The 576,716-nt window shown below is 42.1% G+C and overlaps 2 protein-coding genes across 4 annotated transcripts in view; both read left to right on the plus strand.

The window, feature by feature from the left end:
- The first annotated feature begins 143,720 nt into the window (after positions 1–143,720).
- LOC124555077 (talin-1) lies at positions 143,721–424,014 on the plus strand. Of its 3 annotated transcripts, none has more exons than XM_047128867.1 (45): positions 143,721–143,753; positions 231,019–231,067; positions 297,225–297,384; positions 297,546–297,643; positions 297,747–297,876; positions 297,983–298,147; positions 299,024–299,294; positions 299,454–299,622; positions 301,387–301,644; positions 302,469–302,545; positions 302,624–302,715; positions 313,700–313,788; positions 318,534–318,677; positions 320,933–321,041; positions 324,169–324,374; positions 324,619–324,888; positions 329,491–329,684; positions 332,929–333,094; positions 333,334–333,564; positions 335,195–335,422; positions 336,064–336,318; positions 336,770–336,969; positions 337,940–338,072; positions 338,884–339,008; positions 340,331–340,499; positions 341,588–341,727; positions 343,620–343,810; positions 347,063–347,322; positions 351,615–351,777; positions 357,652–357,973; positions 358,054–358,288; positions 360,610–360,780; positions 361,164–361,421; positions 361,690–361,959; positions 366,883–367,111; positions 368,981–369,105; positions 369,290–369,415; positions 374,488–374,604; positions 374,837–375,022; positions 376,648–376,870; positions 383,021–383,145; positions 384,771–384,896; positions 392,437–392,682; positions 414,542–414,816; positions 420,454–424,014. In XM_047128867.1, the coding sequence occupies exons 3-45, from the start codon at positions 297,249–297,251 to the stop codon at positions 421,052–421,054; spliced, it is 8,304 nt and encodes a 2,767-aa protein (XP_046984823.1). In that variant the 5' UTR covers positions 143,721–143,753; positions 231,019–231,067; positions 297,225–297,248; the 3' UTR covers positions 421,055–424,014. The 3 variants fall into 3 exon arrangements, with proteins under 3 accessions (XP_046984823.1, XP_046984825.1, XP_046984824.1); XM_047128868.1 differs by lacking the exon at positions 143,721–143,753 and adding an exon at positions 221,830–221,907; XM_047128869.1 differs by lacking the exons at positions 374,488–374,604; positions 374,837–375,022; positions 376,648–376,870; ... (3 more) ...; positions 414,542–414,816; positions 420,454–424,014 and adding an exon at positions 371,793–373,829.
- Positions 424,015–464,282: 40,268 nt separating this feature from the next.
- The window catches only part of LOC124556487, a 237,195-nt gene continuing 124,761 nt past the window's right edge, over positions 464,283–576,716 (plus strand). The window contains exons 1-3 of the mRNA XM_047130442.1: positions 464,283–464,347; positions 474,108–474,230; positions 562,110–562,203. Of these exons, the coding sequence (XP_046986398.1) occupies positions 464,286–464,347; positions 474,108–474,230; positions 562,110–562,203 (279 nt within the window). The 5' untranslated portion in view covers positions 464,283–464,285. The remainder of the gene's footprint in view (positions 464,348–474,107; positions 474,231–562,109; positions 562,204–576,716) is intronic.

Consider the following 576,716-nt stretch of genomic DNA (forward strand, 5'->3'; position numbering starts at 1 on the left):
TGAGCATCTACGGAAGGAGATAGAAGGGCAGTGAAACTACCATAAGGTGCTAAAGGGTTGGACGTTGACGTCTCTTCACAAAACCTGGGTTTCGGAGATTTGTCTGCTCTGTAAAGTAGGACAGGTGGTGGTCTCTGCCGAAAGAGCACGACGATGGTGCACTCACAAGTGTTTCGACTCACATGTTGACCCAACGACACTGCCAGTTACAATTGCAATGGACACGGGACCATCGGGATTCGACCTTCGATCAATGGAAACGTGTCTGTTCTTAGGGTGACTCACATGTTTGCTACACTAGGTCGATGCTCGTCTCCACAAACACCGTCTACGAGGTGAACGGCGCCTCGAAAAACGTAATTCTTGAAAAGGAAAGTGTTTTCAACATTTATAAACGGCCGCTTTCCTTTTATTTCCAGTTAATAATTTATGCACTATTAGTAACTTATGAGCAGAAAATAAATTCCTATTTATTGTACATCACATTAAAATTAGTATGCAGTTGCCGACAAAAAAAAAAAGACGTAGATTTTGTGATACTTTCAATTTATTAGGAAAGTTTATTCAATTCGTAATTCTTTTACAACGCGCATAACTATCGCAACCTACATCCATTTGCAAATGCTTACTGTATTCAAATCTTAGGCACCCTCTACAGTCTTTAACCCTTCCCCCCCCCCCCCCCCCCATCACGCATACATACGCGCACACACACACACACACACACACACACACACACACACACACGCACACAATCACTTTCTTCAGTTACCAAACTGACATGACAGTTTCTTTATGCCTGTGGGTGTGTCCTACCAACCGATCCCTTCTTTTAGTCAAGTTATACCTAAATTTCTTTTTTTTTCGATTGATACACTAACTCCTTATTTGTTATTTGATTTATCCATCTAATATCCAGCATTCTCCTATACCGCCACATACCATATCATAGCTTCTTCTTGACTGAACTGCCTATCGTCCAAGTTTCACTTTCATAACAAGCTACACTCCGGCCAAATACCTTCAGAAAAGACTTCCATAATACTTAGGTTTCCATTAGAAATTGACGAATTCCTCCTTTTCAGAAACGATTTTCTTGCTATTGCCAGTCCACACTATTTTTTTCTTTCGTACTTCGGCCATCATCTCTTACTTTGCCGCTCAAATAACAAAATTCGTGTACTTCTTTCAGTGTCTCATTTCCTAATCTAATTCCCTCAGTATTATTACCATTGTTTAACCGTCATCGATGACCTTCTTATAATCTCTTTAAATGACACTCTCGAATCCTTTCAAATGTTCTTCCACGTCCTTAGCCGTCGGATATAATTAAAGTGTCTTCAGTGAACCACAAAGTTTCTTATTCTCCCTGACACTTAATCCCCTTCACAAATTTCTACTTGATTGTCTTCGCAGCTTGCTCACTGTTCATTCTGAATAATATCGGAGAAAGGAGGCTAAAAGCCTGTCTCACTTCTTTCTTAGCTATTGCTTCCCTTTCATTTCCTTCGGCTCTTATAACTGTGGTATGGTTTATATACAAATTGCAAATAACCATTCGGGACCAGTATTTTACTCTTGCTACCTTTACAGTTTCAATGCGTGGAGATCACTCAAAATAGTCGAAACGTTTCTTTTTCTGTAAATAGTTCATGTCAATAATCTGGAGCCATGACTTATGGTCCGATAGTAGTATTCACACCTGTCACCACCTGCCTTCTGTCGAATTGGAATTACTATATTTTCAATTTTTGAGAACATTTCTCGTAGAGAAAAGCGTTTTCTCTTAGTACTTTAAAATGAACAGTAACAGTCTCGACCGCAAGAAACGGTTATTTTTGTGGTTACCTGTATAGATCAGTTACGGACCATCTTCAGACCTCATGCCATGTTGGTTGGCGGTAGCGATGAACAAAGGAGGCATTACGAACTCCGCGTTCGTGGAGTTCGTAAAGCCTGCTCCGTTCAGCGCCACCGCCTGCATATTGAGCAGTTGAAGTTGATGGAGTTCGAAACGCCTGTTCCGTTCACCACCATCGCCTAACAACATGGTATGGAGTCTGAAGATGGTCAGTAACTGATAAAAAACCGATAACCACAAAAATGAAGGTTTCTTGCGGTCGAGACTGTTTATGCTCATTTTGAAATATTATATTTTTTGTGAAATCTGGGCGTATTTCGCCTCTGTATATATTTTGCACACCAGGTGGTATAATTTTGTCATTGCTGGCTCTCCCAAGAATCTCAGTAATTCTGAGGGAGTGTCATCTACTCCATGGGCCTTGTTTCCAATTAGGTCTTTAGCGTTCTGTCAAATTCATCTCACAATATCGTATCTCCCTTCTCATCTTCAGCTAGTTCTTCTTCCCTTTGTGTAATATTGTCATGAAATTCACGTCTCTTGTAGAGGTACTACAAATATTCCTTCAACCTTTCAGCTTTCCCTGGCTTGGTGTGTGGGCTCTTGATGCTCATAAAGTTGCTTCTCTTTTCTCCAAAGGTGTCTCTAATTTTCCTATAGGCACCCCATATTTCCCTACGTATGTATGTTTCTACAGCCTTGCATTTTATCTCCATCCCCTGCTTAATATTTATGCATTTTCTGTCGGTTTCAGTTTTTAGACGCCTGTATTCTCTTTCACCTGTTTTATTTGGTGAATTTTCATATTTTCTCCTTCCATCAGTTAAAGTCAAAATCTCCTGAATCATCCAAGGATTCCAATTCCAGTGGCCCCAGGTGGTTTCCACGTATACAGCCTTTTTACATAATTCTCATTCCAAGTATTGGTGATGATTAAATTATGTTGTGTGCATAATTCTGCTAGGAGACTTTCTCTTTCATTTGTTTCCCCTAGTCCACGTTCTACTATTTTCCTACTCTTCCGTTTTCTATTAATTGCAGTCACGCATCACAATTAAATTGCCACCTACTTTAACTATCTGAATCATTTCTGTTATCTCGTCATACGCTGTATTACCCTATCCAATTTTGTTTTGATGACTTTTTACTGATCTGACCAGAGGTGCTGCAGTTCACTAACTACCATTATTTCTATCTTCACACTAACCATTTCCCTTTTTAAGTTCTCTAACCTAGCTACTAGATTAAGGGATAGAGCATTCCATGCTCCGATCAATAGAATGCCAGTTTTGTTTTTACTCAACATCACATACTCCAGATGATGGCAGGTTAAAAGATGCAAGAGTTCTACTAAGAGGCCACCTATATTACGAGAAGTGTGAGAAAAGTAATACGGCTGATTTTTTATGTAACAAAGTTTTTATTTTTTCAAAGAACAGTACTGTCTCCTTCAAAGTAGTTCCCCTCAGCAGCTATAAACCGGAGGAGCCGTTGTTCCCAGTCTTGGTATCAGCGCTGAAAGGCTTCAACTGATAGGGCCTTTAACATGCCAGTCACATTCTTTTGAATATTCTCCACAGTCCCAAACTGACGTGTTTTTACAAATTTTTCAATTTCTGAAGAAGAAAAACTTCACAAGGACTCAGATCAGGTGAACAGTGGGGATGTGGAACAACAAGAATTCCTTTCGAGGTAAAAAATTCCGTGATGGAAGTGGCCATGTGACATGGGACGTTTTCATGGTGCAGCATCCACTTCTCTGCAATGTCCAGTCTCATTTATCCTGAGCCTTTCAAGGACATCTTTGCAAGTTCAACAGGTCACCCATCATCCTTATTGTTGCACATCGGTTTGATCGCACAAGAACACGCGCATGTTTAACGTTTTCGTTGGTTTTTGAAGTTGGATGTCTCTCTGAGCGAGGTTCATCTTCAACGTGTTCTCGGCCTCCCAAAAATGGTTTGTGCCAGCGAGAAACTGATGCTCTTGACAAGAAATGTTTCTCATACGCCTGTTTCAACTCGCGGATTCCCAAGGTTTAACACAAAATCTGGTGGCATAGCGTTGCCTTAAATTCCGCAGTTCGATTTTGGTAACACACAATAAAAACATAACTTCACTGATTACGCTTACAAAAATCACATGATGCCTGTACGGAGTCCAAACACTGACTGAGCATCTGGAAGAGACGAACACACCGATCCACACAAGTAGAACAACACAGCGTTGCCAGATTGCTCGCCGTGTTGTCAGTCTCATTACTTTTCTTACATACCTCGTATGTCTTGTAGGTAATCTTCTGGAGTACAGCCGCGACGTATGGAACCCGAATCGGATAGAACTGACGGAGGACATCGAAAAAGTTCAAAGAAGGGCAGCTCGTTTTTTGTTATGGCAAAAGAGGGGAGAGAGTATTACGGATATGTGACGCGACTTCGGGTGGCAGTCATTAAAATTATGACGTTTTTCTTTGCGGTAAGATCTTTTCACGAAATTTCTATCAGCAACTTGCTCGTCCGAATGCGAAAATATTTTGTTGGTGCCAACTTACATAGGATGAAATGAACATGTCAAGAAAATAAGAGAAATCAGAGTTCGCACGGAAAGATTTTAGTCTTCGTTTTTCTAGCGTACTGTTCCAGCACGGAACGGTCACGAAATGGCTTGAATGTGGTTCAGTCACATAGATTAGATTGGATTGTTTGGGGGAGGAGACCAGACAGCGAGGTCATCGGTCTCATCGGATTAGGGAAGGACGGGGAAGGAAGTCGGCCGTGCCCTTTCAAAGGAACCATCCCGGCATTTGCCTGGAGTGATTTAGGGAAATCACGGAAAACCTAAGTCGGGATGGCCGGACGCGGGATTGAACCGTCGTCCTCCCGAATGCGAGTCCAGTCATATAGAGTGATCCTGTAGATGTAGATGTATATGTACGAATAGAGTAGTCCCTGTCCAGAGATCCGAAAAGGGTGCTGTTTTAACTATGGAATAATTTACCCGAGAGGATTTCACCATCCATTAACCATACGCTAGAGCAGCAAGATGTCGGACGAAAAAGTCACGGCTGCAGTTTCCCCTTGCTTCCAGCCATTCGCAGTATCAGCACAGCAAATTCGTTTTGGCTAATGTTACAAGGTCAGATCAGTCAATCGTGTAGACTGTTGCTCCTGCAATTACTGACTCCCCTCTTCAATGTCAAAAATTTATCTGCTACGGCACACTTCACTTTTTTTTATGATAAAATTTACGGAATTTGTAGCATGTCAGGAGGCTGGAGACATGTATACCTCTGCCGCAGTTCTCTTGCATTTTTTTTTTCAATTTATTGGCTTTCGGCTATTCAGCCAGCTCAACAGTGGAATGTCAGTTATGACGATACGAACGTGTGGACAACACAACACACACTCCCGGACATGAGAAAACCTCTGAGCGAAAAAAAGCGCTATCCTGGCCGGGAATCGAACTCGGGCACCTTCGGACAGCAATTCGCTTCGTTGACAGAGCGGGTCCCGAGGCGAACGTGCCGTAAGTGTAGCAGACAGCGCATGCGGTATAGGGCGGGCACATGTACCTGACTGACGGCACAGTATTAAACAGATAACGCGGCACAACGCTATCGTAATTTCTATAGACAATTTCAGTTCCTGTTTATAATTTCTCTTAGAAAATTGTACACAGTTACTACTCGCTTGAATTTGCAACTCATATCTATACTAATTAGCAGTTGGCTTTGTAGTATCGCTAAGTAAGATGAAACTGAATTAATTTTCTTTGTGATTTCTCGACATATACAGGGTTGTACATTAATAGTGACCGGGCCAAATATCTCACGAAATAAGCGTCAAACGAAAAAACTACAAAGAACGAAACTCGTATAGCTTCAAGGCGGAAACCAGATGGCGCTATGGTTGGCCCGCTAGATGGCGCTGCCACAGGTCAAACGGATATCACCTGCATTTTTTAAAAATAGGAATCCCCATTGTTATTGCATATTCGTGTAGTACGTAAAGAAATATGAATGTTTTAGTTGGACCACTTTTTTCGCTTTGTGATAGATGGCGCTGTAGTAGTCATAAACGTATAAGTACGTGGTATCAAGTAACATTCCACCAGTGCGGACGGTATTTGCTTCGTTATACATTACCCATATTAAAATGGACCGTTTACCAATATGCGGAAAAGGTCGATATCGTGTTGATGTATGGCTATTGTGATCAAAATGCCCAACGGGCATGTGCTGTGTATGATACTCGTTATCCTGGACGACATCATCCAAATGTCCGGACTATTCACCGGATAGTTACGTTATTTAAGGAAACAGGAAGTGTTCAGACACATGTGAAACGTCAGCCATGACCTGCAACAAATGATGATGCCCAAGTAGGTGTTACAGCTGCTGTCGCGGCTAATCCGCACATCAGTAGCAGACTAATTGCGCGAGAATCGGGAATCTCAAAAACGTCGGTGTTGGGAATGCTACATCAACATTGATTTCACTCGAACCATATTTCTATGCCCCAGGAACTGCATGGCGACAACTTTGAACGTCGTGTACAGTTCTGCCGCTGGGCAGAAGAGAAATTACGGGACGATGACAGATTTTTTGCACGCTTTCTATTTAGCGACGAAGCGTCATTCACCAACAGCGGTAACGTAAACCGGCATAATATGCACTATTGGGCAACGGATAATCCACGATGGTAGCGACAACTGGAACATCAGCGACTTTGGCGGGTTACTGTATGGTGCAGCATTATGGGAGGAAGGATAATTGGACCCCATTTTATCGATGGCAATCTAAATAGTGCAATGTATGCTGATTTCCTACGTAATGTTCTACCGATGTTACTACAAGATGTTTCACCGCATGACAGAATGGCGATGTACTTCCAACATGATGGATGTCCGGCACATAGCTCGAGTGCGATTGAAGCGGTATTGAATAGCATATTTCATGACAGGTGGATTGGTCGTCGAAGCACCATACCATGGCCCGCACGTTCACCGGATCTGACGTCCCCGGATTTCTTTCTGTGGGGAAAATTGAAGGATATTTGCTATCGTGATACACCGGCAACGCCTGATAACATGCGTCAGCGCAATGTCAAAAATGGTTCAGATGGCTCTGAGCACTATAGGACTTATCTGCTGTGGTCATCAGTCCCCTAGAACTTAGAACTACTTAAACCTAACTAACCTAAGGACATCACACACATCCACGCCCGAGGCAGGATTCGAACCTGCGACCGTAGCAGTCGCGCGGTTCCAGACTGTAGCGCCTAGAACCGCTCGGCTACTCCGGCCGGCAGCGCATTGTCAATGCATGTGCTAACACTACAGAAGGCGAACTATTCGCTGTTGAGAGGAATGTCGTTACACGTATTGCCAAATGCATTGAGGTTGACGGACATAGTTTTGAGCATTTATTGCATTAATGTGGCATTTACAGGTAATCACGCTGTAACAGCATGCGTTCTCAAAAATTATAAGTTCACAAAGGTACATGTATCACATTGGAACAACCGAAATAAAACATTCAAACGTACCTACGTGCTGTATTTTAATTTAAAAAACCTACCTGTTACCAACTGTTCGTCTAAAATTGTGAGCCGTATGTTTGTGACTATTACAGGGCCATCTATCACAAAGCGAAAAAAGTGGTCCAACTAAAACATTCATATTTCTTTACGTACTACAGGAATATGTAATAAAAATGGGGGTATTTAAAAAAAAACGCATTTGATATCCGTTTGACCTATGGCAGTGCCATCTAGCGGGCCAACCATAGCGTCATCTGGTTTCCCCCTTCAAGCTAGACAAGTTTCGTCTTTGTAGTTTTTTCGTTTGACGCTTATTTCGTGAGATAATTGGCCCGGTCACGATCAATGGACCACCCTGTATTTGCTAATAGTATCTGTCTTTATGCAACTTCAAAAATTTTGCAGTAATGTGGAATCCAATAAACGTTTCATGAAATATGAAGAACGTGGTGCCGGCATGGAAGCAAAATCACTTCCTTCCGCTGAAGACCTATATATGTCTTTTTATTATTATACATTCGACATCTCCGGCGGTACTCCGCAAGGTTACCGCCCTTCGATTGTGCCATTCCAACACTAATCGAAATGCTACGTTTTTCAGGTGCCAGCCAGCCAGCCAGCGCGTCAGCCCGGCCCAGCTCAGCCCAGCCCAGCCAATCCCGGCCCAGCAGCGGCAGCAGCAGCAGCAGCAGCAACGGTCCCGGTCCCGGCCAGCAGCAGCGGTCCCGGCCAGCAGCAGCGGTACAGCCGGCAGCAGCCAGCCAGTCCTCCTGCAGCAGCAGCGTTCCAGCCAGCCCAGCAGCAGCAGCAGCAGCAGCAGCCGCGGCCCCGTCCGCGGCAGCAGCAGCAGCAGCTGCGGCGTTCCTGCCACCCGCCGTCGCCGTCGCCGTCGCCGTCGCCGTCGCCGTCGCCGCCGCCGTCGCCAGCAGCGTGGGACTCTGGTCTTCGTCCGTCTTCGTCTTCCTCCGTCTCCGTCTTCGTCTGTCCCCAGTTTTCGTCCTTTCTTTTTCGTCCTTTCTTTTTCGTCCCGTGCGTTTTTGTCTCTCCCTGTCGTCATGTCAGCCCCCACCACCACTACCACCACAGCCGTCGTTTATACTTCACCCTCCACCGCCGCCACCACCATAAAATGGTGTGCCCAGTCACACCCCCCTCTTTCCATCCCGCCTTTTCTCACTCTCCCTTCGCCCTCGCTCTTTGTCGCCCCCTTTCCAGCTTCTTCCTCCCGCTCCTCTCCCTCTGATCCTTTCCCCCCACTCCCCCGGCCTGTCACTGCCGCTCCAGCTAGGGTGGTGGCCCGTCGGGCCACTGCCCATGCCCAACTCTCCCCATCGCCTTCACCGTCACCGCCACCGCCGTCGCCGTCGCCATCACCTTCACCGTCACCATCTCCGGCGCCGACTGCTGTGTCCACGCCAGGACCTGCCCCTTCCTGTCACCTCCCTATAGCTCCCGTCCCTCATATCACCACCCACCCTTCTGCCGCCATTAAACGCCCTAGTGGCACCACCTCCTCCTCCGCTCCCAAAAAGGCCCCGTCCCGTCCACCCTCCCCCCCCCAGAATGCCATGGATGTCTCCCCGCCTGGCCCTGCTCCCTCTGCCTCCTCCTCTGCCTCCTCCTCCCCCCCTCTTTATACAAATACCTCCTCCCCCGTCCCGATCCTTCCCTTCTCGAGGCCCGGAATCTCTCCCTCCTCCTCCGCCAACACTGCCCTGGTGCCCCCATCTCTCTCCTCACTCCCAGACGGGATTCCGTTCTCATCTCCTCCCCTAGCCCAACCCTCCATACTGACATCCTCTCCCGCCTCCCCATTACCCGATTTGGCCCCAACGCCTCCCTCACCTCTGCTCCTTCTCCATCCCCTACCTGCCAACCCCAACCCCCGCGTCGCCCGCCAACCCTCACCGCCGTGATCACTCGGCTTAGTTCGACGATCATGGAGGAGAAGGTGTTGGTGGAGTTCAAGGTGTGTCCCACGCTGGAGGTGCGGGCTGTCCGCCGCATTTTCAACTTGGCCGGCCCCACCCGCCTTATGCGGGTTTTCTCCGAGGACGCCCCCTCCATTGACCGTCTCCTGAAGGAGGGTGCCCTCCTCATCAACCAGCGCTACAAGGTCGACCCCTCCCATTCCCCTCCTCAATCCCTGCGCTGCCAGAGGTGTCTGCGCTATAACACACACCCAACAGCCGAATGCCGCGAGGCCCCCACCTGCCCTCATTGTAGGCAAGCGCACTTCCTCCGGCAGTGCCCTAACCTTCAATCCCCTCCCTCCTGCAATACCTGCAATCTCCCCCATCCCACCTACTCCCAAAAGTGTAAAACCCGACCCCCTCCGTCCACTCCTGAACTCACCGTCCCTGTCCGTCCTCTAGACGCCCCCACCCCTCCCGGCAATTCCCTTCGCCCACCCCCTACTGCTGAGGACATCATCTGATTCCTCACCATCGTCCTTCAGAATGTTCATCCTTTTCAGCGCCCCCACACTCTCCAACAGATATCCCTTGCCGCCCGTTCCATTTTCCAACTCAAAATGTACGCCACCTACTCCAACAACCAGGCCCATTTCACCTTCTCCCATCTTGACACCCTTGTCTAAATCCCTGACATGGCGCGACAGCACCGTATCCTTTTCAACAATATCCGCTCCCTTTCCTCTTCCTGCACACCCTCACCACCCACCGCGTGGATGCCTTCCTCCTCAATGAAACCTTCCTCCAACCCCACCACACTGTCCACACTTCGCCCTATCTCCTCCACCGCTCCGATCATCTCCTCCCAATTGCGCGTGGCGGAGTTGCCATTGGTCACCACCGTCAGATCCCCGTTCGGCTCCAACCTCTCCTTCCCGACCCCACCGAACACCTGATCCTTAGTCTCTTCTTCCCCGGCCTTACCGTTACCTGCACCACCATCTATGTCCGCCCTAAAGCCCCTATTCCCTTCGACTTCCTCTCCCACATTGACCGTACCTTCTCCTCCTACGTGATCGCCGCCGACCTCAACATCCATAGTCGTTCTGCCGCCCAGTTACAGCGGTGGCATCAGTTCCTCTCCTCCCTTCAAGGCGACCTCATCCCCATCCCCCATCACACCCATCCCAAATCCAACTCCACTCCCGATGTTATCCTTTCCTCCCCCAACCTCCTTGGCCGCATAACGGTGGATGTCCTGGAGCCTATTGGTAGCAACCATCTCCCTGTCCTTCTCACCATTTCAGACGGTCGTCGCCCCCGCCCCGACCCTCGTACTGACCCTCCCCCTAAGTACGTCCATGACTATTCCCGTGCCAACTGGGATGCCTACCGGGATGCCCTCTCCACCCAGGTCGATAGCCACCCCTTTACCTACCATCACCCTGACGATGTAACCCATGCTGCCTCCTTTCTCCAGCAGACGTTGTCTGAGGCCATGGAGGCCCACGTCCCTACTGTCACCATCCACCCCCACCGTCCTACCTTGCCCCCACAGGCTGTCCTCCTCCTCCGTGAATCCCGCCATCTCTACCGTGCCTTCCTCCGCACGCATGACCCGGACACACTACGACGCCACCGGCAACTCCAGCGACACATTCGTAATTTGCTCACGGCTAAGAAACGCCGGGACTGGCGACAGACATGCACCCGTTTAAATGCTACCCTACCTATCAACTCGTCCAAGTTCTGGTCAGCCTCCTGTCGCCTTACCGGAACTAAACCCTCCCCCTACTATCCTCTTCTCCATGACGATCACCCCTTCCCTGACACCCTTAGTAAGGCCAATCACTTTGCCTCCTACCTCTCTGATGTGTTTTCCATCCCCGACGATCCCCAGTTCGATTACTCCCTCTTCCTGGATGTCCGCGATCGAACTGACACCTCTATCCCTCCCCTCGCACCTGGTTTCCAGTACTTGGACAACATTGCACACACAGAACTCAATGCCCCTATCACTACACAGGATCTCATTGCTACACTCCGCACAAAACGCAACACCGCTCCTGGTCACGATCGTGTCACCTACCATCACCTTCGTGAAGCTCCTGTCTCTTTCCTCTCCACTCTGGCCAGGCTCTACAATGTCGTCCTGTCAACCGGTTACTACCCCAACCTGTGGAAAACCTCCCGTATCCTGATGTTCCTTAAACCTGGCAAACCGCCGTCTGCCATCTCCTCCTACCGTCCCATCAGCCTTACCTCAGTCTTCAGCAAGGTTCTGGAATCTATCCTCACCCGACGCATGCACCAGCATCTACACCAGCACCGCCTCCTTCCCGTTTCCCAGTGTGGCTTTCGACTGTCCTTCTCTTTCGATGACCTTCTCCTTCACCTCACTCATCTCCTTTCTGAACAGCTTAATTCCCATCGCTCCGCAATCTTCCTCTCCCTGGACCTCGAACGTGCTTATGACTGCGTATGGCATTCCGGTCTCCTCTTCAAGCTCCAAACCTTCGTCCTTCCCATCAACTACGTCCGTCTGATCGGTTCCTTTCTGTCCCACCGTCCTTCCTATGTCACCATCCATAACACGGATTCCTACACCTTTCTCCCCTCCGCCAGTGTGCCCCAAGGCTCCATCCTCTCCCCCCTTCTGTACCTTTTGTACACAGCGGACATGCCGCCGCCGTCACCCCCCGTCCACTTTCTCCAGTTTGCCGATGACACCGCCTTCCTTGCCATTGTCCCCACCCTGCAGCGCTCCCAACACCTTCTCCAATCCCATCTTGACCGGTTCACCACTTGATGCAACCAGTGGTTGCTCAAGGTCAATCCCTCCAAAACCCAGGCGATCATTGTAGGCAAAACCACCCCTTCCTTCCGCCTCCTTGATTTCTATCTCACCATCTATGGCCGTCCTATCGCCCTCACTCCCACCCTTAAGTACCTTGGCGTCACCCTCGACCGTTGCCTCTCCTGGACTCCCCCTCTCCAGACATTCCAAGCCAAGGCACGCTCCCGACTCTGTCTCCTCAAGCTCCTTTCCGGCCGTACGTGGGGTCTGGACCCCTCCACCATCCTCCACACCTATAAATCCCTCATCTGCCCTATCCTTTGTTACACCCATCCGGCCTGGGTCTCCGCCCCCCTACCTTTTATAAATCCCTCCAAATCCTTGAACACCATGCTCTCCGCCTCGCCTATCGCATCTGTCTCCCCTCCCCCATGTGGATCCTGTATGATCTCATCCCCTTTCCCCACCTCCTCTTTTTCCTTGAGAGGATACGGATCCTGTACACCTCCCAAAAACTTGATCCTCCTCATCCGCTTGTCTCACCCATCCTCTCCCACCACCGCCCGCTGCCGCGCCTGTATTCCCACGTCCCACCCAGTCTCCATCTCTCCACCGTCCTTACCCTCTCCCAAGGTGGCTTCCGCCAGCTACCCCTCCCTGATGATGTCCTCCTCCCCTCCATCTACCCCTCCTACCAACTTTGATCCTCCCTCCCTCTTCCTGTGTCTGTTCCTTTGGGCACTCTCCGTCCCTCCTCCCCTTCTCCCCACTCCTCCCCCGGGCCTCCCCTCCCCTGTCCCTCTCCTCCTCCTCCCGTCTCCTCAGCCATTGGCATCTTTGTTATCCCCTCTCCACCCTCTCCCCCTCCCTCACCCTTCTTCCCCTCTTGGCAGGTCCCCGGACTCGCACATGCTACGTGGACTTTCGCGCGCCGGAGATCATCGCCATCTGTGTCTCGTGTGTGTGACGTCGTTTTGTGTTTTTAGTGTCCGCCGTCACGCTTCTACGTTCACTTGTGCCGTCGGATTCATCAGTGTTATGTGCGCCATGTCACCGTGTTTTCAGTGTCGTTATCGTCGAGTGTGAACGGCTCCGTGTTTTTTGTGTATCTGTGACCACTATTTTTTGCCCGTCACTGTGTTCATTTTAACTCTCCATTATTGCACTGTTATTGTCAACACTATGGCTGAAGAGCGGCGTAGCATGCCGCTGCCAGCCTACCAGATTGTTCAGGTGTTAAAATAACAATAAAGAAAAAAAAATTGTACGTTCGAATGATGTCGACATTTCGTTAGAAATTGTGGAAACATGAGAAGAAACAGAAAATAGCTCGGAAGATTCCGTGAATTGTGGTGCGAACGATGACTGTTGTGCTAATTAAAGTAAAAAAAAAAAAAAAAAAGCGTAGAAGCTTCAAAACTCAAATAATACATGCACAGTAATAGCTTTCAGTGAGAAATAAAAGGCTGTAAATAGTTTCACCAACATCTACATCATATTCTGCAAGCTACATAAAGGTGTGTGGCGGAGAGTACTTCTGGTACCACTAACTGATCCACCTTACCTTGTTTCTCTCACGAATGGTGCGTGGAAAGAATTATTGTCGGTATGCCACTGTCTTGGCTCTGATTTCTAGAATTTCCTCGTCGTGGTCAGTAGGCAAGATGTATGAGGGGGAAAGTAATATGTTGTCCAACACTTCCCAGAAAATGCTCTTTCGTAATTTCAATAGCAAATCTCTCCGTGGTGCACAACGTCTCTCTTGTAACATCTGCTAGTGGAATTTGTTGGGCATCTAGATAACACTCTCGCGCCGACTACACGATTCCGTGTCGAAACGCGCCGCTCTCCGATCTTCTCTATCTCTTCTATCATTCCTACCTGGTAAGTATCCCATATTGATAAACAATACGCCAGAGTCGGTCGAACAAGCGCCTTATAAGCCACTTTCTTCGTGGATGAGTCACGCTTACTTAAGATTTTTCCTATGAATCACATTCTGGCATCCGCTTTTCCTACTATTTGTTTTATGTGGTCATTCCAGACAATTACTCCAAGACGTTTTATCGTAGATACTTTTTCCAGCAGTTTATCATCAGTAGTGTAGTTGTACAGTAGTGGTTTTCTTTTCCTATGCACGCGCAATATTTACGTTTATTAAAGTTCAGGGACAACTGCCGTAGCCTGCACCATTCATCAATCCTCTGCAGATCATTCTGTAAATCGATACTGTCTTTTAGCATTTCTACTTTTTTATAGACAACTGCCGGCCGCGGTGGTCTAGCGGTTCTAGGCGCTTAGTCCGGAGCCGCGCGACTGCTACGGTCGCAGGTTCGAATCCTGCCTCGGGCATGGATGTGTGTGATGTCCTTAGGTTAGTTAGGTTTAAGTAGTTCTAAGTTCTAGGGGACTGATGACCATAGATGTTAAGTCCCATAGTGCTCAGAGCCATTGGAACCATTATAGACAACCGCATCATTTGCGAACAGTCTTAAAGAGCGTCTGACGCTTAGTACTAGATCATTTATATACATTGTAAACAATAACGGTCCTATTACACTTCTTTGGGGTACTCCGGAAATTACCTTTACATCTGTCGGTTTTGTTCCATTAAGAGTGAAGTGTTGATTTCTGTCTGCTAGGAAATCTTGAATCCATTCAGAAATATGTTCCGGTACTCGATAAGGTCGTATTTTTTCTCTAAACGGCAGTGTGGAACAGTGTCAAAGATCTTCCTGAAGTCAAGAAACGCTGCATTAACCTGAGTGCTGGATTTCAAGGAGGAACAGAGCGAGCTGAGTTTGCAAGATCTCTGTTTGTGGAATCCATGTTGATTTTTGTAGGGCAGATTTTCTTTCTCCAGAAACGTCATAATTCTTGAGCATAAAACATGCTCCATAATTCTACAACAGACTGACGAAGACGATATAGGTCTATCATTTTGTTCATCTGTCCTGAGGTCGTTCTCGAAAACGGGAATGACCTGCGCTTTTTTCCAGTCACTAGGTACCCTTCGTTGCTCCGGCGATCTATGATAAATTGCTGCTAGAAGGGGCGCAAGCTCTTTCGCATAATTTCTATACAATCTTATAGGTATCTCATCTGGTCCTGATGCCTTTCTACTACTAAGCGATTATAGATTCTTTTGCATTCCGCGACCAATTATCTAAATATCTGACATTTCAATGTTGGTACGATGATTGAAAGGAGGGACTGTGTTACGATCTTCCGTGGTGAAACATTTTCGGAAGACCGAATTTAGTATTTCGGCCTTCTCTTATCTTCCGTTTCGACGCCAGTATGGTCTCTGAGTGAATGAATAGATGATTTCGAACCGCGTACTGATTTTACGTAAGACCAAAACCTCTTAGGGCTTTTGGTCAGATCTGTTGTCAAAATTGTACTTCCAAAGTCACTGAACTTTCATTGCTCTCCTTACGCTCATTTTCGCATTGTTCAGCTAGGTTTTGACTCTTTTTGAATCTAAAATGAAGCTCTCTTTGTTTACGAAGCAGTTTTCTAACACGGCTATTAAATCACGGTGGGTCTTTCCCATCCCTTAAGACCTTGTTCGGAACATACTTGTCTACCTTTCTTAACATACCTTGTAAAACTCGTTGTCACAGTTTCTATCACAATCTGATGATGACTAATACCTTCCTCTACGTTAACTCATTCGATAAGCTCAGGCTAACGATATTCTGTTATCGCTCTCTGAAGCACTCTACCTCTACAGCTCCTGGCCCTGGCGGTCTATAAATGCATCCGATTACCGTTTTTAACAGTCCTTTGACGCTTAGTTTCAGCCAGATTAATTCACATTCGGCTTCCGTGATACCCTTGTTACACATTATAGAGTTCTTTAGTGCAATAAATACCCCGCCATCATTGGCGACTAACATGTCGTTACGATAAATATTCCAATCTGAACTTAGAATTTGGTTAAACAAAGGAGAGGAAAAACAGTCAAACTTAAACAGTGTGCAAAGCCGCTTTCGTTTCGTAAACTCTGAAGACGAACTGTAGAAGTGGAAGAAAGATGTACACGAAATACAAATATGCTCCAAAACGAAACTCGCAAAAGCGTAAAAGGAAAAATATTCGAAAGATTTAGAATTGCTCGTGAGAGTCAATCCTGCCACAAAACGCTGCGTTTAAAGCCAGTAGGTCAGATGTGCAAACCGCACTTTATCATTTCGGGCGAAAAATAGACAGAGCCGCCTTTGCAGTCGCTGAGTGTTATGACTCAAAATGGTTCAAATGGCTCTGAGCACTATGGGACTTAACATCTATGGTCATCAGTCCCCTAGAACTTAGAACTACTTAAACCTAACTAACCTAAGGACATCACACAACATCCAGTCATCGCGTGTTATGACTCATTCGTATATAACACTGCCACTAATTAGTGTTAGTGGGTTACTGTTTCCGCAGCTTTATCTCTGTCTTCAGGAACGTCGGTGAAAATTAGGACGAAAAATTAATAAAAAGGACTATTTTCTTGCAAAAGTCTTGTAACTGACGTAGTAAAATCTTGAAAAATGGGAGAGAATAATTTTAAATCTTACATTCGAAACGTCTTCTTACCGGTAGCAGAAAATAATTCATTGCTTTTGTTGGAGTCTTGGCCTGGACGTAACGACGAAATATAATTCAGGTTACACCCATAGCTGATAGTGTGATTTAGCCTCTCGACGAAAAGAATTTCTCAACAGTATATAGCATTTTTCAGAAAATTCTCGGACAATATAGCTTCCGACATCTCTTTGTCATTTTAGGTTTATCAGTGAAACAGTAATGTTAAACTTCAGTCATTTCTGCATAGTCAGTTCGCATCACCACGTTTTACTAGCATGATAAGCTATGCCTGGTAACGCAGCACAACCTGCAGAACAATGGCCACGACCATTTCTTATTCGATTCCATTTTTTCCCAAATAAATCACTTGTAGTCACTGTGAAGTGCCTTAATGCATTCATTTTTCTTTTATTATGTGTGAGTGGTGTAGGTAAGAAGATCGTTTTTGTCGTCCAACGGACACTTCACATTTCTGTGACGACTATAGGGAATAAACAAGGAATTGTTTCATTTTTAGAAAAATATACAATATTTATAAATTATCATAAGAACTGTGCGACAGTAATTGTTCTAAAATACACAATTTAAAAAAATTAATGGCCTGATTAATAGAAGTCGTCTGAAATGTAACATCATACACTGCCTAGATTTTCTTTTCTCTGGTTCTCACTTGTTAACAGTTTAGCTGTCTACATGAACATCAGTTTATTAAAAAAATTTATGATCTCAGACCTTTATGGTATGATTTAAGTGCTTAAAATTCACGAGTGTGCACTTTGGACTGCGCTACGCTTCCCTACGTCCTCTTGTCACGGCAGCCGATTCATGGACATGTCCGAAAGAACAAACACCATATCCATATAAGTATATAATTCTGGCAATACCTGCCATAGCCTTCCTCTTCTGTGCGGATGCACACATATTACCGGAACTCTTACGGGACATGGTAAGAATGTCTTCCACGAGTAATGAGTGTGTTGGGTAGGGACACTACGAATGTAGTGTGTCGACATATAAGGTGAGAATGTGGGTCTCGCGGGAGGCGTGCGCGTGATAGTCCCTGCAGTCGCACTATCCTGTGTACCCTGGGTGGCTCAGACGGTTGCCGGCACGGTAGCTCAGCGTGTTTGGTCAGAGGGCTGCGTGCTCTCTCTAATAAAAAAACTGAGTCGAGGACAACGATCAACTTGAACAGATGTTCTGTGACGTCCGCTGAGACCAAATGCAACGAACTATATCGAACAAAACGAATTGATAAAAAAAATTAAAAAGATAGATAGAGAATCTGCCATGTAAGCAGGAGGTCCCGGGTTCGAGTCCCAGTAGGGGCACACATTTTCACCTGTCCCCGTTGATATATATCAACGCCCGTCAGCAGCTGATGGTATTAATATATAATTCTAATTTCGTTCTAGACGGCTGCAGGTCATCAATGGATATGGTGTGTGTTCTTTCGGACATGTCCATGTAAGTATACTGTTACAGGCGATTATTCTTGCGGTAAAAAAGAGTAACTTTGACGTTTTTTTAAGTATTTGCAGTGCGCCTTAGCAGCTAAAGTTTTGACAGTGCATTTCTTTCGTTGCATACTTCAGGCGTGAAAAATTTCATGGTAGGTTTCGGCATTTCGGACTGAACTATTCCCTTGGCAGTGGTGCTAAAAACAGAGAAACGGAGGGTTCAAAAGAATAGTAAAGGGATGTAGTATGTTTCCTGACACTGAAAGGAGTCCGCGGAATAGCAGAATTGTATATAGAGCACTGACTGTCCCTTACAAGACGATGTTCAGTGCGACTTCCGAGGCAGTGGCTGCCACCGTAACTCGCCGTCCTTCAATAAAGTGGGCATCCACCTGCTGGACACTGATATCGGCAATTCAGTGGGGTGTTCAGGTCGTGTGTCATCGGTCAAGCGATCCGCTCTACCCTGAACCGCTTATGGCACGCCTTGAAAATGGTTCAAATGGCTCTGAGCACTATGGGACTCAACTGCTGTGGTCATCAGTCCCCTAGAACTTAGAACTACTTAAACCTAACTAACCTAAGGACATCACACACATCCATGCCCGAGGCAGGATTCGAACCTGCGACCGTAGCAGTCGCACGGTTCCGGACTGCGCGCCTAGAACCGCGAGACCACCGCGGCCGGCGGCACGCCTTGACACTTGAAACGGACACGCAGTGCACTTCGCACGCTTGTTCAATTCTCCCATGAATTTCCGTTCGCCGCACTGCTTTCGCTGTAAAGAAACCGACTACTCCCCTTTACTCTTCTTCTGATGCCTTCATTTCTCTGTTTTCAGCACTAATGAGTGTACTGGACAGTCTACGAGTGCACTTGCTAGCTCTGACGGCACGTGGGTGAGAGCCCGTGTCCCTACAACGGCGAGTCTGGAGTCTCAGCGCTCTGATAGGTACAACAGGTTCTTCCAGGGCCGGCGCAAGCCCAAGTGCTGCCCCTTGCGAGCTGCTAAATTGCCGCCCCCCCCCCCCCCCCCGTGTTTTTTTTTTTTACAAAACGTTTGTGGAATTTTATTTAAACGAATCTGTAGAAATAGTCAGCAATCGATCGCAATTTTTGTTTTTACTTTTCAGATCTACCTAGGTTTCCGCTACTGAGTGGCCAGTCCCAAGGCTTTTAATATGTGCTTACATCTAAACCGTCATGTTGACAGTTACGTTCAGCATGACAGCATAGATGTAAATATAACTCAAAACATTGAGAATAACCGCACTGTGCTCGAAATCTATGTAAATCTGGAAAATTAAAACAAAAAATGCGACTGATTGGTTACATTCTCTACAGATTTGTACAAAACAGTCGCTGGGCGCCAGCTCACAAATGGAGTCAAACCTGATTGAAGAAATCTAGCTAATTTTAATAAGCATTGCGAATTTACAAAAATGTTTAAATGAGTGTGACATCTTATGGGACTTAACTGCTAAGGTCATCAGTCCCTAAGCTTACACACTACTTAACCTAAATTATGCTAAGGACAAACACACACGCCCATGACCGAGGGAGGACTCGAACCTCCGCCGGGACCAGCCGCACAGTCCATGCCTGCAACCCTTAGACCGCTTGGCTAATTCCACGCGGCATGAACTTACAGTTAACGTTAATAAACATTTTTCAATGGTTGTGAACAGATAATGTATTCAACGGAAAACAAAATATATTTACAATTTAACGATAATTTGGTTTGAACAATAATATTTACAATAACTATTCAATGTTGAACAAAATAAGAAACAACATAGTAAATAACCAAGACACTGATCATAATATAAAAATTTTAAAAAATACTACAGAAATCGAACCTTCCTGGCTTTTGCTTGTGCAAACTCTTTCACACAATCTGTGTAATTTAGTCCTCTGCAAGCTCGTGCTCAATCGATATTGTTGCAAGATCATTCAAACGAGTTTGGCTCATCGTTGATGAGAGGCAGGTCTTTATCAGTTTCAGTTTTGAGAAACTCTTCTCTCCACTCGAAACTGTCACTGGGAGTGTTAGGAGAATTCTCAGAGCAATGTTAACATTAGGACAAAAATATTGTCTTCCTATAAACTTCAGAGTCTCTTTTGGCCCTATTCCAGGTTTCAACAATGTTGAAAGCACTTTTAGTTCTTCCCTAAACTCCAGTGCATCAATGTCGCTTGACTCATGATCTCGCAAAATCGCTGCGAGGTTTCTACACTTTGTGTCCAGGCTGTCAGGAGGTGCATTCTTCAGCTCGCCGATGTCGTAGAGAAAATCAAAATAATCACAATGATATTTCAGTTGGTTTAATCTTTCATCCAAAGCTATGCTTACTATATCTAAAAGATAACAGTAGAATTCAATTTTGTAACGTTTTGTTGGGGCATCTATCGTCTCATCCCTTCCTTCATAGGTAAAGTGTATTGGCTTCTTACTTCGACGCCGGGAAACACTTATCCGTGGTAACGTTAGATCTTCTAGCTCTAATTCTGTAGCCAATTCTTTGGAATCCGTCAAGAAATACACAAACTTTTCTTCTGTTCTGCAGGTCTCAAAATATTCTTTCGTTTTTTCAAGCATTTCCACAGCCTCAGAAACATTTATGTCAATGATCTGGAGGGTCTTACTGACTCCACTGATGTGAAACAGAACGTCGTACCAGTTTACCAGAGAAGTGAGAAAGCTGTAATTTTTTATTTGATTCGCAAGTGACGTTGCTTCGTGAGCGGTCATGCCATCGAATTCTTCTGATATCTGAACCAGTGCCTCATAAACGCCTCCAATTTGAAACCTCAGGGGAGTAGGTGCATCGATGAGACTTTCCCACCTAGTATCGCTCAGTGGTTTCAGCGACAGGCTAGGCAGATACTTCTTCAAGACATCCCAACGTCGAACGGAGGACGAGAAGAAGTCATACAAGCTTTTCACTGTCGATAACATGGAAACAACATATTTAGCATCGTTTACAACAAGATTCAATGAGTGACTGCAACATGGTACATAAAATGCTCTCTTGTTCATATCTGAAATTCTTTTCTGGAGACCAGACTTCTATCTTTTCATGTTTACTCCATTGTCGTATCCTTGCCCTCTCATATTACACAATAGGATTTTTTTATCTTCCAAGAACTTAAGTACAACCTGCGTCAAAGTGGAACTTGAAGAATCGGGCACTGGGAGAAATCCCAGGAAATGCTGCCGAATTCGGACATCGTATACCCCGTCGAGTCTTGTCTCCTGGACGAAACAATAAGTATGGTTCAAATGGCTCTGAGCACTATGGGACTTAACATCTGTGGTCATCAGTCCCCTAGAACTTAGAACTACTTAAACCTAACTAACCTAAGGAAATCACACACATCCATGCCCGAGGCAGGATTCGAACCTGCGACCGTAGCAGTCCCGTGGTTCCGAACTGAGCGGCTGAACCGCTAGACCACCGCGGCCGGCAAACAATAAGTATGTGACCGATGATATGGACAAATGTATTATCAGGCAGCAATTTCTATGGCACTGCGAACGATAGAAAGAAATGCGAACTTTGCGAAAACTGCACAACTTTTGGCAAACAGAAATGAGCTTCAAAGCTAGCAAGGAAACGCTTACAAGGGAACCTCCCCATCGCACCCCCCTCAGATTTAGTTATGTACAGCGTGTGCAGGCACTATCAGCAGCTGATTGGCCTCCACGGGTACACTTCTGCGAATGGTTCATCCAACAATGTGTCAATCCTCATTTCAGTGCAAATGTTCTCTTTACGGATGAGGCTTCATTCCAGCGTGATCAAATTGTAAATTTTCACAATCAACATGTGTGGGCTGACGAGAATCCGCACGCAATTGTGCAATCACGTCATCAACACAGATTTTCTGTGAACGTTTGGGCAGGCATTGTTGGTGATGTCTTGATTGGGCCCCATGTTATTCCACTTACGCTCAATGGAGCAGGTTATCATGATTTCGTACGGGATACTCTACCTGTGCTGCTAGAACATGTGCCTTTACAAGTACGACACAACGTGTGGTTCATGCACGATGGAGCTCCTGAACATTTCAGTCAAAGTGTTCGTACGCTTCTCAACAACAGATTCGGTGACAGATGGATTGGTAGATGCGGACCAATTCCATGGCCTCCACGCTCTCCTGACCTCAACCCTCTTCACTTTCATTTATGGGGGCATTTGAAAGCTCTTGTCTACGCAAACCCGGTACCAAATGTAGAGACTCTTTGTGCTCGTATTGTGGACGGCTGTGATACAATACGCCATTCTCCAGGGCTGCATCAGCGCATCAGGGATTCCATGCGACGGAGGGTGGATGCATGTATCCTCGCCAACGGAGGACATTTTGAACATTTCCTGTAACAAAGTGCTTGAAGTCACGCTGGTACGTTCTGTTCCTGTGTGTTTCCATTCCATGATTAATGTGATTTGAAGAGAAGTAATAAAATGAGCTCTAACATGGAAAGTAAGAGTTTCCGGACACATGTCCACATAACATATTTTCTTTCTTTGTGTGTGAGGAATGTTTCCTGAAAGTTTGGACGTACCTTTTTGTAACACCCTGTATATCCAAATAACCACATATTGCTACTAAAGTCTTAACCTGATGACGACTGCCGCAGACTACATGCCTGTTCGACACTGCTGAACCAGCTCTAACATTACAGCCGAACCACTTCGCTCGCAATCCAAGTCAGGCGCGATCCGAAAATCACCGAAGTGGTTGGTTTGCCTTTTCGTTTACCGGTTGTTTATTATTCTGCTGGTTATTAATACTTGTGAAATAACAGAATGACAGCACATCATTGAGACATGCTTTAGTCTGAAATGCAAGTAAATACGTTGTTTAGTTTGTCTAATAGTAATAGCAGAAGATTATCATTTTGGCGCGAAACTTCCGAATGCAGCAGCCATTCGCGGAGAAGGACCACAATTTAGGCGGTCTTTCTCACGATGCCCGTACCGAGCAAATCATCTGTCATCGGTACCTCACATTACATTACGTCATCTTGCCACTGCTGCCTTCTCAACTACTCCAAGAAGAGCTTTTTCTACCTCAATGTGATGGCTGCAAAGCCAGAAATAGTACAGGGCAGTGGGAAGGGGGGGGGGGGCAGCCTTGGCAGTTCTTCCAAGGACGCACGAACCCCCCGGTACGGCTCTGCCAACGAGTTGGCCGTTGGTTTCACCGACTGCAGCTTGTTGTCCCACAGGCTGACCACTCCTCTTCCCGCAACGTGTACTGCGGTAAGAACGAAAGAAACACGGAGCATACGGCGCTGTGCCGCATTGTCCAGTAACAAACGACAGCCGTCCGGTGTGGCCGTGCGGTTCTGGGCGCTACAGTCTGGAACCGAGCGACCGCTACGGTCGCAGGTTCGAATCCTGCCTCGGACATGGATGTGTGTGATGTCCTTAGGTTAGTTAGGTTTAATTAGTTATAAGTTCTAGGCGACTGATGACCTCAGAAGTTAAGTCGCATAGTGCTCAGAGCCATTTGAACCATTTGAACAAACGATATAAGATTATACAAAGTGCATCCACAGATATGCGATTGGCTCGAATTGGTTCTAATGGCTCTGAGCACTATGGGACTTAACATCTGAGGTCATCAGTCCCCTAGACTTACAGCTACCTAAACCTAACTAACCTATGGACATCACACACATCCATACCCGAGGCAGGATTCGAACCTGCGACCGTAGTAGCAGTGCGGTTCCGGACTGAAGCGCCTAGAACCGCTCGGCCACAACGGCCGTCTGGCTCGAATTAGTTTTGACTAATGGAACTCAGATCGTTCAAGCACAGAAGGATCACTAATGTTCTCAGTACAAATAAACGATTAATTAGATAGGGCAACTGCACGGCTAGATGCTGTTGTCTAAAGGGAAGTATCATAATTGAACGATAGTAATGACATGCAGAAAGACATTGTAAAAGCTTTCTAAATTGTGTAATAAATGATAGCTCTCTTTAAATACATTGACAGAAAACAAATCGAAACGCCAAGAAGGAGTTGTGCGACGTAAAGAAAGCTTTTAGTCGTGTTTCTATATGTGAAAGATGATGTCTATTTAAATTGCGCGCCATTAGCGTAATACTATTAGAATGAAGACTACGAGGATTCAAATGCGGTTTCTAAAATACGCAGTGGTTTATCTCGCGCTTACATTACCCTGTGATCTTGCTACGTTATCACTTAAATATGTTACCTAGACAAATATATTCCAGAAATTTAATTACTCTACTTTAATTATTTTCTTGTTGCTGTGATTTCTTTCCGTGAGTGTATATTCACTGACATGCGATTGGATCGAATTAGTTTTAACTAATGGAACTCAGAACTACTGAACGGGGAAGTTCACGAGAAACGAAAGTAGCATCTGGTGTGTTCCAAGGGAGTGTGACAGGGCCACTAATGTTCTGAGTACAAATAAACGATTAATCAGACAGGGCGGCCGCACTGTCAGATGCTGTTGACTACATGGAAGTATCATAACTGAACGATCGTAATGACAAGCAGAAAGACATTGTAAAAACTTTCTAAATCATGTGACAAACGGCAGCTCTCTTCAAACATATGTGTAATCAAGAAAAGGTTCATATCAAGGAGAACGAAGCCGATTATATCCGATTACTAGATTTAGTAGTTACCGTCAGAAGCACGTCACATGGGTTAGACATTGAGAGGTAATACAAAGAAGTAATGTGAAGTGGGACGAACACACAACCCCAGTAGTAGGGACAAATGGTTCAAATGGCTCTGAGCACTATGGGACTTAACTTCTGAGGTCATCAGTCCCCTAGAACTTAGAACTACTTAAACCTAACTAACCTAAGGACATCAGACACGTCCATGCCCGAGGCAGGATTCTAACCTGCGATCGCAGCGGTCGCGCGGTTCCAGACTGTAGCGCCTAGAACCGCTCGGCCACTCCGGCCGGCAATATTTCTGGTAATAAATAGTGCATCTGTTAAGGGAATCATTTTCAAGATGTTAGTGGGATCAATTCTAGTGTTCTGCTACCACGTTTCGAGTCCTTACCAATTATCGGGAATGATAGCAGGCATCGAACGAATTCAGTTATGCTGATACGAATGTAGTAGGTCGGTGTGGCTCGTAGTTAAGTATAAAAAAATGTGTTCTGCGAACTTCAAAACTCACTGAGTGCAACTTATTGTCTTCAACAGTAGTACCTTTCAATATGTCACTCTATGAGCCAGCATGTGAAATTATGACCTGTGAAACTTTGTCTTACTATAAGCAAATGCCTGTTTTTTAGTGTTTAATGGTTCCTTCTTGAGACTTATGAAGAAGTGGATACATATTATGTTACCTTAAAACACACAAAAGAACTGCATATCTTGGAACTGAAATAAAATATTATCAGTTCGGTGGAAGATCTGCTCCGCTCTGCAACAGTACCTGAAATACACTCCTGGAAATGGAAAAAAGAACACATTGACACCGGTGTGTCAGACCCACCATATTTGCTCCGGACACTGCGAGAGGGCTGTACAAGCAATGATCACACGCACGGCACAGCGGACACACCAGGAACCGCGGTGTTGGCCGTCGAATGGCGCTAGCTGCGCAGCATTTGTGCACCGCCGCCGTCAGTGTCAGCCAGTTTGCCGTGGCATACGGAGCTCCATCGCAGTCTTTAACACTGGTAGCATGCCGCGACAGCGTGGACGTGAACCGTATGTGCAGTTGACGGACTTTGAGCGAGGGCGTATAGTGGGCATGCGGGAGGCCGGGTGGACGTACCGCCGAATTGCTCAACACGTGGGGCGTGAGGTCTCCACAGTACATCGATGTTGTCGCCAGTGGTCGGCGGAAGGTGCACGTGCCCGTCGACCTGGGACCGGACCGCAGCGACGCACGGATGCACGCCAAGACCGTAGGATCCTACGCAGTGCCGTAGGGGACCGCACCGCCACTTCCCAGCAAATTAGGGACGCTGTTGCTCCTGGGGTATCGGCGAGGACCATTCGCAACCGTCTCCATGAAGCTGGGCTACGGTCCCGCACACCGTTAGGCCGTCTTCCGCTCACGCCCCAACATCGTGCAGCCCGCCTCCAGTGGTGTCGCAACAGGCGTGAATGGAGGGACGAATGGAGACGTGTCGTCTTCAGCGATGAGAGTCGCTTCTGCCTTGGTGCCACTGATGGTCGTATGCGTGTTTGGCGCCGTGCAGGTGAGCGCCACAATCAGGACTGCATACGACCGAGGCACACAGGGCCAACACCCGGCATCATGGTGTGGGGAGTGATCTCCTACACTAGCCGTACACCACTGGTGATCGTCGAGGGGACACTGAATAGTGCACGGTACATCCAAACCGTCATCGAACCCATCGTTCTACCATTCCTAGACCGGCAAGGGAACTTGCTGTTCCAACAGGACAATGCACGTCCGCATGTATCCCGTGCCACCCAACGTGCTCTAGAAGGTGTAAGTCAACTACCCTGGCCAGCAAGATCTCCGGATCTGTCCCCCATTGCGCATGTTTGGGACTGGATGAAGCGTCGTCTCACGCGGTCTGCACGTCCAGCACGAACGCTGGTCCAAATGAGGCGCCAGGTGGAAATGGCATGGCAAGCCGTTCCACAGGACTACATCCAGCATCTCTACGATCGTCTCCATGGGAGAATAGCAGCCTGCATTGCTGCGAAAGGTGGATATACACTGTACTAGTGCCGACATTGTGCATGCTCTGTTGCCTGTGTCTATGTGCCTGTGGTTCTGTCAGTGTGATCATGTGATGTATCTGACCCCAGGAATGTGTCAATAAAGTTTCCCCTTCCTGGGACAATGAATTCACGGTGTTCTTATTTCAATTTCCAGGAGTGTATTTGGTTGGTGCATACGTTCGTAAGGCTTTTCCACAAGTTTAATGAACACAGCAGATACACATAACAGAGACTGTAATCATCAATGACATGTTCACCCTCACTATTTACAACAGTTTGCCAGCGTTGGGGTAACTTTTCGACTACGCGACTGTAGAAATCACGTGGTTTTGAGGCGAAGAACTCGTCGAGCCATATTCGGAGTGCATTTGCGTCCGGAAGGGAAGTTCCTTGAAGGTTGTTCGATAGAGAACGGAAAAGTTGAGAATATAAGGTCGCAAGATCAGCTGAATAAGGTGGGTGCGGAATGACTTCCCAACCCAACTTCTGTACAGCGTTTCTTGTCACTCTCGCAGAATTCGGACGTTATCGTGCGGAAGCATCACTTCACGCAGTCTTCCTCGGATTGCATCTGAAAGACGTCGTCATTCGTTGACAATAAATGTCAGCAGTGATGGTTATACCTCGGAGAAGTAATTCGTAGTAGGCTACACCACACCGTCGCTATTCCACTAGATGCACAACATTATACAGTATTTTGTGAGAGCGCACAGGTCCTTGCACGGGCAGTTTCCGCTTTGTTTGGGCTGAACCATATCTTTCTTTTCGTTATGTTAGCATACACACACCATTTCTCGTCACCAGTGACGATACGGGATAGGAATGGTCCGTACCGTTCACGAGCCAATTTATAACGAGCAAGCAGAGACACACATATGGCCACCCGCTGAATTCTGTGATTTTAGCTCAGAGCATGCGGTCCCACACAACCGATTTTTGAACATTCGCCTTTGCATAAAAGTGTCGCACTGTGGTGAAATGATCATACACTACTGGCCATTAAAATTGCTACGACGAATATATCCGTTGGGACAGTGCTGCGAAATTTAGCGTTAATGGGCTAAGGCAGCAGACGACCGACGCGAGTGGCTTTGGTAACAGCACGAACATCGTCTGCAGCACCTCTCCTGGGATTGTGATTGAATCGGTTGGATCCTAGACGACTGAAAAATCGTGGGCAGGTCAGATGAGTCCCGATTTTTGTTGGTAAGTGCTGATGGCAAGGTTCGAGTGTGGCGCAGACTCCAGGAAGTCATGGACCCAACTTGTTAACAAGGCTCTGTGCAAGCTGATCGTGGCTCCGTGATGATGTGGGCTGTGTTAACATGGAATACACTGGGTCCTCTGGTCCAGCTGAGCCGATAGTTGACTTCAAATACACTACTGGCCATTAAAATTGCTACACCAAGAAGAAATGCAGATGATAAACGGGTATTCATTGGACAAATATATTATACTAGAACTGACATGTGATTACATTGTCACGCAATTTGGGTGCATAGATCCTGAGAAATCAGTACCCAGAACAACCACCTCTGGCCGTAATAACGGCCTTGATACGCCTGGGCAATGAGTCAAACAGAACTTGGATGGCGTGTACAGGTACAGCTGCCCATGCAGCGTCAACACGATACCGCAGTTCATCAACAGTAGTGACTGGCGTATTGTGACGAGCCAGTTGCTCGGCCACCATTGACCAGACGTTTTCAATTAGTGAAAGATCTGGAGAATGTGCTGGCCAGGGCAGCAGACGAACATTTTCTGTATCCAGAAAGGCCCGTACAGGACCTGCAACATGCGGTCGTGAATTATCCTGCTGAAATGTATGGTTTCGCAGGGATCGAATGAAGGGTAGAGCCACGGGTCGTAACACATTTGAAATGTAACGTCCACTGTTCACAGTGCCGTCAGTGCAAAGAAGAGGTGACCGAGACGTGTAAGCAATGGCACCCCATTCCATCACTCCGGGTGATACGCCAGTATGGTGATGACGAATACACGCTTCCAATGTGCGTTCACCGCGATGTCGCCAAACACAGATGCGACCATCACGATGCTGTAAACAGAACCTGGATTCATCCGAAACAATGACGTTTTGCCATTTGTGCACCCAGGTTCGTCGTTGAGTACACTATAAAGAAAAAAAAAAGAAAGAAAATATTCAAATGTGTGTGAAATCTTATGGGATTTAACGGCTATGGTCATCAGTCCCTAAGCATACACACTACTTAACCTAAATTATCCTAAGGACAAACACACACACCCATGCCCGAGGGAGGACCTTTTTGCTAAACTCATTTTGTTCGCTTTCGTTCGTTGCATCTGCTCGGGGCGGACATCGTAAGACATCCGTTCAAGTTCTTTGTTGATCGATTAACTCAGTATTTTTATTACAGAGGGCAGCTAACCCTCTGACCGAACACGCTGAGCTACCGTCCCGGCGCCTCGAACCTCCGCCGGGACCAGCAGCACAGTCCATGACTGCAGCGCCCTAGACCACTCTGCTTATCCCGCGCTGCCGAGTACACCATCGCAGGCGCTCCTGTTTGTGATGCAGCGTCAACGGTAACCGCAGCCATGGTCTCCGAGCTGATAGTCCATGCTGCTGCAAAGGTCGTCGAACTGTTCGTGCAGATGGTTGTTTTCTTGCAAACGTCCCCATCTGTTGACTCAGGGATCGAGACGTGGCTGCACGATCCGTTACAGCCATGCGGATAAGATGCCTGTCACATCGACTGCTAGTGATACGAGGCCGTTGGGATCCAGCACGGAGTTCCGTATTAGCCTCCTGAACCCACCGACTCTATGTTCTGCTAACAGTCATTGGATCTCGACCAACGCGAGCAGCGCCCGCATCTCGTGGTCGTGCGGTAGCGTTCTCGCTTCCCACGCCCGGGTTCCCGCGTTCGATTCCCGGCGGGGTCAGGGATTTTCTCTGACTCGTGATGGCTGGGTGTTGTGTGCTGTCCTTAGGTTAGTTAGGTTTAAGTAGTTCTAAGTTCTAGGGGACTTATGACCACAGCAGTTGAGTCCCATAGTGCTCAGAGCCATTTGAGCCAACGCGAGCAGCAATGTCGCGATACGATAAACCGCAATCGCGATAGGCTACAATCCGACCTTTTAAAAGTCGGAAACGTGATGGTACGCATTTCTCCTCCTTACACGAGGCATCTCAACAACGTTTCACCAGGCAACAGCGGTCAACTGCTGTTTGTGTATGAGAAATCGGTTGGAAACTTTCCTCATGCCAGCACGTTGTAGGTGTCGCCACCGGCGCCAACGTTGTGTGAATGGTCTGAAAACTTAATCATTTGCATATAAAGCATCTCCTTCCTGTCGGTGAAATTTCGCGTCTGTAGCACGTCATCTTCGTGGTGTAGCAATTTTAATGGCCAGTAGTGTAGTTCATCACCTTTGCCAGTTCTCGAGTGCACTAACTTGGAACGCTGTGGATTAATGCGTTTAAACGACCATCATCGAACCCCGAAGATTTTCCTGAACGTGGAGAGCCACTAATGCGAAAACGATCCTCCTTAAAAGGAAAAAACCATTTTCTTGCTGTTTTCTGTCCAGCGACACTGTCCCCAGGTACAGCAAAAACGTTCCTGGCTGCCTCCGCTGCTGTCACCCCTCTATTAAGCTCAAAGAGAAGAATACGTCTGAAATGTTCCGATTTATCCACTTGGCACTCCATTTTCTAGTGTCCACGGTTCCAGTCACTATCTATAAATGAAAAAATGAAAGCATGTAAACTCAAATAGCGACAATGAACTACAAATAAAAAATGACAATAGGTAAATAAGCCCTTAACAGTTGGAATATCAACATGCAAAACGTATGCATCAACCTAATATAACCACGTCTGAACATGAAATGAATGGCGCTGTGCCGGCCGAAGTGGCCGTGCGGTTAAAGGCGCTGCAGTCTGGAACCGCAAGACCGCTACGGTCGCAGGTTCGAATCCTGCCTCGGGCATGGATGTTTGTGATGTCATTAGGTTAGTTAGGTTTAACTAGTTCTAAGTTCTAGGGGACTAATGACCTCAGCAGTTGAGTCCCATAGTGCTCAGAGCCATTTGAACCATTTTTGAATGGCGCTGTAGGGCAATGCGAATACGCTTCTTCGTGCAAGGTTGTAAACAGGAAGGGTAGGGTCGTGAGATAAAGCGAGTCAGAAATCTTTTTCACATAAGTATTTCATTAAACTAAGAAACCAAGTACGTAGTTAAAGGCCTCCATCTTTGAAATAAATTTGTCTATTACGACGAAGTGGGGGCGGGCTGGAATACAGAATCCATATTAATACAAAATCAGACTTAGTCGTCGGAAATTTTTACATGATATTTGTTTAAAATTCTCAGAAGAGGAAGTGATACGACGACTACTTGTAGAAAGGCGGCGCCAGAAATCACGGCCCGTCCGTTAGCTCTGATCATAATAAGTTCACCGCACCTAACCACCATTTGAATACACAAATCAAATCAGTGGATGCTTAGGATGAAAGCCTGACTCCAAGTAATAAAAATCATGTCAGCCTTTAGTATGAAATCGAGTTAGAGGGCAAAAATAGCCTGTGTAGCTAGGCGTTAAGACTACGTTGGTGCTGTGAAGCGGGCACTGAACTAAAGATTTGGTATGGTTCAAATGGCTCTGAGCACTATGGGACTTAACATCTGAGGTCATCAGTCCCCTAGAACTTAGAACTACTTAAACCTAACTAACCTAAGGACATCACACACATCCATGCCCGAGGCAGGATTCGAACCTGCGACTGTAGCAGTCGCCCTGTTCCGGACTGAAGCGCCTAGAACCGCTCGGCCACCGCAGCCGGCAAGATCAGGAATCTGAAAGAAAAATTTCCTGTTAGTGTTTAGAACACTGAGCTGACAAAAGGCATGGTCTACCTCCTGATATCGCGTCGGACCTCTTTTTATCCGGCATAGTACAGCGTCACGGCATGGCATGAACTAAACAAGTTTTTGGAAATCCCCTGCAGAAATACAGAGCCATACTGCTGCTATAGCGGTCCATAACTGCGAAGGAATTGACGGTGCAGGATTTTGTCCACGAACTGAGCTCTTCATTACGTCCCATAAACGTTCGATGCTATTGTTGTCGGGCGAACTGGATGGCCAAATCATTAGTCTGAACTGTCCAGAGTGTTCTTCAAACCAGTCGCGAACAGTTGTGGCCTCGTAGCATGGCGTATTATCATCCATAAGAATTCCATCGTTGTTTGGGGACATGAAGTTCATGAGTAGCAGCAGATGGTCACCAAGTAGCCGAACATAACTACACTACTGGCCATTAAAATTGCTACATCACGAAGATGACGTGCCACAGACGCGAAATTTCAACGACAGGAAGAAGATGCTTTATATGCAAATGATTAGCTTCTCTGAGCATTCACACAACGTTGGCGCCGGTGGCGACACCTACAGCGTGCTGACATGAGGAAAGTTTCCAACCAATTTCTCATTCACAAACAGCAGTTGACCGGGGATGCCAGGTGAAACGTTGTTGTGATGCCTCGTGTAAGGAGGAGAAATGCTTACCATCACGTTTCCGACTTCGATAAAGGTCGGATTGTAGCCTATCGCGATTGCGGTTTATCGTATCGCGACATTGCTGCTCGCGTTGGTCGAGATCCAATGACTGTTAGCAGAATATGGAATCAGTGGGTTCAGGAGGGTAATACGGTACGCCGTGCTGGATCCCAAAGGCCTCGTATCACTAGCGGTCCAGATGACAGGCATCTTATCTGCATGGCTGTAACGGATCGTGCAGCCACGTCTCGATCCCTGAGTCAACAGATAGGGACGTTTGGCAGACAACAACCATCTGCACGAACAGTTCGACGACGTTTGCAGCAGCATGGACCATCAGCATGGCTGCGGTTACCCTTGACGCTGCATCACAGACAGGAGCGCCTAGGATGGTGTACTCAACGACGAACCTGGGTGCACGAATGGCAAAACGTCATTTTTTCGAATGAATCCAAGTTCTGTTTACAGCATCATGATGGTCACATCCGTGTTTGGCGACATCGCGGTGAACGCACATTGGAAGAGTGTATTCGTCATCGCCATACTGGCGTATCACCCGGCGTGATGATATGGGCTGCCATTGGTTACACGTCTCGGTCACCTCTCATTCGCATTGACGGCACCTTGAACAGTGGACGTTACATTTCAGATGTGTTACGACCCGTGGCTCTACCCTTCATTCGATCCCTGCGAAACCCTACATTTCAGCAGGATAATGCATGACCGCATGTTGCAGGTCCTGTACGGGCCTTTCTGGATGCAGAAAATTTTCGACTGCTGCCCCGGCCAGCACATTCTCCAGATCTGTCACCAATTCAAAATGTCTGGTAAATGGTGGCCGAGCAACTGGCTTGTCACAATACGCCAGTCACTACTCTTGATGAACTGTGGTATCATGTTGAAGCTGCATGAGCAGCTGTACAAGTATACGCCATCCAAGCTCTGTTTGACTCAGTGCCCAAGTGTATGAAGGCCGTTATTACGGCCAGAGTTGGTTGTTCTGTGTACTGATTTCTCAGGATCTATGCACCCAAATTGCGTGACAATGTAATCACATGTCAGTTCTAGTATAATATATTTGTCCAATGAATACCCGTTTATCATCTGCATTTCTTCTTGGTGTAGCAATTTTAATGGCCAGTAGTGTATTTGAAGTCAACTATCGGCTCAGTTGAACCAGGGGATCCAGTGTATTCCATGTTAACACAGCCCACATCATCACGGAGCCACGATCAGCTTGCACAGAGCCTTGTTAACAACTTGGGTCCATGACTTCCTGGAGTCTGCGCCACATTCGAACCCTGCCATCAGCACTTATCAACAAAAATCGGGACTCATCTGACCTGCCCACGATTTTTCAGTCGTCTAGGATCCAACCGATTCAATCACAATCCCAGGAGAGGTGCTGCAGACGATGTTCGTGCTGTTAGCAAAGCCACTCGCGTCGTTCGTCTGCTGCCTTAGCCCGTTAACGCTAAATTTCGCAGCACTGTCCCAATGGATATATTCGTCGTACGTCCCACGCTGATTTCTGCGATTTTTCATACAGTGGTGCTTGTGTCCTATCACTGACAACTCTACGCAAACGCCGCTGCTCTCGGTCTTTGATTGAACACCATTGGACACCGCGTGCTTCGTGGTGAGCGGTAATGCTGTGGATGTAGGAATATTGAATTCCCGAGCGATTTCCGAAATGGAATGTCCCATTGACCTATGCTTCTAGCTCCAACTATCATTCCGCGTTAAAAGTCAGTTTAATTCCCGTCGTGCAGCCATAATCAAGTCAGCCCAACCTAAATAGGTAGGAATGATCATCAAAATAAAATAAGAGAAATCAGAGCTCGAACAGAAAGGTTTAGGTGTTCGTTTTCCCCGCGCGCTGTTCGGGAGTGGAATGGTAAGGAGATAGTATGATTGTGGTTCGATGAACCCTCTGCCAAGCACTTAAATGTGAATTGCAGTGTGATCATGTAGATGCAGATGTAGATGTGGAAACCTTTTCACATTAATCACCTGAACGCAAATGACAGTTCCTCAAATGCACGGTCCTATTAAACCTTTTGTACGCGATACTACCGCCATCTGTATATGTGCATGTCGCTATCACATGACTTTTTGTCACCTCAGTGTATATAAAAACAATAACATTGCCTTTTTCTGTTTGTTCAAAAACATAGTCTTCGAAGTTTTTTTATAATGTAGCTCACCCTTTACGGTTTCATGTCCCTCGATTTGTAGCCGTTTTTAACAAACACACTTACTCCACTACATCTGTAGGTTTGCCTACAGAAGCAGCTTATCATTTCAAAATCTTTAATTGTAGCAGAACATGTTTGTTTCCCTCAACTAATGCTCAATGATCCAAATTACTGAGAAGCTCTAATATGATCATTTTGAAACGCTTCTTATTAACCCTATTTGCTACTTAAATATTGTTTGTTTTGGTATAATATTGTTAAAGAATCTGTACATTCTATACTTCCTCCAATTATTTTACAGAAATTAATTTTGCTCAAATAAAATTCGATTTATAGCCTTCTACTCAGTTTTCTAGACAAAGTTTCACCTTTAATGGCGTTTAAACGGTGTTTTGCAATATTTTAAGCAAGTTAGATGTAAACTATTTCGGTATTACCTTAAAATACAAATAACATTTACTTTATAGAAAACATTAATGGTTTGATTATGCATATAAAAATTAAAAATGGACATTTCCCAATTCAGTTAAAAAACTACTCGGCAAGTAAGCTGTTACAGATTAAGTTTAGAAAATTACGAAGTAATTAATATGTATGATCTGAAGTTTTCCCGGTGTACAGAAATCTTGAAAATTTCTCGGGTATTCAGCCGGGTAGCGTCTACGACGACGACGCTACCCGGCTAAATACCCGAGAAATTTTTAAAATTAATATGTACATTTCATATGACTGTTAATTTAATGCTTAACTGTATCTTGTTTTTACTGTTCTTCTTTTTTGTAATTACATGTTCAAGTTCCAACTTCAAACACACTCTTATAATAATATTTTAAAATAAGTAAAGTACAGTTGCTCCAACTCTACTTGTGCGGGTCGCGAAACTCTAATCTTTGTCCCTCACTTTGTAATTAGGGCTATGTGATACAGTTGTTGTTAATTAGTTCACAGTTAATCACGCTGTCTACTTCAGTGGCTATATTTAAGTAGGTGTTTGATGCCTAAAGATAAATTATGCCACTGTAACAGTATTCATAAGCCTGGCACAAGATGAAGCTAATAATATATCTGATCGGCCTGACACTTTCAGAGCTAATTAACTATTTTTATTTTGGAATTATTTTGTTCAGGCGTTTAGTGCGACTGTTTCCTAGGTACTGAAATTTATTTGAAATTTTTGTACTTAATTTGTATATATTTCGAAAACAAATCGATTATATTTCAATATGGCTCCGGCCAAGTGGACTGTCAGCTGCAGAAGATTTTGACAGCCATCTGAATTTAATCGATATTCCTGAATTTATATCGGCTCTGTGCTTTTAGAAATCACTGATAACATTAAAAGCTTAGCTTATATCAAGAATTGATACCGTGTACACACCGTAGTTCTGTCTAAGGGCAACAAGCTTAAGTTAAAAACTAAACTAAACTAAACCTCTGCCGAACAGGCCATGAAGGCCCAACGGCACCGACCGGCCGCCGTGCCATTCTCAGCCGTCACTGAATGCGGATATGGTGGCGCATGTGGTCAGCACACCGCTCTCCCGGCCGTATGTCAGTTTACTAGACTGGAGCCGCAACTTCCCAATCAAACAGCTCCTCAGTTTGCCTCACAAGGGCAGAGTGCACCCCGCTTGCCAACAGCGCTCAGGAGACTGGATGGTCACCCAGCAAAGTGCTAGCCCAGAACGACAGCGCTTAACTTCGGTAATCTGACGGGAACCGGTGTTACCATTGCGGCAAGGTCGTAGGCTAACAAGCTTCTCCTACCCCGAGGAAATTGTATATAGTTTATTCAGTTTTCTTACTGACACTGCAAGATCCTGTCCCGCAGCTAGTGCTAGCCTTTTCCTCGCAGCAACTAATCTCCAGCTTTCCTTTTTTCTATTGCAGTTCATCAGTTTACTAAAGGTCTCCTCCGTCTACTCGCACGCGCAGAGCTATTGCAAAAGACCAAATGCCTCTGATGAATGTGCTCCGTTAAAGGAGACAAACGCTCTTAATTGGAAACTTTTATTTTGTATGAGATTGCTCTCGCCTTTGCTCTCTCTGTGCTGCATTCACTAACCTGCGAATTTGCGCTGTGTATACTTCGTTACGGATCTACTACGGAAAACTGTGAGTTGGCCTTCATTCACAAATTATTGTTCCTTAGTACTCATCACTTGAGTCTCACAGTACCTTGAGACCCTCTCCTCGATTATCAGTCTAAGTTTATTCATCTTCAGCCCATTCTCAGGATTACTGCACTCCTCATACGGAACACTTAGTATTAAAATTATACTAATAAACGTAGACTAAATGTGTTTGTCTGAACTTCACGTATCTGAGCTTTAATCACCATGCCAGTCATTCATGCGTCCTCGGCAGAAATCAGGAGACAGTAGAACAGCATGGTTTGAATATGGAGGTCTTTTCTTTACGTAAAAAAGATATTGGTTTAAGTAGGTCGGTCACATATTTTGCTTAATTGTGTGGAGAGACGTAATGAGATAGAACAATGTGTTACTCTCACTGCAAACACTTCAGGCCACTGGACGCACATACAATGCATACTACTGCAGACAAATATTTCACGAGGGAATTATTAACCACAAACAGTGGAGGTTAAGCTGTCACTCTAGTGGGATGAAAAAGAAAACATCTCAGAGCACATGTCGCGAAGAACCAACATCATTTGAGCTTAGTGCTCAGACGCATTAAACAAATATCTTTGACCCCCAATGAAATGGACATCCTGAATTACTCATCATGACAGCTGCCGTCAAACAAATTGCAGTGGATTCCGACAACTATTAATTGTAATTCCTTTTTTGCCATTTTTCAAGATCCATATTTCTATGAACTACTTAAAAAAGAAGGGAGAGAGTGGGTACCTTGATTAACAAAATTTCATGTTTGCATCTCATCTCTTTCCTGGAGCAATTAATAACTAACTGTGTCGACGTTCAGAATTAGTGTTACGCTGAAGTTAATTCCAGCTCCTACGCAGAAAATGAAATCTGAGATTCCAGCAACAGTGGATTTATTCCGTCCACAGACATAGAAGCATTAATTACATCGGTTACAAGTTCGCAGAACGTGGTTTTGCGGGGAAGCAAGCGTGCTCCCAGATGTAAACGAATTTCCTGCGCTACAGCAGTCTAATGGGACACGGGCAGGCGGCCTGGGCGCAGCTATCGATTGGCCGTCGCCACGTGCGGCCGCCGCCACCGCTGCCGCTGCCTCAGCACCGCTGTTTTCGCCAGTCAAGTGCAGGCCTCACCCCGCCACATCGAGTGCTCCATTAATGTGATCATATTTCTCCGAAATCTGCACGCGTAACAGGCCTGTCATTCGTATTCACGATATCCAGCAGTGGCAGATAGGTCGTTAAGAGGTACATACGATGATAAGAGAGACCTTAGCTCTTTATGATCAGGTTTCGACGCCACTGTGGGGGCAGCCCGGGGTCGTATTTACACAGGAGTAACGTACTCCTGTGTTAGATTAACGACGGCGTGTTGCTAATAACAGTTTTTTTAGTAGCAAACAATTCTACGGAAAGAGCCATACTTGATATGGAAAGAATCAATCGTTAACCTATGTTTACTTCACGCATTAATTAGAAATAGTGACATTAATTAAAGCGACGAGACGTCCCGGTTTGGTAGGGACAGTTTCGATTTTTTAGTCCAATCCCATTTTGCCCATCGGGTTCGGCCGCGGGGTTTAAATGTTTCGCTCTTTAGAAATCAAATCAGATTCTCGGTCATGGGATGTATATTTTTATCGTTGTAGAAGTATCTTTACTTTATTTCAATAACGCATCCGTAATCTACCATACTGTATTATGAAATGCGTTTACACGACCTGCTAGATGGTATTACTGAGCTGCATTTGCCTAGCGGTAACCTTAATTCTTTCATGAGGATTTCGTTGCGGTGAGTTTGTAAGACGTGTAACACAGCTAATACGTTCTTCACTCACTTTGTTTAGGCTGTAATCAACGTCGGCATGCCCAAATGGCACTGTATTTTCAATTCGCAACTTCAGGAGATATAAGTAACGTATTCATAACCCCATGTCATAAACAATATAACTCTGTTTTAATTTAATCAAATTTAAGCAAACAAACTCTCATATACTTTCATTTTCTTTCATACACTTTTAAAGCAGATGTCCATACATAGCAAAGAGAGGTCGAACAGACTACGATGCACGTTGCACGAAATGTGGGGTGAGTTTTCTGTTGCCTATGGCGGCAATTACAGCATAGGGTGTCATTTGAAAACGACCAAATACATGTAGTCGGATACCAGCGTCACGTTTTCGAGAAATTTAACGGCCTTCATGAAATGTGTTCGCAGTTACGAATACGAACCACCGTTAGCTATTTAAGGGAATAAGGACAACGAAAATTTGTGCCGGATCGGGACTCCAACCTGGATTTCCAGTTACATGCAAGCCGTCACCTTAAGCACTTTGGCTATCTACATCTGCATCTACATCCACACTCCGCAAGCCACCTGACGGTGTGTGGCGGAGGGTACCTTGAGTTCCTCTATCGGTTCTCGCTTCTATTCCAGTCTCGTATTGTTCGTGGAAAGAAGGATTGTCGGTATGCCTCTGTGTGGGCTCTAATCTCTCTGATTTTATCCTCATGGTCTCTTCGCGAGATATACGTAGGAGGGAGCAATATACTGCTTGACTCCTCGGTGAAGGTATGTTCTCGAAACTTCAACAAAAGCCCGTACCGAGCTACTAAGCGTCTCTCCTGCAGAGTCTTCCACTGGAGTTTATCTATCATCTCCGTAACGCTTTCGCGATTACTAAAGATCCTGTAACGAAGCGCGCTGCTCTCCGTTGGATCTTCTCTATCTCTTCGATCAACCCTGTCTGGTACGGATCCCACATTGCTGAGCAGTATTCAAGCAGTGGGCGAACAAGCGTACTGTAACCTACTTCGCCGGCCGGTGTGATCGAGCGGTTCTAGGCGCTACAGTCTGGAAATGCGCGATCGCTACGGTCGCATGTTCGAATACTGCCTCTGGCATGGATGTGTGTGATGTTCTTAGGTTAGTTAGGTTTAAGTAGTTCTAAGTTCTGGGGGACTGATGACCTTAGAAGTTAAGTCCCATAGTGCTCAGAGCCATTTGAACCATTTTTTTGTAACCTACTTCCTTTGTTTTCGGATTGCATCTCCTTAGGATTCTTCCAATGAATCTCAGTCTGGCATCTGCTTTACCGACGAGCAACTTTATATGATCATTCCATTTTAAATCACTCCTAATACGTACTCCCAGATAATTTATGGAATTAACTGCTTCCAGTTTCTGACCTGCTATATTGTATAACTCTTCAGGCTTTCCCGGCGGTCTAATGACATCTTGCGTTGTCGGGTGTTCTGCCGGATATCAGCGTCGTACTTGCACGATATTTCTGTTACGTAGCTCGTAACCTTCATCAGGTGCGACCTGAGACTGTCTCAGGTCGCACCTGATGAAGGTTACGAGCTACGTTGAAAGGGTACAGTACCGCCCGACATTGAAAATAGGTACAACATACTTCATTACTTTTGTCAGAACAACACATTTTTTTTTTGTAAAATAACTCAATTTCAATTAATACAGCGAAGCCGGATACCAGTGTGGGAAAGAATGACAACTTATTTATTTAATTGATCACATGTGCACTCCCACAAAGTAAATCCCTACATCCAGTTTGGTGAGATCTGTGAAATGAATGAATGTATGGTCGTCTGCTAACCGCAGATAATGATTGTGAATATATGATCATCTTTGAGACGATCCTTTGGCTACCTTTGGTGGGACCAAAGAGATGAAATTTACCTGAGCTTTGAGCGCCTGAAATGTGGCTGACCAATACGGTAGCAAGGTGCTCCCCCACTTCGACAGAGGTGTGAGAGAACCTGGAGAACGGCCATGCTTCAGCACTCTGCCGCTGGATCTTGTGCTGTTAAGACCTGTTTTAGTTGTGCTCCGTAATGACAAAAGAGTGGAGACATGGTATGCATGTGGAATATTTAAGAGTAGTTTGAAATAATAATTTCTCTATTTCAGGAACTTTTGTGGGGAGAATTAAATGTCAGGCAGGTAATATTAATGGGATTGTAGTAATCTTCAGAAGTGACCAACGGTCACAACGAAACCACGTGTAGCAATAAGTTGAAATACTTCCGTGAGCTTAAGTTAAGCTGAATTACTAGCATGTGTACAATAAGTTGAAATATTTAAGAAATAGCGTGTGTACCATAAGTTGAAATATTTAAGAAATGGCGTGTGCAGGACTTGAAATTAGAGACGAGTACTTCCACGTGGTGAGTACTGTGTGAGTCTCAAACTGTGTATGAGACAAAAGATAAAGAGAAGTACTCGTCCATGGTATCAGTTGAGGACTCGCGTGTGTGATGAATACGTTCTTAATATTACTTTGCGTGATATGATTCCGTGTGACGCTAGATTCAAACTCTGAGAGAGAAGCAAGGTGAGTCGGCCGTCTATCCAGCAACGCCACTTGGCTTGCATTGCACAGGAAGACGTGCATATATCTCCAGAGTTCATAGTAGGAAAGTAGAATTACGAAGTGGGGTAGTGTCGTGTGAAACTGGGATAAATATTAATTGAAGTGGGAAAGCTGAAAGTGATAGTGTTGTGACTATTTAGTGTTTTGTATTTCATATTGTAGTGTGATGTATGTCATGTAATTTTGGTATGTGTGGTTTGCATGGGAGAGTAGCAAGGTAGTTTCAAAAGATTAGTGGGTTATGCTTGTTCCTTCTGTACCGCTCGATCTGGAGGAAAGTTTCGTGATGATGATTGTGAGAGTCGAAGTGTGAGATATAATAAAAGATCCACCATCCTATCCAGAAAGTGCACTGTAGCGTTAAATAATTACGAGACCATAATATAGAGATTCACCAATGTAAAGCCATGCCCACTGGGCGGAATTTCTCATGTGTTATTGTTGTAGGTTATAGAATTTGTGTGTTTAGGTTAGAGAATTTATCGGAATAAATAACATAGTGAAAAGAAAAAGATTGGTGGACTTTTCCTTCGAATTGTATGTTGTCATAATGTCCCGAATTTATAATGTGTGCGCCTTTCATATTCAGTGCGGTGGCCACGTGTTGACAAGAGCCGTTAAATAAAAGACAAAAAGAAAATGTGGTATTGCCAGTGCGTAGTGTACAGTCAGAGTTTTATAAATTACTGATAGTCAGATGCGTGTTTCCGTTGCGTATTAATCATATAGGAGGATAACTTGTAACTTAAGTGTGAGTACTAGAGTTCATGTTACTCGATAAATAAGAATGAATCCACTCGCTTGGCAGACCACTCATCTTGCAGGCCTGACTGCTTGATGCCACAGTGTGAGCACGCATGTGGGTGCCTCTCAACGTAACCGAAATATCGTGCAAGTACGACGCTGATATCCGGCACAACACCCGACAACCCAAGATGTTGCTATATTGTAGCTAAATGATAAGGGATGTATCTTTCTATGTATTCGCAGCACATTACACATGTCTACATTGAGATTCAATTGCCATTCCCTGCACCATGCGTCAATTCGCTGCAGATCCTCCTGCATTTCAGTACAATTTTCCATTGTTACAACCTCTCGATACACCACAGCATCATCCGCAAAAAGCCTCAGAGAACTTCCGATGTCATCCACAAGGTCATTTATATATATTGTGAATAGCAACGGTCCTACGACACTCCCCTGCGGTACACCTGAAATCACTCTTAGTTCGGAAGACTTCTTTCCATTGAGAATGACATGCTGCGTTCTGTTATCTAGGAACTCTTCAATCCAATCACACAATTGGTCTGATAGTCCATACGCTCTTACTTTGTTCATTAAACGACTGTGAGGAACTGTATCGAACGCCTTGCGGAAGTCAAGAAACACGGCATCTACCTGTGAACCCGTGTCTATGGCCCTCTGTGTCTCGTGGACGAATAGCGCGAGCTGGGTTTCACACGACCGTCTTTTTCGAAACCCGTGCTGATTCCTACAGAGTAGATTTCTAGTCTCCAGAAAAGTCATTATACTCGAACATAATACGTGTTCCAAAATTCTACAACTGATCGACGTTAGAGATATAGGTCTATAGTTCTGCACATCTGTTCGACGTCCCTTCTTGAAAACGGGGATGACCTGTGCCCTTTACCAATCCTTTGGAACGCTACGCTCTTCTAGAGACCTACGGTACACCGCTGCAAGAAGGGGGGCAAGCTCCTTCGCGTACTCTGTGTAAAATCGAACTGGTATCCCATCAGGTCCAGCGGCCTGTCCTCTTTTGAGCGATTTTAATTGTTTCTCTATCCCTCTGTCGTCTATTTCGATATCTACCACTTTGTCATCTGTGCGACATTCTAGAGAAGGAACTACAGTGCACAACTCACGGCCAGATCAAAACTTCCAACTGTCATCGTTTCTGCGTCACAACCTGTACTCGTACACACATTATTTAATTCCTGTACAGGGTAGGACAATTTAAATGATAGTCGCTGCCCGGTATCGACGGATAAATACGATATTGCAGAGCCCGTGTTGTTAAGAAGTACAATGCAATGTTCTTTCGGATACGGGGACTACATGAAATACGTGAAATGTATTCGCACTTGCAAATACGAACAACCATCAGCTGTATAAGGCAATAACGAAACGAAAATATGTGTCGGACCGGGACGCGAACCCCAATTTCCCGCTTTAAGCGAACGGTCGCCGTAAGCGCTTTGGCTATCTGTGCACGACTCACGGCCAAATCCAAACTTCCAGTTCCTACAACTGAAAGTCGCTGATCGGAAATGGCAGATAGATCTTCCATGCATGCATGTCCATGTATGCATGAAAGGAACATGTCCGAAGGAACATGCATCGTTCTTCTTAACAACACAGGCTCTGCAATATCATTTTAACGGACGTCTTGTTGCAAGTGAGCGTGAACTTAACGCTTTCCATTTGGTACGAGAGAATGGCAGCTTTCGTTCAAGCGAATGCACGTCTAAATACGTATAAACATATTCAGAAGTGTTTCGAATATAAATACACTTGTGGCCGTACAAAGTGCGAAGCCAACGTGCTTGTTCCACGTTCTGTTGGCAAAATGCAACGGGAAGCTAGTTACTATTTTTCCTGATGCATCTAATCATGTTGTTGTTGTTGTTGTTGTTGTTGTGGTCTTCAGTCTGAAACTGGTTTGATGCAGCTCTCCACGCTACTCTATCCTGTGCAAGCTTCTTCATCTCCCAGTATTTACTGCAACCTACATCCTTCTGAATCTGCTTAGTGTATTCATCTCTTGGTCTCCCTCTACGATTTTTACCCTCCACGCTGCCCTCCAGTGCTAAATTTGTGATCCCTTTATGCCTCAGAACATGTCCTACCAACCGGTCCCTTCTTCTTGTCAAGTTGTGCCACAAACTCCTCTTCTCCCCAATTCTATTCAATACCTCCTCATTAGTTATGTGATATACCCATCTAATCTTCAGCATTGTTCTGTAGCACCACATTTCGAAAGCTTCTATTCTCTTCTTGTCCAAACTAGTTATCGTCCATGTTTCACTTCCATACATGGCTACACTCCATACAAATACTTTCAGAAACGACTTCCTGACACTTAAATCTATACTCGATGTTAACAAATTTCTCTTCTTCAACAACGCTTTCCTTGCCATTGCCAGTCTACATTTTATATCCTCTCTACTTTGACCATCATCAGTTATTTTGCTCCCCAAATAGCAAAACTCATTTACTACTTTAAGTGTCTCATTTCCTAATCTAATTCCCTCAGCATCACCTGATTTAATTCGACTACATTCCATTATCCTCGTTTTGCTTTTGTTGATGTTCACCTTATATCCTCCTTTCAAGACGCTGTCCATTCCGTTCAACTGCTCTTCCAAGTCCTTTGCTGTCTCTGACAGAATTACAATGTCATCGGCGAACCTCAAAGCTTTTATTTCTTCTCCATGGATTTTAATTCCTACTCCAAATTTTTCTTTTGTTTCCTTTACTGCTTGCTCAATATACAGATTGAATAACATCGGGGAGAGGCTACAACCCTGTCTCACTCCCTTCCCAACCACTGCTTCCCTTTCATGCCCCTCGACTCTCATAACTGCCATCTGGTTTCTGTACAAATTGTAAATAGCCTTTCGCTCCCTGTATTTTACCCCTTCAACCTTTAGAATTTGAATGAGAGTATTCCAGTCAACATCGTCAAAAGCTTTCTCTAAGTCTACAAATGCTAGGAACGTAGGTTTGCCTTTCCTTAATCTTTCTTCTAAGGTGAGTCGTAAGATCAGTATTGCCTCACGTGTTCCAATATTTGTACTGAATCCAAACTGATCTTCCCTGAGGTCCGCTTCTACAAGTTTTTCCATTCGTCTGTAAAGAATTCGTGTTAGTATTTTGCAGCAGTGACTTGTTAAACTGATAGTTCGGTAATTTTCACATCTGTCAACACCTGCTTTCTTTGGGATTGGAATTATTATATTCTTCTTGAAGTCTGAAGGTATTTCGCCTGTCTCATACATCTTGCTCGCCAGATGGTAGAGTTTTGTCAGGACTGGCTCTCCCAAGGCCGTCAGTAGTTCTAATGGAATGTTGTCTACTCCCGGGGCCTTGTTTCGACTCAGGTCTTTCAGTTCTCTGTTAAACTCTTCACGCAGTATAGTATCTCCCATTTCGTCTTCATCGACAGTCTCTTCCATTTCCAGAATATTGTCCTCGACTACGTCGCCCTTGTATAGACCCTCTATATACTCCTTCCACCTTTCTGCTTTCTTTGCTTAGAACTGGGTTTCCATCTGAGCTCTTGATATTCATACAAGTGGTTCTCTTTTCTCCAAAGATCTCTTTAATTTTCCTGTAGGCAGTATCTATCTTACCCCTAGTGAGATGAGCCTCTACATCCTTACATTTGTCCTCTAGCCATCCCTGCTTAGCCATTTTGCACTTCCTGTTGATCTCATTTTTGAGACGTTTGTATTACTTTTTGCCTGCTTCATTTACTGCATTTTTATAATTTCTCCTTTCATCCATTAAATTCAATATTTCTTCTGTTGCCCAAGGATTTCTACTAGCCCTCGTCTTTTTACCTACTTCATTCTCTGCTGCCTTCGCTACTTCATCCCTCAGAGCTACCCATTCTTCTTCTACTGTATTTCTTTCCCCCATTTGTGACAATTGTTCCCTTATGCTCTCCCTGAAACTCTGTACAACCTCTGGTTTAATCAGTTTGGCCAGGTCCCATCTCCTTAAATTCCCACCTTTTTGCAGTTTCTTCAGTTTTAATCTACAGTTCATAACCAATAGATTGTGGTCAGAGTCCACGTCCGCCCCTGGAAATGTCTTACAATTTAATACCTGGTTCCTAAATCTCTGTCTTACCATTATATAATCTATCTGATACTTTCTAGTATTTCCAGGATTCTTCCATGTGTACAACCTTCTTTTATGATTCTTGAACCAAGTGTTAGCTATGCTCTGTGCAAAATTCTACCAGACGGCTTCCTCTTTCATTTCTTTCCCCCAATCCATATTCACCTACCATGTTTCCTTCTCTCCCTTTTCCTACTCTCGAATTCCAGTCACCCATGACTATTAAATTTTCGTCTCCCTTCACTATCTGAATAATTTCTTTTATTTCATCATACATTTCTTCAATTTCTTCGTCATCTGCAGAGCTAGTTGGCATATAAACTTGTACGACTGTGGTTGGCGTGGGCTACGTATCTATCTTGGCCACAATAATGCGTTCACTATGCTGTTTGTAGTAGCTTACCCGCATTCCTATTTTCCTATTCGTTATTAAACCTACTCCTGCATTACCCTTATTTGATTTTGTGTTTATAACCCTGTAGTCACCTGGCCAGAAGTCTTGTTCCTCCTGCCACCGAACTTCACTAATTCCCACTATATCTAAGTTTAACCTATCCATTTCCCTTTTTAAATTTTCTAACCTACCTGCCCGATTAAGGGATCTGACATTCCATACTCCGATCCGCAGAATGCCAGTTTTCTTTCTCCTGATAACGACATCCTCTTGAGTAGTCCCCGCCCGGAGATCCGAATGGGGGACTATTTTACCTCCGGAATATTTTACCCAAGAGGACGCCATCATCATTTAACCATACAATAAAGCTGCATGCCCTCGGGAAAAATTACGGCTGTAGTTTCCCCTTGCTTTCAGCCGTTCGCAGTACCAGCACAGCAAGGCCGTTTTGGTTACTGTTGCAAGGCCAGATCAGTCAATCATCCAGACTGTTGCCCCTGCAACTACTGAAAAGGCTGCTGCCCCTCTTCAGGAACCACACGTTTGTCTGGCCTCTCAACAGATACCCCTCCGTTGTGGTTGCACCTACGTACGAAACACATAAATCTTCCCTGTTATTGTCCGATATTCATTGCTTCTTGAAGACATATGCGTGAAAATTCTCCAGTTTAAAGAGCAGGTTCGTAGAACTGCACATTTTATTGGAAATTATCTATGTGATACCGACGCAGAAAATAATTTGAATGAAAAGGCTGTAGCATTCTCCCGGGATAATGCCAACATAAATATAGGTAGATGGTCTCGAAGAGGGACACACAATGTTTTCCACAAATTAAAGGGCTGGATTGGTCAACACCTCACTGGTGCAGGATGAGCAGCGCAAATAGTGCATAATGCTATAATACTGTGGTGACTAAAGTCATGGAATAGCGATATGCAAGTATACAGATGGAATCTGTATGTTTCATTGGGAACAGATCTGGGGCTCTTGTTGACCTCAGCATCACGCAGACAGTTCAGGCAGACATGTTCCGAGTGTCCTCTGTTGAGAAATGCGATCAGTACTGTCAAATGTGAGGTCACAAACGAGGATGCAGGACGTCCGCGACGCACTGTTGTGCCATTAGCGTTCTCTCAATCACTAGCATCCGTGACATGAAGTCATGCCCGATGTCCCCGCACAATGGATACAGAAGTAACAACACTTTGGCTCTCCAAAACATTGGAAGAAAAGGACCTCTCCCTAAGTTGCCGCCATATCCGCTGACTATGGTCATCCGGGGCAGTCCAGAACCGTGATTCATCGCTAAACACCATCTGACGCCAGTCATCAGCAGTCCACGTTCCCCAGTCAAGGCACCAATCCAAACTCAGCCGTGCATGTTGTACTACACTCCTGGAAATTGAAATAAGAACACCGTGAATTCATTGTCCCAGGAAGGGGAAACTTTATTGACACATTCCTGGGGTCAGATACATCACATGATCACACTGACAGAACCACAGGCACATAGACACAGGCAACAGAGCATGCACAATGTCGGCACTAGTACAGTGTATATCCACCTTTCGCAGCAATGCAGGCTGCTATTCTCCCATGGAGACGATCGTAGAGATGCTGGATGTAGTCCTGTGGAACGGCTTGCCATGCCATTTCCACCTGGCGCCTCAGTTGGACCAGCGTTCGTGCTGGACGTGCAGACCGCGTGAGACGACGCTTCATCCAGTCCCAAACATGCTCAATGGGGGACAGATCCGGAGATCTAGCTGGCCAGGATAGTTGACTTACACCTTCTAGAGCACGTTGGGTGGCACGGGATACATCCGGACGTGCATTGTCCTGTTGGAACAGCAAGCTCCCTTGCCGGTCTAGGAATGGTAGAACGATGGGTTCGATGACGGTTTGGATGTACCGTGCACTATTCAGTGTCCCCTCGACGATCACCAGTGGTGTACGGCCAGTGTAGGAGATCGCTCCCCACACCATGATCCCGGGTGTTGGCCCTGTGTGCCTCGGTCGTATGCAGTCCTGATTGTGGCGCTCACCTGCACGGCGCCAAACACGCATACGACCATCATTGGCACCAAGGCAGAAGCGACTCTCATCGCTGAAGACGACACGTCTCCATTCGTCCCTCCATTCACGCCTGTCGCGACACCACTGGAGGCGGGCTGCACGATGTTGGGGCGTGAGCGGAAGACGGCCTAACGGTGTGCGGGACCGTAGCCCAGCTTCATGGAGACGGTTGCGAATGGTCCTCGCCGATACCCCAGGAGCAACAGTGTCCGTAATTTGCTGGGAAGTGGCGGTGCGGTCCCCTACGGCACTGCGTAGGATCCTACGGTCTTGGCGTGCATCCGTGCGTCGCTGCGGTCCGGTCCCAGGTCGACGGGCACGTGCACCTTCCGCAGACCACTGGCGACAACATCGATGTACTGTGGAGACCTCACGCCCCACGTGTTGAGCAATTCGGCGGTACGTCCACCCGGCCTCCCGCATGCCCACTATACGCCCTCGCTCAAAGTCCGTCAACTGCACATACGGTTCACGTCCACGCTGTCGCGGCATGCTACCAGTGTTAAAGACTGCGATGGAGCTCCGTATGCCACGGCAAACTGGCTGACACTGACGGCGGCGGTGCACAAATGCTGCGCAGCTAGCGCCATTCGACGGCCAACACCGCGGTTCCTGGTGTGTCCGCTGTGCCGTGCGTGTGATCATTGCTTGTACAGCCCTCTTGCAGTGTCCGGAGCAAGTATGGTGGGTCTGACACACCGGTGTCAATGTGTTCTTTTTTCCATTTCCAGGAGTGTATTAACGGCAGCCTGCGCTTGGGACTGTAATGCCCTAATCCAATTCCCGTGAAGAAACGCGCCGCTGTTCGTTGGATCTTTTCTGTCTCCTCTATTAGCCCCACTGCTAAGAATCCCATGTTGATTAACAGTACTCAAGACTCGGCGAACAAGCGCTTTTTAAGCCATTTCCTTAATGGATCAGTTACATTTCATTAACATTCTTCCTGTCAATCTCAGTCTGGCGTCTGATTTTCCTACCATTTGTTGTATGTAGTCATACCGATTAAGGTCGCTCTGTATAGTTATTGCTAGACATTGTAGGGTAGATTTTGTTTCCAGCAATTTGTCATCAATAGAGCAGTTATACAGTAGGATTTCTTTTCCTATATATGCGCAACACGTTGCATTTATTTACGTTCAGCGTCAACTGCCATAGACTGCACCATTCTTCAACCCTCTGCGGGTCATTCTGCAAACTGACGCTGTCTTCTGGCGTTGAAACTCTTTTACAGACAACTGTGTTATCTGCGAACAGTATTAAAGAGCGTCCATCGCTTTCTCCTATATCATTTATATGCACTGTAAACAGTAACACTCTCCTGGGATACACCTGAAATTACCTTTACATCTGCCGATTTTGTTCCGTTAAAAACGACGTGTTGAGTTCTATCTGCCAGGAAGTCTTGAATCGAGTCGCAAATGTGGTCTGATACTCGTTAAGCTCGTATTTTTTCACTAAACTGAGCAGAGGTGAGAATTAATCTGGGTCCCCCAACAAATGTTTCCAAGTAAGCTAAGTCCGAAGGACAGTACGTCGCGTAATTTGTCTGGAGTCCTGCACATAGCCAAGTGCACGCGGATTCCGCTCGCGGCCGCAAGTGAGATTTCGTGTGACGCCACTGAGCTTCGAGGATGGTCGAAAGAAACATTTCAACATCTTGGGGTGAGTCTGGTGGCCAACAGAAGGACCCTTTCAAATAACTTCCGGCAATTCAACCAGGTAACACTTTCAGCGACCGCCAATATTTCGGCGGGAGAACACGCCGCCATTTTCTAGGCAAACTGCAACGGACAGGCAACGTACATGCAAATTTAAAACCTCGGTTCTCGGACTGATGCAGGAAAGATAACACACACACTGAGCACTAGTGCCACCAAAGATGACCAAAGTCAGAGCTATCGATAGTGAGACTACTACCTCGCAGGTGAGGTAGTATTGACTCTTTCCCTCTGTTTTTTGCGTAAGGCGGGTGTACATCGCATATATTTCCTGCATCAGTCCGAGAACCGAGGTTTTAAATTTGCATGTACGTCGCCTGTCCGTTGCAGTTTGCCTTGAAAATGGCGGCGTGTTCTCCCGCCGAAATATCGGCGCTCGCTGAAAGTGTTATCTGGCTGAATTCTCGGAAGTTATTTGAAAGTTGTTTACCCCATGACAAACTCAGGTCTCACAGAAGGACCCTGTTATAAGTTTTTACCCACTCATGCTACTGAGTCTTGTCTAAACGACCTCGCATGCAACTTCAATTTCTATTTCGGAAAATCTGAGGTTCGTGTCTTCTATGACGAATATACTACCTCAGTTTCCGATTAGTTTATCCTTTCAATATACATATGTATTCATCTCAAACATCTCACTACTGTCACTTTCGATTTTTTGACAATCTTATGAGCTCAAATGCGTTTTAACAGTGACGTAATCAAATGATTCGGAAGACAGTACACATACTTCCAGCTCCAGTAAATCCACCATTAAAGCAGGATGGTACCTTTAATTATACACTGCTCAAAAAATTAGGGTAACCTGACTTTGGGCGCCTGCCATGCTCCATTAAACAATAACTGAGAACTGGGTACGTTGCCAAATTATATCTTTATCTTTCACAATTTAACTACACAACAAAACATCATTTCATCCTCGTTCGTTTACGTAACAAGAACTGAAATGTCCAACAAGAGTCGAAAACAAAGTGGAATCATAATGTAGCCCGACGTCCTGGGAGCTTTTCATTTGACTCTGAGAGCTTCAGCTACATGTGTGGCCCCCGTGAGCTTTTATTATTGCCTGACACCTACGTGGCATTTTCCGTATGTCTATGGAGGTCACCCTGTGGTGTCTGTTCCCATTCTTCGGTATGAGCCCTCGAGAATTCTTGGAGAGTTTGTGGTGGAACAGGACGACTACGAACACGCCTGTGAAGCATGTCCCGATGCGGTTTAGATCGGTACTCACCCCTGGCCATTCCATTACTTCAATGTCCAGGCTTCGCAAGACGTCCCTGGTGACGCTCGCCACATGGGCTTTGGCATTAACGTGCATAATAAGGAACTCAGGACCACCACCATATACAGCAGCTACCATATGGTCCAACAGGGTCTGTTCAATGTACTGCCTAGCTGTCAGGCGACCGTGGACAACAACAAGGTCCGCACAGCTGTCAACATTGATGCCTCCCCACAGCATCACAGAACCTTGGCCGAATCTGTCGATTCCCTGGATAGCTTTTGGCAGCTATCCCTGGATAGCTTTTGGCAGGTGCTTCTCACCACGGTATCCCCCCAAACGAACTCGACCATCACCTTGCATCAGAGGAAATCTGGTGTCGTTTGTGAATAACACATTGTAAGACGTGTATATTTCTGTTGTCTATTGTCAAACCACAATTTATGAGAGATGTTTATATTTTATTAACAAATAGTTCAAATGGCTCTGAGCACTATGCGACTCAACTTCTGAGGTCATCAGTCGCCTAGAACTTAGAACTAATTAAACCTAAGTAACCTAAGGACATCACACACATCCATGCCCGAGGCAGGATTCGAACCTGCGACCGTAGCGGTCGCTCGGTTCCAGACTGTAGCGCCTAGAACCGCACGGCCACTCCGGCCGGCTTTTATTAACAGGATTAAGTAGGAATAATTAACATTTGTCATGTTGGAAATAATTGTGGTAGCAGGGAATGTCTGCACCAAAGTACTGTTGGCAGGAGAGACCGTACATTGATATAATTTAAAAAAGGGCGGGAGAGACCGCGTATGGACACATTTTAAGAAAAGAGCGGGAAAGACCGCGCATTGATACATTTTGTAATGGTAGCAGGGATTGTCTGCACCAGAAAGCATTGTTGGCGGGAGAGACCGCACTTTAGCGTTCGTAGGAAGTCAGTAGGAAGCGAGAAGTGAAGCGAGTCTGTAGCACGTCTGAAGCGAGAGGTTGAGAGGAGCGGTGTGCCTGCCAGCCACCAGCTATGATTTACAAGAGATTACAAACGGATGTACAGAGACATCAGCTAACTATTATCATAAGAGGAACTAATATTATTGAGTTATTTTTTTGAGAAACTCAAGACTACTGAAGGTATGTTTGCGCAACGCTAGTTGTAAGATTATTGTAAAAAATAAGTCCCATTTGAACGTTTGTAAAATCATTTCATTCAGAATATAATTAATTTTTTCCTTCAATATTGCATTACTGATTATGATCCATCCCAAAAACCATCAACGTAAAACTTCGCAAAATGTCATTGTTGTCAAGGAAAAGTTTAACTATGAATTACGTAACTTCAGTCAAATTAATTAAACAATAACGTCAGCTTTGCTATTGAAGAATAACGTCAGCTTTGGTAATAAATACAGCCACTTATTATGAGAGCCCACCAGCAGCTAATAGTGTATAGTAAAACAGAGTAAGTATATTCATGTCGCAGTTCGATGTAGCAGTCAGATGGCGATCCAGAAACAGTAAAAAAGGTAAGGAACAGTTTTGGGTTATTGCAAGTAACGACTGAGGGCCACGACGACGACACATTCTATGTTTCGTCGAAATAATCAGAAAATCACTTTTAATAAGCAGCATTTAAATTTGTATGCGAAGATTGAGAAAGAGAATTAATTTCAAAGGGAAGATTTCATTTGTTATTATTAAGCAATTGATAGAAATCCTAATGGAAGGTTTCATAGGTTATTGTAGAAGGGAAGGTTGCGTAACAAAAGAGATATAGAGGAGACGGGATGGTTTCAACGTTTCGCCAATGAAGAAGTTGTCAGTAGATATGGGATCGACAGAACTGAAGGCGAGCTGCGAGATATTGTCATGTCAAGCGGGATACTCGAACAGGATGACTGGATCAAACGGCTCCAGTAGCCCTTCTAAGATCGTCTTGCAGTGCTATGGCGGTAGCCATCCGACACGGCACAGCAGCGATGGACAGATGTCGGTCTCCACGTGGGTTTGTAGTGCACCACTGACCTTATCCAGCTCGCCTTGTGCACTGTTATGTCTCCCCGTGGCTTGTCCTCAACCTAAGGATGACAGGTGGAGAGACATTGTTATCTATAGCAACGCAGCGGAAAGTCCATCCTTCTACGTTCAAACAGACTGCCCCTGCTACTTGCATTGCATTAAGATTTAAGATGTTAAATTGCATGTGCTTGGCTGAATACAACGTTCACAAATGACTACTGCCGCCTGTGTAGCTCACTAGAAACACTGAGACAGCAGTATTCACTTTTTGTGAGGGGTCACGTCATACTGTAATGCATAATACAGTCGATAGATGGCAAATGACTTCAGTTGTTGCATATACTGAAACCAAAGATCTCAAGCTACGCAGTGAGACCATAGGTATCGACTGTAGCAAAACAGATTTAACATATTGGACGTTGATACACGTGTTTCCCTAATTCTTTTGAGTAGCGTATATAAAAGTACCTAAATCAAGCCAAGTTTCTGCACGGAGGGGCTACTGTTCAAAATGGTTCAAATGCTCTGAGCACTATGGGACTTAACATCTGAGGTCATCAGTCCCCTAGAACTCAGAACTACTTAAACCTAACTAACCTAAGGACATCACACACATCCATGCCCAAGGCAGGATTCGACCTTGCGACCGTAGCGGCCGCGCGGTTCCAGACTGAAGCGCCTAGAACCGCTCGGCCACACCGGCCGGCAGGGGCTACTGTGAGTTTAATAACTCTAACAGGTATGGCATGCAAACAGCGTGTCTGCTCTTTATTATCTCGATTTTTTCTTTGGCGAGAAAAATAAAACAAACTTGACAGTGTTCTATTTATTATTCCACTTTCTCTTTGTATACGAACATCTCAAGTCTGGCCTCCGAACTCAAGACGACACACATTTCGACTAGCCGTGCTATAAACGGCACATTCGTGGAGCGGATACAAAACAAGACAGTCCCTGCGGTGTCTGGTGACCCGACTGTAAACCGGTATCTGGTTCACCGCCACGGCGCTGCTATTGCTGGAAATCTTAATCTGGAGACACGGCACACACCGAAGAAGACACGCCCTCGCCCGCACCGTTATCGTATCCCAGACCAAGCCCGGGCAGCACAGCTCCACGGAGATACACCTACTTTCGATGTATGAAAACAGTCTGCGTGTACATGAACACAATTTCTCTTGCAGCTAGAACTACCAGTCATTTTAAACTGACGAAAAAGATCGCAACACCAAATATTAATTAATGTGAAGTAATGAAATGTAGGGAATACATTTATCTAGGTAACATATTTCAGTGATTCACATTGCAGGATCACAGGTTCATGTAAGTGCGAGATAAGCCATTGCGAATGTGAAACGCCGGTACATTAACAACTGGTGTAACCGCCAGAACGCAAATACGCATGCGTTACGTTGTACACATGCCGGATGTCAATTTGTGGTGTGGAGTTTGTAACACCTCGGTTCAGTTTACAGTGATAAAAGCTATAGAAAGAATAATTTAAAATTAAGAATAGAATTTTTAGAGGGGAAAATAGTGTAGAATCAGAGTTCGGTAATTGCAGATCAAAATTGTAGTATATCAGCAAGTAGTGTAACGTCTAAGTACAGCAAAGCCACGGAAGCTCCGTTATGGAGAAGGCAGTGACGTTAAACTCTTGTGATGAAAAACCTATAAAAAGGCCTTATCATCATTATTGCCGCCTTTTTTCCTTGATTGTTTCGATAAAGGGCGGGGAACCCGTGTCAGTCAGCGAGACAATAGTTAGATTGGACTTTATCGTGTTTAGATTCACGATAAACTGTTAGAATATTACGGAGATTAAAAGTGATGTAGTGTACGATCTCTGACTGTTCGTAGCAACGGAGTATTAAGGGGATTTTACGACTTCAGTGCTAGATTGGAACTTTACGGACGTATAGACGACAGAAACTCAAATTATCTGCTGATACAAGTGAATTCAGGAGTACCGGTATTCAGATACTAACGTGTCGACTTTTGAAAGTGTCGTGTGCCGTTAGTTGCGAATCTGGACGTAGAGCGCGTGCATACAGGCATTTGCGGACTATTTAGAGTCCTCCACGCTAGGAACCTTTTAAATAGACCATCATCCATCACCATCTTAATCCCTGAATATAGAGTGAAAGTGAAATACAAGAGTGTTGTACTTATTTCATTTACCTAGTACTAATCAGTGATGGTTTTACAGAACCAAAGCTATTCAGCAGTAAGTCAGCACCATCTAGCGGAAAGCGTAGGCATTAACTAATACGCTAACTGAAGTGAACGGTTACGTGTTTTACGGACTGCTTAATATGAACTTTTGTGACTCTTTGACGTCCCCCTCCCTCCGAAAGGTGGCGCAGGCTGTCTTAACCACAAAAGGGGAGAGTTTTAGCCGGGCAAATTACTAAATAAAAGCGATATTTAAAAGACTCGCAGTAATAGCAAAACACAGGGCCCGCGCCTCATCGGAGAGTCGTTGCTGTCACGTCGGGAAGTAAAGTCGGAAAACCTACCGACGATACGTATCTACGAGCAGACGTCGACGTGGAGTACCTGAAAAGGGAACCACATGAGAGTTGGGGATGCTTTATTTATTTATTTTATTTATTTATTTATTTATTTATTTATTTATTTATTTATTTATTTATTTATTTATTTATTATTCCGTGGGACCACATTAAGGAGAAGTCTCCATGGTCATGGAACGAGTCAATACATGAAATTATAACACGATTGTAGAAACAGATAAAATGACATATAAGAAACTTATTTAGTTGTAAATTGTATAAACAGATAAAATGAAATATAAGAAACATATTCAGGCGACAAGTCGTTAGTTTAAATAAAGAAAATCAAGACTGTAACACTGGAATTTGCTTAATTTTTTAGCTCTTCCAGGAGCTCCTCGACAGAATAGAAGGAGTGAGCCATGAGGAAACTCTTCAGTTTAGACTTAAAAGTGTTTGAGCTACTGCTAAGATTTTTTAGTTCTTGTGGTAGCTTATTGAAAATGGATGCAGCAGAATACTGCACTCCTTTTTGCACAAGAGTCAAGGAAGTGCATTCTACATGCAGATTTGATTTCTGCCTAGTATTAACTGAGTGAAAGCTGCTAACTCTTGGGAATAAGCTAATATTGCTAACAACAAACGACATTAAAGAAAATATATACTGTGAGGGCAATGTCAAAATTCCCAGACTATTGAATAGGGGTCGACAAGAGGTTTTCGAACTTACACCACACATAGCTCGAACAGCCCGTTTTTGAGCCAAAAATACCCTTTTTGAGTCAGAAGAATTACCCCAAAAAATAATACCATATGACATAAGCGTATGAAAATATGCGAAGTAGACTACTTTTCGTGTTGAAATGTCACTTATTTCAGATACTGTTCTAATGGTAAATAAAGCGGCATTTAGTTTCTGAACAAGATCCTGAACATGGGCTTTCCACAACAGCTTACTATCTATCCGAACGCCTAGGAACTTGAACTGTTCCGTCTCGCTTATAATATGCCCATTCTGTCTGATTAAAATATCAGTTCTTGTTGAACTGTGAGTTAGGAACTGTAAAAACTGAGTCTTACTGTGATTTAGCATCAAATTATTTTCCACAAGCCACGAACTTATTTCATGAACTACATTATTTGATAATGTTTCAATATTACACACAAGATCCTTCACTACCAAGCTGGTGTCATCAGCAAACAGAAATATTTTTGAATCACCTGTAATACTAGAAGGCATATCATTTATATAAATAAGAAACAGCAGTGGCCCCAGCACCGACCCTTGGGGTACGCCCCATTTAACAGTGCCCCATTGGGACTGAACATCACTACCACTCTCAATATTGCGGAGAATTACCTTCTGCTTTCTGTTCTTAAAGTAAGAGGCGAACCAATTGTAAGCTACTCCCCTTACTCCATAATGGTCCAACATCTGCAGTAATATTTTGTGATCAACACAGTCAAAAGCGTTCGTTAAATCAAAGAAAACACCTAACGTTCGCAACCTTTTATTTAATCCGTCCAAAACCTCACAGAGAAAAGAGACTATAGCATTTTCAGTTGTTAAGCCATTTCTAAAACCAAACTGTACATTTGACAGCAAATTATGTGAATTAAAATGCTCCAGTAACCTTGTATATACAACCCTCTGGATAACTTTAGCAAACACCGATGGCACAGAAATAGGTCTATAATTGTCAAGATTATCCCTGTCTCCTTTTTTATAAAGTGGCTTCACTACCGAGTACTTTAATCGGTCAGGAAACCGACCACTCCTAAAGGAAAAGTTACAGATATGGCTAAGTACTGGGCTAACATACATGGAACAATACTTCAGTATTCTGCTAGATACCCCGTCATATCCATGAGAGTTCTTGGTCTTTAGTAATTTAATTATTAACTCAATCTCCCTCTTGTCAGTATCATGGAGGAGCATTTCAGGTAACAGTCTCGGAACACTTTTTTCTACGAGCGCTATATGATTCCCTGTTGGGACTAGGTTTCTATTTAGTTCACCTGCTATATTCATAAAGTGATTATTAAACACTGTACATATATGCGACTTATCAGTAAAACGGACATTCCTACTACGTACTGATTCTATATCCTCGACCTGTCTCCGCAGACCAGCCACTTCCTTTACGACTGACCATATGGTTTTAATTTTATCCTGAGACTTAGCTATTCTATCTGCATACCACATACTTTTTGCCTTCCTAATAACTTTTTTAAGCACCTTACAATACTGTTTGTAATGGGCTGCTGCATTTAGATTGTGACTGTTTCTAACGTGTTGATATAATTGCCACTTTGTTCTACAAGATATTCTTATCCCTTTAGTCAGCCACCCAGGCTGCCTGTTTGTGCTAGTACCCTGTTTTGAACGTTCTAACGGAAAGTAACTTTCAAAGAGCACGAGAAAAGTCTTGAGGAAAGCATTATATTTATCGTCTACTGTATCAGCACTATAAACATCTTGCCACTCTTGTTCCTTGATAAGGTTTACAATAGTCTGTACAGCAACTGGATCAGCTTTCCTAAAAAGTTGGTAACTATATTTAACATGTGTTGCAGCACAAAAATCTTTTAGACTTAAAATTTGTGCATCATGATCTGAAAGGCCATTCACCTTTTTGCTAACAGAATGCCCTTCTAGTAATGAGGAATGAACAAAAATATTGTCTATGGTTGTTCTACTGTTCCCTTGCACTCTCATTAGAAAGAATACGGTTTGCATAATATTATATGAATTAAGGAGGTCTACCAGCATCCTTTTCCTTGCACAATCACTTATACAATTAATATTGAAGTCACCACATATAACTAACTTTTTGTATTTCCTATAAAGTGAACCAAAAACCTCCTCTAGCTTTAGCAAAAATGTTGTGAAATCGGACTCTGGGGATCTATAAATAACAACAGTAAGAAGTTTAGCTCCACTAAATTTAACCACACCTGCACAACATTCAAACACCTTTTCAGTGCAGTACTTTGAAACATCAATTGACTCAAATGGGATACCGTTTTTCACATACATGGCTACTCCCCCACACCGCAAAGAGCTCCTAGAAAAGCTGCCAGCCAACCTGTATCTTGGTAAAGGAAGCCTCTGAATTATCTCCTTATTTAAGAAGTGTTCAGTTATACCAACTTCGATGCTTGGTCGGTCAGTACAGGAGCAGTCTATGCTGTCTGTGATTGACGCTGGAGCTCTCATCCATTATGTCCCATATGTGCTCGATCGTAGGCAGATCTGGTGACCGCACAGGCCAAAGCAACATGTCGATACTGTGTAGAGCACGTTGGACCCACGGTAATACTGTTCACGAATGGCAGAACAACAGGTCCAATCACCGGACTGACGCACAATCTTGCAATCATAGTGCGTGAGATAACTACGAGAGTGCTCCAGCTGCCATACGAAATCGCACCCCAGGTATCTCCAGGTGGACGTCCAGTGTGCCTAGCTCTCAGACAGGTTGGTTGCACGCCCTCCGCTAGCCTCCTTCTGATCACTGGCAGCTTTCATCAATAAACACAACAGACTTCCATCCTGCTCTCCAGTGAGCTCTCGTTGGGCACCACTGAAGTCGCAACTGGCTGTTGTTTGGTGTCAGTAGAATACACGCTACAGCCGACTGGTTCGGAGCTGTCCTCGAAGTAACCGATTTGCAACAGTTCGTTGTGTCCCTGTGGTGCCAACCGCTGCTCAGATTCCTACTGCAGATGCAGTACGATGCACCAGAGTCTGACGCCGAACACGATGGTCTTCCCTCTCAGTAGTGCCACCAGGCCTTTGGAGCCCGGTCTTCTTGTAGCCGTACATTCTCGTGACCACCACTGTCAGCAGTCATGTACAGTGGCTACATTCCTGCCAAGACTTTCTATGATATCACAGAAGGAACATCCAGCATCTCGTAGCCCTAACAAGTCCTCTTTCAAATTCAGTGAGATGTTGATAATGTCGTCTGTCGCCTTAAAGGCATTCTTGACTATCCTCAACTCACCGTGTCCAGTCTCAAAGGTAACTAAGGCTGGTATTACACTATCAAATTTCTTTGTCAAATATCTTTGTCAAAGAAATTTGATGGTATAATAGGGAACTTTGTCAAATCTCGTCTGTCGTCAAATAAATTTGGTCAAATTTAGGGCCTCACTGTAGATTTGATCAAAGTAGTCGCTTGTCTTCTGTTCACTGCAATGTGACATGTTACCACGTGGAGTGCTAGCATCGCTGCGGCGTTCTCTCATCTGCAATGTTTTGATAAACATTGCCGGTAAATACAATTGGTGTGTACCGACAGCTACAAAATTAATAGATATGTATGAAGCTGATGAGGCGCTTTACAACGTGAGGCACCCTGACTACAAAAATAGATTAAGAATATTGGAGACCTGACCTAACCTAACCTAACTCTCTCCTGTAGCAAGGAATCGGAGTGTTGCAGTGAGCCTGTCTTCTGCAGATATAGCAGTTCTTAAGTGTTGTGCTTTGTGAAATGAGGATACACGTCACTGAGCACATACTGAAGTGTATGCTCGTCCATTCTTAAGTAATTGCTGCACGACTTGACGTCCTCCACTAATAAGATCACGTAACAAATTTTGTCGAATGATTTTATCGTGTCGCCGTTAAACCCACGGCTTCACCCAGGTACGTTTCCTTCCACCCCCTCCCCCTCCTCCCCCGCTTCTCTTTTGCATGTGCACACAGTGCAGTTGTGGTACATGAAACTGCTGCGGCTAATAGCAAGTTGTTGTTGTCAGCCATCTTGAACTTTGACGAAAAATATGATGACAGTGCAGTACCCCTTTTTAGTGCCACCTCAAAGATCTTTGCCAAATATATTTGACGAATATTTGATCAAATCTTTGGCAAAGAAATTTGATAGTGTGATACCGGCCTAACGCTTACGACCGTTACAGCGTGTATTTAAAGCGAATCTGATTTTCATCGTCATAGATGATTTACTAGTGCCACTCTTATTCAACTGGCGCGAAATTTGAGACATCATCTTTCAGATGTAGAAACACGTCTACCAGCTTTACTAGTATCGCACAACTCTTCCTTGGTCTGGCGATTTTTTTCCGTCAGTGTATTTCACAGCTCACAATCGTAAGTTCTTGAGAAGTTGTATTCAAACCTTAAATTTCTGAAACAGTATCCACGAAATTATCACGCACAGTTCATCCTATGATGCAGTGGAGATTGTAGTCAAAACTAAAAATTTTCTATGCTTTAAGTGCACTGTTCCGAATCGACAACCTCGACGGGCACGATTTTTGCATAAAACTGTCTTTTGTAATTCGCTGACGTGACTGGAGTTTAGTTTCTTACTGTTTTAGAGACTTTTTAATATTCATCCCACTGCATTCGTAAGATTTTCATGATTAGGAAATAAATAATCATATTATGACAGGATGAATATGTTTTTAAAACGTTGCATTTATCTGTATGAACAGTTGAAACATGTGCAGCAGTCAACACAGCTTTCCATGCTCAGTGTAACTCCTCATTAACAGTTAAAGACTTCGTCACCACACACATATACTGGTAAATCGTAATGACACACACGCACACACACACACACACACACACACACACACACACACACACACACATTACTGTACAATGTTCTTGTTTTACCTTTACTCCTTCCACATACAGGCTGATTCAGTTGCCATAGAGCGAGGCAGCGCAGTGGTTACCTCACTTGACTCGTAGTCGGGAGCATGACGGTTCAAATTGCGTCCGCCCATCCAGATCTAGGTTTTCCATGATTTCCCTAAATCCTTTAAGGCTAATGCCGAAATGGTTCCTTTGAGAGGACGCGGCCGATTTCCTTCCCCATCCTTCCCTAATCCGAGCTTGTGCTCCGTCTCTAATGGCCTCGTTGTCGACGGGACTTCATACACTAATCACCCTCCCTCTTCAGCTGTCCCTAGCCAAGGGTTTTATGCAACCAGCAACGCCACCAATGCAAGATTTCCATATTCTCTGGCTAGCTACGCACAAACTATTTGTCCTACAGAAAAATGAACGGGGCATTTTGGTAGGAAAACTAATGTAGTTAAATTTCGTTCTAGGATATGTCTTCGCTAGAGGGCGTAGTTTTCGAATTATTCAAGGAAAACGTACCCCAGTGACCTTCAAACACGTGTTTGTTCACCAACTTGAAAACCGTGACCTCCAGCGAAATTTTGTACTGGAATACGTGTTCGCTGGAGGTCAAGGTTTTCGAATTATTCAAGAAAAACGTGTTTGAAGGTCATTTAGATACGTTTTTCGTGAATAATTAAAGAACTACGGTCTCTAGCGAAAAGGTATCCCAGAACGAAATTTAACCAGGTTAAATTTCTTACGAAAAGGTCTTGATACTTAGGAATGATAGATTGCGCGTAGCGAGCGAGAGAATATGAAAATCTCGCAGGTGGTTTTTGCAGGCACTGTGGTTTGCATGGAACCTATCAGCAGGGGTCGCTGAATCATCCTGCACTTGCTGTCATCATGTTACATTTAAAGCATCAGATTTACTTTAATTGTCTTATAATTTACTCGAATGGCAAGAAATTTAGGCATAGCTTGTGCGACCCTATGAATGTTGCAGAGTACTATGGATGGCAGGAACAAATGATTTGGAAGAAGCCTTGGCTAAACTAAATTCGACTGACAGCAGCTAGTGTCAAAATTTCACGATAAAATAAGCTTCAAAAGGAAAATTTCTGAAGTTAGGTATGTGAGATGAACTAAAGTAGACTGCTGTAGAAACACTAAGATCAACAAAAAGATTGAAAAAGAAGCTGAAGGAACGATATCAGTAATGGCGGAGAATAAGAGAAACGCGATGTGATCGCTGTGTATGTGAATTGTCAACATAAAAAAATCAGTGCTGAGGGCGAAGATAAGTAATTAAAGATAATTGAGGGTCACTGTAGACCATTTTGATAGTTTTCTCTTTTGTGAAACTTAATTTAAACCTAGATTATTGATGTGATATGGCATAGGTCATCCTTCGATCCATTGTAGAACTTGGAAACCCATTCAGGGAATATTCGTTCACATTTTTGTTGAACGCAGTCGGTTTTTACCATCCTGTATTAAAACATTTCCTTTTATCAATATTGCAATTTATAAACAACGTTTTGTGAGTAGAATAAAATTTCCAGTGGTAAACTTAACTGCTTTTTCGACGTTATTTTACCAGCTAACTAAAAATAGGAAAGCCTTGAACCCCTTCCACTAAATTTAGTTAGTATTAAGATTCTCTTACAGGGAGTGCAGTGGAGCTGACGCTGAAATCATTAAGTATTTGGTTATATCATCGCTAGCCTCACTGAACTCTTCTGTATTCTACATGTCATGTGTGGTCTGGCGTCTCCTTACCAGCAACAGGTCCCAGGTTCAAACTAGTCAATTCCCTAAGAAACACGCTCAGAGCGTCGTTGTGCGAAAGTGGTAGGGAGACACGATATAGAACAAACAGACACCACGCAGAATGTTTAGAACTGTGGTTTAATATCCGTCTTAGAAACTTGCTACGTAAAGAAACAGAGCTTCATCACAGATTTAAGAGAAGTTAAAACCTAGGTCACAAACAAAAGCTAAACAAAGCGAAAATGAGCAGAATGAGAGCAATGGGAGAAGGTTCAGTGACTTTGAAAGTAAAATTTTACCAAATGATTTGACAAAAACCTTTGAAATTTTCTTGTCTTATGTAAAATCCGTAAGCAGACTGAGATCATGTATTCAGTCACTCACTGACCGGCACCGAGGCGGAAGATGACAGAGAGAAGGCGAAAATGCTAAATTCAGTCTTCCCAAACTGTTTCATCGGGGAAGATCGTAGTACGGTTCCTCCTTTCAATCGTCTCATGAACGCCGATATGACAGATACTGAGGTAACCCATCGCGAAACAGAAAAGCAACTACAATCGCTTAGTAGTGGAAAGGCACCTGAACCACATGAGACAGCCTTACTGTAAGATTCTACGGAGATTATGTGAAAGAACTTGCTCCTCTTATAACAGCAGTCGCTGGAGCAACGAAGGGTACTTAGCGACTGGAAAAATTCGCAGGGTATTCCCGTCTTCAAGAAGGATCATAAGACAAATGAACATAATAATAGGTCTTTTGCGTGGCCATCGTCCGCAGTAAGCTCAGAAATATTTGTTTTGTAAATAAAAAACGCCTTCTCTTGCTGCACTGTATTTTATTTCTCCCAGACTCGTTTCGACTTTTTTTTCACTTTAAGGCATTATCAATGGGATCTAGAATTATACAGTTTTGTTTTGATACGTGTTATTTTAGATTGTAAAACAATCAACGGCCGGCCGGGGTGGCCGAGTGGTTCTAGGCGCTACAGTCTGGAACCGCGCGACTGCTACGGTCGCAGGTTCGAATCCTGCCTCGGGCATGGGTGTGTGTGATGTCCTTAGGTTAGTTAGGTTTAAGTAGTTCTAAGTTCTAGGGGACTGATGACCTCAGAAGTTAAGTCCCATAGTGCTCAGAGCTATTTGAACCATTTGAATGCAGTTCACGTCTCGTTTTCTATGTAAATAAGTGATTATTTACAGTTCTTCCCGTTTTTAGTTGGCGTCAGCGTTTCCTCTCATCTGGTCACATACTAGAGGTTGCGTTACAGCTCTATTTACGAAACGTAAGCATGTTTTTTTTATGTTCCTAACTCTATTCTTCCAAATTTTCTACTTGTTTGCCCTTGTTATTGTGATGCACTATCAGTCTTCTGTCACTAATTATATGTACCGGTATTTGATCGAAAACTGTAATTTCAAGACGTAACTACTTTGAGTTCACCATGTGTCTCACCCTGTTTGGTTTGTTTACGTATATGTTGCCAGTCTAACGAAGTAGATGCTGGAAACTAACGTCTCTTAATTTCTGTTATGTTTACACGTTTGTGTGCAAGTGAGGTTGTGTGTGTGTGTGTGTGTGTGTGTGTGAGAGAGAGAGAGAGAGAGAGAGAGAGAGAGAGAGAGAGAGAGCGCGTGCGAAAGAGAGAGAGAGAGAGAGAGAAAGTATACACGCATAGTTTTTTTTTTGAGTTGTCAGTGCGAGTTGTAGAATGCTGAATATTAATTTAATAGCTGTCAGAGAATGGTTGTAAGTTATTTTGATGTTCAGCTGATTTGAGTTTTGGTTTAAATGTTCTGTGGAGAGGTCCATGGACAAGTGAGTAGTAAGAGAGTTGGGTGGTTTTATTATTCTGATAATAGTTCTCAATTGTAGAAAAAATGGTTCAAATGGCTCTGAGTACTATGGGACTCAACTGCTGAGGTCATTAGTCCCCTAGAACTTAGAACTAGTTAAACCTAAGCAACCTAAGGACATCACACACATCCATGCCCAAGGCAGGATTCGAACCTGCGACCGTAGCGGTCTCGCGGTTCCAGACTGCAGCGCCTAGAACCGTACGGCCTCAAATGTAGAGTTACTCTATTATTTTAGCTGTTAGCGTAAGCAATGAGCTGTTTCGCATGTGTACTTGATCATTCAACGGGATTTTATTTCCTGCTTTGCTTTTCTATATGTGATAATTTTCTTGCAGGGTTAGAGGGTGTTTTCTTATTGTTAATTCTAATTATTTTCATGTATTCTTGTATAGTGGTTGGTTTGTGATTGTGTTGTCTTAGGTATTCTGCAAACGTTGAGTGGTTTGTCCCATACTGCACGGCTCTCGTGCGTTCTTTGTATCTGACATCAAATGTTCCGCCTGTTTGTCCTATGTATCTGCCATCACAAGTGTTGCATTGTAATTGATATACACCTGCTTTCTGGTTTTTTTGGCAGTTTTGTGGTGTATTTTTGGATAGAATTGTCTGTTGTGTATGCTATGTTTATTCCCTGTATTTTGAAAATGTTGGTGATTTTATATGTGAGTTTCTGTTTGTATGTCACTGTGTACCATCTTATATTTTCCTGATTATTCTGAATAGTTGTTACGGCACTTAGTGTTTCTGATTATATTTGGTTCTGTTGTGATGTTGTCAATGGTTTTGTGCTTTCTGCTTTTATTTTACTTTTAATTTTGTTGTTTATCTTTGTGCTGTGGAAACGCGTGATGCACAATGATTTCTTCACCAGGAGGAAGGGGAAGAATACATTGGGGATGACATGTTAGGAGATGGATAGGCGTGAGGCAAGAGTTGATAGCCCAAAAAACAGCAAGTGTGACTGTCCTCTGTGTGAAATGAGTTGGAGCATTGTCGTGTGCATCAAAAACACACCCTCCGACTGATTACAGCGACGTTTCGTTTTCACAGCCTCCCGTAACCTCATCAGGAGAATTCGGTAGTACCCTGTATACGAGCATAACCTGTTAAAACAACATTGTGGCAGTTTCAAAAAAAAGAAAAAAGAAAAAAAAAACAGTCAGCGTCACCTATCCCGATAACGGTTTGGTCTGCGCCCCACTTGTTTCCATTCCGTGCTTTGCTCCTTTGCTTTTAAATCTTAGGGGTATATTTAGCACTCAGGCGTGGTAACTGGGAGACTAAAGAAGTCGCCTGGTTGGAAAGTCCTCCTCTGCAAGACCCTCATAAAATGACAAAAGCTCCAAGTGGATCGTGTGACCAAGTAACTGATAATAAGTCCGGACTGACTCTGATCAGCTACTATGGCAATAGTACTGTTATCATCGCCTCAAACAGAACTGGAATTTAATCGACTGTAAAATTCAAAGATACAGTAGAAGTGAGAGAAAGTTTATTTATGTAATTATTACTGCTACAGTTGTCAGATAGAACCTTTACGTGGGAGAAGTGGAAAGACTTGATGAAAATATTGGAAAGTACAGGATTAATTTCAGAACAAAGAAATGATACTACTAATTTGTTGCTTGGTTGCTGTACAGACAAACAATACAATATAAAGTCAATCCACTGGATGTACTTGTCTTCACAATGTATGTGATAAACTGCTATTTTCGGAAGTACGGCTCACGGCAGTCACCTGCCCATCCAGTGCGAAATCCGAAAGCGTTGCACAAAAAGGAGCTATGTTGAGCAAGGTCATTTGATTGTACCATTAGGCAGACAGCTAAGACGTCACCATTGCAAGAACACTACAACAAAACAAAATAAAAAGTATAAAATATCTTTGCATGCAAATTTTTTGCGCAGTTTCATACAAACTAGAGTTGAGACTGAGCTCACTAGCACATTATAAGCTTGTTTATTCCTAATTTGGTTATATACGAGGTGCGGCTAGAAAAAAACCGGACTGATGCTGGAAAAAACATTTATTTACAATTATTTACAATTTCATGTTATCTCCTTCAATGTACTCTCCTCCTCGGTCTCTACACCGCTCCATACGAATTTTCCACTGTTCGTAGCAATGCTGCAGATCATTTTCGGTAAGTCCATACATTACTTCCGTCGCTTTTTCTTTTACTGCTTCAACAGTCTCAAATCTAGTTCCTTTCAAAGCTGACTTGACTTTAGGGGAAAAGAAAAAAGTCACAGGGGGCCAAATCAGGTGAGTAGGGTGGATGATCTAAGATGGGAATGTTGTGTTTTGCCAAAAACGTCTTCACTGACAACGCACTGTGAGCTGGGGCATTGTCTTGGTGAAGGATCCATGACTTTTTTCTCAACAAATCGTTCCGTTTTCTCCGTACTCGCTCACGTAGGGTAGCCAGGACGCTAACGTAGTAATGCTGATTCACTGTTTGTCCCTCTGGTACCCAATCAATGTGCACAATCCCTTTGATGTCAAAAAAAAACAATCATCATTGCCTTGAATTTCGATTTTGACATTCGTGTTTTTTTTGTCGTGGAGAACCAGGAGTTTTCCAATGCATCGATTGGCGTTTAGTTTCGGGATCGTAAGTAAAAAACCACGATTCATCGCAAGTAATAACATTTTGTAAGAAAGTGGGATCACTTTCAATGTTTTCCAGGATGTCAGAACAAATCATTCTTCGGCGTTCCTTCTGTTCATTTGTGAGACACTTTGGAACCATTTTTGAACACACTTTGTTCATGTTGAAACTTTCATGAAGAATCTGCCTAACACTTTCCTTGTCAACTCCTGTTAACTCAGACACTGCTCTGATTGTTAAACGGCGATCTTGTCGAACAAGTTTACCGATTTTTTCAATGTTTGCATCAGTTTTTGCTGACAATGGTCTGCCAGTGCGAGTGTCATCACTGGTGTCTTCGCGGCCATCTTTAAATCGTTTAAACCACTCAAACACTTGTGTTCGCGATAAACAATCATCGCCGTACACTTGTTGTAACATTACAAACGTTTCACTTGCAGATTTTCCTAGTTTGAAACAAAATCTGATGTTAACACGCTGTTCTTTCTGTACACTCAACATTTTCCGACGCACAGACAAAACGTCAACTACTTAAAACAGACGCCACGGGCAGACTGAGTGCAGGAGGCAGATGAAACTCGAGCAGTAGGCGGAGCGAGAGTCACGTGACAGGCCACGCGACTTTCAGCCTTATTGCATTCGTTTTATTGTTTCACCAGTACTAGTCCGGTTTTTTTCTAGCCACACCTCAAATCCATTTCTCACAGTATTAAAGGTAAGGTACCTGTACCCTCTCGTTCCCACTGTTTCAGTCTGGGAGTGTCTTCCCCGATAGTGCAGTGGTGCCGGCACGGTAGCTCGGCGTGTTCGGTCAGAGGGTTAGCTGCCCTCTGTAATAAAAGAAACTGAGTTAATCGATCAACAACGAACTTAAACGGATGTTTAAAAAAAAAGAGGGCTGGCTGCCCTCTGTAATAAAAAAAACTGAGTGAATGGATCAATAATGAACTTCAATTGGCGTCAAGGGACGTCCGCCACGAACAATTGCAACCAACTATAATGAACAAAATGAGATTTTTTAAAAAAGTGGTCAGCGTGACGGATTGCCATCCTATAGGCCCGGGTTCGATTCCTGGCTGGGTCGGGAATTTTCTCCGCTCAGGGACTGGGTGTCGTGCTGTCTTCATCATCATTGCATCCCCATCTGGCGCGCAGGTCGCCCAATGTGGCGTCGACTGTAATAAGACCTGCACCAAGGCGGCCGGACCTGCCCCGCAAGGGGCCTCCCGGCCAATGACGCCAAACCCTCATTTCCATTTTGGGAACGTCCATTTTTTTGTACTAAATAACCCTGGGGAACATTCACATCGGCATCCAACGATCCAGTGGAGCTCGTGCAAGACAGCATTACGGCCAGGGAGTATCGTACACTGGTTGCAGACCACGTACATCACATTATGACGATCATGTTGCTCGATAGCAGTGGCATTTTTCAGCACGACGATGCGCCATGTCACAAGGCCTGGAATGTGATTCAGTGGTTCGAGGAACACAATGGCGAGTTCCACTTGATGTGCTGCCCCCTCAGCTCACCAGATTTGAACTCAATCGAACACATCTGGGAAGTGACTGAACGTGGCGTCAGAGTTAATCGGCCCGCTCCCGGAATTTACTGGAATTAGGTGACTTGTGTGTGAAGATGTGGTGCCAACTCCATCCAGAGACCTGCCAAGGCCTTATTACTTCAATGCCACGACGCGTCGCCGCTGTTATCTGTGCCAAAGGTGGATATACCGGCTACTAGGTAGGTGGTCATAATGTCCTGGCTATTCAATGTATTTGTCTCTGAGTTGTATTTCACACCTGAATTTTGCACCATGTGCAAATAAGCATCGATCTGAATTTTTGGCACACGAGAAGCGTGTTATGTTCACCAGTTCAGCTACTTGCTGCTGAAGAGAGAAACCTTGGGGCTAGTGCGAGAGAGAGAGAGAGTGAGGGAGAGAGAGAGAGACGTATCTCAAGAGTGGACATCTCTGATAACATTCCCAGCCGCAAGAGAGACGACGCATATCGTCTCTGCTGTTATGTCAAAATCTCACATAAATTTCAATAAAAATTAGTTCACCTTCAATGTTTCTGCTCTCTATCTCCTCATTCTGACCAACTTCTACATCATCAGTCGTAACTGTAAAGGAAATAAAATTTGATAATGCATTTTCCTACAGATAAGAAGAGAACAGAAGCTTTTGAATTGCGGTATTCCAGAAGAATAGTGATTTGTTAGCAAGACTGGGTAACTAATCTAAGGGAACAGCATCGACTTAGGATAAAGAAGCATTGTGTCATAATGTCACTACATGATGGGATAGGTTGATAGAACACATCGTGAGGTGTCAGGGAATAGTAATTTGGGTAATTGAATGCAGTGCAGAGGGTAAAAAACTGCACATAGAGACCAAGGATTGAATATGGTAAACAGGTAAAAATGGATAAAGGTTTCAGTAAACATACAGAGGTATGTGTTGCGCACTGAATACATAACGTGGAAAGCTGCATCAAATACACTCCTGGAAATGGAAAAAAGAACACATTGACACCGGTGTGTCAGACCCACCATACTTGCTCCGGACACTGCGAGAGGGCTGTACAAGCAATGATCACACGCACGGCACAGCGGACACACCAGGAACCGCGGTCTTGGCCGTCGAATGGCGCTAGCTGCGCAGCATTTGTGCACCGCCGCCGTCAGTGTCAGCCAGTTTGCCGTGGCATACGGAGCTCCATCGCAGTCTTTAACACTGGTAGCATGCCGCGACAGCGTGGACGTGAACCGTATGTGCAGTTGACGGACTTTGAGCGAGGGCGTATAGTGGGCATGCGGGAGGCCGGGTGGACGTACCGCCGAATTGCTCAACACGTGGGGCGTGAGGTCTCCACAGTACATCGATGTTGTCGCCAGTGGTCGGCGGAAGGTGCACGTGCCCGTCGACCTGGGACCGGACCGCAGCGACGCACGGATGCACGCCAAGACCGTAGGATCCTACGCAGTGCCGTAGGGGACCGCACCGCCACTTCCCAGCAAATTAGGGACACTGTTGCTCCTGGGGTATCGGCGAGGACCATTCGCAACCGTCTCCATGAAGCTGGGCTACGGTCCCGCACACCGTTAGGCCGTCTTCCGCTCACGCCCCAACATCGTGCAGCCCGCCTCCAGTGGTGTCGCGACAGGCGTGAATGGAGGGACGAATGGAGACGTGTCGTCTTCAGCGATGAGAGTCGCTTCTGCCTTGGTGCCAATGATGGTCGTATGCGTGTTTGGCGCCGTGCAGGTGAGCGCCACAATCAGGACTGCATACGACCGAGGCACACAGGGCCAACACCTGGCATCATTGTGTGGGGAGCGATCTCCTACACTGGCCGTACACCACTGGTGATCGTCGAGGGGACACTGAATAGTGCACGGTACATCCAAACCGTCATCGAACCCATCGTTCTACCATTCCTAGACCGGCAAGGGAACTTGCTGTTCCAACAGAACAATGCACGTCCGCATGTATCCCGTGCCACCCAACGTGCTCTAGAAGGTGTAAGTCAACTACCCTGGCCAGCAAGATCTCCGGATCTGTCCCCCATTGAGCATGTTTGGGACTGGATGAAGCGTCGTCTCACGCGGTCTGCACGTCCAGCACGAACTCTGGTCCAACTGAGGCGCCAGGTGGAAATGGCATGGCAAGCCGTTCCACAGAACTACATCCAGCATCTCTACGATCGTCTCCATGGGAGAATAGCAGCCTGCATTGCTGCGAAAGGTGGATATACACTGTACTAGTGCCGACATTGTGCATGCTCTGTTGCCTGTGTCTATGTGCCTGTGGTTCTGTCAGTGTGATCATGTGATGTATCTGACCCCAGGAATGTGTCAATAAAGTTTCCCCTTCCTGGGACAATGAATTCACGGTGTTCTTATTTCAATTTCCAGGAGTGTATATCCCCGGAATGAAGACCGAAATAACAGCAGCAACAGCAGCACCTGTAAACAGTTACAGTGCATGAAGTAAAGTAGCATCAATTATTGCTAATCATGGAAACTAAGAAGAAATGCTTAAACGATTATCAGCATCACTATAGTGGCTTAATAGAAGCTATCTTTTAAATTTTCTATGTGCTTACACTGTTATGGGAAAAGTAGTTTGTGTTAAGGTGGTTGCATCTCCATGCACCTTTCTGTCAGACAGTGCATTTCCTCCTCATCCAGGAAGAGATGAATACGTAAAATCGCTATAGAGATTTTGTTACCAACTGCCATAATACACTAATCCATTAAAATACCTACTGCGGTTGTCGCAAGGTTGAGCTAGATCTAGTAATCTACATTTACATTTCTCATTTCACGGTCAAGGTAATAAAGGAAAACCACCTTCAATAAAAATGACTTTTGCAGTGTTACTGCAAAGCTAGTAATTAAAATTCTCCTAGCACTGGGCATCCAAAATAAGCCCTCAGAGGCCAAGGTACTGTAAATTTGGCAATAGAATGAAGTGTGGAGATTAAAGAATTACACATGCGGATCAAGGCTTGAATACAGTAAGCAGGTACAAATTGACGAAAGTTCCAGTAATCATAGACTAGCGTGGAAACTTCCATCAAACCTATCATTGACTGAAGACTGGAATACCAACAACAACATTAGCGCCTGTAAAAATCCACAGCACTTGACATAAACTAACTTCTTCTCTTACTAATAGTGGAACATACTTAAACAGTTATAAAAATCGCTATAACGACTTACTCGTAGTGATCTCCTTACACGAGTATGGGAAAAGTAGTTCTCATTAGTGTCGTTACGTCTGTACACTAATTTCAGTCACAGCAGTGCATTTGCTCCTCATCTAGGGATAGCCAGTATTTAAAGTGTAAAGTCGCTCGAAAAATTCTATTATCAGCTGTTGTAATATACAGGGTGTTTCAAAAATGACCGGTATATTTGAAACGGCAATAAAAACCAAACGAGCAGCGATAGAAATACACCGTTTGTTGCAATATGCTTGGGACAACAGTACATTTTCAGGCGGACAAACTTTCGAAATTACAGTAGTTACAATTTTCAACAACAGATGGCGCTGCAAGTGATGTGAAAGATATAGAAGACAACGCAGTCTGTGGGTGCGCCATTCTGTACGTCGTCTTTCTGCTGTAAGCGTGTGCTGTTCACAACGTGCAAGTGTGCTGTGGACAACATGGTTTATTCCTTAGAACAGAGGATTTTTCTGGTGTTGGAATTCCACCGCTTAGAACACAGTGTTGTTGCAACAAGACGAAGTTTTCAACGGAGGTTTAATGTAACCAAAGGACCGAAAAGCGATACAATAAAGGATCTGTTTGAAAAATTTCAACGGACTGGGAACGTGATGGATGAACGTGCTGGAAAGGTAGGGCGACCGCGTACGGCAACCACAGAGGGCAACGCGCAGCTAGTGCAGCAGGTGATCCAACAGCGGCCTCGGGTTTCCGTTCGCCGTGTTGCAGCTGCGGTCCAAATGACGCCAACATCCACGTATCATCTCATGCGCCAGAGTTTACACCTCTATCCATACAAAATTCAAACGCGGCAACCCCTCAGCGCCGCTACCATTGCTGCACGAGAGACATTCGCTAACGATATAGTGCACAGGATTGATGACGGCGATATGCATGTGGGCAGCATTTGGTTTACTGACGAAGCTTATTTTTACCTGGACGGCTTCGTCAATAAACAGAACTGGCGCATATGGGGAACCGAAAAGCCCCATGTTGCAGTCCCATCGTCCCTGCATCCTCAAAAAGTACTGGTCTGGGCCGCCATTTCTTCCAAAGGAATCATTAGCCCATTTTTCAGAACCGAAACGATTACTGCACACGCTATCTGGACATTCTTCGTGAATTTGTGGCGGTACAAACTACCTTAGACGACACTGCGAACACCTCGTGGTTTATGCAAGATGGTGCCCGGCCACATCGCACGGCCGACGTCTTTAATTTCCTGAATGAATATTTCGATGATTGTGTGATTGCTTTGGGCTATCCGAAACATACAGGAGGCGGCGTGGATTGGCCTCCCTATTCGCCAGACATGTACCCCTGTGACTTCTTTCTGTGGGGACACTTGAAAGACCAGGTGTACCGCCAGAATCCAGAAACAATTGAACAGCTGAAGCAGTACATCTCATCTGCATGTGAAGCCATTCCGCCAGACACGTTGTCAAAGGTTTCGGGTAATTTCATTCAGAGACTACGCCATATTATTGCTACGCATGGTGGATATGTGGAAAATATCGTACTATAGAGTTTCCCAGACCGTAGCGCCATCTGTTGTTGACAATTGTAACTACTGTAATTTCGAAAGTTTGTCTGCCTGAAAATGTACTGTTGTCCCAAGCATATTGCAACAAACGGTGTATTTCCATCGCTGCTCGTTTAGTTTGTATTGCCGTTTCAAATATACCGGTCATTTTTGAAACACCCTGTATTAATGCCTGCCTGGCTAGCCGCTCGGTCTAACGCGCTGCTTCCCGAGCGGGAAGTGAATCGAGGTCCGATGTGCTGAGGCGGATTAGTGTCGAAGTCCGGTGTGCCGGCCAGCCTGTGTATAGTTTTTAAGACGATTTTCCATCTTCCTCGGCGAATGCGGGCTGGTTCCCCTTATTCCGCCTCAGTTACACTGTGTCGGCGACTGCTGTGCAAACACCGTTTCCACGTGCGCGTACACCATAATTACTCTACCTCGCAAACATTTGGGGTTACACTCGTCTGGCATAAGAGGTTCCCCGGGGAGTCCGCTGGGGGCCGACCGGCACAATAACCCTGGGTTCTGTGTGGGGCGGCGGTTGGGTGGGTTGACTGCTGTGGCCTGTTGTGGAGTTGTAAACCACTGAGGGCTACGGCGGGACGAAGCCTCTCCATTGTTTCTAGGTCCCCGGTTTAATGCAATACAATACAGTATACTAGTCCATTGCATTACTCACTGCAGTGGCCATAAGGTTGAGTCAGCATTTGTAATTCTCATTTTCATTGACTAGTTGGTGGAGAACATAGTAAAAAGAAACACTTTCCATAAAAATAGCTACTGCAATGTTATTGCAAGGCTAGTAATGAAAACAGAGTAGCGTGCTGTGGAGAGCTGTATCAAACTCGTCTTGACCTTGCACACAATAACAATTGTAGCTAATTGTGAGTAGAAGGGAAACGAGTATTATGGCACTGCCTTCATTATTACCAGATCTTCGATGACGTCATTGATGACATCTTGCAAAGTTGCCAGATTTCTTGCTCCTTTGTACTCCCACCCCTCTGTCATTACAACAGACCTTGGCCAATGGCTCATTGTAGGCAAGAGTGGGAAATTTCAAAGTTGGCAGGAAATTCAAAAATTCAATATGGCCACTTGTGCTTGGGTATAAAACCCAAGATGATCACTTGTCATGCTTGATTTTCACCTGTCCTGTGTTGTCAGAATCCAAGATGGCGGAATCACAGAATGAAAGAGGGCAGACTTGGGGATACTGGTAAAGTCTGCTGGTCGCCAGGTCAATTGTGCTGAGTACAGAATCCAAGATGATGGGCTGGGGATAGTGGCGCAGCCTGCATCGTTGCCAGGTCACTTGTTGTAACTTCCGAATGCAAGATGGTTCTCGTGAAAATCAATGTTGCCATGTGCTGCTGAATTTTCCCCACTCCTCTGACATCACAGCTCACTGGCACGGTGTGTATGGTTGCTTGGTTACTTGTGCTAAGCATAAAATCCAAGGTGGCCACTTGTCCTCTGTGTAAAATCGCAGGACATTCAAAAATCCACCTGTCGTAATTTTAAATCCACTTGTGCTATAAAATATTTTCCAAACCACTGTTTCCAGCTCACTTGTGCTGTTTAAACAACTACCGCCACCGCTGAGATAGGATATAAACTGTTTTATTCATTTAAACATATGGTGCTCGTGTTGTGAGGGGCTCCCTCTGTGCTCAGGTAACACCGTCTCTCCTGACGGCAGAGCTCACCCCCGGACAGGGTCAAATGTACCAACTGGATTGTCTCCGCCGCCTACCTCGCTGCCAGGTGCAGAGCTCGCACCACACCAACTTTACCATCTGACACATAGCGTGGACAGTGCTTGGCAAAATCCACAACTCTGCAGGAATATAATACTGTTGTGACGTTCCATGACTGACACAAACTACATTGTTACCACATACCGTCAGGTGGCTTGTAGTGTATTGTTATAGATATAATGATTGTAAGTCTTCGACCACTTGGCATAGTGTTCCAGGTCACTTGCGCTAAGGATAAAACAACCAAACAACACTGTTAATGATGTATAAATGCGTTCCGTCTTGTAGAAGAAAGTGCAATGCAGATGTGTCTGTAGATTGTATGGTCTAGCAATCTCTGTTCACGTGTTGTAGAGTGCAAAGTCTTCAGCTATTATCACTCCTATGTGCATCTAATAGTTTTGAATGCTACAAACAGTTATGTGGGAGGATTGATGTAGAAAGTCAAATAAACATCATTCGTGAAGGTAATGAAGGCAAAATTTTTCAATAAGAACTGTCCACATTACACATCTACATCCACATACAAAATCCACAAGGCGCCGTATTGAGTGTGGCGGAGGGTACTTTGTACTACTAGTAGTCATTTCCTTTCCTGTTCACTCGTAAACGCGACGAAAAAACGACTGTCTGTATGACTCTATGTGATCCCTAATTTCTCTTATCTCACCCTCATGAGCCTGACGTGAAATATACGCTGGCGGCCGTAGACCTGTTCTGTAGTCACCTTCAAGTGACGGTTACCTAAATTTTCTCAGTAGCGTTCCTCGAAAAGAACGTCGTCTTACCTCCAGGGATTCTCATTTCAGCTCCCAAAGCATCTCCGTAATACTTGCGTTTTGTTCACTTTGTTCAAACCTACTGATAACAACCCTAGCTGCCTGCCTCTGAATTGCTTGGATGTCTTCCTCCAGTCCGATCTGGTGCGGATTCCAAACGCTCACCAGGACTCAAGGATGGGTCGAACAAGTGTCCTATATGTTGTCTCCTTCACAGATGAAGCACACTTCCCTAAAATCATACCAATAAACGAAAGTCGACCATTCACTTTCCCTGCTACAATCCTTAAATGCTCGTTCCATTTGATACCGCTCTGCTACGTTACGCCTAGATACTTGATCGACGTGACTGTGTCAGTCAGCACATTTCTAATGTTATACCCAAATATTAAGGGATTGATTTTCATATGGATCTACATTAACTTCCATTTTTCTACGTTTAGACCTAGATGCCATTAATCACACAAACTAGAAATTTTGTCTAGATCATCTCGTATCTGCGTACAGTCACTCAGCGACACCACCTTCCTTTACACCACAACATCAGCAGCAGCAGCAGCAGATTTTTGCTCACGCTGTCCATCATATCACTTATGTATATAGGGAATAATAGCAGTCCTGTCACACTTCCCTGGCTCACTCCTAAAGATACTCTTGTCTCTGTTGAACACTACGTCTTCGAGGACAACGTACTGAGTTCTATTAATTAAGAAGTCTTCGAACCGCTCACATATCTGGGAACTTATCCCATATGCTTGTGCCTTCATTAATAGTCTGTCGTGAGGCACTACGTCAAACGCTTTACGGAAATCTAGGAATATGGACTCTGCCCGTTGCCCTTCATCAACTGTTCGCAGCATATGATGTGAGAAAAGGGCAAGTTCAGTTTGGACAAGCGAAGCTTTCTAAAACTTTGCTGAGACGTGAACAGAAGCTTTATTGTCTCAAGGAAATTTATTATATTGGAACTGAAAATATGTTCCAGAATTCTGGAGCAAAACTATGATAGGGACATTGGTTTGTAATTTTGCTGGTCCGTTCTTTTGGCCTTTTTACACACAGGAGTCATCTGCGCTTTTTTTAGTCTCTTGGAACTTCGCGAGAGATGCAAGCTAAGTAAGGAGCCAATGCCGTAGAGTACTGTTTGTAAAATCGAATTGGAATTCCATACGGACCTGGGGACGTATCTGTTTTGAACTCTTTCAGTTATTTCTCTACTCCAGGGATCCCTATTACTGTGTGCTCCATATGGGAGGAAGCGAAATTTAAAACTTCGACTTTCCTGTTGGTATCTCGTACTGCCACACCAGACTGGTCGACGAGTGACTGGATAGAAGCCTTAGACATGTTTAGCGATTTGTCATAGGACCGGAATTTTCTCTGGTTCTCGGCGAGATCTTTTGCTAAGGGCCTAGTGCTGTTCACCACTGAAGTTGTGACCTTGTTCATTTTCCCATTGCTCCGAGCCTCACTATATTCCTCCAGAGGACAAATGATGGTATGCATCCGCATCGAAATAGGTGTATACACGTCGAGGCATATCTATACAATTACATGTGTGGTGTCTGTTCTATCATTGCCTTACGCAGCCTTGTATTATTAACTTAAAGGAACTTTTATGACGTAGCTGCTTTGGGCACTGAAATAATTCAACAGCTGTACTTGAAAATTGGTGGCCAAACCGGGACTCGAAGCTAGCTGCTCTTCTTCACTACATCTGTTGCCTTAACTGCCTTGGTCACTCTGACATGATTCCAGACTTACTCAAATTCCCAAGAGCTTTTCACCACTGATGTTGTGACGCCGTTCATTTTGCCCATTGCTTGCATCCTCACTGTATTCCAGCAAGGAGGGATATGATGGTATGCATCTGCATTGAAAGAGTCATAGGCCCGTCAAGGCATATCTACACTATTGGCCATTAAAATTGCTACACCACGAAGATGACGTGCTACAGACGCGAAATTTAACCAACAGGAAGAAGATTCTGTGATATGCAAATGATTAGCTTTTCAGAGCATTCACACAACATGCTGACATGAGGAAAGTTACCCAACGATTTATCATACACAAACAGCAGTTGACCGGCGTTGCCTGGTGAAACGTTGTTGTGATGCCTCGTGTAAGGAGGAGAAATGAGTACCATCACGTTTCCGACTTTGATAAAGGTCGGATTGTAGCCTACCGCGATTGCGGTTTATTGTATCGCGACATTGCTGCTTGCGTTGGTCGAGATCCAATGACTGTTAGCAGAATATGGAATCGGTGGGTTCAGGAGGGTAATACGGAACGCCGTGCTGGATCCCAACGGCCTCGTATCACTAGCAGTCGAGATGAGAGGCATCTTATCCGCATGGCTGTAACGGATCGTGCAGCCACGTCTCGATCCCTGAGTCAACAGATGGGGACGTTTGCGAGACAACAACCATCTGCACGAACAGGTCGACGACGTTCGCAGCAGCATGGACTATCAGCTCGGAGACCATGGCTGCGGTTACCCTTGACACCGCATCCCAGACAGGAACGCCTGCGATGGTGTACTCAACGACGAACCTGGGTGCACGAATGGCAAAACGTCATTTTTTCGGATGAATCCAGGTTCTGTTTACAGCATCATGATGGTCGCATCCGTGTTTGAAGACATCGCGGTGAACGCACATTGGAAGAGTGTATTCGTCATCGCCATACTGGCGTACCACCCGGCGTGTTGTTATGGCGTGTCACTGCTTACACGTCTCGGTCACCTCTTGTTCGCACTAACGGCAGTTTGAACAGTGGACGTTACATTTCAGATGTGTTACGACCCGTGGCTCTACCCTTCATTCGATCCCTGTAAAACCCTACATTTCAGTAGGATAATGCACGACCGCATGTTGCAGGTCCTGTACGGGCCTTTCTGGATACAGAAAATGTTCGACTGCTGCCCTGGCCAGCACATTCTCCAGATCTCTCACCAATTGAAAACGTCTGGTGGATGGTGGCCGAGCAACTGGGTCGTCACAATACGCCAGTCACTGCTCTTGATGAACTGTGGTATCGTGTTGAAGGTTGAAGCTGCATGGGCAGCTGTACCTGTACACGCCATCCAGGCTCTGTTTGACTCAATGCCCAGGCGTGTCAAGGCCGTTATTACGGCCAGAGGTAGTTTTTCTGGGTACTGATTTCTCAGGATCTATGCACTCAAATTGCGTGAAAATGTAATCACATGTCAGTTCTAGTATAATATATTTGTCCAATGAATACCCGTTTATCATCTGCATTTCTTCTTGGTGTAGCAGTTTTAATGGCCAGTAGTGTATTTCTTTCCAGAGACGAACAGACAAGCTATTAAGCAGCTAATCATAATGTTTTGGCTCATCATTGCATACACCGGCTAAGTCGTCTTCGCAGTCTTGGTAGCAGCGCTGAAGGGCTGTCACATTCCCTTGAATTTTTCGAGAGCCCCAAAATGACGTCACTTTAAGACATTTCTCCCTTTCAGGAAAAGAAAATAGGCACGAGGACTCAGATCAGGTGAATATGGGGAGGGGGGACTGTGGAATAACAGGAATGCTTTGACGTCGAAAATTCCGTGATCAAAGGGACTGTGTGACATGGAGCGTTGTCATGATGCAGCATTCACTTTTCTGCAATGCTAGTCTCACTCGATTCACCCCTTTCCCGAGCCTTTCAAGGACTTCTTTGTGAAGCACTTGATTAATGGTTTATCCTGGAGGAACAATCACACAAGAGATCGCACTTTTTTCAGTTGAAGGTCTCCCTGAGCTTGGTTCATTTCAACGGTTCTCGGCCTTCCAAAAATCATTTGTGCCACCTAAAAACTTGTACCAGGTGATCAAAAAGTCAGTATAAATTTGAAAACTTAATAAACCACGGAATAGTGTATATAGAGAGGTAAAAATTGACACACATGCTTAGAATGACATGGGGTTTTATTAGAACCACCCCATATTGCTAGATGCGTGACAGATCTCTTGCGCGCGTCGTTTGGTGATGATCGTGCGCTCAGCCGCCACTTTCGTCATGCTTGGCCTCCCAGGTCTCCAGACCTCAGTCCGTGCGATTATTGGCTTTCGGGTACCTGAAGTCGCAAGTGTATCGTGATCGACCGACATCTCTAGGTATGCTGAAGGACGACATCCGACGCCAATGCCTCACCATAACTTCGGACATGCTTTACAGTGCTGTCCACAACATTATTCCTCGAGTACAGCTGTTGTTGAGGAATGATGGTGGACATATTCAGCATTTCCTGTAAAGAACATCATCTTTGCCTTGTCTTACTTTGTTATGCTAATTATTGCTGTTATGATCAGATGAAGCGCCATCTGTCGGACATTTTTTGAACGTTTGTATTTTTGTGGTTGTAATAAAACCCCATGTCATTCCAAGCATGTGTGTCAATTTGACCCTCTCTATCTACATTATTCCGAGATTTATTCAGTTTTAAAATTTATACTGACTTTTTGATCACCCGGTACTCTTGATAAGGAATGTTCCCCATACGCCTGTTTCAATTTTTCAAAGGTCTCACTCGTGGATTCCCCAAATCGACCACAAAAGTTGATGGCATAGTGTCGCTCTAAATTCCACTATTCCACTTTCTAACACGCAAAAAAAAAAAAAAAAGACAGCTTCACTGATGGCACTCGCAAACATCACGTGATGGCTGCAAGGAACTGTAACTGGGACTGAGCATCTATAAGGGATGAGCACACCGACCTACACAACCAGAACAACGCAGCACTGTCAGATCGCTCATAGTGCTGTCAGTCGCATTACTTTTCTCACGCACCTCATATATCAAGTGACTGAGTTGACTTGGAGTTGGATCCTTCTGCAAAATCTGTTCCTTTAAGAAACATAATAGCAAGGCTATTTAATTTTCCCATGGAAAATCCATTACCTCCTTGGTCATTCTTATTTCCTTCTTGCTCATAATGATGTTCGTACCGTCCGCAGCTAGTGGTCGTGCGGTAGCGTTCTCCCTTCCCACACCCGGGTTCCGGGGTTCGATTCCCGGCGGGGTCAGGGATTTTCTCTGCCTCGTGATGACCGGGGGTTGTGTGCTGTCCTTAGGTTAGTTAGGTTTAAGTAGTTCTAAGTTCTAGGGGACTTATGACCATGGATGTTGAGTCCCATAGTGCTCAGAGCCATGCTGTAATATTAGGATTACTGTTGTATGTTTCTAATCCTGTCAATCTAGTACTCCCATCACCTTTGGTTAATTCAGCTGGCAGAAAGTAATTAACACATAACACCGATGATTGCTCTTTTAAAATCAGACTTTATGATATCATCCTCGAGGCTCAACTGCCAGACAAAGATGTCCACACAGGTATGTACTGAAGTTCTGGTAACGTCGAAAATCGTAGAATATATGATTCTTGTTGCTGGTAAAATAAAGGCGTAATTCTTCTGGTAACTGTAAGTCGCCGAATGACTCAGTGTAGTAGACATTATTGTGGTTTCTTCTTTCAACACATGCCACCCAGTGAATTTCAGGTCCTCCCTCAACATCTAAATTTACAGTTCCACATTCAGTAGATTTCCACGTAGTCTTAGGTAGTGTATTCCACGTAAACATTCCACAAAACCTTAAAATGAAGAATTTTTAATGAATTAAAGCAGATCGAGATTTGTAAGCAGTTAATCAAGTGCTACTCCTAAGCTCTTTTTAGCTTTTTTATGAGCAATCCAAGCCCTTTCCTCTGTAGTTTTAAATACAGTACTTTCCCAATAGCTACAGATTCCATAAACATATTTTATCTTCTCACTTTGTCAACCTGATCTTGTGAATTTTCTTTATTTTTCACTGTTCTGGCGACAGCTACAATACCATCCACTAAAGAGCTTCAGACTCTTTTTATCTGCCATCAATGATAACTGAATGAATTTTTAACAGGTTTTCTCGCTCTTCTTCTTCTTCTTGTTCTTCATCTTCAGTCGATGACGAGCAGCGTTCATAACTCGGCTGAAATTTAACCCCCCACACACACATTGTTTATCAACTACAAATGTGACGATATGCTGACCTATACCGATATCCCTTCTTGAGCGTATTTACTTAGGTCGCTCAGCTAAAGATCGATGTGAAATATATCGACCTAGGATATCTTTATTTGCCAGGTATGCAACACTCTGCTGCCAGCAGGCTTCATCTAGTAGAATGATTCCCTTGTCACCCCATCTAGTCATTGTTCCAGCTTCGTTCATGGTCCGCAATAATTATATGTGTGGCAAGCGCATTTATACAGGTAAACCGTCTAGATTAACACTACTTCTTCTGACGCACTTGCTATCATGCATTTTATGCTACTGTACATTTTGAGGGATAGGCACCTCGTTATGTACCAAATCATTGGTTTCAACCCAGCTGTTGCGTGACGAAGGGAACCCAAGCTAATGAACAAGGACCTTGTTCCCCCAATGCCTTATGACACACTCTGTGAGAAATATGTCTGGTTCAATGCTTCTCCGTAATTCTTCAGTGTAAAAACTGCCAGCTGTTTAACTATTGCTGTTATCCTTTATGGTTCAAGTTCTAAATATAAAATGTCGTGTTACTAGGGCCTCCCATTGGCTAGACCGTTCGCCGGGTGCAAGTCTTTCGAGTTGACGCCACTTCGGCGACTTGGATGTCGATTGGGGTGAAATAACAATGATAAGGACAACACAACACGCAGTCCCTGAGCGGAGAAAATCTCCGACCCAGCCGGGAATCGAACCCGGGCCGTTAGGTATGACATGCCGTCGCGCTGACCACTCAGCTGGCAGGGGCGGACGTTTAAATTCTAGGGTTTGATCACTGCACTTTGGAGTCTGTAAATATCTCTTTGACCAGTTTCGTAGGTATGATTTCTCGAATACAGTCTTGTATTTTGAAATATGCACTAAATCTCCTACATTAAATTTCTACTTGCACAGATCTACTATTTTAATACTACTGTGTACAATATTTAGAAACTCATAATCCCAAATGTTGATTGGTTTCATTATCATTGTTCGGTGTTTGGTTCAGTTATACCGATCAATGATTTGCTGTAGGATATCAGTCCATTTATAACATTCACATAGAATAAAACGCATCCACATTTGTGTTTCTGTCAATCTTTTCAAACGTTCCGCGATAATTGCTAACTCATCCTGTGCCTGAAAAGAGCATACACAGTGGGGTTGCAGTGTGCCTGGTGCAATATTCCGCAATGCAGTAAGCAAATAGCTTTAAACTAAGTTTACTGATTCCCTTTTAATTTATGGGTCTGATACAGAACAAGAATTATCGACAGTCTTTTAGAACTGAAGCGATTTACAGCCAAAACAGGATATCCACTACAACAGAAAAACTTGCTATGAGTTTTACTGCTTCTCTGAAACGTTTTTAAGTTTATGGTCGCTAACAAATTAGACAATGGCATTAATTTACGATGAATATGGCCATTATACATTATAGCTAAAAGACAAAACCAATGTGGCCCAGTGCGTTAGTTATTTACAATAACTGTAAACCGCAAACGCCAATTTACTACAAAATAGATAAATAGATTATGTACAACACTTGTAACTTACCGGAGATTCTAGAAAATACATGTTTGCAAGAGTTCGAAAACAATACTCGAAAGCTAAGAAATTTTTCAGAAATGTACATTTAGTCACGTTATTGTACACTGAAATTCGACGTGAACGACTCTTTAAATGATGGTATTACTGCTAAAATTGTTTAATGCACAGATGTTGATTACAATTAGAGGTGTACATGTTCCGCTTTTAATCCGCCCATGCTTGCCCGGTGGCCAGGTGGGCAGGCCGCCGCGCGTTGTCAACAGAACGGGCAGGCTGCTTCACTCCCAGCCAAGCCAAGCAGAACCCAACCCGGGCAGGCTGCGGGAAACTTGCTTGCCTGCCCATATTACTGCTGAGCTGCGCTACGCAGCCGTTTAGTCTGCGCGCTTCATTGTCGTACTATGAACGTTAATTAAAAGTTTTTATTTTACCTGAGCACCAAAAGACAAACCCTAACATTATATATATATTAATTTCAGGTCAAAAAATATTCGGTTTTATTTGTACATTCTTCCTTTACGCGTATATTTCGGGCTTATTATCTATATAAATAAAAATGAATTGCCAAATGCGTTGATAAGCGTAAAACTCGAGAACGGCTGGACCAATTCGGCAATTTTTTTTTTGCTGTGTTCGTAATTCTCAGGACAAGGTTTTTATGGAATAAAATTTTTCGAAAATCGACCGAAAATTTGGAAAATTTCAGAAAAACTGAAAGTGTGTTTTCATTGCGTCCGTGTGTTTGTATTGCATACAATCTTGATGAAATTTTGTACACTATACCTTGAAACCAAGAGGAAGGTCACAGTCTACTTAAAATTTCGTAGGGTGCATGGCAGAGGTTACTTTACCAGCGGAATTCGACAAATTGTACGTTTTTATTCCGATCTTGATGAAATTTGGCATACTTGATATTCAAAGCAGGATGAAGGGCGCTGTCTGCTTAAAATTCTGAATGGTACATGGCGGAGGGTACTTTACTTACACACTTCTACACCAACCTACAGTTTTATTCCGATCTTGAAGAAATTTTGCACACTTGACCATCAAGAGGAACATTACTGTCTACATAATATTTCGGACAGTGCATGGAAAAGAGTACCTTACAAAAGATTTTGACATCGTTTGCGGGTTACCATGAAATCCTTCTCCCTCTATACTGCTAAATGGTCTCAGGTCCTTAGCACACATTTCGACGCCATTTTCGGCCACTAAATCTTTGTCCTCTTTCAAGAAATTTCCGGAGTGAGGGAACTGCTTGTCAAATTTGCACACATGTCGTAACATACTTGAGACTCTAGTCACGGTAGCTTGACAGCGCAACCTGTTGTCAGGCGCAGCAAGCTGAGCGGGTCCCGCGAAGCTTGGCAGGCCTGCGGGAACCCAGGTAGCCCGGGCTTGCGGGAGCCCAAGTCGGTCGCATTACCCACTATGCCTCAGTACATGCGTACTCTTGTGTTTACGTCGCGGCAGGCTGACCTGCATGAATGGTTGCAGAGGAGCTAGGGGCAAGCAGGCTGCAATGGGAATTTGTACACCTCTGATTACAACTAATTTAGGAAGACAAATTACGTTTGTCGAGACACTGTGTATGAGAATACAATATACAGTGAAGAGCCAAAAAACTGGTACACCGGCCTAATATCGTGTAGAGTCCCTGCAAGCACGCAGAAGTGCCGCAGTACGAAATTGCATGGACTCGACTAATTTCTGAAGTAGTGCTGGAGGGAACTGACACTATGAATGCTGCAGGGTTGTCCATAAATCCGTAAGGGTACGGGGGGGGGGGGGGGTGGAGATTTCTACTGAACAGCACGGTGCTAGGCACTCCAGACATGCTCAATAATGTTCATGTCTGGGGATTTTGGTAGCCAGAGGAAGTGTTTAAACTCAGAGTAGTGTTCCTGGAGCCACTCTGACGTGTAGGGTGTCGCATTGTCCTGCTGGAATTGCCCAAGTCCGTCGGAATGCATAGTGGACAGTGGACATGAATGGACGCAGATGATCAGACAGGATGCATACGTACGTGTCATCTGTCAGAGTCGTATCTAAACGTATCAGAGGTCCCATATCACTCCAAGTGCACACGCCCTACACCATTACAGAGCCTCCACCTGCTAGAACAGCTCCCTGTTGACATGCAGGGTCCATGGATTCATAAGGTTGTCTCCATAGCCGTACACGTCCATCCGCTCGATACAATTTGGATCGGCGTATGAATTAAAAAACGCCTTCAGTCACAATTTTTCGTGTTTTATTCAGTACACGATGCATTTCGGACCCTGTGGGTCCACATTCAGGTGTAACTCGTCTTAATACATTCTTTATTTGTTCTCTGGAATTAAATGAAATGCATATTCCTGTCACGAAAAGGCTTGATGTTAGGTTACGAATTTCGTAAGTCAGACGCGGAAAATATGCGTGAGATAGTGGAAAAGATGAATAGTGTAAACTTATGAAATAACCCAAGAACGGCGTTTTTAATGTTTTAGCAACAACATAAGTTTCTTCCTTCATCGTTTTCAAACATATCCCTTTAGTGCTCTTGAATGAAGTGCATATATGCATAGTGCATGTCGTGTTACCCTGGTGGGAAAAAATTTCGCAATACCACTCGAAACTAGCGACAAACACACTCAAACTTACCCTACACCTACAAGCTGGCGGGAAAAAGGCAGGGGTGTAAGGTACTGTCTTTATTCTTTTTGGTGGGTGTTGTGAACATAGTTCCGGGTAGTGAGCGCGTACACAACTTTCCCACTAGAGCGCGCCCCGCGAAGCACAACAGCGCAGGCGCAGCGCTCGTCCATCTCCGCACTACGAGATGGCGCTGTCTTAGAGTCGGACCAAATTCTGCATCCTTTTTTTTTTTTTCATTTATTGAATTTCAATTCCCCCCGAAGGGGGCGGGCTGGCAGCAGCTTAGTATGCCGCTCTTCAGCCGACAGATTTTGTGACAAAGATCAAGAGAACAAATAATAAAAAAACAGGCGATAAAATCGGAGACTTAGAGAGTAACAAGGCGAAAAGAAATCGTGGAACTTAAAACAACAACACAGGGATGATGACGCTAATAAAAATACATACGAAGCAGACAGGGAAAACAATAGACAAAAAAAAAAAAAAAAAAAAAAAACACGGCGACAGTCTGGATTCTGTTCGCAAAGGACATAAAATTCACACCTAGCGACAGCATGGTTTCTGTTCGCAACACGAGAAAGACAAACAACACTGAATAGTCACTGGAACACTGCACTAAAAAGTTGCCAAATGTGACACCACAGTCGAGAGCAGGTGGGGGGAAACTGGACAGAAGATGGGAAAACAAAAAAGGGGGGAAAGGAGAGTAAAAGCGAAGGGGGGAGCCGGGAAAGGAGCTGAAGGAGGATGAGGACCCATAAGAGGGGTGGGGGGCAGACGCGACAGGGAGTGGGGTAGGCAGAGGAGGGGAATACAAAAGGACTGGGGGGGAGAAGGGAGGTAGGGAGAGGTTTAGTGGGGAGAAAACAGGACGGAAGGGGGGGGGGGGGGAAGAGGGAGCCAGGGAAAGGACAGAGGAAAGGAGGGGGATTGAGGATCAGAGTTGATAGGAAGGATAAATGGAAGGAGAGAGGGCATCATTCGGGAGGGGGAGTTGACGGAAGCCACCTTGGGAAAGGAGATGGAGGGTGTAGAGATGGAGGGTAGGGGGGACACAACGGTGAAGACGTGGCAGGGGGCGGGGATGGGAGAGGAGAGGAGCAACCAGGGGGTGAGGGGGTTCAAGACGGCGGGAGTTGTAGAGGATGCGGATATGTTCGAGGAATAGGAGCAAATGGGGGAAAGGAATGAGATCATAGAGGATCCGCGTGGGGGACGGGAGGCGGATACGGAAGGCGAGGCGGAGTGCATGACGCTCAAGGATCTGGAGGGACTGATAGAATTTGGGGGGGCGGATATCCAGGCAGGACTGGCATAACAGAGGATGGGACGGATGAAGGATTTGTAGGTGTGGAGGATGGTAGAGGGGTGCAACCCCCATGTCCGGCCAGAGAGGAGTTTGAGGAGTCGGAGGCGGTTGTGGGCTTTGGATTGGATGGAGCGGAGATGAGGTATCCAGGTGAGGTGACGGTCAATGGTGAGGCCAAGGTAGGTGAGGGTGGGGGTGAGGCGGACAGGATGTGCGCAGACAGTAAGGGAGAAATCCAGGAGCCGGAAGGAGCGAGTGGTACGACCTACGATGATTGCCTGGGTCTTGGAAGGATTGAGTTTCAGGAGCCATTGGTTACACCATGCAGCAAAAAGGTCAAGGTGATTCTGGAGAAGGCGTTGGGACCGTTGGAGGGTAGGAGCGAGGGCGAGGAATGCGGTGTCATCAGCATATTGCAAGAGGTGTACTGGAGGGGGGGGGGGGGGGGGTTGGGGCATATCTGCCGTGTACAGGAGGTAGAGGAGAGGGGAGAGGACAGAGCCCTGGGGCACACCGGCAGAGGGGTAGAAGGTGTGGGAATTGGCATGATGGATGGAATTCTGCACCCGCCGATCCACGTATTAATATGGAACGCAGCCAATGAGATTGCTGCTAACGTAGATCCTTTTCTCTTCGCGGATCACACTCGCGCAGTGATACCTGAACGCGCGAGGTATTATAACGAGTGTACAGACCTCCGATTAGTCAGTCTGCATTAGTCTGTACCAGTCTATAGTGAAGTTTCAGTCTTCGCCTAATAAGATTATCATATTCCTGTACATAGCCATGAAGATAAATGACTAGACACTTTGTCAAGTATCAGAGATATGTGAAAATAAGATTAACGTACCAAGACCAAAGGAACTTCAGATTGTCAATTGTAAACAGCATCCAGAATCAAGTTAAGTAATTTCTATGCTTTTTATTATTTTAATAAATGTGTGTGAAAATTAATCAAGTTCTGTTTAAAGTTGGCCACCGTCAATCTGCTACTCTAAGCGTGCAAGTGGCATTTCTATCGTCTGACCTAACGGCAGAAGATAAACACGCCACGATAAGACCACGTGACATATTGCTGACACTCGCCTACATCGTTAGAGCGACAAGTCAAATAATCTGATGGTGTGTGTACCGAAGGTCTTACAGTACTCACACCACAGTGGGGAATATATTCAACTGACAAGATGCTGGATTTGGACAGGGAGGAGTTTAAAAAGTGTATTACGTGTAAGCATACAGTATCTGTCGCTGTTTGACGTCAGAGTTCACTACAGATGCCTGTTCAAAAACCATCCTGCAGCCCAGATAATCGAAGCCAATACACACTACCACAACTGATGAAAAAAAATGCGTCACAGTTCTAATTACACTTCGAAATAGCCATGGAAAAAACCGGCACTCGTATTGAATGGGTCATAATGCACCACATGTACCGGGGAAAATCGTCGTCCTAAAAGACTGCAAACCGAGTGGTAGTTGAACGTGCATTGTTCTCGATGTACAATCACAAACTGCCAGAAACCAAGGCCTTCTCACTTCCCCTGACACGTCCTCCTCTCCCCCACCCTCTACGATGCTCCACCGAGCGTCTCGCACACCCGCTACCACCCTCTCTAAAGCCGCTGCCCGCACTCGGCTTTCCACCAACTGGCCGCCGCCTTAAGGCGACGCTCCTGGGCCTGCACAATAACGTGTATAATAAACTAAACAATAGGAGATAAAAGGACAGCTGCCTCAAATGCAACTTGTTCGTTTATAATATAGCGACAAGGTCCCCGACGTCCTGCAAAGTGTACCACAGACCGATCACAAATGACCAGCAGAAACATGCCCATCCTGCGTAAAACCAGGAAAAAAAAACTTCGACTATTTTGAAGCGACAACTACCGATCACCGCAGAATGTCCTCGTTATTTTTAAACTGTCTTCAGATAAAGAAAAGGCGAGAGTGTAAACTCTAAAGAAAAAAAATCCATAATAAGCAATTTCTTCCAGCTTGTTGAACAAATTACATGACCTGAGAGCGTCTCTCGCGTTGAGTGTCTGCAAATAAGCTCTCATGCACGTGCGTATTACAAACATTTCAGACCATCTTTCACGCCATTGGCACACATGCCGGAAAAAACCGCATTAATTTAACGTCTGACAACAAGAAGCTATAATTCAAGAGAACGTAGCTGTTTTATACACTATGGCAGGTCCCCTTTTACCAATGCAATGCTATGTCATACTAGCGTTTACGAAACAAATCGTGAGAGCATATCTCGCCCTGTGTAGGTGGGAGACTGAAATTTCGTTAAAAGATATTGCCACAACGAAAAAAAAAAAAAAAAAAGAAGAAACGCTTGTCACGAATCATTCTGTGCTGCCCTAGCCATCTGTTTCACCCGCCAGGCGGCACGTCATTGATATCAGTTTAATAGGCTAATTAATTAAATTGATCATGAGAGTCACTTTGTATGGCGAGTAATTTTTTTTCAGCAGTCGGATTACACTCGCCAAGTAGGACAACTGGGAATCCATGGAGGGAGCACAATGTTCTTTTCGAGGAACACTATTGAAAATTGACATCTGAAGCTGACCACAGAGGGATTCTACAACCCACAACATACATTTCGCATAAGGACCGCGCTATTAAAAAACACGATCATAACGCCTATATTACCATCACACTGCATAAAAAGCGGTATTGAGTCTACAGGCACACACGGTCACTGATAGTATTACGCTTTCTGGCAGAAATGTTGTCCGAAATGCTGTGCACAATTTTGAATCATGTCTATCCATTCAACCACATATATGCAATGGATCCTGTAGAGACGTCTTTTAATGATTACAGCCACTGGTGAATCATATTTGCGCCAGTCTTGTATCTCGAAATGAGTCACCTTTTTTTCCCAAACCTATCTGCTAAGGATCCCATACACCAAGAACTCCAGCGCTGTTTTTAGACAGTCCCTCTACATCTTGTAACTGTTCCTAAGTCTGTGCCCCACCCTCCCTTCAGCTTAGTCCATGTGATCGTCCCAGTTTAAGTCTCGCCTGTACAAAATTCGGAGAGCGCTATCTCTAAGACCTACTGCATCCTGTGGGGAAACAGGAGGAGCTGAGTTAATGCGACAGAAGCATGTTTTGACCACTCGGTTGAAATGGGAACATGGTGTCATAGCTCCACCAACTATGTACAGTGTGTAAGGCCAGCGCCAAACGAAACTTTCCCCTGCAACACGAGGTAGTGGAAGAGGTAGTATGAGCAGTTACGGTGGTGTTTCTTGTTGGGAAAATTAGGAAGACTACACATTATACATGACATGGTGGAAGGACAAAGATTTTGTGACATATCTTCAAACCACACGCAGGTAGTCCAAAGGAGATCTGAGTCTCTCAGGGTGCATTCATGTCTATCACCAAAACATATGTGGCGATCCTATTAAATATACAGATATTGGTTCATTGGAGCAGGTGGTTCATGATCAAAGTCGCTTCCACAGGCCAGTGTACATGTTTCATCACCTGTACTGTAGGATGACCATATCCAACAGACTATCAATCACAGGAGAGGCTTCCTGTGTTACTCCTTCATAAGCAGTTTAATACATTGGATGTTTCGGTTGTAACACACCCAATCAGTGTACACCGCCATACATTTTGTTTTTTCTACCATGACTTACAGACTAATGTCAGCTGCTGCTAAACCGACATTAACACGTTTCGATCCTATGGCTCTCACAGAAAACTGAATGTCGCATGGCATTACACAGCTACCACACCACAGGCTGGTAGAAATAAAACACAGACGCGATGTTCCTCACTGACAAAAATGTGGACGACATCACATCATATGGAAACTGGAAGAGTTTGTGGTCTTGTAGAGCCCTTCCAACAACTATTCGAAGGCTCCCAGAATGAGATTTTCGCTCTGCAGCGGAGTGTGCACTGATATGAAACTTCCCGGACCGGGACTCCAAATCGGGACCTTTGCCTTTCGCGGGCAAGCGCTCTACCATCCTTTTTTTTTCGATATAGTTCGTTGCGTTGGCCTGGACGGACGTCACAAGACATCCTTTCAAGTTGATCGTTGATTCCGTGACTCATTACAGAGAGCATACAGCCTTCTGACCGAACACGCTGAGCTACCGTGCCGGCAAATGGTGATGATTAGGACAGCGCGACACCCAGTCCCTGAGCGGAGAAAATCTCCGATCCAGCCGGGAATCGAACCCGGGCCCTTCGGATTGACAAAAATGGTTCAAATGGCTCTGAGCACTATGGGACTTAACAGCTGTGGTCATCAGTCCCCTAGAACTTAGAACTACTTAAACCTAACTAACCTAAGGACATCACACACATCCATGACCGAGGCAGGATTCGAACCTGCGACCGTAGCAGTCGCACGGTTCCGGACTGCGCGCCTAGAACCGCGAGACCATCGCGGCCGGCTTCGGATTGACATTCTGCCGCGGTGAGCACTCAGCTACCGGGGGCGGACATACCATCTGAGCTACCCAAGCACGACTCACGCTGGAAATTGAAGTGAGTGACTGTCTGCAATAAGTTTGGCTGAAGAGTGGAGGGTGGAGGGTGAGGGACAGGGGGCAGGATACATCGCACAACTGTGCTATTTCCACCTTCTTGCATTTTTATATTTCCCACCACCGCCATCCTGCATTTTTCAAATTTACCACCATCGCCATCTTGTACACTTCAAATGTTCTGCCAGCGCCAACTTGCATTGTTGAATTTCCTGCCACCATCATCTGAGATCTTATGGCGACTGCAGCACTGACTAGCAGTGGAAACTTGAACTGTGACCTGGAGTTCTTATGGATATACTGTTTCTTGTCGTTCGTGCTCCTCCACTTACTAGAGTTGTGCGATCAATGTATGACAAGTAGCCTTCATAAAACTTCCTCTAATTATCATTCACTGTAGATTACTTAATTTCATTGCCTTCCGAGGTCATTCTAAGCTTTCTTAGATAGTGCGTCTGCTATGCTTTGAAGCAGTTGCTGATTATTGCTTTAGTACTCATCTAAAATGCAGAATACAACAAGAAGGTCAGACGGTTTTTAATTAATAGCAGCTAACGAATTAAACAGCTTTTTCGTTGTTGAATAGCGACACATTGTTGCTTATGCGAGGCCATTTCGGTAGCTGTGAATCTGTAGTTATGTAATCACAGTGCCTTTATGGTGGAAATATTTTTTTTTCCAAATGACTGTTATTGTCCTGAAAGTCAGCATCAATTCGGCCTGCACTTCAACATGTCGGGGAGGACGCGTACGTGATCCATCACGTAACAAACTTTTGTCATGACTGAAATACTTCAGAGGGGCAGGTTCAGCTCAAAAAGTAAAGTCAACAGGTCGCCCATGCTCAGATGATAATAATGAGGAAGTATGACGCGTTCTGGTGACTAGTCCATAACGACCTGTTCATAAGCACGCTTCTGCTATGCATCTGTCCGATAACAGCGCAAGGCGAATATTTCATTGTAATTTACTCTCTCACCCTTAAAAAACGACCGTTGTTCACCAGCTAAAGACTCAAGATTGCGGAAAATACCTAACATTCTCTGGACTAATGTTTGAAGTGCTGACTGGTGACTGTGTTCTCATGGCGAGGGACGAAACACATTTCCATTTACCTGGTAACGTTAACAATCGTAACATTCGCCGTTGCTCAGATAAAAGCCCTAGACACATGCATGAACGTTCCCATCGCGGTGACAACATGACAGTGTGATGTGGAGCTATGAATAAACATAATTAAGCCAACTAATTTGAGAGGAACGGTGCACAAACAGTTGCAGTGTTTTCAGATCTTACCTGTCAATGCTTGAAAATTTCTTAGCACCTAGACAACGAAGAATACGTCTAATCGCAACCGAATTTTGCTCCAGCAAGATGGGGCAACTTCCCCCACAGATAACATTGTGATGAATTCGTTGAAAGATAAATTCCCGTTTCTCATAAGGCGGTTTTTTTAAGGGGGGGGGGGAGGAGGTTAGGAGAGAAACCTTAAATCGAGGGTGTACTTTAGCAGACTACGTACACGGTACGAAATGGACAAACTGCAAAACGATTTAGAAAAGATATCTGAATGGTGCGAAAAGTGGCAGTTGACCTTAACTAACGAAAAATGTGAGGTCATCCACATGAGTGCTAAAAGGAACTGGTTAAACTTCGGTGTCTGGACCGCGCGACCGCTACGGTCGCAGGTTCGAATTCTGCCTCCGACATGGGTGTGTGTGATGTCCTTAAGTTAGTTAGGTTTAAGTAGTTCTAAGTTCTAGGGGACTGATGACCTCAGATGTTAAGTCCCATAGTGCTCAGAACCATTTTATAAACTTCGGTTACACGATAAATCAGTCTAATCTAATAGCCGTAAATTCACTAAATATCTAGGTATTACAATTACGAATAACTTAAATTGGAAGGAACACATAGAAAATGTTGTGAGGAAGGCTAACCAAAGACTGCGTTTTATTGGCAGGACACTTAGAAAACGTAACAGACCTACTAAGGAGACTGCCTACACTACGCATGTCCGTCCTCCTTCAGAATACTGCTGCGCGGTGTGGGATCCTTACCAGATAGGACTGACGGAGTACATCGAAAAAGTTCAAAGAAAGGCAGCATGTTTCGTATTATCGCGAAATATGGTAGAGAGTGTCACAGAAATGATAGAGCATTTGGGCTGGACATCATTAAAAGAAAGGCGTTTTTCGTTGCTACGGAATCTTCTCACGAAATTCCAATCACCAACTTTCTCCTCCGAATACGAAAATATTTTGTTGACACCGACCTGCATAGGAAGGAACGATCTCCAAGATAAAGTAAGGGAAATCAGAGCTCTTACGGAAAGATAAATGTGTTCACTTTCCGCGCGCTGTGCGAGATTGGAATAATAGAGAATTGTGAAGGTGGTTCGATGAACCCTCTGCCAGGCACTTAAATGTGATTTGCAGAGTATCCATGTAGATGTAGATGTAGATGTAATTCGCCAGGGGATCTATCCCAGTATGTCATATAAGTTAACATGATAAAATCTTTATAGGCAAAGTATTATTAATTACAAGCCGTCAAATCTTCTTGCCACACGCTGAACTCGTGTGTCAGTGGGTGACTGAGTTTAATAATGACGATGAGAGAAATAGCGGAAGTTGCTAGTGTTCCGAAGCGACAACGCACGAAAGAAGACATCAGAGAAACGTGGAACGATCGGCCAAGTTGAGGCTCCCAACGACTCTGCCGTTACCAGCGCCCCTGCAGGATGCTGCCTGGAATTTATAGCAGCGACAAGGGACCAATCCGTGCCTGCCGCGGGCATCGGGAGCTAACTTCTGCTTCATCTGTAGACGACTGCGGTGCCAGGACGCGACTCATGTTTTTCAGATTTCGGCCACCCAGGCTTGCCTTATTAGTTCAGCAAACGGTCGCGAGTCGGAAGAAAGTCGTTGCCCGGGATATCAAGTTTTGTTGTTACGAGCCATCGAGGTGGAAGTGGCACCCTCTCGTAGAAATGGAACCCGGGGCGAGGATTATCCTCCTGTTACCGTTACAGCTTTAAAGGTGTGTGTGTGATGTGTGGTGGTGGTGGTGGTGGTGGTGGTGGTGTGTGTGTGTGTGTGTGTGTGTGTGTTTTAAATGTATACACTGCTCCAAAAAATAGTGATAATCGAGCCATGATACTCAAAGAATACCCTAGAGAGAGAATTCAGAAATGCGTTCTGATTCTTAAGTTGAATAGGACATAATCATACATTTCAAACACTTTCATAAATTTAGCGAAACGAAAGGCAATAGGTCTACATTTCTAATATTTCTATATTGTCCAATGAGCGTATTGATTCGTAAGGGTTGTGGATTACATTGAAGGTGTGTTCTCGTTTTGCTTATAGCGTTTCAGCCGTGCACTGAGGCTGTCTCTTCACTTCTATAAACACAAGTTTGGTATACAGACAAAGTAGCTAATCATTAGAGTGAACCTTTAATTCCTGATTCTTCTTCCTACATAACATCGTAATAGTGAGATTATGTAGCACGATATCTTAAAAACATCAAAGCGCTCAGCAGCATACATCGACCTATATTTATCAACACCTGACACCTAGCAGCGTGCAGAGAAGAATTATTTATTAAAAATATTGCTTAATGGCAGCTCAGCAGATGATTGCCTATCAATCAGACAGCATGTGAGTCGTGTAGTTAGCTACCGCAAAGAAAAATATGGTGCCCACGCAACGTGACACATTCGAGTGGCTGAAAACAAAGAATAATAAAATTCCTGATAAAATGAAACCGAGAGAAATGAATTAACAATCAGTGTCTTGTCACCGAAACAAAAAATAACTTTACAGCCCCACAGCGGTCTCAACCTAAAACTTTAAGATTTATACTTACAAACAGAAGCAGCATCTTACTCTTAATTCTTACTGAGTGAAAAATTAGTCTTTACACTTCAGGAGAGTGTAACATATTGGAACTGAAAGTATCACGAACTGAAATAATATAATGTACTGAGTTTTTGACAACAGATATAAGTCGCACTTAGTATTTTTTATTTAGTGGTTTTGTTCTTGGAAAGTAAGCCACCGTACTGGAAACAGAATATGTCCTTTACGTAGTGTAGTGAAATAAAAAATACTAAATGCGACTTGTGGCTGTTTTCAAATACACTACTGGCCACTAAAATTGCTACACCACGGGGATGACGTGCTACAGACGGGAAATTTAACCGACACGAAGAAGATGCTGTGATATGCAAATGATTAGCTTTTCAGAGCATTCACACAACGTTGGCGCCGGTGGCGACACCTACAACCTGCTGACATGAGGAAAGTTTCCAACCGATTTCTCATACACGAACAGCAGTTGACCGGCGTTGCCTGGTGAAACGTTGTTGTGATGTCTCGTGTAAGGAGGAGAAATGCGTACCATCACGTTTCCGACTTTGATAAAGGTCGGATTGTAACCTATCGCGATTGCGGTTTATCGTATCGCGACATTGCTGCTCGCGTTGGTCGAGATCCAATGACTGTTAGCAGAATATGGAATCAGTGGATTCAGGAGGGTAATACGGAACACCGTGCTGGATCCCAACGGCCTCGTATCACTGGCAGTCGAGATGACAAGCATCTTATCCGCATGGCTGTAACGGATCGTGCAGCCACGTCTCGATCCCTGAGTTAACAGATGGGGACGTTTGCAAGACAACAACCATCTGCACGAACAGCTCGACGACGTTTTCTGCAGCATGGACTATCAGCTCGGAGACCATGGCTGCGGTTACCCTTGACGCTGCATCACAGACAGGAGCGCCTGAGATGGTGTACTCAACGACGAACCTGGGTGCACGAATGGCAAAACGTCATTTTTTCGGATGAATCCAGGTTCTGTTTAAAGCATCATGATAGTCGCATCCGTGTTTGGTGACATCGCGGTTAACGCACATTGGAAGCGTGTATTCGTCATCCCCATACTGGCGTATCACCCGGCGTGATGGTATGGGGTGCCATTGGTTACACGTCTCGGTCACCTCTTGTTCGCATTGACGGCACTTTGAACAGTGGACGTTTCATTTCAGATGTGTTACGACCAGTGGCTCTACCCTTCAATCGATCCCTGCGAAACCCTACATTTCAACAGGATAATGCACGACCGCATGTTGCAAGTCCTGTACGGGCCTTTCTGGATACAGAAAATGTTCGACTGTTGCCCTGGCCAGCACATTCTCCAGATCTCTCACCAACTGAAAACGTCTGGTCAATGGTGGCCGAAGAACTGGGTCGTCACAATACGCCAGTCACTACTCTTGATGAACTGTGGTATCGTGGTGAAGCTGCATAGGTAGCTATACCTGTACACGCCATCCAAGCTCTGTTTGACTCAGTTCCCAGGCGTATCAAGGCCGTTATTACGGCGAGAGATGGTTGTTCTGGGTACTGATTTCTGAGGATCTATGCACCCAAGTTGCGTGAGAATGTAATCACATGTCAGTTCTAGTATAATATATTTGTACAATGAATAGTCGTTTATCATCTGCATTTCTTCCTGGTGTAGCAATTTTAATGGCCAGTAGTGTATAATATAATATACGATTCTACATCCAGCTTCCAATCAGTTACCTACACTGTCTAGTACATTAATGTGGCCATCTCCGAAGTTCGACGCCAAGGTACAATAACCACTCACAGACGACAGGTGGCAGCACCAGCAGTGGAGGGTATACAAAGCGCGTTGGGGTACGCGGGAAACAGTGCAGTCGTTGCCGTAATGCGGAAACGGAGCGGTTTATCTGACGTCCAAAAGGACATTATCATTGGCTTTCGGGCCAAGAGTGGAAGCATTTCCGAAACGGCTACATTTGTAAACTGTTCACGTGTCGCCATGGTTAAGGTATGCCGTGCAAGGCTGAATGGCGCTGTGGTAACTGCTGAGCAACGGAGCCGCGCGGGTTAGCCTCGCGGTCGTGGGCGTCTTGTCAGGGTGGGCGTGGCTCACCTGTTCGGAGGTTCGAGTCCTCCCTCGGGCATGGGTGTGCGTGTCGTCGTTAGCGTAAGTTAGATTAAGCACTGTGTAAGCTTAGCGACCGATGACCTCAGCAGTTTAGCCGGCCCGATGGTGGCCGAGCGGTTCTAGACGCTTCAGTCTGGAACCGCGCGACCACTACGGTCGCAGGTTCGAATCCTGCCTCGGGCATGGATGTGTGTGATGTCCTTAGGTTAGTTAGATTTAAGTGGTTCTAAGTTCTAGGTGACTGATGACCACAGATGTTAAGACCCATAGTGCTCAGAGCCATTTGAACCATTTTAATGATGTCCAGCCCAAATCTTCCATCATTTCTGTGACTCTCTCCTATATTTTGCGATAATACAAAACGTGCGGCCCTTCTTTGAATTAGGATTAGTCTGGAGTTCTGAAAAGCCCAGGTAGTACCGTCCCTGCGTGAGGGAAAGCCTAATATTGTCAGAGTTGCTGACATTGGGTGCAGTGAGAAAACATTCGTCCGAACTTCTGTCGGTGTCACGCCTCCTCCGCAATTGTTGTTATAGAAGTTGAAGCTGCATGTGAGATTGTTTGGGCAAGATTCAGTGCCAAGGGTGGGCAAAAAATTGTTACTGGGTCCTTCTATCGACCACCAGATTCTCCTCCTGATGTAACCGACAACTTATGATAAAACCTTGTTTCGCTTGTTCGTGCCGGCCTGTGTGGCCGAGCAGTTCTAGGCGCTTCATTCTGGAACCGCGCGACCGCTACGGTCGCAGGTTCGAATCCTGCCTCGGGCGTGGGTGTGTGTGATGTCCTTAGGTTAGTTAGGTTTAAGTGGTTCTAAGTTCTAGGGGACTGATGACCCCAGATATTAATTCCCATAGTGCTCAGAGCCATTTTTTAACCTCAGCAGTTTGGTCCCATAAGGCCTTACCACACATTTCCAATTTGAGCAACGGACCGCCCAGAAGAACCATCGGACTACCAACAGTGTCTCCTCAACGATCGTTCAGTGAACGTTGCTGCGTATGGGGCTCCTCAGCGAGTTCATGGCTCGTGCACCCACGCTGTCAGCTGTTCAGCGGCGACGAAGGACGGAATTTTCAAGCCAGTACTACAACTTGACATGCACTGATTGGCGGCAGGTGGCCATTTAGATGAATCACGTTTTATGCTCCATCGGACAGATGACCGTCGGCGTGTACGGCGTGAAACGTCTGAAAGCAAATACCCACGCCAGAGAAGGGAGCGTTATGGTCTGGGGAATGCTTTCATGGCACTCCCTGGATGATCTCGTCATTCTGGAAGACACAGTGGATCAACACAAGTATGCGTCTATCCTTGGGGAACATGTCCGTCCCTACATGCAGTCTGTTTTTCCTCGGCAGGATGGCGTCTACCAGCAAGACAATGCGACAGGTCACATATCTAGCAGTGTACGTACATGGTTCGAATAGCACCAATCGGAATGTGTGGGACCACCTCTAGCGGTCTGTTTGCGCCGTGAATCAACTGAGAAACCCAGCGCAGCTGACCACGACACTGGAGTCGGTATGAGCCCACATCGCTGATGGTACCTTCCAGAACCTCACTGACTCTTTTACTGCACGTCTCACAGCGGTCTGTGCTACAAAATGTGGTTATCCAGGCTTTTAACAGGTGGTCATATAAATACGACTGGACGGTATAAGCAACCTACAGGGTGTTTCAAAAATGACCGGTCTATTTGAAACGGCAATAAAAACTAAACGAGCAGCGATAGAAATACACCGTTTGTTGCAATATGCTTGGGACAACAGTACATTTTCAGGCAGACAAACTTTCGAAATTACAGTAGTTACAATTTTCAACAACAGATGGCGCTGCGGTCTGGGAAACTCTATAGTACGATATTTTCCACATATCCACCATGCGTAGCAATAATATGGCGTAGTCTCTGAATGGAATTACCCGAAACCTTTGACAACGTGTCTGGCGGAATGGCTTCACATGCAAATGAGATGTACTGCTTCAGCTGTTCAATTGTTTCTGGATTCTGGCGGTACACCTGGTCTTTCAAGTGTCCCCACAGAAAGAAGTCACAGGGGTTCATGTCTGGCGAATAGGGAGGCCAATCCACGCCGCCTCCTGTATGTTTCGGATAGCCCAAAGCAATCACACGGTCATCGAAATATTCATTCAGGAAATTAAAGACGTCGGCCGTGCGATGTGGCCGGGCACCATCTTGCATAAACCACGAGGTGTTCGCAGTGTCGTCTAAGGCAGTTTGTACCGCCACAAATTCATGAAGAATGTCCAGATAGCGTGATGCAGTAATCGTTTCGGATCTGAAAAATGGGCCAATGATTCCTTTGGAAGAAAGGGCGGCCCAGACCAGTACTTTTTGAGGATGCAGGGACGATGGGACTGCAACATGGGGCTTTTCGGTTCCCCATATGCGCCAGTTCTGTTTATTGACGAAGCCGTCCAGGTAAAAATAAGCTTCGTCAGTAAACCAAATGCTGCCCACATGCATATCGCCGTCATCAACCCTGTGCACTATATCGTTAGCGAATGTCTCTCGTGCAGCAATGGTAGCGGCGCTGAGGGGTTGCCGCGTTTGAATTTTGTATGGATAGAGGTGTAAACTCTGGCGCATGAGACGATACGTGGACGTTGGCGTCATTTGGACCGCAGCTGCAACACGGCGAACGGAAACTCGAGGCCGCTGTTGGATCACCTGCTGCACTAGCTGCGCGTTGCCCTCTGTGGTTGCCGTACGCGGTCGCCCTACCTTTCCAGCACGTTCATCCGTCACGTTCCCAGTCCGTTGAAATTTTTCAAATGGCTCTGAGCACTATGCGACTCAACTGCTGAGGTCATTAGTCGCCTAGAACTTAGAACTAATTAAACCGAACTAACCTAAGGACAGCACACAACACCCAGCCATCACGAGGCAGAGAAAATCCCTGACCCCGCCGGGAATCGAACCCGGGAACCCGGGCGTGGGAAGCGAGAACGCTACCGCACGACCACGAGATGCGGGCTGAAATTTTTCAAACAGGTCCTTTATTGTATCGCTTTTCGGTCCTTTGGTTACATTAAACCTCCGTTGGAAACTTCGTCTTGTTGCAACAACACTGTGTTCTAGGCGGTGGAATTCCAACACCAGAAAAATCCTCTGTTCTAAGGAATAAACCATGTTGTCTACAGCACACTTGCACGTTGTGAACAGCACACGCTTACAGCAGAAAGACGACGTACAGAATGGCGCACCCACAGACTGCGTTGTCTTCTATATCTTTCACATCACTTGCAGCGCCATCTGTTGTTGAAAATTGTAACTACTGTAATTTCGAAAGTTTGTCCGCCTGAAAATGTACTGTTGTCCCAAGCATATTGCAACAAACGGTGTATTTCTATCGCCGCTCGTTTAGTTTTTATTGCCGTTTCAAATATACCGGTCATTTTTGAAACACCCTGTATGAGTACCTACTCGCGGAATCATCTTAACTCAGCAGCGCCAAACTAAACTCGCCAAGAAATCTGATCTTCGTCACAGCAAATAAACTGAAATGGTTTCACATTCCTCAGTGACGAGCGCGTCGACGGACTGCGTGACAGCGGGAGCTCAACGACATGTGTCCCGAACGCAGCGAGCTTCCTGCACGATCACGGGGCGCCGTGTATTCTGCGAACGCTACGAAGGGAAATCGAAAACGAACGGAGAGCGCCAAACTTCCATACGTGTCGGTGGGGAGTTCGCGTTAAGCTCGAACCACGCAGTCCGCGACCTGCAGTCACAAATTCTGGAAAAACGCGTCTTTACTGTGGCTCAGCTCACACTGACTTTGCGTTTTGCTTACCGGCACCCGGGCACGCCATACGTTGCCGGGGTTTGTCATATCGGTAACTATAGGCACCGACAGATATCTGACGCAGCTAACTTGGACCGGCTACGAGCAGCTCTGGTCCTTTTCACATTTCTCCGGCACGGCTGCCATACAGATCCCTCTCGGAGAACGGAGCTCGAAGCAGCGACAAAGTGCAGCCGTCCAGCCTGTGGCTGGCCTGTGTGACAGATGTTTGCGTTTCGTGTGCTTCGTTTTGACGTCAGCGCGAGCGCGATGGCGGCGGGCCGGTTAGCTGTGATCGGGCGGAAATGCTAGAATTATCAGCCGTAATATCCTAACACCCTAGCGCTCCAGATCACGTGATCTTAGTCCATGTAACTTATCTGAATTTTGTTGTGCTCAGTTCTCCAATTACGCACGTAGCTGAATTGAAGGCACGTATTGCATAACACATTCTGAACGTGAGCCCCGAGACCATCTAATCTGTTGTGGAACATGCTGCTTCTCGATTTCAACTCTCGGCAGAAAACGGCGGGCAGCACACTGAACATGCCTTGCACCAGTCCCACAACAATTAGAAATCAATGTCATTTTGCTTTTGATGCGGTTTTTGACCCCCCATGACAATTAAAAAGGCCCCATGACAATTAAAACCAATGCCATTTTGCTTTTTATGGGGTTTTTGGCCTCAGGACAGTTAAAAACCAATTCTTTTCCGTCGGATGTGGTTCGACCCTGCCGTGGTGGATGGGCTTACCTAACTAACAAATGGTTCAAATGGCTCTGAGCACTATGGGACTTAACAGCTATGGTCATCAGTCCCCTAGAACTTAGAACTACTTAAACCTAACTAACGTAAGGACTTCACACAACACCCAGTCATCACGAGGCAGAGAAAATCCCTGACCCCGCCGGGAATCGAACCCGGGAACCCGGGCGCGGGAAGCGAGAACTCTACCGCACGACCACGAACTGCGGACACCTAACTACCAGTACCACAACTTTGGCTGCCGAACTTGTGCAGTCATGCTCACTGAATAGTACTGATAATGTAACGGGCAGCTCAAGCCGTAGCTAAGGTGTTGCGATTCATCCGGCATTCGTAATCGATCCCATTTACGTTAAGACGCTTTGTAATATTTCTGGGTTTACAGCCACGATATACAGCTGCAGGATGCTCTTCTTAGAGCAGTTTAGAAGGGAACAATGGGAAGATGACGTAATGTGGTGACAGTTTATTCGGCACATGTATCGTTAGAAAGACTGCCTAAACTGTGGCCCTCCTCCGCGATTGGCTACTGCGTTCGGAAGCACCACGCCAAAATGATTAACTTCTGTTACTAATGTTAGAAAAAATAAACACTGCATTTACTTTCATTTCACACAAAATGATCTCTGAGTAGCAGGCTATCATTTGTAATATTTCTGGCTTATTCAGCCATCATATTAGGCTCCAGGAAGCTATTCCCAGGGCAGTGGAGATGCAAGAAGCGTAGAGATGACGCAATGTGGGATGAGGTACCGGTGACAGATGTTAGATTCGGTACCATTCCCGAGAGAAAGACCGCCTGCATGATGCTGCTGCTCTGTGATTGGCAGCTGTGTTCGGCGGTAGGGCGCCAAAACGTTAAACTTTAGTTGCCATTATTAATTAAACCTGTCATCCAAATTAGTTAATTTTTTTTAAATAAACATCGCTCAACAGCCAGCTATCAATCAGTCATTTCAAAATTATTGAAATCAAAGTATTACTAAAACAAAAGACCGACGATATTACTGCCGATGCACTTCGGTGGCGTTCGGGTCACGCCTTGCGGGCTTGGCACGCGAAGTGTCTCGGGCAGTCCGGCTCTCCAGTTCTGACCGTTCCAGTAGACAGACATGTTGTCTGTTATAGCAATATTTGTTTCATGCAATTTTATTTACTACAGTTCCGACCGTCGCTAGGTACAGACATGTTGTCTGTAATAGTAGTATTTGATTCATGTAATCTTATTCTCCAGTTCTGAGGTTCCAGTAGACAGGCTCAAATGGTTCAAATGGCTCTGAGCACTGTGGGACTTAACATCTATGGTCATCAGTCCTCCAGTAGACAGACATGTTGTCTGTGGCAGGATGTATTTCATGTTATTTTAGCCAGATATAATGACTGTGGAAAGATATGTTCAATACGTTGTGACCAAGAATAGTTTCTCGTGTCTATATCAATAAAAACGCGAGTGGCATCCCAAATGAGTTATAGTTTATTCGTAGCAGCAGTTCCTTGCGAAGTTAATTTCAGCCTCACGAAAAAGAATCCACGAACTGCGTGCTGTTTTCTGCGCTGGGGACATCATCATCATGAAGACAGCAGGTTAGTGAAGTGTACAAGAACTTATGTATTCCACACAGGGCAGTGGAAACAAATAGGCACCTCACGTGTACTGCATGCACAGTACAAATGTGCTCAGTGATACGTCATCTGCAGCAATGCAGAGGAGGTAAAGAAGGATGAAAGTATTAACACTATCTCACTTTTATTCCTTTTTTCTTGCCGTACATTCCATTATTTCAAAAATGTTAATTACCAGCAGAATAATAAACAATTGCTAAACGAAAAGGCCTTACTTGGATGACGAATGAGGTGGTTCGGCTCCCAGATCAGAGCTCGATCGGCAGTCTCGGAGGACAGACATGTTGTCTACCGCGGTCGATATCAGTTAAGACTTAATTAGCAATCTGTGGTTTGTAAATGCAAGAGCTCGACTGGCAGTCTCGGAGGACAGACATGCTGTTTGCGGCGGTCGGTGTCGGTAAAGACTTAATTAGCAATCTGTGCTTCGGAAATATGAGAGCTCGATTAGTAGATAAGGAGGAGAGACGCGTCGTCTGACGCGGTCGATATCGGTTAAGAACTTGATTAGCAATTTCTGGTTTATTGTGCATGTAATTGAGAACTAGTTTGAGAATAATTACGCCAACACGCAGTTCATTATATTGTTTATTCTCTCTGAAAGTGTAAAGAACGGAAATTATTTGTGATTGATAAAGTGGACTATAACTCTGCAGTTTCTCGTTTTCTGTTTATAAAAAGCGAGTGGCATCCCATTAAAACAAATTAATTCAAAATATAATTACACTGCTGGCCATTAAAATTGCTACACGAAGAAGAAATGCAGATGATAAACGGGTATTCATTGGACAAATATATTATACCAGAACTGACATGTGATTACATTTTCACGCAATTTGGGTGCATAGATCCGGAGAATACAGTACCCAGAACAACCACCTCTGGCCGTAATAACAGCCTTGATAGGCCTGGGCATTGAGTCAAACAGAGCTTAGATGGCGTGTACAGGTACAGCTGCCCATGCAGCTTCAACACGATACCACAGTTCATCACGAGTAGTGACTGGCGTATTGTGACGAGCCAGTTGCTCGGCCACCATTGACCAGACGTTTTCAATTGGTGAGAGATCTGGAGAATGTGCTGGCTAGGGCAGCAGTCGAACATTTTCTGTATCCAGAAAGGCCCGTACAGGACCTGCAACATGCGGTCGTGCATTATCCTGCTGAAATGTAGGGTTTCGCAGGCGAGCAAATGAAGGGTAGAGCCACGGGTCGTAACACATCTGAAACGTAACGTCCACTGTTCAAAGAGCCGTCAATGCGAACAAGAGGTGACCGAGACTTGTAACCAATGGTTGTTGCTGATGCTGTTAGCAGTCGCAATTGTTCACCTATTTCGTTGGGGTCACCGTAGAAGGTATGTCGTTGGTATGCGTTGTTAATTTTCTTATTCTGAATGTCACTAATGGCACCGTCGGGTACACCCTGTAATGCCTGCTTAATAATATTTTTTAATTTAGAACTACTGGGGCTTTTTGTTCCTATTCCAATGGATTTCTTATATATTTCCGTCACACTCTAATATTTGACCATGCATTTCTGTATCTTTCAATGAATACTTGTCGATTTTCTTGGGTTCACTAAATCGCACGTTCTATGACGTCTGGTCTCGTATGGTAGGGAAAACGTTTAAACAAAGACAAATTGTTCCCAGTCTATCAGTCTATCCTAGCGTAAATGTTTAATAAACAGTACACAGTTTTAAACTTTGGGTACGAGAGGCCTAAACTTGGGGTGGACAATGTTGAAAGAGCCCAAATTGGTTGACAACCGATGGAAGGAAGGAAGGAAGATTGGGTTTAACGTACCGTCGACATCGAGGTCATTAGAGACGGAGCACAAGCTCGGATTGTGGCGAAGATGGGGAAGAAAATCAACCATGCCCTTTCACTGGTGTGGAGCGATTTAGGGAAATCATAGAAAACCTAAATCTGGATGGCCAGACGCGGGTTTCAACCATCGTCCTCCCGAATGTGAGTTCAGTGTGCTAACCACTGCGCCAACTCGTTCAGTCACAACTGAGATGGGGGAAATTGTTTAGACTTAGGACAGCTGTGCTACCATCATTTCCTTAAACAGAGCTCTTGGATTGTGTGCTTATCACATGTGGTCTGTGACATCAGAATGCTGAGCTGAAGTTTCTGTACTTAGCACAAATGACCTTACGGTAATGCTGTCCTTGACAGTATTCACAATATCCGCGATCTCTAATTCGTATCTCATAGGGCTGGGGAAAACCCTCACAATCTGCTGACAGTACTAGAGTCCTCCATCTTGGATTGTAACTTCATAAGCTTGTGCTAGGGTAAGCCATATTGTAATTTATACTTAGAACAATCTGGCTAGAGCCACCATCTTGGATATTTTGAATTTCTCGCCAGTTTTTGAAATTCCACAATTTCATAGATAGAGCAGTCGGCTTATGACATCATAGGAAATGTGGCAACAATGTAACCTGTCCTGAAAACATTCTGTGACATCCTGCACCAGCTAGACTGGGGAGTTACTATGCCATTCTTAGGCTGCTGTTAACAACGCACACAAATGACTGTGTTCAGAGTTTTGCCATGACCTGGAACCAAGGACTGCTGATGAGTGGTGTCGCAGTGTGTCCAGCGATAAGTCATGGTTCTGCACTATACCAGATACATTGTTGGCGAATATGGTGGCGACCAGGGGAGAGGTTCCCTTCTTCTAATGTTTTGAAGGCACAGCGGGGTTACTTCACAGTTCCAGTCTCCAAAATATGTTTGATATAAAATATGCACCTTAATGATTACTCTGCCATGTGATCCACTGCACTCAACAGGTAATTAGTTATGCAGTGTATGTTCCACCAGTTTCTTACCTCAACATCACTGATAAGGGCGTCTGGTGTCAGGTTACCCCTAAGGCAATTCGGCTAGATATGTTCGTTATCCAAGGAACTCCTGTCCTACCTATGCTCCTATGCTTTTATAGGTGGTACATTCAAGGTTATCCCACTCCCCTCCTACCCCAGGCCTGCCCTGAGCCACTGCCAGTTCTGGCCCCAAGTTGGTTCAATCCACTAATAAGACTTCTGGGAACCCTTCCCACTCATTTGTATTTGGTACATTCGAGGACATCCACTCCCCCCCCCCCCCCCCCCAGGTGCCAAAATGTATAAGAGTACATCCTATACCACACATGGTATTTCTATGTATGTTGTCGCACCTGTTGAACTGAATGCTATACAGGCCGAATGTAAAGCATACAGAAGATGCAAAATATTTGACTGAAAAATGTATATATGTAAATAAAACAAAGTATTTCCTACAAAAAGATGCTGCCGCCACTGCTGACACAACTGCCACCATCACCACCTCCTGCTCTGACGCTGCCTCTATGCTGGCTGTAACAAGTTTGCAACAGTGTCCAACCACCATAGAGAGAGCGAGAGAGAGAGAGAGAGAGAGAGAGATAGGGAGATACATGCACTTATGGCGAGCCCAGCCGCCGCTTTGAGCTCCTCACATTTGCATACCTTTGTAATGGTCAACATTCACACAGTTGCAGAGCTTCGGCCTCCTTCTCTGACAACAGTAGTCAGTATTCAAGTATGCATTAAGAGTTTATGAGAAGACACAGTCACCAGCTTAGTGAGTAGCGTGTTTGAATTCATAAACAGATTCTCATTACCATAATCCAACATCCTTGCTAAGCTGCAGCGTCTACACATAATAAAGAAAAAAGGTGCATTGAGAAGAAAATCATTTATTTATTTCATCACCATGTTTATAGTCTACATTTATATTAACGGGGGATCACTTCTGTCGGCTGAACGATACATTAAGAGGAATATATTACAAAACCATATAATGTATTTTTACAAGCAACACAATGAAGTTTAATAGGAGGATGTCCATCAGTCTGAAATCGTGCATGCACATCATAATGTTTATAGAAGGCTCATACTTCGAAAGAAGGGCATCATCCTTAAATACTTGAGTTACACAGTTCAATGTATGTGTGAAATATCACATAACATCGTTATAAGCTGTGTAAGAAACAAATAATAATGTATAGCATTCAAACTACAATGCCTTTCAGTAAGTTTCCTATAAATGTTCAAAGGCACTTTACACATGTTTCTTCCTTTGAGTCACTCGTATGCGTAACAACCAGTGACAATTCCCTCTCATTGAAACCATGGACCTCGAGCTGAAGCGACGCAACGTATTTGGGGATAATCAGTTCCAGAATAACTAGAACGTCTGGGTTAAGCAGATTTCTTGAATACACCAAAGTTGTGCAGTCAGTGTTATCCCCTATGAGCGAGTGAATCGCTGTATTCAACGTACAGGTAGATGCATCAGTGGCCAGAACGTGCAATATAGACTCACTGCCCTCACACAAGTTAGCAACTAGTACTGTAGCTCTGCATTTAGCGTGAAGGATCATAACCTTGTTCATTTTGATAATGAACTGACTGTAGTGCCCAGTATATTCGTCTTTTATACCGAAACCAAAGATAACATATAAACTGAAACTTACCGGCAGATTAAAACTGTGTGCCGGAACGAGACTCGAACTTGGGACCTTTGCCTTTCAAAGACAAGTTTTGCAGAAGAGCTTCTGTGAAGTTTGAAAGGTAGGAGATGAGGTACTGTTGCAAGTAAAACTGCGAGGAAAGGTCGTGAGTCGTACTTTGGTGGAGCACTTGCCCGTGAAAGGCAAAAGTCCTAAGTTCAAGTCCTGGTCTGGCACACAGTTTCAATCTGCCACTAAGGTCCATATAAGTGACACTCCACTACAGAATGAAAATTTCAATCTGGAAACAAATAACATTTTTTTAAAGTTAAATACACTGCTGCAAATCTATACAACTATATAAACACAAGTCGTTGTTAACTTTTTTACCAAAAGTCTCAGTAAGTATTTGCTCAGTTTACTTCAAATTTTTACGCAATATTCTAATAAACATTGCGACGCACATAGGCAATATGTTTTTAAATATATATAATACATAAATACATACATACAATATAAATGAATGTTAGGAGGGGCATAGGCTATACCTTTTAATATATATTATATAATGTATATAATATAAATATGATATATAAATATTATATGTAATATGTAAAGGAAAAACATTGTGACCAAAGAAAACTCGAAAAGCTCTTGCTAATTTCCTTCCAGTTCCTTCATGATACTCCAATGAACGTTCAGACCTGCATAGGCTATATATTTTACATATGAATACGTATTAATATATGAAGGTGAAATGTTGTTACCAAAAATCTCAAAAAATTCTTGATCGATTTATTTCAAATTTTTCCACGATAGTCAAATAAACGTTTTGACATCCGTGGCTCATATATTTTTAAAGACATATAATACATAAATTTATATGTAGTACATAAATAGAAACATTGTTACTAAAAATCTCAAAAAGTTCTATGTCAGTTTACTTAAAATTTTTACATGACACTTGAATGAACATTAGGATGGGTATAGGCTGTATATTTTTTAATACATGTAATACATAAAAATATGTATCATATACGAAGGGGAAACGTTCTTATCGAAAATCTCGAAAAACACTTCACCAACTAACTTCAAATTTTTACACAGTACACTAATAAACATTCAGATGGATGTAGGATACACATTTTTTATTTAACTACAATGTACAAATTTTCAGTTAAACTCACCTGTGAGACAGAAAATGCTGTGCTGTGGTGTTAAAAAGTGTAGTGGACTATACACTAATACTAGTGCAATAACAGCTACCACTGATGGACAAATTATGTTGTTTATCTTTATTTACAGTTTAAACACCAGTGGCTTTAAATGTATCAGTGTGGGTATGATTTCAGATCGGAAGTTCTATCGAGTGCTTGTATTTGAAAATCCATGATTTAATGATGGCAAAGTAATATTATCAGCAGATGAATGCGTTTGACTATTTATTACGTCAGTGCAGATTACTGCTTTGTTCCATAGAAACATTCACTGTCCATTAGTGTTACTGAAAGATCATACATTCATAGTAGTGGAATTCCCTGGAACACTTAAAATATGTAACAGGGAGTGCACACATCTGCAGGAGCTGACGTTTAAGAATCTAATGTATACCAGTTATGCAATACAGCATGCCCTAGACATAAACTAGGTGGCAACTGCATGTCCACAGCGTCTACGAGACGTGGAGTAAGCTCGCCAAAGTCCTTGCCCATGAGAAAAAACTGTCGCACCAACTCTACAATTCAGGCTGTGCATCTACAGAAGTAGAAATATATGAGCTAACTGTGCCAGATGCAGGCACGGAACTGTGATCTTATTTAAGTATGTTCATATATCCTGCTGTGCAAATAAAGAGGTTTAAGAGCTACATGTGCGTGCGCGCGCGCGCGCGCGTGTGTGTGTGTGTGTGTGTGTGTGTGTGTGTGTGTGTGTGGGTGTTCTCTTTAAAACCGCTGCATACTAATGTGAATGCGTGAGTCATAGCCACGCCCAATTGCATGGAACATCTCAATCACAAGAGCCCGTGTGGTAATCGACTAGTCCCGCAACGATACTGGAAACTCGAACAAGAAAAAGAATGGATCATTACTTCCCGATAATATACATGCTTTAATTGTTAGTCCCTCAGACTGCGAGAAGACTAATCTTGTCCTATCACTGTTAACACATCCTAAGGAGATCCACTCTGAGCACGTATATATTCTTTCAGAAACATTATTTCAACCTAAATATCAACCACTGCAGGAGAGTTTGCATGGTGTCGATGGTGTAACCTACCAGACATTCAGCAAAATTAGCGATATTCCACCATCTGAAAAAGTAAAGGCAAACAGCGCGTTCATATTTGATGATATCACAGATATGAAAATATTTTTGTCTTGGCCATCATATGAAAGTTGAGGATGCAAGTTATACTTCAGGATTCGGAAGCAGTTGGTTGGTTGGTTGGTTTGGGGAAGGAGACCAGACAGCGTGGTCATCGGTCTCATCGGATTAGGGAAGGATGGGGAAGGAAGTCGGCCGTGCCCTTTCAGAGGAACCATCCCGGCATTTGCCTGGAGTGATTTAGGGAAATCACGGAAAACCTAAATCAGGATGGCCGGACGCGGGATTGAACCGTCGTCCTTCCGAATGCGAGTCCAGTGTCTAACCACTGCGCCACCTCGCTCGAGAAGCAGTTGGTCAATGATACTCTAATTCGAACCTTTTTATCACTTTCAAATAGGACAGTATGAATTTAAAGCATATTTACCAATCGCGTGTAGGAACAAACATGCCGCTCATTAAATTTGTTCCCATACTCGCGGACTGCAAGAATAACACGCAGTACGGCTTTCTGATTACTGATAAAACGAGAAAATTGAATGACAGTCGATATAATCTAAACTTCCGGGAGATTTTGCTTAAAGTGCAGTGTGCCAATACTTAACAGTGTCGGTATATTGTAAGCTAGAGACAAATTCACACGTATGCAATGTACTAATTCCTTCGTGATGAAGCACAAGCCAAATGTATGTTTATACATCGACAATAAAATCGAGGATATAGATGCACGTCTTATAATCTCTACTGAAAATACCAACTATACCGTGTAACATCATATTACTGAAATGTAGACGTTGGGGAATAATATGATAAAAGCTCTTTAAACTGAGAAAAAACTAGAAGATATTAAAAAAACCTTCCTGTAAATATCGTGAATAGAAAAGCATAGGAAGAAGGAATTGAAACCCCTCTAAGGTTAATCAACATAGTAAATGCAAAGACTGGTAAGACTGAAAAAGTTTTAAACACATGAGGAGAAAGCCCTGCATAAGAGAACACAATATATCTACCACCTCCAAGTCAGTTTAGTATGCAGCAGCGTGTTGACAAAACGTAAAGTCGTCAAGATGTAGAAAGCTGTTTATCGGAAATTACGATTGTTAAAACTGGGACAGTTGGAGTGGGAACATTCTCTCTCTGAAACGATTAAGACACTAACAGAAACAGCTCTCGCACATGGCAGATGAAGGCAGCAGAGGAAGAAGTTAAAGAAGGAGAAGGAGGATATACTATCTCTGGTTTCACTACTGTATTTTACGGACTATAAGATACGCTCTTTGCTTTGAATATTTGCCTCCAAAATTCAGGTGCGTCTTATATTCGAAATTAATGTAAAATGTCCAGTGCTTGGCTTAAAATTCCAGCCAGTCTTAAAAATGACCGTATATTCGATGCCACGGGAAATGTATCTCTATCTGGCAACACTGGATTCAACTGGTAGCAGCAGGGTTTCGATGCACTGTCTAGCCTATGATGGTGTCATTGCAGTCTATGGTACCAGTGAATTTGAATTGAAAGTAATTTGTGTTATCGGTAACAGTACAATATCTTTGTCAATAGCTAGTTTCACAATGGAAAAAAATAAAAGCTATTCATAAGCTGCAGACCATAAGTTGAAAGTAACAGCATACGCAATAGAACATGAAAACCGAGCAGTTGAGCGGCATTTCGACCCTTAGCCAACAGATAAAAACCATTCGCGATTGGCGGGCTAGTAAACAAGAACTGGAAAAATTAGCAAGACTAAATGTGCAAATAGAGGACTGAATGCACAATGGCCAAAACTAGAAGATGACTGTTGAAATGGATTCAATGCCACCGTCAAAATGGCACTGGGATTAATACATAAATGATTCAAATAGACGCTCGTAGGCTAGAGCTATAGTGAAACTTACCAGATTTTAAGGGTGGTGTTGATTGGTGCTATATGTTTATGAAGCGCCATGGACTTAGCATGCGAACCAAAACCAAAACGTCTCAGAAAATTCCGCAAGAGTATGAAGAGAAACCTTTATTTTTTCATCGCTTTATCATCCAACAACGAAAGAAAACCAGTGTCGAACTAAGCCAACTAGCGAATATGGACGAAATTCCTCTGACATTTGATGTGCCGAGTAAAAGAAGTGTTTCATAAAAGATGCTAAAACTGTAACTATAAAAAATGATATGAAGAAGTTCACTGCACTGTTGTCCTTCCATATTGTGATACCGGTACTAAACACAATCCAATGATCACTTTCAAGCGCAAAACAATGTCAAAACCTTCTGAAATGCCGCCTGGTGTTGTTGTTCACATACATGAGAAGGGTTGGATGGATGAGGCTGGTATGAAATTATGGATTAACAGAGTGTGGGAAAGAAGTAAAGGCGCTTGATTGAAGAAGAGTTCTCTTCTTGTGCTATATCAGTTTAGTAGTCATTTGAAAAATTTTGTGGAAGAGGAATTGAGACAGGAAAGCACAGAGCTTGCTGTCACCCCAGGAGGACTTACTTGACAACTACAACCTCTTGATGTCTCGATAAATAAACCATTTAAAGTGTGTATGAGAGAGGAATGGAGCAAATGGGTGATGGATGAAACCGAACATGAATTCAGGCCGAAGGGAGCTTTAAAACGACCTTCAATCAATCTTGTCAGGGGATGAAACAGTCGTGATCCAGAGTCAGAGAAGACATTATTGTTAAATCTTTCAAGAAGTACATCATAAGTAACGCTCTCGATGGCAGTACAGACCATCTTATGTGTGAACAAGACAACGATAACGATCAAATGGAAGCAGGAAGTTCAGGTAGAGATTTTCAGGGATTTTAAGGTCAGTTCGGTTTTATAAACTAAGAATATTTTTAGTCTAGCTTTGCAATCTAATAACAAAAATGGTAAAAATGTTATTATTTTAAAAAATTGCTTAAAAATAAAGGGCATCTTATAGTTTGAAGTTTCTTGTACACCGCAAAATATGATAATCAACACAGTACTAGAGAATTAGGTGTGACGCAAAATTTGGGGCCAGCTGGGAACAACCATATGTGCGTCTTATATGCTTAATGAAGCATGCAGTACACATTCGAGACAAGGAGTCTGAGTGAAGACCTCGGGTTGCGGAACTAATATTCTTAAATGCTTTGAACCCTAAAAAGTATTTACCAAAAGAGATAAGATCGTATGCAGAAACATTATGCATGAATAACGCACATAGACGATACAAAACCCCAAATGGGCGTTTAAAAGCACAAACAGTAGGAAATATATTAACAATAATGGATCAGCGTTGACCAGTATACACAGAAAAGGTGAAGGCATTGATATTCAGCATCACCTCTGTAGTACATATACTAAAATGACCTGAAAGAAATCATAGAAGGATAACAACTACACACAGCGTCAGCTACCAGAGGGAACACAGCTCATATTATTGAAATAATGTCAGTGATTTCAGAGCTTCAAGGAAAGGAAGACGCATTGTTGAATAATTATCGAGACGGTGGTATGTGAACTCCACAGGCCTGCACACAAAACTTTCCCTCATAGACGTGTCATAATATAGGGCTTGGATAATATAAGGCAGGTTGATCTCATAGATATGGGAGACTGTTCATGATCAAATATAAGTTTCAAATATGTTTTAATGGTCATAGATAGTTATTTCAAATTCATCTGGCAGCTTCCTGTGAAGGCAAAGAGTGGGAAGGGCGTTGCACAGGTGTTTGAACCACTGCTGCAGACTGGTGTCCTGACAACCTACAAACCTACCGAGACTCCAGTTTTGCAATAGGTGTTTGAAGTTAGCAAAGGAACGATGCAGAATAAACCACTTCTCGATATTCTCCAGATGAAAGTGAGAGTTGTGGAATGTGTGAACAGAACAATATAAAATCTTATGTGGATGCATTTTAATCATACAAATGACTAGTCGTTCTCCCACAAATTATTGGAGTGTATGGTCGAACAAAATATCATACAGTTAAAATGAAATCTATTGATGTTCATTAGAATAGGTTTTTAAATATAGTATACAATCCATTAAGGTGGTGGACCTACACAAGCAGAAATTCAGTGTAGGTTATTTAGTGTGTATTACGAAATATAAAACTGTGTTTGAGAAGTCTTAACTGCTGAACTGGTTAGCAGAGATATTTACAATTCCAAAAGTGAAATGGGCAAACCTGAGAACTTACATCTTAAAGGACACCTAACGTAAAGAAATTTCCAGTAGTTTTTAGACAGTAGAATTACAGAAAAGTTCATAACCCGGCATGTTTCTTGTAGAGCGTGGAATAATAAGTTAAGGAAACAATGCTACGGTGAAATGGCTCGAATATCCCTTATCATGAAACAGTTGGATGAATGCTTGCAATTTGGTATATAACAGGGTACACAAGCCTCAGACGTGCAGCAGCATAACTTGTGTGCCAGGATTTAAGTTAAAGGTTGAACTGCATATCTCTGGACCTGGAACGAAGCTGAAAAAGTGTGGTGATGAGGCGAAATCTGCAAGGTGCATGATTTAGCAGACATTGCCAATCAAGGTTTTACGGAACGTCACGCTGTTGCTCGAATGTTAGACAATCAAGCCAAGGAAATATGTTGGAGAAGGGACACAGGTATAGAACAACATAGTGAAGCATTCACAGTATAAAAAGCAATGCATACCAAACTTAAATAGGGTGCTGGAATAAATGTCAAACAAATTATAAGCACAGATCATTATACACTAAATAAGCAGGAGAAAAACCGTGTGGGATGTTTAAAAATTGCATCCAACCAGCCGCGGCAGCTGCAAAAATTGACTTGAAGCAGAAAGAATTAAGGAAAAGACGTGTTAAAACGCCCAAGGTTCGGCCAATACCTAAGACATCTGGTAAATATCACGTTTCTATTTCCAGTGCCTGTGGGACTGTCAGAAAGTGGGTCGTTACCAGGAGAAATAGCTGCCATAGCCCAAGAAATAAAGAATAGATAAAACGCAGAGAAGTAACTAGACGAATCTAAAAGACATAACAGGATGGTGAACACCATCGCTAGGCCGGCCGGTGTGGCCGAGCGGTGCTAGGCGCTTCAGTCTGGAACCGCGCGACCGCTACGGTCGTAGGTTCGAATCCTGCTTCGGGCATGGATGTGTCTGATGTTAGGCTTAAGTAGTTCTAAGTTCTAGGGGACTGATGACCTCAGATGTTAAGTCCCATAGTGCTCAGAGCCGTTTGAACCCTTTTTGGAACATAATCGCTATTGGTAAATGACTATATTTAAAACCACACAAGAAAGGACTAGGACTCTATTATTTTAAAAAAGGGGTCCCTGAACTATACTACCGGATACACCACATAAAAATATATATCTACTTACATTCGTCAAAAAACTGCCAACCGACCTCTGCCCACATGACTAGAGATAAGCATACTCGATACCTATTGGCTGAAATAAACAAAGAAATGTAGTTCTCACCTACAAATAACGAGCATTTCGGTGTGGAATCTCATTACAATCTGCATGCTGACAGGAGTCACTGTCCTTGGTTTTACTACCGTCTACATTGACTTGGGCTGCTCCCTGGTGCTTTTCAGCAGCAGTTATCCTATCGGAGTTCCTAACCAGGAGCGAAGTTTATAATATCATCTGTGTGCTTTAATAGTTTAGTTTCTTGTGTTTCCGCGTGTTTATTTAATTTCTAATAGCCAAAGTTCTCGCGTTTTTTGTTTGCGTCGGAAAGTAAATCGATTTTGTGACGTATTACCAGTCCCTAGTCAGGGGCGAATCAATCAGTTTCACCTGAGTGCTTCGGTAGTAAAGTTTTAGAATCTCTGTGTGTTAATCTAATTTATTAGACACAGTTCTTGCGTTTTCGTCAGGGTCTACAGTAGAGTTCCGTAGCACGTGCCGATAGTCCGTTATCTGCATAGTTTAGTTTTTCACGGTCTTTAGTATGGACAGGGACTGCGGTTGTTGTGTGCAGATGCGAGCCTAGTTAGTGACACTTCGCTCTCAGCTTCAGGCTATGATGGCTTCGGTTACACAGCTTGAGGCTGCAGTGGATGGGCACCACTGCTGTGGGCTGGCCGTGGGGATCCAACGGACGTCCAGCACGGCGTAGTCCTCCGATCGGTCCTCACCGGTGGACAGCCTAGTTACTGCTCGCACTGAGGTTGACCCCTCATCTGTGGTCGAGTGGGAGGTCGCCCCGGGGCATAGCCGGCGGCGAAAGACTTCCCAGGCGGCCGCACGTAAGGCCTCCCCGATTTGTCTGACAAACAGGGTCCAGGCGCTGTCTGTGGCTGACGCTGTCGCTGAGCCAGATGATGTCATCTGTCCTGTTTCAGAGGAAACTTCTCAGCCTGCAAGATCCAGACAATCACAGAGGGTGGGATTATTGATAGTTGGGAGCTACAACATTAGGCGCGTTATGGGGCCCCTTAGGGACATGGCTGACAAGAAGGGAAAGAAAACCAATGTGCACTCCGTGTGCATACCGGGTGGAGTCATTCGAGATGTGGAACGGGTCCTTCCGGATGGCATGAAGAACAAAGGGTGCAGCCAACTGCAGGTGGTTGCTCACGTCGGTACCAATGATGTGTGTCACTTTGGATCAGAAGTTTCGAGCGGCTAACAGGAGTGGTAAAGGCTGCCAGTCTTGCTTGCAAGATGAAAGCAGAGCTGACCATTTGCAGCATAGTCGACAGAACCGATTGCAGACCTCTGGTACAGAGCCAAGTGGAGGGTCTGAATCAGAGGTTCCGACGGTTCTGCGACCGTATAGGCTGCAGATTCCTCGACTTGAGCCAAAGGGTGGTTGGGTTTCGGGTTCTGCTGAATAGATCAGGTGTTCAATGTATGCAAGAGGCAATTACACGGGTAGCAGGGGCTGTGTGCGTGGCCTGGGCGGTTTTTTAGGTTAGAGGGTCTCGGGAAAACAGAAGAAGGGCTTTAGCCACAAAGGGTGCAGGCTGAACACAGGAAGAACGCAGATACAGGAACCATCGGTATAACAGTTGTAAATTGTCGTAGCTGTGTTGGGAAAGTACCAGATCTCCAAGCGCTATAGAAAGCACTGATGCTCAAATCGTTATAGGCACTGATAGCTGGCTAAAGCCGGATTTAAGATCAGCCGAAATTTTTGCGAAGAACCTAACGGTGTTCCGAAAGAATAGGCTAAACACGGTTGGCGGTAAAGTGTTTGTTGCTGTTAGAAATTGAAGTAGATAGCTCCTGTGAGTTAGTATGGGCAGGGATGATTGCTGGCAACCGGAATAAAATAATAATTGGATCCTTTTACCGACCTTCCAATTCAGATGATACCGTTGCTGAAAGGTTCAAATAAAACTTGACTTTTGATTTCAAACACGTACATGACTCATACGATTATAGTTGGTGGTGTCTTTAATTTACCCTCGATATGTTGGCGAAAATACATGTTTAATTCCGGAGGTACGCATAGAACATCATCCGAAATTGTGCTAAACGCATTCTCTGAAAATTATTTCGAGCAGTTAGTTCATGAGCCCACGCGAATAGTTAGCGGTTTTGAAACACACTTGACCTCTTAGCAACAAATTATTCTGACTTAATAACGAGCATCAAAACGGATACAGGGATTAGTGAACACAGGTTTGTCGTAGCTAGATTTAATATTGTAGCCCCCAAATCCTCTAAAAATAAACAAAAAATATACCTACTAAAAAATCAAATAAATATTCACTTGACGCCTTCCTGAGACACAATCTCCACTCCTTCCAAATTAATGATATAAGTGTAGACCAGATGTGGTTTGAATTCAGAGAAATATTATCGGCAGCAATTGAGAGATTTATTCCAAATAAATTAACAAACGACGGAGCTGATCCTCCCTGGAACACAAAACGGGTCAGAACGCTGTTGCAGAAACAAACATGCCAAATTTAAACAGACTCAAAATCCCCAAGATTGGCGATCTTTTACAGAAGTTCGAAATTTAGCGCGGAATTCAATGCGAGATGCTTATAATAGTGTCCACAACGAAACTTTGTCTCGAAATCTGGCAGAAAATTCAAAGAGATTCTGGTCTTACGTGAAGTATGCTACCGGCAAGACAAAATCAATGCATTCTTTGCGCGATAGCAATGAAGGTACTATTGAAGACAGTGCTGCCAAAGCAAAGTTGCTAAACACGGCCTTACGAAATGCCTTCACAAAATAAGACGAAGTAAATTTTCCACAATTCCAATCAAGAACAGTTGCCAACATGAGTAACGTAGAAGTAAATATCCTCAGAATAGTTTAGTAACTTAAATCGCTTAATAAAATCAAGTCTTCTGGTCCTGACTATTACCAATTAGGTTCCTTTCAGAGTATGATGATCCAATAGCTATATACTTAACAATCGTATACAACCGTTCGCTCGACGGAAGATCCGTACCCAAAGACTGGAAGGTTGCGCACGTCACACCAATATTCAAGAAAGGTAGTAGGAGTAATCCACTTAATTACAGGCCCACATCATTAACGTCGATATGCAGCAGGATTCTGGAACATACACTCCTGGAAATGGAAAAAAGAACACATTGACACCGGTGTGTCAGACCCATCATACTTGCTCCGGACACTGCGAGAGGGCTGTACAAGCAATGATCACACGCACGGCACAGCGGACACACCAGGAACCGCGGTGTTGGCCGTCGAATGGCGCTAGCTGCGCAGCATTTGTGCACCGCCGCCGTCAGTGTCAACCAGTTTGCCGTGGCATACGGAGCTCCATCCCAGTCTTTAACACTGGTAGCATGCCGCGACAGCGTGGACGTGAACCGTATGTGCAGTTGACGGACTTTGAGCGAGGGCGTATAGTGGGCATGCGGGAGGCCGGGTGGACGTACCGCCGAATTGCTCAACACGTGGGGCGTGAGGTCTCCACAGTACATCGATGTTGTCGCCAGTGGTCGGCGGAAGGTGCACGTGCCCGTCGACCTGGGACCGGACCGCAGCGACGCACGGATGCACGCCAAGATCGTAGGATCCTACGCAGTGCCGTAGGGGACCGCACCGCCACTTCCCAGCAAATTAGGGACACTGTTGCTCCTGGGGTATCGGCGAGGACCATTCGCAACCGTCTCCATGAAGCTGGGCTACGGTCCCGCACACCGTTAGGCCGTCTTCCGCTCACGCCCCAACATCGTGCAGCCCGCCTCCAGTGGTGTCGCGACAGGCGTGAATGGAGGGACGAATGGAGACGTGTCGTCTTCAGCGATGAGAGTCGCTTCTGCCTTGGTGCCAATGATGGTCGTATGCGTGTTTGGCGCCGTGCAGGTGAGCGCCACAATCAGGACTGCATACGACCGAGGCACACAGGGCCAACACCCGGCATCATGGTGTGGGGAGCGATCTTCTACACTGGCCGTACACTACTGGTGATCGTCGAGGGGACACTGAATAGTGCACGGTACATCCAAACCGTCATCGAACCCATCGTTCTACCATTCCTAGACCGGCAAGGGAACTTGCTGTTCCAACAGGACAATGCACGTTCGCATGTATCTCGTGCCACCCAACGTGCTCTAGAAGGTGTAAGTCAACTACCCTGGCCAGCAAGATCTCCGGATCTGTCCCCCATTGAGCATGTTTGGGACTGGATGAAGCGTCGTCTCACGCGGTCTGCACGTCCAGCACGAACGCTGGTCCAACTGAGGCGCCAGGTGGAAATGGCATGGCAAGCCGTTCCACAGGAGTACATCCAGCATCTCTACGATCGTCTCCATGGGAGAATAGTAGCCTGCATTGCTGCGAAAGGTGGATATACACTGTACTAGTGCCGACATTGTGCATGCTCTGTTGCCTGTGTCTATGTGCCTGTGGTTCTGTCAGTGTGATCATGTGATGTATCTGACCCCAGGAATGTGTCAATAAAGTTTCCCCTTCCTGGGACAATGAATTCACGGTGTTCTTATTTCAATTTCCAGGAGTGTATATTTTGTTCGAACATCATGAATTACCTCGAAGAAAACGGTCTATTGACACACAGTCAACGTGGGTTTAGAAAACATCGTTCTTGTGAAACACAACTAGCTCTTTATTCGCATGAAGTGTTGAGAGCTGTTGACAAGGTATTTCAAATCGATTCCGTATTTCTGGATTTCCGGAAGACTTTTGACGCTGTACCACACAAGCGGCTTATAGTGAAATTGCGTGCTTATGGAATATCGTCTCAGTTATGTGAACGGATTTGTGACTTGCTGTCAGAGAGGTCACAGGTCGTAGTAACTGACGGAAAGTCATCGAGTGAAAACAGAAGTGATTTCTGGCGTTTCCAAAGGTAGTGTTATAGGCCCTTTGCTTTTCCTTATGTATATAAACGATTTAGGAGACATTCTGAGCAGCCGTCTTGGATTGTTTGTTTATCGACTAATAAAGTCATCAGAAGATCAAAACAAATTGCAAAACGATTTAGAAAAAGATATGTGAATGGTGCGACAATTGGCAGTTGACCTAAATAACGAAAAGTGTGAGGTCATCCACATGAGTGTTAAAAGGAATCCATTAAACTTCGCTTATACGATAAATCAGTCAAATATAAAGGCCGTAATTTCAACTAAATACCTAGGAATTACAATTACGAACAACCTAAATTGGAAGGAACACATAGAAAATTTTGTAGGTAAGGCAAACCAAAGACTGCGTTTTATTGGCAGGACACTTAGAAAATGTAACAGATCTACTAAGGAGACAGCCTACACTACGCTTGAACATCGAAAAACTTCAAAGAAGGCAGCACCTTTTGTATTATCGCGAAATATGGGAGAGAGTGTCGCAGAAATGGCACAGTATTTGGGCTGGACATCATTAAAATGGTTCAAATGGCTTTGAGCACTATGGGATTAACATCTAAGGTCATCAGTCCCATAGACCTTAGAACCACTTAAACCCAAGGACATCACACACATCCATGCCCGAGGCAGGATTCGAACCTACGACCGTAGGGGTCGCGCGGTTCCAGACTGAAGCGCCTAGAACCGCTCGGCCATGGACGTCATTAAAAGAAAGACTTTTTCGTTGCGACAGAACCTTCTCACGAAATTCCAATCACCAACTTTCTCCCCCGAATGCGAAAATATTTTATTGACACCGACCTACATAGTGAGAAACGATCACCACGATAAAATTAGGGAAATCAGAGCTCGTACGGAAAGATATAGGTATTCGTTCTTTCCGTGCGCTATACGAGATTGGAATAATAGAGAACTGTGAAGATGGTTCGATGAATCCTCTACCAGGCACTTAAATGTGATTTGCAGAGTATCCATGTAGATGAAGATGTAGATTTAGATCCTAGTGGCTGCTGAGTAGACTGGTCAGGGCGCTCCCTGGTGCTATCCCTTAACAGCAGCTACCCTAGATCCTAGAGTGTATTGTCTAGACCAGACAGGACACTCCCTGGTACTTGATCAGTAGTAGCTACACTAGATGGTAGCACCAGCTACTGAGTAGACTGCCCAGTGCAGTCTCCAGTGTTACATCAGTAGCAGTTGCTATCCTCCCATCTCCTGTTTTTGCGGCTAGTACCTTGTTAGCGTTCTCAAGACTGCTTCTGTGTGTTAAATATGAAGCGCCAAAGTGGAAGTGATGATGCTTCATCAGGGGTTAAAGAACATCGCTGGTTGGACTCTAGTCATTGTATGGGAATGTATGTTTTAAGATGATTTCTTCCCATGTTGTATGCATATTTCAGCTGCAAATATGCTGATGAATTTCTTTTCTTGTAGATGGGTCTGTGCCATCGTCCTTGATGCATGATAGCACACTGGAGGATCTGATGGACCTTATTGGCGCAACAGAAGATGGCGCAAGGCTAACAGCCCAATTATGTGAATGTAAGTACTCGTTTTCCCTCTCTCTCACTCTATGTGTGTGTTTCTGTGAAGAATGCAGTTATGTAAAGTAATGCTTTCTTTTTTTCTGTTTGTTGTAGAATTTTTCAGTGGCTTTGCGGCGAAGGGCATGGATGAGATGCAGCCAAGCTCAGTAGCTATTAACTCCATGCCACGGTCTGTGGCTGAAATTGATTTACCTATGTCAGAGAAGGTTCAAGTAATAGAGCCAAATTCAAATCCATCTGCATCAGTGATCCAAGTATTTGAGCCGATGCCTTTCTCCAGCTTGAGCTTGTGAGGATGACACCAGTCACTGGGGAGCAAATATATAAGTAGTACCTGTAGTAAAGTAGTAGTAATTCGTACTACAGTGATACGTTTCTTACACACACACTTGTTTGTCTCTAGGTGCACCCAGTGGTGACAATAATAGGGTTGAATGGGCTGATGCAGCAGCTGTGGATATTCAGTTGAACAAGTAAACCGAGGTAATGACACTATTTTCCATTATTAACTCGTGGGGAATGACACCAATCATCAGGGGACAGACACGTAAGCAGTAGAACTTCAGTTTTACTTCCCTTCTACAGTAATTTTATTACCCACAAACTTGCAAACATTTCTTTGTTTCTAGGGGAATTTTGTGATAGTATTGCAACGAGTCAGATGAATACTGATCTGCAAGATGAACTTGATAGAATATTATAAAACATCATAACAAATAATGATGTGATGAGTGTCCTGTGGACTGATAAGAATGTCAATAATTTTGATTGTAAGTACAAAAATCTGAAAATTATTATTTTACACATACATGATACTTATCACATCTTAGTAGCTGTGATGGATACATGCGAATGCAGGCTTGCACCTACAACAACTTCACCATCTGACCAGACAATGATGTGTTGTTATGAGCAGGTCCCTCGACACTAAGGTTGGTTGCATCGCAGCCCAATCCATCAAACTCATGGCACAGACTTCCAACTCCCACTCGTCTGCCATCACAGCCACACTCTCCTTTCCCTCGACCATCTCGCAATTATCCCGGACTTTCAGGGCGTTTGGCATCACCTCAACACCACACTGGGCCTAGCATCAGCAGCCTAGCAGCCTACTCTGTTATGGATCACCCGATCACCAGGTGCAACCTGCAGCCGCATTGGAATACTCTGTGTTTGCTGGCGTTTTTGGGGACGGGATCTCACAAGTTCACATTGACAACAATAATGTGTGGTACTGAGACCCTGTCGCTTTCCTTTATGCTTGTTAATCTGTTTTGGCTAGACAATGCTCTTTTCCTCCGCATTACTACCTTCTTTCAGAGGGTATGTGAATTCACAGCACAAGAACTGCCCTGCACTTAATGACGGCATACTGCGGACCCTTGACTGGCTCAGTGGCTTTGCTTAACTGCATGGACTACCCTAGCATGCCTCCCTCCACAATTCAAATATCCTTTCACGCCTCAGCCCACTTGGTATTCTTCGTAAACTCGAACAGTCAGGGTGGTATAACGGTCAGGGCATCAGTATTGATGCAAGGGAGATTCTGAGCCACTCTGCATTGTTGCCAGATGTATCCAAGATGGCGGCGATGACGTCATCCAAGATTGCGGGAAGACAGGTCACTTGGTCTACCTCCAGTAACCTAAGTTACCCGACCACCACTTCTTCCTATGAACTGGTGCCAAATTTGAATTTTGGCAGTGAAGAAAGGTCAATTTGCGTATCACTACCAAGCTAAGAAAACTGGCGCGAAAGGAAGGACACTTGGACTACCTCCACTAATCTAAGTCACCCGACCGCCACCTCCTCCTCAGGATTTGTGGGAAAAGGACTCAGCCTGCACTGGGATGCTAGAGAGAGGAAGGAGTGTACTTTATTTTGGAACAATTTATTTAGGGATGGGGTATATTTATCACAGTGATACAGAACACACGATCTGACATGCCACACAGCATACAGACCTGCAAACTACTCCTAAATAACTCGTGTATAATGCTCTACACACACACTTGCTAATTGTAAACTGTCAAAATAACACATTGCACAGCCAACAGTCATGCAAACCACTCGTAAATAATGCAATAAATTTACGTCCAGAGAGCCAAAGAACTAGTAAATTGTCAAAATAATAATCCATCTAAAAGACTCTGCAAACATGCTCACTAATCGTCAGCTGTCTAAATCATGCACCAGTCTTTATTTCAACAATTAGAGACAGGACCACCATGCAGTGTGCTCGCCAGGAGGTCCGCACTCCAATTGACCTAGTTAGTACACAGTACCACCATCACAAGGCACTGTTGTCCATTCCGTGACTTAATCCAAGATGGCAGCCATGATGTCAGCTGATGACGCAAGTACCATTATCCAAGATGGCGGCAAACAGTATGTTCACAACGAGGCCTGGACCTAGTACACAGTACCACCACCAGAGAGCTCTGTCGTCCATTTCGTGATGTAATCCAAGATGGTGGGGGGGAAATGGTGGGAAAACGACTCTGCCTGTGCTGGACAAAAGTTTTTATTTTGCAGAAAATGCCTCCACCACGAGATCTAGACTCCAACTGACCTAGTACACAATACTGCCACCAGAGTGTGCTGTCATCCCTCCTGTGATGTAATCCAAGATGGTTGTCTGGAGGGGGAAAATGGCGCGAAAGTGACTCAGCCTGCGCTAGGCTGCTGGATAGAGTAAGGAAGGAGGGTACTTTATTCATTTTGGAACAATTTATTTAGGGATGGAGTATATTTATCACACTGATACAAAACACATGCTTGGGATCACGCCACACATCCCACAGACCTGTAAACTACGCCTAAATAACGGTCTGCAGACACACAAACAACTCCTAATTTACCAAAATTATTTCAGTACAGACATGCAGACTCCTCCTAAATATTGCAGTACACAGATGTGCAGACACGAAATCAACTTGTAAACTGCCAAAATAACGCATAGCGCAGCCTACAGATCTGCTCGCAAAATAATGCAACAAACACACAAACAACATATATGCAGACACTGCCCCCGCCCCCTGTAGACCCCACAGGAGGCTACCCACAGCCTTGCAAAGTGACGCGGCCATCAGCTGTCAAATCACGCACAGATGCCTGCATGCATGAGGTGGCGACATCCCTTTCATACTTGATACCTAAGAAATTTCTCTCAAAATACGTGTTCACCTAGGCACCATTGCTGACGTGACCGAGCAGGAGCGCAGACACTCAAGGGGCACACTCTGTCACAGCCACAAGCCACTGCTGGACGCAGGTGAAAGTTGTCGCTATTTTTGGGTATACAGCCAGTGTTCTACTGACGTCGCAGAACTCCAAGGCATGCTGACGCTGGACTCATACGCGAGACACCTCCAGGAAGCTCGTGTTTTTACCATTGATGACAAATTAGCACAGGGTGCATTGTTCCTAGTGCAGCATGAGAGATGCATCGAACCACACTTGCCTGCAAATAGCGCAGAATAACATCGAATGCTCTCTTCCCAGCAGTCCTAATGCGATACCCCAGTCCATCCGGTGTCACCCTTCCTGCTTTCAACCCACACAAACGTTTGCCACCACTATGTAGAGGCACCTATATCCCAGGACAAAGGATGTGAATGAATTGAGCATTATGGTTGGCTCTTATCGAATTTACCCACCGAATTACTGATGCCGTCAGTATCGAAGCATAATCCACCTATTCTTTCTTTCTGCAGATGGGGCTTTCAGTCATAAAATTATTTTGCACAGATCGCTAAATTACATTGACAGTTAAACCCGCAAATTTTTCTTGTGATGATCTGTAGTAAAATACATACGGAACTCACAAGAGTATTGGAAGCCAGGAACATATTTACCCGTGTAACTACAATTAAATAGTACGATTGCTGCTACAGTCTGACACCGATTGATGTGCTGTGGTTCTGGAATCAATCTCAGTATCTATAGTGCACATAATTTTCCACATAAAAAATCTCTCTCATACCATCGCAGTTATCAATGTGCTGAATCTATACGTCCCTCACAATAGGACACATAATCATCCTCTGTAGTCATGCCACAACATAAAAATGGTTCAAATCGCTCTGAGCACTATGGGACTCAACTTCTGAGGTCATTAGTCCCCTAGAACTTAGAACTAGTTAAACCTAACTAACCTAAAGACATCACAAACATCCATGCACGAGGCAGGATTCGAACCTGCGACCGTAGTGGTCTTGCGGTTCCAGACTGCAGCGCCTTTAACCGCACGGCCACTTCGGCCGGCACAACAACATAAAACCACAGTAACTTTACAATGCAATATATACACATTTTACACAAACAGTGCAGTTATCTTTTATATCTGTACAGCACCCAAAAAAATTATGGTATGCTTACACTCACATTGGCTACATGTCACAATGCTCCTCAGTCCTAGGGAAGCACCATCCACCTGTTCTTTCTTTCTGCAGACGTGACATTCAGTGGCAGTAAATATTGCACTGACAACTAAACCTCGCAAAGTGCTACACATATCATCAAATATGGAAAGACTCTTACTCAGTTACACTGCTCTCCCACTGAGGACAGGAGCTTGAATATTAGAGCGTGAAACAGATCTCCAATCAAGCAATATATTACTGTGTACCGTGTCGATGTAGTAAACATACAATTCATATCCTCCACCATACAAAATCATCCCTTTTGCATCAGGAAGCCGTTTGTGAACTGAAGTCACTCTCAGAACCGTTGTGCAAAGACTGGCTCGTTCCCCCCCTCAGTACAAACGCGCTACTGTTTCTGGCCTGGACCTGCCTGCCTGCTCGGATTTCTACACCCATCTCCAGACTCTGGGATTACAAGAACATATCTAATCTGGCATAGTTTGCACACAGCTGTATCCTACCGATGGCTCATGCAACATAATTCCGAATATATAGACTGGGAATTATTTCTACACAAACCCAAAACTTTAGCTAGGTGGAACATGCTTTAGACCACTGAGTAACTAGAAACAAACAGACGAAAAATGATATTTCCACCCATGAACACCGATCTTGGTGATGTATCAGATTCGAAATCATCCCTATAATTTACAAGGTCAACTAAGGTGTTTCTCATGTCTCGAGAACTGGCAAATGTGTCTTCCACATGCTAGATGCACACCCCACAATTGATCTTCTCTCAACTAAATAAAGGCACAAAATGTGCAGAAGCAGTCAACTGAACAATTTACATATCATTCATCCTAAGAAATCGGCCAAATATATATTTCATTCCTGTACTTACAACTAAATATTACGATCACGGTATCAGTTGAATGACATTTGACAATAAGCAAAGTATCGGAAATACACCCTGTTGATGACTATGGCTCTGGAAATAGAAATATCAGTATCATTCTTATGACTTGACATACTCTTCTCTTAGCTATCATAGTACAAGAGGTAAAATCCACATCTTCCTTATGAATGGACATAGTTATTTCCTTTTCATATGTCAGAACACAAACTCATACTTTATAAGCCTGATGCTATCCACGGCCTTTCTCAGGAAACTAGAGATTGCACAGTGTTCAGTTTCTCAAGGCCTATCCACTGTGCTAACTTATAACTAAATGTGAGGGGGGTGCGATGGGGAGGTTCCCTTGTAAGCGTAATACTTCATAAATAACTGATCACCTGTGATAGGGAAAATCGGTGATGGGTGGACATGTCTCATAAGTTTTCTTGTGAGTGATACCACAGTGTCTTAGAAAGAGAGCTGTAATAGTCTCATACGTTAAAAAACCCGATCACAACAACTGCTGTATGTTACTGTCACAGGCGGTCTTGGTTCTGCAGGTGCACACAAGAATCCATGTTAAATGCTACACTTGCTTTATATATCCACATATAGCATTACCTATGAATCATGTGTGTTTTCCAGACAAATACTGAGACGGTGATCGTCTTACAAACTGCCAGATGTTAAAAAACCCGATCTCAACAACTACTGTATGTTACTGTCACAAGCGGTCTTGGTTCTATAGATGCATACAAGTATCAATGTTAAAAGCTATATCCACTTTACAAATCGAGGTACGACATTACCTCTGAATGATGTGCTTTTATGCCCAGACGAATACAGTGATGGCAATCGCAGGAGTATGTAGTATCAGACCAACACGTCACCGAGGCTGCAACCTCGTAATAAAATTACTCAATTTAGAAAGTGATTCGGATAAGGAACGTGGTATGAAACCGGTATTTGCGAATCCCTCAGGCCACCACAGCTAGATATTTCTACAGTATTTGTAGCGCATTCTGTCTTGATCCCTTGTCAGAGGTTTGGTGATATATCCACTGAGCTATAGGCGATGGTAGATTGAGAAGTACCACAAACAGTAGTAGATGATGTGCTTATTGAGGTCGTAAGAAAATGTACACTAGCTTCTCAGATCTCTAGTGTTACGCTATCCACTAGAAATGACGCCCATGATTTGGAATCAGGTCTTTCCATTCAAGCACATGCCTGCATTGGATCCTATTGACAATTCCTTTAATGATTACAACCACTACTCATTCATATTTCTGGCGCTCCCATATCTCGAAACGAGTCACCTTTCCCGAACCTAGCTGCTACAGTAAAATTCCAACATGGTTGTAGTCAGCCCCTGCGCATCTTGCAACTCCTCCCATTTCTACAACTTAGCGCATGTGATCGTTCCAATTTAAGTCGGAACTGAGCAGACGTCGGAGAAAGACATATCCACCACCTTCTGCAACCCATGTAGAAACAGAACGACCTGAGTTAGCGCAACAGGACCGTGTTTTGGCCATTCGGTGAAAATGCGTGCAATGTGGTACGTCTCCGAACTACATACAGATACTACAGTCCGAAGCAAATCTGCGTCCATTCAAATCTATCAGCCCAACATTCTATCATCGCTATTCTCTACCACCAAGTAGAGAAGAATTAAGAACTATAGAAGCTCCACTAACTTCATCCAATATAGAACTCATCTACGCACCATTGCTCGCGCGAAGACGCAAAGTTACGGTGCGGCTCCAGCGCAGAGAGGGAGACTTTGCAATGTTCCCCAGAGTAGTGCAGTGTGCAGCCCTCCAAGCATTCCCAACGTTATACCCCGTCCTCACCGAATTTACACTTCAAACTGCTGGTACTACTGCTGCCTGTGTGGCACGATCCTATTAAATATACAGGCACTGCAGAGGCCGCTTTAAAGTTTGATCACCTATACTCTAGGCGAATGATCGTATCACACAGACTATACTAAGTCGCGAAAGACGCTCCCTCTGGTCCTGTTTAGTTGGTTGTAACCATGTTTTCTAAAAATCTTTTGTACAATGCCAAACATTTCGTTTTTCTGCCACGACTTTGAGGCCTGTGCCAGGTTCTAAACTGACATTAAGAAGTTCTCATCCACGGCCTTTCTCAGGAAACTAGAGATTGCACAGTTTAATTCATGTTCCTACGGCGGATACCGTAACACGCCACACATTGGCTGATTTTAAATAAAAGGCAGTTACAACACAAGGAAACCAGAATAGTTTGCTCGCATTGTGTAGAGTCTCCAAACTACATCTACATCTACATTTACATCTATACTCCGCGAGCCACCTTACGGTGTGTGGCGGAGGGTACTTATTGTACCACTATCTGATCCCCCCTTCCCTGTTCCATTCACGAATTGTGCGTGGAAAGAACGACTGCTTGTAAGTCTCCGTATTTGCTCTAATTTCTCGGATCTTTTCGTTGTGATCATTACGCGAGATATATGTGGGCGGTAGTAATATGTTGCCCATCTCTTCCCGGAATGTGCTCTCTCGTAATTTCGATAATAAACCTCTCCGTATTGCGTAACGCCTTTCTTGAAGTGTCCGCCACTGGAGCTTGTTCAGCATCTCCGTAACGCTCTCGCGCTGACTAAATGTCCCCATGACGAATCGCGCTGCTTTTCGCTGGATCATGTCTATCTCTTCTATTAATCCAACCTGGTAAGGGTCCCATACTGATGAGCAATACTCAAGAATCGGACGAACAAGCGTTTTGTAAGCTACTTCTTTCGTCGATGAGTCACATTTTCTTAGAATTCTTCCTATGAATCTCAACCTGGCGCCTGCTTTTCCCACTATTTGTTTTATGTGATCATTCCACTTCAGATCGCTCCGGATAGTAACTCCTAAGTATTTTACGGTCGTTACCGCTTCCAATGATTTACCACCTATGGCATAATCGTACTGGAATGGATTTCTGCCCCTATGTATGCGCATTATATTACATTTATCTACGTTTAGGGAAAGCTGCCAGCTGTCGCACCATGCATTAATCCTCTGCAGGTCCTCCTGGAGTACGTACGAGTCTTCTGATGTTGCTACTTTCTTGTAGACAACCGTGTCATCTGCAAATAGCCTCACGGAGCTACCGATGTTGTCAACTAAGTCATTTATGTATATTGTAAACAATAAAGGTCCTATCACGCTTCCCTGCGGTACTCCCGAAATTACCTCTACATCTGCAGATTTTGAACCGTTAAGAATGACATGTTGTGTTCTTTCTTCTAGGAAATCCTGAATCCAATCACAAACCTGGTCCGATATTCCGTAAGCTCGTATTTTTTTCACTAAACGTAAGTGCGGAACCGTATCAAATGCCTTCCTGAAGTCCAGGAATACGGCATCAATCTGCTCGCCAGTGTCTACGGCACTGTGAATTTCTTGGGCAAATAGGGCGAGCTGAGTTTCACATGATCTCTGTTTGCGGAATCCATGTTGGTTATGATGAAGGAGATTTGTATTATCTAAGAACGTCATAATACGAGAACACAAAACATGTTCCATTATTCTACAACAGATTGACGTAAGCGAAATAGGCCTATAATTATTCGCATCTGATTTATGACCCTTCTTGAAAATGGGAACGACCTGCGCTTTCTTCCAGTCGCTAGGTACTTTACGTTCTTCCAGCGATCTACGATAAATTGCTGATAGAAAGGGGGCAAGTTCTTTAGCATAATCACTGTAGAATCTTAAGGGTATCTCGTCTGGTCCGGATGCTTTTCCGCTACTAAGTGATAGCAGTTGTTTTTCAATTCCGATATCGTTTATTTCAATATTTTCCATTTTGGCGTCCGTGCGACGGCTGAAGTCAGGGACCGTGTTACGATTTTCCGCAGTGAAACAGTTTCGGAACACTGAATTCAGTATTTCTGCCTTTCTTCGGTCGTCCTCTGTTTCGGTTCCATCGTGGTCAACGAGTGACTGAATAGGGGATTTAGATCCGCTTACCGATTTTACATATGACCAAAACTTTTTAGGGTTCTTGTTTAGATTGTTTGCCAATGTTTTATGTTCGAATTCGTTGAATGCTTCTCTCATTGCTCTCTTTACGCTCTTTTTCGCTTCGTTCAGCTTTTCCTTATCAGCTATGATTCGACTACTCTTAAACCTATGATGAAGCTTTCTTTGTTTCCGTAGTACCTTTCGTACTACAGTCTGAAGGTGATTCACGAGCTCTACATTTAGACTCGTCTCTCACACTGACGGAGTAGCTGATAACTCTACATTCCATTTCGACTGATTCCTCATATTGCAGTCATGTACGCGATCACTGTTCCGGTGCTATCCACCCCATAAAGTATAGCCCAGCCGCCAAAACTCTATCTCCACCTCAAACAAGCGATGTCAGTCAATCATTGTGTGGTAACCAATAGCGTACCAGTGGACGGATGGGATGGAAAAGACAACATCGATGTACTCTAATAATAAATATAACAGTTGATAGTGATAACAATTTTTGCAATTTTACACTAATTTTAACACCAACCAATGATGTGGCAGCATGTTTCCCAGCTTCAGTATCATAGCTAAAGCACCCCTTCTTCACCTTACGAGTATCGTTCAGAATGTAGATAGATGACTGTGCAGTACGTCCATTCAATGTTAATTCTCGAGCACAAACATCATCAAAGTATGTCAGACAACGCTCTACGTATGTGTAACACCCTGAGCATAGTGCGTAATTTATGCTGATGAGAGTCACAGAGCATTCTCGCTGTCTTAGGGTAAAATTAGACGGTGAAAGACCCTCTCGCACTGTCACTGACCAGCCCATCCTGCAGCACCGCTACCGATTTAATCTGCATCCGACCAGAAATGGGTCACTACATTCCACGTCTCATGAATGAATGGAGCTTACCGAGTCCTCGCCCATCCAAGTGCACAAGATTTCTCGAGATGCGCCCATGTCGAGGAACTTAGCACTCCTTATCGATGTGTAGTAACAGATTTCAAAGTGTCGTGATGTAATAGCAGACGGTTAAGAAGAACAAGAAACGAATTATTTTTATGCGCGACAGAGCCCCAGATAGATGGAGTTCGACGTATTTTTACGTAAATCAACCAAGCTATCAACTCTATTGTAGAACATCGCTCTTGATGATACATGCTTCATATAATAAATATCAATTGAATACGGCGCCTTGCTAGGTCGTAGCAAATGACGTAGCTGAAGGCTACGCTAACTATCGTCTCGGCAAATGAGAGCGTATTTGTCAGTGTAGCGTCGCTAGCAAAGTCGGCTGTACAACTGGGGCGAGTGCTAGGACGTCTCTCTAGACCTGCCGTGTGGTGGTGCTCGGTCTGCAATCACTGACAGTGGCGACACGCGGGTCCGACGTATACTAACGGACCGCGGCCGATTTAAAGGCTACCACCTAGCAAGTGTGGTGTCTGGCGGTGACACCACATGGAATGTAGCGCTGTTAATATTCCAATGTAAGAAATATATTTCAAGCGCATGACATACATCCTTCTCCCCGGGTTTCCCTACGATAAACTACGGTATCGATCCGTAAAAGACCGGCCGGAATAGCCGAGCGGTTCTAGGCGCTACAGTCTGGAACCGCACGACCGCTACGGTCGCAGGTTCGAATTCCGCCTCGGGCATGGATGTGTGTGATGTCTTCAGGCTAGTTAGGTTTAAGTAGTTCTAAGTTCTAGGGGACTGATGACTTCATAAGTTAAGTCCCATAGTGCTCAGAGCCATTTGAACCATTTTGATCCGTAAAACGAGAAAACTACTTCCTTAAAACACTGGGTATGAGTGATACATGCACAATATAACTTTCCAGAGATGTATAGCGTCCACTGTTCATATCCGATCACGGTTCAGAAATTATACGATGCCTGAATCAGGTCTATATAAAACGATCGTTAGTAGCGGGGGATACATCCTACAAGGAAACAGATAAATGCATAGCAGCAGTGTCCGACATGTAAAAATTACAAGTCATTCCGTCACTAACTCTGTAAACGGCACATCTGCCAGGCAAATGTGTAAACGGGGATTGCAGCGTCTCACAAGTACCTATCGCTAACTTAGTTATGACGCTGAAATCTCGATTTTACACCCAAGATGCGACAGGGAGAATGGAGTACATCACATAAATCAAAGTTCGTTTAGAGGAATGTGTCAAGCTTCATCACACATGAGATGGAAGTCCTCTGATGACCGACAGGTTTACCGATAACGATCGCAGGTAGAGGCATATATCACTAGAGGTAAGTTAGATACTGCCTACAGGAAAATTAAAGAGACCTTTGGAGAAAAGAGAACCACTTGTATGAATATCAAGAGTTCGGATGGAAGCCCAGTTCTAAGCAAAGAAGGGAAAGCAGAAAGATGGAAGGAGTATATAGAGGGTCTATACGAGGGCGATGTTTTGAGGGCAATATTATGGAAATGGAAAAGGATGTAGATGAAGATAAAATGGGAGATATGATACTGCGTGAAGAGTTTGACAGAGCACTGAAAGACCTAAGTCGAAACAAGGCCCCGGGAGTAGACAACATTCCCTTAGAACAACTGATAGCCTTGGGAGAGCCAGCTCTGACAAAACTCTACCGTCTGGTGAGCAGGATGTATGAGACAAGCGAAATACCCTCAGACTTCAAGAAGAATATAATAATTCCAGTCCCAAAGAAAGCAGTTGTTGACAGATGTGAAAATTACCGAACTATTAGTTTAATAAGCCACGGCTGCAAAATACTAACACGAATTCTTTACACACGGATGGAAAAACTGGTAGAAGCCAATCTCTGAGAAGATCAGTTTGGATTCCGTGGAAATGTTGGAACACGTGAGGCAGTTCTGACCCTACGACTCATCTTAGAAGATAGATTAAGGAAAGGCCAACCTACGTTTCTAGAATTTGCAGACTTAGAGAAAGCTTTTGACAATGTTGACTGGAATACTCTCTTTCAAATTCTGAAGGTGGCAGTGGTAAAATACAGGGAGTGAAAGGCTATTTACAATTTGTACAGAAAGCAAACGGCAGTTATAAGAGTTGAGGGGCATGAAAGGGAAGCAGTGGTTGGGAAGGGAGTGAGACGAGGTTGTAGCCTATCCCCGAAGTTATTCAGTCTGTATATTGAGCAAGCACTAAAGGAAACAAAAGAAAAATTCGTAGTAGGAATTAAAATCCATGTAGAAAAAAAAAAACCTTGAGGTTCGCCGATTACATTCTAATTCTGTCAAAGATAGCAAAGGACCTGGAAGAGCAGCTGAACGGAATGGACAGGGTCTTGAATGGAGGTTATAAGATGAACATCAACAAAAGCAAAACGATGATAACTGAATTTAGTCGAATTAAATCGGGTGATGCTGCGGGAATTGGATTAGAAAATGAGACACTTAGAAGTGATGATGGTCGAAGTAGAGAGGATATAAAATGTAGACTGGCAATGGCAAGGAAAGCGTTTCTGAAGAAAAGAAATTAGAAACATCGAGTACAGATTGATGCGTCAGGAAGTCGTTCTTAAAGTATTTGTTGGAGTGTAGCCATATATGGAAGTGAAACGTGGACGGTAAATAGTTTAGACAAGAAGAGAACAGAAGCTTTCGAAATGTCGTGCTACAGAAGAATGCTGAGGATTGGATGGGTAGATCACATAACTAATGAGGAGGTACTGAATAGAATTGGGTAAAAGAGAAATTTGTAGCACGACTTGACTAGAAGAAGGGATGGGTTGGCAGGACATGTTCTGAGGCACCAAGGGATCACTAGCTTAGTACTGGAGGGTAGGGTGGAGGGTAAAAATCGTAGAGGGAGACCAAGAGATGAATACACTAAGCAGATTCAGAAGGATGTAGGTAGCAGTAGGTACTGGGAGGTGAAGAAGCTTGCACAGGATAGAGTAGCATGGAGAGCTGCATGAAAGCAGTCTCTGGACTGAAGACTACAACAACAACATACCATTAAGTACTACATTTGAATATAAACTTTCCTATTCTGCGCTTTCACGAAACCTTACAACTGTCGCCTGTCATTCCTGCCCCAACACTGAGCGGGTCGGAGTAGTGCTTAAAGTGCCTAGACTCGCGCATTCGGGAGAGCCGGGTTCACCTCCAGAGCCGGCCTTCCAATCTTGGGTTGTCCGTGGTTTCCCAGTTCACTTTAGGCGAATACCCGGACGGTTCCTTGAAAAGACACGGATTCTTCCTTCCCTTCCCCTGCATTAATAAAAAAAATCGGAGCAAAGCTCTGTCACTAATGACCTTAGCTGTCGACGAGACATAAAACACTAAACTTACTTCCTTAATCCTACCATAGAAGATGATCGATGGACCTACGATGTGGAAATCGTGCGTGAGTTGTCAGCACTGTCCAGGATGTAAATTCTTTTCCAAGTACTTCTTCTCTCTTCACGACGGTCATTGTGCTGTTACCCCTACTCACTAATTCGCTTTTATTTGAAATGATATCGCTCGTTGGAAAGGCATGAATTGCCGGATTGCCGGATTGCCGATATGTATGCGCAGATCTTCACTGTCACCTCTAAACAACGTTTTCTGTCATACAAAAACACATCTTCGTGCAGATACCATCCACAAAAGAATTTTTTGCTTGATTTCTGATTGATGATGAATGTTATATTTACTAGCAAAATGATACACAATAACTTCAGTTTTATATATAAATAGGTATACCATTTCGCAGATGTGCGGATACACACCAGGCTCGAACTCTTACGGGAGTAGGGGAAATGCGGCGAGTGATGAGAATAATGGGCAAGGGGCACTACCCTACTAGTGGTAGTCTGTGCAGGAGCGCTGACCATTGTATACGGATGGCACGGTGGTCAGTGCATCTGCCTAGTGAGCGAGGGAAGCAGGGTCAACGTGAATAAAACAAAGATTATGCACATCGGACGAGGGCTGGACGCTCTGCACAGTCCGTTTACGACGGTGGACATCTTGCGATGCTTAGAGTATTGTTCACCCGATCGCTACGGCAATCAGTGGCGGCGAGCTACCGACGTCTGCTCCAGCACGTCCGACGGCACATAAGCAACAATTCACTCCGAACCCACGACCTGCTCCAAAGGGTGGAATACTCTAACGTTCATCTGGACTCGCGACTGCCACACCTGGCACAGGTATTGCCAATGTCACGTGGTAATGCTGGCAGTTTAATGGGAGCCTTTGGATACTATGTCAGCCAAGGGATGTTGTTTAAGGTCAAATACGAGACTTTAACACTCCGATTCTGGAGGACTTAATCTCACGAATGTGCCGAACAAGGCTCTAGCTCTATACCTGCGACTTAAGTGGTGACAAGTAAGACCTCACTGTAGGGCAGCGTGGAGGTCTATTTTGTTTTCCAGTGAAAGCTGGTTCCGCCTCTGTTCCATTGATGGTCATTTGTAGGTTAGAAGGAGGCCAGCTGAGGCCCGGAGTTATGCTCTGGGGTGCAATTTCGTATGACAGCAGGAGCACATTTGTGGCTATCCCACGCACCCTGACTGCAAATTTGTAAATCAGTCTGGTGATTCGACCGGATGCGCTGCCATTCACGAACAACATTCCAGGGTGTGTGTTCCAACAGGACAACGCTTGTCCACATAACCGTTTTTGTAGCCCAACACGCTATACAGAGTGTCGATGTCTTGTCTTGGTCTGCTCGATCACCAGTTCTGTCTCCAATTGAAGCCGTGTGGGACATGTCGGAGAACTCCAGCGTCCTCCACAAACAGCATTAACCGTCCCTAGACTGATAGACCAAATGCACGTTTGCATGCTTGCATTTAACATTCTGGCGGTTACACTGGCTATTAATGTACCACCATTTGCAATGACTTATCTCGCTCTTACGTTAACCTGTTATCTTGCAATGTTAATCACTTAAATATTACCTAGGACAAATGTATTCCCGAAATTTCATTGCTCAACATTATATATATATATATATATATATATATGTGTGTGTGTGTGTGTGTGTGTGTGTGTGTGTGTGTGTTATTATTAGTCTCGCGAAGACTTGGGACATGTTCACTCTTTTGATATATGCCCCTACCTCCAGAAAAAAATTATGTATCCGCCGCTAAAGTAAAGTGCTGCATTATTAAACAGTGTGTATATGGTGTGTGCGGTAACTGGGAGTGGAAGATTTTCAACAGTGCAGCACTAGCCTTTTGCATTATTAAATAAGTTCTTTGCAAAACAACGTTGTACATTAGGGGTAAACCGAATGAGGTAGCACTGTTTTGAAGCGACTTGCCTTTTATTCGGAAGATTGGAGGCTCCAGACTTCATCCGGCCGTCCTAATTTAGGTTTTACGTGGTTTCCCTAAATTACTTCAGATAAATGCTCGGATGGTTCCCACTAGAACTATAAGGCCACGGCCGATTACCCGTCCTACCCTTGCCGAACTAGACCTGGAAGAATGTGAATGCATGTACATTTAAATTACATTATTTTTGTTGTTCTTAAATTGTAATAAAAGACGTATCCAATACCATCTACAGATGAATAAAACTACTACTAGTACTACCACCGCTGTTTGTTCTTCGGACAGATAATGTCCTGCAACCAAGGGCTGGTCACCAGGGACTCTGTTACTCAGGGAACTTTAGCTCCGTACCGGAGTTCGCCTCTGTTGCCTGCAACATCCATCTACCGAATGTGGTAACTACTGCATATTTCGGGACTGCATCGCATTTTTGTAAAGGTCTTGATCTCTTTCTGTTCTGTGACACATTCTTCACCCTTCATCAAATCCATATTCAAGTCTCTTATTTTTCTTCATGCTATCCAGTCTTGTCTTACAGTCTCCTTTTATTCCTTTTTACAGAATAAAAATTATTACTTTTTCAGTTCTTTCCGTTTATTCGTTGCGTAGTAGCATCTTCGACGTTTTACGTTATGGTTTCTTTTATTATTTCCTATATTCCTTTCGTTTAATGATAACAACCATAGCTAAATAATATGCATTTCATTTTATATCTTCATAAGTTCTTTCATCAATGACTGGGCGGGGATAGTGAGCACTCGTATTTTATTCAGCTTCCTCTGAGAAGAGAATATGTTTCATATTCCAAGGAATATGACTCGTTTCAAACTTTCACACAATCTTTCAGCATTTTCACAAAAATCCTTCCATTATTTTTCCACTGACATCCAACAGATAACAGAATTCGTATTGCGAATGGGTTTTAAACCGTCAGTCAATTACACACATTATAATGAAGAGCTACGTTATTTTTTGCCACTACTAACACTGCAAGGTAAGTGACAGATCAGTCAAGAAGGTACTAACGTTAGAAAAGTAGGCTTTCTCTCACTCTCCTGAATAATCAAGAATAATTTAGTACGTTGAGAAGACAGCATTCTGTCAGAGTAATCTGTACCGGTACGTCTCGCAAATCTTAGCCGGGTCTCTCTCAGTTTTGCACATTTGGAAAAAGTACTCCATGATAAATCTCTCCGCCTTGAACCATTTTTTTTTAATTTCTTTCATTTTATACTAACTGAGTATTCCCTTTACCAGACACTACAGTTATCAGACTACACATAACTATCTTCTCAACAAATTGGGGCAGTAGACCATCTATAATACTGTATCACACAAAGGTAAATTAATTCCGACTGTTCGAAGAAAAATTATTAAATTGAGGGCTGCGGCAAATACTGTCACATCTCCGCAGTTTCACTTGATAATTTTCACGTCTGCAGTTTGCTAGTTGTTTGCTAGACGGGTCAAGTAGTCAGTTCGTTAAGTTCAAAACTCTTCCGGCTGCCTTTCTGTAGCAGATTTCTACTCTCTGGGCGAGCGATGTAGTCAACAGAATATCTCGAACGCAACACAGCAAACAGTTTCTTCCGTAACGATGGAGGGAACTGTGAGCTCATCTCTCGAATGCAATGCCATCTATAGAGCGGTTGTGGCATCACGGCCCTTTAGAGCAGCCGTGCACTGCGCTGCACGTGCTGCCTGCGTTTGTTGGTCGTATCGAACGGATGAGGAAATCGCTTCTGTGGTCGAATCCAAGCCGACTGTTGTTTTTAAGCCGCATTTCAAGCGGAGCGATTATCCAGGAGAATGGTAGTTTATAGAGAGCTATGAATATGTCGTTTAATGCCGTGATACGGCTTTTCATTTGCGTCAATGCACATTCGCGGTACCACCACTGCTTTGAAGATCACACACAAACCTATAAAAAAAAGCGCCGCCTACAGCGTGGCTGTTATTATTATACCCGATCCGATTCTCGCAGACCTACACATTAAACGTGCTTTCCTGAGTATTTTGTAGATTAACTGCACTGAGAAGGAGTCTGCCAACACAGGTATCATGTTATATCGTAACAAGATTTTACACAGTTCTCACGCTTTACGCTTCCATCTCTCACTGTGGTGACTTATAATGATACGATGAGCGTCGAATTTTCTTTCTGGAGTTTCTGTATTTGTGAGATCATCTTCATGTGCTACAGAGCAATGAATTTTATGCTACAGAGCATGAATTTTATAGTTAAATTGTGTCTTTCGAAACATTTTGAAATTTCTCTTGGCGTTGCTGTGCGATGATGATTTTGTTAGTTTTTATTACTGTTTAAATTCACGTTATCAACATGCTAATGTTCGTAGCTGCATCTGATTATACAACTTCTGGGAAGTATTAGTAATTTTAAACTATAAAATGTAGGAAATAGTACCACAGTCTAATACATAGAGTTGTCTTAAACTGTGATAGTACTTTGGTTGGATTGATGTCTCTTGTACGCAGTTTTAGATTTTCAGTATCCAAGTCCTCAGATGATTAATATATAACAATCACGTTGTAGGATGTATATCAGCGCACTCTGTCCACGATAATCTCACAGACGGAATTTGGAAACTATTAGATATAGTACACGAATCGACTGAGACTTTAACACTGAGACTCAAGAATATATCTCATTTGCTATTTGTGCATGAATGGAGCGCCTGCCATTGGTCCTTTATGCGTAACAAGATAAAAGTCATATGACAAGCTAAGTGTGGTGTATTACTGACACAACGGTGTTACCGAGCTGTTACGCGGGAAAACATCACAGTCTGTGTAAGAAGCGTATAGTCTGCCGCAAGCTTTTTCAAACATGGTTTGCGCTCTCGTATAGAAGAACTCGGTGAAAACAAGAAGGAGAAAGAAAGAAGGTTCTTGTTTTCTATGGTAGAGAGGCATGAAATTGACATCTTTAGGATTTCTAATGTTACACAAAGCTGAGAAAATTTCGACAATGATCACTGATAATTTTTGTTTAAAAAAACTACACAACTCAAAAATTTAGTGTTGAATAAGTCATATAAGCACATTGACGAGACCTACTGCACAAACCAATGGTATGCATGCAGCGGCCAGGTTTCTACTATCTTTTTTTTTTTCTTTTTAAGATTAGTTTCATTACTTCAAGTGAAAACGTTTGATGCCTCCTTCGACAAGAGCATAACCCATTTGATCCGCGATTTGTCTCGAAATGATTAGCAAACACTTGGCCTTATATGGCAGCGGGACTTTAAATACTAAGGAGTAAACACACACACATACACACAGAGAGAGAGAGAGAGAGAGAGAGAATCGGGTTATAATTATGGAAACATTGTATGTCATTCTCAAGCTTGCATGCTTTTATTTGTATGTTCTATCGAGTGGTATGTGAAGTCTGCCCTTTCCTCTTACCGCACAATCCTGGGAAGAATTAAGTGAACGTATTGCCAAGAACCATACGAAACGCCTGGGGTCCGTTAGAAATGTGAGAGATGTGCCAAATTAAAACAAGTTTACGTAAATTGATTTCAGATTTCGCCGGTGCGAGATTTACAGCGTGACAAATATTTGATATGCTGCCTTTATTTGCGTTGCTTCGCACAGAGCTCAAGCGGCATGTACTCACTTCGAAAAACACAAGCCCTCCGCCGTTCGCGATTACTTGTTGACAAGTGCAAGGGAAGAAATCGATTATGGGTTTGAGAGAACTGTCTGCCGTTCTGCTGGAAATTTGATCAGCAGAGCTAGCGTAAATAACACCCACTATTCCTGGAGTTCCTCTCTATAGTCTAAAATAGAGCAACCAAGCCAAAGGACGTTTCATACTGTAAAGCGTCGGCGGTGAAAAATGTAACGTTAGAGACTAGTTGTTCCATTGCGTAGCCTGTGTCCTGTGACTACATGCGTACGAATATGTTGTGTTTGTGTGTGTGTGTGTGTGTGTGTGTGTGTGTGTGTGTGTGTGTGTGCCGGAAAGGGAGGAAGGGAGAGACAAAGAGAGAGAGGCCTTAAAGTAGTGCAAGGTTATACATCCTCCGCCTCTTCTGAACTCTTCACTCTCTGCGAAAGATCAGTCCAGCAACAGCGTAACAGCAGAGTGAGCATACCGCAGTTTTATTTGTATATTATTGCTGTACAGTGAACCACTAACATGTAGTGAGCTGTAAAGATTTCCATATTTACAATTACTAGAAGCAAGATTACCAGGAACACATCTACGCCTGGTAACAATAAGTGGTGACAATCGAAGCTGGAGTTTGTCGCAATTGATTTTCGACATTTAAAAAAATCGTTTAGGAACACGCATTTCTCGAGGCGTGACTAAGTAATTCACTACCTTAACTTCTGTGTCAAGTTGTGTTTATAAGTAATTTCATTTAGAAAAATGGAATTTATTGATAATTACTGCGCGAAATCGTAACGCCTACCAAGCCATATACGGTAACAGTTGCATGATGCTTTGCAGTATCAACGTACATTTAATTTAGTTATTATCGGTACGAAAGTTATACATTTAGCCACTATTTGTAATTATGAATAAAAATCATGTTGTTGCTTTTCGTTATACTAATGTTCAGAAAGTTTTTCCGATGTAGAAACAATTGCCCCTTTTTTTTCGTAAGTCACTCGTCGTCAACCAATGAGAGGAGAGCAGGAGAGCTTGCGCTGTGTGAGAGACGTATCGCAGGGCGTGTGCGTCGGTGAGTAGAATTTTGCGAATATTGAGGGTAAATTCCATAATAGTTGGTATTATAACCGGCATCTCAGATATTTCAGTTGCTAACCTTATCATGTGCTGATAATGAACTTTTTGTGACAACGCCCGTTGGATAGAGAGGGGTTTCTGTCGCAGATGTGCCTCCTCTCGGTGATTCGCCATTACTACATTGCTCACGCAAATGTTTGAAGAAATATTGTATTTTGTCTTCGTGGAGTTATTGCACTTAATGTGTAAACTCTAATTTTTTGTCACGCCCCCGAAACTGCTTGAATGAAAATTCAGAAGCGGTGAAAATTGTGAAAATGGCTTCTCTAGTAATGAACGATTTTGGCTGTTGTTGACATTTGAATAAAACTTGGCTCTCGGTTGTAACCCTCATGATGTCAGGTTTGAAAATATTTCATCGTGAACTGTAAACTTTTCATTCCTCTCATATGTATAGGTTAAGTAATAACTACGTTTACAAAGCATTTTTATATAATTTTAGAGGAGTGACAAACTTTTATCACTACATCTTCCGCTTCTTACATGTCAGCAGTGAATGTACACAAATAAGACATTTCTAATTTTATCGCAGTTGTGTTCGTGTAATAGGAAAACTGTGCAGAGGATTTAATAGTAGTGGGGAAAGTGTTGTCTATTAATGTAATTTTTATTTAAGTTTTATTATTAGTCCAGACTGCCTAATTTGAAATCTATACGGCGTACGTAAATGTGTATTTTGTAAAGTTTGTGTTTGACATAAACTGTGTTGTATTTTCTGGGGTGAATGAGTTTCTAACGCTAACTGTTTAATAATATTCTCGTAGCATTCTTATGTCTCATTATAACTGGTTAAGCTGTCGTAATACGTACGTCATGTTCATTGGGGAACGCCTTCTTTCATTCACAGTAAAAGGATGGATAAATATCAGCAGCAAGACGTGTATTAACATGCTACCTCCTCCATTTAAGCAAGAAATAAGAGTAACATAATGCATTCAACTAACTACATAGCCATCATGACACACAGTTCAGTCATATTACGCCCTAAAATACTGCACTGCTGTGAAGTGGCCCAGATATCTGCTTGTAGACTGGAGATACTACAGGTAACAGTCAGGTGCAATCATATTTGTAGTGATAGATAACGGGAAATTGTGACTTGGGTCCCGAAATTTTAATGTGTGATTTATTCAAGTTTCAATGAAGTAGTATACAGAAATTTTCCTGTGATAGGGGTCCTCAGTTGGGTCTAAACATTATACAAATAGTGCCAGTTTTGCCTTAAGTACTTGAGACAGTGGAAATAGTGCTTTGTTTATGTAAATTAGCTGCATGCCCTGTATCCGGTGACTGGTTACCTAGTTTGCTACAGGCACTTGGAGCATGAAGTTATTACAATATAGTATTTTAACAGTTTTGCACATGGGTAATAATAGCCTACAGTGCAATCACAGTAAAGGTTTCCTGACAGTTTAATTATTTAGGTATGTTGTGTATGTTACCTATTGAGAATAATAAAATTGTTTGAGCATGGTGTCCTCTTCTATATACTTGGTGGTGGGCAGATTTTCATTCAGTATGCACCACCTAAAGAAGTAAGCTTAGGCGTAACTTATTCTGTTTTTCATTTATTCCACAAGTCATCTGTTAATACAAGCATTTAAAAGTAATTAACAATAGTTACTGACAGTTAATGACAGAGTATTAGTACTGTTAGGTCCCTGGTCATCAAACTGTGGCTTCAACTTTGCATTTACCATCCAAAGGCCGGTTTCTTTTGTGTCCAGAGCCAATCATAATAAATGCTAAAGATTGATCTTAGGGAATTAACATGATCATCCTCAAATTGAATGAGTGTTTGACATAGCATTGAAGAACCAGGAAAGCAAAATTTTAGAGCTCTGCGACATGCTATTGTAGTTTTTGCAGTGAGCTTCTTGAATAAATGCTTCAAGAAGTTTTTCTGTCACATAACTTATATGCAGGTATGGACAATGGTTTTTATCTGTCATTTGTGAAGTATGGTTGTTCTTTTTAGTGTTTGCATTCTTATGTATTTGTGGATGTTGAACACTATCTCATGTATTGTACAGTTCAGAAACAGCTACACTATGAAAATTAGATTATAGGCTAGTTGGAACTTAAAAATAGATGTGTGTGGTCTTTGTTCTGCAATTACTTTTGTTAGCTTACTGTGGTCATTGAACAGTTGGCAAAATTCATTTTTCTTCCACATTTTTGATAGTCACTACTCGCATTAAATTAATTATTTTATTTCCTTTTATTGGTTAATAGAGTGAATTTCAGTAAGCTATATTGGTCAGCAACACCATTAAGGTTATAGTATTTATTGCTTTCATTATTACCCAAAGAAATGGAAAGAGTTCTGTTTCTTCTTCCTGGTACAAAAACTCATCACGAGCATGAGAAAATTAAGGAAATACTCAACTAATTCCAGTAGGTAACTGCAAGGAAGGTATTGTGCATGAGGTAAAATGTAGCTCTTATTCCCCTGAGACTAAATACCAATCCTTGCAGTTACACCCTCTGCCCCAACCCCCCTCCTTTCCTTTGATGGGTGGATGCATGGTGAATAGCCCCTCAGCCCACACAGCTCTCTCTCTCTCTCTCTATCTCTCTCTCTCAGGATCAGTGATCAGTGACTTGAATGCCAAGAATGTGGCTGGGGGATATTACGATAACTGAGAACCTTCTACTTTAATCATAAAAAGGCTGTGGACTATAAATGCAGATCTGTGAGATGAATAAAGTGTTTTTATTTTGAAGTAACATGGAACCCAAGGTTGTGGAATCCTTTCTGCAAATACTGTTAAGCTTTTTGCAAGTGTTGAGGAGCATATAATGAATGTTAGACATTTGCAGAAGTTTCTGGGTGCCACTTTCTTGCACATGGTCTGTGGTGGAAGTAAGAGAGAATGGGGTGGTGGGGCAACAGCAACTTTTTTAGTTCTAGTACTGGTTGGTTCTAAATATTACACGCCAAGTCCAGTTGTAACTATGTCTTAGGACATTTTCATACCAGTTTATTTTAAACATAATAAAATTTCAATATGAGCAGCAACTCTTTTCTTTAAAAATTTACTTTATGTTAAACATAGTCTACTAAACTTTGACAGGTAAGAGAGAGCATACACAGTTAATGTGATTTTCTGCTTTAAAAAAAAAAAAAAAAAAAAAAAAAAAAGTGTTTTGGTACTTTGAAAAACTTTCATGATGGAGAAACAAATATTTGTAGTGTACACTAAATAATGAATACCAAAATGTGTGTTATGCTTAGAGGTATGCATAAAAATTGTTGTTAATGAAGAATTTCCTTGAATATAACAGGGATTACTTCAGATTGATCAAGGTAAAAGTTACATAGTGTAAACCCCCCCCCCCTTAGATTTCCTAAAATGTTTTGTATGACTATTCTGACCCAGACCTCGGGCTACACTATGGACCAGTCTGTTACCAGAACCAAGTTGTCTTTTTTCTGGGGGGGGGGGGGGGGATCTTCAATACCACACTCTAGCCTAAGCTATATCACTAAGGAAAACATTAGCCTTAATTGAGCTGTTGAAAATGTGTCAGTTGTTTGCTATGGATATGATACTCCTATTTTTGCTTTCCAACCATAAATAAGTACAATAATCTTATCCTGTGTTCTGTCATAGCAAGTCACATCTATGATTAGACAACACATTCTGATACTACTACACATAGGCTGCTTCCAGTACACAAAAAAGTGGATCCGTATTTGAAACTTAAGACAGGTCAAATCTAACACCAGTGTGTTTTTTTTTTCAGTAAGTAATATGCTGATTCATGATAGGCGGTTCATGATAAAGCACTATAAAATACTGGTGATGAGTTGAAGAATTTTCATCTTTGTAACATAAACAATGTGATTCACATATTCTTGTAAATTTTAGTCTGGTTTATATTCCAATGATTATTTAGTTTCACCTGTTGATGGTAAGTATCTTACACAGACAGACCACTCCCGCCGTTTCCAAGACACTTATTTGTGTCTTAAAACATTGCTACCTGTAATTGCACTATTAGCAACTGCCTGATTTTAATGTTTGTTTAGGTATGCCTTAGTGCTCCATCTGGCAGTGGCTTGGGGGCAATGTTGTTAAGTGTCAAGAGTATAGCTCCAGGGATCTAGGCTTCAGTCCTAAGTTGACCTGTCAGTATCTCCTAATGTTGCGTGGGCCTGAAAAGGAAATCTGCTTGCAGTATGCTTCATATTCCACATTACATTATAGGTACACAAGGACTATCTCTATGATGCATCATACTGTCAAAGTGCTTTTATCTCTCTCTCTCTCTCTCTCTCTCTCTCTCTCTCTCTCTCTCTCTCTCTCTCTCTCTCTCTCTCTCTAATTTTATTTTACAATTCCCTTTTTTCACAAAGTTCCTTCAAAGAAATGCTTTTGTGGTCCCTGTTGCAAAATAACATGTATTTCCCATATAAGCCTAATGCAGTAATGGATAATGTGCATGCTGTGTGGTGTATTGGCTTGGCCGTAAGCTGGTGGTGTAAATAATTTGGAATGAAGTTTTAGGAAGATAGGAATGGTAAGCTGTTTGCGATAGTAAATTTATTAACAAACATCAGTTAATGTCCACACTTCTCTATAAGGGCCTGGTTCTATGATTAAAGTAGTCAAGCAGAAGCCCATATTGCTATGTAATTGAGTGATTATAATAATAATCAAGATGTGGGAATTATGACATCACTGAGGAGAATTTAAAATGTAGTTGCACACATGGTGTAAATTGTTTGTATGGCGAACTTTTGGAAGCAAAACCTAATAGTTATGTATTGAACATTTGTTGTAATGTAAAATAGTGTACCACACTATGACACAAATCTGAATTAGTACATTTTGTGGGCAGTGTGAACTAATTCCACTATGTAAGTATGCATTACATTCTGACTCAAAGCCCCAGTTTTCTTCTAGTTCCTGTCCACATCTCCCAAACTCCCCAAAGGTTCTCCTTAAATGGAGCATATATTCATCACAGTATATACATCAATAAAATGCAGAAACAGATTTTTGTATCTGCGTATTTCGTAACACCATAATGCCATGTCAGCATGTTGCTTCAGATCATTAGTATACATAATTGTTTTGGGAAATAAACTACTCTACACAAATATATAATCCAGTGTATCATCCATTACTGCCATTGTTTCATGTAATAGATTTTATATCGGAATGACAAAACAAACAAAAAAAAACTGTTACTGTAAAGTGGAGTTTCTCGCCCGTCAACTTTTAACAGCCCAACTATACTGTCCGTATGAATTAAGTTTTTTTCCATTCAAGTTATCTTTGATGCTTTTTCTGCATAACTGCTTCTATTGTTAAAACACTTATTGTAATGGTGTTACCAATTTTTATACAAGGTGTATTTTAATTAACTAACTCACACAGGTGAAAGTATGTACTAATAGAAGCAAAAATTCTGTCGAAACATTGGTCTGCAAACAAGCCATTTATGAAATACCCTGCAAATATGTGGTTACAAGCAACCAGTGACTCCATAGCCAATATTGTTCTATGTATTTGCATGTATGGACTCTAATTTCCCCTGTGGCCTACCTTAACCAGAAATAATACACTGTATCATATTACGCATTACAATTTACTTTACACTCACACATTTTAAGGAACATTTTCTACGTGTGTTGCTTGCATTTGTATACAGTACTGCAGTTGTCGCTGAAGTGTATTCTGGATTCTTTCAAAATAACCTACATCAACTTGTAAATCTTCAACTTAGCAACAGGAGTGTAGTACACTTTATTTATGAGATGACCACAGACAGACAAATCCAGAGGATTGAGTCAGGTGATCTTGGAGGCCAAGGGACAGACCCAGTGTGATTGTCCATATATGACAACATTGGCACGGTGTCTTCTTACATCAGCAGAAAAATACCAGTATGTCATCATTCATGTATCGTATTCCCCAGCAGTGGGTCATAGTTGAATTTTGAGTTTGAGCCCAATTAGGTGGAGACTTCATTGAAAAGTTTACATTTCAAATACAGTTGGTCTACGTACGACAGATTCCTTACTGAGGTTAGTGGCAGATTGTAACCACTCATTCTCAGTTACCTTGCAAGTGACTCATTTGCAAATACATGGTTGTGTGTACATTTTTGCTTCTATCATATATTTTCATCCATGTCAGTTTTTGCTATTAATTACGTGGGCCTACAAGAAAGAGTTTTTTGTGCCTAGGTTTGTAAAACTCACGTGGAATATGAAACAAAATTTCTCTTATCTGCTCTATATTTTAGATGAGTGTTTCTGAATGTGCAACTCTACATGAAAAGTGCAGTTCTAAATCACATACGCAGGTATTAGTTCCTGTATATTTGCTTTGTTACCAATCTGCCATCCAGTTAATTCCAAGAAAATTCAGCAGACGGAGTAAGCATCAGAGTACCTAAGTGATCTTCAGTGCTAGAGTTGAGATTAATTTGTGACTTCTTGCCATATGGCATTGAGTGTAGTTGACCCTGCATGATATTTGTTTTTGTCAAAGAGTTGCTGTAAAGTTCACCTAAAATGTATTGTGTTGTTGAAAAGAAACACAATGAGTTGAATTAGAAGAAATTGTGTAATCATCCTGATGTGTTTTGCTATGTATGTGGAGAATACAGATTGAAAGAGAATGGAAATACTATTACTGACTTTGTAAAAAAAGCTTATCTTTGATAATTTGGTATTATGTTTGGTGATCAGGATAAAACCTGGGCACAACTTCACGTCTGTAAATCTTGTACTGGACATTTACCACAGTGGGATAAGAAAGTCTGAAACTTGATGGTTAGGAAAGAATCCTAAAACCACTTCGGTAGCTGCTAGTTCTGTGGAATAAATATAACTGGAATCAATCAAAACAAGTTTACTTATCCTGATTTAGTCTCTGCAAAACGCTTGTTGTCTTACTCGGAGGAAGTGCTTTGTGATGTCAAGTGTTGGCCCTCTGATGCTAATGAAAGTGTATGTGAAGGTAGTATCTGTTCCCGAAAGAACAGTTACCGTTGATGACCATGCAGCTTTCGCTAGAATGAAATGATAATTAAATGGACACTCTAGCTGCAAACAGGCGTTGAGATACTTCATTGGAGACATGTTGAAAATGTGTGCCCTGACCGGGAGCGTGCAAGGGATAAGTCGCTGCAGGCACACTATCCTCTGTGCCCTCGGTTGCTCAGATGGTTAGAGCGTCTGCCATGTAAGCAGGAGATCCCGGGTTTGAGTCCCGGTTGGGGGCACACATTTTCAACATGTCTCCAATGAAGTATATCAACGCCTGTTTGCAGCTAGGGTGTCCATTTAATTATCATTTCATTCTAGCTAAAGCTGCGTGGTCATCGACGGTAACTGTTCTTTCGGGAACAGATACTACCTTCATATATAGTTAATAATATGGCTTCCCAGCCATCGACCTTCTTGTGCGAACGCACACGCTATGCCCAAACTCTTACGGGGCCTGGTAGATTAATCTGCCATGAGTAATGTGTATGATGGGCAAACATCTATTAGGTGCACTACGAATGTAGTGGTGTGGACATGTTGGGAATGTGGGTCTCACGGGGAGCGTGCAAGGGATAAGTCCATGCAGGCGCACTATCCTCTGTGTCCTTGGTGGCTCAGATAGATAGGGTGTCTGCCATGTAAGCAGGAGATCCCGGGTTTGAGTCCCGGTTGGGGGCACACATTTTCAACATGTCTCCAATGAAGTATATCAACGCCTGTTTGCAGCTAGGGTGTCCATTTGATTATCATTTCTAATGAAAGTGACAGTAATTATTAGGGGACATTATCAATTCCTCAACGTTTCAACTAGGATGAGTAAACATGTTGACTGCTACACGTATAGTGATGGATGTTTCATCGACAGGCCAGACCGTGGTGTCAGGCTTGAGGCTCTGCCGTGGCTGCCGGTGACCTCATGACAGTCAGTGTGTTAAATGCCCTCAGCAGAGATCTCTACCTATCTTAAGAAGCTTATGAATTTCTGAATGACACAAATTTACTGGAACAAGAAACCAAAATTAACTTTTACTATGCAAGAGAAATGGGTCTGCTGTCCATCTCTTGTCACGGTGATGATCTTTCATTTTATCATTGAAATTTAGAAGTTTCCTGGAAAAATGGATCTTCCTGAATATTTTCCAGATGACTGGTGCCTATTTGTTGCAGTTCAAAGTGAAAATTGAAATGTGTTGTTCTATACAGTGAGAACAAATATAGTTCAATTCCAGTTGCTAACTCAGTGTAACACCATAGCTTTGTCTTGGAGAAGATAAAGTATCATGAACATCAGTGGGTGATTTTTGTGAACTTAAGCAATATGGTAAAGTTTCTCCTTGGACAGCAAAGTGGCCACACCAAACATTCTTGCTTCTTGTTGCTCTGGAACAGCACAGACAAAACGTGACTGGGTTAGAAAAGAGTGGCCTAAGATAGAAAACATGGATGTTGGGGAAAAGAATGACATTAATGGCCCCTTAGTTGAATGAGAGAAAATAGTCTTTCCTCCACTACATATCAAACTGGGCCTTATGAAACAGTTTTTAAATGCTCTTGATAAGAATGGCTCATGCTTTGCATATATATGTAGGGGGAAATGCTTCACTTATGTGTGGAAAAAATTACGGCACAAATATTTGACAGCCCACAAAAAAAACAACTCCTTTAGCATCCTCCATTCATAAATTCAATGAATTAGGTGTAACGAAAAGTCTGACCTTCATTTGCTGTAGCTGTCAGAAGTTTTCTGGGAAAATGCAGAGCTGAAAACTAAGTTGAACTGGCAGATGTGATACTTAAGTTTCAAATCCCTTTGGTGTAACATGAGTATTAAGGTGCGCTATTTACACAGCCACTTACTGTTTTCCTGAAAATTTAAGAGAGAACAGTAAGAAACAAAATGAAAGATTTCACCAGAATGTTAAAACCATGGAGAGCCATTGCCACAGGATTTGGGATAATCGTGTTGTGAGAGTTACTGCTGGGGTTTAAAAATGGGTTGTTTCAAAATATGTTCAAAAATATAATGAAAAAGATTCTGAAGTTTGATGACTTTTCATTATATTTTGTATATAATAATATTTTTTATGATATCGTAATAAATAATCTCTATTTTGTATTTGATCCATGGGTTAACTTAAAATAGTGTAACATATATTTTAGTAAAATGTTGTATCTCAGAAATTTGAGTTCATGGGCTGATACTAATGCCATGTTTGAATTCAGGGCATCGAATTCATATTAAATTCGCTTCCAAAAACCCTGGCACCAAAACATCTGTTGGCCTATGTTATGATACTCCTTGTATATTTTTATAGAAATTTCCCTCTTACGATCACAATTTGGTATCAGGTTTCCACAGTGTCATCATTGTGGAAATGGTGTCCAGTAAAAAATAATTTTGAATAAGCTGAAGGGGATGAAAATATCTAGTAGCCTGAGAACAATTACAGGAAAATCAAGGAACTAGCTTCCAACCAAACCCTTATGACCACTGTATTCAGCTGGAGATTATTACGATTTGTAAAAGTGCAGGTGATGTTTTTGCAGCATGTTTATGATAAACATTTACATTGATGATGATACCTTCCCCCCATGAACAGGCCTTTTGGGCAGGGTTGAATGCTACATATGCATCTTCTTGGTGAGGTTATAGCTCAGGAAATAATCATAATCAGCATCAAAGATCAAGAAATCCAATGTAACACTGACACTTCTGATGATGATCTTCTGTCAACATTGTTGGCATTAGTTGATCCGACATTTTACGCTCTTCTGCTTCACATCCAAAATTTTGTGAAAGTTCAGGAAACTGTCATTTTTACAGAATCATCTGTCCTCTTTAATTTCTACATAGAGACTTGCCACTAATTTCTCAGCCACTGTTGAATTACTGGTCACTCTCTTTATCAGATACATATTTAGGTCCTAAATTGAATATTTGCACATAGCTAGAAATTATTAATTTACTCATTACCTTGTTTTTGTAATCCAGAGATACTTGATAACAGAAGATGTAATTCCTCATATAGTTTGTACAATTTGAATATATACCTTTCTACATTGTTATTTTGAGTGAGGGTGTAAAACCACCTGGGTTGTGATCTGTCTATCAGATGGGACTGATAAGTTGGGAATATGTCAGTGTACTTTATGAGAGGAGTAAGATGTGTTTGGTATTGACTTTTGTATTTAGCTTGCTTTCCATTTTATGCTTTATGGTAAGAATAGTATTATCGCATACCACTCTACAAGCACTTCATGTAATTACATGTGTCCGGAACCGCACGACTGCTACGGTCGCAGGTTCGAATCCTACCTCGGGTATGGATGTGTGTGATGTCCTTAGGTTAGTTAGGTTTAAGTAGTTCTAAGTTCTAGGGGACTGATGACCACAAATGTTAAGTCCCATAGTGCTCAGAGCCATTTGAAACGTCTTCTCTTAGGACTGTGTTCAGGTTAGTGTTGTGCTTCTTAATTAGTAAAGGATTTAAATCACAGTAGTTGTAATTACACACTTGATGAACATGCCGTTGCTATTTTCACTAATTCACAGTTAAGTTTAGCTACTTCTACCCAGTTCATTAGTGACCTAGAAAGGTAATGGTACTGGTTGACATCAAAATATGTGGCATTAAGAGGAAATGTAGCAATACTTGTATATCAGTTGAGACTGGCCTTACAAAGGTTTGTTCAGTGTGATTCATACTCTTGATGTTGGTTACTGAGTAGTGTCAGGAGATAAATCTCTGATCAGTCATTATTTCAGTTTTGTTGTCCTCAGTTGGAAGTATTTGACTTCAAAAATTCTGTGAGTTGCAATTTCATTTGGTTTCATTGGCTATTGTTGATATTCTGTATTTTGTTATATTAGGTATAGTTTTTTAGTATCCTGAGGTACCGTGTAGACCGTTCTCAGAAATTATTTTCCGACTTGCTTCTTCCTCAAAATGTTTCAATTTTGGTGTATGTGAATATAGTATAAGCATAACTCTCCCTCTCCCTAGCACTCAGCAGTGTTTCCCTTCATGATTTGAAGAAATACAGCAACAGATGTACAGATGTCTCGTTTTTTATGTATGCCGAGCTGTATTTGGGCCTTTGCCAATTTTTAGTTGACTTTGTGCACTCACATATTTGTCATCAGTATGTCAACTACATTTTCAATGCTGCAGCTGTCCATTACAACACAATTTCTGTACTCACTGTATTTTCTGACTGCCATACCACATTAAATGTTGAACAGAGAGGTACTGTATGCAGAAAGAAAATAAATGCACCATAATTCTAGATTAGACCTTAATACAACATTCGGAAAAGATATTACTAGAAATTGTTTTACACAGGGTGGATGCAGCATTTAAAATGCAATTGACACACTGACAGTAACTAAGTGACTGAACGAAGCCTATTAAAGTGGGCGACGGCTGGAACGGGTCTTGGCGGAAACGAAGTTTTAAAAAAATTGGCTTGTTGCCGTATTGATTCAAGTAACTGAATCAGCGGGCCCAGTGCCCGGCCGTTATTTCCATCGCTGAAATAATTTCTGTTGTCATTCACTTCTGTTATTGTCATGTTCTTACGCACGTTTTAGTTTCTGAGTAATATCTTACAATCTGATAATGGACAGTGTTTTTCATCGGAAATAGCTCTTGTGCCAGCGATAACAGGCAGTTTTGATATGCATGCGTCTTCGTTTTTTTATTTTAATCTGAGTACGTGTGCGCTTGGGTATGTATTAACGTTTTTCAAATTTCTTCCAACTTTTCTCAATGCTTACAGTAAAGCATATGCAAATTGAAGCAAATTCACGCATCGTAAAACGCATTTTTCAGTAATTAGCTTGGAGATGCAAAGCAACATGCAGCATATTCAAAAAGATAAAAGGTTTCAGCTGCTGGAAACACTAATATAATATTACTTTAGAAAGTGTAACAATTATTTCAAAGGTATACACGCGCAAAGTATGCGGTTAGGGACAGACCTGAGATTGAGATTGTCGCGCGTAGTACTTTCTCTCGCTAAATTTCGCCGCCTTCAGCTAACATCCTGAACTGCCCACGCTGCCTGTCCCGCCCCTTCCCCTCCCTCATTCCTCCTACCTCCTTCTTCTCGCCGCCCCGTCCTTGGTGTTTCGTGGTTTAACAGCCTACGTACTCGACATTGGAAACGGTTTAACATTAGGATCACAAATTTAGCCACCAGTATTCTGACTGCACTAAACGAGATGAGCGCCACTTCCACGACACCTCACACTAGTTGTGCCCTTCGGTATCAGCCATTTCTGTTTTGTTTTTAAGGAACTTTAAAAATAATCATATAAAACGAATATGTAGGCCTCAGATTGTTTAGAGAGGTGCTGCAGGACTTGTCCTATGTACATGCTTCTAGCCGTAATATTAACGGAAGTTATTGTAACCGTCAATATCGCCTCATTGGTAGTTCTGATTGCTAAACGTTTACGAAGAAGAAAAGAATTGAAAGAAGTTACTTTCTACATCTATACTCCACAAACCTCAGTGAAAGTGCATGGCAGATGGTGTTTCCCACAATAGCTTGTAGCACTTAACGGGGCGCAGTAAAAATGACTGCTTAGATGCCTGGGTGCGTCTGGCCTAGTGAGAGCGACGCGCAAGAGCCGGTAGCAATCCTGCTTCTTGAAACCGTTTAAGTAGGCTTTCCTGGGATAGCTGAATCACCTTCAGACATAACCATTCGTGCCACCCTTCTTCGTGTGTTGTTTTGTTAGTTCTATTTGGTATGGATCTCAAACACCTTAGCAGTAATCTAGGATGGGTCGCACGACTCTTTCGTAAGCAGTCACGTTCGCAGGCTTATGACGTTTTGCCAGATGTTTGCCACCTACGACTGAGCCTATGTGATCATACCATTTCATTCCCCCCCTATCCCCAAATGGTTACACACAGCTGTTTCTTTTTAATTGGCTGGTTCTAGTTGTGACTCAGTGATGCTGTAATCGTAGGTTACAACGTTTTTTCGTTTCTTGAAGTGCACATTTTATAAATTTCTCAACATTTAAAGCGAGAGACCAACCATTGCACCAGTTTGAAATACTATGATATTCAGAATCATCTATGCAGATTTTATAGATGTCTGTGAAAAGTCTGAATTTATTATCAATGTTTTTTACCAGGTAATTAATATACAATAAGAACAGCAACTTTCCTTGGGATATACCTGAAGTTACTACTCTGTATGTTGACTGTCCGCCCAAGACAACATGCTACACTGTCCCTCCCAATAAATCTTCAGTCCAGTCACAAGTTTCGCTTGATACCGTATATTATTCTACTTTCAGTTATTAAACGTAGGTATAGTATTAAGTTAGCCGCTTTTCGGAAGTAAGGGAATGCTTCACATAGGCCTCCCATTTTATTACCCGTGTTTCCGAAATCTGTTTTTTTTTTAGCTCATACTATGTTATAAGATTTTATAACAGATGCATGTCAGTGACACTGGACGGGGTAAATTTGCGGATCATTTTCGCTACACATCTTGCAGACTAGTATGAGCTGTGCTTTGTTCCAAATCCAGGGCAAAGTTTTTTGTTCGTGGTGACGACTGTATAGTATGGCTAAAGGACGGACTATCTCACAAGGGAACCTCCCCATCGCACCCCCCTCAGATTTAGTTATAAGTCGGCACAGTGGATAGGTCTTGATAAACTGAACACAGATCAATTGAGAAAACAGGAAGAAGTTGTGTGGAACTGTGAAAAAATAAGCAAAGTATACAAACTGAGTAGTCCATGGGTGACATAAGCAACATCATGGACGAAGTGTGCTTAGAAGCGCCGTGGTCCCGTGGTAGCGTGAGCAGCTGCTGAACGAGAGATCCTTGGTTCAAGTCTTCCCTCGACTGAAAATTTTACTTTCTTTATTTTTGCATAGTTATTATCTGTCCGTTCGTTCATTGACATCTCTGTTCACTGTAATAAGTTTAGTGTCTGTGTTTTGCGACCGCACTGCAAAACCGTGCGATTAGTAGACGAAAGGACGTGCCTCTCCAATGGGAACCGAAAACATTTGATCGCAAGGTCATAGGTCAACCGATTCCTCCACAGGAAAACACGTCTGATTTATTCTATACGACACTGGTGGCATCATGTGCGTCTCATGACAGGAATATGTTGTCGACCCACCTAACTTGTACACTTGGCGAATGGGTAAAAAGATTCTTCTACCTTGCCCGATTTAGGTTTTCTTGTGGATGTGATAATCACTCCCAAAAAAGTGATGAAAACATAAGAGTTTGTCACATAAACTGAAAATAAAAAATTAAAATTTACACTTGATGGAAGATTTGAACCTAGGACCTTTCGTTCTGCAGCTGTTCACGTTACCACGAGACCACGGCGCTCCTACGTTATTATCGTCCTTATTGTTGCTTATCTTCCCTTGAACTACTCAGTTTGTATATTTTGCTTATTTTTTCACAGTTCTACACAACTTCTTCCTGTTTTCTCAATTGATCTGTGTTCAGTTTTTCAAGGCCTATCCACTGTGCCAACTTATAACCAAATCTGAGGGGGGTGCGATGGGGAGGTTCCCTTGTCAGTAGCAAATTGTGTATAGAACGTGCCAGAAATTCAGTCGAGCCCTCGGACCTTGTTGAATTTAGCGTTTTCAGGTGGTTCTCAATACTGCTTCTGAAACACGCAGTGCTGTCAGTCATCATGCCCTTATATAGCAGGTCTTTTCAGACACGATGCGTGGCCCACGCAAGCGAGTTTAGTGCGTGCAAAGGAAGTGTGTGTAGCGGCGCGCGCGGAAGATGATGACCAAATATAGGCGCTGGCGCGGGTTGGTGCCGCAGTCTGCTCTGCCCACGCGCCGCCTTTGCGAGCTCACAGGACGCAGGCCCGCACTGGCCCACTTTCCCCACTCCGCGTCCGTCACTGCGTCCAACGTAAGCTGTGTTTACGCGAAGCGGGGACATAATACTAGTGACCACACCTCGTCACTGACTGGTTCGCCATACGTAACACCATACTAGCCCTTGTCGTATTGGTGAAGGTATGTCAATAACCCTCCCCCTTCCCCCATCCGATTCTAGGGCCGGCATGCCCAGCCAGTAGTTATATTGTTTCGTTCAATTCAATCCACAGCCACAGTGAATTGTTTAATTGGTACAAGTTTTCCGACTGACAGTTATGAAATAGAACACATTTTGTTTTACTTCACTTCCCAGTACAGAGCATTTTAAATGGGAACGTATGCACAAACCATCTGATTGGGCGATACGTTGTTCAGTCTAAAAACGTGAGGCGCAGTCCGTACGAATCATAATGGCGTCCTGGAGAGCGTCTACAGGGTGAAAAGTATTTAAACCGACAAACTCTGGGAGGTTGTAGGGGACATCAAAACAAATATTTTTCCCTAATGTCATTTTTTTCCTTTGAGGAGTATTTAAACCGGTAGAGGAAGATTTCTCTGGCCGTAAATTAATTAAACCAACAAACACTTTTCCATTTTTTGTATGACCAAGAGACAACATATTAAAACAACCCAATTTCAATTACAGTAGATTTTAAAAAATGCCTGCATTGACACGTAGACAAAGGTTACACCGTCGGATCATGTTCTGTCTGACACGGGCGAAAATCCCAGGAATATCCTGAATTGTTCCTGCTGCTGCTACTATCCGGGCAACCAGATCCTCTTCTGATGCAACAGGAGTTGCGCAAACAAGGTTGCGAATCTCTCCCCACACAAAAAAGTGCGGAGGGGACATATCCGGGGATCGAGTAGGCCATGGTACAGGACCACCTCTGCCAATCCACGTTTCTGGAAACCGTCGGTCATGTTGGAACCACATGAGTTGTCTTGTAGGGAGCGGGACGTCTTCCAGTAATTCTGGCAATGCTTTGGCGAGAAAATTATAGTAGTGCCTGCCATTTAATGGCCTAGGTAGCAGATACGGCCCAGTTAAACAGTCCACAACAACACCGATCCACACATTAACGAAGAACCGCATCTGATGAGCGCTAGTAACTGTGGCATGTGGGTTATCCTCACTCCAAACATGCGAATTGTGCATGTTGAAGACTCCATGACGCCCGAACTTTGCTTCATCGGTAAACAACACAGAGGATGGAAATGTAGGATGCATTTCACACAGTTCCAGGTACCACTGCGAAAACTGTGCGCTGGGTGGGTAATCAACTGGTTCCAGGTTGTGGACACGCTGTAAGTGGAATGGACGTAACAATTGCTCTCGAAGGACTGTCCTTACATTCATCTGATTCGTCCCCATGTTACGTGCAGTTGCACGAGTGCTGATTGAAGGATCCAGCTCCACATGCTGCAAGACAGCTTCCTCAAATTGCAGCGTTCTTACCGTGCGACGGCGTCCCTGTCCAGGTAATCTGCTAAATGACGCGGTCTCACACAGACGTTGGTACACAGCAGCAAAGGTCGTATGATGCGGGATACGGCGATTAGGATATTGTTGTTGATAAACCCGCTGTGCGGCTCGTCCGTTGTGGTGCGCTACGTAGTACGCACCAACCACATCAGTGTACTCACTCGCCGGCCGAAGTGGCCGAGCGGTTAAAGGCGCTACAGTCTGGAACCGCACGACCGCTACGGTCGCAGGTTCGAATCCTGCCTCGGGCATGGATGTGTGTGATGTCCTTAGGTTAGTTAGGTTTAAGTAGTTCTAAGTTCTAGGGGACTTATGACCACAGCAGTTGAGTCCCATAGTGCTCAGAGCCATTTGAGCCAGTGTACTCACTCCCGGTGTATCGCTTCATTAGTAAACAAATGCACTACTACACTGGTGGACAGCAGTTGCCTACAACTGAAGAGCGTAATACGGCCTCCACCGGTTTAAATAATCCTCATAGGAAAAAATGACATTAGGGAAAAATATTTGTTTGGATGTCCCCTACAACCTCCCAGAGTTTGTCGGTTTAAATACTTTTTACCCTGTATATTGCACGTACGTGCTGTCTGTCTGGTAATGTGCTTGAATCCCTATCGGTTGCAGTGCTATGTGTGAATTGCTTAGTCTTGCCCAAAGGTTGACCACAGATGACTTGTGAACATGTTCTCAATTGAAATGGCTTCAGAACTGAAACTGTATGCAAATCTAAATATCTCAGTCTACATATATACTCCACAAGACACTGCAAAATGCATGGCGGAGGTAATAAAATGCAGCTGTTCTCAATTTAATGGCTGACAACGTGGAAAAATGTTATTTAATTGACGCGCCGAGTGGCCGTGCGGTTTGAGGCGCCATGTCACGGACTGCTCCGCCCCTCCCGCCGGAGGTTCGAGTTCTCCCTCGGGCATTGTTGTGTGTGTTCTTCTTAGCATAAGTTAGTTTAAGTAGTGTGTAAGTCTAGGGACCGATGACCTCAGCAGTTTGGCCCCATAGGAATTCACACACATTTGAACATTTTTTTTTTGTTATTTAAATAGCCAGTTACAGGCGTTCCTACAGTTAGGCCCTAGGTATCAACCACGACGGAAATATTGATTTTTCTACTGCTTACACAAAGAAAGGTGAAAGTCAGGTTAACTGCCACAAAAATCCTTTATTTTAGTCAGACATCCGCGCGACCACGTGACTACACGGCGAGCATGGGGCCCCAAGCGATTGCAGCACCTCTTTCCTTCGCCGCAATTTTACTCTCTGGCTATATATTTTCTAGGTCTGATTCCCTGCGGACAACTTAACTCGCTCGTAGGACGTCGATTATTACTTTTCCCTCTTTGTTCTCTTATTTTACACCCCATTTTTAGATTAACTTGTGTTCGGTCTCCACATCTTCGTTTGACCTCCAGTCCCCGCATTTGGGTTTGACCTCCACCTTTTCAAAATTATTTTACAAAATGTACAGTCAATGAGGAAAGGCAGCCCAATGCCCAGCATGGCAGCCAGTCCATAGGGGGGTTGTCAAGTAATCGTCACCACCTCGCGCTTGCCGAAGAGTAGATGCCCGTCCGTTTTAGAGCAACTGGAGCTCCGGACACTGGCCTTCAGTTCATGTCAGGTGCCCTTCGCTGTGGCTGGGTGGCACCTGCGGGGGGAGAGCCCTCGTTTGAATTAGGCGGTATCAGAACGGATGTTTGACCTCATCAAAGACAGAAGTTACTAGGAGGTGCTATCGAGGCCTTGGCAGTCTCTCTACACTAACCGCAATTGCCGATCGTTACGACCCAGGGAACTTTCACCCCTTGGCTACACCATGGGAGGAAAACAAAACCAAGTGACTTGTGGACAATTATTTTCCTCATTCCTGGTTTGCATCCGAACGGAGGGTCCTTTCTGCTTAACGTATGTTTATACTGAAAACGTATTTGATGAACACTTTCCACTGAGCAAATTGCGCAGTAGTTCCATCGTAATTAAGAGTGCAAAGCCTGTCCAGTCCTGGATGTTACTGTTGCTCCCATCACACCACATGAGAACTTAAACATGGTACGGGGATTAACTTTTCACTGGGACTGCAGACAGATAAAGAACTATGTGAACCCTTGGAAAGAATCTACTTCGTATGTGGCGTACGTCAAGGCTCTCCAGAGAACAAAGTAGGTATTGGTGCAGTCATCCTCACTTTTGAGGGGGTAACAAATTCTTTCCTCGATCCCTGAAGTGTGCTAACCTAGAAGGAACGTAAAATCCAGGAATTGAATGTATTTTGATGCTCGGAAAAAAATATGAGTTTGTATCCTCTCCGCAATGTCTCTCTGGCGTCTACCGATGACAGGTCCCCGTCTCAGGAATCCTCTCCATGGAAATCCACAGATCAAAGGCCTGACACCTGTCAGGACTGAAGGAGGCACTGGCGGAGGGTCTCAGGGATGTCCACCTCTTCTCTTCCTGTACCTGCAGCAGATAAGGAGGAATCTCAACCGCCAAAAGTTGTGAAAAAGAAGAAAACTCTAGAGAAGGCTACTTTAGTGACCCATTGGAGGCGCAAGATCCGACTCTGAACAGATGTTCGTTGATGTTGTTACAGCCCCACAGTTGACTGGCAGTGATCCTGGGGCGTAACCTGTCCTGGTCCCTTCACGCATAACCGGGAAACCCTCAACATGTTGATCCAATCAAACTGCAATGGATATTACTGTCACCTTTCTTTCTATTCTACAATTTGTATTGCTCTCTAGAAACCGCACTTCACTGATGACTATGCCCCAACTCTTTGAGGCTACTATGCATTCTGTCGGCACCAGATTAGCGCCAAGAGAGCATCTGTGGGGACTGGTTCATACAGATGTCGTCAGTGAATGGACTCGCCTCCATACCATGTTGGAAGCAATAGCAGTGTGAGTTCAAACGACCCCACCGATCACCATTTGTAACATTTATTTACCTTCCAGCAGGGCACTTATTTGCTGTGTGACGATAACCTTAATCCAACATCTCATCCTCCTCCCTTTTCTCCTATTTGGGATTTCGTTGTGCATGATATCCTATAGAGATGTACCACTTCATATAGTAGAGACATTCTGATTGACCAGCTTCTTTCTGATCATAATCCTCTCTCTCCTCAATGACGGTACTCCTACCAACTTTCATGCTGCCCATTGCACCTTTTCGTCAGTAGATATTACACTCTCTTCCCCCAACCTCTTGACATTGCTTCACTGTGCACTACACTACGATCTTCGTGACAGTGACTACATTCTGGTGATCCTGCCCTTCGTTGTTACCATCTGTCAGACCAGTTATCACATTCGGCCCTTTGAAGTGCCAACGGGCAGTTCTTTACCTCTGCTGTCACCTTCACTCCCTGTCAGATTGCATCGACAACGTTGTGTGAAACGCCTCTGATATGACATAGTAAGCCATGCCAGTTGGCGTCCTCTTCTTACACAGCAACCTTTCAAATGCATTAACTTTATGCCGAAGACATCTCCCTATCCTTAACTCCCTCTTCCCCCACCCCCCTCCCCTTCCACGCCGAATTATATAAGGAGCTTCCCATTTGAATGTTACTCAAAGACTCTGTCTACTCAGCGTCTTCAACCGTCTTTGGCTAGAAAGTCTTTTACCCTTCACAGTGGTGAAATAGTGTCATTTTCCTAATCCTTAAACCAGGAAAAATACACCGTCCATCGATAGCTAGTGACCATTTAGCGTTACCCACGTGCTATGCAAACACCTTCAATGTGTGATAGCCCGAGAATTATGCTGGCTTCTCGAAGCCCTCTTGGTCTTCTGCTAGTGTGATTTGTGAGAGGGATGATCCACAACCGACCATCTGCTTAAGTTGGTCACAGCAATTCAGCATGCTTTTTCTGAAAGCCAGTACCTCAATGCTGTCTATTTTGAGCTACGTAAGGCCTGCAACACCACATGGTACCATCACATTTTACTTACCCACCATGACTGGTGCTTTCGAGACTACCAACCGATTTTTGTTCGCCAGTTTTTATCCCACCAATTGTTAGAGTTGATATGTCAGTTTCCTCACAGGTCCAAGAGAGTAGTGGCCACCAGGGTGTTGTGCTGAATGTTACACTCTTCCTCATCACCATCAATGGGCTAGTGACCTCCTTTGGATCTTTGGTCACCCGATGCTGAATGTCGATGACTTTTGAATTTGGTATTGCACCAATTCTGTAGTCTTGGTTGAACGCAAGTTCCAAGGTGCCATCCAGCAGGCCTCCACGTGGACCCTTTCCTATGGCTACCAATTCTTTCTTATTAAAATGCGATACTTACATTTCAGTCATCATACTACAGCCCATCCTACTCAGAACTCTTAACTGGGTACCCAGCACTTTGACATTGTTGCACAGACCCAATTTTTGGGACACCCCTTTGACAAAAAACTTGATATGACTGCCCATATTCATCAGCTAAAGAATATCTGCATGCGAAAGCTTAAACCTCCCTGATTCCTTGCCATATCTCCTTGCGTGTGAATCATGCTACTCTCCACCATATTTACACGGCCCTGGTCTCGTCCCGATTAGACTATACTTACCAGATTTATGGCTCAGCACCACCTTTAGCTTTGAAATTGTGAGACCCAGTCCACCATAATGGTGTAAGAATGGCCAGTGGTGCCTTCTGGACTAGGTCCATAAAAAGTCTCCGTCTCATAGCGAGAATCGCCCCTCTTCAGTTCGAATGGTACCAACTTTTGCTCACTTATGCAATCACCGTCCGACAATTTCTTAATCATCCAGTTTATCAAATTCTTTTTCCATACGAAAGAAATAGACTGCCTGACACCTATCCTTAGGTGGGATTACTATTTGGAATACGCCATGAACCCTCTGTTAAGACCTATGTGTTACTTCTTAAGAATGTGCTCCCTGTGTTGTCCTGTACACCCCTCTTTGTTTAGTTACCAGACCACGAATTAGGACCTATTTGTTTCAAGAACCTAAAGTTTCACTCGCCCCCATGACCTTTCAGTGTCTGTTCCTTTCAGTTCGAAGGAGTTTCAGAGTGCTACTGTCACTTACTCTGACTGCACTAAAACCATATATAAGACAGGACGTGCTTGTATATCTCCTGCCAATCAGCATTATCATTTGTTACTGGGAACGTGTGGTGTTTTTACGGCAAAGATGATAGCCATTAACAACGCCCAACGTTTTATTGTACAGCACGTCCTCTACCGAATTTTAATTTGCTGTGACTCATTATACAGTCCCCATGCTATTAATCGATTTCTTACTCTCGTCACCCTGTGATACCTGCTGTCCATGATCTCTCTGACCTTAGTCTTTCTCTGAGTCCCAAGTCGCGTGTGTATCCCAGCGAATGAAGTGGCCGACCGTTTTGCTAGAGAAGCCATTACCCGCCGAACGTTCGCTTTAAGGGTCCCAGGTGGAGATTTGCAAGTGCAAATAAGATCTCTCCTCACTTGGAGATGGAACCTGTGATGGGCTACTGACGGAACTGTTATACTTCTCACTATCAATGAGACTACTACTGCATGGCGCTCCTTCTTCCATTCCTCCTATGGCGCTTTGCTATCAGACCTACCATATTTTTATGTTATATAAAGAGCCTCCCTCGACGTTGTGAAGCCTTAAAGGCAGTAGGTCCCTTACTGGTGCATTGCCCCTTCCTTTGGCTCCCCATGTTAAGCATGGTCTCCCTGATTGCCTTAATATTGGCGGACGACACATGGACAGTTGAACTTCTATTTTGTTTTCTTCGTGAAAGTTTTTATTCTCTGGTGAAACGTTTCAAACTGCTTTCGGGGCAGAATGGTTGGGGTGTGTCTCGCCGCATGCTGTGTCTGGGGGACCCTCGACTGTAACTCCTTCAACGCTTTGCTGTAACGGTTCAGGGTGGGACGGTTGTGGGATGTACAGCCCCCGTCGCATGCAGAGCCCTCGTGAGCACTCGCTTGACCTCCATTCATTCATCTGCTGACTTTATTTCTTTCACTTTGTTTCACTGTTGTCGGTCCAACTGAAGTCCATTACGCGTTTAGCCTCATCACTTATGGTATTACGAATCTCGCTCCTAGACGACGTTCATTAGTTTTTCACTCTGTTGCTGCCCTCGCCCTTAAGCTGTTTGGCAGTGAATCTGGATTGAGTGGAGTTTCTTTTGCTACAGATGAGCCCTGAGAGACCATTCGTCTGCTTTGACCTACGTACTGGCCCGACATATATACTTCTCCTTAAGTTATTTTTCAGGTCTCCCATCAATATTGCCTTCAGTGCTTCGATTTTAGCACTCCTATAATCCGATCAAATATCTGGCGGAAGCCACTAACTTCAGATGAACTACCTCTGGACCGAGGAACTGATGACCTTGCTGTTACGGCCCTTAACCCCAACTAGCAAACCAAGTAGCCAATGACGTTTGTTGCATTATCGGCTGCTATTGAGCCGACAGCCTGCTGGAAATATTTTTACCACGCTGACTCAAGTGTGTGAAGTCCAAATTACTCACTGTATCAAGTCCAAATTAATTTTCATTAACCACAGCAACGTCGGTACACATGCCAAGGAAGCGGCTGTCACGAATCCATTTGCCGTTTGTTGAAGCTATAGGATACCATCAATTCATGAGATTAACACTTTTCTGCTAGCAGCTAATATAAACAGGGAACACCGTGTCCCCACGGCGGAAAGAAAACCCTTGGGAGTTCGAACTTTATATAACGTACCGTAAGCTACATCCACGTAATTCTTTTTCTTCGCAGACGGGCATCTGTCACTGAGAAGAATGAGATTGCTTATAAGCGGGCTGTCACAGCTTTTGAACGCAATATAGCAACGGTTCTGCATATCATATTTTCAGCAAGTCCTTGATAGGTTTCCGGAGGTATGCGGCACCAGATCTCTTCCCACATATCACGCAGTTGACGTAAATTACGGGCTGGTGATGTGTGGGCCTGGAACTGGCGCCGGGTAGCGTCCCAGATGTGTCCCATTGGGTTCAGATCAGGCGGATTTAGTGGCCAAGACATCAGAGTGAGTTTACTATCGGGCCCCTCAAACACCTATAGCACAAATCTGGCCTTGTAGGATGGGCATTTATCCTGCTGAAATATGCCATCACTGTCGGGGAGCTTATAAAACATGCAGGGAACAGGTGGTTCACTATAGAGTTCACGCAGACCACCGCTGTCATGGCGCCTTCGATTGCTACCACAGATCCCATGGAAGCCCAGGTAAATGTTCCCCATAACAGAACACTGCCCCCACCTGCCTGCGTCCGAGGCGCGGTGAATTTTTCGAGCAGCAGCAGTTTGCCCGGATGAGTACGTATCCAGAAGCGACCACCGACGTGGTGTAACAAGGAACGTGATTCATCTAACTAGGCGTCACGTTTCCATTGAGCCACAGTCCATTCTCGATGATTCCTTGCCCACTTTAACTGTAACTGACGATAAGACTGTGTCAGCATGGAAACACGTTAGGGATCGTCTGCTGCGGAGCGCAATGTTCAACAATTTGCGCGGAATGGTTTGCTCTGAAACACTTGGGCCAGCACGAGCATTGCGCTCTGTTGTTAGAGCTTCCATAGATTCCACCTGTCCTGTTTCACAGAGCTGCCGAACCACCGTCCTGAACGTTCTGTGATAGGTAGGGACGTGACTAGACAATTACGTAAATGTTTCCTAGAAATACGAAAAAGTAAGTAAACAATTAATGTCAAGAAGACTAGCATTTCTTTATTTTTTTTACGTGGCTTAAGCAGCAATCGCACCTCTGCCATAACATTCAATCCAGTTGTCAGTATTTCCTTCTGAAGAAGACGTTTTTATAAACGTTGAAACCATAGTAAAGGAGTTTTAATAAACCTCCCATTAGCAGCTGATTGGCTGTTTATTATTTTTACAAGAAGACTAGTATTTGTATTACTTCCTGTAGCGACACATCGGCTTTATAGCTGCCTGGGAAGTACCGGAATCTTCGAACACAGAAGAAGAATTTGTTCTCTTCTATATTTCAGTATTTTCGCGCTTGATTTCTTCAGTTACGTTGAGGATGTAGCCGTTTCCAGTATTATCAGAAATACTGTACTGAAATAACGTGATACATAAAAGATAGATGCAGGACTCGAGTCTGTGTTGTCTTTTCCAACTTACAAGGCCAAGCTTAATGTATTGTTTCGTAGAAAACACATATTCCTTTTTGTTTGGGTCCCTTTTGATACTTCCGTAGCTGACAAATCCTCCAGCGAAGCTCGTAGAGATGGATGTAAGAGATGTCTGCTGTTGACAATAATCGTAGAATCATTTGCGTTTAATTGACAGAGCATTAAAATTGTTACCACAGTGGAATATGGTAACAAATGAAGAGCTTTTTGCTACTTCTATTGCCCGCATCTCGTGGTCGTGCGGTAGCGTTCTCGCTTCCCACGCCCGGGTTCCCGGGTTCGATTCCCGGCGGGGTCAGGGATTTTCTCTGCCTCGTGATGGCTGGGTGTTGTGTGCTGTCCTTAGGTTAGTTAGGTTTAAGTAGTTCTAAGTTCTAGGGGACTGATGACCATAGATGTTAAGTCCCATAGTGCTCAGAGCCATTTTTTTGCTACTTCTATTCTGACCTCGAATTCCTGCCAGGGCGGTGGTGTCCTCGATTCAGTCAAGTCCAGCATGTACGTCGTGCAGTAGTGACTATGCCTTCATATCACGTGAAATCTTAACGTATCGGTTCTTTATCGTTCCACGTCGTCGACATCGTGTTTCCAGGCACCAAAAAAGGACCCTTATTATGCCGTTTAAATTGCGTTAAATTCTTCGATGGTGATTGTGTAGTAAATTCTGTATGTACACTGCCGGAAAAAATGCAACACGATCAAGGACAAGGGCGTTTTATTGACAAGTGTTGCGACTGGTAGTTCATCATTGTAGTGGTATAAGATAAATTCAGACCAAATTAAGCACACCTGCCACAGTAAAGGGTGTTCGAACAGTAGCTTCACTACTGGTCATAAAGGTGCCGAATAGCATCATGCGATAAACTGTTGCAAGCATCCTCCACCTCTTGTTACAACTGGGCAATTTTGCAGGCTCTGGAGAACAGGTAAGTGCCCGCTTCATCGTATCCCATACTTGTTCAATTGACCTTGTTGGGCAGAAGAGCACGTTAAGTCGCAGCAGCCCTGTGTGGACGTGGATTGCCCTCCTGAAAAGGCCATCTCCTTTCTTTCGAAGAAATGGCAGTAGCATGGGGATAACAACTTGTGCAATGTAGCGGTCCAGAACCTGGTCTACGGGTGTGGGAATGTTCCACAGACTACTGATGAAAGTAGCGATACACCACCTATGCAACGTCGGCATGCCCATCCAGCTTCCCACATGCTCACAATGCGACCTCTTTCAAATGGCTGAAACTGTTCAGCATGCGTACATACTCGTCGGCAGGGCATGATTGTACCGTATAATTAACGTTGCAAACAGTGTTCACCTCTAAACTCCGCACAGTTGCTGTCTGGAGAGTCGAAATAGAGGGCGCACAGACAGACCTCCTTAGTGCCCTCTGTTCTCGGTTGACCGTGACAGATGAATTACTAACACTACAATCCCTCAGTATGCACATATTATACCCTTGTGCCACTGAACACAGTCCTTGAGGGTGTTGCTCTTTTCTGTCGGTGCATATGCATTTCTCTGGCGCCCTGGATGCTGCCACCAATCATTTGTGCCTCACGCTACGTGGCCACCATGTTGAAAGAAAAGAAGAGATCACCAGTGTAAGAATACAAAAAACAGGTCAACCTGTAGCACTGTTTCACTGTGCTGATTTGTAAAGCCTAACAGCGGATATTCGGTCAGTGGACCAGGTTTTTATTTTCTTACGTAGGTTTGACCGAACTCTTTGTGTCTAAAAACTATGATGCAACTTCCATAACAACTGCCTTTTCCCCCCCTCCCCCTTTCTTCTCACCCTCTTTTCTTTTTGATGTTACCATGGTCCTATAAGCTAATCCATGAAATAAAAAACTGACGCACAAACTCCAAAGGAAGAGCACGAGCCTGCCAGTTTTTATAAACAAGGAACGCCATTGTCGTCTATGGAACAGAATAGTAAGGCTTCATCAGCTTTGATTCCATCAGGAACTGTGGTGCACAGCGACCGTAGACAATAAGGAAGGCTAGGGAGACAGTAGTCAGTCGCAATCCTGTTAGCTCTTATTATTCTTGCAAATCCAGGCATTCAGTGTCCTTATGTGTATACACCTGTAAGAACTACACAGCAAACATAAACATAGCCAAAGCCTTGCAGACAAACAAAAATTACGCGAAGCGAAATGTAGTGTGAGGGGGGCTATGCGAGAGGCGTTTAATGAATTCGAAAATAAAGTTCTGTGTACTGACTTGGCAGAAAATCCTAAGAAATTTTGGTCTTATGTCAAAACGGTAGGTGGATCAAAACAAAATGTCCGGACACTCTGTGACCAAAATGGTACTGAAACAGAGGATGACAGACTAAAGGCCGAAATACTAAATGTCTTTTTCCAAAGCTGTTTCACAGAGGAAGACTGCACTGTACTTCCTTCTCTAGATTGTCGCACAGATGACAAAATGGTAGATATCGAAATAGACGACAGAGGGATAGAGAAACAATTAAAATCGCTCAAAAGAGGAAAGGCCGCTGGACCTGATGGGATACCAGTTCGATTTTACACAGAGTACGAGAAGGAACTTGCCCCCCTTCTTGCAGCGGTGTACCGTAGGTCTCTAGAAGAACGTAACGTTCCAAAGGATTGGTAAAGGGCACAGGTCATCCCCGTTTTCAAGAAGGGACGTCGAACAGATGTGCAGAACTATAGACCTCTAACGTCGATCAGTTGTAGAATTTTGGAAGACGTATTATGTTCGAGTATAATGACTTTTCTGGAGACTTGAAATCTACTCTGTAGGAATCAGCATGGGTTTCGAAAAAGACGGTCGTGTGAAACCCAGCTCGCGCCATTCGTCCACGAGACTCAGAGGGCCATAGACACGGGCTCACAGGTAGATGCCGTGTTTCTTGACTTCCGCAAGGCGTTCGATATAGTTCCCCACAGTCGTTTAATGAACAAAGTAAGAGCATATGAACTATCAGTCCAATTGTGTGATTGGATTGAAGAGTTCCTAGATAACAGAACGCAGCATGTCATTCTCAATGGAGAGAAGTCTTCCGAAGTAAGAGTGATTTCAGGTGTGCCGCAGGGGAGTGTCATAGGACCGTTGCTGTTCAGAATATACATAAATGACCTTGTGGATGACATCGGAAGTTCACTGAGGCTTTTTGCAGATGATGCTGTGGTGTATTGAGAGGTTGTAACAACGGAAAATTGTACTGAAATACAGGAGGATCTGCAGCGAATTGACGCATGGTGCAGGGAATGGCAATTGAATCTCAATATAGACAAGTGTAATGTGCTGCGAATACATAGAAAGATAGATCCCTTATTTAGCTACAAAATAGCAGGTCAGCAACTGGAAGCAGTTAATTCCATAAATTACCTGGGACTACGCATTAGGAGTGATTTAAAATGGAATGATCATATAAAATTGATCGTTGGTAAAGCAGATGCCAGACTGAGATTCATTGAAGAATCCTAAGGAAATGCAATCCGAAAACAAAGGAAGTAGGTTACAGTACGCTTGTTCGCCCACTGCTTGAATACTGCTCAGCAGTGTGGGATCCGTACCAGATAGGGTTGATAGAAGAGATAGAGAAGGTCCAACGGAGAGCAGCGCGCTTCGTTACAGGATCATTTAGTAATCGCAGAAGTGTTACGGAGATGATAGATAAACTCCAGTGGAAGACTCTGCAGGAGAGACGCTCAGTAGCTCGGTACGGGCTTTTGTTGAAGTTTCGAGAACATACCTTCACCGAAGAGTCAAGCTGTATATTGCTCCCTTCTACGTATATCTCGAGAAGAGACCCTGAGGATAAAATCAGAGAGATTAGAGCCCACACAGAAGCATACCTACAATCCTTCTTTCCACGAACGATACGAGACTGGAATAGAAGGGAGAACCGATAGAGGTACTCAAGATACCCTCCGCCACACACCGTCAGGTGGCTTGCGGAGTATGGATGTAGATGTAGATATGGTGACATGAACTGCCGCGAGTCTTGTTGAAATATAACGAAAATGCACTGAAAATGGGTATTTATAACCTAAATCTAAATTTGTAAGAATAATAAAACCCAATGGGATTGCGACTGACTTTTGTGTGCCTCTCCTTCCTAATACTAAGGCTTGCTTGGAGTGCTTCGAACGATGGTCTTCCTAAACTAGAGTCCAGTATTGCGCTATGAGCCAATCTGTCTTGGAAGATGGCCGAAGATCAGCGCTCGCTGCAGTTGCTAGTGTCAGTCTGCTAAAAAAGAATACACTGGCGGTGATGACATTGGCTTTTTATTGACGTGACACAGTGCCCAAATGTCACACTCGTGAAAGACATAATTACCTTGTATAAAGTAAATGTTTTGGTTATGAAATCGTGGTACGCGCTGATGAGAAAAGACAGTGTAATCGGCGACAAAGTCCGGCAGTGATACGAAGTCCGATTATGACGCCATAGTGCTTAACTAAGTGTGATCATATCGGAGAAGGTATACTCTTTCCTTGCTAAGATATGGGAGTCTGCTCATCCCTCCAATTATAGGGCGACCCGATTAATCGAAAGGAAATATCGGACTATCCGGCTAACGAAACTCGTGCTGTTTAGCGTGCATTTTTCCGGCACAGCCATCAAGCTACAAGATGTTGTGCCCTTATTGTGTTGTAATTCAGGCAGCACAAATAGTCACAGCAGTAGTCATAGTTAAATAGCATTTAAAAAAATTGTGGTTAATAAAATACATATTATTTGAAGTTTTGACACCCTGGATTTTCTAGTACTGCACATTGATATTTTTACTCGTTCCACAGTCACGTATAAGTTAATTGGTACCCATGACGACATTATTGGGTAAAGGATCTGAACAGTAAGATTAGTGAGTTGTATGGCATAGTTGGTTGTGTGGTATCGAGGGATAGTTTCGGCCGAGTGATTAGAAAGATTTATTTCCTTCGGCCACGAGCACACCAGTCTTTCCTGAACTGTGTGTTGGGTCTTAATTGTATCTGCTGACTATAGCTGCTTATGACAAATGCTTTTGGAGTATTAATGCCGTGCTTTTGTTTTAGATGACAAATGAGAGAGAGAAAAGGGAGAAGGCGCATAGGTTATTCCTGTCGATTCAACAATGCGGCCGCCTAGCTTACCGTCCCCATCACTATCAGTAGTGTCATGCGACTTCATCCCGCGAGACACTGCGGAGAGGTTTTGAATTTAATGGAAGATATTTGCACAAAGTTTGGTGACGTAGAACGTAACGCCACCACGAGGATTCGGTCCTAATTATCTCGTAGCGGAATGCCACTGCAAAGGTGTGCGTTAGCAACCTTGGCTACGGGAGCAGGTATTTCAGTCAGTAAAATGCCTTGAGTGACGTCGGGAACGTATCCAACAATTAATCCAGAACAGAGCGAAAAAATTTAAATCGGGAGTAAGCTGGTCATCATGTGGCGACGCAGTTTTCGCTTCACTGTGTTCCCCATTTACAGAACTCGTTCATCATGAATAAGCTTCGGTGGCATCCCACCCAGCCACTTTCGCAGAGTGTTAATGATGCCATGTGTAATAACATACATCCGGATAGCCCCACACTAGTTTTTGCGACTGCTGGAATCTTCCACATAGTTTCTGTCCCTCTGATAATGCCAGCGTTAAAATAATTACGTCCTCAAGTTGTCAGAGAAGCTTTGCAGTTAGACGTTGCAGGATTATATTAGGAAGCATGGTTGTAACCTAATGTAACGTAGCAGAACAATCCGCGTGATTATGTGCGTAAATCAGTCGGAGAGTAATGAACATTTAAGCTTGAAAGCCACGATACCGATCATTTGCTGTGTTTCTAGTATAGTTTTGAGTTTAAGAAGCAGTAATGACGGACACGATGTTTGCAAGCCCTGCACAATATAAAGTGCAAGACGTGATCAACTTTTGCAGTCTGATGTCAGTTCCGTGACATTTCAGAATTCCGGAAGGCGTTCCTACTGCGGCCATTATTAAGCATTACTGTCTAACGCTTTAGGATGGGCGAACTTGCGTTAATTACGCATGAGAGATGGGAGCACGATTATTCTGAAAGACTGGACATTGCCGCTCTTCCATAACGTTACAGAAAATTAAAAAAAAACTGATAAATGCTAAATTGATGTCTTTTAGGATGCTGTCTTATACAGACACAACGAAGACATAAGTGTTTAGGGAGCTACGTTGAAAAACTGTTGATGTTGGAAACGGTGTGTATTGATTTCGTGCAGTATTGTAAACAAAAATCGTATGTCAAAGCGTTAATCACTTTCCGCATGGCCTTGGTATTTCCGTTATGTATTACCAGAGGGAGGAGCATCTCTTTGGGAGTACTGACGCAGCGGTAAAGCGTAGGAGTTAGCGGAGAAAAGTATTGTACGAATGGTGTTTTCTTTCGTCGTTTATTATTTCTTTACATAACACGTTTCACGTAACTGGATGTTGCGCAACATTCCTTAAACTCCCCCTACCCTCCTTTCTGTCCCCAGTTTTTATCGAACCTTAAAGAGAAGCGCTGATTTTGAAATCAGATCCTCGCCAAACGAACGATGATTATTAATCGAATAAAGAAACACGCGCAGCGGACGTTGCGATTTGGTACTCGGAATTTTCCGTTTTGCCTCCGTGAAATATTAGAGGCGGAATGATTTAACCCATCCACATTAAATGTATCAGCGTCTTGGAAAGGGTTAAGTTTAGTGGTATTGATTTATTATTTTGTATGTGAACGGAGTAGTTTAACATGAAGTTAGCGACTGTCCTGACAGTGGTCCATTCGCATGTGAGAGATATCTGAAATATTGAACCTCGAGTGGTTACGACATGATTCGCTGTCCATGGAAGAAGCACCCATGTAAACCTTTCTTGTAGATAATACTTGTTTTCCAGCAAGTGCTGCTTGACTTAAAGGCTGACGCTGATGTGGGCCTTGATTTTTGTAACGACATTCTATTTATATCTAGCATTGATGCGAAATGGGAGTGTTGGGTGTCGTGCAGCGGAGCTGGGGCTGGATACAAGCGTGCTGAAGTAACGGCACGCCACTGTTATTGATTTCCAGTGTGAACCTTGTGAGTCATTACCCTGCAGTCAGCCTCCTGCTGCCGGCGCCACCAGAGGGGGAGGCAGTATCAAAGAAGTCTCTCTCTCTCTCTCTCTCTCTCTCTCTCTTTCTCTCTCTGCCCGCCCAACTGCTTCTTGTATTTCAGTCCTTACATCCACCAAAGAGAACGGCCTTCGGCCCTCCCGTGCAAATTAATTAGCGTATAGTTGTTATAATTATGACCAGTACTCAGAACTGTTGCCACCTGATCGTTTCATGTTTCCAAGACTGGCGCAGCGAAATATTCTGGTTGTGCTTTGCTGTGAAATCCTGTAATGAGTAAGGGAACTTGGTATAACATCGTCTTTGATGGCTATTCTTCGAACTCTGGTGCGAGAGAACTGTAATTTAGTATAACATCGTCTTTGATGCCTATTCTTCGAACTCTGGTGCGAGAGAGCTGTACGTGGGTGGTGAAACAACGGTTTACGTTTTCTGTGTCGACTGACGCCATCTTAGATAATCATCAAATTCCACAGCTTAGTATATCAAGGAAAAAATGCCGAAAGGAATCATTGTATTCAGACCCACAGGCATCCACTAACTGAATCCGTCACGTAAAAGTGTTTCGCAGTGGCAGTTACACACACACACACAACACACACACACACACACACACACACACACACACACACACACACACACACACGCACGCACGCGAATCAGTAACGGCATATTGCAAACCTGTATCAAGCCCGAGATGGAACTCGGACCCGTAACCGAGCGAGGTGCACAGTGGTTAGCACACTGAACTCGTATCCGGACGCCGGTTCAAATCCCCGTCCGGCCATCCAGAGTTAGGTGTTCCGAAATTTTCCTAAACTGCACCAGGCAAATGCCGGACTGGTTCCTTTGAAAAGAGCATGGCCGAGTTTCTTCCACACACATTCGTAACCCGAGCTTGTGCCTTGTGTCTAATGACCTCGTTGTCGACGGGTCATTAAAATCGAATCTTCCCTTTTTCTCCATCCCGTGACCTCTGTTGTAACAGGCTTTCTTTGACCTTTCTCTGAGACCGCGAGCGCTGTATTCCGTAGTTGATATGAAACTATAACGGGCAATAAAATGAAGACATAGATTGAAAAAAGTGCACTGTTTTATTATTTCAAAAGTAGTTGCCATGACGTAATACATTTATCCCACTGTAGGGCAAGACAGTAATGGTCTTCAAGGAAAAATGTTTGCGGTTGCCTACGAAACCAGATGGTACCCAGGCGTGCACCTCTTCGTCCGAAGTAAATCGACGGCCGCGAATATATCTTCTTAGGTCTTTAAAAATGGGAAATCGCATGGGGAGAGATAGGGACTGTGTGGAGAATTTGTAAGGGCTTCTCAGCGAAACATCTACAGCGTAGTCGAAGAACCTTGGCAACACGTGGGCGGCCATTTTGTTGATATATGGTTTCGACTACGCTGCAGAAGTTTCTCTGGGAAGCCAGTACACATCTTCCGTACAGCCCCGAACTCTTCCCATGTGATTTCCACAAATTTTGGAGCCGTGAAGAAAGTCATTCGTGGCCGTCGATTTGCTTCAAAATCATGTTTTGCCGTCAAAATTTTTTCTCGTTCCATGAATTTATGATGGTAGTAAACAGTTCTTAATGGAGTAAAACATAGACTTCATAATTTTTTCTGTTCAATAAGGGACCGCCAAGACTGTAGAAGATAATATCCGTTTTTCCACCGTTCAATGGAAACGACGGAAAATGTTGGCCAAGATGGGTGAACGAGGACGTCACACAAGACCCATTGTAAGGGCGATACATTTATATTTTACGTACAGCCCTGGGAAAACGGACCGAAATCATTACATTTCTTCGGTTTGCTAGTGCACGTAGCCACTGTTACAATTGAAGTGATTTATCAGGCTGAAGTCAAGCTGTTGAATCAGGCACGAGAAGTCGAGCTGCAGCGCCGTCTTGGCGAACGAACTTACCACTTGGCCAGAGTAGCACACTCTTAGCTTTCTATTCCCACGTGGAATAACAGATGACGTTGCGTAAACATGGCGCCCACTGCGCACACTTTTGGAGCGTGATTGGAGTGGCTTCTCATGTCGCTCCAAAATTTGCCGCTTTGTTGTTTGATTCGTGACACTGCCAGCCACATGCAAAGTTGTATGCCTGACGTCTCCAGTAGTTAAATGCATTAGTATTTTTAATTGGAGAGGTAAGATGCATTATGTCGCAGTGATCATTACATTGCACTATTCGGCTATACCCACCCCTTGCCTCCCATACACAGCGTTTATATTTAGCTTTTTTAATATTTCCTCTTCTGGAATCATTTCTGTTGGTCGGTTTTTAAATTCATGCCAATATCATGCCAGCTCTGACCTATTACAGCACACCTGTACTCACTGAATGTGCGTAGCCCATTAGCTTCTCTAGGCTGCTACGTATATACTGTACAGTATCCTATACTCTACTAGCAAGCGTACAATGTGTGACGTAGTGGACTTAATGTGTTGTCCCTCCCCTCTCCCTCACCGCTCCCACCCCGATATTCACGGATGCTGAGCAGCTGATATTGACTGTGCGGTTCACTATACCCTGATACCTTAAATTTTGTAATTATGGTCACTTCGCGATATCCTTATTGCAGAGGGTGATGTATTTTTGAATCATCTATGAAGATTAGTTTTCTTAGATTTGAGAGGGACAGAGCGAGGACACTCGCATTAGGCTAAGGCTTGTCCTAACTCATTCTTGGTTATTCTTATATCGTTCGATCTTCAGAAACGGTTTTCCTCTTAAATTATTATAATTTAAGGGACAGTTTATTTCCATTTCTTCTGAAGCATGGTGAATAGTTGATGCTGTGTTTTTGGTTGAATTCCTCTGGCACGCAACCGGGACTTACTACAGTTCGCCAAAAATATGTATTGGTTCCAGGTCAGAGCTTTGAGTGCGGCAGCCTTGCAAAAACACGTGATATTAATTGAACCTCGATGCAGTCGTCCATGCTACGCGATGGCTGCATTGTCATGCTCATTCGGGAAAATTTCTGTTCCAATCCGTTTTTGTGGTGTGGAAAGCATGCTTCTGTATAAATTTTGTCATAAATATTTGAAGATTTCATTTTACCAACGATCGCAACCAGTAATCCGAGACTAACCAAAGAAAAACAGCACTAGGTCATCAGAACACAGACGTAACCACTCAGCTAAACATCGCCCGTCATTTACAGTTTCTACATCTGTGGTATATATGCAGGGTGGTCAGAAACAGTATGGAAAGCATGCAAGGGTATTGCAGGGTAGGCTGTGGTGAGAAATAATTGCAAAGAAAAAAATTCGATACGTTGCGCCGTTTCTGAGTTAATTAGCGTTGAAGTTAGCCAATGAGGCCGTTGCGTGCGAAAATTCAAGCGGCCTGTTAGAGACGGTGTCCTCAAACGTGTCGTTTGGTTTCCTAAAACCGTACAAGAGAACGATACAAAAATTTTGCATGGGTCGATAGTAAGGATCGAACCGGAGCCAGGGTTGAGCAGTCTCGTGCGCTATCAGGTACGCTATGAGAACAACTGACCCTAATATTGTATCTGGCTGGCCACTTGAATTTGCGCGCGCAACGGCTTGGTTGGTTAACTTCAATGCTATTTAACTCTGAAACGGCGAAACTTGTCGAATTTTTTTCGTAAGACTTATTTCTCAACCCAGCTTATCTTGCTGTACCCAATATTAGCGATTTTCTTAGTTATTATTCATCTGTAGGCCCTAAGAAAAATTACTCCCGATATGCTCACCTACGCTCTCTAACCTTTCTTACCTTTTTTTCGTGTTCGCTACATATGATACGATGGTGCAGCAGAGTTGCCACAACCTTCCTGGAATACCAGTTCTCTACATTTACCCAACTGGGTTTCGTGAGAACAACCATGTGTTTCCACCATAGATTTACGTTTAAGTTCCCTGAGCATTTCTGTTAACACTTTCGAATGGGGTACGCAAGTCACCTCACGGTACGTAGCAAGAGGATTTCTGAATTCGTTCTGTGTCTGCTGTCAGGTCTACTTATAAGAAATCGAAACGGTGAAGCAGTACTCTAGAATTGCTCGCGCTAGCATCTTGTTTGCGATTTCTTTTGCAGATGCGCTGTACTTTCCCTGAACCTTCCAACAAATCTGTATCGTTCACTCACTTTCCTTACTACTGACTACGTGTTAGTTACATTTCATTTCGGGTTATAGTGTTACCCATATGTGACGGACATGATAAGTTTACTAATAACTTTATAATCAGATACAATCGCCCATCACCAGGTGGATTTATCCTCACATCGTGTGCCATGGTTCATCACTGCATAAAACCTTTGTTCGCTGCACCATAGCCAAATCACCGTTGCGTACAACTGTGACAACACTCTATCGTTTCATGTCATCACTGCCATACTGTACAACAGGACGACTTTGAAAACCACATCAGACAGCAACCAGAAGGTGTAATATATGTATATCAGTTGATTGAAAACTACAGTACACTTAAAGAGTTGGATGGTCTCTGTTGGTTAGGCTTCTTTGAGGACGCGACACTATGGCATATGTAAGATCGCAGGGAACCTTTCCGTGTAGCCTAACGCGCAGAGCTAGCTTGCGAGACTGGAATATGAGCCAGACAGGGATCCATTGCTCGCGCCGAGTTAACGGCAACTGGTGTGATCCTCCAGCCAGCCTAAGTATGGGTTTTATGCGTTATAATCAGTCTGTATAACCCGGAAGACAACTGGTCAGGAGCCATATGATTCCTCAGTTTGGTTTTCCGTGGCTTCTGTAAAGAACACTAAATAAATTACGGGATGATTTCCTAAACAAGTGCGCGGGTGATACATCCAACAGATCAGTGAAATAGTCATTGGCCATCAGATTGAGTTGGATTTCACTGTGCCTTACTTTTTAATCATGGTCTTGTCTTTCTTCGATGTAGTAGTAGTACTAGTACTTTTATCCGTTCGTGGGTCAATTTAAGGAAGAGGGGTTGGAACCTGTCGTGGTATTACAGTTTAAGAACAAAATATATGATTTATATATACATACACGTACGTCATCAAAGGCCTACGTTTCCCCTGCATATGCCTGAAGTAATGTAGATAAACCACGAGAAATGTAAATCTGTGAACCAGCTCACATTCGTAGTTATTTCAGTGATACAAGTCAACAGGAATTTGGAAACCGTGCTGTTACTTGACATTTTCAAGGTTAACGAGTAAAACAGGGCAAGTGCCATCACCCAATTTCTCAGTAACTTCGCTCGGTGGAAGAGGGGTCAAAATAAACGAAAATGTGCTCAGCGTATCCGTAGATACTCGACCGTTTCTAAGAAACCGGTGCTCAAAATTTTCGCCCTAATTTAAATGCCGTTAGTGTCGCTGAAAGTTGAACTGAAGCGGTAGCACAGTGGGTAGCGTCGCAGCTTCGTGCTCTTGCGCTCACAGTTCGAAAACAGATTCTTCTTAATTTTATTTGATTTCATTTAGCTACCCGTGTTCGTAGGTTACTACACACACACACACACACACACACACACACACACACGCGTATGTGGGCGCGCGCGCGTGGTAGTAGTAATAGTAGTAGTGACATTTCTTCGTATGAATCTCTCTTAGAAAAGAAACGTTAACACTGCTGAAGATTTCACGCATTGGCAATAATTTCACGGAAAACCATGCATAATAGATAACTTTTTTTTTTTAAACTGGCGCTTGCAGTTGATTGTGAATGAAGATATGCTACAGGAATTTAACCGAAAACAATTTCAAATAATTTTCTCATTCTGTTACTCGTTTTTAAATTCATTCAATATACAGACATTTAATAGACGAATAAGGACGACTTTATTTCGACATACATTGGAAAATATTCGTGTATTAATCTTCCACGGACATGGGTAGATAAAAACAGTAATCGGGTTTCGACCACAGGGTGCAAAATTGTGAATCTGCGAAGCTAGCAACTGTGCCACCGCTTCGGTCGAACTTATTATGCGCTAAAAGACACATGCAGTATCTCGAAAACTTTGACGTTGTTCAAATGTGTGTGAAATCTTATGGGACTTAACTGCTAAGGTCATCAGTCCCTAAGCTTACACACTACTTAACCTAAATTATCCTAAGGACAAACACACACACCCATGCCCGAGGGAGGACTCGAACCTCCGCCGGGGCCAGACTGACGTTTTCTCTGAAACGATCGCGTACCGGATAATCCAAGACACGTGTTCGCTTATTTTGTCTCCTCCTTCACTGGGCGAAGTTTATTGGAAATTGTGTTATGGCACTTGCCGTTTTCTCCTCGTAATTGTCAGAAAAAATCCGTATACTGTTCAACGATAGAGTATCGCATATTAGGCTACTTGATTCTTATATTTCGATAGACATATTTGAAAATATTTGTATTTTTAAAACCCTAGTGTTTTAGTAAGTGTTGTCTGGAGTTTAATCCGACCTTGCGCAGTTATGATGGTTGACCAGTTTCGTGACAGTTGTGAAACATGAGAGAAATGTCGGCCAGCCTTAGGACAAGCGTACTTCCTGTTGCCGCCACACGATATGCAACCAGTTTCCTGCCAGCGCGTTACTTAATCGTTTGACGATGTGCCATCTTTTTACGAGAAGCGGCGTTGTATACGCAGCAGGAGGACGAGCCGAACCGGTTCTGGGGTCTAGACGGTGCACCAGTATTGCCTTCTTTCCTTCTCTACGTCACCATACCTGTAACCGACCGCGCCTGCGAGAGACTCAAAGCTGAAGCTCGCAAAGCTGAAGCTAGGGAGAATCCTACTCTTGCGCCGTTCTTGAATTCTGTTTCTTGTTACTTTCTTAGCTTGCTAAGATAAGAGGACCCGTAGGAATTTGCGAGGAAGGCCACAATGAGTACCCGTAAGAAGACTTAAGTGCTTATTTCATAAAGACCGCAATATAAATGTGACATCATTCGTGACGATAGTTGTTACTGAAATGTGAAGTGTTCTACCAACGCCAGTAGAACAGTCATCAGTGCAGACACACTAATTCTCTCAGATCCAAGTACAGAGGTTCAGATACTTCTCGCGATCTTGATAAAGTATAAGTAACGTACACAGATGTTATGTCTACTCACAGGAGGTACGTTGGCCAGTTGGGTGGCCTAGCGGTTCTAGGCGCTACAGTCTGGAACCGCGCGACCGCTACGGTCGCAGGTTCGAATCCTGCCTCGAGCGTGGGTGTGTGTGATGTCCTTAGGTTAGTTAGGTTTAAGTAGTTCCAAGTTCTAGGGGACTGATGACCGCAGAAGTTAAGTCCCATAGTGCTCAGAGCCATTTGAACCATTTTTTGGAGGTACGTTGATTTTATGCTACACCCACGCTAGAGAACGTCTTTCAAATAAACATGAAGCTCTTACAGCTACAGCACGTCTAAAATGTCCGGTCACGTTTTGAAGAAAAAGGGCAGAAATTCAGAAGAAAATTTACTAGTAACTTCCAATGTGTCGCATATCACTCTCCTATTTACCTCCAGTACTGTAAGCAAAAATAAGTTGGTTTAATGTTCTGACAAAAGTTCCAACTTTTTTACTATAACCGGAATTATTAGCGTGACACTTCTATTTAAATACGAACATTTTAGGTTAGGCTTTAATGTTAGTGTTATGAATACCAATTGAACTTATAAATCTTAATGTTACAAAATTAACATAAACCCACCTCGAGGTTTGAGACCCGATCCCTAATATCAGCAAGACCACGTCCGATGCCTTTTCCATTTCATATTCAGCCAGCACCCACGTGCTTGTGACATCTTTGTCAACAGGAGGTTTCTTTCCTAAATTGTGTGCACAGCAAGTCTTGGATGTTGCGAGAGCTGAACATAGCTGATTTTTGACGAGCAGACGATGACGTATCACATAGTTTGCTTGAACGATACTTCTTTGCCATTGATCGCTCCACATGTGTCAAAAATTACTGATCCTTCCTTACTTGTGCAGAGTGTGAAACACGCGGTTTGTACGCTTATGCACAAAATAGCGACAGTGGGTGCTAGAATAAAGCGATGAACGAGTATGCGACTCACCCCCCTCGTTGCTCGTGCTGGAACAAGGCAGCGCTCGGACGCTCCTTCTTCCATGTAGTTCTGTGAAATTCAGCTGCCTCCTCACTTTGTGTCATAGAAGAGCAGAAAAATAAGATTTATGTTCGTGACTTAATGTTCTGTTATCTGCGATGACCCTTGTACAAATATACGTTAAAAGGGACAATCAAATGAAAACAAGGCAGATGGGAAAAAGTAAGTAAACAGTGTATTATTTCAAAAGTAATCGCCATAACTATTAATACATATATCCCACAGTGGTTGGGCCCATATGTTCAAAGGTTGTTCCACCTACGCTGCAGAAGTTTTACTGCGGAGACCCTACACATTCTCCATACAGCACCTATCTCTCCCCATGCGATTTTCATATTTTTGGAATCCTGAAGGACATTCGTGGCCGTCGGTTTGCTTCGGATGACGAGCAGCACGCCATTGTACAGTCATGGTTCCGCAGGCAACCGCAAATATTTCTCCATGAAGGTATTGGCCGTCTTGTCTCGCAATGGGATAGATGTATTAACAGTTAAGGCGATTACTTTTGAAATAATAAAAAGTTCAATAATTTTTTCCATATGTCTCGTTTCCATTTGACTGCCCCTTGTAATTACATACTTTCTTATTCGCTGCGTCGTGATCATTTTAATGATATAAGGTGATGAATTGAAGCGGAAAAGCCACTATTTTATAGTTCTTACTTACGGTTTCTCGCTGCGACTTTTATTTTCAACACATGCAAGACTAAATCATATTGCACAGTCGTTGCTTCTTTGAGCTCTACTTTCACATCTCGCAAAATACTTAATTATTCTCTCACAGCCGGCCGTAGTGGCCCTGCGGTTCTAGGCGCTTCAGTCTGGAACCGCGTGACCGCTACGGTCGCAGGTTCGAATCCTGCCTCGGGCATGGATGTGTGTGATGTCCTTAGGTTAGTTAGGTTTAAGTAGTTCTAAGTTCTAGGGACTGATGACCACAGATGTTAAGTCCCATAGTGCTCAGAGCCATTTTTTTTTTATTCTCTCTCACTAATTTCGGCTTCATATATGCTATTTGGCTATAAATTAAAATATTTTCTTTTGTTAACGACGCGAAGCACATGTCAAACAGTGCAAAAACGAACGAGTGAGTAATTATATATTCTCTTGCGAAATGTTGAAGTATTGTGTGTGGAATTATTAATTGTGCTCCACATATGGCGCAGCGCGTGTTTTAGCGAAAAATTATGTAATTAAAGACGGTATAAGTGCCCGGCAGCAGATGACATGATGGTAACAACATGCACTGTGGAGTCTAATGTGTAACACGTTAATTGTAACCGTCGGAAGGTAAGCATAGTTGCCGAAAAGTCATAACTTCAATTAAAAAAAATTTTTTTTTGCTATTTCATTTTATCACAACTTGTCTTCCCTCTCAATTGAAAATTGAGCATGCTCTTTTGACGAGTCGGATTTTGGTGTGGAAAACCCAAGGATAGTTACTAGCGAAATTTCCAAATGGCTCTGAGCCCTATGCGACTTAACTTCTGAGGTCATCAGTCGCCTAGAACTTAGAACTAATTAAACCTAACTAACCTAAGGACAGCACACACATCCATGCCCGAGGCAGGATTCGAACCTGCGACCGGAGCGGTCGCTCGGCTCCAGACTGTAGCGCCTAGAACCGCACGGCCACTCCGGCCGGCTAGCGAAATTTCCAGTACATGGTTGTTCGTGACGGTTTAGTCTATTAGAGTTTCTAATCTTCTCTTGCGAACTTTGTGCAAGAATTCCAATTGTCGTAATTTTCAATCAATTGCAGTTACCGTGAACGAATTCTCAAGTTGTAAGGCCGTGCTCTGAGAGGAACTGCGGATTTGCACTACTAGGGGTGTCTTAGATCTCACACAAGGGTCGCACAGCTCAAAAAGTTTCTCGAAAAGAAATCAATAAAATATTTACCAGAATAATAAATATCTAAGTGGGGCACATTCTTCCTGGCACACTAGAAAAGAACCAGTTTCGTCGCTTCGTGTGTTCTGCTCAAGATATGAAAGGCGCGCAAGGGGCTCACCGATCATTATTAGTGTTACGAAATATTACCATTATTAAATATTATTATACATCGAGGTCATCTGTTGATACCTTGGTCGTAATTAGTGCGCCATATTTTCCATTCGTAATGAAATTACTGTTGGCAAAGTTGATACCATCTGTTATAATGCTTATAGAAAGTACATTTCTAAGGAGTATCAGGTTACAGATGTGTTGGTTTCATTATTCGTTGCCAGGTTCCAATAATTTATCATTTTTTCTTGGTGTGTCTATTTGTGACGCGTGTCATTGTTTCCTGTCGAACATAGTTGCAGAGTGCACAATGTAATGATACACTAAATATTTGATGCGTAATTACGAGACGTACTGATCAAGTCAAATACAGGGCATCACAAACCTCTAGGGTTGGAAATGAGTATTTCAGGTGGTACGAGACGTCGAGTGAAGAATACGTGGATATGTATTTGCTTACTGCTTGTTTTTCTTAACAAACAGGTGACTGCAACTTTGATATTAGTGGTGCGACTGAGGGGGGAGGGCGAATACAAAATCGTCTGTGATATGTCTACGGTGAAGTGTTTAGCTCAGTTCACAATTCATGCCTGTTTATCAAAGATAAGGAGCATACGCGTTTCTGGATCTTGGAGACATGAGTAGAGAGGCATTGCCAGTATGAGCCCAAAGATCCAGATTTTTTCCCGGAGTCGCTGACGCCAACATCCAGCAATCGGGCAGTTGCATTATTCCCAGAATTTATCCCGCTCCCCCACCCCAGTAGCTAGTGGCGTTATGCGTTTTTTACGGAAACGCGGAGGGCCTCAGAGCACCAATGACATGCAAGCTTGACCCCATTCTTCGAGTAATTTTAATTTTACAATTTGATTCCGTGAACGCCGTCATTTATTCACTGTCTGTACGTACGTCCAGATCTCGTGTATTCAAATAAACGCTTGCGTTGAGCGAAGAAGACTTTAACACCTCTACTTTTTGTAAACACATTATTATCAGAGAAATGACATTTTAATGTGAAGATTCACACACTGTATAAACACAGACATTGTAACAATGAATGATATATGCAGGCCTCGACAGGCGAAAATGACGATAAAATATTTCTCTCTGTGCGGGAATCAAGAAATGTGCGAGCGTAAGGATTGTGGACTCCGTGATATGGAAGTATGAGTCGGTTCTGTAGGTGTACTCGGATAGCCGAAGTGGTTAAGGAGACCATTTGCGTTAAGCGGAAAATCCAGGTTCGAGTGCCGGTGTGGCACAAATTTTCTGCTGTCACAAGCAGCTGACATCAGTCGGGATTCACGAAAGTGCGTCTAAATTTCGTACTATAGACTAAAGTTTGGCAACAGACTAATTGGAAGAAATTTATGACCTTAGATAGCAACTAATAAGAAACTGAGTTGTTCGCACAGTAAAATCTGAGATTTGTGTGGAAAAATATCATCAATAAGCATCAGTCAGCTCGCTGGGAAATGCACACATCGAATAATAGTGTGGACAGTACTGACGGAACAGCTTTCACATCATGAGCGTTGTGTGCAAGCAATGAACCCAAATTATTTTGAACCCAGAGTTGTGTCAATGGCTTGTTGTAATGCATAGACTCTCTCCGTCGTAACCGTGAACAGTTGCTATGAAAGTTCTTTATCTCAGTAAATGGCTAAATATTAGTTTTTGACCATTAGTTCACCATCTCAAGATACGCTATTTAACTCGTTTTCATCTGTGTAATTTTGACCATAAAAGTTTGAGTTCGGAATACATGTATATTTCCCGTTTGGTAAATGAACGTCATAAAGAGAATTAAATTTATCTAGTACGCCTGGTTCGCATTTCCTATTCCAGTATTGTGCTGGAGACAGGACATGAAACTTGAAAACGATTGTACGTAAATTAACAATAGATAAGTTTTTGACAGCCCAGATGGATCCAATCAAGTATTTCCAGCATCAAGTCAACGTGGCTGTGGCACCGCAAGATAGATAAAACTATGGTAATGTAATGTGATTGGCCACTAGAGCCGTTGTTTAGTTTTCGTATTTGAGTGAAACGTATTGCGACATATTTTTTCGAAATGGGGAAAGTGTGTGTGGAATACTTTTGCTGTTTGTTAGTATCTCTCTGCCTTCTGCAGAGTGAGATTCGCTGAAATACCCAACACGTTAGCTTTTGTTCATGTTTGTGTGGTCATTATACACGGCTAGCGTCGGTAGTCAACACTCATCTAAATAAAAATTTAAAAATCTAAATATAATATCATTCGCTACTTAGTCTCTTCACGGGTTCTACTGGGCTGAGTCAAGGAATTACGTAGGCGAACGAATCAAGTGTTGAAACGTGGAACCCGTCCAACCTGTTTCCAACGTACACCTGTGGTTGTAGCGGTACGCTAGACAGACAACTTTTTAACACACTGTTGTTCTACCGAGCAATTAAAATGTTGACTTCTGTTTGCTGAATAAAGCTGTACAGTGTAATGTAAACAGAAAAGGAAACACCTTTATTTGTTCGGGTTCTCAACAAATCTGCTGTTCTGAGAAGTCAGAAATGTGCTATGTTGCCTCGTGTGTCGCATGTTTCAAAACCTAACGGTCCACAGACAATTTCCGAAAATCACGAAAGAGAATTTGCAGTAGGGCACAGTTTTTGATACTACATGTATTCACTCTGCAAGTGTCTTGTTTTTCACAACCTTTTATGAGTGTGCTTGGTATTGTGTGTAGCAGAGACGTGAACGTGCACGAAAAATATAATGGAATTTACTGCCAACAATATTTACTTGAAATGTAAAAGAAGATTATACTATTTTCAGTGTAAGTTTTATATAACTAATTATTTAAGTCGAGTTTTTTCAAGTATTGCATTTTTGAATTGTGTTTGTTCTCGCCAGCATGCGGCAGGATGAGTTGTATTGATACTGTGTTGTGAAATAGACAAAGTCGGTTAGAATTTGTCAGTTTGTCCCTATATGCTAGTTTAGAGTTTTGGCGCACTGTTGCAAAGGCGTACCCAAACAACCGATTTCTGCACGTACAGTGGGTATAGTAAAAGGAGTGCATTACAGACCCCTTTGTTTTGATTTTAAATAATAATTTAAACGCTGGCCGAAATGGCCGAGCGGTTCTAGGCGCTACAGTCTGGAACCGCGCGATCGCTACGGTCGCAGGTTCGAATCCTGCCTCGGGTATGGATGTGTGTGATGTCCTTAGGTTAGTTAGGTTTAAGTAGTTCTAAGTTCTAGGGGACTGATGACCTCAGCAGTTAAGTCCCATAGTGCTCAGAGCCATTTGAACCAGCCAATAATTTAAACTACTCTAAGTGCACATCTTCATCGCGGTTTTTTTAGTCGAATCTACATTTGTGGAAGCAAGACAACTAGAAAAGGACGTACGCACAAGTTACGGGACTATTTCAGACACTTAAGCGTTTATTGTGTTGCGTTCAGTTCTAGTTACAATATCGCTTCCACACACGTGCTTATTTAAGATTTCGCCGTATAGTACATGCATATATATTTACAGTTTTCTCGATCAGGTTCGTCAACACGATGAAAAGTATTGCTTTTTAACCGTGATTCTACCAAGATTTTCAATGTCCAGTTTAACGATGACACCTTGCGGCTGATTGAATTGTTTATCGCAGAAATTGCATAAACATGTTTCGTGGTTGGTTTGACAGAAGGTAAAATAATGAAATCTCGAGGGTGTTTTATCTGTATTCTTTGTGCACCGTTATTTTTATTACTTTTAAAACGGTGGAAAGAATACCCTCCCAGCAGAAACTCGTTTCTAACAAGAAAGCTGTTATTTTATCTTGCAGTTAGGTATAGTAGACGGTTTTTAGCCGCATTCTTAAGAATATACAGGGGTTTTTCACAGTTTGCAAGAGAAATTACGAAAGTCATTAGATCGTGTTGTGATTTCCACAGACTTTTATATTCTGCGTATACTCCTCTGTAAATGGATACTGATGTGATGGGAGTTTTGATTATTCTTAATTTGTTTTCGCTGTATCCATTTTTGAAATATTGGTGTAGTAAATTGAATACAAAAATGACTAAGAGCTAAGTCTTCCGTCCGTTATATGTTCTCAGAAGCCACTGGCCGATTCCTGGAACAACGTGATAAAATTCTGTGCGAGGTTATGATAGTAATGCAGCGAGACGTATAAGTGCTGTGGAGTTCCAGATTGATTGATTGATTTATTTAGCGTAAATGAGGCGACTTGCGGAGTGTGGATGTAGTCATAGAACTTAGGATTTTTAAGCAACATGAGATGCAATGGAAGAAAGTCGTCTTTTTTATTGCTGAAAAATTCCCGAGACTAAATTTAAAACAAATAGAGAATCAAGAAGGAAGGGTAATTATTAATTGTAATTCATAGCTTCCGAAAAAAACATCACGAACACACACTTAAATAAACTCTCGCGTGATGTTGATGCCTTTAAAGCTGCTATTTTTTAAGCTCTGTGCTGTTATCTAGATGCTACTGTAGCTCTAGGTTTGGTGCAGAAAAACGAAGAACTTCGGAAATAGTGAGGCTTGTCGGGGCGCGGCGCGTGTGACGCAGGAAGCGCTTCGCCACAGGAAGCCGCCACAGCCGCCGGAAGCCGCATCTCCCGCCCGTCTCCTCTGCATTTTTGCCGCTTTCTGACTTCTCTCTAAGTGACATGCCAATTCCCGTATCGGACAGTTGAGGCTTCGGGCTATGTACTAGGCTGGACAGCTAGATCGTCTCGCGCAAAGGCAAACCCTCATTTCACGTGTCAGTGTCGCATCAAACTTAAGTGAAATTTAAATGCACAAGTGTGGTATATCAGTTCGTAAACTGAGACATTTATCCTGAGAAGAAGAAAAAAGATGCTTCGTAAGCTACCCGTGGCTGCAGAGTTCGTACAAAAGTTGTATAATTTGCTAATAATGGAAATTTTTTGTAGGTCTCAATAGTTGCTGGTTTTTTGAAGTTGTACCCGCATTATCAGAATAATAAAATAGTGGACGCAACTTTATATTTCGATAAACCCTGTAGACTTTATCTTTGCATCTAGATACGGAATGCTGAAAATTATTTATATAAAATTTTTAAAAATCGTATTTACTAGTACGAAAAGGTTTTTCAGAGATTGATACCAGTCACAAAATTTGTCGGCTAATGAAATTATTTAATGAAGCAACATGTTCGAGGTATAAACCTCATCTTTAGGCTACAATGCCAATACAAACAAGCTTAACAAAAGTACATGTACATGACCACAACACATGCCAAGGCTCTACAAATAACTTTGTCTATATGTCGTTTGTTATCTGCTTTGTATTGGCATTGTGGCCTGAAGATGAGGTTTACACCCCGAACTTGTTGCTGCATTAAACAAAATTTAGGTAGTAAACAAATTATGTGATTTGTAACGGCCTCTGAAAAACGTTTACACATTTTTGAAACAGTCAAGGTCCATTAAGATTCAACATGGTTCAAATGGCTCTGAGCACTATGGGAGGTCATCAGTCCCCTAGAACTTAGAGCTACTTAAACCTAACTAACCTAAGGTCATCACACACACCCATGCCCGAGGCAGGCTTCGAACCTGCAACCGTAGCGGTCGCGCGGTTCCAGACTGTAGCTCCTAGAACCGCTCGGCCACCCCGGCTGGCGATTCAACATGGCTTTGAATTGTAAAGTACTTACTACCCTTGACAGTGGGTTCTCGTCAGTTTTCTTGGTAACTTTCAGATTTTGTTTGTGACGACATTTAGCCTGGGTTTCATTCTGCAGCTCAGATCTTCATTGATAAGGCTAGTGTTGTCCTGTGAAGATGAAAAGTGACGCATTTGTCTTGTGAACTGTTGGGTCATTCAGAAGTAAGGATACTTAGTGCAGTGTTCACCTTCATTTCGACCTTGATATTATTAATGAGTCAGGCATAATGCCAACGAGCCTGTCCCCATCAAACACAACGGAGATATCCGTGACTACTTGTAACCGTTGCAACAGCCTCCAGTGGCACTGACGTGTGATGTTGGAAATTCTTGCTCACGTCTTTAAAGTTCTGACTGGCAATAAAAGATTATTTAGAGATTATTACGGCTCAACGTGGTTGAAAATATCGTTGCAAATGGTCGCATCTCACCTGCATTAAATATAGCTCGATCAATGTTTGGAAACATTACAACGAAAGAAAATTATGCAGTGAAAGTAATAAACACAGATGAGTCCAAAAAATTGACCACCAGCTTGATAGTGCGTTGGCCCATCTTTGGAACGCAGTTGCAGCGAATCTGCGTGGCATGGATTCGACATGCCCTTGGTAGATTTCCGGATATTGACTTAATTCATAACTGCCGTGATGCCTTCGATTACTATCACAGGCCCCATGAAAGCCCAGGTGAATGTCGCCCATAGCATAATACTGCTCCAACCTGCCTACGTCCGTGGCACGGCTTATGTTTCGAGCTGCAAGTTTGCCTGGATGACTGCGTATCCGCACACGACCACAGACCTGGTGTAACAAGAAACGTGATTCATCTGAGTAGGCGTCACGTTTCCATTGAGCCACAGTCCGATTTCGCTGATCCCGTGCCCACTGTAATCGTAATTGACGACGTGGTTGCCTCAACATAGGAACACAAAGGGATCGTCAGTCGTCTGCTGCGGAGCCCTATGTTCAATAATGTTCACGGAGCAGTGTGCCCCGAAACACTTGTGCCTGTACTAGCTTTGTACTACTTCGTCCAATCTGCCGCAGATCGCCCCACCTGTCCTTCTGTACAGAGCCGGCAAGCCTCCGACGTCCACGTTTTGTGATGAGGCGTGAACGCTCAATACCCTCCGTTTCCGAGATGCTCATCAGTGTGTGTGTGTGTGTGTGTGTGTGTGTGTGTGTGTGTGTGTGTGTGTTTTACATAAAACGTCTGATTTAGCTGTGAGATTTTATTGATTTCGTTAGTAATATGTGGACTTCTCAGCCGAAAAGGCAGTTCATCACTTATCTTATAAAAATCCCACTTATTCAATTCTGAAGATTCTTCACTTTTTAAACGTTCTTAGTTTCAATAATGGAATTAGTTTCAAATGGCTCTGAGAACTATGGGACTTAACTTCTGAGGTCATCAGTCCCCTAGAACTTAGAACTACTTAAACCTAACTAACCTAAGGACATCACATACACCCATGCCCGAGGCAGGATTCGAACCTGCGACCGAAGCGGTCGCGCGGTTCCAAACTGTAGCGCCTAGAACCGCTCGGCCACACCGGCCGGCGGAATTAGTTTCTTAAGTAAAACATTGATGGACTTCCCCCTCTATCTCTATTTTTCGCGCAGGCTCAAGTTTGTTATATATTACAATGATCGCTTTGCATTGCAAATAATTTGAATCCAACATTCGGTGCTCACTGAAAAACCCTCCTGATGCAGCTGAACATAAACAGATCTTTCCCTCTCCGTAACTGGATCCTTGACTGTTTACAGTTTTTTGGCAGTCTTCTTTAAACTCGTTCTCGCAAGTAAAGGTTTGCCTGTTTTGAGAATTGTTCTTCCATCAGATTCCTTGTTATTGTAGGTGTCTGCGTAGCGTATGGATACATGTCGGGCAGAATGTTCAGTCTTGACGTGTGCAGTAAAGCAGCTTCGCTGCAGCTTTACTAGTAAGTCAGTGAGGAGTCTCATTTCGCCAGTCACCACCTAACGAAGAACGTCGTACTGTTCATACGGTTCTTAGTTTGTGGGGGATACTCTGCATTACTAGATCAGTCACAGCAGTTGTTTTTTTCCCAGCGCCTGACGTTCGTTTACGCTTGACTTTTCCATTTACTACGCAACTTGTCCTTATTTTTATAAGCAGAAGGTAGTGTCTGTCTATGATACATTAAAATGCGATATGTTTTGTTATTCTCTGTTCTTGTAAAGTACCTGTTTGAACCAGAAAGGAGAAATTATTCTTCGGTTTGCGTATGTGGGTGGGATAAGAAACCCGAACGCACAGGTAGTTTGGGCTCCTGTTCGATGGTTCCATGAGGTTCAGTACTGCTTGCGATAACCAATGGGCCCTTTGCAGTTTGTATTGCAGTAGTAACAGTAGTGCGTTCGTTTACAACAGTTGTCGCTGGAATGACAGCATTAAACATTGTTGTTCAAATTTTACCACTTCCAGCATTCTTCCAAGTTGCAAACAGCAATTCAGTCTCGTCTTCCATATTAAATTGTACTAAATTTTTGTAATAGTGGTAAACGTAATTTTGAGATAAAAAAAGTAACAGAGAACGTATAAGTATCCTTCCAATACCTTCTTTCGAAAATGTTGCAGTTCCTTTAGATTATTGTACTCAGGCTCGTTTTCCTGTGTAATGAAGCTGTTATGAGTTGCCCTCACTCCTTAGTAGACACAAGAAACAGCTGTAGTAGGGTTCACGCCCTGCTCCGGCAAACAGTTTTAATCTGCCAGGGAGTTTCGTGTCAGGGCACACTCCGCTGCGGAGTGGAAATTTATTCTGGAGACTGTAATAGTATCCAAAGTTAACGGTATTGCTACACTGCACGTTTTTCTGTGCAATATTAGTTTTAGTATTTCTTACGTGTGATGTCCGTCTTTTGAAAAGTATTTCTTATAAGTGACGAGAGGTAGGAGGGATGTGATATTCGAATAACATGCTTGATTGGGATGTAATTAGGGGCTTGAACTCAGTGCGTCTCAAGTTAACACACGGAGAATATAATTGCACGTAAAGCTTCCCCAGCCCACCATCCTTGACATCATAATTCATAGACTCATTAATGAAAATGTTTTGTAGTGCGCGGTCGACTAGTGACGATAATAAACTGTAACACCCATGCCCTAGGCGGGACGAGAAGCCTTGACTTGGCGACGCTAGCAGGGAGGCCAGCAGAACACGGTGTTTGCTCATCGGTACTGTGGCGCAGCTGCGTTACCCTGGCCCGGCGCGCCCTTCCCCGCTTAACCTCAATAAGTGCCGCTCTGGCAACCTGTGGCTTCTCGCCTCTGCCGCCTCTCATTTTACTGAGAAACCGCGTGGCTGCTCATTGAAGCAAGCTTTGTCTTTCACAAGTGAAGTTCTTTTCCAGCGGCATGTTTATGAAGAACACAATGCCTTTCGTTTAAAATAATCGACATTACTTTTCTCTGTGGGGGAAAAGTAACAAGGACAGAACCCAGATCTGGCCCACATAATTAGATTCCCAAGTTCTTCCTAACTAAATACAGACAATCTTTCTGGAAATCCAGTGCCCTCTGTTCATCACTTTCTTGTGTTCATCAAGTTACTGATACGAGACAGTAAGAAGAGATTGTTCCCAGGGATATGTCCAGCAGCGTCACTAGTGCTCACTTACCAAAGAAAATATTGTGCTGTCAGAGTTCAGGGTGACTCCCGAGACCCTCTAAAGGCGCAAGTACTCAGTGATTGTGCGCCGTCGCTATAGTTAGTAAATAATCCTGTTGAAAGACAGCTGCACTGCGTCGACTGGATATGATCGTAGAAGTGCGACAATTTATTTGAAGTGGAACGGCATGTAACCACCGCACGAGTCCAGTGAGAGTGAGAGTGACGAAAACTGCAACCTTCAATATCTTACGACTGAAGAAAGCTAAAAGCTATTGTTACTGGAGGAAAAGTTGTGCGTCGCCCCCCACCCCCACCCCCTCCCATCTCCAGAGCCCTTTCACTGTGATTGCACTGTGTCCGAATCTGTTTCCATTGACTCCCCACCGTCTTTTGAAAAGGATACGGCCGCTTTCCTTCCCCATTCTTCTCTAATCTGTGCTTGTGCTCCGTCCCTAATGACATCGTCTTCGACGGGACGTCAAAACCGAACCTTTCATCCTTTTAAATACCACGATGGAAATAGTGGTCACAATGATGAGCTTAGATCCCTGATCAGGAAACCAACTGGTGTGAAGAGTACGTGGGCGCATGGACTGGACGGGTATCTTGATCAGTGCAAATACACCAATCCATATTTAATGAAATACCTGAACAACGCCCGCATCTCGTGGTCGTGCGGTAGCGTTCTCGCTTCCCACGCCCGGGTTCCCGGGTTCGATTCCCGGCGGGGTCAGGGATTTTCTCTGCCTCGTGATGGCTGGGTGTTGTGTGCTGTCTTTAAGTTAGTTAGGTTTACGTAGTTCTAAGTTCTAGGGGACTGATGACCATAGATGTTAAGTCCCATAGTGCTCAGAGCCATTTGAACCATTTGAACCTGAACAACGGGAGGACGACGGTTCAATCCCGCGTCCGGCCATCCTGATTTAGGTTTTCCGTGATTTCCCTAAATCACTCCAGGCAAATGCCGGGATGGTTCCTCTGAAAGGGCACGGCCGACTTCCTTCCCGATCCTTCCCTAATCCGATGAGACCGATGACCACGCTGTCTGGTCTCCTTCCCCAAACCAACCAACCAACCAACCTGAACAACGATATGTGCGTTACGAGTTTCAGCTAGAGTTAGTCATGACCAAACGTGTTATTGCTTGTCGTTATTCCAGTATGGGAAACACCTGGTGTAAAGTTTTATCGTACATTCTGTACATGGAACTTCGTGGAGCATATGAGTGCTTGATGGATACTAACTGTACGATACAAAATAATGCTGATCCAACTGGAATAATGACACTTAATACGCATTATACCAACGCAGCTCGAAACCGGTGTCGTGTTTACAAAAAACAAAGTATTAGTATTAAACTTATAATGTGCATCTGTATTCCTTACGGCTTGTGACGGATATCCCTGCCCACAACTTTTTCTATTTGCGACGTCTTCTTCATTTCGCGAGATTTGTTTCGCAGAAAGTATGTTACCTAACATACGCTCTCGGAATCTTAACGATATTCCTCTCCCTGATGCAAAATCTCTCTCTTCCAGGGTCTATCACTGGAGTTTCATGAGCATCTCCGTGGTGCTCTCGCGTTCACGAAACGAAGTCGTAAGCGAACGTGCAGCTCTTTGTACGATCTTCTAGAGACCTTTTGAACCTATCTTGGAAGGATCCTTGTCTTGCGAGAAATATTCCGGAATTCATACCAGCGTTTTGTAAGCTACTTCTTTCGTGGGAGAATTACGTTTCTGTAAGATTCTTGCAGTGGATCTCAGTGTGGCATGTGCCTTTTCTACAGCTAGTTTTACGTGGTTGTTCCACTACGGACGTTCCGGATGCACATTCTAAGGCGTTTCACAAGTGTTTCCAGTGACTAATCACCAACTGCTTAATCTTAACTGTAAATTTTGTCTCGATCTATTTTGCAAACCTTACGTTACATTTATTTATATGGAGGATCAGTTGGCAGCCCTGCAATAGTCGTCAATCCTCTGCTAGCCTTTTTGCAGTTTGCTACGGTGTAGTTACTCTATACAGCAGTAACATATGCGAACAGCACCGTGGAGCTTCCGACATTATCCACCGGGTGTTGAGCTACTTGAATTTTGCAAGATCACTGTTTGCGGAATCCTTACTGATTCCTGCAGAGGAGATTTTCGATCTCCAGATAGGTCATAAAACCCGAGCGTGAAACGCACTGCCCACTTTGACAACCGATTTACATCAGTTATATATACGCCTACAGTTGGGCGCATCTGTGACGCCAAGCTATTCGCATCCAGCAACTTTATTTTGATCTAAATTAAAAATGCTCAATATGTGGCCGTATACTCGCTGGTATAAGAACGCCATTGTAACATACATGTATTTCACAGGAATGAGTACAGCTGATTTTCTTCTGTAGGGATGATAAAATTAACAGTTTAAAAAGAGCGGTCTGACGAAACCTGATATGTCTCGCCTAAGTTGTTTTTGACACGAGAGACCTACAATTTTCTTTCGGCATATCTCTCATCTAAGTGATGCTTTATTTTATGCAGCACTGTTTTCAGTTGTTCAAGACAACAGCAGTGACAGCCCAGCGGTACGTGCAAGTTATAAGATTGCACTTAACATAGCGAGAGCTGGAAAACCCTTCGCTGACGGTGAGTTCCTAAAAGAGTGCATCAATGACGCTGCAGATCTTTGGTGCCCAATGAATGTAAATCTGTTTCGAGCAATCATCCTTTCTAGGTGGATTGTAGGGCGCCGCGTAAGTCCCAGGATGAGTGATTTATGTCCAAGGTGTGGACGCTGATCTACTCATAACTGAACATTTTTTTAGCTGTTGTCATATCTTTAAAGAGCACTACCACTGTCGCGGACAACCTAAAAGCTGGCAGAGAAGCTGTTTACTCTGTTGGTTTACGCTGGGAGCGTTTGGTATCAAGAAGACGGAGCACCTGCAATGAAAGGTGAGCAAATGGGATTTGTTGGATTGCTAAGACAGAAGCTGCGGCGCACAGAAGAATCATTGTACAGCCTTCACGGCATTTTGTACCAAGAGATACTCTGTGCAGAAGCAGCAAAATTAGGGAACATCATGCAAGTAGATATTCGGACAGTCAATTATTTGAGAGCCCATGTTTTGAAACATCGACAGTTCCACAACATTTTGGTTGAAATTGGAGGAGAGTACGGTGACGTATCATACCACAATGACGTTCGCTGGCTGAGACTCAGTCTTGCACTGAAAAGATCTTTTGAACTGAGAATGTTAATAAATCAGTTGTTAAGCCACCTCCACTAGGACCTTGCCTAGTAAGGCGGCGCGGGTCTCCCGCGTCGCTCCCCTCCGCTTTGTAAAGAAGTATGGGACTCATCATCATCATCAAGCACAAAAGAAGGCATGACCCCATATTAGAAGACCCAGAATGGGTCGCCGACCTCACATTTTTAGTGGATATTACGGGATACGTGAATACTTGGAACAGTAGCTTTGAAGGTAAAAGCCGGCCGAAGTGGCCGTGCGGTTAAAGGCGCTGCAGTCTGGAACCGCAATACCGCTACGGTCGCAGGTTCGAATCCTGCCTCGGGCATGGATGTTTGTGATGTCCTTAGGTTAGTTAGGTTTAACTAGTTCTAAGTTCTAGGGGACTAATGACCTCAGCAGTTGAGTCCCATAGTGCTCAGAGCCATTTGAACCATTTTTGAAGGTAAAAATCAGTTAATTTGTGAAATTGCTGAAAAAGTACAAACTTTTCACGAGAAAGGTTGCGCTGTGGGAAAACAACTTTCATCAAAGAATGTAGCGCATTTCCGTACCCTGCATTCTGTCCGTGAAAAGAATTACAAGAAGTACGTTTCTCTAATACAATAAAAGAGGAATTTCTCAAGCGATTTGGGAATGTATTTAATCCATCCCAAGATTTCTAACTGTTTTGGAAACCATTTAATACTTCGTAGATTATACTCCTCTCAATTTGCAGATTGAATTATACAGTGTAATTCTTGTGTGAGAGAGAAGTTCTTTCGGCAAAAAGTTTAATGAACCCGGCTGTCTTGATCGCTATCTGCAATAGACAGTAATGTGATTATTAATACCTCTACTGCACTTTGAGAAAATTGTCATCGAGACAGTAACAGAGGGACTCTGTATTTTCCAGCTATTCACAGATATTTCTATACTACTTCCATCTAAATTTGAATAATCGCATCTTAAGCACACACCACTTGGCACGCGAAAACCCTGCTGTACCGTTAGGTGGTGAAGATGACACCATCAGTGTCGTGACCGTTTGGTCTTGGGAAATTTCCACACGAAATATTGATTCTGTGAGATAATTACAGCAACAGCAGTGTAACAATGAAATGAGGGCGTACTGTGAAAATGTATATCTGTGAAGACTGTAGCGTAAGATATTCTTTCTATAGGCTGTGGACCCTTTCAAGTTTGTGGATTACTTGTAACGTGGTATTGATAGATTTCGTTCTTGAATCGCTCACTGCTGCTGGCTCTTTTGGGATCATTCCGCAGGTATCTGTACAGTTTTACTGAAGCTAGGCAGCTCCTTCTCTATATCTTAAAGAAGTACACGGCCAGTCCATGTCTTTGGCTGCATATTGTCACAGGTTGTTTATCCCTAGGTTCACGATTGAAGCAGCTGTCATTCATCAGTACAGGTCATAGATCAGTTAAATACAGGCAAATGTTTTTATAAAACAGTTAAGGAGGCTAGGTAAGCATCAGTAAGTATGGCGGGAAAATAATCATATAGGATTCAGGGGACAGAGAGACCATTAATGGAAAGTTGTGAACAAAATACAATAATTCAATGGGAAAGTGTAAATTTGGATGTATTCGTTGTGCGTAGGTAATCAACGGTGATGAGGAGAGGGTATCAACTCGACAACGTGGAAAAACAGTTGTAAACAAAGTAACTAAATTAGTGTCTTTGTAGGAGTCTTTACATATGCGATTACAGAAAGAAATGGCGCAGCGTTTAAAGAACTGTACTTCGGTTCACGGTGAAACTGTTATTGCTTATGTAGTGTTCTAATTCATCAGTTCTTTATTCTTCTATAACGGAAAATAAGGAAGACAACTCCTGTCTGGCTCTCTTTAAATGTATGCGATATTAAATTTTATTATTTCAGTGCCACTATTTGTGAAGTAACTGAGGTTTTCTACGATTAACTCAATTTCGCGTATGACACGTACCAAATTGGTCTTAACGTATATCAGCTAAAACCACAGAGCTTGGATTCTGGAGATGTTTTCTTTCTGTGCAGAAAAGCTTATACCACACAAACTTAGGTTCCATTCTAGTTACGAATCGTAGCTACTAGCTGACTTAAGTTACTCATAGTTTTACTGAATTGTAGAGGAATAGTGGAAAGATCGGTTTCGAGCTACTATCCGCGTTGACAGCCATCACAGTGTCACTGCGTATAGTAAGAACTCATAAGAAGTCCAGCACGTGAGAAGTTGATCAATAACAAAGCGACATTTCTTGCGTTACAGCCATGCTCGCTGGTGTAAATACTTTTCAGTAAACGATTTAAATCATACAGTCTGTTGACACACTTCGCAAAGCAGCATAATATCGCACAGTTATACTGTCGTAATGGAAAATGAGCCCGAAGAAATTATATTCTAGTCCGCAATTGCTTCGACGCGGTTGAAAGAGTTTGTACGTTATGGAGGAACGTTTTCCTGCACAGAGAACTTAAGAGGTTACGAAACTCTGTTGATAACGAATCCTATGTAACGTGTGTTGTTGCACGTTTCGATTTGGTTGTACACATCTGACCACCCAGGAAGAGGATTTTGCTACCGGGAAGTTGCATAAACATCATTATAAGTCGACACAAAAAGTTTGCTGGCTAAGAGGCATAGGATTTACGTTTGCACATCACAGTATTTTACTCTGTTAGGGAAGAAATTATTTATCTGAGAATTTTTAAAATATAGGATCTGTTCTTAGACGCAGAGTTAATAGACTTCAATTAAAAGTTTCCTTGAGTAAACCACAGTCGTGGTTATGGTCACATGTGGCGCACGTGTCATGTCTGCCTCTTATTGGCTTAGCGGATCTTTCATAACACCCAATCTAAGTGCCGGCCTGATCAACAAACTGGATTTTATTAGGGAAGAGCAGATTTCAAACACTAGGGTTCTTCGGTAACATTCCATTCCACAGCCTGTCTTACTTCTTTGAATTACTGCTTATCTCCCATAATTCCAGTAGACATGTTATAGAATTGCTTCCAACAATTAGAGTGATGTTTAAAATTGCTTCAGTTCTCTGTTACATGGAAAATATTTTGCTCAATAGAAATTTCGCCTAGTTGTAGTAATTCTCTGTTCTGAGGAGCTAGTGTTATCGATTTCACCTGTAAATTTTACAGTTTCTATTTGTGTCTATTGTATTTAGATATTTATTACAGATCGTATTAAGTTTTGCTTCCCATTAAATCAGACTATGTTCTTAATTTTGTACTAATATCATGAAATTTTTCAGTCGTTCCTTAGCCGTTGTGGATTTCGTGTTGCTTTATTTCGTATCAATAATAAGACATAATCACCATACCCGTCTACACTAAATAAGAAATATACCAATATGCTCCAAGAAAAATAGAAAAATATTCATTTAAGCAGCCTGTAACTTGCATTTCCGGCCTTCCTGCCAACATTTTAACACGACTTGATTTAAGGGGAACTTCCGGACTATTCCAAATGTTGTGTAGTGGGCAAAGTTTCAGAAAGCTAGACGTACACGGCCTAGAATGGTGATATTGGACGGAGTACATGCCATGAATAACACACTGGACCCCGCATTCCGCAGGATCGGGCCGGAGTCCCCATCTGTTTATTCATATTTAAGCTTCCTGTGGATTTCTTAAAACACTGCTGGTGAATATATGATTTCTGATGTAACTCCTCTCCAAATGGGGACGTTTTCCGTTCAGATGGATGACGTACGTGTGAATGGGAAATTAAAATCAGTTTCTACTCCTCTTCGAACAGAGCGAGGACTCACCTTCTGAATTCATGAAATTTTGTATTACTTCGTAGTGCTACCCTCCATTGTTTAAATGACGTGACCGCTAATCTTGTAACGGGATGCTATGGGGTTCTTTTTCTCTGAAATAGTCATTTTCTTCCATTTATCCACATTTAAAGAAAGCTGTAATTCGTTACTCTGTGTGAAAATGCTGTAAGTTGTCTGCATTTCCTTGCATCAGTCCAATGACATCACCACCGTCAGCTACAGTCTGACAGTACAGCAGACTAGTTTACAAATTGCTTAAGAGTATTGAGTACATTAGCGGTAGTATTCACTTCCGTGGGGCACACCGAAGTTACTGTCATTTATGTTGAGCGTTGGCTATCTAGTAAATTTTACTGGGTTATTTTTCTCTAGGACAACACTCAGTAAGACCGTAACTTAGTTATTACTTGGCAATGCCGTGTACTTTCCTAAGCCTTTTGGAAAGCTAGCTATGTTTCACTGGATTTTTTTTCCTCCGAACTCTTGATGACGGTTTAGGACGAGCTACTGTACCTACAGGAATGTCTTAATATTACAGTTCAAAATGTGCTCCAGGATCTTTCGAAAGACGGGCGTTAGCTATATTAGTCTGTAACTCAGTGAATGCGTTCTTTTACCCTTTTTATAAGTACAGTGAACTTGCACTCTTGTCCAATAACGCGAGCCTGTTCGCTGAGCGAAAGGTTGTCCATAAATATTAATGCCATCAATCGTATAGCAGCAAAGCGATCTTTCTTCCATGAGTAAACATCAAACGAACGACGTTCCGGAGCGTAGTATCACTGTAAGTAGTCTAAAATTGCATGAGCTTACATTTTACACTGTCTGACGTATGGTCTATGTGCCTTATTGGGCTTGGCTTGCTCTTAGGCCATGGCAGTTTACATTTTCCCCTGTTTTCCCAAAACGTTCGAGGCGAGTACTGGGAATGGTTACAAGAGGATGCTATTGAAATTCCGAGAGAGCACTTTCCGAGAAGAGTCGGACAACATATTACTTCCTCCTACATACGTGTCGCGTAATGATCACGAGGGGAAAATTCGAGAAATTAGAGCTAATACTCAGAGACTAACCGACGATCATTCTTCCCACACGCTATTCGCGTGTGGAAAAGGATTGTAGGGCTCAGTTAGTAGTACAAAGTGTACCTTGCGCCACACGCAGTTAGGTGCCTTGAGGAGTATGATGTAGTTGTCGATATCTCGCAACGACCAGTCTCTAGCAGATATTCATCTGTGCTTAGCTGCGCTTCTGCACAGCGTTGAGTATCTGCCGGAGACTGGTCGTTGCGAAACACATACACGCATTTTTGTAATATGTATGGATACGTAAAAACCGTAATTATCGGCTGCCTTCAATATAAATAAAAACTGTAGCTTCATTCCACGTAGTAAATTGTAGAACTATGAGCTGTATTGCGAAATATATGGTCATAAACAGTGAATATCTAACACATTCCATAACTCAGCAGCAAGTCGACGAGAGAGCACATTCCGGGAAGAGATGGGCAACATATTACTACCGCCCACATATATCTCGCGTAATGATCACAACGAAAAGATCCGAGAAATTAGAGCAAATACGGAGACTTACAAGCAGTCGTTCTTCCCACGCACAATTCGCGAATGGAACAGGGAAGGGGGGATCAGATAGTGGTACAATAAGTACCCTCCGCCACACACCGTAAGGTGGCTCGCGGAGTATAGATGTAGATGTAGAGTCTGTTATTTAGAGTATCCGTTTGATGATAGTTAACGAAAATAAGACTGACTTGCACCGTTATTCCAATGGCTTGGAAGGCTGCGCTGCTCCAGCGACCAGGGCAGTAAATTTTTAAGTGTAATCTTCGTAGAATCGGGCAGGTATTCCATCTGGTACGTTGGTTTTCCTATTATTTCGAGTGATATTTGATTTCGATTCAACACTAAATCCATAAATATTATAAAAATGGATGCGTATGTGTGTTTTCCATATTTTCTCCTAAACCACTGCAGCGATTTCAACCAAACTCGGTACACATATCCTTCATATTCTTCACTATCAGGCAACAGTTCTTGTGGGGATAAGAACCATTTACCGAACATAGTTGAGAATGTATGACGTCATAAACAATAAGATGTTTGAAAGACAGCCGCGTCATGCATGACATTTACATATATTACGTCTTTTCTACTAACTCCATTCTCAGTAGATGTTGCAGACAGTATCCGCATATGCCTCTGAATGTTGCTAATAAATTAAATCATTGTATGACAAATGGATCAGTAAATAGGAGCCGGCCGCGGTGGCCGTGCGGTTCTGGCGCTGCAGTCCGGAACCGCGGGACTGCTACGGTCGCAGGTTCGAATCCTGCCTCGGGCATGGGTGTGTGTGATGTCCTTAGGTTAGTTAGGTTTAAGTAGTTCTAAGTTCTAGGGGACTTATGACCTCAGCAGTTAAGTCCCATAGTGCTCAGAGCCATTTGAACCATTTAGTAGATAGGACGTCATAAACACTGAGATGCAGAAAAATTGCCACATCATGCTTGACGTTTAAACTATTACTCCTTTGTTACGTTATTCACAACATATTTCGCACACAGTATCCACGTATACCGCTGAATGTGCCTACATAAATACATCGTTGTACGGTACATAAAGCAAGAGATACGACGTTATAAACACTGAGCTGCATGAAAAATTCTCGCATCATGCACGTAGTTTCTATACATTCATTCTCTGCTGCTAAGACACTCGTACAGTCGAGTCAAATTAAGGAAATCCTCGACACCTGTCAGTGCTTTTGACATCTTTCGATTGCGAAGCGCAAACGACTGTAGGCGAAAACAGCAGCTGTCTATAGAGCTATGGAAGAAGTGTTGCCATAGAGAAACAAAAGCACATTGTAGACCCGCGTAGCAGGTGCGACCAGCGTACAGAAACTGCCCGGGATCATGTTTCTTAATTTGGATACTGTACTTATACATTTTTACGTTACGCGTATTTCTTCATACGACTGTTTCGTAATTTCAAACGTGTTTTCTCGATTACATGGAAATGAAATTTTTTCAGTACTTCGCTGCTAACACAGTTTATTTTTTGTTTTCGTTTTTAATGGAAATTTGCCACAATAAATACCCGCACAGTATCAGGTTTGTCAGCTAATTATCTACATATCGAGCTACCAATATTTTAGAATTGGAGAACAGTCTTTGACGAAAAAAAAAGAAAATCGACACCAGAATTCAATTTTTCGGACTTCCGGTCATTCTCAGTTTCGGTTTCGGTATGATCAAGCGCGGCTGGATAGATTATTTGGATCCACTGATTTAAGGCAAATGCTGACGCGGTTATTTAAACAAAATGACGACCGTTTTCCTTTCTCAACATTAACCTATCAGAGCTGGTGCATGTTAGTGTGCAAGTTTCGAGTTGCCAAGTGGTCGTATTTCAGTTGCCGTGCTATGTTGTTGGAGACGAGAAAGACCCAAAGGTTACGTACGCTGTTGTGGCAAAGAAAAGACTAAAAGCGGAAGGCGGTTGGTGCTGGCCAGTGTAATTGTGTCAATTTACGTCGGCGCAGGGCGAGCCATTGCGTGGGTCTGAATCCTGGCTGACGTTGCGCTCAGCCCACGGGCACGCCTACAGCGGCTGCCACAGCGAAATACACTCGCAGCACCGCACCAAAGCTGTGCTGGACGAGGACTTACTGAGCTGTCGTTATTTAACATCTGATTTACACCGACCGGTCAAGAAGTTACGACTACCAATCGTATAGTGTTTTGGTACATCTTTGGTGTCCAGACAGGTGCAGAGATTTCACAAACCGTTCATACGTAGTTGTAAAAAAAAAATGGCCTTTGGAGCCTATGACCAGGTTAGGAAGGATAGGATTTAACAATCCAGTGACAGTGAAGTCATTAGAGATGAAATGTTAACTCGGATAGGACAGTGATGGGGAAAGGAGACAGTCGCGACGTTTTAGAGTGGACCGAACTCACATTCACCTGTATATTACGTAAACTGAGGAAATCCAAATCATAATATCCAGATGGGAATTAGAATCCTATTCCTCTCGAAAGCAAATCAGTTGTCTTTGCTAGTACGCCTCGTCGCTCGGTACAAACAGTTTACTTTATTGTTGTCCCCGTGTTTCTTATTGTCGCGTGTGTATGAGGAGGAACGTGTATCAGTGTGTTAGAGTATGCTAGATATGTCTTAAGGTGCTTTCATATTAGATACTGCCCATTTACATAGTAGCGCTGAAGCTTGTGTATCTTTTTATTACGGTGAGTCGGACATAATTGAACATGATATCATGAGAGTAAGATTTTATTCTTCGTAATCAGATGAGTTGCCAAGCAGAAATGATTCTTATTTTGTTTTCTAAATTACTTTCATATGCTGCAATTTTCAGTTATTGGGTTAGTGATTGGTGATTATAGATTTTTATTACCGCTTACTTAACGCGTTGCTTTGCCCTTCTAAGGCTGAGTGACGGAAATCTTGTAATTATCCTTCTGTTGTTTTGGCTATGAGAAACACGAATACTTTTTAACTGAAACTGATTGTTCACAACAAACTTTATGCCGGCCGTTGTGGCCGAGCGGTTCTAGGTGCTTCAGTCCGGAACCGCGCTGCTGCTACGGCCGCAGGTTCGAATCCTGCCTCAGGCATGGTTGTGTGTGATGTCCTTAGGTTAGTTAGGTTTAAGTAGTTGTAGGTCTAGGGGACCAATGGCCTCAGATGTTAAGTCCTATAGTGCTAAGAGCCATTTGAACAAACTTTATAAAATAAGAAATACATTGAGAGGCTGTAGTCAGGATGGTAAACTGCTTCAGAGTTCCCACATTGAAAATAAGGTATTACCCTTGTCAAACGTTTCCAAGCATTGATTACTTTGTTTCTCAGTGAGGAATTACGCCAGAGTATTAGACGTAAGATGTTACTGAATAAAATAGCCAAGGTGACCAAATACTGCTCATATCCGTCATGCAAAAGTTGCTATACTTGGACGTTCGAGGACATCTGCAGTTTGTGATAGTCAGAGCAATTTCGTATCAGTACACACAACCGCCAGTTTTGTAAACTCCACGTTATATATCGGTTTTTCGTCATTGCTGTTTTGGGGGCCGGTCAGGACTTTTGCAGAATTGAATATGTTGCGTTTAATAAAATTTGAGTGACAGCCCATTTGCCTAGAAGCAGTGTACTACACGAGTTCTGGGCTGCATCAAGGCTTTTACCGGCCTACCGCTCAGTAATATCGATGACGGACCTCTTACGGTGCGTGTTCATGTGAAATCACTCTCGTTACTAGATTTTGAAAACTAGTATGAAAATTCCTTCTACTTGAGAGTATAGGTTGGCGAGATTTAATCTCGAAACTACGCGGCGAACTCTCTACAGTGTCTTCTCAAAGGAGGGTCCACCAGGCAGTGTGCACTAGGTACCGTTTACAGTTGCCAGCTGAAAACTCTCGAGGCGAATTCACATGACACAAAATTTCCAGCCGCTATAGTGATTGGTGCTATTTATTCGAAAAGAAAACTGACGAGGGAAAAATCCTCTAAATTAAAATATGACTAGTTCATAAGGGTGAATTAAAAGCTTTGCATACGTCAATGAGGGAACAAAGTACACTGAGGTGACAGAGTCAAGGGATACCTTCTAATATCGTGTCGGACCTCATTTTTCCCGGCATGATGCAGCAACTCGACATGGAATGGACTCAACAAGTCGTTGGAAGTCCCGTGCAGAAATATTGAGCCGTGCTGCCTCTATTGCCGTCCATAATTGCGAAAGTATTGCCGTTGCAGGACTTTGTGCTCGAACTGACCTCTCGACTTGTCCCATAAATGTTCGATGAGTGGCCAAATCATTCGCTCGAACTGTCCAGAATGTTCTTCAAACCAATCGCAAGTAGTATTGGACCGATGACATGGTGCATTGTCATCCATAAAAAGTCCATCGTTGTTTGGAGACATAAAGACCATGAATGGCAGCAAATGGTCTGCAAGTAGCCGAATATAACCATTTCTAATCAATCACCGGTTCAGTTGGACCATAGGAGCTATTCCATTCCATGTAAACACAGCTCACACCATTATGGAGCCACAACCAGGTTTCCTTGTTGACAACTTAGGTCCATGTCTTTGTGGAGTCTGTGCCACACTCGAAACCTACCATCAGCTCTTACCAACTGAAATCGGGACTCTTCTTACCTGGCCATGGTTATCCAGTCGTCTTTACTCCAACCGATATGGTCACAAGCCCAAGAGAGACGCTGAAGGCCATGTGCTGTTAGCAAAGGCACTCGCGTAGGTCATCTGCTGCCATAGCCCATTCACGCGAAATTTCACTGCACTGTCCTAACAGATGCGTTCGTCGTACATCCCACATTAATTTCTGCGGTTATCTCACGCAGTGTTGCTTGTCTGTCAGCACTGACAACGCTGCGCTGATCTCGGTCGTTTAGTGAAGGCCGCCAGTCACTGCGTTGTCCATGGTGAGAGGTAATGCCTAAAATTTTGTGTTGTCGGCACACTCTCGAAACTGTGGATCTCGGAATGTAGAATTCTCCAACAATTTCCGAAATGCTATGTCCCATGCGTCTATCTCAAACTACCATTGCATATTCAAAGTCATTAATTCCGGTTGTGCAGCCATAATCACGTTGGAAACCTTGTCACATGTATCATCTGAGTACGAATTATAACTTCGCCAATGCACTGCCCTTTCGTACCGTGTTAACGTGATACTACAGCCATCTGTATTGTGTGTATTGCTGTCCCATGACTTATCTTACATCATTGTATAGCACCTGTAGTTTGAAGACGGACAGTTTCGAGAGACTATCTGCTGCCTGACAGTACACGGTACAGTTCCATTACTGTATCGTATCTTTAGTACCTTCTTTTGAAAAATCGAGATACCACAAAAAACTTGTTTGCGTAAAATGATTTACTTTTCACTTTATATGGGCCAAGGGCCTTATCGTCCATATGCCGCCTGCTCTAAGAGCCTCTTCCATTTCTTTCTGTCGAGAGCACTGTGAGTCCGTTTGGTGTTGACGTTCATCCTGTGTCCTCCCAGATGTGATCTCGCCACCTAATTCTGGGTCATCCTCTTCCTCTCGTTCCATTTAATGTTTTGCAGAATGCTGTTCTAGGTAGTCTACTCTCCTTTATTCTTACTATATGACGTGCCAAGTTCAACCTTCTCTTCTTTAGCACTTGACGATGTTAAGATAATTCTCTTTATTCTACATTTTTTTCTTATCCTCTATTCCATGCTATTTTCATCATATATAGGTCCAAAAATTTTCCTTAATGTTTTGCTTTTCAATATTAAGTTCTTTTGCATCTTTTTCCGTAAATAGTAGAGCTTCACATCCGTATAATGTTACCGGTATAATAGTAGATTGATAAAAGCAGGATTTTGAAGTTAATACTAAGTGATTTATTTCTTTAGAATTTTGATGAAACTAAAGCGTGTTTTATTCGCTGTTCCTAGATGGGCATATATTTCTATATCCAGTCTGTTGTTTTTAGTTTTAGAAGTAGCCACAAAAAAATGGTTCAAATGGCTCTGAGCACTATGGGACTTAACATCTGAGGTCATCAGTCCCCTAGAACTTAGAACTACTTAAACCTAACTAACCTAACGACATCACACACATCCATGCCCGTGGCAGGATTCGAACCTGCGACGTAGCGGTCGCGCGTTTCCAGACTGAAGCGCCTGGAACCGCTTGTCCACACCGGCCGGCGAAGTAGTCACAATCAAGCTACAGTAGCCCATTACAAACAGTACTGTAAAGTGCTTAAAAATGTGATTAGGAAGGCAAAGAGAATGTGGTATGCAAGTAGAGTAGCTAATTCACAGGATAAAATTAAAATCATATGACCAGTTGTAAAGGAAGTGTATGGTCAGCAGCACAGGGTCGATGATATAAAGTCAGTTCGTAGTAAAAATATTTCTGTTACTGATAAATCAGATATATGTACAGTATTTAACAATCTTTTCTGAGCATTACTGGAGAATTAAATAAAAATTTAGTTCTACAGGGAATCATATAACTCTCTTGGAAAATGCCTTTTCGAGACTGATGTCTGAAATACTCTTATGTGATACTGACAAGGGGGAGATGGAGCCAGTAATTAAATCACTGAAGACTTAGGACTCTCATGGATTTGATAGAGTGCCTAGTAGAATATTAAAGTATTGTGCTGTGAACGTGTTAGCCCTGTACTTGGACATATTTGCAATATTTCCTTTAGGAATGGTCAGTTTCCTGAACGATTAAAGTACTAATTAGTAAAGCCGCTTTATAAAAATGGAGAAAGGGATAGTGTCGACAATTTTAGACTTATTTCTATGACATCAGTGTGCTAAAGTTATTGCAAAGGCTGTGTATGTAAGGATAATTGATTATTTTATATCATACGCTTTGCTGTCAAATGCACAGTTCGGCTTTAGAAGTCGTTTAATAACTGAAAATGCTATATTCTCTTTTCTCTGTGAGGTACTGGATGGGTTAAACAAAAGATTTCGAACACTAGGCATATTTTTTGATTTGTGTTGATTTGACTGTATTCTTCACAAAATATTGCTCCAGAAGTTGGACCATTACGGAATATGGGGAGTAGCTCACAACTGGTTCACCTCTTACATTAGCAACAGACAGCAAAAGGTCATTTTTCACAGTGTTGAGAATGGCTGTGACGTGGGGTCTTGAGTAGGGTACAGGCAAATGGGGGTTGTCCCAGGGATCAGTGTTGGGGCCACTCCTGTTCCTTATTTATATAAATGATATGCCCTCTTGTATTACGGGTAATTCTAAAATATTTCTGTTTGCTGAGGACGTTAGCTTGGTAGGAAAGGATGTTGTGTGCAATATTGGCTCTGTTTCAAATAGTGCAGTTCATGACGTAAGTTCATGGCTTGTGGAAAATAAACCAACGTTAAATCACAGTAAGATTCAGTTTTGACAGTTTCTAACAGAAAATTCAACAAGACCCGACGTTTTAATTTCACAGAATGCACATATGATTAGTAAAACTGAACAGTTCAAATTTCTGTGTGTTCAGATAGATAGTAAGATGTCGTGGAAAGACCACGTTCGGGATCTTGTCCAAAGACTTAATGCTGCCATATTTACTATTCGAACGGTGTATGAAGTAAGTAATCGATTGATACGAAAATAAGTCTTATTTTCATTCGCTTATTTCGTATGGTATTATATTTTGGGGTAACTCTTCCCATTCTAAAAGGATATTTTTGGCTCAGAAACGGGTGGTTTGGGCAATAAGTGGTGTAAGTTCACGAACGTCTTGTCAACCCCTGTTCACCAGTCTGGATATTTTGACATTGGCCTCTCACTGTGACTCCTTGTTAACAGTATCAGCTTATTCCCAAGAATAAGCACCTTTCACTCAGTTAATACTCGGCAGAAATCAAACCTGCATTTGGATCGGACTTCCTTAACTCTTGTGCAGGAAGGTGTGCAGTATACTGCTGCATCCATTTTCAATAAACTGCCACTAGAATTCAAAAATCTTAGCAGTAATCCACGCGCTTTCAAATAGAAACTGAAGAGTCACTCCTTCTATTCTGTCTAGGAGTTCCTTGAAAAATTAAGCTGGTTCTTGTTGTATTGTTGACTTCGTTTACTTAAACTTAGGGCTTGACTTTTTTTGAGTTCATAAACATTTTATTTTTATCTGTTATTACTTTTATGTTTTAATTTCTTGTACTGATACGTTCCATGACCTTGAAGATTTGCTCCTCAATTTGGTTCTACAGAGTTTGACGTGTAAATAAAATAAAAATAACACTCCCTAAATGCCCAAGCTGTCAGCAGTCTTGATATTGAATCTATCTACAGCCAAAGGTGCATCACTGTTTACTTACTTCTTTAAAATGCAGAAGAGTGCTTTTAAAGGTTTATTTAGAATTGTTTTGTACTTCGTAAAAAAACCTTCATAATCAGCTAATGATTTTTCATGTAACTTATAAAGCAAGGATCAGTATCTGTTTCGCATTCCTGTATGGCACTATAGGCAGAATAGTGAAACAAGGAACACTGGATATTTTACAGCTCCCTTAAGGGGAAGAAGTGATCGTACAAGCTCCTAAAAATAGTGGGAGTATGTTTTCATAATCACATAGGGTTACACATAATAGTTCTCCAGTTAGCCGGAGATGCTATGTATTAAGTCATGTTTCATTGATATTAAGTGCAGTGTTCGAATTTTTGATGAGCGTGTCTTCTCACACGAAATTTTGTGCTACAGGATGGATCAGAAGTGTGTTCCCGTATCAGATGTATCACTTCATAGTTTGATTATTTTGGTTCAACACCCTAATGGTGGTGACTTTTGGGGATGCGACAAAGCCCAAATTTATATACAGTTTTCACCTGCCTAGAACTCAAAAATCGGTTGAAAGCAGCTTTGGTATCTTAGCTAAAAAATTCAGAATACTCCTCAACAATTTGTCTTTAGCTTGCTTATTGTGTCGATCGTAATTGTGACAATTCACATCCTCAATGTTTTTAAAAATTAATGAGTCCACATGTTCGAATAATGATATGACTAATTACAAAGATGTAATGCGAGATTCGGTATCCGGTCAGTATCGCGATGGAGGAGACTCAGGAAAGCCGGCCGCAGTGGCCGTGCGGTTAAAGGCACTGCAGTCTGGAACCGCAAGACCGCTACGGTCGCAGGTTCGAATCCTGCCTCGGGCATGGATGTTTGTGGTGTCCTTAGGTTAGTTAGGTTTAACTAGTTCTAAGTTCTAGGGGACTAATGACCTCAGCAGTTGAGTCCCATAGTGCTCAGAGCCATTTGAACCATTTGACTCAGGAAAGTTCAGTACTTCCGCTGAAACCGCCAAAAAGAAATAAATCCAAAGTTTCACAAAAGGACATTGTGCACGAAATTCAACTGCTTAATGACTGAAGACGAAATGATTTGGTCGTAAGGAAAAAATCGTAAATTACTCTGTATTGTACTGGAAGACAATCTAATGCAGTAGAAGTTCAATGTACTGACATATAACCATTTAATTGTGTACTTTCTTCTGCCCCGTTTCAGCTTTCTCGACTTCAAAACCACGATACATTTAACTTAATAAAATATTATATACATGTTATTGTAGTACTTACCGTAGTACTTAAACTTTAGTGACAATTTCGTTTCCAGATTTCTTAAATCGTGCAGTTTTCTTTCAGTTTTCCTGTTCAGAACACGAAATGTTTTCTCGGACTGCCTTCAGAACTTTAGTTTACGTGGTTCTTCCAAGCTAATAAAGACATTTCACGTTACACAAGTCTTTGTGCTCAGTATAATTCAGTTAACTGGTTTGTTTCGTCCTCAGATCAAGTTTTTGGGGGTTATTTATTATACGAATTAATAGCGAATCTGTGAACCTCTCGGAACACACGCGCTGATCGAATTCTGAGACTTTCTTGCCACGACGAAAGTTAACGACACCTCCACTTCCGAGAAAGTTCGGTTGCGTCGTGTCTCCTGCAACAGTGTGTGTTTCACTCCGGAAGTGAATCACAGGAGTCGGACACTTGTGCCTTCTACGGGAACAGGGTCTTCGAGACTGAGTCACCTGTATTTAGTCTCGTATGGACTCGCAAACTCCTTTAGATAGATTTCAGGACCGTCTACTTGGGCATTTAGTTACACAATATTTCCCTCAAGTACAGTTGGCGTTATTTATGTCTGCATGCCAACGTGACACCGAATAGAATACATCCGATGACATTTTTAGTGAGCAACGTAGAGAATTGACGAGCGTGACATTTTTCGTGGTTGTTATTAAAAGTAATTTCATGTTGATATTAAAAGTTCATTAATCACATTTCAAGTGGGTCCGGTCAGTTACTTAATTCAATGTTTCATTGCCAATGAAGAGAAAGCAAAAAAGAGACGTGTGTCAATAGGGAACTTTAAGCACCTTCAGCCGGAATCTAGCTCGAAACGTTTGGTCATACTAATAATTGCGGTGTTAGGAGGATTGATGGAATATTGTCTCTGAATGTTACCATCAGTAAGATCGTTGTCTCTCATTACCAGTAACGCTTGGCAGCACGTGGAATCTGTGTGATATTCTCTTACTGGTTAAACGAGAGGATTTTGCGTTTGAACTCGGCAGGGTTTTTGCTATACGTGGTCCTATCGGAGATGGCTTGCCTTTCCTTTCCTACGATTTGTGAGTTGAATAACATTATCAGGTGTACGGGAAACCACAGTCTGACGTGGAAACCGAACAACTATGCAACATGGACTGTTCCGCACACACCAACATTGCGAAAGCCACACAGACATAAAAAACGGGTCTTTTAATTACAGAAGATGCTTGTAAAGACCAAAAAATAAAGCCCAGAAACCGTAAGTTCTTCGTCTGCGAACCTCGCTCGAGCCTTGCAGTTCATTTCGTTTAGGAAGCCTCCATGACGACGCTGTCACTGCATTGAAGGGGCAAGCTGCCTTGAGTTAGGTACTACATCGTAGGGAATTTTGTCTTGCGACTTGAATGATAGTACGAATGGCAATAACATTGTCAGATTTTGCCCTGACACTGTAAATATTGTACAGATACATAAATAATGTACGTCGTCGTCGTGTTTAACAGTACAGTAAACGTCACACTTCCTTTTAGATGCCCGTTACATTATTTAAATGGTTTGTATGCCATTGAGCGAAATCAAGTCATTCATTATGTTCTTTTGAAATTGTGTGTAATTATTCATGTAAGTATCGCCATTGTATACAACATACTGTGGCAGATGCTAACAACCAGTGGCGTCAGCGCCATATTCACTGTGCAAACGTAACCTCTGTATCCGCCGTGTGGTCTCCGTCTGTTCCTGGCGCTACGGTGGGGTCTGTAACTTGTGTATACATTGAGCATTGCAAGTTGACTGCATAATGGGTGCAGCTGCGAGGGAAACGGGCAGTTACCTTATCGCCACCAGAGAGTTAACGCGTAGCAGAGCACGACGAGCGGCGCGTCGGAATGTGCACGCGTGTTATCTCGCCGTCTCGTGTTTCATGACGGCGTACCAGTGGGTCGCAGACGGAGAATACAGACAAGTCTTTGTAGCTGCCTTTTCGGGGCGTGCAGACGGACCACTCACGCATCGCGGCCGTGTGTGCCGAGGAAGCGGCCGCGCGGTACCTGCCGCCGACTATTTATAACTCGCCACCTCCTCCAGGCGTCACGCCCCTTTTTAGCTCTACGCTTTCCCGCTTGCTGGCGCTGCCTCATTTCTTGGGAGATGTTGCAGAAAATAATGATTCTGCAGCAACATAACGATAATGATTGACACGTCCTTTGTACATTTCTACCTTCCTTTTTAGCATTAAGAGCTACATAAACAGAGTTAAAGTTACGGATTGCGAAAGGAGCGAATGTGCATCTTGTCTAGATCTGGGGGCTGTATTTTAGCACCGGAATCAGTTGTGGCATTTATCGAGCGTCTTATAGTGTAGTTCAGAGCCTTTAGTACGATTTTGTGGTATGTAACAAGGAGAGAGAAAAGACGATTGAAGTTTGGCGTGTCGTCGACGTAGAGGTCATCTAAGGCGGAGGTCAGTTGGACAATGATGGGGCAGAAAATAGGTATTTGCATCGTAGATGGAACAGTCCTGGCATTTGCTAGAAGTGATTTAAGAAAAACCACAGAATACCTAAATCTGTATGGCTGTACAGAGTTTACAACTCCGTCCCTTCCAAATACGAGTTCAGTGTGTAAACCATTGCGCTACCTCTCGCGATAACGCCTGTGGAGGGGGTAATCAGTAAAATCGATGCCAGGAAAGGTATGTATTTTGTAAGTATTTGCAATATCTGCATTGATTCGGGATATTAGTTGGCTTTAAAGAGCACAGCTGAATAACTGGAGTGACTGTTGTTTCTGTTTTTTACCCTTTCTCCTCCTAAGACTGCACTATAGTATACATTGCATTCGAAAGCTCAGTGTTTCGAACGTAACGTGTAAGAACTGTATTCTGTAGAAACGTCAGCTATTTACACTGGTGTCCAAAGTTAAAGCAGCAAACTGGTATTTCCTCGTGTTGTGTCTAATTCGCATTGTATAATCATAAAAAAATGTCAACAGATGTCCGTACAGTCGTATTCTGCACAAAAGATAGCGTTTCGGTCAATGGACAATCCGTCAACGCTGGCGTCAGGCCACCTATCAAACGGGGTAATGTTTTCCGGCTAGTCCCACATCAACAGTCGCTCTGTACATAGTCACAGACGGTGCAGTATGGCACAAACAAGACACCAGATTCTTTGTGGTGGAGGGCCATGATAAGAATGGAAGCAGGACAGTCGCAAACTGATGTGACCCGAAGGCTTAATGTGAATCTGTGAATCGTTCTGTTGTTTCTCGGATGTGGCGACAATTTATGGAGGCCGAAACAGTATCCCGAAGACAAGAGCAGGGCCGACCACGTGTGATGCCAAAAAGAGAGGACCGTTATTTGGCTGTAAGGACACGACGGTACCGCCTTAGTACTGCACGGGAACTGACATCTGACCTCGTAGCATCCACTGGACATGTAGCGAGGCAAACGGTGTACAGAGGGCTTCGGCGGACTGGTCTTTATTTTTGGAGACCCACAGTGAGGCAATGTTCTTTTCGCAGATGAGTCCCGATTTGGACTGGAGATAGTGTCACGATGCATTCGCATCTGGAGGGAATGTGGAACACGGTTTCGGAATCCAAACATTGTGGATCCGTAATGGTGTGCGCAGGGATTATGTTGACCACTCCAACACTTCTTCATGACATTGTGCGGGTGAATCGGCAGGGTTTAACTGCTGTCAGCTATCGCGACGAGATTTTGGGTCCTCATATGCGGTTGTTGCGAGGTTGTGTGGCCCAGAATTCGTATTGATGGACGATAATAGTCGACTTCATAGAGCACGGGTGGTTGACGTTTTCTTGGAAACGGCAGATACTGCATGCATGCCGTGACCTCTCCCGATTTAAATTCCATAGAGCATGTTTGAGATGCGCTAGGGAGACAGGTTGCATCACGTCAGTATCCGCCAACCAGTCTCAAAGACTTGCGAGCAGCTCTGCAGGAAGAATGGGCGTTATTGCGTCAACATAAGACTGATGATATCACTCATAGCATGCCCTGTCTTCGTCAGGCCTGTATTGCTGCCAGAGGTGGTAACACCCCACGCTGAGCACATTAACCAGTTGTCGGAATGCTGTGTAAATCCGTTAAGTTGGAAAAAACGAAGAACGTTTTTGTCTACTGTTATCCGTGTTGCAGTTGTTCACGTTCTGCGTTATTTACATTGTTTCTACTTCACTATCACCTGTTTACACTGTTCTGGGGCAAATTAAACACAACATTGTAAAATTTCCATTTGTCGCTTTAATTTTGTACACTAGTGTACTTTGTGCTTCGGATGAAGGAAGGAAGAAAGGTTAGAGTCTAACGCCCGTCAACAGCACGGTCCTTAGAGTGGGAACATACGCTCCGATTACGAAAGGATAGGGAAGGAAATCGGTCGTGCCTTTTTCAAAGGAACCGTCTCGACATTTGCCTGTAGCTATTTATGGAAATCACGGCAAACCTAGACCTTGTTGGCCGGACGGCGATTTGAATCGTCGCCCTCCCGAATGCGAGTCCAGTGTTCCAACCATTGTGCCATTTCGCCCGGTTTGTGCTAGGAGGCGGTACGAAGAAATTCCGTGTATCATACGAGGCGGTATAATACAAATACCGGAGGAGGACTGTCTCCGCTGAACTTGTTAAATTATGTCCACTTCTTCCGCGATTTCGGAAAGTAAAGATAGCTGATACATTTGTGAATGCCACGTACTTGATGTGCGGCAGAACCTGCTATTGTGCATGGTTAAACCTGACGATTATTTCTGTGTAGACAAGCGCTCGAGTTGTTCCTGTTTTATTTGCTGTTCAAATGGTTCTGAGCACTATGGGACTTAATATCTGGGGTCATCAGTCCCCTAGAACTTAGAACTACGTAAACCTAACCAACCTAAGGACATCACACACATCCATGCCCGAGGCAGGATTCGAACCTGCGACCGTAGCGGTCGCGCGGTTCCAGACTGAAGCGCCTAGAACCGTTCGGCCACCTCGGTCGGCTTATTTGCTGTACTTGTTGATAAGTTAATATCGAAAGATATCGCAATAGAAGGAAGACGAGTCATGAGCAGTTTGCAGTACAAGTTTCATGAGGATTGACATTGAATCATTTCAATTGCGGAATGTTGCCAGTCTTGTCAGTTGACTGTTCACCACCTACACTACTGTGAAGATTCTGAGGGTTTCGTATTTGTAAATCTAGGCTCAAGATCATAGCTAAGTGTGAAATAAATGAAACGTGTTCGCAATTGCGAATATGGACAACCATCAGCTGTATAATGGAATGGCGACAGTGAAAATTTGCGCTGGACCGGGACTCGAACCCATATTTCACGCTTATAGCGAGCGGTCGCCTTACGTTATATGCTATCCGAGCACGACTCACGGCCAGACCCAAACTTCTGTATGTCGTCAACCAAGTGTCTACACCTGTCAGCTGTCGGTGGTCTGGCTGAGAGTCTTGCTCAAGTGAGGCGACCTCTCGCGATAAGCGGAAAATCAGAGTTCGAGCCCTGATCCGGCACAAATTTTCACCGTCGTTATTACATTACACAACTAATGGTTGTCCATACTCGTAATTGTGAATACATTTCATGTATTTCGTAACGGCTGTAGTCGCCGCAGTGCCTGTTCATGCATGCAAGTCCAAAGAAGCGTTACATCATAATTAGAATTAACACAGGCAATGTAAAATCGTATTGCTTAGAGTCATCGATCTCCTTTATCGCTCACTAAAGAAAACGAGAATGCGTTACGGACACTTTGGTAGCGGTGCCGCTCTGTCTGCCTTACGATCAGGCTGACGGTTGCTCCTTTCTGTATTTGCGATTCAGTCTGTAGAACCGTACATATGAAATGACAGTTCATATGACGTAACTGGTGCGTGCAAAGAAAGGTTCCAAACATTCGGAATCAGCGCACCTCGCTGTGTGTACATCATTGAGACAGGTTGCTTTATAGTGTACTGAGTAGTTAGGTGTAGTAAGCTTGAAAAAGCCCCTTTGCGCGTTGAATTAAAAGTCGACTAAAAGGATGTCGATTTACGGTGGGTGATGACTATGGCCAACTGCCATCAGATACTTGCGAAAAGTGGCCTGATAAATGTTTTCAAATGGTAATGAAGTGCACGGAGTATAATGGGAATCATTTGAGAAAATGAGATGAACATAGCTATACTAATGCTGTTGTGGATTCCAGAACACGTTTTGTTTCGAAAGTTGATACAGGAACGTGAAGTGATTTGGGAACATGAATACCTACTTTGTGAAAGTGGTTCTCAGTTACATGAGACAGACAACGAATGAAAGTGCTGTACTGCTGCTTGAGTCTCGTGTATTGGAGCTCCCACCCACCCACCCAACGGCAGCCAGTGGCAATTATCTTCATCGACTGCCGCTGCGCGTATTTTTAGAAATCCGGTGTTTAGAGTTACTGCTAAAGCTGCGGTGTAATCGACGATAGTCTAGTGTGCTGAAGCTGGACTACACCCTACGTGCTGCGCTTCTGCGAAATGGCCTGTATGACACAGAGCTATGCAAGTAAACACTACTCACCATCAGTGACTAACCTCTTTCCTGTCCTGCTGCCAGCCCTTCCTTACTACCAACACAGCTTAGCTCTTTCTTAACGTTCGCGCGTGGTTCCAGTACAAAATCGTAGACAGGGTGAGTTACGTAACCTGTTAACCTCAAGTGCTTCCGGAACCGCATGTGATAACACGAGTTTGTTTTCGCGCAGATGAATTGTAAAGATATAAGTTGTCATTCCTCTCGGCTGTACCAAAAATCATTATTTCGATGCATAAACAATAAAGATATTTGGCACAGCCTAGAGAAATGACAACTTTCAGTAACTTCACCAAGAATGTGAACCCAGTCCTTATCAAAATTTTGAATTGTAAAGCAACACCAGATATGCTATTAGTCATAGGGCGTTTGTGTCCTTAAATTGTTATGGAAAAGAAAAATCTCCATGTCTTTCAATTTTCTTGTAATAAAAACTTCGATCAACGTCTGCGGTGCTCTGTCTGGTAGATGATGACAGTTTGTGGTAGAATCTATGCGGAAGAAGAGGTAGAGCTGCGTAAGAGGTTCATGTAGCAGTAAGTTTAAAATCGGAAAAACATAGTACAACTTTTTAGGCATTAAACAGCGTACCATAAGCGGTGCATGTCTTCCGTTCTAGCCAAGATACAAGACTGGAAACGCATCACTTACGTTAGTTCCTTGCATACAACTGTTCAATTGAATCATTCTGCATCGAACAGTAATAGTTTACATCCGGTCGAGATATTACGAAGACCTGAGTGTGCTTTTGTTAGTTCAGCAGACGTAGACAAGTAATTATTGTCACATTTTAACGAATGTTGATGGTATCAGTAAATTTAAACTTTTATCATTCAAAATACAATTTGTATTCATGCTGGAAATTTGGTGTTCTCTGCATAGTAGCAGTGGTTGCATTACGTGAGGCATTTCCCGTTGCGTTTGCGAAGTTTCCTTACATCCCAGCTTGAATGCCGGATTTAACTGATTCATATTGCCAACTTCCATTGAAGACGTGCGTGCGTGGATGCGTGCGTATGCTCGCTCGCTTGCCTACCTGCCTGCCTGCTTGCCTATGTATCAGTTTTTGTGAAGGTCGAAGTGGGTGTGCCCCTCCCCCCGTCCTGTTCCATCCCGCTCCTCTGCCGCTGAACTGAATTGAATTGGTTTGTATATGTTGCTACCCTCAAAGACAAATCCTGATTTTGATTTTGTGTCTTCTTTGTAGTGCGTTCCCACTAAGTATTAAAATCGGAGGTGAATATTCTGTTATGAACTTCCCCTCGTTTCCTTCCTTTATGAGGCATTTACTATAAAGGGAGTCACGACTGTGGCGTATTGTGTTCCTTCTCCGTGGCGTATACTTTGACTCATTTAGTCGTCATGTATGCTGCGTTGAAGCTCAGTGGATTGATCTGACGCAGACTTAAATTTATTGGAATTTATACTGTTTTTCACGAAAAAAAAACTTTATTCTGAAGCTTTCAGAGATAAGAGTCTCGTATACATTACGTGACGTTGCCCGACAGGAAGTGCATTGAAGTAAAAGCATGATAATGCACTATACTCAATGTGTTGGTAAATATATCGGAATACACTAGACTCGGAGGTTGACAACCTTCTTTAACTGTCTGCACTATGTTGGAGCTGTCCCTGTTTATTTATTTGTGAAAGCTGAATATTCGAAAAAAATAGAAAGAATTTTCCGTAGTATCGACCGTTTCCTGACCAATCCAGTGTGTCAAGAACTATTAAGCCACATTAATGCGTGTAACTAGGAGTCTCATCAGTTGATATAGCATTGTGTTTTTTGCGGTGCAAATCGTCCATAGCGGAAATAGGGAAGAATAGCTTCATTTGTTGCATCCCAGCGACAGAGACAAAGGAGGAAACTACAGAATTCCTGCGATTTGTTATTCGGTTAGCGTTAATCAGTTTGTAAAAACTTAAAATGAACGGTTGCCGAATGCAGTGTGTAAGCTCCCTGCGCGCGCCTCGTTTCGTCAGCAGGGGAAGTTCGTGGTTTGCAGTTGGCAGTATCCCAGAGGAAGCCGCGCCTGGCCGCTCGTGCGCAGGCCTCAGTTTCGTTCAGATTGCGCGCCGCGCCGAATGACCGTCTCGTACGCATGCTTATTCTTTGTCGTTGAAGTGACCAGTTTCGGGTGTCATTACTGCTGAACCGAGACCTGTTGAAAGTGAAGAACAACGATCGCCATCCTGAACTGTGGGAAAAGTCGACCAGGCGGCGTGACACGCGCAACGCAGTGCAACAAGTGTTTTGCCACTCGGTGAGCAGTCGTCCTCTTTCCGCGTCGTTCGGGGTATTCTCTCTCCACTATGCTACACGAATGCGACATCTGACTCGCTTTACTTTGCTATAATGGCGCTTCTGTGTTTTGTAACGAAATAGAAGATATAGGAGATGTTACACGGTGGTCGGAAGCAAGACAAAAAGGAAATCTTGTCTCTCCGAATTACGAGATATTTAAATTTTGCCTCAGTGCTGGGAGAGACTGTTTTTCATGTAGCAGCGATGTTAATTTTTTAAAATTATATGAAGATGTGATGTTTCTGAGTGACTACGTTGTAATATTTTAGTGTTAATAATACTGCACATATTCAGCCTTGATACTCAAACATTCGCCGTGCCTTTTGCAAGTGGAGCACATTTCACTGAAGGGTACGTTAAGAGCCCTTTAATATTCCATGGAAAGTTAGTCTGGTAACAATGGTAAAATTTAAATGTTGGTTCATGTATAGAAGTTGAGTTCGTAAAATGTGCAACATTCGAGCAGCAGTAAACCGAGAATAACCGGTTTGAAATAACTACACGAATGAACACCTGGAAATACGACCGGCGGTAATGAAAAACCATTGGATACCAAACGATAAAAATCTAGCCACGAGGAAGGCAGATACCAGATTTAAGATTAGTTGGAGGAATCCTAAGGAAACGCAGTTTACCCATAAAGAAGAGGGCTTGCAAATACATTGTTCAACCAATCGTTGAATATTATTTGTCGGCTTGTGGGTTCCCCAGTGATTGGGCTAACAAGAGAGAGAGAGAGAGAGAGAGAGAGAGAGAGAGAGAGAGAGAGAGAGAGAGCGGGGGTTGGTAGGGGGGGAGGCGCATACTGCACGCTTCGTCACTGGTTTGTTTGGTTAGCTCGAGAATAAATCAGTGCACCAAACAAAGCCAAGTCCATGTGTAGCTTCATTTAAGACGACGACTGACATGGGGTGAGAAAACCAGATTGACCGGTCAAGATTTCTTCAGATCAGTGATTTAGTTCGTCGTGATGAGTTTGAACTCTCAGTCTGATGGAGCGGATCTCGAATCTCTTTTCGAGTATCCAGCTTAAGGTTTCCCGCGATTTTCCTAGATCATTTTAGAGTACCGCACTGTTGATTCAGATTTCGTACCTCATACTTGTCTATTTGAAGTGGTTTCCATCTCTGATGCCCTCGGTGTCGATGAGACGTTAAACGACTCCGTAAGCTGCTCCACAGTGTTTGGTGAACCGCACTTCGTACTGATATATGTCACATCCTGTACTTTTGAGGCCTAAATTTTTGTGTGTTGCCAATAGGCATTATGTCAAATGTCAAAAATATTCACCATTGCGGTAAAATTACGTAACATTACTACAGTTGCAGATCGTTACCAATGTTGTAATAATAGAGAACTGTAAAAGATTTTGTCTGCTATTCCATTTATCCTAAATACAGAAGCACCTACAACTGTTCTACTCCGAAACACGATACAGTATCGCTAACATAACCAGTACCCAATTTCTTTGAGATAAGTTCATGTAACTTCTTTTTCCTGTGTTTCTGTTATTTGTATTCGACACATTGAAAATTACGAGAAATCATGTTGCGAAACTCGTGCGTGGCGTAAGAGATTACTACTACTACTACTACTACTACTAGTGATCTCTGGTGTTACTACCACTACCACTACTAATAGTGGTGAATAAATAGGTGCCACTATTTAAGTTCCAACCCTCGTACATTCGGTGGTGGTATTACTACTACTACTTCTACTACTACTACTACTACTAGTGTTCTGTGGTATTACTACCACCACTACTACTTATAGTAGTAGTAGTAGTAGTAGTAGTAGTAGCACCACCACCGAATGTACGATGGTTGGAACTTGTATAGTGGCAACTATTTATTCACTACCGATACAAAAGAGTTACATGTTCGCACCTGTTACTGTCTTCAAAGTCGTCACCAGCGTTGTGTAGAACCCGTTGCCAGTGATGTGGAAGGCGTAGTATACCGTTAGCAGAGTCTGCTCTGATGATGGTGCGAATGGAGCGGTCTGCTGCCTGTCGAATCTCTGGAACAGTTCTGAAGCGAATGTCACGAAGTGGTTCCTTCATCTCCGGAATCAAATCAAAGTCACAAGGACTTAAGTCCGGGGAGAATGGTGGATGGTACAGTACTTCCCAGTACAACGACCGAACAGAGCAGCCACAGCTTGCGCTGTATGCGCCCGCGCATTGTCGTGCAAAATGATGGGTGTGTTGCGCAGGAAGTGGCGCCGCTCGCCGCTGCTTTCGCAAAGCTGGTCGCCGGTGATGCTAACAAAAAACGAAAGAAGCGCGAATCGAAAACCATTTTACTTGACAATATTTACCGCAAATTTGTGCAAAATGCTTCATGTATCTAGTGGAATCGGTAGGGAGGTAGCGAACCACCCGACGAAAACATTGAGGGCTAGAGGCCGTGGCTAAAAACCTGACAAAATTCAGAATTCACACCAGTTCAATCTCTGTTGCATTTTCGCAAGAATGTTTCCCAGTGGTAAATCCTCCCTCTTTGGCTAAAGTCGTTAAGAAGCGCCAACTCACGTAGCTTGATACGAAGAGGTAGTTTACGATTCTGGTGGCAGTTCCCGATTTAGAGACTGAATGTCAGCTGTATTGAATACTTTTCAAACTCCCCTGTAGTGTATGATAGACAAACCCATAACACACTGTCGTTGGGAGTGTGCCGATCATGTGGGAATATGCGTACCAGCCTAATTTTTTTGGTTTTGTGCGATGCAGTTACATGCTTTACAAATCATCACATGTTGGAAGTAGGCAGCTGAAAAAGAGTCAACGATAATCTTGAACAGAATCACACATTTTCTTCATCGCTCGCAAGTGGAATTTTACATTGTTTTTTCAGTTGTGTCCAGTTTATTAACTATAATTTGCAAGTTATTTGTTTGTGATGCTGCTTACGCCTGAATCGTGCTGGACGTTTCTAACTGAACGTAGTTGATTTAGTAGAATATTTTTACATTTGTAAATTAACACTCTAACAAGGAGATAAATAATTTTCTGGCAATGTGTGGGAGAGAAAATAATCCTCCCTGAAATGCCACTTTCCTTATTTCTGTTCTGAATAGAGTTGATTATGCCGCACTCTGGAAGCAGCTAAGTATACACCGTAGAAGGCATTATCGTAGTAGGGGTTGTGTCCTCTGCTCTTTGTCCAAATGTTGACATCGGTACCCTATAGATTGTCAAGCAGAGGACCTCTGCAGGCGTAAGTGAAGTTCGACTATAGTTGTTGAACTCCGTTGGTGAATTCATCACACGTGAAGTGTTCGACGGTTCAGAAGCGCGATAAGTAAACTAGAGGTATGAAACTGTATTTATAATCACTGCTTACTCTAAATCACATCTTGCTAAAGCGAAGATGTGGCTTTAAATAAGGAGACGGCCTATTTAATACCCCAGCTTTGTCCAATCCGATAGCGTACTCCGCATTCAGTGGCTTTGACGCTGCGGTCATTGATCTGATGTCTTCTTTCATTTTCCATTCGCCCGGCTATTTATGAAATCTTCGAATGTGAATAAATGTATTGAAGAAATGCCCGTGGTGTTTTATTGTTGACACACACAACTATGAACGGCGTCGGCAGATCGTGGCGGCGACAATTGATGGAATGCCGCCGACCCCCGATTTGGAAGTGTATTTTTGTTAGTTAATCCTTTTGTAGCTTGATTTGAGGATTAGGAGCTTGTGTAAAAAAGACACAATGGAATGCAGTGTTATACAACGTTTGGGTATTATTAATAGTGCGAAGGAAGGCCTTGACGACTCAATTAAAACAGTAAAACTAGCCATATTCCAACAAGAGTGATACATAACACCTACGCACCAAGAACACATTCTTGTTGTTGTTGTTGTTGTTCTTCTTCTTCTTCTTCTTCTTCTTCTTCTTCCTCTTCCTCCTATTATTATTATTATTATTATTATTATTATTATTATTATTATTTCCGTGATAACAGGTGCCAACTCTCAAATTTGAAAGAAACATCGAAAAACAAGGTAGAAGGGAGATGAGAGTCTAACGTCTCGTTGACAGCGAGGTCATTAGAGACGGATCACAAATGATCAAGGAAGGAAATTGGCCGTCACTTTCAAAGGAACCGTCCCGGGATTCGCCGTAAACTAGTTACGGAGTATCTAAATCTCAGTTATCGAACAGTGATTTGAACCATCGTCCTCCCGAATAGGAATGCAATGTCTTGTCAGTGTGCCACTTCTTTCGGCAAAAAGGAAAAAAGAAAAATATGACGAAAATCGTAGGACCAAAATGTACAAATGGAATTTAGAACAACTCAAATGAAGTCTATCACGCCACTGAAAAAAATAACAGATACAATTGGGAAATAGAGATTATAATTTTATGATCGCGTACGTAGAATGAATAACAACTTGTTCACAAAAATATTGAAATTAGCTTTATCGATGAATAACTGAAACAGTTGGTTAATAGAAATGCATGAAGACGACCTAAAGGAAATTGACGTACGTAGGAAGTCTTTCAAGATAGAATAAAATTTCCAGCCATAATTCATAACCGCAAGCATGCTGAGAAGCCATCTCTACAAGCTACAGGATAGACTAAAGAATAGAAGAAGAAACAACGAACGGGCGAAGGGGTTTTGGAAGGAAAAGAAGCTCTACATAATTCGAATAAAAGCATTTTAGATGCTGCCTTATTGGCCACAACGAATAAAGAAGGTTTTTAACATTACTGACTAATCAGCATTTCTTTAATGATAGCGAATAAATATTGAAACTGAACACACAAGCAAATAGCACTAAATTATCTCTCACGCACCGAACACGCAGATCCGGTCATTATGGCTCTCTTTCCTCTTCGTCTACTGTTGACGCTAAGAAGAGCAGTCGCGAGCGACCATGCTGGCCGCCGTGACTATTTTTAGACCTCGCAAGCTGCCGACGAAAGGAGCCAATAAAAAAGCGAGAAAAACCTGCAAATGTGCCGTCTCTTACGGTAGCTCTGCCATTACGTAGGAACAGGCACTGTGTTAAAGCACCTGACGCAGCAAGATGATGTACAATACATGTTAATCGATTCCTGGACTGATGTCATGCGCTAGTACACTCACTGCACACTTACTCATTTCCTGTAATAAGCAGTAAGGTGCATTCATCAGTGCACTGTTTTTGTGCCTATGATAGGCATACTGATGTCCATTTGGAACCATCTCTTCAGAAAAGATTCGAAAAACTCAGTATGCTTTTGAGACAATAGTATTTTTGGGTTGGCTCTTCGTTTGGTTCGTGTGGGTAAATTTACGTCTTTGTGTTGTTTGAATTGACTGCAGCAGTACTATTTTGTATCGAAATAATTTGAAATTTTCCTTAGTCTTTAGTTGAAATAACATTATTTTAGTATTAATTGACATATTGTACAACAGTTTTAAGTATACACGCAATAATGTCTTCCCTTGACTGTTACCTATTCAGGAGGGACTTTTTTTGGTACAACTTACAAAGAAATAACCACAGTGTCAGACAGAATCGGCAACAGAACGCCTGTAATGCAGCTGATAGTCTTATATACGTCTATACAGTCTTCATAGATAATAACGTTCTAACATAAATTTTTATGATGCAAATAATATTATTGTTGGATAACTCTAGTTTAATTACAGCTTTATAATCGGTGTTATTCGCACACGTATGCAAATGTTGAAAAAAATGTTACACTTGATCTGCAGATGTATGTGCAAACCGTTTTAGTTTCATAACGGAGCTGACAGATTTTACTGACTCGTTGCATCTCATCGATACAAGTTGGAAATGTAAACTGGTGAAGTAAACGTTCATTGGACATTAAGCCCCAAACTCTCTTTTTTTCCTATGTCTCGACCCTCGTTTTTCTATACTGTTCATAATACCTTCGCTTCTCCCTTATCCGATATCCATCCCAACCGCATTAAATCGGACATGTATTCCGTCCGTAATGATGTCAGTGTAGATGGGACATCGAACTCAAACCTTCCTTTCCTCATCAACAGTAAAAGCGCTACTCTGGTTCGGTAATTGGTGAGATTGTGAGAAGCACACCATTAAACCTCTGAAACGACGCGACAGTTCTTGCAGGAATATAATTCCCAATGCGACCACCTCAGCGTAATAAGCGTTTGTTGCAGGCTCTCTGATGATGGTAGCCACACCGCTCAGACAGCGAGCTGGCCACTCTGATCGACATATCGCAGAACTCCAGAACTCTTGCTGTCCACTCCTTGATATTTCGCTACGCTTACGCAGCCGTTGGTTGGACACTTACCAGACGACTGGAGTTAGCAACGAAGATAAAGTGGTTGCAGCAGATTCATCGTTTCCTTCTCATCAAAGCTATTAATTTTGGTCCTGAAGAACGTATCGGCTGCCGTACATATGTTTGCAAACGTAGATGTAAAATTAGTTCATTTAGTCCATTCTTAAATCTTTTTTTTCCGAAATGGGAGGTGGTATGATGGTGTTATAAAGGTCTACAGAAGTCAGGATGATTTAAACAGACACACTATGAATATGTTTAAAATGCATTACAGTCTGTAGGCAACATATTAAGCAGGGCGCAGTTGCCCATCAAGACTGGTTGTTCCTCGTTATCTAAAATGATTGCGGTACTTTAGTTAAAAAGAATATGGTATAGTGGTCGAGTAGCTCCTCTTAAGCTACACATTGCTGTAGTCCGTGCTAAGCGACACATGATGTGGAGTAACGAGCGACGCCATTGGACAGTGGATGATGGGAAACGAGGTATTTGGAGTGACGAATCTGTGGTCATCTTATGGAAGGACTTAAGATTGCCGATTGCATGGACAGCGTTATCTCTCATCATGAGTAGTGCCAACACACATTGGCAGGACACTTAGAATATGTGACAGCACTTAGAAAATGTGACAGATCTACTAAGGAGACTGTCTACATTACGCTTGTCCGTCCCCTTTTAGAATACTGCTGCGCGGTGTGGGTTCCTTACCAGATAGGACTGACGGAGTACATCGAAAAAGTTCAAAGAAGGGCAGCACGTTTTGTATTCTTGCGAAATATGGGAGAGAGTGTCACAGAAATGAAACAGGATTTGGGCTGGATACCATTAAAAGATAGGCGTTTTTCATTGCTTCGGAATCTTCTCACGATGTTCCAATCTCCAACTTTCTCCTCCGAATTCGAAAATATTTTGTTGACACCGACCTACATAGGGAGAAACGATCACCACGATAAAATAAGGGAAATCAGAGCTCGTACGGAAAGATACAGGTGTTCGTTCTTTCCGCGCGCTATACGAGATTGGAATAATAGAGAATTGTGAAGGTGGTTCGATGAACCCTCTGCCAGGCACTTAAATGTGATTTGCAGAGTATTCATGTAGATGTAGATGTAGAACAGTGAACAACGGAGGAGGTTGTGTTACGGCATGGGCGTGTTTTTTGTGATCTCCTTATTTCGCACAAGAAAACGCTAAATTTGGAGGGATGTGAACACATCTTTGAGCATTGTGTGCTTTGTACAGTAGAATAACAGTTGGGAGATGACGATTCTTTGTGTCAACACGAAAATGCACCGTTTCATAAAGCAACAACTGTGAGCTGATGACTTGTGGACAACAACATTCCTGAAATGGACTGGCCTGCTCAGAGTCCCGACCTAACCCAGTGGAACACCTTTGAATTAGAATGTCGACTTTGCTCCAGACGTCAACGTCAGACATCACTGTCTTCTCTGGTTTAGGCTCTTGAGAAAAAAATGAGCTGCCGTCACTCCACAGACGCTCAGACACGCCATTGAAAGTATTCCCAGTAGAGTTCAAGCCGTCATATGGGTGAAAGGTACACACACTTCATAGTAATATCCTCTAACAGGAGTCCAGATGCTTTTGATTAGTTAGTGTACATGTTGTAACCTTTTATTCTGAGGACACTGGTATATATTTCCTTTGTTGGTAAGCAGTTATCCAACTTAAACTCTTAGACGCACAGGGAATCTGTGGACCAAGGCGCAGTGGCGATTGACCACATCATTCCCCACGGACAACAGATGCTCGCTGAGGTTGAATACTCATTGTATGAGGGATGGTCTTAACTTGAATAGGAAGGAGGGAGGATGATACACTTTCCGCCATTAGGTCTTTAGAGATTGAGCTGAAACTTAGAGTGTGAAAAGAAATCGGCCGTTTCTTTTTCAGTGAAACCATCCCGACACTTGCAATTAGTCATTTGGGCAACCCATGGAAACGATCTTTGTGGCTGGACGGGATTTTGAAGGGCTATCTTTACAAGTACGAATCCAGGGTCTTATTACTGCGCCTTCTTGCTCGGTGACGTAGAATATGGTCCATTTTGTTAACCTACAGGGTCAGTACCAGTTCGTTTGTGCGACTTAACTCGTGCTGTTAGTGCCTGGACTAAAAGATTATGACTTAACGTCCCGTCGAAGACGAGGCCGTTGTAGACGGAGCACAAGTTCGGGCTGAAGAAGTAAATCGGCCGTGTCCTTTCATAGAATCCATCCTGGTATTTACTTTGTTTTGGGGAGATCATGGAAAACCTACATGTGAATGGCCGAACGGCGACTTAAACCCATCTTCCGAAATACAAGTCCAATGTGTTACCACTGCGCTACCTCTCTAGCTACTGAAGATGTTTGCCAGTATTACAGACCAACCATTTGATGGGCTAATAGTATTAGGCTACGTAGAGAAAATGATGCAGCACTAGAATCATAAGCTCAGGAAGTGCTGGAATCGCTCTTCTCATACGTTCTGCTATTGTGGAAAAAATTTCTTTGTTTATCCGTAATCAGTAGCACACCATTTGGGAGAGAGAGAAGAATATGGAATGTGTCTCCTGATTTTATAATGGGAGCGGTCATGTGAACTGTGTAATGTCTCTAATCTTTTTTGTATTTATTTCTCAATTTATCTTGAAAGTAATTTATTTTGAGGTTCCTTGTGTAATAATTGCAGAGTTATAGAATGCGTTTCTAGGTAGGAGGCTTTTAGTTGGTATTGTTCACATACTGATACAGTTAGCGAAATTATAACAGCTGTCATATGTTTGTTTCAGAACGTACGAGTAGCTGATGTGACGACACTCTTCTGCCCTGATAATCGAAGTAAGTACTTACATTCAACACACCTCCAGACAAGTCTTCCAAAAAAAAGTTGTCCATTGTAGACATCGTTTTGTATTATCGTATTCTGTATTCAAGGCCGCTCGAATTCTTTTGAAAAGAGGACAGTGTTGTATTTAAAATTAGTATAATTTTCTCGGTATCTCGTCAGAAACAAAAGTTCCTTGTAGAAACCTGTGGATCACACAGTTTTAATACGCTTCCGTTTGTGTATTCTCAGATGTCTAAAACTGTGTTTTTTTTCTATTTATCCAGATTTTAATGAAGTTTTTAGGTGTCCTAGTTCTGTTAATCTCATGATATATGAAATATACTACATTTCTTTTGCCTCTTGTAGTACTCAGGGGTAAAAATCTTAGAAACACAGAAAATGTGGTTCAGGACGATTTGGCTTTGCGTAACCCGGTCAGTGGTTATCGATGAAAATAAAATACAGATTGGAATTGACGGTAATGCATAATGGATTGCCTTAAACTGAAAGTTTGGTAGCGTATGAGTTACATAATTTCAAAATGATTGTCGCGAACAATGACACCACCGTTCTATTTCAAACCTGTGACAGGGGAGGAAAATATTGCCGTGGGCAGCGCTGAATGATTGAGGAGTGAGGAGGTAAGTAAATGAGACAGTTTTTTTTTTTTTTAAATGTTCAGTTTTTTGACTCAGGAAGTGTTACGACTAACTTAACTCTGTGCCTTGTGTTTTGGAATGTCTACCAGATGTTCCTTTCGCAAAAAAATTGCAGATCTCTAGAACCAAGCTACGTGGTAAGTCTCCTACTAAAGGTTGGGACAATGTGAAGTCATATTTCTTCGCTCGTACGTCACAGTTTCCATTTGCCATTGGTGAGCTAGCTGTTCATGCTAAAATAACCATCTGCAAACGTATTTACGAGAATCCCGATAATGTGCGGTATTCATCGATTATAAAGAAGCGACCTGTTTTTGCGGGGCGCAAAATGCGTGACCTCCTTGTGGTATGCCTTTATTCTGCTAGATAATCCTATGCAGCACCTCATACAAAAAGCAGCTGCTCAACGGAAACCTCAGTCTCATTCATATCGTTAATGTGCCACGGAAAAAGCAGCAATATTTCATGACTCAGCGGCTGTGAAGCACATACTGCCTGGTTCAGAATCGTAAATCAGTGACTTACGAGCCTAACAGACACCCCTTGAAAAAGATCGTCGCTAAGGCACTTGTATTGCATTCCGGATAAGCAACCTCTCAAGAACAGCAGTGGACCGTATTTCGTTGGAAAGCAATTCAGTTTTCACCCTATGTTTACCTTTTATTACTTGCTCGTCCTCAAGTCAAAGACAACACAGGAAATGTTGAATCCATCCTATCACAAGTGACAAGTGAGCAAAGGAAAGTTCTTTCTACATTACGAACCGAAGTAATATCTCGATGTATTTTTTGAGTGTTATCGAATGTCAGTGAATTCAGTCAAAAACTGTTGTCTATTGTAAAAACTGACATTTCTAAAACAGATGCATTGGTCAGGTATTGTTCTTTTCGATTATTCTAGTAGGTAGCTGAAGAGATAACAATTATTGTTTTCAGATACAGTGATGTGGGAGGCTATGGACATTCAAATTTGTTCGAAGTACCTGATCGAGAAAGAAAAAAAAAATGTGCACAGTCCCTAAATTTGCCTCAGTCTAAACCTGTTGCAAACTGCCCTATATCCGTACACTTCTTCCAGTTGCCACTATTACCTAAATATCCCTCGCGAGATAATTCAGCAACTGTGTAGATATTTAAAGAAATCTGTCTTCCATTTTTCCGTTTTTTACGGTGTGACTAGTGTCGATAACATTTGATCATCGCGTCTATGTGGTTGCATAACCAACGTATCGTCACTGTACAGGAAATACACATCAGAATACTGTAATGACACGACGGGTGGACTAAACAACTACAGGGATGCATGTTGTTGTTGTGGTCTTCAGTCCAGAGACTGGTTTGATGCAGCTCTCCATGCTACTCTATCCTGTGCAAGCTTCTTCATCTCCCAGTACCTACTGCAACCTACATCCTTCTGAATCTGTTTAGTGTATTCATCTCTTGGTCTCCCTCTACGATTTTTACCCTCCGCACTGCCCTCCAATACTAAATTGGTGATCCCTTGATGCCTCAGAATACGTCCTACCAACCGATCCCTTCTCCTCAATTCTATTCAACACCTCATTAGTTATGTGATCTACCCATCTAATCTTCAGCATTCTTCTGTAGCACCACATTTCGAAAGCTTCTATTTTCTTCTTGTCCAAACTATTTATCGTCCACGTTTCACTTCCATACATGGCTACGCTCCATACAAATACTTTCAGAAACGACTTCCTGACATTTAAATCTATACTCGATGTTAACAAATTTCTCTTCTTCAGAAATGCTTTCCTTGCCATTGCCAGTCTACATTTTATATCCTCTCTACTTCGACCATCATCAGTTATTTTGCTCCCCAAATAGCAAAACTCATTTACTACTTTACGCGTCTCATTTCCTAATCTAATTCCTGCAGCATCACTCGATTTAATTCGACTACATTCCATTATCCTCGTTTTGCTTTTGTTGATGTTCATCTTATATCCTCCTTTCAAGACACTGTCCATTCCGTTCAGCTGCTCTTCCAGGTCCTTTGCTGTCTCTGACAGAATTACAATGTCACCAGCGAACCTCAAAGTTTTAATTTCTTCTCCATGGTTTTTAATTCCTACTCCGAATTTTTCTCTTGTTCCCTTTACTGCTTGCTCAGTATACAGATTGAATAACATCGGGGATAGGCTACAGCCTTTTCTCACTGCCTTTCCAACCACTGCTTCCCTTTCATGCCCCTCGACTCTTTATAACTGCCGTCTGGTTTCTGTACAAATTGTAAATAGGGATGGATAGAAATATGGAAATACCGCGAGAAATGCATGCTTGAACATCAATGCAGATGCTGGCCAAGAGTGCAAGTTGCGCTGTTGGATTGACCACGGCCCGCATCTCGTGGTCGTGCGGTAGCGTTCTCGCTTCCCACGCCCGGGTTCCCGGGTTCGATTCCCGGCGGGGTCAGGGATTTTCTCTACCTCGTGATGGCTGGGTGTTGTGTGATGTCCTTAGGTTAGTTAGGTTTAAGTAGTTCTAAGTTCTAGGGGACTGATGACCTAAGATGTTAAGTCCCATAGTGCTCAGAGCCATTTTGATTGACCACGAACGGTACCTGTGCAATACCCTCAGTACGTTGCAAGCGTCAGTCTTGGTCAAAACAGTGTTATGTGTAGTTAAGTGCATTATGTCGGACCTATGCGAATGCGCACGTGGGCAAATTATTGTGCTCGTATGGTGGGTGCTACCGTAGTTCAAAATGGTTCAAATGGCTCTGAGCACTATGGGACTTAACATCTGAGGTCATCAGTCTCCTAGAACTTAGAACTACTTAAACCTAACTAACCTAAGAACATCACATACATCCATGCCCGAGGCAGGATTCGAACCTGCGACCGTACTAGTCGCGCGGTTCGGGACTAAAACGCCTAGAACCGTTCGGCCACCACGGCCGGCGCTACCGTAGTCCAGGTAGCCGAAGTGTCTGGTGTTTCAAGATTCACCATGTAAAAGATTCGTACGGCTTAACAGGGAAATTATTCCATTTTGGCTGATTTATCCCATTCCATGCTACAGTGTTAGTTCCCTAACGGTGATATTGTGGTCCAAGACGACATGGCCAGCTAAAAGAAACCATTAACTTCGAATCAGTTAACGTAGAGGAGGGATTCAATGATCATAAGGCTGTGATAGCAGCAATTACTTAGGGTGTTACAAGGACTGTTTAGAAAGGTTGGAAGATAGTTTTGTTTAACAACAGTGACGACATACAAATTGCAGAGTATCTGAGTATTCATCATCAAATATTCAATGTTTCGCATTAATACGTGGCTCAAAAATGGATAAAATTCAAAGCCATCTTTCAGTCCACCTTAGACAAGTATGTTCCTTGAAAGGATTTAATAGTCGTGGTAGAGAACTGCTACGTAAACAAAAATAGCTTCATCAAGATTTAAGAGAAGTTAAAACATAGCTGACAAACAAAAGCTGAACTAAGCGAAAATGAGCGCAAATAGAGCAGTGAAAGAAGTGTTAATGACATCGAAAGTAAAATTTTGACAACAGATCTGGCTAAAGACCGTAGGAGTGTTTGGTCTTAGGTAAAACCAGTAAACAGCACGAAACCGTCAATTCAGTCACTCACTGACCATACTTGCACTGAAACGAAAAATGACGGAGATAAGGCCGAAATACTGAACTGAGTCTTCCGAAATTGTTTCACCGCAAAAGATCCTTATACAGTCTCTCCTTTCAGTCATCGTGCGGACATCGAAATGGCAGATATTGAAATAAGAGATCGCGGTCTAGAAAAGCAACTACAATCGCTTAGTAGCGGAAAGGCATCTGGATCAGATGAGATACCCGTAAGATTCAACAGAAATTATGCAAAGAACTTGCTCTTCTTCTAGCAGCAGTGTATCGTAGGCCGCTGGAACAACGAGGGATATCTTGCTACTGGGAAAAACTCAGGCCACTCCCGTTTTCAAGAAGGGTTGTAGGACAGATGCACACAATTATAGTACTATATCACTGACGTGTATTTTATGATCACATAGGATGACTTTTTCGAGAAAGAAAGTGTTCTTTATAAAAATCGGCATGGATTCCGCAGACAGAGAACTTGTGAAACTCAGCTCGATCTGTTCCTTCATGATATCGAGAGCGCTGCAGACATGGGCTTTCAGGTTAATAGCGTTTTCGTTCACTTCAGGAACGCACTTAACTGAACTGCCATTTACATAAACAAACATGCGAGCTTACCGAGCATTAGACCAGATTTGCGACTGGTTTCAAGACTTTTGTTGGAGATAGAAGTCAACACGTCACTCTTAACGGAACAAAATCGACAGATTTAATTTCATCTTAACGGAACAAAATCGACAGATTTAATTTCAGGAGTAGCGCAAGGAAGTGAGATATATACAGTGTGATTTAGAATTCCTATTACACAGTTATGGATGTTGTAGACGGGATTCAGAACAGCAATAGTTGGTAATAAACCTATGTCTGGAAATGCGCCGTTTGGAAGATAAACGACTTTGAACGATGGAAGGCAATACACATTGTGAGAGGTCGGTGTCTCGTGTCACGTGGTGTCTTGTGTGACGCCATGTCGCGTGTCATCAGAGAACAACCTAATGAACTGAAGCGCATGTACATCAGTTGCCACTGAGTAATCGAGAAAGACGGTGCATTACGGAATGGTAAAGTATACGTTTTTCAAGTAGATCGACATGTTGCTCATCTGCAGTGAAAGTGGACGAAATGGTCGATTAGCACAACGCCTGTTTCACAAACGATTTCTGGGTCGTGCCCGTCCATCACATGCCATTTATGCAAGATGAAACAACGGCTGCGGCAAACCGGCACCTTCAAGGCTATTAGAGCCGATTGTGGTCGTGGCTGGACGCGCCACACCGTTGACGTGGAAGGGGAGGTCCTCCAAGTGGTCGACCAGAATATGTCGACAATTACCCACAACGTCGGAGGTTGCGTAGATGTACCCCAGAGAAGCGTCTGGCGAGCTCTCCATGAACAGCAACTTCATACGTATCACGTGCGGAGGATGCAGACATTGGGTCCAGCTGATTTTGCGCCACGTTCCGTCAGCCCCTTCACCACACATTCGGGGACGGATGGATAAGTAGCGATGCACCGATTCTTTGGCCACCACGATTTTCCGATTTAACACCTCTGGATTTTTTTGCTGTGGGGCTACACGGAGAGTATTGTTTACGAGACTCCTGTGGGGTCATAGGTCGATCTTTTTGCCCGTGTAATGGCTGCTGCGGAGGTCATTCAGGATATTCGAGGACTTCTGGATCGTGTGTGTGTGTGTGTGTGTGTGTGTGTGTGTGTGTGTGTGTGTGAACGAACATTGTTCGCTGGTTCACTTTGTGCAACGAAACTCGTGGTTGCGATTTCGAGGATATGTTGTAGTTCACGCTGGTACGAGTTGGTTGATGGACGTGCAACGTATCTTTTGTTGTTCTTTCAGTCATTTATCTTCCAAACGGCACATTTCCGAACTTGGGTTTATTACCAGTTATCGCAGTCTTGAGACCTCTCTTTAACACCTAACTGTGTGATAGGATTTCTGAATCACTCTGTAATAATGATCTAGTAGATACGGTCGGAAGCTCCATAAGGCTGTTAGTAGATGATGCGGTTTTGTATAAGGATGGAGTAACGCCAGAAGACTGCAGCGATTTGTAGGAAGACGGGCAAAGCGTTGATGAAATGTGCAGGGACTCGCAGTTGACCCTAAACATAAATAAATATAACATATTGCGCATACGTAGGAGAAGAAATCCCACTACTGTACAGTCTCATTAGATGACAAACTACTAGAAACGATAACTCCAGTAAAATATCTAGAATTAACCACCCAGAGTGACCTTAAGTGGAATGACAATTTAAAACGATTTGGAGGAAAAGCAGATGCCAGGCTGAGACTCATAGGTAGAATCGTGAGAAACTTTAATTCATGCACAAAAGAAGTGGCTTATCTAACACTTGTTCGATGTATTCTTGAGTATTGTTCATCTGTGTGGGACCCGTACCGGATTGAATGAATAGAAGAGATAGACAAGATCAAACGAAGAGCAGCGCGTTTCGTTACAGGATAGATAGCCTTACTGAGATACGGAGATGCTCAACAAACTCCAGTGGTTGACGCTACGAGATAGTTGGTGTGCATCGTGGAGAAGTTTACAAGTGAAATTCCGAAATAGTACATTACGGGAAGAGTCAGACAGCATAATACGTCCTCCCACATACGTCTCGCGAAATGACCACAACGAGAAAATTCGAGAAATTAGAGCAAATACAGAGGTTACCGCCGTCATGCTTCACACGCGCCATTCGCGAATGGAACGGTGCAGGGGAGATCAGTAGTGCCAGAAGGACCCTCCGCCACTCATCACCAGATGGCTTGTGGAGTGTTTAGGTAGACGTAGTTTATCAAGATCTAGACGTTCTGTTGACTGTGCATTTCGCTTTTTAGCAAGGAATGCAGCGGCCAGTAGGCATGTGTGTCGAATTTTTTGACATTATATGATTACGTGTTGTGTACGATGTTTGCAATTAAAACTTTGAGGTCACTTTGAAACGTCTATAACAAGTATGTTTGCACGCGGAACTAGAGACAGCACAAGTAGAAAATTTGTCTGAGACCACTTTCCAGTCTATTCTTCTTCTAGTCATGGGTCAGTGCCTTGACAAAGCTACTATAAGAGTGAATCTTAGGTTGTTGTTCTAACTGGAAGATGAAGACGAACTTGCTTGTAGATGTGCGTGAAGTAAAAAGGAGTTTTCGAGTTTTATACATATAATCTGTTTTTCTTTCCTCCAATTCCATTGAAATACACTCCCCCAGTAAGTGCTATGGTAATTTCTAGCCACCACTCCGATCTCATACCCCTGTTTTTATGGCCAGAGCAATTTACTCTGAGGTGGCAGAAGTCATGGGATACCTCCTGATGTTGTGCCTGATCCCTTTTTGCCCGGCGTAGTGCAGGAGCTCGACGTGGCAGGGACTCAACTAGTCATTGGAGGACCTCTACAGAAATATTGAGCCATGCTGCCTCTATATTGTGGATGTATCGGAACTTGGGCTACAGAAGTTGAATCCAACCTAAAAAGCAAGAGGAAAACACGCCAGAATGTAATATAGCAGCATATAATATCTGTCACGTAATACGTTTATTGTATGTATAAAAAGAAACATGTGTTCAGGCCACTGATGATGCTTTCCAAATAAAAGAAGCGTATGGCAATAAACAAATTGCCTTTATTTAGTTGCATGGACGATACATACCTCTACAAATTTAGAACAAATAAGGGAAAGACGGAAAACAGATAAAAATGACGATTTCAAGCAGTGTTGCTTGTCTGTTATCAATGCCAACTTTGTGCAAACGTCGCTGCTCTCGGTCGTTAACTGAAGGCCGTCGGATTCTGCGTTGTCCTTGGTGAGAGGTAATGCCTGAAATTTAGTATTCTCGGCACACTCTTGACACTGTGGATTTCGGAATATTGAATTCCCTAAAGATTTGCAAAATGGAACCTAACATGCGTCTAGCTCCAACTACCGTTACGCGTTCATAGTCTGTTAGTTCCCATTGTGTACCCATAATCATGTTGTAAACCTTTTCACGTGAATAACCTGACTACAAATGACGGCTCCGCCAATGCACCGCCCTTTTATACCTTGTGTATGCGATACTACCGTCATTTGTATACGTGCATATCGCTATCCCAAGACTTTCGTGTACCTCAGTGTATATCGTAAATACACAAATATTTTTATACCTTTGTAAAGTTGAGGTCTGGAGAGCGCGACAGACTAAACGCTGCGTGTCCACTCGACCAGCTGGAGTTCGTGCAGAGAAATAGGTCGAGGCGCATTCTTTTGCGTGGGATCTTGCGTTAGTATCAGTAAAAACTCAAATTTGTATTTCATGTAGTGTTAATGCACTTTTCGGTAAATCAACACCCCGCCTCGTCCCCCCCCCCCCCCCCATCCCCACCCTCATACCCCCTTTCCCCGCCGGATCATGTATGCGCACTGCGTCGCCAGTGATTAATCATATACAGTGTGGAGGGTCGGTGTAACTTTGTGAAGCACCCTGTAGTTAAAACGTGCTGGCAGGTTAAAACTGTGTGCCAGACTGAGACTCGAACAAGGGACCTTTGCCTTTCGCGGGCGATTACTCTACCTAGCTACCCAAGCACGACTCAGGGCCCGTCGTCAAAGCTTTACTTTTGCCATTACCTCGTCTCCTACCTTCCAAATTTCATCAACTTTTGGTCTAAGGCGCTGCAGTCATGGACTGTTCGGCTGGTCCCGGCGTAGGTTCGAGTCCTCCCTCGGGCATGGGTGTGTGTGTTTGTCCTTAGGATAATTTAGGTTAAGTAGTGCGTAAGCTTAGGGACTGATGACCTTAGCAGTTAAGTCCCATAAGATTTCACACACAATTGAACATTTCATCAACCTTATATCAGCGCAGTCTCCGCTGCAGACTGAAAATTTCATTCTGGAATCCCTGTAGTTAGTTCTTGTGACGTAGTGGGGTATATAGAGTGGGGAATCATCTGCTCGTTCTTCAGTTTGCAGTCCTGTGAAGGAGGGAAATGCATGAACACAATCCGGCGACCTATCTACCCTCGCGCTTGTACCCTCCACCGCTGCACACTGCACCCTGTTACACCCGTAGAACACAGTTTGCCCTTAATAAAGCTGTACTGTATTTAGAAGTGGTACACACATTTAATATTTATTCTTAATCGATTTCATTTTACAGTGAACATTAATTTTATACTATTAAAACGGTATTTTTAATAACGTGCAATTTTTCCATCCCATGCAACGCGGACAAGAAAGACATAAAAAGTGACCTTTAAACGCTCCACCCTAACTCTCACCCTCACACCCCACGGCTGAGGATTTTTAGTATTTCGTTCACGACACTCCCTCCTACCACTATACAAAAATTTTTAACTAAACAAATTTTTCCCCTAAGTTTCTTTCGGTGATTGAGTTGTTGCTATGGCAGTCATCGCCTTGTAGAATGCAGTCTTTTGTTTCGGGCTGCCAGTACGGTTCATTACGTAGATTGAAGGACTCCATCTCTTACGGACACCGGTCGATAAAACTGGCAACGTTCTTTCACGAACAACATAATACTCGAGCTTTTGCGAACAGTCACTTGTCGAAAACCATATTACAATATCTTCAATCACTTCGTATTTATTTGTGGTTATCAGCTGCCGTGATGCGGTTGTTGAGTAGTGTTCTGCAACATTCTCTCTCGGCAATAGACATTGTATGGGAGATCATTTTACTCTAAAGAGCGTCACACTCCCGTTATATTGTTCGAAGGAAGACGAATGGTCGTCCTTGGTGAATCTGGCTTGTCGTATCATAAAATAGCAACCCCTTTCGAGCGTAATACCACCCCACCTTGTTTATGTGCATGAGAGACTGGACAAAGAGGTGTGGGGCGACACGCAAAGAAATAGCTGAGTTGTAAACTTGACTTTCACTTGCCAAGAAAAGACCGTAGAGTTCCATCTGTAGTGATGGCACAATGACAGTTAGAAAACTGCTGAAGTTGGGGGGAGGAGCTTAGTGTTTAACGTCCCGTCGACAACGAGGTCATTAGAGACGGAGCGCAAGCTCGGGTGAGGGAAGGATGGGGAAGGAAATCGGCCGTGCCCTTTCAAAGGAACCATCCCGGCATTTGCCTGAAGCGATTTAGGGAAATCACGGAAAACCTAAATCAGGATGGCCGGAGACGGGATTGAACCGTCGTCCTCCCGAATGCGAGTCCAGTGTGCTAACCACTGCGCCAGCACGCTCGGTAAACTGCTGAAGTTGTACCAACGTCTGCTTCCACGTCACGCCATTGTCTGGCGTATAGAATATCCATGCTATTTTACTTTACAATGTTTTTTTTTTTTCACTGCATAACGTGACGTGACAATTTGGAAGCTATTTCATGCTTGTGACTTTCCGGCAGTCAAACAAAAATGGGTCTTCCGGCCTGTTTATGAGCAATACGTTACATTTGTTTAAGGGTCAGATGCAGTTCCTCCGCACCAAGTGCTGTTACTTTGCAAATCTTCCCGCATTTCGCTCTAATGTTCTGTAGCTGCCACTACCTGTAACACCAACATCTGCGAACAGCTACTTGGAGATTCCAATTTTATCCCCTATGTCATTTATACAAAGTATATATATAAATACCAGGCTTTCCCCAAGGCAGTGTTAACAGGACCTTTGCTGTTCCTTATCTACAGGGCTATTACAAATGATTGAAGCGATTTCATAAATTCACTGTAGCTCCATTCATTGACATATGGTCACGACACACTACAGATACGTAGAAAAACTCATGAAGTTTTGTTCGGCTGAAGCCGCACTTCAGGTTTCTGCCGCCAGAGCGCTCGAGAGCGCAGTGAGACAAAATGGCGACAGGAGCCGAGAAAGCGTATGTCGTGCTTGAAATGCACTCACATCAGTCAGTCATAACAGTGCAACGACACTTCAGGACGAAGTTCAACAAAGATGCACCAACTGCTAACTCCATTCGGCGATGGTATGCGCAGTTTAAAGCTTCTGGATGCCTCTGTAAGGGGAAATCAACGGGTCGGCCTGCAGTGAGCGAAGAAACGATTGAACGCGTGCGGGCAAGTTTCACGCGTAGCCGCGGAAGTCGACGAATAAAGCAAGCAGGGAGCTAAACGTACCACAGCCGACAGTTTGGAAAATCTTACTGAAAAGGCTAAAACAGAAGCATTTCTTAAACAGGAGATTGGAAAACCGATGGATCGGTCGTGGTGGAGATCATGATCAACAATTCATGTCATGGCCTCCACGCTCTCCCGACTTAACCCCATGCGATTTCTTTCTGTGGGGTTATGTGAAAGATTCAGTGTTTAAACCTCCTCTACCAAGAAACGTGCCACAACTGCGAGCTCGCATCAACGATGCTTTCGAACTCATTGATGGGGACATGCTGCGCCGAGTGTGGGAGGAACTTGATTATCGGCTTGATGTCTGCCGAATCACTAAAGGAGCACATATCGAACATTTGTGAATGCCTAAAAAAACTTTTTGAGTTTTTGTGTGTGTGTGCTAAGCATTGTGAAAATATCTCAAATAATAAAGTTATTGTAGAGCTGTGAAATCGCTTCAATCATTTGTAATAACCCTGTATATAAGCGATTTAGGAGACAATCTGAGCAGCCTTCTTCGGTTGTTTGCAGATGACGCTGTCGTTTATCGCCTTGTAAAGTCATCAGAAGATTAAAACAAATTGCAAAACGATTTAGGAAAGATATCTGTATGGTGCTAAAATTGGCAATTGACCATAAAGAATGAAAAGTGTGAGGTCATCCACATCATTGCTAAAAGGAATCCGTTAAACTTCGGTTACACGATAAATTAGTCAAATCTAAAGGCCGTGAATTCAACTAAAGACCTAGTAATCACAATTTCGAACAACTTAAATTAGAAAGAACACACAGAGAATGTCGTGCGGAATGCAAACCGAAGCCTGCGTTTTATTGGGAGAACGCCTAGAAAACGTTATAGATCTACTAAAAAGATTGCCTACACTACGATTATCCGTCCGTCTGCTGCATGGTTTTGGATCCTTACCAGATAGGATTAAAGGAGTATATCGAGAAAGCAGCACGTTTTGTATTACCGTGAAATAGGGGAGAGAGTGTCACTGAAATGATACAGGATTTGGGGTGGACATCGTTAAAAGAAACGCATTTTTCATTGCGGCGGAATCGTTTCACGAAATTTCAATCACCAACTTTCTTCTCCGAATGCGAAAATATTATATTGACACCGACCTACATAGGGACACACGATCATCATAACAAAATAAGGGAAATCAGATATCACACGGAAAGATATATGTGTTCGTTTTTTCCGCGCGCTGTTCTAGATTGGAATGATAGAAAATTACTGTGAAAGTGGTTCGATGGAGCCTCTGCCAGGCAGTTAGGTGTTATTTGCGGAATATCGATGTAGATTCACCTCTGTAGAACATGAATCCTCCACCTTCAGTGCGGAACCACATTTACGTTCGACTTCCTGTGAGAATCTCAAAGTAGCGAGCATGCAGGACATGGAGAGGGAATGCAGATAGGTGGGAGTGTAGGTCGGCCAAGAGGCGTACCGAGATAGTCGGCACAATTGCGATAAACGCTGTGTCCGGATGACGCAGTGGTTAACGCAACTGCCTAGTAAATAGGAGATCCCGGGTCGGATCCCGAGCCGGCACACATTTTCACTTGTCGTCGCTGATTCTGTATAAGGCCCCGATGCATCTGACATCAATTCCTCCCCTTTCCTTTCTCCCTCTCCACCTGAAATATGCGTAATATGTAGCACAGCTGCGGATTCCATGTGGTGAACACCACGCATTCGTTTAATAGTTATCTCAGTGCAAATTATTTCTCCTTCAGATTAGGTATTAGTCTCACTAGCTATTATCGTATTGACACCCCGAGTGTGAAGCATTGATGTACATTCCAATTGGAATTTAAAGTTTCGTTGCTATTCACTCCTGGCTTCACCCAGCTTTCTGATCCTAGTACTATGCAAGGATTATAAGCGAGGCTATTTCTGGAAGCTTTCGGATGACGTACTTGCAGTTAACTCACAGGACACTGCATTAACGTTTCCTTTCTCCGAACGACAATGCCTTGTACATCCCTCGATTTTGCACCAAGTCTTCTCATTATCAGCTGTACATTTTGAAGTCAGGTCGTTGGGTGGAGTCAGGTCGTTTGGGTCGTCCTCTTTTTTTTTTTTTTTAACACTTCATTGTGTGTTACTTTTTCTTTTGTTGGAATTCTTGCTAATCTTCTCCAGAAGCCCATCTCTAATACTTTCAGCTTAATTAATATGTTTCTGATTAATTGTCCAGGTCTCAGCTTCATACAAGACAATACTCTGATGTCGACTTGTATATGATTACTTTAGCTCTATTTATCCTATTCCTGCTCCGTAAGATAGGACTGAGATTCGCATTACTTTCCTGCAGTTACTACCACTCGTTTCCCAGGTAGCAAAAATTAATGATCTTTTGGTTTTGCTCCCATCTATGCACAGTCCATGTACATCAAACTGATTGCAGAGGTCGAGAAATCCGGATCCAAGATCTTTACAGAATCGTCTGATCCTCCGTTTAAGCCCTTCCCTTTGCTCCAAACCAGAGGAAACGATCGGTTCTGGGCACTAATTCATATGCATAGTTTTGAATCTAAAGGTCTGCGACACTTTGTATTTATTAGATATATGTTCGAGTATTTGACGATAGACGATTCTTGCTGGTTGAATGCTGTTAACGGTCGTGGGTGTCCACCGAACAGCAGATCCATTAAGCACATGATGCCAATATGTTAGGAGCCACGCTGGTCCCTGCATATTAGCAGGCAAGTTGAGTCTCAAAGGCTCACTCACTGGATTTCTTTTTTTATTGGTAACTACAACTCTGAATTCCGTTTTGTTTATTTAGATTTGTGTTTTCCTTTTTCTGACCGAAATTCTTACAGTTTTGAAGATGAAGCTAATATACAGGTGATGACGACAGTTTTTTCGACAATGTTAAAGTGCCAGTAAAAAAAAGAAAACAGTGGTAATGCTCTGTTTACGAACTTACCCTGGTTGTAAGAATGATCGAAATTATCCAGCATACCACGTTATCTTCTTCCTTTCCTTTGTCATCTCAGATTCATACGATCATTGCGTCTTTTGTCGCTATACGATTGTCATCTGTAATGGAAGTGTGCAGTTGCCTCTGAAAATAGGGCTTTGCAAACGCTTATTGATCCTTGCTATCGCTTTTACTGCGAACTACAGGCGCACACTTCCGACGGACTGGACCGTTCGAAAGATCGGCCGCGTATCTGTTTGCTGGGGTGAGTCCCCTTGTTATACGTCCAGACTCGCAGACCTCTGTATCTCGGTCTCGGAACTTCTTGTTCACAGCGGTAAGGGTCGTTAACAGGTTTGTGGTGGCCACAGTCGCTTGAATGGTGACGCGCGATCGGTCACCGTAACATAAATCTCTCTCACTTACGGGCTTATTTCCGTTCTAGAATGTTATTAACGGACGATAACTTTTCTAGAACCGTGTACGTTGTGGTAATCTCAGAAACGGGTAACATAGATACGTCAGCTGCAATGATTATATGACTCATGAATGCTACAACTAGATACACAAAATAATCTGCCTTTTTTCAATATCGGAGAACACTCGCATTTTGCTTGTACGTGATCTTGTGTAACAGAAACTGTTTGGAACGAAAGAACGTGTTGATGTTGCGGTCTTCTGTCCGAAGACTATTTGATGCCGCTCTCTAAGGTAGACCGTCCTGTACAAGCCCCGTCATCGCTGTCTAACTATTGCAGCCTACATCAATTTGAACCTGCTTGCTGTAGTCAAGTATCCCTCTACAATTTTTATCTACCACACATCCGTTTCGTTACCCAATTGACGATCGTTAATTTCATGCTTTGATATTTCTCCTTTCCTTTAGTCAAGTTGTGCCACAAATTTCATTCTTTCCCAATTCGATTCGGTGCCTCTCCATTAGTTATCAAATCTACCCTTACATTATTCAGCATTCTCCTGTTGCACCACGTTTGAGTAGTTTATATCCTCTTCGTGTAAAGTGTTTAACGTCCATGTTTCACTTCAGTTCAAGGACACACCCCAGAAAAATACCCTCAGTGAAGACTTCCTGACATTTACCTTTCATTACCCTTGTTTTACATTTGTTGCCGTTCATATTACAGCCTCTTTTCAGGACACATTCAACTGCTCTTCTGAGTTCTTTGCCGTCTCTGACAGGATTACAGTGTTATTGGCAGATCTCAGAAGTTTTTATTTCTTCTTCATGAACTTTCCCAAATTTCTCCTTAGTTTCAGAAACAGCTTTCATCAGAAAATAACAACAATGAGATCTCGCTTGACTCTACTGAAGTCGCAAATGGCGGTGGTTTGTGGTCAGTGGAATGCACGCTACAGGGCTTCTGTGTCGATGATGTCCTTGAAGTAATCGATTGGTAACAGTTCGTTGTATCATTGTGGTGCAAACTGCTGCTCAATTTGCTGTTGCGGATGCAGTACGATGCGCCTGAGCCAAACGTAATGGTCTTCCCACTCAATAGTCCAACGTGGCCATACAGAAGCCGGTCTTGCGACCGTACTTTCTCGTGACAACTTATGCCAGCAGTCATGTACAGTGGTTACATTCCTGCCAAGACTTTTTGCAATATCGCAAAATGAATATCCACCTTCTCATAGCCTTATTTCAAGACCTCGTTCAAACTCGGTGAGGTGTTAACAATGACGTCTTTGTCGCCTTAAAGGCATTCTTAACTAACATCAACTAACCACGTCCAATCTCAAAGGTAACTAACGCTCTCGACCATTACAGCGTGTTTTTAAAGCAAACGTGATTTGCATGCTCATAGTGGCGCAGCTAGCGTCACTCTTATGCGACTGGCGCGAAATGTGAATAGACATCATCTTTCAGATGCAGAAACACGCCTACCAACTTTGTACCTGTTGCACAACTACTCCTTGGTGTTGCTGTTTTTTTCCGTCAGTGTATTTAGTTTAAGTAGTAAGGGAAGCTGTAAAGACTTCGCTCTCAGAAATACAGTCATACCTCAAAAGAAAGAAAGAAAGAAAAAAAAAAACATACGGTGGAATCGTGCGACCACATTTAAGCAAGTTCATTTTTTTCCTAATCACATGGTTAAGAAATTTAAATGGAATTGAGTTTCTGTCCCCGTCTTCTTTTGTACTTACATGCGGCGAAGGTGGAGGAAAATTAGAGAATGTTTTTTTCCGTATAATTGATAACTCAGAGACAACAGAGATAACTCTGTCTCGGCTGGATAAGAATGGGGAATGACATTCGTACTATTTACGAATGTATCATCTCATCACTCATAAGTGATCGAAGAAAATCAAAAAGGAGTCGAGTCAGGAAGTTGGACTGGAGATTAGTTCTCAGTACGTCCAGAATGTTAGTGGAGCATCTTAGCCGATGCTCCCGCTCGGTTGGTAGGAAAAATTACAATTTAGCGTACCATCAGCATTGAGATCGTTAGAGACGAAGCAGTATCTTTGTCAGACGAAGTAAACAGTTGACCGAGGCCTAGCTGTTACGTCATCCTGCAGTCCCATTAAATACGTCACAAAATCTCAAAATGGTTCAAATGGCTCTGAGCACTACGGGACTTAACAGCTGTGGTCATCAGTCCCCTAGAACTTAGAACTACTTAAACCTAACTAACCTAAGGACATCACACACATCCATGCCCGAGGCAGGATTCGAACCTGCGACCGTAACAGTCGCACGGTTCCGGACTGCGCGCCTAGAACCCCGAGACCACCGTGGCCGGTCACAAAATCTCAGCTGTATTTAATTTGTCAAGACGAATGGAGATTTCATTCCCACTATCTTATCACACACATACCGTGAATCTGTCTCATTCATGTTTGGCACTGCAATAGAATTTCTCCCAGCCTCGAAATGTTGGGTTGGGTTGATTTGGGAGGAAGAGACCAAACGGCGAGGTCATCGGTCTCATCGGATTAGGGAAGGATGGGGAAGAAAGTCGGTCGTGCTGTGTCAAAGGAACTTCATCGTTGCAGGCTATGAGCAGTGCTCAGTGGTTAAGATACTGGATTTTTATTCGAGAGGGGAGAGATTCAAATCCCTGACTGACCCTCTTCATTTAGGTTTTATGTGGTTTCCCTGCACCATTTACGGTGACTGACAGGCTGTTCCCTACAATACTGTCACATCTGATTTCTTCTTCCATTTATGCCCTTCAAAGCTAGTTCCATCTCTAAAGTCCACATCGTTCTCAGGACATTAAACAAATATTCATTATAACGATCCGAGCACAGTGTAGTCAAGAAACGATGTAACGTATCTTTGCATTCGTATACTAACAGAGATGATTAGCTTGTCGTATGTACAATCTACAAGAAGCCTTTATATTATTTAGTGCGTCATTTAGATGGAATTTTTAACCGACTTGTGAATGTCGATGCTGTAAATAGAGCTGTTTTACATGTCATTGTCAGTGTGTGGTAATTTGGACGGACGAATAAGGAAACATGTTGGTGTAGAACAGGAGCCAGCAGGAATGCTGCTCGTGTGGAGCGCACTTGCACGGTAGTAGGTAACTGTGAGCGGCATGCACGCAGGGCAGGCCAGCCGTCTGCTTTTCTCCACTCCCTCCACACGCTTCCCCCAACATCACCGCGCTTTCTTCATCTGTAATTCGTTAAATTTGTTATTTCTTAGCTTGCATTATTTAATGAGGCAGCAGGGTTTAACACGACAGCTGAAAATAAATCATGGTTTCCGATAGTATTACTTAAAAGCCATTTCATTTAATTATTACAAGCCGAATTTAAATGAGGTTAATGTCTGGTTCAAAATTTCTGCATACAGATAGACACAAAAAACAATTATATATAATATGACCTCAGTAGTTTGGTCCCTTAGGAATTCACACATATATAATATTATGTGTGTTCTGTCGACACTTCCGACAGAACAGATCTCTCACGATTACGCGGCTGATCCATACATGTAAACACCAAATGTAGGGAACAGATGGAAAGGATATTGGGAAATCGTGACGTTTTCAGAAATGTATATACCTGAATGGTGTCTGTTCTGTTGGACATGTCCGACAGGACAGATATCACTCGTGATGATGCAGCTGGTACGTACATGTAAACATGAAATACAGGAAAGGGAAATAATGGAAATTTGACTCGGCCAGTCCGTTACCGGATGGTCGAAGAGGTTAAAGCAAAGGATCAGGATAAGCTTTAAATCCGGGTTCGAGCCCCGTTCGGGCACAAAGTTTCAACTTTCGCCAGTTTATCATCACAGTGCCAGTGCGGCTAGCCGTCACGATTTCGAACCTATGCTTTCTCTTTCTCTCCATTTCCTACATTTCATGTTTACAATTACATGAATGTTCGTCGCTTATGTTTGCTCTTAACCGTGGTTTATTAATATTCATAACAGAAAATTTTTTTCACAAATGTATGTCGAGCCAAACATTGAAATTATTTTCGTCTCTTCACGATGAAGCCCAGGAAACCCTTGCTGTGGAAGATTTGATAAAATTCTATTAATCTTCTTGCCGGAAGAGCTTGCCTCTCAGACAGGAATTACACTCTAGATTTGTTAATTCGCGTGCAAACTTTGAGGAGTATAATCTACAGACGTATCAAATGATCTCGAAAATAATTCGAAAGCAGTGATAACCTAGCCACTGAGCGACAGTAGACTGCAATAATTCGCGAGCTTGGTGTAGATTTAATACATCCTCATATCGCTTGAGAAATTCTTCTGTTACCGTACTGAGTAAAGAAATGCACTCCTTGTAATTGTTTCATGGACAGAGACGACACAGCTTTCTCGTGAAAGCTTGCATTTTTTCAGTCACTGATTTTCACCTTGCATGCTAATGTTGAAAGCATTCATATGTCCCGCAATATCCACTAAAAATGCAGGATTTCCTAGTTTTGGGTCTTATCTTCTTTTGTGCTTTAAAATCTTATTGATTGGCATTCTCACTTAAAAATAAGATCTTGTTAGTATGTTACTGCTGCTAAGCCAGAGGACCACATAGTGCTATGGTATGTCACCGTACTCTTCTCTGTCTTCAACTAATTATTTTTAGAACTGTCGATCTGTCAAGCCAATGGCCTTGCCGCAGTGGTAACACTGGTTCCCTTCAAACTTCCGACGTTAAACACTGTCGGGCTTGGCTAGCACTTGGATGGTTCATCGACCGTGTCTGCCGAGTACTGTTGGCAAGCTGGGTGCACTCAGCCCTTGTGACGCCAATTGAGGAGCTATTTGACTGAGAAGTAGCGACACCGGTCACGAAAGCTGACAACGGCCGGGAAAGCGGTGTGTTGACCATATGCTCCTCCGTATGCGCATCCTCTGACGCCTAGGGGCTGAGGATGAGGCGGCGGCCGGTCGGTACCGTTGAACTTTCAAGGCCTGTTCGGACGGTGTTTGTTTGTTTGTTTGTCGATGTGTCAAACCATGCGACCTCAAGGAATTCACTATCCGAATAACTAATTGCGTTACTTCTATTTATTTAACCTGATCTGATTAACCAACCCCCTCCCCCTCCCCCGTTACATCGGATCAGGGTTTTATGCATACAGTATCTATTAAATCATAGTTACCCAAGAAAATACCTAAATTTTAATACAACTACTACTATTACAATGACTTGAGTGCCTGAAATGGCGGTGTGATTAAATTACCATATTCTGACTATGAGCTGACCAAGTTAATACTGGCATTACTTGTACTACTGCATCTGCAGCCACTAATAATAATAATAATAATAATAATAATAATAATAACCACCCTAGAAGGAAAACAAAGACAGAGGATGAGATGGTCAGATGAAGTTAATCGACACCTCATGTTCTGTTATTACCAAGCAACAAACCTAGGAACCAACACAACTGGATACAGATCACAAGTATACACAACATTTATTACCAGATACCCAGAATTAAAATTTTTAACAGAACAACGACTAGCTGATCAGATCCGTGTAATAATAAAAAATAACAGGATACCCCAGTCAGAATTAGATAACATCAAACAACAAGTACAACAAATACTGGAACAAAATAATGTGCAATCAGAAGAAGAAGAAAATACAGTAATGGACTCAAACATCCCAGAGCAAACAAACAAAGAACAACACGCACCAATTAAACAATCAGAGGAAAACGAAATCTTAAGGCAGCCACCAGAACAAGCACAAATAGAACACAAAGTGACACAGATATTAGATATAGAAGAAAAATTTCAGCTAACATATATAGAATACAAAGACACAAATACAGACATTAGACCATTCTTGCATAGACCACCAAATAACCCACAAGTCGAAACAACAATAAAAACTATCAACACAATCATACACAACAAAATAAATGAAAACACAACTATGGAAGAGTTACAACTACTGGTATATATAGGAGCACTCACTACACTAAATATACACACTAGGCAGAGATCAGAACCAACCAACACACAGAAGAAACCCACAAAACCAGCATGGCAACACAGGCTACAGATCAAAATAGAAAAACTGAGAAAAGACATCGGACAGCTAACACAATTTATAAGAAATGAAATCTCGGAAAAAAAACGAAAAAGGTTAGGTAAAATCTCACAACAAGAAGCGACAGAGCAATTAGACGAAAAGAAGCAGAAATTACAAGCATTCGCCAAACGACTCAGAAGATACAAAAAAAGTGAAAATAGAAGGAAACAAAACCAAACATTCAACACAAACCAAAAGAAATTTTACCAGACAATAGATAACACACACATTGAAATAAACAATCCACCAAACATAACAGACATGGAACACTTCTGGAGCAACATATGGTCAAACCCGGTACAACATAACAGGCATGCACGGTGGATACAAGCAGAAACAGACACATACAAGATGATACCACAAATGCCTGAAGTGACAATTTTGCAACATGAAGTCACCCAAGCAATTAATTCTACTCACAATTGGAAAGCCCCTGGAAATGATAAAATAGCAAATTTGTGGTTAAAGAAGTTCACCTCAACACATTCACATCTAACTAAATTATTTAACAGTTACATTGCAGACCCATACACATTCTCTGATACACTTACACATGGAATAACTTATCTGAAACCTAAAGATCAAGCAGACACAGCGAACCCAGCTAAATATCGCCCCATAACATGCCTACCAACAATATACAAAATATTAACTTCAGTCATTAAACAGAAACTAGTGACACATACAACACAGAACAAAATTATAAATGAAGAACAAAAAGGCTGTTGCAAAGGAGCACGAGGATATAAAGAGCAACTGATAATAGATGCAGAGGTGACATATCAAGCTAAAACTAAACAAAGGTCGCTACACTACGCATACATCGATTACCAAAAAGCTTTTGATAGTGTACCCCACTCATGGTTACTACAAATATTGGAAATATATAAAGTAGATCCTAAATTGATACAGTTCCTAAACATAGTAATGAAAAACTGGAAAACCACACTTAATATCCAAACAAATTCAAATAATATCACATCACAGCCAATACAGATTAAGCGTGGAATATACCAAGGAGATTCATTAAGTCCTTTCTGGTTCTGCCTTGCTCTGAACCCACTATCCAACATGCTAAATAATACAAATTATGGTTACAATATTACTGGAACATACCCACACAAAATCACACATTTGCTATACATGGATGATCTAAAACTACTGGCAGCAACAAATCAACAACTCAACCAATTACTAAAGATAGCAGAAGTATTTAGCAATGATATAAATATGGCTTTTGGAACAGACAAATGTAAGAAAAATAGCATAGTCAAGGGAAAACACACTAAACAAGAAGATTACATATTGGATAACCACAGCGACTGCATAGAAGCGATGGAAAAAACAGATGCCTATAAATATCTAGGATACAGACAAAAAATAGGAATAGATGATAGAAATATTAAGGAAGAGCTAAAAGAAAAATATAGACAAAGACTAACAAAAATACTGAAAACAGAATTGACAGCAAGAAACAAGACAAAAGCTATAAATACCTATGCTATACCAATATTGACCTACTCATTTGGAGTAGTGAAATGGAGTAACACAGACCTAGAAGCACTCAATACACTTACACGATCACAATGCCACAAATATAGAATACATCACATACATTCAGCAACAGAAAGATTCACATTAAGCAGAAAGGAAGGAGGAAGGGGATTTATCGACATAAAAAACCTACATTATGGACAGGTAGACAATTTAAGAAAATTCTTTCTAGAACGAGCAGAAACTAGCAAAATACACAAAGCAATCACCCACATAAATACATCGGCTACACCACTACAATTTCATAACCACCTCTACAACCCTGTAGATCACATAACATCAACAGATACAAAGTTAGTAAATTGGAAAAAGAAAACACTACATGGCAAGCACCCGTATCATCTAACACAGCCACACATCGATCAAGACGCATCCAACACATGGCTAAGAAGAGGCAATATATACAGTGAGACGGAAGGATTCATGATTGCAATACAGGATCAAACAATAAACATCAGTTATTACAGCAAGCATATTATTAAAGATCCCAATACCACAACAGATAAATGCAGACTTTGCAAACAACAAATGGAAACAGTAGATCACATCACAAGCGGATGTACAATACTAGCAAATACAGAATACCCCAGAAGACATGACAATGTAGCAAAAATAATACATCAACAGCTTGCCTTACAACATAAACTTATAAAACAACATGTTCCCACATACAAGTATGCACCACAAAATGTACTGGAGAATGATGAATACAAATTATACTGGAACAGAACCATTATAACAGATAAAACAACGCCACATAACAAACCTGACATACTCACCAATAAAAAGAAGAAATTAACACAACTAATTGAAATATCCATACCCAATACAGCAAATATACAGAAGAAAACAGGAGAAAAAATTGAAAAATACATCCAACTGGCTGAGGAAGTCAAGGACATGTGGCATCAGGATAAAGTTGACATTATACCAATTATACTTTCAACTACAGGAGTCATACCACGCAATATCCACCAGTACATCAATGCAATACAGCTACATCCAAACTTATATATACAACTTCAGAAATCCGTAATTATTGATACATGTTCAATTACCCGAAAGTTCCTAAACGCAATGTAACATATACCGTACAGTTAAAAGGAAGTGACGCTTGATCAAGGTCCGCGTCACTTTCATTCCGAACCAGACCTAAGGTCTGAGAAAGGAAAGATAATAATGTCACAGTAGTAATAATAATGACAGTGGCAGATATAAAAAGAATTTATGTGTCTACAGAATAGTTGTTTTCTGATATAGCAAGGTCTGGGAAAAGGAAATTTAAGGACACTACATCGGTTGAGAATACCGGGAAATAAGGAAGGTCAGCTTGGAAAGTGGGCGATACAAGAGCAGTGGTAGCCTTTAGTTTTTCTTTAGTAGATTTGTCTTCTGAAGCTGGAGATGATGATTAGTTCTCCTATGTAATGCGGGAGGTTGTTCCAGAGTGGGGTTACAGCTACTGAGAAGGACTTCGAGAAGGTGGCTGAACGTTGGAATGGGGCAAAAAGGATTTTGTGCTCTGATGGGAACGGGTGTTTGTGCTGTGTTGTCCAGACAAGAGCGTTAAGTAAGAGAAGAGAGATAACGGACAGTGTTCACTGCTAAGACAGTAGAGAAGGCAGAGGGTATGGAAATCTCTGCGCTTGTCTGCGCGCAGCCAGGATAGCTGTGTATATGGTGGTCAAATGTGATTAAACAGTCAGACATGAGAGATCTAACGCACGCAGTTTTTCATAACCAGGTACAGGAAAGCTTCGCAAGATAACATCGCTGTAATGAATAATTGGAAGTTACGTGTTTTTACTAGTTTCTTTTCAGTTCAAGAGGGAAAAGCTTTTTATATTTTTGTAGGGCATGGCGAAATGTTGATGCCTTCGTGCACATTTCAATTACATGCTCAGTCCAATTTAGATTTTCATCTGTTATTAAAGTTGAATTTTGCCACATTTAGGATTAAAGATGGTAGAGATTCTATATATTTCGGGCTAATAAGCCTAAAATAATCAACCAGTACCGCTTGGGTTTTAGATGGATCGAGCTTTAATCCCATGCCCTGCGCCCATTTTTATAGCGAACACAGGTCGGCATTGAGATTCTCGATACTTGTCTTGTGGTTTATAGGTTTTGCACTTAAGCTGAAAGTCATCAGCATACATGTGGCATTTGTAATAGTACAAGACTGATGACACATCATTTACGTACAATGAAGAGAGTATAGGACGTAATACCGAGCCTGGGTGGCACCTAATACTACCTGCCTCCATTGTGACTACATGGTGCCGGACATGACGCGTAGCTGGCGAGATGTCAGGTATGAGCGAAACCGTTGCACTGTGCACTTGACGAGAAATTTAGGCTGCTAAGTTTGGCGAGTACAATGACATAAACGACGGTGTCAAAACGACGGTGTCAAATGCTTTGCTTAAGCGTAAGCAGCACATGAGGAGGAGGAGATGATTAGTGTTTAACGTCCTGTCGACAAACAGGTCATTAGAGACGGACCAAAAGTTGGGATTTGGGAATGATGGAGAAGGAAATCGACCGTACCCTTTCAAAGGGACCATCCCAGCATTTACCTTAAGCGATTTCGTGAAATAACGAAAAATCTAAATCCGGATGGCCAGACGCAGGTTTGAACAGTCGTCCTCCCGAATGCAGGTCCAGTGTGCTAACCACTGCGCTACCCTGCTGTGTAAGAAGCACATGACAGTAGCCTCTTGTGCATCTATGGCAAGCTTCAGGTCACCTACACCTGTATTAAGGATGGTATTCGTCTAATAGGTTGTTTGTAGCTAGGACAATTCGTTCGCTGGTCGTGGAATATATATATATATATATATATATATATATATATATATATATATATATATATATATATATATATATATATATATATATATATTTTTTCTGGGACAGTGCAGGAAGAATGCACATAGGTCGGTAATCAGAGGGTGCTGTGGCAGCGTCCTTTTTGGTAATGGCTTAACTCGTCCCTGTTTCCAGGCCTCAGTGAAAACACTTGTGGTTGAAGATATCTATTATATTGGGCAGTAATGGTTCTGTAATACGCATACGCATGCTGGCTTTATTGACGGTATTGCAAGTAACTTGCTTTAGACAGAATATTTAGTGGCTACAGTCATTTACCTCCATGAAGTAATCAATGAGTCTCTGCTTTGTATGTGGTTCACTTGCCGTTGTAGGTTATGGGAAGTACTGGTTCAGTTCATCGGCTGCAGCTTTCAAGTATGTCCCCTAATTTTGTTGCTTTTTCACAGAGTACCTCTTGGTGAAAAATGAAGTGAATGCTGTACAGCGATTCTTTTGTGAGCTGCAGCTTCTTTGTTAGCAGTCCAGCAAATCCAATTTGCTCCTCTTTCATTGCAGGTGTTCCGTCTCTCGTCACTGTCACGAAACGTTTCCAGTACAAACTGACAGAATCGACAGCTTCTTCAACGGATTTTTAAGGTGTCCGCACAGGCGCGACTGCTATTTAAAGATACGTCCAAAGAATCTCTAGTTATGTCCAGATCAGCGTCCATGCCTCGGACAATAATTGCGCAGTACGTGAAATGTCTGTGGACTCAAGTGCAATGGAAAATACAGTTACGTCCTGCGCTTATTAATTTCCGGTACAATACACCTTGAAAGGCTGATTGCTTGCTCGACACCAATTGACATTCAGAGTGCACCATAGATCTGCAGCGTTGCTGATGCACTCCTTTATGAACTCACCGTTAGCAAACGATTTTCCAGTTCTTGTTGTGTTATGTGCAGTCTCATAACATGGCACGCATCATCCTGAAAAATTGAAAACAGTGCTGCATAAAATACTGCATCACTTAGATGAGAGACATGCCGAAGGAAAATTGTAGACCCCTCTTAGGGAAAGACATTTAGGTCAGATTCATCAGGTGTCGCCAGACCGCTCTTCTGAAGCTCATTTAATTCTCCCATCCGTTCCTAATCCGAAAAGAAGCTACACTCATTCTTGTGAAATATGTTATTATGTAGTCTTATACCAAGCTTCCGCTGACCAGCGAATGTACGGCCACATGTTAAACATTCTGAATTTATCATTATTCTGCAAATAAATAAATAAAAGAAAAACTTATACACCCATTTCTTTTTAAACTACGTCTATTCTCCACTTGTCTGTTTCTTTGATTGACACTGCATTTTGGTTGCTTGTAATATAACATACACTATCTAGTGGTTGCATCTTAACTCCGGTGTTACATCTGCGCAGGCCTGCGTGGCCGAGTAGTTCTAGGCGTTTCAGTCTGGAACCTCGCGACCGCTACGGTCCCAGGTTCGAATCCTGCCTCGGGCATGGATGTGTGCGATGTCCTTAGGTTAGTTAGGTTTAAGTAGTTCTAAGTTCTAGGGGACTGATGACCTCAGATGTTAAGACCCATAGTGCTCAGAGCCACTTGACCATTTGTTACATCTGCCGCAATCTGAGAGTTTCCGCCGCGTCTCGGCGCTTGCGCCAGGACACGCTAGCACACGAGCGATGCTGACGTGTAGCGCTGTAATCTCACTTGCTGCGCGAAACGCCCCCCCCCCCCCCCCCCACCTCCTCACCCCTTGATCAATAGCCTTTCTGAATCTTGTCGAGAGCCAAGTCCCATATTTCAATTGAAACAAAATCAATCGAAATCCTCTTCGTAAGAAAGTAAACCATAAAACTACGACATTGTTCGGCAGTGAAGTTTTAAAGTATATTGGTGAAATTACAGATACCTGCCAAAGGCGCACATCCTCGTCTGTTTAATGTAGCTATTTATGTTATGCAGCTGGCATCGGACCGAGATTGCAGTTCTGTGTTGTGCGAACTGCTACCATCGCCCTACGCGGTGTGACAGTCCTCATGTTCTGCGATTTCGTACGCTAGGAGACTGGTTTCTCTCCGCAACTATCCTTCTCCGAAGATAATGCACGTGCCTTGATTCTGTTATGCCCCCCCCCCCCCCTGCGGGTTCGGGGGTTAGAATAGGCCCGCGGTATTCCTGCCTGTCGTAAGAGGCGACTAAAAGTAGTCTCAAATGTTTCGGCCTTATGTGATGGTCCCCTCTCGGGTTTGACCTCCATCTTTCTAAATTGTTCCGAAGAGCGAGCCAATTGGGGAAGGGCGCCTTACATGGTGCACTGTATCTGTCGTGCATTGAAACCTTTAGCCGGCTTTCTCGTCGTTGCAATGGTGTCCAGCTCGTTTTCTATCACTTGGGCGAGGATACGTCCATGGGTGCGATTTCCACGCTGCACTGTGCAGTGTTGCTTTTCGCTGCGACGACGACCTCATACATTTTTGCACCTAAGATCCAGCACGGTAGCCAATCCGTTGTGGTGGGGCCGCCATGTACCCTGTTGGTTGTAGCCCCCTGACAACACAGGGATCGCTCTGCTGATGCCTGCGCCGTTTACTCCCCATGTATGCCAAGGAGTAGATGCCCATCTTCCTGGGGCATCGGGACTCCCGGCAATGGCCATCCTGCCAGGTGGCCCTTGCTGTGGCTGGGTGGCGCCCATGGGGAGGGCCCTTGGTCGGAATAGGTGGCATCAGGGTGGATGACACGCAATGAAGCGTGGCACATCTCTTGCTGGTGGCCAGCCACCAGCAGTCTCTAAGCGTTCGAGGGCTCATTTTAAAGGTAACGTTTATTAGACCCCAAATCGTTCCCATCCCTGGCCACACCATGGGAGGAACGAAAGGCAATGAATAACAGTGACACGTATTCGCCCCGGTATCTCGTCTGTACCAGAGCTGATGGGGAATCCTTTGTCTCCGTGAAGCTTCAGTTCTTTGTAGAGCATTTAGAGGACAAGTTTGGGGAGGTGGAGGACTTGTCCAAAATGCGCTCTGGGTCAGTTTTGATAAAAACGGCATCCTCCGCCCAGTCACGCAAGTTACTTGCTTGTGACAAGTTGGGGGATGTTATCGTTACCATCACACCACATAAGAGTTTAAATATGGTCCAGGGTGTTATTTTCCACAGGAACCTACTTTTGCAGTCTGATGACGAGCTGCGCGCCAACTTAGAGCGTAGAGGTGTTCATTTTGTCCGGCGCGTTCATCGGGGTCCGAGGGACAATCGGGTTGCTACCGGTGCCTTCATCTTGGCCTTCGAGGGAGATACATTACCGGAGAAGGTCAAGGTGATGGTCTACCGTTGTGACGTCAAGCCCTATATCCCTCCCCGGATGCGATGCTTTAAGTGCTGGAAGTTCGGCCATATGTTTTCCCGCTGCACTTCCAGCCTCACAAGTCGAGATTGTGGACGCTCATCTCATCCCGATACTCCATATGCTCCGCCTCCCATCTGTGTCAACTGTGGAGAGCCTCATTCACCTTGCTCGCCAGACTGCAGGATCTTACAGAAAGAACGCAAAATCATGGTATATGAGACCCTGGACCGACTGACTTACACTGAGGCTAAGCGGAAATTTGAACGGCTACATCCCGTGCGCATGATGGCATCTTATGCCTCAACTGTCACTCCTGCTCCAGCTCCTTTAGCTGCATCACAAACAGTCAGCTCTCAGAGTCAGAGGACCTCACCTGCCCCCTTGACGATGGGGGCCCCTTCTCTCGCTGTTGCTCCCACACCATCTACCTCGGGAGCAGCACCCACTAAACCACCGGGGACACCAGTCCCCACTTCTAAGCCGGAGAAGCGTAAGTCTTCTTCGGCTTCTCTCGCTCGGAAGGGATCCCTTGGGTCACTCCCTTCCCAGGTTCCTACCAGCGGCACAGGAGACACCAACCAGTGGCTGAAGAAGCCACAGGTTGCTGGTCGTCGAGCTTCGCGATCATCTTCGGTCCCGGAGACTGACTCCAATAAGCCCTCTCAACAACGACAACCAAAGGAACAGCGAGAGAGAACGACATTGAAGACCCGTAAGACCAAGGCACCTGCGGTGGCATCTACTCCACCGCTACCTACAAGCTCTGCGTCTGATGATACGGTGGAGATTCTTGCGTCCGCTGAGGACCTCGATCTCGCCGGTCCCTCAGACGCAATGGATAGCACTTGCACGGGTGCTCATCGGGGGCAGCAGGTGACCCAGAGGCGTAATCTGCCTTCCCAGTCCCGTCACGCCTTTCTCAGCCATGGACAATTCCATCCTCCAGTGGAACTGCAGCGGTTTCTTCCACCATCTAGCTGAGCTCCGACAACTTATCAGCCTTCACCCTTTCTTCTGCATTGCTCTTCAGGAAACTTGGTTTCCAGCATTGCGATCCCCCGCCCTCCGTGGCTATCAGGGTTATTATAAGAACCGGGCAGCTTATGAAAGGGTGTCTGGTGGCGTCTGCATATATGTCCTTAACTCTCTTCACAGCGAGTCTATCCCTCTAAAAACAGCTTTAGAGGCTGTCGCTGTTCGGGTGTGGACGCCACAGGCTGTTACCGGCTGCAGTCTTTACCTTCCACCGGATGGTGATGTCGCGCAGCATGTCCTGGCTGCGCTGATAGCCCAATTGCCGCCACCTTTCTTCTTACTGGGCGACTTCAACGCCCATAACCCTCTGTGGGGTGGGTCAGTGGCGACAGGTCGAGGCGCCACCATTGAGCATTTATTGGCACAGCTCGATCTTTCGCTGTTAAATGATGGTTCCTTCACACACTTCAGTGTGGCGCATGGCACGTACTCCGACATTGACCTTTCGATCTGCTGCCCTAGCCTCTTACCATCTGTCCAATGGAGAGTGCATGACGACCTGTGTGGTAGTGACCACTCTCCGATCTTTCTGTCACTGCCACAGCGTCAGTCTTCTGGGCGCCCTTGCAGGTGGGCAATGAATAAGGCTGACTGGTACTTGTTTTCCTCCATTGCCGCTATTGAGCCTCTCTCTAATGATGGCATTGATGCGGTGGTTCAATCGGTCACCACGGGCATCGTTACTGCCGCCGAATCTTCCATTCCCAGTTCTTCTGGGTCCTCTCGGCGGCGGACTGTGCCTTGCTGGTCGCCTGAGATCGCTGAAGCGATTAAAGATCGCCGGAGGGCGCTCCAACGTCACAAGCGACATCCCTGCATTGAACACCTCATTACCTTCAAACGTCTGCGTGCGCGGGCCCGCCGCCTTATCCGCCAAAGCAAGCAGGAGTGCTGGGAACGGTATGTGTCCACCATTGACCTCCATGTCTCTCCATCGCAGGTCTGGTCCAAGATCCGACGCCTCTATGGCTATCGGACCCCTATCAGCGTCCCTGCGCTCTCACTGAATGGAGCAGTTTGTACAGACTCCGACGAAATTGCCAACGGCTTGGCAGAGCATTTTGCTCTGAGTTCCGCTTCTTCCAGTTACCCCCTGGCCTTCCGCTCCATTAAAGAGCGGATGGAACGTCGGAGCCTTTCTTTTCGCACCCACCATTCTGAATTCTACAATGCTCCATTCAGTGAGTGGGAATTTCACAGTGCCCTTGCCGCTTGCCCTGATACCGCTCCTGGGCCAGATCGCATCCACTGTCAGATGCTGAAACACCTTTCAGTGGACCGCAAGCGACGCCTCCTCGACCTTTACAACCGTCTCTGGGTCGAGGGTGAGTTTCCATCGCAATGGCGGGAAAGCATTGTCATTCCCGTTTTGAAACCGGGCAAGAGCCCGTTGGAGGTGGACAGCTACCGCCCCATTAGCCTCACCAACGTTCTTTGCAAGCTTCTCGAACGGATGGTGAGCCGGCGCTTGAATTGGGTACTGGGGTCTCAGGGCCTTCTGGCTCCGTCTCAGGGTGGGTTCCGTAAAGGCCGCTCCGCCACCGACAATCACAATCTGGTGAGTCTGGAGTCGGCCATCCGTACTGCCTTTGCCCGCCGTCAGCACCTGGTCGCTGTGTTTTTCGACATGCGGAAGGCGTACGATACGACATGGCGTCATCACATACTTTCTACGCTTCGTGGATGGGGTCTTCGGGGCCCTCTGCCGATCTTTATCCGAAATTTTCTGTCGTATCGTACCTTCCGCGTGCAAGTCGCGGCCTCCAATAGTTCCTCCCGAGTCCAGGAGATCGGGGTACCACAGGGATCTGTCCTCAGTGTCTGCCTGTTTTTAATCGCAATAAACGGGCTCGCTGCGGCGGTGGGAAATTCTGTCTCCGCTTCCCTGTATGCTGACGACTTCTGCCTTTACTACCGCTCTACTGGCATTGCAGCTGTTGAACGTCAGCTACAGGGCGCTATCCGCAAGGCGCAGTCTTGGGCTGTAGCGCATGGTTTTCAGTTTTCGGCTGCCAAGACCCGCGTTATGCATTTCTGCCGGCGCCGAACAGTCCATCCTGAGCCGCGGCTTTATCTTGCCGACGAACTCCTTGCTGTGGTGGAGACCCACAGGTTTTTGGGTGTAGTTTTTGATGCCCGGCTGACTTGGCTGCCTCATATTCGGCAGCTTAAACAGGCGTGTTGGCGGCATCTAAATGCTCTGAGATGCTTGTGCCATACCCGCTGGGGCGCCGACCGATCTACCCTGTTACGGCTCTGCCAGGCGTTAATCCAGTCTTGTCTGGATTATGGGAGCCTGGCTTATGGCTCAGCATCCCCATCTGCGCTGCGGGTACTGGACCCAATCCTACACAGCGGAATACGCCTTGCCACTAGTGCTTTCCGGACCAGCCCAGCTGACAGCATACTTGCGGAGGCAGGTGTCCCTCCATTGCGGTTCAGGCGCCGAAATTTACTGGCCGCTTATGCTGCCCATGTTTTTAGCTTGCCCGGGCATCCAAACTATCATCTCCTGTTCCCGCGATCGGTAGTCCATCTGCCAGAACGTCGTCCCCGGTCAGGTTGTACGATCGCGGTCCGCGTCAAAGAGCTTCTATCCGGGCTTAGGGTTTTCACTGTTTCACCTCCTTTCCGGGCCACTTTGCGTACACCCCCATGGTGTGTTCCTCGCCCTTGCCTTCGGCTCGACTTGGCACAGGGCCCGAAGGACTCAGTCCCTCCAGAGGCCTTCCGCCGCCGCTTTTATTCCACCCTGGCCACGTATCAGGGCTCTGACGTTGTTTACACTGACGGTTTGATGGTTGGTGGTTGTGTCGGTTATGCGCTAACTCTAGGGGACCGTTCCGAACAACGTTCTTGCCGGCTGGCTGCAGCGTTTACACTGCTGAGCTGGTCGCCATCTTTCGAGCCCTAGAGTATATCCGCTCCTGCTCGGGTGAGTCCTTCGTGATTTGCAGCGATTCCCTGAGCGGTTTACGAGCTCTCGACCAGTATTTCCCTCTTTCTCGTCTGGTGATGGCTATCCAGGAGTCCCTGCATACTCTTGCCCGTTGCGGCCGCTCTGTGGTCTTTGTGTGGACCCCCGGTCATGTCGGTATCCCGGGCAATGAACATGTTGACTGCCTGGCGAAAGAGGCCACCAGGCAACCATCTCTGGATGTTGGCCTCCCAGAGACTGATTTGCGAGCGGTCCTCTGCCGAAAAGTTTTTGCTCTTTGGGACGCTGAATGGCGCTATCGGATCACGCCCAATAAACTCCGTGCCATTAAGGAGACGACGACTGTATGGCGGTCATCCATGCGAGCCAACCGCAGGGACTCAATCGTCCTTTGTCGGCTCCGCATTGGCCACTCCCGGCTGACACATAGTTACTTACTGCGTCGGGAGGGCCCTCCTCTGTGTTGCTGCGGGGCGGCTTTGACAGTGGCCCACATTTTGTTGGCCTGCTCCCTTTTAGCTGTGGTCAGGCGGACATTTGCGCTGCCTGATACGCTCCCTGCCCTTTTAACTGATGACCGTGCTATGGCTGGCTTAGTTTTACGTTTTATTCGGGCAGGGGTTTTTATCATTTAATATGAGTGTTTATGTTTTATTTTATTGTTTTGTGTTGATTCTGGCCTTTGGCCTACGGTTTTAAACTGAGTTTTTAATGTGTTCTCGGTGGTTGGCTTTTCCTTTTTTTATTCTATGGTCGGCCAACCACTGCCACACTCCGTGTGATTTTAATTTGTTATGTCTGTTCTTTGTCTGAGTTTTTCTTGTCATGTGTTGTCTGTTGTCACTATTATCCGTTTTTTACTCTGTGTAGTAGTTTTTAAGTTGTGGAACAAGGGACCGATGACCGTTGCAGTCTGGTCCCTTTAATCGCACAAACCAACCAATTCTGTTATGCCCTTAATATTTTGGACAGTGTTACTCGCTGTATATCGAACACAGTGAAGTCTTCGGCACCTATTTCCAAAGTAAGCGCGCTCTGACAGTCTACTCGCTTCAATTCAGGAAGATGGACCTGAACACTTCCTCATACGAATATTTAGATTCGCTGACAGCGAGAAGAGGTCGTCTGAATGTATGTTTTCTTTGTTGTGGGGTTCTCTTGTGATAATTTTTGACGTCCGTTAAGTTGTGGGTATGTTATTATTTATGATTTGCAGCTCGTTATTATTGGTTTTAATATGTTTGTTTGAAAATGACGAAAATAGTTAAAGCTGCCACGTCCCGTACCAGCAACGTATTTGCAGCGGTACCGAAAAGTTCGGTGTTTATAGAGGTACATTCGCAGGCCACTTGTTTTAAAAAATCAAGGCACACCATCTGCGATATTGTTAAGTTGACCTTTCTTTTTTTTCAGCATGTGAGTCCAGTGTGCTAATCACTGCGCTTCCCGCTCGGTAAGAAGCACGTGATAGTAGCCTCTCGTGCATCTGTGTCAAGTTTCAGTTCATCTATCACCTTTATTCGGGCAGGTATTCGTGACAATGTTCTCATGACTCGGGGGTTACCGAGCACAGCATTTTGTTGCTTTTATTTCGTGTGTTTGATTTGGAGACAGAATCATGTTGTACTTTCTTTATTTATTTCAAGGAATCTTTTTATTTGATTGTGTTTCCTGAAGGGTACGGCATTTTTTTAAGTTTTAATGATATCTGATATCATGGGAGGGTATCGGGTAGTTCAGTTTAGCTATACAAGATGTTAATAAAAGTGTCGAATATTTTGAGAGGTGATAGTAACTATCACACAAGAAAAATTGCAATAAACATGCGCTCTAAAATGCACGCCTTAACAAATGGCTCTGAGCACTATGCGACTCTACTTCTGAGGTCATCAGTTGCCTAGAACTTAGAACTAATTAAACCTAACTAACCTAAGGACATCACACACATCCATGCCCGAGGTGGGATTCGAACCTGCGACCGTAGCGGTATCTCGGTTCCAGACTGTAGCGCCTAGAACTGCACGGCCACTCCGGCCGGCCACGCCTTAACAGCTATGAGCACTTGCTCATTAGAAGAGTGTGTTTACAGTAACGAAGTTGAACAAGTGCTCATAGCTCGTAAGGTATGTATTTTGGAGCCCATTTGTCCTGGACATTTTTTCTTGTTTTTTCCCATACTACGTCCTCCCAAAATATGGAAAGCAAAGAGCTTGCAGCAGAAGCGATGTGTTCCACGGTATCGAACACGAATAAGTGCTCACAGCTCTTAAGGTATGCATTTTAGAGCCTTTGTTTATTGAACTTTGATGTTTACTACCATCTCTCGAAATATTCGACATTTTGGAACACCCTGTATAGGTGAAATGAAGCTACCGATACCGAGTGTGTAGATCTCCTTTTCCTGGTTGGTATATGTTCCTGAGAAGTTGGCCGTTATTTGTTTGGCAACGAGTTAACTTTATCGTGAATATATCGAACACTGCACTCCACTTTGTGTACAACGCTACGAAGGCAAAATCAGCAATTGGAGTGTCGCACTTACGACCCAACCTTATGCAAGAGGCGAAGGTTCAGGAATTTGGCTACAGATCCTTTCAGCATTCGCCCCGCAGCCAAGATATTGCGTCTTGCATCAACATTACATATATTGAAGCGGGAAGCTGTGTTTTATTCAAGTGGGTTAAACATTTTAACATGTACAGATGCTTTCAGCAGCTGCTGCTACATCTATCTGTCGTAAAGTCATCGATAAAAGCAAAGACACTTGCAATAGGAGCAGTGGAGGCCGATAGTATAAACCATAAGCCCACTTACTTCCTGACAGCTTGTAACACCTCCATAACCTAGTAGCAGCTTCTGTTCCCATGGTAGAAACTGGACAAGGCACTAGAGGTAGAAACAATAATTTTCATCCTAACAACTCGTGGATTTCTGGCAGATGCAATAGCCATCGATCTTGATGTTTCGTGCAGTGTAAGAGGCAAATCCGCGGGCAGTCCAGATTTGTAAGCTACTCGTGAGTGTTTCTCATGCCACTCACAATTTTCGCTTCGAAGACGCGAGGATTGTTATCTTGGAATATAGGGTTCGTACCGTGACGCTTCTTGTTAAAATAAATGCACTGTAAAATTTAGTGCTCGAGCAGCTTGATGTAGTTTTGACTCAGGGTACCTCCCGGCCCAACCAAAGATCTCATTTTCATGTTATAATATTCTTTGAACTTCACAATGTCGCTACGGCGTTGCTGGCTGTCCTCACTTCATGAGGTAAACGATAAATTGTGCAAAATGCTATGTGCCACATTAAATATTCGGGAAAACTGAACCTTTAAGTACTAGGCGTCAGCTATGACAACATCTAAATGACGAACATGAACAAATCATGTAAGTCCTGCGACACACGCATGGTTCCAGTCCGCTGAGCGAAGTGGTATAGTAGTTACGAGACTAGAATTCCTGATACAGTTATAGTTTCTGCGGACTGTTATCATGCAGACATCGGCAGATTTCATCGTGCATCTGAGGCCAAATATGGATCATGTTGTAGGGTGATGTCTCTACGTCAGCCTTGTACTGGCCTACAGGGAACATATCGTTTGTTGGAACCGTTGCCAAAGCTTAAAAATGTCACATGATGGGAAATTCAACTCTTCTGAAACTGCACTACGCGTTTGAACTGCTACAAGCGTTCGATGTTTGTGGGACTGGGTTGCAAAGTTCATAAAGAAATTATGCCGTACTCACAACAAAAGTGTAAACACGATTAAGACATTATGTACGAATTGCAGTGCCTGCGTTAATCCGAATACGATGCAAAGCTCCTTTGCATATGCAATATCGTATTTATCTGCAGACACCGGGCAAGCGACTCTCATGTAAAATGCCTCACCTGTACGGGAACGTACATAATGGATGTACGAATACAAGTTGTAGACGAGTGGTTGACGACATATCGAAGTTTGGACTTGGCCGTGAGTCGAGCACGCATAGCCAAATGGTAAGGTAAGCGGGAAATCCGGCTTCGAGTCCCGGTCTGGCAAAGATTTTCGTAGTCCTCATTCCATTCTACAACTGATGGTTGTCCATATTCGCAATTGTGAATACATTTAATGTAAGACATTATGGTTCTATGGAAACAGTATTTGTTATCGTGAAATCAAATGCCTATTCGAATTTGAAACAGAGAATCCTTTCTTACGCTGAAACTAAAACTGTCCTCAATTCGAACCCTTTTTCAGTACGTTATAGCGGCTTTTCCCCAGCACGATTTTTAAATCAGCTGCGACGCAGTTCGCAGACACGCCTGAAGAGTGAACACTTTCTACCAAATACGTCAACACAGTATAGAATACGTAAATTAGTAACTATTAAAACTAACGCCTGAAACGCGCACGAATAGAATCCACGTAAATCACTGAAAGACGGAAAGAAAATTCTTCCTCATTCTGTGCGGCTGATACGGCGTTCTTCCCGGAAAAGTCACTTCCGCCACCGCAAGTTCTGCTGCCTCTTCAATTTACAGACAGACAATACTAGTCGTGGTCCTGTTTGAGATGTCAGGTGGCAGGTTCTAGGCCTTCCTCTGACATTTGAACTGGCTTACCCTACGAGTTATTGAGGGATCTACAGTTAACTTGGACTTCGTGAAGTGTTACAACTGGACATTTTTCTCATGTATAGTCTATCTATAAACTGAAGAATAAGTATTGCTCCTGGTGGGGGAAATGGCCATTCCTGGAAGAGCACTAAAACTGCCGTGCGGACACACCGAGAATCAGCTTACGGTGGTTTTTCTAGATTCTGTTCGTGTAGGTTTTTTTCGATAAATTCTAATTTTTGTCTTTTGTATATTATTAACGTGTTTAGTTAAAAAGAAACGCTACCATGACGTGTCGGGGCACTTCGGCGCCGCTGGTTTAATACGCTTGCCGCGCAGTGGCCGGTAATACTTCGCGAAACGGGACGTAAGGCCTCGTTGAGACATATAGGGGCACAGATCTCGCGGCTGAAAGAAGTGATATGTGAGTAGAGTACTTGTTATGTTGTCCGAAAGGTAACTACCATTCGTGGCGGCTCCTGGAAGAACACCAAGTGTGACTAGCCTCCAATCGAGACACTATCTTTGTTAGATTCTTCATTTATGCCTCAAAGTGAATTTCATCTCACGCTGCCGAAGAACCTGTCTGTTGAAGTACGAGTATAGGATTGCGTCGTTTTGCGGAAGTTTTGATTGATGGCATCAATGACTGCGGCGTCGGTGTTTACTGGTTGGCCGCGCCGCTGGACCGGGAGGAGCAATCGATATGGTAGTGAAGACTGGTGGCGTCGCGGCGGCTCCAGGCGCCGGCTCCAGGCTTCCTGGCGTCGCAGCGGGCACGCTGCCGGCGCCTCGCCCAGCGCCGAGCGCCGCGGCGCCAACGACCGCCGCCGTCGTCGGCGTCGGACTCGCTGGCGCCGTCCGCAGAGCCGCGCCGCAAACAAAACGCCCCGCCCCAGCCCAGCCGCTGGAAAACACCGCCGGAAACGCCCCGTCCCCGCTCTGCTCCCTCAGCATCAACACTTTTACGTACCCTATCTTTCTCGCTGCTACATCTTTTTTGGTTGATGGCACCTACGTGCGAGATCTTCCTGTGCAAATATCAGAGGTATTCTACGTGTCGAAATCCTGAAACTTGGAACAGCATTTGGAAAAGTGAAAGAGCAGAGTTTCGAAGCGTGAAGTATATTTCTTCGGAGCTTTAGAAAGGGCATATGAGGTGCTTGCCCCATTGTTGACATCTTAGGACGACAGAGGCCATTCATTGGCTTTGCATGAGTACGGGCAGTTGATCTCGGATGCTTTGCGAGCAGGAAACCCCCCTGTGTTGCAATTCTGAATCTTGCCACCGTTCCACAGTTTATGATGATTGAATTTGAGAGATCTAAGGCCTATTGAAAAACTCTCAAAAAAATAAAAAAGATCTAGTGATGGCTGATGAGTTTCCAGACCGAATATTAGGAGTGAAGAAATAAATGAGCTGCGGTTCATCCATTATTGTATCATAGGGCGCGACGATGTATCGATGAAGCACTAGCCCATAATCGTGAGGAGAACAATGTGCAACGCCGTTCGATCATCCATAGTGTCCCCGTATAGCTTGATGTGTACACGACGACAGTTCCTTAAACAAGGTAACGATCTAGGATTCTGCTCGTTGTTGAAGAAACATCTCCCTCTCTCGACGTATGACATATGACCTGCACTGCCGTTGTGACGACGTACGTTTTCCGTCTCTACATAACTGGCTTATGGCACTGGACTGTAAGACTGCCAGATTGTGATTGTTTAGCGGGACTCTAAACTGTTGATGTGTAGAAATGTCTTAACTTAACAAAACTCCCATTTTTATGTTCCAGAAAAAAGTAGTTTGTACTTTATATTTTGTTTGAATTTACCATCCCATTCCGTCAACATCTAGGTCGTTGGAGTTTGAGCGTTTCATTTATTTGGACAAAGGAGAGGAAAGGATAGGACGTTCTTGTTCCCCCTGAAGTGATATAGGGAAACCACGTAAAGCTTAAATAGTGACAATTCGGGAGTTTTTGAACGTTATTTATGTCGAGCACGAGTCCCCTTGCTAGGTCAATGGCATAATTAAAATAGTCAGTGGTTATTGAATATTCAGTGGGGAGACATACTTTGGACATATATGAAACCGAACTCAGATGTTACGCTGAAGATCAAAAAGAGAAAAAACCATACACTATACCATATACTATAACGTACTAAAACCGTATACTATAACAGTGATCGGCTGAAGTTCTGGCCTCTGGACATTTTGAACTTGAATCTCACGAAAAGTGGAAGTGGAGTTAGTTGCGGAACGAAAAAAAATCCGTTATTTGAATGGGTATCGTTAAGAAAATAATGCATTCGTTAATGTTAACGCTAATCGTGCATACATATCTTGTAAACTGACTCGTTCCACATTATTTCGATAAAAGAATCATTCAAGTAATCTATGGAATATGTAACTAACTAATTAACTGTGGTCTAACTGCAGTCTATTTGTTAGTGGTACGTCCTACTGTTCATTTATGAGATTTACATCTGTAGTGTCAGTGATGCGTTGAATACATTTAAACAAGATATAGTACTAGTAGGAATAAAAGTTAGTATGCTCTCGCCAGATGACTTGACCGTCCTGTAGACGATGGTCTTCTCTTGAAGTAAGCACTGTCAGACGCTGCACTTCAGACTGTGAGGCAACTCGTTTTGAACTAGCATTTTATGCCTGCATGGCAATTCTTTCGGTTGCTTGACACAGTTCTTGTTTGTCACGCCATCATGTCTCATAATAGTATTTCCCTTTTCGTCTCTTTTCTCGATGGTCGTAGTTTCCTATGTACCTAAATTCTCCGCTTCGTTGTTGAATTAAATTCCAAACATAGGACATCTAACACTGGTACAGTGACTTGTTAGCTCTTTTGCAGAAGGAATGAGAACCAGTGAGAACTACTTGATTCAGTTCATGCGCTGTTGAGATGTACGAGCACTAGCATGTAAAAGAATGCTTTGTTACGCTTATGGGATGTGTTGGAGAGAAAAAAATCAAACAGCTCGTTAGGATCTTGACAATTACCGTTGATTAACAATTCTACGTTGAATTCAAATGTGACTTATGTTTTTATGTGTGCATTGCAGAATGCGCCTATGTACACTAGTCTCCGTGGTAACTAGTAACAGATTGCTACTGGTCAGACAATCTATCCCGCTACAGATATTTCAGCTGAAGAGCAAGGTGAATTACCGCGCTAGCTGTTTGTTTAAGATTTTAGTCTGTAGTCAGCGTATTAAAAGAGCTAAACTCATGGAAGACTTGCATATGAACTAACGGTGAAAACGTGTCCACAAACGAACAGTCACGCGAAAGTCCTCTAACATCGTAAACGCTTGCGCTGGAATACATGATGCTACATACTCTTGAGCAGTTCAATTACAGATCGTTAGTGCGTTTGGGAGATAGTGCGCCTGCCACCACTGGAAATGGAATAGTTCAGCCTGTCACATAATTGGGCTGTCGTAAGCCCTTGCTTTAGCGTCTAGTGCAAAATGTATGATATTAGGGCGTAGTCATGGATACTCGACGCGTGGGATACTTCATCTGCGACGCCGTGTAGGCACGTGGCTTTTCATGTGCCACCGTGAATTCCGCGATTCGGGGAATATCGCTAAAGCCAGCTGTCATGCGCAACAACTTATTAGCGACAAGGGTCGCTCGACTACCGCGGATTTTAACTCAGGATTGACGTTCACAGTGCAGCACAATCCTAATTCAATGCTGGACAGCAGGAACTGGTGAGCAGCCATAGCCTCTTACCACCAACTCGCTGTAGGGTATCTCTGCTTACTGCACGTCACAGAGTATCGAGTACATGATGGTACATGAGGCGATGTATTATGCTTGCAATCGGTCGCTGTTCAAACTGTCGTGTGGGGGACGCCTACATGGGATGAAAGGTGCTCCCAGAAACTTGTCATGGTCTCCAGCCGACGAGTGATAGAAGCACCCAATCGACAAATGATAGAAGCACCTTTCGCCTGATCATGTGCATCTCTTTGTTTGTCAACAGCACCTCTCATACGGTCTGTATCCGTAGGAAGACAAAGCAGAGCCACGCCTTCAAATTGCGCCAGAATTGTTTGAAGAACACGAGGGTGCTTGTGTGTCCCCTTAGATCCCGACCTAAATCCTGGTGCGCACATGCGGGACACTATAGAGCAAGATGTGGGCTCCGATCGATTATTATTATTATTATTATTATTATTATTATTATTTGTATGGTTTGCATTCTTATGTAAATGGTTAAATGGACATAAAAATACATAGTATAAAGTAGTCACCAAATGAAGTTCATTGAGTCCACCAGGAAATTTTCATTATAAACACCTTTCAGTCAAGTGCTGTGTAGTTCGCACAGCAGCCCCACGTTTGCGCATCGGGGCATCTCTGAAGCCCCATTCATCCAAACAGACAGCTTCCATGTCCTGTATGGAATCGATTCAGGGCTTTCCATAGTTTCTTTGTAACACCTAATCCATGTACGCGTTTTGTAGGATCAGTAATAAGGCGAGAATTCGATGAAGGAAACGTCTAACAAACCTCTCTTCATTTTTGACACACGTCGTTTATAAGAGGCGCATCTTGCGTTGGGTAGGGGTTTTTTCTGGATTTAAGTCTACTAGCTGGTGTATTGTGTAGCTGGTTGTTCAGAAGAGAGTAGCACACTTATGGAACTGTCTTACAAGTGCAGCTTCTCGTCTAATTGATGGTGGTGCAATATTACAGGCAGCCGTAAAAGTGCCTGATTTAACTTAACATCAACTTTGCGTACATGTTCGCTGCATTTCCATACTGGAACACTACTCTGGCGTAGAGAAAACCAATGTCAATGTAGCAGTACAGAGAGTATATGCTGTGTGCACCCCATCCTGACCTAGCTAGTTTTCTAATGATATCAATTCTGTAGTTCCTTTTTTGCTGTATACTACTTTAAGTGGTTCTTAAAAGTAAGGAACCGACCTAAAATTACTGCTAAGTATTTTGGGTATGGGCTATGTTCCAGAGGAAAATTCTCAAATACCAAATTTAATTTGCGATTCGCGTCACGGTTATTGTGTAACTGATGTATCTGTGAGTAGGTGGCGGACGTTACTGTTCAGGGTGGTATAAGATTTTCAGCCTCTGTGTCTGCAGCTCGAAGCGTCAATGTGCAAAGTAATTCCGGGTACCTTACCAGATTGCATGTAGAACGGATTTCGAAAATCACGACACGCATACATTTTCAGGAAAACTCGATGCGTTTCTTCATTTACTCGTGGATAGTTATTAATATGTTTGTTCTAATAATTAAATTTAATTATGAATAGTAAGTAGCTAGGTAACATGAAATTCACTAAAACTTCATGAAAAAGTTATCAAATTTCATATAAATTAAGTAATATGACCAATGATTAAAAAAATATAGATTAAAAATTAAGTTTGAGGGGGAGTTGAAACCGCCTCACACACATTCGTATTACGTAGCTCGAACGCTAAGCACTTGACCACCACGGTCTCTCACCTCCACCCCTTATGCACAGATACATTAGTTACATAACAGACGCGTCAAACTTCTCATGCGATTTCCACGGAAGTGTCAGAGTCGTGCACCTTACTACTAGCACATTAAGTTGTTTTAATCGCGTACTAGAAGTGTACAAAGTTTGAAGTAAACCTGTGATCCCAACGTCGTGACCTACCTCCCCTTGTTAGTGAAACAGTAGTGATGGCCATGACGTGGTGGAGATTACAAGATGACGAAAAAAAAAGGTCGTTTCTTAGGTCATAGCATACAATCAGTTAGTTACATCTACATCCATACTCCGCAAGCCACCTGACGGTGTGTGGCGGAGGGTACCCTGAGTACCTCTATCGGTTCTCCCTTCTATTCCAGTCTCGTATTGTTCGTGGAAAGAAGGATTGTCGGTATGCTTCTGTGTGGGCTCTAATCTCTCTGATTTTATCCTCATGGTCTCTTCGCGAGATATACGTAGGAGGGAGCAATATACTGCTTGACTCTTCGGCAAAGGTATGTTCTCGAAACTTTAACAAAAGCCCGTACCGAGCTACTGAGCGTCTCTCCTGCAGAGTCTTCCACTGGTTCAAAAGTGGCTCTGAGCACTATGGGACTCAACTGCTGAGGTCATTAGTCCCCTAGAACTTAGAACTAGTTAAACCTAACTAACCTAAGGACATCACACACATCCATGCCCGAGGCAGGATTCGAACCTGCGACCGTAGCGGTCTCGCGGTTCCAGACTGCAGCGCCAGAACCGCGCGGCCATTTCGGCCGGCTCTTCCACTGGAGTTTATCTATCATCTCCGTAACGCTTCCGCGATTACTAAATGATCCTGTAACGAAGCGCGCTGCTCCCCGTTGGATCTTCTCTATCTCTTCTGTCAACCCTGTCTGGTACGGATCCCACACTACTGAGCAGTATTCAAGCAGTGGGCGAACAAGCGTACTGTAACCTACTTCCTTTGTTTTCGGATTGCATTTCCTTAGGATTCTTCCAATGAACCTCAGTCTGGCATCTGCTTTACCGACGATCAACTTTATATGATCATTCCATTTTAAATCACTCCTAATGTGTCTTCATAATATTGCCAGTGAAAGTTACTAAGGCGACAACTATTGGCTCGACAAGTCGCAGTGGTTGAGACACTGTAATCACATTCGGGAGAAGCATGCTTCAGATCGCAGTTCAGAGACGGGTTGTTCATTGTATTCCTGTGCTGATTAACGCGGTTGCCGAGATGGTCCCTTTGAAAGTGACATGACCTATTTGCATTTCCATCCTTGTCTCATTTGAGCTTATACTGTCCCTAAAGGCCTCGTTGAAGGAACGTTAAATCCTAATCGTCGCCCTTCCCTCGTATCGTTTTAACTACTCGACAGATCCTTGATGCACCCACATTGTTCCGTGCATGAGGTTTTTCGTATGGAAGCATATAGCTGTAGCGATACACGATTCACAGACTGGGTATCAACATGTCGTAGTACATTTACTTTCGTACCGTGTACGTAACGAAATGTTTCTAATGAAGGCTAAAATCGGCGATGTTTTCAGTTCTTGTTCGTAAGCGAGGGCACATTTTTTTAATGTTATTAGACGCTCTTTCAGTGGCGTTTTAGCAATGAAACTAGCATGCACTGTCATACGCACCCACATTGTACAATCTCGATCAGAAAGATGTTTTCTCATATCTTTCACTCAGCTTTTTGGTTGCTTCAGTAACTATGTAAATAAAGATATGAATATTTTCAATTGTATATTTTGTTACGTTCAAATTTCGTAAGCTATTCGTGATACATAATACACACGTGTAAAATAGTGACAATAGGCATTACACTTTCTTTGGTATTGTGGCTTAAGTTGGTGAGCTATCAAGGCTAATGACTGTATGCCTTTATCCGCTGGAATACGTTGTAGAAAATATCAGCTACGTAGTTTGCACAATTTAGTTTTTCACGGTTTAATGGAGACCAATTTTCTCTTTATAAAAGTATCATTTATATGTATTTCGCCAGTATCACACCCTTGATGTTGACATAAATTGTGCTTTAGTTTTCATTAATTCGTGTTAAAAGCTATGTTCCAACTTTTTGCTAATATGTCTACTTACATCAGCAGATGTAGAAAGACCAACAACAGTGAAACATGTAACGGAGAGTACCTAGAAGATCACAGGGGTGTATTCCGAAAATGTGCAGCTTACAAATAATTACGCCCTTCAAGAGCAGTATCGCCTTGTTCTCGGCAGTGATTCTCTATACAATAATCAGATATGCCTCCCTTGAAAATTATAGGTACTGCTTTGAATTGCGTATATTTCATAGAATTTTAGACTGTTACAGTATTTTACTGAGCGTCGTGGACCATCCTGAGCTTGAGTTCCGAAACTTTTTTGCTATTGTGGCTCTAAGAACCCAGTTATGTTAGTCTTAAAAAAGATGTCACTCACTGAGAATCGGCGCATTCGGATTTGCCCACGCAGCAGTCATCTTCTCCTCTCTTCCACACTCACCTCATGGTTTTTTTATGTAATTCAGCAATCTGAGTATGGTTTATTTGCCACAGTCGGACTCAGTGGCAGATATGTAATATTTTGCCTAAGAATATGAGGTAGAATAATGGAGGGACGTTACCAGTGAAAGATGTGAATAGAGCGAACTTGCTGTTTATGGGTGCTGCAGAAAACATGTTCTTATTCAGTTGTAGGCTAAAACCATTTATGTGAATTATGATTCTGTAGTGAACGATATGACTGTGCCGTAAAACACTGGCGCCTAAAGGAATTATACTGCGGCTATTCGTGCTTGTCTTCGTGCGGTTTCAGTAAACTACATTACTGGCCATTAAAATTGCTACACCACTAAGATGACGTGCTACAGACGCGAAATTAAATTTAACCGACAGGAAGAAGATGCTGTGATATGCAAATGATTAGCTTTTCAGAGCATTCACACAAAGTTGGCGCCAGTGGCGACACCTACAACGTGCTGATATGAGGAAGGTTTCCAACCGATTTCTCATACACAGACAGCAGTTGACAGGCGTTGCCTGGTGAAACACTGTTGTGATGCCTCGTGTAAGGAGCAGAAATGCGTACTATCACGTTTCCGACTTTGATAAAGGTCGGATTGTAGCCTATCGCGATTGCGGTTTATCGTATCGCGACATTGCTGCTCGCGTTGGTCGAGATCCAATGACTGTTAACAAAATATGGAATTGGTGGATTCAGGAGGGTAATACGGAACGCCGTGCTGGATCCCAACGGCCTCGTATCACTAGCAGTCGAGATGACAGGCATCTTATCCGCATGGCTGTAACGGATTGTGCAGCCACGTCTCGATCCCTGAGTCAACAGATAGGGACGTTTACAAGACAACAACCATCTGCACGAACAGTTCGACGACGTTTGCAGCAGCATGGACTACCAGCTCGGAGACCATGGCTGCGGTTACCCTTGACGCTGCATCACAGACAGGAGCGCCTGCGATGGTGTATTTAACGACGAACCTGGGTGCACGAATAGTAAAACGTCATTTTTTCTGATGAATCCAGGTTCTGTTTACAGCATCATGATGGTCGCATCCGTGTTTGGCGACATCGCGGTGAACGCACATTGGAAGCGTGTATTCGTCATCGCCATACTGGCGTATCACCCGGCGTGATGGTATGGGGTGCCATTGGTTACACGTCTCGGTCACCTCTTGTTCGCATTGACGGCACTTTGACCAGTGGACGTTACATTTCAGATGTGTTACGACCCGTGGCTCTACCCTTCATTCGATCCCTGCGAAACCCTACATTTCAGCAGGATAATGCACGACCGCATATTGCAGGTCCTGTACGGAGCCTTTCTGGATACAGAAAATGTTCGACTGCTGCCCTGGCCAGCACATTCTCCAGATCTGTCACTAATTGAAAACGTCTGGTCAATGGTGGCCGAGAAACTGGCTCGTCACAATACGCCAGTCACTACTCTTGATGAAATGTGGTATCGTGTTGAAGCTGCATGGGCAGCTGTACCTGTACACGCCATCCAAGCTCTGTTTGACTCAATTCCAAGGCGTATCAAGGCCGTTATTACGGCCAGAGGTGATTGTTCTGGGTACTGATTTCTCAGGACCTATGCACCCAAATTGCGTGAAAATGTAATCACATGTCAGTTCTAGTATAATATATTTGTCCAATGAATACCCCTTAATCATATGCATTTCTTCTTGGTGTAGCAATTTTAATGGCCAGTAGTGTATAACGAGAGACGTGGCGCAATGGATGGGAATCACATTCGAGAATACAGGGGTTAGAATGCTCTTCCGGTCATTCAGGTTTAGGTACTCCGTGGTTTTCCTGAATCGTTTAAGGCAAATGCCGGAATGGATTATCTGAAGGCCGGCCGGAGTGGCCGAGCGGTTAAAGGCGCTACAGTGTGGAACCGCACGACCGCTACGGTCACAGGTTCGAATCCTGCCTCGGGCATGGATGTGTGTGATGTCCTTAGGTTAGTTAGGTTTAAGTAGTCCTAAGTTCTAGGGGACTTATGACCATAGCAGTTGAGTCCCATAGTGCTCAGAGCCATTTGAACCATTTTTGATTATCTGAAAAGGACACGGCTGATTTTCTTGCCCCAAGTCGAGTTTGTGCGAGCGTCTGTAATGCCATCATTCCACCAACCAGGCTACGGCAGAATTCCTTCTTAAAATTTTCGTCCAGTTTGAGCTAATGCTATTTGTCTAATGGCTACGGTATGTTTTTGTGTGATGTAGAGGGACTAGATATTACATATTACGGTGGTCTAATTATTGAACGAACGAGTAATGAGTGGCTCGATTGGAGGATCATGGATGCTATTTTATGTCTTTTGTTGTCATAGAAAAATTTTCTTGTAAAGATTCTACCGCGTATGTTGTGTGTGACTAATTTGGGTTTATATTCGTGTCGAGTAGTTATGCTAAGTGTACACATCAGCGATGATAAAGGAATGCGTATTTAAAGTGTTTACGGATCACAAACTTGGACCTCGTCCAGATATTTACGAAAAGTTATATTAAAACTACGTCGATAAAAACAAAAAGGATCACCCAGAACATCACAAATTATTAAAAGATAAACTTTTAAATCAAACAGAAGGATAGGCTTTCAGATGCAGTATGATAGGCTGAAGAATTTACTGACGAAGGTGTTACGTAATTGTTGTTTATATGACTGAAGACAAGAGTGGACATTTTTTCAGTTATTTTAATGACTCAGAAACAGGAGAGGCAACCGTAATTACTGTCACCTAAAACAGCATCACGAACGACATTTTCCTACATCAGAACGAGAAGGATCTCAGATCTGGAACAATCATGTTCATGCTCACTTGTTGTTGTTGTGGTCTTCAGTCCTGAGACTGGTTTGATACAGCTCTCCATGCTGCTCTATCCTGTGCAAGCTTCTTCATCTTCCAGTACCCACTGCAACCTACATCCTTCTGAATCTGCTTAGTGTATTCATCTCTTGGTCTCCCTCTACGATTTTTACCCTCCACGCTGCCCTCCAATACTAAATTGGTGATCCCTTGATGCCTCAGAACATGTCCTATCAACCGATCCCTTCTTCTAGTCAAGTTGTGTCACAAATTTCTCTTCTCCCCAATCCTATTCAATACCTCCTCATTAGTTATGTGATCTACCCATCTAATCTTCAGCATTCTTCTGTAGCACCACATTTCGAAAGCTTCTATTCTCTTCTTGTCTAAACTATTGATCGTCCATGTTTCACTTCCATACATGGCTACACTCCATACAAATACTTTCAGAAACGACTTCCTGACACTTAAATCTATACTCGATGTTAACTAATTTCTCTTCTTCAGAAAGGCTTTCCTTGCCCACTTAATCTTCCAATTAACAGATTTATTTGCGCTCAGATTTGGGAGCACGCTGGCAACGGCCTTCCAGTTTTATCGTCACTCTGTGGCATGCTGGGAACGAGCATTGTCTACTGACTTTAACGCCCATTTACTACAGAACAAAAATTCTGAGGATATCGTCTCCATACCCATCTGTGAACCGTTCGGAATGACATGAAAGTTGTTAAGTCCGATAATGCTGATTTTTGTCCACAAAAACTGTCTGTTCTCACTGTACATGGCGTTTCGCTCATAAATGCGGTGGCGTTTCGCATTCCACTACCCTCTAAATATAAACGCTTCGACTGTCAGTCTCGATACTGAATTAAGAAACCTCGGCTCCATCGAACATGTCCCCAACCACAATGTTACTTCGGCCACTGTCTTCGGAAACTACGGTGTCGTGATGTTGATGGGACACATACCATGTGGCTCTACAAATAGAGGCCGTTTATCACGAAGACGATTGTTGATAATCTCGGTTTTTATTCTGCAGCTTGCTTTTTTTTCAATTTTACTGCTCTTGAGTTTCATTGTGCCACTTACTCCAACGCCTAATCATGATCTCGTTTGAATGACTTGTGTTGTAAGGAAGCTAATCCACTGTCGTAAAATTGTGATTTTTTTTTTTTACTTCCGTTTTAGTACAAAACTGTTGAGACCTCCGTGGTCAATTGTTGACTCATTTCCTGTTGGCTTTTGTATCGGAAGTGGACAGTGCCAGCCACTCGTGCTGGTGAAACGTCAGAAAAATCTTAAATCAAACGCCGATCTAAGATTTCGAGACAAAAACCAACAGGCTAGTTAGTTACATCACGTTGTGACTGACCAGATTCTGTACTACCCATTGCTCGCCGTGCTACAGGTGACATTAAATTACGTTACTGTGTTGCTTTACTCGCTTCGAAGTCCACAACAGCACAAAGCTTGGAAGATTCTTGAAGCGGCAGTTTGTAGATCAGTTCTCCACATGGTAGACGTGTTTCGTATATAGGCGACAGGAACGACCTCCTTTTCCTGTACCTTGTGCTGAGCTGTTGTACTCCAAACTTTCCACATTCTGCTAAGAATCTTAGGATGTGTTAAGATATCTTGACTGATCCTCTGTTTAGTTCGACCAGTATACCGGGTGACACTCTAAGAGTCTTCAGGCGCATTTCCTCTGATATTCCGGCAAATCTGCAATTTAGATTTTTCAGTGTGTCGCTGGTGTCGGCCCGAACAGATACTGCCCATCGCGTCTTTCATGCAACGCACAGCGTCGATTTTTAAAGCTAAATTTTACGTGCCCATTCAGTAGAGCGATCCCAAGTTAGTTAGTGCGAGAGTAGTTTTAACGATGAGTAATAACAGGGGCGATAAAATACGAATAGTAAACGGTACTCCTGCAGCGACTTACCGGCGCTGTGTCGGCGTAAAATTCCGCTTTTAAAAACCATTTCGTTTGAATCGGGAAACAAAGCGACCCTTTCTATCGCCTGAAGGTCATGATGAGCAATATTTGTGTGGGCTGACTCCAGCTACATATTGCAAAAACCAGATGGCAAATATCTGTCGAAACACCAGGGAAAATGCACCAGACGACTCTTAGGACGGACACACAGTACTCGTATATGCACACTGGCCAGCGTGGCAGATGTCGCTTGATTGTTGCAGCCATAGTCTGTGTTCCTGGTAGTTGTTATCTGTTTCTGTTGTCCTATAATGTATGAATACACCTTATAAATGGAAGAGATGTAAGTATTCAGCAATTTTTTGTTTCTTGCTAATTTTGCCCAGCACGTGCATTTTATGTGGCAGGTAAAATAAGACTTCCAACATTAGCTTGAAGGGAAATCGTCCACGGACCATATTAATAAACATATCACTACGGCCTGGATCGATAGGGATTATTTAGTTTGCATAACTTATGTGCAGCTTGTATGATTTGGGGGGGAAAAATCAGAATCATATGATTCTGAGTTTTAGGAACTAAGACTGGAATAATGTTGACTGTAAATTCGCAAGATAAGCTTAAGAATTTCAATAAGTCCATATTTGGGTCTAATCCTTATCCTTCGCCGTCACAGAAACGAAAAGAAAGAAAGAAATAAAGAAAAAAGAAAGAAGGAAGGGAGGGAGGGAGGAAGGAAGGAAGGAAGGTAGGTAGGTAGGTAGGTAAGGGTGTAGCGTCCCATCAGTACCGAGACGGAGAAAATGCTCAGCTAGGACAAGGACGGGACAGTAAATTCACCACGTCTTTTTCAAAGGCACCAGTCCGGCATTTGCCGTGATCGGTTTGGGGGAAACATTGAAAGCCTAAATCTGGCTGGAGGATGATTTGAACCCTGTTTCTCCCAAATGCCAAACCAACTCAATAGCTCGTATGAGGAGGAGTGCTCAAAATTACTGTTCCTACGGGCCATAATGTCTTCACTTTGGTGTGTCTATTGAGACAGCAGAATGGAGGGAACTAGGTGTATAAAAAATTCAGTGGACCACGTCATCACGGGAAGAGAGACAACTTGAGCATGACAGTGCCTAACCGTACTACAGGCATGGAATGTCCGGATTTCGTGATTTAGTTGTGTCTGCTGCGCAGAGGGCTATATATAAGTGTTTTGGATGATGCTCTTGTCTCTGAACAGTCGACTCCTCAAACTATAATGGGCGTATGAATGTGAACAGGAACGCTTCTTACCTACACAGTATAACCACGGCAACGGATTTGGTGGTACCGTGCATTGCGTTCCAACATGCTCTTGGAATAGCACCAAGCCTGTTATAAATATCACTAGCCTCCGAACTATCATGACTTGTCTGTATTATTATTAACAGCACCTGCTGCTGCCTCCAGGAGCTCCAGAGCTAGGCACTCTTTCGATCCCTTCCTGTTTCAATCGTTTAATAACAGTTATTAACCATATTTTGAACGGAAAACAGCGGTTGCTGCTTCTTCGCTTCTTGACCTGTGGATATGCAATTCAGGTCCCCGTCTTGCCATCCAGATTTACGTTTTCTATGTTGTTGTTGTTGTTTTCAGTTCGAAGACTGGTGTGATGCAGTTTTCCACGCTTGTGTGTCCTGCGCAAACCTCATCATCTCGGCGTAACTACCGCAACCTATATCCATTTGAACCTGCTTACTCTAACCGAGCCTTGGTCTCCCTATACAATTTATGTCCCCCACCATTACCAGTTAATTATTCTTTGATCCCTCAAGATTTGCTCTGTCTGCTGATCCCTTCTTTTGGTCAAGCTGTGCCTTACATTTCTTGTTTCTACAACTCGATTCTGTTGCTCCTCAATAGTTAACAGATCTACCCATATGGTCTTCAGCAATCTTCTGTAGCACCACATGTTAAAAGGTTCTACTTTTCTTATCTCAATTGTTTATCATCCACATTTCATTTCCGTACCAGGCTAAATTACAGGCAAATACCTTCAATAAATACTTCCTAACATTTACATTTATATTCAATGTTAAAAAAACTCGACGGTTTCCCTAAATCGCTGAAGGTAACGGTCGCGATGGTTCCTTTGAGAGGACACGACCGATTTCCTTCCGAATCCTTTCGTAATCCGTACTTGAGCTCCGTCTCTGATGTTCTGGCCGTCGAGGGGACGTTAAACACTAGACTTCTTGTCTTCCTTCCTTTACCCAAGCAGGACTCTCCATGTATCGCCACATTTAAATCTTTTAACTCGAGGCAGTAATGGTCGCCCTACACCGCGTAGCACGGCGACGTTTAGTATTCGTGACCAAAGATTCAGGTCGAAACATTGTGGTTGGCGGTTCCCAGGGAACTCATCCACCATTTCCGGCAAACGCTGATTTTCGTGTCGAAGATGTAAATCTAGTGTGGCTTGGTGACTGCGCGAATAAGTTTCTCGTTAAAAATACAAAGGCTCCTACTTCGATCCCCACGATTTTATGAAGTTTTGTTCGTTTCTGATAGTGGTTTTTAATGCAAAAAAGTAAAGTTGTACTCCAGTAGTCCCACGCCTAGAAAAGCACTGTAGTATTCTGACTTTGGCATTTATTGCAACTTTCTTTAATGTAGTTACACTGTGTTGTACCGTGTGCTGCATTCATCATTCCCTTCTTCATGAATATCTCCACTGATACTTGGGTAGCGTCGTTGGCTGCAGTTACACAGAGGGTAAACACGGGATGGTTAACGATGTGGTAATAGAACCAAGCGTAGGAAAGGATATATTATAAGAACAATAATCACATAGTGATGCGATTTTTTCGTCAATTCGTGATTTATGCAGCGTACTGCTGTATCTTAACAATAATAAACATAAACTTACCATAGCCATTAGTCTGCAAAATGGATCAATATACACTTTCCTCATGTCTAAGATGTTTGCACTTTGCCAAGTACCAGCATTCTTTCTGGAATGCCCTGACATCGTGTTTGCTCTATTGTAGTGAAATGTTGTTGCGAATAGTGCAGATAGGCTGGTTTTTCATACTTCAACACACTGTTGTCATCGTATTGCGTTACTCTCCCCCAACCTCCTATTGTTCCTTTGGTGGATATTTTAGTGATGATTGATGCATGGGTTTTACAGCTCTAAAAATTGTGACGTGTGCTTTGTAAAACTGGAAATCAAGTCACAGCTATCATTTATTTAGGTTACACCAAATCGTCAGAGCGACGACAGCCTTCGGCTGACTAATAATTTTTGCAACTGCTGAATGAACTGAAAGTAAATCAAGCGTCCAGTGAACTCCCTGCATTTTCTTATTTTCCTCTAAGGTTTACTGTTCATAATTTTCTGTTCTTTCGGCAAGAAATATCGTCGTAACTTTCACGTCACTTTCAGTGATTTATGTTTCCATCCATTTTTCTTAAGATTCGGAAGACTATTGCATGTTCTTCGTGGCTGCGAAATACCACGAGGAAAATCCTGTTTGATTTTTTTGGTTGATTTTTCTTTCTTCTTGTACCGAATGAAATAATGCAGAACTGTGGAAGCCGTTAATACTAGCTTACACAGTTTGTCAAGTAATGAAATACGTGTACATTGAAATAATCCAGGTCAGCAAGAACGTCTTACGCCAGGGTTATATAGCTAAAATCGATGTCATCTCGAAACCATTCGATGCGATCGGTTTTGCGAAGTTTCAAAAATGGTTCTAATGGCTCTGAGCACTATGGGACTTAACATCTGTGGTCATCAGTCCCCTAGAACTTAGAACTACTTAAACCTAACTAACCTAAGGACATCACACACATCCATGCCCGAGGCAGGATTCGAACCTGCGAAGTTTCCATATTATTGTTAGACGTATGGAATTGTCATACACTCATCATTAACAGTTAAGGCATAAAAAGCTCATTTTGACACTATACTTGTATTTCAAGATTTTGAAAATGCATGGCTGATATAATTTAGGGAAACAGTGAATGTTATTCTCATAGTTACTGTTAGAATTTGTGTATTCACATCACCGATTTCGATATTTCAATTATCATTCTCAAAGGTTTTGTGGATCATTTTGTCATATAACAGATTTAGACGTCAAAGCGACACGGTATAAAGGGAAGTGAGTTTGTATCTTACGACATCTATTACATTGCAAGGAATTATATCTCCATAGTTCCATGCAGTGTACATGCGAAGCACCTAAACTCTCATATGCTATCTTGCGATGTGCCTGATTGAAACACAGAAAAACCACCTCCACGCCACAAATTCTCTATCAGTAATGCAAAGGAAGTTTTTCATCTAGCAGCAGTAGTAGTAGTAGCAGCAGCAGCAGCAGCTGGAAACTATGTAATACGGAGATCTATGTTTAAAAATAAGAATTTTTGGAAGTAATGAGCTACGATAGTTGCTGTGATTATTTGCACAATATGAACAGCACCTCTCAAGGAACGCACTGTCAGCTTGCACGTTGACAAAAATTCCGCATCATCTGCGAAAAGTCCGTGATTACAACTAATACCATGCGCGAAGTCATTAATGCGCCTTCACATTTCCCCGCGACGTACAAGAACCGAGGATTCACTGGTAATGTATGGTCCAAGATTGGAGCAAATTCACCTCAAATTCTGTATACAACATGCAAGGGACAGCGGCCTCGGCATGAAAATTTCAAGTTTTTTTTTTTTTTTTTTTTTTTTTTTTTTGTGAAGTTCTCTATTACTTCTGCAGATTAGTTGGTGACGAATAGAAGGTCCCAATTACAACTTTTATCACGTTCGTGATTCTTATTCTTCCCCAAACCAAGCAGTTTCAGTTGCTGCTTTAGACGATGTAGACTATACTCCCTTCCGCCTGCCGCGCGGCTATAAGCGCCATGTCACGAATTGCGCTCCGCCACCACCCCCCGCCCCTCCCCCTCCACCGGAGGTTCGAGTCCACCTTCGGGCGTGTGTGTGTGTGTGTGTGTGTGTGTGTGTGTGTGTGTGTGTGTGTGTGTGTGTGCGCGCGCGCGCGTTTTGCCCTTAGCATAAGTTAGTTCCAGTAGTGTGTACGTATAGGGACCGATGACCGCACCAGTTTGGTCACTTAGGAATTCACACACTTCCTCCCATTCCATTAATGGTAAACAGGCTTGACCTGAAGATCTCATTGCTGACAATTTTTGGTGTTACCCAACTCTTGATACCGAATGCTACGTGAGCTTGGGAGCTTTCAGTAATGCTTCAGAACTCTGTGGACTTTTTCAGCACGTTCTCCTACATTTATTGATGGTATTTCTTGCGTTACAATGTGTTTTGAAACCCTCTGCAGCAGCGTTTATACTAATGGGACGAACAATCAGCTAACCTAAACCATGTGTTAGTGAGTGATACCACATTTCTGTGCCATCTTAACTAGTCGAAGAAATGTTACCCACGAGGAAAAAGTAGATAATTGTGTCTTTTGATCGGAGGAACGGCAAAAGTATCGTGAAGTCAGATTGACTTATTAATGACAATGGATAATGAAGAAATAAATACGTGAAGGCAAATGGGTGTAGGACTCCGGGGGTGGCGTAGCATTTGGCGGGACGTCGCGCGCGGGCGCCGTCTGGTCGCGTCTGGTAGCGTCGCGGCGCGGAGGGCGCCAGCTTCCCCATCCCCCGTTGCGAAAGCCCATTGGCCGCCGCGCGGGCGCCTGCGCCCCTATTGGCCAGCACAACCCCTTATTGCGGGGCGCGCCGCTCCGATCCGCTCAGACCGGCCGCCGCAGTCGCCATGGCGAGGTAAGTGCGCCCAGTCGCCGGCTCGCTGCGCGCTCCGACACATCCCGCGGATAATTTATTTTTTCCCGGGCGGACTTGTGTAAGGCCACCCTACCGTGTCGCTCCCCTGCGGTCGTATCGCCAGCTCAGTAGCGCTCCCTGTTCGTCGATAGGCAGCAGTTTTGTTGGTTTCGTGAGTCAGTCACTAAGCCGCACTGTTCTTTAGCGAAAGCGGGACACCACGTCGGAGGGAATTTTATTTTTCCTATCAGTCGGTGATACTATGTAACGTCATTCACATCCCACTTTTTGTTTATTCGGTGTCAGCACTCTCGGGCTTTGCGTCTCCAGGACTCATCGTGCTTTACGCGTTCCTAGAAAAAACTCTTCATGTTCGTAGGTGCTACTCAGCCTGGCAAACAGTCTTTAGGTTTTCGGGCGAATCTCTCGCAGGGAACATCAGTCTGCGAGTTGTCGCATAGTTTTCAATTGTGAAATAGGTGTTGTCATTTAATTTTCGTCTCTAAATTCAATAGTACATGTAACAGTTCCCTTCAGATGGTGTTATTTGAAATCTTATTTTGTTTGCGTTAATTGGCTGCCGATTTACAAACAGAGATAGCAGAAACCTTCCAGTATTTTAAGAACTGCGTTTTTGTTAATGCTTCCATCGCTGTTGGCTAGTCAAACAACATAACTGAAATATCATGTGTCGGCACTGCTTCGTAGAATACTAATGCCTGTAGTGCGTAGACAGCTGCCCGTATATAGGTCTAAAAGAGAAAATTTAAGCTGAGATATCGAGGCAACTCCCGAACTTTCAGGTTTCATCAGCAGGGTTAATTATAAGTGGATAAAGAATAGAAACGGTACGGTAGGGGTGCCGCGCGGGGAATGGATGACTGGAGCTGTTGCACGTTTCTGCTACACTGGTGTTCGCGCCACAGGCTCCGCTCCGGGAGGCGGGTACCAATGGTAAGTCTGCCGTCGTCGCTTAGCAGCTGGCTCTTCCTCCCGCGCTTCCCCATTCCGATGCTTTCTGACTCTAGCGTTGCTCCTTCTCGAATTTCCTCGCGCGTGGCATCTACAAGTAAAGATCTCGCTTCCTCCGTCAAACTGCTACTTAAAGGGAGGGAAATGTTTGGGACGGAAGTATCTGTTCAGTATTAGATCTGTTAATGAATGTATACTCTTAAAGTAATGGATGGAACTCTGTCGGCTCGTAGCATTTTTGAGTTGTGATTTGTTGGCTTTAAGGATCAGGTAGGTTCTGAGGGATCGGAAGCAGGTTTTACGTCGCAGATACGGTTCTGCATTTCAGTGACGTTTGTGCATTGCGTATACATGGTTGCTACTAATAATCACCTAGAGAGATTTATTTTGCTTTAAAAAGAGCGTCTAATTTTTATCCAGGATGATGATGTGCGACCCCGGATATATTCGCGTCTTTGAGTTTGTCTTCCTGTTTTGCATTTAGTTGATCATGGTTTAGGAGATGCAGAAATATGAAGAAAGTCAGCATTTCCTGACCATCGGATCTTGAAAAAGTTTGATGCTTGTACGACATGCAGATTGTGCAGTGACTTTGATAGTATTTATAGACCTATGCTCGACTAGGTATGCTATAATACTGTTTTTTCATTAGCTGCGGAGCTACTGAAGTATTCGGTAAATTGGTTTTTGTATTCACGATTTGTATCCTACCACTTCGGCGGGAATCATAGCTGTTAAGTGATTTAAGAAGTTTCTAGGAGAATGCGAGAATAATAGGTTTTTGCAGGTACGTCCTCTGTACTGCTAACAAATTTTCTCCTTTGTTGATTTTAGGATAGATTCTTATTAAAAACAGAAATTTTATGTAAGTGTACTTGCAGCCGCATTGCTTCGCACACATTTGTATACCTTAATTTAATATCGGCACGCCGCTCTCTTAAGTCATTTTACACTTGACACCAGCTTACCATCTGCTTGAATAGTTTCCTAACTTGACAGGCACTGTACATTGACGCTCGGTTGCGGTTGTCTGCCAGTCTGTCTGATTGTAAATGAGGATTAAAACAAATAAAAAAATATTATTTAAATATTCTTGTGGTCTACCCCCTAACGAGAAAAATATGCTGGTGCCTTCAGATAAAGTTTAAACATTAAAACGTTGGGCATTTGTACGTAAAGGAAGTACTTTGTTATGAACACTCAGTTACTAGTCGCATCGTGCCAAAAATATGTTAGATGTAAGAGTGGTGATCGAACCTGTGGGGCAGTATTGGAATGCTCTAGTCTCTTACTTCCCGACGTTACCGTCTCAAATAACATCGTTGATGAACGTTAGAAGTAGATAACGCCTGTGATCGCGTTCTGAAGGCGTCTGCTAATTGTTATTCTGCCTCTGCCGTAGATGGAGTGCACGAGGCACCGTGCTCTTCTGAGGACTTGGGAAAGAGCGGAGCTGATGGAACGGGCGCGCTGCCCGTATTAAAAAGAAGCTCTGTGCCCAGCACTCGGCCGCCGAGTCACTTGTCACTCTGCCCACGCAAACATGTTTCATTAACTCCCAAAAAACACCATCACATATAAATACATGATTAGCAAAGTTAGCGGCAGATCCATGTTACGAAACACGCTGGAGTGCTGTAAAAGCTGCGTCAAAGTTTTAAAACATACGTTTGATAGTGCATTGCAACAAATCGAAAACGATAACTGTCGAGCCGAAGCATATCGAATAATTTTCTTTCATCACACTGGTTTAGTTTGATGCATAAATTGCAGTATATTCACGTATTGGTTCTGCAGCATTTCGTTAGCCAGACCTCGGAGCTATTGCAATGGTGGTCGCAGTAACGCATCTGTAACCAGCTCCAAGAGAAAAAACTCGCCACCTGTAGAGCTGGAGTGCCATCTTAGCAACCGTTTTTTCCGCCGGTGGTGATATTAAAATTTAAGGAAGCATCTCGCTTTCAATGGTGACACGGGACTTCGTTTACGAAGTCTAACATTTTATTTTCTTATTTATTTATTTATTTATTTATTTTTTTTTTTTTTTGCGGAAAAATAATTTTGTGCCTTAGTGATGTCTCGCAGTGACGGAAGAAGTGTTGTCGAAGTGGTACGAGAACCTTTCCGCGATATTGAAAGCGACGTTTTCCAAAAATTTTCATCGCTAAGCTTCCATGGCTACATTATTAACGAAAAAGTTATACTGTACTTTAAATATGAAATGAAAGTGATATTTTCAGTGGTTGATCGCAATCATTTTGAACAAATGTTGTCGATGCTTCTGGTCGATCCTCGAACGACTATCTCCTATGATTCATTCTTCTGCAGTGACAGTTGGCGTCTTGTTATGGCCGGAGATTCGTTGAGATCCTGATTAATGTCCACTATATCGAACTTGTTAAGAGTTGGGAATTTTATTAGGACATTTCGCCGTCAGCAGGTAGAGTCTACATTTCATTCCGTGTCAGATTATAGCCTGGAATTGTGAAGGCTGACATATCTACTGCAGGCTTGTGATGCTTTCGTTTTTTTTAATGAACAGCAATTGTAAATAAACATTTTTATCAGACAGTTCAAAAATGTTTCGCGTTAAGCATGGTGAGTCTGTTGGAAGTACGATGCAAGTTTCTTTTTTTATTATTACGCTACGAACAGTAATACGAAAACTGCTGCAATGTTGAAATGTATTGGGTCTTCTGATAGCTTTCGCACATCTATGCATGTGGGAGGAAGTAAGTTTCTCTGATCAGCTTGTTTGCATATTCGTCAACTCGAAGGGTGATATGAACACCACACAATGTTGTACTTTGTTAGATGTATGCTGTTGCCTTCCTCTGCTCTGTCCAGCCAGTTACAGTGGGACACACAGTTTAATATGGAATCCAAACCAAGCCACACCCAGAACAAAAAATTAAAACCGCATAGTCGTTTTAAGGATTAAAAACATTCGAAATAAAAGCCTTTGATTAAAATTTTTTGTGGGACTTGCAGAAATAACACAAAAATAACAAGATCTCTTGTCAGTTACTCAGTAAGAGTGACTTAACTCCTCTTATCTTTCAAAGGAAAATATGATGCTGAAACCTGTTCAAATAATTAAACAGTTATTAGTCTGTGGCTGGAAACATCAGGTTCTGGGAATGACATTTGAATGTATCTACAGAAGACTACACATGTTTATAGATTGATATTAGGAGTACATCTGTTGATCAGCTAGGACAAACTGACATTCTGTGTGGACAGAAGAAGTTGATCTTAGCTGTCTGATAGACTGGAACAGGTCTGTAAAATGAATAGAGAGGAGCACTTCATTAGGTAGACAGTTGGGATGAAAAATGCTTTGCTTAAAGATAAGATGTTTAACTTACCAGAAAGTGTAGTATGCTGTTCCTTGCATCTTTCTTAAGCAGAGCATGTATGTATGGTATCTTATTATACGAAGCTGTATTGTTTACAAGAGAATGCATTATGTATGTTAGATTTCCATAATTGCAAGAAAGGAAAATATTATAGTACAGCAGTTTACTTTGGAGTCTGAGGTTGGTCCTCACATGATTGCTTTGCACTTCAGGTACCAAAGACACTCTTCACAGCCAAAAAATGTGATCTGTTTATGTCATTGGTAGGATGATATGTGAATAAATAGTGTAGGTATATATTCAGTATTACTGGTATGCTTCTGCTAAGTGTGATATTTCCTAAAAGTACAAAGTTATGTCCTATTACATGACTAATTATGCAAATTCAATTATTGATTAATGCAACAATTAGGGTCTATCAAATGTGTCTTATTATAATTTTAGTGCAGTTTTGGTAAGGTTGGCAAGTATTTTTATGATGCTTAGTATGTAATAAATATTTGTAATGGTAATTCACACTGAAAACTCGTTCTTGTGGATATAATATTGGGCGGTGGTAGTGATTAGATTCTGTTTTCTGTAGCTTACACAATTCTTACAAAGTATTTAAAACTGCAGCAATCAACTGATATGATGTACATAATTTCACACTAGGGGTAACACTCCATTTGACATGTAAGCAACTGTGAATAGAAATGATATTTACAATCATTTTGGCATTTCTTAGCAGTAGGAAACAAGGAGTTGTTTGTTGAAATGTATATTGACAGTTACTGAAAAAGACCACAGTTACGACAAACATAGAATTTCTCAAAAACGTCTTTGCAATCAAGGTTTCCAGTGATTTTAGTAGGATAATTAAAATGTTTGGGGTGTGGCCCTTTAATGAAGGGGAACCATTTTTTTTCTGGGTGTCATTATACATGAGTGGGACTGTGATTTCTCAAATTTCATCACTGGGAATACAACAGTAAACAGTAACAAAAAACAAAACATAAAAATGGTACCGATGTCACTGCCATTATTTTGTAATATCAGTACTGCAGTAAGATCTTACCAAAATCCTGCAGTTTTTTATCATAGCAGAAGTCAGTGCAGCCCATTATTTTTTCATGTTTTACTGGTTAATTAATTAGTGTTTGAAATGATATCTGAATGTTAAATACTTCTGCAGTTGATCCATTATAGTTGCTGGGATCTCACTCGAAATCATTAGGAACACAACACTGTGCATTTAGTAGGCGGAAGTAGATGAAACAGAAATGAAGTGTAACAAAGGAAATGGGTCCCAAAAAACTCTACTCTTGAAAGGTCATTTGGACGTTGAAATATCAGGGATTCTCACAACATAACTGCTCTCTCTCTCTCTCTCTCTCTCTCTCTCTCTCTCTCTCTCTCTCCCCCCTCCCTCTCCCCCCCCCCCCTCGCTCCCTAACCCCCTCCCTCACCCCCTCCTTTTTTTATACATCATTTAGAGTTGAATTGTCACCACAGTAGATAATGATATATTATTGCTAGAGAAGAAAATTCTTTCTGATGGTGTGCAAATTTATTTATTTAAGGCCTTTGCTTACAGCTACTGATTGGAGAATTGTACCGGAATTCATTGTTGTCATATAATGTCCTGTCATGAACAAAAGTCACTTACATCGCAACCAGCACAGAAACCAAGTCACCTGTGAAGAGGCTTGTGATTCTCACAAGATGTACATAAGTTTGGGAATTTTGTTCATGTATATTTATTTATAGAGGTACATTTGAGTCAGTTCCATTCTCAACTACTAAAACACAATATGTGTATGTAAAAATCAACAGAAGACCATAATGTTACACATAATCCTGAATATATAAAATGTTCAGCACCTGCAATAACAGCTTCTACATGTTATGAGAGATGTTTATTGTGTTCTGGAGCTGTTGCCTGTCAGGTTACTTTTATTCAAGTCCACATTTTGCCACTTGACTTGGTGCCGCAAGGGGACCTATTGAAAATATATTCTAATTTAAATATGTCCCAGGAATATTTCATAACACGTCACAAAAAAAGTGACATGATAAATGACGCATAGAAGTAGCAGAATAGCTCTGGAGAAATTACTGTTGTTCTGGTCAAAAACTCATTGTAATAGCAGCAGAAATGTTGATTTTGCACTGTTGTTTGACATGGCAATACAGTTGTTATAATTTTGTTCAAGTTTGTTTCACCAATGAAGAACAATTCTGAATCTAAACTGTCTTCACAGCTAGCCTTATTCATTTAATTTTGCATTCATGGGAAAGCTTACAGGAAGCTTCCCCTGGTATAAGGTAGATCAGTACTGTGATGATCTGTGATGAAAGCTACAGACTTTATAAATTAATTATCCCTGGAATCACATATTTTGTGTAGTAGCTAAAGGTGTTTAAGTGTTTATTGAGATAGACAAATCTGCTAACTAGCCAGAGAACTTTTGCTAGTAAATTTGGAACTACACCATAAATTGATTTACGTTGGTAAAAGCCATCCATTTTCAAATACTGTATGTAACTTACATGCAAAACTAAGTACTATCCAATTTGTAGATCTTATGAAATTCTTAGACAGTTAGAATATTGTACTCAACACAAATAAGGCATGCCAAATAATAAAATCTGACAGTTATTGGATATTATGTTTTTCTCGGTGACTATTGTGAAGCTGCATTTACAGATATCTTTTAAATGTGTATGTTGTTGTTGTTGTTGTTGTTGTTGTTGTTGTGGTCTTCAGTCCTGAGACTGGCAGCTCTCCATGCTACTCTATCCCGTGCAAGCCTCTTCATCTCCCAGTATTTACTGCAACCTACATCCTTCTGAATCTGCTTAGTGTATTCATCTCTTGGTCGCCCTCTACGATTTTTACCCTCCACGCTGCCCTCCAATGCTAAATTTGTGATCCCTTGATGCCTCAGAACATGTCCTACCAACCGGTCCCTTCTTCTTGTCAAGTTGTGCCACAATCTCCTCTTCTCCCCAATCCTATTCAATACCTCCTCATTAGTTATGTGATCTACCCATCTAATCTTCAGCATTCTTGTGTAGCACCACATTTCGAAAGCTTCTATTCTCTTCTTGTCCAAACTATTTATCATCCATGTTTCACTTCCATACATGGCTACACTCCATACAAACACTTTCCGAAACGACTTCCTGACACTTAAATCTATACTCGATGTTAACAAATTTCTCTTCTTCAGAAACGCTTTCCTTGCCATTGCCAGTCTACATCTTATATCCTCTCTACTTTGACCATCATCAGTTATTTTGCTCCCCAAATAGCAAAACTCCTTTACTACTTTAAGTGTCTCATTTCCTAATCTAATTCCCTCAGCATCACCCGACTTGATTCGACAGCATTCCATTATCCTCGTTTTGCTTTTGTTGAGGTTCATCTTATATCCTCCTTTCAAGACACTGTCCATTCCGTTCAGCTGCTCTTCCAAGTCCTTTGCTGTCTCTGACAGAATTACAATGTCATTGGCGAACCTCAAAGTTTTTATTTCTTCTCCATGGATTTTAATACCTACTCCGAATTTTTCTTTTGTTTCCTTTACTGCTTGCTCAATATACAGATTGAATAACATCGGGGACAGGCTACAACCCTGTCTCACTCCCTTCCCAACCGCTGCTTCCCTTTCATGCCCCCTCGACTCTTATAACTGCCATCTGGTTTCTGTACAAATTGTAAATAGCCTTTTGCTCCCTGTATTTTACCCCTGCCACCTTCAGGATTTGAAAAAGAGTATTCCAGTCAACATTGTCAAAAGCTTTCTCTAAGTCTACAAATGCTAGAAACGTAGGTTTGCCTTTCCTTAATCTATTTTCTAAGATAAGTCATAGGGTCAGTATTGCCTCACGCGTTCCAACATTTCTACAGAAACCAAACTGATCTTCTCCGAGGTCGGCCTCTACCAGTTTTTCTATTCGTCTGTAAAGAATTCGCGTTAGTATTTCGCAGCTGTGACTTATTAAGCTGATAGTTCGGTAATTTTCACATCTGTCAACACATGCTTTCTTTGGGATTCGAATTATTATATTCTTCTTGAAGTCTGAGGGTATTTCTCCTTAAATGTGTATATGCTGCCTCTAATGAGTTTTGTTCAGCTTATACTTTTCCAGGTAAACATTGTTTTCTCATATGTTATTTTTTTTTGTTGTTTGCCATGGCCTCTTTGTATCTAGTTAGTAGGGTTTGTAGTTTCTCTGTAATAACTGTAAGACGTGAACACAGTGCTAATTGGTAGGTTCTTGGATGACTAATTTACCATTAAGTAGCAGATCATTTGGCATGTCGTTTGAGTCTATCATTCTTGATGTTGAATGCTTTCAGTTCCCTACATCATATTCAGAACTGTGTAATAAGAATTGTCGTACCATCTTCTTTGACTACTGGTCCTCCACATGTACCTGACAGATTCTCATGAGAACACTGTCACTTCTCATCCATAGATTCTCATTTAATTTGCCCAAGCACCTGTGTAAGACTTTCATATAGGCCATACTCAATAAGGACTCCAAATGCTGGAACAGTGTTCTACAGTTGGTCAGTCTACCATCTTTTACGATGCATTTTCCTTTCCTGTTACGATACTTTCCTCTAGACAACCGTGTGGTACAGTGCCTAGTGCCATTCAGATATCTAGAAAGATGGGGTTGTACCTGTTCACTGGCATCTACTGACTTTTAGATATTGTATATGAATAAAGCAAGCTGTGTAAAATGTAAACTTTTGCAACTGGAAATGTCTCAATTAATAAAATGTTCTGGGTTATTATGCCGTTGTCAAATGGATTTCACCTTAAAACCCAATGTTTTGTCCGTATCTGTGGAGGACACTTTCAAGGGGGATTGTAGCTTCTTTGAATGTCCCATTCACACATTAGCAAGCCATGGTGTGAATTAGACATTCAAAGAAGCTGTGATGCCCTTTGAAAATGTCCTCCACAGATGGGCATGAAATATTGGGTTTTCAGGTGAAATCCATTCAACCACAGGATAATAGCCCTAACATTTTATTAATTGAAAGCAAGCTGTGTTTCCCAGGTTTTTTTTTTCCCCTCCCCCTGTTTGAGCTTGGAATATGCTCTATAATTCTGCAACAGACAGACACTAGTGATAATTTCTCACAGTAAAGAAATTAGTTTATTGGAGTACAGTCACACAAAATATTGTTGTATGTTGACCGAATACAAAGTTTCTGGAGAAAAGCGTAATGAGATATGACATAAATGGAACAGACACCTAAGAGATTTAGTCAAAGGGCTGTAGGTTAAAGAAATATGCAATTTCATCATTATCTCCCCCCCCCCCCCCCTCCCCGTATAGTTGTTGGGGGAAAAAGAATATAAATTTGAGTGTTCTTAAGTATGTATTATAAATGCTTATTTACAGTAGAAAAAGTTGTCAGCAATCTTCTCTTTAAGGAAACCTTCTTGTTATGAATGTTTAAAGTTTATGTGAATAGCACTTTTGCTATAGTGCCTACGTTCAGTTTCCTTCATTTTACAGCTATAATCATTGTGGGAATAAATAATATATTTCCTCACTCATTATGTAGTGACTTGTTACATGAATGAGTAGCTGTCTCGTCTGTGGTCTTACAAAACCTCAGGAAACAATAGAAATATAATAGTGATGGATAATGCTCACCCCCTCCCCCTCTCCCATTGATGTCTTTCCAATGTAACTTAACCTGGAATCTGCCTTCCTTGTAGTTCGAATAGTATGGTCATATGACTTGAAATTCCTCTGGATTGAAACCTGAATAGATACTTGAGGGTCAGTCATGTCAGTGATCACTAAGTGATGGTTTAATCAAAGAGTATTGAATCGTTTCACTGATTTATATGTATGAAAATAAACAGTAGTGTAATATAATGTTGACTATTTTAATTGTGCTGCTGTTGACAATATGTGCTTACAAAGTATTTACCTTGAACTGTCATTAAACATCCCATTGCAGTAGGCCTAAGGTATTTAGTGATGAAATAAATTTACATGCTGTGATAGTCAATTGCACTGATGTTTTCATAATTAATGAATGTTGTTTTAAGTGTAAATAAATTGATTCACAATTACTCTTTGCAGAGGGAACACTCGAGTGAGGAGACCATGGCCACACTATCACTGCGAATCAGCATTGTCGACAAAAATGTTACGAAGACTATGCAGTTTGACCCAACAACTACAGTTTATGATGCCTGCCGGATAATAAGGGAAAAAATATCTGAAGCCAACCAAGGGCAGCGTAAGTGTTACACAACATTTATGTATACGAGTAAGTTTTGTGATGTTAGTCAACTAGGTAACTACAGCCTAGAAATTGGCAGCTGACATTTCAACAGAAAAAAAAAGTATAAAAATGTAATTTACACCACATGTGTAATTCTGCATATTGTCGTTTTTCAGCAAAAGATTATGGTCTTTTCTTAGCAGATGAAGATGCTAAGAAAGGAGTGTGGTTGGAACCGGGAAGAAACTTGGAGTATTATATTTTGAGGAATGGTGTAAGTTGATGACAATTAAGAGTTATTAGTTACTAATAGTATGAAACATAATGTCTGGTGATGCAATTTGTTCTTACGAATCTTTCTATATTAATTTCTACAGGATCTGTTAGAATATCGAAAAAAGTTACGAACTCTCCGTGTCAGGATGCTGGATGGTACAGTGAAGACATTACTGGTGGATGACAGCCAACCAGTAGTGAATTTAATGGTTGTTATTTGCACAAAGATTGGTAACTATTGATGTTTTTTACAAGATAACATTACTTAGCTGTACACAATCTTTGTTTGCAACTTACTGCTTAAAACCCCTTCAAAAAAGAATCATTGTAATTTCAGGAATTACCAATCATGATGAATACAGTCTTGTTAGAGAGAACCAGGAGGAAGAGCTAGAAAATAAACCAAATTTCGGAACCCTTACTTTGAAACGAAAGAAAGAGGAAAAGGAACGTGATGCCAAAATGGACCAACTGAGGAAGAAGCTTAAAACAGATGATGAAGGTCTCTGCAGCTATTAATAACTGAGATTTTACAGTAAAATGGTAACATCAACTTCTCTTCTAGTTTAGGGTGTCCATTTCATTTTTATTAAAAAAAATGGGTCATTTGAAAAAGCTTGGAAAAAAAAGGGACAGTTAAGGGGAAAAAATGGGGCTCAAGTTGTATTGAGAAAATTTAGTGGACATAGTTTTCCTTTGCATTGTGCTCTCAGATGATTGCAAATGACATTTTAAATTATTCTGCTGCACTTTCAACTTACTGATCACTTTATGTATTTTATCAAGAAGTGCATTTTTGTTTGAACATTCATGCAATGTTTCTTGGTCTTAATGTCATTTTCAGTGTCAGATCTACCACAATGTCCAGTACCAAAGTTTGATTTACACAACTTACATTCTACAGTTTCTCCACTTCCAATGATAAAAGTAAACTCAGCTTTTTATATTACTGTTAAAATTAATTTTCTTTTTGGTGTGAGATGAAACAATGAACATGTAACGGTAATACCAACAGTGCAAAACGTTTACAGTAAATAAACAAAAGTTGTAAAAGTGGCATTATGTACAATAAATTGCAAATCAGACTTACAGTAATGTAAAATGCTGTAGTCAAGTGAAATCACAAAAAAGTGGGACATTTTGAGCATCCCCCAAAAAGCTATCGGGTTGTGGATTTTTGAGGAAAAAGGGGGACTGTCTCAGGAAATGCGAGACAATGGACACCCTGTTCTAGTTTGATGAAATATATTTTATGCTGTTCATTGTCATCATTTTTACATTGCAACATAGAGCTAGCTAACTTCATATATTTTATGTTATGTTGGTGTGTATTAATTTAATATCCTTCCCTAAAATTTGATTTGGTATTATGTTGTAGTGAACTGGATTGATCCTTCTAAAACACTTCGTGAACAAGGTATTGACGAAGGTGAAACTGTCCTCCTGCGACGTAAGTTCTTTTTCTCAGATCAAAATATTGATTCGAGAGATCCAGTACAATTGAACCTTTTATATGTCCAAGCAAGAGATGCAATGTTGGACGGAACACACCCTGTGACTCAAGATAAAGCATGTGAGTTTGCTGGTATTCAGTGTCAAATACAGTTTGGTGATCATAATGAGAATAGGCATCGTCCAGGATTTCTTGAGTGAGTATACACTGTAAGAAATTATGTTATTACTGCTTTACTGCAACATTTTTAACTAGTAGTTTAAGAGAATTGTGCAGTAATTATATTACACAGAATTATTTTAAAGTTTATTTATTGCAAGTGTTCTGTGACATTAATTTCTTTTTTTACTTACAGTTTGAAAGAATTTTTACCACAGTCATATGTTAAAGTTAAAGGTATTGAAAAGAAGGTTTTCTCTGAACACAAGAAACATATTGGATTATCTGAACTTGATGCTAAAGTGCTATACACTAAAACAGCTCGTTCTCTTCCCACTTATGGTGTAACATTCTTCCTTGTAAAGGTAAGTGTTCTAAGACCTACCATGTGCAAGTAAATATGGTTGGTTGGCCTAAGTCAAGAACAAATCTGCATTCAGTTTTATATTCTGTTGAATTTCTGTGAATTTCAACAGTGCATACGAAATAGTTCCTGTCATCAAAAACATCTCATAGTACTGTCATAGTAGCATTGCTGATGTGTGCACTTAAATTGTTCACCATAAAATAACCATAGCTTTTTATTAAACAATAGAAAGTCCAGGTTGGAATATCAACAATATTATGAAAAGGATAGATTACTACTCACTGTAAAGATGACACGTTTAGGTGCAGACTGTTACACATGAGATTTTGGTCAAAGCCCTCCTCAGAAAAGAAAAGAAAGTGCACACACATTCACACAAGCGAGCACACCTCACACACACACAAGACTGCTATCTCCAGCCCATGCGCCGTGGTTGTGTGAATGTTGACTGAAATCTCAGGGGTAACAGTCTTTTTGTTGTGCTTGTATGTAACTCAGTGGGTCATCTTTAATATTGTTTGTAGCTTTTTGTTGTTATTTATTATGCCTGCAATAAAGATTGCAGTATATTGTTCATGTATGTATCATAAGTTATGGTTTGGTGGGAAAATATCAGTTTAATAATTAATGTTTGCACCAGTTCGTCACTGCACTCATTCTTTCGCATCATGCAAAGGTTCTTGATGAAGATTTTCAGAACTCCACTGTTGTTTCCTGAGTTTACACATCCAAACAAATGCAGCCATACTAAAAATTTTAAAAAAATATCTGGTTCATGCACAGACTATAGTAGCCAGCTGCTATACTGATGTTGAGCAACAGTAAATGAATTCATATGGTATCAGTTGATGGTTGTATGCAGCTGTGTGGGCAGACCCTACTGACACACCTGTCAAAATGGTTCAAATGGCTCTGAGCACTATGGGACTTAACAGCTGAGGTCATCAGTCCCCTAGAACTTAGAACTACTTAAACCTAACTAACCTAAGGACATCACGCACATCCATGCCTGAGGCAGGATTTGAACCAGTGACCGTAGCGGTCACGCGGTTCCAGCGCCTAGAACCTCTCGTCCACACTGGCCGGCACACACCTGTCAGAAACGGTAAATAGTGCAATAATTTCATTGGACTTCCTTCTAAATCTAATATAATTAGGTTAAAATTGATATGAGTTGTGCCAGAGTCTGAGCAACTGGCCGCAGTGTATGTGGTGATCGGAGCCTGTCTCCCCATAATCGGTTCCCATGCAGTGCCAGACACAGTACTTGCATTGTACGGGAAACACCTGTATTATATACCAAAACACTTTGAATAATCGCTATTTTCCATGCCACAGGTGAAATGTGTTTATTATGTCCAGAGACCTTCTCATTTGAAACACATGAACCTGTTTCTTTGTTAGGCTTTTGCTCCATTAATATAAGATATTACTCAGCAGTGACTGGTGTTTTCTGTTTAGTATAATAGAGAAATTAATTCATCCAGGCGTTTGTCAGAATATAACAAAGGAAAAAAGGGCACATATACAGACGAACAAATGTATACTGATGTGTTTAACAAGGATCAGACTGAAAGCCATTGCGAGCATTTTAATGTCATAAATAAAATATCATTTCAGCACTTAATTCATTATTATTTCAATTTTTATTATCTTCTATGCAGATCTGTTCAGTAAGTGTTGTATTTTGTAGAGGGTATTTTAGAAATGCCTTTTTCATATAGAATGTTTCTTCATTGCATCATTATTTCTTCCTTAACAGGAGAAAATGAAAGGCAAGAACAAATTGGTGCCTCGACTTTTGGGTGTGACAAAAGATTCTGTACTGCGCTTGGATGAAAAAACTAAGGAGATTCTGAAGACATGGCCACTGACTACTGTCAGGCGCTGGGGTGCATCTCCAAATACTTTCACTCTTGATTTTGGTGATTACTCTGATCAGTACTACTGTGTTCAAACCACTGAGGCTGAACAGATTTTACAGCTCATCTCGGGATACATTGATATAATTCTCAAAAAGGTACAAGTTGTATGAAAAAGGAACATAGTAATATTATTAAGCTTAGAAATTTTAGGTGACTAGTTCTTCTTTTGCTGCAGACTGATTTTCACTATGCCATTGTCTTTGAGATTTATATGAGATTTAATAAAAGTAACCAATCAGATTTAATGAAAGGATCCAATTTGGCAATTTCCTTTAAAATGTAGCTATATGTATTGTCTGATACTGAAGTATCTAAAGGTTTAAGGCCAAGCAGGGACTGATACCCAAATGCTTGTGGTTATTATTCAATTTTACAGCATCTAAGTGCTGATCTGAAGTTATGTCTGTGTAATTGGAAAGCAGAAATAAAAACGCTACAAATGTTTGCGTGGAGGCACTCGTAGATATAATTTTTTGCGTTATTAATACCATAACATTTCAGTATAAAATCTTGAATTTCAGGGACTATCCCTGGAACTTATAACTATCTTTGCCCACTTTGACATTATGAAGCAACATTATGCAAAAGTGTTACATGTTCCATTTGTCAGAAAGTACCGTGTTTCATGCTTCATGATGCTGGGAGGTGGAAAATTAACAGCCTAATGCAGGAAGTAGCTTATTTAAAGGAATTTTATGTGCATGTGTTCCAACTCTAAAAAAGTTCATTGATTTGTAAATAACTTCGGAAGTTTACATTGAAGACAGAAGTTGTTGTGTGTTCTGTCAATAATATGGTAACAGGCTAAAAGGAAAAGGGTAACAATATATTTGTAGCTGTAAAAATGGTGTGCTCTTAATTGGTACTATGCAATATGTTTTTCATAGTTAACTCACCACTGTCTTTTCAATTTTTGTAGAAGCAGTCAAAAGACCATTTTGGCATTGAGGGTGATGAAGGTTCAACCATGGTTGAAGACAGTGTTTCTCCACTGAAGTAAGTTTATCCTTGTAATCGTTGCAGCTCTTTTAATCTTAATTTTTTGTACACAATCTTATTTATGTCTTTTTACAGGGCTACTATCCTACAACATGAGACAAACCGTGTTGTTAAAGTTAACACTGAATCCTTGGCTAAACCTGCAGTCATTCGACCAGGTGCAGATGGTAAGTGTGTTACTTTTCTTAGTGTGGCAGTCTAAATTGTGAAAGTATTTTGCTTTTAGCACTTCCTAGCATGTGGAACTTGATTAGTCTTTTCATTAAGTAATCTATGAACTCAGAAGGTGTTCCTATAAACAGCAAATAAGTGAAAAATAAAAGTTTGTGAGAAACCGACTTTTATCTTATGAACTGATCATATATATTATTAGTTTTTAAGTTCATTATGACCCTTGCAACAAACAATCAAAAGTCATCACCTGGGATTGAGTGGTCAGTGTTTCAATTGCAACTGCTGACCACAGAGAGAAGTTAGGTTGTAAATTCCATGTTTGGGTTACCCACACAGTCAAAATTAGGAAATATCACAGACCTAACTACAGATGACAGGAGGAGGACTTCAAGTTGTAATTCTAAATTACTACACTGGCAGCAGTCTCTGCTATATAGGGCCTACACAATGCAGAGACACTTTCCTTACGCAGTCTTCATGGTTACCAACGGAGTGCTTGGAACACAATGACAGCTATGAATTTTTACACCCTGGATGAGCAAGACTCTGGTACATCCACATGACGAACTGCCACTTGACAAGTCCTAATTGGGCTCTGTCCATAATGTATTAAGAACAGGCAGAATCTAAGGACAAGCTTAACATTTATCTTTATAGTTGTGAGAATATTCTATTAATGGGAACATGATTGTCTGTTATTCAAGTAGAGTGATACCATACATTTATACGTGTAGAGCCATTCTAATTAATAATTTTCAGATATAATGTAGCTAACATTTATTAGAACTGCTGTTATTACTGCGGTGTCAACAAAGCCTTGGATTCATGTTTACTGCTTTTGTCTCAGCTTAGTTTTGCAGTAACTGATATGTCTTCTTGTTGTTGTCTGGGGCCATCTGCTTTGATTAAAGTCTCACTGCTGCTGAAAAAGACTAATATAGGTGTCATGGTATGACAGATGCATGGTTTCTAGGGAAGTGCACATACAATGAAAGAAACACAGAATAATGATTAATAAAACATATTACTCAACTTTGGTAACACTGGTTACAGCAATTGTGTACTGCAGGTGTAGCCTATCTGTCCTGTGTTGACTACAGTTCCATGAACACAAGTAAATAAATGTGTCAGCAGATTATGTTTGAAGTGATTGCTGTATTGAACAGAAATCTACAGGTACCAGTCTTTGAATGCTGGCTTCTATTTTGACCAGAACCAAGTTTGGAATCTTCCTACATGTCAGTCTGGGGGCCTGAAGATGGCACTGAACTTGGTAGCCCAATAAAAATAACGGTTTGGGAATCAGATGGTTGAAAGGAGTTTGATTTGACATTTGATATGAACAGCTGAGGGCCCGCAACCATCTCTGAAAAGATGGACATAGAGAGAGAACTAAATAATGTTCTCTGAACTAAAACTGGAAGACAACTAATCTTCTGCCATCGTGTACTGTTCAGTTTTTTTCTGCCATGGTGTACTGTTCAGTAAACATTTACAAACTATCAGTACTCAGTTAAATCTCTAGGCAGGCGGTCTCTGTCCATACACGATAACTGTATTCACTATTCTGTTTCTGTTGAAGACTAACCACTGTCTGTCTATCCGCTGATGTTCTCTCTCACTCAAAGACTTGAAGACGTGATAAACGTTCTCCAGGAACTCCCCAGCAAGACTCAGACTGACGTACAACTTGCAACTCCCAACTTCCAGTCATGCACAGTGACTTAGTGCACATGACTCTGCCTGGTGGCGCTGCTGCTCCAGGGGACGTGATTCTCACAGGCATTGTGGCTGGCTTGTGCCCAGCTATGTTCCTGCAGTGTGTCAACCTCCATGGTTCTTCTGGTACCATCTGTTGAAAACTCTTCTTGTGCGGTTTCTCAGTACACCATTCTTCTGATTTCTAGATGATTTCCTGTTGCAGTTGTTCTTCCTTTATTGTCCATTCTTCATTTTGTGTGTACCTACTATGATGGTTTGTGAATGGTGAAAATGTCTTGTACACTGAAAGTAGTCTACTGTGTATGCCCTTAACTGGGTAGTACAAAACTAGTGCAGGAGTAAGTAAATGAAATGAATTGAAGGTCCAGTTACTTGCAACTTTAGACAGTAGTGATAACGAATCAGCAACTCTTTCTGGTATGCCTATCTCCACTTAAGACTCTTTATGAAGAGTGATGCACTTAAAAGCTCATAAAAAAACAGCTCCCTAAGCCATTGAAGCATTAATGAATTTGTGTAAAGGACTCAGTGTTTGTATTATACAAATGAATATGTAATCCACTGCTCTTGTCCACATTAAGACATATCTATAAGTGGTTATGAAACTCTTGCATACTAGAGTGGATCCTGAACTGGATGCCTGTCTTTTGTGAGCAACGTTTCTAATGACTGAACTGTTCAGGCACACCTCCTACAGATGCAGTCTGCTACATCTCTCCCATTTTCAAAAGCTTTTAGAAGCACCCAAAATTTCCAGTACAATGGACTTGCATTTGGGAAATTCAAAATCAAGTCAGCTCACTGTGATCCAGGTTGTCATTATTTCCTATAACTGCTTAAAGTGAGTTTTGGAATGATTCTGTTGAGTTTCCAGTCTCTGTTTTTGCCCGATTTGTTCTGTGCTCTACCTCTTACAAACTTGTCATTGACAGTATGCTAAAGCCATCTTTCTTCCTTCTTTCTCAGAAGCTCCCCAGCATATCTTTGTGAACTATAACTCCAAGGAGAAATGATGTAACAGGGAAATGGGTGAGCTGCAGCCAAAGGGTTGTTTCTAGGATGTTTTCCACTTAGATTCATTCTCGTCTACAAGCAATTTCTTTCAAACTGTTTGTTCCACAGTGTATGTGCATGTGAACATGGAATAAAAAGCTTTCACAAAAAATTATGACTCTCAATTACTGCTTGGAGACTAGAAACTGCTTAATGTGTTTTGGAGGTCGGTCTCACCTGTTCCAGGGTCTAGCTCATTGAGAGCCACATATAATCAGAAACATGGTCTAAATGGAATATTACTCTAAAGTCTTTCTCCAACACCGACTCATAATTTTACTTGCCTGCCATTGCATATTCTGTTTCATTCTTCATCCTAGAGAATCATCACTCTATTTATCTCTTTCCAGTATGTGCTTCTTTGCCAGATGGATTGTTATCCGCTGGAAAACTGCTAATGGCATTTTTGAATCATCTGTCCTGTTACATGGCAAATGATTGATACATATCAACAAAAGCAACTGACCCAAAATGTAACCCTGCAGCAAACCCCCCCCCCCCCCCCCCCCCCCCCCCCCCAACAACACACACACACACACACACACACACACACACACACACACACACACACACAAAAACCCCGTTACCCTGAAAACTTTACTCTGTAGTGATTTAGTAACTGATTTAGTTTCATTTTTGCTTGTTTTGTGTAGGTTCATGTGATGTAATTGTCTTCGAATATCAGCTTTTAAAGAGTTGTGTGTATTTATGTGCACCAGTAAAATTTTGATGTAACTTTCAGATTATTGGCAGGAAGGGAGTATTGAATATTTTTGTACAATTCTGGTAGTCCACTAACAGCTTTTTTCTCTCACAAGGGAGAAATAATATGTTTATCCCCCGTATTCTGCCCTGGCACCTTATTCAAAATTGACCATATAGTTGTGGTTTTATTGTCAGAGGTTTGTATTCTCTTGGTGTAATGCATTGTTCACTGCATTTCGTGTCTGGTGATATTCTTCAGCACTTTGAAATTCTTCTGTAGTGAAATTCTTAACGAGTCTCTGACAGACATTTGTATTTGTGGAAAGAGCTGTCAAAAGAAGTGATCGAGGTTCTTAGAAGTGTATTTGTCATTCAACTTTGCTGTGTTGTAGATGACTTGCCCAGTTTCCCCTCTGAGATTGGCTTTAAGTGTCTGCTTTGCAAGTGGACCCATATTTTAAATTTTTTGTTTACTGCTTTCTTATGTGATTAGTTTCAGTATTACTACAAGTGCATCATGATCTGATAGGCCATTACTAATTTTTCTCACACAGCACCTGTCAACTAGGGAAAAATCTCAGAATATCCAGAGTGAATTTCCACTCTTCAGCAGGGTGTTCACTGTTTTGAAACTTCCTGGCAGATGAAAACTGTATGCCGGAGGGAAACTCAAACCTAGGAAAGGTCCCAGGTTTCAGTTGCAGTCCAGCACAAAGCTTTAATCTTCCAGAAAGTTTTTTTCTATAAAAATATTGTCTGTGATTGTGCTGCCATTTCTATGAACTCTACTTGGAAGGTATACTGTCTGTACCGCTCATAAGTTTCAAGTAAATCCAACACTATGCCTTTCTTAAGGTCTGAGCTTAGGTCAGTGTCAAGTCTGAAGAGGAAAACCCTGTAGTCTGAACTGGAGGGTCTGGAGACATAATTTTATGTTTTTTCCTTGAAAATTCACTTTCATGGACAATCTTCAAATATTTGGTCTTTGATATTTCAACTCTTTTGGATGGAATATTAAATTTGGTGTAAATGGCCACTCTCATTCATCTGCAACTAACTCCTTGCTCAGAAATCCGGTAAGATGAACCCCTTCAAAGAAAGCCTTAGCATTTATTCACTATGTAAATAATGCTCTGACACCCAAATAATTTAAGAGTCAAGATCTATTAACAGTTCATGTACTTCACCTCAAATTCCCCAAATATTTTGATGAAATAAACTCACTGCAACTTATTATCAGCATTCCCCATTTATGGAACTATCTTCCCACGTGAAAGGAACATTCCTCAAGCAGGATTGCCTCCTACCAGACTTAATTCTAAAAATGCTGTATCCCTTCTACACATTTACTAATGCGATAGAATTTGGCCTTGATTGAGACCAGATCCACTTGCTACACTGTCACATATAAGCTTCACCAACCAGCCTTTCCCAGTCCTGTTCAGGTGTAGGCCATATCTAGTATAGATACTCTTAAATGGTACCAATGAACTGTGTACCTTGTGAGCAGTGATCAGTGCCCTCTGAAGCCCCACAGTAACTTACTACACAGCACTGTCAAGATTGAGTTGGTCATAATGCCGGAAAAGCTGTATGAAGTGAACATTAGTGGTTTGAGTTTGAGTAGCAGTCCTACCTGAATCGCCACCTGTGTCGTAAACCCTGCCCCCACTAAGACACTATTCCCAACCCCTGCCATTATCACTACCCGATACTCTCTAGCAAAGTCCTTACACCAAGCCCTAAGCTTCATGTCTTCTTGCTGAGGCAGGCACTCGATTTAAAGATCTTGTTGACTTATTACTCCTTGCCTTATGCCTCCTGCAACTGCAAGCCTACACTGCATCCATGACTGTCATCTAGCAGCAGGTTCCTCTTTTTCTTTATATTTGTATCTAACATTAGCATTCTATCGACGTTGGATGTCTTCCGCATCTTACCTGCTCTTAAAACTACTGAAACTCCTCTAGGCTGTCGTGACAGCTGGCTAAACCTATTCTCAACATTAAAAAAGAAATTATCACAGCCTGTTATCTTCCTATTGGGCTGACTGCCAACTACCTGTTCCCACTTCTCCATCCTCTCTCCCCGCATAGCTTCTCATTTTCTTGTCTAGCTTCCTCTAACTGTGCCTGAAGGGCACAAATTCTCACTCCCTGCTCCAGTATTAGTCTATTACTTCTACATGCCCTGTGGACCAGGAGACTTCCTCACAAGATTTTCCACTAGCTTTCCCCACTACATTTGCCGCAGTGAAACTACATGCTACTTAGTTCACAACATACCCAGCAACTGACTAACCTATGACAAATCATTGTTCGAAACTTTAGACACAAAAACTGTCCTGTAGAATGCCAGTAACATATCTGCCTTATCTTCCTATAAACACCAAAAGCTTCATAACAGTTTGTAGCTTAGCCTTCCTCAGTTACAGAATGGCAAATGTAAACTACTTGAGCACAAACCGTCACAGGTATGTACAGACAAGACACTAACTCATAAAAAAATTCACAGTAAAGAAAGATATTTTCTCATTGTTAGTCTACCAAGTAACAAAATTTAAATGACAGATCTTCTGATGTAGAGCTGTACTGAAAGAAACTACTGTGCACTTGAAACAGTGCTCCTCTGTCAGTGAGCTGCACACATGTGAGTGCACGCAACCCCCTCCACACACACACACACACACACACACACACACACACACACACACAGTGAGTTGATGTGTTGCTGGTTGGCCAATTGTTAGTGGACAATGCCATTCTTCAAGGGGGTGTATTAAGAGGAAATTTGCCTTCCATAATAATCAGCAGTGTATCATCTATTGTGAGGAGTCCAGACCAGTACTGTGGATCAGCTTTCCATTTTCTGCTTATTTTCCAATCTCCTAAATACAGTCCTTCATCTACAGATGACATTGTGAGAGTGAAGGAATAATACAAATTTTAAATAGTTTATTGAAGGGGCAGTTTGTGTTGATTTTATTTATGTGTTATGCCTGAAGCAGGTGTTATACAACTTCTGACTAGTATTTGCCAACCTCTAGAGATGGTATTTGATAAATCTTCTATAAAATGCTAGGCTGTGCATAAGTGATACTGAAGTAAGTGGGATAAAATCTGATAAATCCCACAGTCACAAAACATACATTCCTCTCAGAAACCCTGTCTCTGTTGGTCTGTGTTCCTTCTTGTGGTGGAATAACTGTGTCACTTGGGTGACTCCTAGGTTGTCCACTAATCTGTATGGCCAAGAGGGATTCCTCATTAGTTATTATCCATTTTTCTAGTCATTCGACTTTAGTGTGCCATGTTTGTAGTATCATTTGCTTTTGTTTTATTTTGAGTGACTCATGTTTTCAAGGAAAATTTCTCTACCCTAGTTGCCAGTGTGGCTGCTGGTAATGAAAGAATGAGGTGGTTTGTTGAGTTGAATGGATTTGTTGCATTTTCTTTTGTGAACTCGGACTGGAATATAGTTCTTAATTTTAGATAGTTACATCAAAACTCGCATGACTAAAAACTCTGAAGAATCTTAAAACAAAAGCAAGCAAAGTGCTCAGTGTACTTAAATTGCCTGGTTGCAGAATTTTGTATTCGGATCTATTATGCCTAATGTACTCCTATAACGCCTCATGGCTTCACTGTATGTAGATAGACGTGACATTCTTACTTGAAAATTTTGGTTGCAGTGTTCCACAAGAGCATTAGACTCATCACTGGAGTCAACCAAACAATTCCCTTAATCAGCATATGCACTGAATAGTATGAGGCACCAGTTGCCATCTGGTGGCTCATTATCACAGTGTGATACCTCTAAAAGATATGGCTGGCTTCTCTGAGCACAGTTTTTAGCATTGATTCTCATGCTTGAGATCAGCAAGGTCTTTTATAATCTGAGCAATAGAGTACCTCACAGGTTTAGGAGTGGATGAAAAATCATTAAAAAAGTGTTTGGCTAATTTACATCATGACACACAAAGATACTTAGAATTATTTTAAAAATTGTTACAGTGGATCATAGAATGAAGAGCCAGAACATCTTTAATTATACCTCAGATGAGCATCATAATTTTATGTTGGTATGCACTAATGCTTTAACATTGGTTCCCTTGACTTCTCAGTTACTATCCTTTGCAACAAATTCAGATTTTGCTCTTCTAAGAAACTCTCTTTTTGCTGCTGATCTTCGTACACTCATTAGGCTCTGTGGCAGATGAGGTGTGAACATGACATAGGCTCCTTGCCCACTCTGATTCCCTCAACAGTCAAAAAATGCACACATTGGTGATAAAAACTTTTCAGAACATGCAAGACTTCCCTAACAGCTAGTCAGAAAATCATGCGTTAGTGGAAGTGACAATCTGTGGCTGTGAAGGACAATACATTGTGGTTAGTGAAACAAGTGATGCAACTGTGTTTTACTTTCTTCTAGCCATATTGTTAAGCCAAATTCCTTCAGACCTATCTTCATATAAGTTATAGTCATGTGACACAGGACTTTATACTCTGACAGGTAGACCATCCAGTATTCTGTTCTTCAAGTTTGCTTGTCTCAGGTTTCAAGAAAAGACATTTTTCACCTTCATTATATGCACAGGTACTGATTGTATTGAGTGCCCTAATACCAACTACAAACCAACCTATAGATTTCCTTCTTTCTCAGAAGTTGCTTCTTATTTCCGAAGATGTTCCAACTGTCCATACTTGTCAATGTGCTAATTACTTCCAGCTGCTCCAAAACTCTTTTACATAGACTTGATTGTGAATAACTTTTCCTCTGGGGGTCAGAATAAGCTCCAAAATGGGATCTTCAAATTATTAAAGCTGCATACCACTGCTGCTTTCATTTCCCTCCACAACTTACTCCGTATGAACCATGTTACAGATAATACGTACAAAAATGATTAGAGAAGAACTACATACTCTTCATAACAGAAAATGTTACAGCAAAAATTATTGGTAAATGTTTGATGAACACAGAAGACAGGTAATGTGTGGTAATTGTGCCAGAGTCTGAGGAATGCAAGAGGAGAGTTCTGCTGCTTGAAGTGAGACAACATGTAGCTGAATGTTTGGAATATTTAGAGTATAGGGCCAGAATAACATTATAACATTTCTGGAAGAAAGGGATAGTTATCCAGGCAAGAAACAGAAAATATATGTGAACAATAAACAGTAAGTAGGGATAAAAACACTGGTTTCATCAGATACAGCCAAAAGCGGTGGTGGTGGTAGTGGTGGTGGTGGTATTTTTTAAATGTTCAACTGGCTTTGGACATAGTAATTAAGCTTTTGTGGGCATTATACATCAGAATTCCTGATTATGAATTAATTCTTTCAGCTTAATAGTCACATGTTTTTAGAATGGGAAAGTAAGGAACTTACACTGTTGTACTATGTTTGATGTAAAACTACTCATGATGATAAAATTGAATTAAGAGCTATTGGAGAAAATGGAATGTATAAAAATTCAGACTTTGGACATCCTATTGTGATTTCAGTTCTTCCAGGTTTCAGTAAAGAACTCACAGTGAATTAAGCAATTGTGGTATTCAGTCTGCCATATTAGATATTTGAGAGCAAGAATTTACTTGCATATTTAAGGATCCCATTGTTGATACAATTTTGCAAAAAAAAGTTATTATTTGTACTTGTCTTGTAAGCTGTTCTCATTCAGATGTTTATCTTCCCTTTTCATATTTAATTACAAGAGATCTTTTGTCAAAAATAAGTCGGGGCCAGTTTTTAGGTTTGTTGTACAACCAGAATGTTTATGCATTTACACCGAGGTTTGCACTGAGGTGACAAAAGTCATGGGATACCTTCTAATATTTTGTAAGCCGTCTTTTGTCTGGTGTAGTGCAGCAACTCAATATGGGATGGCTTCAGCAAGTCATTGGAAGTCCCCTGCAGAAATGTTGAGCCATGCTGCCTCTATAGCCATCCATAATTGTGAAAGTTTTACCATTGCAGGATTTTGTGCACAAACTGACCTCTCAATTACATCCCATAAATGTTTGATGGGATTCATGTTGGGTGATCTGCGTGGCCAAATCATTCACTAGATTTGTCCAGAATGTTCTTCAAACCAATCACAACCCATTGTGACCTGGTGACATGACATAATTGTTGGGAACAAGAAAACCGTGACTGGCCGCAAATGGTCTCCAAACAGCCGAACATAACCATTTCCAGTCAATGATGGGTTTTGTTGGATCAGGGGACCCAGTCCTTTCCATTTAAACACATTCCACACCATTATGGAGTCACCACCAGTCTGCAGAGTGCCTAGTTGACAGCTTGCTTCCATAACTTCATGGCGTCTGTACGACACTCAAACTCTACCATCAGCTTTTACCAACTGAACTGGAACTCATCTGACTAGGCCACAGTTTTCCAGTCTGCGGTCCAACCGATATGGTCACAAGCGCAGGAGAGACACCATAGGTGATGTCGTGGTGTTTGCAAAGTCACCCACATCGGTTGCCTGCTGTCATAGCCCATTAACGCCAAATTTCGCTGCACTGTCACAATGGATAAGTTTGTCGTATATCCCACATTGATTTCTGCAGTTATTTCCTGAAGTATTGCTTGTCTGTGAGCGCTGGCGACTACGCGAACACTGCTGCTCTCTGTTATGTGAAGGCTGTCAGCCGCGGCATTTTTCATGATGAGAGATAATGCCTGAAATTTGGTATTTTCAGCACACTCTTGACACTGTGGATCACAGAATATTGAATTCCCTGAAGATTTCTGAAATGGAATGTCCCATGCATCTAGCTCCAACTACTTTCACATTCAAAGCCTGTTAATTCCTGTCTTGCAGCCATAATAACGTCAGAAACCTTTTCACATGAATCACCTGAGATCAAATGGCAGCTCCGGCAATGCACTGCCCTTTTATATCTTGCGTACATGATACCAACACCGTCTGTGTCGCTGTTCGATGACTTCTGTCACCTTAGTGTAGATTTGTGTGAACTATTAGATGGAGGAAGTTCAATTACTTACATCTTACAGCTGCTCAAATCTCCCTGCAACAACACCACATATTCTAGTTTTATGTACTGTGTTTCAGCTCATTTTAGAGATGAAATGTTTTCTGTCATTGTTGTTATTAGGTAATTCTAGATACAACCACTAACTGTGTGTTGATCTGTGATTTGAAGTACTGTAATATTAAGTCATATTGGAATGAAAATGTTGTCCATTTCTTTAATTACAAATATTAAATTAATTCAGATTGCTTTAACATTGTATTTGCAAATTTTTTTGTTGTTGTTTCTGAAAGACACTGACATTAATGTACACTGTATCGGTCTTTGAAGGTTACAAATTGTTTATTTTATTGTTAGAAAGTCAGTTATAAATTGGTAACTCTTCATGTCTTGAGACATTTTAGATGCTTAAAATTGTTGTGGGAGGTATTTCCCCAAATCACAAGTTACCTGGGATGACAAGTGTTGCTGTAATGGGTGTGTGGTGTGGTGTGCAGGTGCACGTCCTTATGGCACGGGCCACATTGCTGGTGCACAGCTGACGACAGTGAGCGGCCAGGTCAACCTGGCCCACGTGCCACCAATGGTAAGATGTATCTCTGTTACTTTACATACACTCTGTTACATGTGAATGTTGTGAAATGCATTTGTATTGAAAGAAAACCTATGTACATTCTCAGTGCTATTCAAAATTTGGTACTTCATGATGAGAGAGAGCTTCCAGAGCAGAACCTGGCTACCATTAGTAACATGTTAGTGATTAATGCCTTATTTTGGATGGAATTTTGACAAAATATACTGGAACATATGTGAGAAAAACAGGACTACTGACAGTACATACACACATTTGTCATTCGTGTACACAATTTGCCTGACCCTTCCCCTCTCCCACCACCTCCACACACACACACACACACACACACACACACACACACACACACACAGAGAGAGAGAGAGAGAGAGAGAGAGAGAGAGAGAGAGAGAGAGAGACTGTGATGTGAGACTGTATTCCTGCAGAAGTTTCCATTATCACAGAGTAGTTTTTGGTGACTAATCGGTAATGTAATATAAAAAGTTCAGTCAGGAATTTGCTCTTCTTTAATTTGACCATGAGACTATAATTTTGATGTCATGTTTGTATTAATAATTGTTGTCACTGTTTTATAACAATTTTTAACTCGTCTGCAGTTGCAGAAGTCATACCTGGAATCAGTATTCTATTATATATTTTGTGAGTAATATGCCATTTGGCAGTATGGCCTTGTAGGTCATTGGTTCTGCAATGGTGGTTTGAATGTCATTCACATTGCTGAAGTGTTGATGGAAGTTACTCAGAGTGTATGTAAAGTGATTTGTGTACGTAAATTTCTCAAGCTGCTGCAAGCCACTGACTTTCATGTACTCATCTTCAAGTTAAAAACTTAGTTCTTTTCTTCTTTGTTGCATGCCTCACGTTTCAATAGATTGGATGCCAGGGAGCAGAGTAGGTACATATGAATGGATAATTAAAAAAAAAAAAATCAGTAATTTGATGTAACCACTTCTGGGAATAAGACATGTTTCCAGTTGAGAACTGTAGTAAGAAATGACAAGCAGTTTCACTGGGTAGAGTTGTTATCTCAGACTTTCAAATTTTCTGATTCCTCGTGTAACACCAGTGTGTAGTATTTTTAACTCTTGACATTGTAAACTTGCCTTGTCTCTTAAGCTGTTTTCATGCACATGGAACTGACAGAGTCTGAAGTCTCAACTCTACTCAGTGTAATCAGTTTATTGCTTTCTGATTCTTATTGTGGATTAGTGGTGACCTGCCTGTTTCTCATTATTTTGGGTGGTGTTCTTTCTTTCCTTTTTATTTTGTTTTAAACATTCTCACCAGCTTTGAGCAGTAGTTGTCCTAATGTCAAGTAGACTTTGTACTTAATTAATCCTATTTTATTATTGCTATTCAATGTTTTAAAAATGTGAAAGTAACTTTTTAAGAGACATTGAAAGAGTGAATATTATTTTGTTTGTCTTGATCTTTATCCAGAAAACACCCAGACAAAGCAGTTACAATGTGGGGCAAAACTAGTAGTTTCAAGTTTTTGCGTGATGCATATATGATAAGAATTCACTTGTTCTCAACAGATACTCACTAGTTATACACCACTTCCAGCATATTTTTATGTTGAAATAAAATTTAGTTCCTTCTTCCAGTGCAGTCTGCTAGCTGTCTTGTTTTCTCAGAATCAATATAATTTTATTCTCAGATTTAGAATCTGTAGATGGACTTGGATGGTGTGATCAGTGTTCACAGAATGGAATTGGAACCATTCTTTTGCCAGAAATTATTGAATGTACATGGCTGAATAGATGGAAGCATATAACTAGTAGCTGTAACATTATTGGCTGTCTAACAGTCTCACTTTGTTGATATATGAAAACTTCCTCTTTTTTGTGCCGACACTCATCATTTTACCTGTGACTATTCCTTTACTGTTATGGCACAATTTATGTTGCTGATATATCTGTGACAAGCATGTAGCATAAGTCTGTGTTTTCACCTTTTGGTCACAACATGTTTTTTTGTTTGATTTTCACTTGATCATGTGACACCTTGTATATATAGCTGTACTGGCAATTTGACCCATGTGTGTAGTGATCTGGCAGCGAAATAAAATTGCTAGTTGCTCACCAATATTTTTGCAGTGTTCAAGATCTGTCGGTTGTTTGTAATGCACCGCCCCTCTAGGACGAGGCTTGGTGTGATTCTAGAACAACTCTGTCAGTTTGAAAGCCCATCTCTCACTTCTTGTTGTTTCCCTAAGTTCATACAGTAAACAGGTTAGTGCTTTACAATTAAGTAAGCAGGGGATTTACCATCGTAATCAGATGTAGATGCCTGTGTCATATAACTGCCCTATTTTATTTCGTGCTTCAAATTGTGCTCCTTCCATATTTTACAGTTTTCACAAGTGGAAGTGTGTTCATTTATATGAAAGGGGACCAAAAAGACACTTTTCAAGATATTGCTAGAAAACAAAATTGGATGGAAGTTCATTCATTACTTACAGATAACTGTTACTGGGAAACATCCAGTTCATGAGGATGGAAAACGAGCAACAAGTCGAAAGTTAGCTGGTTGGCGACTTTGCATCAAATAATTATTTGATTGAAAAGTATGAGATCTACATAAAAATGATAAAAATGTAATCCCAGGCAGTGACTTGCAAAACAAACTGCGAACAAGAATGACACATATATCTAATTTGACCAATGTCAACTGTCTTGAATTCATTGTAGATTCTTCTACTGTAGTGAAGAGGGGGGGAAAAATGGGGGGGGGGGTTGTTGCTGTTAATTTATGGCTTGGAGAAAATCAGATCTTTTTTACAAGGAAAAATATTCATTATACCATTTCGCATTTTGTATCTCATTGTCTCAATTATATTACTGGTCACATCAGAAATGAAGAGGGGGGGGGGGAGGGGTTGGGGGAGAGTGGGCAAGGAAATGAAGTGTTTTACCCTGTGGCTATTTAATGAGGTAAGACATGAAGAAATGACAGCTAAGGAATATTCTATATGCTCATCGCATAGACAAATATAGGAGTGAACATACTTTATCAAGTGTAGTTTGTGCAGTACAGTTTATTCTAATTATTTAACAATATGACCTATTTTAAAATATACAGATCAGTATACATTTCTGAAGTATTTTACTACTTATAACTAAATTTATAGTTAAATAGCCACTAGTAAGTGCAAAAAATCATCAAAAGTATCACTTCAATACAGACATTTAATTTATATTGTTGAAGCTGTCTACTATAAAATTCACTTTTTTGCTAGTATCATTGGTGTTAGGTATAGGAATATAAATAGTTTGAAGATTAGGTTCTTTCATCTACAACGCTGCAGGTGTGCATTAGAGTGTATAAGATCATTAATAACTGGTTGACTACCACATGCTCCCTTTTTGCATATGTCCATTTTAGATTATGATCAAGGAAAAAGTATTTCTTTCTCTATATTTTGCCATTTTGTGAGGTTGCTCTGGTTAAATCATTGTTTTTGTCTGGTTTTATACTCTGAAAACAATAACTGTCATCAAATTACCCTATACTTTCACTCCGGAGTGAGTGAAACTGAATTTCATATGTGGGAACGTGAAAATTCTTCCCTGTGTTTAAGAAGATATTTTGCATTCAATAATATTGCCATTAGCTGCTAGTTCGTAGTAACATCTCTAAAAAGTCCAGTGACACACAGAAGTAAATCTTATCTGTTTGTTTGCATTGCTCCTCTTAGAAATGGGAATCCATGTTATCAGTTGTTAACTTTCATACAATTTTCAGGTGTTCTTACCATAAAACTTTTCGTATATTATGCAGAGTTCTTGTCTTAAGCGTTGTTTTGGAATTAAAACAAAAATCTGTGTGCTTTTTGTGTGTGATTTCTCTTGGCCCCAAAAGTGCTTGTTTAAAAGCTACTATCTGCACTATTCACATCATGCTCATTAACACATTTTATGCTTTAGAGACATGATACTTTCAATTATGCTCTTAAACAGAACTTTGAATTTTTGTATCACATCTTTATTGCTATCTGAGTAAAAGTTTTGGTACAGCTTTTGATGCCTTCTTTAGGCCATAATTTAATGTTGTTATTCATACTGGTATATACAAGATGGAATAATTTAGGAAATCGTGCAAATTATTATGTTCATTTTTGAAATCCTTGCACATCTAACTGTGCAATACCAGTCTCAGCAGCTATAAACCTTTGGTAGCTTCAGTGAAATAATATATTATGTCAGAGGCAGATGCCCTATGTCCATATGTAGATTTACTGGGATGGTTATGCAACATGTTGAAGTTCTTGTAAACTATAACATCAATATCATTGTTACAAGTACATAGTTTGACTGGAACTGTAGTATGGACATCTGCATACAAAATTCTTTCTGTTACTTGAATGGGCACTTGATACTTTTTAGTTAGTTATTCCATCACATATAAAATGACACAAAATGTGCAAAGCAATGTTTGAAATCTTTCAGCTACCTAGAAGCAACCTTGCAATAGCACATTATTAACACACAAAGAATCATAAGAACTTTCTGCTAAGACAATCACACAAACTGTCCAGTGAGGAAGTTATCAACAATGGAACATAAAAGTGGTAGAGATTGATAGTATCATTTTAAAATTCTTTTATTAAAATAATTCAAGGTGTGGAAAGTTGAAAGTGCAGACTTCCTTCAATTTACAACTCATGGCTATTATTTTCATTTTTTAGGGAATAGATACTTTAGTTTGGTGAGATATGTTTATATGTTTTTGTGCAGGTACAGACAACAAAAGTGACAAGTGTATTGACAGAACCACAACGTGCCCTGCTGGGAACTATTAGTGCTGGCCACGACATCATTGATTCTGCAGGACGTGATTTACAGACTAAAGCAGAGGTTCCACCCTTAGGATCAGACCCTGTAAGTACCATAATTGATTTTAGAAATAAAAATCTTTCATTAATTTTTCTTACTATTAGATTGTGGATTTGCTTGTAAGGTAATTGTAAACTTTCACAACCTGGCATGTTTTCTCCACCTCTGTGACCTCTCCGTTATTCTTTTTTTCTTCCAGCTCGTGCAGAACAACCCTATAGCCTCAAAAGCTCAAAATTTAGGATTTATCTGTGAATTTATTTGTTGAATGTACCACAGTCTTCACAAACTCTTATAAGCATGGCTCATGCATCATTAACAATATTTATTAACAAAACCAAATTTATAAATTTTTATCTTTGTTTATGTCTGCCTTAATGTGGTTAAAGTTTTAATAAACTTGGAGGCTTGTTATTTTGATAAGCTAGGTATCATCTTATTGGAGGTAGTATATTCTTGTCTTTCTCTGAACTGGAAACTGGGTTAGCCAGCTAGTTATTGGAACACTTGCAGTTTAATGTGGATTCTGAATAACAGCACATTTTGGCATTCTCATTCACTCAGAGCACTGGTAGTGATACAGGTAAAATTAAAGAGCCAGGAAAAACTAGAAGATAGAAGTGAGTTCTTTATTATTTGTGGAATACTATACTGTTTTGCTAAGGAGGTAAAAAAATTGTGTTACACACCCCCACAGAATATTTAATGTTTGTGTTCATACACATGTTGACCTTGTCAGTTTGTCTCCAATATATAATAAGGAATGTGAGTTTGATTTCGGTGTTGTATATTTAAAAATAATTTTGGCTTTTGTCATTCTAGCGTATTTTTTGCAGCCTTGTGTTCATTATTAATATTCACTCACTTCCCTTCAGTGTGATTAGTATTATATAGCACAACAAAAATTAAAGATAAGAGAAAAAACACTAAATGGGAGAAGTGATCAGTGGTTGTTTGATATAGCAAACAGGTTATCAGTATATATACAATATAATTCAGAAGAACAAAGTGAATCCCCATAAATGAAATCTGAACACATGAAAAGAAAAGTGTTGCAGATGAGGACAGAGATGCTTGTGAGCCAATATTTCAAATAATATTAAGTGTGATCGAGGCAGTTAATTCAGTACAAGTACTTCATCATGGTCGCTGATCTCTATAACAACTTTCTGTCATCCTTAGTTGTGATATTTTGTTGTTGTTTTTTTTCTTCTTCATCTGAAGCAATAATGTCATTCAATTCAGGCCACTGTTTGTTTTTGATGTTCTTTTTTCCATATGCACTAATTTTCATGAGCAACTCCTGATGGTAATAGTGTGCAGAGCCATGTGAACCATTTTGAACTCCTGATGATATGCTCTGTCACATTTCTCCATCTGGTTTGCTATTGGTAGTTTTCTCTCCATGCACCCTGTGTAAATGCCCACCATTTTATATACCTACATATATTTTAAAAGTTTACTGTATCATCATGTTATGAGTGCTTCATTCATCGCTATTGTACAATACCTGTACTTCTTTAATCTGCTCTTGTGTGAGAGTGATTAGCAACTGGAAATATTGTAAATAATGAAACTTCTGGGCATTAAAACTGTACACCAGACCAGGGCTAGAATCCAGAACCTTGCCTTTTACAGGTAATGCTGTTACTGACTGAGATATCCAGCCATGACTCATGACCTGCCCGCACAGCTCTACTTCTCCATATTACATAGATCTTCTGTTTCTACATCAGTCATGATTTGAAATTGTCAGTTGCATACATTTTATGAAGTCCTATGTATGATTTAATTAAAGGCATTCTGGGAAATTACCATAGGCTGTGAACATAAAACTCCTTTATCCCATTGGAGCACGACTGGTTTCAACATTCTTGGTCATCATCAAATGTAAAGTAAAGGACAGTTACTTGATGGTTTGTTATGTAGTTGTCCTTTACTTTGTACTTGATTCTGACCAAGAAGGTTGCACTTTTTTCCGCATCTCCCTGACTCACTTTATAGATTGTCCACTGCTAGTTCTGCCACCTTCCATCTGTGAGTGGTTATTGCACGTTGATGTCAGAGGTAGGTGGTGGTCATATTACTGTGACTGGGCTGTGTAATAGATTTAGGTATTGTCACATTTAACAAGCTACGACTCCATAAAGTCTAAGACAGTAAATTATGAAGGTTAGTATTGTTAGGTGAGGTAGTTATTGGTGTCAGTAAGATATTATTGACATATATTATTTATAGCAAATTTAATATGATTGAGTTTTGCTTCGGATTACTACTGATATGCAAATGTCTTACCATAGGCTTCGCTGAAATGGAAGGAATCTACGCTGGATACAAACAAGCAAAGTGTAAGCTCACAAATTGCGGCCATGAATGCTGCTACAGCACAAGTTGTTACATTAACTTCAGGTAAGTCCAGTCCATACATTGTTTTGGTAGTAGATACAAGTGTAATTATCTTGTAAGTGTGTAGTATTGTTTCATAGTGGCGTAGCCTTTAATCTTTTTATACTGTATTTATGTTAAGGACCCATCCAGATAGCAATGCATGTTAAAGCACTGCTTCCAGGATGGGAAGGTGCACTGGCCCCGGCTCGAGTCTGCTCAGTGGATTAACGATAAGGGTCAGTGTGTCTACCAGCCTGGATGTGGTCTTTAGGCAGTTTTCCACTTCCCACTAGGTGTATACTAGGCTGGTACCAAAGTTCTGCCTCAGTTGCAATATTTGCAAACATTTCGAAAACTTCACTCACTTTCACAGGAATAATACTATGCACAGACAGTTGGGGTGAACATATTCCGTTCTGGGTTTAATGGAACGGTGAAAGGAAAGACATACAACCATCTGTAAAACTAACCAAGTCAAAGCTATTAATAACTATGATGACCCTGTGTCAGTATGGACAAAGCCACATCCTGCCTCGGGCATGGATGTTTGTGCTGTCCTTAGGTTCGTTAGGTTTAACTAGTTCCAAGTTCTAGGGGACTAATGACCTCAGCAGTTGAGTCCCATAGTGCTCAGAGCCATTTGAACCATTTTGACAAAGCCACAAGAGAAAGAAGATTGTATTTATGTTAATGGTTTTCTGATACTTCCTTGTCATACTGATGTAACAAAATTCAAGTTTCACCAGCTTTTGATGCTTAAAAAGTCATAGATTTTACATATCTCTACTAAAGTTGCCACCTTAAAGTTCATATGTATAATTCGATATTCTTATGCTGTCTGATAATACGAGCATGATGCAGCCTTTTATTTCATTGGTATTATGTTCTGTTCTGACAAAACCTTTAATTATTTATATGTACATGTTCATTAATGTAAACCTTTCATTCCACCTTTTAGGGCCTGTAGAGGTATCATACCATGTCCTGTGTCATTTTGTATGCAATGATTTGTAGCAGTTATTAAAGCAGTTTTATAATGGAGTAGCTATGTAACATAACATCAAAGTGACAATTGACTCACTTCATTAATCTTGAATAGGCTACATGAAATGTACCAAAGTAAAAAAATTAATAACGATGTACTATTATATTTTTATTTCTGCTTCTGTTACCCTATAACATTTACAGGTTGACAAAATAAAATGTGCATAAAAGTATTTATGAAACTAATGAAGAATTGAGACTTGTTAATGAACAGGAGAGCTGCCCATCACAGAAAATGCTAGAAACAGTGATTTTGATGCATCATTCGGATGCTGTCGCATGCCTGTGCATGTGCATCTCCTGCATGCTCTGTACCAAGTACTGCGCTGTGTCATCACATTTTGTGTATGTGTGAGGAGTGACAACTTAAATGAACACAAAATGGCACTCATGATAAAACAGCATGTGCTAGTTGTCAGGTGTTTTCAGTGAAGTGCAGTTCGTGGAAGACATGTGTGGTACTGCTTGTGCAAGAGTTTTAGACTGGAAGTGTTTTGTCAGGACCTCCAGAAAAGTCAGTGGTGGAATACTTAGTGGCAGAATGGTGTGAAATGGCATTGTAACAAACAAGCCTCCTTACTATCTGAAAAGATTTAGAAAACCAGAAAACATTGCGTAAGTGAAGAAAAGCCTGGAACAAGACCCAACAGCATCTCAACTCTGTTTATTACTGCAATTGGGAATTAAAATGTCTTGTGATCTGTATCCTTGCAAAATTACTGTTGTGCACAAGTTCGCATATCGAGTTCGTCCTGCAGTTTCTGAATGAAGTGGAATCAAAACTTTTGAATCCTCAGTTTTTCATTTCTTCAGATAAGGCCAGGTTCATCCTGTCAGGCTAGGTAAACTCACATAATGTGCACCATTATCCATCAGAAAATCCCCATCAGGACTTTGATGGGCACTGACATAATGTCAAGATCGTTGTTTGATGCATGACGTCTGGTGTCTGCATTGAAATACAGTTCTTTCACAAAACTGTTAATGCTAACTTGTACATCTAGGCACTGTTTAATCCATATGTGGATCACCTCACAGAAGATGAATGACTGTGTGGATACTTTCAGCTAGACGAGCAGCAGCAACCAATGCCTTGATAACCTTGTCATTACTGTGTGATGCATTCAGTGAAGGGACGACAGTCGTCAGAGGAAGTGTAGTCTCCTGGGCACCTCAGTTGCCTAAGCTCTCTCCCTGTAATTTTTACCTATGGGGCAAACTGAAGGGTCAGGTGTACCCAAATTGTCAAAATTACTGGAAGAGCCTCAGCAGAGCCTTGAAAATGCTATGGCCGCTGTCCCTCAGGCAGAGCTGCTACGTGTATAGTGCAGGTTGATAAATCGAGCACAATGCTGCATTGACTTAAAGAGTGGTGATTTCCAGCATCTTCAGTGATGTTAATTAACAACAGTAACTCCACTGTTTATACTGTTATGAATAATTTCTGGGCCAATTTCATTTTGCCTACCCTGTGGAAAAGTCAAATTTGGTGCTACAGAACAATGCTGAAGATTATATGAGTAGATCACATAACTAATGAGGAGGTATTGAATAGAACTGGGGAGAAGAGGAGTTTGTGGCACAACTTGACTAGAAGAAGGGATCGGTTGGTAGAACATGTTCTGAGGCATCAAGGGATCACCAATCTAGTATTGGAGGGCAGCGTGGAGGGTAAAAACCTTAGAGGGAGACCAAGAGATGGGGATTCAGAAGATGTAGGTTGCAGTAGGTACTGGGAGATGAAGAAGCTTGCACAGGATAGAGTAGCATGGAGAGCTGCATAAAGCCAGTCTCAGTACTGAAGACCACAACGGCAACAACGTGGAAAAGTCGTGACCAATGTCATAGTATCCTTCAAACAAACATAAATGTACAGTGTTGACAGAAATATTACTTTCATTTACTTTCTCAGTCCACAGCATTCTGGTTCATAAAACTTGAGCACTGATTATTTCATCTATCACTGTGCCCCAAACCCACCCCCGCGTTTTTCTTTCACCCTCCAGCAACTTTGTCTTGCGTAGTGCAGTATTACCTTCTTGTTCAGAATTAGCGAATCATCCTCACACTTTGCACTAAGATTGAATTTTGTTTATTCATGTAGGACCTGCAGAAGATGTGGATCACACTGCTGTTGGTGCAGCCATTACAACAATTACAAGCAACCTGCCAGAGATGACACGCGGTGTGCGTATGATAGCAGCACTGATGGAGGATGACACATCTGGAGAAAAACTGTTGGATGCAGCAAGGCGTTTGTGTTCAGCTTTTAGTGACTTGCTTAAAGCTGCTGAACCAGAAACTAAAGAGGTTATTTTGTTTATTTTTGGTTGATTCTTTGTTTGCAGTTTACACAACCTAACTGCAGGTGTCTTGCAAACATCAAATTTTGAGCTACGGATCCTTGAAAAATGATATGGAGATCATTCTTTGTTATCATAAAATAAAGTTTGGTAGGATCTCATATTGTTCCACTACTTAGTGCTACCAGTAGCTGCATTTGATTTTGGAGTTGTTTTGGCAAAAATCTGAAAATTTTTCTTTTTTTCCCCAGCCTCGTCAGAACTTGCTGAATGCAGCAAGTAGAGTGGGCGAAGCTTCACACCAGGTCCTGACAACTATGGGAGATGGTGATGAACAGAGTCGAGAGCTTCAAGATCTACTCTTGAGCCTAGCCAAAGCTGTGGCTAATACAACAGCTGCACTTGTTCTGAAAGCAAAGAATATTGCAGCCACGTGTGATGAACAAGCGACACAGAATCGTGTCATAGGAGCTGCTACACAATGTGCATTAGCTACCTCCCAACTTGTTGCATGTGCCAAGGTATGTCAAAATTGCAAGTCTTACTCACGAATGACTGATGTTTAAAATGGGAGGAGAGAATTGAGTATACTCAGTTTGTGTTGTAAGTCTGAGACATGATTGATGATGACTTTTGGATGTATAGTACCTAGTCTGCCTTCTGTCTTCAGTGTTTTGTTCACAAAGAGATTTTAGTACCACATACACATACTTAGTTTTCATCTGTAATCCTTGTATCAGCACTTTCTTGCTCCACATAAAAAGATCCTTGTTCACAGTGTAGTTTTGACTTTCTGCATTGATAACTGTAATAATAATAATAATAATAATAATAATAATATGTACATAAATGTAGATGACTACTGCCAAACATAGGAGATGCTAACCAGCAGACAAACATTTAGAGAAGACAATGAACTGCTTAGCTTCTGGACAAATTTCTTCTACAGAGTTAACACACACACACACACACACACACACACACACACACACAGCAAGTAAATTTACCATTTTTTCCTGCACATCTGTCTACTGTTTAGGACCTATTCTAGGCAGTGATCTATCCAAGTATAAATCTTACACCACTCCTGAATTTTCCCCTTAATAAATAATAATAATAATAATAATAATAACAATAAGACAATCAGTTGGTGACACTAAACCAGTCAATCATTATATGTGTTCATGGCAGAAGTTCTTTAAAACCCATATATTTAGAGAGTTTACTTATTATCAAAAGCCAAGTTTTCTGATTTGCAAATAAGAAGGAAGCTTCCCTAGTATAAAAATAATATTCCTAGCCATGCATGTTCTTAGGAAACAAAAAGAAAGCTGTAGTCGTGTGTTGCTATCAGTTAGCCCCACCAATTCTTTCACAGCCTCTTAGACCCTGCCTGATAATTAACACCCACAGCATGTTACTTAATATCTTTGAGGTTGGCAGTTGTGTGGCATTCATACACAGCAATGGAATGTGTATTTGTGTGTGTGAGTACTACATAAATGTGTTGTTTATGCTTACAGAATTTTATGATTATAATAATTTCACAGCTTAATTTATGATATGTTGATTACTTCATTATATGGTGTCTGTAATAAGATTGACAGTATGGGAGGATAATGCTGACAGATGTATACTAGTTACAAATTTCTTGTTCTATGTAAATGTACATGAAACATTTATCAAATGACCATTTCAACACTGGATTTTTGTTAACTGTTTTGGAAGCTTTGCAACTAGATAGTACAGTGAAGTGTGGCAGCACTACCACCAACATTCCTGTAATTACTTATGACATGCAGTTAGTTATCTGTAATAAGTCAAGCCTCAGTCAGAGAACAAAAGTCAGAAGAAATACTTCTGTTTCAACATAACATGATGAAATTGTCGACGAAAAAACAATTAATTTTCTTATTAAATGTTTGAAGAATACATATCACTACTGTAATTATCATCACAATTATTATTCTTATGTCTGCAGCTATTTATTTCTTCTTTCCATTTTGCTTCTCAGTTTCCATAGATTTGTTTTCTGAGTGTTGCATGTTCATTAATGTATTAGAGAAAGAGAACATCTGTTGATTTGGAATGTAACAATGTTATGTAAAGAATAGTTGCTACTCACCATATAGTGGCACAAATGTGACATTGATTTCAATGAAATTTTGTTTTAATTACGTTTAGCAGTACCATAATTCAGATTTCAACTTGAATTGTGGAATAGTTCTGTTTATACTTGTTTTTAAAGTAGTCATTTTGTATATGTATCAAATGGGGATACTAAAATACTAGTGCCATCATAAAATTCTTTGTTTTGCCTGGTGTATCAGTGATAGAAATTCATTGAAAATTGTTGAAGAGCCTCCTCCTTCATTTTCAACATTAAAGAAATGAGAGTTTTAATTTGAACAATCCACAGAAAGGACATTCCAAAGTTAAAAGTACAGGTGAAAACGCCAAGAAAGTGCACTATACTGTGTTGAACAGTTGTCAGTTACAGTTGTATGTATTAACCAGCTGACATCATAGACACAGCAGAAGAAAAAATATTCTGCATTTTACCCAAAGAATGATATATGAGAAAATGTTTGTGCAAAGTGGGTGCTACTTTTGTCGAATATTGACCAAAAATAAATTTATCAAGTTTGCTGGTGATGGCAGGGTAAAAGACAGAAACATAAAAGATTTTGAGTGCTAGTCATTTTACTGTAGATGATACATGGGTCCACTCTTTCATTCTCAAATTGAAACAACAATCAAAGCAGAGAGGGGCTTGGAAGTACATGACTGTACATAAAAAAAGATGATAAAGTGTATTTCATGTACAAAAAAAAAAGAAAGAAAAAAATTGATCAGTGTTTACTAGGATACAAAAGTGATTGTGTATTATCTTGCAGAGACTGAAACACTACCCAATCAATATTAGACAATTTTTCTGAAAAAAAACTTGATAAAAAAAATCACAAAGAAGTTCATCATGATGATTGATGCACTTGCCTTCAAAAAGACTTTGGCCATTTTATTTGAAGCACAAAGTGTTGGGAGATTCACTCCATTTTCCTTGTTTGGCACCCTCTGGCTTTCACGAGGCCCCACGTCTAAAGAAATTATTGACTGGGTAATGTTTTTAGTCCAGCGATGATGATATTGATGCCATAAATGTAAATTTTGCAGACCTTTCAGAATATTGCATCAAGATTTGATCTTCTCTCTGGAAAGACATTGGACAAAGTGCACTGCACACAGTAAAGAAGATTGCATATTGGGATTAAGAAATAGTTTTTAAGTACCAAGCTAAGAAATGTTCTTCTTGCCCTCCTGTCTGCACTTTTCCTCTTGGTTCCCTTGTCTTTTATTTTATATTATAAAGTGTGTATTAAAATCTCTTTTTACCTTGTCTAATCTTTTTGTCTCTATATAATGGTTATACTCAACATTTTGATAATTTTCTTAACATATTATAGTCCTTGTCTGCTCATATAGTTTTTCCCATTTGCTGGATGTAACAGTTACCTCACCAACCAGCCCCTTTTGGTAAACGTATTCCTTATGCCTCTTTCCTTGTCTAGTCTTTCTGGAACCTCATCATTTGACATTTTATCTGACCAATAATTGTTTTAACATTCTGGTGTAGCACCACATTCCAAATTCCTGGTTAGCAGTGAAATGTTCTTCCTCTTCCACCAAGTTAGGTGATTCAGTGGCTAAACCAATGATCTTACATTCAAAAGGAGAGAGTTTGAAATCTGTGTCCAATTGATCAGAACTTGTGCTCTATTTCTGATAACCTCATTAACAACATGACTTTAAATCATAATTGTCCTTTTTTCCTGTTACCTTTGTTTTCCTACATAGCTTCTTTCACAAACAAGTATTAAGGTGCAAACTACAATCTTGCTTTTACATCCATCGCAACACAAACTTATCTTCCATAGTCTTCCACAATATATCTCCTTAGGTTTCAGTGGATGTTTTAGTTTATCATGCACGTATTTTTTATCTGAATGTAAAATAACTTGTTCCACATTTTTACAATTAATCGTGTAAATGGTGAATGGAACATAAAACTAAATAGGTAACTATCCAAACAGTCCTAGATTCAAAACTTCTTATTCCATTTTATATCACTCTGGACACACAAATTTTATGGAGATACCTGATTTTTTTTCCCCTCTGTATGTCACTAAATATAAAATCCTAATTGCTTCTCTTTTAGCGTTACTTATCCAGAAATCAAACTGATCTTTGTGCAGTACCTCTTCAATTTTGTTTTTATTCATTTTTATTTAATGTAATAGACACACAAAATCACTTTGAAACTGTGTGGCAAAAGGGAATCATATTTTCTGTATGTTCTTGACAACATGTCTGTTATCTCCCCCCCCCCCCCCCCCCTCCCCCAATTGTGATTTAACAGGCATATTACCGAGTGAGGTGGCGCAGTGGTTAGCACACTGGACTCGCATTCGGGAGGACGACTGTTCAATCCCGTCTCCAACCATCCTGATTTAGGTTTTCCATGATTTCCCTAAATCGTTTCAGGCAAATGCCAGGATGGTTCCTTTGAAAGGGCAGGGCCGATTTCCTTCCCAATCCTTCCCTAACCTGAGCTTGTGCTCCGTCTTTAATGACCTCGTTGTCGACGGGACATTAAACACTAACTACCTGCCATTTAACAGGCATATTAAAAGAAAACATTGAAATTGATGCGAAATTAAATGAAATTCTTGCAATCTGTGTTAAGTTGGATAATTTCTATCTACATCTGCATGGATACTCCACAAGCCACCATATGGTGCGTGGCGAAGGGTACCTTTCTATAATCAAAGTGTGTCATTGGTAAATTAAATTGAGAACATTTGCTGTCATATGTTGCCTTAGTTAATTTTAATGACAGGTGTGGCTTCTCATTAAAGAACTTTTTTTCATTGGTGACAAGTTTCTCACAGTTATGAATAAGATGCGATCTGTGATTTGTAAATTTACGTTTCATAAATGATATAAAAGACGAAAACCTATTTTTTTTTTTTTTTTTAGTCTATATGAATAAACATAGTCGTTATTATGATATTCAAGAAATAAATGGTATATTTTGTGGTTATCATTTCTTTACTTCCTTGAAGGTTGTGGCTCCAACATTGCACAGTCCAGCGTGTCAGGAACAGCTGGTTGCTGCAGTGCGTGAGGTGGCACGTGCTGTAGAGGGTCTTGTTGCAGTATGTAATGACAGCTGTTCTGATGAACACTTGTTACGAGAATTGACTCATGCTGCATCAGAAGTTACTCGCACACTGAACGATCTTCTGCATCACATCAAGTCAGTATCAATGATATTATACATTTTGCCTACATAAGATATGAAATTGTCTCGTAAACAAATACTGAAATTAGTTGTGCTCAAAGTTCAGTTTTTGAAAGGTACGGTAGCAAGGCAAATTTGAATAGTGAGCATGTAACCTGATGAAGAGAAACGTGTGCATGGCTTTGCATTCATTTCCTGTTTATGTCCTGAATGCTAGGCTAAGTTACCTACGAACCAAGTGCTTTCTTTGACTGTCTGGGAATCCGTGAATCATGGGTTGGATCTGTAGGACACTGTTGCAGCACTTCAGGTCAGAGATGAGGTACTCTGCCAGTTTCTTTGAAACCCCAATCTGGAAACCAGGAATTTTACGTTTCTTCAGACCTTCAACCATGTAGTACCACACATTTCTCAATTTATCAGGTGGAAACTGCCATGTGACTTCACATTAAATTGTAGAGCTCTTTAGAATTTTCAAGAAAATTTGGACTATGTATAAGCTTTTTTTTAAAGACATACCGTCATCTACAGCAGCATGTTATTAAACCACACACATTCAAAGGAGAAAAATGTATATATGTGAGTCTTTTGAGAAAGGATACATTGAAAGAAGAGTTCAGTTGATAAACAGCCATATTTAAGTAATGTATATGTGAAAAAAATATAGCTAAATTTGAATATTTCATACTGTTATCAATGAAAGCAACAAATAATTATTAGATTCTGGCAGTTTCAGAAACGTTCTCATTTTAGCAAAAATGCCCACACACGTGGTGAGTTTTTTATTATTAAGTGTTTTGAATCACAGAAATGAAGATGCGAAAGTTTATTCACGCCATCATGCATACATTGTCTGACGTGCTGAATACAACCCATCTCGGAAATAATACTGCTAAATCACCAAATGTGCCATTAGTTAAAGTTGTTTAATATTTGGTCACTTCTTAATATACATTCATAACTGGAGTAGTAAAAGAATTTATTATCTACACCATTAGAGGCTTCAAAAGCTGGTCCATTCCCTGTGAAACTGGTAAACGTATCCTCATTCAAATGATGTTACCAACATCACATGTGTTAAATAAGAACTTCTTAGATGATGATACCGTAAAGTCCTTCTCATGTAACAACAGTGTGTATATTTGATAATAAGACAGTCTTGAATCAGAGTAACATACTGTTTTATGGGTACAAAATATCCTACGATCTGTCTGAAAATATTAACACTATCTGTTAAACAGTTGTAGCATTTTCTTTGGTAGAGAATATCTACATCTACATACGTACTCCGCAAGCCACCATATAGTGTGTCTGGCAGAGGGTAACTTTCCTGTTCCACTCACAGATAGAGTGAGCAGTAAAATAACTGTCTGTGTGCCTCCCTACAAGCCCAGATTTCTCTTACTGTATCGTAACAATCATTATGCGAAATGTATGTTGGTGACAGTAGAATCATTCTGCAGTTAGCTTCAAATGCCGATCCTCTTAATTTTTCCAATAGTTTTTCAAAAAGAATGTCATCTTCGCCCCAGGGACTCCCATTTTAGTTCATGGGGCATCTCCATAACACTTGTCATGTGCACCTTTTTCCAATCACTCGTACTTTGCCCTAGGCTGAGAGATTTGCGATAAATGCAATCTAAATTATGGGGCCAGTGCTGTAGAATGCTCTGGTACACGAGTAATTTTGCATCAAAAATTGCATAATTTGGATAATTTCTTGAGTAATTGGGAAACCATAATTGCATTTTTCTCACATGTACTGAACATCCTTGAACTCCGTTTCATCTTGATTTGGTCCCATGAAAGCTTGGTGTGTAGAATTGTTGCACTTATAATTTATTCTTCATCTGAGTTCACCTACAAACATTTGTTCTGTGGCGTCAAATCGTCTTCTTGCTGCATAATTGTTTGTGGCCTCTGTGTCGTGAATAACCATTAACTTATAATTAATCAAAATATCCACGGGTGTGCTGCCGGTCTATAATGTCCAACGGGCACAATATTTCGGCGATCATACATGTCGCCATCATCAGGTGAACTGACGGACTGAGCTCCTGTTCCCTCTGAGCAGCCATAGCGTACGGATCTCCGTGCCGGCACGTTCACAGGAGCTCAGTCCGTCAGTTCACCTGATGATGGCGACATGTATGATCGCCGAAATATTGTGCCCGTTGGACACTATAGACCGGCAGCACACCCGTGGATATTTTGATTATCAAATACGCCGGGAGAAACTCAAGAATCACAACTTATAATTAGTTTCGTATTGCCTGCTTGAACCAGTTGTGATCTCCTAAATTTAAATTTCTCAACAGACTCAGAGCTGTGATTGACATCCATTATCAATCACTATAATTTACGTTTCTTACAGCATTAAGCAAACTGAATAACAGTATGTTATCCTCTCAGCTCCTTAGTGCTGAATCGGCAAAAACTGGATCTCCTTGGGGAAACAGTACGCTTCATCATTTGTTGCCAACCTTGCAACTCAACAATGTTGTCGAGCAGTAGCTGCTGTAGTGCTGTAGTTGAACCTCATATTTCCTTTGTTATGGTCTATTTCAGGTGCGCTTAGTCTTCATTCCCACTCGTTTCATTTACTCATTTTATGGAGGAGTGTGGATGTTTGGATGGGAATTCCTGTTACACTCTCAATCATTTGGTTTCGATTTTTTTCTGTTCTACATCTTTATTGTTAATAGCCTGGGGGAGAGGGGGGGGGGGCATTATACTCGCAACTGCAAATTTATTTGGAGGAAATTTGGAGAACAGTTCTAGTGTTCACTTCACAGCCAGGGGAAACCTCCATAAAATCTTGGTGAGAACTAGATAACTGCAAGATCTGTCTGCTCAAATGATCTTCATATCAGATCTGATGAGTGAGTCTCTCTCTCTCTCTCTCTCTCTCTCTCTCTCTCTCTCTCTCTCTGTGTGTGTGTGTCTGACTAAAATCCCAAAGTTTTGGGGCTCAGTTAGTTCTTGGATTTTGTTCTCCCATTTAATGCTTTTTCATGTCTGCCAACTTTCCTTGTTGGGCCTACAGGAAAGCACTGAATTGGAGAAGGAAGCTTGTTTGGGAAAATGAAGACAGCTGTTTGTTTAGAAATAATGACAGTGTTTTAGATCTAGTAAGAATATTGGAATCTCTCAAACAATTAGATAAAACTTTTGACATGTAATTAATTATGTATTGTGTAAATTTTATTTCATTCATATCCATAAATATTGCTGAATATTTTGATTGGATGTTACGCAGGCTTAGCAGCCGGGAGAAGGCCCATGAAAGTGTACAGGAAGGAGCAGTTGAAACAATCCTGGTGGCAACAGATAAATTATTTGCATCATCTGGAGATGCTGGAGAGATGGTGAGACAGGCTAGAATATTGGGGCAAGCAACTGCTCACCTTATACAAGCAATAAAGGTAAGACAGTAAATTTAAATTGCTTTGTGGCTAGTATAACATTTTTCATTATTCTCAGCACAAATGACCAGGGAACTGATAATATTGACAAAGTAGATGAGAGTGTTTAGTAAACAATCTTTGTAGTCTCTTCTCAGAAAGTGAAAAAAATCGTTACCTTTAAGATAGGTAGATGATTGTTGAATTTTACTTTCCTCAGTTTGGAGTATGCAATATTTTTATTACTCTGTCTGTTCTAGGGAGAGGCGGAAAAGCAGCCAGATTCAGAACTACAAAGACGATTGTTGGCTGCAGCAAAAACATTAGCTGATGCAACTGCACGGATGGTTGAAGCTGCCAGACTGTGTGCATCCAGTCCCCAAGATGCTGGTGCTCAGGATGAATTACGCAGAGCTGCAGAAGAATTGCGTACTGCTACAGCGGCTGCTGCCACACCTGCATTGCGTCGAAAAATTGTATCTCGTCTAGAGGTTAGTGGCAGTTGCAGTTACAAAATATTATAAATTTGTTAATGATTAGTCCACGTTGGGGGGAAAAAGGACAGTGGCTGAGAGAGGACAGACTACCACTCACATTTAAATAGGTGTAACCAAATGGTAGAAAGTAAATAAACTGAGTGCAAAATGCCAAGTGCAGTGAAGGAAGAGGTGCCAGTGGAGTATAAGGTGCAATAAACAATAAACAAGGAGAAGGCATGAACATCTGAAACCGACAAGAAGTTTTTTAACATGAGCAGGAAAGAAAGAGATGTTTAAGAAGTAGGGACAGAGGATTGGAAAGGAAACAGAGGGTCGTGGAAGATAGTTTCAAGTGCATGTCTCTGTACTCCTTAGCAGAGAAAGCTGTAAATAGTATTTTAATGTACATTTTTGTTTAATTTGGGTTGTCTTTGCCTGACAGCATTTGAAAAAGAAATGACATATTCAGTTGTGAAGAGTTAAATATATAACATAAACTGCAATTATTATGACAATGAGAACTTTTATATGGACTTGAAATAATGTTTTTGACTTCCTGTGCTCCGAATAACATTAACTTGAAAGACTATTTTTCATTCCTCTCATTTTCTTTATGCATGTTAGCATTTCATGTTAGTAATGGCCTGCCTACTTCATTAACACCTCTTCTAAATATTACATACCACAAAACAAGTATCTTTGTAGATATTCATGAGAATTTCAATGAAATTGAGGACTGCATACTTTTACACAAGACTGGGCTTGAGAGCAGTTGCAGTAATATTATGGTGCTCATGTGAAATATATCATAGTACTGACTATTTTTGTTAAAGTATTCACACACAGGGAATGAGTAGCAAGTGTAGGTAATTATGTTCCCAGAGAACATTATTGTTTCCTTATTTTTTCAGATTTGGAATTTTATTACTTTAAAGATCAAATTTGTGCTAGAGATTCTAAAATATGCACTCCACAAACTACTGCTGTTTGAAGTACTTCAGCTAAAGATGACTGAAACACTTGATCACTTACATGCAGTCACCAGAATTTTTTCTGCTGCTCCATTTCATGTGTTTTCTCCTGACTGCTAAGTTTATGTAACAACCAAAATATATTACAACAAAAATTCATGAATCAACAAAAATTTCAGAAAATATAATTAACTGTAGGTGAAAGGCTAGTATAATATTTGAACAGATTTCAGGTTTGTAACTTAATCTAGAAGAACACTGGACATTGTATCAAATCATGCACAGTTTAAACAATATGTGATTTTTTACAAATCAGAATATGTTATACTAGTGCTTACAAGCTGTGCCAATCTCCTAGCTATCTTTAACTGTTGCTGCAAGGTAGTAAACAGGTACTTTTAAATGTCACAGAAATTCTACTATTTTCATATGTTAAAGACTAACCTTTCTTCAGTCTTATTTACTGTCATGTATTTGTAAATATTAGCAAAGAACATTGTCAAGCTTATTATAATTGATGTCTTGATAGCGGCAGCACAGCATTTGTTGTTTAGAGTATATAAATGACTGTCAGTTATTTCTGTCTAACAGTGTCATCATCCCATATGTTTTGAGTCTCAGATATTCTTTCTTTTGCATTTAACATATAGAATATGTTCCCATGTTAACAGGCAGCAGCAAAGCAAGCAGCAAGTACTGCAACACAATGTATAGCTGCTGCTCAGGGAGCATCCTACCACAACACTAGTAAGCCTGCTCAAGAGGAACTTATGATGGATTGCAAGGCTATGGCTGACCATATCCCAGCTCTTGTTGAGGGTGTCAAGGGAACCCTGTCAAATCCTGATAATCCAACTGCTCAACTTAACCTCATTGATGCATCAGAACAGTTTCTTCAAGTAAGCTATTAAAATTTCTATATAGAACAAATTTTGTTAGGACAGCATCATATGAAGAAGAAAGAGGAAAAACATGGTTTGTGCAGAAATATAAAAATCACGGGGAGGAAAATGTACATATTGTTTGTGGAGTATTGGCATCATTAAAATCACATTACCTAGCAATTATCAAATAAGAAGGAGATACATGCAAAAGTTATAAATTAAAATTGCAAGCAATGAGTTCTTGGTGCTTGAACATTATTCCCAAAGGAACAAAATAATAAAAACTCCACGTAAAATTACTGCCAACTGTTTTGCAACGCCATTTCACTTCATGCACAAAATATCACTGGTGTAAATTTTATGTAATTTGTATTTTTAGTTGAAATCCAGCAATTTGGAGCTAACAATGCACAATCATGGTTCTCATTTATGTTCATAGTTCTGCAGTCTCTCTCTTTAATTTGTGTGTCTGTTCAATGGTAACTTTATCTGTTTAGTGTGAAATTGTGCGATACGTGTAACATTAACTTAGTAACAAGATAATTAAGTTGCCTTACGAGTATCTTAAAAATTGGTGTCATATAAGTTTCTTTAGAACTGGACACACACAAACTAAGATTAAAATAACTTACAACACAGATGTTATGTTTTCACAGCCAGGTGCACGTGCAGTGCAGAGTGCAAGAACAGTATTACCAACAGTAACAGACCAAGCAAGTGCAAGGCAGTTATCAACAGCATCTAATCAGCTTGGTGCAGCACTGGCTGATCTCCGCTCTGCTGTAGGTCGTGCACGTGAAGCTTGTGGAGTTCTTGAACTGGAATCAGCTGCAGAGGTCATTCGTAACCTTAAAATGGAACTTCAGGCTTTCCAGAGAGCAACTGAACTTCGCCCTTTACCAGGAGAAACGGTGAGCTTCCCATGTGAAGTACAGTATAGAAAAGTGCTTAAGCATTTATGTACAATCTGTGGCTGTAGTATCAAGAATTGATTAAAGTGTACTGATAACACATCCAGAACCACTTCAAAAATAGTTGAAAATATTATATTTTTAAAGCTTGCTTGTAAATAGCTCATTACCCTCCTCCTAAGTGATCTTCTCATCTTTTTTATCTCCCCTTTCCAGTACAACAAGATTAGTCAAAAGGTGGAGATTAAGTATCTACTTATTTAATGTAAATGCTGAAGTGATTGTTGTCCCACAGTCTGATATAGTGATACTTTCTGTTTGTGATCCCTTAGCTGTTGTTATAGGTTACCAGTGAATCTGCACATGACTTATGTGTTACAGTTGTGTATCGTAGTTTACAGTAATGTCGTTTTTACAATACATGATACTGAGATACACCATTTATTCATAGGCTGAATCTGCGAGCCTTCAGCTGGGTGCAACATCAAAAAGTGTTGCAGCAAATATGTCCCAGCTTGTCACTGCAGCCGTGCAAGGCAATGAAAATTATACTGGTATAGCAGCCCGAAACACATCCAATTCTCTGAGAGACCTTACTGTGGCTGTGCGAGGTGTTGCTGCAACTACCTCAAACAAAGAAACCAAAGCAAAGTATGTCTTTATCATATACATTTTTATATAATTTGTGTCAAAACCAGAACTTATTGTAATCAGTGTGAATAGCATAATCCCAAGTCAGATGCTACAGTTTACAACAACCCAGTTTAGCCATTTTTGTTTAGGTTGTTGTTGTGCCACAGCTTTGTGTTTTAGTGCTGGATTCTGTTTTTTGTAAAGAACAGAGGTAATTCCTTTTCTGAGTTCAATGTCTAAATTGGTATATCAGTGGGACATTGTGACTTGAGTCATATCTCACAGTGATCTGAAATCTCTCTTGCCTCGATTCCCCTTAGTGATCAACTTTGTATGCCATCCAAACTAGTTACTGGAAATTTATCTTTGGGTTTTCTGTATTGTAGAAAAAGTGAGGTCTTATATGTGCCATCACTACTATGTTCTTGAGGATATAAAGAGAATGACTAGCTCTTTTTTTATTATTTGCATATTTTTCCTATTGAGGGTTGTTAGGGGTAAAAATTTCATGAAATATCATTGGATCTTGATGTGGCAAGAACTCAGAGAAGCATTTATTCACTGAACTCATTTCTTCTTTTCTATCACAATAACAACATTGCCACCTGTATGTCATTAAAAACACACGTTTTTATCTGTCAAAAGGAAATACTGAGAAGAAGATAGGTTGATGTTACTAATGAAAATAAGTATTTGAGGCATCTGACATTACAGCATTTGGTATTGTAACAGCTAACTAAACAACCTTAGTTTAAGAAATGTAAATATTAGCGTAGTTTCAAGCATAAACATAAAATTAATTGAAGCATACATTGTAGTTCATTACTTGAAATTCCTAATTATGTAATGTTGTCATCACTTTATGCTTTATCTTGTAGTTGCCACAACTTCAGAGTAACTACTCATGTAACAGTTTATTCAAATGAAGGTTATGTTTGAGAATAATGTGATACAGTTTTCAGAATTTTAACATCACTTTTATTTTCAGGATAATTGATAATGCCGAGGAAGTAATGGATCACTCGCTTGAACTAATTGAACAGGCAAGATATGTGCTGAAGAATTTAGATCAACCGGATAATACACAGAAGCTCAGTAGAGTTGTCAAAGAAGTTTCTCAGGTAGTACACTGTGTGTATAATTTGTAATGACAAACTTAAAGTATATTGTGAAGTGTTTACTTATTGGGGGACAGTTTGATTTGTAGTATAATATTCCCTGTTTTGGTAATTTATATAGAACTGGTGATTGGTGAAATTATCTTATCTGTAAGTTTTAAAGTATAATTAAAAGCAGCTTCTTAATAATTTCTTAAACTGCATAGTCCAGCAGTAACTTTTTTCTGGTTGGTAAATCAGCAGCTCAGTTAATGCCCATTTTAAGTAATGTTTCAAGGTTCTTCTGAATGTATAGAAAGTTTAATCAACAGAAAATTTACTAAAAGTATTGCAAGAACAGAATACTAAAAATTTGCCATAGACTCTTACTAATTTTGCTCATGTGGTTAATGTGCTATACTCTCAAAAATATCAAGATTTAAACTTCTGTCCAGTCATACAGATTCCAATTTTCCACAGGTTCCCTAAATTGGTTTTTTCACAAGCTGGAATTACTTCTCTTCAAAAGGGCACATGCTATTTTCTTCCCCATTTCAGGGTTGTGTACCATCTCCAATCACCCCCATTGTCAACAAACATTAAGCTCTAATAGTCGTTCCTTTACTTTTGAGCATTGGGGTACTTGTTCTTCCACAGGCACCATTTGAAGTAACCACTTCAGGTGTCATTCGACTACCTTGCAATTCAGTCTGTCTGTGACAACTTGCTAGAGGTGCTGAGTTTTAGAGAAAGTTATATAATAATGAAATTCAAGAAAATCTTTTGATTATAACCTTTTCCCCAATGTAAACATACAATTTCTTAATTGTTGCAGTCGTTGAGTAAATGTGTTGGATGTCTTCCTGGGCAAAAGGATGTTGACGAAGCCATCCATTCCATAACAGATGCATCTATGATTCTGGAGAAAGGAGAGTTTCCTGTAACAAATAAATCTTATGGGTAAGAATAAATAAATACTGCCTATGTGTGCAGCTACTAGAATTATTTCTTTTTGCTTCTCCTATTTGTTATGTTTCTCAAACATGTTAAATATTACATTGTAAAAGCTATCAAAATATGCTATACTCTCAACCTGCCCTGGTTTCACACAAGTAGCACTAAGTATCTGCAGCAGGACAACTTGTTTGGTGTAACGGTAATACTTATATAGGCAAACCTTCCTCATAAATCAGTCTATTAGTGAAAACCATATCAAGTTGCCTACAGTCGTTACTGAGATTAGTCTTCAAAGACAGACAGAAAAGTGTGGTGGGACACCTTGATTTATAATGCGTATAAATGCAGGTCTCATTGATAAGTAGGTACAGGTTTTTCTTCTGTTCTTTTACATGAAGGAATACAACAAACAACCAGCTACTTTTTGTGTATCTGTGTTTATGTCAAGATTTGTTTTGGGCTTTCATTCATCTTCAGTTGGTGTAATACATTTAAATCTTTGTCAGTATAACATTTTAATTGACTACAGTTTTAACACAGCAACTGCCCTGTACACAATAACACGTCATTTAGGTACCACTTTTCCTTGAATTATTTATTTACAATTTATTGATAGTACAGTGCACATACTTCTGTTTTGTAACTATTAGGTTCTTTTTACACTTTTACATGCATAGCAAAAACACTTTCAGGTTCACTGAAGCACTGATACAGTACAGCATAGACTTAATGTTATAGACTTTAAAACTTGATACACATTTTTTGTGTGATCAAAAAAAATGCTTAATATGTAAATATATATTGTAATGGTCATACAAGGTTATTATAAACATAGGTCTTTTTTAGTCATGTTAAATGAATGTGTTAGTAAAATGACTATTAGCAATTAACATGGATGGTTATAAACCTCGGGGAATAGTGACTGACTAGCATTGAAACAACAACAACTAAACTGCCCGTTAACTTGGATGAATTAATGTTTCTTCCATTCTCTCGAATTTTTTTAAAAATCATACAGTATTGGTTAAATATATTTTATGTACATAGTCTCTTGCAGATACACAAGATCTTTTTGCATAAATGTTGGTGAGCTGGCTGGTTTTATTAGGAATTCACAAATTCTGTATATAATTTTTCCTATTGCATTAAAAGTTATATAGATGACGAAATAAATGTCTGAAGTTAATATTATTAAAGTATATTCAATTGAAGTTGTTATACTAGAAAATAAACTTTGATTTTGAAGTGAGTGAATTACTATGTTTCTTTGTATATTTCATTGTGGTATGCACATCACTTGATTGAATTACTTCTTTGATACACAGGCAACTGCAACAAGAACTAAATTCGGCAGCAGCAAATCTGAATGATGCTTCAGCAGAGGTGGTTCAGTCAGTTCATAGTCCAGCACAGCTTGCTGCTTCATCTCGGCAATTTGGGTCAGCGTTTGGTGACTTGATTGGTGTGAGCATGGAAATGGCTGGCCAAACAAAGGTAAGAAAGAAACTAATTTGAAAAGAAATATATTCAGTGAATTTTTAAAACACTAAGGGACTGTGGTGGGCATTGTGGATAGTGTAACAGAATTAGCCTCTTTCCTCATCTTTCATGTTGCTTGACATTATTTTACATAACATACACATTTTAATCTTGAAAATTAAATTGTGATATGAAGATGGTATTGTCAACATTTCACTGCCCATAAAAGATAATATCCCATTGTATTAGACTTTAAAAATATGTGTGTGTGTGTGTGTGTGTGGGGGGGGGGGGGGGGGTGTAAGATGTATGACTGTCAGTGTGCTGTTTTAAAAATAGATAAAACGATAGAATAAGCGAGTGCAATGTCTATGAAACGGTACTTATCCTGTGAAAATATGTGGTTTCAATTAGTATTGCCAAACTGTGGGGGTAAGAATAGTACTAACATTTGGCAATTAGTCAATCCTTATGGCTCTTTTGGAATCGCAGAAAATGGGTGTCATTGGCTTAGTGTGTGGTACCTCCAGCATTGTCAGTCTTTAATGACAAACATGGGTATTGTAAAGTTGAACCATTGCTTATATGGACTGAGCTATTACTTTATTTGTAGTGATACTGCCACTGATAGCAAACCAACCACTAATTTAGAAATAGAAACAAATGTCCATTTGCTTTTTATACTACCAATTTGTAAAATGAGAATTACTTTGTATTGAATCAACAGTGCCATCATCAGACAAATAGAAACACATAATAATAATAATAATAATAATAATAATAGTGATACTGTTAGTGTCGTAAAAATGAAAACTTATAGCCTGGTAGAGATTTAAATACTAAAACATAATTAAGGAAAATTGTTTGGCCTGAATTGCAGAGAATGTCATTAGGTTCAAGCATTTGATAAAATTGCAAATGAAAAGATTATGTATTGATGCTCATTTGTATAGTAAAATTTTGTGAAATGATTACCTGTAAATGTGAGAAAATGCTTTGACAAATTTATAGTGAATCACAGCTTTTGGAATTGTTAGAAATATTTCATTGAACTATGCTCTAGTTAGGTCTGAGGTGAAAAATATATTTTACTTACTTTTTAGGATAAGGAAGTACAAGGTCAGATGGTGGTGTCACTGAAAAATGTGTCCATGTCATCTTCAAAACTCCTTGTCACAGCAAAAACAGTAGCAGCTGATCCAACTGCACCCAATGCTAAAAATCAATTGACTGCAGCTGCGAGGTATGTACAAAAAACTACTAATCTGCCTAGCAGCTATTTTATTTATGGTTAGTCTTCTGGTTTATTTTAAGATAACTTTGCTGTGAAACATGGTATCCTTTCTGTCTGTACCTGTAAAACATTGAAGACATTACTTTGCAATATTTAATTGATGCTGTAGGAAAGTTCTTGTAGAATGAAAATATTTTTGATTAAAAGAGACCATACACCGAAAAGCAGAAGCATTGAGTTACTGATAGCCACACACAAAATAAAGAAAACTTGCTAGCTTTCACAGTTATCCTTTGACAAGCTAGAGTGAAACACTTGGTCTCCTTTAATCCAAAAGTATTAACAACATTTAATTGAAATTGGTTGTGGGTTTATCAGTTAAATAACTGTGTCTCACCATCCAGCACAATCATTCAAATTGTAACCTGCTGTTTGTAAAAATTGCACCATCTGGAGGGAGTCATATTTTAAGTGTCAAACATAGGAATGACATAAATGATGCTGGGGTGCTTTGAGGATAGTATATAGACCATTTCTACATGCACATTTGTGCAAGAGTGATCTGTGATGAACTGCTTGAGCTTAAGTGTAAGTAGCAATCCACGGAAGGTCAATTCCTTGAAGGTAACAAGTGTACACTTGAAGTCAAACAATACTCTTCTTAAGAGACTACGTTACAGTGAACTCCAATGTGGAATTTTTGTGGTGTGGGATTAGTTAAGTTATCTTACTGCCAGATAGACACACACATTAAACAAGCAGTAATGTGGACATAGAATCACTGTTCAGCTGCTAGTGTGAAAGGGAAACTCACATTAACATGACATGAAGCATATATACCTTTACTGTACAGCCATCTGGAATTATTTATTGACCTTAACAAACTACTGATATTACTTATTAGGCACAAGTTGTCAACAGCTGAATCTGATTTCATGAAGAGGCTCGCCTGCAACCAGCAGTGCAGTGAAGTTGCAAAAACAAGGACATCATGTTTGACAAGAAGTTTTTTTTTCCATCAAAACACCTTTCAGCTTTAAAAATTTGTGTGATCATGTAAAGCAGCTTCATGATTAGCAGCAGCAGTATGCATTTGATATCACCGTGCTGGCCTGACATGGATTTGCATGATATGTGGTGTCAGTGTATATAGTATACAACTCTACATGATATGCTTTGATGGTTCTTTCATTGCTCTTGCAACCCAAGAGTGTGAATGGATTAATCTTTTTGCTATAATTTTACACTTCTTGGTTCCCTTACTTCATGTCATTCATACATTGACAAATCCAGAACTAGTTTTGGCCCATTGAAATGGCAAAATTGAGTGATGTGCCTATAAAGTAGATAACAGCATACTGTGAAGGTGAAATGATGACGAAAAATGGGTGTAGAGAAAAAATGAAAGGATATTCTCTCTCTCTCTCTCTCTCTCTCTCTCTCTCTCTCTCTCTGTGTGTGTGTGTGTGTGTGTGTGTGTGTGTGTGTGTGTGTGTGTGTGTGTGTTTTCCACGCATGCTTGTTGTTCTAGATATTAGCTATGAGGTGGATAATAATGCGTATATTTCTCTGCTACTGTATGTTATCTATCATAAAATTTCAGTAGGTGCCATTAAAGTTGTTAACATTCTTCAAAAAAAGTAAAACATTTGTAACAAAGTGGCTGCCAGATAAGTGCATGTCTGCAGCAGATGCAATCCAGGTCATTATTTTCTGCATCAAGACTTTTTGAAAGTGTTGCCTTATTAACCATCTTATCACACACAGAGCAACAATGGTATCATTATTGCACATTGCTTGTTAGCGTCAAGTAATGTTGTGTTCCTAACACAGTAACTAAATAAATATATTACTTAATTTTAACAGAACTGTGCAAATTAAATCTGTTTACTTGTTTACAGAGGAGTGACTGACAGCATTAATTACCTAATTGATGTCTGTACATCAGCTGCACCAGGGCAGAAGGAGTGTGATAATGCAATTCGAAACATACAGTCGATGCGTCCTCTTTTGGATAACCCAAGTGAACCAGTTAATGATTCTACTTACTTTGAGTGCTTGGATACTGTGATGGAGAAATCAAAGAGTCTAGGTATATTTATGATTATTCAGTTTGCATTATTTATACAGTTAACATTATTATGTGGTACTGTTGTATTATGTTAACTAAAGGAAAACGTGACTAAGTGCTGGTAACATGATACATGTTACATTGATTGCAAAATTGTTGCAGGAAATTAGAATATTGTGGTGCAGCAGTAAACACCACAAAATGGTTTAAAATTTTGTTCTCTGACAGGAAACAAAGGGTGTTATTAGGAAATAGATGTATGTTACACTATAAGGCATCATCCAACGGGGAACATGTTTGTGGTATCCCTGAAGGTTCCATCTTAGGGCCCATACTTTTTCTTGTGTGTACTAATGACCTTTTGTTTGTAACATTACCCGATGCCAAGTTTGTTTTGTATGCAGATGACACAAACATTAAAATAAATAGCAAATCAAGTATAATCTTAGAAAGATTGATTAATGAAATTTTGATGGAGATTAAGAAATGGTTCCTAGCCAATTTTTTGTCATAAAACTTTGTAAAAGCACACTGGATGCAGTTTAGAATTTACAAGAGGTTTCCCACTCAGAATATGCCTAAAATGTAATGACAGACAGATAGAAGAAATTCTTGGGGTTACAGCTTGGTAATAAATTCAGTTGGGAGGAGCATACCACAGAACTGCTGAAGTGTGAAGTGCCTAAACTATGGCTTCCCAACCTTTTCAGCTGGCGGACCCCTTCTTCAGTCGAAAATCCATGCGGACCCCTAGTCAGTCAAGAGCACAGTAACTTCAAATTTCAGAGCGAAACCCATGAAAACTGAAAGCTTCTTAATGCTGGTGCCATGTTCCCAATGAGCCCCCCCCCCCCCCCCCACCCCCACCCCCCCGAAGTATCAATAGTTTTTGGTTTAGAGATGAATGAAAACAACTTGAAATTAATGATCAAATTTGAATTCCCACTTTATCCTGACACTTACTAGTTGATTTACTCCCCTTGTTCAACACACTATAGCCTGATTAAAGTTACTTGGTAATTGAAATTTCACACGATGGAGCTGTCTTCCTCCAAGAGCAATCGTCACGTCCAAACTGTTCGCTGTTGACAAGCTGCCGCTTATGGTCTGTTCACTTCCACTATTTGGCTACTGTTGTGTAAGGAGCATCCATATTTCGTAACAGTCGTGTGTGTGTGTGTGTGTGTGTGTGTGTGTGTGTGTGTGTGTGTGTGTGGTTTTTCGTGAAATCCGAAGAAAGATGTTAAAATGTATGTAAAGTCTTCCTTTGATCGTCCTCCCTCCTCATTCATTTCAGCTGGAAACTTCCCTTGTTGTGAAGGCGATGGAGAAACTGCACCCTTCTTCAATGATCCTGACTTCAGCCACCGATCCATGTTAGAAGTAATAAACTGGTCAAAAATCGACTTATGAAATAGGCATTGCACTGACAAGGCAAGTTTAACATTTAATGATGCCTGCGGCCGCATACGTGCCAGCGAGCGCTGTGATTGGTCGACAAAGCTCGCTCCGCGCATGCGTAAAACGTTACAGCGCATCTAGCACTGAGAGCCGGCGCACAAACGACCCCCGTATTGTTGCTAACAGTCGATCACAGGAGCTGCATTCTCTGGCACTAAACTGTGTATACGTTCCCACTTAGGAACTGCAAAGGTTGCTTGGGGATACGACCTGAAGTAAAAATACACATTTTTCACACGAAAAAAAAAAAGTGATGAATTTGATGAACACATTTTTATTCAATAATTTTACTCTTTATTTTACACGATTTGGTGAAAGGTGGCCGCGGACCCCCTAGAAAGAGCCGGCGGACCCCTAAGGGGTCCGCGGACCACAGGTTGGGAAGCCCTGGCCTAAACGAATCTCTATTTGGAATTCAAATGCTATCAGACGTAGTTGATTTAAAAAAAACCTTCATACTATGCTTATTTTCATTCCAACTGACTGTATGGCATTATTTTTTGGGGTAACTCAACAAGCCTAGCTAAAGTTTTCTGGGTCCAAAAATATGTAATAAGAATTATGTGTGGTGTGAACTCGAGAACAAACTGCAGAGGTCTGTTAAGGGAACTAGGGATAGAAATGACTGCTTCCCAATGTATTTGTTCCTTAATGAAATCCATCATTAAAAGTATACCTATTTTTCACATCAACAGCCCAGTTCATGGAATCAATACTAGAAACCAGAACAATCTTCACAAAGATTTAAAATCGGTTACTTTGATCGAGAAAGATTCCCATTATTCAGGTACCAACTCCTCCTACGCCACTGATGACTTTCTTAGAAGAAACAACTGATGTATAAATGTTACTATTAATATCAAATAATGTGATTATCAGTACAACCTGACTTCTGTATACATTCAGTGCAGTAATGCAGTCACTGTAAATAAGTGTTGTAAAATGATATTTCTGTTTGATGATGCATAGCTACAATAGCCTGAAAATTATATGACAACCTCATATTGAATGTTGGGGCATTTTTTTCATGAAAATTTATTTATAATGTTTTGAATGAAAAAAAAGTGTAAGATTTTTCTTTTTACATCTGTGAGGACCATTTCACTTAGCAAATTTGTTTTTCTTTGAAAGTATTTATAGTGCATTTTTGTTTTTATGGTGTGTTGGGCATTCTTGAGGATCCCCTCACTATGAATCTGTTGGAACGAAAAGTACATCTCATCTGATCTAATTAATTTATCTTAAGTCCCAAAGTGGAAACTGTAGTTAGGACGAAATCGTGATATGGTCATCTTGTTTTATGCATTTGATTTTGTATATTTATAAATTCTTTCTAAGTCACATTATGGGGATATCAGGATAGTTTCTGCCATCAGGTTTTATCTATCTCATCTAGTGCCTTATCTCAAGTGATCTGACAATGTGAAGTTAATCCAGACGTGCAATTTTCGGGATTTGAATAAGTGCGATATATGATGCAGATAGTGGAACTGAATTTTGTTGTGGCTTCTCGGATGCCTTTTAGATTTATCAGTTGAGAAAACTCTCTTGAAATCTTAAGATAAATGACTTGAGTAGTCTCCTAAACCAAAACTGCATTACATCAATTTTAGTACATTTTTGGTTATTTCCTGAAACCTATAGCTAACACCTTTCTTAATGAACTTTTAGTGTTCTTTTCGTTACCAATGGCCGTCCGTGATTAAAAATTTTCGAAGAGATAGACTGAATCTTACTGGTGTAACTATACAATCTCTGTTGTATATATGTACATATTGTTGATGTTAAATGAGAACCTTTTTTTCCATGAAGGGGATGGAATGACAGGAATAGCAAATCATGCAAAGGAGTCTCAGCACGAGCAATTTGGTGAGTCAGTAAAGAGTGTGTCAAGCTCAATTTGTGGCCTGGTAGAAGCAGCAGCACAAGCTGCATATTTGGTAGGAGTCTCAGATCCATCAAGTGTGGCAGGGCGACCTGGTCTTGTGGATCAGGCACAATTTGCTCGAGCAGCACAAGCTATACAGTCAGCATGTGCTTCTCTCACCAACCCTGCTACCAACCAGCAGCAGGTAAGTCCATACTTTCACATTGCTCTGTGCAGTGTCTAGCAGCTTTGTATTTTGCAATATTAGTTCTCTGGTTACTGGTCAGTTGGGATAGTAGAATGTTTACTGCTCTTTAAGGCTAGACAGGATAGATCCTGTCGACGAGAAAACACCACAGCTCCAGCAGATCGCATAACTTTATGTTGTTGATATGAGGTTTACTGCACCGATTTTAGCAACTTATTCCCATTTCCCCCTCAAGTAGTTGGCTTCACAAACATGGTTGACATTGTGAGGTCCAGCCACTTTAAAATGTTTCAGGCCCAGAAATCCCCAGCTCTTTATGCCATTATTTAAAATGTTACTATCACATTTGTGTTTGATATGTCTTAAAGGGTAATACAGACTGAAAAGATCAAGCTTCAGCATTTATTTTTCATATTTATTTTAGTTCTTTGATAGTTATCCTACCAAGAAAAAACTGAGAGGCGAGTACTTGAGAAGTTTCACACATATCTGGCTTTTGTGCAGAAAAGTTTAAATTATTCTAGCATTGCAATCAGGTCAATACCAGCTTGTTTCTTTCCTGCTAGTTCCGGCAGTAAGTTCTGTTATGACAACGACGAACGAGTTGTCGCCAATGTTGACTTGTGGCCAATGCTAAATAGAAACACATAAATTACAGCAGTTTTGTCTGTAACGTCGATAAGGTGCTGGCTGCATGGTTTGGATCTGCAATGACTAAAATAATTAGAAGTCGTTGGTAAAAAATAATACATATTGTACTTAACTGGTTGTACAGGATTCTTCTTGGCTGCATACATATAATTATAAAAAGATAGCTATTGAGGCCTCATTTAGGCCATATGTTACTAAGTGCCTTGTTAGAGCTTGCTTCCTATCAGCTGAAGGCTATACTACTTTACTACTTGACGTTTCGATCAAGAGTGGATGAGAATTCGGGAAACTTGATACAAGCCACAGAGCGGCACTAACGGCACTGGTCATGACTCGCAGGTCCAACGATACTAATATGGCCCACGGTCGATAACTGCAACCCTTAGCAAGTGTGGTATCGAAAGTTGATACCACAAATTCTTTCATCTCCTCCAAACAAATCTTGTAAACCTGTTTTCGATACTGCTTCATCATGAGATTCAACTACACGAAAGACAAAATTAAGACAAATAAAATAGAACTAAATTGTAATTACAGCAACAGTATGTGTACCAACAATACTAGTGCTGATAAACTGTAGCTTACCTGAATATGAATTTTCTTCAGACTGTTCTGATTCAGATATTTCTTCCTCAGATCCAGAATCATTGAATTCCTCCTCTTGAGCTTCCAAAATTTCTTGCTTACTCAACAAACGCGACATGATTATAGCAGTATTACAGAAAACTGCAAAACCTAATGTGTGCATCCACAAAACTCAATGAAAATGTGAGAACATAATGACTTAGTCAGTAGCAACAGCAGCTCATACATTTGCTACTGCTTCTTTTGAAGTAATTTTAGAAATTGGCAACAGAAGACAGCGCCTGTCAAGGGGCAGGTCCATACATTGTTGTCATATGAAACCAGTCCAGTTTTTGAGTGATATTGGCTCGTGCATTGTGGAAATTGCAGCCCTAGATATACTCGGGCATGGTCCTTTGAACACAATGTTGTGACCTATGAGCTATGCTTGGGCTTGGTTGCCAAAGTGTTAATGCAAGTAACAAAGTTACCATACCACCATCTTAGTACTACAACTAGATACATTAATATAGCTGTTAGTTAATAAAATATGTCTGAAAATTTGTCACAGTTTAAGGCTTCGCTGTACATTTGTTTGAAATAATTCACATCTGATATGCTAAATTAGTTCAAGAAGGTCAGTACTTTCTGGTTTGTTCTGCTTTTCTTTTCAAAATTGGTTTCTTTTTATGAAAAAAAAGGAGATAACTGCTTGTTGCATTGGTCCAGATGATGAGTTATCTACTAGCGAGTTCCAAAATAAACCAACTTCTGTCACCAACACACTAATTTGAAAAAAAAAGTAAATAAATAAATACATAGTTACAGTATAACCCTCATGTTTGTTTGTGGAATCAACATTTTCCCACCATTTACAACATTTTTTATCGCACCCATCAAATTTCTTATGTTCTCAATGTTAACTCTCACCCAATTTTGCGTTAACATATTTATAATTTTCCTGTGATTTATGCTTTATGAATAAATTGAAGAAAAGGACTGATGATGTAATTGATGTAAAATGGTGCCGGCCATCAAGTAGTGTTTACAAACATTGAGTGGTTAAGTTTTTTGACAACAGATCTGAACTGGTAAATGGGTAAAAGTCACAACTATTTGTGCTGTATCTTCTGCCGGTGCCAACTGCTGCTTGACATGGTGGCTGATGGAAGGTTTCTATTTCCCAGGCAGTTCCCAGTTCCAGTTACACAAGTGGTTTTTATGAGATAATAAACTATTATTGGATAATAAGCTCCACAATGACCTGTATTTTGATGCCTACTACACGAAGTGCAAAAATGCCTTTCTGCATCTGTAAACTTCGCATAACACTTACTTTTGCAGGTGTCTCTCCTAGATGAAGCATTGGATTCTTTCTGCTGCCATCAGATTTTGGAAACATTTCTTGCCTGCTGTTCTGGATTTTTATTTTATCTTAATGGGACCACCACCACCACCACCACCACCACCACCCCTCTTCCTTTGCGTCCTTTACTCCCGAGCACATAGATATCTTCACAGGCTGTGTCATGACGTTTTGGATTAAAACAGCCATTCATTCCTTTTATTTCCATCAATGATCACAAAACTTTTGGTCCTTAGACCACCAGATTCGGTCATCTGCAGTAAAACAGGAAACGAAACACAACTAATATATAAAATGCATGTTTGAGCATCAGCTACTTTTTTATTTAAAACTCAAATATCAACTTGTTTCACTCACAAATCATCTTCACAGGTTAAGATTAAAACAGTTTAGGCCACAACATTACATCTAGAATTACTTAAATAATGGCCATGTCTCATATGTAGAGCATGCCATGAATTCCAGTATAAAATACAAGACTATTAAATGCAAGCATACTGATGTCATGCATGAACAGAGCTCTGTTTATGGATGTTATTAGGATGTTTACCATTAAAAGTTCTGTATGTTATACCAGAATTCATGCTATTTCGTTATGGCATATTTTATTGTTTTAAAATGTAATCTTTCAACTAGTTGTATTTCATTTCCCATGTTTGCTGCAGATCCAAAGATGGTCATTGCTGACTGAAACCTGTAGTCTACAGACCAAAAGTTTTGTGGTCATTCATGGAAAAAAAAGAAATTTATTCTACATAGTCTGTAGACACACTTTTGTTCTCCTTGTCTCATATCCTCACTCGATGAAAAACTAGAAGCTACAAAAATTTGATATACAGTCTGGAGTTTGTCTGCTGGACAAGCTATTATCAATATGAGAGCATGAGTCTCTCTCTCTCATTGCTACTGCTGTGGAGGCCAAGTTGCCACTGTTGGTACGGTAGGCCGAATTGGTGAGTTCGTGAAATGGCCTGTGGTGCAGTACACTGGTAAGACAATTTCTCACTGCCACTATTCCACAGCTATGCCTCAGGGTCAGGTAACAGGATAGGAGAACGAAGGTTCTACAACACCCTAACAAATTAGTAACAAAGTCACACAAATGAGTTACAAGGTTTACTTATCTTTGTGACTAGTTGAATAATGAAATCTGCAATACTGCATGTAGTATAGCACAAAAAAGGCCTCAATGGCTAACTGCAAACAATCATAGATAAGCTTCACGATATGTAGCAAATGCAGTATACCACAACTGTCTCTTCACTTCTAAGAGTTCATTAAACGACATTTCCCGTCTAAGTCAGGCCTGGACAATGATCTATAACCAAGTGCATGAGAGCTGCTCTTCTATCTTCCGAGTAGGCTTCTGTCCATTGTTGTCTGATCATTGGCAGATTGTGTTCGGCCGGCAATTGGCCGAGGCGATGTTGATATCGTCATCCTCAGCACCACCCGTAGCACTGGTGGAACTTGCGCAAGTGACGAATCTCTATGAGACTGGAACCAGCTCACATCTTTGCGCCATTGGTGTTTTTTTTCCCTGGCAGTGTCTTGTTCAGAAGACACAGCAGTTTTTACTGTAGCAAAATTTATTATTAATGTCTTTTATATGAAATGAAATTGGCTTTGTTACAAAGTTTTTGCATGTTATGTACATACTTGTGTTGCTATCATTGCACATACTTAAGCATTCATTTTGTCATTTTAGGTTCTTTCTGCTGCAACTGTAATAGCAAAGCATACAAGTGCCTTGTGTAATGCATGTCGTTTGGCATCATCCAAAACAACAAATCCTGTAGCCAAACGTCACTTTGTACAGTCTGCGAAGGATGTAGCTAATTCCACAGCAAATTTGGTGAAAGAAATCAAGGGTAAGAAAGAAACTTATGATGCTCTGTATATTGCAAGTTTCTAAATACAGTGTACTTCTGATTGTCCAGTTTGTGAATTATTTGTGTAGCTTATATGCCCATGTGTGTGTGTGTGTGCGTGTGTGTGTGTGTGAGGGGTTTGCAATATTTTTGTGTAACAAACAGTAATAAACAACCCACTGCATGAGAACAAAGTACTGTTTCCATTGTTATTGGCCAGCCTGTTCCACGTAAATTGAAAATAAACTCAGTTTTCTGATGTTAGTTGGTGCATTAGTGTCATCAAAGTAAGTTAAAAGAAATTTGTAAAAGAGATTACTGAAAAACGAAAGCAGCATGTGTTGACATTAAAACAAAAATTAGTATTAGTGGAAAGATTAGAGAAGGTGGAAACTGCTGCAAAACTAAGTCCTGGAATGCAAACTGTTTGGTACATTAAATGGAATAAGCAGAAAATACAAGATTTTATCAGGAAATGTGATTATAGTTCTAGATCATCTGTATGAAAAGCATGAAGATACCTACATTTGATCAATTAGATGCTGCTCTTTAGCAATGGTTTATCCAAAAATGAGCAAGTGTCATTATAGCACAATATGTGCTGAAAAAGTTAAATTTTTTTATGAAGCTCTAGGGTTGATCAGAGAATTAATGCATCATCTGGATGGATAACAAGATTCAAACAACATCACAAGATTCACAGACTTACTGTGCAAGGAGAGCAGCATCGTTCAAATATTGCAGCAGCTGATTCCTTCTGGGAAGAGTTCAAGAAATTTGTGGAAGAAGAGAATTTCACACTAGAAAAAATTTACAATGCAGGTGAAAGCGATCGTTGCTGGATAGTCTGCCAACCACAACCATTTCTTTTAAGAGCAAAGTTTGTGCTCCTGTGTCGTCTAAAGAATGCATTGCAGTTTTGAGCACTGCTAATCCTTTTGGTAACCACAAATTGAAACTACTAGTGACTGGAAAAAACCTGTGCATTCAAGAGTATCACAGCTAAAGATCTTCTTGTGCATTATTGCAACGAGAAAGGAGCAGGGATGGATTGTGAAATTTTCAAAAACTGGTTCCACACACGTTTTGTGTCGTAAGTTCAGCGATATCTAGAAGAAAAAGGTTTGCCACAGAAGGCTGTTCTATTGCTTGATAATGCTCCTTCACATCCCGATGAGAGGATAGTCATAGCTGATAATGGTCTAATCCTATATAACTTCTTACCTCCTAATGTGACTGCCATTATACAGCCAGTGGACCATAGCATAATTGTAAGATATGATGTCACTTACTGTATGGCTACCTGTTTCGGCACTTCAGTGCACCATCTTCAGTCCTTAGCTGATGCTGAAAGGGTTAACACCATCTGTATACACAATGCATCAGTGGCCAACATAACTGGTTTACCCAGACTACCTGTAACTGTGATGTCTCTCCAACACAACAGTTGATGGTTGGAGAGACAGCATCACAGTTACAGATAGTATGCGTAAACCAGTTATGTTGGCCACTGATGTGTTGTGTATACACATGGTGTTAACCCCTTCAGCATCAGCTAAGGCCTGAAGATGGTGCAGTGAAGTGCTGAAACTGGTAGCCATACAATAAATGACATAAGGATGGCTGTATGTGTTTCATTTTCTTACAGTAGTGAATGGCTGTAGCCCCTCAGACCTTCAGTCACGAGGATGGACATGAAAAAAACAGCGTAATTGTTTCGGTGAAATGACACTAGTGGGCTGGTCAACTGAGAATACTGGTTGGTGGTGTTCTGGAAGAAGTTGACAATTGTAGATACCTGACGAGAAGTCAAGCCACATACACCAGTTTGATCATGGAGAAAAATTCTTCGGGGTATAGAAGAAAGTGATTTTCAAGATTTCAGTGATGAAGAAATAACAACTACACAAATAATGAATCTGGCAATGGGATTAAATGGTTTTGAAGCTGTTGTTGAAAAAAAACTTGAACAAGTGGCTGAAGATAAACACGTGTAAACCGGCTTTCCACTACATGAGTGACGCTGAAATTGTGACTACTGCTTCACAGCAAAATAAAGAAGAGGACAGTGTATGCGAAAGTAGGGAGGAGTACAGCAAGCTTGTCAGTTATTGTATCTTATTGCAATGTGTTGATATGCCTCTAGATTATAATGGGCCAGAAGGGTTTCAATACAATGATGTTATTGCTGCAAGAAAATTTCAAAATGCTGCATGATAAAATGTCAACTCCACCCAGAAGCAGATCAACATCATAGATTATTTTAAGAAATAAAGAGGCCTACGGTACCTGTACACAGAAATGGAATAAACTTGTTTGAAAATATCTCAGTAATTCATGTTTTTCAATTATTCATTAATCTTCTCCCCCATGTTACCCCGAATAATTAGGGATATACTGTAGTTTAGTTTTCAAGCAATGTTATTGTGATTTATACTGCATTTGACTATTTTCAGTATTTGGCTCTGTTGATGAGCTCTTGATATATTGGATTTTTACTGCAGAGGGTCTTAATGACAAAAATCTTCTTATATTGTACTCAGCATGCCATTTGTAAGTTTTTACTAAAACTGAAATAACTTGACCATCTCTGCCACTTGCTCAAACAGTCCAAGGACTGTTTTCTAAATTTGCCAGCAGATATAATTGCTGCTGATAATCTGAAATGAATTGTAGGTTATCTCCTCAACAGCCATTAGCACAGGATTTCTGTATTTCACATAAGATCTCCTGGCAAATATGAAATGCCCTTTTCTTGCAACATGTTCCCTCAAAGGAATATATTACCTGTTCAGTTCTGGAGTTCCCAATAGCTAAGAACATCATAATGTGTGTGTGTGAATCTAACTGTAATTGGTGCTACCAACAATCTAAATATTCTGTTATGCCGCCTCAGTTGCACTAAGAGCTATCAATAGTTTTTCATTTCTGTTTATTGTGTGTTTTGGAAATAGTTGTTTAGTTCTGCTCTATGGAATTCCCTAGTTTTTGTCACCTCACTTGACTGTGAACCACCGGTGATAGTGAGAGGCTAACAATCCAACTGCCTTTATTGTGTGAAGCGTCATTTTCAAGCTGTGTACTGAACCTGTGATGTGCAATGCATCAGACATCAATTTAAGTGATTTACAGCTATTCTTCCCACAGTAGCAGCTACAAACCAGTCAGTAACATCTATCTTTTTGCAGTCTTTTGCATTTAGTTTGAACTGATTAGTAATGTTCATTTTCATTCACTGCTTCCTGGTTTCAGGTTCTCCTTTTCCTTCTTCCAAGCTTGACTTATGTTTATACCTTAGCGTGTCGTATTTCCTTGCTTTCAGTGTTATATCGGGCTTACAGGATGCTGAACCCCCCCCCCCCCCCCCCCTCTCTCTCTCTCTCTCTCTCTCTCTCTCTCTCTCTCTCTCTCTCTCTCTCTCTCTCTCTTTGGTTTTTTGCCTATTGTGTATATCACTTCAGTCTGCCATTTTCACAACTGATTATTAGTTTGCATGTCAGTAGTCTCTCTTCTGCACCCGTATGTAGCAATGGTTTCAGTTCTCATATTCTCTTTCATTGCTTTACAGTATATTTTCCTTTTTTCATTTTTAGGCTGTTTCAGTTATGCATTTGTTTCATTCAGCAGTGCTCTAAGCCAAATTAAGCATGATCAGGTTTCACCACCTTATTTTTGGTGTGCTCACTGATCTCAAGCCTAAATGTGTGACATGTTGTGGCTTTCTGGTCTCTAACATAAGCAAAACATGTTCCTTCCATTCATCCTTGTTCTTTGTTGCTTTCTATATTACAAATTTCATACTAAATTCTGCTCTTGTGTAGAAGTTCTAACATTTTTTACAGGTCTGAGCAGCTTTATTTTTAATGTTTCCAGTTGCCTATAGTCTTTCTGTATTAAAATCTACCATTCTACATCATAAAACAAGGTGGGAAATGCCATTACTTTACAAAATTCCATTTTTTAATCTCTTCATTCACTTTCTCTTTGTAAGTCCTTGCAGTTGGCCTACAATTTCTCAGATAGGAAATTGGTTTATTTTTATATCATGATCCTCTTGATAGGTTAAGTCTCAGCCAAGATACAGAAACTGGGACACTTGTTTCAATATGTTATCATAGATGCAACTTTTTTTTATCCTAATTGTGCCTTTCTTAGGAACACCATCATTACCTTAGTTTTGCACTTTGTGGTTTGTCATCACATTTTTGAATAATTACATCATCATCATCATCATCATCATCAGCACCAGCAGCAGGAGCATAGAATTAGATGTTCACATACTGCTGGCGTCTCAATTTGATTCCCAAAGGAATATTGTTGTCTTTCCACATCCTTATCAAGTCATCTATGTAGATGTTAAATACACTAGATTCTCACTAATCCAGCCATTCCTTGCGCATATGGATGTCGGATTAACGGAAGTGCCAGGTTATTGAATGTGTCCAAAATTTATTTTAAGCACATAAGGAAGACTCTTTATTAAATCCTAAGATAGGTTGATTTTCATTGAAAACTTCGTTCTGGAGTGTATACATATACAGTAGTATCACTCACTATGCAACATGTCCCGAGCTTTTAGTTGTTACAGTGATGATATGTGATGCTGGCATGGAACTGCGTTATAAGTATTACATCAATATTGCATGTGTCTGGTTGTTGAATAATGTACTCCAGGAAGATGAATACAGCTTCAGCTTCAGCAGTGTGGGAAATCTTCATGCTCTCTCCTACTATGTCCTTTCCTTCATCCCTTTCATCATAACTTTTCCGCATACTTTTTATTATTCCTTCATCTGTTAAAAGTTGGTCTCTCTCTCAGTTTTCCCCATTCAACCAGTTAGTGACATGTTATTCATAAATTTCCCCTCTTCCTGGAATGTATAGCATTGTTTAATATTGTAACTGACTGACAACATTGTTGCACATGATAATTCATTGTTGCTTGACCAACTAGACGCTGGATGTGGGTCAGATTACTGAGAGACTGGACTACTGAGGGTCGGATTAGTGATTTGGTATAGCTTTGGAGATGCATTATGTCCCTGTCTTAACTCCCTGGTTCACATCTATCTCTGATGATAACTACTTTCCATTTTCTGTAATGATTCTGGTATTGATATGAAGACTCCAAATCACTTGGCTTAAGTGTCTTGTATAGCCTCTTTTTTATACAAATAATTTTCTTGAAGCACAATCAAACGTCTTTGTCGAGCTTAGTAGTGTTTTCAGCAATACTCAGAAAACACTAAAATTTTTATCTTTTTAATAACAGCTTCACTTTTACATTTCACCCAACTCCATACTGCAAAACTTCGGGTTTTTCTGGGGAGTATAAATAAAGCGTATGAAACTTCCTGGCAGATTAAAACTGTGTGCCAGACCGAAACTCGAACTCGGGACCTTTGCCTTTCGTGGACAAGTGCTCTACCAACTGAGCTACCCAAGCACGACTCACACCCCGTCCTCACAGCTTTAATTCCGCCAATACCTCTTCTTCTACCTTCCAAACTTCACAGAAGCTCTCCTGCGAGCACTTGCCAGCGAAAGGCTAAGGTCCCGAGTTCTTGTCTCTGTCCGGTACACAGTTTTAATCTGCCAGGAAATTTCATATCAGCGCACACTCCACTGTAGAGTGAATATTTCATTCTAGAAAGCTTTTGAAACTTGTAATTTTGTCAATTTTATATAATGCCACATCAGATAGTGTTAATGGTAAACACCTCAAGGTGACATTAATGCTACTGCAAATTATTTCCAAGTAATCATATTTATGAGCGGCTTAGTTTTGTTTTTATCATGATAGGAAGATGGCGTGAAGTTATATTGTGATAGTGGTAGACATAATTTTTATGTGTGAATCCTTTGTTGTCACAGCCCTGGATCAGGACTACAGTGAAAGTAACCGTGACTGCTGTGCAAGAGCTACACGTCCACTCCTTGAGGCTGTCGACAGTCTCTGCACCTTTGCTAGCTCACCAGAGTTTGCTTCTCAACCAGCCAAAATTGGAGCAGTGGCACGTCGTGCACAGGAGCCAGTTACCTCTGCTGCCCGGTCGATAATTGATGGATCGTGTGCCATGGTTCGTGCTGCAAAGTCACTGGCAGTCAGTCCTCGTGACCCGCCAACGTGGCAGTTGCTTGCCAACCACAGCAAAAGTGTGTCTGACTCAATAAAGAAGCTTGTGTCTTCAATAAGGTATGAATGTATGCAGTTGGAATAGTGTGATATCAATGTGATTAGAAATATTTGATAATTGTCATTCTGTTTCTATTTAGAGATAAGGCTCCAGGACAAAAGGAATGTGATGATGCTGTAGAGACACTGAGTGGTAAAATACGTGAACTGGATCAGGCTTCCTTGTCAGCTGTGTCACAGAGCTTAGCTCCACGTCGTGACAATAGTTTGCAAGGTTTCACAGACCAGATGTCCCGGTCAGCATCTGAAATCACAGATAAGCTAGAACCTCTTCGAACAGCGGCCAAGTTTGGAGCAGAAAATATTGGTCATGCGGTAAGTCAGCTTATGAAATTAATCCCCGTAAGTTTGCTTGAGATGTGACAGAGGCTGTGTGTCATTCATTTCCCCATAGTTAACAATATGCAAGCTCTGTGTATTATGAAATTTTCACTCTTTAGCTAAATGTGAACTGTTTTTAAACTTTCTGATAAACTAAAATAGTGTATGAGACTAGGACTCCAACATTTGCTTTTCACACGCACTGCTGTACCACTTTAGACATCATAATGGGCCAATCTAGAGCTTGTGTCTGTGTGTTTTCTCTCTTCCAAATTCTGTTGAGGCTCTCCTGCATAGTTTGTCTTGACAGGGAGTGAGTGTTCTGATAGCATTTCCAGCCTGGAATGCACAGATGATCTGTTAACTGCATCTGAATGATATGTAGCAGGTCTGCTGTAACTGTGGGGAAACCAGAATTATACATGAGCAATTTTTCTTCTTAGGATGAGTTCAAGTCTTCATGTGCATGTGGCAGTGTTGGGGAGATGTGCGGGGAAGCAGTAGACAGTCCAGCAGTGGACATATACCCTGTTCCTCATTTAATCATTCAACTTCACTCCTCCTTGAACATGGAAATGTGTTTATTTATTCCATCCGGCTAGTACAGTCTGTGAGATGTATTTCATTCTTCACGTAATATTCCACACTGAGCAGCAGGCTTAGTAACAGCCATTGGTCCAGAGAAGCGGGCTACTTACTCATTGTAGTGTCATCATGGAGTGCTGACTCAGTGACGGTGGCACGGATGCCACCCAAAGCTTCATATGATTCTGGTGTGGAGCAAGGCCAGTCATCAGTGTCTTCTGTCTTTATGACAGGCCCTGGCATCCCAGTGGCACAATAGTGGTGGTGTCCAGGGCTGACCTGTGGACTGACAACTGAAGAGCAGGGGCAGGCAGTTGGTGGAGTGTTGGCCATCTGGGCTGGGCAGACAGGTGCAATCATTGGTTCGCGACCCGGTGGCAGCAGAGTTATGGCGATGGCTATGATTGACACAGACTGAGGTGTCACATACTGTCCAGCTGCCTGAACAATGACAAGCTGGTTCAGAAAGGGTTAAATACTGCTTCTCCCTGCTGATTTCTGCTTTTTACATAAGTTTGTGTCTCCTGCCAAATTGGTTGGGATGCAATACTCCTGGAGGCCTGGTTTTGTCACGGTGCTCCTCTGTTGGTTCTAAGTCTCTTGTACACTTTATCCTCTTCAGATATGATATTTGTAGCTTATGGCTGTCAGTCACCTACCAGATACAAAAGTGATTAAACCATTGTAGCAGAATGGTAAAGCTAATGGTTACTGATTTTATTCAGATTAGGTGAAAGGGCAAGGAAACCATTTATGGGTATGATAAATGGCACCAACTGAGTTAGTATATACAGAATATCATAAGTATATTTTGAACATGGCTGTGCTTCAGCAATGGTTAGAGATCATCAGTAAATGAATCCAAAGCAGCCAATCATTTGCAACAAAAGGTGTTTTATTCAACATTTTGTCATGGTTTTGATGGATTCAGAAGACTGGTTCACATCCAATGAAATCACCTTTTGTTGCAACTGGTTGGCTACTTTGGGTTCGTTTACTTTCCAAATACCATAAGTTTATTTGAATTGGATGAAAGTAGTCAAGTGATGTGTTGAAACTGTGGCTTTCAAAGGGCAGTACAGATGGAAACTCAACTTCATTTCACATTCTGTCCACCTGCCTCTTAGCTTCTGGAAAGCAGTTGTGTATTTTAAGGATAAATATACTAAAATCTGTAGTACATAAACTTCTTTCAATTCAGAACTAATATGTTCAGCGATCAAGCAGTGCTTGACAAATAGAATTTTTCCTATTGTACCCTGAAGAAGAAACCTGTGGTTGTAAAACCTAGTAGATAAGTACAGGTCAGTTGAACTATCTCTGTGTAAAATGAAAAATTGTTGAATGGAAATTTCCTTTTTGTACAGTTCACACTATTGTCAGACATGTATACTGACATATAGTTGTATTTATGATATTCTGTATGTTAGTGTTACCATCTGTTACAGTAGTGTGGTAAGATTTAGCAGAACGATTTTCCATGTGATAGGCAGAGCATTACTCTATATTTATCACAGTCTTTCCGTGTCACATAATCAAATACAGATATTTTTATAATAGTAAAATATGCTATTATTCGTGCATAGTTACTAACAAGGGACAAGATAGTGTGCCTGTAATATCAGAATTATTATAGAAATGATTTCAGTGTTATTTTTTGTTGAAAATTCTCTTTGTATTTGTTATAGACCATTGAAAAGTATGAAATATTTTTGTAATCAATTTTCTAGGTGAATCAAATGGTGCTCTATTTTGATCCCTTGGTAACTGGAGCAGTTGGAGCAGCATCCAACATGGTGCACTCAAAGCAGCAGATGGTACTCCTGGATCAGACAAAGACTGTAGCAGAGAGTGCTTTACAGTTAGTTTATGCAACAAAGGAAGGTGGTGGTAATCCAAAGGTATGCTGATTTAATGTTTGGATTATGTTAAAAAAAAAAAAATATGCATGTGTAGTAACTGATATAGCGTGTCAGCTATTATGTTAAAAACACATTTGGTAGTTATATATCTATAATGATGCTACTTCATTTGTTTACTTTGACTTTAAAAATAATCAGTATTCACAACCTTTCCTTTAATAGTATATGCTTATAAAACAAGAATCACTCTCTCCCATTAGCACCTTGTTACCACTGACCTTCTATCCCACCTATTTCTCAAACTCCTTTTTATGACTGTGCTCTCAGGTGCTATTCCTCCTCCTTCCCCTCTTCTTCCATTTCTTAATAATTAGCGTGTCGTCTTAGGTTTCTTTTCATTTTCTTCACTTTGTATTCTACAGGCAGTGAATATTCATTCAGACATTGATGAGACCGCTGATGCCTTGCGCGATGCTCTTCAAGACCTAAGCCGTACATTGGAGCAACTGTCGACTCAGGCAGGAGTTGTAACAGGCATTGTTGACACGATAACACGTGCCATGTCGCGCATCTCGGATACACGAGCTAGTGTCGGAGTTGATGAGGAGCATGGTTTTGTCGAGTACCAGACACGTATGGTTCGTGCAGCCAAAGAAATAGCACGTGTGTCACAAGACATGGTTTGTATTGAATTCTGCAGCTTTCAGCATTTATATATTTATTTATTTTGCATGCATTAATCTTTTAATGCATGCAGCAGTGTTTTTTAAATTGTCTTGATAGTTAGTAACTATAAAAGTAATTGCTGTCTTGAATGGACATAATTGTCTTTGTGTTGTTTATGTGAAAATCATTTCGAAGATTTCTACAGTGGAAATAGCAGTTTTACATTTTGATCAGCATTGTCTGCAGAGAATAATCTTTCAATGTTCCATAAATGTGTTTCAGGTGGCTAAGTCAGGCACTGAGCCAAGTCATCTAGGAGCACTAGGTGCCGAGTTGGCACGTTGGTATGCTCAGTTGGCACAGGATTCTATAGGTGCGGCTGCTGCTACGAGTAATGCTGAAGTATCTGCTCGTATCAGAGGTGGTGTACAAGAGCTTGGCCGTGCATGTCAGACCCTAGTACAGGCTGGTGGCAGTTGTCAGTTGGCTGGTCCCCATGATACGTATGCACAGAGGGATGTTGCAGATGGAGCAAGGCTTGTTTCCGAAAAGGTGAGTTGCTCCTAACTGCACTTACAGTAGGAATTTTTTTCCATTTGAGTCATTAATATCTCTTTCATTGTGCAGTTGTCTGCAAATCTTAGTGTGTGTATAGACCGTTCTATGTCTTCCCATATAATTTTTGTCCTCAGCAGCTCCCTCTGGGATCACAAAAGTTATTTCATGTTGTCTTAATACAGATCATCCTGTTCCCTTGTGTAGTCAGTGTTTACCACATATTACGTTCTTGCCAATTCTGTTGAGAACTTACTCCTCCCTTTTTTCATCAGTCCACTTCTTTTTCAGCATCCTCCTGTAACATCACATCTGAAACACTTCAGTTCTCTTCCTTTCTAGTTTTTCCATAGTCCATGATGCATTTCTATATAATGCTGTCTCCAGATATTTTTCCTCAAATTAAAGCTTATGTATGGTACTAGTAGACTTCTTTTCCTGTGTTAACTTGCTTCTTATGTCCTCCTCACTTTGTACATCATTCGTTATTTTGCTTCTGAGATAGGAGAATTCCTTCACTTTATCTACTACATGGTCCCAAATTTTTATTTTATCACCAATATCAATTTTAGTAATTACCATTACTTTCATTTTCCTTTAATTTACTCTTGGACAATATTCTCTTCTCATTAGACTGCTCATTCTATTCAGCAGGTCCTTTAATCTTACTCGTCCACCCTGTGGATAGTAATGTCATCAGCAAATCTTATCAGTGATATACTTCACCCTGAGGTCTTATTGTTTGTTTAATGTAAAAATTGAACAGTAGGGGAGGAAGACTACATCCTTACCTTACACCCTTTGTAATTTGACCACTTCTCTCTTAGTATTTCATTTTTATTGTTCCCTGTTGGTTCGTGTATGTGTTATGTATTACCCATATTTCCTTACATCTTATATGAGTTTTGCTCAGAAAATAACCAAAATTTAGTTTTGTAAACTTTATTGTTAATTTCACAGATTATTGGTCATTGTCCCCATCGGAGTACTCCACTACCCCCTTTACAAGCTTTTGTCAGCAGTGTTTCAATTTTGCGCAGCAGTCCTTCCTTTGAATGCCCTTAATGTTCTGTGATGAATTTGCTTTGTCATCAGTACTCTGAGAATTGTGCTTCAGCACTGACTTTAATGTTGAAAATAAGAAGAAAATGCAAGGAGCCAGGCGGGTGAGTAAGGTGGCTGTGGGAGAACAATCATCTGATTTTTGACACGAAACTGAGGACCTGACAAAGCTGAGTGTGTAGGCACATTGTCGGGGTGCAAGACTCATGAGTTGTCTTGCCACATCTCTGAACTCTTTCTACAGATTTTTTTTTTGTGTAACTATTGCACAATGGTCAATCAGCAATTTGTGTCCACCAAAGTGTTGATTTTTTTTTTTTTTTTAATGTGTATTTTGTCATTTGAAGTGGAAGCCCTTCCTCGTTGAGGATCACCTTCAGTTGAGTGACGAGCACTTATAAATTGTGAAAACAATGTGAACAGCCCAGAGCATCATCTCCAAGAGCTAGTTCCGAATGTTGAAATGCTTTTTGAAAAGTCTTCCCCAGTTACACATTCATGAAAACTAAACAATATACCAACACTCTAAACACATTGTTACAAAGGAGTTAGTGTGCAAGGAAGTGCTGCCAACTGCATATCGCTAAATACCTCCATCAGTATGTAATTCAAAATGGTTGGTTACTTTCTGAACAGACCTTGTATGTATATTTCTGAGACTTTCAAACATCATGCGACATTTTACTTTGTTGAATGAAATCTGTCGGTGAATAAATCAACTGACGTTGTCATTCTCTATCTAAAGATGTGTCTCCATGCAGGAGCAATGCCAGAGCTGCCTCTCTGGTGCCTTTGCGTTTCCTAAGGTCAAAGGAATTGTCATCTAACAGACTTTCACTTCCATTCCTCTACACTGAGATGATGAAGGTCATGGGATAGTAATGTGCACATACATTGATGATGGTAGTATTACATGCACATGGTATAAAAGGGCAGTGCATTGTCAGATCTGTCATTTGTACTCTGGTGATTCACATGAAAAGGTTTTTGACATGATTATGGCCACATGACAGGAATTAATGAACTTTAAACTCCGAATAATAGCAGGAGCTAGGCCCAGGGGACATTTCATGTCAGCACAGTGGCCAATGGCCTTCACTTAGTGACCTATAGCAGTGGCATTTGTGTAGAGTTGTCAGTGTTAACAGAAATAACTGCAAAAATCAATTTGGGATGTATGACAAACACATCCATTAGGGCACTGCATCAACATTTGGCTTTAATGAGCTATGGCAGCAGATGACTCACAGGAGAGCGTTTGTGAACAGCATGAACATCGCCTGCAGTGCTTCTCTGGGCTTTTGACTATATCAGTTGGACCCTAGATGTCTAGAAAACTATGGCCTGGTGAGATGAGTCCCAGTTTCAGTTGGTAAGAGCTGATGGTAGGTTTCGAAGGTGGCACTTACCCCACAAAGCCTTGGACTCAAGTTGTCATCTAGGCACTATGCAAGCTGATGACGGCTCCATAATGGTGTGGGCTGTATTTACATGGAATGGACTGGGCCCTCGGGTCCATCTGAACTGATCATTGACTGGAAATGGTTATTTTTGGCTACTTTGAAACCATTTGCAGCCATTCATGGACTTAATGATCCCAGACAATGATGGAATTTTTATAGATGACAATGCGCCAAATCACTGGGCCACAACTGTTCACGATTGGTTTGAAGAATATTCTGGACAATTTGAGCAACTGATTTGGCCACCCAGATCACCCAACATGAATCCCATTGAAATTTATGAGAGAAAATCAAGAGGTCAGTTTGTGTACAAATTCCTGCACTGGCAACACTTTCTCAATTAAGGGAGGTTGTAGAGGCAGCAGGATCCCCAATATTTCTGCAGGCAAATTCAAATGACTTGCTGAGTCCATGCCACATCGAGGTGCTGCATTACGCCATTGCCTGTCGTAATGGAGCACCTCGATGTGGTCCAACACAATATTAGGAGATATCTCATGACTTTTGTCCTCTGTGTATATATTATTCTAGTCAGTAATTTTGATGTACTAGCTGTTAAGCTGACAGTGAAATAGTTATCACATTTTCAGGACTGTGTGGAAGATTTTCTTCCACAAGTCTGATGGTATAAATTCAACCTTCAATGCACACATTCTGCTACTCCACTCTCTTCTTTGTCTTTACAAGTGGAATTATCTACTTTTGGTCTCTTAAGCAGATATAAAAATAATGTGATTTTGATCTTTGTGAATCTTTGCAGTGTGTACAAATGATATGCATTGTTAAAATGTTAGTAGAAACATTTTGAGGGCTGAAATACATACTCTCTTCTACAAAGCTGTTGTGATTTCTTCTCTGATCCTCATCCAGTCAAAAATAACATTCCATCTCTTAGTGACCTGGATGTCAACAGGACATTGTTCTCTATCATTTCCTCTTATTACCTTCCTGATTTGTAGAGAGTATTTGTAGCTAGATGTCTTACCTGCAACTATTTGAAAATTAAGCTTCATGGCAGATTAAAACTGTATGCCGGACCCAGACTCACACTCGGACCTTTGTCTTTCGCAAGCAAGTGCTCAATTGCCTGAGCTACTCAAGTATGACTCATGACCTGTCCTCACAGCTTTACTTCAACCAGCACCTCATCTCCTTCCATCCAAACTTCACAGAATCTTTGTTGCAAAACTTGTAAGACTGGCTCTCTGTGTCTCTGCAATATCCTTTCTTCCAGGAGTGCTAGTCTTGCAGCTTTCACAGGATATTTTCTGTGAAGTCTGGATGGTAGGACACGAGCTACTGGTGGAAGTAAAGCTGTGAGGATGGGTCATAAGTCATACTTGGGTAGTTCAGACGGTAGAGCACTTGCCCACAAAAGGTTAAGGTTCTGAATTCGTGTCACAGTCAGGCACATAGGTGCATCTGCCAGGAATTTTCATAACAGTGTACACTCCACTGCAGAGTGAAAACCTTATTCTGGCAACTGTAAATTACTGGATGTAATGTCAATAAGTATTGTTTATTTCTTCATTTGTGATCTTTGAAAATGTGTACTGCAATTGACGTGGTGGTGTGTTTTCTATGCTAGTTTTGAAACTTTTCTTTTGGAACGTAATTTTGTCTGAAAGTATTGTGTATACGCACTTGCAGTTTCTGCTATGCCAAACATTTGTAAAAAGAAACTTATTGAAGAAATGTTGAGTGCTGTACAAGGAATTTCTCAGTGAAGGCAGTTTACCTTCCTCTTTTTAGCTTGTTGTCCAAAGATGAGGCATTATTTTGAATGTGCTCCAAACTTTTCATATGATTTCTGGGGATGGGTTCCATCTGTTACTACAGTTAAATGCAATGGAAATTAGGTTATAAAAGTCAGTGTGCAACCATCATCAGATCTAAAAATGATAAGCTATAAACAACAAAATATAAATAGATTTACAGAACAAGACAAAAGGCTTATTTAGTGTGTAAATAAAGTGAACAAGTAACCTAAATGTTACAGCAGTGCCCATAGGCACTTAGTCAATGCATGTACATCATTGTAATTTTTACTTTATCATTAATATGCACTCTGTGCTGTTGTTCTTCTACTTGTAATTATTAGATAAGTTGTTCTCACTATTCACACATTTAAGAAGTCCACCTTCTTGTTTGTTTTTGTTTATATTTTCACAGTTTTAAATCTGTTGATGGCTTTTAATAAAGTAAAATGGGACCAAGACACTGACTTTCATAATCTAATCCACTACAAAGGCCACAGGTCTCATCTGCTAGTCCAGATAGCTTCATTTCATATAATGAAAATTGTAGACCAGTGAAAAGCAGACAGTTCTTGGAGGGAGAAATTGCTAATGAGAACCATGAAAATTGTACGTATTATTACTTGCGTGTGTTACAGGTGTCTGCTGTTCTGGCAGCACTTCAGGCTGGTTCTCGAGGCACCCAGGCTTGTATCAATGCTGCCAGCACAGTTTCTGGGATCATTGGTGATCTTGATACAACTATTATGTTTGCCACTGCTGGTACATTGCATGCTGACAATGAAGATGAATCATTCTCTGACCACCGTGAGAACATACTCAAGACCGCAAAAGCTCTGGTTGAAGACACAAAAACACTTGTTGCAGGTTGGTTATTGAGTGACATTCTCTAACATGTTATAACTTGCTGTTTTTTTGTGAACTTTGAAAATGCTATCATATCAAGCATTGCTGATGAATTGTGAGATTTAAATAAATAAGTAAATAGATTCAGAGTGTAAAAATTTAATGGATGATATGAGCAGAGTATGAAGTCAAGCATGTGTGTTTTGTGTGAAAACCCCCCCCCCCCCCCCCCAAACAAACACACACACACACACACACACACACACACACACACACACACAGATATACAAGTACTATGTCTGCCACAAACCATTTAACTAAAAACAAATATTTCAAGTTACAAGTGTCACCTTCTCTGAAATATGTAAGTACCAACAAGTCAGGGCACTTTTACAGAGGAATTATAATATGCATTTGTTATACCCTTTATCACAATGTTAATAATTACTAAGTTATCTTAATGTTGACATAATTTTCTAGAATTTTCGAGAAAGTTATGTATGTGTACTCTGAAATAGTTTCTCATCTTGCAAACAATAATGATGTTAGCAAATCACAGTTTTAATTTCAGATGGGTTTTGCAATTAGTAATGCCAAATGTACATTCACGCATCAGCTTTTACAAGGATGAAATTGTAAAACAGCAACAAGTGATATTTTCTGTGACCTATCCAAAGCATTCAGCTGTGTAAATAACCACACTTTGATACAAAACTTGACTTTTATGACCTTAATGGTGTAGCTAATAGGTCGCTTGTGTCATTCTTAATAATAATAATAATAATAATAATAATAATGCAGACACTTGTTCTCCAAAATGCATCAGTAGTAGGAGGGTACTTTTTCCAAATTTTTTCAAGGGGTTGGGGGAATGATTGATTGGAGTTCTACAAGTTTGAATGTTGGGTTTTCCGTTGTTTCTCATGATGATGCTAATGATTTTCCACTTAATGCACATTGAGAATTAGTTATTTTTTTCATATGCAAAGAATAATTACAGTATATTCAATACCAATAAACATAGAGCAACTGAGGACATTTTAAATAATATGTTTAGAAATATTATTCATTTGTTGGGTTCATGTACTGTGGTATACTAAATAATTAAGAGTATCTAGTTCCCCCATCCCATGCTCCTTAGTTTATCTAACAGTATGGTGGTACTGACACAATTATAGTGTCTGCAACTGGAGTTTGTTGAGCGTACCCATAATGCTGTCACACTGACTAAATGATCATGTGAAGAAGTGTACCACTCTTTGTTGTATCTTGTCTAGGTCCCATGTTAATCCTTCCTGGTAAGGGTCCTAGGCTGATGAGCAGTAGTCAAGAATTGGTCGGACAAGTGTTTTGTAAGCCACTTTTTTCATGGATGAATAATGTTTCCTGAAGATTCTTCCAGTGACTCTCAGCTGTACATTTGCTTTTCCCATAATTTGTTTTATATGGTCCTTCTGCTGTAGTTGCTCTGGATGATTATGCCTAGGTATTTTATGGTAGTTAATTTTTCCAGTGATTTGTTGCCAATATTATAATCATACAGTAGCAAATTTCTTCCCTCATTTATGTGCAAATACATTATTCATTTATATTCTGGGCCAACTGCCAGACATAGCCTTTCAGAAATTGAATAACAGTAAAGTGAGAAGGGAAAGGATGATTACTAGTCATATTGAGTTGGCAACAAAGGGGATAGTTTGTAAATATCAGGAAAGTACACACATCTACACATGTTTTTGAACATTTTTAATATTTTTAGCTGTGTTACATTGTGTGTCCTAGCTCAGGTCTACCAGGACGGCAAGTCATTGATGTCTCTTTAACGTTTAAATGGATACAAATTGATCAGTTACACATTTTAAGTAATACGTAGTTACTCTGTCATTTTAGGTGCAGCATCCTCTCAAGAGCAGTTAGCTGTTGCTGCTCAGAATGCTGTTGCAACAATTGTACAGCTGTCAGAAGTTGTGAAACTCGGTGCAGCCTCTCTTGGATCCAATAACCCAGAAGCTCAGGTGAAAAGATTATTTTAAAGTTTGTAGCAATATTTAACTGAAAAATCACAGTAGATCACTTACATATGCAAGTTTGTGGTAGTTTTCAGAGAGCTACTACTTCAGATAAAATTTTTAGAAAGAATATTTTACATTTAGTGGTGCACATCATGTTTACTATTTGTAATCCCACCTTTTTCTGTAGGTAATGCTAATTAATGCTGTAAAAGATGTTGCATCAGCTCTTGGCGATCTGATACAGGCTACAAAGGCTGCATCAGGGAAGAGCATCAATGATCCATCCATGAATCACCTGAAGGAATCAGCCAAGGTATGTTATTGATAACTAGCTACTCTCTCATGAAACTGAGAAAGGGGAAACCGTATTATTAAGCTGTTCAGATATGCTGTTGTCTGTGTTATGTTTCATGAGAATATACATCAGTAAAAATTGTAAGAACTGTTTAATGTGTAGCTAATCTAATACAGAACTTTTACATCTTCAAAGAATGCCCTTTTCTTTTTCTTTTTTTTTTTTTTAATACTGACAGCAGTGAAGTTCCATCATTTCTAAGCAGCCAGATGCAGAATGCCTCTACGACTCTACCATAACCATACTCTCTCTCTCTCTCTCTCTCTCTCTCTCTCTCTCTCTCTCTCTCTGTGTGTGTGTGTGTGTGTGTGTGTGTGTGTGTGTGTGTGTGTGTGTGTGTGAGAGATAGTATTTAGAAGTTAATTTTCCGGTATAGTTACAAAGAGCACTTTTTTGTAGAAATGCCCAAATAGAAATTCAGAATTAAATCCAGTAAAAATGTGTGTTATTTATACTGTGTGTTTGTTCTGTTCATAAGAAAACAAAAATTGTAAATCATGAAAAACATAAATATGAAGAGAGGTTGGAGGAATGCTGCCCCCATGAAAGAAAGTGGGGTAATGGTCTTCGTAATGAATACACATTGATGTAAACTGAGAATCTTAGTGTTTCAGACCTGTGAATTCCTTCTTCTGTAGACAGCAGTGTAGTGTCGGCAGACTTGCCAACACTACGCACACTAATTGAAAGAGGCGGCCAAGATGCACGCGCTAACTCACGCAGGCGGGCGTTAAGTCTGAAACAGGATACGTAATGAATGCTATAAAGAAAAGTACGTAGCTGCTGGAATACTTAACTTTAATCCATCATTTTTATACAGCGTTCTTGATGATACAAGTGAGACTCTGTAGATACATGCAATGTAATGCTAATGGCGCCTTGCTAGGTCGTAGCCATTGACTTAGCTGAAGGCTATTCTAACTATCTGCTCTGCAAATAAGCGAGGCTTCGTCAGTGTGCATCGCTAGCTAAGTCGTCCGTACAACTGGGGCGAGTGCTAGTCCGTCTCTCGAGCGTACAACTGGGGCGAGTGCTAGTCCGTCTCTCGAGAGCTGCCGTGTGGTGGCGCTCGGTCTGCGATCACTGACAGTGGCGACACGCGGGTCCGACATGTACTAATGGACCGCGGCCGATTTAAAGCTACCACCTAGCAAGTGTGGTGGCTGGCGGTGACACCACAAGCAGGAATAGAATGAGGGGTTTAATACAAGGAAATGGTGCAAACACATACCATAGTAGACACCAAAGGTGAAGGGAGCCATACAACACATTAAGAGGCATATAATATTAATGCAAGAAATGTGGTAATGATATTGTATTGTCATTTTGTACTGAGTAACAGTGAGAAATCGTATGGTATGAACTGTGAAATAAATGAAGTTATAATCTTTGAAACTTACTATTTTTACAGAACTACCCTATATTAGAATATAGGTTTCTGAAGGACAGTAAATTAAGAATTTGTACATTTTCTTTCCTGAAGTGACTGATAGGAAAACTTTAATAATTTGATAAAATCATCACATGTTTGAATTGTAGTCATTTTATTTTGGGAGTTAGTCTAAATATCACTGTCTGTTCTTCTGGCACAGAATGACTGACTTACAACATTGTCAATTATAGATTTATGCCCTCAGTCGAAAATTAAGGCTTTGAATTTTTTGTTCTTCTTTATAAATTATTGATTTGTGCTTTAGGTAGAGAGTCTGCCTCAATGTTATTTTGGTAAATGTTCACCTAAACTGCACTCTGTGATTTTTCTGTTTCCAAACAACAGAATTACAGTCAGCTTTACTCTGAGTGTTCAGGGATTGTATTTTACTGTAGTATGAGCAGCACAGATGTTCACCATAGACATGATTTGTAAATGGTCTGTGGCAACTTGTCCAATGTGACCTATTGTGCTTTTGTCAGATCTTTTCTAATTGCTGCCAATTCATCTATGAGGAAGAACTTGCAACTATGTGTTTTTGTCAAAAGACTGTCCTTTGCTCTGTGTGTAAATAGTTAGCTGATTATGTTTCTGCTAGCTAAAAGTTATCACAAAATATATCTTTGTTTCCCTAAATTCATATTTACTTGTGTTCATATACCAAATGCTATATCAGGAACATCACAAGTAGATGGAGCACTTGCATTCTGTCACCCGTTTGAAGCAATTGTGTGCAAATTAATTGGCATTACAGTACTTGAATGTCACCATATTTTTTTCTCTCAACCTTTTGCAATTCTCAGTAGTACAGACGTTAGTGTGGACACCTTTTGTGCAAAAAAAAAAAAAAAGAAAAAAGAAAAAAAAAGAGGATGCATATTTTATGTTTTGTTGATCCGGCAGGTGGATTCGGACACGGATTGGCTCGTGTCTGATCAAGAAGAGGAACTAATCCGCCTGCTTAGCGTCGAGAATCTGCATCAGTCAGAGACCCCCACCACTGATTTAGTACAATTAGTAGCTGCTTAAAAACTTTTGGTTGCAGAGATTTTCTTGGAGACCAGAATCACATTGTGACTTAAATGTTCATTTTGATATTTCAAATATATTTATTTTTTCTTATTTAAACTTGATTTAAATAGCAGCCACATCTCATAAATGTCATATTAGAAAATCAAAATAAACACAGTTACCAGTTTCAGAACATTTTTATTAGAAAATATATCAGAGTTGTCTGCTAAAATGCCATAAATGATCTGTTGCCTTTTGGGAAAGTGTGACACTATTCAGTGTGCGGCTGTAGATGAAAAAAATGTATTTTTACTATTGTTGACATGATTGGTTATGCAGTCTATTGTGTACTCTTTTCCCCATTTTTATTTTTTCATGGTTGGTTTTGATACACATCCCGCTTCTTAAGAAAGAACTTAGTTCATGTGTAACATTTTTAAGAGATATGAGATTAAAATTTTGTTAATTTTGCTGATAACAGTTATTTGTTACAATAAATATATTGTTCACCTCCATGGTAAAATATCTGACAAATGGTGTCAATTTCTTAATTATGTTTGTAAGACAGATACTTTATGAACGAAGGTAAACAATAACCTGCAGCATCTCTACCCAATGTTGACTGATAAAACTAGATGATGTGTTTGCAGTTTAATGAATTGTGAATTACTGTGACAGTTCGTCAGTCACTGAATGTAATTTTTTGTCAATTTAAGAATGTGACCATCCAAAGCCACAGAACATATGTGCTAAAACTTGTGCTTCTGTGAACCACATAGTACTGCAGCAGAGATGAACAATGTTACACTCTGACTTGTCGGGGATCTCTTGGAGTAGTGTATTAAAACCAACTTTGAAAACTGACACTCTCATCTGAAGTGGTACATGTGCCTGTTGTCAAGTATTAGGGCAATGAGAATGGTTCATAGTGTAATTTTTTCCTCTCTCATAGTAGCTGAAAGTACAAAATTCAAACCTTACCTGCACATGTATCTAGGAGCAAGTAGACTATTGCAGATTGAAGCCCAAGCAATTTTATTACCAAGAAAAAAGAAAAAAAGGATGAAATATAAACAGATAGGCCTCATGTGTACTCTTGGGGCTAAATTTATGTTAGTAATAGGTTAATGTGAACTGTCACACAGTGATATATGCTTCAGTTTTCTGTGGAGTAAATTATCTCCTACAAAAATGTCAGACCATTTATGTATGAAATTTATTTATCTTGATTGTTATTTTGCTATTTCAAGTGATATATCCCCTATGTTGGAAATGTATATTTTATATAAATGAAATCACTGTGGAAATTGTACATGCCCCACTGCTGTATCATTAGTTTGACCATTACCTGATATGCATGGCACAAGATTTAGTGTGATTGCATATACTTAAGTGAGAAAATTAAAGGAACTTAAAATATTTTGTAGACCACTAGAGTTGCTGTCATGTCACCTTTCACTGCTAAACATTATATAAAATTAATCTACCTGGTGTGCCAAAATGATTAAAGCCTTGTGCTTGCTTGTTCGGTTTTTCTTTTAGTTTGATTTATATATTAAAATCAAGTGCTCAGTAACAAAATTAATGTGCATGGTATTGAGTTTTACATGGTGTTTTAATGAAAAAATAGTTTGCAGGAACGGGCTTTTTGTCCAGTTAAACAGTTTTGTTGACGAGATGACATATGTAATCATTATCTTTTGTTTGTTTGTTTGTTTTAATTTGGTGAAAGGCATTTATGTGACATCAATCTCTCTGTGGGGATGACATTACTCATTTTGTTAGAGGAAAATGATACACAATACCAAACATTAAATAACAGTTAGTACTTGTGCTGACTTTTGTACATAGCAGCAAATTTGTAAAAGTAGGTGATTTGTGAGTGATTGTAATTGTCAGAATTCTATTAAAATTCTATTATATCTTGAATTTTGTACTGTTGTGCACTATTCACAATGTACTGCCTTCAATTAATGTTATGTTGTTGCTTGCAATCAACAGGAGATATATTCCATATTGTGATATATGGATCAGTCAGAATATATAGACTTTCTCAATTCGCAATTCCAAAACTGTTGTTTGTTTATTTTTTTCTAGAAGTACTTGATAAATTTGAGGTATATGATGTTTCCTATTGAAGTGTGAAGAGGACAGTGTCACTTGCACAAAGATAATGACTTGTTTGTGGTATTTACAAGCATAAAAAACTGAAATAATGGTATGCAGTGGATGTTTTGTTACACTTAAAAATCAAAATTTTTAATTTTTAAATGGTAGGTAATCAATTTACTTCATTACTGAACATGCAGCATGCCATTGTATTTTTAACGAAATTTGGTGATGTGTTTTGTGTGTTACTCTAGCCTGACGGAGAAGGAATGCATGGCTAACCAAAGACTTTGTGGTATTGTGTATGCTGTAGAATATTAACTGTTAAGTAACATATAATCTGTTGTGTTGATAAGTGTTGCCTGTATTTATTTGTAGGTGTCAGAGTTACTTAACATTCTGTTCTTGTAACCCAAGCTTAGATTTATTCTTGTTTATACGTCTTGGGTGTTAACCTGACTCACTTTTTCTTTTATAGGTGATGGTGACGAATGTGACATCTTTACTAAAGACTGTTAAAGCAGTTGAAGATGAACATACACGAGGCACCCGAGCTTTGGAGTCAACTATACAGGCCATAGCGCAAGAGATAAGAGTATGTCTTGCAATGTAGCGTTCACTCTACAGCATTATGCTTCACATCGTTTTTTATAGTTTGTATAAAGGCTTTGTTTCTTGGCCAAACACCACAGTTGCCTTGTAGCACACAATATATAATATACATTTATAATTACATGAATGTAGTGATGACTCTGCCAACTCAACATTTGTAACTGTTTACTTTCTCATCTGAACTTCATTGTAAGTTATCCTCATTATTTGTACAGGCTCTTAATTCTCCTGACCAGCCAAAGACTTCAGCAACTCCAGAGGATTTAGTCCGTTGTACAAAATCGATTACAGTTGCCACAGCAAAAGCTGTAGCTGCTGGCAATAGCTGCAAGCAGGATGACATCATTGTAGCTGCTAATGTTGGCCGTAAAGCCATTTCAGATATGCTCACAATCTGCAAGGTATGGAAATGCTAATCTGCCCGCCTCTTGCTTGTGTGTGTTCCAGTTACTTTGTTGTTGTTGTTGTTACTACTACTACTACTACTACTACTACTATTACTATTACTATTTTAAATCAATAGTCAGAGAGCCGGCTGATGTGGCGAGCAGTTCCAGGTGCTTTAGTCTGGAACTGTGCTGCTGCTACGGTCGCAGGTTCCAATCCTGCCTTGGGCAGGGATGTGTGTGATGTCCTTAGATTAGTTAGGTTTAAGTAGTTCTAAGTCTAGGGGACTGATGATCTCAGATGTTAAGACCCATAGTGCTTAGAGTCATTTGAACAGTCAGAGAGTTTGATGTTAAAATCTGAGACAGAAATTTTCCTCTAGACTATATGCTTTATTCAACACTATCTGTGGAGGATCAATTTATGTCTATCTTGTAATGGCTCCGGACTTCACTCATAATGTTATGAACCGAAGCACTTTCACATCAGTTAACTGCCAAGGCTGTAACTTACTTTTTGAGTTATGCTAAAATCTCTTTATTTGTCAACAGTATTTTTCAATTTTTATCAGCCAATTAAATCCCACTAGAAGTGGTAGAATCAGTTATCTTTGTTGTAACATTGCACCAGTTGTAACAGAGAATCCAAAAGAAATCTGCAAATGTCACAAAGGATTGAAAATCAGTCCATGTTTCATTACTTTTTCATTCATAATAGTACTCCTGAGATGCGAAACTTTAAAGCTGAAAGCAAGACAGATTACTGTTGAGAAGATTGTTTCTCCCACAAAAGCAGTAGCTTACTAGATACACATGCAACCAACCCATCCTTGAGTATTGAATGCTTATCTGGGGATCCATATTAACTTGAATTTATTAAAGCTAGTTTCAGTGTTCTACCCTGCTAGAAAAGGTTCACACAGCACATGAAATGCTGCTCTTAAATTTTAGAGAACTTTTTTTCATAGAAATTTCTTAAGAATTTATCATAGCTTGCTACATCACACAGAGTCCATAGTGTAAAAATAAAGGTGGTTAAGCACTGTACAAGCAATTGTTTTCCCATGCACCCTCAGTGAGTAGAATTAAAAGACAGTGTAAAGATGCCCTCTGCTGCACACAACACAAGGCGTGTGGCATATAAATATGAATGCAGATGTGTAATGTTAGTGCCTGGTATCTTGACAGACCATGAGGTGGTTCAATGCCTTCTTCACACATTTCCAAGTTTTTAGATTATATCTTTGTACTGATTAAAAATATTACAATCAAAATATGATTGTGTTGTGCAGCCAGACCCTTAACATGCCATATGTTTCCTGGAAACCGGCGTTTTTCTTCTCAAACAGATACTTAAAAAGCTAGGCTGTTTTCAATCTTTAACCCTAACTATCTCATCTCTCACCTGCAAAATGTTCTTTTTGTTCATTAGACTGTGTTAGCTTTTGTGAAATTATTTATAATCAAATTCATGAAGCTTATTTGGTCACATTAATTGTACATCTGTCTAATAAAAATGGGTATACAGACTAGATATTTTGTAGTTTAGTTTTAAACCATTTGTACTTTGTTGTCTAATGATGCAGCTATATTACTATCAGTAGAAATAAGTCACATAATACGTTATTTATTTAATTCAGGCAACAGCAAATGCAGCAGAAACAGCTGAACTCAGGTCGCGCACAATACGTGCTGGACATGATGTGGCAGTGCAGTACCGTGAGTTGCTGCAGACTATTCTACATATTGCCAGTCGACCAGGAGCTGGTGCACAAGAGGCAGCACGCACAGGTCTGCCCCCAATTTCTCGGAGGATAGCTCAGTGTGTGGCTGAATTGGTTGCTGCAGCTGAGTTACTGAAAGGTCAGTTTAGAAAGCAGTATTTCACATGTTTACGAATGGTGGTGGTGGTAAACCAGTTGGAAGGGGGGGGGGGGGGGGGGAGAACTTTGTATTGTGTTGGCTGAGCGGACAATCCTTAAACTATGTTTACTTGTTTCCTTTGTCAACTAACTTATTGCTAATTACTAATTATACAGTCACAGTCATTGCTAACCAATGTGCTGTTTTAAGAAATCCCTCTCATGAAAAGATCTCCATTTTCTGCTGTCTTTGTAGCACATTTTATTTCTGTCCTTTATGTACATAATGTTTTGGTTGATGTTGTTAGTGCCATCTCCTCTGCTTTTCCCTTTATGTACAAGTGTAGAAGAAACTGGAAATGTATGACCTGTGTTTGTAATATGTAGAGACTAAGTTCAGATCCCACTCACTCATTCTTGCAATGACACAATACCCTTTAAAAGAAAAGGGTTAAAATGAAACACTGCACTGTTGTATTCAGTAGTTCATCTCTTACATGTTTTGCAGGCTATAAAATTATCACACCCTCCTATTTCACACAAAATATACTGCATCAGGGAACCATCTAATGTCATGCTGTCACTTAACTGCAATTTTGTATTTCCTGTGAATTTTTTTTCTAACTTTTATTACTAATAAATAGAGTATCATTGTAACTTTTATCACTAATAAATATAGTATCATTGTAACTTTTATCACTAATAAATATAGTATCATTGTAACTTTTATCACTAATAAATATAGTATCATTGTAACTTTTATCACTAATAAATAGGCCATCATTTAGTCCCCTGGCTTCAGTACTTGTTTCATTCATTATTAAAACTGCTGCCTTATCTCCATTCTTGATGGTTTGTTGGCTCTGCTAACTTAGTAAACTGTATATTTCACTCACCTGTAGCACTTCTAGAATTGTCTGCCTTTATTGTTCTTACGTAAGTTGTACTGTGTACAAGAGAAGTGAAAATAAGGTGCTTGATCCATGTAGATCAATTACAATTTATGCTAAAAAATTTGGGTTTCCTATGTGTTTCCACATTTTAACTATTAGTACACAAACCAAGCATAAAAATTCCTACTGTGGATAACAGCAGCAGGAGCAAAATTTTCTTCAAGCAGCTGGACTCCAGTTCTGGGTTATTTTTGTCATTAATTGAAATACCCAAAATTTGGCATATCTTGCTCTTTTGCTGGACGATGACTTGATCAAACATATAAATATCTATTGATGTTCACACACTTGGTCTTGTTTCATTGTTTAGTTTTCTGTAAACAATTCAGTTCAGTTCAATTCAATAACACCAAGTATTGGTAAGCTTTCTGAACTTTCACTCTTAACTTCTCAGTATTATGAGTAACTTTTTCATTAGTTCCATTTAAAAAATTGTGACATGATTGAAGTTTCCAGAAAGAATATTTTGCCCTGCAGCAGAATGTGCCCTCTGTGAAACTTGGTAACACCGAGTGAGGTGGCTCAGTGGCTAGCACACTGGACTTGCATGAGGGGGACAACTGTTTAATCCCGCATCCGGCCATCCTGATTTAGGTTTTCCGTGATTTCCCTAAATCGCTCCAGGCAAATGTCAAGATGGTTCCTTTGAAAGGGCACAGCCGACTTCCTTCCCTAATCCGATGAGACCGATGACCTCACTATCTGGTCTATTCCCCCAAAACAACCCAACCTAAACTTGGTAACAGATTGAAACTGTGTGTTAGACTCGGATTCAAACTCAAAACAATGCCAAAGTTCTGGGTCTGAGTCTCAGTCCAGCACAAAGTTTTAGTCTGCTAGGAACTTTCATGTTTGGAATCCCCCCCCCCCTCTCTCTCTCTCTCTCCCTCCCCCTCCCTCCCTCCCTCCCCCCCTCCCTCCCTCCCTCCCTCCCACCCACCCACCCACCCACCCACCCCTCCTTCCCCTCTTCCCCCCTCTCTCTTCTCTGTCCCTCTCCCCCCTTCTCTCTTCACACACCCTACATAGCCAGGTCTTGAAAAGCCTTTTTTTAGTATAAAACGTACAGATATGAGTTAGTAACTCCTACCCACTACCTGTTACAATAATAGAAATTCTTCCACAGAACAGAAAGAGTTGTCAGGGAGTAACTTTTCAGTTTGTTTCCAAATTTTATTTTGCTGTTTGTTAGACATTTTATACTACTGAATTGCAGCATTATCACCTTTTTAGTGCTAAAGACAACCTTAATGTGGCCTAATGGATGTCATTTTTTTCTTCTGGTATTGTAACTATGCACGTCATTGTTCCTTTTGAACTGCAGTGGGTTATTTACAACAAACGTTATGAGGGAGTAAATATACTGTGAAGCAGTAGTCAGAATGCCTAACTTCTTAAACAGATAGCTGCAAGAAGATTGCAGGTGAGCATCACATGTAATCCTTACAGCACATTTCTGAGTAATGAAAACTTTCTTTCTTAAACATTAGTTACCCCATAACATTATTCCATATGATATTATTGAATGAATGAAAATATGCAACCTATTTCAACTTACAGATTTGTGTCCCTCCAAGACTTGTAATGATTGTAAGGCCAAATGTGGTTGAACTAAGTTGTCTTAGATGTTCCAAAATGTTATTTCAGTTTAAACCCTCATCAGTATGGGCAGCACCTAAGAATTTTGAAGTTTCCACCCTATTTAATATTTCCTTACCACGTGCTGCATTTACCACTGCTAGGAGGTTGGTAACATTGAGTATCCTGTGTTTCTTTTTTTTTCTTTTTTTCTTTTCTTTTCTTTTTTTCTTTTCTTTTTTTTTCTTTTAAAAACATTCACTGAAAACTAGTCAATGATATGTTTAAAAAATTGTTTACCATTTCTTCTGTTCCTTATGTATGTTTGGACTGATTACAATAGTAGTGCCATCTGGAGAGGAAAAAAAAATCCATATGTTGTGTATTAGAGGGAAGGTCATTGTACAGCTTTCTGCATTCTTTTGGTGAGGTATGACATTACCCATTGGTTGGCTGTACTTTCAAGCCCATAAAACTTCATTTTATGTAAGAGAATATTAATTCACACAGTCAAATGCCTTACACAGGTCAAAGAAAATACCAACTGCCACTGTTTTCTTATTTAATGCTTGCGAAATTTGGTGCATGAACATGTAAATGGCATTCTCTGTAGAGTGACTTTTTGGAAATTCGAACTGTGATTTACTGAGGATATTTTTGTTGCCCAGCTGGTATACTATCTGAGAATACATCACATTCTCAAAATTTTGGAAAATGATTTCAGTAGTGAAAGAGGTCAAAAATTTTCTGGAAATCTAAAAATATGGAATCAATTTGACATTCCCTGTCATTAACACTCATTACTTTATGAGTATAAAGAGTTAGTTGTGTTCCACAAGAACGATGTTTTCTGAATCTGTGCTGACTGTGTGTCAATAAATCGTCTTCTTTGAGGTAATTCATAATGTTCAAACTCTGTATATGTGTTAGTGATAAGGGCCAGTGGTCGTTAACCCCTGTATTTGTCATGATACCCCCGATTTGTCCATGATTATCTGTTGCTAAGAGTTCAAGTATGCTTTCACAACCATTTACGCTTCGAATGGGCTCATGAACTAATTGTTGAAAATAATTTTCTGAGAAAGCATTCAGTACAATTTGGGATGACATTTTATGTCTGCTGCCGGCTTTAAACGTATAATTTTTTCAGCATATTGAAGGTAGAGTGAAGTCACCACTGTCTGTAATTGTATGAGTGGGGTACATATTTGAAATGAGACTCAAGTTTTCTTTGAAATATTCAGAAACTATATCTTCTTAGTCAGGGGGGTAAACTACTTCTGACAGCAATAAATACTCCACCACCAACTGTATTTAATCTATCCTTTCTGAGCACTGTTAGGCCATTTGAAAAAATTTCGGCTGAACTTATTTCCGGCTATAGCCTGTTTCCCGTACCTATAACTATTTGAGCTTCAGTGCTTTCTATTAGGGCTTGGAGCTCAGGTTCTTTCTCAACTCAACTCAGCTACGACAATTTACAACTACAATACCGATCGTTTCTACAACTACCTTACTGTGTTTTACCTGCCCCCTTCTAGACGGACACTCTTTCTGTGGTTTCCTGAGACCCTCTAACCTAAAAAACCCCCGCTATCTGTGTAGCCACTTCCTGTTTGTAGTGGACTCCTGACCTATTAAGCAGAACCTGGAAACCCACCACCCTATGGCATAAGTCAAGGAATCTTCAGCCTACATGGTCACAGAACCGCCTGAGCCTCTGATTCAGACCCTCCACTTGGCTCTGCACCAAAGGACCACAGTCAGTTCTGTCGACAATGCTGCAGATGGTGAGCTCCACCTTAATCTCACAAGCAAGACTGACAGTCTTTACCATTTCTCCTAACTTACTCCTGCAGTTTACTGCGCCCTGTACTTTTCATGACATCCAGAAGCACCCTTTGCACATCCGGAATTACCCCCCACCCCCACCCACGGAGTGCACACTGGCTTCCTTCCCCTCCTTGGCAGCCGTGTTCCTAAGAGGGCCCCAGCTTGAACTGCTGTTCGCAGCTTATGGAGATCCCTTCATGTTATTTTGGCGCTGACATGGTTTGCGCGTGTGACATTCAGTTCTGCAGGGCTTTTGCTGCCTTTGTCCTTTTATTTTTCGATACAATCCTCTTCTGTGACTGTTGGTCATGATCACTCAATATTCACTCATCCGCATTGTGACTTAATAGATGATGTTTTTTCAATATCCCTATATGTGCTATAAATCTTTGGTACAGTGCCTCTTGAAATGCCAAACATGCTAGCTGTCTTCATTATGGAAGCACCCAACACACAAGCACCAAAAATTTGCCCATGTTCAAATATACTTAGCTCTGACATTATGCATAACTACAGATTGGATGTTCAAATTACTTCCAGTGAAATTCGTACAGCATGCTGTCTGCACTGAAATTCTTTGCCTCTGGTTGTGGATGGTTCATTTCAGTTACTGCAGTCTTTTTTAGTGATGGTTAGTTCATCTCTTCACCTCAATGCAGGAAGTCAGTGAGCAAAACCAAGTTCACATCAACTTCTGTGGCATCGGGTTTTAATTTGGTATTGCATGAAGAATCACTGTGATGTTCAGGTGTTGATTTGATTTCTGGAAGGAAGTGAGCAATGCACAATTGATTGTCTGTGACAGTCATGTCCAAGATTTTATCAACATCACTACAATATGGCCACAAATGTGAATCATGCTTGCCTGCATTTTGTTTTATATTTTTAAGTATTAGGTTCTCAGACATGCATCTATTACACAACTTGTGTAATAGCAGGTACTTTATAACAGCTTTGTGCAACATGTACCGAGGTATCTGCAGGGAATTACTGCAGAGTTCTGTAATTAAAAATTGATGTTTATTTATAATATGCTGCTCACTGCACTCTTCACCGTGAACTTTTGGTGACCTTCAGAAATTTGCCTACCCTGGCCATGCACCATTTGCTTGCTCATAACATCTGATCCATATATTAGACTGAGTTGATGGTAAAATTTGATCACTGCTACGATCTTTCCTTTGGAACGCTTTCTTACATCAGACTTCAAAGTTGACAAGAAAATAAATCTGAGACTCTAAACAATGCAAAGAGTTTTCAGGAAGTGTCAACTGTCGCATGCATACAACATCCTGAATATATATCATGTGCACTTGACTTTCGTATTACGTACCCTACCACACTTTTGCAGTGTGGAAAACATAATTTCTGGATAATCGTTATTTTTATTGTTATTATTATTATTAATTGTACACGTGTGTGACCTCAAATGGCATAAAGTTATGAAATAAGAACACTAGAAAAAATTTTCTTTTTACTATGAAACTTGAGAAGATCATGCAAAAGACATTAGTGAACTGCAGCAGACATCTGCAGACATAATGAAAATGGGCAAAAAGTACTACAAGTGTGCTGATATTGAAGCAGTAAATGATATTGTTTCTCTGAGGCATGCTATAGTCTGTTTATTACTGTGACTTTAGAAATAATGCAGTCTGTTTCATCAATTGGGAGAATAATCATATAAAATATGAAAACAATTAATTGTACTACTATTTAAAACACACATTATGAGACTACTGTCTTGACATTTCGGATATTGTAAAATAAATATCATATGGTTTCAGGTACGGAGTGGGTGGATCCAGATGATCCAACTGTGATTGCTGAAAATGAACTTCTAGGTGCTGCAGCTTCAATTGATGCTGCTGCCAAAAAACTGGCTAGTCTTAGACCCAGGAAATCTGTTAAGGTGAATTTTCTTTCTACAATTTCTGCTAACATAACTGTCTCATTCACTTGCTGTTTTTCGTGATGGGCCGGAGACTACTTCACCATGAGCCCCACCGCTGTGAGATATGTTTGATATTCTTGGTTGTAATATCAGATTATCACCCAGGAATCAAACATATTATTACAGAGGGGGGTCCAGCAGCATCTTCAGACACATGCACAGAAAACCTTTCTGCTTGGCTGCCAGTCGGTGAAGGAAGGGATTAGCTTCTCCTCTGAAACTTAGTTTAGCGTGGCTGTCATTGCTTCTGTTCTCTCTACTGTACTTTCTCTTAACAAATGCTTTGTGCATCCTGGAAATCTGTGATTACTTATCAATTTGCACACAAGTAATAATCATTTTAATACTGTTTCATCTCATAAATTTCTGAATAGCTTTCAGTGGTTGAAGTGGAAATATGACTTAGGAAACAGGAAATTTCACTGAAGGTGGTTTGTTTTAGCATTTGAGACTCATTTGCTTGATTTCTATTGTAGAAACCTTTTCCCTGCTGTTGCTGAATTCTATGTGAATATTTTATTTTTAAATATTAATAATGCATGTGAAAGAGCCATTTAAAGCATAGACAATAATTCATTCTGCACGCAAAAGTTGTCTGTCAGTGACTGCTCAAGACAAAATGTAATGTAAGTTTAAATTAAACTGTTTATGTAGTTAATTACTAACCTGCTCTTTCATTGTTTTCAGTGTAAACTGTAGCTTTATTTTAAAAATACAACATTGTCAGTGCTTTGTTTTTGCATTTTTGTTGCCCAATTGATGCCTTTCTTTCCTCTCCACTCTATGTGAGTTTCTTATTTACTTGTTTACCATGATGCTGTAGCACTTCCACATAACAACTTTCTTTTTCATTTAGTATCTATTTCAGCATTAATTTTGTGGCTGCCTACAATATATTGCTTTACAGTGCAATTTCAGAACAGTTTGCTTTGAGGCTTTTCCTTTCACAGTTACATAATTTGTCAGTGGATATATCATTAAAATTTTTTGCTAGTTGTGGCATTTTTATACAAGCTAGATTGCAAAATTGACAATGTTTTTCACTGTACATACTTACATTTGTGTAGTCAGCATTAAAAGTGGGTTTTGTATTTCCTGCTTGCGTACTTTGGCTTCAAATGTAATACTGTTTTTAATACAAGCCACAGGTATTGAAATAATTCAAATACACAAACCAGCACTGTATATCTACTAGGTTTTGTTAGGTAGGCTGCATGTTGAAGGCTAGCAGTTACTTACACAACAAATAGTTTTAAAAGCTTGTTGTAGTCTGAATGTGTGTGCAATATGGCTTTCTGTTTTTAAGAATAATGTTCAATTTTTTCCTGCTGTTGTTTAGGTTTTCAGTATGCATTCATATGAGTTTGATTGTATATTTCATTTACAAAAATAAATATCCAATTATTTGTCACATGTCTATCAGCATAAGTTGTGATGCAAAATTATTTCATATTTGCATAGAATTTTCATTTCTTTGCCAATATGTTTCATTTAAATTTCCTTGCCTGCAAAATGTATTTGATGAATAGGAAGTACCACGTAAGATTTAATATGTTTGTGGAACTGAACATTATATTTTACAGGAAGCTGACGAGAGCTTGAACTTTGATGAGATGATACTGGAGGCAGCAAAGTCAATTGCTGCTGCAAACTCTGCTCTAGTGAAAGCAGCTTCAGCTGCCCAACGGGAACTAATTGAAACAGGAAAAGTGAGTTTTTTTTCAGCTGTGTATATGTAGGATGGAAGCTGTCTTATACTTTTTGTGTTAACCTGAAGCCTTTATTTGGCTCCACCTTTAAAATTTTGCTGATTGAATGGGTCTTTTTGAATGTAGTGAATAGCTACAGTAATTTATTTAAAATTTTCATCCCAATGCCTAAAACACTCTTATTTTTATGTAAATCGGGGAAAATTTCCGCAATATTAGAACAGTTGTTGAAGCAGCAGCTTTATTCATCCGTAGATCACTTTTACTGAGGTATTGGAAATGTCTTAGTATTGTAATTTAAGAAATAAAAAACAACATAGTTCACATATACAGGCATTTACATGCTTACAGGCTTAGTTTGAGAATAATGGGACAGGTAGTCTTCCGTGGCCTTAAAGTAGGAACCGTCCCATCATTTGCCTGAAGTGATTTTTGAAAAATCACAGAAAACCTAAGTCAGGATGTCTGGGTGAAGATTGGAGCCTGCACCCTCTCAAATACACAGCTAATCTGCTTAAAACAATGCTACTGTTTGGACTTTTAGTGCTTGCACTGTTGGAAATCAGTGTTGCTTAATATCAATATTATCAGTTGCAGAGTTAATATTCTGTGTTATTGCTTGTACTTTAATTTCAGTAAGGAAAAGTTTGGGCTATGAGGTGAAAATGTGGCATGACAACAAATTTCCACTCACTGTACAGGGGAAAAATGAGCAGCAGACAAGACACAATGAAGCAGTTACAGTTGTTGCTCAGCTATCAAAATACAGCCCTTTTTCAGTTCCTTACACACACACACACACACACACACACACACACACACACACACATTCTCTCTCCTGGTGTTATGGTTTCACTAGATCATGTAGTGATCACATATGTAGTCAGTGAGAGTCAGTAGAAGAGCTAGTTGTTACCTAGAGAGATAGGTACGAAATGGCGGAGACAGTTTCTGCAAGTGTGCACAAGAAACTGGTGAATCCATACATAAGAAAAAGTTTCTGCAAGTTTGAGCAAGAAACTGGCAAATCCATACACAAGGAAAAAATGTTGAAGAGGTGGGTGACATAGTATTGTGGAAGAATGATGAGAGAGGGACATAATGATAGAGAAATTTGGTGCAGCAAGTGTAAATGAGAAAACTAAACTAAAGCGCAAAGAGATGTACTTGATAAAGGGGGCAGGAGAATAGAAGCAGGAGGAAAGGCAGGAAGTTGCATAAGAGCTGGTGCTTAATAGAGAGGATACAAATTGCTTAGGTTGGGAAGACTTACATGTCATGTTGAGTATTGGTCTTTGCACCTCTATAGTCAAGATTGCCCTTGGCTTAGGAAGAGTGCAGTGGTTGCAGCAAAGTTGGTATAGGACAGGGCTGATTTTACAAGTGACCATGCATTTTACAGAATAGGATACACTGATGAGCCAAAACATTATGCCCACTTCCCACCATTGAGATTGACTGCCACCTGGTGGTATTGGTACGTTGTGCAATAGGGAAGTTATATAAGTGGGGCAGGGGTGAATGGGGAATAATTCTAGCAGTGATAGAGGCCAAAGATGGTGAAATCCACTGACATAAGTGATTTTGACAACGGGCAGATTGTTATGGCCTGGCCCCCAGGATGTGCTACTGTCATGCGTCTCTGTGGAAAATGGTTGAAGGACGGTGAAACCACAAGTAGACAACAAATTGTTGGACATTCGTGCCCCATCACAGAACATGGAGATCTGAGGCTTGCCCACTCTATAAAGCAGAATAGGTGGCAATCTGCTTCAGTTCTAATGTCAGAGCATGGTGCTAGTGCATGCATATGTCTCTCAAAGCACACCATTCAGTGCACAATGTTGAACATGGGGCTCCACAGCAGATGAGGCCTACTTGTTCCCATGTTGACCCGACATAATCAGTTAAGATTGCAGTGGGCATGGAATCATCCAGGTTAGACCAGGGAAATGGTCTGGAAAATGTAGCATCTATTTTTTGCAAAATTCACAACTATTTGTCAACTAGGCGAGTCAAGACAAAGATGTAGTGCTTCGAAATCGACTGTTAAAAAAGTGCTGATAGGTGAACTTTTTGGCTGGAATGTTTGCATTTGCAAAAACTTAGTTTTTTTTCTGGAATGGCCTTTGTTTTTTTCCTTTGGCTGTATTGAAGTGTTCAACAAACATCTGTTCTATTGAGAAGCAGTCAAATTTGCTGCCATCGAACTGAATACATTTCTGATTTAATGTGTTTCCCAACATTGGTTTACTTTTCCTGACCAAGTCAATGACTACAAAATCCACACAAATATTAATTTCAACCATTCATGGTCATGCAGAGATACGCAACCCATACTTGACAGCACTGCAGGTAGAATGGGCTTAGCATAGAAATAGAAATGAAAATAACTTCCAATATTAGGGGAAGAATTTCAACGCAGTTAAAATATGAGACAGGGTTTGTTTTCGGGTCACCAGTGCGGACACTATATACATTTAGACGGCTGTGAGTGTGAACAAAGTGGAATTTTGACCACTAGAAGGGAGAGGAGCAGTGCCTAGAAACAAGCCCCTGCCTCCCTCTCGCAGTGCAGTAGTCTGCAACCGTGTCCTGTCAAAGCAGAATTAACATATTGTTGTAGGAATTGCCAGCTTGTTCTGCTGTTGTAAGGGTCCTAATTGAAATTCGTGATGGACCAGGGTTAGTCTTTCCACTCATTTCTAAATAAGATTAAAAAGAAAACATGAGCAATGCACAACACACAATGTTTGGGAACAACTACTGCACAATTGCTGGTTAAGACTGGCAGACTGTTAACAAGATAGCTCAGGCCCGACTGCTAGCAATATTCGATGCAACCACAGTTAGAAATACTTGCTACCTCAAACTGCCATGCATCATACCATGAATGTTTGAACATTAGCCAACAAACAAATGTACGTGTTTCTTTGTTCTAAGATGCTAGGTCCCACTACTATGTTGCATTACGCAGCATGTTTCTCATACAGCCCATTCAGCTGCTCACAGTTGGAATGGCACCAGAGCATCAAGTCCACTGATACATTGTTGTGCTTCTGCATTTTTTGGTTTCCAGACACATTCTTATGCAAATGATCTTACCAAATTGGGCTTCGCGGGATGATGTGCAACACCAGTAACAAAAAAATTGGTTGCATTTTTTATATTTATATGCAGAACAAAAAAACTTATTTCAAACTACAATGGAATTGTTCATCTGGATACAATTTACTATGAAATAGCATTTATTAGGTAATAGTACATTTTGAGGCAGGATTCACATTTATCACAACAAGCAAATTTTTCCTGTCCCTAACCACGGATCAATGGAAATGTGTCACTTGTTTGATGAATTACATTTCTTGTCACACCAAGTTGATGATCATGTCAAGTTATGCTGGCATCCAGACAAATGGCTGCTCAATACTTGCACTGGGTCACGGGTGTAGGCCTGTGAGGACAGTATTATGTTGGGATCTATGCTAGTAATCAAAGGCATCATGACAGCTGTGAACTACGTGAACATTATTGCAAACCACCTTCGTACATGACTAGATAGCGTAGGCACCTTACTCGAGGATAACTGTCCATGTCACAAGGCCAGAATCGTGCTGCAGTGGTTTGAGGAGCATGATGATGAACTCATACTGTTATCTTGGCCACCAAATTTGCCTGATCTGAAACTGATGAAACACATCTGGAACACTATTGGGCTCCAGCTCCGCACTCATGAACTACCAGCCCATAATATTCATAAATTGTGTTAAATGCATACACATCACGTTACCACATACATCTGGAAACCTACCAATGATTTGTTGAATTCTTACTGTGCAGTGTTTTTTCTGTACTGCATTACAAAAGAGGATCAAAATGCTGTTGAGCAGATGGTGATTATGTTTTGGCTCATCAACGTGTGCTCGTAACAACCAAAATGAGTCATAGACAGACGGTGAATGAATGGGTGGGTATTGAAACCAGATCTTTCCCAAGGATATGGTGCATGAGGCTAGAGTGTGGTAGCAGGGATATGACTTTTGGAAGCATTTTGGTGAGTATGAGCACAGTAAAATGTAATCAATGCCTTCACACAGGGCATGGTTTAATAGTTCCAGTCCATAGTAGTTCTGGATAGTAAGCTGAACGATTTATACGTCGGGAGGGGAAGGGTGGGATCGGGGAATCATGAACATAGAAGAATAACAGACAGTACACACTCAATACACAAGACACGTGTGTATGTGAAGCAATTTGGGAGACTTACGAGAACTACGTGTTTGGGGGGTGGCTGCCTGCAGCAAGGGTGCACTGAAAGAAAGTTTTTGGAGCAGAATGGGTGAGGTTCAGAGGGAGAGATGATGAAGAGTAGTGAATCTCGAAGCTCAGGAAAATGAACTGCTGAGTGAAAGAGGACTGCTAGAAGGAATCAGTTCATGTTGTAATGATTGAGTCCAGTTCATAAAAGTGTTCTCTATGACATATTATTGTTAATGCATGTCCTTCCTGTAGTCTCTGACTGTTTTCTTCCCCTTTACATGCATGGCAAATGTTTGGTTGAAAATGGTTACACTTCAAGACTTTAGTAAGACAAAGTACTGTGATATTTGACATCATAAATACTGGGTGTTTCAAAATGAATATACGGGTTTTAACGGTTTGTAGCATTTTTAACGTTCAACTTACAATCATAAATAATACATCAAATGAAAGTGTAACTCAAACAGTTTTGTTTCTATATACCTGTGTGCAAAGGAAAAAATGTGGAACAACGAAGAGCGAATGAAGAACGTGTTGAACGAGTGAGTGTCTTTCATGCTTAGTCCTAAGAAATCAGTTCGTAAGGGTAGTTGCGAAGTCTGTGTGGAGACCTTTAAGGAGACATTTACAACTATGGTCTTATCGTTTGCAGTTGTTACAAGCTCTAAAGTCTACAGAATATGGTTTATGTGCCAACTTTGCAAAACATATGTTGCTGCTTGATGATGAAGATTTTCTGTATTATGTCGTCTTCAGTGATGAATCGACGTTTAACCTAAGCAGAAATGTGAAGACACATAATGTGTGCATCTGGGGAACAACAAATCCCCACGAGGTGGTACAGCTGCAACGAGACTCACCTAAAATCAGTGATTTTTGTGTGCCATATCCCAGCTGAAGGTTTATGGATCTTTCTTTTTCGGTGAAGCAGCTGAAAGTGGTGTTTCTTATCTTTATGCGCTACAACTATGCCTTTCTCCTCAATTGGAAGAAGCTGAACAACAGAACTTTATTTGGTAGCAATTTGGCGTGCCGGCTCACTGACATAACTAATACGCAATTGGTTAACCAACGTTGTATACGACCGCTGGTCTGGCCGCAAGCTGCCATGTGACAGAGCTTGTTTTGCGTGACCTCCAGGTTCACACAGAATCTGACACCATGACATTTTTATCTCTGGGGCTTCATAATTGAACATGGTATATGCTTTTGCTGCCATCTGATCTACCAGACTTAAGAAATAGCATTTTTGCAAAAATTACTCCATGCACATACACTGAGCAAAGTTTGGGAAGAATTTGCCTTTCGACTCTGTGTGACAAATGGTGCTCACACTGAAGACGTGTAAGAGAAACTGTAAGAGTTGCTCTTTTATGTGATGTATTATTTATAATTGTAAGTTTAATGTAGTAAATGCTAAAAACCCTTAAAACTCATATACATTTTGAAACAACCTGTATATCATAAGCTCTGGAAATTTTTGTGTGCCATCATTGAACTTATACATATTCAAAAATGCTTTCTAAGCATTTCTCTGAAATGTTGTGGAATTAGTTTGCAATATTTTTATTATTGTGATGATAACATATGACTATTTATGATACTTTCATTTGTCTAAATCGCTTCAAACAAATCCTTAAATATTTGGTTCAATATGGCATTTGCCGAGTCTAGTATTTTCCAAACATAACCTAAGTTTCTTCTTCAGTAATTTCATCTTACAGAGTCATCAGTTTGTTTAAATTGAAGAATAGCAATAATAAAATAAACCACATGGTGATACAATACAGGATATAAATATCAGTCAGTATATCTGTAAATCAGTACTTACTGGATACATGTTAAGCAGCAGAGAGAGAGAGAGAGAGAGAGAGAGAGAGAGAGAGAGAGAGAGAGAGGTTTCCCTAAAGCACTTACAACAAATGCTCGAACAAGTTCTTTGAAAAGGACGTTTACAATTTCATACCATCCTCACCCAGTCCAAGTTTGTGCTCGCATTCTAAAGACCTTGTTGTTGATGAGACATTAAACCCTATCTTCATTTGATAACAACCTACTAACACACAAAGGTTCTAGAAACATTTTGAAAAAACAAAAGAAATTGATAAATTGTTAATAATAACAATAATAATAATAAATCCTACAGGGCAGGATAAAGTTACAGATGCTTAGAATATTTTTATGAAAGAGAGTGAGGATCCTCATTAGTATGCAAGTTTATAGAACACTGTTAATAGTTTTTTTTGATTTGACAGTAATTTAAGGACGAGACAGTCCACAGATGAAATGTAGATGTGCAGTTGGAAGAGAACTATTGACAGGTGGCAATAAAGTATTTACATTTTATTGAAAACCCTCCATGCACTGTACTCAAGCAACTGAAAACATCTACCAGGTCATAGCAGCTTTGGTAAAAAAAAACAAAAAAAAAGTGGGGTAGGGGGGGGCATGTATGCAGGTGGGAGAGGGCAGCTATTAGTGTTAAATATTATATCCTGAAATATATAATGTAAGACTGTTGTACTTATAAATTTGTTTACAAACAAGGGAGTTTGTATACTAATACATCAAATTGAGGCCTGAAGAAATTTCTGTAAAACATCTGTTAGCTTTAATTTTTACATCACTGTTTGAATGCGTTTCACTCCCTGTGGATAGCCACTGAGTGCTTATTGATCGACACTCAGGATTTTTTACGGTGGGTGTTTTTTTATTTGTTGAGTCATGAAAGAAAAAGATACTATTGAACAGTAGTTGTTTAAAATATGTAGATGTTTACAGATGATGTATTTCAGGCTGTAACACCATATTAACAAATACTTCAGGAAAGACCAATATTGCAGTCATGTCCCACTTTTGCCTGTTGTGGTACTCTGAACTCCTAGGCATAGTATTGTACAAGGTATTGAATTTTGAAAGTGAGTGGTGCAGCTAAGATACAATGAAGTTCTTAGATGTAAATAAAATATTTGTTGCTATCTATGTGTTCTTTATCATATTGCTGTGTGTTCTTTATCATATTGCTGTGTGTCTGTGATTCCTAACTTTTCCCCCACTCATTTATTGTTGTAGGCCTCACCATTTTAAATATATGCAAAGACAAAAATACTTTAAATGAACTACAAATAAAATAAAATCATCAGTGGAAAACATTCTTTTCAAGCAGCAGCTATTCACAAAAAAGTGTATAATAGCCCTTTCGCATTGTGTTCAGTGCAGACTGGTTGCTAATAGTTATGTTCAAGAGTTGTTGAAAAATAAATTCTGGGTTTTTTTCCAGGTAAGTCGGCAACCTCTGACTAGCTCTGACGACGGTCAGTGGTCAGAAGGCCTTATCTCAGCAGCTCGACTGGTTGCTGCAGCCACACACAGTCTAGTAGAATCAGCCAACTCACTCGTTCAGGGTATGTCAAGTGAGGAGAAGCTTATATCGAGTGCTAAACAGGTGGCATCTTCAACAGCACAGCTACTTGTTGCATGCAAAGTGAAGGCTGATCCAGACAGTGAAAGCACAAAGCGACTGCAGGTAATTGGGCCATATATGTAACATTTACTTCTTTGTGAAAATCCATATACAAACTCTGAGTATTAATCTTATGTTTAAGTCAAATCATTATTATTATATCCATACAAGATGAGAAAAGTGGAATTCTTGTGTTTCAAATGACTATTGGTTGACATAATACTGACTATGTCCAAGAGGTTAACTTAGCTTCTTAGATCCTTGTAATTAACTGGTAAAAACATTCTGCTGTTGTTACAGTGACATGAAACAAGTATTATCTTAAATTTATTTAGTTAGACTCCTTCTGAGTCTCAATTAATTTGTCACATTCATGACTAGGAGAGGCGAAGTCTTGTTTTCCTACGTTCCAGCTTCTGTACAGTTGGACTTCATTAGTCTAAACTGTGGAATGTGAATATCTGTTGTGGACGCTGAATGTTGTATTTAACATTTTTGAGATTTCAGCTAATTTTTGGGTATCCGTATGGATGAACCATTCTTAGAAGAAAGAAACTGACATTTTTGTTTAAATTTAGAAAAAAATTTTCAAAAGAAGCTAGCAGTGAAGTTATTTAAAAAAGTACGTGGTTCATTAGAGGGGGGGGGGGGGTAGCAGGAGAATTATTGCTGTCGTTGCCATCTTCACATAGAGCATTGTCTTCATTTCCATCTAGTGAATTTGTGATACAACCTTTTTCGAAGGATTTTTCCTTCAATGGTAACTGAATGAAGCCCCATGCATATTTCACCCACTCACAATTCTGGGACAGATTGGGCTGCTGGGTTTTTCCACTCGGTGTGAACGTGTGGTTTCCATCAGCCATACATTGTGTGTATCACTATTTAAGTGCAACCTAAAATGGCCGATATATACACACATCTAGTGGTTGCAGGACAGATGTTAGGCCTGCAGGAATAATAGCCAAGTCAGTTTTCCCTTTTTGTAACTTGTCTCGCACTTCTCTAGTTCTATGTCTGCGGAAACTGTCTGGGACCAACACCTTATGTAAATTCAGTAATGCACCAGGGTAATGTTGCCAAAATTTTGACAACCACAAGGTCATTGTCCATCCATCCATCCATCCATCCATTCAGGTTCGCTCTCAGCAATTGCCTTTTACTGACATTTTTGGAATAGTTTCCCTTTTAAATATCACATTCGGTGATAGCTTTTGTCCATCGCCAGTTACACACATCATCACTGTATGCCTTTGCTTTTAATTGCCACCAGTTCGTATCGTGATGCTGGAGTCCTCCTTCCTCTTCAAAGTGTTGTCAAGCAACATCTCAAAATAGACTGGCGTTTGATCTGTGTTAATAATTTGCGATAGTATATAGGAATGTTTGCAGTGCAAATTTATCATGTAGCGATGAAAATCCACTACTTTTTCCTCATAATTGCCTGGAAGCCATTGAGTGATTATAGTTTCCTCTGGAACCCTAATCCATTTCGATTGAAAATTCTTGATAGCTAGCCTCTGCTAGCTTTGAAACTGGTGATGCCTAGTTGTTTGGCAAATCCAGTGCTTTGAGTTGCCACATTTCACTAGTCACTGTACATCCATATTGTTGTTTCTCAACTTCATTATCACAAAGCCTCTTTTTTTTTAAAGGTCAAGATGCTTCGCTTTGTGGCCATGAAATGCCTGGCAATTTCTGTTTGTTTCTTGAAGCTGCATTTTGTTTTTTCGCCATTCATGAATACAATCCTTGCTAACATCAGAGTTTCTTCCCACTGCTCAGTTTCCAGTGTTCTCTGCTTCTTCAGCTATTTTCAGTTTTCCTTTAGCTGTGTGTGAGTGATAATGAGAACTTCTAGCCATAATTAACAAGTGGTTAATACTTAACTTCTAATGTACTACTTACACGCCACAGACTGAGGCTGCAACAACGCTGTAATATGACAGGAACTGGAGCATAATTACAATTAATATGTGCACCTCAGTTTTTCATCCTTAAATTCAGGAGAAAGTATATATGGATTATTCGTGTATATACAGTAATTCATGATTCATCTGACACCACCTATGAACATTTGCTTCTGTAATATCTAATTGTCTTCCTGCTGCACAGTTGTTTGTGGTCTTTGTGTCATGAATAACCATTAGCATAAAATTAGTTTTGTATTATCTGTGTGAACCAATTATTAACTGTAAACCCCTAGATCTACATTTCTCAACAGAGCCACAGCTGTGATTAACATCCATTATTGATCATTACAATTTATCCATTATTGATCATTACAATTTACTGTTCTTACATCATTAAGCAAATTGAATAACAACAGTATGTTATCCTCTCGGCCTCTTGGCACTGATTCGACAGAATCTGGATCACTTCAGGCTAACAGTGTTTTTTGTCATTTATTGCCATTTTGAAAACCGACAGTGCTGTCAAATAGTAGCTGCATTAGTGGTGGTGTTGGAACCTCGTGTTTCATTTATTATGACATATTTTGGGTATTCCGTGTGAACATATGTGTGTTAGAATAGTTTCTCTCCTATAGAAATTTATATTTTTAGTTCAGTGCAGACTATATTTAGATTCAGGTAAACAGCAGGTTAAACATGGTAGATGTTCATAAAATGCAATTTCGTGTGGTTGGCAGCACGATGAAATTTGCTGCCCACTCCCCACTACTTCCCTCATATTCACCCATGTTAGTGCCACCACACACTCTCACATCTTTTTGAAATCATCAAAGTATATCTGCATTTGATCTCAGCTATCAAAACTTCATCTGTGAACTTACATTAAGCTATTACACGATGTAAAAATGTTGACCTCAGCAACCAAAGCATTACTGCAAATGTAAGGTGACACTTCTTTTCTCTAATTAAAAATTTGGTAAAACCTCATCTTATGGTAATTAAGGTAATTGGATGGATGGATGGATGGATGGATGGATGGATGTTCTGGCTAGGAAAAAGAGCATGTTGGTAAATAACTTTAGACTGCGTAGTAGCAACAGAGATATGAATTTTTTCCAGGAAAAGTTTTACTTGGTTTAAACTTCTGCAGTGAAAAAGAGAATTGTTGCATAAGCTTAATGTATTGTCAAGTTACTTTCTCATTTAGCCTCCTCTTGTATGTAACTCCATTTGGAACTGCCAACTTCAAGTCATGAGTTCATATAGGGAAAATCATCTTACTTACATAGTCTGTTCAGTTCCTGGAGCAGAATGCTCAGAAGGATGTTGTCATTGGGAAAAACGAATCTGGCTTTCTACAAGTTGGAATGTAGAATGTTTGCTCACTTAATCTGTTAGGTAGATTACAGAATTTAAAAAGAGAAGTGGATGGGTCGAATGTGGACACAGCGGGACTAATGAGTTTCAATGCCAGGAAGAACAGGACTTCTTGTCAGGTGAGTACAGGGGTATTGATACAAAATCAAATAGGGTTAATGTAGGAAGGGTTATGTCTAATAATGAATAAAAATGTACTATGTACAGCATAGTGAATGCATTATGATAACCAAGATGGACACAAAGCCATTACTCACCACAGTAGTACAAATTTGTATGCTTACTAGAGCTGCAGAAAATGAAGAGATTGAAAGACCATATGATGAGGTAAAAATAATTAAGTGAGACAAGAATTTAATTCTGATGGGAGACTAAAATTTAGTATGAAGAAAAGGAAGAGAAGGACAAACAGTAGAAAAAGCTTGGGTAAAGGATGAATGGGGAAACCACTTAGTAGAATATTTGCCCACAACACAATTTATTCACTACCGACACTTGGTCATGAAAGAAGGTTCTATATGGAAGACACCTGGAGACACCAGAAGGTTTCGCTTATATTATATAATGATAAGACAAAGATCACAAAACCAGATTTTATACTGCAAAATTTTTTGGGGGGCAGTTGTGGACTTTCACCGTAATTCAGTGGTTGTGAACTACAGAATAAAACTGACATAATAGCAGAGAGGTAGGAAATTAAGGAGGTGGGACCTGAATAACTTGCAAGAACCACTGGTTATTGAGAGTTTTAAAGGGAATTAGGCAATGAGTGACTGAAACAAGGGAAAGGAATACAGTAGAAGACAAATGAATAGCTTTGAGAGATGAAACGGTGAAGGTAGCAGAGGATCATATAAGGTAAAAAGACAAGACCCAGTAGAAATCCTTAGGTAACATTAGAGACATGGAATTTAATTGACAAAAGCAAAAAGTGTAAAAATGCAGCAGATTATGCAAGAGGGAATATAGACGTCTAAAACTGAGATTGATAAGAAGTGTAAAATGGCAAAGTGGGAGTGGCTAGTGGGCAAATGCAAAGCTGTAGAAGCATGCATGAGTGTATGAAAGACAGATGATGCATATGGGAAAATTAAAGAAACCTATGATGAAAAGAGAATCAGCTGTATGAATGTCACGAGGTAAAACAGTACAAAGCAAAGAAGGGAAGAGTGAAAGTTGGAAGGACTCCATAGGAGGACTATGTAATGGTAATGATTTGAAGACAGTATTATGAAAAAGGAATAGGAACTAGATGATTAAGTGAGAAGAATTTGACCTGAAAGACCTAAATGGAAACCAGGCACCTGGAGTAGATGACATTCCCTCAGAATTATTGAGATCCTTAGGAGAATGTATGACAGAACCATTATACCTGGCAACAGATGAAATACCCTCAGACTTGCAGAAGACTGTGATAATTCCAGTTCCAAACAAGGCAGGTGCCATCAAGTTTAAATATTACCCAACCATTAGTTTAATAAATAGTGATTGAAAAATACAGATGTGAAGTTTATACATGAGAATGGAAAAACTGCTATAAGCCATCCCCTCCACCCCCCCCTTGGGAAAGACCAGTTTGGGTTCTGGAGAAAGGTTTAGATAGAAGGAAACAATACAGGATTGTAGAAAGGAATAGAAACTTTTGAAATGCGGTGCTACAGATGATTGCTGAAGATTAAATGTGTTGTGACCGTGACTGGAACGGTCGCGGGGTTGCCGTGAACGAAAGTGCAGCGGGACCGAACGGGAGCGGCCCGCAAACAAACGAAATGGACAAACGGGAAAGGACAGACACGAACGACGACTGACAACTAAGCAAGACACTCATAACAACACCACGCAAGAAGCAATGGGGTCACAAGTGAAACCCTCAAGAAATCAACAACGTCCACTCATACACGGAAATAAGCAAAGTAAACATGCTGTCTGTAGGCGAGATATCGAGAGACTCGCGCGAATATCAGACTGCCTCACTGAGTGAGGGGCAGGCGCTTAAATACATGATAGAGTACATTGCTATTGGCTGCTGGGACCACGTGCTCCACCATGGGGCCCTCACACTTGTCCAGCCGATAGTGTAAACCTGCTGATTGCAGAGCGTGAAATAAGGTGCTGTGGTTTTGCAAATGTTCCTAGGGGGAATGCCCAGTGACCAAGATGTCATCCAGATAATTCACGCAGGTGGGGATAGGCTGTGTAAGCTGCTCTAGAAACTGCTGGAAAATGGCCAGTGCCGAAGAGACACCAAATGGAAGGTACTTGTACAATCCGAAAGGCGTATTGGTAACCAAGATGTTCTGGGAATTGGCATCCAAGGGTAACTGGTGATATGCCTCAGGCAGGTCGATCTCTGGAAAGTACTCTCCCCTGGCAAGCTTGGCAAGAAGGTCTTCCTGTTGGGGAATGGGGTAAGTGTCTACGAGGGACTGAGCATTGACAGTAGTGCCGAAGTCGCCACACAGCTGAAGGGACCCATTGGGTTTCCGTAGGACCACCAATGGTGTCACCCAGGCACTGTATGTCACAGGCTCCAGAACGCCAGCAGCCTGGAGCCAATCAAGTTCCTGCTTGACTGCCGGCTGTAAGCCACCGGAAGGGATCAGGCCCGGAAAAAGCGAGACTGCACATCCGTCCGAAGTGTGATGTGTGCCTGAAAATCTGAAGCACATCCGAGATCGGTTGCAAATGACGATGCAAAACCTGAGCACATATCATCCAAGTCCTGAAAAGGAACAGCCGTGGAAACGACCTTAACATAATCTGAAATTGAAAAGCCAAACAGTTGAAAGGCATCAAGGCCAAAAATATTTGAAGCCGATGTATGGTCGACGACAAATAGGGTAAGGAGGTGGGGAACACATTTGTACGTCACCTGGACGACGAACTGCCCACGAAGGGGACTGGAACTGTCTCTGCAGGTGACCAAACGCCGAGAGGAAGGTGACAACTCTGGATAGCCCGGGCTGGTATATGTCGCCATATTAATCAGGGAGACGGTGGCCCCATTGTTGACTTGAAAATGGACATCCTCAGTGAAAAGGCGGAGCGTGAGGTAAAGCTTCAGTGCTGATGGGTCATCCAGTGGGACGACCATTTGCAGAGCATGTACAGTATCCTGAGGCCCAGGAGGGGCCAGACTGGAGCGAGGCGAGCGACTACGACAAACCGATTGGATGTGGCCCTCCTTGTCGCACAGCGGGCACGTTATCCAGCAGTGGGGACAATCAGCTTGAGAATGTGTGGTAAAGCACTGTGGGCAAGATGGAAGTGGGCCGCGCAACCGGCGACGAGGGGCAACCGGAGGTGCCGATGCCATAGACATGTCGAACAGGGGGAGTCCCAACGGTGCTGGCCTCTGTTGGCCGGGCCACATTGACATTGTGAGGGTGGAACCCGCCGAGACGCATCGATCGCCCCACTTGCGGCCACACCGTGAGACGCTCGTTAGCCGCTTGAGCAATTTCAAATGAGTGAGCAATGCGGAGAATCTCTTCCAAGGAGGGGTTATCGAGTTTCAATGCCGCATTGCATACCTCGAGATCGGTAGCCAGCTGAACCACCACATTCCGGATCAGGGGGTCCACATATGAAACCTTACTACACTGCTGATTGGTGCACATAAAAACGCATCAATGGCTGAGACCCTGCAAGTCCGTGACCCAGGAACGATGAGATTGACCAGGCTGTTTGTGGTACTGGTGGAACTCCAGTAGAGAGGCGAGCAGAGAGGAAAGAACATGTCTGGGGAGGCCCAAGACAAGAACGACGACCACTGCAAGGAGTCATCCGTGACTTGAAAAGCCGTGAAATGTTGTTCCAGCCGATGTAAGCATGTTTCCCAGTCTTCTGTAGCATCATTAAAAGGGGGAACGACGGCGGACGTGGGAAAGCATTGGGCACCTGAGGACTCGGAAGCTGTTGTGGTAGTGCGCCCTTTGCATCAACTTTGTTCATTAGCAACTGCATCGACTGCTGTAAGATGTCTAACTGGAGCTGCTGCTGCTGCTGCTGCATGAGCTGCTGCTGTTGCTCCAGAAGACAGACCAACTTCACCTCCATGCTAACAACTACAGCCATTTACCTCGTCGCCAAATTGTTGTAACCACGACTGTTCTGGTCGCGGGGTTGCCATGAACAGAAGCGCGGCGGGACCGAACGGAAGCAGCCTGCAAACAGACAAAATGGATGTAGGGGAAAGGACGAACATGAACAGTGACTGACAACCGAGCAAGACACTCAGAACAGGTCGTGTGGCGCGGATTCGAAACCTGTGTCGGTCGGTACCAGAAAATGATACGTCCTGAGGCATTAATAAATTGTCAATTTGATAGTGGAGGGAAGTGTGCACGGTAAAAATTTTAGGAGGAGATCAAGGCTTAACTACAGTAAGAAGGTTCACATGTATTTAGGTTGCAGTAGTTGTTCAAAGATGAAGCAGCTTGTGCATGGTAGACTACCATGAAGAGGTGCGGCAAACCATTCTTCAGACTGAAAGATCACAATAGCAGCAACAGCCTGTTCATAAAAAATGCACATTTTTACTGAAATGTACTTTCAGTAATCACTGATTTGTTTAGTAATTATGTATCTCAAACTAACAGCTCATTTGGTTTGAATGTGAATAACATACTCAAAGCCAGTGTGCACAAATATGGTCATCTAAAGATTAATCAGTTTTCTGACCCTTGTTGGGATTATTCAAGCTTGTGAATCTCCCTCCCACATCTCCTCTTTGCTATTTCTCTGTTAATGTGAAGCATTGCACTGGCAGTATGTAAATTTCTCTAGAAATATCAAACAAATAGCACAATATAACCTCAGTTGGGAGGCTGTTATTTATTAGGTTTACACTTGTTCCCATCAACTGCGTTCCAGCACATGCAGTGAAAGAGTATATTGTGCACTGTATCCGTTAGTATGATCGTTATTTTATTTGTTGCCCAAATTTTTAACACCTCCTTGTGGATTAATGTATTCATTGCTGGTGTAACTTGTGTAAAACTGGGAAATATATTCAAGAAGTGTCCTTTTACTTGTAAATATCATGTCTCCGTAGTATTCCAGACTCCTCACTTTATAATACTTCAATTAAAACTGAAAATATCTACAGCAGTACCAAATTGTTACTACAGAAATTTCCTAAATTAACAATTTTCTTACTTTGTTAATACCACAATTAGAAATTTTTGTTACCATCTTTACATGATAATTCTTCGTAATACAATTTGTGACATTTATGCCTATCTTCTACTTCGACATAAGAGAAAAATATTTGTTAGCAATATTAAGGAGCTATTTGTCATAGTATGTTATTGTGTGATGGGTCTTCTGACCTTGAGCTGATGCGTTAGTCACATTTATTTTGGTTCTAGATTTTCTGGTGAAGTGCTTAAACACAGCAGCAGTAAACTGCTTGTCTACTGCCAGAACCAGGGAGTTAGTTCACAGTAAAAAATAAAAAAATTAAAGAAAAGTTACAACAAATATTTTCTTAATAAGATAAGAATTCTTGATTCTGTTGTCATTATAATATTTATTGGAAAACCACTGGTTTGTTTTTGTGATATAAGGAGCATCCTTTTATTTTTCAAATTGTTATCCTGCATCCAGTTCCTATGAGCATTAAGCTGTTCGCATGTTTATCTGAAATCTACTGGCAGAGGGTTCAGTGAACCGCATTCAAGCTGTCTCTCTACCATTTCTCTCTCGAACGACATGCAGGAAAAACAACCACTTGAATTTTTGTGTGGGAGCCCAGATTTCTCTTATTTTATTGTAATGATCATTTCTTCCTATGTAGGCGGGTGCCAAGAGAATGTTTTGACAATCAGAGGAGAAAAGTGGTGATAGAAATTTCATGAGAAGATCCTGTCGCAACGAAAAATGCCTTCGTTTTAATGATTGCCACTCCATTTCACATATCATATCAGTGGCACTATCTCCCCTATTTTGGAATAATACAAAACCAGCTGCCCTTCTTTGTACTTTTTCGATGTCATCTGTCAGTCCCACCTGATGCGGATCCCACACCGCACAGCAATACTCCGGAATAGGGTGAACAAACATGGTGTAAGCAGTCACTTTAGTAGACCTGTTGCACCTTCTAAGTGTTCTTGTTCTGCCAATGAATCGCAGTCTTTGGTTTGCTATACCCACAACATTATCTATGTGATTGTTCCTATTTAGGTTATTTGTAATTTTAATTCCTAAGTATGTAGTTTAATTTACAGCCTTCAGATTTGTGCGACTTATCACGTAATCGTAATTTAGCCAATTTCATTTAGTTCTCATGTGAATAACTTCACATTTTTCTTTATTCAGGGTCAGTTGTCACTTTTTGCAGCATACAGATATCGTATCTAAATCGTTTTGCAATTCTTTTTGGTTTTCTGATGACTTTCCAAGACGGTAAATGGCAGCATCATCTGCAAACAATCTAAGACGGCTACTCAGATTGTATCCTATGTCATTAATATGGATCAGGAACAATAGAGGACCTATAACACTTCCTTGGATAACACTGGATATTACTTCTGTTTTACTCGATGACTTTCCATGTATTACTATGAACTGTGACCTTTATGACAGGAACTGAGGCGATATTCCATAGGCATGCAGTTTAGTTAGAAGACGCTTGTGAAGAACGGTTAGAAAGTCTTCTGGAAATCTAAAAATATGGAATCAATTTGACATCCTCTGTCGTTAGCACTCATTACTTCGTGAGTATAAAGAGCTAGTTGTGTTTCGCAAGAACGATATTTTCTGAATCCATGCTGACTGTGTGTCAATAAATTGTTTTCTTTGAGGTACTTCATAATGTTGGGATACAATATATGTTCCAAAACCATACTGAAAATCGACTTTAGTGATATGGGCCTGTAATTCATCGGATTACTCCTACTTCTCTTTTTGGGTATAGGTGTGACTTGAGCAATTTTCCGGTCTTTAAGTATGGATCTTTCTGTGAGTGAGCGTTTGTATATAATTGCTACATACGGAGCTATTGTATCAGCACAATCTGAGAGGAACCTGGCTGGTATACAATCGGGGCTGGAGGCCTTGGCTTTATTAAGTGATTTAAGCTGCTTTGTTACACCAAGGATATCTACTTCTAGGTTTCTCATCTTGGCAGTTGTTCTTGATTGGAATTCAGGAATATTTAGTTTGTCTTCTGTGGTGAAGGAGTTTCGGAAAACGGTGTTTAAGAAATCTGCTTTACTGGCACTGTCATTAGTGACTTAATCGTTATTATAGTGCAGTAAAGGTATTGATTGCGTCTTGCCACTGGTGTGCTTTATACAACCTGAATCTCTCTGGTTTTTTTTGCCAGATTTTTAGACAGAAGTTCGTTGTGGAAAATATTAAACGCATCTTGCATTGAAGTGCGCTCTATATTTTGAACTTTTGCAAAACTTTGCCAGTCTTGGGCATTTTGTGTTCTTTTAAATTTTACATGCTTTATTTGTTGCTTCTGCAACAGTGATCTGACCCATTTTGTGTACTATGGGGGATCAGTATCATCACTTGTTAATTTATGTGGTATATATCTCTCAGTTGCTGTTGATACTATATCTTTGAAATCATTCCACAGCAGGATCAGATCAGAAGAAGTGAAGATTGTCTCTTAAAAAGGCGTTAAGATCGTTTTTATAAGCTTTTTTAAATACTTTTTTTTTTTTTTTTTTTTTTTAACTGCCTTGTGATTGCTAATTCCTGTATTCGTCACGACACTCACAAGGGAACCTCCCCATTGCACCCCCCTCAGATTTAGTTACAAGTTGGCACAGTGGATAGGCCTTGAAAAACTGAACACAGATCAATCGAGAAAACAGGAAGAAGTCGTGTGGAACTATGAAAAAAATTAGTAAAATATACAAACTGAGTAGTCCATGCGAAGATAGGCAACATCAAGGACAATGGGACTCGAGGAACGCCGTGGTCCTGTGGTTAGCGAGAGCAGCTACGGAACGAGAGGTCCTAGGTTCAAGGCTTCCCTCGAGTGAAAAGTTTAATTTTTTATTTTCAGTTTATGTGGCAAACTCTTATGTTTTCATCACTTTTTTGGGAGTGATTATCACATCCACAAGAAAACCTAAATCGGACAAGGTAGAAGAATCTTTTTACCCATTCGCTAAGTGTACAAGTTAGGTGGGTCGACAACATATTCCTGCCATGTGACGCACATGCCTTCACCAGTGTCGTATAGAATATATCAGATGTGTTTTCCTGTGGAGGAATCGGTTGCTCTATGAACTTGCGATCAAATGTTTCCGGTTCCCATTGGAGAGGCACGTCCTTCCGTTTACTAATCGCACGGTTTTGCGGTGCAGTCACAAAACACAGACACTAAACTTATTACAGTGAACAGAGACGTCAATGAACGAACAGACAGATCATAACTTTGCGAAAATAAAGAAAGTAACATTTTCAGTCGAGGGAAGACTTGAACCACGGACCACTCGTTCCGCAGCTACTCACTGACCACGGCATTCCTGAGCTCACATTTTCCTTGATGTTGCCTATCTTGCGCATGGACTACTCAGTTTGTATATTTTACTAATTTTTTTTCATAGTTCCACACAACTTCTTCCTGTTTTCTCGATTGATCTGTGTTCAGTGTTTCAAGGCCTATCCACTGTGCCAACTTATAACTAAATCTGAGGGGGGTGCGATGGGGAGGTTCCCTTGTCAGGTTCCCTTGTCAGTATTTGTCCTGGATTATTTGTTGCTAATAGGTCAAGTATACTTTCACAACCACTTCAAGTGGTCTCATGAACTAAGTGTTCAAAATAATTTTCTGAGAAAGCATTCAGTACAATTTTGGATGACGTTTTATGCCTGCCACTGACTTTAAATGTATAATTTTTCCAGCATATTGAGTGTATTATTTTCACACCTGTCATTACCTGCTTCCTTTGGGATTGGAATTATCACATTCTTCGTAAGTCTGAAGGTATTTTGTCTGTCTCATACATCTTGCTCACCAGATGGAAGAGTTTTCCTGTGGCTGTCTCTCCCAAGACCATCAGATGTTTTAATGGAATGTTGTCTACTCCTGGGGCCTTGTTTTGTCGTGGGTCTTTCAGAGCTCCGTCAAATTTTTCATGCAATGTCATATCTCCCATTTCATCTTCATCCATGTCCACTTCCATTTCCGTAATATTGCCCTGAAGTACATTGCTCTTGTATAGGCCCTCTATATACTCCTTCAGTCTTTCCGCTTTCCCTTGTTTGCTTAGGACTGGTTTTCCATCTGAGCTCTTGATATCCGTACAGGTGGTTCTCTTTTCTCCAAAATGTTTCTTTAATTTTTCTGTCGGCAGTATCTATATTACCCCTAATGATACATGCTTCTACATCATTACATTTTTCCTCTGGCCAGCCCTGCTTATCCGTTTTGCACATCCTGTCAATCTCATTTTTGAGACGTTCATAGTCCTTTTCGCTTGCTTCATTTACTGCATTTTTATATCTTCTCCTTTCATCAATTAAATACAATATCTCTTCTGTTACTCAAGGGTTTCTACTAGCCCTTGTCTTTTTACCTATTTGGTCCCCTGCTGCCTTCACTATTTCATCTCTCAAAGCTACCCATTCTTTTTCTGCTTTGTTTCTTTCCCCTGTTCGTGTCAACTGTTCCCTAATGCTTTCCCTGAAACTCTCTGAAACCTCTGGTTCATTTAGCTTTTCCAGGTCCCATCTCCTTAAATTCCTACATTTTTGCAGTTTCTTCAGTTTTAGTATACAGTTCATAACCAATAAATTGTGGTCAGAGTCCACATCTGCCCCTGGAAATGTCTTACAATTTAAAACCTGGTTCATAAATCTCTGTTACCATTACCGTATTTACTCGAATCTAAGCCGCACTTTTTTTCCGGTTTTTGTAATCCAGAAAACCGCCTGCGGCTTAGAATCGAGTGCAAAGTAAGCGGAAGTTCTGAAAAATGTTGGTAGGTGCCGCCATAACTAACCTCTGCCGTCGAATGTACGTAGCGCTACATAGGCATGCTTTGCAGGCACGAAGATAAATACTGGCGCCAAAACCTCTGTGTCAGTAAATGAATTAAAAAAAAAAGGTGGAGGACGAGCTTTTTTCTCCGCATCGAGTTTTGACTACTGCATTTTCATACATTATCCAACGAAGTAAATACAAAATCCATATTGTTCATCTTCGAATGTAGCAGCATTTCAATGTACTATGAAAATCCGACTGGAAAGACTGTTTGGGATGTTTGTGAATATGGCCAACTCTACGTTCTGAATTTTTTCCTACCTGTGAGAAGAGATGGTTGTTAATAGGAACTTTTATGAACTGTGAATCACATGCAGTATTCTCTTCACCAAAAGAATAATACCAATATAAACATTTTGCCATGTATTCTTTCGTGTTCGCTGCTATTTCATTTAAGTCCTGTCTGCCTAATAAACTACGAAACTAGTGTGAGACAACAGCAAACGCGGAAGAATATACATATCATGTCATGTTTATATTCGTATTATTTTTATGCTTAATAGTGATACAGTCAGAAATGAAGCACGGCAAATGACTAAATTTTTAAATCTGCGGTGACTCTTATTTCTGTGCAGAATGTAATGTACAAAAGAGGCGTCAGCAAAGATTTTCAAATGGAGAAAAATTTTAGCTAAACTGTCATTCAGAACATCTTCTATCATTCACAGTCTATTATTTGGTTCTTGATCATTATCAAAGAAAGCAGCAGTGTAAGTAACCACAAATTGCAGTCTCTTGCCATTGTTTCGCTAATGAGACAATTCCTCTCTTTTTTTTATTGTAAGCGGCGGTAGCGCGTACAAAAGCAAGCCATACCGCGAGCGGCGACAGTTCGTAACACAGTATCAGAATGCGACAGACAATGCATGACACAGTACAATAATGCATTTTCAGTTTAGAGTGACATAAACACCTATAACAAAGAAAACGGCACTTATCAGATCAAAGAAAAATAAGCAATCTATTCAAACCCGACGAAGCATGTGAAAAAGGAAGGGTAGCCATATAAATACGGACGGAGCGCCTGACGCATAGCAGTGGCTACCTGGTAAAGCTTAACTGCTAAGCTTAAGACTCGAACCAAACTACTGTACTGTATCGTCATTCATTCGACCTAAATTGTGTCTCATATTACAATGGACTAAATTTGTTTCGATTTGGAGGTGTGGCCTAAAACTTTTCTCTCCCCTTGAATTTCGGGTCTCAAATTTCAGCTGCGGCTTAGATTCGGGAAAAGTTTTTTCCTTGATTTCGAGTCTCATTTTTCAGGTGCGGCTTAGATTCGAGTGCGGCTTAGATTTGAGTAAATACGGTGTATAACCCATCTGAAACCTTCCAGTGCCTCCAGGCCTCTTCTACTATACAACCTTCTTTCATGATTTTTAAACCAAGTGTTAGCTGTATTTAACTTAAGCTCTGTGCAAAATTGTACCAGGCGACTTCCTCTTTCATTCCTTACCCCAGTCCATATTCACGTATTATTTTCCCTTCTCTTCCTTTTCCTACAATCAAATTCCATTCCCCCATGACTATTAAATTTTCATCTCCCTTAATCATTTGAATAATTTCTTTTATCGCACCATACATTTTTTCAATCTCTTCATCATCTGCGGAGCTAATTGGAATATAAACTTGTACTACAGTGGTAGGCATGGGCTTCATATCTATCTTGGCTACAATGAGGCATTCACTGTGCTATTTGTAGTAGCTTATCTGCGTTCCTATTTGTTTTATCCATTATTAAACCTACTCCTGCATTATCGTTATTTGATTTTGTATTTATATCCCTGTATTCACCTGACCAGAAGTCTTGTTCCTCCTGCCACCGAACTTCACTAATTCCCACTGTATCTAAGGTTAACCCATCCATTTCCCTTTTCAAATATTCTACTCAACCTGCTCGATTAAGGGATCTGACATTCCATGCTCCGATCCAGTTTTGTTTCTCCTGATAACGATGCCCTCCTGAGTAGTCCTCGCCCAGAGATACAAATTGAGGACTATTTTGCCTCCGGAATATTTTACCAAAGAGGACGCCATCATCATTTAACCATACCATAGAGCTGCATACCCTTGGGAAAAATTACGGCTGTAGTTTCCCCTTGCTTTCAGCTGTTCGTAGTTTCATATATTATTAGAAAAAGCGAACTGTTGTTGCTGTAATGGAAACTAACTTGGTCATGTGATTCTCTGTGCCGACATTCCAGTTCAGAATAGTGTGCTATGTTACCTGGCACTACAAGCATGGAAAGTGGTTTTGGAAAAGTCTTTGCAGGCAACTGGGATAACAAATTGTTAATGTCCTTAAATTTATTGGTTACAAGGAGGAGGCAAGAGCAAATTGATATTGTGAAAACCACGAGCAGTGCCACAGTGCTGAGAGTAGTGCAATTTGACCACATATTGCATAAAAGCAAAAGAAGAGATATTCGTATTTATTATATTGATGATATGGACAAATGTCCCATTTGGCAGAAGTTTCTGTAACACTGTGAACAGTGCAGAGGAATCTCATCTCTCAACCACACAGAATTGTACTCCAAGGCTGGAGAAGAGACGTCAGTAAAATTATCTTATATTTGGGATTTGGTTATAAAAGGCGCAAGAATAAATGTTTGTGTGTAAACAAGACATAGATGCAAATAAATTAAATCTTCATGAAAAATTATATTGCAGTAATTCAAATCACTAATCGTTTATTTAAATGATATGAATTCATACACATCACACTACAAATAAATACTGGTAGAGTTATTGTGTACAAGGGGTGTTCAGAAACTTGTAGGAATTTTCTTTTTTTGCAGATAGTTTTATTATTCATGCAGATAATTTTATTTATTCATGTACATTTAATGTCATCTAATATAAAGTAGCCCCCTTTAGATATTGTACACTTATGCCAGTGCTTCATCCAATCCTCATAGCTCTTTCTAGTATCTGCCATATTGCGGAGGTCTGATCAATAGTAGATGTTCACTTGTTGGAGAATGTTTCATATACTGTAGGTAATAGGCAAATTCTCCTGTAGTTTCAGCACATTATACTATCACCTTTCTTTTGTGTTGGGAATATGGCACTTATTTTCCAGTCTTCAGGAGTACTTTCTTCTATCAAATCTTAATTACAAACATGCTGACAAACTCTTTTCTTTCATTTTTAATGATTTCTGCTATTATTAGATGCAATACTGGGGCCTTATTGTTCTTCAGCTTCTTGATATCTGCTTCCATTTCGTCAACAGTTGGTACTGGTTCCTCTTTTTCCAGTACTGGTTCCTCTTTTTCAGAGGTCCTTCTACACTCCTGGAAATTGAAATAAGAACACCGTGAATTCATTGTCCCAGGAAGGGGAAACTTTATTGACACATTCCTGGGGTCAGATACATCACATGATCACACTGACAGAACCACAGGCACATAGACACAGGCAACAGAGCATGCACAATGTCGGCACTAGTACAGTGTATATCCACCTTTCGCAGCAATGCAGGCTGCTATTCTCCCATGGAGACGATCGTAGAGATGCTGGATGTAGTCCTGTGGAACGGCTTGCCATGCCATTTCCACCTGGCACCTCAGTTGGACCAGCGTTCGTGCTGGACGTGCAGACCGCGTGAGACGACGCTTCATCCAGTCCCAAACATGCTCAATGGGGGACAGATCCGGAGATCTTGCTGGCCAGGGTAGTTGACTTACACCTTCTAGAGCACGTTGGGTGGCACGGGATACATGCGGACGTGCATTGTCCTGTTGGAACAGCAAGTTCCCTTGCCGGTCTAGGAATGGTAGAACGATGGGTTCGATGACGGTTTGGATGTACCGTGCACTATTCAGTGTCCCCTCGACGATCACCAGTGGTGTACGGCCAGTGTAGGAGATCGCTCCCCACACCATGATGCCGGGTGTTGGCCCTGTGTGCCTCGGTCGTATGCAGTCCTGATTGTGGCGCTCACCTGCACGGCGCCAAACACGCATACGACCATCATTGGCACCAAGGCAGAAGCGACTCTCATCGCTGAAGACGACACGTCTCCATTTGTCCCTCCATTCACGCTTGTCGCGACACCACTGGAGGCGGGCTGCACGATGTTGGGGCGTGAGCGGAAGACGGGCTAACGGTGTGCGGGACCGTAGCCCAGCTTCATGGAGACGGTTGCGAATGGTCCTCGCCGATACCCCAGGAGCAACAGTGTCCCTAATTTGCTGGGAAGTGGCGGTGCGGTCCCCTACGGCACTGCGTAGGATCCTACGGTCTTGGCGTGCATCCGTGCGTCGCTGCGGTCCGGTCCCAGGTCAACGGGCACATGCACCTTCCGCCGACCACTGGCGACAACATCGATGTACTGTGGAGACCTCACGCCCACGTGTTGAGCAATTCGGCGGTACGTCCACCCGGCCTGCCGCATGCCCACTATACGCCCTCGCTCAAAGTCCGTCAACTGCACATACGGTTCACGTCCACGCTGTCGCGGCATGCTACCAGTGTTAAAGACTGCGATGGAGCTCCGTATGCCACGGCAAACTGGCTGACACTGACGGCGGCGGTGCACAAATGCTGCGCAGCTAGCGCCATTCGACGGCCAACACCGCGGTTCCTGGTGTGTCCGCTGTGCCGTGCGTGTGATCATTGCTTGTACAGCCCTCTCGCAGTGTCCGGAGCAAGTATGGTGGGTCTGACACACCGGTGTCAATGTGTTCTTTTTTCCATTTCCAGGAGTGTATTTGAGGAGGGTAAGATTCCGTGGTTCTCAGTGTACCATCATTCAACAGTTCATCAAAGTGTTGAGCCCGTTTTCTACATATTGCTTCATCACTACTCAAAATTGAACCATCTGTATTTCTATATAAATTAGTCCTTGGCTGGAAATCCTTCCAGCTTTTATTTATCGTCTGGTAAAAAGCTCTCACTTAATTCATCCCTCTAACGTGTTCCATTTCTTTGAGTTCTTTCCTTTCATGCGCTCTCTTTCTTTTCGTGCAGTCTCTTTTCTTCTCTTCTTGTTCTTATATAATCTTTCACAGATCTTTAGGTATGGTTTACTTGTTGCATTCTCCTGTAGCCTTCATTTTTAATTCTTATTACTAGTGCCACTATTCATCAAAGCAGCCATTGTGTAAGGTCCAATCTACTCTTCCTAGACCTTTGTCAGCAGCTAGGGTCTTCCATATTTTCTCGATACTATCACTGTCAGAGAAGTGCACCAGGTCTTCCTTCAGTAAGTCAGAGAATCTTCAAGTAGACTCAGGCTCCTGGAGTTTATCAATATGAAATTTTCCTTGCCTTAGACATTCGACTCCTGATTTTTGCTATTACAAGTTAATGGTCAGAATCAACATTAGCATCCCTATAATATCTAATATCCATTAGATTGGACAGAAGTCGTGCATTTACTGGCAAATGGTCAATCTGGTTAAAAGTATTTCCTCTGGAGGTTTCGACGTTATTTTATGAATATCTTTGTGATTAAAAGTTGTGCTGCTCACTACCATATTTCTTGAAGAAGCAAAGTGTAAGACTCTGATCCTATTATCAGTTGAGCTATCAAGTAGGCTGTATTTTCCAATAAAAGACTGATATTCATCTTCTTTTCCTACTTTAGCATTCATCTTTTCAAAAATTAACGTACAGCCTCCTCTCAGACGTTCAGTGTATACAGTGTAACTCCACTTTCACGTCCCTGGCATTAACATTTTCCCGCCGTTCACAACATTTTTTTATCACTGCCATCAAATTTTCTACGTCCACAATGTTAATTCACACCTGATTTTCTGTCAACATATTTATAATTTTCCCGCAATTTACGCTTTATGAAAAAATGTTCTTTGGGGGGGGGGCTGACGTAAAATTATGTTGGCACAATGTTAGCCGTCAAGTAGTGTTTACAAACATTATGTGGTTAAGTTTCTTGACACCAGGGTGCTCTACTTTGCAGATTTAAACTGGTAAATGTAAAACTTGGGACAATTTGTTCCGTATCTCCTGCCGCTGCCAAACTATACCTGTGTGGTATTAGGTTTGTACGAATAAACATATGATGACCAATTGCAACCATTTCCAGACTGACTCTACAGCACATGCTCAGTTTTGTGATTGTTGTAATCGTCATCACAACTCTGTCGAACCATATTTAGTGTGTTTCATCTTCAGGCTCTTAGCAGCACTAGTTGACACCTTCATTAAGTTTACATTGCTCAGATGTTTGCGGTTTAAACACAATTCGAATTACATATATTCTCATGCTGAGCAAAACGTGTTTCAAGGATTTATTCTCATTCTTAAGTGCAATATGTGTGTACGTATTTTTTGTGATGTTACACAAAAAACAATGTGAGCGATAGTTTGCGTGTGTGTGGTTTTCTACATAACTCAGGAAGCACAGTACCAGATAACCTACAAAAGGCGACTACAGTTCGAGAGATGCAGAACAACACACATGCAAACACCACACAAAATACTTATGTAAATTTTTGCACTTGATAATGAGAAAAATTTTTCGAAACAATGTGCTAAACATGAAAAAATACGACTGATGCCATGTTTTATTATTTAAATAATGAATGACAGCAGCATGCATTCCAAAAACATCGTAAATGATGTATGAAATTGTGTCAAACGTTTCTACTTCCCAGTTAGTAGTTCCCATTTTGATGCCTATTATGTGCACATACATGAAGTGCGAAGTGCAGGGGGGGCTATGCTATACATAACTTTTACAGCTTAAAATGTTATTTCTCACATTTTACATTTTCCTGCATTTTACACCATTTTTTGAAGGCCCTTGAAAATTGTAAAAGCGGGGTTTCACTGTATTCAGGTAACTCATCGTAAAAAGCATCCCTCTGTTCTTTACTCTTCGCTTCACTTGGGGCATGAGGAAAGAATTTGGAACTGATACACATAACCTCATTATAGTCTTCAGATCAGCCTATGGCAGTATTGACAGATGGGAGCTCTATAGAGTAATGGAAGAGTTAGATATTCCCAATAAATTGATTGCCTTAGTGAAAACTACTACAGTAGGCAGCTGGAATCAGATTAAAATACTGAATATGTTAGCAAGTGCTGTGATCACATAAAATGGAGTAAGACAGGGAGGCTCATTTTCCTACCTTCTGTGTAACATAGCCTTGAAAAAGTGATAAGAGATGCGGGCATCAGTACAAGAGGGACTATCCTGTATAAATAAGTTCAGGTGCTGGTATATCCAAATTATATTGACATAATCGCAAGAATGTCAGGATCAATGAAAGAAGCCATTACAGGTTGTGAAAAGGTTGCTAGAAAGATGAACCTTCAGATAAATGAAGGGAAAACTAAATATATGCTAGTAACTAAGAAAGATTATCCAAATGAGCCTCCATCCGAAGATAGAAATTGGTTAACATAAGTTTGACGTGTGTACTTTCACTTGGATGAGAAGTAAACTGTAAGAACAGTGTCAGTTCTGAAATACAAAAACCAGTGTTTTCCGCCCAAAAGTGCTACCATGGCCTCAGAAAATATCTGAAATCTAAGTTGCTGTTCAGGAAAACTAAAGTTATGATGTATAAAGTTTTAGTAATGCCATTGCTAACATATGATGCTGAAACATGGGAATTAACAAAATTTGATGAAAAGCAACTTGGCATATTTGAAAGAAAGATCTTGAGACAACTTTGTGGACCAGTGGAAGAAAATGGATGTCTGGAGCAGAAGATTCAACTATGAGTTATATAATCTCTATACTGAACCAGCCATTTCCAGCTACATTAAGATTAAAAGGCTGAAATGGACAGGACATGTACTGAGAGCAAACAACAGAATGATTAAGAAGATATTCAGCACAGTGCCTGAAGGTACCAGAGAATAGGGAGTCTCAAGCTAAGGTGGGAGAAAGGTGTCAGAGAGGACATAAAGAAAATTGGAATTCAAAATTGGGGTAGTTGGGCATGAAATGGGGAAGAATCGAATAATCTTCTACAAAAGGCTAAGGGTTACAGAGGGCTGTTACACTGATGACAATGATGAGCTTCTTGAACTCTTTCAGCAATGCACTTTTAATCTCATCTAAGCTTGTAAAACAATGGCCCTTTAAGGTTCTTTTTATTTTTGGCAACAGAAAAAATGACGCAGGGCCATATCTGGTAAATGTGAGGCTGGGGGCATCATTACAGCATTGTTTCTCACCAAAAATTCATGAACACATGTGTGAGCGGGTGCATTATTGTTGTGCAAAAACCATGAATTGTTTCACCACAGATCCGGGCTCCCCCCACTCCCACTTGCTGAGCTTTTTTTTTGTTGTGGCAATCCAGAATGCCTCCGCAGCAACAATTGAGTCTTTGTTTCAAAGTCATGCCTATACGTCTATGTTTCATCACCTGTTAAGGTACATTTCAGTGGTCCTGCATCATTATTGACTCAGTTTAGTGACTCCTGAGCAACTTCCATTCATCACACACACACACACACACACACACACACACACACACACACACACACACACACACACAGAGAGAGAGAGAGAGAGAGAGAGAGAGAGAGAGAGAGATATATATATTTCTTGTAGTGTCATGAGCCATTTGTTTAGATTATTTTCACAGATAGTCTAAAATATTTAAGAAATATCATTGTACTCTAGGCTGCCGGCAATGCAGTGAAACGAGCAACAGATAACTTGGTACGTGCAGCCCAGCAGGCAACACAGCAGGAGAAGCAGCGCAGCCTTGTACTGAACCAGAGAATGGTTGGTGGTATAGCACAGGAAATCAATGCAAGATCTGAAGTTCTGCGAATTGAACGTCAACTGGAGGAAGCATGGAGTCGGTTGACTGCTATCCGCCAAGCAAAGTACAAATTAAAAGGAGAAGCTCCATCAGATTCAGAACCTGAAACTTACGAATCATTCACATCAAGGTAAATACTCGTTTATTTGATGCTCCAAATGAATTAATTACCAGTGTTGTAATGTACAATCACTCATTCATGAATCACATTTGGATGTTGTTAAAAGTGTCACATCACATGCTCTGTGGGTTGCTTTATAAATATAGATTTTGGCTCCATCATATGTTGCATGTTAACATGCCATTGCAAGTAATTGTGTCCTTTCATTGTTTTAACTATTTATCGTTATTTACAGTCGTCAACTTTTTTCTCTAGGTACACAAATTTTTGAGACAGTAAATGACGTTGTTGTTGTTGTTGTTGTTGTTGTTGTTGTGGTCTTCAGTCTTGAGACTGGTTTGATGCAGCTCTCCATGCTACTCTATCCTGTGCTAGCTTCTTCATCTCCCAGTACCTACTGCAACCTACATCCTTCTGAATCTGCTTAGTGTATTCATCTCTTGGTCTCCCTCTACGATTTTTACCCTCCACGCTGCCCTCCAATACTAAATTGGTGATCCCTTGATGCCTCAGAACATGTCCTACCAACCGATCCCTTCTTCTGGTCGAGTTGTGCCACAAGCTTCTCTTCTCCCCGCAAAATTATTTAGTGAGGGAAGCTAATAGTTGCTTATGGGGACCAACTAGAGCAAAACATGTAGCAATAAAAAAATTAAAAACGTATTTTTAAAGTTCGGAACACTGGGTTTCCAGGAAATGAGAAAGAAGGAAGAGAAACATGGAAATAAGTAGTGATGTAGTAAGCTGGCACAGATATACTGTGAAGGATAAGTCATTCTGAACTACAAATCAATATTGGTGTTTGTGATTGGGAAACAAGAGAAGATGAACAAATTATAAATTGAGAAACACGGGCTGCCTATAGTCTTCTCTGACTTTCACTCCCAATGAAGTAACTTAAGTTGTAAAAACATGGGATTTGATCTTGGTTCTTGTCTGTTACTATACCAGGTGTGTCTCCTAAGAGTTGTCAGGCACATTTTCTCTTATGTTTCAGCAGATATTTGCAATTTTGGTTTTGCAACTTGTAGCTGGTGCCAACCCAAACAAATAGTGCTCATTACTTTTCATGCAATGCCTGGCATTGACATGACAGAATGCATTGGTTTGTTTCCAGTTTCAAACAAAATGATTTTGAAATCAGAATTTTATGTGCTCATTCGATAGAATGCTATAAGATTAGTCTACTGCTATACTTGTTTTGCTGAAACTTGTTAACAGGGACATTAAAACACGACGAATAACAGGTACCCTAGCAACGACTGAGCAACATGCTCCTGCTAGGTGGGAGCAGTCAGCGCAGTCCACTGCGGTGCAGTCTCTGATGGAGTACTCATTATTTCTTGCATTTCTCTGTCCCTGTTAACACATATCAGTAAAATGGTAGACTAATTTGAGACCCCTCTGTCAAATCGGTACATAAAATTCCACTTTAAGTATCATTTTGTTTGTAATGACACTTTCCATTGACGCTGTGCGCCACATGAAAGACATGATGAACAGCATTTGTTGGGGCTGACCCCAGCTACACTTCACAAAAGCAATGATTTCAAGTATCTGCTGAAACACCAGAGACAAAGCACCTGATGCCTCTTAGGAGAAAGATCCTGAATAAATATTGAAAATGTCTGCTGACAGTTCGCTTTCTTGCTAACTATCCGATTGCAGCTCATAGTGTTCATATTTAGAAGTATGCAAACAGTAATATTTGTTCTATGCATTAAATGAAATCACAAATGACTAGATTTCACATTAGGAAATGGTCACACACTGAGCATGTCCAATTCATTCTCAGTGCTCCCTGGAATACAATGGTTTCAAGTTGCCATATGTGGCAGTGGTACAGGTGATAGTAAACTAATGGAATGTTATGTGTCGCATTTATTGTCAACTTGCTTCCACAGTTTGTATTAAAAAGTGTCACTGCCAGCTGTAGATTATTTTGCATATCACATACATGGATGCTGTGTTGATAATGACAGTTGCTGCCTACATTATTCTTCCGTAATATGCGTGAAGATGTTTAAAATGCAAATAAACAATTCCTTTTTGTTTGCACTTTTTCCTGTACCTGTTTATCTTTAACAATACTTGCAAACAATAATTCATTGATGATAAGTTGGATGATCTTGATGGGCATGCTCTGAAGCCCCTAAGACTAATGTAATGTCCAGTGTAAGTTTTGTTGACATAAAGTACTGCTGGTGTGACATCATTATTCTATTGTCCCGTCTGGGAATACAGTTCGCAAGAGAGTGCATGCATGACAGGCCATGTGGGCTCAAGTAGTGCCTGCCACAAAGCTTTTCCTGATGGCTTGCACATTCTGCAATGACATCCTTGCTTTTATAGTGATAATTTGACTACTTCCACATTTTGTCAAATGAAAGCAATGCAGGTACCTGGAGCATAACTAACTGGCACAGCATAGTCCCTGTGGTACGACAAGTTCGTGATAAGAGCCTGCTGCCACTCAAGGAGAGATTGGAGGCTGCCTCCATGGCCAGAAGAGTGGAACGAACAACCAAATAGACGGAGCTCACGGAAGTGAAAACCACACCCATTGCCAGTTGTATTGTACTCTAAGAGACAAAAAACAGCATGGGGACAGTGAACCAAGGTTTATTCTTCTTCCACACACAAGTGAACAGCAGTTGAGAACATAGACACAAACGTAGAAATAATCCATTTACCAGTACGGGCAATTGCTGACAATAAATATGAACACAGTTTGAGAGCGGGTGCCTGCCGGCCTGCACTTATAAAGAGGAAGGCTCTGGTGGACAGTGTGGCAAATGCCATGCCGTATGCACAAGTCATGTGGCCCATCACAGGCAGCCTCTGGTGGCTGGCCCCACAGATGCCATTGGCAGAATATTCTAAGTGTAGCGTGCCAGCAGTCTGGTACTGCAGTGCGTATCCAATTACGTACAAGGTTATAGCAGTGCCAAATACATTGGATGGGCAAAGTATCTATTAGGAACATTATGTATGTAGATTGTGGACAGTTGGGAATGTGGGTCTCAGGGGAAGCGTGCAAGGGATAAGTCCCTGCAGTCACGCTATTCATCTGTGTCCTCGGTGGTTCAGATGGATAGAGCGTCTGCCATGTAAGCAGGGATCCTGGGTTCATGTCCAGATCGGTGTTCACATTTTCAGCTGTTCCCATCGATGTACGTTAGCAACACCTGTCGGCAGCTGGCGGTTTAAATTAATTATCATTTACATTTGTATGATTTTGCTAAACCTTAATTTCATCCAAATAAATCATAGGCATCTTGCCCGTCATACCAATAAATGCATAGCCAGTAAAACAAAAAGAGGGGACCATAAATTTTTGTCCATTGATGCACTTCCTGAACTGAAAAGTGTCTTTGCTAATAAAAAAATGATATTTTTGAAACCTCATACTGTGTTTTGTTATTTAGTTCTGGACAGGTTGTATCTGCTGTGAGAAACTATCCTCTATTGTTTTACCCAAATACGGTTCCATAGACCTCTTCCATACTGGTGCATCTACTCCCCATGTAAATCCTTTCTGTAGTGGATGTAAAACAGTACCCACACCTTCAGCCTTCTGCAGAACTTAACATTGCTGCCAATGTGTTGCACTCTTATCTCAGAGACTTCACATGCTTCTGAACTTGGATAAAGTTAATGATCTACTTAGCTTCCTCATCATGAGCAAGATTGCAAAACACTTTGATGTTAGATATTATCTATCTACTTTGTTCCAAAGTGTCCATTCTGTGTGGGAGTACACCAATATGTCTTGGACTAGCATCTGTGTTTGACACTGACTGTTGCTCTTTGGTATCACTCATACTGAATTATAAAGTAGAGTACTTTCACTCAACGAAGTTCTATAAATTACACTCAAATAGTGAATTTTGTCAACACCTGTCCGTATTCAGGTATTGCAAAATCACATGGTGATGTATGAAATGGAGTGAGGCTGGATGAACTGATATGTAAGATCTTCAGCTGCCTAGATTTCCGTGATGACAGTTATAGTACAACACGTCAGTTCGTACACACAAAGGTAAAAAACTGATGTAAAGGCCTGTATGTGAACAGTAGGTACACTTGAGAGAGGGGGGAGGGGGGGGGGGGGGGGGAAGCTGAAAAGTTGAGGATGCTTTTCAAACTGCAAACAGTATGTGCTATTAAAAGGGTACTGTGCATAGTACAACCTCCTAACAGACAGATTAAGAAGTGAGAAACAGTGATTTCCATAATTTGACTTTTCTGGAAAATCTCACGAAAGTGCAAACATACAGTAATGTCAGAATTGCAAACATAAATAAAAATAAAATGTTTGGCACAAGTCCATCAAACCGTGGGCGTAACTCAGTCTGACCAAGAGCATACCCAGGATCTAAGCTAGGGGAGGGCAACTCTTATTTAGATTCAGAGAAGGGAGAAGGGGGGAGGCAATGAAATGTGAAACAAAGCTCAAAACTATTTAAAGACTGTTTAGTGACCATCAAACATACTTAATAGCAGGCATCTACTTACTACCTGCAATGTTCTTAACATAGATAGTATAGTTTTTATGAGATTTATACATATTATTTTCTGTCATAAAAGTAGCATTCAGATTCATTGATAGTACTAAATAACAATTTCAATAGTTCTTTACATTAGCTGGTATCATGAGAAGAAATACCAAAATCTGAAGGTTCAGTGCTATTTGAAGCATTTATAACCCAGAGCCATCTGACATTTTCAGTTGCGAGGAGAATATCAGCAAACTGTGAAATAGTTTTGAGATTTCTTGACAAATACTTCTTGTGTGTGTGTGTGTGTGTGTGTGTGTGTGTGTGTGTGTGTGTGTTAGTTAGAGAGAGAGAGAGAGAGAGAGAGAGAGAGAGAGAGAGAGAGAGAGTGTGTGATTGATACTCAACAGTGAGACTATTAGCACCCTAAATGGCGCCAGACAAACTGTAGACATCTCACGTTGACAGAGAAGGAAAATTGTAAGGAGAGAGTAAAGTCTCACTGGTAAATTAAGTTATGTCCATAGGTCAGAACATACGTGAAGGAACAACTACTTCAGACACAAGCAAATGCCCTTTTTGAAAATGAGCTTAAAATTTATTTATCTGAAGTTGTTTTTTCAAAGAGCCAAATATTTAGGTGCCTGCTGGGTTAAATAATTAAGATATACTTGAGGATTCCACCCTAAACAAACCACAGTTTCTTCTTATTCACTATTTCCTACATGTTTCATTGCTATTAAAGCAGCTTTATTTTACTTACATCACATTTTGTTGCCCACATTGGTGTCTTTCTTCTTCCAGGTCAGTAATATTCTAAAACTATTTGTGATCTACAATACTTTTTCCAGACTGCTATATAATTATGTTGTCTTCATTTAAACATCTGTTTTTATCATACTTTTGTAATTTCTATAAACACGTGCTTTTGTTGCTATTACTGGTACATTTTTCATGTTACTAAACTTTATCGCTCTGTACAATATTGTTCCTGTATTTTTAATAAATCTACAGTTTAAAAATTTTCTCGTAAGTAGATTATTCATAGAATTAAATTAACCACATCTTTTCTACTACTATGAATTTTAACTAAATTTCTGCTTTATGACGATGTCACCATGTAAACAAAAATGCTATCAATTTGCAGGTATGAGACACGGTCATTTGACAATACTTTGCGCCAGTCTCCAGTGGGCACTTTCACAACCACATTTTCTACAACAGTCAATAACAGTACACCGCAAAATGGCAATGTATCATCTCCAGAGAAGCTATATTCAAGTTTGAGCAAAGTGGAGAAAGCATATTCCAGCATTCGTGGTATGCTAGATGAGGCAGACACAAAGGACACGCAGTCTCCTAGTAAACTGTCAAGCTTTGAAACTGCCAGTTCAAAGGCATTCAATAGCCCTGCAAAATTTAACAAAGAAGAACGAAGTAAAACAAGTGATCAGAGTAAAACAAATGGTGCACTGAGTAATAATGAAACAGAAACTAGAATTTATACAAGCACTCCATCACGACAGGTGGCAGGCACTTTTGATTTGTCAAATGATTCCAGTCAAGGTTATTCTAGTATGACTGCAGAATCTAGTTTTAACAATTATTCCACTTTTCAGGGTGATGAGAATACAACTTTAGAGCAAAGAATGCTAAAGCAGTCAGTTACTCAGCGTACTGAAAAGCGTACAATCTCAATGACCACATCATCACTAAAATCTTTTCAACTTGATGAAACCCAGAAATGAGAACTTAGTTTTGCAGAACACTTTCAATAACTTTGCTGGGTTTGGAATGTTCTGATTACAGTAGAATCAAAAACCTATTTTTTGATTTAATAAAACTAAATATTTAGTTTTAAATTTTTAAAGGCTGTAAAACTTTGAAACTGATATATTTTGAGGGAATAATCCCACAAATGGGAAAATTGTTCCATTTAATAACAGAATTTATGGAAATAGTGTCTTTTAAACATTATTTTGTACTATTATAATTACTGACTCAGTTTTAAAGTTTTTATTTAAAGTTATATCATGGATGTAGTTGCTACATTAGATCTAAACTCTCATGTGTATGAAAGTGTTAGTGAGTATGACATTTTTTTATCTGTATAATGTATGAATGTTACATATAATGTTGATGATTAATGCTGTAAAACTTTATTACATAAAATGAATTATGTTGACATCATTTTTTAATCAAAGTTTTATAGAAATTTACAGATAATTCTAAATTTAGTGGTGTTAATCAGTAACTAATCACACTGATGTAAGCAAATGGTGAAGTAAGCATTTTTTTTCAGTAAAAGACATTCTATTTGCAACTTTTGGAATAATTTTAAGAAATGATTGATAGCACATTAGTTGGAGCTGAATAAAATTTTATAATGTGCATAATTTATTTCATATTAAAATTGCCTTTCAAAATGTTAATGCTGTCCATTTGTGACTACAGACTGTACTATTTTTGTGCTATAAGTATCGAATGTGGTAAATTTTGTTATAGACTGCATGTAATTACAAGTCCAAGTATGTTCTGCAACATTACAGAGCAGTTAGAACAACCTCTGTCATTCCTGGATGTATTTGGATGTGAATGTATTCACGGGATTGTGATCAGATTTAATACATTAATTGTTGTCGTTTGAAATTGTGGTGCTATGCTATAAAACTATTCTGCTTTATTTTGTTAAAGAAGTATTTAAATTTTTGAAATGCAAAGGATGTGATAAAACAATATAATTTTTATTAGGAATGCTGTGAAACCTGTGTTCAGCTCTTGTCTCACTTGCAGTGTAATTTGTTGTGCTCTGTTTCTTTTTTGATACATTGTTTTATGCTTTGTCCATACTAAGACTTGAATGTTACAGTTACTGAAGTAGTAACAACACAAATTATCTTTGATCTGCATGCAGGAAAAATTTCAAACGTAAAATTTTTACTTGTTATATAATACATTAATTTTGTAAAGGAAGAAAAATTTTAGGGCTGTAAACTTGACATGAGATTTTAGATGAATCATGAAATGCCTTATATGCTGTTGTGGGGGAAAAATCTAGTCTGGTATGAATAATGTAAATAAATTCTAGTCTGTTTATATGTGAAAGTTACGATAGCACATCAGAAGTAAGCTTTTAAAGCTATTTTACACCCCTCAAAACAGTAGTTTTATGGAGTTAAACAGCTGAATATGCATTTTATATTTTTTATTGCAAATGGAAAGAGGAGGCGAGAGCGAAATTGTATCCACATACTTGTGCCATTTATTTTTGTAATGACTGAAATGAGCAAGTTACTGGCAAAGGTAATGTACTGAGCTTATTGTCACTTATGCTAGTGAAAATTAAAATCATTGACCTTCAGGATATCCTTAATGGTAGCATGCATGCACATTATTAGTAAGCATTTCCTTTTAATATACTTAGAGTAGTATCTTGAAAACTTCCTACCATGTCTTGATGAGTTGTCTTTTGGCCTGTAATTGTTACACTGTAATATTCGGACTTTCACAATAGTGCATACAGCTGTTAATGGTTATTTGCTTTTGTATATATGTGATACAGACTTTGAATTTAAAGTTTGAGGCAAAAGGCACAAACTGTATCAAATGCGGGTTGTAAGACCATACCTAACATGTGAAGGTGTATAACAACTGGCTAGATAGATACAATATGAGAAATCAGATGCAGACTTTGATGTCACTGAGGTCAGTTTTCCCTCCTTGTTAGCCAAAGAGAAAAAGGACCAAAAAGATTCATTATTAAAAAAAAGCCGGAGATGAAGGTAAAAACACAGGGTTCAGAATGTATGATATAATGCATTACCTGCTTTCCACATTTTCTTTTGGGGGGGGGGGGGCGGAAGAGTCATGCACATCCACACTCTGGCTAAAAAGAGTGTATCAGTTTTTCCTTCTCTCTTAGGAAATACTGGTGTGAATGAACTAAGAACTTTTTTATGTTTTTGAGGTTATCCCTTCAGTTAATAAGTACGCAATTTGTGCTGTTAAGTTACTACAGACCTAAAACATTGTGGGGACCCTGGCTGACACACACACATCCGAAAGTACAAACTTTTAACTGGACAATTAGATTTCTCATTAAGGAAGGAGGGAGGGATAGATATGAGTATCGCAGTAGAGATCCAGTATCATCATCAAATTAAATTTTACATGCTAACTTTTCATTATTTCCATCATTAGTGGCAATGCACAACACTTTACCTGCATTAATTGCAAAATACAATGTCTTACTAATAACTTAATATGAAAGGTGCTAGCCATGAGCAAATGGGGAAAGCCACCCAGTGTCAAAGTGGAGATAAAGAGCTTCTAGTCACTGGTGTTGCATAAAAAGTTTCATTTCCTCTACACACCCTGTGTTCGCTCTGTCATGTGAAGTGCAAGTTATGCTGTACACTTTTGTGCAGACCTTGCCATCACCTCTCAGTTTGGTCAATTTTTGTGTGTACCACATACTGTTGATAATTTACTATGTTTATAATTGTTCATTTTTTCAACTGTGGTAGTTCATCTATTCAGTGTTTTGTATTGTTGAAGATAAACTTTTGTTTATTAAGAATGTGGCTTTTAATAGTGGAATATATAATCTAAGCCACTATCATTATTGTTACATGAAAGGCGAAGTGTGTTCATGAAGTGTTTCTCCAGAGTAACTGCTATATTTAGTTAAATAAAATCTTAATAAGAAGACATTGTTGTGATAGTTATTTTTTTTTAAAAAATACTTTAGGGGGAAAGAGACCACTCACCAAATAGCCTAAGTGTTGAGACGTCAAGAGGCACACACAAAAGACTTTCTAGCTTTTGGAATAAATACTTCATCGAGCTAGAGTAAACACACACACACACACACACACACACACACACACACACACACACACACACCTGTGCCCCTACGTTGTGCCGGATGGATATTCATTGTAGGTCCAGATAGCACAGTGTTGGAGCGCAGGTAGGTGTGTGTGTGTGTGTGTGTGTGTGTGTGTGTGTGTGTGTGTGTTTGCGTGTGTGCGTGCACGCATCACGCACTTGCACATTGATTTATACTGAAAAGTAACAACAAGTTTTCTTTCCCTTTTGAGCGTGCCTGGTAGCTGAACGCTTCTGCTATAATGTGAGTTGTCACCTTTAGTCCTAAAGTATTTATGTTCTTCCAGAACTTTCATTACTAATTTGTTTTTAGTTTAACAAAAGTACATACATTTAAATTGCCTGTAAAGTATATGTTGTTATATTTTTGTTCGTGAATGTTTCTCACCACTTTCACTGTTAAACGTTAATACATTGTTATTGCAGAGGAACAAGGCATTTAACAGGCATGTTGTAAGGAAATGACAGCCCCCCCCCCCCTCCCAATATCTATCTCTCTCTCTCTCTCTCTCTCTCTGTCGCTCACTCTTTCTCTCTCTTTCTCTCTCTCTCTCTCTCTCTCTCTCTCTCTCTCTCTCTCTCTCTCTCTCTCTCTGTGTGTGTGTGTGTGTGTGTGTGTGTGTGTGTGTGTGTGTATAAAAACAAATGCACGCACAGTTCATATTCTGAAACCTATATGATTATAGTAAGTTACATTGCCATAACTTTCTTGAATTTATTAAAAAATTGAAAAGTAAATTTTTTTCAGGTCAGTAATAAACAGTACCTTTGATGTGTAGTAATAGTTATATGTTACTTAAAAATAAAGTGTCCCAATTATAGCATCTTAGTATTCACATTTGAGGTACATCACCACAGTGTATCATAAACATGTGGGACTGTTGCTGGATATCCAAATAGTCAGTTGTATGATGGACATAATGCATTCGGTGATGCTGTTACTGATTTCTTGGCACATTCTTCTCAGCTGAGATGTTTTGATAGGTGACAATTTAAAATTTCATCTTATATTTGTTGCTGGTATAGGACTGTGTTAAAAATGGCTGTTTTGGTGTCTTGCAGCAGTCACATGGTGGGGGCAGTCTGAAATGAGATTTTTCTTACATTCCATTTGTGTAGTAAACTGAAGAAAGAATTCAGAATTCTTTACCATTTTTATTTCATGTTAGATGGTGTCTGCAACTGTAAAAGATTTGCATGTTTTTCTGTGAAAAAGATAAATATTAATTAGGAAACAGTGTTTGAAAATAGATATTTCATTTGAAACTTACCTCCAGTGATGTGCTGGCAAGTATTAGACCTTGCCATACATTTCAAATAAAATATATGTTTTTAGTTTGACAGTTGTTAGTCATTTGATTAAAGTTCGTATATTCTTTTTTACTGTAAAATGCAATTAGTAGTTCAGCAAGCTTTTCCTTACAACATGTTGGTGACCTGTGTTATTCTTTAAGTGGCAAGACTGTGGATGTTTTGTTTAACAATTTTTCAGTTCTAAGACAAGTCTTACCCTAATTCCTAGGATGATAAAGGCCATGTTTTCCACTTTGCAGTGTGTTACACATTCACTGTGGCATGCATATTTAAAGTGAATTAACCTTTTTTCCACCAATGTAATACACACAGAAGTGAATACTTTGATAAAACATTTTCATGATTGAACACTAGCTGCAGGTCAGTACGCCAAAGCTTTAATTTATTTTGATTGTAAAATGACTAAAACGCATACTATACCAGTACTTCATAAACTGATTAATCATGATGTATTACCATAATTTCATGATGAAGAAATGGGCCTTACTTTGTATGAAAAATTAGTAATATCTGTCTACTGAAATATATTTTTAGAATTGTTATTTTACTAGAGCTTGTAAAAATTGGTGCCTTGTTAAAACAAATTTTAACAGTTAATATGTATCAAAGGCTAGAACATGAATTTTAAATTAAAAACACAACATTATTTACAGAATTCCTGTGTCTTCTTTTAGTGCCGACATTATAGTGTGCTTGAGAAATTTTTGTGTTCATCATTCATTGATGAAAACTGTATTATGTGCTGTTGAAGTGAGTTCTGCATTTTGTTTTTGTGGCACTCGCCATAACTAATCAACAAGAGGTGATGTACATTGAATACTATTATGCTTCCCTTTGTCTACAGTTTGTAAATGTTTGTTCTTCATTGCATGGACCTCGCTGAGTAATTAAAAATCGTTACACACACACACACACACACACACACACACACACACGGTGCCAGTTAGGCACACAATGTTGGGACTGCAGTTGGGCTTGTGGACTACAGTGGGGTGGACTACAGTGGGATGGAGGCTGTATTGGGTTGGGTGAGTAGTGGGAGAAAGAAGCAGGAAGAGGGGTTGGGGATGGGTAGCTAGTGGCTCGGAGGGAGACAGTAGATGTAATGGCTAGAAATGTGGGAGGGAGGGAGGGATGGCAGATGCATGGGCTAGGCATGGGGTACATGGGTACCAGAGCTGGTGGGTGGGGTGTGGCGTACAGTCAAGATGATGTGGTGGGGTGAATTAGAAGGGGTGAGAGGCCAGAGGAAGGGGAAACTTGAGTGGAGGGTGCAGTGGCAGTGGATTAGCTGAAACTGGGACTAGGATGATTAAGGGAACAAAGGCTGTGTGTCTTATTTACACAGTTTGTGAAACAGCCATCAAACTCGAGTATGTTGCATTCACACAGGAAAAGAAATCCACAACTGCACTGTTGATGACAAATTGCTGGAAACCGTATTTACTGCAAAATGTCTAAGAGTAACTATCCAGAGCGACCATAAGTTGAATGATCACATAAAACAGTAGTAGGAGTAACAGATGCCAGACCGATTTGTTGGAAGAAAGTGGCTTACAGGGCACTTGTTCAACTGATTTTTGAGTATTGTTCATCAATCTGGGATCCTTAGTGGGTAGGACTAATAGAAGAAATAAAGATGATCTAACAAAGTGTGGCACATTTCCTCATAGGAACATTTAGTTGGTGCGAGAGTGTTATAGAGAGGCTAAATAAAGTCAAGTGGCAAATGTTACAAGACAGACATTGTGCATCTCAGAGAGGTTTACTATTGAAATTTCGAGATTTCATTTTCTGGGAAGAGTCTGCACATGCACCATTTGACCTCTACCCCATCAAAGGATTTATTCTGATATCTAGCAAGTTTCAATTCCCTTTTGTGTGTACCTGTTGGGGACTCAATGCTTCTGCTATTCAGTGAGTGGTCTTCTTTACTCCTGCATTATTTACATTTCACCAGAAGTTTCGGCACTATACTTAAAGAAACCTAAGGCTTTTTAAAACCACATTGCTTTTTGATAAGTGGCACATTCTTATATTGTATGGAGGCTACATCAGTGTTATAAACATGTTATTTGTTTTCAGAAAGAAAAAAAAATCATACTGGTGGAAGAAGTTAATTGAAGATAATGGTCTTTTTTTTTTCTTATTATGTGCACATTTCAGTTAATTTTCAACTAAAGCAGTATGTTAGTTCATGTGTGTTGGGTTAAGGGGATGTTAGTGGAAGAAAAAGTTGGTGTTCTATGGATAGGAGTGTGGGATGTTAGGCCCCATACTCATGTTGGCAGTTTAGAGAATTTGGAAAGAGAAATAGATAGCTTTAAACTGGATATAGTGAGAAGGGCTATCAACAGAACATCAGAGAGGGGTAATACAGAAGTAAGTTTAATAGTAGAGGAATAAATCAGGTAACCTATGAACAGTGCAGGGGGCAGATTACAATAGCCAAGAGACATTGAGATGCCAAAAAGCAAGGGATAACGATATGCAAACATACAGACAGTTGTAGTATCACTTACACAAGGTATAAAAGGGCAGTGCATTGGCAGAGCTGTCATTTGTACTTGGGCGATCCATGTGAAAAGGTTTCTGACATGTTTATGGCCACATAATGGGAATTAAAAGTTCCGAAGCGGAGTTGTAGTTGGAGCGAGACACCTGGGAAATTCCATTTCAGAACCCGTTATGGAATTCCAGTATTCCAAGAGCCATAGTGTCGAGAGTGTGCCAATAATACCACATTTCAGGCATTACCTCTTGTCGTGCACAATGCAATGGCTGACGGCCTGCACTTAATGACTGAGAGGAGCAGCGTTTGCATAGAGTTGTCAGTGCTAACAGATAAGCAACTCTGTGTGAAATAATTGCAGAAATCATTGTTGGATGTACGAAGAACAAATCTGTTAGAAAAGTGCAACAAAATTTGGTGTTAATGGGCTATGGCAGCAGGTGACTAACAGGAGTGCCTTTGCGAACCGCACAATGTTGCCTGCAGCACCTCTCCTGGCCTCGTGACCATGTGGTTTGGACCCTAGATGACTAGAAAACCATCGCCTCAGAGCCACCACAGTGTCATGCTGAGGATGTCACAGTATGTCCTACTAAGCTGATAAATATTGTCTGAGGGTCTTGAGAGCTGAGTCTGTTACATGAGGAGAAACCCATGTTCGAGAGTCATCAGGAATTTATTACAGGTAGCAAACAAATACTTCCAAAGGATTGGCTCTTCTGGGGCACAAACTTGGTAATTGTCATCTGTACATGCTGCGGCTAGGGACAGGTAAACTGCAACAGTTACAAATGCTGGGTATAACATTCAATGGTACATGTTGTGACATACCTGGTCCCTCTTTTAGGCTACTAGCCACATTACTGGAACCACATCCTTAACTACTACTTATACGCTACTCTACCTACCTAATCTTTCTAGAGAAAACCTGACCTAAATGAACACTATCCGGGACTCAACATGTCTCACACCCCCGGACTAAATGCTAGCCACCCAGAATGGTTGGATTTTGATGGGACAACTATTTGGGCATATAAGGCAGTGCCAAAGCGAACATCAGTGCCAATTCATTTTATGGGGAACCTCCACATGAGTCACACTCTTATTTATTTTAAATTTCCTCTTGTTGTCCCAAGCATAGGGTCGCACAGATACCGTGTTTGCCTTCCACCAGTAGTGTCAGCTCCTATAAGGAAGCGTCTTAGGTGCTGAAGAGTTGCTAATGGACTCCTATACATAGCGAGAGCCAGAGACTACATAAAATGTGTCTGAAATGAAATGTGAAAACTCAACTAATTTCAGATTCAACCACAGAGAGAATTAGGAGAACCAATTCTTCTAAAAGGAGAAGAGTGTAATGGTGCAATCTAAAGGCAAGGACTTGTTGCAGGAAGAGGACTACCTGCCACAACACAGTGACACAGCATTACCTCACATTTGACTGGGAGTCGCAGCATTCTTGGCTGGCCGATTACCATAACTGCTGTGCTTCAGAACGTAGCGTACATATCTGGCAGCCACTCGACAACAAACCTTCTCTGGTGCATATACACATTGACCTTCCAGTCAGACTGGGCATCGAATTGGTGAGTCATTGAGTTAGCATCCACAGTAGTGCGGGCTTACACTTTGATGCTGCTACCACTGAACTGCCAGGCTAGCAGGACAGCTTGCCTTGAGATCCAGCCACATTACTGACGGGCAAAGGGTCGAACTGAAGCCTTCCCAGCTACAGAACCACTGGATGTCCACAAAGTGGCAGAAGCCAGCAGCCAGATGCTGGAACAGGATTTGCACCCTGGATACCTACACTCCTGTCACTTGCGTTGGTTGTGCAGGCTGTCAGCATGTCTTGCTCTCAGCATAGCCACACCAGTGCCTGACACAGCTCCCACCAAGGAGTGTAGGATCATACAGTGAGCCCACTGTTGATCCGAGTTGGGCATAGCAGTTGCAGGTGTCTTCATGACAACATTTTGCACACTGAGGTCCGTTAGTTTGATGCCCACCACCCTACGACCACCTGTCATGGGCAACAGTCTACTATTATAAACTGTGGGGAAATAAATAAAAGTTTTCTACTGTGACCAAGTGATTGTGATTCACTCTGCCCACCAACCGTCAGCAGAGAACACCCATACCCCTTAAAATATATTTAAAAGTACACAATGTACTGTTTATCACACTAACAAATGTAGCACATTAACACGATTTAAGTTCGTGGTGAATCTTCCAGACTGTATGTATGGTCATGGTATGAGAGACTTTTTCATTCCTGACATTTCGTCCAGAGCTGAGTTGGACATTGTCAGAGGTGCTCCCGGCTCTCCTGAGTCTAGCTGTATGACAGCTAGCATGTCAAGAGTAAAATAAATACTGTGGAAAGGATGCATAGTTGGTGTTTATGCAGTATCGGCAGAGATCCTTGTCAAAGGTGAAACTCGACTATAGAAATACCATCTGTCAAAGACAAAACTTGGGGATTCTGAAGAGATACTGATCATGTATCACTAAGTTTCATAGATTTTTCTTTTCTGTTGAAATTGTCCCCATGTTTATATATTTAGAAGACTGTAGATAACAGTTCGTCTCTGTAGATAAAACTTTGCTTTTGGAAAACTTCACTTCACGGGTTCCTGACTGAAGAGGATGTTGTGCTGCAGCTGACGTTTTTGCCATCCCTAGTTACCAAGGACTTCGATTTCCCCTCATAACTGTATTCATTGGAGTTATGCATACCCCACATGCAATGTGGAGGGCCCTTATCCTTACAGAGCCGTCACCTTTTCTTTGCTGGTCTAAAAACTGGAGTGAGTTTATATTTCAAAGACCACGACCACACAACCCTGAGGGTTCACCAGCAACTAAGACACCTGTAATGGAAGCCTTTATTGTAGAATCACAATTTAACAATGTAGTGAATTAATATACCATTGATAAATGAACTTAATAACTAAATTTTAAAAGTATCAAAACTTTGATGATTACTGCAGTGCAACTTCATTTGACTTCCCAGTGTTGTGGAAATGTTGCGCAGAAGGTCTCAATGATCACAAAGGTATGCTCCACAAGATCAAATGCAAACTCCTTGGGAGTTACAAACCATGCAGGACATTTAGCTAGGTATCCTCTCTTAAGGAATGCATACAGAATCCTATTGGTGTAGTGGGGTGATGAGAACTGATGGAATGTGATGGCATACAACCGCAAGCAAAACAGTCTGTTGCGGAGCTTATCGTGGAACGCTATACTTTAAGGCATACCTGCATTTAGGAATCAAGCAAAAGCAAATTATTTTGATGTGCTATTGGCCAAAAGCAGTACTCAGATCATAGTTGTAGTTCTCTTACACCCATTATCCTCCAACTTCTCGCAGTTCAATAAATAACTTTCCAGCCAATTTACCATCCATCTTAATGGTCAGCATAATTGTATATGAATGCATTAAGCCATTGATGTTACTTGATCTTGATGCAATTCTCTTGGTACCTTTAATTTACAGGATTCCTTTTATATGCATTTCCTCTTCAAATCCCGATTGTTCAGATTTGAAAACAAATTCCTTATTGAAGTGCATCGTAAAGTTGATGCTTTGTCTGAAATTTCGTTATCTTGTGTCTTCCAATTCTGTAGCAGTGTTTGAAGTTAAGCAACCATCCATTGCTTCCCTAGAAATCACTGTAATATACACTCGTGTTCAGAAAAACCTAAACATGTTGCACGACTAGAGACAGGACATTTGTATTCACAGGACATGTACATTAGTATGTTCTGCAGAAATGGTTAGCATTTTAGTCACCTCGGCTCAGCATGTGTCTTGCTGCCTAGTAGGCACAGGGTCCACCATGGGCCCTGATAAACTGTTCCATGCATGGTGGCATTGATGAGTGTAAGGTGCGAATGGTGTTCTGTGGTATAGCCATCCGTGTGTGTTCTCCTGGTTCCAGAGTTCATCTGTAGTCATTGGCATTGGGTCACCATATCCCACACATTTTTGACTGACGACAAGTTTGGTGATCTGGGGGGGGGCCAGAGCAAAAGGTTGACATCCTGTGACACCAAGAAGGTATGTGTTCATGCAGGAACGTATGGTCATGCATTGCCTTGCTGAAAAAAGGCGTCTGGGGAGCTGTGGCAGAAAGGCTATGGCTACGGGTCGTAGGATGTCATTCAAGTAGGTCACACTGGCCACTCTGTCCTGGACATGCACCAGTCGTAATTTGTGGTTGTACCCAATAGCACTCCACACCATAAGGCCTTGAGTTGGCGCTGTACGTCTTGTGCGAATGCAGTCACTGTGATGCTGCTCTCCGTGTCTGTGGTGAACCAAAATGCGGCCATCATTTTCAAACAAAGAGAACACAGATTCGTCCAAAAAACACTATCTGATACCATTACTGTTCCCAATGACGTCGTTCCATACACCATTGCCGTTTAGCATGTTTCTCCACATTTGTTGAAGGTAGGCGGAGAAATGGACGACGCACACGTAACCCATGCTGTAAGAAATGGCTATGGACTGTCACCCCGGATAGTGTACGATGAGTTAAGACTGTTCCACTGTTGCGCCAGAGCCTAGGAGGACCCACATCTGTTGTTCAATACCATTTGGATAAGGTTTCGATCTTCTCGGGGCGATCTGGATGGTGCGACCTAACCCATCTCGTCGTGTTCTGTGACCTGTAAACCATTCGGCACACGTCCTTTGCACATTTTCTCATGCCAATAATGCGCCCTCTTTGAAGCTCATTGACTTGATGGTAGGGTTCGCGCATACGTCTGCAAGGCATCCTGGACATCTGCTCAAGTCACACTGGCCCACTACCTTCAGTTTACGAGATGTTTTGCTTTTTCTGAATATGAGTGTATGCCGAGCGCAATTTGATGTGCATAACGTAGGACTGGTCCTAAAACTTTTATTTTTTTATTTTACAATGCTGTGGATGATCTTCCATGTAGGTAATTATGTTTAGGACCCGCTCCTTGAACGACGATTGTCCTCACTGGAGGCGAAATTTGTGGCTCCCTGTCCGACAAGGGTGACGAACTAGGTGGCTCGACAAACAGTTCACTTTTACTTGTTACACACGTATTGTCATCATTGTACTCCTCACGTTCATTGTCCGCACAGTCGAGCGTATACGGCACCACATCTTGCAGAAACGCTAATATTTCATCCGCTACTTCTTTGTCACTCTGCGAAATTCTTTGAGTTCCTTTCTGACGAAATGTCAACTTCGGTAACTGTTGTTGTAGATATCCAATGTTTGCTTCGCTTATCGTTGCGATTCCTGTGCTTTGATATCAACGCCACCAGCATTGTAGCACTGTTGTGAGTTACTCGTCGATTAAGCAGTTCACTATGCTCCGCAGCCTCATGCAGTGCTCACCATTGGATACCTCCAGTTCCGCTCCCTGTTGCCATTAGTAGCCAATTTTGTCGTTGCATGGTAGACAATGCGTGGGGAACCGTACGCCATAAAAATCATTGGCCTTTTGCGACCTCGCAATCAACGGGTTCCTTGTAAGTTATGAATTAGGCTCAGGAAATGGTATGAATAATACATTTTCCAGCACACATAGCTGTACATTTTTCGGCACATATCAGAGTAAACCAACCATTATTCTACTCTTATTAAATTTTCCAGACTACCATGCCGTGGTCGAATAAATTTCTTGCAGAAAGTAAAATATGATATTTTAAAAACATTCTTTTGTGCATGAAGATTTATAGAGAGTAAGGTAAAACAATTACATTGTATTTTGGTTGATCTATAACATTTTGAACATTCTCCCTTCTTGCGTACAGTCTTTCTAGAAAGCAGTGTGTTACTCCGTAATGTATCACGGACCAATGATATGTAGCTCTGCTAATGATGGTACTTCCGTACAAGGTTGCGGTAATCTAGTGTAATTCTAGAAGAGTGGACTATGTGATGATATTAGGTTCTACCCTCTCCCTTCCTTGCAGTTCTACAATAACTCCAGCAGTATCACACTGCATAATTACTCGTCTTAAACATTCGAGCTGAGCTGAGCTACGGAAGAAAGACTAACTTTGCTTCATTATTTTAGCATTTCCTTGGAGCTTCGTCAAAATAAATCAGAGCAATAAGAGTTGGACTAACGAAGAGGAGCCATCTCCAGAATGAACGGGGAAAATACGGTTTTCTCCATCGAGAGAATCCGGAAAAGAGGTCAGCGTTTCGGATTATTCGCAGTCGGTTGCGTCAGCGGCCTCGCCGTGCGCACGGAGCGTAGATCCCTCCCCCACAACTATTGTCGTTGCGGATTCCGGATGCAACGCTTGCGTCACGTCGGCTGAAGCCTACACATCAAACTCATGTACATATGTCACCAATGATGTACATAGACAGCAGAAGAAATTTTATTTTCTCGGTGTCAGTATTTTCAATAACGATATTAGCAAACTACCACGCAACGTTGTAGATCGTACTACGAAGCTCCGTTCAATCGCCATGTAGACTCAAATGGACGAGATACAAATAACAACCCCGACGTGTGTCATCTTACTTCCCTGGCGCAGTGAGTGGCCCCTAAAAGAAATCCAGTCATTCCACTCATAGTTTGGACGTATACCTCTCGGCCGTCGAGTGAACTTTGGCCAAGAACCATGTGAGACTACTGGGCAAAACAAATTGCCAATACCTGATGACTTTGAGCTTAGATTTTGTGTTGAGTACGCTGTGTAATTAGATCCATTCCAAGCTTATGTTTATCGAGAATCTGTCACATAACGAAAAGTCTCAAGTGACAAAAAAGATGCAGCTTAACATCCGTTTCTAAGAAAAGAAAAATGTACGACATTGTCATTAATATCTATATTTTTGGAACAAAGAGCATATGAGGAGCTCAAACAGAATGACACACCTAAACGAGAGATAAATCAATACGGATTTTGGAACCATCATGTGTGTGAAACACACATTCTCTTTTCACAGACAATATTGTCACGTCGTAACCAGAATCAAGTCCGAAAGCAGCATCATCAGTGAAGTTCAAAACTTAGCACTGAAAAAGACATTTATTACAAATTCCAACGCAGAACCAGAAAAGAACTCTAGTATGGAAGGTGCAGCTATTTATGTAAACATGAACACTGCAGTATATACAAACATTAGAAACATAAGAAATTTCGAGAATTTTTCGCAACTGATAAATACTGTGTTACACGTAATTGTGAAGAGTCGGGTTTAAACTATACACTCGTAAGCACGCCTTACATGCGACGCTAACCGTACGCCACACTGCTTACAGCACAGCACGCGCCATTGCTCACCTGGAGTAACAGCGATTTGCTGTTTCAGAAGTTATTGGCACCGACTAAAGCACCCAGAATTTACATTTTGTGAATGGTCCTTTTTACGCAACGCTGGCGGATCCTCGCGTTCTGCTCGCGTTGATATATCCTTTTCACTATGATGAGCGGACGATGTAGTATTCTTGGCGGGGTCTGTAGAAGATACATGTACAGCGATTGCGTGGCTTCAGCAATACGGAGAGGTGGCATCAACAGTAACTCTTCTCATTGATGGTTCGCGAGCGTCGCTTCGGTCTTCATTTTCTTTGAACGAAAAGCCTTAGTCTATCTGCGCTTCTGGACCCTAGGAGTGCTTCATACGGTGGATATGGATGACGTCTCTGCACTTTTGTCTTCTTGATGAAGGATTATAATCTTGGACGTCATATGTGACGTCCGACTAGCGACGAAGGTTAAGATATGGCCCAAAGTAGCGCTTTAGTTTCTTTTCCGACAATCGCACAGGCGTAAAAAACCCGTGCCAAGTGTTCGGGGCTGTATATTAGTGGCCAGTACTCTGCGTTACAGCGCCCTCAGTCTTTCTCCTGGTCGTCCAGGGTCCGTATGTGAGCCAATTATCTTGCATCTTCGGTCCTGGTGATGCGGTGTTTCATGTAGTCATCCTGAGTATTGTCCAACTGAAATGGTAACAGCGTATCCATTGTCGTTTCGGCCTCGCGATTGAGGAGCATAAAGAACAGTGTGTTGCCTGTAGTGAATTGCTTCACTGTGCTGTACACGAAATGACATTTACTTTGATATTAGTCTTGGCGGGAAAACTTTTCCACTATCGGAGACCATCACACGTGGTGCTTTGTGCTTCGAAATGATCTCTTACACAAATCATCTTGCAATTTTTTTGGCTACGGTAATCAGCACAGCTTTGGTGACAGGGTAGCTGGTGAAGTTATCAGTGCAGATTTTATCCATTGATACCCATTTGTCGACATTGGGAATCTCCAGAGGTCGATTCCACTTCGGTGGAATGGAAGTTTTTTTGTCACATGCTTCTGTTGCTGGCATTCCTTTTAGTGACTCACATAGTGTGTAACGGATAGGTAGAAACCTGACCCATAATACCTGCGTCTGATTATGTCTAATGTCTTCATGAAACCTAGGGGAACAGATGTTGGAGTGTTGTGGAACAACTTCAGGATAGCTGGCCCTAGATGAGCTGGGATGGTGTGCAACCATTTCTGTTAAGTCAGCTCATAGGTCTTCTTTACAATGTTCCATTTGTTAACTGGAATTCTCCTTTGGTCAGTTCCTCATTCTTCAAAGCATTTATGATTTTCAGCAACGCTGGATCTGTTCAGCATCAATGTCATGTAATGCAGTGCCGACAATGGTGTGTTCTGCCACAGGATTTCTAAAAGGCAGCACTTTCCGTAATCTGCACTAGAAACGCATGTATTCCATAACCTCTACTATCCGTGTGAAGTTCTTCCTCGGCATTCTCGTCATACAATGCTAAGTTTGGAGAAGATGTTTGTGCCTCCTTAAGCAAAAGGAAAGTACTTTCTTGCACCTCGCCCCAGGACAATTTTTGCGTCTCCCCGCAGTAGTTGTTGCAAGTGACATCCCTTGGTACAGAAATCCTTTATGAATCGTTGGTAGTGAGAAAATTCCGAGAAAACTTCTCACATCATGAATGAGCTGAGGAGTTCTGTGTGTCTCATTTTCTCTGCATCAGGACAAACTCCATCTCCATTCACTGCGTGCTCCTAGATTTTTATTTCTTGGGTGGTGAAGAGGCACTTTTTTTGATTCAGTCAGAAGCTTGCTGCCTGAACATATTTCAACATAATTGTCAGGTGACTTCGGTGTTGTTCAAATGTCTTTGGAGGAACCAAAATGTTTTCCAGATAGCAAAGACGTGACACCTATTTCAGGTTTCTAAACAGGTTATCCATGATATATTCGAAGGTGACTGGAGAGTTACTTACTCCAAGTGATATAACTCTGATCTGATAGAGGCTGTCAGGAGTTATGGAGGCAGTTTTTAGCCAGTGAGCCTCGTGTGCATGTCTCCATGTCCATAGCTGAGAAACAGTTTACTCCACTCAAGCAGTCTATGGTGTCATCCGCGCGTGACAATGAGAGAGGCATTATCTCGAAATTTTGTTCAGTCGACGTTAGTCGACATGTGCTATCCTTCTCTTCACAAGGACCACAGAGGAGGACCAAGGACTCTCTGGATGTTCAATGACGTCATCTCGCCACATCATCTCCACTTCCTCTCGGATTAAACGTCGTACCACTGGCGACAGCCTATATAAGTGCTGGCTGATTGGTGGATAATCCCCAGTGTTGACACGGTGTTTTACCATGGCCCACTTGATCTGTCTTTTCTCCACACGGATTTGAAAGCATCCGACAACTGGCGCAGAATCGCTTATACTCTCCAACATTGATCATTAGATAGGCCAGATCCTATTATTAGTTCGATAGTAGCTTCCTCAACCACTTTGTATGTAGCAACAGTGGAGCACAATTATTCATCAGTGGCATTAAGCTGCCGCACCTGGACTGGTTTGGCTTTCCGTACAAGCGTTATGGCTGTGGAACTCTGGAACACTTTGACTGATCTTGAACCCCTGTGACGTCACATGTGTCCATTGACCTTGAATGAATGACGTCATCAATGACCTTGAAATGTGTACATGTGATGTCATCAATGACTATTAATGCATGACATCATCAAGATAGCGGAATGTGAGAAAATTAAAAATTAAAGATGCCAGAAAGTGGGAAATCTAAAAATTAAGATGGCAACTGACAGGAAATTTAAAAATTACTGCTGATGGATGGTGGAGAATATTTTTCAGCCCAACACCTTGCAAGATGGCGCTCGTGGGAAAACATGAAATTTGAATACTGAGGCAGGTGGATTGCATGGAAAATTTTTTGGCCAGTCACATTGTATGGTGGTGCTGGTGGGAAAATTTTGACAACCAGCCATAGCACGGTATATTTTTTTACCAAAGCCAACAGTTTTCAAAAGTATATGTAGGGTTATTTATTAAAAACTATACGTAAGCGCGCGCGCACGCACGCACGCACGCACGCACACACACACACACACACACACACACACACACACACACTCACAAAAGAAATTTTGTACCATGTTAAAAGTACTTTCTTTAACAGTATTTCCAATGTCAAAAAATACCTAAGCCCCTAAAATTTTGCCTTGCCAGTAAATTCTATATCTGTCTTGTCTGGGCGAGAACATCTAAGCTCTGCAGCTTCAATGGCCTTGTCTTTGCATAAACGTAAACCTTCTCTGTGTAAACAAAATCCATCCTTTAGCGCGGGAGCAAATTTTGAATTATCTGTTTTCCTCCGCATTCACTCTGATCATCTTCAGAGAAGCCCCATTTAACCGTGTTTATTTGCTTTTGGCGACTCCTATTCTTAATCCATTCAGCGCTCCCCATGCGCTATACTGCAGTTGCTGCCCTTCTGTGATTTCCTTTTGGGTGCAGATTCGTATTTTGTTAGAGTGTCCAAAGATAAAGATACGCGGTGGGTCTAAGGACGGCCTTCTAGCAGTACTGTCCGTTGGATAAAGCTCTTCCTTGACTTAAGATGGAACTGCTTGATGGTCATACATTAAGTGCCGTGGGTCGGTCTGCTACTTTTTCCTCTCTATTTCACTGGCTATTTTGCGTCTGATATTTGAAAGTGTTATGGCCGCAAGTGGGTAAAATTTGAGGACAGGTGTAGGCTTCATACATCCGGTGACAATCAGGACTGTTTAGAGTGACAGGACTTCTCCCATACGGGTGCTGCATATTCTCCGGCTGCAAACGGAGTCCCATTGCTGATGATCGAAGAACTTAAAGCTGCGCTCCCCATGTTGAACCACTCAGTTTACGTATAATACTGACTCTCGCAGAAGGTTTTCCTTTTAGATTAGTGCAGACTTTTTTAAATGACAGTGTAAAGTCTAGGATGATTTCCACGTATTTTGATTTGGCGCAGTGTTGTAGTCTAACCGCTCTCCATTCTATTTCCAGCCTTGTCTATTACAAGGGTGGAATGTGCATACTTGCTTTTTTTTCTGGATTAGGTCGCAGGTAATTTTCTTCGTACACTGACAGAAAAAATAATGAATGTAAAGTAATGAAATTTTGGGAATAAATTTGTCTAGGTAACACATTTAAGTGATTAATATTGCAAGAAGAAAGGTTAATGTATGTGCGAAATAAGCCATAGCAAATGTGAAATATTGATACATTAATAACCAATGTAACCGCCAGAATGTTGAATGCAAGCATGCAAATGTGCATGCATTGTGTTTTACAGGTGCCGGATGTCAGTTTATGGGTTGTAATTCCGCTCCTGTTGCGCTTGGTCAGTCAATGAAGGGATGGTTAATGCTGTTTGTGGATGACACAGGCGTTGACGTCTGATTATATCCTACATGTGCTCGTCTGGAGACATATCTGGTGATCAAGCAGGCCAAGCAACATACCGACACTCTGCAGAGAATGTTAAGTTGTAGCAGCTGTATGTGAGCGAGCGTTATCCTGTTGAAAAACAATCACACTGTGGACTGCTTTTCATAAACGGCGGCGCAACAGGTCGAATTACCAGATTGACGTATAATTTTGGATTCAGGGTGCGTGAGATACCCACGAGAGTTCTCCTGCTGTGAGACGAAGTCGCTTCCCAGACAATAACTCCAGGTGCAGGGCCAGTGTGTCTAGCACGGTTGGCTGCTGGTCCTCAACTGACCTCATTTTCTAACTCATACACGGCCATCACTGTCACTGAGGCAGAACCAGTTTTCTTCAGAAAACACAACAGACCTCCACCCTGCCCACCTAAGTATAGTTGCAAATGGTGCTGGTTTGGCGTCAGTGGAATGCACGCTGTAGGGCGACTACCTCGGAGCTGTCCTCGAAGTAACAGATTTGTAACAGTTTGTTGTCCTACTGTGGTGCCAACAGCTGCTCGAATTGCTGCTGCAAATGCAGTACGATGCGACAGAGCCATACGTCGAACACGCTGGTCTTCCGTTTCGGTAGTGTCACGTGACCGTCCGGAGTATAGCCCCTTGCAACCGTACATTCTCGTGACTACCGCTGCCAACAATCATGTACCACGTCTTTCCGCAGTGTCGCAGATGGAATATCCAGCTTCTCGTAGCCCTGTTACACGTCCTCGTTCAAACTCAGTGAGGTGTTGATAATGGCGTCTTTTTCGCCTTAAATCATTCTTGACTAACAGCAACTGATCACGTCCAATCTCAAAAGTAACTACCGTTACAAAGTGTATCTAAAGCAAACCTGACTTGTATCCTCATAGTGGCGCTACTAGCGCCACTCTTACGCGACCAGTTTGACATTTGAGTAGACGACATATTTCATATGTAGTAACACGCTTACCATATTTCCTTTATGTCGCACAAAGATTCTTGGTCTTGCAGTTTTCGTTATTTTTTCCATCAGCGCAGTAGTTCCCCAAAGTATCCAAAGCTTCTGCCGCTTTTCTTTCAACGTCTTCAATGTTCTTTGAACTGTGATGGCAATGTTGTCCCCTGCCCCCCTCCCCGCAACCACGCAGAAGTGCCGCAACACGACGTGGCATGGACTCAATCGATTTCTCAATTAGTGCTGGAGGAAATTGACACCATCAGTCCTGCAGGGCTTTTCATAAATCCGTTAGACTACGAGGGAGTGGAGATCTCTTCTGAACAGCACGTTACAAGGCACCCCAGATATGCTCAATAATGTTCACGTCTGGGGAGTTTGGTGGCCAGCGGAAGTGTTTAAGCACAGAAAAGTGTTCCTAGAGCCGCTCTGTAGCAATTTTGGATGTGTGGCGTGTCACATTGTCCTGCTGGAATTGCCCAAGTCCGTCGGAATGTTCAATGGACATGAATGGACGCCGGTGATCAGACAGGATACTTACGTACGTGTCACCTGTCAGAGTCGTATCTACAAGCATTAGGGGTCCCAAATCACTCCAACTGCAAGTCCCCCGCCCCATTACAGAGCCTCTACCAGCTTGGGTTGACATGCAGGGTCCATGGGTTCAAGAGGTTGTCTCCATATCGGTACACATCCATCCGCTCGATACAATTTGAAAAGAGACTCGTCCGATCAGGCAACATGTTTCCAGTCATCAACAGTTCAATGTCGGTGTTGACGGGCCCAGGTGAGGCGTAAAGCTTTGTGTCGTGCAGTCATCAAGGGTACACGAGCGGGTCTTCGGCTCCGAAAGCCCATATCGATGATGATTCGTTGAATGGTTCGCACGCGGACACTTGTTGATGCCCCAGCACAGAAATCTGCAGCAGTCTGCGGAAGGGTTGCACTTCCGTCACGTTGAACGATTCTGTTCAGTCGTCGTTGACCCCATTCTTGCAGGATCATTTTCCAGCCACAGCGATGTCGGAGATTTGATGTTTTACCGGATTCCTGACATTCATGCTACACTCGTGAAATGGTCGTACGGGAGAATACCCACATCATCGCTACCTCGGAGATGCTGTGTCCCATCGCTCGTGCGCCGACTGTAACACCACATTCAAATTCACTTAATTCTTGATAACCTGCCATTGTAGCAGCAGTTTTTTTTTGTTGTCATCTGTCTTCTGACTAGTTTGATGCGGCCCGCCACGAATTCCTCTCCTGTGTTAACTTCTCCATCTCAGAGTAGCACGTGCAACCTACGTCCTCAATTATTTGCTGGATGTATTCCAACCTCTGTCTTCCTCTACAGTTTTTGCCCTATACAGCTCCCTCTAGTACCATGGAAGTCATTCCCTCATGTTTTAACTGTTATCCTACCCCCTCTCTTTCTCTGCCTCGTGATGGCTGGGTGTTGTGTGATGTCCTTAGGTTAGTTAGGTTTAAGTAGTTCTAAGTTCTAGGGGACTGATGACCATAGATGTTAAGTCCCATAGTGCTCAGAGCCATTTGAACCATTTACCCCCTCTCCTTATTAGTGTTTTCCACATATTCCTTTCCTCTCCGATTCTGCGCAGAACCTCTTCATTCCTTACCTTTTCAACATTCGCGTAGCAACACATCTCAAATCCTTCGATTCGTTTCCGTTCCGGTTTTCCCACAGTCCATGTTTCACTACCATACAATGCTGTACTCCAGACGTACATTCTCAGAAATTTATTCCTCAAATTAAGGCCGATATTTGATATTAGTAGACTTCTCTTGGCAAGGAATGCCCATTTTGCCATTGCTAGTCTGGTTTGGATGTCCTCCTTGCTCCGTCCGTCACTGGTTATTTTACTGCCTAGGTAGCAGAATTCCGTAACTTGTTCTACTTAGTGACCATCAATCCAGATGTTAAGTTTCTCGCTGTTCTCATTTCTACTACTTCTCATTACCATCGTCTTTCTTCGATTTATTCTCAATCCATACTCTATACTCATTAGACTGTTCATTCCGTTCAGCAGATCGTGTAATTCTTGTTCACTTTCACTCAGGATAGGATTGTCATCAGTGAATCGTATCATTGATATCCTTCCACCTTGAATTTTGATTCCACTACTGAACCTTTCTTTCATTTCCATCATTGCTTTCTCGATGTACAGATTGAACATTAGAGGCGAAAGGTTACATCCTTGTCTTACACCCTTCTCAATACGAGCACTTCGTTCTTGGTCGTCCACTCTCTCATGTACATATTGTATATGACACGTCTCTCCCTATAGCATACCCGTATTTTTCTCAGAATTTCGAACATCTTGCGCCATTTTACATTGTCGAACGCTTTTTCCAGGTCGACAAATCCTATGAAAGTGTCTTGATTTTTCTTTAGTCTTGCTTCCATTATTAACCGCAACGTCAGAATTGCCTCTCTCGTGCCTTTACCTTTCCCAAAGCCAAACTAATCGTCATCTAGCGCATCCTCAATTTTCTTTTTCATTCTTCTGTATATTATTCTTGTAAGCAACTTGGATGCATGAGCTGTTCAGCTAATTGTGAGGTAATTCTCGCACTTGTCAGCTCTTGCCGTCTTCGGAATTGTGTGGATGATGCTTTTCCGAAAGTCGGATGGTATGTCGCCAGACTCATACATTCTATACACCAGCGTGAATAGTTGTTTTGTTGCCACTTCCCCCAATGATTTTAGAATCTGATGGAATGTTATCTATCCCTTCTGCCTTATTTGATTTTAAGTTCTCCAAAGCTCTTTTAAATTCTGATTCTAATACTGGATCCCCTATCTCTTCGAAATCGACTCCTGTTTCTTATTCTATCACATCAGACAAATCGTCTCCAAGTAGAGGCTTTGAATGTATTCTTTCCACCTATCCGCTCTCTCCCCTGCATTTAACAGTGGAATTCCCGTTGCACTCTTAGTACTATCACCCTGGCTTTTAATGTCACCGAAGGTTGTTTTGACTTTTGTGTATGCTGAGTCTGTCCTTCCGACAATCATTTCTTTTTCGTCTCCACATTTTTCCTGCAGCCATTGCGTCTTAGCTTGCCTGCTCTTCCTATTTATTTCATTCCTCACCTCTATTCCTGAGTATCCCGGGACATTTTTGTACTTCCTCCTTTCATCGATCAGTTGAAATATTCCTTCTCTTACCCATGGTTTCTTCGCAGTTACCTTCTTTGTACCTATGTTTTCCTTCTCAATTTCTATGATGCCCCTTTTTAGAGATGTCCATTTCTCTTCAACTGTACTGCCTACTGAGCTATTCCTTATTGCTGTATCTATAGCCTCAGAGAACTTCAACCGTATCTTGTCATCATTCCTAAACACTTCCGTATCCCATTTCTTTGCCTATTAATCCTTTTTGACTAATGTCTTAAACTTCAGTCTACTCTTCATCACTACTATATTGTGATCTGAGTCTGTCTGCTCCTGGGTACGCTTTACAGTCCAGTATCTGATTTCGGAATCTCTGTCTGACCATGATGTAATCTAAAATTTTCTCGTATCACTCGGCCTTTTCCAAGTATACCGCCTCCTCTTGTGACTCTTTAACAGAGTATTTGCTATTACTAGCTGAAACTTGTTACAGAATTCAATTAGTCTTTCTCCTCTCTCATTCCTTGTCCCAAGCCCATACTCTCCCGTAGCCTTTTCTTCTACTCCTTCCCCTACAACTGCATTCCAGTCTCCCGTGGCTATTAGATTTTCATATCCCTTGACATAGTGTATTACCCTTTCAATATCCTCATACACTTTCTCTATCTCTTCATCTTCAGCTAGCGACGTAGGCATGAATACCTGTGGACACGCGTTACGTGTTTTTAATGCAGTGGTTTCATTGCGTTCTGCATCCTCGTGCCGTTGATCACTGCTGATTCTTCCGCCTTTAGTGGCAGTTTCCCACCCGTAGGACAAGAGAGTGCCCTGAACCTCTGTCTGCTCCTCCGCCCTCTTTGACAAGACCGTTGGCAGAATGAGGGGTGACTTCTTATGCCGGAAGTCTTCGGCCGCCAATGCTGATTATTAATCAGAATTTAAGCAGCGGCGGGATTCGAACCCGGGATCGAAAACGTTTTGATTATGAGTTAAAGACGCTACCCCTTTTATTTTTATTTTTTATATATTTTTTATGTTTATATTGTTATTCTTCTTCGCGGATGGATCACTTAGGACCACGCGTAATCAACATTTGTTGACCTTCCTTTTCGTCCAGTATTCCTTCATAAACAACGAATGGGCTAGCTTTCGTTGCGTAGACTACGTATGTCGGTTAGTTTTTATCTCTTCTTCCTTAAAACCCCGTGTGTTTGTGATATTTTTGATTTCATTTCTATCATGGAGATTAGGAGACCCTAATTCTCTCAGGTCTTTTTCCGTCTGTTTGTACCAGTTCGGTCTTGTAGTTTTGTTCTTTAAAAAGTATGGATTTTGTGCGTTAACCTGTTTGAGTCCATTCTTTCTAAATGCCCCATGAATTGGATTCTTCTCATGCGTCTTGTGTCTGTTATTTTGGAGATATTTTTATATATTTCTGCATTGGGTTTTGGATAATGCACACCATCTTTAGTTCTTGGTCCTAGGATTTTCCTCATTATTTTACGTTCTTTCACTTCTAATTCCTCTTTTAGTGTTCTGTGTTGAAGGTTTAGTGTCTCAGATGCGTAGAGAGCTTCGGGTTTAATTACTGTTGTGTAGTGTCGTGCCGGCCGAAGTGGCCGTGCGGTTAAAGGCGCTGCAGTCTGGAACCGCAAGACCGCTACGGTCGCAGGTTCGAATCCTGCCTCGGGCATGGACGTGTGTGATGTCCTTAGGTTAGTTAGGTTTAACTAGTTCTAAGTTCTAGGGGACTAATGACCTCAGCAGTTGAGTCCCATAGTGCTCAGAGCCATTTGAACCATTTTTTTGTAGTGTCGTATTTTGCAGTTCCACGAGAGACTCTTTTTGTTGTAAATGTTTTTATTTATTTATTTATTAGTGTTTAGACCTCTTCCACTTCAGGCGTTGGTCCCTATCACCCAAACTACCCCCAAAAACCTATCTAACCTAAAAACAAACACAAAGCTAGTGCCACCGCCACTTTCACTCCAAAGCTAACTAGGACGGTCGTGCACCACCACTTCAGACTCCGCCCACGAACAAAAATTAAATATGTCTCTGAACATTTTATTAAAAAAGAAAAGGATAAAGGAAGGGGAACAATACTTTATTATATTTTATTTGTTTCTACTGGTAATTCTTTTTTTTTTTTGTTCTATCTTTTTTCTCTAGGGTGTCTACAACAGCCAGACGGCAGGATGTCCTGGTCGTCTTCTCGTTCAGCGAGGGTGAAACCCCCTATAATTACCGTTGATGTCTCTCAGCAGTCCACCATGTGCGATATCTCAGTCTCTTCTCACACCCGGTACACCCCAATGGTCTGGAGGGCACGTAAACAATGACCACAAGTAATTCGCAAAGAGCGTACCATACGACGCGTTGCGCCGTAAAATCGTGCAGTTACTCGTTAAATAATGCCAGTAATCTAACAACCCTGCAGCGCTCTCATTAAAAAATATGCCATACCCTTAACCCACACCGTGGCGTTATGACGAGTAGCAGGGAAGTAAGTGAAGTCGGGATGGATCAGTTCGGTGGGCTCTACGGACTGAGGCGTTCGTCGCAGCAACAATGCCAACATGCGCCGTGTGAAGAGCCAGCAGTCGGTAGCCGTACCACAAATGAAACGGTGCATGTCGGTGTCGACAGCGGCGCATCTGGGGCAGAGAGGATCCTCGGCAAGATGTATCATGTGTCAACGTTGTCGGGTGGGGAATTTTCCAGTCGTTATCACATACCACAGCGCCCTAACCGTGGTGGGAAGGAAAGGCGAGTGTATGTTACTCCACATCCGCCTCCAGCCAACTGCCGGATGTCGGCGTTCAACTTCATTAGCAGGCAGCGCCCGTTGAAAGAAGCGGTAGAAGTCCTTGGTGCTAGGTTCCCGCGTGGTCGTCAAGACATCCAACAGATTACTCATGTCGATCAGATAGGTGCGAATATGACACAGTGCTGGCATGATATGTCCAACAGGAATCGGCAGACGGAGGGACAGAGGCATCACCTCCTGAATCAGTTTACGAGGGAGGGTGTTCGTGTCCGAAGTACGTAGGCGATGCATCTTCCGCAGGAAGAGAGCGCGCGCCCTGTTGTGCACGTTTATCACTCCAATGCTGCCTGCATGTTTGGGCAACGTTAGCGTCTCGTAACGGTTCTTGAACACCGTACCCACACTGACGAAATGACCGAAAGCCGCCTGGAACTTGACAGTTACCGTAGCGGCCATCGGGAGAACGTGTGTGTAATGATTAATATTTGGAGCGAGGTAGACGTTGATGACAAAATGTACCCGCACGATCAAGTCAAGTGTTCGAAAGTTATGGAGACGGACTTGCGTGCGGATCACATGAAGTAGTCTGCGATACGTAGCTGGTGCTGTAAGCTACACGTTCCCATGGGAGGTCACTCCCAAACACTTCATCGCCGGGACTTTGGTAAGGGGCACTGGCGTACTCAAATGCAATCCTCTGCCCACATCCATGTAGTGCGACTTTCGCTGGTTGATACGGCTCCCGGCCACCTCTCCGTATTGTTGAAGCCACGCAATCGCTGTACATATGTCTTCTACAGACCTCGCCAAGAATACTACATCGTCCGCATAGGCTCAACATTTAAAATGCAGATCGCGGAGGCGAATGCTCTCCAAACGCTGTCATAGACCATGAAGTGCAGGCTCGATGGCGACGGCGAAGAGAAAGGCTGACAGGGGACATCCTTTTCGCACTGAGCGCACAATAGTGAACAGTGGCGAGCGGTAGCCATTGACCAGAACTCTGGAGGGGCTCCGTGGATGACGGAGAACCACACCTGCCGATATTGGGGATAGTCCCATTTTCTCTAAGACAGCCTGCAAGAAATGGTGGTCAACTCGGTCAAACGCGTGGTCTAGGTCAACCGCCACGATTGCGTCTTCTAAGTGGCATGCCGACATTAGCGCCACCAACATCTCTATAAGAGCTTAACGCCTTGTGTATGTTTTGACAATAGCGAGGAGACGAGCACGAAGAATGCGGGCGCACAGCTTGTAATCCAAATTCAATAACATCAACGGCCGGAAGTCTTGCGGTCTGCACCGCCTGTCTGGTTTTGGCACAGGGATGATCATGCCCTCCAAAAATTCTGGGGGGATTCGGAAGTCCGGATCCAGGAGTCGCAGCACATCTGCCGCCAAACTTCCTCTATCAGGTCAGAAAAGGTGCTATAAAATTCAAGCGGAAGATCATCAGGTCCAGATGATTTGTTTCTCGCGTCCCGCGAGAGGGCTTCCAAGAATGTGGCGTCGCCTTGCGTCCTCAATGTCATCGTCACGCGGTTGTTCTGCTAGATATAGTGTGCGGTAACAATCAGTGAGGGCGCGGGGATGTCGTTCTGTGTGTCTGCGCGTTGCCCACCCGCAGAAATAACTGCCGTGATGAGTCGTCTCTTACGGTATCTCCGTTCTCTGATGATGTGATAAAGAGAGGTACGTTCCTCTGGGAGGAAATCTTGCAGTGTCTATCGAACCAGCGTGCTGTCCAATCTGTCAGCCGTGACCTGCAGAAGCCGTGCCTGTGTCTGGTGGACGGCCATTTGGCGCAATGGCGAAGGTCGTTGCGACGCTATTTCTCGCAAGATCGTGTAGTTAAACTCAGAGATGGATCAGAGTCAAAGCGCCCTGTCTCGTCCATAAGCCATGAGCGTGTGGCGAAGAGCTGATTTGGAGTAGTATGTCCACCATCGTGTCGTGGAATCACAGGTATGACGCCGTCGCTCACATTTGTGCCAGGTATCAGTGGCGGCTACACGGCAAGCCTCTTACCAGAGAATGGTAACGTTAAGAGTCCAAGGTCCTCTACTACGGCCCGTGGCAGAGTCACGGCATAGATGAAGGCCTGATGGTCGGTGAATGCAGTTGGCCACAGCTCAGAACCGACAGTTACTGCCTGAAGACCTTGGGAGACATAAATCCTGTACAACCTGCTCCCCGAGTGGCTGGTGAAGTGTGTATATCTGCGTCGTTCACGGTGGATTAGCGTCCATGTATCATGCAAAGTGAGATCTCTGACCATAGGATGAAGGGCTGGACATGAGACATGGTGAGGGGTCTGATCCTCAGGGCGTAAGACGCTGTTAAAGTCTCCGCCCACCATCATGTGCTCTGTAGCGTCTTGAAACAATGGAGCTACCTCAGTGGAGTAACAGAGTGTTCGCTCTCGACACTTCACAGTACCAGGTGGGGCATACAGATTCACATGGTGGACTGTGCCGATGGTGAGTGCAATGCCTCTCTCTGATGTCAAAAACTGAATATCCGTTGGTTCGATGCCATCCCGTAGTAGTATGGCCGTACCACCACCACCGTCGGAAGTTGCGTTGACGTAAGAAGCGTATCCATAAACATCCAGGCGCAGATCAGGCCGTACCTCATGAAGAAACACGATATCAATGTCCGCCGCCCGAGTCATGTCCTTTAACAACTGATGCCGTGGAACTAATGCCGTTGACATTGACTGTATCTATCCGATACACCAGGATCATGTGATGCGCCTCGTCGTCCGTCCGACCGGTCCTGTCACCCGCACCATAGACGAGGGCCGTTCAGAAAGTAACCTCCGGTTGATTTAAAAAAATACACCAAGTTAAATAAAAATATTTTAATATATACATCTTACAACTACATCTTTGCACTATTTTTCTACATAGTCTCCACAGCGATTGAGGCACTTATCGTATCTCTTCACAAGCTTTGAAATTCCTTCTGCATAAAAATCACCCGCTTGTGCCTGGAGCCAGCCTGTGACCGCATCTTTGAGCTCTTCGTCGTCATCAAACCGCTGTGACCCGAGCCATTTCTTCAAATGCATGAAGAGGTGATAATCACTTGGCGCCAGGTCTGGGCTGTAAGGTGGATGGTTGATAACGTCCCACTTCAAGGACTCAAGAAGGGCCGTTGTTCTGCGAGCAGAGTGAGGACGGGCGTTATCGTGCAAAAAAACGATACCGGAAGTCAGCATACCACGGCGTTTGTTCCGTATAGCCCGTCGTAACTTTTTCATTGTCTTGATTAATGGTCGTACCACGTTCCAGGAATTCAACCAACAACACCCCTTTGGCATCCCAAAACACCGTTGCCATCAGTTTTATGGCAGAAAAATCTTGCGAGGCTTTTCTTGGTTTGGTAGGCGAATTTGAATGTGCCCACATCTTTGATTGTTCTTTTGTCTCAGGGTTCACGTACTTAATCCAGGTTTCATCACCGGTCACGATTCTGTTTGACAATGGTTCTCCTTCGTCCTCATAACGTGACAGAAAGTCTAATGCAGAGGCCATTCTTTGAGTTTTGTGGTGGTCGGTAAGAATTTTGGGCACCCATCGTGCACAGAACTTACGGTAACCCAATCTTGCTGTCACTATCTCGTAGAAGAGAGTCTTAGAAATCTGTGGAAAACCAGTAGACAACTCGGACATTGAGAAACGTCGATTTTCACGAACTTTTGCATCAACTGTCTGAAGAGTTCGTCAGTCACCAATGATGGTCTACCACTTCTCTCTTCATCATGAACGTTTTCTCGCCCACTTTTAAATAAACGTACCCATTCACGGACAACTCCTTCACTCATAACTCTTGGTCCGTACACGGCACAAAGCTCACGATGAATAGCTGCTGCAGAATATCCTTTGGCTGTAAAAAACCTTATGACAGCACGCACTTCACATTTGGCGGGGTTTTCTATTGCAGCACACATTTCAAACTGCCACAAAAACTAAACTAGCGCAGGTACGACGTTCACTCGACCACGGCTTGATGCCGACTGACCTGTTGAGTGCGTGAACGCACAGATGGCGTCGCTACTCCCCCCACAACCCGCACTGTGACCAATCGGAGGTTACTTTCTGAACCGCCCTCGTATATTATTGATCGGCTGAGAGAAGATGTCCGTCCGACATTCCGTCGGCCGTGGGCACCTTTTTGTCGCTCAAGTCTGGTATCATTCTTTCCATTTCCATCTCGGACGCCCAATCACCAAGCTGGAGGTGTGGTACGTTAGGCGACGCATGATGTTCATCCGATGTCTTATCAGCAAAATCGCAATGGGGCTCGTCGGCGAGCTGAGCATCGTCAGGTTGGCTTTGTCCTTGGGCGGACGTTGCCAGCAGTGAACCAGGAACCGTTGGTGTGAGGTCCACAGCCCTGGACGCAGATGGATTTTCCTCATCCTTCTGCAACGTGTCACCATCTCGCGAATCATTTCCTGCAGACAGCCTCCTCTTCTTTCGTCGCTTGGGTTACTTCTGCTTGTGGGAACGCGTGCCCGCGTCCTGTGGATCACGACAAACAGTAGGCACCTCCCGCATCTCCGTGTCCGAGCTCGAATCATTTTGCTGACGCTCCCCTTCCTTACACGGCTGGGGTGCAGACGTGGTCGCTGCTGTCGAGCACGGCGACGGTACCGATGGAGGCTGCGTCGTCGTGGGCGCGGAAACTGGGCCCGCGGGGGTCGGTAAATGGAACGGAACAACGTCCGCGTCCGACATGTTCCTCGCTGCCTCAACGTATGTAATAGCAGCGTTATCGGTTGCGATGGAGGCGTTGTGTCTGCATGTGGTATCTGGACGAGGCGTCGCTGCAGGCATTCAGGTCGTACATGCCTTTCCTGTCCGTACCCTGAGCAAGTCCGCGGTTGACCGTCATAAATGACGATCACTCCACGGTCACCAACAGTCACGTACGATGGGATGTGTTTACACAGTGCGATTCGCACCTGACGCACTCTATTCAGTTCAGAATACGTCTCGAAAGTGTGCCACTTTTCTGCCACGTGACTTAATACTTCCCCGTAAGGCTTCATCGCGTTCACGACAAGCGTGGCCGGAATTTCAAACGGCAGCTCGAAGATTCGTATGTTCCGAACTCCCCTGCTGCAGCTGATGAAACACTGTGTTCACATTCCTTGTTGGACTTGAGTGCGTTAATCAGCACACCTTCCACTGTGTCGTAGGAGACAATCTGCACTGTAAAAGTCACAAGTAATAAATATGTGTGCAGACGACACCGTTTCACTAATGCCTTACGGTGTATGACAGCCACGCACACCAACTCCTGAGCTCGGTCTAATGCACCTGTAGTATCAGCACCTCCCATGAAAAATCCTGATCCGAGTGGTAACCACTACATTACTTATGTGTTAATAAGACAGAATTTGTTCCACATGTGACTGTACGAAAATTTTGCAAGGTGGAGTTTTTTTTGCCACAAAACAGGTTACAGCAAAGTAGAAACAATGCAAAGAATACAGAATGTAAACAACAGCAACATGCATAACGGTAGACGCAAATGTTCTTCGTTTTTTCCAACTTAACAGATTTGCACGCACATTCCAACAACTGGTTAATGTGCTCACTATGGCATGTGAGCAGCGACGCAGGCCTGACGACGGAGCATGCCATGAATAACATCGTCAATGTCATGTTGAGGCAACAACGCCCAGTCTTACTGCGGAACTGCTAGCAAGTTTTTCAGAGGGGTTGATGAATGTTGGTGTGATGCAACCCGTCTCCCTAGTGCATCCCAGACGTGCTCTATGGGATTCAAATCGGGAGAGCGAGCCGGCAACGCCGTGCGTGCAGTATCTTCCGTTTCCAAGAAAACATCAGGCACTTGTGCTCTATGAGGTCGGGCATTATCGTCCATCAGCACAAGACACGGTCTGGGCGCACAGCACCTCGCAACAACCGTACATGAGGTCCCAAGATCTCGTCACGATACTTGACAGCAGTTAAACCTTTCCGATTCACCCATACAATTTCATGAAGAGGTGTTCGTGTGGTCAACATAATCCCTGCCCACACCATCAGTGATTCTCCTCGATATCGGTCTCTTTCCACAATGTTCAGGTCTCTAAATCGTGTTTCACATTCCCTTCAGATCCAAAACCGTCGAGGATCACTCTCCAGGCCAAATCGGGACTCATCTGTGGAAAGAACATTATCCCACTGTTCGACTGTCCAGGTGGAATGCTGACGACTCCGCTCTAGACGTTCCCTTCTGTAAAGACGCGTCAGGAACACATACAGCAGGTCTCCGACAATAAAGGCCACTCTGTCGAAGCCTTCTCTACACCGTTTGTCTCGATACAACACGTCCAGTGGATGCTGAGAGGACAGATACCAGTTGCTGCGCGGTAAAGACGGTATCGTCGTGCCCTTACAGCCAAATAACGCTTCTCTTTTTTTGATGTCACGTGTGCTCGGCTCTTCCCTGGTCTTTGTGATACAGTTTCTGTCTCTATAAACTGTCGCTACATCCGAGAAACAACAGAACGATTCATGTTTAGCCATTGGCCCACATCAGTTTGCAGCTGTCCCACTTCCATTCTTCCTATGGCCCTCCACCGCAGAGAGTCTGCTAGGCACCTTCTCTGTGTCATACTGCACCGTCTGTTACTGTGCACATAGCTATTGTGGATGTGTGACTATCCGGCAAACACTATTCCATTTGATAGGTGCCCAATGTCACTGTTGGCGTGATTTTCCGTTGATCGAAACGCCATCTTAAATGAAGAACAACATCGTACGGATAACTGTAGACAGTTTGTATGATTATTTTGTGAATTAGACGCGGGATGGGGAAATAGGGGTTTGTTGCTTTAATTTTGGACACCAGTATGTACAGGGTGAGTCACCTAACATTACCACTGGAAACACCTCCCAAACCACAACAAACACGGAATAACAATTCCGCAGATGGAGAGGGGCTGGTGTATTGGTCAATACAAACCATTGAGAAATGCACGGAAGTCTGATTTTCAACACATACTTATGTTTTCTTTAATGGAAATCTGTTATTATTTTTAGCACAACTGAAAATAGAAAAAAATACTTAATCAATGCCGTTTCCTACATTGTAAAATGTTAATTACATCCAGATTAATTTGTAACATAAAGTTGACGCTTGAGTAACTCCTCAGCAGTTGAGTCTTGTGTATCGGAGAGAACGGAATTAATTAGGGATTCAAAAAGAACAGTGATGTAACGTAGGTACAGAAGAGACTTGAACAGCACGTTACGTCCACATGCTATCCTTTTTATTAGTCTTTTTCTCTGAAGAATGCTCTACAGGACCGATTTGTTAGAAAAAAATGTACATTAACATGATAATTTAGTTAAACTTACAAATTTGTTTTTTATTTTCAATTACAGAATGTAAAAGTGTGTGTCCTGACATTTCAGGCCAATAAATGTTCAAAGTGGTGCCATGATTTGCTGTACACATTTGCAATCTACCGCGTAATGAATGTCTTACACGACGCACTACATCTGGTGTAATGTTGCCACAGGCTGCATCAATACGATGTTTCATATCCTCTGGCGTTCTCCTTTAACATACCATACAGAAAGAAGTCTAAAGGTGTAAGATCAGGAGAACGAGCTGGCCAATTTATGCGTCCGCCACGTCCTACGAAACGCCCGTCGAACATTCTGTCGGGGTCAGCCTAGTGTTCATTGCAGAATGTGCAGGAGCACCATCATGTTAACACCACATACGTCTACGCGTTTCCATCGGGACATTTTCTAGCAATGTTGGCAGATCGTTTTGTAGAAACTCGATGTATTTTGCAGCTGTTTGAGTGCCTTCAATGAAATGAGGACCAATGAGAAGCTCGCCAATTACTCCACACTACACATTTACATTCCACGATCGCCGTCGCTCTACCTGTCGAAGACAGCGAGGATTTCCACCGACCAGTGATGCATGCAGTGCACCGTTGTTTGTGAAACCTGCTTCATCAGTAAACAGGTAGAACTGCAACGCATTCTCTGTTAATGCCCACTGACAGAAATTCACTCGATTATGAAAGTTGGCTCTGAGCACTATGGGACTTAACATCTATGGTCATCAGTCCCCTAGAACTTAGAACGACTTAAACCTAACTAACCTAAGAACATCACACAACACCCAGTCGATTATGAAAGTTATCTCCATGTAATTGCTGATGCAGCGACACATGATACGGGTGAAATCTGTGACGATGAAGTATGCTCATTACACTACTTTGACTCATTGCACTGGCTCTAGCGATGTCACGTGAACTCATATGTGGGTCCATGGCAAAAGCAGCTAACATACCAACTGCACCTGTTTCTCCTGTGATGGGTTTGTTACGGACCAGTTTGCGTGCTCCAATTGTTACAATTGTTTGTAGATATTTTCAAACGTGCGGCGCGTTGGATATATATGTATATATATAATCACTTAAGATCCAGGAAGTATGTGAGCATTTGTCAGTGTCATAGGGTTTTGATGTTTAACAATTAGCATGGTGCAACAAACACACTCTTACTATAAAGAACTGGCCGAGCAGTAGTTCATTTCAACTATAAAACTCACCCGATTCCATTGCTCTGTTGGAGCAATGGCTGTTCTTCGTAAGCAAGACGCATTTCAAAATCAAGGTGAGTATACATGCGGTAGAAGATTGTAGTTTTTCTGATGAAACATTTGTTGATGGTGGGAGGGACTACCACACGGCAATACTCTACTAAAAAGGACTGACATGTGTCTTTGTATACTATATGAAAATGTGGATTTGTTTCCAATTGCGTTTTTCTGTCGAAGTACTGGCTATTCGTTGTAAGCAAGTTACATTTAAAAATCTGGAAGCAGTTTATATGTCGTAAAAGACTGTAACTTTCTTTAACGGAACTTTTGTCGGTGGTGAGGAGCAGTAGCAAACTATCTTTGTTAATACAGACACCAACACAAACTCTCACACAACTTACCGGGGTTGGCTCCTTCCTAAGTTGTCGACTGAACCGAGACTGAGTAAGATGATGATACTAGGAAAAAAGATTTTGTGGTTATGCACTAGCAACTGTGGCCGACAAGGGTTCCACCTTTCCAGGGGTTTTTGCTGCTGGTACATGGAATCATCATCATCATCAACAAACAACCGATTAGCTGGTGGTAGGCATTATGATCATAAGGCTGTGCTAAATGCATTCCAAGTGTGGGAAGATGTATGGATGAATGGTGAACTGACTGAAATTGATTTTTCCGAAGTGTGGATTACGTGGCTGCCATCGGAACACTTCGCCAGTTAGTCAACAATTCCTGTGTGAGATCGCAATCGTCGAAAAGAGTTGCAGATACATTCGGGTTTTTGCAATACGTATAGCTTTCTGCACATGAATGCAATATACACATCAGGTTACAATGCAGGCATCTCTTCAATATATTAGGCGTCTCTTCTCTCCCCTGTAGGTGGTGGTGGGTGCATTTGAGGCATTGGGTATAAGAGAGCAGTTTGCCATTGCAAAACTCGGAAGGAGTATGCTGAGGGCAGTATATTATTTCCTCCCACATATGCATTTTGCTTCTTGTAACAAGAAAGTGCAGTCTGCGAAAAATTTTGTGACAGTTCATAGAATAACAGTGTGGGATTTTGCCTAATGTAAAATGAAAAGGCTTTTGTCATCAGTGATTATCTGTTTAATTAATGTGAAAATGCAATCTGACAATGGTTACTTCAGTGTGAATGTGGAACAAAAATAACTTTTGAACGAGACTAGGTAAGCAAGGGCACTGTTAGGGAAGTGTGTTACATTCAAAAGCAACAATAAACCAAAGTAATTTGTCTTGTACTGTTACCAGTTCAAAGTGAAAGTTTTCTTTCTTTAATTAAATAACTTTAATGTCTGTATAGCATAAGAGACACATATTCGTTTTAGGCACATGGTCAGGTTAATTACATAACGAAGCGTGATCTCTATATAAAGCTCCTATATGTGAGTCCCATAGTGCAACAGCCATAAAAATAAACTAGGGAAGACATTAATAAAGACAGGAGTGAGGAGCTTTACATTTGGCGACCCTGACAGGACAAGCAGCTTTATATTTGGCGTAGCATGTGCGAACAGTAGAGCTACAATTCTACATGTGGAGAGAGTAATAAAAGTGCGTCATCGTCGACAGAACGTGTGTAGAGCGGAAGTCTACAGCATCTCAGATTGCAGTGGTTCGAGACAAAAAAAGGAATTCTACATCATCTTGGATTGCAGTGGTTCAAGATGATCATCTCGACAACACAAGGAAGTGGGCGCAGTTTGCAGCATCACACATCAACCAGCAATAGCAGTAACAAACTTCAGTGTTGCAATAATGCCAACTGCACAAAAGTTTGAAATTGCTAGTGTATGCGATGTGACGTATTTTGCTTGTGTTTTGTACTTTCTACAATCAGCGTAAGAAAAGAAAATGTCAGAAAAGGAAGATGTGCCAGTAGTTAGTGTTGCAGATGATCAGTTCGATTGTGAGGAAGAGAAGATGGAGATAATGTCGACAGTCAATTTTAGAAATGAATGGGTGTCAGTATTTGAGGAATATGATGAAGAGAAGTGAGGAAATGAGAGAATCGTGGGGAAAGAAGAGGAAGGAGATGAGGAAGAAGAAGGGAGACAGAAAGCAAGATAATGGAGGAAAATAAGAAAGAACCTCAAAAAATTATAGACAAGATAAATGCAGTGAAGCTAGTAATGAAACAAGTGGAACATACACTCCTGGAAATGGAAAAAAGAACACATTGACACCGGTGTGTCAGACCCACCATACTTGCTCAGGACACTGCGAGAGGGCTGTACAAGCAATGATCACACGCACGGCACAGCGGACACACCAGGAACCGCGGTGTTGGCCGTCGAATGGCGCTAGCTGCGCAGCATTTGTGCACCGCCGCCGTCAGTGTCAGCCAGTTTGCCGTGGCATACGGAGCTCCATCGCAGTTTTTAACACTGGTAGCATGCCGCGACAGCGTGGACGTGAACCGTATGTGCAGTTGACGGACTTTGAGCGAGGGTGTATAGTGGGCATGCGGGAGGCCGGGTGGACGTACCGCCGAATTGCTCAACACGTGGGGCGTGAGGTCTCCACAGTACATCGATGTTGTCGCCAGTGGTCGGCGGAAGGTGCACGTGCCCGTCGACCTGGGACCGGACCGCAGCGACGCACGGATGCACGCCAAGACCGTAGGATCCTACGCAGTGCCGTAGGGGACCGCACCGCCACTTCCCAGCAAATTAGGGACACTGTTGCTCCTGGGGTATCGGCGAGGACCATTCGCAACCATCTCCATGAAGCTGGGCTACGGTCCCGCACACCGTTAGGCCGTCTTCCGCTCACGCCCCAACATCGTGCAGCCTGCCTCCAGTGGTGTCGCGACAGGCGTGAATGGAGGGACGAATGGAGACGTGTCGTCTTCAGCGATGAGAGTCGCTTCTGCCTTGGTGCCAATGATGGTCGTATGCGTGTTTGGCGCCGTGCAGGTGAGCGCCACAATCAGGACTGCATATGACCGAGGCACACAGGGCCAACACCCGGCATCATGGTGTGGGGAGCGATCTCCTACACTGGCCGTACACCACTGGTGATCGTCGAGGGGACACTGAATAGTGCACGGTACATCCAAACCGTCATCGAACCCATCGTTCTACCATTCCTAGACCGGCAAGGGAACTTGCTGTTCCAACAGGACAATGCACGTCCGCATGTATCCCGTGCCACCCAACGTGCTCTAGAAGGTGTAAGTCAACTACCCTGGCCAGCAAGATCTCCGGATCTGTCCCCCATTGAGCATGTTTGGGACTGGATGAAGCGTCGTCTCACGCGGTCTGCACGTCCAGCACGAACGCTGGTCCAACTGATGCGCCAGGTGGAAATGGCATGGCAAGCCGTTCCACAGGACTACATCCAGCATCTCTACGATCGTCTCCATGGGAGAATAGTAGCCTGCATTGCTGCGAAAGGTGGATATACACTGTACTAGTGCCGACATTGTGCATGCTCTGTTGCCTGTGTCTATGTGCCTGTGGTTCTGTCAGTGTGATCATGTGATGTATCTGACCCCAGGAATGTGTCAATAAAGTTTCCCCTTCTTGGGACAATGAATTCACGGTGTTCTTATTTCAATTTCCAGGAGTGTATAAAAAACGCAAAACATGTATATTTCTGCCAGAATGTTCGATACAAGTGGAGCCACGGCTGGAAGCAACAGCAGACACCAGGCTGTTGATTGAGTTACCTCATGCTAAAGACAGTCAAGAGAAGTTTAAGGATGAAGTAAAATGAGTAATCAAGGAGTGTCGAGAGTAAATGACGAATATGTTTAGAGAAAGACAAGAAGAGAAACTCATGCACATGTGAACCAGTAGCTTAAGTTTGAGGAGCATGGTAAAGGATTAGGAATAATGTAATGTCAATAATCTGAGGAGAGAAAAGGGAGGAAAATAAGAAGAAAAATCTAAGGAAGATAGGGAAAGTAACTGCAATGAGCCTAAATATCACAAGATATAGAAAGAATCATGCAGGAATCGCAAAATGATCTAAAAGAACCACAAGAAGAGAAACCCACGGTCGTACTATTCTTACAGACGGCATGTCATCTGAGGAGTCAGATACAGAAGCTGATTAAGACACCGATCTATTCACTGAGACACCTAGTTCTGAACTTATCGCGTCAGGCAGAGTTGCAGTTAATGCTATCCCCCAATAGTACATAGTCTCATGCTAACATGCTCAATACGGGACAGATGTATTTGTCAGTTGTTGAAGAATGCAATTTGAAAGAAGGACAAGCAGATGACACATTACAAATGATGATAGTAACCTGCTGGATATACACATTGCGGCGCGGCACGTTTCTTTTTACCGCCCTGCCAGTGTCCAGCAATGTTCATTTGTCTAGCTAAAAGCTGTAGTAGAAAATACTAGACCACTACTGCCTACTGCAGGTCTCAACATACATAGAACTGCCCGATAAACGGGATGTGGCTGGCTACTGAAATAAAAGTTGTAACTTGGCAATGTAAATTTTCAGGTGTATTTTTACGATGAAGACCACAGTTAATACTGCCAAGTCTGTACTAAGTGGCTACACAATGTAAAGTTCCCACGCACACCACAATCACACACGTAGCCGGTTTATGGTATTTACACCCGTTACCGAAGTTAATAGAGTTCACTGGATCGTTTAGTTATGAAAAGTCTCGATCAAATGTTGTGCACTCTGCTGTACACGTAATACCTGTTCTAGTCTTAGATCGCACAACACGCCACGCGGTTTTAACTAACAGTCAAAAGCAATAATTTTGATATTCCGTCCGAAATTCCACACGACTTCCACTATACCGTTCACTTAAATACGCTTTGTTCTACTTCACGAACTCGTAATTAGCATTTTTCCGCGATTTTACAGTACTTTCGTCGGAGCTGCTTTCAATGACATGTTACTAGTTCGAACCCTCAGCCCCGACTTACCTAGATCACACCAAAGGCTTTGTTCCCAGCATAGACTGGCGCGAGCCTGCATTTTTCTGATTGGCTGATATCACAAGCAGCAAATCAGGTTGCGGTATTACCCCGCGCTAACCCGCGATTTACTTCAATGACCAATCATAGTAAAACATTTCTTTCTATGGCAATTGCAAAATAAATAAATTTAGAAAAGTATCGTATATAAAATTACTCCTTCCGAAATTACCGATTAATTTGTGTTCTACTCACGATTTATTAGTACCATGAACTGACTGCACATTTAATTGTAGTACGTCCCCTGTAAGTTTAACTGGTACTTCGTGAATAAACAAAACAATTTTCATTTACTTCTGTTCTTCTTCACTCATACAACGCTCACACTGCTAATTACTACACATCTAAAACAATTATAATTATGCAAATACATTAAATATTAATCAAACATAACTTTACAACATTGTTTTGACTACGACTGCTAGCACTGTCCGTCAACTGCTGACCTCTGCCACCTACTAGTACAATTACGTGCAGCTCTGTAACTCAGGTCCATGTCAGCTGGTGACATCTGTCGATGACTCATGCTATAACGATATCGTCCTAACAAGTGACATGTGAAGGTGCTACGCCTCAACATTCTCAGTGTGAATTCAGATGTATTGTCAGCGGATAAGGGACATATTACAGAGAAGGATACGCAGGCAGGGGATGAGAAGATTATTGTTTCAGCGAGGCTGGAGCAAAACGAGATGGAAACAGTTCGGGACTTGCGAACGGAGGTGTAGAAAGAAGTGGACATGAAGGACATAGAGGACTCTGCAAGTTAAATTGTAATATATCCTAAACAGCGTGGTAAAGTTCGAGTTCGGTGCTCATTACCAGTCATGGGTCAACTGGAAATGTTTCTCTCATGAAGTGGTTACGCGCACATGTACTACTCACAGTCACGTAACGTAGCTTGAAAGCAATGGTCACAAGCAGATCATAACCAACAGGGACCGGAAACTAGTATCGTGGATTGTCCATCTCGGTTTCATACCCGACGGGAACTGCCGCCGTCAGTGAATGGAGGTTCATCTCAACCAGTTTGTGAAGGGAACTGCATACTATGTGCATTTGGAGTCGGGCACGCCACAAAATGCCAATGCTCACAACTACTCATAGGGCTGTAAGTCTTCACTGGGCCAAACAACGTCATCAGTGGACTAAATAACATAGAAACTGGACACTAGCTTATCAGAGGCATGAATTATGGTCCAACGAGTCGCGATTTTGCCTCTTTCCGTCGGCCCAGTTCGGGTATTAACCGATAATGTGTATGTGGTGTAACTCGGGCTCCATGTGTTTCTGTGGTGTTTGTGGGGTGTTTTTCGTATCGTGAACTGGGCTCACTCATTCAGGTTGCCATGAGCATGAACTGAGATTTTTATTTGAACATTATTGGTGAGCAAGAATGTTGTGCAATTCAGGTGGATACACCATAATTTGGGCAACTTTATTCACGGTATGGCGATGGGCACGGCGATCTCGTCACGTCTGTACGGTGAGTCATGTCGCTGTGTCCAGACTACCAGCTCGCACATATACCCCACTTCACTATGATGACTGGTGTCAGTGGCGGGTCACATTTCCACCTGGTACCTATTCTACTCCGTCTTAATCGCTCCAAAGCGACCAGTGTTCTCTTTTAAGGGAGAGAGTAATATTTTGTCCGGAGTGTTTGTAAATGTAGGTTAGATAGCCTGCTCTGAATGTATTTGTCTGGTGTGTAAGCTCCAATCGCGTACGCCGTGGTCACTCTAGTCCCGCAAGAGGGCAACAGCCATGTTCACACTACAGACGCATACGGTACCGGTTTAACGAACACTCGCACCCGGAGTGGCCCAATAAATCACACGATACGCTTATTAGGATTCACTTTATTTCTGTTTTTCACAGACGGACGTCGCGCTATTTCCAGTCTGCATTTTAAGCCCTCCTTAACTAGGTCATCCTTGTTTCTTTTGCTGCCCATATGGCAAAATTCATGTACATCTTTCTGTGTCTCATTTCCTAATGTAACACTTTCGGTATCACCTGATTCAATTCTACTACACTACTGGTCATTAAAATTGCTACACTAAGAAGAAATGCAGATGAAAAACGGGTATTCATTCGACAAATATATTATACTAGAATTGACATGTGATTACATTTTCACGCAGTTTGGATGCATAGATCCTGAGAAATCAGTACCCAGAACAACCACCTCTGGCCGTAATAACGGCCTTGATACGCCTGAGCATTGAGTCAAACAGAGCTTGGATGGCGTGTACAGGTACAGCTGCCCATGCAGCTTCAACACGATATCACAGTTCATCAACAGTAGTGACTGGCGTGTTGTGACGAGCCAGTTGCTAGGCCACCATTGACACGACGTTTTCAATTGGTGAGAGATCTGGAAAATGTGCTGGCCAGGGCAGCAGTCGAACATTTTCTGTATCCAGAAAGGCCCGTACACGACCTGCAACTTGCGGTCGTGCATTATCCTGCTGAAATGTAGGGTTTCGCAGGGATCGAATGAAGGGTAGAGCCACGGGTCGTAACACATCTGAAATGTAACGTCCACTGTTCAAAGTGCCGTCAATGCGAACAAGAGGTGACCGAGACGTGTAACCAATGGCACCCCATACCATCACGCCGCGTGATACGCCAGTATGACGATGACGAATACACGCTTCCAATGTGCGTTCACCGCGATGTCGCCAAAGACGGATGCGACCATCATGATGCTGTAAACAGAACCTGGATTCATCCGAAAAAATGACGTTTTGCCATTCGTGCACCCAGGTTCGTCGTTGAGTACACCATCGCAGGCGCTCCTGTCTGTGATGCAGTGTCAAGGGTAACCGCAGCCATGGTCTCCGAGCTGATAGTCCACGCTGCTGCAAACGTCGTCGAACTGTTCGTGCAGATGGTTTTTGTCTTGAAAACGTCCCCATCTGTTGACTCAGGGATCGAGACGTGGCTGCACGATCCATTACAGCCATGCGGATAAGATGCCTGTCATCTCGACTGCTAGTGATACGAGGCCGTTGGGATCCAGCATGGCGTTCCGTATTACCCTCCTGAACCCACCAATTCCACATTCTGCTAACAGTCATTCGATTTCGACCAACTCGAGCAGCAATGTCGCCATACGATAAACCACAATCGCGATAGGATACAATCCGACCTTTATCAAAGTCGGAAACGTGATGGCATCCATTTCTCCCCCGTACACGATGCATCACAACAACGTTTCACCAGGCAACGCCTGTCAACTGCTGTTTGTGTATGAGAAATCGGTTAGAAACTTTCCTCATGTCAGCACATTGTAGGTGTCGCCACTGGCGCCAACCTTGTGTGAATGCTCTGAAAAGCTAATCATTTGCATATCACTACATCTTCTTCCTGTCGGTTAAATTTCGCGTCTGTAGCACATCTTCGTGGTGTAGCAATTTTAACGGCCAGTAGTGTACATTCCATTTTCCTTGTATTATTTTTGTTGCTGTTCGTCTGTTCAACACGTTATCCATTCCGTTCAAATGATCTTCCAAATCCTTTACGATATATCACACATTTACAATGTCGTTGGCAAATCTCATAGTTTTTATTTCTTCTCTTCGAACTTTAATTTCTTTTCCAAATATCTCCTCGGATTTGTTTATTGCTTGCTCTGTGTACAAATCAAATGACGTGGGGGATAGGTTGCAACTCTGTCTCACTCCGTTCTCAGTTAATGGCCCCCTTTCATGTCCCGGGACTCTTATAACTGTAATCTGGGTTCTGTGCAAGCTGTAGATAGGCTTTTGCTTCCTGTATTTTCCCCTTCAGATTTTTGCAACGGAACATTCAACCAGAATAAGGCAAATATCGCAGACTTCGTCATATGTAGCCGTGTCGTAACGCTCTCCGATGAGGAGACATCGTCAAGATAATGAATGAAGGCTGGCTGGGTTGCAGCAGCGCTTTCGAGTAGAGCCGCTGGCGCGGCCCCACGGACACGGTTCGTTGTTGCGCAAGCAGAGTGCGGGCGTTGTGCGACCGGAAAGATGGCCGCGGCAGATTCCCGCATTGTTGCCGGCGCACGCAGCGGCTGCGCCAGTCGCGCAGCGCGCTATGGACCCTGCGGACGTGCTCGCCGTCGAGCTCTGCGGATTCTCGCCGCCTTCCGTCTATCGGTAGGCTCACACTTCGCACCGATACGCTCTTCGCACTCGACTTTCAGCACTTTTCCTCTTTCGGCATTGCATGAGGCTGAGTATCACAACTTCTTTTCTTCTATTATCCCGGTATCTGAGAAGGGATTCATGCAGCCATAATATGTGTGTGTGTGTGTGTGTGTGTGTGTGTGTGTGTGTGTGTGTGTGTGTGTGTATCTTCTCTGTTACTTTTCAAGGAGAATTTTGTTGTTTTACCGTAGACGGTAGAGTGTTTTGGCAACAAATGTTATACATCTATTATTTTATTTATGTATTTTTCTTTCCTTGCGACTACTGGGTGCATATAATTAAATTGCAGCTACTCAAGTAAGCCAATTGTGGGCTGTAGTTATCGTGCGGTAGCGAAACTAAGAAGATACGCTAATGCGTTTACGCGGAACCTATTTACTCTGGAAGAAAATTAGTTCCAGTTTTGGCCAGCTGTACAACATCTCGCCGACGTCTCCAGTCCTCATACTGAACAAATTGTGTAAGTGACGAGTAACATTAACATTATGCCTTTCTCATTTGTTTGACATTTTCTGCTCACGTTCTATTCTTAACACATTACATATGGAAACATTTCCATACGTCTTTCATGCACTCACAGAGCCACATTTGCATCTAGTGTCCAAAATTGAAACTAAATTTTTTTTCAGCGTAAAACGGTTCCGCATTATCGCATTAGAACATCTACCAAGTTTCCCTGCCATACAATAATTACAGCCTACACTGGACATACGCGAGTAGTTGCACTTTAATTCAAACAGTCCGGTATTTTCGGGATTGCAGCTCCATTCTCAAGCAATTATCCACCAGCGAAGCCGTCAGGCTGGGATCACCGTTGGTCGCAGCGAAACTGAAATTGCAAAGAACTAAAGACAAATAAATAAATAAGAGCAACTTGTGGCTGTGGAACATCTGTCTTCAAAAGAAATAGGTGCTGAAAGGTGAAATTAAAAGTGAATACATTAGATGGTACTCTCTAGCTCTTTATGGCAGCCTAGACGTCAGTAATTGACTTGAACTGTCGTATCTGTTCAGACGGTCGGAGAATACGTGATGTACAACCTATTCTGTTACAGTAGTTGCCTGAAGGGGACCACTAAACCGCCAAGCTGTAGATGTTTCCTGTATCAGCTGTAGTTGAACGTGAGGCTTGTTACAGTGTTCTCGAATCTCCAGGAGCAATGACGTTTTTCATTGTAGAACGTAGTCACCTATGCTGTGTACATAATCTCTGCTTTTGTGTTTTGATGACCCTTACCGTTCTCCGTTCCATTTCTCTCTGATTACTAGTTTTATGAAGTTTCCAAGTTCATCAGTTTTTGCTTTTACGTGTTCCTCCGTCGTAAATGACTGCTTTGGCCGGCTTGTCAGCTATTACACTTCAAAAGGAATTGTACAAGGCATCGTGGAGGATACATCGTATAAGTTTTAGTGATTTTCTGCCCTACTCCATTCACATATTGACTATCTATATACCTCTGTGCATGCCCTAATCCTTCTTACACTGCGCACATATTCTCTAAGCGTGACATACAATGGTGGCAGCGTAATAGTTGTGTATTGTTCTTTTTAGAATGTCTGTCTCGATTCCAAGTCTCCGCGACTCTATGAACCAAGGTACACCAGTTTGTTCTGTCCTGCACATTCTCCCGCAGACTTTACGGGTTGGAATTCATTACTTCTGCGATGCCATCGATCCATCTCATCCTTTGCCGCCCTGTCCCCCTTGTGCCTTTGATCTTCTCCTGTATTAACGTCGTTTCCACCGAATGTTTTCTCATAATGTGCCAAAATTGAACAGTTTTTACTTAAATATCAGAGCTTCTAAGGAGCAGTCTGGTTTTATTTGCTGTAATGTTGACCTATTCGTTCTATTTGCGTTCAGTAGAACTCTAAGAGTTTCCACCAACACCACAACTGAAAGGCGTCTATTCTATGCCGTCCAGCCTTTCATGTGATCCAGGTCTCACATCCGTACATCACATCTGAAATGACCGTAGCCCTTAGTATACGGGTTTTTGTTGTTAAAGTTATGTCTCTACTCCTTAAAGCAATGTCAGGGTTGGACATTGCCTTTCTGCCAAATAACAAGCGTCTCTTGACTTCGCGGCTGCAATCACCGTCAGCAGAAGTCTGGGAGCCGAGGTACGATTAATTGAACATAGAAAATACTTTCATTTTTTCTTTTCCTGTGTGCGATGAAGTGGTAGGTGTAGTTTCCATAATTTCTGTTTTCTTGAAATTTCTTTGATACCTTTTAGAATGTAGGTTCTCTAAATTTATCTAACAGGGTTTCGCGAGGCCTACATCATCCTGCAGTGAAGGGCCATTTAAGGCCCTCGAGCATTTCTGTTATACTTTGGTATGAGCCATACCGACCTCTTCCTGCTACGCATCACGAAATTCATTCGTTCTGATGCCTATTTGATACGGACTCCAAGCACTGGAACGCTACTCTGGATTTGATCATACTAAAGTCTTGTAAGCGATTTCCTTTACAGACGCATTTAATTCTCTCAGAACTATTCCAACATATTTAAGCCTTCCATTCGCCTTCCCTAATACTGGTTTTAGTGATTGTCCTATTCCATGCGGCTTCTTAGTATTACCGTTAACTACTTAAACGATGTGATGTCCTCAAAACGTTCATCACTAATCTTGCAATCAGGTACTATCGGCTTCTTTCTCTCTGTCATAGTCACTATCTTACATTTAAGCACTTTTAAAGAGAGCTGCAATTCATTGCATTGCATCAAGTGGAAATTTTGTCCAAGGCTTTCTGGAGTTCCTTACAACGTCCAACAACGAAAAGTTCCTGTACACAACTGCATCGCCAGCGAACAATCTTGTAGAGGTGCTGCTTATCCTGTCTGAGAAATCGTTTTGCGTATTGAGACTATTAGTGGTCCTATTACACTTCGTTGTGGCACACACGATGTTGCTCTCGTTTCTGTGGAACATTAGCCGCCCAAGGACCAATGACCTCGCTGTCTGGTCTCCACCTTCAAGCAACCCAACCCATTAGGCGCCCAGTAAAACGTACTGGATTCTATTTGTCAGATACGCACTGAACCAACCACGTACTTGTAAATATGCTCCTTTGATCGTTTCTTACAAGGAAACCTCCCCATCGCACCCCCCTCAGATTTAGTTATAAATTGACACAGAGGATAGGCCTTGGAAAACTGAACACAGATCAATCGAGAAAACAGGAAGAAGTTGTGTGGAACTATGAAAAAATAAGCAAAACATACAAACTGAGTAGTCCATGTGTAGGATAAACAACATCAAGGACACTCTGAACTGAGAAGCGCCGTGGTCCTGTGGTTAGCGTGAGCAGCTGCGGAACGAGAGGTCCTTGATTCAAGTCTTCCCTCAAACAAAAATTTTACTTTCTTTATTTTCGCAAAGTTACGATCTGTCCGTTCATTCATTGACGTCCCTGTTCACTGTAATAAGTTTAGTGTCTGTGTTTTGCGACCGCACCGCAAAACCGTGCGATTAGTAGACGAAAGGACGTGCCTCTCCAATAGGAACCGAAAACATTTGATCGCAAGGTCATAGGTCAACCGATTCCTCCACAGGAAAACACGTCTGATATATTCTATACAACACTGGTGACGGCATGTGCGTCACATGACAGGAATATGTTGTCGACCCACCTAAATTGCACACTTGGCGAATGGATAAAAAGATTCTTCTACCTTGCCCGATTTAGGTTTTCTTGTGGATATGATAATCACTCCCAAAAAAGTGATGGAAACATAAGAGTTTGTCACATAAACTGCAACAAATGAATGCAACAGTTTCACAGTTGCAGTTTTCCCTGTGCTCTGTCAAAACATATGTTTTTTACGTTTTCAAATGTTTCCGTGCGCAGACCGTCAAATCCTGCATATGTCCAAGCAAATCTGAACATGTTCTGGAATTTTGGAGAGCGAAGTTGATTATGTGTGAGTGCCTGAACTTTGATAATTGTCTGAAAATAAAAAATTAAACTTTTCACTCGAGAGAAGACTTGAACCAGGCACCTCTCGTTTCGCAGCTGCTCACGCTAACCACGAGACCACGGCGCTCGTAAGCTCACACTCTCCTTGATGTTACCAACCTTGCGCATCGACTACACAGTTTGTATATTTTGCATATTTTTTTTCATAGTTCCACACAACTTCTTCCTGTTTTCTCGATTGATCTGTGTTCAGTTTTTCAAGGCCTATCCCTGTGCCAACTTATAACTAAATCTGAGGGGGGTGCGATGGGGAGGTTCCCTTGTTAGTTACGCAGCAGTGAGATTTTACCGCGCGTATCGTAACATATATATTCTTAGTTGTGAGCTAGTATCACAACCTAGCTCGGCTAGTTCGCTTTACTGCACCTTTCTTCAACCAGCACTTTAGAAACTTGGCTGGTACCTTCTTCCTAACCATTCTTTACGAACAGTTTCGACGCGTTTTCTTTCTGTTCAGTCTTTCCACGCAGGAAAAACACAAGATGAGTCACCTAAGCTACTTACCTCAGATATTTATAGAATCGTTGAATGCGTTGAATCAAGGTGTCAGCACGCGAGTTTACTCGAAGGAGAGATTATTTTGTTATAGGGTCAGAGCCTGAAACTCTTTCACCTTTCGAAATAATGAAGCAGCTATGATTTTCTAAATAAAGAGATGTTTGTCAAGTACTCCAGAGAGCCCAGGAAATTTATCACGAAAACTGTCGCGGCATGCTCTAATCGCCTCTCTTTAGGGAAGATTCCGCTCCGAATCACAACAAGTGTCATATAACTGTAGTCATATCTTTAAGTTCTCTCGAGTACGATTAAAAACCACAAAGTTATAACCTTATATCGTACTTCCAATAGATCCTTGAATGTTTGAGACGGGCATGTTAGATGACAAAAGGAATACCGTCGGAACAGGCCTTGAAGGCCCAAAGTTATTGACGGTCGCCGTGTCATCCTCAGGCCTCGGCGTTACAGAGGGGCATGCAGCCAGCACATTGCTCTCCAGGCCGTTGTTACTTTTCGTGACTATTGTCGCTAATTCTCAATCAAGTAGCTCCTCAACTGGCCTCACGAGAATTGAGTCCACCCTGCTTGCTAAGAACACTCGGTAGATCCAGACGGTGACAGCGCTTAACTTTTGTGATCCTACGGGAACCGGTGTTATCACTGCGGCAAGGCCGTTGGCAAGCTATATGGCGGTCTGTTCATTATCCACCTTGATTTTGACACAGACATATCTTAAAAAAAGTAATTCTTCTGCGTTGGCTGATCTTTCGTTTTGAAATCAACAGATCATTCCAGTATTAGTAATTAGCAAATGTCGCTCCCTTGGTCATTATCAATTTACGTTGCAACAAAAATTGTTCTGTTCACAGCATATTATGATCCATACAGCAGTAGCAACATCGGATGACTTTACAGACGTTAACCACGCAAAGAGTGTTTCCAGTTCAATAGTTACACTAAAGTATTTCAGTGTTATGTACGCAGGCTTGGTGCCGAAACCCACTTAAGTGCTGCAACTTCTTAATTTTACACGAGAACTTAACACTTAGGCCTATGTTAGTCGTATACATACCTATTATGGTTGTGCAGAACTTTTTAGTACGGACGCCATCACGTGTTGCTTTATCCTACACTGCCTGTGGATCATAATATGCTCTAAGAATGACAATATTTGTACCCACGTAGTTTAGTGATGTCCAAGGGAGCGGAATTAACTAGAGCTACTAATGAAATAAAGTGCGCCGTTTTAAAATAAAATTACAGCTTACGCTGGAAAATGGCTTATTTTAAGAAATGGACAGCAGCTGTGGATCCATATATACAAAGGCTATTGACAAAGAAGCTTGTCGACCTTTCAGTTTGTACTCATTGCTAATATGCAAGAACTTCGTCCTCTGTATGACAGTTTCATGTTTCCATCTCCTAGTTCGAGATGCTAAATATCTCACGTTCCTAGTAGGTCTTCATTCCCTTACAGCTTACAGACGTCTCTCCTCAAGGTACTCATCCGGAATTAAATATTTTAACCTCAGGACTGTTGGCTTATCCCGGATAGAAGCGAAGATTTTCCCTCGTCCCAGTCCCTCCAGGACGGCCTAGGTCCACTTGGCCTGCTATCAAATGAGTACTGAGCATCTTTCCCGGGAGTACAGGTCGGATTAAAGGAAGACATCAAACCATTTCAGAGGCGTGATGCTAGATATGCTATCAGTAGTGTCAATCAGCACGCAAGTATTACGGAGATGCTTCGTGAACTCCAACGGGAATCCTTGGAGGGAAGACGACGTTCTTTTCGCAAGGCGCTACTGTGGAAATTTAGAGAACCGGCATTTGAGGCCGGCTGCAGAACGATTCTAGTGTTGTCAATGCACATTCTGCCTAAGGACCGTGAAGATACGGTCCGAGAAATGGAGGGCTCGTACGGAGGCTTCTTGATAGTCGTTTTTCCCTCGCTCTATTTGCGAGTGGAACAGGAAACTAGTAGTGGTACAAGGTGCCCTCCGTCATGCACCAATTTTTCTGAAATTGTAATCATTTGTAGTCTGTACATGTGCGCCACATCTACCAATTTCCGTCCCATTCGGGTAATTCCTTCATGGTGCGTCATTTTTTTTTTTTTTTGTCTTAGAATACATAATCAATCTGAAGCCTTCCAGTGTCTCCAGATCTCTTCCACGTATATAATCTTCCTTCATGATTCTTAAATCAAGCGTTAGCGATGATTAAATTATGCTCTCTGCAAAATTTTATCAGGTGGCTTCTTCTTTCATTTCTTTTCCCCAGTCCATGTTCTCCTACTATTTGGCCTTCTCTTTTTTTTTCCTGCTAGCGAATTCCAGACACGCCTCACAGTTAAATTTTTGTCTCCCTTAAGTATCTAAATATTTTGTCTCTTCATACATTCTTTCAATCTCTTCATCATTTGCGTAGCTAATTGGCATATAAACTTGAACTAATGTGGCAAGGTGTTGGTTTTGTGTCTATCTTGGCTCCGATTATGCGTTAACTACGTGTTCATAATATCTTACTCGCATTCCTATTTTCTTATTCATTATTAGGTCTACCCCTGCTTTACATCTATTTTATGTGCTTCTCTTCCAGACTTGGTTAATTTAATTGAAATACTCGTCATTCTTTGTCGAGATAATGTTGATTACACACATGGTTACCGTCAAACAAAAATAGGCAGCAGCACCATGTGCAAATAGAATTTCAGCTTGAAGTTCATTTCTCAGATAATGTCAAACATAAATTTGTGGTTTATATGAACACTTAAATATTTATTGAATCACATGTGACGCAATATTTTCTGAAACAAATATTTATGGATTTACTGTAGGAAGGTAGACCTGAAACAAATAAAACTTTGTGAAAGACCTGAAATTGACTTATTATTAGCCTACTTGTGTACCTCAGTGAAAATTTCCGTAATTTGTACGTTAGCACGGAAATTTTACTCTGGGCATGAAGAATCTTGTTGTTGTGAGAAACAACCACTCTCGGCCTAACTTTGTGTGTGCTGAGACTTGTTTCTTGCAGTACCTGACAACATGTGGTCTCATAAATAGAGATAGAAGAACAAAAATAGAAGTTTATTGTCTCATAAATAACATACTATTTCAAGTCAGTGACTTAATGTACAGGAGCCTCATTAAAGCACTAAAGATTGTTTACAGTTTTTCTTAAAATATTACTAACATAATATACTGTACAGGATGCGTAATTACTGATTTTTTTAAAAATAAAAAACTTTAATCTCAAGTATGTGGTCTCTCCCGCTTAAATTCTCATGTACTTTATGAATTCTTGAATTGAATAATAAAATATCTGCACCAACTTGTCATCTAACTTCTTCGATGTTTCTAAATTAATATTGAGGAAATCTATTCCTTTTACTTTGTTATGATATTTCATACCCCGAGTTTAAACGTAAAATTTTGATCGATGGTTAGGCAGCATAGAATTATTTTCATTTCTGGTGCTATAATCATATGGAAATTGATTTGCTATAAATAAATCTGGATTACTGTAAACATAGATCATCAGTCCACAAGTGTAGAGTGAGAGAACACTTAGTGTACCAAGATTTTTTAGAAGAGGGAGAAATGATTTTCTTCGCTCCGCATGGTGTATATTTTCTAATGATTGTTTTTGAAGTGTTAATATTCGAGATATATTGTTCGAGCTGCCCAGAATATAATTATGTAACTTATTATTGATTCTAAGTGCATGTTATATACTACTTTCCTGATATTCATGCTGGATGCATTGTATAATATCGTCACTGCAAATTAGTTGTGAGGTACTGTAGATGCCTGGCCGAGAATAAACAGATAATAATCCAGTTGCATCCCTAGGAATTTCAAACAAATACAGCAAATCCTGGGTTTGTGATGGGTTTGAACATTATTCAGCTTTACTAGTTTTGTTTTGTTTTGAACTGCATTAACTGATTTTTTCCATATTTAACTTTATCCTATTTTGATGAAACCAGTCATCTAATTTTTGTAGGATATTTATGACAGTTTGAGGAATCTGATCATTATTGTTACTCTCAATGGCCATAGATATGTAATCAGCATATAAAACTGAGTGACAGTCAATATTGAACGATATATTATTTATGTAATACGGAAACAGTGTGGGACCTAAGACTGAACCTTGGAAAACTTCTTGTGAAACGGTTTTCTATTCTGAAGCATAATTTCTCCTCTCTTATGTTATAACGACGCTTTGTCTTCAGCTGGTTAGGTAAGACCTAAACCATTCTAATACAATGATCCTAATCCCATATTTTTTCAGTTTAGCAAGTGGCAAGCACTGCTTCATACCATGAAAGGCCTTTAATTGATCACAAAAAATTCTTGTCGCTTTCTGGGTGTTGTACAGAGAGTAACTAATTTTGTCCACACATTTACTAATGGCAGATGCTGTTCTTTATGGAACACGTACTGACGTTTTGAAATTATACTAAATTTTTGTTTCAAATCTAGAATTTGTATTGTGACAATCTTTTCAAATATTTCTGAGAGCGATGGAAGAAGAAGAAGAGAGACTGGAGAATAGTTTCCCATTTGCTTTTTTGTGCCTTTTTTTAATTGTGGTAACTAGTGCATACTTCAGAGTATCTAGGAAACAACCTTTTCCAAAGGACTGATGAACTATTGTGGATAATAGCTGCGTAACTATTTTAGAGACTGCTTTTAACGCTTTGGTTGATATTCCATCCCACACTGCTGATGTCTTATTTTTTAGTGCTAGTGTTGCATTTTGTGTATCTTTTGCTGTAGCTTCGCTGAATTTACCGTTAACTTTCAGATTGCTCAGTTCCAAAGGAATTAACCGTATCTGTGTAATTTTCTACATCACTCTTTTACTTATTATGAGGTATTCATTTAATAGTTTTGGTATTTGGTTAGTATTTGCAACAGTTTTGTCCTGTAACTTGATTCCAGAAATATCGTAGTCGCTAGCTGCAGCGCCTGTTTCAACTTTGGCCACTGGCCATAGTGTCTTTGCCTTGTTTACCCTTTCCAAAATAAATCTAGTATTTGTGTCATTGACCTTGCACTGCACTTTTTCTGTTATATTTCAATCATAAGATGAGTGGCGCTGTCTTTACCTTCTACAACAGCATTTTTGTCTTCTAGGACTCGCGTAACAAATTTAAACGTAAGGGAACTGCACATATTATTAAAGACTTACCTTCAAATAATTATCTAGGTCCATGAGTGAAATGAAGAAGAAGAAGTGGAAACTTAAATCACCTTCAGAAAAAACTCTTACTGAGTCTTGCAGTAGTGTGACGCAGCCAAGTTCTGAACCGCGGACTCTTCGCCAGATACCGTAAGTATTATTTATACAATATATACGCCCACAAATATTTTATATTTTCTACAAGAGTCTCATTTATGTTTATAACGTTCTGTCCCAATGCATCACTTTAAATATTCAACTCAATGATAGGAGTGACACAAATCTCTGTTCTATTTTCTTGGATAGCAAATATCTACATGTACTAGAAAAGACTACATACTTATATAAGCACGCATTTAACCTTCTTTTTCTACAATGTCATGTAAATTTGCTTAAACTTAGTAGAAACATACACTATGTGGTCAAAAGTATCCGAACACCCCCCAAAACATACGTTTTTCATATTAGGTGCATTGTGCTGCCACCTACTGCCAAGTACCCATATCAGGGACCTCAGTAGTCATTAGACATCGTGAGAGAGCAGAATGGGGGGCGCTCCGCGGAACTCAAGGACTTCGAACGTGGTCAGGTGATCGGGTGTCACTTGTGTCGTACTTCTGTACACGAGATTTCCACACTCCTAAACATCCCTAGGTCCACTGTTTTCGATGTGATAGTGAAGTGGACACATTAAGGGTCACGTATAAAGCAAAAGCGTACAGGCCGACTTCCTCTGTTGGCTGACAGAGACTGCCGACGGTTGAAGAGGGTTATAATGTGTAATAAGCGGACATCTATCCAGACCATCACACAGGAATTCCAAACTGCATCAGGATCCACTGCAAGTACTATGACAGTTAGGCGGGAGGTGAGAAAACTTGGATTTCATGGTCGACCGGCTGCCCATAAGCCCCACATCACGCCGGTAAATGCCAAACGACGACTCGCTTGGTGTAAGGAGCGTAAACATTGGACGAGTGAATAGTGGAAAAACGTTGTGTGGAGTGCCGAATCAAGGTATACAATGTGGCGATCCGATGGCAGGGTGTGGGTCTGGCGAATGCCCGGTGAATGCCATCTGCCAGCGTGTGTAGTGCCAACAGTAAAATTCGGAGGCGGTGGTGTTATGGTGTAGTCATGTTTTTCATGGAAAGGGCTTGCACCCCTTGTTGTTTTGAGTGTCACTATCACAGCCCAGGCCTAAATTGATGTTTTAAGCACCTTCTTGCTTCCCACTGTTGAAGAGCAATTCGGGGATGGCGATTGCATCTTTCAACACGATCAGGCACTTGTTCGTAATGCACGGCCTGTCGCGGAGTGGTTACACGACAATAATAACATCCTTGTAATGGACTGGCCTGCACAGAGTCCTGACCTGAATCCTACAGAACACCTTTGTTATGTTTTGGAACACCGACTTCTTGCCAGGCCTCACCGACCGACATTGATACCTCTCCTCAGTGCAGCACTCCGTGAAGAATGGGCTGCCATTCCCCAAGAAACTTTGCAGCACCTGACTGAACGTATGCCTGCGAAAGTGGAAGCTGTCATCAAGGCTAAGGGTGGGCCAACACCATACTGAATTCCAGCATTACCGATGGAGGGCGCCGTGAACTTTTAAGTCATTTTCAGTCAGGTGTCCAGATAGTTTTGATCACATAGTGTATGTTTTTTGATAAAAAGTAGCCTCAACAGGGGAAATGGCAAAGTAAGTAATAGCGTGGCGTGTGCATATGTATGCGTGAGTGTCTGGGTACAGAATAATTCTTTTATTCAGTAGAAACCGTATGCATTGATGAAATACAGGGCTTTTCTAACTGAGGATAACATTCTGCAACTGACATTGCCTAAATAGTGGAAATATGAGACGGGTTTGTGGATTCTATGTGCCTAGTTTTTGGTTATGGCGTATTCAACAAAGTGTTTGGTTAGATTCAGTGACAAGATTATTCCGAGAATGAATGTAGTTTTCAGTTGCTAACCGAGATCATGGGACTAAAACGAGTAAGTATTTCACTGCAAGTTTATGGTAATCGCTTGTATATTTCAGTAAGAAATTCACTATTAGTAACCTGAATGTAATTTTAATTCCTTTTTCACTTCTAAGTTGATGAGTGCTGGAATGCTGACTGTGTACACCGATTACTGAAACTTGTTTTGCGACACAGTGACTCACATCTCTGCATCGAAACATTTACTTTATAAATCTTTTTTTTACTAGCTTCCACATTAATATAGTTTTACATATAACGTTCAACGTCTTGGACGTACCACAAATCTTTTGATACATAAAACGTGTAATTTATGTGTATCCGTCGTTATTATTGACGCTCAACTGGCGCGTTTATTGCCTTAGTCATACAATTACCGCAGCAGTTAAGGAGATGCAGTGTTTCATGACTCTTCTGACAGTTCCACACCAGTGGTTAATGAGGAAAGTACGCTGCAGACGTGCGGCTGCATCGTGGAATTATGTCAAGTAGAACTCAGAACTAAGTTTTCTGACTGAAACCCTTCGTTGGAATCGATCTTAACATAAAGTGTAGCCAGGGACACGCCGTTCAACACTTGTTACTCACAATTTACATAAATGTCCTAATCGGCCATGTCAGCAGTTCCCTAATATTCCTTTCGGAAAGTGCTGCCATCTGTAGAGAACTGATGTCGCATTCAGACTTAATTGTAGGATGCCAGCATTTGGTGCTTTGGTTAGAAGCGTTAGTTAAACACAAGTTGTTGCCAAGTAGAGGAAAGTCTCCTTTATTGTTTAAACGACAGCTAATCACTCAGTGACATATTTTTAAATGCCTAATGGTGACCGTTCGCAGATACAGTGGTGTGCAAAACTTAAGGACGAGAATAATTTTCGCATGATATATCACTGCAGAGTAACATTGGAATAGAGATCAACATAAACATCATTTCGGCCCTTTTTATTGCTCATGAAAACCACACATTGCGTGTTGTACCACCATACAGCGAGATTTTCAGAGGTGGTGGTCCAGATTGCTGTACACACCAATACCTCTAATACCCAGTAGCACGTCCTCTTACATTACTGCATGCCCGTATTCGTCGTGGCATACTATCCATAAGTTCATCAAGGCACTGTTGGCCCAGATTTTCCCACTCAACGGCGATGCGGCGTAGATCAGTCAAAGTGGTTGGTGGGTCACGTCATCCATAAACAGCACTTTTCAATATATCCCAGGCATGTTCGATAGGGTTCATGTCTGGAGAACATGCTCTGGCCACTCTAGTCGAGCGATGTCGTTATTCTGAAGGAAGTCATTCACAAGATGTGCACGATGGGGGCGCGAATTGTCGCCCATGAAGACGAATGCCTCGCCAATATGCTGCCGATATGGTTGCACTATCGGTCAGAGGATGACATTCACGTATCGTACAACCGTTACAGCGCCTTCCATGACCACCAGCGGCGTACGTCGACCCCACATAAAGCCACCCCAAAACAGCAGGGAACCTCCACCTTGCTGCACTCGCTGGACAATGTGTCTAAAGCGTTCAGCCTGACCAGGTTGCCTCCAAACACGTCTCCGACGATTGTCTGGTTGAAGGCATATGCGACACTCATAGGTGAAGAGAACGTGATTCCAATCCTGAGCTGTCCATTCGGCATGTTGTTGGGCCCATCTGTACCGTGCTGCATGGTGTCGTGGTTGCAAAGATGGACCTCGCCATAGACATCGGGAGTGACGTTGCGCATCATGCAGCCCATTGTGCGCAGTTTGAGTCAGAGCCATAATCCATAGGTAGCGGTCATCCACTGCAGCAGGAGTCCTTGGGCGGCCTGAGCGAGGCATGTCATCGACAGATTCTGTCTCTCTGTATCTCCTCCATGTCCGAACGACATCGCTTTGGTTCACTCCGAGACGACTGGACACTTCCCTTGTTGAAAGCCCTTCCTGGCGCAAAGTAACATCTGAGGTCATCAGTCCTCTAGAACTTAGAGCTACTTAAACCTAACTAACCTAAGGACATCACACACATCCATGCCCAAGGCAGGATTCGAACCTGTGACCGTAGCAGTCGCGCGGTTCCGGACTGAAGCGCCTAGAGCCGCACGGCCACCGCGGCCGGCAGGAAAATTCGATAAAAACATATATCGTAAAATCCTCCGATTATGAATTATTAATGAACAACATTCTACAAAATTCTCAATTCAGAATTCTAACAAACGCTCAAGATGTCCGCCACTGCTTCTGCACACTCATGGACTGCCGGGACTCTTTCAGATGCCCAAACACCCCATGACAGTCTCAAATGGTTTCGAACGTTTTCATGACCTGCTAATGAAGAGCCTCCGCATTAGGTATGTCTGCTGCGCAAATCCAATTGTCTTATGTAGCCCCATCGATAGTAATCCAAAGAACTGAAATAGGTTATGAATCTAGTCTTCTTCTACCTGGTCAACTTGATTACTGTGCGGTTGAAACGGGAAGAGTGTATACATTTTGTTTTGGTGTTGTGACTGCTTAGCTGAAAGAACGGTGTAAAGTCTGTGAAGTTTTGCCTCGTTGTTTTATACATGAATATCATAACGTGCCGTGAAACACGCTAATGTTACCCTCTGAGAGGATTTAAAAGTTTGACCGCGTGTGTGTCTAATGGACAAGGGTATCGGACTATAATTTCGATTTTGGTGGAATTACAGAAAAACCAAACCGTCTTTCATCTTTGGAGTTAACGAAAATGGTAAAATCATAAATGAAAAAAAAAAAATGAACGGTTGCCAGCCCAATTACGCACCTTAATTTGGAAATAAATATTTCAGAAAATTGAATATTGGTTACTGAAGCTAATTTTGTTGAGATTTCCCTTTGAAAAGCAAATAGGATACAAACTGTCACAGTGCACTCTGTACTGTGTGTAGCAGCAGTTACCAATAACATACACACCAGTAAATTATGGGGAGGAAAGTTGCACCAAGCTCATACTAATGACAGGCACCCTCAAGAGCATCACTTAATCAAATACTGAAATGTCACTGCATGAAGTGCAGAACTAAATTTGGACATGAGGGGCTTCTGTCTTGGCTGACATGAAGAATAGAAATAAAGATGAATAACATCATAAATACACTGTTTAAGCTCCTCTACATATATCAGTTTTATTAGCAACAGTAATAGTTCAATTTTTTTCTTAATAGGTGGAGAATATGATGGAGACCCAAAAACTAGTATAGTTTGACTAGTCAACGCTCTTTGGTTATTAGAACAGTAAAGGCTACCTCTAAAAGCTTATCATTCTTTTGACTTGGAGTAGTTCATAAATTACTTTGCAAGACAATAAAATATAATAGTGTGTATAATTAACTTCCAAAAGGAACCTTTCATGATGGGTACCAAAAATACACCTTCTTTAAAATTGTGCATAATTTTTTTTCTAACATTACTGTCGTAAATCTGTTCATTAAAGATTTATACGTACTTGAACTTTAATTACCTGTGAAGCAGGTATTCTTTGTAATAATATTTAAACAATACTGCACAGTAATCCAAGAAAACTACAAGGTGTACAACTTTGCGTCTGCAGTTTGCCGTTAGTTGGCGACAACGGTAGGTAGCGACCGAAAGAAACAGATCACAGACGTCTGGCGGCTAGCTTGGATCTCGGTCAACATAACCTCATTCAAACATTAGTCGATTTGTGTCTGCATCATAAAGTTGTTCTTGATTGAAAATGTCAGTTTACGAGCTTAATTCTCGTCATTTGCGGGAGGTGTTACTGTTTTGTCTCAATATGAAGAAAACAGCGGCTGAGTCTCATCAAATGCTCTCAAGTACGTATGTTATGGACGCTATTAGTGAAAGAACGTGTCGTGAGTGATTTAAACGCTTCAAGGACGGTGATTTTAACGTCGTAGGCCAGCATAGTGGTGGAAGAGAGAATGTTTTCGAAGATGCAGAATTGGAAACATTGCTGAGAGGAGACTCGCGTCAAACACAAGAAGAATTGTCACGATTAGTGGGAGTGACACAGCAAGCCATTTCAAAACGTCTCAAGGCTATGGGCATGAATCAGGAAGTAGGAACTTAGGTCCCGTGTGAGCTGAAACCAAGAGACGTTGAACGGCGCCCGTGTGTTTGTGAACAGTTGCTTCAGAGGCAATAATGGAAGGGATTTCTGCATCGCATTGTGACCGGGGACGAAAAATGGGTTCATTAGGATAACCCTAAACGCAAAAAATCATGGGGATATTCCAGCCATGCTTTTATGTCGACGACCAAACCGAATATTCACGGCTCCAAGATCATGCTCTGCATTTGGTGGGACCAGCTCGGCATCGTGTACTGAGGTGTTAAAACCAAGTGAAACACTCACAGGTGCTAGTTATCTAACGCAATAATGCGTTTGAGCAGAGCATTAAAAGGCAAACGGCCGCAGTGCAGCGAGAGGGACGATAAAGTGATTTTGCAGCACGACCACGTTGCAAAAGAGGTCAAAACGTACTTGGAAACGTTAAAATGGAAAGTCCTACCCGACCAGCCGTATTTTCCAGACATTGCTCCCTCTGACTATCACCTGTTTAGATCAATGGCGCATGACCTGGCTGACCAATACTTCCGATCTCATGAAGAAGTCACAAATTGGATCGATTCGTGGATCGCTTCAAAAGATGAACAATTTTTTCGACGCGGGATTCGTACACTGCCCGAAAGATGGGAGAAAGTAGTGGCCAGCGATGGAAAAACTTTGAATGATACATGTGTAACCAATTTGTTTCATTAAAGCCTCGAATATTGAGAAAAAACGGCGGAAGCAAAGTAGTACAATTTGCATAATTCTTAATAAACTAAGCATACTTTAGCAGAAGCCTATCTAACTTCACTTTTGTGGTTTCAGCTTTAACTTTTACTACTCCTTTTAATTTAGACAAAAATCGCTTTTAAACACGTTTATACAAGAATTGTTCTTTTAAATCAGGACACTCGGTTTTAGTAGCACTTAGGTGAGGACCCTACGTAGGTTCGTGATCAGAACTGAAAACATGATTCCGGACGCATATTTATGTTTTAAGTGAGTATTGTTGAAACAACACACAAATTAATTGGTCCATGTCTATATACATTACTTAATTGAATGTATGAAGTCTGTGGAGCAGTGGCGAAGATTGGTGGCCGGCGACATGGCGGCTAACTGTACTCACAGCTCTTGACGTACGAGTGCTCTATAAATTATCTTCTTGGCGTCGGGTGTTCAACATATGAGAGCCAGTATATTATGCCGTGAATACCAAATTAATAGCCAGATCCACAACCGAGGCAAATCCATTGTAATGCAGCTTCTAATTGCCTCTCTTAGCACCATCGAAATGTACCGTGCTAAGGCTAGCCACATACTGCGTGTCGTTCACACAAAGGAGCCGCTCAGTTCGACCACCAAACCCACCTTTTACATCGCGCCATGTCAGTCCCGTTGCAGAGGGACTTCCCTGCAGCTTTTACATATTACAAATACAATTGCCCTAAGCATGAGCCAGCTTTTTAAAAAAAATTCTTTTTATGAACATATTCATACTATAATAATTTACCATTTCAACATATTTTTTTGCTTTTTTCATATATAGAACACAAAACTCTAATTTTCTTGCCATAGATCAAGGAGTTTAAACAACACGGAATAAACACTTCATAAGTTGCAGATACACCGTTACATAATTTAAACCTACTTCTAATCGATATAAGTGTTACATACTATATTTCAGTCTCTGTATTTGACATTAGCGAACTTTGAGAGCATATCTGCGAACGTCAAAATAAAGCGTTCTGTGAGGCCATTTCTCTATGAGTGGTAGGAAATTGTCATCCTGTAGATGATTTCACAACGTGACACTACTTCTGACACAAGTTTCGACTGAAAAATTTTTCCACGACCAGCCACAGTCACACGTGATGCTCCGAGCCTCGAAATGATACGTTACACAAGGAACGTTGCAATTTCCGTAGCTTCGGCAGTCGGCACAGCTTTGTTGACAGCGTAGCAGGTGAGGGTGACAGTGTAGACTATTGTCCATCGGCTCTTATTTGTCGACTTTGGAAACCTTCCCAAGAGGTCGATTCCAGTCCTGTGGAATGACGCTCCTGCAGGCAGAATTGGTATGAGAAGCCCCAGAGGTAACTAGGGCATGTCCTTTCGTCGTTGGTATTCCTTACACTGGTTCACATAGCATGTAAGGGATCGGTATAGATCTGGCCAGTGATACCTGCGTCTGAATCTGTATAAAGTATTCACAAATTCCAGTTGCCTAGATATTGGAGAGTCACGGAAATATTTCAGGTTCTGGCTGTGACTGGAATTCTCCTTTGATCGGGTCCTCCTTCATTAAAGCATCTACATTTTCAGCGGTGCGTTAAATGTCGTTTAATGCAGCCATTAGAAATATCATCCATGCTGCTGTGTTCCGCCAAAAATCCCTTGAAAGGCAGAAGTACTCGGTGGTTCTAATAAAGGTGCTACTCAGAGAGGTCCAGTGTGGGATGTAACTATCGTATGACAGCGAAACTTCGTAGATATTCTAATGCGTTAATGTACGAGGGCAGTTCAATAAGTAATGCAACACTTTTTTTTTCTCGGCCAATTTTGGTTGAAAAAACCGGAAATTTCTTGTGGAATATTTTCAAACATTCTCGCTTCGTCTCGTATAGTTTCATTGACTTCCGACAGGTGGCAGCGCTGTACGGAGCTGTTAAAATGGCGTCTGTAATGGATGTGCGTTGCAAACAACGGGCAGTGATCGAGTTTCTTTTGGCGGAAAACCAGGGCATCTCAGATATTCATAGGCGCTTGCAGAATGTCTACGGTGATCTAGCAGTGGACAAAAGCACGGTGAGTCGTTCGGCAAAGCGTGTGTCATCATCGCCGCAAGGTCAAGCAAGACTGTCTGATCTCCCGCGTGCGGGCCGGCCGTGCACAGCTGTGACTCCTGCAATGGCGGAGCGTACGAACACACTCGTTCGAGATGATCGACGGATCACCATCAAACAACTCAGTGCTCAACTTGACATCTCTGTTGGTAGTGCTGTCACAATTGTTCACCAGTTGGGATATTCAAAGATTTGTTCCCGCTGGGTCCCTCGTTGTCTAACCGAACACCATAAAGAGCAAAGGAGAACCATCTGTGCGGAATTGCTTGCTCGTCATGTGGCTGAGGGTGACAATTTCTTGTCAAAGATTGTTACAGGCGATGGAACATGGGTTCATCACTTCGAACCTGAAACAAAACGGCAATCAATGGAGTGGCGCCACACCCACTCCCCTACCAAGAAAAAGTTTAAAGCCATACCCTCAGCTGGTAAAGTCATGGTTACAGTGTTCTGGGACGCTGAAGGGGTTATTCTGTTCGATGTCCTTCCCCATGGTCAAACGATCAACTCTGAAGTGTATTGTGCTACTCTTCAGAAATTGAAGAAACGACTTCAGCGTGTTCGTAGGAACAAAAATCTGAACGAACTTCTCCTTCTTCATGACAATGCAAGACCTCACACAAGTCTTCGCACCTGAGAGGAGCTCACAAAACTTCAGTGGACTGTTCTTCCTCATGCACCCTACAGCCCCGATCTCGCACCGTCGGATTTCCATATGTTTGGCCCAATGAAGGACGCAATCCATGGGAGGCACTACGCGGATGATGAAGAAGTTATTGATGCAGTACGACGTTGGCTCCGACATCGACCAGTGGAATGGTACCGTGCAGGCATACAGGCCCTCATTTCAAGGTGGCGTAAGGCCGTAGCATTGAATGGAGATTACGTTGAAAAATAGTGTTGTGTAGCTGAAAGATTGGGGAATAACCTGGTGTATTTCAATGTTGAATAAAACAACCCCTGTTTCAGAAAAAAAAAATGTGTTGCATTACTTATTGAACTGCCCTCGTATAACCGATTTACGCTGAAAATAAAAAATAGTCCCCACTTTGGCCACGAGAAGTAAGTCTAGCGCTGTGAATGCAAGGAAGACCTACAGAAATGTTTCCGTATGTAATGAAGTAGGAACGAGACATGGGCAGAAAAGGTCAAACAAATGAGAAAGGCATAATGTTGATTTTATTATTAGCCGCGGCTTACACAAGTTGTGCAATATGCGCACGGGAGACGTCGACGAGATGCTGTGCTTTGCACCTGGTGGCCAAAATTGGAACTAATTTTTTTCGAGCGTAAATCGGTTCCACATTAATACATTAGCGTATCAACGAAGTTTCGCTGTCATACCATAATTACGGCCCACACTGGATTTCTGTGAGTAGCTGCACATTAATTATAGCTACCTGGTGTTTGTTATTAATTGAGATCGTTCTACAAATGGGAGTAATTTATGAGTGTCAGATAATTTGAGATGCTTATTCTAGTCACACGTTAAAGGCACTGGCTACTGTAGAAATTAAAGTTTCTCCACGTGTGCTGTGAACTCCACCTTTGTTTCTCTGTAAAACAGGAATTATTTTACTGACTTACGCTATCTTCTGTTGGCGGTAGCGAGGTTATACTATTTTTTCGTATCCGGATCCCGCTCCAGCTACTGCCAGGTCTGGGTGCTGAAGAGTCCTCTCCATTTGGCTCGGTTCTCCCACCTCTTTTCTTCCTCCACTTGCTGCGAGGTCACACCTCTCCTTTCCACAGATATTCTCGCTCCCGTTTTCCACCGTGTTCTTGGGCGCCCTCTAAGTCTTTTTCCATCCATCTTTAGTTCTTCCATAATTTTGGGAAGTCTCTGCCCACGCGTCCACTTAACATGCCCGTACAATCTTAATCTTTTTTTTTAATTCTTCTCTCATACTTTCTTGTTTAAGGTCCCTTCTAATATCTACATTCCTTACTCTGTCCAGTCTTGTTTTTCCCTTAACTGCTCTGAGAAATTTCATTTCCCCTGCTTGCAGTCTGCTCCAGTTCCTTTCAGTCATTGTCCATGTCTCTCCTCCATAGGTGACAGTAGGGAAGTAATAACTCTTATGCATTAGGAGTTTTGCTTTTTCGGAAACGTCCTTATTCCAAATCAGGTGTTTTATTGTTTGGTTGAAGTTGCCTCCTTTCTGTAACTACCTATTAATTTCGTTGGTTATTCTTCCATCACTAGATATTTCAGTCCCTAAATAAGTGAAACTGTCTACCACTTTTAGGGGTCCTCTGTTCAAAGTAATAGTCCCGCTGATCCCTTTGTCTCTTCCAAATACCATTACTTCATTCTTATCTTTATTTGTTTTTAATCCATACCTTTTCATTATTTTTTTCCACGCATCAAGTTGTAACTTTACATCTACCTCTTTATCGCCCCATATTACCATATCATCTGAAAAAATCATTTTTTTGGCTTTTTCTGTTACTATATCTTTAACTGCCCTATTCATTCCCTCCGCCGGCCTGTGTGGCGGAGCGGTTCTAGGCGCTTCAGTCCAGAAACACGCGACCACTACGGTCGCAGGTTCGAATCCTACCTCGGGCATGGATATGTGTGATGTCCTTAGGTTAGTTATGACTAAGTAGTTCTAAGTTCTAGGGGAATGATGACTTCAGATGTTAAGTACCATAGTGCTCAGAGCCATTTGAACCATTTCATTCCCCCCATCACAACATTAAAAAAGTACAGAAGATAGAATACTTCCTTGTTTCAGTCCTTGTATTATTTCGAAGTATTCAAAGTTCCCCAATGGTGTTGTAAAAAATGGTTCAAATGGCTCTGAGCACTATGGGACTCAACTGCTGTGGTCATCAGTCCCCTAGAACTTAGAACTACTTAAACCTAACTAACCTAAGGACATCACATACACCCATGCCCAAGGCAGGATTCGAACCTGCGACCGTAGCAGCAGCGCGGCTCCGGACTGGAGCGCCTAGAACCGCACGGCCACCGCGGCCGGCATACATTGTCTTTATTACATTAATGTATCCATCTTCTATACCTATCTTCTTCATTTCTTCCCAGAGTCTTTCCCTGTTAACTGAGTTATATGCCTTTTCTAAGTCTATAAAAACTATTATCACCCTTTTGTTATACTCCCAGTTTTTTTCCATCACTTGACGGATAGAAAATATCAGGTCGATCGTGCTTTTCCTTTCCTAAACCCATGCTGTTCTTCACTCAGCTCCTTTTCTATCTTTTCACTTATTCGATTTAGTAAACTTCTTTCAAAAATCTTGGCTGTATGACTCATAAGGGTTATTCCTCTGTAGTTTTTACAAAGTCTTTTATTGCCTTTTTTGAAGATGGGAACAATGTCTCCTCTTCGCCAATCGTCAGGTATTGTGTTATTTCTCCACACACTTGACAGTACTCTATACAGCCACTGCATTCCCACTGGACCTGCTGCTCTTATCATGTCCACTGATACTTCATCAGGTGCTGGGGCTTCCCCCCCCCCCCCCCCCCCCCCCATTCAGCTTCTTCGCAGCTATTTCCATTTCTTCCCGTGTAATTTGTCCTAATTCTGCTTCCCAACTTCTCTCAATTTCTCCATTATTTGTTGTTTTCTCGCGTGCCTGCCCCTCAGCGTTTAACGGTTTCTTAAAATATCCTCTCCAGAGATCTTTTATATTCCCTGGATCTTCAATCACAGTACTACTCTGTTTCCATCTTTACTGGTACTTCAGAAGCCTTCCCTTTACTTTTCATCATTTTATAGAACATTTTCTGATTGCTCTTCACATCTTCTTCAAGTATTTGTGTAAACTCTTTCCATGCCTTTCTCTTTGCTGTTGCCACTATTTCTTTGCACTTCTTCTTTTCCTCTGTATATCTTTTATGGTCCTCATCATTTTTAGTTTTCCACCACTTACTCCACGCTCCATTTTTTCTTCTAACTGCTTAGATTGTGGTATCATCCCACCAACTTGTCTGTCTTACTTTTTCCTTTCCAGATGTTCTACCACACACTTTTTGTGTTGTTTTGACTAAAGTGTCATTGAATAAACTCCATTCTTTTTCTACATCGCAGAAAACTTCTTTTGGAAATTTTTGTGTGATTAATTCTCTCTACTTCTCAGCACTTTCACTTTCCTTCAGTTTCCAATCCCATATCCTCATCACTTTCTTCTGTTTCCTATTTTTCACACACTGATTCATTTTCCATTGTCCCACCAGTAATCTATGGTCTCTGTCAGCACTCACACTTGGAGTTACCTTCACATTTGTTACTTTCTTTCCCCATTCCCTATCTACTAGAATATAATCAATTAAACTTTTGGTTCCTCCATCCCAACTGTATCTGGTGATAACATGACTTTCTCTCTTCATAAATCAGCTGTTTGCTATATTCATTCCATTCCTCTGGCACAAATCCAGGAGTCTTTCCCCTTCTTCATTTCTGCCTCCATATCCAAAACATCCCATTACTTGCTAAAATCCCTTTATATCTTTGCCTACCTGTGCATTAAAATCTCACATCACTATATTAGCACTCTCTATATAGTTCTCTAACTCACTTTCAAAGTCCATTTTCTCTTCTTCGCTACAGCCCACTTGAGGTGCATAAATCTGGATAACTTTTAGTGTTTCTTTTTGGAATCTCAGGTTTAAGATTATGATCCTGTCTGATATGTATCTCACGCTTTCAATACAGCTTTGTACATTCTTATTCACCATCACTCCCACACCATTTCTTCCAAAATTGTTATTCCCACTTCAGTACAGTTTTCCTCCTACTCTCAGATTTTCCTCACCTTTTCCCCTCCACTTCGTTTCACTTAATCCCTAAATATCTAACTTTCTCTCTGTTAGTACACCTGTCGTTTCTTCCATTTTTACATTGAGTGTTAATATATGAAGGGTGACAATATGTAGGTTATTTTTTTAGCTCATTTGGTTTCATCTTCTTGTACTGATGAATATTATCAGGTCTCCCATAATTCGCACCAGTACTTGAAGAAGCAGTGGGGTCAAATCCTGAATGGTTCGTTCCCCGGCTAGTCTGTGTTTTGAAAGCAATATATGAAGACTTTCCTACTGGCTAGCTAGGCCTAACACAAGAAAGGATTTTCTGTTGGGGTTGTCTCCTTTAGCCTTTGGAGTTTCTCCTCCACCACAAGGCAGTGGTTCCCCTCTCATTTAATCCACAGAAAGGAGGGTTGCCTCATCTGCCAACTTCACTGTTACGAAGTCTTCCTTCTCCGCCGTTGCTGCCATTAAATTCTTCACCCGTAACCCTGGGCACGGATGACGTGTTTTACCCCACAGGATTGGGTCCCTGCCTGAACTCAGTCATCCTATCACTCCAGCCTACTGAAGTGTAGGATGCCCACCCCCGCGATGTGGACGCGCCAGACAGGAATTGCCCCAGTGGAGGAATAGGGAAGGGGACCCTACCTCCCTGGAGCCGGGTTAATGATTGTGTATGGTGCCACAATCAAAGGCAGGTTGTACTATGGGTGTAATAATTCCCTTCGAAAGACTCTAATAAGTCACGCCGTAACCACTATCAAGTCCAAATCCGAAAGCAATGTCGTCAAGGAAGTACAACATTTAGCACTGAAATCACGTTTATTATGGGCACTGGCGTACAGAGAGAAGAGAACTGCCTCCTTCACGAAGAGTGCTGCTATTTATCGAATATTCCAGAATATGCAAACATTAAGAACATAAGAAACTTCCAGAAATAATAAATACTAAACAACAAACATCTGCTATTTGTAGCACGTCTGCTAGAGACACTAACCACTGTCCCCCACAACTCGCGGGATGTACCTTCCTCTCCAGTACCTGTTTCTACCTATGATTAACCACACTAACCCAACGTAGTGCGGTTTGATCTTTTTGGTGTTTGAATCAGTATTTCATAGATCTCATTCTGAGTAGAGGGGCGGACTTGATGATTGATGATGAGTTCTTCTACTGTTTTATGTCTGCTTGTTGGGGGTTAATATGCGGTTTGTGACGTAAGCTTTTCCATAAACTTCCTTGTGGCGTGGTGTGAAGCACTGATTTTATCCTATATCCACCAGTGTAAGTTTTAGTGCTCGTTAAGTTTCTAAAGTGTTTATTGCAGAATCGTTTTCACGAATTGTAGTTTTCACCACTGAAGCGAATGGTGTGGAGGATGGTGGTGTTGTGAACACATGATTTTTCATTTGGCATCCGATAATAGTATTCGTCTTGTGACCTTAATTAGCAACTTTACTGTCGTGAACAAAATCTTATGAGAAACTGGGCCGTTCAGGCACGGAGTGCAGGCCAAGGTTCTCGACAAAGAATTTATTGCGCAGTACAATTCGAGGAAATGGTGTTGGATCGTGTGGGAGAAGATTCATCAATGAGTACCCGTCAACTTGCTCTTGAGATGTACACTTCGAAGAATACCGTGTCGAAAGTTGTAACAGATCAGCAATTACACCCATCTAATTAACCACCTGTGCAAGAAGAAGAGCCAGACCACTGTCAAACCACAGTGAACTACTTTATGTCCACCCTTTTGGCAGGAGGTCTCTGGGACGACGGCCGTTTACTATCGCGACAAATAAATAAAAGCACCTACAGCCGTCCTTATGATTTTATTTTATTTTGTCGCTACCAGTTTCAACGCTTCAGTGCGTCATCTTCAGGCTGTTTTTGATGCAATACAGGTTGATATGATCCCCATGCACAACACATCAGTTGCCAGCATTACTGGATACGCAGATAATGTGTCAGCACTCCAACTATCAACTGCCAACAAACATAAGAGTAGAGGGCTCCATAAGCTGAACTCTAATGTTAAATCGAATGTTTCGGATTCCTTCACTTTGTTATGGGCATTATCTTCTATTTATCCAAATTTAAAGAGAGTCTGCAATTCTATTGAAAGTTTTCTAGATTGAAGCTGGGTGTGTGAACAACTGGAATTTATGTTCTCGTATTTAAAGAAAATGAATATTTATGCGGAACATAAATATTGAAACTGATGGATACAGAATATAGAATGTTGAATAGAGAGGCACATTTTACTGGCGTTGCCAGCACAGCATGTAACAAAAAACAACCGCCTATTAGAATAACGTTCACAAACACTCATCTTAATTTGCTGATAAGGCGTGGCCCTACACTAATTATTAGGAACGCTGGTCTAGCCTAACTCAGTGAAACCAGTAGAAAGAATAACCAGCGAGAGCTGAAAATTACAAATTTTTTATTTACTCGATGACTAATTTCGGACTGCGACCCATTTTCAAAAGATCCACATAGTCAAAATGGTAATTCCAAAAATGCAAAGACCATGTCAGAAATAAACTAAAGCGCCAAAGAAACTGGTATAGGGATGTGTAATCAGATGCAGATATATGTAAACAGACAGAATACGGCGCTGCTGTCGGCAACGCCTATATAAAGCGACAAGTGTCTGGCGCAGTTGTTAGATCGGTTACTGCTGCTTCAATCAAGATTTAAGTGAGTTTGAACGTGGTGTCACAGACGGTGAACCAGCGATGGGACGCAGCATCTGGGACTGATGACCCTGTAGTTTGGTCCCTTTGTCCCTCAAACCAACCAACCAACACAGCATCTCCGTGGTAGCGATAAAGTGGGGATTTTCCCGTACGACCATTTCACTAGTGTACCGTGAATATCAGGAATCCGCTAAAACATCAAATCTCCGACATCTCTGCGGCCGCAAAAAGATCCTGCAAAAACGGGACCAACGACCACCAAAGACAATCGTTCAACATGACAGAAGTGCAACCCTTCCGCAAATTGCTGCAGATTTCAATGCTGGGTCATCAACAAGTGTCATTGTGCGAACCATTCAACGAAACATCATCGGTAGGGCTTTCGGAGCCGAAGGCGCACTCGTTTACTCTTGATGACTGCACGACACAAAGCTTTACGCCTCGCCTGGGCCCGTCAACACCGAAATTGGGCTGTTGATGACTGGAAACATGTTTCTTGGTCGGACGAGTCTCGTTTCAAATTGTATCGATCTGATGGACGTGTACGGTTATGGAGACAACCTCATGAATTCATGGACCCTGCGTGTCACCAGGAAACTGTTCAGGGTAGTGGAGACTCACTAATGGTGTGGAGCGTGTGAAGTTGGAGCGACATGGGGCCCCTGATACGTCTAGATATGGCTCTGACAGGTTACACGCACATAGGCATTCTGTCTGATCACCTACATCCATTCATGTCCATCAGACATGCACGTAAGCATTCTGTTTGATCACCTGCATCCATCCATGTCCACCAGATAGACCAGATGTGGCTTGAATTCAAAGAAATAGTATCGGCAGCAATTGAGAGATTTATACCAAATAAATTAACAAACGACGGAGCTGATACTCCTTGGTACACAAAACGGGTTAGAACACTGTTGCAGAAACAACGAAACAAACATGTCAAATTTAAACAGACGCAAAATCTCCAAGATTGGCGTTCTTTTACAGAAGCTCTAAATTTAGCGCGAACTTTAATGCGAGATGCCTATAACAGTTTCTACAACGAAACGTTGTCTCGAAACCTGGCAGAAAATGCAAAGAGATTCTGGTCGTATGTGAAGTATGTTAGCGGCAAGAAACAATCAATGCCTTCTCTGCGCGATAGCAATGGAGATACTATCGAAGACAGTGCTGCCAAAGCAGAGGTACTAAACACAGTCTTCCGAAATGCCTTCACAAAAGAAGACGAAGTAAATATTACAGAATTCGAATCAAGAACAGCTGCCAACATGAGTAACGTAGAAGTAAATATCCTCGGAGTAGTGAAGCAACTTAAATCAGTTAGTAAAAGCAAGTCTTCTGGTCTATACATGCCAGTTAGGTTCCTTTCGGAGTATGCTGATGCGTTAGCTCCATACTTAACAATCATATACAACCGTTCGCTCGACGAAAGATCCGTACCCAAAGACTGGAAAGTTGCACAGGTCACACCAATATTCAAGAAAGGTAGTATGAGTAATCCACTAAATTACAGGCCTATATCGCTAACGTCGATATGTCGCAGGATTTTAGAACATATATTGTGTTCGAATATTATGAATTACCTCGAAGAAAGCTGTCTATTGACACACAGTCAATACGGGTTTAGAAAACATCGTTCCTGTGAAACACAACTAGCTCTTTATTCACATGAAGTGCTGAGTGCTATTGACAAGGGATTTTAGGTCAATCTCGTATTTCTGGATTTCCGGAAGGCATTCGACACTGTACCACACAAGCGGCTCGTATTGAAATTGCGTGCTCATGGAATATCGTCTCAGTCATGTGACTGGATTTGTGATTTCCTGTCAGAGAGGTCACAGTACATAGTAACTGACGGAAAGTCATCGAGTAAAACAGAAGTGATTTCTGGCGTTCCCCAAGGTAGTGTTATAGGCCCTTTGCGTTTCCTTATCTATATAAACGATTTGGGAGATAATCTGAGCAGCCGTCTTCGGTTGGTTACAGATGACGCTGTCGTTTATCGTCTAATAAAGTCATCAGAAGATAAAAAAAAAAACTGCAGAGCGATTTAGAAAAAATATCTGAATGGTGCGAAAAATGGCAGTTGACTCTGAATAACAAAAAGTGTGAGGTCATCCACATGAGTGCTAAAAGGAACTCAAACTTCAGTTACACGATAAATCAGTCTAATCTAAAAGCCGTAAATTCAACTAAATACCTAGGTATTAAATTACGAACAACTTAAATTGGAAGGAACATATAGAAAATGTTGTGGAGAAGGCTAACCAAAGACTGCGTTTTATTGGCAGGACACTTAGAAAATGTAACAGGTCTACTAAGGAGACTGCCTACACTACGCTTGTCCGTCCTCTTTTAGATGGTTCAAATGGCTCTGAGCACTATGGGACTCAACTTCTGAGGTCATTAGTCCCCTAGAACTTAGAACTACTTACACCTAACTAACCTAAGGACATTACACACATCCATGCACGAGGCAGGATTCGAACCTGCGACCGTAGCGGTCCCGCGGTTCCAGACTGCAGCGCCTAGAACCGCACGGCCACTTCGGCCGGCTCCTCTTTTAGAATACTGCTGCGCGGTTTGGGATCCTTACCAGATAGGACTGACGGAGTACATCGAAAAAGTTCAAAGAAAGGCAGCACGTTTTGTATTATCGCGAAATATGGGAGAGAGTGTCACAGAAATGATAAAGGATTTGGGCTGGAAATCGTTAAAAGAAAGACGTGTTTCGTTTCGACGGAATCTTCTCACGAAATTCCAATCACCAACTTTCTCCTCCGAATGCGAAAATATTTTGTTGACTCCGACCTACATAGGGAGGATCCATCACCACGATAAAATAAGGGAAATCAGAGCTCGTACGGAAACATATAGGTGTTCATTATTTCCGCGCGCTATACGAGATTGGAATAATAGAGAATTGTGAAGGTGGTTCGGTGAATCCTCTGCCAGGCACGTAAATGTGATTTGCAGAGTTTCCATGTAGATGTAGATCATGCATTCCGACGGACTTGGGCAATTGCAGCAGGACAATGCGACACCCCATACGTCCAGAACTGCCACAGAGTAGCTACAGGAACACTGTTACGAGTTTAAACACTTCCGCTGGCCACCAAACTCCCTAGACATGAACATTATTGAGCATATCTCGGATGCCTTGCAACGTGCTGTTCAGAAGGGACCTCCACCCGCTCGTACTTTTACGGACAGCACTGCAGGATTCATGGTGTTAGTTTGCTCCAGCACTACTTCAGACATTAATCGAGTCCATGCCACGCCGTGTTGTGGCACTTCTGAGTGCTCGCGGGGGCCCTACACGGTATTAGGCAGGTGTACCAGTTCTTTTGGCTCTTCAGTATATATACGCATTACGAAGTGCAAATGAACAGTTACAGAGCATACAGACATCTTTTATGCGCTGTAACTGTGCGTCTGCATTTACCCGCGAACATCGGAAGGAAGTCCATGTGCGATCTATTTGGCCGATGCAGAAAGTAACCTCTGGTGTCAACACACTCTGTGGCTGCAGACATGAACCATCCACGGATGAAAGCTACAAGTTCGAAGGAAGAGCAGCACATTTTATTACAGTTTGATTCAGTAAGTGCGAAAGCGCCACGGCGACGCTCATCCAATTCCAGTGGCAGGCGCTAGAAGACATGCGTTCTGTATCACGGTATAGTCTACTGTTAAAGTTTCGAGAGCCAAGATTGCTGGAGAACTCAACAAATAGATTGCCTCATACTACATATATTTCGCGAAAAGACCGTCGAAACAAAATTAGAGAGATGCGAGCCCCACGGAAGATTACCAGCAATCGATCTTCCAGCGAATCACGCCCTCCGTTACACACCGTAAGGTGGCTTATGGAGTATAGCTGTACGCTGATGTGACAGAAGTTATGGGATATCTCGTACTGTTGTCGAATCTCCTTTTGCCTGACGTAGTGCAGGAACTCAACGTGGCATGGACTCAACAAGTCGTTGGAAGACAACTGCAGAAATACTGTGTGATTCTGCCACTACAGCCGTCCCTCATTGTGTAAGTGTTGGCTGAACAGGGAGTTGTGCACGAACTGACCTCTCATTTATGTCTCATAAATGTTCGATAGGATTCATGTTGGGGGATCTTGGTGACCAGTTCATTCGCTCTAATTCTCCAGAATGTTCTTCAAAACAATCGCAAACATTTGTGGCCTGGCTACATGACATCGTTGTTTGGTACCATGAAGTCCATGAAAAACTGCAAATGGCCTCCAAGTATCTGTACATAACAATTTCCAGTCAATAATCCGTTCACGTACCAGAGTACCCAGTCCATTCCACGTGAACACAGCCCTCACCACTATGGTGCCATTACAGGTTGAACAGTGCCTTGTTGACAACTTTTGTCCGTGGCTTAGTTTGGTGTGCGTCACACGCGAACCTACCATCAGCCGTTTCCAACTGAAATCGGGACTCGTCTGACCAGGCCACGGTCTCCCTGTCGTCTAGGGCCAAACGATATTGTTGACGAGCCCAGAAGAGGCGCTGCAGCCGATGTCTTCCTGTTAGAAAGGCACTCGCGTTGGTCGTCTGCTGCCATACGTCATTAACGCCAAATTTCGCCGCACTGTCCTAACGGATACGTTCGTGGTACGTCCCAGCTGGACTTTTGTAGTTATTTCACGCAGTGTTGCTTTTCTGTTAGCGCTGACAACTCTGCGCAAACGCCGCTGCTCTCTGTCGTTAAGTGAAGACCGTCGGGCACTGCACTGTCCGTGGTGAGAGGTAATGCCTGAAATTTGGTATCCTCGGCACGCTCTTAACATTGTGGGTCTCGGACTATTGAATTCCCTAACGATTTTTGAAATGAAATGTCCCGTGCGTCTAGCGTGTAGCGTCCCGTGCGTTTAAAGTCTGTTAATTCCAGTCGTGCGGACATAATCACCTCAGAAAACACTTCACGCGAACCACCTGACTACAAATGACAGCTACGCCAATGCACTTTTACACCTTCGGTTCGCGGTACTGCCGCCATCTGTATATGTGCATATCGCTATCCCATGACTTTTGTAACCTCATTATATGTCTCTGCCTTAGATATACTCATGTTCAGAAAGAAATAGAACACATTTAACGAATGGAGACACGACGTTCATATTCACAATACATCGACGTTAGCATCTTCTGCAGAAGTGATGAGTATTTCAGTCATCTCGGTTCAGCACGCTTCCTGCCGTCTCGTAGGTACAGGGTCCGCCATGGGCCCTGATAACGTGCTCCTTGCTTGATGGCACTGACGCGTATAAGGCGCGAAAGGCGTCCTGTAGTATAGCCATTCATGCTGAATTCACCTGGTTCCAAAATTCATCTGTAATGGTTGGCAATTGGTCACGGCACTGCATCCGTCGTTTAACAATATCCCACACTTTTTGATTGGCGACAAGTCTGGTGACGTCCTGTAACAACAGGTCGGCACGTCTTCGTGCAGCAACGTGTGTCGTGCATTGTCTTGCTGAAAAGTGGCGTCTGGGGTGTTGTACTGATAGTGTATGGCTGCGAGTCGCAGGATGTCATTCACTAGATCACACAGGTCATAGTCCCCGGACACGTTGTACACAATACTACCCCACAACATAAGGCCTAGAGTTAGCGCTGTAAGTCTTGTGCGAATGCACTCTCTGTGATGCCGCTCTGCGGCAAACCAAAATGCTGCCAGCTTTTCAAATAAACAGAACCCGCATTCGTCCAAAAACACTATCTGATACCATTCCTGTCCCCAATGACGTCGTTCCATACACCATTGGCGTTTAGCATGTTTCTGTACATTCGTCAAAGGTAGGCGAAGTGAACGTCGTGCAAGTATCCATGCCGTAGGAAACGGCTGTGGACTGTCACCCTTGATAGTGTACAATGTGTTAGACTGTTCCACTGTTGCGCCAGAGCCGAGGAAGACGCAGATCTGTCCTGCAACGCCATTTGGACGAGGTGTCGATGTTCTCGGAGCGTGGTCTGGGTGGTGCGACCTGACCCGTCTCGTCGTGTTCTATGGCCTTCAGTGAATCATATGGCACACACGCGTTACAGTGCCGAAACACTTCGTTGATCGCTGACAACTGTCACAACTGCGATAACTGGTCGATTGAAGCTATGCCTCAGGACTGTAGTACATCTTCACACAGAGGACATGGAGGATGGCGAGGATGGCTCTGTGCCTTTATCTTTTTGATGAAAGGTGATAATCCTCAACTTCTTTAGTGACGTCAAGCAACGAAAGAACGATAGGACCACACGTTTTAGTAATTTTTTCCTTAGTCCCACGTTCCACACAGGCGTAAAAATCCATACCAATTATTTTAGTGCCAGACCAGTGCTCAGGCATAAAGCCCATCGTCTGTAGCATACATTATGCAAACGACGTGCTTATCAATTATAAACTCTCCATAATGCCAGAACTGGCGTGGGTCTCACAGGACACAGGTCGTCGTGCGAGTGCGTCACAGTAGTAAACCACCAAACGGCCCCACCTTCCTGGTCACATTGTCCAATGTGCCTGCAACAAAGCACTGCAAGCTTCTAACGGTCCTGTCTGTATATGTCCACTCCGACCGAAGTCAGCAAGTACCGGAAGCTATTTTTCTGATTCCTTCCTTCTGCAGGAAGGTGTTCACAAGATTTGGTGCAGCGTGCTCTTCCATTATCATCTTGAAAGACATAACAATCGCCAAAAGTTGACTGCTGGGCTGGAAAATAGGTTGGAGGATCCTTTCCCATTGTTGTACAGCCCGCATATTACCGTCGACAGAGACGAGAGTCTTGGCTTCCGATTTCCGTACGCGATACCGGCAGAAATCTGACTGCTCTACCTCCCTCCTGAATACGTGGGACTGTATGCCTAAGAAAAGCTTGCCTCTATACTCTTCTAAGTTGATCATCAGGCGGAGACATAGCTTTTGCTCGTCGATGAAGAGAACACATTATCCCAAATGTTTTCTTGACCAACTTCTTAGTGCAATACGACCTTTTTGGGGGGGGGGGGGCGGGGGGAGGGGGGGGAGGGAGGGAGGGGGGGAGGAGAGTATGTTACTGTTATTCGTAAAGGGTTCCTCGGGGCTAAATTTATCGTATGGAAAGGGTGTGTACTGTCTGAGCCGACACAACCCACGCAGCCTCTAAAATGCGGGCAGTTCTATTGCATTGTACTTGCGGTACCTACATAGCGGATATCAGCTGATGATCATCGTGAGCGCCCACTACGAGGTAGATCTTCCATGATTTGTCTCACGACAGCAGTTGATATTCGAATGATGCGACTGTGATAATCGCTGTTTTGGTGGAGATCTTCACATGCTAAAAACCCTTCTTGCCATAAAGAGACAGTTCGTGGACGATCTAAGCTTCAAATAACCCTTTTAGACATTTGACAGACTGAAGTCCGTATTTCCGTTTACGGTTGGAGGGATATCGTACTCTGCTGAACTACACTGAGAATGCTGTAGATTGCGGCATGTAGTGGTTTCCTGTAACCAAAGGAGTATTGGTGGCTGTACGGCCTTCGGGCAAAAACAAATAAAAAACGACTGACAAAGAGATTTTCAATAAAAAAGAATCAAAACTATGCAGGCCATAGGGATTGTGCAAAACTCTTATCGAACAGTTTACTTGACGGTTGATTGGCGTCTCCATGGAGTGTTCTGTGCACCACGACCAAATGGTGGATAGAATTGGAAGGAAAATCAGCATTGGCCGTATTTTGTTGTTTTATTGTCCACAAAATCGATTTTCGGTCACTTAGTGACCATCCTCAGCACTGTATATACAATTAAAATTGGTAGGCACTGGTATCAAGCTATAACCACAAGCTTAGAGCGATCACATGGTCGATCGTGATCACTCTAAGCTTGTGGTTATAGCTTGATACCAGTGCCTACCAACTTTAATTGTATATACAGTGCTGAGGATGGTCGCTAAGTGACGGAAAATCGATTTTGCGGACAATAAAACAACAAAATGCGGCCAATGCTGATTATCCTTCCAATTTAGTTGACGGTGCTATGTTCTAAGTGGCCCTGTCATCTTCTGTACTTAATTTTGTGTTGCTACTGCCTGTTAAATGAGCTCCGACTCATGAAGACGCGAAATAATATATGTCCCTTCATTATTTCGTGAAGTTATTTTAATCAGCTGCTGCCGGCCGGGGTGGCCGAGCGGTTCTAGGCGCTACAGTCTGGAGCCGCACGATCGCTACGGTCGCAGGTTCGAATCCTGCCTCGGGCATGGATGTGTGTGATGTCCTTAGGTTAGTTAGGTTTACCTAGTTCTAAGTTCTAGGGGACTGATGACCTCAGAAGTTGAGTCCCATAGTGCTCAGAACCATTTGAACCACTTTATACCTCTAAATTCTCCTGTTGAAGCTTCCCAAAGGTATTAAAAATTGAAAAATAAAGTATCAATGGAAAGGCAGGATACTTACCAGAATGAGGCACTGTAGACGACTGAAATTAATCATCACAGTAGACATGTCGCATTCCTTTGTATCTTGCTGTTTTGATTTTGTCCCTCACGCAATAACCCCCTTTTCTGAATGACAAATGTTAGTCTCTTGCAGAAGAAGCCACGCTGATAACTAATCTCACAGTAGTCTCACTGCTTAGCGTATGAAAATGAACGAGTGAAACATTTCGCTAAAAATTAAACTTCCATCTTAATGGGTACATAAACTAATTTTATATAAAAATTTCAAGTGTGCTCATAACGGTAATTTCTCAATTTCGAAACTTTTACTCAGCAAGCCAATTATCGCTAAAGTTAAAAAATCGACTCCTAGTCGAGAGACTGGAAGTTCAGATTTCACTCTGGCTATCCTGAATTACGTTGTAAAGGCCGAAAGGATCTGTGGAATAGATGGAAATACAGAAAACGCCACTGTATGTTTTCAGGGAAACAGTGAAATGTTTTTTGAACTAAGTGTAGTTTTTTTCAACCAAACAGTTGTTATACACATAAAAGGAGAATGAAGCCACAATATACTTGAGAGAGGAAAGACATTAACAAATTATATGCTATAGATACCCCCAATGAACCATGGACCTTGCCGTTGGTGGGGAGGCTTGCGTGCCTCAACGATACAGATAGCCGTACCGTAGGTGCAACCACAACGGAGGGGTATCTGTTCAGAGGCCAGACAAACGTGTGGTTCCTGAAGAGGGCAAGCAGCCTTTTCAGTAGTTGCAGGGGTAGACAGTCCGGATGATTGACTGATCTGGCCTTCTAACATTTACCAAAACGGCCTTGCTGTTGTGGTACTGAGAACGGCTGAAAGCAAGGGGAAACTACAGCCGTAATTTTTCCCGAGGGCATGCAGCTTTACTGTATGGTTAAATGATGATGGCGTCCTCTTGGGTAAAATATTCCGGAGGTAAAATAGTCCCCCATTCGGATCTCCGGGCGGGGACTACTCAGGAGGACGTCGTTATCAGTTATCAACATGAGAAAGAAAACTGGCATTCTACGGATCGGAGCGTGGAATGTCAGATCCCTTAATCGGGCAGGTAGGTTAGAAAATTTAAAAAGGGAAATGGATAGGTTAAAGTTAGATATAGTGGGAATTAGTGAAGTTCGGTGGCAGGAGGAACAAGACTTCTGGTCAGGCGAATAAAGGGTTATAAATACAAAATCAAATAGGGGTAATGCAGGAGTACAGATGTGGACTCTGACCACAATCTATTGGTTATGAACTGCAGATTAAAACTGAAGAAGCTGCAAAAAGGTGGGAATTTAAGGAGATGGGACGTGGATAAACTGAAAGAACCAGAGGGTGTACAGAGTTTCAAGGAGAGCTTAAGGGAACAATTGACAGGAATGGCGAAAGAAATACACTGGAAGACGAATGGGTAGCTCTGAGGAATGAAGTAGTGAAGGCCGGAGAGGATCAAGTAGGTAAAAAGACGAGGGCTAGTAGAAATCCTTGGGTAACAGAAGAAATATTGAATTTAACTGATGAAAGGAGAAAATATAAAAATACAGTAAATGAAGCAGGCAAAAGGAATACAAACGTCTCAAAAATGAGATCGACAGGAAGTACAAAATGGCTAAGCAGGCATGGCTAGAGGACAAATGTAAGGATGTAGAGGCTTATCTCACTAAGGGGAAGATAGATACAGCGTACAGGAAAATTAAAGAGACCTTTGGAGAAAAGAGAACCACTTGTATGAATATCAAGAGCTCAGATGGAAACCCAGTTCTAAGCAAAGAGGGGAAAGCAGAAAGGTGGAAGAAGTATACAGAGGGTCTATACAAGGGCGATGTACTTGAGGACAATATTATGGAAATGGAAGAGGATGTAGAAGAAGATGAAATGGGAGGTACGATACTGCGTGAAGAGTTTGACAGAGCACTGAAAGACCTGAGTCGAAACAAGGCCCCTGGAGTAGACAACATTCCATTAGGACTGCTGACGGCCTTGGGAGAGCCAGTCCTGACAAAACTCTACCATCTGGTGAGCAAGATGTACGAGACAGGCGAAATACCCTCAGACTTCAAGAAGAATATAATAATTCCAATCCCAAAGAAAGCAGGTGTTGACAGATGTGAAAATTACCGAACTATCAGTTTAATAAGTCACAGCTGCAAAATACTAACGCGAATTATTTACAGACGAATGGAAAAACTGGTAGAAGCCGACCTCGGGGAAAATCAGTTTGGTTTCCGTAGAAATGCTGGAACACGTGAGGCAATACTGACCTTACGACTTATCTTAGAAGGAAGATTAGGGAAAGGCAAACCTATGTTTCCAGCATTTGTAGACTTAGAGAAACCTTTTGACAATGTTGATTGGAATACTCTCTTTCAAATTCTAAAGGTGGCAGGGAGCGAAAGGCTATTTACAATTTGTACAGAAACCAGATGGCAGTTGTAAGAGTCAAGGGGCATGAAAGGGAAGCAGTGGTTGGGAAGGGAGTGAGACAGGGTTGTAGCCTCTTCCCGATGTTATTGAATCTGTATATTGAGCAAGCAGTAAAGGAAACAAAAGAAAAATTTGGAGTAGGTATTAAAATCCAGGGAGAAGAAATTAAAACTTTGAGGTTCGCCGATGACATTGTAATTCTGTCAGAGACAGCAAAGGACCTGGAAGAGCAGTTGAATGGAATGGACAGTGTCTTGAAAGGAGGATATAAGATGAACATCAACAAAAGCAAAACGAGGATAATGGAATGTAGTCGAATTAAGTCGGGTGATGCTGAGGGAATTAGATTAGGAAATGAGACACTTAAAGTAGTAAAGGAGTTTTGCTATTTGGGGAGCAAAATAACTGATGATCTAAGTAGAGAGGATATAAAATGTAGACTGGCAATGGCAAGGAAAGCGTTTCTGAAGAAGAGAAATTTGTTAACATCGAGTATAGATTTAAGTGTCAGGAAGTCGTTTCTGAAAGTATTTATATGGAGTGTAGCCATGTATGGAAGCGAAACATGGACAATAAATACTTTGGACAAGAAGAGAATAGAGGCTTTTGAAATGTGGTGCTACAGAAGAATGTTGAAGATTAGGTTTGTAGGTCACGTTACTAATGAGGAGGTATTGAATAGGATTGGGGAGAAGAGAAGTTTGTGGTACAACTTGACTAGAAGAAGGGATCGGTTGGTAGGACATGTTTTGAGGCATCAAGGGATCACAAATTTAGCATTGGAGGGCAGTGTGGAGGGTAAAAATCGTAGAGGGAGACCAAGAGATGAATACACTGAGCAGATTCAGAAGGATGTAGGTTGCAGTACGTACTGGGAGATGAAGGAGCTTGCACAGGATAGATTAGCATGGAGAGCTGCATCAAACCAGTCTCAGGACTGAAGACCATATCAACAACAACATGCTATAGATGACATATTTACGATCTGGAGTCATCTCCATGACAACATGACAACATTCCTTCTGAAAGTCCTCTTTCACTCAGTGATTGTCCTTCCTCGGCTTCGACACCCACGACTCTTCATCAATCCCTATGAACGTCACGGCTTTTACTCCAAAAACTTGTCTTCACTGTACCCTTGCTGCAAGCAGCCGCTCCCCAAACATACAGAAAGGTCTCTTAAGTCTCACAAACTGGTCCACATACAAATATATTTTGTCTTATTCTTTATCTTCAAGTGTGCATGTTCCCCCTCCCCACCTACCCAACAAATAAACATTCATTATTCAACTCACTATCCAGTATTACTATGGACTGGAACAGTAATTAAATTATACCCTCTCCTAAGACACTGGTTACATTTCACTGTGCTCTGAAATGAGAGCCACATCTTCTTTAAAATATTTCCCACAGCCGTATCCATTCTGTCGAGTTCTAGCCTCACGCATCGTATCGCCGTGAACCGTCTGTATGCAAGACCCACGCCGTGGCTCATTTTGGTTTTTAATTGGTCCACGTTCAGAACGCAATACAGCTGCAATTCTTCGTGGCATAGATTCGATAAGTCCTTGGTATATTTCTGGATGTATGTGGCATGAGATGTCGATGCACAGGTCGCACAAGTCCTCTAAATTGCAGGCCGATGGTATGTGGGTGCAGAGCTGACGCCCGATAGCGTCCCACATGTGTTTCATCGGTTTCAGATCGGCCGAATTCGGAGGCTAGGTCTTCAACGTGAGTTCACTGTCATGTTCATCAAACTACTTAGCTCGATTCAGGCCTTGTGACATGGGCAATTATCATGCAGGAAGATGCCATCGCAGTCGGGGACGACGACAGGAATGGATGCATGTGGTCCGCAATAATGTTCACGTAGTGCACAGTTGTCACGGTGCCTGCGATTACTACCGTAGGTGCTTCAGAAGCCCCCCACCGGTCTGCGTTCGTAGAGCGGTAGGAACACATAATGGCCGTCGGTTGCAGATACACATGTTCTACAATGTGTCGGGCGCTGATGACCGCGCAGTTGAGCGCCCGACAAACCAAACATCATCATCATCATCAACAATGTGCACTGAAAGATATGCTCCGAAACACATGGTCTTGCTTCAGCATAGAACTCAGTCGTCCGATCTGCCGCATATCGCCGCCTATCCTGCTTTACAGAGCGGAAAAGCACGCAAAGTAGTGCGCGGACAGTCGACCAGCTTCGCCATTTCTGAAATGTTCGTTGCTCTTCGCCGGACCATAAAAATCTGCTCTTTGTCAAAGTCGCTTAAGTGAGTGTAGAACCCCATTTGTGCCCTGTATCGTCGCTAGAACGATGGCCCACTGATCTTTGCTCGGCTTATATGCTTTTCTTACCGCATCACGTACCTTCAGCGTCACCAGGCAGCATTCAGTCTCTCTGTGGGCAGTGGTCATAATGTTTTCGCTCATCAGTGTATATTCTGTCCAAAAGTCTTTAACAGGTTGCCGGCAGATATCATCCAGATTACTGGGAAACCGCAAATATCCAAAAATAAAGTAATTAAAAGCACTTTATCAGTGACTCCTTTTATAATTTATCAGAGTAGTTGGACTGGCAGATGTAAATTCAGGTTAAACTAATGTCTTGCAGTGCAACTTCTTGTCACCTAATTAAGAAATAATTCCCACAATTAGCAACAGGAGCAGACTGACATTAGTCATAATTTATTGCTAGTATGCGCTACAGAACCGCTTCAGACGTTGAGTGGTTACTGCAGATTACTGCCATGCTGAAGGCTTAGGTCACTTTCCTGGTGCTACTAGGGATTTTTCGTTGCTGGGTGAACTGAAACGGAGGCGCACTCAGCCTCGTCATGTCAGTTGAGGTATTACTTGACCGATTAGTAGCGGCTCCAGTCACGAAAACTGACAACGGCCGGGAAAGCGGTGCGCTGACACCACGCCCATGTAACTTCTCTGCAGTACTTGAAAAAAGCTCATTTACATACTTTGCTAAGTGTTGTGCATCATTTATTACCTTACCCCCCTCCCTTAGCAGTATGTTATTCTGGGTTTGTTTGCTCTCCCTGTTTCCTTTTTTATAACATCTTAGACTGCTTTGCTTTTATTCTCTGCATTATACATTATTTTGTCATTACATGACTTTTTTGCACCAATCAGGACCTTCCTATAGATCTTTCTGTACCTATGATAGAAATTTAATAATTCTGGATCATTTCGACTCTTTTTTCATGGAACTGAGGTATTTAAGTGTTTGGGAGGACTTGACCTTTGTACTTGAGACTTTATCTAGATCTTCTGTTAATTTATTGAAAAAAGTGTCCACACTACCACTGGGAGATCCATACACACCTAAAATGATTAAGATTTCAGGCCAAATTTTTTACTTTAATGGAATTGAAGTACCTAACAAGCAATGGAAATATTTTTACGTTCTTATGATTTGATGCATGCATCATTATTGAAATAAAATTAGCTTTCTGTAAATCAGACTCTAGCGGCAAATGGCAAGTGAGGTTAAAAGATTTAATACAACTGCCTCGGTTTTGCTACGATCACAAGTAAAGTTTGGTTCAAAAGTATATTGGATAAGTTTAGCAGTACATTTCGTCAATCTCGAAGACTGGTTGTGGTGGATAGTGTGGTAAGCGAACACTACAACAGCTGCTAATTTCATATCTTTATCACCACAGTTTTAAAAAAAAGTCAATGCTGTGCTAGAAGAACTACTTGCACGCACCCTTCATTTACATTTTCGCTGTTTACATGTTGTGGGACATTCGATGGCCGCCCATGGCTTATACTGTGTTGAAAATAGATACACACTTATTGCATCGAGCATCTGAGTCAGAAAGCTTTTTCTGATAAATGGTTATTCCTTCTGCAGGTCACTATTAAAAAGACACTTACTTATCGGTGGTGGCATATTTTTGATTTCAAGCGTTTTAGCACTCGCAGTTTATAGAAGTTCATGTATTTCATTATTTCACAAATGGAGAACACAGTGCTGTCTTCCACCAAAGTCACAACCGTAATTAATTTGTTTTGATTCACACTCAAGCATATGCGTTTTCGTTATTGTTGGCGGCATTCCTATCAGAAATTCACATCAGAAACGAGTGATTACGATTTGTTAGCAAACAGCGAAGACTAACACAGTTCAGCTGTCGTCCGCAACTATACTTTTTTCAGGCGAAGTCTCCATACGGTTTCACGCGTACAGGGTGGTCCATTGATAGTGACCTGGCCAAATATCTCACGAAATAAGCATAAAACGAAAAAACTACAAAGAACGAAACTTGTCTAGCTTGAAAGGGGAAACCAGATGGCGCTATGGTTGGCCCGCTACATGGCGCTGCCATAGATCAAACGGATATCAACTGCGTTTTCTAAAAGTAGGAACCCCCATTTTTTATTACATATTCGTGTAGTACGTAAAGAAATATGAATGTTTTAGTTGGACACTTTTATCGCTTTGTGATAGATGGCGCTGTAATAGTCACAAACGTATAAGTACGTGGTATCACGTAACATTCCGCCAGTGCGGACGGTATTCGCTTCGTCATACATTACCCGTGTTAAAATGGACCGTTTACCAATTGCGGAAAAGGTCGATATCGTGTTGATGTATGGCTATTGTGATCAAAATGCCCAACGGGCGTGTGCTATGTATGCTGCTCGATATCCTGGACGACATCATCCAAGTGTCTGGACCGTTCGCCGGATAGTTACGTTATTTAAGGAAACAGGAAGTGTTCAGCCACATGTGAAAGGTCAACCACGACCTGCAACAAATGATGATGCCCAAGTAGGTGTTTTAGCTGCTGTCGCGGCTAATCCGCACATCAGTAGCAGGTAAATTGCTCGAGAATCGGGAATCTCAAAAACGTCGGTGTTGAGAATGCTACATCAACATCGATTGCACTCGTACCATATTTCTATGCACCAGGAATTGCATGGCGACGACTTTGAACGTCGTGTACAGATCTGCCACTGGGCACATGAGAAATTACGGGACGATGACAGATTTTTTACACGTGTTCTATTTAGCGACGAAGCGTCATTCACCAACAGTAACGTAAACCGGCATAATATGCACTATTGGGCAACGGTAAATCCACGATGGCTGCGACAAGTGGAACATCAGCGACCTTGGCGGGTTAATGTATGGTGCGGCATTATGGGAGGAAGGATAATTGGCCCCCATTTTATCGATGGCAATCTAAATGGTGCAATGTATGCTGATTTCCTACGTAATGTTCTACCGATGTTACTACAAGATGTTTCACTGCATGACAGAATGGCGATGTACTTCCAGCATGATGGATGTCCGGCACATAGCTCGCGTGCGGTTGAAGCGGTATTGAATTGCATATTTCATGACAGGTGAATTGGTCGTCGAAGCAGCCTACCGTGGCCCGCACGTTCACCGGATCTGACGTCCCCTGATTTCTTTCTGTGGGGAAAGTTGAAGGATATTTGCTATCGTGATCCACCGACAACGCCTGACAACATGCGTCAGCGCATTGTCAATGTATGTGCGAACATTACGGAAGACGAACTACTCGCTGTTGAGAGGAATGTCGTTACACATATTGTCAAATGCATTGAGGTTGATGGACATCATGTTGAGCATTTATTGGATTAATATGGTATTTACAGGTAATCACGTTGTAACAGCATGCGTTCTCAGAAATGATAAGCTCACAAAGGTACATGTATCACATTGAAACAACCGAAATGAAATGTTCAAACGTACCTACGTTCTGTATTTTAACTTAAAATTGTGAGCCATATGTTGGTGAGTATTACAGCGCCATCTATTACAAAGCGAAAAATGTGGTCCAACTAAAACATTCACATTTCTTTAGCACTACACGAATATATAATAAGAAATGGGGGTTCCTATTTTAAAAAACGCAGTTGCTATCCGTTTGACCTATGGCAGCGCCATCTAGCGTGCCAACCATAGCGCCATCTGGTTTCCCCCTTCAAGCTAGACAAGTTCTGTTCTTTGTAGTTTTTTGGTTTTACGCTTATTTCGTGAGATATTTGACCCGGTCACGGTCAATGGACCACCCTGTCTATGTACTGTATACTCATAATATGGTTGAAATGGCTCTGAGCACTATGGGACTTAACATCTGAGGTCATCAGTCCCCTAGAACTTAGAACTACTGAAACCTAACTAACCTAAGGACGTCACACTCATCCATGCCCGAAGCAGGATTCGAACCTGCGACCGCAGCGGTCGCGCGGTTCCAGACTGAAGCGCCTACAACCGCTCGGCCTCACCGGCCGGCAGACTCATAATATGAACAGTGCTTTGATATGTCAGTTTTTTAAATTGTTCATCAAACTCCTGCAAAACAGACATTTTGAATTTTTGAGAACTATAGTTAACGGCGTTTTATGCCAGTGATTTATTGCCACAAAAAGGGACATTTTGGCGTCCCGTTCTAGCTAAAGATATACAAAAGATGGGTCAGATAATAAAAAAGGGACGATCCCGGCTAATAAGCGGCTTGTGGTCACCTCAAGTCCATGGGGTGTAGCGACAGCGGACGACGGCAACCTACAAGGCCAGATGAGCTAGGATATTCGAAGCATGTGACGTCACGCCACTGCGCGGGAGTACGCGTAACGGAAGTTAGCTGCAGTCAGTAGCAAGCCATGGTGTGAATTGGACACTCATAGAAGTTACGAACCTCTTGGAAACCGTCGGCCGCATATGGAGACGAAACGTTGGGTTTTAATGTGAAATCTATCCGACCACGGCATAATGGCCCGAAATATGTTATTAACTGTGACATGTATAGCGATGAAAGCTTACATTTTACGATTAGCCTCATACTGGCCTACAAAAGCCACCAAAGCAACAGCGCACGTGCGCCTCGGGGGATTTCCGATATTCTCTCGCTCTCTTACACGCCGGCTTATTTCGTTATTCTGTTAATTTAAACCGGCCGATGTGGCCGAGCGGTTCTAGGCGCTTCAGTCCGGTACCGCGCTGCTGCTGCGGCCGAAGGTTCGAATCCTGCCTCGGACATAGATGTGTGTGATGTCCTTAGGTTAGTTAGGCTTAAGGGGGGTAGGACGTCAAGCGGCCCGACTTGGAGCAAGACAGGCACCACAGGACATTTTAATTCCCACTGTCTATACTTTTACAAATAAATTCGTAAAACTTTGTCAGCATGACCAGCACGGATTCAGGATTCACACTCATAATAGTGGAAGTTCAAAAACATATCAAAATAATTTTTTTTACATGTGAAATTTCATCATGTTTTTCATTTACTACTGGCTGCATTTGTTGCTATAGGTACACTTTTCTTCGTAAGTAAGAGAAATTCTTCGATGAATTTTGCACAGCACACAAACCATACTTACAGGTATGTGAAACGCTAGAATTTATTTAATTTATGAAAAAATGAATGAGCTGTTGCATTTTAAACATCATGTTTCGAAAAAAAACTCAACTCTTATAGTTAATTACCTCAATTTTTACCACAGTTTTTAATAGATTCGGAAAATTCTAGAGTTTCATACACCTGCAAGTATGGTTTGTATGCTGTGCAAAATTCGTCGAACAATCTCTCTTACTTATGAAGAAAAGTGTAGCTATAGCAACAAATGCAGCCAATAGTAAGCGAAAAAATGCTGAAATTTCACAAGCAAAAAAAAAAAAAAAATTTATTCTGTTATATGTCTGAACTTCCACTGTTATGAGTGTGAATCCTGAATCCTTCCTGGTCATGCTGACAAAGTTTTATGAATTTATTTGTAAAAGTATGGACAGTTGGAATTAAAATGTCCTCCGGTCCCTCTCCTGCTCCAAGTCGGCCCGTTGGACGTCTCACACCCCTTAAGTAGTTCTAAGTCTATGGGATGACCTCAGATGTTAAGTCCCATAGTGGCTCTGAGCACTATGGGACTTAACATCTATGGTCATCAGTCCTCTAGAACTTAGAACTACTTAAACCTAACTAACCTAAGGACAGCACACAACACCCAGCCATCACGAGGCAGAGAAAATCCCTGACCCCGCCGGGAATCGAACCCGGGAACCCGGGCGTGGGAAGCGAGAACGCTACCGCACGACCACGAGATGCGGGCAGTCCCATAGTGCTTAGAGCCATTTGAACCATCCATTTTTTTGTTAATTTAAAGTTTCCCGTGAGAACAATGAAAGAAAAAAGGCTTTTGTAAATGTTATGGAGAGAATTATTATATTTACAAGTCTATCAAAACGTAAGCATTACAACCACAGTACTTTCGTAATAAGAAGGTTCAAATGGTTCAAATGGCTCTGAGCACTGTGGGACTCAACTTCTGAGGTCATTAGTCCCCTAGAACTTGGAACTAGTTAAACCTAACTAACCTAAGGACATCACACACATCCATTAATAAGGTCAGACTAACAAAACGATTTATCTGCTGTCGTTGTGGTCTTCAGTCCGAAGACTAATTTGATGCAGGTCTGCATGCTACTCTATCCTGTGCAGGCCTCTTCATCTCCGAATAACTACGGCATCCTATATCCTCCTGAATCTGCTTACTATATTCATCTCTCGATCTCCCTCTACGATTTTTACTCACACATATAGCTCCAGTACTAAATTGGTGATCCCTTGATGTCTACGAACGTGTCCCATCAACTAATCCCTTCTTTTAGTCAAGTTGTGCCACAGATTTCTTTTCTCCACAATTCTATTCAGTACCTCCTCATCAGTCACGTCATCTACCTATCTATTCTGCATCATTCTTCTCTAGCACCACATTTCAAAGGTTTATATTCTCTTCCTGTCCAAGCTGTTGGAGTTGGGCGAATGTTTCACTACCGTACATGACTACACTCCAAACAAACACGTTCAGAAAAAAAACCCTAACACCCAACTGTAAATCTGATGGTAACAAATTTCTCTTCCTCAAAAAATCTTTTCTTGCCATTGCCAGACTACATGTTATATCCTCTTTACTTCGGCCATCATCAGTTGCTTTGCGGCCCAAATAGTAAACTCATCTACTTTCAATGTCTCGTTTCTCATTCTAATTTCCTCAGCATCACCTGATTTAATTCGACTACATTCCGTTATCCTAGTTTTGCTTTTGTTGATGTTCATCTTATATCCTACTTTCAAGGCACTGCCCATTCTGTTCAACTGCTCCTCCAGGTCCTTTGCTGTCTCTGACAGAATTACAGTGTCATCGGCAAACCTCAAAGTTTTTATTTCTTCTCCCTGGACTTTAATTCGTACTCCAAATTTTTCTTTTGTTTCCTTTACTGCTTACTCAATATACAGATTGAATAACATCGGGGATAGGCTACAACCCTGTCTCACTCTCTTCTCAAACACTGCTTCCCTTTCACGCCACTCGACTCTTATAACCGGCATCTGATTTCTGTACAAATTCCAAATAGCCTTTCGCTCCCTGTATTTTACCTCTATCACCATTAGGATTTGAAAGAGAGCATTCCAGTCAACATTGTTAAAAGTTTTCTGTAAGTTTACAAATGCTGTAAACATAGGCTTGCAGTGCTTTGTCAATTTCTTCACACAGTATCATATCTCCCTTCTCATCTTCCTCTACGTCCTTTTCCATTTCCATAATGTTGTTCTCTCCTGTACATCTGCCTTGTATAACCCTCTATAAACTTCTTCCACCTTTCTGCTTTCCCTTCCTTGCTTAGGACTGGTTTTCCATCTGAGCTCTTGATATCTATTCAGCTGCTTCTCTTTTTTCCTAAGGCCTCTTTAATTTTCCTGTAAGCGGTATCTATCATTCCCCCACCGAAATTTAACTGTTAACTTTATGCTATTAAAATGTAAAATATTTTGAAGTAAAATTTACACAAACGTAAATTTTACACTTTGTATTTGCAAGAACAAACGGTTTTTAATATTCGAGTACCGTTTTACCCTAAATATCGCACATTGCGCATGCGCCGTAGCTTAGGTAGCTTCTGCAGACCAATTTGAGGCTGTTTCCCGGCTCGATAGACCACAAAAATCGTATATCAACTTGTTTGTATCCACTTCACCACTTCACCTACACTGCTATGATATGTTGTGAACATCCTGCAGATTGACATATACGCAGCATTACATCTATTAAAAAGCTACAACTTGAAGAAAATAGCAGTGTAAGTAACGCACATGTACTTGACAGTATATGCGAGGGGACTTAAAAAAGTAAGTTACGTATTATTATGCCAGGTCAAGTAACTTTTATTGAATGCTCCACTATACTTCAAAGTGAAACAGAAAAAATGGTTCAAATGGCTCTGAGCACAATGGGACTTAACAGCTGAGGTCATCAGTCCCCTAGAACTTAGAACTACTTAGACCGAACTAACCTAAGGACGTCACACACATCCATGTCCGAGGCAGGATTCGAACCTGCGACCGTAGCGGTCGCGCGCTTCCAGACTGAAGCGGCTAGAACCGCTCGGTCACTCCGGCCGGCAGAGAAACAGAAACTGACACTATTTTTCAACAGAGTCATGAAGCCTCTGTAAACAACGGTTGGGTTCAAATGGCTCTGAGCACTATGGGACTTAACATCTGAGGTAATCAGTCCCCTAGAACTTACAACTACTTAAACCTGACTAACCTAAGGACATCACACACATCCATGCCCGAGGCAGGATTCGAACCTGCGACCGTAACCGCTCGGTCACACTGGCCGGCAAAGAACGGTTGGGATGTTCTACCAGTTCTTCATTTCCTCGACGATAGAAATCCACTCCTTGGTCACGGAGTCATTAGAGAACGTATTATCGACCTCATCGTTGGAAAATCTGCCTCCCCCGCAGATGTTCTTTGAGCTTACCGAAAAGATATAAATCGAAAGGTGCAGAACTGTATGACAGGTCAGCATCGCCCATGTCTGCAGGCTTTGTCAAATTGCTAACAACATTTCACTACTGCTGGACGCGACATTACATTTTGTCCTCATGCTGACAAGAGTTTCACGGTGAATTTGCGTGCAATTTAAAGCAATTTAAACGTCCGGTATAGACAGTCTCGAGTGGAGAAAATTCTCGACCCGGTCGGGAAACGAAACAGGAGTCCCGTGATCAAGAGTCAGCAATGCTAAACACGTGGCCATGAGCTGCTGACAGACGGGTCATTCAAATGAAATGGTAGGGTTCCCCATGATGTACTGCCGTTCGTACTCCGTTACAAATTGTGCTGTTGTTGATGGTTTGACAGTCATTCGGTGCACTTAAGCCGAGCAAAAGCGCACCGAATATCTGTCAAATCATCAAGAGCAGTACAGTTTGTAACACAATACAAACGGCAGCACACCATGTGAATACGTTGCCACTTTCAGGTGTATGGCTCCTTGTGCTAGCTAAACATTTGAGAACGAATTAAAAAGCCGAACTTAGTTGTACGACGAAGATGAGGTCAAAACAATTACAGAGTAAATGGAAAAACGCCGCTTTTATTTGATAAAGTGATAGTTGTAATGCCCGCTATCAAGAAAATATGCGCATGAGTCAGAGTTACAATTTTCACTGCAGTGGAAACGTAACATTTCTGATACGCTTTCCTGGATACTCTCACCGGGACGGAGTTGACGTCCGAGCTCGTACCACATATGTTCTACCGGCGACCGATCTGAGGATCTTGCAACCCACGTAGTTACCTCAACATCAGGCAGAGACTCGTGCTCTGTGTGGAAGACCATTGTTCCGTTAAAAAATATCACCACGATATTATCACATGAGAGGTAACACACGAGGACACAGGGAAACTGTGACGTATCGGTCTGCCGTCACAGTTCCCTCTAGCACTACAGTCGTGATCTGAACTCATACCCGATAGCTCCTCGCCAGAAGTAACACTGCTGTGCCTCTCCAAAACATTCGACGATTAGTACCTCTACGTAGGTCATCGTCATACTTGCCGACGATGGTGATCAGGGGTAGCGGAGAACCGCGATTCATCACTGAACACAACGCAGCTCCATTAATCAGCAGTCCATGCATCCTTGTCACGGCACCACTTCTAAAGTAGCCATTTGTGTTGCAGTGTTAACAGCAGCCTCCACATGGGATTGCAATTTCCTAGCCCAGCTGCTGCTAGTCTCCCACCAATAGTGCGGGACGGCACAGAATGTTGCAGCGAGTGTAGTTCCTGTTCTTCGATGGCAGGAGTAGATGTGAAGGGGTTACGATGTGCTTGGTGCCAATAGGCGGTTCTCCTTTGTGGTGATCAGACTCTGTCGACCGGAAACTTGACGACAAGAATGCACATCCTCACGTTCCCACGCATTCCATCATCGGGCCACCGTCACATCCGAACGTACCACAAATCTGGCTACTGCAAGATTCGACAAGCCAACCAAATTGAGACCCACAATGAGTCCCCTTTTTGACTTTGTCTGGCGCTGATAACGCTGCCTCATACGAGTACACGGTATCCCCGTGCCCTTCACAGTGATCACTCAACATCTGACAATTCTCGCCTCTCATGTACTTTACCAGGTCCGGTGCCAACATTAAACACGAACAACATTAATGCGTTCTGGTAGCCACTCTCCCTGTCCAGAGAACTGTAGATCTAATCACGTACATCAGTGCAAATGTTGTGTACTTGTACGAAGTTACATCAATATCCGAACCTGTCTTCTGGGTGCTTCACTTTTTTTATCAGGCAGCGCATAATCGCTGAGTCATTGATGATCAGTAGCTCCGTTTTGAGGACACACAGCAGCTGATGCCTCTGGTAACTATCATCCTCCCCACGTTCTAGGAAATCTGAAAGATTTATTTGCAGTTTCTTTCATGGATTACTTTTAAATAGTTTGGATGATAGATAGTAACTACTTCATGTTGGTATAATTTTATTTTATATTGGAAGATCTCCTTATAGGACCAAAACCTGTCGCCGTTCTAGAAATACGTGACTTAGAGGTATAATGCACATTGTTCACAAAATTATAAAATGAGCTCACTGTTTTCTGGTGACACAGCGGAGCTTTACTAAAATAAATTTCATTAAGACATCATATATTGTGTTTTTTTAGTAATTTATCTTTGAAAGTGTAGAAAGACCGTGTCGATACCCTGTACAGTGGCAGCACTGGCTACATGTCCGATGCTCGACGAAGTAGTGGCATTTGTTTGGTATGATGTAGGCTGGCGGTTCCGGTGTCTGCAATGTGGGCGGCAGAGGCGGGGGTGTCCGGCGGCCGTGGGGCTCCGGCGCCAACAAAGGCCGTGACCTCGGCGCTTCCTGTGCGCGCGGAAGCCCGCCTCTCTGCTCTCTGCCGCCGCCTTCCACTCCTCTTGCAACATTCACATGTCAGCGATAAAAGTGTAAACACTACCTGGGATCACACGTAGCCCGCAGTTCACAAGCCTCCCTCACATCGCAGCAAATAGATCTTCGTCAGCGACCCAGCCGACTGCCCAATTTCTGGTTTATTTGGAGAGCCTATGTTTTAATCTGCATGTATATTCTACAAACCACTGGACTGTGTGCAGCGTCGGTACACGTAGTATCTTTATCGTTTTTCCTCGTCTTCGTGTATACACAGATGGCGCGGTTGGAAAGCGATCATTAAAATATCTGATTAAAAGTATCTCGACATCTATTAGAGAAAATTAATATGGGGTGTATACACTCTTCGCTGTTATGACTGCCTGAATTCTCCTGGGGACGCTTTCAGTGATGCGACTGAGTGGAGAAATGGCAGAAAATTCTTCCTCAAGTACTGATACCAGAGCAGGTGATGACGTAAGACGTGGTCTGGAGCGAAGTAGACAGACCACCTGTTCTCAAAAGTGTTACCTTGAGTTCAGGTTAGGAGTCTGAGCAGGCCAGTCCACTCAAGGAATATTACTGTCCGCGAACCATTACGTCACAGACGCGATTTTATGACAGAGTGCATTAACATGCTGATACAAACAGTCATCACCTCAGAACTGATCCTCTACTGTACGCAGTACACACTGCTGTAAAATGTGTTCATATCCTTCGCTACTTACCGTTTTCTTAAGCACGATAGGGGAGGGGGGGCACACCCTAACACAAAAATTACTCTGTTTTACGCACTATAAGATGCACTTTTTTCTTCGAAAAATTGCCTCCAAAATTCAAGTGTGTCTTATACTCGAAAATAAGATAAAAATGCCCAGTGTTTGATTTAAAACTCAGCAATCTTAAAAATGGCCATATATTCGATGCTGCGGGGAACCTATATACACTCCTGGAAATGGAAAAAAGAACACATTGACACCGGTGTGTCAGACCCACCATACTTGCTCCGGACACTGCGAGAGGGCTGTACAAGCAATGATCACACGCACGGCACAGCGGACACACCAGGAACCGAGGTGTTGACCGTCGAATGGCGCTAGCTGCGCAGCATTTGTGCACCGCCGCCGTCAGTGTCAGCCAGTTTGCCGTGGCATACGGAGCTCCATCGCAGTCTTTAACACTGGTAGCATGCCGCGACAGCGTGGACGTGAACCGTATGTGCAGTTGACGGACTTTGAGCGAGGGCGTATAGTGGGCATGCGGGAGGCCGGGTGGACGTACCGCCGAATTGCTCAACACGTGGGGCGTGAGGTCTCCACAGTACATCGATGTTGTCGCCAGTGGTCGGCGGAAGGTGCACGTGCCCGTCGACCTGGGACCGGACCGCAGCGACGCACGGATGCACGCCAAAACCGTAAGATCCTACGCACTGCCGTAGGGGACCGCACCGCCACTTCCCAGCAAATTAGGGACGCTGTTGCTCCTGGGGTATCGGCGAGGACCATTCGCAACCGTCTCCATGAAGCTGGTCTACGGTCCCGCACACCGTTAGGCCGTCTTCCGCTCACGCCCCAACATCGTGCAGCCCGCCTCCAGTGGTGTCGCGACAGGCGTGAATGGAGGGACGAATGGAGACGTGTCGTCTTCAGCGATGAGAGTCGCTTCTGCCTTGGTGCCAATGATGGTCGTATGCGTGTTTGGCGCCGTGCAGGTGAGCACCACAATCAGGACTGCATACGACCGAGGCATACAGGGCCAACACCCAGCATCATGGTGTGGGGAGCGATCTCCTACACTGGCCGTACACCACTGGTGATCGTCGAGGGGACACTGAATAGTGCACGGTACATCGAAACCGTCATCGAACCCATCGTTCTACCATTCCTAGACCGGCAAGGGAACTTGCTGTTCCAACAGGACAATGCACGTCCGCATGTATCCCGTGCCACCCAACGTGCTCTAGAAGGTGTAAGTCAACTACCCTGGCCAGCAAGATCTCCGGATCTGTCCCCCATTGAGCATGTTTGGGACTGGATGAAGCGTCGTCTCACGCGGTCTGCACGTCCAGCACGAACGCTGGTCCAACTGAGGCGCCAGGTGGAAATGGCATGGCAAGCCGTTCCACAGGACTACATCCAGCATCTCTAAGATCGTCTCCATGGGAGAATAGCAGCCTGCATTGCTGCGAAAGGTGGATATACACTGTACTAGTGCCGACATTGTGCATGCTCTGTTGCCTGTGTCTACGTGCCTGTGGTTCTGTCAGTGTGATCATGTGATGTATCTGACCCCAGGAATGTGTCAATAAAGTTTCCCCTTCCTGGGACAATGAATTCACGGTGTTCTTATTTCAATTTCCAGGAGTGTATATCTGTCAACATTGAATCCAACTGGGAGCAGCAGTGCACAGATGGGGCTAACATGAGTTACGGGGATTCGCAAGCCTGCTAACACTATCTCCCTCCCGTCTCGCCATCACAAACCCAGAACATTATCTAGCCTGTGATGCGTCATTGCAGTATACGGTGCCAGTGAACTTGAACTGAAAGTGATTAATGTTATCGGTAACAGTACAATATTTTTGTTAGTAGCTAGTATCGTATTGGAAAAAAATAAAAGGTATTCATATGATGCGGGCTATAAATTGAAAATAAGATATATGCAGAAGAACATGGAAACAGAGCAGCTGAGCGGCATTTCGGCCCTCCACCAACAGAAGAAAAAACATTAGCGACTGGCGGGCTAATAAAGAAGAACTGGATAAAATGAAGGAGACTAAATCTGTAAATAGAGGACTGAACGCAAAATGGCCAAAACTAGATGACGTATTGAAGTGGATTCAAGGACACTGTCAAAATGGCACTGGAATTAGGACAAAAATGATTGAAATACACGCTCATAAGCTAGCGCTACAGTGGAACTTAACATATTTTAAGGGAGGAGTTGGTTGATGCTACTGGTTTATGAAGTTTCATGGATTTAGTATGCGAACCAAAACCAAATTATCTCAGAAAATTCCGCAAGAGTATGAAGAGAAAAAATACTATCCTTCCATCGCTTTATAATTCAAAATCGATAGATAACCAGCGTGGAATTAAACCAGATAGCGAATATGGACGAAACACCTTTGACATATGATATGCCGAGTGACAGAACAGTTGCCATGATAGGTGCTAAAACTGTAACTATAAAAAAAGTGGACGTGAAAAAAAATGTACTACGCTGTGGTCCTTTCATGTTGTGCTGACGGTACTAAACTTACTCTAATGATCAATTTCAAGCGAAAAACAATGCCGAAACTTTCTGAAATACCTCCAGGCGTTGTTGTTCACGTACATGACAAGGGTTGGATTGACGAGGCTGGTATGAAATTACGTATTGATTAACAGAGTGTGGGAGAGAAGAAAAGGTGCCTTATTGAAGAAGAGTTCTCTTCTTCTGCTAGATCATTTCAGTAGTCATTTGGAAAATTCTCTGAAAGAGAAATTGAGACAGGGAAATACAGAGCTTGCTGTTATTGGAAAAGGAAATTTGTGGTAAGGTCTTATGGGACGAAACTGCTGAGGTCATCGGTCCCTAAGCTTACGCACTACTTAATGTAACTTAAACTAACTTACGCTAAGGACGACACACACACCCATGCCAGAGGGAGGACTCGAACCTCCGACGGGGGGAGCCGCGTAGACCGTGACAAGACGCCTGAGACCTCGCCGCTACCCCGCGCGGCTTGCTATTATTCCAAGAGGACTTACTTCACAATTGCAACCTCTTGACGTCTCGATAAATAAATTGTTTAAAGTGATTATGAGAGATAAATGGAACAAATGGATGGTAGATGAAACCCGACATGAATTCACGAGCTTTAAAACGACGTACAATCTTAAAGTGTTTCGCTAGAAAAATTCGTGGTCTAGAGTGACAGAAGGCTTTATTCTTAAATCTTTCAAGAAGTGCGGCATAAATAACGCTCTAGATGGCATGAGGAACATATTATGCAGGGTGTTCACAAAAAAGGTGCCGAATACTTTGAAAGGTGTTAGTACTCATCGAAACAAGAAAAGTAAGTCCAGTAAACATGGGTCCTGAAGTGCATACTTCCTGCGACAAACCCGTGTTTACTGGAGGTGTTCAACGTGGTGTCCATTCATACAATACATCCGTCTGCCCTCCGGCGTGAGGAATGACGCTGCCTTTGAAGTATACCCAGTTGTTGTTATAACTGCTGGCGCACATTGAAGTCGCGATCCTGTAGTGGCCGCACATCTGCGTCAGATGTTCGCACACATTGTGAAGAAAGTGGGCAGGAGCGCCACCATGCATGAACCATGTTTGTATTCCTTGGTGCAATGGCACAGCCTCCCGCAAGGTAGGTAAGACATCAATGAGAAAGTCCAGATAATGCGCCCCAGTTAATCTTTGTGGTAGCACAAATGGATCTTTTAATCTTTCGACAAGAACGCCTACCCATATCTTGATCGAGAATCGGTGTTGATGCTCTCTTTCCTAAATTGCTTGGGGATTTAAGTCTGCTCATACACGGCGGTTATGGAAATTCACAGCACCATCTCTTGTGAACACTGCCTCATCGGTAAATAAAATCTTGGATGTGAACAGTGGATCTGTGGCACACTTCGGCAACAGCCATTGACAGAACCACCAAGTGCAATGATGATACTGTGGCCTTAGAGCCTTAATGCGCTGTAAATGTAAATGATATGGGTACAGTAATTGTTCATGAAGCATTCCCACCCCTCCCCCCGCCCCTCCAGATAAGAGAGTGAGACTCACCCTCTGCTGTTGCTAATCGTTGCACACTGGTTCCAGGGGTTTCTTCCACTGAACGTAGTACATGTTCCTCCATGTCGGGTGCGCAGACCATGTGGGGCCTTCCACTGTCAGTCTTCCAAGGGTACCTGTGTCCCTTGGACGCTGGATAAGTCTAGAAACAGCTTATCAGAGGGCACTCTGCACTGTGGATTCTTTTCAGTGTAGAAGCCACAGGTTCGCAGTCTATGTCCATTTGCTAAACCACCAAAATATCATATCCACCATTTCACTTGTCGAGAAATAGGCTTCCATTGCTAACAAGTGGTGGAATAGAGAAAATGTAAATGTATTACACCATTTGTACTTACATACATCACAATAATAGTAAAAACACAGGTGAATCCGCCTTTAGAAGAAGGTAAAACGCCATGAAACGTACCCAGTGTTGACAGTACTGTACAATGAGACACAAACATGATGAGTACTGATGTAGCCTATAACACAACTTGAACCACACAACTGACTGCAGACCACCTAATGGTTGGTAGAGTACAGTTATTAAGACATCATAATAATCTGCCGACACATTTGACGGAGCACCAATGCAATTACTAAGCTAATGTCTGCAACCAAGCATTACACAGCTTTTCCTATAACCACGCGATTATCTCGGAGGGTATGCGTTTCTGGACCCATGTTTATTGAACTTAGTTTTATTGTTTTGATGAGCACTACCACCTCTCAAACTATTCAACACTTTTCTTTGAACATCCTGTATATGAAGAGGACAATGATGAAGATGATGAAGATGAAAATGGTGAAGAGGAAAGAGAAAACACATCATGTTGTTCTTGGGACCACACATGTACACTGCAAACTGTGTGATACATTGCATTATCCTGCTGGTAGATGCCATTGTGGCGAGGAAAATCGAACTGCATGTAGTGGTGGACATGGTCCATAAGGATAGATGCATACTTACATTGATCAGTTGTGCCTTCCAGATTGACGAGATCACCCTTGGAATGCTGCAAAAGCATTAGCCAGGCCATAGCATTAGCAGTACAGTAAAGTGGATTCTGGGACAATTTTCATTCTTTCTTTCTTCTGTCACTGGTGCCATGTCTCGCGCTGACGCAGGGTCGGCATTGTTAGGGACGGATTTGGCAAGTTAGTTGAAAGGGGTGGCCGGATGCCATTCCTGCCGCCACCCTGTACCCCCCGGGATGGAATTAGTGTACCTCTGCTGTCTGCGTCGAGTGTAATTAATGGAGTAGTGCGAGCGTGGTCAGATGTCTGTGAGTCGTGTAATTGAGGCGGAACATGGGAACCAGCCCAGTATTCACCTAGCGGGGGATGTGGGAAACCGCCTATAACCCACATCCAGGCTGGCCGGCACACCGACCGACGGCGGTAATCCGCCAGGCGGATTCGATCCGGGGCCGGTGCGCCTACCAGTGTCCAGGAAGCAGCGCATTAGTGCGCTTGGCTAACCTGGTGGGTCTCTGGGACAATTTTGATATCAAATTAATATGCACCTTAATTAAATTGTGACAGATGATTGATTTGTAAGCTTAACCTATTATTCTACTACGTAGTTTTTCATGAAACCCCCACCACTCTTCGCCCCACGGGTCCCTTAAACTATTGTACTGCTGAGTGGTTACACCCTCTACCTCCCTATCCCTTAACCTATTGATCTGCTAATTGATTTATGACCCCGTGGAGGTTGATTTATTTGCCCCTATGGATAATCAAACCTTTTCAGTAACTCCTCCTCCTCCTCCACCACCTCATTCTCCAACCCCTCTGGGAAAAAGTACACCTTTTTTTGTCACCTTTCCCTATTCAAGTTCTGAGTCACTTGTTACGCTCCTGGGAAATCCCCCAACCCTCCCCTCTCCCCTCCCCTCCCCATCAAATCCCCACTTCTCCCTCCTCACCTCCAATTCTTCTCCTCCACTTGTGAATTGGCGGGAAAAAGTGTCAGTCACTGCTGGAGAGGAAGGATCTCATGACATGAAATTCAAATCAGTATCAAAAATATATATTGTTCAATTCAGTTTGTGTATTCTTCATTTAATCAGCTTGCAGTAGGCAGGACTACCCCACTTGGGTAGAGCTCATATCCACACCCCCTGCCCCCACTTCTCATGGTGTAACAACTGTAAGCACCGAGGAATAGAATGATGTGCAGTACATTAGCCACTATTTGGGTGGCCTGTGCATGTGTCTGTCGTCTGGGCACCACCAAGGAGGTCGAAAATGGCCCAATACCCTAATTAGAGACGATGACACAAAATACCACTGATCATGGACTTATGTTAGCCTCCTTTGATCTTGAAACCCCAAACAAAGCAACAGATGGTGGCAGTCCATTGATCAGGAAGTTTCAGACTTGCTTCCTATCTCTATCTCTCACAGGTGGTTACTCCCAGATTTTGTGTACACATGCACGAACATACGTGTCCAATCACACAGATGCAGGTTTTCGTCCATCCTCAGAATACTGTGTTGCTATTGGCTAATGCTGGGGGCAAAGGGAGAGCTGGAGTAATTGCAATATAAAAAATAGTGGGAAATAGCTTTTTTGCACTACCCAATCGAATTGATTGTTTAACAATCAAGGATCGCGTAAAACACTCGGGATTAGAAGGTCCGGTTTGGCAAATATTGCGCTACCATATTGAGCACTTGGTCTTTCAACGATCAATTTCATTCCATTTACCTGTAGTCTCCGTTCATTGTGGCCTCTGTATCTCTTGTATCAAAAGAAAGTCACAATTTGTGTGTTTGCAGATGTCTGACAGCAGAGCTTCTTTCTCATATGATATTCCTTCGATGTTAATGGAGACTACTGTCAGATTAATTAAACTGATAAAAAGGCGCCACCTCACGGATCATGTGATGATTTAATAAAATACCAATCCATATACTGGATGTACTATAATCATGATAAATTTCATTGAAACGTTACTAAGGGGAGGTGCTAACTGACTGATTTTAAGGACCCTGACTAGGGAGCGGAATGGCTCTGTGAAATGTGATAGCGACGAATTTAGCAAAAATTAACATTTATTTCCTCATTAAAAGTAACACTCACACTCACTCACACACACACACACACACACACACACACACACACACACACACACACAGATGATAAGTTAAAACGCAGTTACTTGGAATGCTGGCTGAGGATCACACACACCACGTTCACACTGATCATTCACACAGCAAAAGATGGAATTTAGAAGAAAGCTTCCCTACTTCACATGGAAGCTCACTGGGTCAGAGAGCGACTGGATTTAACGGCAAATTTCAGAGAATAAAGCCCTTAAATTTCATACAACTCAGTAATTTTGTAAATAAATTTACCAAACGAAAGAACATCTACTCCTTGACGAAACTGAGGATTCAAATCGAACACGAGAGTTGTTAACGCCGATCTAGAGCCTCATGGTTTACAAAGAAATGCACGTGGTGCAGCAGAGTTTGGGCTGCCAAGTCCGTGTGAATGAAACACAAATTGGACGGCAAACTAAATAAAATTTAACACAAGGATCCCACAAATCACACGACACATTTATACATAATACGCGAAACTAACAAAATCTGTACATCACGTGGTGGCACCGCTCGCCCACGCTAATTTGCAGTTGCACAAAAGACCTCATCGAATAAACTGAATACTAATGAAATTAATACCGTTCCCTTACTGAAATAGTTGGTGCGGCATGATTATCAGTGCCACACACTAGAGTGACTACCTGAAACTCAAACAAAGATAACCCTCATACATTTCAACTTAGCAACTAGAGATACTGCTCAGAGGATCCTTACTCACCGGCCTGCTAGGCAAGAGTAAAACTAACTTGCTCCGTCCCTGGGGTCTACACAGTGACACGGAAGGTCTCAGCGAGCGTAAGCGGTTTCTACCTGTACCAACCATACAATGGATGCTGACCAGTGGCCACTAATGCCTCTCTGACCCAACGTAGCCGTACTCAAAGCTTTACACAAAGGGTGGCTAAACTGCTCTTAACATTCAAGGAAACCTCCTGGCAACTAAGAAAACCCGAAGTGCCGCCTACAGACAAATCACACATTCATATTAGCAGACAACGGTGGGGTCAGGAAAGATATGACACGAATACATGATAATAGATTACACAGATAGGTACAGAACATAGTTATGAATTTGAAAGTAAAACTGAAAAAGATATTTTCCTTTGGCATTGAAATGCCGCTGCAATATAACGCACTCTCTAGTCAGTCTTTCTCTTCTGGCATAGTCACACCTGTTGTGACTGACAATTCGCAATTTTTCACAACAAAGCTTTGATTTATGTACGTTTACAAGGTTGATGACTGAACAACAGAAGAACGATAACAATAACGATGCCCGTAAAAGTCTCCTAATTGAGGCAAACAAAAAGTTCACTTCTAATTTTCCACAAAGGTTCGTGGTAACACACACACACACACACACGCACACACACACACACATACACACACACACACACACACACACCAGCAAAAGTCCAATTCAGAGACGGAGACGTAATCTTCAGCGGTCGAAGTCCATGAGGTCGTCATCCGGAGTGAACTGAACTTCGGGTTTTTTTTTTTTTTTTCTTTATTCTTATTTTAAACCTGTACAACAGGCAGGCTGTCAGCAGCATTCTACGCTACTCTTCAGCCAGAGGATACACAATGAGAAAAAAAAACACTGAGAAGACACATAAGTTAAGAAAACGGTGGGCAATAAAGCAGTAGACACATAAAGACAAACACGGAGCCGTTCACACTCGATGATAATCCACACTGCAAACTGTTGATACGACGCACAAACACTGAAGAAGACGACGGCACTGGTGAACGATGGAGTGTGACGGTGAACACTGAACACTAAACATGACGGCACACACGAGGCACTGATGGCGGTGATCTCCGGCGCGCGAATGTCCACTGAGCGTGTGCGAGTCCGGGGAGCTGCCAAGAGGGGAACAGGGGCGAGGTGGGGGAGAGGGGAGAACAAGGATACCAATGGCTGAGGATACGGGGGCAGGAGGAGAGGGACAGGGGAGGGGAAGCCCGGGGGAGGAGTGGGGAGAAATGGTGGAGGGAGGGAAAGGGGAGAGAAGGGAGGGAGGGTGCCCAGAGGAGCAAGCACAGGGGGAGGGTGGGAGGATCAAAGTTGGTAGGAGGGGTAGATGGAGGGGAGGAGGGCATTATCAGGGAGAGGGAGCTGGCGGAAGCCACCTTGGGAGAGTGTAAGGAGGGTGGAGAGATGGAGACCGGGTGGGATGTGGGAATACAGGCGCGGCAGCAGGCGGGGGTGGGAGAGGATTGGGGAGACGAGCGGGTGAGGAGGATCGAGTTTACGGGAGGTGTACAGGATAACTTCGGGGCTGATTCTAGCCCCTAAATAGCTGTCTCCAGCCAATCAGGTTTTGGCGTAGCGATACTTCTTGCAGGCCGTGGCTCGAGCTCCACCTGCAGGAAGTAGTGCTCGGAATGTCTGTTTCCATTATCTTGTATGTAAATAGCTGGTGTTTACCATGGTGCTTTTGGTACACCTTGGACATAGACAACTCCGTCCTCTGCGGTGTAATATGGGTTGCCGGCCCGCAGGGGTACCTTGGCTCCAGCATAACAACATCGAACATTTGAGTTGTTAAGAACTGTAGCAAAACCGAAGGTTGCTTTCCAAGACCAATGGAACGGCTCATATGGACACGTTTCACAAGCACTGTGTTGAAACTGCTAGCTTTCGAGCTGACGAAAATCACGCCTCTCATTTGTAACAGAGTAGCATCTGTTCAAGCGCAGAACGCAAAACGAATTTTATTGCTGTGTTATTTTCCTCTCGACTCGACACTCACTGGGTAATGAACGAGCTGGTGGGAGAGAGCGCTAGTTGTGTCAGGCAGACATCGACAACCAAATGCACCAGAAACATACAATTGGCGCCAAGGTAACTTTTCAGTTTCTGTCCTTAAATTAAGATTCACCGCAAAGTTTGTTCCTATCCAGTGTATTCTTATATACAAGTACTCGGTGAAAACTACCCGTGTATGGCGAATAATTTTTGCCAAACGCATAACAAGTGCAACCAAGTCTCTCATTCCATTATCCAGGAGAGAATCAAAGCAAGGGGCCTTGGCAGCTAAGACGTGTGGTCTTGCTTGACCTGAACACCTTTTCGAGAAGAGTTCTTTGAAGAGGTTCCGAAGGGAAATGTGCTGATGCGCCATCGTGTTGAAAGCAAATTAGTTCGAGTGTTTTCAGAGGGCCATTTTCAAAGAACTCCACCAGTACTTCTGGAAGGAAATCAGAGACCTCTGGCCTGCCTGAGTATGTTCGACCCTGTCAAACGATTATCCATAACACCGGCCCATACGTTAATACCTAAGGTAAATTGAGACCCTGGGATTATGTGGCGTGGCAAACCAATTCATTCAAGGAGTAGTCTACAACACAGCTAAATTAAGTAAGAGACACCACTATCAGTGTGACAGTTAAAACGTGAATCAATAATGTTTCACTTGTAATAAGGAAACAAACATTTTCCAAACTCATGTTCTCATGGAAAACTTTGTGTAAGAAGTTCTCGCTTCAACCTTTATAAGGTTTTAACAGTAAATGTCATGTATACGAGTAAACAACGAATTATACTTAAGTCGTGCTCTTGGAATTAAAGAAATAACTTAATGTTGCCTACGAAATAGTGTAGTACACCATCTGATCAGAAGTATCTGGATACCTATTAGTGGACAGCAGTATAGAATGTGTCCAGTCCTCACCTTTACGGTGGCTTTAACTCTGCTGGAGACACTTTCAATAAGGTGTCTGAATGTCTATGGAGGAATGGTAATCCATTCTTCCGCAACAGTCGATACCAGAGAAAGTAGTGATATTAGACAATGGGATCTGAAGCGAATTCGATGATCTAACTCATCCGAAAATTATACCATTTTGTTTAGATCGGGACACTGGACATGCCAGCCAGTTTCAGGAGTGTTATTGTAAACAACTACTGTTTTATGGTGGAGTACATAGCCGCAATCATCGTCTCCGCACTGTTTCTCTAAAGTACGCAATACGCAGTGCTGTAACATGTGTTCATATCCGTCAGCTTTTAGCCTTTTCTTAAGCACAGTATGGGATTCACAACATAAACACTAAAAACACCCTCACACTGTAACACCAGCTCCCCAGTACTTCGCGGTTGGCACTGAACATGTCATATAACTTTCTCCAGGCATCCGCCAAACACACCCTCTTACATTGGATTGCGACAGTGTGTACCATGATGGACCACTCCAAATCACTCGTTTCCCGTGTTCCATTGCTCAGTGGCGTCGCTCTTTACACCACCTCAAACGTTGTCTAGCACTGACTACAGAAATTTGTGGTTTATGAGGATCTGATCGATAACTGCATCCTGTTCTTTTTAACTACCTTCAGACAGTCATTGTGCTAACTGGACTGTTGGTAGCACTTTGGAACTGACGAGTGATTCCTTCCGCTGATTTCATACGACAAGTTACAAACACTCCCCGCAGTGCTTCACGGTCCTTGTCCCACAGCACGCCGGCCGCGATGGCCGAGCGGTTCTAGGCGCTTCAGTCCGGAACCACGCGGCTGCTGCGGTCGCAGGTTCGAATCCTGCCTCGGGCCTGGATGTGTGTGATGTTCTTAGGTTAGTTAGGTTTAAGTAGTTCTAAGTCTAGGGGACTGATGACCTCAGATGTTATGTCCCATAGGCCATTTGAACCATTTTGAATCCTACAGCACATGACGTCTGGTCTTCGCGTTTTTCGCTTCAGAATAACGTTAACAGCCAACGGCCTTGCCGCAGTGGTAACACCAATTCCCGTCAGATCACCGAAGTTAAGCGCTATTGGGCTGGGCTAGCATTTGGATAGGTGGCCACCCGGTCTGCCGAGCGCTGTTGACAAGCGGGGTGCACTCAGCCCTTGTGGGGCAAACTGAGGAGCTACTTGATTGAGAAGTAGAGGCTCCGGTCTCATCAACTGACATATGGCCGGGAGTGACTCCTGTGGGCTGAGGATAACACGGCGGCCGGTAGGTACCGTTGGGTCTTCAAAGGCCTGTTCGGACAGAGTTTTGTTTAATAACGTTAACAACAATCATCTTGGGCAGCTTTAGAAGGACTGAAATGTCCATGATAGATTTGTTACTGAGGGGACATCCAGTAATTAGTCCGCTTTCGCAGTAATTGAGCTCTCCCGACCGATACATTCTGCTGTTGCCGCTTCTCTACTAACGGCACACAACACAACACACTTCCTTTATGCTAGCGAATCTACCTCTCGTGACATGTAATGATTAATTTCCCTTTATAGAGGGCTATCTGCGTACTTTTGATCAGGTATTGTTTATTTAACACGACAGCCATCTCAAAAAGCTTCATTCCCCAAGCCCCCCTTCACACCTCGTCACTGGGCGGCACTCCTCCGATATGTGAGCAGTGCAGGATACATATTATCTATATGTTCATCTACGTATATACTCCACAAGACTCTATAACGTGCGGTTCATTCCAGGAAATGGCTCTGAGCACTATGGGACTCAACTGCTGTGGTCATAAGTCCCCTAGAACTTAGAACTACTTAAACTTAACTAACCTAAGGACATCACACACATCCATGCCCGAGGCAGGATTCGAACCTGCGACCGTAGCGGTCGTGCGGTTCCAGACTGTAGCGCCTTTAACCGCTCGGCCACTCCGGCCGGCCGGTTCATTCCAGGAAGTACATGGTTGATATGCAGTATTAGTAAATTAGTGATCTGTTCCATTCATGCATTGAGCGAGGAAAAAACGACTATCTAAATCCTTCTGTGCTCATCCTAACCTCTCTTATCTTCTTTTCATGATCCTTACATGACATATCCGATGGAGCAGTAGAACTGTCGTATAGTCTTCCTCGAATATCGGTTACCTAAATTTATTTGACAGGGTTTTGCGAGAACAACATCGCCTTTCTTCCAAAGATTCACATTTAAATTTCCGGAGCGTCTCTGTCACCTTTTCCTATGGACTATACCGACCTGTTACTATTGTAGCAACGCACCTCCTAATCCGTTCGATGTCTGCTCTCATGCCTAACTGTTAAGGACTAAATGTTCTGGAGCAGTACTGCTGTATGTTTCGCACAAGTGTTTTGCACTTAATTTCCTTTGTAGACGAACTAGATATTCCCAAACCGTCCCAACATATATAAAGTCGTGTGAAGTTAGCACCCCTTTTTCGAGAAATATACATTTTTTTCACAGTTCTTGTTAGATGTGCCATAGTTCTAGAGTTCTTTGTACAAAATTTCAATAGTTCTGCAAAATGTAACGAAGAAAACAACAATACTCGAAAAAATTTTCGTATCGAAAACATTCTCTGACAATTTCCGCAAAATGTAAATAAGTACAAGAGTTCTGAGCACAGTTCTGAACAGAGCTCCAAGAGTTCTTTCGAAAATCCAAGTAACATTTTTTTGTGCAGCTAATAGTTTACGAGATAATTGCAATTTAAGAGAAAATCTTTTCACTTACTGTGAAGTTGGCACCCTTTTTTTCACAAAGGTATACTTTTTTCAGTTTTCTTGATAGATATGCCATAGTTCTAGAGTTCTTTGTACAAAATTTCAATAGTTCTGCAGAATTTAGCGACGAAAACAATATTCGAAAAAATTTTCGTATCGAAAACATTCTTCGTCAATTTTCGCAGATTGTAAATAAGTACAACAGTTCTGAGCACAGTTCTGAACAGAACTCCAAGAGTTCTATCGAAAACCCCAGTAACATTTTTTTGTGCAGCTAATAGTTTACGAGATAATTGCAATTTAAGGAGAAAATCTTTTCACTTACTGTGAAGTTGGCACCCTTTTTTTCACAAATGTATACTTTTTTCAGATTTCTTGATAGATATGCCATAGTTCTAGAGTTCTTTGTACAAAATTTCAATAGTTCTGCAGAATTTACCGACGAAAACAATATTCGAAAAAATTTTCGTATCGAAAACATTCTTCGTCAATTTTCGCAAATTGTAAATAAGTACAACAGTTCTGAGCACAGTTCTGAACAGAACTCCAAGAGTTCTATCGAAAACCCAAGTAACATTTTTTTGTGCAGCTAATAGTTTACGAGATAATTGCAATTTAAGGAGAAAATCTTTTCACTTACTGTGAAGTTGGCACCCTTTTTTTCACAAATGTATACTTTTTTCAGATTTCTTGATAGATATGCCATAGTTCTAGAGTTCTTTGTACAAAATTTCAATAGTTCTGCAGAATTTTCCGACGAAAACAATATTCGAAAAAATTTTCGTATCGAAAACATTCTTCGTCAATCTTCGCAAATTGTAAATAAGTACAACAGTTCTGAGCACAGGTCTGAACAGAACTCCAAGAGTTCTATCGAAAACCCAAGTAACATTTTTTTGTGCAGCTAATAGTTTACGAGATAATTGCAATTTAAGGAGAAAATCTTTTCACTTACTGTGAAGTTGGCACCCTTTTTTTCAGAAATGTATACTTTTTTCAGATTTCTTGATAGATATGCCATAGTTCTAGAGTTCTTTGTACAAAATTTCAATAGTTCTGCAGAATTTAGCGACGAAAACAATATTCGAAAAAATTTTCGTATCGAAAACATTCTTCGTCAATTTTCGCAAATTGTAAATAAGTACAACAGTTCTGAGCACAGGTCTGAACAGAACTCCAAGAGTTCTATCGAAAACCCAAGTAACATTTTTTTGTGCAGCTAATAGTTTACGAGATAATTGCAATTTAAGGAGAAAATCTTTTCACTTACTGTGAAGTTGGCACCCTTTTTTTCACAAATGTATACTTTTTTCAGATTTCTTGATAGATATGCCATAGTTCTAGAGTTCTTTGTACAAAATTTCAATAGTTCTGCAGAATTTAGCGACGAAAACAATATTCGAAAAATTTTTGGTACCGAAAACATTCTTTGTCAATTTTCGCAAATTGTAAATAAGTACAACAGTTCTGAGCACAGTTCTGAACAGAACTCGAAGAGTTCTATCGAAAACCCAAGTAACATTTTTTTGTGCAGCTAATAGTTTACGAGATAATTGCAATTTAAGGAGAAAATCTTTTCACTTACTGTGAAGTTGGCACCCTTTTTTTCACAAATGTATACTTTTTTCAGATTTCTTAATAGATATGCCATAGTTCTAGAGTTCTTTGTACAAAATTTCAATAGTTCTGCAGAATTTACCGACGAAAACAATATTCGAAAAAATTTTCGTATCGAAAACATTCTTCGTCAGTCTTCGCAAATTGTAAATAAGTACAACAGTTCTGAGCACAGGTCTGAACAGAACTCCAAGAGTTCTATCGAAAACCCAAGTAACATTTTTTTGTGCAGCTAATAGTTTACGAGATAGTTGCAATTTAAGGAGAAAATCTTTTCACTTACTGTGAAGTTGGCACCCTTTTTTTCAGAAATGTATATTTCTTTCACAGTTCTTGACAGGTATGCCATAGTTCTAGAGTTCTTTGTGCAAAATTTCAGTAGTTCTGCAGAATTTAGCGAAGAAAACAACAATACTCGAAAAAATTTTCTATCGAAAACATTTTTTGTCAATTTTCGCAAAAATTAAACTTGTACAACAGTTCTGAGGACAGTTCCGAACAGAGCCCCAAGAGCTCTATCGAAAATCGTAATAATATTTTTCTATGGCGATAATAGTTTGTGATAAATTGATTTAATGTGGGACACACTTTCTCTACAGAAAATATAAATATATTCGTACAACAGTTCTGATGACAGTTCTGGACACCACGTGAAGAGTTCTATCGAAATTCCTAGTATAATTTTTTAGTGCAGGTAATAGTTTAAGAGGTAATTGGAACTTAATTAAGAACCCCATAAGAGCTCCTACTGTCCAGCTGGCACCCTTTTTTTCAGAAATATATATATTTTTCAGAGTTCTTGATAGATAAGTCATAGTTCTAGAGTTCTCTGTACAAAATTTCAATAGTTATGCAGAATTTAGCGAAGAAAACAACATTGTATAACAAAGGTGATTCAGGAACCCTTTCCTTCTGATACAGTTCTTACTGTTGCCACAATAAATCACTTGTGCATAGATTCCAACTGTACTGATCATTACAAAAATACAACCATTGACCAGCGGCGCACATTTCTTGCAGCGTTGTACAAAGCATTCGGCTTATCCGCTGTGAAAATACCACACTTAACGCTATTTTAAAATTTACGGTGGATGGCTTCCGTTTATCTACAATGTCAGCATCTATCGAATTATCTTCATGCAAACGTGATGCCTGGATCACTCACTTCCCCTTTTTAGGTACGGAGGAAACTAGGGTTCAGTCTTGTGGAAGCCAAAAAAGGCTGATAGCAAACTCTAGAGAAATCTCCACGCTTGTCTTTCTTCATCATGCCAACAAAAGAAAAATTCTCCCTTCATAGCTCTATTATCATTCCAGTACTAGTAAACCAGTTGTCCGCTTTCACATTTCGACCTGACTGATATATAGGTTTACACAGTCGCAGAACAACATCAAAATGTTTATTGCTCAGTTGGTAAATCCTTCTGGTTGCAACACAGCGTATATTTCCAAATTGTACAGGTAAAATACTTAAGAATCCACACTTAAGAATCCATACTCGTTTGTTTTGATTGATACATATTGGCAAAAACTGTACCTTCCACAGAATCCTTCCAGCTTCTTGTCTACTGTAACATTTTCTCCAAGGGTGTAAGATTTGTGGTAGTTGCCTACAAACGCAGTAAATATTTTCCGAATAGCTATTAGCTTGTCTAATTGTCTCCTTTCATCACGAATAGCGCGACTGTTAAATCTAAGGCTCTCCAGAATAAATTTGAAACGTTTTATGTTCATTTGGAAGGTGAAATTTTTCAATGCCATCACCATCAGTTCCACACAGATCTTCCAGGCTTTATCTGTTACTTTTGTTAACAACAATTAAAAACAAGAGACTGATGAAGGCTTTCAATTCAATGTCATCTATTGATTTTACCCCTCTCTCACGCTGAAATGAGGCTTTGATGCTCTCAAAATTCTGATTGGAATACAAAACTACAATAGACAAATATCGTTATCTATGAGGTAATTACAGCATCACAAATGCTGCTTTGGCTGCACCTATTGGTACAGGAAAATTTCGAATAATATTATGCTCTTCGAACAATATGCTTTGGATTTCTTCAACATTATCTAGTACTTCCCACTTACAATAATAAAATTCCTATAAAATAACGCAACCAGGCGCAGTGTATTAATCTGAAATTTGACGTTCAGACAGCGGACACTGACTATTAAACAGTTCAAACAGAATTTAAGTGCAGTTTACATTCTGGATTAGCTTTGTACTACTTACTACGTTGATAAACAAATAAATTAATCGCTGAAATGAAATTCGAAAGGGCACAGTGGATAAAAACGAGCAATCGGCTCATATCTCATCAAAAGAGCATTAGCGTCGATACTGAATCATACAACATTGAAAGGCACACATGAAGTGTATATTTTTAGAATCAGGAAGAACCAGATGAATTTTATTACGTAAAACAGTAATTGTTTTGAGCTCTCATGACATCCAGGACCCACTAACAGCTAAAAATATGCCCAGGACCCTCATGGATGAAAGTTATGTGGCAACATCACCAGCCGCTAGGATACATAAAAACATGTGCTGTGTGTAACGAATAAATTTGAAATTGCTGTCGTTAATATTGTTGCAAACATTTGTTCTAGTTAGAAAGAAAGTGTGGAAGTTTGATGAGTTACACTACAGCGAGAGTTAAAAGTCTTTACAATGTATAGAAATGTAAGTATCCTTACTGAATATATCGTACAAACGAACTAAGTAGTATGTTTAAATCCTAATTCAATACATGACTGATAGAGGTGTTATAATGTTGAGGGGATACAGTATTAAAGTTAATAATAAGTTCGAAATTTGTAAATAAGAACCTCGTTTATTTGGTCCTCAGTAATCCGGATTTCCGGTTTATCCGGATTCATATTTTGTGTCCCTTGGTATTTTTCTCTTTTTTTCTTATAACACGAAGATGTGTAGTCGGTGAGGTACATAGGCTGCTTATCACTAGGCCGGTAATTTAGTCTAGTACTGAGTGATAAGGAACTCGGAGTGTGTGAATGACATTGTTTCTCAAGTATTGTACATTAATATAATGGTGTATTGATGCCCATCAAGTAAGTTGCATAGTAACCACGCCAACAGCACTCCACCACAGCTCATTGTACCTCTGGTGCGATTCTCGACAGGTGTGACACCATCTGGTTAGTGGCGCGTGTGAATGTATCTGCTCTCTCAGCCATCTGTTTGTTTTGCACTGACGAGCCTTCTCTCCTTGAATCATCTAAGCGTGCACATCCCACGCTTCCACCTACAGTTGCTACAGTCAGTCTTAAGAAGGCGTACTGGCATTTGTATAGTGCTGAACATTTAGACTTTTTGTATTTAGTAGAATATACATCCGGGTTTTCGATTTTCGGTTTTCCAAAATAAAAGTGAGAATTTACGATCGTCCTCATAGCTGTACCTCCAGCAATACCTCATCTCCTGCGTTCCCAATTTCGTAGAAGTTGTCCTACGAAAATTGCAGAAGCACTCTTGGACGAAAGGATATTGTGACGATATTCTTTCGTCACAGCCTGGGGTTAGAGACCCGGTCCGGCACACAGTTTTTATCTGCCAGTAAGTTTCACATCGGCGCACACCCACTGCAGAGTGAACACACAATCTATTTCATAATCTACTGGCACCATAAAAATGTTATGAGGGTTTTTAAAAGAACTCTTTCGGTGCTATCCAGAACTGTCAGCAAAAGGGTTGTGCCAATTGATTATAATGTAGACCAAGTGGGTCTCTCGAAAATGCTATTATCTCATTAACTGTTATCCCCACAAAAAATGTTATTACAGTTGTCGGTAGAACTCTTAGGGTCGTATTAAGAAATGCCATCAGATCTTTTGTACGAATTTATTACTTTTACATGACAAAAGTGAGTCCCACATTAATTATCTCATATAATGTCATCGTCACAAATAATGTTATTATAGTTTTTGGTAGAACTCTGTGGGTGATATTCAGAACTGTCATCAGAACTATTCTACGAATTTTGCTATATTAGATAAAGTGAGTATCAGATTAAAACAAATATTGTATAAACTATTATCGCCACAAAAATGTTCTTATCATTTTCAATGCAACTCTTCCGGTGCTATCCAGAACTGCCAACAGAACTGTTATACAAATTTATTTTTTCCAAACTGACAAATAATTTTTTACCATACCAAAATTTTGCCGAGTTATTGTTTTCTTCCCGAAATTCTGTAGAACATTCGTGTTTTGAGCAGGGAAATCTAGAAGTATTGCATATATATCAAGAACTGTGAAAAAAATTTATATTTATCGTAAAAGGGGTTCAAACTTCACGGGAAATGCTCATAAGCATTCCTTAATAAAGGCAGTTACTACGTAAACAATTACCTGCACAGAATATGTTACTAGTATTTTCGATAGAACTCTTACAATGCTACCCAGAGCTGGCATCAGAGCATAAGACAGACATAATTTTTTTTTTTGAGTAAGTGTGCCCCACAATTAATCAATTACCATACAAACTATTATAACCACAAAAAATGTTGTTATGATTATCGATAGAAGTCTTGAGGTGTTAACCAGAACTGTTCATCAAAACTGTTGAACGAATTTACTTTTTCTGTGGAGAAAGTGGGTCTAACATCAAAGCAGTTACCATATAAACTATCATCGCCACAAAAAGATATTATTAGGATTTTCGATAGAGCTCTTGGTGTTCTGTTCAGAACTGTTGTACGAATTTACTTTTTGCGAAAATTGACAAAGAATGTATTCGATACGAAAAATTTTTGGAGTATTGTTGTTTTTTTTCGCTAAATTCTGCAGGACTATTCAAATTTTGTACAAACAACTCTAGAACTATGACATTTCTATCAAGAACTCTGAAAAAATATATATTTCTGAAGAAAAGGATTCCAACTTCACAGTAAGCGAAGAGGTTCCCTCCTTAAATTGCAATTATCTCGTAACGTGTTAGCTGCACAAAAAATTGTAATTAGGATATTCGATAGAACTATTGGGGTTCTCTTCAGAACTGCCCTCAGAACTGTTGTCCGAATTTACTTTTTGCGAAAATTAATAACCAATGTTTGCTATACGAAATTTTTTTCGAGTATTGTTGTTTTCTTCGTTACATTCTGCAGAACTATTGAAATTTTGTACAAAGAACTCTAGAACTATGGCATACCTGTCAAGAACTGAGAAAGAAATATACATTTCTGAAAAAAAGGGTGCCAACTTCACAGTAAGTGAAAAGATTTTCTTCTTAAATTGCAATTATCTCGTAAGCTGTTAGCTGCACAAAAAAATGTTACTTGGGTTTTCGATAGAACTCTTGGAGTTCTGTTCAGAACTGTGATCAGAACTGTTGTACTTATTTACAATTTGCGAAAATTGACGAAGTATGTTTTCGATACGAAAATTTTTTCGAATATTGTTATCCTCGCCAAATTCTGCAGAACTATTGAAATTTTGTACAAAGAACTCTGGAACTATGGCATATCTACCAAGAAATCTGAAAAAAGTATACATTTCTGAAAAAAAGGGTACCAACTTCACAGTAAGTGAAAAGATTTTCTCCTTAAATTGCAATTATCTCGTAAACTATTAGCTGCACAAAAAAATGTTACTTGGGTTTTCGATAGAACTCTTGGAGTTCTGTTCAGACCTGTGCTCAGAATTGTTGTACTTATTTACAATTTGCGAAAATTGACGAAGAATGTTTTCGATACGAAAATTTTTTCGAACATTGTTTTGGTCGCTAAATCCTGCAGAACTATTGAAATTTTGTACAAAGAACTCTAGAACTATGGCATATCTATCAAGAAATCTGAAAAAAGTATACATTTGTGAAAAAAAGGGTGCCAACTTCACAGTAAGTGAAAAGAATTTCTCCTTAAATTGCAATTATCTCGTAAACTATTAGCTGCACAAAAAAATGTTACTTGGGTTTTCGATAGAACTCTTGGAGTTCTGTTCAGACCTGTGCTCAGAACTGTTGTATTTATTTAGAATTTGCGAAGATTGACGAAGAATGTTTTCGATACGAAAATTTTTTCGAATATTGTTTTCGTCGCTAAATTCTGCAGAACTATTGAAATTTTGTACAAAGAACTCTAGAACTATGGCATATCTATCAAGAAATCTGAAAAAAGTATACATTTGTGAAAAAAAGGGTGCCAACTTCACAGTAGGAGCTCTTATGGAATTCTTAATTAAGTTGCAATTACCTCTTAAACTATTACCTGCACAAAAAAATTTCACTAGGATTTTCGATAGAACTCTTCAAGTGGTGTCCAGAACTGTCATCAGAACTGTTGTAAGAATATATTTATATTTTCCGTAAAGAAAGTGTGTCCCATATTAAATCAATTTATCTCAAACCATTATCGCCATAGAAAAATGTTGTTGGGATTTTCGATAGAGCTCTTGGGGTTCTGTTCAGAACTGTCCTCAGAACTGTTGTACAAGTTTAATTTTTGCGAAAATTGACAAAAAATGTTTTCGATAGAAAAATTTTTCGAATATTGTTGTTTTCTTCGCTAAATTCTGCAGAACTATTGAAATTTTGTACAAAGAACTCTAGAACTATGGCATATCTATCAAGAACTCTGAAAGAAATATATATTTCTGAAAAAAAGGGTGCCAACTTCACAGTAAGTTAAAAGATTTTCTCATTAAAATGCAATTATCTCGTAAACTATTAGCTGCACAAAAAAATGTTACTTGGATTTTCGAAAGAACTCTTGGAGCTCTGTTCAGAACTGTGCTCAGAACTCTTGTACTTATTTACATTTTGCGGAAACTGCCAAAGAACATTTTGATATGAAAATTTTTTCGAGTATTGTTGTTTTGGTCGCTAAATTCTGCAGAACTATTGAAATTTTGTACAAAGAACTCTAGAACTATGCTACATCTATCAAGAACTGTGAAAAAAATGTATATTTCTCGAAAAAGGGGTGCTAACTTCACACGACTCATATATAAGCCTTCCTTTCGCCTTTTCTGCCACTGAATTCACGCGTTCAGCTAGTTTCATGTTTCTTCTTAATAAAATTTAAACGGCGTGAGAGGCTTCAGGACTTAACCACTAAGCTTGTAAATGCGATACCGTTATGTTTTCGGTTTTGTTTGTGAACATCATCTTGGGTCCTCGTTTAGGGAGAGCAGTCCTTTATTACACCAAGAGTAAAACCTGCACACGTCGTTCTGCATTGCCTTACAATCATCTGAGAAGATACTTTCATGTAGAAAACAGCATCGACAGCGAACAATCTGATAGTGCTGTCGACCGCAGGTGGTAAATCTTTTATGTATATTAAGAACATTAGCGGTCCTCTTAAGCTTCCTTGGACGACACGAGAAATTCTTTTTATTTCTGTTGAACATTCCGCGCCTTGTGCAAGGTACGTCTGAAAAGTTTGGTGAAGGGTCTCAGAAAATAAAAGAAACAAGAGTTAGAAACCAAATACCTTTACTGGCCTTCAGAGTAATCACCATTTGCTGTAACACACTTCTGACGTCGTTTGTAGAGCCGTTGTAAACTGTCAGCAAAAGGCTTTTGTGGAATCACTCGAAGCATCATGGTAACGCGTTGTTGGATATCCACATAACTGAAGGTAATTAAACCTGGTCCTGCCACTACGATCTGAAGACCAGGCGACAGTCAATTTCACGGTGTTCATTGTCTATCCCGCCTCCCTCGGGTAGAAATTCTTGATGCATCAAGTCCTTGCTGTCGGAAAGGGTGATCAACGTCATCTGAAACTCGGATTTTGTCAGACGACTTTTTTTGGGACGCAAGGGAGATGATGAGCACAATGCCATTGACTGTCGCTTTGTCTCCGAGTCGTACTGGTAGCATCAGGTCTCATTTTCTGTAATGATGCGGATATCCAGTAAGCTTGACCTTGGTGCTATGGGCGATACCAGAAGACGCGTTTACTGACAATTTGCAATAGCTTTACAACCGACATCAGAAGTTTGTTGTAGCTGAAGTGGTCACTCTGAAGGCCAGTAGCGATACTTCATTTGTAACTCCTGTTTCTTTTATTTTCTGAGAACATTCACCGAACTTCTCAGACGCACCTTGTATAACGTACTTACAGGGCGGCGCACGAAATATGTTACCAATTGTTTCTTTCACAATTTACGACGCACATTAGATTTCCCGCTGGGATTTCTACAGCAGTACCAGCAGAGCTTGGAAAAGTAAATGAGTTACGAAATGACGTGTAATTCACGATACTGCCGCTAGGAGACTACTAAGTAGCAATGGCTGACAATGGAAGACTGACGACACAGCAACGATCGGCAATTGTGTTACGTTTTCATGAAACGAAAAGCTTTGTTGCGACTCAGAGGCGTTTTCAACAACAGTTTAACATACGATGGGTCCCTTGCAAGAAGACCATCCACAGGTTGTACGATAAACTTGTACAGGAAGGAACAGTATTGGGAGCGAAGCGACCTCGGTCTAAGGCTGTTTGTTCGCCGGAGAATATTGAATCAGTACGAGTTGCTGTACAGAGAAGTCCCGGGAAATCGTGTAGAAAGGCAGCAGTGCAACTGGGAACTGGGAATATCCAGACGCTCCGTTCAACGCATTCTTGAAAGTGACCTCCATATGTACTCATACAAGATGACCTGTGCACAGAAGCTCACCGAAGAACACAAGCAGCAGAGACTACTGTTTGTTCAGTGGGAGGAGAATAGGGAAGAAACTCTCAACAATGTTTGGTTTTCAGGCGAGGCGCATTTTCATTTAGACGGTGTGGTTAACAAACAAAATGTACGCTTTTGGGCCACTGAAAGCCCACAAGTGCCTCATGAACGACAACATTATGCTCCGAGGATTACAGCCTGGGCAGCAATTTCCAGTCACGGGCTTATTGGAACCTTTTTCTTTGAAGAATCTGTGAACAGCGAGCGTTATTTGAGCATGCTTCGCAATAGCTTCATTCCACAGCTTCTTGCTACTGCCTTTCCCTTCAACACGCAGTGTTTCATGCAAGATGGAGCAAGGCCACATATTGCAAACACTGTGTTGGAGTTTTTACAAGAACATTTCGACATGCGGATCATTTCACTCAGGTTTCCAGGTCGCTTCAATGACGGACAAAATTGGCCCCCCAATCGTCCAGATCTCAATCCATGTGACTTTTTTCTTTGGGGGTAGCTAAAGGAAAAAAATTTCCCGAAACGTCCACGTGATTTAATGGATCTCAGAAGACTTATTCTTCAAGCTTGCAGTGAAATTACGGAAGACATGTGCCATAGGGTAATCACTAACTTCAGTGTTCGTTTGAAGGAAGTTAGGAAACGAAATGGTGGACATATTGAGCATGTGCTGAATTAGAACAAATCTCCATGGATGGCTCTTCATTGTAGTATACGTTCCTTTCAGATTGTATTGACAATAAAGTTTATATTCAAAAACAAAATGGTAACCCATTTCGTGCGCCACCCTGTAGTTCTATTAATCAAAATTTATTCGAGTCAGAAGCATACCTGTGAAGATACTCCGACTGACTGTATCTTGTTTACGAGTCGACAATATGGTTTACTGTTGAATACTTTCAGGATTCTAGGAAGACGGAATCTGCCCATTTTCCTGCATCCTCTAGGTGCAAGACCCAATGTGTGAATAGAGAGTTGCGGCAACAACTCCCTTACCGGCTGCGCATCCCAGTGAGAGGCAGGTAGCTGCCTATTTGCTCGCAGGTGCTATAATCGTCCCGGCACATGATGGTGTGTTCGCCACAGTAGTGGGCTGAATTTCCACATACTGTGGTACAACGCCACACTACCATGGTGACCTACATGATCGGAGATGGTGTCATGTCACAATATGGCTGGGCAGAGCGACTGTAAATGCTCTCCACTGAGCCCCTAGCAACATCTTATCTTTGGTTGGTTGGTTGGTTTTGAGGAAGGAGACCAGACAGCGTGGTCATCGGTCTCATCGGATTAGGGAAGGATGGGGAAGGAAGTCGGCCGTGCCCTTTCAGAGGAACCATCCCGGCATTTGCCTGTAGTGATTTAGGGAAATCACGGAAAACCTAAATCAGGACGGCCGGACGCGGGATTGAACCGTCGTCCTGCCGAATGCGAGTCCAGTGTCTAACCACTGCGCCACCTCGCTCGGTCATCTTATCTTTGACTACAGCCAATGCCGTCCCATTCTGCACGCCAGGTGTTAGTCCCATGTGGGCTAAGTAGCTTCTACTACGTCTATCAGTGTCATCAGCCAGCCTGCCGGTGCCAGCAAGAGAAGACCTCCTCTAGGTTAGCTTCATTTAGCACTTTGGGCGCCTCCAAGGAGTCCTGCGTTTAGCGCGTGCGCGCCTTTCAACTTGTGGGAGCAGCCATAAGCCCTGAGTACGCTGCCGCTTACTGGACAACTGACAACAGCCTTGTGTCTGCAAGGTGACCCAGCAGCACCCCTGCCTGGGATACTCACTGCCAAATATGTCGCTGTATGTTGTGGTGAGATGTCCACGACTGCCTGCGCGTCTAGATGCCGCCATCAACCTCTTAATGGATGAATTGCAGAGGAAAGAATGTTATTGCTAAGTGAGCTCTTCAGATTCGTCACTTGCCATGGTACCGGTAGAACGCCACATACCCTCTTAGACATACCATCCTGACAGTTAGTGGTGTCCGCGCCGTTGGCACGATTACACTTGGTGTCAGAAGAAACACAGTAACAAATGACTTCACGGACAGCGATTAGCAGCATAATTTCAACGTGGTGAGTGGACGCTAAATGTTTAGTGACTTTTTTTCATGCAAAATGGTTGACAATGTCTAATCATTTGGATTGGAGAGTTGAATGGAAGAATCGACTGGTGAAAGTGGACTCAGTCACTGACCTCATTGAATTCAGGGGGCACACTAACCACCACCTCGTTTGTGCCCAGTTACGTGTTAGCAGTGTAACTTACTGGGGCACACTGCGGCATGTGACCAATCTCCAGACTTGTTTTAAATTCAGGAAGCATGCAGATTATGCCACAGAATTTCAATAACGCTTATGGTTGGCGATCAAGCCTAAGGATTAGAAGTGTTTGTAGTGAGAAGTGTAACGGTGATATTGGCTCCTTTTTTGCTGTATTTTTCTTTTTGTTGTAGACACTGACTTTAGAAAGAGCGATACGAGAGTAGAGGTTGTTATCATTGTGGAGGTGGTTCAAATCCTGTGGAATCAAACGGGCTCAAATGCGGGCAGGCAGCACGGACTTGCATAAACAGTTAGAGACATTAAGGGATGACAGACCTTCGTCCAGCACGTCAATACCCATCCTAGATGCCAGCATCACTATCCTAGTTTCTTCTTTTTCGGTTAGTGCAATGGAGGATGCGTTAGAGCCTATAGACATCCTTTTAACAGACGTGAAGCTGAGATACTGGTCGTAGGGGCAGTTGTTGCATGTGGCCAACTAACGTTTGGTAGAAGATGTGCCACGCGGGATTAGCCGAGCGGTCTAAGCACTGCAGTCATGGAATGTGCGGCTAATCCCGGCGGAGGTTCGAGTCCTCCCTCGGGCATGGGTGTGTGTATTTGTCCTTAGGAAAATTTAGGTTAAGTAGTGTGTAAGCTTAGGGACTGATGACATTAGCAGTTCAGTCCCATAAGATTTCACACACATTTGAACATTTGTAGAAGATGTAAAAATATAAGTGATGTATCATTAGGAGTTAACGAATGCTCAAACATGAAGTTCTAAGATCAGGCTTGTTACAGCGTTATAACAGTAAGACTAATTGTAGATATTACGGTGAGCAGTTCAGTGCTATATCACAAAAACAGGGTGCGTCCATCGAGAGTTTTGTGGACAGGGTTAGAAAGCTTAATGTCAGTACATATGAGACGATGGAAAGTGATGATACGAATGAGGTCCTACTACAACAGACCGAACAGAGAGCATTTGACTCATTTCTACTGGGGTTGCTACCAACTGTATCAAGGAAGGCGTGAGGGTATAGCTGAGTCTTCGGCGTACCCGTATGGATGACAGAATGATTCGATCGATTGGACAGGTCGACAGATTGCTCTCCATGAACTGAAATTCATTTAATTAAAAAGATGTCGCACGGTGCATAACTAGCAGGTCAGGGGAGGCCCTAGGAAGCGTAAGACATGGGTGTTGTACCCCAAAAAAGATAACAAACAGGGTGTCCATCTAACTACGAATTCAAACACGGATCCTCATTAATCTCTGTTCACTGCTGACGTACATGAATAAAAAATTATTAGAGGCTCTTTCGATAAAAAATTATGCAGCGAATAAGAAAATTAACAATTTTTGACAGGATACAATACTAATCTAACACTTGAATATTTCAACAAAGATTGGATGGGTTAGGTGAATGGGACAAGACCAGGATCTACGTATGATTCATTCGAAGATGATTCCACGGTGATCGTACAGAGATTGCTTGAATTCTCCAAGAGAATCAGAAACTGCACATGCAACTAACATTGCTTGCTGAGTCATGAATGAGCGTTCAGTCACTCAAGAAAAGTATGGATTCACAAAATGTGGCTAAGACTTACAGCGAGCCTGTCACCAGACGGTAATTCTCGTACTCTGCTCGTCCGGGTTGCGACCTCTCTCCATATTCCCCACTTAGATGCGTAGGGCGTAACTGGGACCATGATCTGTCACAGACCGCGACACATCAGCTCTGTATCGCTTCCCCACATAATGTCTGTAGACCAAGTGCTCTCCTTCTTATCTCGTCCTGAAGAGTCGTCCAGCATACTGCAATCTGAAATATGTTCTCTCACGATACAGAGTTCTTTCTCCACTCTACTAGTGTGCACAATTCCCGGGTGCCAATTAAAAAGTTCTGCAAAACGTTTGCTAGTGATATTTTTGTCAACAAGAGAACTATCTCCCCTCCTAACAAAGGTTTTTCAACACCAACCAATCGTTACACAACTAAGCACATAGTTCTTAAACAATTCTCCCACTCAACAGCTAAGTTTGTTCCTATCCTCTGTATCTGCACTTCTTGGAAATTTGCGTCCTGACTTCTCCGAGAGTTCGTTATCTATCACCACTGCCTCTCGCCTAACATTCCCGAAAGGCGACTTTTCAACATATAACATGGTTCCTTTGAAGTGTGTTTTTGCTGGATGGCACTTGAGATTCTATGAGTGATTTCTGTGAAAGTATCCCTGGAACACATATCATGCAGAGCGCATTATGCGAAAAACTCCACGAATGTGACTCGCAGGTGCCAGCATGGCTGAGTCATTGGCTGGTACCTCCTTAGCACGGAAACTGCCCCCTGCGCTTTCCTCTGCAATGATGTGTCGCAGCACCCAGGAGAACTGCTCTGAACACCTAGTCACCAGCCGGGCGACTGTGTTCAGCCTGACTCATCATGTTTACTTGAGTAACTAAACTACAGAGAAAATTACATGCAAAAGAGCCACTAGGAAAGAGAAGGAACTAACATAAAAGTAGATGACTTACTCCTGGCAGTCATTTACGAAATTAATTGTAACAATTAACTGTTTTGTTAACTGATGGAAATCAGTTATGAGAAATATGAGACATGCCAATCCGGCAGTGGACTGGCGCATATCACAGATATTAGCAAAGTTTCATATGGACTTAGCTGGAGCCATAGGAATGCTAACAGACTTGGAGGAGATACACGCAGTGACCCAAGTCTACTATAAAGAGGGAATCTTTTCTGATGACATCAAGTGTTACTATTGTGGGTGGTAAGGACACAATGACGAGAGTGCCGTCAGCTACAGTGTAGGGCTTAACTGGAGCCACAGGAATGGCAACAGACGTGGAGGAGATACACGCCCTGACCTAATATGTTACAAAACGGGAATCGTTTATGATGACATCAAGTGCTACCATTTTGGGTGGTCAGGATACAATGGCGAGAGTACCGTCAGCCACAGTGTGGGAAATGTGAAGGAATAGGAAATCAGGAATGAGACTGTAGACAGAATAAGGGGCAAGGTGAAAAGGCACGGAATGGGGATATTAACTTACCTTTAAACGACAGTGGGGTTCCAGGGCCACCAAATGGCACCCCCATTAAATTCTAGCACGACTAAAACGTGTGCAGAAATGGAATTTTGCTTAATCGGATTAGTGAATGGAGTACAACATACTTTTTCATTTGACTCAGGTGCGCAGGTGTTTGTGGAAAGTTTGTACTTCATGGGGAAGAGGAGGTTAAACCCATCACGATATTATGTTATGTGGAGTAAATGGCGGTGATGCGTAGTCACTAGCACTGGCGGTACTGAGTTTTCGGATGGGTACAAAATATTTGTGAGGATTTTTTGGCATTTTGCTTCGTATACGCGATGGTTATTGTGCAGTGTTATGTTTGGATTTCCTATATGAACATGCTGCTAAAATTGATTTTGGACAGCGTATACTGGAACTTGATGGGACATTGTTTCCTCTTGGTGAAATTGGTGTCAATGCCACATTGCCACAAGGTTCATCTCTCATGAAAAACTGCATCCCAGGCAGCTAAGCATTAATCTACCCAATTAAGTACCGCTAAGATGGGAAAACAACTATGGGTGAGTGCTGGAACTGATTCGCTGGTAAATGTATTACATGTGGTTGAGCCACTGGAGGAGAATGATGAATTAGATCAGGTATGGTGTTTTGTAAGCAGGATTGTTGTATGCATATGGAAGATAGACCGCGAGCAGGTAGTGCCCATTGGAATAGATAACCTTATCAGTGAAGACATGGACATATCTAAAGAGTTGTTGGTCGCTAGTTTGGAAGTTTTGGAGACAGATGACTTGGGTAGAAGAGGTCTGGACACTAAGCATAAACAAGCGACCGGTTTAATTGTGCTACGGGAAAGAGTAAAATACTTCACATGAATGGAAAAATTAGCAATTGAGAGGCTGGGGAATGTATTACAAGAGTTTGAGGGTTTGTTTAACCCTTATGCGTTTACCACTGACTCCAATGGTGCAGCTCAGAATCCCAGTAGCGAGAGAGCTGGCAGTGTATCATAAGCCATCTGAAACTAGCGAGGGGGGATTTATTAATCAACAGTTAGGGGATAGTATTATTGAGGGAAGTATCAGTTCTTGGGGAGCACCAGTAATGACTGTTCCAAAAAGGAGTATGGATAACACGAAATCATATTGACTCTGTTGTGATTAAAAATACCTCAAGAGTTGCATGATTGCATATGCTTATCTGATCCGAAATATAACGGAAACTTTTAAAAAACTGGGGCCAGTGCAGAAATTCTTTCATTATGGCTCTGTCGAGTGACTGTCATCAGTTGGAAGTAGCACTGAAGGACCGACAGAAAGCGGTATTTGCCGGCAGGAGTGGCCGTGCGGTTCTAGGCGCTACAGTCTGGAACCGAGCGACCGCTACGGTCGCAGGTTCGAATCCTGCCTCGGGCATGGGTGTGTATGATGTCCTTAGGTTAGTTAGGTTTAATTAGTTCTAAGTTCTAGGCGACTGATGCCCTCAGAAGTTAAGTCACATAGTGCTCAGAGCTATTTGAACCAAAACGGTATTTACGGTTCCTCTGTTACATTACGCATGTAGTCGTACTGCGTATGGTCTGACCATGTTCAGTGTATGTTAGATGGAGTTTTGCAAGGGTTAAAACCAAGGCAGCGTATGATATATTTGATAACATAATAGCCCTTTCAAATGATATGGAACAACGTGTGATACAGCTAAGGTAAGTATCAAAGGTGGGTCAGATATGATAGTCGGATGCTTCTATAGACCACCTGCATCAGCAACCGTAGTAGTTGAGCGCCTCAGAGAGAACCTGCAGAACGTCGTGAAGAAGTTTCGTGATCATACTATTGTAATAGGGGGAGACTTCAATCTACCAGGTATAGAATGGGATAGTCACACAATCAGAAATGGAGCCAGGGACAGAGACTCTTGTGACATTATCCTGACTGCCTTGTCCGAGAATTACTTCGAGCAGATAGTTAGAGAACCAACTCGTGAAGCTAACGTTTTAGACCTCATAGCAACAAATAGACCGGAACTTTTCGACTCCGTGAATGTAGAAGAGGGTATCAGTGATCATAAGTCAGTGGTTGCATCAATGACTACAAGTGTAATAAGAAATGCCAAGAAAGGAAGGAAAATATATTTGCTTAACAAGAGTGATAGGGCACAAATCGCAGAATATCTGAGTGACCACCATCAAACGTTCATTTCTGAGGAAGAGGATGTGGAACAAAAATGGAAAAAATTCAGAAACATCGTCCAGTACGCCTTAGATAAGTTCGTACCGACTAAGGTCCAAAGCGAGGGGAAAGATCCACCGTGGTATAACAATCATGTACGAAAGGTACTACGGAAACAAAGAAAGCTTCATCATAGGTTTAAGAGTAGTCGAATCATAGCTGATAAGGAAAAGCTGAACGAAGCGAAAAAGAGCGTAAAGAGAGCAATGAGAGAAGCATTCAACGAATTCGAACATAAAACATTGGCAAACAATCTAAACAAGAACCCTAAAAAGTTTTGGTCATATGTAAAATCGGTAAGCGGATCTAAATCCCCTATTCAGTCACTCGTTGACCACGATGGCACCGAAACAGAGGACGACCGAAGAAAGGCAGAAATACTGAATTCAGTGTTCCGAAACTGTTTCACTGCGGAAAATCGTAACACGGTCCCTGACTTCAGCCGTCGCACGGACGCCAAAATGGAAAATATTGAAATAAACGATATCGGAATTGAAAAACAACTGCTATCACTTAGTAGCGGAAAAGCATCCGCACCAGACGAGATACCCTTAAGATTCTACAGTGATTATGCTAAAGAACTTGCCCCCTTTCTATCAGCAATTTATCGTAGATCGCTGGAAGAACGTAAAGTACCTAGCGACTGGAAGAAAGCGCAGGTCGTTCCCATTTTCAAGAAGGGTCATAAATCAGATGCGAATAATTATAGGCCTATTTCGCTTACGTCAATCTGTTGTAGAATAATGGAACATGTTTTGTGTTCTCGTATTATGACGTTCTTAGATAATACAAATCTCCTTCATCATAACCAACATGGATTCCGCAAACAGAGATCATGTGAAACTCAGCTCGCCCTATTTGCCCAAGAAATTCACAGTGCCGTAGACACTGGCGAGCAGATTGATGCCGTATTCCTGGACTTCAGGAAGGCATTTGATACGGTTCCGCACTTACGTTTAGTGAAAAAAAATACGAGCTTACGGAATATCGGACCAGGTTTGTGATTGGATTCAGGATTTCCTAGAAGAAAGAACACAACATGTCATTCTTAACGGTTCAAAATCTGCAGATGTAGAGGTAATTTCGGGAGTACCGCAGGGAAGCGTGATAGGACCTTTATTGTTTACAATATACATAAATGACTTAGTTGACAACATCGGTAGCTCCGTGAGGCTATTTTCAGATGACACGGTTGTCTACAAGAAAGTAGCAACATCAGAAGACTCGTACGTACTCCAGGAGGACCTGCAGAGGATTAATGCATGGTGCGACAGCTGGCAGCTTTCCCTAAACGTAGATAAATGTAATATAATGCGCATACATAGGGGCAGAAATCCATTCCAGTACGATTATGCCATAGGTGGTAAATCATTGGAAGCGGTAACGACCGTAAAATACTTAGGAGTTACTATCCGGAGCGATCTGAAGTGGAATGATCACATAAAACAAATAGTGGGAAAAGCAGGCGCCAGGTTGAGATTCATAGGAAGAATTCTAAGAAAATGTGACTCATCGACGAAAGAAGTAGCTTACAAAACGCTTGTTCGTCCGATTCTTGAGTATTGCTCATCAGTATGGGACCCTTACCAGGTTGGATTAATAGAAGAGATAGATATGATCCAGCGAAAAGCAGCGCGATTCGTCATGGGGACATTTAGTCAGCGCGAGAGCGTTACGGAGATGCTGAACAAGCTCCAGTGGCGGACACTTCAAGAAAGGCGTTACGCAATACGGAGAGGTTTATTATCGAAATTACGAGAGAGCACATTCCGGGAAGAGATGGGCAACATATTACTACCGCCCACATATATCTCGCGTAATGATCACAACGAAAAGATCCGAGAAATTAGAGCAAATACGGAGACTTACAAGCAGTCGTTCTTCCCACGCACAATTCGTGAATGGAACAGGGAAGGGGGGATCAGATAGTGGTACAATAAGTACCCTCCGCCACACACCGTAAGGTGGCTCGCGGAGTATAGATGTAGATGTAGATGTTATGGGTTGTGTGCAATTAGCATTCATTATAGAGAAGTGTCTCTATGCGCTAAACGGCGTACAATATTTAGGTCATCTGATTAGTCCTGAATGAATACAGACAAACACAGGATAAGTGAAGATCATACACGATTTTCCAATGCCTTGTACAGAGAGGGAGTAAGTCATTCTTGGGTTTAGAAATTTGTTATAGAAAGTTTGTTCTGTAATTTACAGAAACATAAGGACCTCCCACTCACATATTGAAAAAAAAAGAAGTGAAGTATTATATAATCAAAAGAATTATTGATGATAAGTATGGTGTGATTTTCTAAACAATGAGAAGAAATTTGTCTCGTCATGTGATGCAAGCAATCATGTGCCTGGCTGTGTACTGAGTCAAGATGTAGCTGGTGCAGAATATCTGGTAGACTATCTCTCACATCAATTAAATTAAGCAGAGAAGACTTACAACAGAGAAGGAAGTGATGAACATCATCTATGGCGTAAAATACACTATGAGATCAAAAGTATCCGGACACCTGGCTGAAAATGACTTACAAGTCCGTGGCGTCCTACATCGGTAATGCTGGAATTCAATATGGTGTTGGCCCACCCTTAGCCTTGATGACAGCTTCCACTTTCGCAGGCATACGTTCAATCAGGTGCTGGAAGGTTTTTTGGGGAATGGCAGCCCATTATTCACAGAGTGCTGAACTGAGGAGAGGTATCGATGTCGGCTGGTGAGGCCTGGCACCAAGTCGGCGTTCCAAAACATCCCAGAGGTGTTCTATAGGATTGAGCTCAGGACTCTGTGCAGAGACGGCCGCTATAACCGAGCTGTTCTAGGCGCTTCAGTCCAGAACGGCGCTGCTGATGCGGTGGCAGGTTCGAATCCTGCCTCGGGCGTGGATATGTGTGATGTCCTTAGGTTAGTTTCGTTTAAGTAGTTCTAAGTCTAGGGGACAGATGTTAAGTCCCGTAGTGGTTAGAGCCATTTGAACCAACTCTGTGCAGGCCAGTCCATTACAGGGATGTTATTGTAGTGTAACCACTCCACCACAGGCCGTGCATTATGAACAGATGCTCGATCGTGTTGAAAGATGCAATTGTCATCCCCGAATTGCTCATCGACAGTGGGAAGCAAGAAGGTGCTTAAAACATCAATGTAGGCCTGTGCTGTGATAGTGCCATGCAAAACAATAAGGTGTACGAGCCCCCTCCATGAGAAACACAACCACACCATAATACCACCACCTCCGAAATTTGCTGTTGGCATTACACACGCTGGCAGGTGTCGTTCACTGTGCATTCGCCACACCCACACCCTGCCATCGGATCGTCCCATTGTGCACCATGATTTCACTCCACACAACGTTTTTCCACAGTTCAATCGTCCAATGTTTACGCTCCTTACATCAAGCGAGGCGTCGTTTGGCATTTACTGGCATGATGTGTGGCTTATGAGCAGCTGCTCGACCATGAAATCCAAGTTTTCTCCCCTCCCGCCTAACTGTCATAGTACTTACTGTGGATCCTGATGCAGTTTGTAATTCCTGTGTGATGGTGTGGATAGATGTCTGCCTATTACTCATTATGACCGTTTTCAACTGTCAGTGGTCTCTGTCAGTCAACAGATGAGGTCGCCTGTACGCTTTCATGCTGTACGTGTCCCTTCACGTTTCCACTTCACTATCACATCGAAAACAGTGGACCTAGGGATGTTTAGGAGTGTGTGAATCTCGTGTACAGAAGTATGACACAAGTGACACCCAATCACCTGACCACGTTCGAAGTCGATGAGTTCTGTGGAACGCCCCATTCTGCTCTCTCACGATGTCTAATGACTACTGAGGTCGCTGATATGGAGTATGTGGCAGTAGGTGGCAGCGCAGTGCATGCAAAACGTATGTTTTTGGGGATGTCCAGATACTTTTGATCACATAGTGTACTTCTGATGCTGTGTGGTGTGAAACTTAAAGTAAAAACGGACCACACAACATTAAAGTGACTGTTAGGGTTGAAAGATCCGTAAGGTATCTTAACATGTTGGGCGCTTAATCTTAGGAGGTTCGATTTTGAAGTCATCTGTCAACCGGGCAAGAAGCACAGGCTGCAGATGGCCTCAACCAAAAGATTTGTGTGTTACAAAGAGTGGATAGCACTGCTGCAGACTGGCAGTCAGACAAGGAGCCGACGAATACTTTAAACCATTCGCAATGTAATCACAATTCACTGTGCATAATGATTTGTTGTATACGAAAACAAAACTTGAACAATGTGTTGTGGTTCCAGCTGCTTTGCGACAGGAATTATTGAGATAGGAACATGATCATATGTTAGAGATTATTGAGATAGGAACATGATCATACGTTAGGGATCCATGGGGGTAGAATAACCACAGAATGCCATGTGAATAAACAGTACTGGCGGAAAACTGGTAAGTACGATAAAGAACAGTATGTGAAGATCTATGTACGATGCCACAGAAAACTAAACTTAGTCATCAGAACATTCCCCTGCATAGATTACCACAGGCTTGTAGGCCAGTAGGCCATTTGAAAAGATTGGTATCGACATCTTAGGTCCTTTTGAACAAACACTGGCAGGAAATCGCTATGTACTGGCAATAATACGTAAGAACAGTGGCTATCAATAGGCTGATACAGAGGGTCAGGCCATAGCAAATAATTAGTTGTTGAAGTTCGGTGTTCCAGAGGCGCTTGTTACAGATCAGGGCACAAACTTCATGTTAGAATTAATAAAGCAAGTTTGTCATATATTATGTATTCGTAAGTTAAGTACAAATGGGTTACATCCACAAGTGAATGGGAGAACAGAGTGAGTTCATGGCACAAAAGGGAAGATGTTAAGTCATTATGTGAATACTCACCATAACGACTGGGGTATGCTATTACCATATGTTGTCACAGCATGTAATTGCAAGGTTCATGAGGACCCATGCCTATCACCATACATGATAGTATATGGCCCTAAAATGCCATCGCCATTTGAGGTAGTGAAGCATAGGGAAAGATGGAGAATTAATGGGAATTCCGTAAGAACTTTGCAGAACACATAGAAACAAGTACAAAAGGTGAATACAAAGACCCTGGTATGTCATGAATGGATGGGGTGACGGAATGTTAGATTAGTTGACTACCACAGGGGATAATGTTAACGAGTCCATACACCCTGAAGGGAAAGATAAAAATTCCTTCATTCATTATCAAGGGCCATATCAAGTAATTGAGATGATCTCGCCGGTAAACATGAAGCTACAACTTCCTACTCGTACAACTAGCCGTCCATGTCGGTGTACCCATAATTTTTGGGGCCATTCGACTCATTACCACCATTACTGGCATCAATCCCGAAAAAGGGGGATGTGGTAGGAAGGAGAAGGTGACATGGAAAGTAGAGCAGACCATCCCTGCTCATTTTATGCGTGCATTGCCTTAAGTGTTAAGGCGTAGGGTTAAGCTGATGTAAAGAGAAAGAGATACGCCTTTAAAAATTTTGAAATTTTATAATGTGCGTTCTTTTATGAAGAATTTCGTTTGGTTACAAATTTGTCTAGATGTATGTGTATTTCGCGTGAATGCGTACCAATGTCTTGGTGTGTGGGAGTGGTTCTACTTCTGGATGGTTACTGACTGACAGTCAGCTGATGTTATAGATCACTAGTAACAATGTTAGTTTGAGTTTATAATATATAGATGAATATCATTCTTGTGGTGTGTGAAGTGTTATTTTGTAGATATCATACAAATTGTTCGTTTGAGTTGATTCTGGTGTCTTCTTAGTGTAGTAATTTGCCTTTTTTCTTTTGTCTTCTTGCTTTTCGTTGAACTTCAGATGAGAGGGGATTATGTTTGTTTATTTTGTTGTATGCGTATAGTGTAACTGAAGTATGGCTAACAATATTTTCAGGCTGTAGATTTAAATGAAACATTAGTAGAGAAAGTGACTCACATATGATATGTAGTGTAGTGTTGGAGAAGTTGTTGTAGTTGAATAGTTTTGGTATGCAGTTATTTTGGCACATGACGCTTTCAGGTTTGGGCAGAAATGAAGCAGTACTTAATTGTTATCAGAAGACGAACTTCGAAAATGGCTCTGAGCACTATGAGACTTAACGTCTGAGGTCATCAGTCCCCTTCAAATTAGAACTACTTAAACCTAACCAATCTAAGGATATCACACACATCCGTGCCAGACGCAGGATTCGGACCTGCGACCGTAGCAGTCACCGGTTCCGGACTGAAGCGCCTAGAACCGCTCGGTCACCGCGGCCGGCGAAGACGAACTGCAGCAGTGCCACAGAGAACAGATTGTAGACGAAACTGTCATGGAGATATGAGAGATAGATTTGTTTATGGGTGGTGGGGGGGGGGGGGGAGGGGGAGGACTGATGTGGAAGGAGGCCCACGGGACATCCTCGCAACTCAACCATATTTCGAAAAGACAGGATCTCACTGAGTGTACTCAATATATGAAACAGTTGTACATATCACCACTAGCTATGAGCAGGGACGTTAAGAGGAATGGTGCACTTAGAGGTAGGGGGCAGCAACATACTACTGAACAGTATGAAGAATAACACCTCAGGACCGACTTTTCAGCTTCTGGCAACAATTACAGAGACTAAAGCTCTGAGCGTAACGTTTCCAGTCCTGGATTTACTCGATAATCTTTTAGAAATTTTGACAGCTAGGAACGTGACCTTCCTGAATAATACCCTAGATACCATAAGGCTAGGTTCTCTCGACGAGCTTATAGCTGCACAAAAACGGGTGCAATAGCGTGGAACAGACGTTCCAAAATATTCGATAATGCCGCAGCAGGTACCAGTACAGGGTTGTGGCAACAGGAATATCACGATCGTAATGCTGATCCTTGCTTGTGTAGATTTTTTCTGCCAATGTCGGAGAACTCGCAGCCCACACAGACTTCCAGTCAATTACCTACAGACCAAGTGGTTCAAAAATGGTTCAAATGGCTCTGAGCACTATGGGACTTAACATCTATTGTCATCCGTCCCCTAGAACTTAGAACTACTTAAACCTAGCTAACCTAAGGACAGCACACAACACCCAGCCATCACGAGGCAGAGAAAATCCCTGACCCCGCCGGGAATCGAACCCGGGAACCCGGGCGGGGGAAGCGAGAACGCTACCGCACGACTACGAGATGCGGGCACAGACCAAGTGGGTCACCCGTAAGTTGTGAGCAGTCTTGGGGCACCAGTCTCTATATACCATGTGATGGAGTGATCATAGAAGAAAGACAATCAGTATAGAAACTGCAAAGAGGAGTGCAAGAAAATGTAAATAGTACTATATTATTATTAATGACTCACAGGTTTAGCAGCAGACTGGAATTTGGTGGACGAAATCTCCCAAAGAGAGGAGGAGTATTGTGGCTACAACTTCCGTCCAGGCTACGCAGCCCATTGACAAATTGACAAGCGAGCTGCCTATAAAATCCTGCTGGTGGCTGCTATAATCTTTCTGGCACAGCATGATACCAGACACTAATTTTCTCACGCTGTGGCACCACGCCATATTGCCTTGGTCACCTACATGAGTGGAGGGGGGCCCTTTCATAACATAACGGGATAGAGTGACTGTAAATGCTTTCTGATCACCCCTAATAGTAGCTTGCCTTCAACTACAACCGATGCCGTGTCATTCTACGTGCCAGCTGTCAGTCCCATGTGAGCCAAGGGACTTCAACTATGTCTAGCAGCGTCATCAGCCATCTATAAGCCAATACCAAAGCTGGTGATTCCAGGTCCGAGCTGGTGCCAACAGGAGAAGGCTTTCTCTAGGCAGGCCGTCCAACATAGGCCGCCACCTGACGGAGACATGACAATAGCCTTGCATCTGCAAGGCCGCACCAGCCCCCGCTATTCCAATGCGGGAGTGCTCCCGCCTGGCGTACTCGTGCTGTCAAGAGCCAAGCACGCCGGCGTGTGTCATGCTGAGGTGGCTAACGCCGCCTAAGGCGACCATGCACACCACCTAGAAGCTGCCATCAAACTCTGTACCGACGGCTTGCAGAATAAAAAAAATCAATTCCTAACAGAGTTATTCTGATTTCGTGTTCACTTTATCACTGGTAGAACTCAACCGACAGTCCTGCACAAACAGTCTTGTCAATTATTGGTGTTAGCACCACCGACACCGTAACAAAGGCAAGTCATTTTTCAAAAGAGTGTTCTTTACTGAACCAGTGGCGAGTTTTTGAGAGCCTTTCTTTCAGGAACATTATAATGCTTGATCTTAAAATATGTTCTGGGGCTCTGCAAAAAAGGAACATTAGCGAAATGCTTCACTGAGCTTATGCCACGTCAGAGCCGGCCGGAGTGGCCGAGCGGTTCTAGGCGCTTCAGTCTGGAACCGCGCGACCGCTACGGTGGCAGGTTAGAATCCTGCCTCGGGCATGGATGTGTGTGATGTCATTAGGTTAGTTAGGTTTAAGTAGCTCTACGTTCTAGGGGACTGATGACCTCAGAAGTTAAGTCCCATAGTGCTCAGAGCCATTTGAACCACGTCAGATTTGTATCCAGTCCTGAGCTTTAGACGACTTCGTACGTCATCATCGTTAGGAGATTTCAACAGGCCGTGTGGTACTTATTTAATTGCGATACTGATTTAGTTAGATGGTGGATATCTCAGCTAATTTCCCTGTTGCCTTTCAGCATCAAGCTCCCGTTTTCATGCACTACTAAGGTGTCCGGATAAAGTTGTTGTTAAAACTTACGATCCCAACGGCTTCCTTGTTGACAGAATGTCAGTAGAGAGATTCATGGGATAATATCTCCATTTTATCAAACGTAATCGTACGTTTGTTCATACGGCTGTGCTCGCCAAGAGCAGATTTGCCGAAACCGCGATATTCAATTCGGCTGTGCTCTCTGCTGCGGTCTGAAATCGTTCTTATTGCTTGACCAATGTAAATGATACCACATTCAAAAGGTATTTCATAAATTCCAGGAATCTCTTCATCAAATCTGTCTGTGGTGGTGGTGGTTAGTGTTTAACGTCCCGTCGACAACGATGTCATTAGAGACGGAGCGCAAGCTCGGGTGAGGGAAGGATTGGGAAGGAAATCGGCCGTGCCCTTTCAAAGGAACCATCCCGGCATTTGCCTGAAACGATTTTGGGAAATCACGGAAAACCTAAATCAGGATGGCCGGAGACGGGATTGAACCGTCGTCCTCCCGAATGCAAGTCCACTGTGCTAACCACTGCGCCACCCCGCTCGGTTTTTACTAGGTGCGGTACCTTTTCAGTTTTCTTGGATGGTTGGAAAGTTGGCTGAAACAATATCGGGCGGATCCGATACGAATCCCGGAAGTGGCTCCAAACGTGCGCGGCTGTCAGGGTTAGTTTGTCGATACATGTGTAACACTGTAGTTATAATCATGCGTTGTGTACAAATCCCTGCATAATATCTGCATCTACAGCTATATGATTACTCTGCAGTTCAAAATTAAATACCTGGCAGAGGGTTTATCAAACCACCTTCAATCTACTTCTGCCAGCCGGTGTGTCCGAGCGGTTCTAGGCGCTTCAGTCTGGAACCGCGCGACCGCTACGATCGCAGGTTCGAATCCTGCCTCGGGCATGGATGTATGTGATGTCCTTAGGTTAGTTAGGTTTAAGTAGTTCTAAGTTCTAGGGGACTTGATGACTTCAGATGATAAGTCCCATAGTGCTCAGAGCCATTTGAACCATTTTAAGCTACTTCTCTACCAGAATACGATTTTCACTCTGCAGCGGAGTGTGCGCTGATATGAAACTCCCTGGCAGATTAAAACTGTGTGCCGGACCGAGATTCGAACTCGGGATCTTTGCCTTTCGCGGGCAAGTGCTTTACCAACTGAGCTACCCAAGCACGACTCACGCCCCGTCCTCACAGCTTTACTTCTGCCAGTACCTCGTCTCCCACCTTCCAAACTTAACAGAAGCTCTTCTCGGTCCGGCACACAGTTTTAATCTGCCAGGAAGTTTTACTTCTCTGCCGTTCCACTCTCATTTCTCCCTATACGGGGTGTTACAAAAAGGTACGGCCAAACTTTCAGGAAACATTCCTCGCACAAAAAGAAAGAAAATATGTTATGTGGACATGTGTCCGGAAACGCTTACTTTCCATGTTAGAGCTCATTTTATTACTTCTCTTCAAATAACATTAATCATGGAATGGAAACACACAGCAACAGAACGTACCAGCGTGATATCAAACACTTTGTTACAGAAATGTTCAAAATGTCCTCCGTTAGCGAGGATACATGCATCCACCCTGAGTCGCATGCAATCCCTGATGCGCTGATGCAGCCCTGGAGAATGGCGTATTGTATCACAGCCGTCCACAATATGAGCACGAAGAGTCTCTATATTTGGTACCGGGGTTGCGTAGACAAGAGCTTTCAAATGCCCCCATAAATGAAAGTCAAGAGGGTTGAGGTCAGGAGAGCGTGGAGGCCAGGGAATTGGTCCGCCTCTACCAATCCATCGGTCACCGAATCTGTTGTTGAGAAGCGTACGAACACTTTGACTGAAATGTGCAGGAGCTCCATCGTGCATGAACCACGTGTTGTGTCGTACTTTTAAAGGCATATGTTCTAGCAGCACAGGTAGAGTATCCCGTATGAAATCATGATAACGTGCTCCATTGAGCATAGGTGGAAGAACATGGGGCCCAATCAACACATCACCAACAATGCCTGCCGAAACGTCCACAGAAAATCTGTGTTGATGACGTGATTGCACAATTGCGTGCGGATTCTCGTCAGTCCACACATGTTGATTGTGAAAATTTACAATTTGATCACGTTGGAATGAAGCCTCATCCGTAAAGACAACATTTGCACTGAAATAAGGATTGACACATTGTTGGATGAACCATTCGCAGAAGTGTACCCGTGGAGGCCAATCAGCTGCTGATAGTGCCTGCACACGCTGTACATGGTACGGAAACAACTGGTTCTCCCGTAGCACTCTCCATACAGTGACGTGGTCAACGTTACCTTGTACAGCAGCAACTTCTCTGACGCTGACATTAGGGTTATCGTCAACTGCACGAAGAATTGCCTCGTCCATTGCAGGTGTCCTCGTCGTTCTAGGTCTTCCCCAGTCGCGAGTCATAGGCTGGAATGTTCCGTGCTCCCTAAAAAAATGGCTCTGAGCACTATGGGACTCAACTGCTGAGATCATTAGTCCCCTAGAACTTAGAACTAGTTAAACCTAACTAACCTAAGGACATCACAAACATCCATGCCCGAGGCAGGATCCGAACCTGCGACCGTAGCGGTCTTGCGGTTCCAGACTGTAGCGCCTTTAACCGCACGGCCACTTCGGCCGGCCCGTGCTCCCTAAGACGCCGACCAATTGCTTTGAACGTCTTCCTGTCGGGACACCTTCGTTCTGGAAATCTGTCTCGATACAAACGTACCGCGCCAAGGCTATTGTCCCGTGCTAATCCATACATCAAATGGGCATCTGCCAACTCCGCATTTGTAAACGTTGCACTGACTGCAAAACCACGTTCGTGATGAACACTAACCTGTTGATGCTACGTACTGATGTGCTTGATGCTAGTACTGTAGAGCAATGAGTCGCATGTCAACACAAGCACCGAAGTCAACATTACCTTCCTTCAATTGGGCCAACTGGCGGTGAATCGAGGAAGTACAGTACATACTGACGAAACTAAAATGAGCTCTAACATGGAAATTAAGCGTTTCCGGTCACATGTCCACATAACATCTTTTCTTTATTTGTCTGTGAGGAATGTTTCCTGAAAGTTTGGCCGTACGTGAAACACCCTGAATATGTGGGTGTCAACAAAATATTTTCACGCTATGAGGAGAATGTTGGTGATTGCATTTCACGAGAAGGTCCTGCCACAGCGAAAAACGCCTTTGTTTTAATGACTGCCACCTAATTTCGTGTATCATATTACCTGTGGCACTCTCTCCCTTATTTCGGAATAATACAACACGAGCTGCCCTTCTTTGAACTTTCTCGATATCCTCAGCCAGTCCTATCTGATGCGGGTCCCATACCGCACAGAAATACTCCAGAGGAGGACGGACAAGCTTAGTTTAGGCAGTATCTTTAGTAGCCCTGATAAATGTTCTAAGTGTTCTGCCAATAAATCGCAGTCTTTGGTTTGCATCCCCACAACATGATCTATGTTATCACTTCAATTTAAGTTATTCTTGGTCGTAATCCGCAATCATTTAGCTGAATTTACTGCCTTGAGATTTGTGTGATTTATCGTGCAACTGAAATTTAGTAGATTCTACACTACTGGCCATTAAAATTGCTACACCAAGAAGAAATGCAGATGATAAACGGGTATTCATTGGACAAATATATTATACTAGAACTGACATGTGATTACATTTTCACGCAGTTTGGGTGCATAGATCCTGAGAAATCAGTATCCAGAACAACCACCTCTGGCCGTAATAGCGGCCTTGATATGCCTGGGCATTGAGTCAAACCGAGCTTGGATGGCGTGTACAGGTACAGCTGCCCATGCAGCTTCAACACAATACCACAGGTCATCAAGAGTAGTGACTGGCGTATTGTGACGAGGCAGTTGCTCAGCCACCATTGACCAGAAGTTTTCAATTGGTGAGAGATCTGGAGAATGTGCTGGCCAGGGCAGCAGTCGAACATTTTCTGTATCCAGAAAGGCCCGTACAGGACCTGCAACATGCGGTCGTGCATTATCCTGCTAAAATGTAGGGTTTCGCAGGGATCGAATGAAGGGTAGAGCCACGGGTCGTAACACATCTGAAATGTAACGTGCACTGTTCAAAGTGCCGTCAGTGCGAACAAGAGGCGACCGGGACGTGTAACCAATGTCACCCCATACCATCACGCTGGGTGATACGCCAGTATGGCGATGACAAACACACGCTTCCAATGTGCGTTCACCGCGATGTCGCCAAACACGGATGCGACCATCGACCATCATGATACTGTAAACAGAACCTGGATTGTGATTCTTGAGTTTCTCCCGGCGTATTTGATAGTCAAAATATCCACGGGTGTGCTGCCGGTCTATAGTGTCCAACGGGCACAATATTTCGGCGATCATACATGTCGCCATCATCAGGTGAACTGACGGACTGAGCTCCTGTGAACGCGCCGGCACGGAGATCCGTACGCTATGGCTGCTCAGAGGGAACTGGGTTCGGTCGCGGCGGCGGCCGATTTAAATACCCTCCGCCCGCGGCGCGCTCCCTCCGCCGTCCGCGCCCCGACCTAGGGTGCCGTCAGCCCTTCTCTTGACCAAGACGTCAAGGAAAGGAGACTGAAACGGAGGGTAAATTACCTTTCTTTGACGTCTTGGTCAAGAGAAGGGCTGACGGCACCCTAGGTCATGGGGTGTATCGGAAGACTACGCACACTGATCTGTATTTGCACGCAGACAGCTGCCACCACCCTTCACAGAGGAATGGGGTACTTAAAACTCTAGTACATAGGGCGCGCACTATCTCTGACGCAGAGAGTCTACCCCAGGAATTGGAACATCTGAGAACTGTATTTCGAAAAAATGGGTACTCAGAGTGGCAGATTCAACGTGCTCTCCGCCCAACCACTGCAGCACAACCTCTTGAGATGGATGAAGTCACGAGGGAGGAGGTAGGCACTGCATTTATTCCATACACAGGCGCACTCTCGGGGAAAATCGCTCACATTCTGAAGAAACACCGGGTCGGAACTGTGTTTTGTCCTCCAAATAAAACTCGTGCACTGGTGGGGAGCGCCAAAGATGACCTCGGTTTGAGGAAGGCCGGCGTGTACCAGATTCCGTGTCAATGTGGCAAGTCGTATATTGGTCAGACGATGCGTACCGTCGAGGATCGATGCCGTGAACACCAGAGGCACACTCGCCTGATGTATCCGAGCAAGTCGGCGGTCGCTGAACATTGTTTGTCGGAAAATCACGCCATGGAATATGACCGCACGAGGATTCTGGTACAGACGTCGAGATACTGGGACAGCGTTGTTAGAGAGGCCATCGAAATCCGCACCAATGACGACCTCATAAACCGTGACTGTGGCTATAATCTTAGCAAGGCTTGGGAACCAGCGATCGGGTTAATCAAGAGTAAATCGAGCAAACGTATAGTTGTGACGACCACGGCGGACAGAGCCATCACTCCGACGTCATCTCAGACGCCGTCGCAATCTGTTCCACCGCGCGACCGTGGCGTGGGGCGCGGACGGCGGAGGGAGCGCGCCGCGGGCGGAGGGTATTTAAATCGGCCGCCGCCGCGACCGAACCCAGTTCCCTCTGAGCAGCCATAGCGTACGGATCTCCGTGCCGGCGCGTTCACAGGAGCTCAGTCCGTCAGTTCACCTGATGATGGCGACATGTATGATCGCCGAAATATTGTGCCCGTTGGACACTATAGACCGGCAGCACACCCGTGGATATTTAGAACCTGGATTCATCCGAAAAAATGACGTTTTACCATTCGTGCACCCAGGTTCGTCGTTGAGTACACCGTCGCAGGCGCTCCTGTCTGTGATGCAGCGTCAAGGGTAACCGCAGCCATGGTCTCCGAGCTGATAGTCCGTGCTGCTGCAAACGATGTCGAACTGCTCGTGCAGATGGTTGCTGTCTTGCAAATGTCCCCATCTGTTGACGCAGGGATCGAGACGTTGCTGCACGATCCGTTACAGCCATGCGGATAAGATGCCTGTCATCTCGACTGCTAGTGATACGAGGTCGTTGGGATCCAGCACGGCGTTCCGTATTACCCTCCTGAACCCACCGATTCCATATTCTGCTAACAGTCATTGGATCTCGACCAACGAGAGACGCAATGTCGCGATACGATAAACCGTAATCGCGATAGGCTACAATCCGACCTTTATCAAAGTCGGTAACGTGGTGGTACGCATTTCTCCTCCTTACACGAGGCATCAAACAACGTTTCACCAGGCAACGCCAGTCAACTGCTGTTTGTGTATGAGAAATCGGTTGTAAACTTTCCTCATGTCAACACGTTGTAGGTGTCGCCACCGGCGCCAATCTTGTGTGAATGCTCTGAAAAGCTAATCATTCGTAAATCACAGCATCTTCTTCCTGTCGGTTAAATTTCGCGTCTGTAGCACGTCATCTTCGTGGTGTATCAATTTGAGTGGCCAGTAGTGTATTTAGTGCTAATGTAGATGACATATGCTCGTCCATCTTAGACTATTGCTTCAAGATGTTCTTTGATCATCATCTTTCAGCATCTATTAATCGATTCCGATATCGCGGCAAAGTTAATTGGAGGAATGATTGCTTATGAAAGTTCTCTCTCTGTTTACAGGAAACTGTTCAACACTTTGCGACTGCGAAGGAGCTGGTCGCGGCGGAGGAGCACGGCCAGCGAGGACGTAGCCAGCCGCGAAAACAGCCCGGACGTACGTCACGCTTTTTATTTATTTATTTATTTATTTATTTATTTATTGTTCCGTGGGACCACATTTAGGAGAAGTCTCCATGGTCATGGAACGAGTCAATACATGAAATTATAACACGATTGTAGAAACAGATAAAATGAAACAAGTCGTTAGTTTAAATAAAGAAAATCAAGAATGTAACACTGGAATTTGCTTAATTTTTTATCTCTTCCAGGAGCTCCTCGACAGAATAGAAGGAGTGAGCCATGAGGAAACTCTTCAGTTTAGACTTAAAAGTGTTTGGGCTACTGCTAAGATTTTTGAGTTCTTGTGGTAGCTTATTGAAAATGGATGCAGCAGAATACTGCACTCCTTTCTGCACAAGAGTCAAGGAAGTGCATTCCACATGCAGATTTGATTTCTGCCTAGTATTAACTGAGTGAAAGCTGCTAACTCTTGGGAATAAGCTAATATTGCTAACAACAAACGACATTAAAGAAAATACATACTGTGAGGGCAATGTCAAAATTCCCAGACTATTGAATAGGGGTCGACAAGAGGTTTTCGAACTTACACCATACATAGCTCGAACAGCCCGTTTTTGAGCCAAAAATACCCTTTTTGAATCAGAAGAATTACCCCAAAAAATAATACCATATGACATAAGCGTATGAAAATATGCGAAGTATACTACTTTTCGTGTTGAAATGTCACTTATTTCAGATACTGTTCTAATGGTAAATAAAGCGGCATTTAGTTTCTGAACAAGATCCTGAACATGGGCTTTCCACAACAGCTTACTATCTATCCGTACGCCTAGGAACTTGAACTGTTCCGTCTCGCTTATAACATGCCCATTCTGTCTGATTAAAATGTCAGTTCTTGTTGAATTGTGGGTTAGAAACTGTAAAAACTGAGTCTTACTGTGATTTAGCATCAAATTATTTTCCACAAGCCACGAACTTACTTCATGAACTACATTATTTGATAATGTTTCAATATTACACACAAGATCCTTCACTACCAAGGTGGTGTCATCAGCAAACAGAAATATTTTTGAATCACCTGTAATACTAGAAGGCATATCATTTACATAAATAAGGAACAGCAGTGGCCCCAGCACCGACCCTTGGGGAACGCCCCATTTAACAGTGCCCCATTGGGACTGAACATCATTACCACTCTCAATATTGCGGAGGATTACCTTCTGCTTTCTGTTCTTAAAGTAGGAGGCGAACCAATTGTAAGCTACTCCCCTTACTCCATAATGTTCCAACTTCTGCAGTAATATTTTGTGGTCAACACAGTCAAAAGCCTTCGTTAAATCAAAGAAAACAGCTAACGTTCTCAACCTTTTATTTAATCCGTCCAAAACCTCACAGAGAAAAGAGAATATAGCATTTTCAGTTGTTAAGCCATTTCTAAAACCAAACTGTACATTTGACAGCAAATTATGTGAATTTAAATGCTGCAGTAACCTTGTATATACAAGCCTCTCGATAACTATAGCAAACACCGATGGCATAGAAATAGGTCTATAATTGTCAACATTATCCCTGTCTCCCTTTTTATAAAGTGGCTTCACTACCGAGTACTTTAATCGGTCAGGAAACCGACCACTGCTAAAGGAAAAGTTACAGATATGGCTAAGTACTGAGCTAATATACGTGGAACAATACTTCAGTATTCTGCTAGATACCCCGTCATATCCATTAGAGTTCTTGGTCTTTAGTGATTTAATTATTAACTCAATCTCCCTCTTGTCAGTATCATGGAGGAGCATTTCAGGTAACAGTCTCGGAACACTTTTTTCTAAGAGCGCTATATGATTCCCTGTTGGGACTAGGTTTCTATTTAGTTCACCTGCTATATTCAGAAAGTGATTATTAAGTACTGTACATATATGCGACTTATCAGCAACACGGACATCCCCACTACGCACTGATTCTATATCCTCGACCTGTCTCTGCAGACCAGCCACTTCCTTTACGACTGACCATATGGTTTTAATTTTATCCTGAGACTTAGCTATTATATCTGCATACCACATACTTTTTGCCTTCCTAATAACTTTTTTAAGCACCTTACAATACTGTTTGTAATGGGCTGCTGCATTTAGATTTTGACTGTTTCTAACGTTTTGATATAATTGCCACTTTGTTCTACAAGATATTCTTATCCCTTTAGTCAGCCACCCAGGCTGCCTGTTTGTGCTAGTACCCTGTTTTAAACGTTCTAACGGAAAGCAACTTTCAAAGAGCACGAGAAAAGTCTTGAGGAAAGCATTATATTTATCGTCTACTGTATCAGCACTATAAACATCTTGCCAATCTTGTTCCTTGATAAGGTTTACAAAAGTCTGTACAGCACCTGGATCAGCTTTCCTAAAAAGTTGGTAACTATATTTAACATGTGTTGAAGCACAAAAATCTTTTAGACTTAAAATTTGTGCATCATGATCTGAAAGGCCATTCACTTTTTTGCTAACAGAATGCCCTTCTAATAATGACGAATGAACAAAAATATTGTCTATGGTTGTTCTACTGTTCCCTTGCACTCTCGTTGGAAAGAATACGGTTTGCATAAGATTATATGAATTAAGGAGGTCTACCAGCATCCTTTTCCTTGCACAATCACTTATACAATTAATATTGAAGTCACCACATATAACTAACTTTTTGTATTTCCTATAAAGTGAACCAAGAACCTCCTCTAGCTTTAGCAAAAATGTTGTGAAATCGGAGTCTGGGGATCTATAAATAACAACAGTAAGAAGTTTAGCTCCACTAAATTTAACCACACCTGCACAACATTCAAACACCTTTTCAGTGCAGTACTTTGAAACATCAATTGACTCAAATGGGATGCCGTTTTTCACATACATGGCTACTCCCCCACACCGCAAAGAGCTCCTAGAAAAGCTGCCAGCCAACCTGTATCCTGGTAAAGGAAGCCTCTGAATTATCTCCTTATTTAAGAAGTGTTCAGATATACCAATAATTTCAGAGTCAACATCTATAAGCAGTTCACTAACTTTATCTCGAATACCTTGTATATTTTGATGAAATATACTAATTCCCTCATTAATCGGATACCCAAGCTTTGTAGAAGCTTTCGCCTTGCAGCTGCCACCCTAATTGTGGGCTCCCAAAACATTGCCAGCTTGTACCGTATTTAAGCAACTGAGGGCGTTGTGAGAAAGTTCCGACGCTCTCGTCAGCTTTCGCAACTGCAATATTCTCATTCCTCATCAACAAACTATAGACTGTAATCTGGAGCAAAGTGAACGCAGGAAGTAGAAAACACACTGTCTACGGTCAGTTTACTTCTTCGCTTCACACTCTTATTAGACATGCAAATATGCAGCACTGTCTGGATCAGATATCTAGTTACCTCTTTTTGTAGATAGAATGTCAAACCCCAGTCTTCCTTCAGGCTAGATTATCCCATATGGCACAACAGTTTGTTTCCTGATGAGAGGCAACAGCCTTTTCAGCAGGAGCAACAGTCTGAATGACTGACTGATCTGGCCTTGTAACGTCAACCAACATGTCCTTGCTGTGCTGGTACAGTGACGGGCTCAAAGTAATAGGAAACTATAACCGTTACATATTCCAAGGACATGCAGCTCTACTGTATGATTAAATGATGATGGGATACTCTTGGGTGGAGTATTTCGGATGTAATAGTCTCCCATCCGGATCTTCCGGTGGGGACTACTCGTGAGGATGTTCTCATCAGGAGAAACAAAACGTATTCTACGGATCGGGGCGTGGAATGTTAGATCCATTAATCTGGCAGGTTGGTTACAAAATTTAAAAGAGAAAGAGATAGGTTGAGGTCAGATACACTGGGGCTCATCAAAGTTCATTGGCAGGATGAACAGAACCTTTCGTCAGTTTAGTTGTTGTTGTTGTTGTTGTGGTCTTCAGTCCTGAGACTGGTTTGATGCAGCTCTCCATGCTACTCTATCCTGCGCAAGCTGCTTCATCTCCCAGTACCTACTGCAGCCTACATCCTTCTGAATCTGCTTCGTGTATTCATCTCTTGGTCTCCCTCTACGATTTTTACTCTCCACGCTGCCCTCCAATACTAAATTGGTGATCCCTTGATGCCTCAAAACATGTCCTACCAACCGATCCCTTCTTCTTGTCAAGTTGTGCCACAAACTTCTCTTCTCCCCAATCCTATTCATCACCTCCTCATTAGTTATGTGATCTACGCATCTAATCTTCAGCATTCTTCTGTAGCACCACATTTCGAAAGCTTCTATTCTCTTCTTCTCTAAACTATTTATCGTCCATGTTTCACTTCCATACATGGCTACACTCCATAGAAATACTTTCAGAAACGACTTCCTGACACTTAAATCTATACTCGATGTTAACAAATTTCTCTTCTTCAGAAACGCTTTCCTTGCCATTGCCAGTCTACATTTTATATCCTCTCTACTTTGACCATCATCAGTTATTTTGCTACCCAAATAGCAAAACTCCTTTACTACTTTAAGTATCTCATTTCCTAAACTAATACCCTCAACATCACCCGACTTAATTCGACTACATTCCATTATCCTCGTTTTGCTTTTGTTCACGTTCATCTTATATCCTCCCTTCAAGACACTATCCATTCCGTTCAACTGCTCTTCCAAGTCCTTTACTGTCTCTGACAGAATTACAATGTCATCGGCGAACCTCAAAGTTTTTATTTCTTCTCCATGGATTTTAATACCTACTCCGAATTTTTCTTTTGTTTCCTTCACTGCTTGCTCAATATACAGAGTGAATAACATCGGGGAGAGGCTACAACCCTGTCTCACTCCCTTCCCAACCACTGCTTCCCTTTCATGCCCCTCAACTCTTATAACTGACATTTGGTTTCTATACAAATTGTAAATAGCATTTCGCTCCCTGTATTTTACCCCTGCCACCTTCAGAATTTGAAAGAGAGTATTCCAGTCAACATTGTCAAAATCTTTCTCTAAGTCTACAAATGCTAGAAACGTAGGTTTGCCTTTCCTTAATCTAGCTTCTAAGATAAGTCGTAGGGTCAGTATTGCCTCACGTGTTCCAATATTTCTACGGAATCCAAACAGATCTTCCCCAAGGTCAGCTTTTACTAGTTTTTCCATTCGTCTGTAAAGAATTCGCGTTAGTATTTTGCAGCCGTGACTTATTAAACTGATAGTTCGGTAATTTTCACATCTGTCAACACCTGCTTTCTTTGGGATTGGAATTATTACATTCTTCTTGAAGTCTGAGGGTATTTCGCCTGTCTCATACATCTTGCTCACCAGATGGTAGAGTTTTGTCAGGACTGGCTCTCCCAAGGCCGTCAGTAGTTCTAATGGAATGTTGTCTACTCCCGGGGCCTTGTTTCGACTCAGGTCATTCAGTGCTCTGTCAAACTCTTCACACAATATCATATCTCCCATTTCATCTTCATCTACATCCTTTTCCATTTCCATAATATTGTCCTCAAGTACATCGCCCTTGTATAGACCCTCTATATACTCCTTCCACCTTTCTGCTTTCCCTTCTTTGCTTAGAACTGGGTTTCCATCTGAGCTCTTGATATTCATACAAGTGGTTCTCTTTTCTCCAAAGGTCTCTTTAATTTTCCTGTAGGCAGTATCTATCTTACCCCTAGTGAGATAAGCCTCTACATCCTTACATTTATCCTCTAGCCATCCCTGCTTAGCCATTTTGCACATCCTGTCGATCTCATTTTTGAGACGTTTGTATTCCTTTTTGCCTGCTTCATTTACTGCATTTTTATATTTTCTCCTTTCATCAATTAAATTCAATATTTCTTCTGTTACCCAAGGATTTCTACTAGCTCTCGTCTTTTTACCTACTTAATCCTCTGCTGCCTTCACTACTTCATCCCTCAAAGCTTCCCATTCTTCTTATACTGTATTTCTTTCCCCCATTCCTGTCAATTGTTCCCTTATGCTCTCCCTGAAACTCTGTACAACCTCTGGTTAAGTCAGTTTATCCAGGTCCCATCTCCTTAAATTCCCACCTTTTTGCAGTTTCTTCAGTTTTAATCTACAGTTCATAACCAATAGATTGTGGTCAGAGTGCACATTTGCCCCTGGAAATGTCTTACAATTTAAAACCTGGTTCCTAAATCTCTGTCTTACCAATATATAATCTATCTGAAATCTGTCAGTATCTCCAGGCTTCTTCCATGTATACAGCCTTCTTTTATGATTCTTGAACCAAGTGTTAGCTATGATTAAGTTGTGCTCTGTGCAAAATTCTACCAGGCGGCTTCCTCTTTCATTTCTTAGCCCCAATCCATATTCACCCACTATGTTTCCTTCTCTCCCTTTTCCTACTACCGAATTCCAGTCACCCATTACTATTTAATTGTCGTCTCCCTTCACTATCTGAATAATTTCTTTTATTTCATCATACATTTCTTCAATTTCTTCGTCATCTGCAGAGCTAGTTGGCATATAAACTTGTACTACTGTAGTAGGCGTGGGCTTCGTGTCTATCTTGGCCACAATAATGCGTTCACTATGCTGTTTGTAGTAACTTACCCGCATTCCTATTTTTTTATTCATTTTTAAACCTACTCCTGCATTACCCCTATTTGACTTTGTATTTATAACCCTGTATTCGCCTGACCAAAAGTCTTGTTCCTCCTGCCACCGAACTTCACTAATTCCCACTATATCTAACTTTAACCTATCCATTTCCCTTTTTAAATTTTCTAACTTACCTGCCCGATTAAGGGATCTGACTTTCCACGCTCCGATCCGTAGAACGCCAGTTTTCTTTCTCCTGATAACGACGTCCTCTTGAGTATTGGTTCAAATGGCTCTGAACACTATGGGACTTAACTGCTGTGGTCAGTAGTCCCCTAGAACTTAGAACTACTTAAACCTAACTAACCTAAGTACATCACACACATCCATGCCCGAGGCAGGATTCGAGCCTGCGACCGTAGTGGTTGCGCGGTTCCAGACTGTAGGGCCTAGAACCGCTCGGCCACTCCGGCCTGCTCTTGAGTAGTCCCCGCCCGGAGATCCGAATGGGGGAGTATTTTACCTCCGGAATATTTTACCCAAGAGGACGTCATCATCATTAACCATACAGTAAAGCTGCATGCCAAAAGGCCAGATCAGTCAATCATCCAGACTGTCTACCTCTGCAACTACTGAAAAGGCTGCTGCCCCTCTTCAGGAACCACGCGTTTGTCTGGCCTCTCAACAGATACCCCTCCGTTGTGGTTGCACCTACGGTACGGCTATCTGTATCGCTGAGGCACGCAAGCCTCCCCACCAACGGCAAGGTCCATGGTTCGTGGGGGGTACAGTGTTAGAAACACAAAATCAAAGAGGAGTAATGCTGTAGTAGCTGTAACAATGAATAAGAAAATGGGAATGCGGATAAGATATTAAGAGCAGCATAGTGATCGCATTATCGTAGACAAAGTAGACGCGAAGTCAACAACCACCACTGTAGTGCAATTTAATATGCCAACTAGCGCTGCAGATGATGAAGAGATTGAAAGACTGTAAGGTGAGAGAAAAGAAATTGTTCAGATAATTAAGAGAGAGGAAAATTTAAATGTGATGGGTGATGAATTCGGTAGTAGAAAGAGCAAGGAAAGGAGAGGAATTAAGGAGAAGCCATCTGGCAGAATTTTGCACACGGTGTAATTTAATCATCGCTGCGCCTGGTTTGAGAATTATGAAAGGACATTGTATACGTCGAAGAGAGCTGGAGAGACTTTAGGGTTTCAGATTTATTATACAATGGCAAAACAGAGTTTTCGGAACCAGATTTTGAGTTGTAAGACATCTCCTGCGGCACACGTGGACTCTGTCCATAATTTATTCGTTATGAAATGTATATTACCACTGAATAATTTGCAGAAAGGTATCAAATTGAGGAGATGGGTGCAGGATATGTCGGATGAACCAGAGGTTGTTGAGAGCATAAAAGGGAGCATTAGGTAACGATTGACTGAAGCAATAGAAGTTGAATGGGTAGCTTTGGTAGACGAAATAGTGAAGGCAGAAGAGGATCAAATGGGTACAATAACAAGGCCTAGTAGAAATCCTTGAATATCATAGCGATGTTGAATTTAATTGATAAAAGGAGAAAATATAAAAATGGGGCAAACGAAGCTGGCGAAAGGGATTACAAACGTTCAAAAATGAGATTGACAGAAAGTACAAATGGCTAAGCAGGAATGGCTAGAGGAAAAATATGAGTCTATAGAACCATGTGTAACTAAGGCAAAGGTACATATCACCTGCAGGAAAACGAAAGAACTCTTAGGAGAACAAGAGCTCAGACGGAAAACCAGAAATAAGTGAAGAAGCGAAAGGTGGAAGGCGGAAGGATTGCGTAAAGGGACTGCACAGCGAAAATTAACTTGAAGGCAATATTATAGAAAGTGAACTATTAGTTAGATTCATATTCCATGGATCATTTGTACGATAAATCGCAATGATATGGAACGAGACATTTTACATTCACATCGCAAATTAATGTGTAAATGTGGCTACATGCTGAAAATTTATTAGTTTTTTTTATATACAGACGTGAGTTAGGAATCCCTACCATCCCACCCCACCCCTCACATCTGACACATTACAATAATAGAAATTCTTCTGCGGAATAGGAGTTGTCAACGAGAATTTTTTTCAGTTTGTTTTCGAATTTTACTTTGCTGTCTGTCAGACATTTTGTATCACTGGCTGGCTGGCTGTGTGTCCCTTTTTGTGTTTAAGATAATCTTAATGTGGAGTAATTAATATCGTTTTTGGATGACCGTGTTGTCTCTGAGCCGTGTTATAACGTAGAACACCACCGCAGTGCATCATAACTGCTCGCTGATTGACACACATTGTCTTTTCCCGTTCTTTCAGCTACCTCTTGTTGTGGGGCCAGCGCCAGCGCAGTAGTCACGCCGACCTCATGCCATTTGACGGCCAGATTTCTGTGAACAACTAGGAGTTCTTTGGCAACACGCTCCAGGACTTCTATTCGTTTCCACTGAGTGTTAATACATGTTCAAAAATGGTTCAAATAACTCTGAGCACTATGGGACTTAACTTCTGAGGTCATCAGTCCCCTAGAACTTAGAACTACTTAAACCTAGCTAACCTAAGGACATCACACACATCCATGCCCGAGGCAGTATTCGAACCTGCGACCGTAGCGGTCGCGCGGTTCCAGACTGAAGCGCCTATAACCGCTTGGCCACCCCGGCCGGCAATACGTTATGTTACTTTATGTATCTCGTACTTAAGTTTTGGCAAGCCGTATACTTTCCTTACCACGTCACGTGCTTGCAACGCCATCAGACAGATTTCAGTCTAGCAGTGGGCATTGGTAAATAAATGTTACGGCCCATTTAACAGATTATCAAGATCGCGTCTGATGGCGTGTTTTCCTTGCTGCTGTACCTCGTTCGTCTACGTGGTTTGCCTACTCTCCAGCTGTTTGCTTGAGTAGTTTTTCGACAGTTAAGCTGACTACTCTCCCTTATAACTTTTGAGTGGGTGTTTTGCCGACAGAGACTCCTGGTGTAATTTTGGTACAATGTAACTTTTTCATCATCCGTGTAACATTCTCCAGTGGACCCTGAAACAACTTATGTAATCACACTGGAGAAAAAATTAGTCACACATATGAGACACCACTTAAAATGTTTAACACCGCCTCCAGCCTCGACAGTGTCATCGTTTTGGAGAGGAACAGAGTTCACAAAGTTCTTCAGATATGCCAAATGTAGCTGAAGCCAATCGTCGTTGGTTATTACATTCTACAGAACCATCAAATAGCGGGTATGTTTACTGCTACGTTTCACTCGCTGTTCGAAATAGCCCAGACATCTTCTATGGGATTAAGACTGTGTGATTTTGCGGACCAGTCGAGGTGCAGGAGGGTGTCCGAATGGTAATCTAACCAGGAATGTATGCCTGCTGCCCTGTGAATGCAGTCATGTCGTCTGGAGTATCCATAGCATATTCATCATCACCATTTAAAATAAAAGGCAGCATTTGGCCACAGAGAACGTTGAAGTAAAACATCCTCATGTATGCTGTGGGTAGCTTGAATGAGTGACCCCAAGCCATGGTACGAAAAACACCCACAAAATATCGCAGAATAACCCTCGGCCTGATGTACATCCTCCACGCTTTGCAGATTAAACACTCCAATGGGCGGTCGGTGCGGTAGACGCCTTGCATAATTAGAACAGAGGCAAAATGGCATCTTATTGGACCTCACTCTGTGACTCAAATCAGCTACCGTCCAGTTTCTGTGTTGTTTAGACCACCGAAGGAATGCAGCTTTATGCGCTGCTGGGGGCAATGGCTTTTCGGAAAGTAGCTGTCTCGAAATGTCCATTGTATGTAGTCCACTTTGAAATATTAGCTAGGAAAGTGGTTGAGATGGACCTGCGCTCACTGCCAGTAGTAAATGCTGTCGGATTTGAAACCGACTGTCATTGGCAAGGCGTAACTTTCGTCTCCAGCCACTGTTAGCTAAGATCTTTTTACAACTGCTGTTTTACGTGTCTACAAGTGGTACACCATTCCTTATAGATACGTTGCACAGTCCAAATTGATAAACGGATAACTTAAGGGGACCTGGGTGTTATGAGGATCCGAAAAATGGAATTTTTTTATTTAATATAATTCTGTGATTTTTTTCCTGATTATGCGTATATACAGGGTGGTCCATTGATCGTGACCGGGCCAAATATCTCACGAAATAAGCGTCAAACGAAAAAACTACAAAGAACGAAACTTGTCTAGCTTGAAGGGGTAAACCAGGTGGCGCTATGATTGGCTCGCTAGATGGCGCTGCTATAGGTCAAACGGATATCCACTGCGTTTTTTTAAATAGGAATCCCCATTTTTTATTACATATTCGTCTAGTACGTAAAGAAATATGAATGTTTTAGTTGGACCATTTTTTTCGCTTTGTGATAGATGGCGCTATAATAGTCACAAACATATGGCTCACAATTTTAGACGAACAATTGGTAACAGGTAGGTTCTTTAAATTAAAATACAGAACATAGCTACGTTTGAACGTTTTATTTCGGTTGTTCCAATGTGATACATGTACCTTTGTGAACTTATCATTTCTGAGAACGCATGATGTTTCAGCGCGATTACCTGTAAATACCACATTAATGCAGTAAATGCTCAAAATGATGTCCGTCAACCTCAATGCATTTGGCAATACGTGTAACGACATTCCTCTCAACAGCGAGTAGTTCGCTATCCGTAATTTTTGCACATGCATTAAAAATGCGCTGACGCATGTTGTCAGGCGTTGTCGGTGGATCACGATAGCAAATTTCCTTAAACTTTCCCCACAGAAAGAAATCCGGGGACGTCAGATCCGGTGAACGTGCGGGCCATGGTACGGTACTTCGACGACCAATCGACCTGTCATGAAATATGCTATTCAATACCGCTTCAACCGCACGTGAGCTATGTGCCGGACAACCATCATGTTGGAAGCACATCGCCATTCTGTCATGCAGTGAAACAGCTTGTAGTAACATCGGTAGAACATTACTAGGAGATCAGCATACAATGCACCATTTAGATTGCCATCAATAAAATGGGGGCCAACTATCCTTTCTCCCATAATGCTGCACCATACATTAAACCTCCAAGGTCGCTGATGTTCCACTTGTCGCAGCCATCGTGGATTTTCCGTTGTCCAGTAGTGCATATTATGCCGGTTTACGTTACCGCTGTTCGTCGCTAAATAGAACGCGTGCAAAAAATCTGTCATCGTCCCGTAATTAATCTTGTGCCCAATTGCAGAACTGTACACGACGTTCAAAGTCGTCGCCATGCAATTCCTGGTGCATAGAAATACGCTATGGGTGCAATCGATGTTGATGTAGCATTCTCAACAAGGACGTTTTTGAGATTCCCGATTCTCGCGCAATTTGTCTTCTACTGGTGTGCGGATTAGCCGCGACAGCAGCTAAAACACCCAATTGGGCATCATCATTTGTTGCAGGTCGTGGCTGACGTTTCACATGTGTGTGGCTGAACGCTTCCTGTTTCCTTAAATAAAGTAACTATCCGGCGAACGGTCCGGACACTTGGATGATGTCGTCCAGGATACCGAGCAGCATACATAGCACACGCCCGTTGTGCATTTTGATTACAATAGCCACACATCAACACGATATCGACATTGTCCGCAATTGGTAAACGGGCCATTTTAACACGGGTAATGTATCACGAAGCAAATAGCGTCCGCACTGGCGGAATGTTACGTGATACCACGTACTTATACGTTTGTGACTATTACAGCGCCATCTATCACAAAGCGAAAAAAGTGGTCCAATTAAAACATTCATATTTCTTTACGTACTACACGAATATGTAATAAAAAATGGGGGTTCCTATTTTAAAAAAAGCAGTTGATATCCGTTTGACCTATGGCAGCGCCGTCTAGCTAGCCAACCATAGCGCCATCTACACTCCTGGAAATTGAAATAAGAACACCGTGAATTCATTGTCCCAGGAAGGGGAAACTTTATTGGCACATTCCTGGGGTCAGATACATCACATGATCACACTGACAGAACCACAGGCACATAGACACAGGGAACAGAGCATGCACAATGTCGGCACTAGTACAGTGTATATCCATCTTTCGCAGCAATGCAGGCTGCTATTCTCCCATGGAGACGATCGTAGAGATGCTGGATGTAGTCCTGTGGAACGGCTTGCCATGCCATTTCCACCTGGCGCCTCAGTTGGACCAGCGTTCGTGCTGGACGTGCAGACCGCGTGAGACGACGCTTCATCCAGTCCCAAACATGCTCAATGGGGGACAGATCCGGAGATCTTGCTGGCCAGGGTAGTTGACTTACACCTTCTAGAGCACGTTGGGTGGCACGGGATACATACGGACGTGCATTGTCCTGTTGGAACAGCAAGTTCCCTTGCCGGTCTAGGAATGGTAGAACGATGGGTTCGATGACGGTTTGGATGTACCGTGCACTATTCAGTGTCCCCTCGACGATCACCAGTGGTGTACGGCCAGTGTAGGAGATCGCTCCCCACACCATGATGCCGGATATTGGCCCTGTGTGCCTCGGTCGTTGCAGTCCTGATTGTGGCGCTCACCTGCACGGCGCCAAACACGCATACGACCATCATTGGCACCAAGGCAGAAGCGACTCTCATCGCTGAAGACGACACGTCTCCATTCGTCCCTCCATTCACGCCTGTCGCGACACCACTGGAGGCGGGCTGCACGATGTTGGGGCGTGAGCGGAAGACGGCCTAACGGTATGCGGGACCGTAGCCCAGCTTCATGGAGACGGTTGCGAATGGTCCTCGCCGATACCCCAGGAGCAACAGTGTCCCTAATTTGCTGGGAAGTGGCGGTGCGGTCCCCTACGGCACTGCGTAGGATCCTACGGTCTTGGCGTGCATCCGTGCGTCGCTGCGGTCCGGTCCCAGGTCGACGGGCACGTGCACCTTCCGCCGACCACTGGCGACAACATCGATGTACTGTGGAGACCTCACGCCCCACGTGTTGAGCAATTCGGCGGTACGTCCACCCGGCCTCCCGCATGCCCACTATACGCCCTCGCTCAAAGTCCGTCAACTGCACATACGGTTCACGTCCACGCTGTCGCGGCATGCTACCAGTGTTAAAGACTGCGATGGAGCTCCGTATGCCACGGCAAACTGGCTGACACTGACGGCGGCGGTGCACAAATGCTGCGCAGCTAGCGCCATTCGACTGCCAACACCGCGGTTCCTGGTGTGTCCACTGTGCCGTGCGTGTGATCATTGCTTGTACAGCCCTCTCGCAGTGTCCGGAGCAACTATGGTGGGTCTGACACACCGGCGTCAATGTGTTCTTTTTTCCATTTCCAGGAGTGTATTTTCCTCCTTCAAGCTAGACGAGTTTCGTTGTTTATAGTTTTTTCGTTTGATGCTTATTTCCTGAGATATTTGGCCCAGTCACTATCAATGGACCACCCTGTATAGTACCTCACGATTTTCACGTTTAAATGCCTTTCCAAAGCAGATGCGGCGCGTGAGTGCCTAGCTGTCACACTGCTGTCAAAAACAAAACCTTGCCTACAGTGTCTCGTTAATAATTTTGGCGCCATAGCAACTTGTTCGTGTATTAACTTTGTAGAACATATCGACTGTACCTTGAATATGGATTAATTGAAATCGATCTTTCTGTCGACAGAAGTAGATACAGTCTTCGCGCACGTTTGTGTCGTAAACTGTTTTAGATGGAATGTCAGCTTTTCATATTGGTATGATGGACGCCGTATTGTGTTTTAATGATGACATAACAAGTACATTAAAAACCACGAGCAAATTAGGCATCAAAACTGGGGACACCATGAAAAGTGGGAGAGGCGACGTGTCGGTGAAGCTAAAAAAGCTGCTGAAAGCATGGTAAAGGAGGCCAGAATAACAAAGAAATGAAAGAAAAGTAAAGAAGATGAAAAGGACGTTAAGAATCAACAAGATTGTGGAGCTGGAGTGT

Source organism: Schistocerca americana, chromosome X (assembly GCF_021461395.2).
Source record: "Schistocerca americana isolate TAMUIC-IGC-003095 chromosome X, iqSchAmer2.1, whole genome shotgun sequence".
Lineage (NCBI taxonomy): Eukaryota > Metazoa > Arthropoda > Insecta > Orthoptera > Acrididae > Schistocerca > Schistocerca americana.

Bases quoted from the DNA above. Each gene is read 5' to 3' on its own strand.
- LOC124555077 (XM_047128867.1), top strand. From the start codon at position 297,249: ATGGCCACACTATCACTGCGAATCAGCATTGTCGACAAAAATGTTACG. The intron at 333,095-333,333 runs GTAAGACAGTAA...TGTCTGTTCTAG, and splicing joins ACCTTATACAAGCAATAAAG to GGAGAGGCGGAAAAGCAGCC. The intron at 339,009-340,330 runs GTAAGAATAAAT...TTTGATACACAG, and splicing joins GTAACAAATAAATCTTATGG to GCAACTGCAACAAGAACTAA.